This window comes from Rana temporaria, chromosome 4 (genome assembly GCF_905171775.1).
Source record: "Rana temporaria chromosome 4, aRanTem1.1, whole genome shotgun sequence".
Classification (NCBI taxonomy): domain Eukaryota; kingdom Metazoa; phylum Chordata; class Amphibia; order Anura; family Ranidae; genus Rana; species Rana temporaria.
Window position 1 is genome coordinate 122028204 of NC_053492.1, and position 571110 is coordinate 122599313.

General features: G+C 43.5%; 1 protein-coding gene and 1 long non-coding RNA gene across 3 annotated transcripts; one reads left to right on the plus strand and one right to left on the minus strand.

Moving 5' to 3' along the window:
* Positions 1-87349: 87349 nt before the first annotated feature.
* On the minus strand, positions 87350-436389 carry LOC120936548 (glypican-5-like). 2 transcript variants are annotated; one of them, XM_040348994.1, is made up of 9 exons: positions 435855-436389; positions 396484-396645; positions 340051-340745; positions 309622-309752; positions 302926-302985; positions 296735-296860; positions 234882-235002; positions 162285-162432; positions 87350-88126 (listed from the first exon to the last, which is right to left on the minus strand). In XM_040348994.1, the coding sequence occupies exons 1-9, from the start codon at positions 436000-436002 to the stop codon at positions 87915-87917; spliced, it is 1803 nt and encodes a 600-aa protein (XP_040204928.1). In that variant the 5' UTR covers positions 436003-436389; the 3' UTR covers positions 87350-87914. The 2 variants fall into 2 exon arrangements, with proteins under 2 accessions (XP_040204928.1, XP_040204929.1); XM_040348995.1 differs by lacking the exon at positions 302926-302985 and having other exon boundaries at positions 435855-436388.
* Positions 436390-507285: 70896 nt separating this feature from the next.
* On the plus strand, positions 507286-509206 carry LOC120935319. Its single transcript, XR_005748410.1, has 2 exons — positions 507286-507563; positions 507880-509206. It is a non-coding gene; the product is annotated as an uncharacterized LOC120935319 (long non-coding RNA).
* Positions 509207-571110: the final 61904 nt, after the last annotated feature.

Consider the following 571110-nt stretch of genomic DNA (forward strand, 5'->3'; position numbering starts at 1 on the left):
CTAGTTGGAAACACTGGAATCACTCCTTTCACATAGTCTACAGTTAAGGACTAAAAGAGGTTCTTCACCCCCTGTACATTTTTGATTCTTTCCCTCTTACCTTGCTTGCTGAATTGTCTTCAAAAAACACATTCACATGCCCAGCAAATCTACCATAGTCCTGCTGCAAACCACTGAATTGCTGCTGCATGCTGGGCCCTGCACCACCATCTTCCTTTCTGACATCATCAAGAAGCGCTGACAGGTCCATCCTCCTCCACCTGCTGTGTTGAAGCGAATGCCCCCTGGCATATGTGATGTGCATATGAGGCTTCAGAAGAGAAGGTGGGGCAGGTTGGAATATAAAATATATATATATATTCGTTTAAACTGGCATCTCAGATTGCAGAGGGTGGGAGGCTTGTAGGAAATAAACTAAAGGCAATTTTTATTTTTTTCGTTTTTTGATAGAGTGGAGTGGGATTAGAACACCTGTCAGTTTTTATTGCTTTCTGTGCCCCTGTTAGGGAGATTTACCCTCTCTATGTTTCCTCTTTACCATTATCATCATTGAAAGTGAAAGAAAATAAAAACATTTGGGTTGTCCCTAGAAAACTGATAGATGAAATATCTTCCAATGGAGACACTAGTTCTGGTGGCCTGGGGGTCCCTAAGAAATTCCCTTAATTTTCAGGTATTTCCTCTCACTTCCTGTTTGGCTTATGGGACAGGAAATTAAGGGAAAATCTCCACAGTAGGGCACAGATGGCGGGAAAACTAAATCTGACAGGGGTTATAACCTTCCTTTGCTCTATCCAAAATGATAAAAGTGATATACATCCCATCATCATGTTTTTGTTTCTGCCAGAAATGTCTGATACTCACTCATACTGAATCAGTATAGTGTGCAAGAGACCTTTAAGTGCTGATGAGCTTGAGTGAAAGTCTGCTTTAAGAGTAAAATCTGGTACTGGTTTTAAAGGGGTTGTAAAGCTTTGTGTTTTTTTACCTTAATGCATCCCATGCACTAAGGTGAAAAAACCCCTTGCACTCTCCGGCCCTCCCGAGCCCCCGTGGGCGCAATCCCGTGATGCTTTCCCCCAGCTTGAGGCAACTATTCATTGGATGATTGATAGCAGTGCAGCCATTGGCTCCCGCTGCTGTTAATCAAATCAATGACACGGCATGCCGGGGGCGGGGGGGCGGTTATCACACGGGAGCGTGTCTGCAAGCTAACCCCCTTGGGAGAGCGCTTCTCAGAGGGGGGCTAGCTTTTGCGGGGAGGAGCCGAGACAGCTGCCGAGGGACCCCAGAAAACGAGGATTGGGGCCACCCTGTGCAAAATGAACTGCACAGTGGAGGTATGGTATGTTTGTTATTTAAAAATAAAAATAAACCTTTACAACCCCTTTAACCACTAGGCTACCGCCCACCGTCAAATGGCGGTGGGACGATAAGCCTCCCATTCTGGGAGGACGTCATATGATGTCCTCAGCTTCCCGAGCCACAAGGGGGCGCGTGCACACACCCGCCACGTCACTGGGAACCCGATGCGTGTGCCCAGAGGCCGCGATGTCCGCCGGGCACTCGCGATTGCCCATTAACTGAGCAGTAAACACAGAGATCCATGTCCTGTCAGGGAGAGGAACGGATGGCGTGTCCCTTGTACATAGGGACACCGATCGGTCACCTCCCCCAGTCAGTCCCCTCCCCCTACAGTTATAATCACTCACTAGGGTACACATTTAACCCCTTGATCGCCCCTAGTGTTAACCCCTTCCCTGCCAGTCACATTTACACAGTAATCAGTGCATATTTATACCACTGTTTGCTGTATAAATGTGAATGGTCCCAAAATAGTGTCAGATATGTTCGTCGCAATGTCACAGTCACGATAAAAATTGCAGATCGCCGCCATTACTAGTAAAAAATAAAATGAAAAATGCTATAAATCTATCCCCTATTTTGTAGCTGCTATAACTTTTGCGCAAACCAATCGATATATGCTTATTGCAATTTTTTACCAAAAATATGATGAAGAGTACGTATTGGCCAAAACTGAGGAAACATGTGGTTTTTTATTTATTTTTGGGGGATATTTATTATAGCAAAAAATATTGCTTTTTTTTCAAAATTGTCACTCTTCTTTTGTTTATAGCGCAAACAATTAAAATCACAGAGGTGATCAAATACCACCAAAAGAAAGCTCTATTTATAGGGAAAAAATGATTAAAATATCATTTGGGTACAGTGTTGCATGACCGCGCAATTGTCATTCAAAGTGTGACAGCGCTAAAAGCTGAAAAATGGCTTGGGCAGGAAGAGGGTGAAAGTGCCCGGTATTGTGGTGGTTAAAGTGTCAAAGAAAATTAATAAGCTATTGCGCTGATTAGAACCCAACCATCATTTAACGGGGCTAACGAGATCATGTGTTGCTGCCCAAAGCAATTAATCAACATTTTTTTTTTTTTTGACTGACAACCCCGAACTGTAGAAATTCCAAAAGCTGATTTCTGTTAGCACACTTATAAATTGGGCAGGCATTTTCATAATTATATAATATGTACTAATTAATATTCTTGTCATTTTGGTTGCTGTGTACAAGTTATATGGGGGTACTTTTTCCTAAATTCAGGCTCTATGGGCCAGATTCACAGAAGAAATACGCCGGAGTATCTACTGATACTCTGGCGTATTTTCAAATTTGCCGCGTCGTATCTTTAGTTTGAATCCTCAAACCAAGATACGACGGCTTTTGGCATCGATCCGACAGGCGTACGGCTTCGTACGCCTTCGGATCGTAGGTGTAATACTTCGGCGCTCGCTGGGTGGAGTTTGCGTCGTTTTCCGTGTCGGGTATGCTAATTAGCTGTTTACGGCGATTCACGAAGGTACGCACGGCCGTCGCATTCTCTTACGTCGTCGCTAGTTGGCTTTTCCCGGCGTATAGTTAGAGCTGCTATTTTGTGGCCTATATTTAGACCTGCCATGTTAAAGTATGGCCGTCGTTCCCGCGTCGAATTTCAAATTTTTTTTTTCGTAAGTCGTCCGTGAATAGGAAAGGACGTAACTCACATCGACGTTCAAAAAATGACGTCGGTGCGACGTCATTTCGCGCAAAGCACGGCGGGAAATTTCAAAACGGAGCATGCGCAGTACGTTCAGCGCGGGAACGCGCCTAATTTAAATGATACACGCCCCATTTGAATTAGGTGGGCTTGCGCCGGACGGATTTACGCTACGCCGCCGCAAGTTTACAGGCAAGTGCTTTGTGAATCAAGCACTTGCCCATAAAACTTGCGGCGGTGTAACGTAAATGCAATACGTTACGCCGCCGGAATTCTACGTGAATCTGGCCCCTATGTTTCTGGAACATCTCTATTATTGTAGCACAACTAAAACACTGTTGTGTCATCTTCCACCTCTCTGTCATTTAGTGGTAAAAGCTGTGATTTGAACCTTGGCAACACATTGGGCCCGTCAGGGCTGCATTGCAGGTACAGACAACATCCAACCACATCCTCTAAAAGATGCTATTGCCTGTGCCCATATTCAGAATAACATATCATCTTTTGCTAGCGTATGAATTACATGCTGCATGTTCCCCACAAGGCTGGTCTACCCTTCTCACATGGAACAACTTGTCTCTCTGTAATTTAAAGCTTCAACAGCTATTTCTAATTTTACCAAGTCAACCGTTTTTTTCCCCTCTCCCCTTTGGCAGGCATTGCTGCTGAAATCCATGGAATTTCAGAAAGCCTCAATCTTACAAAAAACTAGAAAAAGACAATTTGTATTTTGCTGGCCCATCTATTTCTGTGTGCCACCCTTTAAAAACAATAATTACCAGGAAATTACAGGGCTCCATAGAAAGAAATGAATTAAGTAAGTGCGGTTCTCATACCTTAAATATTTCATTGGTTGTGTGCTCGGAAAAGACACGCTGCTTGCTTTCTTTGCAGCAGACAGCCTGGAGAAGTGGTTTCACTATGCTGCAGATTTTCCATCTTTCCATTTGTATATTTAAACTGTGTCCATGTGGAAAGAGGTTTTTTTTTTTTCTCTCCTTGCTTGATAAATTTTATATAAGATGTTGTTGAAAAATAAAAGCAAGGAAATGTCATCTTGCTGGCAGCAGAGCTGAGCGAAAGCTTTTGAAGGGATTGGACCATGCAAAATCTATCTGCAAGTCCCAAGCCTTTAAGGACACAGTAACTGCTCTTAATGGAACTACTGACTGTTCTTCCATATGCCAATGTTCATTTCCATTATACTGCTGATGAAGACCTTTCTATTGTTGGTTGAGGCAATACACCAGTGCACTCAAAACTGAAATCCAAGCAAAAAGGTAAGTACATAGATGATAGACCATAGATGATTACAAGTCAAACTAGTTCCAAAAACATGGCTGAGCCCTCCTTGTTTTATTGGAAACTCCCAGGGCCGGCCCTATGATGGGACCGGGTGGTACCATGGGTACCAGGCAGCACTTTTAGGGGGGCAGCATACTGATGCCCGCCAGCCCGTTCCACCAGCTCCGCTACCCAAATAAAATTGATGTCCTTTTTTCCCCACAAATAGAGCTCTCTTTTGGTGATATTTGATCACCTCGGCGGTTTTTATTTTTTGTGCTATAAATATATATATTTTTTTAACTTTTTGCTTTAATAAATATCCCCAAAATTTTTAAAAATAAACTATTTTCTTCAGTTTAGGCCAATATGTATTCTTCTACATATTTTTGGTACCAAAAAAACCCCACAATTAGCGTACATTGATTAGTTTGCGCAAAAGACATTGTGGCCGCCGGCAATTCACAGGTCCCTTTATACTCCTGGATACTTGTATAGAGCCATGGCAGGTCCTTTTTATACGCCTATATGCATGTATAGAGCCATGACAGGTCCTCTTTATACTCCTATATACATTTATAGAGCCATGGCAGGTCCTCTTTATATTCCTTTACATGTAAAGAGTCTCGACAGGTCCTCTATATACATGTATAGAGCCATGACAGGTTCTCTTTATACATGTATAGAGCCATGACAGGTTCTCTTTATACATGTATAGAGCCATGACAGGCCCTCGTTATACTCCTTTATACATGTATAGAGCCATGTCAAGTACTCTTTATAGTCCTATATACATTTATAGAGCCATGACAGGTCCTCTTCATATTCCTTTACATGTAAAGAGCAATGACAGGTCCTCTTTATACTCCTTTATACATGTATAGAGCCATGTCAAGTACTCTTTATAGTCCTATATACATTTATAGAGCCATGACAGGTCCTCTTGATATTCCTTTACATGTAAAGAGTAATGACAGGTCCTCTATATACATGTATAGAGCCATGACAGGTCCTCTTTATACTCCTATACATGTATAGAGCAATGACAGGTCCTCTTTATACTCATTTATACATGTATAGAGCCATGACGGGTCCCCTTTATACTCCTTTATACATGTATAGAGCCATGACGGGTCCCCTTTAGTTATCATGATATAAAATAATGAATGTGGGGGCCTTTTGGTTGGCGTGATTTTTTTTCTGGGGGGGCAGCACTTCATTCTTGGTCCCAGGCAGCACAATGTCTTGGGCCAGCACTGGAAACTCCAGAAACTCAGAGACAGGGAATTACATTACACCCATGCAGTTCCACTAGAAAGAACATTACATTATACCAGGCTTAACTACCTCCCGCCTGCTTCATAGAGAAATGATGGCATGCGGGATGCTCCGTTGTTATGGGACAAAGTCATATGATGTCGCCCCAGTCTCACTGTGCTTGCGTGCTCGTGGGGGGCACATGCACAGCGATTACAGGCGCTGTGTCACTGGGACATGGCACAACCCCAATCTCAGTAAAGAGCCAATGACGCGGCTCTTTATGGAAAAGAAAAAAGATAACAGCGCTCTCTGCAGGGACAACCCAATCCATACACCAGGTCCACTCACAGGTGCTGAAGCTCGATGTGTCCAAACAAACTCGCATGCAACAGTAGTAAGAAGAGCCGGCAAGACTGTAATCCTTGAAGTGTTGTTTATTGGTACATCAGAGTGAGAATAAAACAATATTCTGACGCGTTTCAGCAATAGCCTTAGTCGTAGCTACGACTAAGGCTATTGACGAAACGCATCAACATTATTTTATTGTCACTCTGATGTACCAATAAATGACACTTCAAGGATTACAGTCTTGCCGGCTCGTCTTACTACTGACACGGCTTTTTACCCATGTGATCAGCTGTGTCCAATCACAGCTGATCATATGTAAATAAGGGAATTCTAGTTGTCGGCTTTCCTCGCCTCACACTGACAGAGTGTGAGGCGAGGAGAGCCGATCAGTGGCATTTCCTCACAGGGGAGACCTGTACAGATAATCGGGGCACTGATCATCAGTGCCCTGATGATCAGTGCAGCCCCAACAGTGTTTAGCAGTGATGCCAGTCTGTGCCCATCTGTGATGCCAGTTTGTGCCCATCAGTGAGGGCAATCTGTGCCCATCCGTAATGCAGGTCAGTGATGCCTTTCAGTCCCATCAGTGCCTGCTCATCAGTGCCGCTGCTGCTGATCAGTGCCACCTATCCATACTGCCTATCATTGCCCATAAGTGCTGCCTATCAGTGCCCATCTGTGCCACCTATCAGTGCCCATCAGTGCTGCATATTAGTGCCACCTCATAAGTTGTCTTCAGTGCTGTCTCATCAGTGCCGTCTCATCAGTGCAGCCTTATCAGTGCATGTCAGTGAAGGAGGAAAGTTACCTATTTATAAAATTTTCTGACAAAAACGTTTTTTTCTCGGAAATTTCAGTCTTTTTTTTTTTTAGCAAAAAATAAAAAACCCAGTGGTGATTAAATACCACCAAAAGAAAGCTCTATCTGTATGAAAAGAATTATAAAATGTTTTAAAGGGGTACAGTGCTGCATGATCGATCAATTGTCATTCAAAGTGTGACAGCGCTGAAAGCTGAAAATTGGTCTGGGCAGGAAGGTGGTAAAAGTGCCCTGTATTGAAGTGGTTAAACATACAACGCACTACGTTTGTAGTAATGCATTGTATGTTTAACCACTTCAATACAGGGCACTTTTACCACCTTCCTGCCCAGACCAATTTTCAGCGCTATCACACTTTGGGGTTACCAATCACAGTATAATCTATGAGAATAGATGTTACACCTATGTCTGTTCATAGTATAATATACATGTAATAAAATGTACAAGTACATACTGTATATAATGAGAGCTGTTTTACTTACCAAAGGATTTGTATTTGTGCCCATTCATTCCTGAGATTTATACATCCACACAAGACAACACAGCCAGACAAAATTTTCTCTACTGCTGTTAAGTAATACAACTAGGTTTTATGGCGCTATCCCTGCCCCCAGCCAGTAATTGGACAGTGAAGGAAAGGCTGCAGACTGATGGATTCATCTTTCTGTCCCTCTGTCTTCTCCTCCTATCAGCACATTGCTTGTTAGCATGTGAGCGCTGCAGCACACCATGGCTCCTTCTGCTGCTTCTCCCTCTTCCATTTTGAGCTGTGCTGTAATTAGATTCAAAAAGTTCAATACAAAGTCAAATTCAGGGTGATTTATGAAAATTTAATTTTATTTAATGAACACCTGGAAGAATTATATTTGTATATACATGGAGTCCAGCTTTAAAGGAAAACCTCACTATTATTAAAAATCATTGTATTACATTTATAGTTCCTACAATGCCATTTTTTTTACTTAATGTTATTGGAATTTTGTTTTTTGCCTGCTTCTAGCTATGGGAAGAGTACTCTATGTATTGAATACTTCATAATAAATTTCCCTTGTTTTAATAGTTGGATCTTTTTACCCAAAAAAGCACAGTGCTTGAAGCCAAATTACACACACTCCCTATAGTAGGCATTTCGGGGCAGATCCACAGACGAAGTACGCCGGCGTATCTACTGATACGCCGGCGTACTTTCAAATTACCCGCGTCATATCTTTAGTTTGAATCCTCAAACCAAGATACGACGGCATCTGGGTAAGATCCGACAGGCGTACGGCTTCGTACGCCTTCGGATCTTAGATGCAATACTTCGGCATCCGCTGGGTGGAGTTTGCGTCGTTTTCCGTGTGGGGTATGCAAATTAGCGATTTACGGCGATCCACGAACGTACGCGCGGCCGTCGCATTCTGTAACGTCGTCTGTAGTCGGCTTTTTTCGGTGTATAGTTAAAGCTGGTATTTTGCGGCGTATAGATAGACTTGCCATGTTAAGTATGGCCGTTTGTTCCCGCTTCGAATTGTATTTTTTTTTTTTTTTTTGCGTAAGTCGTCCGTGAATAGGGATGGACGTAACTCACATCTAAGTTAAAAAAATGACGTCCTAGCGGGAAATTTCAGGACGACGGCGCAGTTCATTCGCCCCCAACCCGCCCAATTTGAAATCCGCCGCCAGAAATACACTACGCCACCGTAACTTACGGCGCAAACTCGCTGAAGATTCAAATATACGCCAGGTAAGGTATGGCGGCGTAGTGTATCTCTGATACGCTGCGCCGATCGAAATGTATGTGGATCTGGCCCTTCATCTTTATTAAGATACTTACCAAGACATATTGACATGTAAAGGGAAGCTAAGGCTTGAGCTTTTCAAGTTGAAGCATCGAACTGATCCATTACTTAAAGTGAAAGCAGAACCCCTCACTTAACAGCAGGGCTGGATTAAAAACATCATGCTGAGGATTTTGGTGGGGCTTTTTATAAAAAGTAAATACATAAATAAATGAAAATGCAATTTTTTTATATAACAAATTAAATTAAATGGAGAGAGGGAGGATGAGAGAGAGATAAAGGGAGATGAGAGAGGGGTGAGGGGTAAGGATGAGAACGAGTGGGGGGGGGGTGAGAGAGAGAGAGGATGAGCATGTGTGGGAGTGACAGCAACGCAGCCCGTCCAAGGCAAGTGACCGAAGGCACAGAACCCAGAAGGAAGACCGGGACATGAATAGCGCTAGGGACCCACCAGATTGATCACAGCCCAGCTCTGGAGTGCACAGTCTGACAGGTAAGTGTACCCTAATGTGCTGTGCATACTTGTACATTATGTAATAACCTACCACAGGGCCTCTAAAAAGTAGTAATGTTAGTGAAGTTTACTACCGCTTTAATATCACAGGATCTCATGAGCCTCTCATGGGCCCCCCTACTGACCCAGTGGCCCTTGGGCAGTGCCTATGTGCATAGTTGCCAACATTTCAAAAATATTTTCAGGGACACTTTTTATCCAGTGGTATATTTTGAGTAGCTGACATCCACTATGTTCCTATATACATCACAGTAGTAATCACAAAATTAAATGAGTACTAATAATAGGCAGAACAAATATGAGGATTGAGAAGATTTCCTTTAGTTGAACTAACAAAAGTGTGCCTATTATAGAGCTGGTAACAGGGAGGATATTCAATATCATTTTAAAGAAGTATTTTTGTGGGTAAGAGGCATAGGGGAAGAGTATGGATGGTATAAAAGTGGAAAGTATGTGCAGGTGAGGGAGAGGAATGTGGAGGGTATAACAGTGGGCACTATGCACAGGAGAGGAGTGTGGAGGGTTGACAGTGGGCACTATGTACAGGAGAGGAGTGTGAAGGGTATGGCAGTGGGCACTATGTACAGGAGAGGAGTGTGAAGGGTATGGCAGTGGGCACTATGTACAGGAGAGGAGTGTGGAGGCTATGCCAGTGGACTGTATGTACAGGAGATGAGTGTGTAGAGTATGACAGTGGGCAGTATGCACAGCAGAGCAATGTGGAGGGGAACTATTGACAGGGCACTATTCCTCCCACAAACACCAATGATAGGACACTATTCCTCCCAATGACACCAATAATGGGGAACTATTCCTCCCACTGACACCAATGATGGGGCATGATTCCTCCCACTGACACATAGGTGCCATTGCTTCAGTTTGCCCCAGTGCGCATGTGCCGATGACTTCGGCACATGCAGACATAGGTGGATATCTCCTAAACTGTGCAGGTTTAGGAGATATCCTGGGTAGCTACAGGTAAGCCTTAATATAGGCTTACCTACAGCATAAAGTTATAAAAAAGGGTTTACAACCACTTTAAATTAAAACAAACATTCCACACAATCCACCCTAAAGATGTCCCGAGAATTGACAGGTCCATTAAAATAGGGACTTAACACATGGGACCAAAGGCCACAACCCCCAAACCACCAAAACCCACAACACCTTAAATAAAGGCCAATACACAGATAATGGCATGAAATGGCCGTGGCTTTATTTATGGGTTTACCAAAAACCCATAAGCATAATATTGTCAATAATTTTATTATTCAAAAACATTGGAATATTTACCAATACCACAAATTATGCCGAGTTTTTGGAACTCAAGCAATTTATTACCAGAAAAACGACCACCCTGGATCCAGGGTGGCAGAAAAACCACATAAATTTGCCGTGACAGGGTGGGAGGGAAAGCTACTTGCTAGAAGGTCCAAAGAGTACCATTTCTGGTTCTGGCCCCCTTTTAACAGCTCCCTGCCTGTTTCAGCACCTCCCAGGTACTCCCATTGGCCGTACCTAACTCTCCTGTGAAACCTGCAAAATTCTTAAAGGGGCAGCATACCCACCAACCCCTAACTTATGCATGTAAATTAAATGGGGGGAAGGGGGGACGCGGACTTATGAAGGAGGATCCAAAAGGTAGTGCCCTCCTTTTACATTATAGTAGCTGGAAAAAAGTGTAATCAAATTATTTTTATTTGAATTGTCTTATATAGTTTTGATTTACTGTTTACTATTTTTACTTGAACTATTTAATTCAATAGATGATTATTTTAATACATGATCTCTTCTATACATTATTCAAAATGAGTTAACATTCTTCCATGCAAAAACAGTAACACACATTACAACCACACGATCACTCCACCCTCTCTGTGGGTTTTTGACAGCTTCCCATTAATCCTAAGTATCCATTTGTGACTGTTACAGTTAACATTACAGATATAAGTCATGTGAATGTAGCTTTGTTCTATAAATAAAACGTATACATTTAAATTGTAGTATGTGTATGTCCATCTGCATGTGACGTCTGCTTATCAGCCTTTTACGTTTCTTGTTTCAATTATACAAAATCCATTATATTTATACTACAGACATACTATAGCATTGCTGAAGTGGTATGTGGGAAATTTTTGGACAATTCCCAATTTTAATCTGAGTGGTAAACATCCGTTGCATTGATTTTTCTACACCATTTATGCATATATTTTTTTTTATATAAATAGTATCAGAATTTTTATATACAGTGTAAACCATTTAACCAGCTCTATTCCAGGACATAAAAAAAGAAAAAGAACTGCAAAGAGCAACAATACAGTGCAAACACTTACAGTAACTAATCACAATTCACTTTTTACTAGGTGCATTGTTGAGTTTTTAAGAGATCACAGGCACCCTGAAGCACCAGTTTGATAGATAAGGGATGACACACTGCACACAAATTGTGACAACTTGTGGCAAATTGTACAAATGGCTAAAATGTACATTTTGGATGGCATGGTTTCTGTCTGTATATCACACTCTCTGCATCTTGGCAGCTGATCCAGTATCGAATTATGGCGTGGGGTTGTTTTTCAGGTGTTGGGTTTGGCCCCTTAGTTCCAGTGAAGGGAACTCTTAAGGCGTCAGCATACCAAGACATTTTGGACAATTTCATGCTCCCAACTTTGTGGGAACAGTTTTGGGATGGCCCCTTCCTGTTCCAACATGACTGCGCACCAGTGCACAAAGCAAGGACCATAAAGTCATGAATAAGCGAGTTTGGGGTGGAGGAACTTGACTGGTCTGCAATGAGATTTGACCTTGACCCAATAGAACACCTTTGGGATGAATTAGAGAGGAGACTGAAAGCCAGGTCTTCTTGTCCAACTTCAGTGTCTGACCTCACAAATGCGCTTCAGGAAGAATGGTACAAAAATTCTCATAGACACACTCCTAAACCTTGTTGACAGCTTTCCTAGATAATTTAAAGCTGTTATAGCTGCAAAGAGTGGACCAACTCAGTATTGAACCCTACGGACTAATGCTGCGTACACATGGTCGGGATTTCCGACAACAAATGTTCGATGTGAGCTTTTTGTTGGAAATTCCGACCGTGTGTAGGCTCCATCGGACATTTGCTGTCGGAATTTCCGACAACAAAAATTTGAGAGCTGGTTCTCAAATTTTTACGGAAATTCCAATCGTCTGTATGCAATTCTGATGCACAAAAATCCTATGCATGCTCGAAATGAATTAGACGCATGCTCTGAATCATTGAACTTATTTTTTCTCTGCTTGTCGTAGTGTTGTACGTGACCGCGCTCTTGATGTTCGGAATTTCCGCCAACATTTGTGTGACCGTGTGTATTCAAGACAAGTTTCAGCAAACATTCCTTCGGAAAAAAAATCCACGGTTTTGATGTCAGAATTTCCGATCGTGTGTGCGTGGCATAAGACTGGGATGCCATTAAAGTTCATGTGCATGTAAAGGCAGGCGTCCCAATACTTTTGACAATATAGTGTATCTTGCACAGTTCTAATAGAGGAACATGAAGAAGAGGAACAGCCAGGCTGAATCAATGACATAGCTGCATTAAGTTACATTACAAACAATACAAATTCTTTGCAGTGTTTACACTTCTGGGGTATAGGGATGCAGGACATGGTGCACTTGGTTGGAAACATTGGTATCCAGGCTCATCAATGCCACTGCCACACATTTTGAAATCAGGGAAAGGTAGTTTAATAAGAAAGGTTTACTGCATTTTGTACATTGCCATTGCTCTTCCTACTGTCTTTGGTTAATAGATCCAGTGCTGTTAAAAGTAACCATGTTAAAAATCCATTGTACCATAGCAACCCCCTAGGGTTGCTTTCCTATTAAATTAACGTTGCTCTCTAGTTTAAGATAGCTTTGCACGCAAAGACGGTATGCCTTTAATGAAGACATGTAAAAATAAAAATTGTGTGTGTGTGCTGTAAACAAGTGGAGCTTCATTATGTATTTTCATCAAATTATTCCTTTAAAAACAGCACAGAAATATAGGAAATACCATTGCATTCATAATGTCAAGGCTTACCGGAAATCAAACATTTGCTAGTCTTTAAAATCCTTGATCTCACACACTGTCAGGCAACATAAGTAAAGCTAAGTAGGGCAACCCATAGGTTCATTTTTTTGTTCAATCAGCAGGTTGAATGAAAAAAACTGACTTGATTCCCCATCCACAAATTTGAGGTGGATGGGGGGAATCCTCCCCACTGAGCTATTGTATTCTGACAGTGGGGAGACTTCCCCACCAACAAAAATACACCGATCAGCTTTACCTGCAAACATTTCATTCTATGTACAATTTAAATTAAGGGGGAAATACAAATTCGTCATAAGCGTTACCGCTCCATTGTGATCAAAATGTTCCTCACCCAAATAGTTCATGAAAATACATATGTTCTTGTACATAGACATGTAGGCTCAACACGTTAAAAAATTTTTTAAATTCCTTCTTTTAATTTAATGATTCCTAGTGATCCCATCAGTAAGGTGGGAGAGCAGGCATGGATGAACGTCACAATCTCTCCTCCATTCACAGAATACTTGTAATTGAAGAGCTGGAGAACAAGTGACCCATCATGATCACCGTACTAGAGCTGGAACCACATGTTTCAGTGCTGTAAGTTCAGGGCTTATAGTAGTGTACAGGTTGAATGAAGAATTTTACTTAACACAGTAGCATCCACACATTGGACACCCATTATTAGTGGTAACATATTTCCATAGCAGATGAAAATTTTGTTTTCCCTTGGGGTTCAGCTTTAAAGTGCTTGTAAACGACAACTCCGCAGTAAAGATTGAAGCGGCGATTATGGGTTCATACTCCTCCCTCAGCAATCTGGTGTTCAGGGGACTGAAATCTCACCCCCGGCCTTACAGAACCTATGCGTACGACAATCTCAGTGTGGCTAAGGGTTAGTATACGTAATAGCTCTCCTGGCACATACTCCCCCCATCTCCCCCTATGGGGTAATCCTAACCTCCCACACTTGAATAAAGTCCCAGACCCCCAGATTTGGGCAAACAAAGGGATAGTGAACCATAAACATATAGTTGCCGGCGTTCCCCGACCTTAGAGATACCTATCAGCTGCCAGGCTGGATGCTGTTCCGCTATTATCAACTACGCCATGCATACAATAAGCAATTCCCACCTTCTATTACCCTCAAATCAGACTCTGTGGAGGGACTTCTTACTGCCAAGGTCATAGATAAACCCCTATCCTCCCTGTACTTCCGTTTGTCCTTAGCCTACACTGGAAAACTTGAGAAAGCCCTAAAAAAATGGAAAGGGGACATCCCCGACCTGACGGAGGAGGAATAGGAGGCTTCCCTATCCTCCTTTGTGACGAACATGATATCAGCCAAAGACCGTTTCCTACAGGTTAAAGGAAAATTTTTTTTTTGCTGAAATGACTGTTTACAGGGTATAGAGACATAATAGTTTACTGATTCCTTTTAAAATTGATTAAAAATAGATAAAAATCAATCATATAATGTACCCCTAGTTTCGTTTTTGCATCTAGTTTCGTTTTTGCATGTTATCCTGCCTGTGTGCTATACAGAGCCATAGAGCAGTGATGGTTTGGAAAATGAAACTAGAATCTCCCAGTACTGTGGTCATCAGGAAACAGACAACCAGGAAGTGTCCAGAACAGAGAAGAATTACAGCAACATCAGAGCAAAAACAAACAATGAGGACATGAAACCAGGACTGCAGTAAGGTAAAGGAAGCTATTTAGCTAAAAAAAAATCCTTTAGTGACCCTTTAAGTTCCTCCACATGGCCCTAGTTTACTCCAAAACGACTGACTCGAGTAAATTGTCCTTGATGTGACCTGCAGGCTGCCTCCTTCCTACATATGGTTTGGACCTGCCCACGTCTGGTAGATTACTGGGCAGGGGTTGTAGACAGCCTCAACAGCATCACGTCCCTGGATATAGGACCTGATCCTCGGGTGTTCCTGCTCAACATCTTTGAGGGAAGTGTTCGAGGCAAGTATACTAGGCTGTTCCTAAGCTATGACACATTCTATGCACGCAAAGTGATATTCCTCCATTGGAAAGATGCTGCGCCACCTACTGTCTCTTTGTGGCGTACGGTTGTGTTACACTCTACAAACTTACATACCTTAATCGAAATAACCCCGGCAAATTTGATAAAATATGGTAGGGATGGATAGATGCCTGGGGTGGTGGAGCCCCTGGAGGACACGCAGGATGCTGTAGCTAGAAATGCACCACAACCATAAATCACTAGGTTGGTTCTCCTATGAGTAGATGACCTGGTATGATATGTAATTTACCCTCTTGCACAAGGTTCCCTCCTCCCTTCCTCTCTCTCTCTCCCCCCTCCCTCCTCCTTCTTTTTCCCCTCCCCCTTCCTTCCCCCCTCCCCCCCTCCTTCGCCCCTTCTCCCCTCCCCTTCTCCTTCTCTCCCCCCTCTCCCCCCCATTTGGGCCCTTCTGGGTCATTATGCTGAAATGTCTACCTCCTGCGCTAACATTAGTACGATCTTTGGATTTTGGTCCTTACCCATCCTGTGGTTAACATTATTATTGTTTACTATGTCACTATGTGTATTGTTATTTATGTGAAGGATTGTGTGTTTGCATCGCTTGTACTGTAAAGATCTAAATAAAAGTGCTTGTAAACCCTTACACATACCCATTTAAGTGACTGGCCTCAGGTGATACACAGAGACTAAACAAATTCTCCTACATAAGTTGTGCCCATGTATCTACAGTCTTCTCTTCTCTATATCAATTCAAATTCATAAATCTTGTCTGCGCAGTCAGAAAAAAAGGGGGCACAGAGCTGAAATTACACTTCCAGTGAGGAGAGCTCTGAGAGCTGATTGGAGTGAAAAGACAAACACACCTTTCACGTAGCACACAGGAACAGAGCTGTCAATCTGCTGAAGGCCCCTCCCCTGTCACCTTTTTTCTCTTGGGCCCCGTATACACGAGAGGATCGATCCGCTGAAATTGATCTGCGGACCGGTTTCAGCGGATAGATCCCCTGGTGTGTACGATCCAGCGGATATTTTTCCGCTGATTTTTTTCCCCGGGGATGGATTTCCAGCGGATCAAGATTTCTTAGCATGCTAAGAAATCTATCCGCTGGAATCCAGTCCAGCGGATTGATCCGCTGGTCTGTACAGACTCAGCGGATCAATCCGTCCGATTCCATCCCTCGCATGCGTCGTAATGATTCGACGCATTCGTGGAAGTCCTTATATGACAGCGTCGCGCACGTCGCCGCGTCATCATCGCGGCGACGGCGCGACACGTCACCGCGGAGGGAATTCCGCTGGGATTTTGATCTCATGGTTAGTACAACCATGAGATCAAAATCCGCCAGAGGATTTATCCGCGGAAACGGTCCTCCGGACCGTTTCCGCGGATCGATCCTCTGGTGTGTACGGGGCCTTGGTGTCAGGAATGCTTGTCAGAAGAGAAATGAAGCAATTGAATAAGAAAAGCCGCTCCAGGTGAGACCAGGAAGCCTAATGATCCAGTAGGTGCTCACCTCAGCCTCGCCTCCGCACACAATGAGAATAGAAGATATGGCTGCACACAACTGTAGATCAAAATCCTTTTTATTTGGACATCCCAAAACTACAAGAACCAGAATGCTGGGTAGATGCGTTTCACACACTTTACGTGCGCTTAGTCATTAGAGAAATGAAGCAGCAGACAGAAATTATACTTAGTGCTCTTAATTGAGACACACTAGAGAAGGGTATGTTTATTTTCTTCATATTTCTTGTCTGAGATTTACAACCACTTGAAATGTCCAATTTTACAATTGGTTTTTATAAGGTAAAGCTATTTTTGTAAAGATTTTTTTATATATTTAACTGATCAGCTTCTAAGCGTAAGTACACATTTGATGCAGTTGAATTTATTTTGTAGTCCCCAACCCCTAATATTTTACTCACCTGTTCCCAATGCAGCAAGATATTGGTTATGCAGCCTTTCCAGGACTGTAGAGCCGCTTGTCAAAATCCTCCCATCTAGACATGGACACTCTGCACGCTCATACAATCCTTTAGAGATCTGGAATATGAGATTATAATGCAGAATAACTCTCATAAGACTGAATGAAAGTGCAGAGCCCATGTGAGACCCCGCCAGGATGATTCTGACAAGCAGCTGTGCTGTGTTGATGAGGTTGCACAGCCGATATCTCACTGGATTGGGAGCAATGAGTATAGGACTGGGAGAGGTTGCATTTACAATTTTATTCACAGCTGTTCTTTATTTTGTTGGAAATGTTCTAATGGAGTTATCCATAAATGATCTTATATGATTTCCAAGTTGGGTTCTATGCATTCTAATGGAATAACCCAAACATACAAAATACAGTTTTAGAAAATGTTTTTTTCCTTGCCTTATTTGGGACTTATGCTAGGGCCCCAAGAATATGCCAACAGCAAAATACTGCCCGCTGTTACAGCAGGAGAACCATTGTACCTAGCTGTAACGGGAGGGCCGTGGGACCCAGAAGCTCTTACACAGATTGAGCCAGGAAATAAGGGACATATGTTGGATTGTTTTAACATGGGTCTGTAATCCACAATATATTCAAGAATGTCTGCAAGAACTATTTACAGGTTGTTGATTCTGAACCCAACAGGTCAATATAAGAGTGACTCATTCATGTGGGAACACATACTGTTAAGTGGGTAATTAAGTCTGCTACTGTCATGTAAACTAACCTTAGTCTGGCTTCTAAAGACCTTTTCATTGTGTGATGCTAATTGACACTGTATTGTGTGAATTTCTATTGCTGATAAATGTGTATTGTATAGCAGGTGAGAAGAGCCGGAGTCATGATGTCTGACTTGTCAGCTGTAGCAAATTAGCTCATATGGATTGTGTCAAACCTGGTGCCAGAAAGTCTACCCAAGATGTGTATTGGAGGCTCATTAGGAAGCATTGTATAATGTTGTGGGTGGAGTTGAGACATTGTTCATATTTGATTGCTGACTGTATATAAAGAGCCTGAGTTTACCATTAAAGGATCTATTCGTTTTGAACCAGAGAACAGAGCTGTGTGTGTCTCGTTTCTGGGGAATCCTATAGGTCGTGTTTGTCTGCCGGATTGTGGAGTGTCGATAAGCTGTCTTGGGCTCGGAATGGAATATCGTAAATGGCGTTAACCCCTGACCGTTACACTAGCTAATACAAAGTATTAGCTTTCCATATACCCTCAGAGAAGCTTAAAGTGTTGGTAAATTACATTTTTTTTTCATTTAAAATAACAAACATGTCATACTTACCTCCACTGTGCAGTTTGTTTTGCACAGAGTGGGCCCGATCCACGTCTTCTGGGGGCCCTCGTGGCTGTCTCTGGTCCTCCCCACAAGTACTGACCATAGTCATGCGAGAGTGCTCGCATGGTGGTGAGTAATTGCGGGCGCGCTCCCGTGATACAGCGAGCGGCCATAGCCGCTCACTGTATCATTCGGCCCTGCCCCTCCTCACGCCACGTCACTGGATGTGATTGACAGCAGCGCCAGCCAATGACTGCGCTGCTCTCAATCCATCCGCTCTAGCCAATCAGCGGCCAGACTGAGCGGCGAAGAGGATCTCGGGACCGCACGCGGGACTTTCAACGGGTCAGGTAAGTAAAAATGGGGGCTCGGGGGGGGGGGGGGGGTGGTATACACTGATGTTTTTTTCACCTTAATGCATAGATTGCATTAAGGTGAAAAAACATTTTCCTTTACAACTCCTTTAACCACTTGAGACCCGCGCTATTGACAAAAGACGTCAACAGCGCGGCTCTCAAGTGCCGGGTGGATGTCTTTGGACGTCTTTTTAAAAGCATTACCCGCGCGCGCCACTGGGTGGCGCGCAGCGGGTAAACACTGTCCCGGCGCATCGCTGGGAAGCCGATGCGTGTGCCTGGCGGCCGCGATGTCCGCCGGGTACACGCGATCGGCGGTGACACAGCAGGTGACAGCAGGGACGTGGAGCTCTGTGTGTAAACACAGAGCTCCACGTGCTGTCAGAGGAGAGGAGACCGATCTGTGTCCCTTGTACATAGGGACACAGCATCGGTCACCTCCCCCAGTCACCCCCCTCCCCCCACACAGTTAGAACACACCCAGGATACACATTTAACCCCTTCCTCACCCCCTAGTGTTAACCCCTTCCCTGCCAGTCACATGTATACAGTAATTGGTGCATTTTTATAGCACTGATCGCTGTATAAATGTAAATGGTCCCAAATTTGTGTCAAAAGTGTCCGATACGTCCGCCGCAATACCGCAGTCCCAATAAAAATTGCAGATCGCCGCCATTACTAGTAAAAAAAAAAAAATAAAAAAAAAATCATAATTCTGTTCCCCATTTTGTAGGCGCTATAACTTTTGTGCAAACCAGTCGCTTATTGCGATTTTTTTTTTTTTACAAAAATACGTCGAAAAATACATATCGGCCTTAACTGAGAAAAAAAATATTTTTTTTTAAAAAAAAATTGGGATATTTTTTATAGCAACAAGTAAAAAATATATATATATTTTTTAAATTGTCGCTCTTTTTTTGTTTATAGCGCAAAAAATAAAAACCGCAGAGGTGATCAAATACCACCAAAATAAAGCTCTATTTGTGGGGAAAAAAGGACGTCAATTTTGTTTGGGAGCCACATCGCACGACCGCGCAGTTGTCAGTTAAAGTGACGCAGTGCCGGAAGCTGAAATATCGCCTGGGCACGAAGGGGGTTTATGTGCCCAGTAAGCAAGTGGTTAAACTATTAAACTACAATTTATTTATGCATGGAAGGAGTATTTATGTGACAACCACATGTTCCCAACTATCAACTTTAAACATCGCCCCTTTGTTCAAACAAGCTCGAAGACTGCTTAAATGGTAGTACCTTTGAAATCTAGAAATATCTATTCCTACCAAGGTTTTAAAGTCAATACAGTACGACCTCCCGTACCCTATAGGGATCTACCAAAGACAAAAAATGATTTTAAAAAATATTGTTAGTGAAAGATACAAGGAGGACTTTTTTTCTGAATATTCTGTTGTGAAGCCCATGTCAAAATTGTTTTATTTCACCGTCACCACTTTAGCATAGACAAGTGGCCTGAAATTAAGAAAATAGGGAGGTCACCAAGCCAACCCTTGTCCAGTTATATGGTATCAAATAGAGATGCAAACCACACACCACAAAGGTCAGTCAGTAGTAATGTATAGAAAAGTAAATGGAACAACATCTCTCAGTGGGGGACCATGCTGGATGTATATGTGTTAAATATTCATTGATTCTTTCCTTTACAGGTAGGATTTTTTTTCTTTTAATCTAGCTACAGAGTCGATTTACCTCTTGGCCTTGTGTCTACAGGCTTTGTTTCACTTCACATCTAATTTGCTCCTCATGCAAATCAATGGAAGTGCAAAAGCAGCTTGAAGCAGGTCAGAGAAAGTCATCTATATGTCTATTGTATCTGCAATAAATTTGGAAGGACCTCAGAAGCATCTCATTCTGATGTCAGAAGCAAAACCCATTTGCCATCAACATAAGTTGAAAGCCTGTTAACAGACCTTTAGGCTACAGGAAATTCCACCCTACCAATTCCAACCTAGTTGGGGATGTTATGGAGCAGCAGGTTCCATATGCTGCACCTTCTAGACTTGTACAAAAACATAGTCATATAGGTGAATGTAAAAAAATAATTTTTCCAAAAAGGAAAAAAAAAAACACTGCGCTAACTAATAAATAGATATAAATTGTGAAGAAGTCCCAAAAATGATAGGGAATAAGCTGCCAGTACCAATTACCTAAGATACCCAAAGTAAACAAACTATATATAAAAATAAGGTACGGCGCTAGGTGAACAATAATATAACCAAATAACAAAAGATAAATGAATATCCAAAGTAATAATAAAAAATGTGAAAACAATTGTGACAAAGAAGTTCCAAATTAGGAATATGAGAGTCCAAAAAAAAAAAAGTGAATAGAAAAAAGTCCATAAATTGTGATTTGCATCAAAATAAAGTGAGTAAAAAGAGAATCTACTTCCACCAAAAGGACACCCAAATCGTGAGATGTAGTCTCCTTACCACAGATGGATGACCGTCATTACAGCGGTCAAATTAGGCACAGGGATGTTTATAGTCTTCCCGAATAGACTGGCTCCAAGCATGTGAAATGAGGCAACAATTCCAAAAGGCACTCGCTCCAAAAGGTAAGTTGATGATTCAAAATCTCATGAAATGAGAAACAAAGGAAAACCCCATAGCGTGATACCGTTTGAAAGCGGGTTTAATAGAAAAATAAAGTTGCACTTACAATTAAGTTGATAAAATGGCGCGATACATGTAAGTATGGAGGAAATGCGACGTCTCCTCTGATCCTCTCCTGTCTGCTAGGCTCCGTGGTTGCATATCTCCGTATTCAGAGCGTGATGACGTTCCACTCAGCAAGGCCACACCAAATTCACCAAATTCTCTTTTTACTCGCTTTATTTTGGTGCAAATCACAATGTATGGACTTTTTTCTATTCACTTTATTTTGATGTGAATCACAGTTTTTGGACTCTCATATTCCTAATTTGGAACTTCTTTGTCACAATTGTTTTCACATTTTTATTATTACTTTGGATATTCATTTATCTTTCGTTATTTGGTTATATAGCTGAATGGTCAGTGAAATACTAGGATCCTTTGTTATGTACCTGCCACCTTTATATCCTGCTGCATTTTCATGGTTTATCTTAAAAAAATCTTCAGATCTCTATAATGTAAATTGATCTTTTTGAAATGGAAAAAAAACAGACACTGTCCTTATGGGACAAATTATATTGTTGCATAAATGATGTCTAATCTATGGAAAGTTTAGAGCAAGCTGGAACAATTCCCTGTATAAATTCAACATGATCTGGCAACCTTGGGACTAACTTGTATTTGCTGACATATAGGACGCTGTGCTCATGCTGTGTTATCCTCATCATTACAAAAAAATAAATTGAATTAAAAACCAAAGCATAAAAATCTGATTTGTTTCAAATTAAAGTCACTGGAGGTAGCCCTTTCTGCTTGTTTTTTTATTGCTGTGTTGAATATTTAAATATTATAAAGGTGTATGCATTGAACATGACTTTCATAGTTCTAACTACTTACCGTGATATGTCATGTATTGAGCATAATATACTTTTTCAAATGTATGTAAAGTCTAATAAAAAAAAAAACTTGACAAAGTAACTCCCTCAGGCCCTAAGCAAAAGTCGTGAATCATGGCAAATATCTCCTAGACCAGTGATGGCAAACCTTTTTGAGCCCGAGTGCCCAAACTGCAATACAAAACCAAGTTTTTTTAAAGTGGCAACACTGCAATTAGTAACAGCCACAGATAATGGCCACAGGGGCCTCTCACCAATCCCAGCGACACAGCAACAACTCTTCCTCTGAACAGATGTTCTCTCACTCTCGGTTGCTCGTTGCGACACCCGCAACTGGCACTGCAGGGGCAGTATCTTTGCAGCCTCTGTCCCCTGGCTCACAGCGTGCTACTCCAGTCTCTCTCCCTGGCAGCAATGACTTGTCCCTCTCTCTCTGGGTGGTGATGCTGGGCTGGACATTAAAATGGACCCATAGCCTTCCGGGGCTACATGTCACATGGTGCACCTGTCTTGACTCCTCATTGGTCCCTGGCTGCCAATGGGATCTCTGCAAGCACCATTCTGTCCCTGTCCAGCGCTGCTTGACAGAAGAATTGGGCCGAGCGGGGGAAATAAAAACAACCCGCGCTCGCTTCTCCCCTTGTCACAATGCCGCTGCACTTCTCACTCCTGCAGCTTCACCGTGCGGCAGGGAGGATTAGAAAGCGCAGACAGTAGTGACTTCCCAGTATAGCTGGTGTGCCCACAGGGAGGGCTTTGCGTGCCAGTTGTGGCACGCGTGCCATAAGTTCGTCATCACTGTCCTAGGCCATCATCTTTGTACCCAGTATTTAAAAAACATTTATTCCCAAATGCATACTACCTAATACCTTGAATACAGGCAGTCCCCGGGTTACAAACATCCAACATACAAATGACTCCTACTTACAAACGGAGGGAGATAACAGGAAGTGAGTACCCTCATTCGGGTAAGAATGATCTACTGAAGGTTTATCACCAGTCCTTGTTTCCGCAACAACCCAAAATGTTCTAAATTCAATTGTCATTGGGACAGAAAGTGAGATGAAATCTTCTGATCAGGGGCACAAACAGCAAAACAAATGCTACAGGGGTGGTAACCTTTCCCTATGCTATCCATAAAATGTAAAAATCTTTTTTTTTTTGCTGGAGCTACACTAAAAAAATGTATCTGTTCCAACTTACAAGCAAATTTGACTTAAGAACAAACCTACAGACCCTATCTTGTTTGTAACCTGGGGGGCACCTGTACTTTACAAGCAATGCACCTCAAAACCCCTTTGGGCTGGAACTCTTTAGACTCACTTAAAGTCCAAACTTCCACTCCCAACTTGGATTTATGGAGCCTTTACTTTTCTGAAGTAAAGATTTTATAAAAAAAAAATTGTCAGTACCCCAAAAATGTTTCAACATATTTGTTGGCATGATATTTTACTATAAAAGCTTTACCACTTTTATAAAGTTTGCTCAATTAGTCTAACTCCTTCCATGTTAGCTCAAACTGTTAGGAGAACTTTTTTCTCTTTAAACACTACCCATAGGATAAGATATTCAGCTTAGCTCATTAAGCATCTAGGTCAACCAGGCGTTAGATATGTAGTTTGCCAGTGCTATCACACTCTTCAATGCCTCTAGGAGAGGACTGGCTGGGGGAACTTTCATAGTAATATGATTTTAAAGCTGGTCATACATGACTCCAAATTTGGTCACTTCAGCAGGGACCAGACAAATTTCCATCCCTGTATGGGCACCCTGGTTGTAGTCAATCCATCAGTTGACTTGTGTACAACGAGCCTGTCGGGTTTTCCCTAATCGATTTGTGCTAGAAGCCAGCATCACTATTCATTGTGTTCTGCAGGTAGGTAAGGCTCCCTGTGCTCCACGCCAGCAAAACACAATAGTGATGCAGTAGGGATTCAGTTAGTGTCGATGGGGGAATTTAGCAATTTTCTTTCCTTCCCTCCTTAGTGGAAGGAAAGAAAATTGCATAATGTATGGCCTGCCTAAGTCCTAATAAGATGTGTTGGGCTGCTTGTCCTGAGTGGAGATGCTTCACCATTCACACATGGATTAGAATGGGATCTCATAAACACTCCATCGCTGGAGCAGAGATAAGTATTGCAGGCTTTAGTTTCACTTTTATCCATTCCCAATTCATACAATGTAATTGTATGCCAGCAATCTTAATTTCATGTTCTGGCAGTGGATTTAACATTGTATTTGGACTTCCTTGTACTGCAAAGATCTCCATCTTCTGGCTCCATGCAATAACCAATTTGTATACAGCCCTTCTTATACCATAGTGTTAGTGTCAAAACCCTAACACAATATTTAGCTATACCACACTTAAACTAAATACACATATAAAAAAAAGAGCAATATTTAACAATATTAAAGTGCAACGGATACTGTATCCACAAATTTTCATAATGTGTCCCGTGCTTTAAGCCAAGTGCTTTGTGCTCTTTCAGTACTTCAGAATTGCTCCCTGAAGTCGTCAGTTGATGAAACGCGTAAGTCTAGAGCTATGTAGACTGACGTCACCACGCATGGAAGCCATGCTCACACTGGGAAATGAGTGGAGTCAGCTACCACATAAGACTAGGCTGTCATATCCAAGTGCTGGTAAATGTGAGTGTACAATTTTTGTTTTTTAGTTTGTTTTATTAGCGGTTTTTATTATTATATTATAATTTCTGTCTTCACCCTGTGATGTATTAAGAGGATAATAGAGAAAGAGAGAAAGCATTGAGAAGAGCAGTGAAGATATCCCTTGGGGGAAATAAAGCGCTATGTGACCCACTTATAATTTAGAGGGGTCAAGGGAGTTCTATCAGAGTTGGACGGGCAGTGCATAGAAGGTGTAAAGCACTTCATGGTATGGGCTGAAGGCTGCACTCCAAAATTTAGACTGGGAGGGAATATTGGCATCGATGAACACAGAACTGGGAGGGAATATTGGCATCGATGAACACAGAACTGGGAGGGAATATTGGCATCGATGAACACAGAACAGAAATGAGAATTCTTCAGAAAGACTGTATGTGAACACACTGCAAAATATATTCCCATGGGCAACACGTTTAAAAGGCTAAAAATAAAACTTATGTGGCTCACAGCCAAAGTTAAAAAAGCTATAAATAATAAGAAAAGAGCTTTTAAAAATATAGAAATGAAGAAACACTATCATAGTTTAAATGTTATAATTATATAATTATAATATATAAAGGTTATATTTAAATGTTATATATAACAGAATATTTAAAAAGGAACACACCCCGGAAAAAATTCATAAAAAATTACAGATTGCAAAAAGATAATAGGACAAACCCTAAGATGTTCTTTAAATATATTATTAGTAAAAAGGTCAGATCTGAGCATGTTGACCCTTTACAGAATTATCTGGAGTGGGTGACTGGGGACAAAGAGAAAGCTAGTTTTATTAAATTTGTTTAAATACCTTCTTCAGCTCTGTGTATACAAAGGAGCATGGGGGAGCTCATGTCCATAAAGGGGATGGTCTTGACTAAGCCCCAAATGAACTGCCATGGCTCAAATTTGGTATGGTCCAGAAATATTTACACAGAATAAGGGTTAATATGTTACCTTGATCAGATGGCATATATACTAAAAGAATTGAGCTCTGTCATTTCAAAACAATTGTTTCTATTTTTTAGGGACACTTTATTGACTGGGATGGTACCACTGGATTGGCGTAAGGCCAATGTGGTGCCTATATTTAAAAAGGGATCAAAGTCTTTACCAAGTTACTATAGACAGGTTAGTTTAACTTCTTTACCTGGGAATAAATGAATAAAATAACATGTAGCGCCTACGGGGTAGGGGTATTTATAAGGCAGACGCCATTGATTCTGGGTCTTCTTCGTCCAGTGTGGCACCCACCTTTAGGGTCTCCACATCACGGCACCCCAGGGGCTATGGCCTACCTGGCCGGAGCGTGTGTGCCCCATGGTGTTCCTGGTTCCGGGACCATGCTGACCCGAAGCATCTGAACAGCGACGGGGACCCAGTGAGTGACTGGGTTCCCACTTCTGAAGATCCCAAGCTGTACTGCTGTTTGGTGGGGAGTTGGTCTGAGAAGCACCATTGAGAGGCTGGCGGTCCAAAAGGGCTTGGACGGACCACCGGGGATCAAGGTAGCTGCACACTGAGGGATTGATCACCTGTCAGTCGGTACCTGGGCGACAAGTTGAAGGAGATCCAGGCGTATCTCATCTAAGGAGGGATATCTCCAAGAATTCAATCCAGAGAGGGCCTGTGGCAGAGGTGTCTTTTTGAGGCTCACTGAGGGGAGTCTGTGGCAGAGGCTCCTTCTCAAGTTCAAGTTCACTAAGGAGGGTCTGTGGCAGAGACTTTATCCTACAATTGTCTGAGTGATGCTCCGGCTGCCAGGTCAGTGAGAGAGGCCTGTCTGGGTACGCTAAACCCACTCCGGCGGGAGTGGCGCACAGAAGGGTTACGTTTGGGAGCAGGACTGTTTCCTATTATCACGCCTGAATCTGCTATTTTCCATTCTTCTTCAACTTTACTTTCCTCACCACAAGTTTACTGTTTTTATCCGGCTGGGTAATAAAGAGCACTGCAAAGAGCACCTGTCGTGGACATTCCTTTACTTCTACTATATGCAATACCCATCATTCACCCCTAGGAATTTCGGAGGAGCCGAGGGGGTAGTGCTACAAACACATAGATGAGTTTTTGCTATAATTTTTTTTTAAAGGGATTGTAAAGGTAAATAATAATAATAATAATAATAATAATAATAATAATAATAAAATAACAAACATGTCTATACTTACCTGCTCTGTTGCACAGAGCGGCCGCGGACTGCCTCCTTTTGAGTCCCCTGCTGGTGCTTCTGGCCCCTCCCCTCTGTCCAGTGTCCCCATGAGAAGCCGTTTCCCATGGGGGTACTTGTGTGTGCTCGCACCCGAATCCTGTTGCTTCGTCCATTGACATGGACAGCAGTACTCGGCCCCGCCCCCCACTTCCTCGTCATCGGCTTTGAGTGACAGCACTGGGAGCCAATTTCTCCCGGTGCCCCAGCAAAGCCAGCGAGACTCGGAAGTGAGGGGAGAAAAGAGTTGCAGACGTACTCGGCGCTGAATGGAATGAGGGCTCAGGTAAATAAAAGAGGGGTGAGGAAGGGATGCTGACACCTAAACATTTTTTACCTTAATGCAAGGAATACATTAAGGTAAAAAAATGTTTAGGCTTTATAACCACTTTAAGCAACAGACAGAATGGATTCATGAAAGGCACAAGTTGTCAGACAAATCTGATTTCCTTTTATAAGGAGGTTAATAAAACCTTGGACAGAGGCGTGGCGGTGGACGTGGTATACTTGGATTTTGCAGATGCGTTTGACACAGTTCCCCACACATGGGTAATGTGTAAGGTAAGGTCTACAGGATTGGAAATATCAGTTTGTAAATGGATAGATAACTGGCTAAAAGACTGAGTAGTGGGTAATGATTCTTACTCTGAATGGTCTAAGGTTATCAGTGGTGTACCCCAAGGTTCAGCGTTGGGAGTCGGGACCATTACTTTTTAATATCTTTATAAATGATATTGGGTCTGGGATTAAAAGTAAAATTTCAGTCTTTGCAAATGACACCAAGCTATGCAGTGGAATAACGTCCTTGCAGGATGTCGCCAATTTACAAGCTGAACTCAAAGCTCTGTCTAATTGGGCAACTATGTGGCAAATGAGGTTTAATGTTGATAAATGAAAAGTTATGCATTTGGGAGCTAAGAATATTCATGCAACTGGGGGAATCAATGGTAGAGAAGGATCTGTTTTTTTTTTTTTTTTTGGTAGATCATAAGCTTATTATAATAGCATTAAATGCCAAGCTGCGGTTTCCAAATCAAGCAAAGTACTTTCCTTGTATTAAGAGAGGTATGTACTGCAAAGAGAGAGATACAATTTTGCCCCTGTACAAATCATTACTAAGACCTCATCGGGAATATGCAGTTCAGTTTTGGGCACTAGTTTACAAAAATGATATCAGGGAACTGGAGAAAGTGCAGAGAAGTCCAACCAAACTGATAAGAGGCATGGAGGAGCTCAGCTATGAGGAAAGATTGAGAAGAGAAGATAAGTGGTCCATATAGTGAACTTGGTGTAGAGAGTTATTTACTTTAACTAGTAGCCGACCAGCCACCGTCATTATACGGCGGCAGGTCGGCTCTCCTGGGCGAGAGCCCGTAGCTATACGTCCTATCGTATAGTCCCCGCTCGCCCCCGACTCCCGTGCGTGTGCCCGGCGGGCGCGATCGCCGCCGGGCACACGCGATCGCTCGGTACAGAGCGGGGAACGGGAGCTGTGTGTGTAAACACACAGCTCTCGTTCCTGTCAGCAGGGGAAATGCTGATTTTCTGTTCATACAATGTATGAACAGAAAATCAGTGTTTCCCCTAGTGAGGCCACCCCCCCCCCCCACAGTAAGAACACACCCAGGCATACTTAACCCCTTCCCCGCCCCCTAGTGTTAACCCCTTCACTGCCAGTGGCATTTTTATAGTAATCTAATGCATTTTTATAGCACTGATCGCTATAAAAATGCCAATGGTCCCAAAAATGTGTCAAAAATGTCCGAAGTGTCCGCCATAATGTCGCAATACCGAAAAAAAAATCGCTGATCGCCGCCATTACTAGTAAAAAAAATATTAATAAAAATGCCATAAAAATACCCCCTATTTTGTAAACGCTATAACTTTTGCGCAAACCAATCAATAAACGCTTATTGCGATTTTTTTTACGAAAAATATGTAGAAGAATACGTATCGGCCTAAACTGAGGAAAAAAAATGTTTTTTTATATATTTTTGGGGGATATTTATTACAGCAAAAAGTAAAAAATATTCATTTTTTTCAAAATTGTCGCTCTATTTTTGTTTATAGCGCAAAAAAATAAAAAACGCAGAGGTGATCAAATACCACCAAAAGAAAGCTCTATTTGTGGGAAAAAAAGGACGCCAATTTTGTTTGGGAGCCACGTCGCACGACCGCGCAATTGTCTGTTAAAGCGACGCAGTCCCGAATCGCAAAAAGTACTCTGGTCTTTAGGCAGCAATATGTTCCGGGGGGTAAGTGGTTAAGGTAATCACAGAGGTCAAGGGGGCACTGGAAGAAAAGAGATTTAATCTCCAAACAAGAAAAGGTTTCTTCACCGTAAGAGCTGTGAAAATGTGAAATAGACTCCCTTAAAGCAGAGTTCCACCCAAAAATGGATGTTCCGCTTTAAGGGAAGGTGACCCACTGACATGCCATATTTTTTTTGGGGGGGGGGGCAGAAACCCTCTTTTTAAAGGGTTCCAACTTCCACTTCCTCCCAGGGCACCGTGGCACCTGAAGGAAGTTCACCTCTCCCCCCTCTCTCTCGGCAATCATCTGGGACACATCACAGGTCTCAGATGATTGCTCCGCCAGTCACAGTGTGCAGTGTGGCTTGCGCATACGCAGTGCGTGCACAGCTGTGAAGTCACGCCCGGCGCCCACACTGACAATGCCAGCGCCGCAGAGAGGAGGGGAGGAGGGGGAAAGGTGCAGGGCTTCGTTCCTCTACATCACTGGAAGGTGGGACAGGTAAGTGTCCGATTATTAAAAGCTCAGCAGCTGCAGTATTTGTAGCTGCTAACTTTTAATATTTTTTTTTAATAGGAACTCCGCTTTAAGAGCTGGTTCTGGCCAACTCAGTAAATTTGTTTTAACAAAGGCCTGGATTCTTTCCTAAATGCACAAAATATATATATATATGAATACTAATATTTATAGGTCAAGTTGATCCAGGGAATATCTGATTGCCTCTTGGGGATCAGGAAAAAAAAAATTCCCCACTGAAGCAAATAGCATCATGCTTTATTAGTTTTTTTTTGCCTTCACCTTTGTGTATTGGATAATGTATATGGAGGTTTTCTATTTGAGTGTGTTATGCCTTGTTTCCACTGAATGGAACGGTTTGGGTCAGTAGATTTGGAACGGTTTAGAATGGACCGGTCTATTCTCGTGAGCGTTTCCACTGCAAATTGGACCGTCAGGGACCATACAGGATTTAGAAAAAATGCCTAGCACGTCCACCAATCAGTGGAATGTATTGCATCTCCGCCCTAATGGAACCGTTCCATTTTCTATGGCCCCACATCTGTAGCAGGACCCAGAATGGTCCGGTACGGTTCGGTTTTATGGCACACTTTCATAATGGAAACACCCAAAATAGCGTACCGAACCGAACCGTACCGAATCAATCCGCTCAGTGGAAACGAGGCATTAGTTTCATTTCATTTATTCTTTGTTGATTAAACTGGATAGACTTGTCTTTTTTTTAATCAGATTAACTACGTAACTACGGTATGTTGTTTGAATTGGATATGTGGAAGCAAGGAGTGATTTGCTGTACACTGGCACAAAAGTATTGTAGAGAAAAGAGCACAAAAGACTTGGCCTAGAGAACGGGACACTTTATGGATTTATGTGGATATCTGTTGCACTTTAATGTTGTTAAAAATTGTGTTATATTACCGTATAATGATATTATAAGGGTGATTGATACAGCGGCTAAAAGATTCTTTAGGGTAGTAGAGGTCTATAAACGTTTTAGTGGCTCCATGTAATGTCTTATTGTGTTTGAGTGCTAGGCATCTGGAGACAGTAACAACATAACATCTACAGGAACCTTTTTGCATATTCTGTTATTGTTCTTGTAACATTTAAATGATGACATTGTCTCTTCATTTTTATATTTTTTAAAAGCTCTTTTCTTATTATTTATAGCTTTTATGTTTTATTTTTAGTCTTTTAAACCTATTTCCCATGGTAATATATTTTGCAGTGTGTTAACATACAGTCATTTCGAAGAATTCCAATTTCTGTTCTGTGTTCATTGATGCCAATATTCACCCCTAGTCTTTGTATTCAGCCCCCTTTACTCTGATACCCCTAAATACAATCTAGTGGAACCAATTGCCTTCAGAAGTCACCTGATTAGTAAATAGAGTCCACCTGTGTGTAATTTAATCTCAGTATAAATACATCCTGCAACTTGCCACAGGCTGAATAGACTATGGAAAAAAGGCACATGACAGAAATGTTGTAAAAAAAAGGTTTAGCACCCCTCCTGCATGGGGTAGTGGGAAAGACTCACCTCCAGCAGGGAGAAGACTAGCATTTACCACAGGGTGGATCCATGGTCACAGTGGAGAGCATCACATGACAGTGAAGGGGACCAGTCACTTTGGTCTTTTCAAGTTTTATTGCTCCAGCTTCACAGGGAGAGAAGGTTTGGTCTCCAATAGTTGCGAGAGCTTCCAGTCCAAGGGAGTGCCAGGATACTCTAAAGGTCAGGTCAACAACTTTTCTTCGGGGGTACTGTAAAGGAGATGCATGTGTTTAGCAATTTCACCTGATGGTCAAGGTAATGTTTAGCCGTGTTGGTCAAAAAAAAAGATGGAATTATTGTCTCTGCCTGGGTGGAGGAACCAGTGGGGCATCGCCACCACATGGTTCCAAGAAGCCCCCATAGAGGTTCCCACAAAAGAAGCCGCTGCTGTCCGGATGCCTAAGGATCATTACATACTGTATAGTCATACCATCTGGGAAAAGCGTCACTGAATGCCTTAAAAGGGTTGATGTAACTACAGACTTCCCATATACCACCAAGGGGATTCGTCTCTTGTCAAATGCAAAGAGTGTCCGTAGGTTATCCTCCCAGGCATAGAACTTAAGTGCAGACAGAGGCAATAATTTCATCTTTCTTTTATGACCAGCACAGTGGAGGTCTCTAGGACCCAGCATCTGCCAGAGCACAAGAAGGGCTCTAGGACCCAGCACCTCTGCCAGCACATCACATGGGCCTTTATAAGGAAGTCAGCCCTTGGCTAAAGTGCTGTTTGACCTCAGCTGTTACTGACGTTCCTGTGTTTCCTGTTTCTTGTGATTCTTGATTACCGCCCTGGCTTGTTCCAGACCTGTCTCCTGCCTGCCTCCTGACCTTGACCTTGGCTTATTAAACAGACCTCCTCAGCCTGCTACCTGTCTTGACCTTGGCTCTCACCTAACCTTGTATCCTCTGCTATCCACCTGGCACCAAATCTTGGCTTGTATTGACTAACCCTACATCTCACAGGTCGCCTGCAGAGTTGCTTGCAGAAAAAGCTCAGGAACACCGCTGATGTGCTGTGGAGGTGCTATGTTCTAGAGCTCTTCTCGTTCTCTCACAGATGCTGGGTCCTAGAGACCTCTTTCTATTGGTACCCTGACAGGTATATATTACCCTGACCATCTGAGGTGAAATTGCTGAGGAAGTAATGACCAAACATTGATGGTCAGAGGGTATAGGACTAGTCACCAATATTGCCAGTGGTATTCCTATAGGTGATCTTTCTCCATTATTGACATATCACGTCTTGTTCTGCATTGTGTCTCTGTGTGGAAATAGCTATCTTGGTGCAAGAAGGGATTTACTTCCTAGTGACAGTGTGAGGGAATGTGATGAGTATAATGATAACCAGAAAATGCCTACTTTCTATGCATCTTTTCTATACTATAAAGTCTATATTGTTTTTGTATGTACACAACTGCTTTAACTTTTCCTTATTCAAGAGAGCCTCTAATAAAAACCCCTCCCACCGAGTCAAGGATGACTGAAGATAAAAATGGCGTTTGCCCCTTGTACCCACGTATCCTGAGCTATGCGGAAGTGAAAAGAGACCAGAGGACACTCAAACTTTGACCATCACATTTTTGTACTCTTCATGTATTTCAGCCAATCAGATGTGTTTTTTAGACTCACATTAACATAATAGTGACGTATCGTGCTGTGTGTAAAAAGAGCTTGGTACTGCCTGTAATAAAATATAGATAAGGAAGTGATTGAACTGAACAGATGTGTCAGTGAGTTACTCCCGGCGTGCACGTAAATCTCCACTTTACAATTTGGAACATCAGTAGAAATCCATTTGAACCTTTTTGAGGCTCTCTACCCTTACAACAGAAAAACAGAAAAACACAAAAAAACAGTGAGCAGGTATGCCATCACCAAATTTCACTTCTAATATCCTGAAACTACCAGTAAGAGGCAGTAGGGTCTTAGATCTCACACTGCAGACATGCAGGTACGAGGCTGTAGGCACTGGCGTAACTAGGCCCCCTGACATACTAGGAGGTGCACTGCTAAGGAAAGTTAGGACACAAGGTCGATTTTTCTATTCAATAGCAAATCTTCACTTTTTGAGTTTAAGCTCACTTAAAATAAAGATGGGAATGGCATTTGTGTGTATTACCTAAAGATAAATTACAGAAACCATTGACTTCAGCTGACCTACAGTTCAAAAAAGGGGCTCATGGGTATGAATATCAGGTAACCCGAATTTACCGTAACAGTGCATTTTTTGTAAAACATACTGATAGCATTTAACCTGAACCCTGAAAGACATTCTCCAAGTAAGATGCTCTCTATAACCACTTGCAGTACAAGCTAAGCCCCATGCCCTATATCTATTTTCCCTTCATCTTCCAATGTCTTTCATGCTCCTTGTACACTGTGCAGAGTAGGGGTATTGCTAGTATAAGTGATAATAACGGATATGTGAGTAAGGCATTATACATACAGCTGTTCATAAACCATCTATGAGTCAGGAGATTGTATGCAGGTCTTCCGGTGCTCTGTCTACACTTCCCTTGTGTAACAATTTAGCAGACTATTTCAGGCTTCTGGAGGTCAGCCGTAGCACAGCTGTCTGTGGTTACTCTGTCTAATGCAGACATTATACAAGACTGTGCGGTAAACACAAATCAGCCTCCTAGATGAAAACAACATACCTGATGATGCACGCTATGCTTACAGTCATGTATTTACCCTACTAATAGGACATTCTGTGCTGTTTTGGACTTTGTGCACATAATCATCAGCAAGCCGCAAGACATTAAGGCATTAGTGTGGGCACAAGGCAAGGAACACATTAATGTCCCTTTTTCTTCTGGAACATGTGAGCATAGTTGGCAGTGTCTCATTCAGAGGATACTGCAATACTTTCCACTAGACATGCACAAGGAGATATTGGAATTAATGCTAATTACGGCACTCATGACCTCAGTTATAAAAGTGCCCTCAGGAATACTCGCAACACTCTTGCCATCTGACCCACCTCAGGCTTGGTCTTGGACAGAACATGAGTGTGGCACGATAGACAGAAAAATTTACAAAAATTATTCAGTTGTAACTAGAGAAAGAATAGCCAACAGTCACCAATTCGATTCAAACCTTCAGATCTTAAATGCCAGCTAGACGCTAAAAGCTTGAGTATGACTAGTAGGTGTGGGCAACACAAACAGCTCTTATTAGTACTTAAGGGTAATCTACCAGAATTGCAATTACACTTATATGTGGGTACTAGTCAGTTAATCACTCAAGCAATTTTTGTATCTCTCCAGCACTCCAATTACGTCATCCAGCAAGGTCCCAAAGTGAACCTAAACCATGGAGAGGCACAAAAAAGCTTTACTGGTATAGAGCAGTAATAACATCTTTTGGTGTTTTAAATATGTAAATGGAGTACAATGCTAAAATTCTAAGTTTAGATGATTGTACATCTTAGGTCTCATCTTTTCCTCCTCCAGTGTAGTGCTTTGCAGTCCTTCTTTTGATGGATAGGATTTACACTGTGTATCTGCCCGTAGCTTCTGATTAGTCAGCTGGAAGAGAACATATTGTCGATCAAATAAATAATTTTGATGGGAAAAGGAGGAAAGCCAATAGCTGCAGTCATCCAAGCGTTGTGTTTGCTTTATAAGGCTGGATTCACACCTATGCATTTTTAATGCTTTTTGCATTAAGCAGATTTGCACTACAGAACGTGTTCCATAGGAAACCATGTTAAAAGGACTGAAGTGCAAATATGCAAAATGCAAAAAGCACTAAAAATGCATAGGTGTGAATCCAGCCTAAGGCGAGCTGGCCATGGCAGAGCTAGTGTGGTAAGGATTTTATGTGGGCCCCTAAACACCTGCATTTCTCCACCCCTGTGTCATGTCCTCTCAGGCCTGGTTCACACATATGCAATTTTTTTTACTGCTTTTTGCAGAAACACACTACAGTCCATTTAACATAATTTCCTATGGGACACGTTCACATATATGCTTTTTTAAGCCCCTGCATTTTTGGAAAGGGCCAGGGACTTTTTTAAACTCCCATGGGAGTCAGTCCCCGGAAGTCGGGTGGAAAATAGCCATAATAAGGTATGTAGAGCCAAAAAAAAAAAAAAAGGGCATGCTGTACATGGTGGAAATATAAAGAATATGATCTTATATACATTATTTGGGTGAACCCCTGCTTTAAGTAAGTGCACACATGAAGTCCACATTAGGTGTAAGACCCATTCTGTCACTGGGAGTGAGGTGACAGAGGTACGCTGGACTGGTGGAGAGTGCATGGGCTCAGCTGTGTCCCTTCTAAATGCAACATACATTGAGGAAGGTGTGTGGTACCATGGCACTCGGGGCCGGATTCCAGACAAGGCCAACAAGGCCAGGCCTCGGGGCGGCAGTGGGTGCAGGGGCGGCACTGCGGCTGAGAGGAGAGGACACTTTCACTTTCATTTCCGGAGTTCCCCCCTGTTATGTCACGGATGGTGAGAGGAGAGAAAACAGAGGGAAGAGGAGGTGAGACCCCCCCCCTCGGTTCTCAATGTCATTTTGTCAGACCCACCAATGCTCAATGTCACCCCCCTGCTTCTCAATTTTCGGCAGCAGCACCCCCCGCCTCTCAATGTCATATTCAGCAGCAAACCCCCCCCCTCCTTCTTCGTGTGTTGCCGAAAAAGTCCCCGGATAATGTCCCCCCTGTACTGCGCAGGCGGGGGGCGGCATAGAAGGACCCGGCCTTGGGGCGGCAAAGGGAGTAAATCCGGGCCTGATGGCACTGCACATTTTACATTTAACTACTGCACACAGTGTATGGCTCATCTCTAAGCTGGGGTACTGCCATGACGTTGACTTACACATGAACGCGGCTCCACCCACAGTAGGCCCCGCCCACAATCATGCATTAGCAGCTCTTAGCAATAAATTACAGATGATTGGAGCATTGTGGCATCATGTGAAAGTGATCAGGGGTCTTCAAACTACGGCCCTCCAGTGGTTCAGGAACTACAATTCCCATCATGCCTAGTCATGTCTGTGAATGTCGGTGTGTTACAATGCCTCATGGGATATATAGTTCTACAACAGCTGGAGGGCCGTAGTTTGAGGATCCCTGCCTTATTTTATAGAGATTATTTCCTTCTATATATTTAATGATCAACTGGTACTTCTGATGCTACTAGGCAACAAAAAAAAGCTAGCAATTGGTTAAATCTGCCAAAAGATGATGGATGAAAAAAAATAGACACAATACTTCTTTTTTTTTCTTAAGGTTTTCTAGCCTGTCCAGTGATTATTTTCCCCCAAGAACTGTCTGGCGGTGGTCTCTGTGGGCACTGAGATGAATCCCTTGAGGGCAATGGTCCTATTAGCAGTGCAGCAATATCAATACTGTAAGTAGAGGGTTACTTCCTTGCACCGTTCAGGTACAGGCATCTGAAGATTAATTGTATGAGCAAATATTACAGTTCTATTAAACCTGTGACACGGGGGTCTGATCGCTGATACATATTGCATATGTCACGCTGCAGAGGGCTGTCACATTAGTCTTCTCCTCGCCACCTTTTTCTTTCTGGCTGGAATACTTGCCAAGGTGACAAACACCCTCATTAAGTGTTTCATCAGCTCCCCTCTCTTCACCTGATGCCACTTATATCTCCGACTTCTCCGGGGAATCCAACAAGATGCTTGGAGTCACAACAGCACAATAAGACAAAATGGCTTATGTGTAACCCTTCGTCTGCCAAAGGGCTCTTCACACATCCTGTCTCACAGGTGCAGCAAGGTCACATCTCATGATCCTCATTTAGTAGAGGTTCTCTAGTGTAAGTATGCCCAGTGTTACCCCATTGTAACCAGACAGATCATGCAACTCTACACTCTACACTTTACACTTTCAAAATGACAGCTGGTTAATGAACAGAATTCTAGTCGGCTGATGAGGGGTAGCAGGTTACTTAATGCATGGGGGTAAGTGAGGATGATATTACAACTCAGTGGAAGAGATGTACTAAAACCAGTGCACATAGAATCTGCTGCAGCTGTGCATAGTAACCAATCAGCTTCTAACTTCAGCTTGTTCAATTAAGCTTTGTCAATAAAACCTAGAAACTGATTGGTTAGGCTAGGTTCACACCACGATTTTACCATCCGATAAACGGACCGTTAAATCGGATGGAATCGTATGTGACAAAATCGTATGTAATCGTATGTCAAAATTTTCACTAAAAAATCGGATCCTGATTTTAAATAATGTCTGGGAAAAAGAAGAATTTTGAAGTTATGGATATTCAGGGGAACCCCGCCGGCAATTTAAAACAAAAATGATGTGCGGTTCCCCCTAAATATCCATAACCAGACCCTTCAGGTCTGGTATGGATATTCAGGGGAACCCCGCCGTCAATTTAAAACAAAAATGACGTGCGGTTCCCCCTAAATATCCATAACCAGACCCGTTATCCGAGCACGTTGACCTGGCCGGCCGCAGAAAAGAGGGGGGGACAGAGTGCGGCCCCCCCTCTCTCCTGAACCGCACCAGGCCACATGCCCTCAACATGGGGAGGATGTCCCCATGTTGATGGGGACAAGGGTCTCATCCCCACAACCCTTGCCCGGTGGTTGTGGGGGTATGCGGGCGGGAGGTTTATCAGAATCTGGAAGACCCCTTTAACAAAGGGGACCCCCAGATCCTGACCCCCCCCTGTGTGAAATGGTAATGGGGTACACTGTACCTCTACCATTTCACGAAGGAAGTAAAAAGTATTGTAAAAAAAACACACTGACACAAAAGAATAAAGTCCTTTATTAAAAAAAAAAGAAAAAAAAAAATCCAGCGCTGAAAAATCCACTTGTTCCCGGCTTCCTGCGTTGTCCTGATCCTGCGACGGGTGCGGGTGATCTCCCGCGATGAGAAGATCCAGCGTCGGGTGATCTCCGCTCCGGCGATGTGAAGATCCATCCATCCGGCGCAGCAGCATCCCGGACCTCCTCTCACCGCTGGGCACAGCCCAGCGAATGAGCGGCTGAAGCTGTGACATTTCTTATATAGAGGAGGCAGAGCCACCCGTCACGTGACCCCGCCCCCTCTGACGTACCTCTGCTACGTCACTGGGGAAGACCAAGAAGAGGAAAGACCTCCCTCTTTTCTGCGGCCGGCCAGGTTAACGTGCTCGGATAATGGGTCTGGTTATGGATATTTAGGGGGAACCGCACGTCATTTTTGTTTTAAATTGACGGCGGGGTTCCCCTGAATATCCATACCAGACCTAAAGGGTCTGGTTATTGAATTTGCGGGGACCTCCGTTCGGGTTCGCTCAACCCTAGTAATAAAAAATCGGGTACGATTTATCGCACAGTCATCCGATTTAGTACGATTTACATTGACCACAATATAAAAAAAAAACGGACACGATTGTAATACGATTTCAAATCAGGACCAAAAATCGTGGGCAGACACGTTTTTTGATACGATTTTAAATCGTATTAAATCGTATGCGGATCAAATCGGATGCACTTGGGGACCTAAATTAATGAATGGCAGTGAATGGATCCGTTTTGCCATACAGATTTGTACGATTTTAAAGCTAAAATCGTGAGTAAAAAACGGATGACAAAATCGTGGTGTGAATGCACCCTTACTATGCACCAGATTCTGTGTGCACCAGTTTTAGTAAATCAACCCCCATTGTTAAAGTGTTTGTTACCGCAAAACTTCATATTATTTGTATGTGCCTGTTGTACCATGTACTTGTAGCGATACACCCTCAGGAGCCGCTGGTTGTTTTTTTTGGGATCGGCAAATTAAGTTACCTCCAATCGTTGTCTAGGGTGATAGCAGTGAGTAGAGCAGTAAGCGAATGTCCAATCAGCGAAACAGGTTTTCTGAATGCTTTATTTCTCGGTCCAACACGACCAACATCAACATGAGGTAGGACAGGAAAGGTTGATGAGGTAAGGAAACCTTGCAGTATCAGGCTTGGATAGAAGATGAGCAATCCTGCTCTTAGTAGTAATAGATACAATTCGTCACCACTCCAGCCAGAGTGGGTGAAGTGCCCCCGGACAGACCCCTGCCACAGGCCTGGCAGCCGAAGTGTCACTTTGAGGATGCTGGGAGGAGCAGGTCTCTGCCACAGACCTGGCTCTGAGGGAGCCTCTGCCACAGGCCTAGAACTTGGATACTTGAATAAGCTAGATGGTTGAGCTTATCCTCCCAGTAGATTTGCGCTAGGGACAGTTGAAGTGTACCTGTCAATGTCCCGGTCACCAGATCCCCGATGGTTCGTTCAAGCCCTTTTGGACAACCTGCCCCTGGGTTCTCCTCAAAGCGATCCCCCACCGAACAGCATACAGCCTGGGATCTCCTCAGTAGAAAGAGGACCCAGTCAGTCACTGGGGCCCCTCTGTTGCATCAGTTGCTCTGGGCCAGGTCAGGAACTCCGCTTTGCGCGCGACCCCAGGCCAGGTAGGCCATAGTGGTGGGGCCCGCGATGTGCGCACACCCTAAAGGTGGGTGCCGCACCCGGAACCCGCGAAGACCCAAGAACAACGGCCTCCGCCACAGAAATACTCCCTCCCAGCATGCACAGCGAGGCTCAACTCCTCTCATTGGCTGCTGGGAAAAAGCGGCTCCGCCTGGACCTCTCTGGTGCCACCTGTCGCCCAGGGATGGTACCACATCCCTAGAACGCAGTCTGACCAACAGAACAATCCAGATTTGGCAACAGCCAAATTTAACACAATTAGGAATGAGAGCAAACTATCTCTCTCATTCCCCCACTAACTTTAGCGTAGCGCCTTTACTGAAAGTAAGGGGGCGCTACATACTCATATGAGAAAGTATCCTGTTCTCTTTGTATTGCTTTCTTTATGTGAAATCCCTGGTATTCCTGTCAGTCCCTCTGCTTTCCTTTAACAAAAACTGACCACACTAAGCAGGAAAACACATCGTGGTCAGTTCTCTAGCTATGCTGGGAACTCAGTGTGCGCTCCTCCAATGATCAGACTTGTCCTGACACGCCCCTCCCTGCACTGCCATTCACTGGGAAGCTTGGTGTACTGCTGCTTCTCCTCCCCCCAGCTCTTATGCAGCTGAGAACAGAGGGAATGTGGTCACTTATAAAAAAGGGAAATAAGGTATTTATAATGTATTTTTATATCTATACAAAATTGACGTCCTTTTTTTCCCACAAACAGAGCTTTCTTTTGGTGGTATTTGAGCACCTCTGCGGTTTTTATTTTTTGCGCTATAAACAAAAAAAGAGCAACAATTTTGAAAAAAAAAAAAAACAATATTGTTTATTTTTTTCTATAATAAATAGCCAATTTTTTTTTTAAAAACTATTTTTTTTTCTCATTTTAGGCCGATCCGTATTCTTCTACGTATTTTTATAAAAAAAAAAAAAATCGCAATAAGCGACTGGTTTGCGCAAACGTTATAGTGCCTACAAAATAGGGGACAGATTTATGATTTTTTTTTTATTATTATTTTTTTTTTTTACTAGTAATGGCGGCGATCTGCGATTTTTATTGGGACTGCGACATTACGGCGGACATATCGAACACTTTTGACACATTTTTGGGACCATTCACATTTATACAGCGAACACTGCTATAAAAATGCATTGATTACTGTATAAATGTGACTGGCAGTGAAGGGGTTAACTAACACTAGGGGGCGAGGAAGGGGTTACATGTGTAAACTGGGAGTGTTTCTAACTGTGTGGGGGGAGGGGACTGACTGGGGGAGGTGACCAATGCTGTGTCCCTATGTACAAGGGACACAGCATTGGCCTCCTCTCCCTGACAGGACGTGGATCTGTGTGTTTACACACACAGATCCACGCCCTTGTCTGTGTATCCGCCGATCGCGGGTGCCTGGTGGACATCGCGGCAGCCAAGCACTCGCATCGGCACTTCAGTGATGCCGCGGGAGCACGCGCGCGCCGCCCGCACACCCCCCAGTGGCCAGAGGATCGAAGGATGTCCATAGACGTCCTCCCGGCAATTGAGAGCCACCTTGTGGCCGTCTTTTGTCAATTGCCGGGGCGTAAAGTGGTTAATAAAATGTATGTTATGTTTTGAAAGGTTATTGATATGTTAATTATTGGATATTAATATTTGATTAATAAAACGACTGCTTTGGCCAATTTACTCCAATTATGTGTGGTGTAGTCATTAGATGAAAGGATGGCGTTATTGGTATAGCAGGTAACAAGCCATAGTTAATACCATAGTCAGGAACTGGTGAATGTTCTACAAGAGAAAATGTATTAAATTAAAATATATATACAGGGCCTACTCACAAGTGTAGTAGAAAGAATCGCAGTAAAGCTTAATCAACATAAGCTGCAGTAAGAAGACCTCGAACCACACTCCGATCAGTCATGGAGAAATTGAAAAGGGTCACCGCCGACTAACGCGTTTCGAATCTCTAAGCCTCTTCATCAGAGCCAAGCACTGGTGAATGTTCTTTATAAGTCTAGTGACTTTTGGCATTATTCACCTCCTTATAAGAATGAGAAAAAATGTGCGTTTTTATTTTTTTAATGAAATTCCTGCAAAAATTGAGAGATTTTGAAGAAATGTTGCCTTTGGGAAATATACATTGATGTCAATGGGAAAGGCAAAATGAAGTTTTTTTCTGAAAGGTTCAATGAGCTTTAATTGGCTCCTGAAGGTTATCGATGCTCCTGTTAGGCTGGGTTCACAGTATTGCGAATTGGATGCGGAATTTCCCGCATCCAATTTGCATAGCAGGAGATTGTGACCGGCTCTTTATGGAACTGGTTTACACATCTCCGGAGCGGCTCCGGTGTGAATTGTACAGGAGTCCTGTGCGTCTTCTGGTAGGGTTCAGGTCTGAATTCAGCCAAAAATTCCAGCTGAAATCAGACCTGAACCGGTGAATGAAAACACACCGGACTCCTGCTGTGAGCCGATCCGTGCTCTAGTGTGAACCCAGCCTTACAGCGGGAGTAAACTCCCATGCATGAATTTTACCTATAGGTAAGCCTATAATAAGGCTAACCTGTAGGTAGTGTAAATATCTCCTAAATTTGCACTGTTTAGGTGATTTTTCCTGTAGATACTTCACCGGCGAATGCGCTCTGATGAAACGGCATACCCATACCGTTCCTCCAGAGTCCTGCGCCATAAACGTCGCCTCCTGTGCACATGCGTTGGAGTGATGTCATTGCGGCTGGGGGCCAGTCACACAGCCGAAGTCCGAAAACCTGGACGGAAGATTGGGTGAAGATATAGGGCTAGATTCACGTACGGCGGCGTATCTTTCTGTAGTAAGTACTGTATTCACAAAGCACTTGCCTCCTAAGTTACGTCGGCGTAGCGTAAATGGGCAGGCTTAAGCGCGCCTAATTCAAATGAGGAAAAGGGGGGCGTGTTTTATGTTAATGAATCGTGACCTGACGTGATTGACGTTTTTAATGAACGGCGCATGCGCCGTCCGTGAACATATCCCAGTGTGCATTGCTCCAAAGTACGCTGCAAGGACGTACTTTCGACGTGAACGTAAATTACGTCCAGCCCCATTCACGGACGACTTACGCAAACGACGTAACATTTTCAAAATTCGACGCAGGAACGACGTCCATACATAACATAGGATACGCCTCATATAGCAGGGATAACTTTACGCCAGAAAAAGCCTAACGTAAACAACGTAAAAAAATGCGCCGGGCGGATGTACGTTTCTGAATCGGAGTATCTACCTAATTTGCATACTCCTCGCGTAAATCGACGGAAGCGCCACCTAGCGGCCAGCGTAAATATGCAACTAAGATATGACGGCGTAAGAGACTTACGCCAGTCGGATCTTAGCAAAATTCCGGCGTATCTTGTTTTCTGAATACAGAAAAAAGATATACGCCGGAGCATCCTAGAAGTTACGCGGCGTATGAATAGATACGCCAGCGTAACTTCTTTCTGAATCTTCCCCATAAGCACCTTCATCAGTGACAGCTCGCCCCTGGAGGGTTTTTTCTAAGGTAAGTTTTACAAAATATGCTAGTCTGCGATGCATACTAGCACATTATGACATTGCATTTCAGTTTTTTTTAAAAAAGCCAGCGGTTTACTACTGCTTTAATGATACTGGACCTGTTCTCCAAAAATGGCCTCATACTAGCCATATTATATTACATTTTTTAAACAGAAAAAGCAAACAGTGAAGAAATTACAGTATATAAATAACAATTAAATGCACACACACACAAATGGGAAATACATGCAAATACACAGAACACTAAATGAAACTACCACAAATACCCCCCCCCCTTTTTTTTTTGACAAATCACCTAAGCAGCACAATTAATAAGAAAATATGCTAATTCCGCAATTAAATCAATTTGACTGAAATCACCTCATAGGCATCCTTCTGTTTGTATCCCAGTTCAGTAGTCATTTATGACTTATAGGGATCTGTTTATCATTTTTCATTACACAAGAGTCACCTAGCTTTCATCCAAGATACATACCTTTTAGTTGTAAAAATGTATAAATCCTGGGTTGTGTGCAACATTTATAAATAGACCCCATTACCTCACAATCTCCTTAGATCCAGCTTGCAATGACACAAATACAAAACTCTAATATTAGATACTAGGCCCGCCAGCTGAGTCCCTGCAGGTAGTGACCTGAAATCCCTTAAGAATCATTTCTCAAGTATGACTAACATTTTGTGTTTTGAGGATTGCCCTTATCAAACACAGAAGACTTTCCTTCTGTTTGACTGGGTCACTAATTACACTGCTGGTAATTACTCCCACTGAGAGGAATCCTCATAACTGCCTGGTATTTCAGGATTGAAGCTGGCAAGGCCAAACAGAACAGAAAAGGTAGATGTCCCCCACAAGTCTATAAAGGGCAAGTCTGCAAAATGCAAAAATCACTAAAAATGCATAGGTGTGAATCCAGCCTATTACAGTCAGTGTTCTCCATGTGGAGGGTTGGTGGAGAAGGCCGTCTCCACCAGGAGAACACAGTGATTATTGCTATCAGCTATAACAGCTGTTAGCAATAATAGCATGTAAAATCCGGCAGGCTGGTTGTACCCAAGTTTTTCGATCAACATGGGTACATTCAGCCTGTCAATTAGACATGTGCACAGAAAAAAAATGTTTTTTTTTGTTCCGTTTCGTATCGTTCCGTAGGTTCGTTCCCGTTCGTTTTTCGTAAGTCGCCCGTTTTCCCTGTTCGTTCCCGTTCGTTTTTCGTACGACGCGATTTTTTCGTATTCCGATCGTTTCGTATTTTGGTTACCGTTTTATTTTCGTACATGCGGGATGGTTCGTTATTCTGTTTAATTCATGTTCGTTACTTGTTAGACAATAATTTTCGTGAATTTTCGTCATTTTGTACTTTCGTAAATATATTGCGGGATTCGCGGCACTTTCAACACGCGGCTCATCCATATTAACTATTGTTAAGCCCCATACACTTGGTTTAACTTTTTTAAACTCCATCAGAAAACCATTTTTTGGTTCCAGGTTCAAAAGTCTGGCCAACTGATCTCCCACAGAAAATCCACAGAAAAGTACTGTACTCAGCACAAAAGAGAAGCTGCTTCACTAACTAACTACACTCACTGCCCATTCAAAAAAACAAAAATTACATCTTATAACAAAAGATTTGCATTCTGTATTTTGAAACCAAATTACGAACAGAAAAAAGGAATTCAGAATACAAATCTTTTGTTATAAGATGTCATATGAACATACAAACAGAAAAAGGATTCAAACAAAATACAAAACGAAAATCTTTTGTTAGATGTCATATGAACATACGACTGAAAATCAAAATACGAACAGAACAAGGATTCAAACAAAATACAGAATGCAAGTCTTTTTGTCATTTTCGTTCTTTTGCCGTTTTCGTTTTGACGTATTTTCGTCGGATAGTTCGTTCGTATTTGCGGTTGTTCGTTATGCGGCTCATTCGTAATCCCGTCGTTTTCGTATTTTGGTGCTTTAATTTTTTCGTATGTACACATTATTCTGCGGATACGAAAATGAACATATAACATTCGTACGAATGGGAATGCACATATCTAGACATGGTTCGAATCTTCCCTGGTTCCTGCTGACCTGGCCAAGATTCAAAACATCTATGGCCAGCTTTAGCTTTTCAAGCATGAACTTTTAACAAAAAGTAAATTGGCCATTGGGTGGGGGGCCCCATAAAGCTCTAGATAGGCTTTAAATTCCTCACCTCCCCTATAGACTTTAGTGTTGGTAGAGATTAATTGCTCATTTATAAGATTGTTGGGTTGCATGTTTCACCCAGATATCTCCTGAAGTAGCACTTAAAAGGCCTATCGTTGGGACCAGTGCCAGGACAAGGTCATCCAGTACCCTGAATGAAGATGCCAAACTGCGTCCTCCACCACCCCAAGCATCACTCCTGTCATTCAGGTAGCTAGTAAATAAAGCACTATCCTGCTCCTGGTGCACCCTCATCCATATAAAAAAAACTGTGCCTCTCTTTCCCCCTTCTTTGTCTTGGCTCTGGTTGGGATGCATAAGGGCCCTTTCACACGGGGCGGATCAGTAATGATCCGCCCGTGCACCTCCACTTGCTCAGAGTATGGGGGGATCGGATGAACACGGACCGTATGTCCGTGTTCACCCGATCCGATCCGCCAGACGGAAGGAAAAGTAGGTTTTTCCTCCGTCACACTTTGGCGGATCGGAGCGGGTCGGATGTCAGCGGGCATGTCACCGCTGACATCCGCGGCTCCATAGAGGAGCACGGAGCGCCCGTACAGGTCCGCAAAAAAAACTGACAGGCTTAGGGCTCTTTCAATGTGAAAGAGCCCTAAGAGATTGTCTCTCCATAGACATACTGGGGTAGATTCATGTAGGAGATACGACGGCGTATCTCCAGATACGCCGTCGTATCTCTGAGTGTGCGGCGTCGTATCTATGCGCCTGATTCATAGAATCAGTTACGCATAGATTTGACTAAGATCAGACCGTCGTAAGTTTTTTACGCCGTCGTATCTTACTTGCAATTTTAGGCTGGCCGCTAGGTGGCGCTTCCGTATATTTACGCGTCGAATATGCAAATTAGGTAGATATGCCGATTCAGAAACATACGTTTGCACAGCGCATTTTTTTACGTCGTTTACGTTAGGCTTTTTCCAGCGTATAGTTACCCCTGCTATATGAGGCGTATCCTATGTTAAGTATGGACGTCGTTCCCACGATTTGCGGCGTCATTTCAAGCATGCGCACTGGGATTCTTTCACGAACGGCACATGCACCGTTCGTAAAAAACGTAAAATACGTGGGGTCACACTACATTTGCATAAAACACGCCCACATCAACCACATTTGAATTAGGCGGACTTACGCCGGACCACATACGTTACGCCACCGTAACATAGGGCGCAAGTTTCTTTCTGAATACGGAACGTGCGCCCTAATTTACGGCGCACATAGATACTTCATTGTATCTGAATCTACCCCAAATCGTTTTTCTACACATGCACAGAGGAAGTAAGAAAGCAACTGGGAGAGTTTGCAGTGGTGGTCACACATTGTGGATCTAAGGTGATCTTAAGACCCGTACACACGATCAGATTTTCAGATTGGAATTGTGTGATAGCAGGCTGTTGTCGGAAAATCCGACCATTTGTATGCTCCATCGGACAATTGTCGTTGGATTTTTTGCTAAAAAATGTTGGATAGCATGCTTTAAAATTTTCTGACAAATAAATGTGTGTTGTCGGATTATCAGATCGTGTGTACAGAAATCCATCGGACAAAACTCCAAAGTACAAACATGCATGCTCAGAAGCAATGCTCACCATAACACAACATTAGCAGAAGTTGCCCAAAGGGTGGAGCTAAAGAGCTGAAAAAAAACACATAGCTTTGTGTTGTTGACAATCCTTTGCCGTTTGTATGCAAGACAAGTTTATGGCCAACTCCCTTCAGACCAAAAGTCCTACGCTTGTCCACGGAAAATCCGATTGTGTGTACCAGGCTTCTGTGGTTCATTGTGATACAAACAACTAAAAACTTGCCACCCGCCCCATCTATAGCCGGCCATCACAGTAAGCAGCATTGGAAGGCTGAAACAGATAACAACAAAGCCTGGGATAAACTCAGAAAAACCCAAGCCTACATACCGACTAGCACGTTGACAACCAAATGAACCTGTCTAACAGCGTTTAAAAACAAGGGCATTTGCAAATGCATGCGTAAGCCACAGAGCCTCACCACGGCACCCTGGGTATCTGTGGTCCTAACGCCAAACTATGAGTGTCCCCACAATAGAGGCATATGCATTCTGATGGATAGGTGAGGGCAGGTGGGGCTGAACAGGAGCCCATTGGACAAAACAGTACAAACACGCATGCTCAGAAGCAATACTAACCATAACACAACATTAGCAGAAGTTGCCCAAAGGGTGGCGCTAAAGAGTTGAAAAAAACATGTTGTTTCGTGTTGTGTTGGCCGACAAATCTTTGCCGTTTGTATGCAAGACAAGTCATGGCCAACGCCATTCAGACAAAATTCCTACACTTTGGTCCACGAAAATCCGATCATGTGTACCGGGCTTCTGTGGTTCATTAATTCACTTTCAGACCTTAGATAAGTAAGGTGAAATATGAGAAGAATAAAGAAACATTCAACAAGCGTCCTGATGTCCTCCCCTCTGTCATCTGGAGACTGTTGGTTTCAGGACTGATTGCCACAAATAGGGGGGCTTTTACAAGCAATATTTCTCCACATGTCTGTAAATTGTTTTTTTTTCCCCATAAAGAATTGTATTGAGATAAATCAAAACATCGAGTCTTACATACAATGAACGTACATGAAGATACATTTATGTAGAGTCACAAGGCACATTGATGTTGCAAAAATGTTTTAAGGCCATAGAAACCATCAATAGTTCAAACCAACTACATGGGTTGGTCTGTGAGTTGTTTTTACCTTGTTTTTATCAATAAATATATGTAATTGGGATAATGCACTAGGCTGGTTTATGACTACTAGGATGTCCCCTATCCTGGACGGCAGCAAGGCCAGAGAAACTATCCCTTGAGTAGTAGACCACCCGGACTGTGTTTGTTTGCTGGTATTAAGGTGATTGGATATATAAATAGTTTATAAACAAGGGGCCATATTCTCAGAAGAGTTTACGACGGAGTATCTCAGGATACTCCGTCGTATCTCTATTTTTTGACCCCGTATCTATGCGAGTGATTCCTAGAATCATTTTCGCATAGATACGCTGAAGATCCGACATGTGTAAGTCACTTACACTGTCGGATCTTAAATGTAATTCGCCGCCGGCCGCTAGGTGGCGTTTACGTTCAGGTCTCATTTGTTTATGCAACGAATTCGTGTTGCGTAGCCGTCGTTTGCGTAAGCGTAAACTTACCCCAGCTATATGAGGGGTAAGTTTACGCAAGTCCGCCGTATCCATGTTAAGTAGGTGTCGGGTCCGCGTCGTCTTTTCCCCGGCGGGTACGTCGTTTTCCTAAGTCGTTCTTGAATACGACTTTACGTCAATGACGCACACGTCGGCGTCATTGACGTTTTCCCGCCGAGAGCTGGAGCATGCGCACTGGGCTATTTTTAGGCCCGGCGCATGCGCAGTTCGATCGAAACGGGGGCGCGCTTAATTTAAATATAAGCCGCCCCCTTTGAAATACGCGGGGATATGCCGGGCCTTTTGCACTACACCTCCGCAAACTACGGAGCAAGTGCTTGAGGAATACGGCACTTGCTCCAGTAAGTTGCGGCGGAGTAGTGTAAATGGCTTACGCTACGGCCGCCGCAAATGTAGGAGAATATGACCCAAGGAAAATACATACCGTAAATGGTCATCGTACAATTAGCCATCCCATTACATGGGATATGCCATTTTTCTTATGTGTTAGCGTATGTAGACTATAGATCTGTGTCACAGACATGTTTTTTAAACTTTTGTATTAATAAAACGTTGGCATTTTATTCAGTGGTACCGTTATAGTCTTTGGTTTCTAGCTTGTTTTTTTGCACATCTAAATGTAGCCTATACAGCAAAGCTAAATTCAAAACCAAGATTAACTATTTTATATTTATGAATAGTGATAGGTGGAAATCCTGCTGAGATGAGTCACCCTCTGGAAGTCTCATGTCACTTAAAGCGGAGTTCCACCCAAAATTGAACTTGGCACATTTGGCATGTCAATGTTTTGGGGGAGGGCGCCCAGCCCATACTTCCTCCCTGGCACCACGCCGCAGGTAAGAAGATCACCTCCCTCCCCCTGCAATCTTCTGGGACACGTCACAGGTCCCAGTAGATTGCCCGGCCAATCACAGCGTGGTTTCACACATGCGTAGTGTGTGTCCTGCTGTGAAGCCACAGCCGGGCGCCCACAGTAACAGTGCCGGAGCCGTGGAGAGAAGGGGGAGAGGAGTGTGGCTCTGATTATTAAAAGTCAACAGCTACACTTTTAGTAGCTGTTGACTTTTAAATGGGTGGAACTCTGCTTTAAAGCGTGTGTACATGCATGCGCAGTGCGCACCTGGCTGTGGAGCCGCAAGCTGTCACAGCCGGGTGCCCACACTTGTGATGCCGGCACCAGGGAGAAGAGAGGGAGAGAAGTGAGGCTTTGGGCGGCCACATAGCTGGAGCTGGATCCTGGGACAGGTGAGTGTATGTTTATTAAAAGTCAGCAACTACAACTCTTTTGTAGCTGCTGACTTTTAATAAACACAAAAATTAGTGGAACTCCACTTTAACCACTTCCATAACTGGGCACGTTAAACACTCTCCTGACCAGACCAATTTTCAGCTGTTCAGGGCTCTCACACTTTGAATGACAATTACTCAGGTCATGCAACACTGTACCCAAATGATTTTTTGTCCTTTTTGTTCCCACAAATAGAGCTTTCTTTTGGTGGTATTTGATCACCTCTGTGTTTTTTATTTTTTGCGCTATTAATGAAAAAAGACCGAAAATTTAGAAAAAAAAATGTTTTTTTCTTAGTTTCTGTGATAAAATTTTGCAAAATATTAAATTTTTCTTCATAAATTTGGCCACAATTTATACTGCTACATGTCTTTGATAAAAATACCCCCAAATTTTTGGAAATTATTTGGTCTGTGTGAAAGTTTTAGAGTCTAACAAGCTATAGTGGCAAATCTTAATAAAATTATCACATCTGATCCACACCTGATGTTTGAAGGCCTATCTCATTTCTTGAGACCCTAACAAGCCAGGAAAGTACAAATGCCCCCCAAATAACCCCTTTTTGGAAAGTAGACATCCCAAGGTATTTAGTAAGAGGCATGGTGAGTTATTTGAAGTTGTATTTTTTTTCCAAAACACTTTGCAAAATTAAGATTTTTATTTTTTATTTAAAAAATTTCTCAAAAGTGTCATTGTAATAGTCTATTTCTCTCACAATGGCATGGCATACCACAAATGACAACCCGAAATACATTCTGCTACTCCTCCTGAGTAAATCGATACCATGTGTGAGACTTTTTCACTGCCTGGGCCCACATACAGGATGCCCAACATGCATGGAGCGCCATCAGGGGGTTTTTAGGGAGCATAAATTGCACATCTACTAGATGACAACCTATTACAATTTAGAAGGCCCTGGAAACACCAGGACAATGGAATTACCCCAAAAAATGACCCCATTTTGGAAAGCTTACACCCTAACGTATAATCTATGCGGCATAAATGAGTCTTGTGAACGGTTCATATTTTTCCAGAAGTTTTTGGAATATGTGGAAAAAAAATGAAAACGCATTTTTTTTACACAAAGTTGTCCATTGATAAGATATTTCCAACACATAGCATGTACATAGCAAAAATGACACCCCAAAATACATTCTGCTATTCCTCCTGAGTAAAACGATACCCCATGTGTGAGACTTTTTCACTGCCTGGCCACATACAGATGCCCAACATGCAGGGAGCGCCATCAGGGGTTTTAGGAGCATAAATTGCACATCAAACTAGTTGACAACCTATTACATGTTTGAAGGCCCTGGAACACCAGGACAATGGAATTACCCACAAAATGACCCCATTTTGGAATGCTAACACCCCAACGTATAATCTATGAGGCATAATGAGTCTTTTGAACGGTTCATTTTTTTCCAGAAGTTTTTGGAATATGTGGAAAAAAAATGAAAACGCATTTTTTTTACACAAAGTTGTCCATTGATAAGATATTTCCAACACATAGCATGTACATAGCAAAAATGACACCCCAAAATACATTCTGCTATTCCTCCTGAGTAAAACGATACCCCATGTGTGAGACTTTTTCACTGCCTGGCCACATACAGATGCCCAACATGCAGGGAGCGCCATCAGGGGTTTTAGGAGCATAAATTGCACATCAAACTAGTTGACAACCTATTACACGTTTGAAGGCCCTGGAACACCAGGACAATGGAATTACCCACAAAATGACCCCATTTTGGAAAGCTAACACCCCAACGTATAATCTATGAGGCATAATGAGTCTTTTGAACGGTTCATTTTTTTCCAGAAGTTTTTGGAATATGTGGAAAAAAAATGAAAACGCATTTTTTTTACACAAAGTTGTCCATTGATAAGATATTTCCAACACATAGCATGTACATAGCAAAAATGACACCCCAAAATACATTCTGCTATTCCTCCTGAGTAAAACGATACCCCATGTGTGAGACTTTTTCACTGCCTGGCCACATACAGATGCCCAACATGCAGGGAGCGCCATCAGGGGTTTTAGGAGCATAAATTGCACATCTAACTAGTTGACAACCTATTACACGTTTGAAGGCCCTGGAACACCAGGACAATGGAATTACTCACAAAATGACCCCATTTTGGAAAGCTAACACCCCAACGTATAATCTATGAGGCATAATGAGTCTTTTGAACGGTTCATTTTTTTCCAGAATTTTTTGGAATATGTGAAAAAAAAAATGAAATCGCATATTTTTTACACAAAGTTGTCCATTGATAAGATATTTCCAACACATAGCATGTACATAGCAAAAATGACACCCCAAAATACATTCTGCTACTCCTCCTGAGTAAAACGATACCCCATGTGTGAGACTTCTACACAGCCTGACCACATATAGAGATCCAACATGCAAGGAACACCGTCAGGTGTTCCAGAGACACATAGCATGCACATACCAAGAATTACACCCCAAAATACATTATGCTGAGCAAAGCGTAAACAAAAGATTACCTTGGTAATAGTAGCGCAGTTCTACACAGCAGGATAGCACTGGTCCAGGCAGCAGGCAGGGACTGGTCAGCAACGTCCAGGCAGGGATACTGCAGGTGGTCAGTTCATGCAACAGGCAGAGGCATGATGGCATAGGTCCTACAGGCAGCAGGAGGGCCTCGTTCAGGACAGAATGGGGACAGGGGTAGAGGCTTCTCCCACCCAAATCTCTTTGAAGCCTCCGGGCAACCAGACCCTAATCTAGCATGAGAAAACAAAAAAGTTTTCTTCATCCAGAAAAACTTTTCTGGCGCCCCTCACATATGTGAGACCCCTGTGTTGAATCCCACTAGTCCAGTAGCAGGGTACAAGATCAGTCCAAGAGGCAGGCAAAAGGCATGGTCAAACAGTCCGAGGTCAGTTCCAGATCAGGCAGAGGCAGTACAGAATCGTTAGGCAGAAGAATGGTCGAAAAACAGTCCAGGGTCAATTCCAAATCGGGCAGCGGTATTACAAAATCATTAGGCAGAAGGGTGGTCCAATAACAAGCCGGGGTCAGTTACAAAGCAGGCAGTGGCATAAGGGGTGAGAAGGCAGGAACGGAGGATTACGTTTACCATACTAAACTAATACTTTAGTTTAGTATGGTAACGTTTGAAACAGTCAATTATACAGAGGCCTGGTTGTGAAGGACACTCTGCACAATAATAAACTGTGTCCCGTCTGACTCCTACACTGGCACACACTCTACATTTTTTTTGAGCTCGTCGGCCTGATGCTGTGGGAGGGACCTTATCCGGGAAGTGCCGTTCGGAGAGCCGACTTAGAACATCTGATCGGATGTGTTGGGGCAGGTCGTCCGGGAATATCAGGGTAGTGGTAATTTCCTCCAGGTAGCCAAGGAAGGGTAGGGGGTTTTGGGTGGATTTGCGGTAAATAATATGGGAGTTGTAGACGGCCAAATGAAAAAAATAAATTGCTACTTTCTTGTACCAATGGTACGTGCGTCTTGTGGGTAGATATGGTTCCATCATTTGATCATTTAGGTCGACTCCCCCCATGAACAAATTGTAGTCCTGAATGCAGGTGGGTTTTTGGATGGTGGTGCCACGCCTTCTGCGGGTTTCTACAAAGGAATCGTTGTGGATGGACGACAACATGTACACGTCTCTTCTGTCCCTCCACTTCACTGCCAGAACCTCCTTGTTGCGCAGACTCGCCGATTCCCCTTTCTTCAGCTTTGCATTCACAAGGCTTTGAGGAAAGCCTTTCCGGTTCTTTCTGGCGGTGCCACATGCTGGCGTCTTCTTTCGGTGCAGGTTGTGGAACAGAGGAAGAGACGTGTAGAAGTTGTCCACGTACAGGTGGTATCCTTTATCCAGGAGGGGGGTGATAAGTTGCCAGACAACTTTTGCACTTGATCCCAAGTAGTCTGGGCAATTGGGGGGATTCAGCTGGGTGTCCTTCCCTTCGTACACCAAAAAGGAATACAAGTACCCTGTGGCTCGTTCACATAACTTGTACATCTTCACCCCATAGCGGGCTCTTTTGCTTGGAATGAACTGTTTGATCTTAAGTCGGCCACAAAATTTTACTAGGGACTCGTCGACACAAATGTGTTGTTCCGGGGTATATATTTGGGGGAATAATTCTGAAAAATAATCTAATAAGGGGCGAATTTTGAAAAGCCTATCAAAATTTGGGTCATTTCGGGGAAGGCACTGGGTGTTATCATTGAAGTGGAGGAACCTCAGGATCGTGAAATATCGGTTTCGGGGCATTGATGCAGAAAAGACGGGCATATGATAAATGGGGCGTTTGGACCAAAATGAATGTTTTTCGTTTTTTGGGTTGAGTCCCATACAAAAGGTGAGGCCTAAAAAAATTCTGAACTCCTCCACTGTTAGATCTCTCCAATTGTAGGGACGGGCATAGGACGATGTGGGGTTGTTGGTGATAAACTGTTGGGCATATAGGTTGCACTGGGCCACAACGCTAGAAAGCAGTTCCTCAGTAAAAAATAAATTGAAAAAATGTATTGGGGAAAAATTGTCCGTGTTTACCTGGACTCCTGGCTGGGCAGTAAAAGGGGGAATGTTGGCTTCTCCGGAATTTGGAGGAAGCCACAAGGGGTACTGAAGGGCATAGGGAAGGCTTGCATGGGTCCTTGGCCTTTGCTGCCGAGGTACTGCAGTGCTGGTGGATGGCACGACGGGGCTGGTGGATGGCATGACGGGGCTGGTGGATGGCATGACGGGGCTGGTGGATGGCATGACGGGGCTGGTGGATGGCATGACGGTGCTGGTGGATGGCACTGCCTCACCAGAGCGCCTTCTTTTGGCGGGCTGATTATCTTCCCCCTCTGAGCCTGTATCGGTTCCACTGCTGTAGACTGGCTCGTAGTCTACATCCACATCCGAATCCAGCTGTGAATCGGAAGACGAGAGCTCCCCGTTGCTCTCGTCACTTGCGGCAATAATTGCAAATGCCTGCTCGGTGGAATAGAGACGCTTAGACATTGTTGCTGGCGACTTCACACAGATGTGTGGCACAGATGTGCACTGAGGCGACACAGATGGGCAGAGATGGGTACTGAGGTGGCAGAGATGGGTACTGAGGTGGCAGAGATGGGTACTGAGGTGGCAGAGATGGGGTGGAATAGATGTGCACTGATGAGGCGGCACAGATGTGCACTGATTGATTGCACAGATGTGCACTGATGAGACGGCACAGATGTGCGATGATTGATTGCACAGATGTGCACTGATGAGGCGGCACAGATGGGCACTGATGAGGCGGCTCAGATGGCACTAATGTGGCGAAACAGGTGGGCACTGAGATGGGTACTGATGTGCACCGATGAGGCGGCACAGATGTGCACTGAGGTGGCACAGGTAGGCACTGATGAGGTGGCACAGGTAGGCACTGATGAGGTGGCACAGGTAGGCACTGATGAGGTGGCACAGGTAGGCACTGATGAGGTGGCACAGGTGGGCACTGAAAAGTACTGAGGTGGCAGGTGGGCACTTGGCAGAGGTGGGCACTTGGCACAGGTGGGCACTTGGCACAGGTGGGCACTTGGCACAGGTGGGCACTGGTGGCACAGGTGGACACTGGTGGTACAGGTGGACACTGGTGGCACAGGTATCACTGGGCACTGATTGGGTACTGAGGTGGCAGGTGGGCACTTGGCACAGGTGGGCACTTGGCAGAGGTGGGCACTTGGCAGAGGTGGGCACTTGGCACAGGTGGGCACTTGGCAGAGGTGGGCACTGGGCACTGGTGGCACAGGTGGACACTGGTGGCACAGATGGACACTGGGCACTGATTGGGCACGTTTTTTTTTTTTCACATTCGATTCTCTTTTTTACTTACAGACAATCACAGTATCTCTCTCTCCTCACACGCGCTGTGTGTGTGAGGAGGGAGAGCCGGCAATGAGAGATGATCTCATATGTTTACATTTGAGATCATCTCTCATTGGCCACAGAATCGCGCTGTAAATAGCCGCTGTGATTGGCTATTTACCGCGATCTGTAATTGGCTGTGTCCAAGGGACACGGCCAGTACAGGAGTTCCCCGATGCGCGCTCGGGAGCGCGCGCGGGGAACGAGGAAAGGGGCGGCTGTAAAAACACGGCCTCCCAGAGATTCAGAGCCACCCGACGGCCGTACAAAGTCGTACAGCCGTCGGGAACTGGTTAAGATGCTTTAAGAGGGGTGGCTGTACGGTTGTAAATTGGGGTGGGGGGGTCTGTAAAGTACCCGCATGCACACTGACATATTATCCAAAAGCACACTATCTGTGTTAAGAGCATACGTCAGTGCACATTTTGGTGCTTTGCACAGACCCCCACACACAACTGCCTACAGCCACTTCGTCTAATGCATCTCAACGGGAGGATGTAAGCAGTGGCAGCAGGTTGTGGGAAAATCATAATGGAGACTCTGCATTCAGGGTGTGCAAGCTTTGCGGCCGCACAGGGCGCTATGGGCAACAGGGGCGCCGTGCAGCCATCACAGCTTGCAGAATGTGAGTCGCAGTAGCGTAGCATGAGTGGGGCCTGGGCCCCGGGCGCAACATTTGGGGGGATGTAATCCCGCGCCAGTACGTGTCACCGGCGCTACATTATCATAATTTTAAGTTCCGTGACCCCACGGTCCAGCCACCATGTTTAGTGCCCCTGGCGCCCTGTGATTGGGTCAAGTGGTCATGTGCAGCGGCCTGGCCTATCCTCAATCACAGGGAAGCAGGGCTAGCCATCGCTGCAAGCTGTGTACACTCGCGGTCTGTGTGTATTGTGTAGTGGTCTGTGTGTGGTGGCCAGTGTGTATTGTGTAGTGTTCTGTGGGTAGTGTATTGTGTAGCGGTCAGTGTGTGTATTGTGTAGCGATCAGTGTGTGTATTGTGTAGTGGTCTGTGGATAGTTAATTGTGTAGTGGTCTGTGGGTAGTGTATTGTGTAGCGGTCAGTGTGTATTGTGTAGCGGTCAGTGTGTAGTGGTCTGTGGGTAGTTTATTGTGTAGTGGTCTGTGGGTAGTTTATTGTGTAGTGGTCTGTGGGTAGTGTATTGTGTAGCGGTCAGTGTGTAGCGGTCTGGGGAGGGGGGCACCACAGGATTAGCTCGCACAGGGCGCCTGAACACCTAAGGCCGGCCCTGTCTGCATTATATGGCCCCTGTACAAATGTGTGCATGAAGCCTAAATCCATGCCTGTCAGTGTAATGCTTTATACTTTCCTTCACATCCACATTATATCTTGTAATTTATTTAGTGCAACTACTCATAAAAATGAAATATAATTTTTCATTCACTGCTATTGGTTAATGCACATTGCATATTGATTTAAGCTGCATTTCGACTTATCATTATTATTTTGCTGTGCCCAAAAAATGCTGATTACAAGACTAGTTTGAGATGTGCTTGTAACTAGATATGTTACCCAGTTCACCAAGCTACTGACCACTGTACTGGAGCCAACAGCTGCAGTGCCTCCATTTGTAGCTTGTGCTAACTCTCAGAACAGATCATACAAAGCCAAATACAGAAGTCTTTATGTATGTCAGAAATATCCTGCAGCCTGTCTCCAGATCTCTCAGCCTGTGCTGCCTATGTGTAAATCCCACAGATGCAGAGTGACATCTCATTACATGACAGCTGCCGATCCAGCGTGTGTACTGAACTATGCCACCAATGCAAACACCAAGTCACACTGGAAATTCATGTGTTATATCCAAGAGCATTAAAAGAGGGTGGTACAGATATCGGTTTCATTCTGCAGGACGATGATAACTTGTAAGTGGGTAATAGAAAGTTAATACTTTGGCGAACTATAAGTTTAAGGCCTACTCCTTCCCATTAAGTTAGTGCTGAGGATGAGCGAGTTAAGGATTATGCACATGGGGCTTACACAGGCATTTGAGATGCCTGGTGTAATTTCCTGACGATTTCCTACACCCGGTGAGCTGCACGTGCCACATACAGCCTGCCAGATAAGCCTATGTCTGTACACAGCTATGCTCTTTTAAACACCTGGAGCGCTACCCTCTCAAGAGCCACTGAGTATTTTGGGTTTTCGTGTTCGCTTCTGAGCCCTGATTGAAGCACAACCCCTGTTGACACCACCGTAATACTTTAGCCAGATACACCCTGGTTATCACACAAAGGATAAACACACCTCTATTAATGAACAATTATTCAGTTTATGTTAAGGTCAGATTAGCAGTAGTAGAAGCACAAAAATCAATTCCTGGTGTACACAAAAGAGAACCACATATAAGAAATAAGCAATATAACACAGAACATTGCCACTTTAAGTAGACCCATTCGTCCTGCAGGATTCAGAGTTTAAACGTTAGCTCTCCCACTGAGAGGATTTCCCCAAGTGAGCAGAAAGGAGCAAGGGGTGTTAGGCTAGCTCGCTTGTGGGCTCCCAGTAACCAGAGTTAGGGTTTCTCTGATTATTTTGATAAGAAAATGTCCCATAAAGCACAAATCACGAAATACAGGAAGGCCTTTTCTGCCGGCTTGATGGGGCCCTTACGTTGGTGCATAGTAGAGGTGTTGTCTCTTTGGGTGAGAAATGGCATTTCCCCAGAGATTGTGAAATTGCAAGCAGAGTTCCACTTTAAATGATGATGACAAATCTGAGAAGATGCTTAAAGGACATCAGATGATTATAGGGATTGCTTAAGCTGGAAAGAAGTGGGAGCAGAATTTAGCAGAAGTCTGTCCCTTTAAGGTAGAACTGGGCTTGTGAAACTTGTTCCATCCTTGAGTAGAATAGGTCTGATTTGGAATGCATTCAGAATTCCTGCCTATCAGGGAATCAGAAAGTGTTAATGCTGATATCCTGTGTGCAGTGCATCAATGAGCAGTTAATGGAGATAGGCCACAGCACTGAATGGGCTGTGGCGTCTGTGGGCCAGATTCACAAAGAGTTACGGCGGCGTAACACCGACATAACTCGCAATCTAAGCCGTCGCATGTTTAAGTGTATGCTCAAACTGAGATACACTTAAACCTGCCTAAGATACGACGGCCTGCGCCGTCGTATCTTAGGGTGCAATATTTCCGCTGGCCGCTAGGTGGCGCTTCCATTGAGTTCGGCGTAGAATATGCAAATTAGTAGATACGCCGATTCACGAACGTACGCTTGCCCGTCGCCGTAAAGATACGCCGTTTCCGTAAGAGGTATGCCGGCGTAAAGATAAAGCTGCCCCCTAGGTGGCGTATCCAATGTTAAGTATGGCCGTCGTTCCCGCGTCGCAATTTGAAAATTTTACGTCGTTTGCGTAACTCGTCCGTGAATGGGGCTGGATGTCAATTACGTTCACGTCGAAACCAATGACGTCCTTGCAACGTCATTTGGAGCAATGCACCCTGGGATATTTTACGGAATTTTTCAGTTTGTCTGTGCCCCCCAAAAAAATTTGAGCAGCAGCCGCCACTGCCCTATATTATGGAGAATGCACCCAAAAGTGCTATATCCCATAAAACATGGGCAGCATAGTCAACACTATTGAGCGCAGAGGAACATAGTTGGGTCGCCATTCAAATGGAACTTCCCCTTTATAGTGCCGTCGCACATGCTGTACGTCACCGCGCTTTGCTCGAGCATTTTTTTTCACGATCGTGTGTATGCAAGGCAGGCTTAAGAGGAATCACGACAAATCACGTAGAGAAAAACATAGTTTTTTTCCATGACATAAATAACGGTCGTGTGTACGCGGCATAGGGGTAGCTGTATGCAGGAACTGGGCCTCCCTGATGCAGAAAAAATGCAGAATTTTACACTTTACGTTCATGTGCATCAGCCCTATGCAATTTTTTTTCTTTCCTTCCAGTTGAAGCATACAAACAGAAAATCCGATACACGTACAGTAAGTAACATTAAACTTTATATATTAACTAGAGTGTTTTGTGTGTTGTGTGGAGTTTTTTCAGCTCTGACACTTTCCATGTAAATAAATGATTTACAACATACATCTCCTGCAGATGCTCTCCTACAAAAGTAAACATGCAGTGCAAACTGATTGAGGCTGTAAAATAACAGATTTACTGGAATTTTTTTTAATTGTGTAATGGTTTATAGAAACGAAAAATAAGTGACAAAAAATGTAAATGTGTGTGGGTGACATGGCTATGCTTACACAGCTGTCAGTTTGATTGAGCACGACTCACATATGTAACCAGCTTAAACTCTTCCCACTCCTGGGACATAACCATATTGTTCTGTGTACCTTAATCTGTCATAAATGGGAGGAGGACACTTGTTTTACATCTGCAGATGTCTGTTTAGCTCTGGTTAAAGCAATATTCATCTGACACACTATTCACATTTATATCTTTAGTATCTTTTTTTATGCAAAAAAATGTAGTTACTGTTCCAGAGATAAATACTGATTAGGAAAGTCAGAGTAAAATCAGAACTCCGTATCTGCATTCTTGTTTTGGCTTAGTGACTAATGCCCTGTACACACGATCGGAATTTACGTTGGGATTTACGTTCGGAATTCTGCTCAAGCTGTCTTGCATACACACTGTCTAACCAAATTCCAACCGTCCAAAACGCGGTGATGTAAAACACCTACGATAAGCCGAGAAAAAAGTCCAATGCTTCCGAGCACGCATCGAATTGATTCTGAGCATGCATGTTTTTTTTCTCCGTCGGAGTTCCAAACAGACAGTCGGAATTTCCGATAGGATTTTTTTCCATCAGAAAAAAATAAAACATGTTCGATTTCTAAACTCTGACGGAAAAAAGTCCGATGGGGCCCACACACGGTTGGAATATCCAATGAAAAAATTCTGTCTGACTTTTTTCATCGGAAATTCCAATCGCGTGTACAAGGCATAAGGTTTGGTTCACATGTAAGCTAATTGGATGTGCTTTTGAACCACATTCAATTCACGCGACATGTGAACCGGCAGTCTTTCTCTATGGAGCAGGATCACATATCTGAGGGCACGGCCGCGGTCCGTTTTTAACCACTTCAGACCCGGTAAGAATTGGCTGCCCAATGACCAGCCATTTTTTGTGATTCGGCACTGCGTTGCTTTAACTAACAACTGCACGGTCGTACCCAAACAAAATTGACGTCCTTTTTTTTCCCACAAATTGAACTTTCTTTTGGTGGTATTTGATCATCTCTGTGATTTTAATTTTTTGCGCTATAAACAAAATAAAGCAACAATTTAAAAAAAACAAAACAATATTTTGTACTTTTTGCTATAATAAATATCCCCATTTTTTTTTTGCAAATGAGCCCACAAAACATTGCAAATGTGAACAGTGGATTGCGGGTTCAATGCCGACTCCTGCAGACTCTTCCACCAGTTCCCTGTCCGTCGGAGAAATAGACTTTCAATTTGAGACCTGAAAAAAAATGTTAATGGACAACGAGTGCAGTAATCACGGCTTGGCACCAGGTTACGTGATTCAATCTAAATATGGGCGTATGGCAGTTAGCGTTCAAAGTATATCTAAAGGCAATTTTTTGTTTTTGTTTTAGTTAGAGTTGGGAATGGTTAGAACCCCTGTCAGGTTTTACCCACTCCCATCTTTTCTACTCATAGAAAAGCAGATTGGAGGACCACACTGTTATGAGTCCAAAGTAGAATGTTTATTTTCTCATATCATATTAATCATCATGTTTTTGGGGGCTCAACAAGTCCCCCTCATCACGGCTTTACTAGTTGTTGGAGAAAAAAAAACACTTAGGCCCAGATTCTGAAAGGACTTACGACGGCGCAGCGCCATGTACGCCATCGTAAGTCCTAATCCGACCTATCGTATCTATGCGTCTGATTCTTAGAATCGGTTACGCATAGATATCCATTAGATCAGACAGGCGTAAGTCTCTTGCGCCGTCGGATCTTAACTGCATTTTTTTTTGACCGATAGGTGGCGCTTCCGTCGAATTACGCATTGAGTATGCAAATTAGCTAGATACGCGAATTCCCGAACGTATGCGCGGCCGACGCAGTAAAGTTACGACGTTTACGTTAGGCTTTTCCCGGCGTATAGTTGCCCCTGCTATATGAGGCGCAGCCAATGTTAAGTATGGCCGTCGTTCCCACGTCGAAATTTGAAAAAGTTACATCGTTTGCGTAAGTCGTCCGTGAATGGGGCTGGACGTCATTTACGTTCACGTCGAAACCAATGACGTCCTTGCGGCGTACTTTGGAGCAATGCACACTGGGAAATTCCACGGACGGCGCATGCGCCGTTCCGCAAAAACGTCAATCACGTCGGGTCACAGTAGTTTTAGTAGTTTTACATAAAACACGCCCCCTGATCCAAATTTGAATTAGGCGGGCTTACGCCGGACGATGTACGCTATGCCGCCGCAACTTACGGAGCAAGTGCTTTGGGAATACAGCACTTGCCCATGTAAGTTGCGTAGGCGTAACGTAAATTACGCCGCTGGGCAAGAATCTGAGCCTTAATGAAAACAGTATTGCACTGAGAACTCTCTGTTCTACCATGTTACAACAGCTGGTCTATGAGATACTGTTTCCATTAAGTTTATATGTATAATGAACCCTTGTTTGCCTTTTCTCTTCCAACAACCGTTTAAGCTTTGATGAAGTGGGCATGTGGAAGCCCCTGAAATGCCTTGGTTTACATGATATGAGGAAATATTCTATTTTGGGATCATAAAAGATGGTATGGCACTATATTCTTCTTTTCAGTGGCATTGATCCAAAGCACCCTCTTGTGGCCTTTGTATGTATATGGAACAGCCATGTCATCTATTCACTTCATTGAAGAAGAACCCAACACAGAGCTTAGATCCAGTGCTTTCCATCTACAGGTTCACCTGTTTTTCTTTTTTCTGTCTGTCTATTGAGGAGGATTGCTTTAATCTCCTGTCACATAGACACAACAGGAAGCAATAGGAAGTCTTTTTACAGTGAGGGGACATACCTTCCTGGTTGCCACCAGACAAAATGTTTTCATTGCAGTATTGTCTCTCTATTCCTGCTCAAGTGACAAATCACAATTTTGGATTTCCCACCACTTTCTGGCCAAGGAACAATGGCAACTAGGAATATAAACAATGGGGACATAGACAGCAGTAAAAACCTGTACACACGGACAGGAATCCCGTCAGGAAAAAAAACGTTGTTTTTTCCTGATTCCTGGCAAGCTTTTCTTGCAAAGCCATGCATACAGACGGCCATTCAAAAAAAACACTATTCTTTTGAATGGCAAGAACGCGGAGCAGGCGCTCCTCACATTCGATGCCATCGCCACCATCTTGCTACACCCCACACTAAACTTGTATGCTACCGCGCATGCGTCAAACTCTTATCGAGCATGCGCGGGTTTACCTGGGACAAGTAAGCATATAGACGACCGGTTTTCTCGGCAGGAAACACTCTGCCGGGAAACCAGACGAGAAAATAGAGAGCTGGTTTTCTATTGTTCCGTCAGGATTCTCGGCTGTTTTCCTGATGGGAAAACTGCTAGGGAGGATGCACAGGGCCGGGATTCCCCGCCAAATGCTCTCCTGGCAGTTTTCCTGCCGGGAAAACCGGTCGTGTGTACAAGGCTACAGAGATTAAAATCCCTCATCGCTCTATTTAAAACTAAATCCCTCATCGCTCTATTTAAAACTAAATGAAAAAAGTTTGGACTTAAGTTACACTTTGTAATCTATTTATACACGTTTGCACACAAGTGCCACATAATGTTCTAATTGGATTCACTATGGAAAATGTGTGAATCATGGGTGGAAGTTGTGTTAATCTTGAGTGAATACATTTATAAATAGAGACATTTTCTGGTGACCACTGCCACAAACGCAAATCTTAATATATATATTTTTTACAATTAAAGAAGAACTGAATTCCGCAGTGTTCGGGTGATTTTTAGTCATGATGAATAGTATACCTGCACATTTGAACAACAATAAAGGTTAATAAAAAAATAAAAAATAAATGTGCAGTGGTTTTGCACAGAGCAGCCCCGATCCTCCTCTTTTCAGGTCCCCTGCCTGCGCTCCTGGCTCCTCCTCCTCAGCCAGTGCCCCCAATAGCAAGCCACTTGCTCTGGGGGCACTGCTGCCTGCTCGCTCCCGAACCCCGTTTTATACGTCCACAAGACACGCTCTCTATTCATTGGCTCACTGGCTGTGATTGACAGTAGCGGGAGCCAATGGCTCCCGTTACTGTCTCAGCCAATGAGGAATAAGAGACCTGTGAGATGGCTGGATCGAAAGGGAGCTCAGGTAACTATTAGGGGGGACTTGGGGGTTTTGCTGCACACAGAAGTTTTTTTTTCCCTTGATGCATAGAATGCATCAAGGTAAAAAACCCTGAGCCTTTAAAACCACCTTAAAGTGGATGTAAACCTGATTCATGAAATTCGAGCTGGGCTAAGTCTCATAGCTCTCTCCTGTACTGTTCCTGTGTTATCAGCCTGATAACTCCTGACAAATTCTCGAACAAGTTAGACAAAAGCAGCCTGAATTTTCAGTCAGGGGAGGTTGCCACAATAGATTAGCAGGGAGCAGGTCCTATTACAAAACACTTCTGAGAGTCTCTGCCTATGATGAGAGGGGTGTGTGCCTTTCCTCCATTTAGCAATGTTAGATATATTGGCTGTATTCCCAGACATCACTCTCTGTGTTAACCAGGAAGAGAAAATCTCCTAACACGATCTCAACTTTCTAAACAGTATATACATTTGAAGACAGCAGATATAAATGTAAAACCTATGTATGGAGATTTGGTTCATCCCTGTGTATCATCTGAGGCTGTTCATTTCACTGGGTGTATGGAGGGTTTACATCCACTTTAAAGGGGTTGTAAAGGAAATAGTTTTTTTCCCAAATAGCTTCCTTTACCTTAGTGCAGTCCTCCTTTACTTACCTCATCCTTCTGAGAAATTCTCACTTCCTGTTCTTCTGTCTGTAACTCCACACAGTAATGCAAGGCTTTCTTCCTGGTGTGGAGAAAGCCTCTTGAGGGGGCGAGCAGGAGTGTCAGGACGCCCACTAACACACAGCTCCTTGCTCTATCTGCAAAGTAGAGAGTGTCCTGACTTGCCTGCTCACCCCCTCCTCCCTCAAGAGGCTTTCTCCACACCACGGTGTGTAGTTACAGACAGAAGAACAGGAAGTGAGCATTTCTCAGAAGAAATAAGGACATTTAAAAGCAAAATCGAAGGATGAGGTAAGTGAAGGAGGACTGCACTAAGGTAAAGGAAGCTATTTAAGGAAAAAAAAAATCCTTTACAACCCCTTTAAGGCACACTTATATTTAAGTGTGCCCTCCTCAGGCAGTGATGGGTCAAGCCTCCAGTCACCATGAAGTCACCATGAAGCCGCTGTCATCTCCCTCACCACTTCTTTTGAGAAATGTGACGCTCCTCTTTGGCCATTGCGGTAACAAGGAAAATGATCATCATCCCCGCTTCCTGGCTTTATTCATGGTGTCCAGTGAACATAGAAAAGAAAAACTGCAAGAAGTAAGGGGGAAAGGGTTTTTTTGGGGGGCCAAAGAGACTTTTGGTATCTCTTTTGTCAGGAAAACAAATGCCTAGCAATTTTTTAAAGTGGTATTTAAGTTTAGCCTAAAACTCAAGTTATATTTTTAGGTGTTTCATTCATTTATGCAAATACCGTATTTATCGGCGTATACAGCACACTTTTTTGCCCTGAATATCAGGGCAAAATCATGGGTGCGCGATATACGCCGATACCCGCTTCCCGCACCGAGTTTGAACCACTGCGCCGGCATATACCGAGCGCAGTACACTCGGGTATAGTCGGGCAGGCTCGGCTCCTGGACGTACAGGACGCACAGGACGTGACCGCGAGAGGAGCCGAGCCTGCCCAACTATACCCGAGTGTACTGCCCTCGGTATATGCCGGCGCAGTGGCTCAAACTCAGCGCGGGAAGCGGAGATCGAGCGGGGAGGACACCGCAGAAGGACGCCGGACCCGAGGAGGAGGACACCACCGAAGCTGCAGACAGACGCCGGACCCGACGAGGCCGCCGATGGACGCCGCGCAAGACACCAAAACTGTAAGTACTAAAATCTTTTTTTTACACGAATGCGGGTCCACTTTAGGGGAGCGCGCTATACGCCGGAGCGCGCAATACCCCGATAAATACGGTAACCCTTGGAAATCTTTCTCAAAGTCCTAAAGACATTTTTTCCTTGAATGAGGAATCTGTTCAGAAAACATTTCTGCAGATCTTGTAGTCATTAGGATGTTGAGAAATGGGGGTTTCGTGCTTTGGATGGCCTTGGACAACAAAATATGTTATGTGGCCAATTATGTATGTTGGAGCTTTTCCCCACATCCAGACATCAGGTCACGTACTGGACATGATCTTTCACTTTAGTTCTTTTGAAAAATAAAACTTGGACATGGATCATTGTTGCATGTACCTCTACGTTCTTATTCCCATGGCAACTGAAGAGAATACTTTTTATTATCAAATAAGATGTAGCCAAACATATTAAAGTATAAAGATTGGATGAAGCTATGAAGGACAATGTAAAAAAGTAAGTATAACTTTGGGGGAAAAAAAAAAAGAATAATGACTTATTATACTGCTCCTTATAGCTAGTTGATACAATGCAAGCAGCGGCAATTATCTTTTCTATACAGAATATGCCTTCATCAAAGTGTCTGGAATCATACACAAAAGGAAATTAATTGAAAGTATGGGTGCGAGGAAGACAGGAAACCTTTTCCAATGTTAGATGAACAAGGTCATCCTGGCATCCTTTAAAATGTATAGCCAATTGTGAGTTAGCCTGGAGAACATTGACATCTAAAGAGATGTTGGTGATACCTTATTGTTATATATATCTGAATGCAGAGAGTTCTGTGTCTGAAGACAATGTTATCGGAAGACAAAGGAAATGTGATCAGATGGATCAGAGGAAAAAAGATGAGCTTATTTGCTAGTGTGGGTAATTTGCTTGCTTATAATAAATTATTTAAAGTGGTTTAAAACAATTATTTGTTTAAGCCAAGTCCATCCTCTGTATATGCTATTGGTTTGTTATGCTTATTTATTTATTTATTTCAGATACTTACCGTATATAGCGCCGTCAATTAACGCAGCGCTTTACATGTACATTCACATCAGTGCTTTGTGATGATTTAGCCATCAGAGGGCAAAGTCTCAAAGAAATGCATGCGTATTTATATACAATAGGGGTGCATTTGTCAGATGCCATATTGATGAATACATTTGCACCTACAGTATATATCTTCTTTAGAAAAATATGCTTGCCCAGTAAACAATAAAGTCTCTAAACATGTGCGTTCCCATTCGTAACGAATGGATTTTCGTACGAATTTGTTAGTATTCGTACATTCGGATCAATTCGAATATCCGAATAGATGAAAGTACTAAAATACGAAAATTACGGAATTACGAATAAGCAAAATAACGAACAAGCGAAAATACGAACGTACGATTGGACAATCTTACTAAAATACGAAACAGCAAAAGAACGAAAATGACCTCTATAACGAACGATTTGCATTCCGTATTTTAAATCCTTTGTCTGTTCGTATGTTCATTCGTATGTTCGTATTTTCATTTGTGTGTTTTGTAAATCCGTTTCTTTGTCTGTTCGTAAATTTGTGTACTCGTTTCGTTCTTTCGAATGGGCACTGGGCAGTGTAGTTAGTGAGTGATGTATCTTACCTAATATATTAGCCAATCAGCTTATCTCTTTTGTGCTGAGTCACATTGGACAGTGTAAAGCCTCGTACACACGATTGGACTTCAAACAAACTTCTGTGGATTTTTGTCCGAAGGGAGTTGGCCGGACTTGAAACCGAAAAAGTTTGTCCGATGGATTGTACACACGGTCTGATTTTTTGGAAAACGCTCATTTTGAAGTTTGTTGGCAAAAAGTCAGACCGTGTGTACAGGGCTTAAGAGAAAGTCTATCTTAAAAAGGATTAGCTGCGTGTTGAAAATGTAACGAAAATACGAGATTGCAATGACCGCGCCACAATGTATTTACGAAAGTACAAAATTACGAATCCATTAAACGAAAATTATTATCTAACAAAATTACGAAAATAAATTAGACAGAGTTACGAATCATTCAGTATAAACGAAAATAAAACTGTTACGAAAATACGAACGGGTCCGAATAGGAAAACTTGCGTCTTAGGAAATACGAACGGGTCCAAATAGGAAAACTTGCGTCTTACGAAATTTCGAATCTTTACATATCCATGGAATGAGACGAAACGAAACAGAAAAAAAAATCAATTTTTTTGTTGTGCACATGTCTAAAAGTCTCAATGCTCTATAAAAAGACAACAGCAAATAACCAAAACCAAAATATGAATTTTAGAAAGAAAGATTAGCCATATCTACACCCATAATCTCAAGGGAAGCACCTGAACTGCGCATAATTTGCAGTGTTCAAGTAACTGCCCACTTACCCACAGGCAAAAACTACAACTTCCTTTGGCACTGTTTTGAGTCTTGTTGCTGGAGTTACTGTTTGAAGATGAGTAAACAAAAAATGTGGGGAGCAAGTGTGAGATAATTATAATCAAACATAGGTGCCATCCCATAGAAACATGTACAAAAATAGAGCATGATTGGGTGGGCCTCTACAGTACATGTACCTTTTAGGGTTTAAAAAATACACAAATCAAGGAGGTTAAAAAAGAAAATATGTGTATTTGTGAAGTGTATTGCGCTAACTTATATAAACATTTTACCACGACTGATCCTGTGAACTTGTTACCCAAAAAACAAAAAGTATGTACATGTGTCTATGATTATTAATTAATGTGCAAACAATCAACAAATAGTGTGCAATAAATACCAAAACAAGTGCAGGTGCAATATTACACTGAGACAGTTCGCTCCGCATTCAAGTTGCCTTTTTCTAAATTAACTGACTCACCTGTGCCCGCTCTGGGGTCTTTAAAGGGGTGGTTCACCCTAAAAACTACTTTTTTTTATCACACTGGCCCCCCACATTACAATACGATTAAGGCTATTATTTATTTTTTTGATGCTGTACATACCTTTGTACAGCATATTCACCCGTGGCATCCGGGGTTGCGAGTCCCGCGGGAGTGGGCGTTCCTAACATGTCTGTGATTGACGTTTTGACCAAAAACGAGCTCCCCCCCATCGCGTAAGCCACGTCACGGTTGGCGAAAGGAGCCGAACGGCGAGTCGGCGCTATACTGCGCATGCGCATCGCCGTTCGGCTCCTTTCGCCAATCGTGACGCGGCTTACGCGACGGGGGGAGCTCGTTTTTGGTCAAAACGTCAATCACAGACATGTTAGGAACGCCCACTCCCGTGGGACTCGCAACCCGGATGCCACGGTGAATATGCTGTACAAAGGTATGTACAGCATCAAAAAAATAATAATAGCCTTAATCGTATTGTAATGTGGGGGGCCAGTGTAATAAGAAAAAGTAGTTTTTAGGGTGAACCACCCCTTTAAGATCTCTACAGACTGCTTGTTCCTTTCGAGTTCATCCTTTGTTGGAGAAACTGATTTACGCAGACTGGAAGCATCCGCCTAGGAAATTTGAAGTCCTTTATCCAATGGAGGAACATTTTTCCAAGAAATGGAGTCTCCTTTAGTGGATGCAGCTATTTCTTGTGTAAATAAGAGTTTAACCTGTCCGGTAGACAACGCCCAGGTATTTAAAGATCCTTCGGAGAAAAAATTGGAATCTCTATTAAAATCTTCCTTTCTCCTGGCAGGCGCAGTAACCCAGCCTGCCGTGGCGGCAGTGGGTATGTGTCAAGTCCTAAGGGATCAAGTGAGGGAAGGTGTGAAGGATATGTCAGTGTAATTCTCCCTGCTTGGTTAAATTGTGGGTTAGAGGTAAAATGGATTCATGTGTTACAAGCTATTGACATGTTAATGACCCGTCTGCAGCTAGCTCCTTATTTCAAAGGGATGTTAAACCTGTTTACTGTGATTAGAGATGACTCATGTTATGTATTCTGATTGCTTCATTATGCGGTGCCAGGCTGCCCAGCTAATGTGTTCTGTACACCTTGTAATTAACTTCCCTGATGTCATTATTTAAAGAAAATGTGTCTCAGGTCGGCTTCGAATTGTCTGGCTATATTCTGTATGAGAAACTCCAGAGTGTGTGAAAAGGGGGTGGAGCTCTCATTGTTCCTTGATTAAGGATTTAGCTTGTAAAACTGTATTTATAATCAGCAGCAAGCTGCCAATAAATCAGTCTTGGTTCCAGCATTCAGTCTTGACTCATGTGTGGATGATCCTGTGATGTTCTTGTATGGAGAGGAGGGAATGCTTGACGGGGATGTCATACCGATACCGTCACAATTGGTTGGAAGCAGAGGGATTTTCCCTTCTACTCTCCCTTACACCAGGATTCCAAGCAGACACTGGGAACAGTGAATGGAAGGCTGCTACACCCTGCTTAAAAGAAATACACTGAAAGAACTACTGGAAGTTCGTGGAAGGATTGCTAGCAACAAAACCAAGCGGATCATCATAGCAGAATTAATGGAGCTAGACCAGGAGGACGGGATTGCAGCAACGCCAGCAGTACAAGAGATGGAGACACCAGTGATTCAGGAAGAGGAATCACCAGCCAACAAGCTAATGAGAGAGAAGCTAGCGTGGTTCGGCCCGAACCCAACGCCGGATGTGGTGCTGAAAGTGATGGACCTGTTAGTAAACGCAGAACTACAGAAGGCTAAAGAAATAAGAGACACAGAACTACAGAAGGATAAACAAATAAGAGACGCAGAGCTACAGAAGGATAAACAAATAAGAGACGCAGAGCTACAGTTAAAACTGGCAGCAGTCCAACAAGCAGCCGCACATTCTCCAAACAGTGAGTACAGCACAGCAGACGCAAGGAAGATTCCGTTTAGCGCTTTTAAAGCTTTTGATGAAAAGGACTGTGAGATTGATAACTACCTGGCAGATTTTGAGCGACAATGTAACCTGCACCGAATAGCTAGAGGAGAGTGGGTTGCAATATTGTCAGGCAAACTGTCAGGCAAAGCTTCTGATGCTTTCCGAACCGTGCCAGATCAGGATATCCATAGCTACGCCCGGGTTAAAGAAGTGCTCCTAGCTCGTTATGCAGTAACCCCAGAGTCCCACCGACAGAAGTTCAGGGACTCACGCAAAACCACGAAAGACTCTTACGCGGAATGGGCATGCCAGTTGTCCCTGTCGGCCTCTAACTGGGTTAACAGCAGCCAGGCCACCACCGCAGAGGACATTTTGCAACTAATACTCCTGGAGCAATTTTACAATCACATCCAGACGGATGTCAAAGATTGGGTGAGAGATCGCAGGCCCATGACTCTACCAGAGGCCGCGAAGTTGGCGGATGAATATGCGGATACTCGCAAGACAAACCAGGTCACACCACGGGTACAACCTCCACGACCAACGGCGCCCTCACACCCACCAGCCGCTAGATACCAACCGCCTAACAGACCGATGATATCGAGCCCTTGCTATCCACGCCAGGAGGACAACGAACAACGCTGCTTCCGGTGCAAACAGTTGGGTCACTTCAAGCAGAATTGCCCCCTGAATGACAACACCAGATCAAATTGGTCTCAACCTGGGTACCGCCCACCAGCAGCAGCCCATTGTGTAGACTCGGCTTGGGATCCCCAGGAGCTGGGTCAGGAAGAACCATTGGGCACCCCTTACGAAGCCCTCATGGTACAATCTGTTATTACGGACAACAGGGAACACCATTGTCAGCTGGTCATGGGCGACAGCCGTGAGCCGGAGGGGCCTTGGAGGGGGCTGGGCAGAAAGAGGCACCGCCAGCTACCCTCCAAGAAGAAGAGGTCCTGGAAGTCGTATAACCAGCGGACCTGGGAGGAGAAGAAGCGACTGGAGGAGATGGAATCGCAGCGGGCGCCCCAGATGCGGGCCGAGATGTTCGCCAAGGGCCCACCGGTGGCCCCTTACACCACCACCCAGTTCCTGATGATGAAGGACCACGTGGAAAGCCTGCAGGACCTGAGCAAGCAGGAGCTGATCCGTGAATACATGGAGCTGGAGGAGTGCATAAGCCGCATGGAGGAGGAGAACCACCGCCTGAGGTCACAGCAGGCCGACCCCCCCAGGCTCCATGAACTGGAGATGGAGCTGGAGAAGCTCCAAGAGGAGAACCGGCGGCTGCAGAGGGAGTAGGGGGTGGCTGACCTTATGGGGCTCTGATTCCCCCTCCCCCCCGGACTCTGAGCACCAGTGCTACAGCCTTTCAACAAATATAACTTTTCCTTTTTATGAATCTCCTGTGATTGTCACTTCAGAGCCATAACCTGCCCCTCCCATAGCGGGACACCTAGACGGCGGAGCACAGACCCATTCGCCGTCTTCACACTGACTTCTGGTGACTCTGCAGATCGCACAAAGACTTGGGGACTGACCGGCGTGTGATCTGACGACCCGGTGGCATACCTAAGTCTGAAGCAGTTACCAAGGGAGGTCAGTCACGCCAAACGGAGTTAACCTCGGACTGAAAGCTCTGAACCCGTCAACCCTACTGGACCAGGGAAGGTCCAACCGGGTTTGCCGTAGCAGGGAGAAAAAGAGGGGCCATTGTGAAGGATATGTCAGTGTAATTCTCCCTGCTTGGTTAAATTGTGGGTTAGAGGTAAAATGGATTCATGTGTTACAAGCTATTGACATGTTAATGACCCGTCTGCAGCTAGCTCCTTATTTCAAAGGGATGTTAAACCTGTTTACTGTGATTAGAGGTGACTCATGTTATGTATTCTGATTGCTTCATTATGCGGTGCCAGGCTGCCCAGCTAATGTGTTCTGTACACCTTGTAATTAACTTCCCTGATGTCATTATTTAAAGAAAATGTGTCTCAGGTCGGCTTCGAATTGTCTGGCTATATTCTGTATGAGAAACTCCAGAGTGTGTGAAAAGGGGGTGGAGCTCCCATTGTTCCTTGATTATGGATTTAGCTTGTAAAACTGTATTTATAACCAGCAGCAAGCTGCCAATAAATCAGTCTTGGTTCCAGCATTCAGTCTTGACTCATGTGTGGATGATCCTGTGATGTTCTTGTATGGAGAGGAGGGAATGCTTGACGGGGATGTCATACCGATACCGTCACAGAAGGGTTAAAAGATCTGCCCCCTGAGCAAGCCAAATATTGGGAGAATATGCCAAAGGCTTTATGTTTCGCAGTAGACGCCATTAGGGATTCTTTACAGCAAGCATCTCGCCTTACACTCTAGCTGGTGCACATGCGTAGAATTCTTTGGCTGAAACACTGGTCAGCAGAAGCCCCATGTAAAAAACTTTTGACTAGTTTCCCCTTTCATGGGGAACAGCTGTTTGGGGATGATTTGGAAAAATATATCCAAAAGATATCAAGCGGCAAGACTACTCTGTTGCCAGAGAAAAAGAAAAACAAGCGTCCTTGTTTTAAGCGCTCTCTCTCCCCAGCTCCTAGGTCATCGCCCGGGCAGTGGCGACGGCGTTCGCAGACAGCCACAAAGGCCAAGGATCACGGCCAGGCCCAGAAATACAGGAAACAGTGGGGTCAAAAAGCTAATAAGCAAAGCCCCAAAGCTTCCTCATGAAGGGGCGCCCCTGCTCGGCCGAGTGTGGGGGGGGCAGCTTCGGCGGTTTTCGGCGACTTGGCAGACAGAGGTCCAGGACAGATGGGTAGTATCTGCTGTATCCCTAGGGTACAAGTTGGAATTTCAGGAGATTCCACCCTATCGTTTCAGAAGTTCTGGGATCTCCAAAGATCCAATAAAGAGAGATTCCTTTTTCCGAGGTTTGGATCATTTGCTGTCTGAGGGGGTAATCAAAGAAGTCCCCTTAAAAGAGCAAGGTGCAGTGTTTTACTCAAACCTTTTTGTGGTTCCAAAACCAAACAGAGACGTAAGACCCATTCTGGACCTGAAGGATCTAAACCAGTTTCTGCACATTCGCCATTTCCGAATGGAAAACATTCGATCCGTGGTCGCCACCCTACAAGGCGGGGAATATCTGGCATCTATAGACAGCAAAGACCAGTCACTTGGAAGGTGGTATCCACAGATGCCAGCCGGTTAGGCTGGGGGGCCGTGTTAGAGGAGGCCTCAGCCCAGGGTACCTGGGCCAAAACAGAGGAGAGCCTGCCTATCAACATATTAGAGATTCGGGCAGTATACTTAGCCCTCAAAACCTGAACACACAGATTACAGGGTTACCCTTTTCGAATACAATCCGACAATGCTACTGCTGTAGCCTACATCAATCATCAAGGAGGCACCCCGGAGCTAGGATGCTCAGAAAGAGGTGAATCAGATTTTAATATGGGCAGAAAGACATATACCTTGCCTGTCTGCGATTTTCATTCCAGGGGTAGAAAACTGGCAAGCGGACTATCTAAGTGGCCAGCAATTGCTGCCAGGAGAATGGTCACTCAGGCAATATGCTAGAAATGGGGGACCCCGGATATAGACCTGCTAGCCTCCAGTCTCAACAAGAAGTTGGACAATTTTGTGTCCAGGACAAGAGATCCGCGAGCCTACGGAACAGATGTGTTGACAATTCCATGGGATCAGTTATCACTGATCTATGCATTCCCTCCGATCCCTCTTTTACAGAGATTGCTGTGCATGATCAAGAAGGAGGGAATACCAGTGCTCCTAGTGGCCCCGAATCGGCCAAGGAGACCCTGGTACGCCCAAATCATAAAGATGGCAATAGGAAGACCTTGGGTGCTTCCACTCCGTCACGACCTGTAGTCGCAAGGACCAGTATTCCACCCTTCCTTACAAAAGATAAAAATGACGGTCTGGCTGCTGAGACCTACATCTTGAAGAGACGAGGAGTCTCGGGTCCAGCCCTTTCTACACTCATTAGTGCAAGAAAGCAAGCCTCTAGGCTAATTTACTATAGAGTCCGGAAAGCGCATGTTTCTTGGTGTGAATCCAGGAAATGGAATCCCTTAAAGTATGACATAAGTAGAATTCTAGCCTTTTGCCAAGTTGGAGTGGATATGAAATTAGCCCTGAGTACCATCAAGGGTCAAATATCAGCTCTAAGCCTTTTTTCAAAGACCATTGCCATCTCATTCTCTAGTTCATGCTTTCATTCAGGGAGTACTGCGGATAAACCCGCCAGTAAAGTCACCCTTGTGTCCTTGGGATTTGAACCTAGTATTGTCAGTTCTGAAAGAGCACCCTTTTGAACCTATTCGTCAGATTCCTTTGATTCTCTTGAGCAAGAAATTGGCTTTTTTGATTGCTATCGGAGGGTATCGGAGTTAGCTGCTCTTTCTGCTCAAGAACCTTATTTAATTTGTCATGAAGACAAAATTGTACTACGCCCTCATCCTACCTTTCTTCCAAAGGTGGTATCGGCGTTTCATTTAAATCAAGACCTTGTTTTGTCTGCCTTTTTTCCTGAACCGCAGACAGAGGAGGAAAGGTTTTTGCACTCTCTAGATGTAGTGGGAGCAGTAAAAGTTTATCTGCAAGCTATGGCTCAGATACGTAAAACAGATGGTCCCAAAAAGGGCCAACCGGTATCAAAATCCACCATTGCCAGGTGGATTCGTCAAGTAATTATTCAGGCTTATGATTTAAGGAAGGAGATTCCTCCCTTTCCTGTTAAGGCGCACTCGACCAGAGCGATCAGTGCTTCATGGGCAGTGCATCACCAGGCATCAATGGCTCAGATCTGTAAAGCTGCAACTTGGTCCTCAGTCCATACATTTACAAAATTCTATCAAATAGATGTAAGAGCACATGAGGATTCTGCCTTCGGGCGTAGTGTGCTGCAGGCAGCGGTCTAGGGCTTCTTGTCTATGGCGGCCTGATGGATCTGTGTCTCCCACTCTTCATATTGAGCATTGCTTTGGGACGTCCCACTATGTAATGAATGGAGGCTCTGTGTCACGTGGTGTACGATAAAGAAAGTAGTATTTTTAAATAACAACTTACCTGTAAAATCCTTTTCTTTGAGTAAACCACAGGACACAGAGGTCCCCCCCTTCTATGGGATACTTACTGCCTTGCTACAAAACTGAGATACTTCCTGTATGGGAGGGGTTATATGGAGGGAAACTTGTTCTCATAGGTTGTGCCAGTGTCCAATCACCTCTGGTGACCATACAACCCACTATGTAATGAATGGAGGCTCTGTGTCCCGTGGTGTACTCAAAGAAAAGGATTTTACAGGTAAGCTGTTATTTAAAAATCCTACTATTTGCTCTGAAAATTGCAGGGAGGCCTAGCCATACCTAACATTCTACAATATTTTCTAGTCACCATTAATGCTCTTCTGTCCCGCCTCCATGGCCCTTTTGTTCTCCCTTTGGGAGCCTATCTGGATTTCATAGATTGCAGCCTGTTATTTCCCATGGTTTCCTCCATATTCCTACCCAAAATCACTTATTCCATTTTAACAATCCACTCCACCTTTTGGACATAAATTCCCAAGAGGTTTCATATCACTATACCTACTCAAAATTCTTTATTGCCCCTCCACCTTCCCGGCATGATCCCCATGCTCCTGAATATCAAAAATCAACCAAAGGCCTGAAATCTTTGATCAGATCTTCTAAGCAGATGGTTACTTTAGCATATAAACCCATAAAATCTCCCTCAGTGCCTGAAGACTGGCAGCCACAGGATATCTGTTAAGCAACAGCATGAAGTTCTAGAAACCTTTTGGTTTTGGAAAACTCATATATAATCCTCTAGGGTTGGTATTATACCACAGCACTTTTGGTACATTTTCTTCCCTCATAATCCTCCTACCTATTTCCATAGTTGTGCTCACCTGGGCACTATGGTACACAGTTGGCAGACTTGCTCTTCCTGATTGCTTTTTGGCTTTGGTTTTTTAACCTCATTGATATGTCACTTCAGACAGACCTTTGTAAGAATCCATGCTGGCCTTACAAAGCTGGGGCACAGGGGCTTGGTGCCAGAATTTCCAGGAAACATCCACTGACCTGATAGCATGGGTGCATAAAAGCGCAGGAGGAGATTTACCCTTGAGAGTGTAAGCTCTAGCAATTGGATGGCTTATTCATCAAACAATGGTGGCACTTGGATGTCCCCTGAGGACAGGACAATCGGTTGCATTGATGTAGACTCCTACGGCTATGACTACATCCAGGTAATTTCCTTTGGAGCAGGGCATAAGGATTATAAGGGGTTGATTTACTAAAGGCATATAGACTGTGCACTTTTCAGAGTGCAGTTGCTCCAGAGCTTAGTAAATGAGGTAAAGATTCCCTTTGCGAAGAATAGGTCTTTGATAAAGCCCTGTGGGAGAAGTGAAATGCATCAGACGCAGACTACGGCACCGCAGTGACATCACGTCCGATGTATGTTGGATTGCAGATAAGATTGTAAGAGAACCTGTTGCTTCCTGAAACTAGCAGACTGTCTTTTAATGCTACATCCTCGTTTTTTACTATGGAACTTTGTAAGCTTGATTTCCACTGAATAAACAAAACGATCTATACTATGTGGGCTCTTTCTCCTTATGTCCAAGGTTGAAACATCACCAGAAGGATTGTATCCTGGAGTTGGTGTCTCATCACCCTGCTCACCAGACTAAGCCTGTTTGACCCACAATGCAGCATTTCTAGAGGGGTCCATTGGATCTGGTGAGTCTAACTACAAAGGGGGGCTTGGAGCGTGTTGTCACATGTGTGGATATCAATCATTTCAGCACTTTATGAATTGTCAGCACATTAGCACCTGGGAAAGAAATTTTGCAATGGGAACTTTATATATGCATTTTTGCACATTTATTTGAACTTTCACTGGCTACATGCTGGTTTATGAATTTTCACTTGTTTTTTCTTTTATTTTACATTTGGTTTAAGCACACGACTTGCAAAATAAATGTAGCAATTGGAATTGTATATATGTTTTTTTTGCACATTTATTTTAACTTGCTTGCATATGAATCTCATTTTTTTTTTTTGGCACATTTAGTTCAAGCCTAGCACTTGATGAAGCAATTTCGTAATTGGAGTTGTACATATTTTTTTAATTTTTTTAATTTTTACTGGTTGCATGCTTGTTTTATGATATTTCACAATTTTTTTTGTGTTTTTTGCACATTTAGTTTACATTAGCACTAGCACTTTAACATTACCCAATTAAGCTTGTTTGCGCTGTGGTATTTACATTTTCTTTCACATTTTTGACTTATGTAATGAACAGAAGCAGCAAATTTATCACTAATTACCATATTTAGTGCGGGTGATTTACTGTTTATTGCAAAGCATACCCAATCACATAAAAAGAAAATAAAAAAAATTTGCATTACTGCTTTCACAAGATTGGATGATGGAAATCAGCAGAGCTTCACCTTATTTACTAAGCTCTGGAGCAACTGCCATTTGCAATGTGCACAGTTTATTTGCCTGTTAGTAAATCAACCCCTTAGGCCTCGTACACACGGTCGGACCGAACCGATGAGAATGAACCGAAGTTCATTTTCATCGGACCAAACCGACCGTGTGTATAGGCCATCGGTCTGTTTTCCTTCGGTCCAAAATTTTAAAACATGCTTCAAAACCGAACCGATGGACCGCTGCCTCGATCGGACCAAACCGATGGTTAGTACAGAAAAGCATTGGTTCAAAACCCGCGCATGCTCAGAATCAAGTCGACGCATGCTTGGAAGCATTGAACTTTGTTTTTTTCAGCACGTCGTGTGTTTTACGTCACCGCGTTCTGACCCAATCGGATTTTGAACTGATGGTGTGTACACACATCAGACCATCAGGCCACTTCTGCGGTGAACCGATGAAAACGGTCCGTCGGACCATTCTCATTGGTTCGGTCCAACCGTGTGTACGGGGCCTTAGTGTCAGGACCCAGGTCCGAACCTGCAACCTCTGCTGTGCCTGGCAGTATCTCTACTTGCTATGCCTCCAGGGATGCTGGACATCAACCTGGACAATTCCTCAAACGATCTTACTTTGAACCTTGTTTCTCTTAAACTTTGAACCTTTTGCTCCTCCCATGAACTTCTTATATTAATCATCCCTTTACACTTCCTGTTTGCCAGATTATTGTGATCTCCCCAGCCAATATCTCGCTCATGTCACTTATTCTGCCATTCGTATTTTGGCTACCACTTTATAACGACCTTTGGCTTGTTCCTTGACTACGCTTCTGGTTGATCCCAATCTACAAGCACTTGTTACTGACCTTTGGCTTGTTACTGACTTTGCTGCCTTTTGATCCCTACCTGCTCTATCTGCTACAGGACCCTGGCTTGCTCACCTCCTGGTGGGGTGATCCTGAGGACTGCTGCCTGGAACTAATGCACAACAAAACTCATCTTCACCATCAGGAGCTTATCGGTTAGTTTTTAGACTCCACACCTCTGGTGTCATCTGTCAAGGTTACCTTCTTCTGTACTTATCCCGCTGGTCAGTTGGAGTCTCTCTACTGCTATAGCTACTGGAATTTGAAAGCGTTTTGGAGGGATTGTAGGTCCCAAATAGGATGAATACCCCTGTTGAATTTTGGTACCTTGAAAAGGTTTGAATAGAAATCTTTAAACCTTTCTTATGAAGGTACTAGCAAACTATGCCTTGGGAGATGTCTGACTGTCCTTGGGCAGTTTTTGGTTGATTTTTGATAAGGAAATGGTGAGGGGGTACAGATTTGAACTCTGTTTTGTACCCATTTGAAACCACCAATTAAAAACACAGGTCTGGGACTCAGAGACAAGCAAACTGTAATAGGTGTTCCCACACTTATAGAAGTAAGGGTGCTCTTTCATTGGAAAGAAGGCTTTGGGGAGGGCTTTGTGGGCCCACTTGCATAGAAAGGAAAGACAGAACCTAGGTTCAACCCTTGGTTAGCTGTTCTGCAATTGTTAGAGGTAAAGCCTTGGGGGGGGGGGGGGGGGGGTAGAATCTTCCACTGTGGAAGTTAAACCTTCCCTGTGACATAGTCCATAGTAGAATTAAGTTGGCACTCAATACTATGAGAAAGGCTGTTACAGACGACACATGTTAGCAAACAATTAATGTGTTTTTACATGTAGTTAATAAAGATTCTCTGTTTTATGGATTGTACTGAGTGCCAGCTTAATTCTATCATAGGCTACTGTGCTTAAAGAATAAGTTCACCATTTCAAAAATAAGAAAATTTAAAATCATTAATTTTGGCTGCAGGTGCCAGGAAAGCATTGCACCAGTGATCAGCAGATTGCTGATGCCATGCAGGTCTCCTGCACATTGTCAGTGTATCGGGTTACCTGTACATCCCAGATGGGTTAGCCGATACTCCCTGACAGGAACACTCGATGAACTACCACGGTGCTCCACATCACCATGGTAGTTCATTGAGAACTACAAGCTGACAGCCGCTAAGGATTCGGGGCCTGTGTTTCATTCAGACACATGGTACTGTGTGTCTGAATGACGTGACCGTGTGGTAGGAGCCCTGCACATCAGCACTGTTTTTCTAACAGTGGCAGCTAGTATAGGGAACCTTTCCCCATACTGCTGCCATGGAAGGCGGGTTGGGGTGGAACACGTAACATGTTCCCAAAGGTAAATACTTTTGCCAGAGCCATCAATCTTCAGCCACAGGAAGCTGAGACAGCGGTTGAGCGTAGGTATTGTACTGTATATTCACTTCCCTGTGAAATCTTTTATAAACTAGTCAAGTGACTCCCAAAAAGACGTCTGCCTTGAAAGGTCATACAGTACGTGTGGGGCATTTTTTTTTTTACAGGCAGCTTTAGTTGTTCAGGCTTTGAGCCACAATATTTTGAACATCTGAATGTTCCAGGGCATCTACACAAAAGAGTATAGCAGAAGGTATTTTCTCAGTTAAGGCACAGTCCTGGTTTTTGATTGCATTATCCTATGCAGTCTGACATATTGAAACTTCAGTGAAAGCTTGCAGCAGAGCTGGCCTGCAAGAGTAAAGAAATTCTTTAAGAGCATTTCAAACTGTCTACTTGTTGAATCTTTGAATGCAGGAACAACTATGATTGGTACAGTGAAATGTGTATTTAAGACTGAGATGGCAGGATCAACTATAGGCCATTTTTTTGTGAACTCTTTTTCCACTGGATTTAGATGAGTGCAAATTTTTTCTAGAGTAATCCAATCATCCTAGAGTTAATATGTTGTAAGAAAAAATGTAGCGCAACCTCTATTCAATAACACCACACATTAAAGGGGTTGTATGGGTTCAGTGGCCCCAATCGTCCTATTCTGGGGTCCCACAGCAGCTGTCTCGGCTCCTCCCCGCAAGAGCTTACCCCCTCTGGGAAGCACTCTCCCGAGGGGGTTACCTTGCAGCCCCTCTCCCGTGTGATACACTCGGCAGCCATAGCCGCCAAGTGTATGACTCGGGCCCCACCCCCAGTGGCCACGTCATTGGATTTGATTGACAGCAATGGGAGCCAATGGCTGCGCTGCTATCAATCTAACCAATGAAGAGCCGACAAGCCGTTTAGAAAGCGATGGGGGAACGAGCCCACGGAAGTTCGGGGCTCAAGTAAGTAAAACTGGGGCCTGGGGGGGGGGGCTGGAGAGTGCAAGGTGTTTTTTCACCTTAATGCATAGGATGCATTAAGCTGAAAAAACACAAAGGTTTACAACCACTTTAAGAGACCTAAATGTACCAATACAAAAGTCCAAAAAGGGTTAAAAAAAAGGTTATTATTCAAATGTGCATCCACCCACCAGTATTATCTCTGTGGTCATAAATCTTCAACTTATGAGTCACTTATGATCTGCATGCAGTCACCACCCGTGCTTAGTATATGCTCACCTCCAGACATGACCCTGATTATTAGTCAAGGGTCAGATGCGCTTTTGCGCCCTCACGAGTTACTGATCAGATGTCTCCTAAAATACAATCCTTATCTCCTCCACTCTCCTCTGGAGCTATGTTAATATGGTCATGTGGTAGCCATCTTGAGGTTGGCAGAGCCTGTGTTGAGAGGAGAGCTGCCTTATTGTGTCATGCGTTGTACATAGCACATAGTGTGCACATGCTTGTGGGCGTTTTATATAGCAGTATTTTAAATAAATGTCCTATAATGTTCAGAGAGCACTATTAGTTTTCATTCTTTTACATGAGTGATGGTCTGCATCAGAGGAGAGTGGAGGAGATGCAGAGACTGCTATCAGGTCCTGTTCCGGTGCATACATACTATGAGGTCAAATGTTGTGCGGGCCTTCGGCATCTCCAGAAGGGGCAACCTGGGTGTAGACTGTCCTGTAGCAAAGTTCATGTGGCAAAATGGTGTGTAAAAGCACCTGAGTATCTTTTTAGTACTCCAGGCAGAATTGGCGGTACACTGTGTGACCAGTGGTGTGATGTAACACCTATTTATCCACCTGAATGGTGGAATTTTAACACCAAATTTGAAAAGTTTACACTCTAGTGAAGAAGTGAAGAAATTCCAAACACAGCCCCTGTTTTTAGATTAATGGTCAGAGATACAGGGTGATCCTGTCTTACCGTTCCACGATACTGGACCATATATAGAGTCTAGACTTTGCCTATCATGGTGGACATACCTCAGAAAGGGTCTTCAGGGGAATGGGATCCATAGGAATGGATCACAACCCTGGACTTGTGTAACAACCTGCAGCTGACTACACACATTGCACCAAGTACCAAGTTGAAGGCCCATGCAGGATCCAGTACCTTAAGAAACATTACAAGCTGTTGCCATTGGCATGGGGTCCGGGAACTGCCTTCAAGGCTTCACAGAGATTGCACTGGTTTGGATAAATTGCTTTTATTATTATTAGAAGGCAGTGAAGGAGTTAAGGGAAGAGATGATTGAAAAATTTAAAGATAAAATAAACTAGTTAAGCTAAGAATTATTTCTCTGCAAGTCAGAAGAGGTCCACCCCCTTTGGGACACAAATAAAACGATGGACTCACAGAGTGGGGTAATGTTATAGGCAGATGCTCAGGGGACATGTCCTCAAAAGCTTACCTGCGTTCAATCACCTAAAGTTACAAGCCTATAACCCAGGATCTATGAATACTCAGTTTGTGTCCTGTATTGTACAATTAAGATATGCTATACTGATTTCACCTCTTTTCGTCCTGTGGGGCAGTTAAATGCTGCTGATTAGTGATGAAGTTCAGGTTTACCTCTACCATAGGTCCCAAACTGTGAGAGTTAAGACAAAAACTTTGCAAAATGAAAGGACTCACTGAATCGCATTTGAATTGAACAAAAATGCAGTGTGGTTCCTGTGCGATGCACAGATGGTTCAGAGTGTGAACCAAAACTAACAGTTACTGATGCAATGCTTAGTGGAATTTAAAGAGACCCTGTCATGTAAGAAAAGGGAAAGTGGTGGGACTTAATATGACATGGTTCATGTGCTTATAGGGGGGGTAGAGTGTGTTCATTGCTTAAAATATTCTCAAATGTGTCCCTCTTTCCTAACTTAGTTACTTTGGAGGTTCTCAAAGAATCTAACTCACCCTTTTAACTAAAACAGAATCAAGAAATTGACAAAGGCTGAGCTTTGAAGTGTGAATTGCAGATAAATCTAAGAAAGGCAAACTAATCACAAACTACTAGTCGCATTACAACATCTCAGTTCTTTACATGTGATCCATTATGGAACATATGTGACATAAACCTAATTAAACAATGACAGGTCTTACAAATATACTCTTCTTATCTGTAAATCCCAGCAGTACACATGATGAATACAATATAGTTCAGGAAATCAATATGAAGGATGAGTTCTGCTTAGCCCAGATTCACTAACCTGGTCTACACAACTCTATAAAGCCAGAATACAAAGTGGAAGTAGTCAATGTTCTGTCTGGCTTTTATGGCGATAAGATACCAGTGTAAAAGCTCCCGTGGGACCACGGCTTAATGCAAAATATGAATGACTACTTCCTACTGTCCTTCCCACCTGCATCACTTGCTTTGTTTTAAGTCATTTCAAGGTTGGATGCTTTCTTGCCATAGATATGCAGTATACATTAGCATGTCTGTGGAGCTTGCTTGCTAGTTTAGGATTAATTTTTTATTGAGCTATAGTTATATATAGTCTAAAGGCTAAAAATGCAAGTAGGGATACAGACGATGAGGGTTCTAATATCTTACTGTCTTTTGTATGCAGTGTGTACTGTGTTGATCGGAGGACAATGCCCTGACAATACTGGAAAAAAATTCTAATTGTCAAAGACTAGCTCGTATGACTAAATCATTATTAGGCAGAAGTAGATTGATGCCTAAAGGCAAAGGTGGCTTTTTTTCTTAACTGCTGTTATGTTTTGTTCTAACAGCTTTGGAAAATATTTGAAGCATCTACTTTAATGAGATTATAAAAAAGTAAAATTTTCCCCTGTAAGGAGTACAGACAAGATGAGTTTGTAGGTACAATAAAAGTATTGATTAGAGGGGAATGGTGCTTATAGAGAGTGAATATACTCCCGTAAGGTAAATGTTTCCTATTGCAGAGAGTGTTGAACATGCAGCTAATATTGCTCTATTTGTATTGTATTATTTTACAAGTTAATGGTAAAAAATCATGTGACATGAATGTGTCAAACCTGAGCATGTGCAGAAAAACTTTGTAGCTCACATGTGCCTAGTGAAGCCAGCGTGATATACGGTATATAGTCCTAATGCATAGAAACACCCATACATACACCTATCAATCATAACATTATAACCACCCACCCTACGACATCTGTGGTATCTGGCACCAAGTCGTCAGTAGCAGGCGCTTTAAGTCCTGTAAATTGCGAGGTTGGGTCTCCATTGATCTGACCTTTTCTAGCACATCCCATAGATGTTCGAGTGGATTGAAATCTGGAAAATTTGTAGGCCTAGTCAACTCCTTAAACTTGTGTTTCTCAAGCCGTTCATGAATTCAACAGACCAGGCCACCTTCTTCCATTGCAGTTCCTCTTCCAGTGATCCCGTTCTGATACTCACATGCCTATTTTACGTGCTTTTGGCTGTGGACAGGGGTCAGCATGGGCACCCTGACCAGTCTGTTTCTACGTAGCACCATTCACAAGAAATTGCGATGCAATCTATTGGAGTCACCATTGAGTCACCATTGATTTTTTTCAGCAATGACAGTAGTTCTTCTATTAGATCAGACTACACAGGCTACCCTTCGCTCACAACATGCATCAGTGAGCCTTGGCTGACCATGATCCTGTTGCTGGTTTACCAGTTATCCTTCCTTTGACCACTTTTGGTAGGTCTTGACCACTGCAAATTGAGAACATCCCACAAGAGCTGCAGTTTTGGAGATTCTTTGACCCAGTAGTCTATCCATTACAATTTGGCCCTTATCAAAGTTACTCAAATCCTGCCTATTTTTTTCTGCTTTCAACACGTTAACTTCAGGGACAACATTTTCACTTGCTGCCTAATATATTCCACCAACTTTCATATTCCATTGTAAAGAGATAATAAATGTTATTCACTTCACCTGTCAGTGGTCATAATGATATGGCTAATTGGGTGTATACCCTTTTAATCTATCTGAATGCTCCACGGGAGGCTGCTACTCCTCCACTTTTTATTTAGTCAGTGAACGGATTTAGAACATAAGGCGAAAGTTGGATTTTGTATACATATATTCATGCGGACTTGCCCAATCTACAGTACGTTTTACACTTTATTAATCACAATGGTCTGGATCCGGATTTGTGCAATGTTCTGCACAACACACAGATCTGCATACAAAACACAAATTAGTGATTTGTTCATCCCTAGTTATCAGATCATTGGCTGGCATTTCAAAACCCTCCTCACAATCTTTTTCCCAGAAAGGAACAAGCAAAGGGCCACAGGAAGACATGGGGGATCTCTTCTGTAACATCCACCTTATCCATTTGACATAACCAAATTTAAAGGAGACCTACATATTGCTTGCGTCAAACACTGGCAAAACCAGTTTTCTAGTTCTAGTTTAAAATTCTGTTTGTGAACAGAAAATGCTTACTGTATCTGTATCATCATACCACTCAGTATAATGTACATAGGCGGAAATGTGGATTATATTCTCTGCTCCTTCTACTTTGTTTCAAAAGTGCAATGGAAGCCTTTTCATTGTAATACTAATATAATATGCAAAAGTGTTGGTTATATTTAGTAATTTAGCTGATTTCAACATTGGCTTGTTCAGTTTTTTCATTATATGCATTGTTTATATGTATTGGCTGCAGTCAGAATTATTTCATCATACCTGATGTTCTGTTAGAATTTAGATCAAAACTTTACAACCTTATTTGACACAAAGTCTCATCTAACTGGAGGTACAGCAGGCTTGAAGAATACAAAAGACTGCTAAAAGGACATTATGGTTTACATGTATCTGAAGCCTCGTACACACAACCGAGAAACTCGACGGGCGAAACACATCGTTTTGCTCGTCGAGTTCCTTGTTAGGCTGTCAAGGATCTCGGCGAAACAAATTTCTCCATTCCCGTCGAAGAAAAAGAAGACATGCTCTCTTTTTGGCTCGACGAGATCCTCGACAGTTTCCTCGTCGAAAAATGTACACACGACCGGTTTCCTCTGCAAAAAAAAACAAAAAACAGCAAGTTTCTTGCTGGTTTTTGCCAAGAAACTCAGTCGTGTGTACGAGGCCTGAGACAGTGTTGACATGCATGTAAACCCGAAGTAAATAATGTTGAGTTTGCTAAACCATCTTGTTTCTTTAATGTTTGCCGTGTTTTTCACTTTTTCAATCCTTTCTTCTCACTACTGTTGAATTCCCGCAGCCTCCTTGAAGCCATTTCCTGTCAACATAGCTGCACTCCAACTGCATTTATTGGGGAAGGGGGTAGTTCTGAAAGCCACAGTAAGTAATTGACCATGCCTGTGCATGGTCACGTGGATGCCCCCATTGGAAGCTCATGTGACAGGGTGACAACACAGGATCACAGTTGATAGACAAGGACAGGGTGTTGTCACCCTATAACAGGAATTGCCTGCATGAGGACCTTCATTGCAGGATCACCAGGTGTTATTTGAATGAAAGGTGCACATTTTTTTAAAAGATTGAAAACGACTTCTAAAATTACATAAACATTTACCTCTCAATACAATCGTGACCACATTCTGAAATAATAAAGCTTATAGCTTGCAACTTCCAGTGCTCTGCTCTTTTTTTGATGAAGCAGTTATTCTTGCACTTTTGCAATTTAAACAACTTTATCAACCTGTTAAAATGTTAAAACAGCTCAGGTAAACAATACAATACAAAAAGAACACTGACAAACATACACTTGTATTTGCTGACTTTTAAAGTGGGAGCAAAAGTGACAAATATAGAGGAGAATCCTAGAGGTATCTGTAACATGTGAAGCTCATCTTTGCTTAATGGCTTCTAAAGTGCAAAGAGACTCATAGGTCTGACACGCACAGCAGTAGAAAAGTATCACTTCAGCCCCGCCATGTTAGTTTATCAACCAGGCAGGTTTGTCTACATTATTGGATTAGATATCGGGCTCTGAGCATCTATCCACAGTGACTTTGTCCAAGTTTCACTCCTGAACTGTAAATCTCATATCTGCAACCAAGCCGCTTAATAACGGAGACTTTGTTTTCGTGTTGCTTGAGGTGTGAGAGTTGTTTATTATCTGTCACCTCCATCTGTACTGTTCCCGAGATGTACGTCTAGCTTGCCAGCCTGTCATCCCATTTAAACCGCGGGTTGACTCATCCAAGGTCATTCAGCATCAGCTCATGCTGTCTTTTTGTCTTTTGTCCTAAAAAGCTACTTTCTTCTTCTTTCTTCTCTTGAATAAGGCTTCAGAGGATTAGGAGCAGATTCTTAAAAGGTAGCTGCAGCATTGCAAAGCTGTGATATAATCTGACACATAATTAATAAGGAGGCCACGACAATAACTGAGGAAGTGCACACTCTGCTAGCAGAGTTTGATGAATCATTTTCTTTCGGGGCTGTTTTGGTGGCACTGGGGTTGTGTGGGACAGCTTTCATGGTTCGGTTTACCATAACTGAGTTGTCAATCCGTCTTTTTGTATCTGAAAAAAAAGAAAAGAAACAATATAAATGGTATTTTTACTGCAACCAAACAAAAAGATACAGGGGTGGATTTACTAAAGGCAAGTAGACAGTGCACAATGCAAGTGCAGTTGCACTTATTTTCTCCAGATCTTAGTAAATGTGGTAAAACCCTGCTGATTTCCATCATCCAATCTTGTGTAAGCAGAAATGCTGGGCCAGATTCAGGTACATCTGCGGCGGCGTAACGTATCGCATTTACGTTACACCGCCGCAAGTTTTACGGGCAAGTGCTTGATTCACAAAGCACTTGCCTGTAAAGTTGCGGCGGCGTAGCGTAAATCCGTCCGGCGCAAGCCCACCTAATTCAAATGGGGCGTGTATCATTTAAATTAGGCGCGTTCCCGCGCTGAACGTACTGCGCATGCTCCGTTTTGAAATTTCCCGCCGTGCTTTGCGCGAAATGACGTCGCACCGACGTCATTTTTTGAACGTCGATGTGAGTTACGTCCTTTCCTATTCACGGACGACTTACGAAAAAAAAAAATTTGAAATTCGACGCGGGAACGACGGCCATACTTTAACATGGCAGGTCTAAATATAGGCCACAAAATAGCAGCTCTAACTATACGCCGGGAAAAGCCAACTAGCGACGACGTAAGAGAATGCGACGGCCGTGCGTACCTTCGTGAATCGCCGTAAACAGCTAATTAGCATACCCGACACGGAAAACGACGCAAACTCCACCCAGCGAGCGCCGAAGTATTACACCTACGATCCGAAGGCGTACGAAGCCGTACGCCTGTCGGATCGATGCCAAAAGCCGTCGTATCTTGGTTTGAGGATTCAAACTAAAGATACGACGCGGCAAATTTGAAAATACGCCAGAGTATCAGTAGATACTCCGGCGTATTTCTTCTGTGAATCTGGCCCGCTGTGTTCTTTTCCTTTCACCTGACTCTGTATTTTACCACAAATACCTTAACAAAGTGAAGCTTTACCACATTTACAAAGGAAAATGACTGCAACAGAAGTTGCAAAGTACAGAGTCTATTTGTCTTTAGTATATCCGCCCCCAAAGAGTTCATCCAAAATTGATACACAGCTTTTTGGAGATACTGGTGGGTTACTCTGGGTATTAGACCACCCTTCCCCGGAGTCTTGGAGTTTTTCTCTTTCTGCTGCATTTTAACATACATTACAATAGGGAGAATGAGACCTCTCCAGAATACTTTTGAAAGGTAAGTACAACTAGAAACTCAGATGAGATCAATCAAAACTCTCAGGCCCCGTACACACGGCCGAGGAACTCGACGTGCCAAACACATCGAGTTCCTCGGCCAGTTCAGCCCTGAAGCCGACGAGGAGCTCGGCGGGCCGAGAGCTCCCATAGAACAACGAGGAAATAGAGAACATGTTCTCTATTTCCTCGCCGAGGTCCTCGTCGGCTTCCTCGGCCGAAAGTGTACACACGGCCGGGTTTCTCGGCAGAATTCAGCCAGAAACTCGGTCGGAAGCTGAATTCTGCCGAGGAAACTGGTCGTGTGTACGGGGCCTCAAATGTAGTTTTTATGTAGTACAGCCATTCTCAACCAGGGTTGTATGGAACCCTAGGGTCTTCCAGAGGTTGCTGGGGGTTTCCTTGATTGGTGGCGGATTGATCTACCATCTTATGATGCCTGCATAGTTCAAGTTCTAATGCCACGTGTCAGAGCTAGTGAGATAACACCAACGATCTTACTAGCCATCTGTGAAGTTGGCATTCTGTCCACTGCTGGGGGGGGCAGGCATTCTTTCAAGTGACCATCAATATAAGGGGCATTTTTTTAATAACCCCATTAATTTATTTTAACAGGGGTTTCCTGAGACTTAAAACTTATTTAAGGGGTTCCTCTGGGGGGTAAAATGTTAAGAGAAGCTAAGGTAGACCTTACTTAAGCAACTAACAATAATATTTATAACCATGAAAAATGCACAGTATAGGAGCCTGTACTCCATATGAACAGATAATGCATTTGCTCTGCATTGATGACAATCTGCACAGGTCTAGGCCCATTCATAGTGCTGGTTCGATATCAGGTCCTCCCTTCATTTACATAGGGTATCTATATGAAGTCCTGATATATCATCCAAAATATAGAGCCATTTATATATAATGTATACAGCTATATTTTAGTTTATTGTCTTGCATCAGTGGGCAATATAGGAACCCAAATGTACATGTTTGGTAACTGTAGTATGGAACAGATATTAAAGTGGGGAGCTGGGCAAAAAAAACACTGTCTTACAGCATTTGACTATATGAAAATTATTTTAGAGTCAACAAGACAACCGCTGTGACCCATATGGCTTTTGTGTTCCTTATAGCTTTCCTTGCATAGCTGTTTTTGACCTGTGAAAATGTGGATTACAAACAAGTAAAATAACAGCACTACAGTGCAGGAAACATTTAAAGGCACAATAGTTTCATAAATAATAATAGCTGTGTAAAATATTGCTTGAGGAAGTTCTGATGTCAGAGAGAAGTCAACTGAAAAGGCCCTGTAGACTTGGCAACCATTAGTATGCACAATGAGTCTAAGAGATATTTGTATGCGGTAAATCCAGAATGAGAAATGGAAATCTTCAGACTACCATTACAGATAATTAGGAATAAATTCCAGAGAAAGCATCAGTGCGAGGACAGACAGCAGCATGTGCCGTTCTATCACTGTCACCGTTGGAGCAGACACCTCCCTAGCCTCTCCAGGGACTCCCGGTCACTCCTCCATGCTCTCTCTGTCCCAGTTATCACATCTCCTTCACATAGAACTATAAGCATCTTTTATTATTCTGTCTGAGCTGTGACAATGTCTGACTATCAATCTTGTCCCCTCATGAACTTTTGAGAATCATCTTTATACTTCTCTAATTACATCTTAGGCTCAAACCTAGAGCTTGCCACCCATTTCTGTCATGCCAAGAGCACTATGGCATCCAGTATACTAACAATGTGTCAATCTGAATTATTCCATGCACATAAACTTTAAAATTCTTGTTTATAGCAATGTACTGTGTAAAAGGGAAAAGTCATTTTATTTACTTCAAACTCCTACCCATTAGGTAAAATAACAAATACAATACAACAATGACCTTTCTTTACATAAGAACTGGTTCCTAATTCATCTGTATGTAGTCTAAAGCTGGTCATAGATGGTTTGAATCCCTGCTGAACTGGCCGAGATTCGAACTATGTATGGGCAGGCTGAATGTACCCAAGTTGATCAATCAACTTGGATACAACCAGCCTGTTGGATTTTACATGTGATTATTGCCAGTAGCTATTATATCCACTAGCAGTAATTACTGTGTTCTCATGGCGGGGATGGCACCCCCCTCCCCTTCCTTGTCTTGAGAACACAATGGCTCAGTGGAAGGGAGAGTGTAATGGGGGATGCAACCAGTGGTCACAGGAAAGAAAATCACTATTTCTATGGCCAGCTTTAAAATGACCATACTCATTACATTTCATTCTGATTGTGCAAGTGCTAAACAAATTGGCCAGCTCACCCATCCAAATTTCCAGCTGCTGTAAGGTACACAACCAGTCAGAGATACCATCCAAAATAATTGGCCAAAGCTGTCAGCTGGAATCCTTGGCCCTGTGTTTAGGTAATTATAAAGTGGTTTGAGGGTGGGCTTTACATAGATTATGTCAATTTGCCCTGAATGGGCTGGGTGACAGGCATGGGCGTCCGCTCCATAGGGCAAGGGGGGTCGTTTGCCCCGCCCTGAAATTGCCAGGGAGAGCCAGGAGCAGGGTCGAACTGGCCCTGGGGACAATTTAAGCGGTGACTGCAGCGCTCCCCTCCCCTCTAGTTGTCCCTTATTAAGAGTGCCTGTCCCTCTTCTGGAATCAAATCCATTTGTCCCTCATTCCGAAAGGTTCCTCTTTTAGACCTGAAATAAATATACTGTCAATATAGTGTAGTGTTTCAGTCAAGGGAAAGAGGTGTTGTGTAATGTGAAGGGGTCCAGTGATGCAGAGTGCTGTGTAATGTAAAGGGGGCCAGTGATGCAGGGTGCTGTGTAATGTAAAGGGGGCCAGTGATGCAGGGTGCTGTGTAATGTAAAGGGGGCCAGTGATGCAGTTGTGGAGAGGGGGGTACACAGTAGTGACAAAGAGATATTGAAAGATGCAGAGGACACAGTGGGGTGTTTTTACATTTTAACATGGGGGGCGCTTTTAACCCCTGCTAGCGGTCAAAGAAAGGGTAAAATGCGACTGTATCGCCGCTGCCGAAGCGCCCCCCTCTGAAAAAATTTCAGCTGATGCCCATGGTGACAGGGTCTCTTTAACTTAACTCCCAAGCTGACCATACATGGATCAAAATTTGTCCAGTTCAGCAGGGACTGACCACATTTTGATCCATGTATGGGAAGGCTACTTGTACACAAGTCAATCTATCAATTAACCTGTGTACAACCAACCTGTTGGAAAATGTTCCCGTGGTGTAGATGAGTGCATTCTGTTGGTGGGAAAATCTCCCCGTTGTAAAATTAAAAGGAGTGGGAGGGCATTACCCATTCACTTTGAGTGTGTGGATAAGGGAATTGAGTAATTTCCTTTGCGTTGAAGAAAAGTTAATAACTTGTGTATGGCCAGCCTTTGGGCTGACTGTATCACTAAATCCCCTAACTCAAACCCTAAAACTTTCCCAGTCCCTAAATTATTCTTTAACACGTATCCTCCCCCTAACACCCTAACAGTTTACCCTTAACTGTCTTTTTGTTAAAGTCCCAATTGATTAAATTGGCCTTTTTTTCCTAGTGTGGAATAATTGTTTTTAAATTAAAGCTCTTCAGCTATCTAAACTCCAATCAACTTCTTGTTTATCATTATATATGTGTGGTCAGAATTAGGCCTCCATAAGACGGGCGCTGGTACCTTTACTACATGACGGAGGTGTGGGATAACAAAAGTTCCCAGGTAGTTAACTTATCCTCTAATAGGACCTAGTGTGTGATTGTAGCAAGACCATTACATGGTAGGATCCATTGGGGCAGGTTTGAATAGTCTAAAAGGTATTGTGTTTTTAAAACTTCACAAAATTTAAAAATAAAACATGTATACACTGAAGTTAAAATACTCTTCAATGCAATGTATTAGTATAGTGTAAATTAATATAATTAAATTAACTATACAATTATATTTATATTTACCTATAGTATACATTTATTTAATTATATAATTATAACTATATATAAGTATGAGTATAGTATACATTAGTAGATCCAAATTTACTGAATTTCCCAAACAATTATTAAACTTTATTAAAAGTTTTTTCAACAAATACAAAGATTTTCATTTTCCATTGTCACTGTATATGATGGAATATGTATTCCGCTATGTTTGTTCTAAGTTGATTCATGACTTGCAGAGGCGGAATGAAGCCTGTCTGGCTTTGCCTGGATTTCCCAGCCTGCCAGCAGAATTTTTCAACCCCTCACCACAGATCAGCCACATCCTGGAACACCTAAGCATCAGAAACTTGCAGATTTCAGCAGTCTCTCTGAGGGTTGAAGGTTTAGTACAGGAGGCATCTAAGGGCAAAACCCCCTCCCTTTATAACTGGCAGATGGATCAAACAGTTAAATGCCATCACATGCCAAGACGAGGCCCAACCTGTGACCTTCCCTGACACTAAGAGGGTCTTGTCAGTCTCTCTATATTCTTACTGTGTTGTTGCTGATGCTTCCAGTGGCTTCTGCTAGAAATGCGAGGCCTGCTTAAGCAAAGTAATGACATAAGGACATTGCCAATGAAAATCAGCAATAGCCTCCAAGGGGCCATTAAGAAGACATCATTAAGCCATTGCTGTAAGACTGTCAACACGTACCTTGGTATTTGTGACCGATGTGCCTTGTGATCTCAAATGTCACAGAAACTCAGGATGTGTATCTGAAGCTAGCTATCATCCAACAAGTTATCTGTTCGATATTGTTTTATAAAGCTGGGTTAATCGATTTTTGGCCTTGTAAATCTGCTGGAGGTAGAACCCCCACCACCACCAGGGAACCAACTGGACCTCCTTAGTCGTGACCATGAAGCCTCACCTGGACTGTCTTCGTATTCTTCTACTTGGTAATGATTGATTTTAATTAAGCTTTTCTATACTATTTATATATTGCATTCCACTTTTTCCTCTCTACCCCTCCCCTTTTTTATTTTCCCATGAAAAGTGCCTCTACGTAGATGGGGCCTAGGGCAGGGTGGGTGACCAAGTGATATGAATTCGTAATACCATTAAATAATCTCTTGTAACTTCCTTTTCAGTTACAACAAAAAACCTCTGAAGAAGACCATTATGGTCTAAATGCGTTAGGATTTTTTATACATGCAATGTTCACTGTATCCAGCTGTACAATAATCTGTTGTATGCTGTAAACTATATGAAAACACATTGCTATGTCCTTTGTCTATACCGCTACTCATGTCCTATTTATACTCCCCATTTCTTTTGGTGTATGTGACATTCCCTTAATAAACCTTTTTACATTTTTACATATTGCATCCAACCCTTTATTTGAGCTGCCTAAAAACCCCATTGGGGGAAAATTTTCTCTAGAACCCCCACCACTTTCCTACATGCAGTCTTAGGCCTCGTACACACAACCGTTTTCCTCGACAGAATCCATCAAGAAACTTGGTGGGAGAGCTTTTTTGCTGAGGAAAACGGTCGCGTGTATGTTTTTCGTCGAGGAAGTCGACGAGAAAAAAAGAGAACAAGTTCTCTTTTTTCCTCTACGGGAGTCTCAATTTCCTCGTCGGGCTGGTTTTTGACGAGAAACGCGTTCGTGTGTATGCTTAGAAACCCGCGCATGCTCAGAATAAAGTATGAGAAGGGAGCGCACCTTCGGTAAAAGTAGGGTTTGTAATGGAGATAGCACATTTGTCACGCTGTAACAGACTGAAAAGTGCAAATTGTCTCCTACCAAACTTTTACTTAACACGCAGTAACATGAGATTAGCAAAAGCAGCACCAAGGGTTGTGCCAGTGGAATCAAACATCCCCTGCCATCGTATGTGTTGTAGGTCACCACGTTTGAGAATGAGGAGATTTGGTCAGGACTGCGATATTATGGCGGACATATCGGACACTTTTCACACATTTTTGGGACCACTGGCTTTTGTACAGCGATTTGTGCTATACAATGGCACTGATTACTGTGTAAATGTCACTGGCAGGGAAGGGGTTAACACTAGGGGGCGATCAAGAGGTTAACTGTGTTCCCTAATGTATGTTCTAACTGTAGGGGGAAGGGACTCCCTATATGAGATGACAGATCGTGGTTCCCAGCTTGTAGGAACTCACAATCTTCATCTCGACTCCTCTCATAATAGGGATGTGTGTGTTTACACACACACATCCCAGTTCTTCCTCTTGTGCCCACGATCGCTCGTGGCCGGTGGTCATCGAAACCGATGATCACAAGCATCGGCACCCCCGCTGTGCAGTGAGCGTGCGCATGCCCGCTATCCCCCTTAAAGAGACTGATGTACAGCTAAACCGGTCCGCGGCAACGAGCTGACCTGCCGCAGTATAATGACGGTGGCTGGCTGGCAAGCGGTTAAATTAGGTTTTAGTGAAATCCTGAAATGCAACCCAATTCCACAAAAATGAAAAACAATCCTTGCAGTGGGGCTCTGCACTGCAGGGTTAAAAATGCTAATTTTGCCCTAGGGCAGGGGTGTCAAACTCAATTTCATTGTGGGTCACCACAGCAGTATGGTTGCCTTCAAAGGGCTGGTTGTATCTAGAGTGAGGTATGTACAGAGTGCAGAGTTTGGGAATGTGCTATGTACAGAGTGCAGAGTTCAGGAGTGTGTTACGTACAGAGTTCAGGAGTACGCTACATACATAGTACAGCATTCAGGGGTGTGCTACATACAGAGTGCAGGGTTAAGGGGTGTGCTACATACTCAGTGCAGGGTTTAGGGATATGCTACATACAAAGTGCTGGGTTCAGGAGTGCGTTACATACAGAGTACATGCAGAGTTTAGGGGTGCGCTGTTTAGGGGTGTGTTATGTGAATTGCACAGTATGCAACCACAACTACAACCCCCTTCCCCAAAGCTTCCTGGCCTCTCTACTCTCTCCTACCTGGCTCAGCTCTAGTACCTCCCTGTGTAGACGACTTTGCCTCACTGTATTGGGAGATCGTTTCGTCTCTCTCTGGAGATCTGTCCCCGCTGTGCCCCACCGTGAGTGCATGCAGAGATTTGCATCCAGGAGTGGCTGAGAGCAAAGCTGTTCCTTGTAAACACAGAAGGTTTCCGTGTTTACAAGTGAAAGCAGGGAGCAGAGGGCAAAAGCTGAAGGTGGTGGAATAGAATTATGCCATGTTTCCAGCTGCAAAACAGGGTGTGAGGGCCACATGACGAGGCCTGGCGGGCCGGATTCAGCCCACGGGCCTCCTGTTCGACATATGTGGCCTAGGGTAATGGCGAAAAGCACTTTTACTTACAATATCCCTCCATTCCCCTGAAGTTCTGCATTGTAAGTGGGAAGCAAAGGGCATACCCACAAACTAGAGCTTCAGGGTTGGATGCCAGCTGCCACTGGTCAACATGGGAAAGGAATTTTTTCCCATTTAAAAAAAAAAAAAATTGTCATTAAATTGAAAGTTAAACAAAAAAAAAGTTGTCACTTTAGTTTGTCCACGGGGGTAAACAGGTGCGAGGGCCAAAGTGGTTGAATAACTATGTAAAGAGCAGACATTAGCAGTACCCCCATGATAACCAGTCACCTTTCAATTTCTATTCACCTTCTTACTGCAAGGTACTGAAAGCTAACTTCTGATTGGACATTGTACAAAGCACTGAACACTGGTACAGGGCTATTGTTTTTTTTTTTGTCATATGTCCCTATCTTAATATGATAATGGAAAATTCTCTTCACTAAGTATCTAACCCACTAACAACAGTTGTTACAACATAAAATACAATGACAGAAGGAGGCAAGAAAAACAACCAGAGTTTCCTTATTCACGTCCTCCCAGCTTAAAGGCTGGAGGCAGACAGACTGAACACGTACTAGAGGGGAAAGGGAACGATTTCCAGTACTTGAGTCTTTTTAAAGTGAAAGTACACCCACGCATCCTAAAGCGAGGGGCTTAGTAGAAATAACAGAACATATTGTGTGCTGAGCTGCCCACATGCCACACACAGCGTTTGCCACAATGCAGCTCACATCTGCCCCGAAGTGACATAATCTGTTCCAAGAATACTTTCTGTCCTCTTCTGCCAGCTCATGTCTCACATCCAGCTTGCATCACGATGCCTGAAAGAATAAATTCTACTTTGGAAGAAAACCTAAGACTTTGCTACAAAGTGAAATGCAGATTGTGTGTGGAATCACAAACCCCAGGTCCAGGTTAGTCAGAAGGTGCTTACATAGCCAGCTATGACTGATAGAAAGTAATGCCAAGGCAAGGCGCCTGCTCACAATGCTAGCTTGTAGTACACAGGCAGTAGGGAACATGCCACAGACCACCATTCGTTGCACCTCAGACATCTGAACATTGGTGTTTTAGGCATGGGAGTTTCCACTTTAAAATTTTGGTCATATACAACTTTTAGCAACTTTAAAGTGATACTAAAGGTTCAGATAAAAAACAAACATGTTATACTTACCTGCTCTGTGCAATGGTTTTGCACAGAGCAGTCCCAATCCTCCTCTTCTTGAGTCCCCCACCAGCGCTCTTGGCACCTCCCCCTTGCTAAGTGCCACCATAGAAAGCCGATTTGCTATGGTGGCACTTGTGCATGATTGCTCTTGAGCGGCCTCTGTGTGCCTATACGACGCACGGGGGCGGCTCGGCCCTGCCTTGTCCTGCCCCCGCTTCCTCCTCACTGGCTATGATTGACAGCAGTGAGGAGCAATGACTCTGGCTCCTATGTCTCAGCCAATGAGGAGGGAAAGACCTGGGAGAGCTGAGTCTCCCGTGCACAGCACTGGATTGAGATAGGGCTTAGGTAAGTTTTAGGGGGGTCTGAGGGCAGAGCTGCACACTAAAGATTTTTTTTTTACCTTCAGCCTTTAGAACCACGTTAACCACTTCCCGGCAACCATATAGCAATATGACATGTGCAAAGTAGTTAAGTTATCCTGACTGGAAGTCATATGGTGTCCAGCAGGATAAGCTGCTATCGTGCACACGTGGGGGCACACAGCACGGCAAACGGTGGTGTGGTGTGTCAATCTGACACACTGCATCTCCAATCTAGGTAAAGAGCCTCTGAGGTAGGCTCTTTACTATGTGATCAGCTATGTCCAATCACAGTGTGAACAGGAAGAGCCATATATACGCTATTACTCTACTCGCACTGACAGGTGCGAGTCGATGAGAGTCGATTGGCTGCTCTACTGACAGAGGGGGTCTGCGCTGATAATCAGTGCATTGATTATCAGTGCAGACCATCGAGGATGCCCATTGGAGACCACCGGGGATGCCCACTGGTGGTCAACCGGGTGAGCCCACCAGGGATGCCAATCAGTGCCCATTAGCATGGCACTCTGTGGCCATCAGTGATGCCTGTCAGTGCCATCCATCAGTGCCGCCTGTAAGTGCCCACCAGTGCCACCTATCAGTGCCCATCATTGCTGCTTATCAGTGCTGCCTATCAGGGCCCATCAGTTCTGCATATAAGTGCCAGTCAGTGCAGCCTCATTACAGCTCATCAGTGAAGGAGAAAACTTAGTTTTGTAACCGAAATTAAGAAAAACTTTTTTTTTTTTTTTCAAAATTTTTGGTCTTTTTTTTATTTGGAGGGCAAAAAATAAAACCCCAGTGCTGATCAAATACCACCAAAAGAAAGCTCTATTTATGGGGAAAAAATGATAAAAACATTTTTGGGCACAGTGTTGCAATTGTCATTCACAATGTGACAGCCCAGAAAGCTGAAAATTGGCATGGCAGGAAGGAGGCGAAAGTGCCCTGTATTGAAGTGGTTAAGTGCATGTGTTAATTTAGCTTGTAGTCAGGTTGCTTACTGGGGGTGTAGTTAGTACCTGACTGCCCAGATCAGGGTGAAGGGGTTAATGTTTTTGCCGCCTTTCACCGGTGTGTCCGCGGGCTTTCGCTGGTGTCTAGCCTCTCTTGCGTGTTCAATAAAAGGGAAGATGTCAGGATCATAAGGGGGGCTCTGAGGAACGTTTGGGAAATGCATGGGGAACCTACGCTGAAGACTTTCTGGGACCTATGGTCCGTTCTAGAACGCTAATTTGCCAGAAGAAATCTGGTACATGGACTTCTCTTATAGAGCATTGCCAAGTTTGGACTTTCCTCTCCGAGACTTCACATGTGCAGGTAACCTGGGGCAGCCACAGTTAGGTTCAGTTAGAAATGGAATTATATTGCATGTTATACATCTTTTCAAGTGTACAGTAAACAATGATTCAACTACTCAGAGCCTGGTCTGAAGTTCTTCAATGAGTGCCCGTAAGAATTAGGCAATTCATCAAAGAACTTGGGTCCTTAACCACAAGATGGTGTATGTGTAACGTGACAACGGCAGAGGTTCATGAGTAACTGTGAGGAGAAACACTAACCCATTGTTAGCGTGGTACCTGCTTAGGTGACAGGTTCTCCGGTAGCGAGAAGGTCAGTGCTTGGACTCCCTCCCTAGCTGGACTCCCCATGCTCATGTGACCCTTGCTTGGCCCCCCCAACGAGAGAGGGAAGCATGGAGGATGCGCTGGACAACCTGTCTTAAACTCCCCTTACATTTATAACATTTGCAATACAATTATTTATTACACCAGAAAATACCCAACTTGCAAACTAACTCTAAACCTAATTCTGATCCTGACACCTCATCTTAATATGAAAACCTTGTCTTTATCCTATTCCCAAACTTACCTAAATTTCCAGTAAAATTTACATTAGCATGGTAGTATGTCTGCTATCAAGTGGTGATTTTGTGCCACTACAACTTTGTTTACTATAGTAAATAGTTTACTATGTGATCTGGTATTTTCTTCTGTCCTCTGCTCCTGTTTAAGGCTAGTTAGTTCAGTCCTTGTTAGATACTTCCTGTTTCTTCCATGTTCCCTCAATCAGTGTTATGCCTTGTACACACGATTGGAATTTCCGTCGGGATAAACTGACTGATTTTTCTGACAGAATTCCGTTCAAGCTGTCTTGCATACACACTGTCACACCAAATTCCGACTATCCAAAACGCAGTGATGTACAACACTACGATGAGCCGAGAAAAATTAAGTTCAATGCTTCCGAGCATGCGTCGACTTGATACTGAGCATGCATGTTTTTTTCTCCGTCGGAGTTCCATACAGACGAACTGAATTTCCAATAGAAATTTTTTCATTGGAAAAAAAAGAGACAATGTTTTCTTTCTGAAAGTCCGTCGGAATTTCCAATGGAAAAACTCTGATGGGGCACACACACGGTCGGAATATCCAATGAAAAAATTCCATCTGACTTTTTCCATCGGAAATTCAGATCGTGTGTACAAGGCATTAGTGCTTCACAAAGACAGGGTATGAGAAAGTCATTGGGGAGATTTACTAAAACTGGTGCACACAGCATCCCGTGCAGCTTCTAGGTTTTATTTTCAAAACCTAATTGAACAAGCTGAAGTTAGAAGCTGATTGGTTACTATGCACAGCTGCACCAGAAAGAAGTAAATCTTTCCCATCTACTTCTTTCACTTCAAAATACTGGAACTACATCCCCTCTACTGCACCTATCTGAAGTAAAATTGTGTTGCATTCAAATTCTGTGTGTTGTTAGAGTTAAGCTATCTGGGAATTGTGCCAAATCAGCAGATGATCATACTGTCCGAACAGACTGGATATAAGGAGGTATGTCAATGCATAAAGCAGCATTTGAAACAGAACAAGGTGGCAAAAATATGGTACTTCCAGCACTAGTGACATGTGATATCACTGGGTGAAACAATTATGGCATCTTCATTACTAGTAATGTATGATGTCATTGTGTACCACAATTACAGCACCTCATTCCCAGTGACATATGATGTTATTGGGTGGAGAGTTTTGTCAGCACAGCAGTTGCCAGAAAACAACCCCAGCACTGACAGAATTACTTTCCTTTAACATTGTAGTAATGAGATGAAGCAGTGATGATGAGATGAGATGAAGCAGTGCTGATGAGATGAGATAAAGCAGTGCTGATGAGATGAGATGAAGCAGTGTTGTAGTCTTAATTGTTACATTTAGGTTGTTCATGCAGATATAAAATACACATTCACTGGCTCATCTTAGCTCAGTCTGATGGTGGATCTGTGATTTGAAGGTTGGGAGTTTGAAAATTGTGGAAAACTGGTCATTTAGATCTCTGTAGTGAAAGCATTCTAGTATCCCATAACTTTCACACAAATGTAAATGTTTACCTTATTTAGATGTGAGGATCTTTGGCAATTAGTTAATATGGCTTTAGTCCAGCCTTTTTCAACCTTTTCAACATGAAAGAATTCTTGAAATAACTTTCTGGTCTCAAGGAGTCCCTGCTAATAACCACTATATCTACAGCACACTGATTATTAGCATGATGGTCCGTGGGAAGGCTGCCCCTTACATTGGTGGTCAGTGAGAAGAATGCTCCTTACATTTGTGGTCAGTGAGAAGAATGGTTCTTTACATTTGTGGTCAGTGAGAAGAATGCTCCTTACATTTGTGGTCAGTGAGAAGAATGGTTCTTTACATTTGTGGTCAGTGGGAAGAATGCTCCTTATATTTGTGGTCAGTGGGAAGAAAGGGCCAGATTCACGTAGACTAGTGGCGGCGTAACGTATTGTAGATACGTTACACCGCCGCAAGTTTTCATCGCAAGTGCCTGATTCACAAAGCACTTGCAATGAAAACCTACGCTGGCGGCCTCCAGCGTAAGCCTGCGTAATTTAAATGGGCGTGTGCCATTTAAATTAGACGCGCTCCCGCGTCGGACCTACTGCGCATGTTCCGTTTCAAAATTCCCGCCGTGCTTTGCGCAAAGTGACGTCATTTTTTCGAACGACGATGTGCGTAGCGTACTTCCGTATTCCTGGACGTCTTACGCAAACTACGTGCATTTTTAAATTTCGACGCGGGAATGACGGCCATACTTTATACAGCACATACGTGTGCTGTGTAAAGTTAGGGCACCCAAAACGACGACTAACTTTGCGACGGGAAACTAGACTAGCAGCGACGTAGCGAACAACCGTTGTGGATCGCCGTAACCCCTAATTTGCATACCCGACGCTGGTTTACGACGCAAACTCCCCCCAGCGGCTGCCGCGGTACTGCATCCTAAGATTCGACAGTGTAAAACAATTACACCTGTCGGATCTTAGGGCTATCTATGCGTAACTGATTCTATGAATCAGTCGCATAGATACTCTGAGAGATACGACGGAGTATCTGAGATACTCCGTCGTATCTCCGCTGTGAATCTGGCCCAAAGTTCCTTACATTTTTGGTCAGTGAAAAGAATGCTCCTTAAATTTTTGGTCAGTGGGAATAATGCTCCTTACATTTGTGGTCAGTGGGAAGAATGCTCCTTACATTTGTGGTTAGTGGGAAGAATTCTCCTTCAGGGGACAAAATGCCCCTTACAGATAGCTAAAAAGATAATTGTCACTATATAGGATGGGCAGAAGAGATGACCCTATTTGTCCTAAGTGCCTGGTGGCAGAAGGTACTTTTATACAGAAGGGGGTGGATTCAGGTAGGGGCGTGCACTACGGAGGCGCAGCGTACCGTTTTTACGCTACGCCTCCGTAAATTACCTGCGCTACGCTTTATTCACGAAGCAGTAGCTCCGTAATTTGCGTGTGCGCTCTGTAAAACTGTCCGGCGTAAGCGCGCGTAATTTAAATGATCCCGTAGGGGGCGTGGATCATTTAAATTAGGCGCGTTCCCCCACCGAACGTAGTGCGCATGCTCCGTCGGGAAACTTTCCCGACGTGCATTGCGGTAAATGACGCCGCAAGGACGTCATTTGCTTCAACGTGAACGTAAATGGCGTCCAGCGCCATTCACGATTCACTTACGCAATCGACAGAATTTTTAAAAATTGCGACGTGGGAACGACGGGTATACTTAGCATTGGCTGCCCCTGCTAATAGCATGGGCAGCCTTACGCAGAAACCGCGGAACGCAAACAACGTAAAATGCGAACGCAGGGCGCGTGTACGGTTGTGAATCTGCGTGAGTATGCAATTTGCATACTCTACGCTGACCACTACGGGAACGCCACCTAGCAGCCATCGTAAGAATGCAGCCTACGATACGACGGCATAAGAGCCTTATGCCAGTCATATCTTAGGCTGCAGTCTGCGTATCGACCTTCCTGAATCTGGAGCAGTCGATACGCCGGCACAACTAAGCAATTGCGCTGCATATCTATGGATACGCAGACGCAATTGCTTACTGAATCTACCCCACTGTGTGGGAGTCTAACAGAATATGCCCATTATGGTCGCAGGTAACCCAGTTTATTGCAGATACCTTTGATTTCCCGAACATATGTAGTCCACTTTTGGGTCTCCTAGGTGTTATAGAAGATGAAGTGATGAGCAATAATATGAGAACGTTCTTGAGACTACTCTTTTACTACTGTAAGTCAGAAAGCTGATTGTCCTAAACTGGGTTAAGAGGGATCACCTTACCTTATCTGCTTGGAAGGGCCTGGTTAACGCAAATATCACGCTGTTCGTGTGTATGCTTAGAAACCTGCGCATGCTCAGAATAAAGTATGAGACGGGAGCGCACCTTTGGTAAAAGTAGTTTTCATAATGGAGATAGCACTGAAAAGAGTGAATCGTCTCTCACCAAACTTATACTTAACGTGCAGTAACATGAGATTAGCAAAAGCAGCCCCAAGGGTGGCGCCAGTGGAATCAAACTTCCCCTTTATAGTGCTGTCCTACGTGTTGTACGTCACCGCGTTTGAGAATGACGAGATTTTGTCTTGACAGTGTGTATGCAAAGAAAAGCTTGACAAGATTCTCGTCAAGAACCTTGTTGAGGAAAACAACGTTTCTTTTACAACAAGATTCTCGGTCGTGTGTACGAGGCCTCAGATTCTCTGCAGTTTTCTTGCCGAGAAACCCGATAGTGTGTATACTTACCTGGTCACCGTGGAAACCCACGCATGCTTGAAATGACTTTGACGCATGCGCGGTAGCTTCCTAGGCATAGGTAGGGTGCAGCAAGATAGCGGCGACGGCATCCAATGTGACGAGCGCATGATCGTCGTACACAATGACGTCACCTCGTTCTTTTCTTTCAAGAAAACCGCGGGTTCTTTTGAAACGAGAGTCCGTACACTCGGGCGGCAAGAGATTCTTGCGAAGAATCTCGTCGAGAAAAACTATGGCCCGGATTAACAAAGCACTTACGCTGACGTATCTCGAGATACGCCGCGTAAGTGTAACTATGCGCCGTCGTATCTGTGCGCCGTGCCCACAATCTGAGATACGCCTGAAAATAGGCTTCCTACGACCGACGTAACTTGCCTACGCCGTCGTATAGTGGGCGCATATTTACGACGGGCGCATTTGCTGCTCCCATAGATTTTCGAGATACGCCGCGTAAGTGTAACTATGCGCCGTCGTATCTGTGCGCCGTGCCCACAATCTGAGATACGCCTGAAAATAGGCTTCCTACGACCGACGTAACTTGCCTACGCCGTCGTATAGTGGGCGCATATTTACGACGGGCGCATTTGCCGCTCCCATAGATTTTCTATGCACATATGCAAATGAGGGAGATACACAGATTCACAAACGTAGTTGCGCCCGGCGCATCATATACACGGTTTGCGTAAGTCGTACGTCCGGCGTAAAGTTATTCCCCATATAGGAGGCGCAACTCATGCAAAGGTATGGACCAGGGAACACAAGCCGTCGTATCTTTTTTCGTTTACGTTGTACGTGAATATGACTAGGCGTAGGTTACGTTCATGTCGTAGGCAGTGATTCGCCGTATCTTAGGGAGTAGTTCCGACGTGATTCTGAGCATGCGCACAGGGATGCGGCCATGGGACGGCGCAGGCGCCGTTCATTTTAAGTACTTCTATGACGCTTGGCCCATCATTTGCATGGGGTCACGCCTCATTAGCATGGCTCACGCCTACTTCCACCTACGCTGGCTTACGCCGAGGAAACCCAGCGTATCTTTAACAGCGAGTGGGAGCAAGTGCTTTGTGAATCCAGTGCTTGCCTCTGTGCGCTGCGCCGGTGTAGCGTAAAAGAGATACGCTACGGCGGCATAAATATGCGCCGATGTCTGTGAATCCGGGCCATAGGTTTTTTCCTGACGAGATTGTTGCCTGTATGTACAAGGCTTCAGTGTTTTCCAAGAGTCTTGGTAGCAGCAAGTGTTTATAAAAGTGTCTAGTGCATATTCAAGAGTAAAAAGGAGGGGAAGTTAAGCCTCATACACACACTCGGTTTACTCGGTAAAAAGTCTGATAGTCTGGGTTTTGATACTCCGGTACCTTCTACCCAATGGCAACTGCTAGAAAAGACTGTGAGAGGGATGGGTAGGATCCTTCATGATACTAATAGTTTTTCTGGAGCATTGTGTATGGAAAATGTCCAGGATGGAGGGAAGAGAGACACCAAAAATATTTTCAGCCATCTTCACTAGCCGCTGCAGTGTCTTGCGTTCAGCAGAACTGCAGTTCCCATATCAGACAATAATGCAGCTGGTCAGAATGCTCTCAATGGTTACCCTATAGAATGTAGTAAGGATAGATGGAGGGAGACTGGCTTTTTTAAGGTGGCGGAGGAAATATAGGCGCTGTTGTGCCTTTTTGGTTAGTGACGTGATGTTGGGTTGTCCAGGTAAGGTTCTCTGAGATGTGCGCTCCCAGGAATTTAGTACTGCTGACTCTCTCCACAGTCAATCTGTTGATGGTCAGTGTGGGGTGATCAACAGAATTTCTCCTGAAATCCATCACAACCGCCTTGGTTTTGTTTACATTAAGGGACAGGTTGTTTGTACTACACCATTTAACCAGTTGTGCCACTTCCTCTGTAAGTGTTTCATCATTGTTGTTGATGAGACCCTACCACAGTTGTGTCATTCGCAAACTTGATGATATGGTTGAAGCTGAACTTGGCCAGTACAGTTGTGGTGTCAGCAGTGTGAAGAGCCTGCGGGCTGAGCACACAACCCTGTGGGGCACCCGTGCTCAGTGTGGTAGTGCTCGAGGTGCTTTAGCCAACATGGGCTGACTGAGGTCTTCTGGTTAAAAAGTCAAATTTTTTACGTCAGTGGTTACTTATCTAAGAGGTAGACAGTGCTACTTGCTCAAGGACAGCCCAGTAACCTCTGGAGGAACCCTAGGGCTACATGGAACCATGGTTGAAATACATTTTTAGTCCAAAGTGATGATCTGTTGCTGTTGTGGGTTTTAGATGGATTCGCTTAGATGTCTTACGGTCATTTTAGCTTTGCCCCTGCTGGTATCAGATAGCCTACTTTAATGAAAACTCACAATAGTCCCTCTGGATGAGCTGTTTGATAATGAGGTAGTGTCAGTATGTCTGCACCCAAAGAAGCACTTCAAACATGGGAAGAACATACAAACTCAATGTAGATATAGGGCACCTAATGCGATTTCCACCCGAGAACTCAGCACAGCAAATCTAAAGTGCCTAGTGCTGTTGAATATTGGCTATCCAATTCTAATTACACAGGATTTATCGAATAGAGAATCTGCCAATCACTCACCTTTCAGTAACTGTATGAGACCACAAGATGAACAGAAAGTCAAGAACACTTTTTGTTCCAGTTACTCAATGCAATACAAGAAAGCAAAAAATTAGTTTTTAGTGCATTTCAAGTGTAGATTCCTTGTAATAGTTCACAATAAGATGGGATTACCATTGCATCACAGCAAAACGCATTTACACAATATCTGCTGACACTGCCAAGTTATTGCCAAGCAGTTTTATTGCTTTGCGTTGTCTCTAACGTTCTCAATTTACAAGCAGCCATGACCTGCAAGAACAAATATTGTGTGGAAACACAGCTCAGTTTCATCAGCTTAAATCTCACCACTCAGGTGATGTGTCATTATATGCCTGTGTTAATGCAGAGACCACCTCAACAGTAATCCACAACAGAAAATATCACACCCTTGCTAATGCAAAAGGTTGCTGAATTCCAGCAAAAAAAATATGTAACGCCTGCTAAAAAAAACAAAAAACAAAAAAAAATTGAATCCGCAGTTGTCCCCTGCAATAATTTCTTACCAAAGCCAAATGTCTTCAGTCTTCTGAGTGGAATGATGGCCCATGGCTGCATGGACCCCTGCCTCAGGGGAGGCATCATCACTTGGGCTCAAAATGTTACAGCACTTCCACATCATTACTACTAAAAATGCATTTTTGTCTGTGTCCCCATTGAAAAGATCTCCCCATTGAAGCTGTCTGGACAGAAGGTGAGGTGAAATATCACCAAAAAGGATCAGATTGCAAAACAAAATTGACAGGTTTGTAAACTTTTCAACCTTTCTTTAAAACAAAATGAAAAAAAAAAAAAGAAAATGCCCGGGAATGTAGGAGGCTTTTATTTTTATCCTATGATTTTTTTCCCCATGCACTTTAGGCCGCGTACACACGACCGGTTCCTCGACAGAATCCATCAGAAACTTGGTGGGAGAGCCTTTTTGCAGAGGAAAACGGTCGTGTGTACGTTTTTCATCGAGGAAACTGTCGAGGAACTCGACAAGGTAAAAAGAGAACAAGTTCTCTTTTTCCTCGACGGGAGTCTCAATTTCCTCGTCGTGTTACTCGTCGGGCTGGTTTTCGACGAGAAACTCGAGCGTGTGTATGCTAAGAAACCCGCGCATCGCTCAGAATAAAGTATAAGACGAGAGTAAAAGTAGCATTTGTAATGGAGATAACACATTTTTCCACGCTTGTAACAGACTGAAAAGTGCAAATCGTCTCTTACCAAACTTTTACTTAACACTCAGTAACATGAAGATTAGCAAAAGCAGCCCCAAGGTTGTGCCAGTGGAATCACACTTCCCCTGCCATTGTATGTGCTGTTCGTCACCGCGTTTGAGAACGGGAGATTTTGTCTTGACCGTGTGTACGCAAAGCAAGCTTTGTCGACGTTCCTCGACAAGCCTAACAAGGAAACTCGTCGAGGAAAACGATGTGTCTTTTCCGACGAGTTCCTCGGTCGTGTGTACGAGGCTTCAGGGTTTCAGATAGATTTGTTTTACCCCATCCCACAAAGGCCAGAAGTGCCTCTTATGTACCCTTCCCATTCCATATTTTTTGCCATGATATTCCAAATAGGTGCCATTTAAATACAGTATAGATGGCAAGTACAAACACATTGCAATGACTATGGATTCCTTTTACTTTATACATGACTGCTGGTGTATACAAGATGTGCCCATCCATTAGCTCTGGCATTTGTTAGAAGGGGCGTGTGTGTGTCCGACAGTTAACTCTTTGCACATGTTCAGCCTAAACTGCCCTCGCTTTTGTAAAACAGATTTTCTCAAAGTGGGACTTCAATCCAAACTTTTTTTTTTCCGGTTTTGGATAGAGCAAGGAAGGGGTTTTATGCTGTATGTGACCCAAAGAGCTGATGGCCCAGATGACCTCTCCCAAAGATACAGCAAGAAGTGAGAGTGAGAGGAAATTTCACCTTTGACAGTTGTCACCAGAACTGGGGTCCCCACTAAATACTACTATCGCTATAGTGAAATTCTTAGTAGCCCCCACTTTCTGACAGTGGATTACGACAAAAGGTCAGGGTGAATCTTCCAATGGGGACACAGACAGCAGTAAAAAACCTGTTCTACCACTTCATTACTCTACAGTTTTTTAGGAGTTCCACTATAAAGAGTTTGGGTCCACATAATGCTATCTTTTCAGTTCTGAGTAGTTGTGACTTAGATCCTCATACACCTATATCCCCAAAAGTCACAGTTTTTGGTACTGCTGAAACTACAGTACTTGAGCTCTTTGTGCAGAAGAAGAGAATATAACCCTATTAGCCATCTCCTTTATACTTGGATGACAAATCTAATTTTTTACAATTAAGAAAATTGCAGTGAGTCATTACTGTTCTAAATCATTCCTGCGGTCAGATTGTTTTCCAGTTAAAGTGGAATTCCATGCATTCCTAACAAACTTTGAAATTACCTTTCCTCCCTCTAACACCTATACTTAGTAACCTGTGTAAGAAAGATGTATTTATACTTACCTATTTCAGCCTGCTCTGTGTGGTCATGGGATCTGGCTTCCCTGTGTCAGCCCAGCAGCAGCTGCTGGGAAGAGAAAAAGGACCACTGACAGAAAGTGGATGGGCAATGGGAGCCTATGGATGAGATCACCACTTTCTGGCATTGCCAACCATTATCAAATGCTCACTCTTCTCCCTGCAGTTGCTGCTGGCTGATAAAGGGAGATCATGTGACCGAATTGTAGCAAGATGAAAAAACATCTTTCCTACACACTTTAGTTAGTATATGTGTTAGGAGGGGGATGAATAATTTTTTAGTTAAGTTAGGTATAGTCTGGGATTCCACTTTAAATAAAAGTGTTGTACAGGGGATGCTGGGGGGGTGATAGGTTTAAAGCATTGGGTTGCTATCATATTTACCATAATACAGATTTTTAGCACAACAGACATGCCAGAAAGTGTAAAGTAATTTTTTTCTATCTATATACAGTATTAGGTACAGCTTCATAATGTGATTGGTGTGGCGGGGTGATCAGGGATACTGACAGTATGTTAAAAAAAAAATATTTTTCATCAATTTTTAAAACATGTTCTATCTTTTTTTTTAAGTGGTTTGTTAAGGCCACTCTAACATGTATGCACCATCAGCCGCTTTCTCCTATTGTAGTGTCCGCCCTCAATGTGTGATTTATAAAAAAAAATGCTGTAAATACCTCAATTTAGAGCCTAGATCATGATCACATGGACTGGCCAGTTCTCTCCTTTATTCCTCTGACAGATGCAGTGGGGGAGCTGAGATTCCCCCACTTAAATCAGCGGGAGGGGAAGGAGGAGGAGAGAGACGGCCATGTGATTGCAGACTGGCGCTTTTAATTTAGGTATTTACAGCATTTTTTTTATAAATCACACCCAGAGGGGGCACTACAATAGGGAGACAGTGCTGATGGTGCATACATGTTACAGTTATGCAAGAAGCAGGAGGGGGTGCACTGTCATGAGCTGGCAGGCAGGGAGGGAGGGGGAGGAGGACACAGGAGCACAAGAAGAGACAGAAAGCAGGGCCTGCGGATGATGAAGGCACGTAAACTGACCCGCAGTGTCAGGGCACGGCAACCATGAGTACACTGTGGTCAGTTTAAATAGGGAAGGGCAGAAAACTGGCAGGATCAGACAGGTTTTTTAGGTGTTACAGGGGCCAAATGACACAGGACAAGCACTGTGTCATACCAACATGCTTTAAAGGAGCCAGGATCCATTTTTTTTGATGATCACTGTAACAGCAATGTTTTGAACTGTCATTAATGGGTTACATTCACAACAGCTGTGATTTGTGATTGTGTGCTGTGATTGTCCCACAGCTATCACATTGTTCAGAGTGTTGTGATTGGCTCAGGTACCATGTGATAGCTGTGGGCCAATTACAGCATTACAGCATCACTATAGGAAACACAGCAGTTATGAATGAATTCCTAAAACATGCCCAAAGGGGGAGATACTACTAAGACTTGAGCACTCAGATTCTGTTGCAGCTGTACATGGTAGCCAATCAGCTTCTAACTCCAGCTTGTTCCATTAGGTTTTGAAAATAAAACCTGGAAGCTGTTTGGTTTCTTTGTAGAAGCTATACCGAAAATTTGCTCTCTCCAGTTTTAGTAGATAAACTCAAAAGTGTTTAGGTGGCGATTGCAATACAAAAATGCACATTGAGAGCAGCCATTTTGAATAAACATGCCTAGTGTTAAAACAGCAACTCCTTGCTAGGTTTGCACTGGCAGCAGTCTCTACCCCCCTGTGAAAAGTGATATTTGGTGTGTGTTTTTTCCCCCCAAATGGGGTTTTAGTCTTGAACTACCATGCTATAACTGGGAGTCAATAATTGGTCCTGTTGATTATTGGGCCAGTTTGACAGGTGGTGCCGCAGGTATGGGTAAGTATGTGTTTTGAAGACTATACCCAGGTAAAGAGGAGTTGGGTTGATTAAGTTCCACTATAGCAAGCAAAAAAGTGCAATCTTGTCATATGTGACAGCTACATTTTATATACTGTCCTTTTAAAAATAGACTATAGAAGAAACACTTTGTTCATCATAGGTGCCACAATATGCCCTCAGTTTACTATACCACTAGATTTACTATACCATCTAGATTGTGTCCAGAAGCACACTGAAATTTGTATGCATATACTGACTTTTGAACAGTCGCTAGGACTGTTTTTTTGAGAAATTTGTGTATGTATTTTCTTATATACTATAGCTTCCATGAATGAAAACAATAGAGGCAACTTCTTTTTTGTCCTGCTGTCTTTCATTCATAAAGCACTGTTTAATAATGAAAGCTATAGTATGGCTTCTATGAATGGAGGAGGTGGTTGGAATGGGTAGGTGTAGTTGGCACTCTTTATGAGTACCTATCATTTGTCCAGTGCTTCTATTAACACCCACAGCACTGGTAAATTAAAAACTGCAGAGTATGAGAGGAGGGCAGAGGAGTACAAAGTTTCACTATTACAGCCATCACCTGTACACCAGATATTTCAGATCAACTGTAAGTAACATCACTTTGCTGTTTTAAAAAATATATATATATATATTCCCCTAAACTTAGGATTTAAGCTTTAGCTACTGAGCTCTATAAACCAAGGATTTTTAGCAAATTAGCTTAGACAAGCCTGGCAGACATGAAAAAGTCCCCAGAGATTCCCCGTTGAAATGTAAATATACATACACTGGGGAAATAATTTTGTTGATCCCCTGCAGATTCTTGAAGGTTGCCACTTGCAGAGAAATGAAGGGGTCTATAATTGCCTATCATAGGTGTATTTTAAATGAGACAGAATATCAACCAAAAAAAAAACATGATACAAATGTTATAAATTGAGTTGCAGTTCAGTGAGTAAAATAAGTATTTGAACCCCTACCCAACCAACAATATTCCTGGCTCCCACAGACTGGCTACAGTATGTGCTCATGTGGTACACAGATTAGTCCTGTCAATTTAAGAAGTTGCTCCTGACATCAACTAGTTATGCGTATAAAAGACACCTGTCCACAGAATCTCTTTCTTCATCAAACTTTACCATCATGGGCAGACCAAAGAGACGCCTGGGACAAAATTGTAGACCTGCACAAGGCTTGCAATGGGCTAAAGACCATCAGCAAGAAGCTAGGTGAGAATGAGGCCAACTGTTGGAGCCATTATTCGCAAATGGAAGAAATACAAAAATAACCCATTCAATTGCCTCAGTCTGGAGCTCCAAGATTTCCCCTCATGGGGGTAAGATGATCATGAGAAAATTTGAGGGATTAACCAGAACTACAAGGGGGGAGCCTTGTGAATGATCTCAAGGCAGTTGGGAACCACAGTCACCAACAAACCATTGGGAATACAATACACGCATGGATTGAAATCCTGCAGCGCCGGCAAGGTCCCACTCCTAAGGAAGGCACATGTAGACACCTGTCTGACTTACCTGCAGATTAGACACGCCCTCCAAGTTCAATTCAAAGCGAACCGGGTGAGATGGCAAAAATCCCCCACCTCCAACGGTTTAAAAAAGTCAGGAATTTTTAAAGACCTTATTTCAGAATTATATACCGCAGATTAGCTGTGGTTCTAAATTGGGGAGAGTGTGGAAAAAACAAACAACAAATGGGAGAGGAGGATGTAGGCCCTATAACAACTGAACAATGGGAACGGATTTTGGATGTTAGGGACATTGGTGTCACTCTCCCCGTCACAGAGAATATCCATCTATTTCTAGTGCATAGAGTTTACTATACCCCAAAGAGATTATATATGTTTGGAAGGAACTAGATGACAAATGTCCTAGGTGTCAAAGTACAGGGACCTTATACACATGATGTGGAATGCCCGAAGTTATATAGATCAGGGTGGTCTCAACTCAAATTACCTGAGGGCCACAAGAAGTTTTCATATGCCATGGGGGGCCGCATGCAAACTTTCAAACTTCAAAAACAACAGTACTGGTGGTCAGCAAGCGCATTATCACCACCAGCAACTGGTGTCAGCGAGCGCATTTATTACAACCATGCACTGGTGTCAGCCGAGCGCATTATTACCACCAGCACTGGTGTCAGCGAGCCGCATTATTACCACCCAGCACTTGTGTCAGCGAGCGCATTATTACCACCAGCACTGGTGTAAGTCAGGGTTTGACAAATTTGCTTGGAATCTAGGAGCCAGCTAAAAAGTTAGGAGCCAGAAAACGCGCCCCGCCCGACGAGCAGAAGCGAACACATACGTGAGCAGCGCACGCCATAAGTAAACGGTGTTCAAACTTACACATGTGAGGTATCGCCCACGATTGGTAGAGTGAGAGCAATAATTCTAGCTCCTCTGTAACTTAAACATGCAACCTGTAGATTTTTTTAAACGTCGCTATGAAGATTTTAAAGGGTAAAAAAGTTTGTCGGCATTCCACAAGCGGACACAATTTTGAAGCGTGACATGTTGGGTATGAATTTACTCGGCGTAACATTATCTTTCATAATATTAAAAAAAATGGGGATAACTTTACTGTTGTCTTATTTTTTATTTAAAAAAGTGTAATTTTTTCCCAAAAAGTGCGCTTGTAAGACCGCTGCGCAAAATACGGCGTAAAAGAAAGTATTGCAACGATCGCTATTTTATTCTCTAGGGTGTTAGGATAAAAAATATATATAATGTTTGGGGGTTCTAATTAGAGGGAAGAAGATGGCAGTGAAAATAGTGAAAAATGACATTAGAATTGCTGTTTACTTGTAATGCTTAACTTGTAATACCAACGGCCACCACCAGATGGCGCCAGCTCACATCTGGTGGTAATAACTTGTATACCAACGGCTCACCACCAGATGGCTCCCCTCACTTCCACCCTGCCTGGGGGCCATTTATAACTGGTCCGCGGGCCGCAAATGGCCCGCGGGCCGGTACTTTGAGACCACTGACATAGATACTGGGTTAAGGTACTAGACATTATAAATACAACCTTTGGGATTGCTCTGGAACCGGAGGCCAGAGTGTGCTTATTGGGTTGTATAGAGGAGAGGCATGAGCAAAAGGGCATCACAGTAGCGGTAATAAGGTGCCTGTTTCAGGCCAGAAAATTGATAGCACAAAACTGGAAATCACAGAAAGCACGGGCATCAGCGGAATGGGTTAATGTAATAAACACGACAGTGTGGAAGGAAAAAGTAGTCCTAACTAGACGTGGCTATTTTAACAAATTCAAAACACTGTGGGAGCCCTGGTTGAGTAAAATGGGGTGCCCACCCTAGAGAGAGGAGAAGAATTTAGAACAGTAACTAGAGATTAGCCCGATGAGAGAGAGAGCAAATAGAGAAAGACTGTATTTGTATTTTATTGATAAAGAGGACAAACTCACTCGGAAAGTAAGAGAAGCAGGAAGGAGAAGGAAAAAAAAACGCTTTTTGCTGTAGTAGTGGCAGATTTTGTGTGTGAAGTACCAAATAAAGATGATGGGGTGAAGGGGGGAGGGGAGGGAGGGACATGGGTACAGTGGGCACTTTAAAGTTTATAAATGTGAAGTACGTATAAAGATGAATGTATTTAAAAAAAAATTGTATTGAAGGAAAACAATAAAGAATATATATATATATATATATATATATAAAAATTAAAAAAAGACACCTGTCTGAAGTTTGCCAATGAACATCTAAATGATTCAAAGAAGGATTGGCAGAAATGCGGGTGGCAGATGAGACCAAAATTGAGCACTTTGGCGTTACTTGACTCGTCATGTTTGGAGGAATAAAACGCTGACTATGACCCCAAAAACACATCCCTACAGTCAAGCACGGAGGTTGAAACATTATGCTTTGGGGCTGTTTCTCTGCTAATAGTACATGCCCGACTTTGCCGTATTGAGGGACCAATAGACTGGGTCATGTATAGTAAAATCTTGGATGAGAACCTTTCGTCCCTCAACCAGAACCTGATGATGGTAGGTCAGGATGGGGTCTTCCAAGCATGACAATGACCCAAAACATACCGCCAAGGCAACAGAGGAGTTGATCAAGAAGGAAGCTAAAGGTCATGAGTGGCCTAGCCAGGTCCTCCAGACCTTGTATCCTATTAGAAAAATATGGTGGTGAGCTGATACTTCGGGTTGCCTAAGTGAGCTGCCCAAGAAAACCTTAAGGATTTAGAGAAGATTTGTAAAGACGAGTGGACCAAAAACTATGTCACCGAGATGTGTGCGAACCTGGTCACCAAACTACTGAGAAGGTCTACGCGTATTGTGCATTTGCCAATCAAGGGTTTCACCACCAAGTACTAAGTCATGTTTTGCTTGGGGAAACAAATACTTTATTTTACAACATTAAATTGTAACTCAATTATCTCTATCATGTGTTTTTTCTGGATTTTTGGTTGATATTCTGTCTCTATCATTTAAAATACACCTATGATAACAATTATAGACCCTTAATTTCTTTGTAAGGGGGCAAACTTACAAAATCTGCAGGGGATCAAACAATAATTTTCCCCACTGTATATACTATAATGTAATATTTTATGATGAAAAATTTTGTTCAGAATTTTATTTATTTTTTATTCTAAAATATAAAATAAGTGAAGAAAGTGTTTCATTCAGCAAAGTTCACAAACAGGGTTCCATTCTGAGCAGCAAGTGTTAAACGAAAGGGAGTTTTCAGGGATCTCTCTCACAAGCCAGCATCTCTTTATTACGCAGAGTGTCTGTCACTGCCAACCTGTAATTGCCTTTAGTTTAGCAAATATTCAGCACACATCACCAGCTCTCCACACCAGCGTCTACACTCAGTCAAGCAGAACAGCAGCTCTATCACAGATGACAGTTATTGACAGGGGCTTTGATTGGACTGTGCACTCTGAATATTTAGAAAGAAAATACTAATCATCAAACACCCATCCAATCATAAACCCCCACAGATCTCACACAAGAGGCAGAAGTGTAGCATTCTTCTGTTAGCTGCATTCCATCTCTTTGGCTGGATACACAATCTGAAAAATGAAGATTCCACACAAACATGTAAAAACACACAGTTTTGTCTTAGCTGACACCGAAATTGATCAGACCATGACAAGGAACAGCTCGAAGACATTCTATACTAATGACAAATATTGATGCGGATTAATACAAATGTATACCCCGTGTACAAAGGAAGCAAAATAGTCGCTGAAGCTTTCTAATGTCCCATTTCATAAGAGCCAATGAGGTGCAAAATATAGAATTTGGTTAATAAAATTAGGTAGGTCAAAATGGGGCCTGCCAATCCAATCCCTAAATTACAATTAAGTCACTAAAAAACAAGCTTTTTTCTTAAAAAAAAAATGGAATATTCCCATTACGTACTATTTGTTGTAATGTTATCATATGTATGTTGTGTATATGCATTTAATTAGAATTAAAGAAGGTAAAAGTACATAAACCATAGGATGGGCTATGGGTGTCTGAAAATAGTACAGTGCCACGTCCTAAATTGTAATAGGAGAGTTTGTTGTTGGAGGAAAAATTGGACTTTCTAGGCACTAGTCGTTTGTTTCCCTTATTTTTTGTGGTTCTATTAGATTGATCCATCAGCTGTTTTACCATCAGGACCGCCTGTAAAATCTGGATACTTTACTTATTTACCATAATCAGTTCCTCCTACCGGGCTCCATATTTAACCCTTAACCCATATTTAGATGGTAGGCATAGCTACTGTCTCTGGGTTTTCTTTGCCACCACTCATATATCCTCCTATCACCGGTTCGGGTTCTACTTGATGGCCTCTGATCTTTACACTCATTCCCACTACTACCACTATCCCCAGATTATTTTTGGTATCCTCTGCACCCTTTGAGCACACTTATACTAGTGCTCTTATATTCTTGCATGAACCTATTTTTTTTTTTTTATTATTATACCATTCTCTTTCTGGTGTGTCCCTACATCTCCTGTTTGTGGTCCCTTAGTGTGCTGTCCTGTCGTTGACATTACGGCAACTACGGTCATTGGTGCATCCTTATCGCTACGGTGCTTTATTGCACATATGATATGTTTGATTGATATTTACAAATGTTTAGTGGTATACTAATTTATAGTTGTAAACCAATAATAGTCTGTTTTTCTTCTAGAAAGTCTATAGCTCAACTGCGAAACATGTAGAGCTTATGTAAAAAAATTCACCAATACTTACGCTAGCCATCAACAACTGTTGATGCCTTCATTGGACCAGTATTGGTTTTGATATTTCTGTTTTGTTAAATTATTACAAAAATATTCTGTAATAATTACTGTCTTTTTAATGTATTTTTACGAATGCTTACTGTAATGTTGATTCAATAGCCCATTTTTTTGGGGGGGATTGCGTCAATAAAAATGTATTCTGTGTTAACGACTAGTGCCTAGAAAGTCCAATTTTTCCTCCAACAACAAACTCTCCTATTATATTTAATTACTTTTCGTCCCCCTTTTCACATTTGTTCACTTTGCGATATCCTCCTGACGACACGACACCACCCCGTTATCCCCTTTAGAAATACATGAATTCTGTGAGCTGGTATGTGAGCATACAAAATACAGTGTTGGAATCAGCCTAGCATACCTGGATTTGCCAAAACTCTATTAAACATCGCTCGCTATTCTCAGCTTCCTGTGCACACTGGAAAATCTGAAGATTTTCTAGGTTCTGCTCTGATTGACAGCTAGATCAGCATTTTGAGCTAAAATAATGTAACTGATGTATGTTACCTAATTTTGAATTTCTAAAAATTGGTGCAAAAGATTTCAGTACATGAAGTGCCATAACTAATTAATTATGCATGAATCACCGATATGTGCTTGTTGGTGAGAATTATGGTGTAACATATCTAAAAGTAAAACTAACGGCGACTTTTTTTTTACATTTAGGATAAACCCTGTCAGCTTTTTTTTGTCATCTGTCCCCATAGGGTAGATTTTTCCTCATGTTATGTTCCATAGCTATAACAGCCTCACAAGTGTTCTAATCCTTCTCCACCTTATTCATAACTAAAAAGATAGCTTAGTTTGGTTACTCAACCCAAAACAGGACGTTCTGCTTTAAGTCCTCCTCCCCCCACTGCTGTGAAATTTGGCATGTCATTTCTTTGGGTGTAGTGGATACCTAGTTTTGACAGGTGACTGCTCCCACTTCTGTTTGGATCACCTAGGCGATCCGAGTGGAAGTTCTCCTCTCCCACTAGCAAGTTTTCTGGGACCTGCGACAAATTGCAGTGGGGCTTGTGCTTGCGCAGCAGGCAGCTGGCTGTGAAGCTGAAAGCATCATAGCCAGCTCCCCACAGTTAGGATGCCGCTGCCTGGAACCTGAAGGCTACTGAAAAACTAGCCCGGTTGAGGACAGAGCTGGATCCCTTGACATGTAAGTGTCCTTTTATTAAAAGTCAGCAGCTGCAGGATTTGGAGTTGCTGACTTTAAATTGTTTTCCAGAGTTAACCTCCTCCTCATTAAGCTTGAGCTTTAGAAAAACATTTTTACTACGGGTACATTTTAATTTCTAAGTAAAACTAAATAACAGCCATTCTCTCCAAGCCTATTAATTTGCTATTTTGAAGGCATAATGAGATGATTAAAGAAGTTAAATAAGTTACATTGGTCCAATTTGGACCAATGTAACTATGCATACACCATACCTGTGGGATCCCCCGTAGAAGCTGGAAATCACATAGTAGACACTGCTAGCACAGTGGCCTCCACTAGATTTCGGGTCTTGTGCCCTCCTGCTGCATTGTGAATACAAAAGGTCACCTGCTCAGTACGGGTGCCATTCAGAGACAGCTTTGCATTTTCTCAATAAAGATAAAGCATTGAAAAAGGTAAGGCATTGAAAAGGTAAAGCATAAAAGTTACTGCCCCCCAGTCCAGTCAGAGAACTCTTTGTATCCATTGAGAAAATGCAAAATGACCTCTGTATGAAATCAATGACCTCCTGTGCAACTATGTAGCAGGGTTGGCACGGGACCCAGATGCTATTGGAGGTCACTGTGCTAGCAGTGTCTACTAAAGTGATTGCCAGCTTCTAAAAGGGATCCCACAGACATGGTATATACATATTTCTATTGGTCCAAATGAAAGGAAAAACAAAAATATAAACAAAAGGAACTAAAACAGTTGTGATATGTGGTAGGTTCTGAGGTGATCATGGGGCTGAACACTGGCACAATACATGGGTCACTAGCCAGGAGATCCATAGCACTAGTCCTTCATTACCAGGCCAAGAACAACACTGGTTTATACTATACTTTCAGCCTAAAACCTTCCTTTAGAATACAAGGGTGGCAAAGAATTAAATACATGTTATCTAAGTGCAGACAGGATTTGTGTTACGAAGTATGAATGTGTCACTGATCTTTGATTTACTCTGGGTTTGCTCTTGTAAAACGTGGCATTTCATTGCTGACACATTCTATGGCCAGAGCCCAGTACTGCCAAGCTGATGGTGTGAACTGCGCCATTTCCATTATATCCACTGACCCGCAGCAGAAGGTTGAGTCATAGCTCAGATCAATGCATAAACCACTACTAATAGCATATAGCCTGCACCCAGCCCAAAGGGGTCACTGCTTGGCCTATGGTCTAGAACTAATTAAAGTAGCTTAACAAATTGGATGGCACTGTTTAACTTCTCTACATTATTGTATCAACATAAATCAATTTAAAACAATGCCAGGACAAAAAGAAACTGACAAATACCCACTTGAAATTCTACGGACTACCTGCGCTTCAGCTGCTTTTTCTCAATAGCTGAAAGATGTGATAACTGAGAAAAGTTTTGAGATTGTAAACACCTTTTGAGCATTGGAAGTGCTCATTTTTACTCTCGAACAGTCTTAATTATTTTCCACCATAATACATGCATGATCCTTTCACCAGCTTGTGCTGCAGTAAACATATCAGGACACTGTAAAATTGACAGGAAAGGGTGCACCCAAAACTTAAAGACATGGGGTATGGAGATTGTGGAACAAGTAGCCAGAGTACCCCTAATAGGGTCCCATCCAGATTTACAAAGCAATCAACTCTTCCTGAAAAAGAAGTGGCTGAGAGATTAACTCTCATAGCCCGAAACACTCTCCAGACAATCGAGGAAATTTTCCTTTTGGGAAATGGCAGCCAGAATAGAGAGACAGAAGGAACAATTTGTCCTGGCTGAGACAAAAGGCAAACGTACCTTAAACAGGAAGAAAGTCTTGGGTCTCAACACCACTTTGTTCCCTAGGCAAAACCAGTAAAGGATTTCCTTGCAGTAAAAAAAATACACCAGTTCAGAACTTGTCTCATAGAGATGATGGCTATAAGAAACACACCTTGTGGTGGACAGTAGAGAGAGGAATGTCTCTAAGGTATTCTACACAGTGGACTTTGAAGCACAAGAAGAACAGATTTAGGTCACTCACTTGGCACAGGCCTGACTAGACGAGGATTAGATTGTGACATTATCACATATCTTCACCCTGTCCAATCAGAGAATGCTTTGCATTCATTGACAAAATGCAAAGCGTTCCCTGAATGGCACCTGTGCCGAGTGAGCAGCCTCCTGTGTTCACAATGCAGAAGGGCAGCTGACAACAGATCCAAAAGGTAATGGAAATCCCTGTAGTAGCATTTCCTACTACAGTGATTTCCAGATTCCCCAGGGATCCTATCAGCATGGCGCATACATATTTGCATTGGTCCAAAGCTGGACTCAAATAACTAGGCAAAAATTACCCATAAATAAACATCAGCTTTTGATGAGTTTCTCAAAAACAATTACATCCAAATATGCCTTGAATGATAACTGATATTGTAAATAGTATGCTTTTTTATATCTCAACTTACTTTAAAAAAGTAATTAGTTACAGTTACAAATTACTTCTCCGAAAAAGTAATTGCGTTAGTGACTCAGTTACTACATTGAAAAAAGTAATTAGTCTACTCCGCAAAGTAACTGTGACTTTTTTTTTATATTCTACAACATGCCTCACTGTTGCCATCTGTAACATGCCTCACTGTGCCATCTGTAACATGCCTCACTGTGCCATCTGTAAACATGACCTCACTGAGCATCTGTAAACATGCCTCGACAATCTCCCTACCTTCTCCTGTTTGCAGAGATGTCAGACGGCGGCCATCCATTATTCAAAAGCCGCGCCTTCTCCTCAGGCTGTTCCGTGATAGGTGGAACAGTAATTTTCCCAGCAGAGCCTCTGTTCAGTGTTCCGCCTATCACGGATGTCCTCTCGTCGGAGGCTGAGGATGAGAAGGCATCCGTGATAGGCTGAACACTAAACAGAGGCTCTGCTGGGAAAATTACTGTTCCGCCTATCACGGAACAGTCAGAGGAGGAGGCACACTTTTTTAATAATGGATGGCCGACGGCTGACACAGGTAGATGTAATTGCGGTAACGCTGCCCAAGTAATGGGAACAGTGTTACCGTGAGGGGAAGAGTAATCAGGTAGATTACTCGTTACCCTCAAAAGGGGCATTGTTAGGTAACAGCGTTTATTTTAACGCCGTCACTGACAACACTGGTGAACACATGTGCAGCACCATGGCAACTGCAGATCAAACACAGGCTAGGATGGCAGCTCCCTTGGCTGTAAAGGATAGGAGAGTATAGTTCCGCTTTAACCAAGATGACCATACATGAGGGCCCGTACACACGGTCGTGTGTACGGGGCCTCATGTGTGGTCATCTTGGTTAAAGCGTTAAAGAGTTTCTCGGCAGAATTCAGCCAGAAACTCGATCGGAGCTGAATTCTGCCGAGAAACCCGGCCGTGTGTACACTTTCGGCCGAGGAAGCCGGCGAGTTCCTCGTCGAGCCAAATAGAGAACATGTTCTCTATTTCCTCGTTGTTGAATGAGGAAAGTTGGCTCGCCGAGGTCCTCGGCGGCTTCACACAGAACTCGACGAGCAAAACGATGAGTTTTGCCCGTCGAGTTCCCCGGATGTGTGTACGGGGCCGCAGGCTGTTGTTGCCTCTGACTAAAAATACTAGTTAACTTGCTGTTATGCCGATCCTCCAACTGTGATAAATCTTTATAATAGGTATTGAAAAACGAAGGAATAGCATGGCTGCCAGGCAAATAGTAGACATGTGCACACTGAAATATTTTGTTTTGGAATTTCGTTTTCGTCCGAAAAATAAATTTATGTAGTTACTCCCGAAATTCGTTTTTATTGTTTTGTTAAAAAATGCATTCGTCCGAAAATCCGAATTAAGGTGTCTGTCGAATGTTCTAAGAAGATTCAACGGAGCAGTGAATCCGTACGATGCTGTAATTGTGCATTTCCTGTCAAATGTTCCGCCTACAAGCTATAGAAGAATTCTAATGTTGTATGACACTAGTAATAATTATATTTATAAATTATTATTACTAGTCAACCAACATTAGAATTCTTCTCTAACCTATGGGCCAAGCATTTGACCGGAAATGTACGATTGCGGCCTCATACAGTTTAGCTGCTTGTTGAATCTTCTTAGAACTTTTGACAGACACCATAAGCCTTCAATGACAGATTCGACATTCTGTATGTCTTTTCACTGCTTCGTCGAATCTTCGTCGTTCATGTCGAATGGTCTACCCAACACTGTCTCTATAATTTCGAATCTTTTCTCTCTATGTCCGAATCTTTCCTCTCTATGTAGAATAATCTTGGACTATTAGAGTCTAAGGTTAGAGGCACATTCGACCACAGGTTCGACTAGACACAGATTGCTATTGTCAGCATCATGTCGAATGCTGAATGTCGAAAACGTAAATAAATAATTTTTTTATGTCGGATCTTTCGGATTTTGGATTCTGCGCGTTCGTTTTCGTTTGTTAAGAAACGATAACTAAAATACCCGAAATTCGGACGAAAATGCATTTGGCACGAAAACGAATGCACATGTCTAGCAAATCAGAAGAAAGCTCAGTACTGGTAGCCTTATATTTATTTTATTATAGAGGACTTAGGTCAGCTGTTCTGAAGATTCGAACAGATCATTTAACAGTATGTGATCGAGGTAAAAGTTAAACTCCTGAATGCTTTGTTATTTATATTAAAATTTCTTAGTGAAAGTAGAGAAGAGGGGAATGAAGCTAAGAACTATATCTGACTTCAGGCGGTTATTGTAAATACCACGGGATCTGAACAATCCTTTTTGCTGCATACAATAGATAAGAGAAGGTTTGGAGCTTCACAATGCACAGCATATGAGAATTCCCAGCACCCATCATGAAAGTAATTTTAATCACAATTCAGAAGCACTGGTGTTTTAAAGATTGCAGCTTTGGAGCATAACAAACCCGCCAAGCACTTGAGGTCGATTCAGCTGAAAGCTAAATACTAAAAAGTACACTGAAGACTCGTGTTCAGGAATAGACTTGGTGCTCGGCATTACCAACTCTGCTTAGAAAACTGAGGCTCTAGCTACAAAGCCCTCTGCCATCTGCAAAATCAAAGAGACAACTAAAGTACACGTAGGATCTATGGCCTCTAGTGCACCTGAAAGACCAGTAGAAACTGTATCTCAGTGTTTAAAATTGTACTATATCCAAAACTTTTTTTTTGTATAGTCCCGAAGAGATAGTGGGGAGGTGTAAGTACAGACAGCAATAAAACATAAGGGAGGTTCAGACTATTTATCACTATAGCAAAAAAACTAATAAAAAAACACATTTTAGCTGGAATTTTGTAAAAAATTATGTTCAGAATCAATAAGTGTTAATTTGAATTCTGAGATAAACCCAACAGGTCTTAAAAATTATCCTTCCATCTTATGTTTTAAATATCTGTTACATTTGACCTGTGCTTTTCTCAACATATTTTTGCTATCCACAATGGCACATTTTCTATTTGGGATATAAGTGGGCCTATATGCTTCTCCAAAAGACTTTGTATTTTTTTGTTATTACATATCTTCTATTAAGAACAAGATTTGTTTCTTACTCTCGGCTGGTATGTGATCCGTTTCCCCTGTGTCAGTCAGCGGCATCTGCAGGGGAGAGGAGGGAGTGCCCCGACAACATATGGGTCATAGGAGTTTATTGGTGATATCACTGCTCTAGGCTTTACTAGCCAGTGTAGATTACTATTCTCTCCCCTCGCCGCTGCCACTGGCTAACACAGACAATTACGTGACCAGACCCGCTGAAAATAGGTAAGTATCTTTCTTACACTGGTTAGTCAGCATAGGTGTTAGCGGTTGGGATCCAGTGCTGTCCTCACACGGGCTAGCTTCTGCACTAGTCCTGGCACGGCATCATACAGTAACTGTGCGGAGCCAAACTGTATTGCTTGCGGCATATGCGACAGAAGACTACTTTACAGTCAACACACCTTTAAAAGAACAGTTAACATACTGTACTTATCGTTTCTGCTGGCCACACTGCTATACACCACTCTGTTTACAAGGAATGGCTTCTCTTGCAGTCTGCTGTAGGCCGACACTTCTTGGGATGTGTCATCTACTAGTTTCTTCCTCTGACCTTAAAAAGTGAACCAAGTAGGAGCCTAATGCCCCGGTACACACGATCCGATTATCCGGACGAATGATCGTCGTTTTATTTTGTATGCTAATCTCATGTCGAATCTGATGAGTTTACTAAAGTCACGAAAAATCTCGTACGGCAGAATAAAAAAATCGGAAGTGATGACATGTGTTGTAATGCATTTGTATTGCATTTTCGAACGACAGCTGTACTGATTATACGAAAATCGGACAATCTGGCATCGTACGAAAAAGATTTTCGTGCATGTCCGATAAATAAAATCGGATGAACTGTCAGCGGAAGCGCTGTACTAATGATCCGATTATCGTACGATCGTTTCGAAAAGCGGGCATTTTGCGTAACGATTTCGGATCGTGTGTACGGGGCATAAATCTCCAAAACGTTCAACAAGCCAAATCCCATGCTTTTACATTGACCTTGTTCACACCTGAGTGTTCAGGCTCCTGTAGCTCAACTCTCGAAGCTAGAACAGGTATGTAAGCTACTTTTGAGGCAGAATGGGGAGTTTTTGGCCTCACTGATTTCATTGGAAGAACAACAAGATACATTACTGACCCAGGAAATAGTCACCTACTTTTTTTAAATTTAACCACAGGACCCTGCATTCATTATATCTGGTCTCCCACAGTACACAGAACATGTAAATGCAATTATTTTAGTAAATATAAACTGCTAAATACCTTTTCTCATCAGCAGTATATAGCAGTCTTGTGACTTTTAACAGTGACCAGCTGAGCACTGGTTAAAACTTACAGGAGGAGTTTCCATTTTTCCCTGATTGTTTTATGAGACTGCAGGTTCCCTGACCCTCAGTCTGGATAGTCCTTATTGGCCCTGTGCTGATCACATGCACCCCCCCCCCCAAAAAAAAAAACTTTAGCAATACACACCAAACTGAGCATGTGCAGAGTGTCCCCAATGCTCTGTTCTATCAGGAGATGGATTGGGGACTGTGGAAGAAGGGGGAATCAGAGAAGACAGGATCAAGCAGTCTCTTTACACAATACGCAGGATCAACCCCCTTGGGCATGCTTTACTGCATATACAGACTGATTTTACTGTTGTGGGTTTAGTAACACTTTAAACCCAAGAGCGCTGCGTAAACTGTTGGCGCTATATAAATCCTGTATAATAATGTAATACAAGGTATATTGCAGCATACCAAGCCTTAAATGTGGTAACTGCATTAGTGTCAGGGTCTGGATTTGAACCTGGGACATCTACTGTGTCTGCAATGACTTTTCTCGCTGAGCTACCTGAGATGCTGGACAATGTCCTGTCTGATTATTGTGCTCTCTCCAGCTAATATCTCGCTCTGTCTTCCCTATTGCTGTCCTTATCTTTGCCACTACTCATTTCCGACCCTTGGATTGTTCTTCTGCCTGATCCCAAACTGCATCTACCTGTTACTGACTTTTGGCTTGTTTACTGACCATGATTCTGTTTGATCCTTACCTGTTATATCCATTTCCGGACCCCAGCTTGCTCACCTCCTGGTGGGGCGATCCTGAGAATGGTGACCTGGTACTAACATGCAGCTGACTCTATCTCCACCATCAGGAGCTCTGATGAACACTGGTTAGTACTTAGACTACGCACCTCAAATGAGCCTGCGTCATCCACTAGGGTGACCTGCTTGTATACCTATTCCTCTGGCCGGTGGAAGTTCCGCTACAGCTTTAGCAACTGATCTTCGAGCCTGACCCCCGATCGTGACAATTATCTTTCTTTTTTTTACTTTTCACCTGGTCACCTGACTAGTAACAACGGGCCAAATCCTCAAAAGAGATACGCAGGCGGAACTGCTGTTCAGCCTGCGTATCCCTGTGCCTATCTTTGGAACTGATCCACAGAAGGATTTTTCCAAAGATAGGCATAAGATCTGACATCTGTAAGACACTTACACTGTCAGATCTTAAGATGCAGTACCGCATCCGCCGCTGGGGGCATTTCGAGTAGAAATGCCGCTTTGCGTATGCAAATGAGTACTTAGGCAGATCCACAAAGCTTTTTAGCTTTGTGTTTTCTGCGTAAGTTACGTTTTGCATGCGTAAAATTAGGGATGCTTTTACAAGGTGTAAACTGTTTACACCTTGTAAAAACATACCTTTTTTTCGATCGCCGCTATTTTTTTTACATTTCAAATTTTATTTTTCGCCGCGTAACTTTTTTTTTACCCGACGCAACTTTATTGTTCCGTCGCAATGAACAAAGCCGGACGTAACATAATTTTGCGCGCTGCCCGTCGGGAAAAATGACGTCACACGCATGCGCAGAACGTCCGGCGCGGGAGCGCGCCTCATTTAAATTGTCATCGCCCCCTAGATGAGAAGACCGCCTTGCGACGGAGGCACTTAAGTTACACAGCCGAAAATTTCTAGGTAAGTGCTTTGTGGATCGGGCACTTAGGTAGAAATTTTCCGCCAGTGTAACTTAACTGCTAAAAGTTAAGTTAGGCAGGTTTTTTGTGGATTTGCCCCAACATTCCTGTTTTAGTGTGGCTCCACTCTGGATAGAGGAGTAATAGAGACACCTCAAATGCAGTTGAAAAAACAGACTTACAAGCAGGATTACCAGATTAATATAAAGGAAAAAAACAGAACAAATGCAGGAACTACATTTGAAAATTGAGCAGCTATAATGTAATACATTGTTGGTTTTTGATTTAACACTTTTTTTTAACTACTTTGTGGTCATTTTAGGTTATATATGGAAATATGGTATACTGAAATTGTTGATAACGTGACAAAACAACACAAAAGAATAGTTATAAAAAAATTCTAACAATATTTAAGTTAAAATGTGTCCTGAAATTTGAGTCTATTACGATTCTCATCACAATTGTGAGGACGTTTCAGAGCAGACACATGGTTGGGATGAAAAGTCAAACCACAACATTGATGCGTGTGAATTTTATTGCAACATATTTATATTTGATTTGAGTGTTCCTTTCCCAATAAGTCTGAAGGTGTAGACAATACACAGTGAGCCACATACAGAGCTTATTGAGCGAGTGATGCTGAATCACATGTTCAACAGATAGGGATAGGGATATTGATTAAAGGTCACCAGGAAGCAGCACTACTCAGAGTCCCTTCTGTTTCTCATGGGCCAAGTCGTGAAATAAAATTAGTGGAGATAACAAACACTTATAAGCACATCCACATGGAGCTCATGCAGACATGTGATTGTGGTCAAATGTGTTCTTTAAGCGCATTACAGTATTCCGTATGGAGGAGCGGTTTCTGATATCGCTTTATTAAATTACAGTCTTACAGTATAAAAGGTCAGACGTGTAACATTTCTGATGCACATTAGCGTAGAAGTGTAGAAGAATGGATTTAGTGCAGATAGCATGCTGAGATAAGAGTCACGTGATGTGCTAATCATTAAATGTATGCAGTGTAATTGGTTTGATTCAAGGCATAGCAATATGGCAAAGAGTAACTAACTAATAAGCTGTGGCCCAGAATAAAAATGATAGATGTCAACCTGACAAATGGGGTTCCAATTCATTGAGCAGAGGACTTGTTCATGGGTTTGGAGGATGTGGGGGTGCAAGATTTATAAAGGGATAGAGCCCCCAGTTTTGCCAACTGGGACTAAGTGGCCAAAACAAATGTCCCTTTGACAAGTGGAGTACCCCTTCATTGAGAGGGGGACTTGTTCATGAGCTTGGAGGATATGGGGGTGAATCAATTCCATAGTTTTGTTTCCAAGGACGAGGTGGCCCCAATAGACATCCCTCTGACAAATGGGGTGCCCCTTCATGGAGAGGAGTACTTATTCATAGATTTGGAGGATGTGTCGTCTAGGATTTATGAAGGAATGGAGTCCCCAGTATTTCCACCTGGGACTAGGTGGCCACAACAAATGTTCCCCTGACAAGTGGGGTGCCCCTTAATTGAGAGGAGGACATGTTCATGGGCTTGGAGCATGGGGGAGGAGGATTTATCAAGCAATATAATCCCTAGTTTTTGCCTTGGATTTGGAGGCCTGGGAGAAATGAAAGGAACTCCTCCTAGCATCTGGGGCAAAGGCTTAACCTTCCTTTGTTATGAAAGTGTGTGATCAGGAAAGGTTTTACCAGTCTGGGGACTTTTAATAAAACCCAGGCTAATAACCTTAGGTATGGTAGACACAGGTTTCTCCAAGTTTAGACACGTGCACAATGCCAGCAAGGACCAATTATGTGTCCTCAAGCTTCGGAAAAAATGTCAAAAGACAGAGACTCCCTAGGCACATCCCTCTCATCCTCAGCTGATTGTGAGAAGCAGCAGTCAGAGAGAAATCAGAGATGGGCTCTGGAGTAAAGGAGTGGATAGGACACTTGCGTCCCTTGCATTTTGAGTTAGCTAACATGACTGAATATTTTTCCTGAAAACTCAGGCATAGTCACCGAAAATTGCTTTCTGGATAGAATAGAGGAGGGAGCCACCCCTGAAAGGGTTAAGAGTAAGGTGACCAGATTTTTTTAATTAAATCCGGTGACATATTATTTTTACTAGTAATGGCGGAAATCAGTGACTCTCTGCCCATTGCCGCCTGCCTCACAGCCTGTCAAGTCTTACTCTCCGTGCCCCGGTTATTACTGGTTGGGGAGCGGAGGAAGATCACTCCGCCAGGGAAGGCAAGGAGATAAGCAGGCAGGCGGCTGTCCGGGACTTGAGCCAAGGTAGAACATGTGAGCGGAGCTGAATGGGCATGTGCCTGAAATTTAAGAAATATTTCCTCCACTCTGACCAGCATATGATCATCAGAAAGGGGCACAGGTAATGAAAAAACATAGATCCCCCAAAGCTAGTAGGAGCGGCAGAGCGGGGGGGGGGGGGGGGGCAGTGTAATTCAGATTTTTTTTTGTATTCTGCACCAACTGTCTGTCTTTGAAATTTCCCCAGCTCCTGTTCAAATCCAATTCGGGGGCAAAATCGGGGACAGACTTGGTCCAGGGACAGTGTCCTTAATCCGGGGACATATAAACAAGATTGGATAATATAGCGCACTCAGGTTCAGACTCAGTACAAATAAGAAGGGATTGGGTGGGGAGGCCAAGGGAATAGCAACAGTTCTTTTTAAGGGTTTACTCCATGTAAAGTTCAAAATAATATTAATAAGTAAATAACTGTTCAGAGAAGGCCGCTGATTCAAAAAAGTTTCAGAAGGAAAAAAAACCTCTGAAATATAAAAGGGAACAGAGAACAGCGCCATCTAAGTGCAGTAAGTATGCAGTTTAATAAAAAAAACGTAATTGAGTACACTCACAAGATTGTGGTGATGACAGGCATAATGGGGTTTCAACCCGACTGCTGACGCGTTTCGCACTGAAACTAGTGCTTAGTCATAGCATGAGTCGGGTTTTTTTTTTGTTGTTGCTGTGATTTGTAGTGCTGTCCTTTTTTGAATAAAGGCTACATTTTTTTCAGAGTGCGGCTGTCCAGAGACAATCTTTGTTCCTGCTTTGCTAAGTGCATTGCCTGCACCTGAGTTGTCTGCAATGGAGGATATTCATCTGGGTTCCCACCTGGAGGGGCTACTCCCTTTTCCCTTGCTATTTGGACAACCAAGTTTATACTGGCATTTCTAAATGTTACAAAATTACAGTTTTTAGTGCAAATTTCAGTATTAAGCCTGGGTTCACACTGCTGCGGTGTGAGACACCGCATGTAATTTGTGCAGAAATCACAGCATATTCCTGTGCAAATTACATGCTATGGCCCGGATTCACAAAGCACGTGCGCCGACGTATCTCGAGATACGCCGCGTAAGTGCAAATATGCGCCATCATATCAGTGCGCCTAATTTAGAAACTAAGATACACCTGAAAATAAGCTTCATCCGACCGACGTAACTTGCCTACGCCGGCGTGGAGTGGGCGCATATTTACGCTGGTCGTATTTGGCGCTCCCATTGATTTTCTATTCACATATGCAAATGAGGGAGATACGCCGATTCAGGAACGTCCTTCTGTCCGTCCAATGCAGTGCGCGTAAAGTCATACGTCCGGCGCAAAGTTATGCCCCATAAAGGAGGTGTAACTCAGCAGCATCCATGCAAAGGGAACACAAGCCAACGTATTTTACGTAGTTTACGTAGGACGTGAAAATGACTAGGCGTAGGTTACGTTCACGCCGTAGGCAGTGATCCGCCGTATCTTAGGGAGTAGTTCCGACGTGATTCTGAGCATGCACTGTGATACGTACACGGGACGGCGCATGCGCCGTTCGTTATTCGTATCTGTCTGGCGCTTGGCCCATCATTTGCATGGCGTCACGCCCCATTTGCATGGCTCACACCCACTTCCACATACGCCGGCTTACGCCTAGGAAACCCTGCACAGTTTTGGCAGCACTGGCTTTGTGAATCCAGTGCTTGCCTCTCTGCGCTGCGTCGGCGTAGCGTAAAGGAGATACACTACAGCGGCATAAATATGTGCCGCTGTATGTGAATCCGGGCCAGTGTCTCTAGGGTGTGATTTGAGTAATTGTTTTTTTATGCCTTAAATCGCACCACATTCGCACCAAACTGGTGCAGGAGTCTTTTTTGTCCGCACCAGATCCACACCCATGCGATCCAATTCTGTCGATCGTGCTACGTTGGCAAACCGATTGCGGGGTGTCGTTAATGTAACATACACTCCACAATCACTTAGTATTGATGGGTTGTGATTTAGATGCAGTGCCGAATCTGCAGCGAAATCGCTGTGAATTCGCACTGCATCTAGTGTGAAGATAGGCTAAGGCTACAAACAAGTTTAATATGCAATTAGCAATGTGATTTAGGCCACTTTCACACTGAAGAGACGGCCGCGTTAGCGGCGCTTTACTGTTGTCTTAGTGGCACTTTTTTTGACCGCTAACGGGCGCTTTTAAGCCTAAAAGGGTTAAAAGTGCCCTCAAAGTGCTGCTAAACAGAAAAGCTTTCATTCCAATGGCAGGGGCATTTTGGGCGTTTGTATACAGCGTTCCTAAATCGCCCCAAAGATGCCCTGAAAGCGCACCGCCCCACTGGGGGCTTTCATACTGGGGCTGCAGAAGAGGCAGTTTACGGCCACTTTTCAGGCACTATTATTAGCGCAAAAACGCCTGTAAAACGCCCCAGTGTGAAAGTGGCTTCAAGGTAGATATCAATATTACTTATTTAATTTCCAATATAGTAAGTAAGTAGCTCAGGGACAGGAGAGCAAACAATTTGAATGGGCACACACACATTAAACTGACACCTCACTGACACTACAGGTCCCCTCCGAGTCACAGTGACAGTTGTTCTCCATACCAGGTGGTCCCTTCAGTTCATTCCAGTCCAAACAACACTGACAGTCTCACTCCCGGCTTGCCTTGCTCTCGTCCCGCAGACAAGGCTCTGGCCACTCTGCTCAGCTCCCTTGCACCATGACATCACACGACATGCCTCTGCCAGACCCACTCCCGCTAGCGCCACCCGAACACTGTAGAAGGCACTTGGATGGTTTCGGCTGCTTCTGGACCAGAACTGCACAGGTGCAGTTCCGAGCCAAATGTCGCAGCCATATTTTACTGGCAACCTTTTCCTGTTACTGGCATTTACTGGCAGGAGAAAAGTGCCAATTTATTACTGGCTGCTGGTAAAAATACTAACGGTTGGCAACACTGCTCAAAAGGGGTATTTACAAGCACACTGCAGGAGCAGGAAGGGAATCTGTAACGCAGTCACTGTAAGGCAACAACAAGGAAGAGATATCCAGTACCTTGTGTCGAGCTTTCTGAAACTTGGGCAGCGATGCAGAGAAGGTGTACATGCATGGCAGTGTCACAGCACTTGCAGAGGGTTTGGTTACTGCTTGAAAGTGTGCTGCAGTCATTGCAAGGAGCCAGTGACAAACTCAAAAAGTGTTGCGGTGCCAAAACAAGTGTGTGGCAACTTACAAAAGATGTGAGTGACAAATTTAAAAGTATGTCACAGTGCCAAAAAGATGTGTCGCAGTCCTCAAGAGACAAGTTAAAAATGTACTGCGGCAATCCGGAGTGTCTGCAACACAATTAAATGTGTTGTAGCACCCAACTTAACTCCCAAAGCAGGAGAGGGGATACACTCAGAAGGGTGCCATCACCTACAATGGCAGGAACAAACATACTGCCTAAGAATGATCTGGAAGCAGGACAATAGCCCATACAGGACACAAAGCGCAAACCAGGCAGACTTCGCCACTCAGGTGGGCATACACCCTTCTTTAAGGGCAGGCTTTTGCCAGTGAGTGCAACCTGTCCCTGGACCTGTAAAGCACTTTGGCCCAGATTCACAGAGTGTGGGTGCACATTACGCCGCCGTAGCGCAAACTCCGTACGCCACGCCGGCGTAGCGAGGAGAAGCAAGCATTGCATTCAGCAAGCTATTGCTCCCAACGCTGCGTCAGCGTGGCGTAGGTTTCGAGGGCGCAGGCTGGCGTAGGTGGAAGTGGGCGTGACCCCATGCAAATGATGGTCCGAGCGTGGTGCAGTGTTTTACGCCCGGCGTATCACGAACTGCACATGCGCCGTGACGTGGACGCATGCACAGCACTCCTCTGCGCCTGCTCACAACCACGCCGGCACAACCGCCTAAGATACGCCGGCCCACCGCATATGTTGAGAACATAAGTACGCCCAGCCAGACGCACGTCCAGCGCAAAAGTACGCCCACTTGTGTTCGCTGGTGCAGACGTGCTTTTGTGATCTGAGCCAACATGTCAGATAGTGAGTTTGACAGGGAGAAGAGGAAGAAGAATTTCTCTGCGGATGAGAGGGCGATCCTGACCTCTGCCATATCCAAATATGACACCTACCTCCATGGCGCACAGAGCGGGAGGACCAGCAAGGCCAGGAAGATGGAGATCCTTCAGAAGGTGACCCTGGAGATAAACACCCTTGGCCATGAAACCAGGACCTGGAAGGAGGTCCAAAAAAAAATCAACGACATGCGTCGGCGTGTCAGGGAGAAGCTGGCCAATATGAAAAGGCATCTCACTTTTATAAGTAATACACTATTATGTATAGTTTTACACTGTCACGCATTGGACTAGGAGGACTATGGATGTTTCCATTAGTCTTTTAGTCTAATTCTTTCCAAAAGGATGTTTTATTCATCTAAAAGAATCTTTTCGGCACTTATTATTAATAACTTTAGTAATTTGTTCACTGGTATATACACTGTATATTATGACACACTTTTAACAACTTTCCACGGTGGCTCCGGAGATTGGCAGCTATCAATCTCCTGTGAGCTTCAATTTGGATCGACGCACACGAGGATTTCCTTAAGAAACCCCTTTTTCACCTTTTTTCTTTATTTGAATTTATGGTGCACCTTTGTGAAGCCACCATTAGATGGCACTGTATTCCTATATGCTGATATAGGTATTGCCACCGCGCAAAGCGTTGGCTTGTAATCTAGATCTTAATGCTGTTCAGCAGTCGGTTGCGTTAGAGCCTGATCGCAGCCAACTGCTCACCTATAATTTATTATATTATGCTTCATTTACTAAGTATAACACCGCTTACATATTTGTTCATTCATTTAAGCAGGTTCAGTTAGATGTTAGTCAGGTATGGGCGTGTTTGCCCACGACCAAGATGGCGTCTGCTGTATAGTCGCTCACACCTCAGGGTGGGTTCTGAGCCTATTAATAGGATGACGCACCGCAACGCCCTATCCCATTGATAACGTCGAATGACGAAACGCGTCTGGGAGGACGTGCGGTGACGTCATTACGTTTGGTATACGGACATTGTTCTGATACATGCCGGCCGGCAATTTCAAATGCTCCTTGTGTTTTCTTCATATGTGAGTAAACCTTTTATCGTTTTATCGTTTTATTAAATAACCTATCCCACGGAGTTACGCTATGTTTGCTGTTTCCTTTTTTGTGCGGTGACACCATTGTATATTACCGAGGGTGCAAGTGGTGCTTCCATCTAGGGAGTGAGATCTCCCCAAAGGCCGCGGCTGGGTCACAGCCGACTGTGGTTTATGATTGAAGTTCTGGTAAGCTGCTCTTTTTATCGGTGGTGGATTTCACACTTTGAGTGCTGTGTATCACGGTGGATCGTCGCTCATAACTCTGTGTCTCAAGGGAGAGATTGATACATCTAGGAAGTGGGCTCCCCCCCCCCCTGCTTTCCTCAAAGGCCGCGGCTGGGTCACAGTCGACCGCTGATTTAAGTCTATGATCTGGTAAGCAGCTCATGACTTTGGTAACCAAGTTACATACGGAATAATAGTGGACCATCTGGGTGGGATCCATTATTCCATACATCAGTATTGTGGAATCCCTGGAGAACCCTATAGACTTTCCTTCTTCCAAACCCTGATGTTTATTTTACCAAACTGATTTTATAACTCACGAGTCTGGGTGCCATGGCGCAGTTTTAACCCCTCCTTTTTTTCCAATATGAAAAGGCACCTCAGGGGCACGGGAGGTGGATCAGCCAGTACTGTAAAGCTGACAGCTGAAGAGGAGGTCATCACCAGCTGCCTGAAGCAGGAGCAGGTGGAGGGCCTGGAGGGATTTGACTCCAGCGAACAGGACTTGAGGAGAGGTAAGTGTGTTTCATCCCCCATCCGGTGTGGAGCATGTGAGGGGGTGCAAGGGAACATGTGACAAGTGTGTGGGTCCACCAACATGTAAATGCTGTGTGTCATCCACAGATGTGCTGGAGGGAGCTGGGCCATCTTCTGCCCCTGGACGACCCACGCAATCCAAGGAACATCTTCCTCATTCTGACCCCCTGAGAAGCCATGAAACAATGGTGGAGGGGAGTGCCCACACATCTGCTCTTGAGGTCGTTGTGGAGGAGCAGGTGGACATCCGACAGGAGGAATGCCTGTACCTCCATGAGGATACCATCTTCGCCGGACCCTCCGAGTCGGTGGACCTCCTGACGACTTTGACGCCCATCAGGGGAAGCCCCATCAGGGGAACCCCCCCGAGGGCTACTCCGTCCAGAGGAACTCCTTCTTTTTTTTTTAATTTCAGTGTTTTTTTTATTGTTGTTTGCGTATCAAAGTACAAAAAGTATTACATCATCATGTGTGTTATAAACAATACACAAGCATACATATTTTCCCCCTAGTTTCCCCTTGTCTTTTCCTACCCTCGTTCTTTATACCGTTGTGAATAAGTGAGAAAATCCTTGTTTCTAAACTATCATATCTCGCCCCCCCTCCCCCACTTCTCAAACCCTCACCCGCCCACCCACCCATCACACCATAAGCCAGTTTTTAAAAATTAATGTATTACGTTAAGTACATCTTTCCCATAAGGAAATACCCGAAAACAGGTTACGATATTTATTAAATTTGGATGGCGATTTCTATATAGAACATCCGATTTCGTCTAGCCAGGGTTTCCACATCCTCACAAATTTGCTATAATTCCCCTGTCGAGTAAGTGTCACTCTCTCACTCCAAATCATTGTATTAATAATTTCAACCCAAGACTTGACGGTAGGTGGTGTCTTGGCCTGCCACCTCAACGCAATTAACTTCCTTGCCTGGAAGAGGCATCTCAGTACCACTTCAAGGGAGCTGGCTGGCACTCTATTTTCCTCTATGCTGCCTAACAAGCATGTCTTAGACTCGGCTTCTAGCTTGGTTTTAAAAGTTTTATTTATTATGGTAACCACCTCCTTCCAGTATCTGAATAACTTTGGGCATTTCCACATCATGTGGATAAGATTGCCTGTCGCTCTGCACCTTGGGCATTCGTCAGTACTTCTCCACCCGAGATTGAACATTCTCCTGGGTGTATAGTATACTCTATGCAAGAGGAACAAGTGTGATACTTTCTGAGATGGGGAGATCGACACCAATACCCCCCTCTTCAAGATCGCACTCCACTGTTCCGTGGTCATTTGACCTAAGTCTTTCTCCCATCCTGTCCTGCTCTTAATGGGGCCTGCCCTACTTATTGTTTTAGCTCCCAATCTAGAATACAACTCGGATATCAGGCCTTTGGTTGTTTTTGGGGAAGTTATTTTCAGGAGGGTGGGGGCCGAGGACCATACGATGGGTTGTGACCCAAACTGAGCTTGGATAGCATGTCGTATCTGTAGGTATCTATAAAATGTTTTGTTTGTTATATTAAATTCCTGTCGCAAGTCTGCGAAGGATTTCATCTGTTCTCCATTGTACAGCTGGTTTAACCGGCTTATCCCTTGTCTCTCCCATTCTTTACATCTCTCGATGTCTTTTAATTCTCTCAAGTTTTGGTTACACCAGAGAGGGGCAAATATTGTTATTCCCTTGTAGCCCATCAATGCTTTTGTTGTTTGCCACACTTTAAGACTAAGTTTTATAGTTGGACATCTATGGACGAACGAACCAGCTTCAAGTGCCTCCACTATTGTCCTATGTGGTGCTCCTGTTAGCATCAATCTACCGGAGTGTTCGCCTCCCTCCAGTCCGCAATTCGCAAGTTGTTGTAGCTGTGAGGCTATAAGGTATGTTTTCGGGTGAGGTACTGCCATTCCCCCCTCTATAGCTGGTAACTGCATGGTCTGGAGACAAATCCTAGCTTGTCCCTTCTTCCAAATTAACTCTCTGAAAAGGGATTCTATCTTTTTGAACCATTTTTGAGCTATCCAGACTGGGGAGTTATGGAGGATATAGAGCAACTGGGGCAGCCATATCATCTTTATCAGATTGCATCGTCCCGCTATGGATAGTGGTAGTCTGCACCAGGCATCTCTTTTATGTTCCCATTTAGACAAGAGAGGAATTAAGTTATTCTGGACAAAGCTGTTAATGTCCCTCGTAATCCATATCCCAAGATATTTCATCATAGCTACAACTTTTAGCTGAGGGATTCCATGGGGTATCTGGGCATCGGGGGAGTCAATTGGCAGTAGTGCGGACTTTTCCCAATTAATGACCAGCCCGGAGCATAACCCAAACTCGCCCACTACTTTGATCACATTTTTTAACGAGGTTTCAACATCTCCCAGAAAGAAGAGGACATCGTCCGCAAACAGTGCGATCTTATCCTCTATAATCTGTCTATGGAACCCTTGTATATTTTTAGTTTTCCTAATTTTAATAGCCAGTGGCTCCATCGCCAAGGCAAACAGTAAGGGAGAAAGAGGACAGCCCTGTCGCGTTCCTCTCTCTAGTTGAAAAATTTCTGAAAATTCGTTGTTGATTTTAGTTTTTGCTTTTGGCTGGTTGTATAACAACTTCACCCAACTCGTAAACCTGGGACCAAACCCGAATTTCTCTAGAACCTTCCATAGGTAATCCCATTCCAGGCTGTCAAAAGCCTTGGCAGCATCCAGGGCTAAGATGGCTCTGGAGCCCTCTCCTTCTGTTGGAATTTGCATATTCAGGAACACTCTCCTGATATTGTCACTGGTTGACCTATTGGGAATAAAGCCAGATTGGTCAGGATGTATAAGCGCTTGAATATACCGGTTAAGGCGTGTGGCTAGTACTTTGGCCAAGATCTTAACATCAGTGCATAGGAGAGAGATAGGACGATACGATGAAGCCTCTCTTGGATCCTTCCCCTCTTTATGCAAAACAATGATAGTAGCTTCTGTCATAGAGGTGGGGAGTATTCCCTGAGTCAATGCCCAATTTAGTGTCTTTAGGAGTTATGGTAGAAGGATATCCCCATATCTTTTATAAATCTCTATTGGCATCCCATCTGGACCTGGTGATTTTTGAGTTGACATCCCCGCTACTGCATGTTTTAATTCTCTTAGAGTAATTGGCGTCTCCATGTTAATGTTTTCTTCCTCTGATAGGGTCGGGATGGTTAGTCCCTGGAAAAATGTTTCCAGTACTTCAGTCCCTTCCCTTCTCTTGGAGCTATAAAGGGATACAAAGAATTCTCTAAAGGTATTTAATATCACGGTTTTATCAAAGGAGGTTTCACCGTTTGATAGGTTTACTGCTGTGACAGAGGAGGGAGGGGTATTGGTTCTAATTAGCAGAGATAATAAACGCCCCACTCGCTCTCCCTCTCCAAACTGATTCTGTTTCTGGAAAATTCGTTTTCCCTCTGTTCTTTTTAATATAGTCATTTTGTATATTTGTTGTTTTTCTAGCCACTCTTTTAAGCTATGAGAGGTTGGGGTTTCGATATATCTCTTCTCTGCCTGTAGCAGCTGATTCCTTATCTCACTCTCTCCCTCTCTGTTCTTCCTCTTAATTCCTGCTATCTTTTGAATTAAGAGGCCTCGGAGATAGGCTTTTAGGGAGTCCCATACCACCCCCACTGATGCAGTTCCCTCATTTATCTGAATAAATTCTTTAAGAGCCGACATCACCATACAGTGATCACTCATTAGTTCGAGCCAATGAGGGCTAATTTTCCATTCTTTTGGGTACCATTTACCCCTAGTTTTTATTGTCAGCTCAATCGGAGAATGGTCAGAAACTCCTCGTGGGCCATGTTCTATATTTATTACTAGTGATGCTGCTTCCTCGTTACCCAGCGCCATATCTATTCTGGATAAAGTGTGGTGGGTCTTCGAAAAACAGGAGTATTGGCATTCCTGCGGATAACGCATACGCCAAATATCACATAGTCCTACTTCATCCAGAAATAGCGCTAGTCGGTTCTCACCTTTTGTTTTGGGTCTATTTCCTGGTGGGAACCTATCCTGGGTCCTATCTAACACTTCATTAAAGTCGCCTATAATAACTATCGGTGTTCCTGGTTTGTCCAATGTAAACTCAATCAATTTATGCAAAACTTCAAATTTGAATGGGGGGGGAATATAAACGCTGGCTATCACAAATGGTTTATTTTCAATTAAGCAAAATAAAAAAACAAACCTTCCCTGATCGTCTACCCTGCTCTCTCTACAGGAGAATACCAGTCCCTTCCCCACCAGTATGCTTACTCCCCTAGAATAGGATGAGTGATACGAGTGGTAAGTGGCCTGGAATTTTGAACCGCTCATCTGTGTAGCTGTACTTGCAGTTAAGTGTGTCTCCTGCAGACATAGCAGACCAGCGCCTCCTCCCCCTAACATATCCAAAATAGTTTCTCTCTTGGTTGGGTCCCTCATTCCCCGTACGTTAAGGGATTTTATACAGAACGTCTTATCTACCATGTGTTATTATTAAATTTGATAAAGTTTTGGAAGAAAATAGGGGCGTAATTACCCATTTCACCATATCTTAAAACGAAAAAATAATAAAAACAATCTAGTAGGGAAATTGCAATTGTGAATAGTGTCAGCAAGCAGTTAATAGTGGTGTGAAACCCAGCCATATCACCCCTCCCCCCCCACTCTCTCCCTAATACCTCCCTCCCTCTTTTCCCACCCCCCCACACCACCCCCCTCCCTCCCTTGGCCCTCCTGGGCCACCCCTAGGGGCTCTTCCTGTGACCTCCACACTCCACACCATTGTTGGGACCTCCCAACTACCATACTTCCCTATACACACCACAACCATACTATCCTCCCCTCCCCCCCCACCCCACCCCCCCTCTAACATTATTACGATGCTTCCTACTTTCTCCCCATCTCATTTTGTGAAGTTTAAGTGTTGATAATTTGTGTTAAAAAAGTAATTCCCTTTGTTCTATGCATGTTTAAAAGTGATAAGGAAAAATAAACTAAAAAAAAAAAAAGGGAAAGAATTTCTTAAAAAAAAGTCCAAATTCCTTTCTTTCTCTCTTTCTTCCTCCACTTCACCTCCTCTCTGTGGATCATAGATCTTTCTTATTGTCCTCAAGCCACTTCGCAGTGCTTGCTGGTGAATAAAAAAAAAAGGTTCCACCCAGTGCAGAGACTCGCAGGCGGGCTGGATAAAGCAAGGCATAAGTAAGACCGTGTTTTTGAAGAGTTCGCTTAATTGAAATAAATTCAGCTCTACGCCTCTGCAAATCGGGAGAGAAATCCTGATAAAGCGAGATTTTAGCCCCGTTATATAAAATCTCCCCTTTTTCTCTAGCCTTCCGTAATATAGTGACTTTGTCGTTATAATTAAATATTTTGACTAGGAGTGGTCTAGGGCGCTCATTTGGCAAACGTGGTTTAAAGGAAACCCGATGGGCACGTTCAATGCCAAAGAAGGATGAAAAAGATGTGTCACCAAAAGTTTCTCTAAACCAGTCCTCGAGAAAGGCAATGGGGTTAGCTCCCTCGCTCCGCTCCGGCATACCAATAATTCTAACATTATTTCTACGGCTTCTATTTTCCAGGTCGTCAATCTTCACCCCCTGTATGTCCATTTGTTTCTTTAAGCCTGCAATTTCCTGTTTAAGCGGGAGTATATCATCCTCAACTGTACTTAGTCTTTCCTCTAGTATAGATGTTCTTTCCATGGTTTTAGTCAACTTGTCACCCATTAGACATAGGTCATCTCTGATACCTTTTCAATTGGGTCTCTAGGCCTGTTATTGAATCCCTGCAGGAGTTAATGGCCTGCAGGAGATCTCTCAAGGTGGGTTCCCCCTCGCTTCCTGTTGTGCCCCCTTCCATAATTTTTTGGGGTAAACTAGCTGATTTTACTGCTGTTTTCCTTGCTACGTTTTCCGTGTAATCTTTTCCTCCCCCAACCCCTTTGGTATTTGTAATTTTTGTAAGGGGTATAACTGTTGATTTATTTGTCGTCGCGCCCCTACTTCTCCGGTCAGAGGGTGCTCCTGCTTGCGCAATCTGAAATTGGGCCGCCTTAGATGGTGATAAAGAGGTTCGAGCGGCTGTTGCAGATATTGCTGAAAGGGCTAATGCGCTTGCTTGGCTTTTTGCAGACCGTGTAGTTGGGGCTCCCGCCTGACCTTTGGACATATTAGGAGAGACAAAATACGTTCGGGAAGCGACTTGCCTCCCCCACTACGGGGCTACAGCTGTATTAATATATCAAATAAAGCTATGGGGGAAAAAAAAAAAAAAAAAAAGGGAAAAGGGGCAGGGGAGGGGGGAGTCTCGGTTCCGATTAACTAGTGATGATCCGGGGGGAGATAATAAAGATATTATTCACCAGGTCGTGGGAGCGAGCCCAGCTTTCCTTTCCCCCTATCCTTTTCCGCATGAGTTGGAGCGAGCATTATTAATACGCCTCTGTTGTATACTGCAACATTGCAGTGGTGATCACTCCAGATCGTTAAAAAATAGGAGCCGTTTCATTTAGGCCAATTTTTAGGATCAAAGTCAATGAATACAGTAACTAATATCTAGAGAAGTAGTGCGTCACCTGGGTCTCTTTGTTTCTTCTCTGGAACTTGTTATATGATCAATTTATGTGATTTATGTTATACAGTTTAGTATACATTTATTTATGCTGGGTTACTCACTGTCTTGTCCCAGGCTCACCTTCATTGAGTCAGTTAAACAATTGTAGGTGTCATCCTCGTAGATTTGCTGCAGCGCTCTTTTGCTCCTCTGATCTCTTGAGTAGTATTTTTCACTGTCATGCAAGTCTTCTTCCTATATCGAGATCAGAGATGCAATACAGGGTCCATGAGGTGAACTCACCGAGCCAGCCCCTGAACTCAAGCACGATCTCCAGGGTTTCAGTAGGAGATGCAGTGCGGGGACTATAAGGAAAAACTCGCTGAGCCAGCTCCTTAACTCAGCTCCTTAAGTCATGTGTGAACTCCGTGAAAGATTCGGGGACACGATCAGTCAGCGCCGGCTCCCCGGCTTGAGTATACAGTGATTCGCCGGGTCGGTCACGTGTTCCCAGCAGCTGACCGCAGTCCTCCAATCAGAAGCTCTCACCTCGGGTCTGCAAGCGGAGTTCCACGGACCTCCAGGGGAAGCTCTCCAGTCTGCGAGGGTTCAAGGAAACACACGGGGGAGGCTCAGGGACATCCTGACATCTCCGACCAACGGGCCCCTCCATCACAGGTACGCTTACTTCGTCAGCTACAGTGTTTAGGAAGGTGTTTAGGCAGGTTTAAGACAATCGAAGCAAACGAGTAGCACAGGCAGTCAGGCAGTCGGGTGGTTGAATGGCATGTTCCGATGCTTGGGGTAGGGAGGGTAGAGGAATCTTCTCACATCACACCGCTCCTCACATCCACACCTCACACTGCACACCTCTCTCCGTCCACCTGCATCCGGTCACGCCCCCAACGTGAACTCCTTCAAGGGCTACCCCGGCCAGAGGAACCCCCCCGAGGGCCACCCTGTCCAGACGGACACAACAGTCTACATCTCCCAGGAAGGCTCTGACCAAGACCATGGGTGTAGCCGGATCCATCCAAGAAGGACTGGAGAGGGAACAGGCATGCCAGACACGCCACATGGCAGGAATAGCCAGCGACCTCCACCGTGTGGCTGACAGCCTGTCCTCCTTTGTCAGGTCCTCGGCAAAGGCACAGGCTGAGTGCACAGTGGCTGTGCAGGGCACCGCAGCCGCAATGCAGCAGTGCCTCAACCAACAGGCTGAACATACCCTGGCCATCTCTGACTGCCTGCAGGAGGTGAATACCAATTGCACAGCCATGGCCACATGCCTCTGTGACTAGTCACAGACCCTGGATGCCATGCATCAACATATGGTAGCAGGGGGTCCTTCAACATCTGGGGACCCGGGATCGGACGTGCAGGCGACCCAGGAACGTCACACCACGGCAATTGATTGTGGCGGAGGTAAGGAACCTGGGTGTGATAGTGCAGGCCAACACTGCCGCCATCCAGTCCGAGGGTCGCCAGAACAGGCGCCTACAGCGCCAGCACAATGCCAGGCAGAGGCAATTGCAGGCTGACACAAATGGCGTGCTGACACGCATTGCCATTGCCTTGGAGGGGATGCAGGCAACATCTGCAACCAGCTCCAGGAGCGAAAGCCCAGGGGATGAACCTCCACGTGATGCCCCCCCCCACTCGAGTCGTGGGGGGGGGGCCCCCATTCAGGCAATGCTGTAGAAATCCTGCATTGCCTTCTGCCGCAGATGCACGACTCCACTTGTACGTTGGAAAGATCCACTGGCGAGGAAATGGAGTGTTGCCAGTACCTTGACCAGTGGCTGCACTGCATGTGAGCGTTCTGTCTGGATGGTGATTTCATCATGCAGGGCTGTGGCTAATTCCAGGATGGCATCAGGGCTGAATCTGAAGATGCAATACACCTCCGATTCGCCCATGCCAAAGACGTTCATGCACGTTCGTTATATCTTCGCATACGGATGTGTTGTCCTGCAAGTGTGGTTGCTCAGCTCGTCCGTAACGGTGCTGCTGCAGCTGCTCTCCAGCTGACATGTGCACGTCTGTTGCCGGGTTGCACCTCATTTATGGGGAATAACTTTGCGCCGGACAGACAACTTACGCGCACCTCGTGTAGCATGTGTCGGGAGCACGCACGTTCGTGAATCGCCGTATTTCCCTCATTTGCATGTTTGAATGGCTAATCAATGGGAGCGCCACCATGCACCCAGCCTAAATGTGCGCCCACCCTACGCAGGCGTAAGCAAGCTACGCCGGTGGGGTGTAGCCTGGTTTTAGGCGCATATCTGTTTGTGGGTCTGGCGCACAGATATGACGGCGGACATTTGCACTTACGTCGGTGTAACTTGTTATACGTCGGCGTAAGTGCTTTGTGAATCTGGGCCTATGTGTCTAACTCAAGCATTACACCAGGGGTGCCTAGGATAGTGCCTTTAGCAGAGTCCAGTGCTCAGGAAAACATTATAGTTCAACCCTGCATCTTCCTCTTAGCAGGTCACCACCTTGGGTATCTCTCTGGGCATAGGCCCAAAAGGACTTATTCTTTGCAGACTACAAACCTACATGGCACACATCAGAGGTAGCCTGTTCCCATGCTGCTTCTGTCCAGGACCCTTCCCACGCAAGATTATAAAGGAGTACAGACTCCACCCACAACTACACCCAGGGGAGGAGTCTCTCTAAAAGGGATACTAACACCTGCTTACAAATCTTACTGAGCAACGTTGTTCCACCCACAATAGGGAGTATGTTAGTACTACATGATACTCCTCCGTGCCTGTTGATCCAGTAGTGCTATGACCATGGCTGCCCCTGGCATGTTTGCATACGGATGTGTTGTCCTGCAAGTGTGGTTGCTCAGCTCGTCCGTAACGGTGCTGCTGCAGCTGCTCTCCAGCTGACATGTGCACGTCTGTTGCCGGGTTGCACCTCATTTATGGGGAATAACTTTGCGCCGAACAGACAACTTACGCGCACCTCGTGTAGCATGCATCGGGCGCACGCATGTTCGTGAATCGCCGTATTTCCCTCATTTGCATGTTTGAATGGCTAATCAATGGGAGCGCCACCATGCACCCAGCCTAAATGTGCGCCCACCCTACGCCGGCGTAAGCAAGCTACGCCGGTGGGGTGTAGCCTGGTTTTAGGCGCATATCTGTTTGTGGGTCTGGCGCACAGATATGACGGCGCACATTTGCACTTACGTCGGTGTAACTTGTTATACGTCGGCGTAAGTGCTTTGTGAATCTGGGCCTATGTGTCTAACTTAAGCATTACACCAGGGGTGCCTAGGATAGTGCCACTTTAGTCCAGTGCTCAGGAAAACATTATAGTTCAACCCTGCATCTTCCTCTTAGCAGGTCACCACCTTGGGTATCTCTCTGGGCATAGGCCCAAAAGGACTTATTCTTTGCAGACTACAAACCTACATGGCACACATCAGAGGTAGCCTGTTCCCATGCTGCTTCTGTCCAGGACCCTTCCCACGCAAGATTATAAAGGAGTACAGACTCCACCCACAACTACACCCATGGGAGGAGTCTCTCTAAAAGGGATACTAACACCTGCTTACAAATCTTACTGAGCAATGTTGTTCCACCCACAATAGGGAGTATGTTAGTACTACATGATACTGTGTTAAGATTGCATAAAACCTTCCTCCCTTCTCCATAACAGGTTTTGTAGATCACAGGGATAGCAACTGATTATATTCCAGATGCAAAAACAGTACAGGAAGTTGTTAGCTCACAAGATTTCTGGCTGGACGAACAGCTATTTTTTGTATTGTATATAGCAGACCAAAATAAAGCAAATAAAGAAGAGTTTACATTTACTTTAACACTCCTTTCAACATAATTAGGTGCAAACTCTCTCTTACATTCCACTAAAAGCTCCAATATGGCCAATATTGCTTAATAGGAGTGTCCTGCAAACCTATCTTCTCCAATTGGAATAATAAATGGTACCCAAGTGGGCAGTCAAATATTTTTGGGGGGCACAAACAAACTGAAAAATTCTGGAAAAAAACCCCATCAATTACAGCCACTGTACTAAATGCAGCCACTGTGCCCATCAAACGCAACCACTGTGCCCATCAAACGCAACCACTGTGCCCATAAAACGCAACCACTGTGCCCATCAAACGCAGCCACTTTGCCCATTAAACGCAGCCAATGTGCCTATCAAACGCTCCCACTGTGCCCCAAGTTCTGCCACTGTGCCCCACATGTTGCCACTGTGCCCCAAGTGCTGCCACTGTGCCCCAAATGCTGCCACTGTGCCCCAAGTTTTGCCACCGTGCTCTAAATGTTGCCACTGTGCCTCATGTGCTACCACTGTGCCCCAAGTGTTGCCACTGTGCCCCATGTGCTGCCACTCTGCCCCAAGTGTTGCCACTCTGCCATGTGCTGCCACTGTGCCCCAAATGTTGCCACTGTGTCCCAAGTGCTGCCACTGTGCCCTACTGTCATCTGCCTGGCACTTACCTTATCGCGGATGATGGCGGCAGTCCGGTGTCCTCCATCTTCCCCAACCCTGATGTCTTCTCCCGCCCGCGTTCTCCTCTCCTCCTCTGCTGTGATTGGACGCCTGATAGGCGTCCAATCACAGCGCCTCTCGCTTCAGCCAATCAGGTGACAGGTAACACAGACCCGGTGCACCTGATTGGCTGAGAGGCAGTTCAATGTTAGGAAAGTGAATCCCTTTGCTTTCCTAACATACAGCTGAGTGAGAAGGGAACGCACAGCGTTGCACCCTGATCTCACATTTTTGGGTGCCAATTCGAGCCTATGGCTCTAATTAGGTGCATCAAAAAAACACCCCCACTGCTGTAATTCAGGTGCCTGGTGCCCAAAAAGGGGCCGGACACCTGAATAGGGGGTGTCAGCAGCGACCATAGATAGATTCATGCAATGCATGAATCTATCTATGGTAATTAGAGAGTGACAGGAGAGGGGGGCGGCGCTCCTGCGCCCCTTTATGGACGCACCGCCGCTGCAAGTGGGGGTCATCTAGAAACTGCAATCTTAAACAATAATCTGATTGTACAATCTCTGTAAAGTCTCATTTACCATTTAAAAACTGTGTAATATGAAGAAAAAACAAAACTATTGCCTCGTACACATGACCGTTTTTCTTGGCAGGAAAAAAACTAAGTTTTTCCAGACGGGATTCCTCTCAAGCCTGCCTTCCATACACACGTTGAGGCAAAATACCCCAGTCCAAAGTGCAGTGACGTACACCACGTACGACGGTACTATACAGAGGAAGTTCCATTCAAACGGCGCCACCCTTTGGGCTGCTTTTGCTGATCCTCGTGTTAGTAAAAGTTTGGCAAGAGACGATTCACGCTTTTCAGTCTTCACGCTTTTCAGTCCGTTACAGCGTGACGAATGTGCTATCTCCATTCCGAACGCTAGTTTTACCAGAACGAGCGTTTCAGTCTCATACTTGATTCTGAGCAAGCACGTTTTTTCCCCTCGGAAAAGCATACACACGACTGGTTTTCCCGATGGGAAAAAGTCAGCCGGGAATCCCGGCGGGAAAAAAGAAAACATGTTCTCTTTTTTTTCCCCCGCAGTTTTCCTGTTGGAAAAACTACGATGGAGCATAGACACGGCCGGGATTCCCGGCCAAAAGCTCTCATGACAATTTTCCTGCCAGGAAAACCAGTCATGTGTATGGCCTCGTACACACGACAGAGTTTCTCGGCAGAATTCACCGAGAAACTCGGTCAAAACCCGGATTCTGCCGAGAAACTCTGTCGTCTGTACAGTTTTGGCTCGATGGAGCCGCCGAGGAACTCGACGAGAAAATAGAGAACATGTTCTCTATTTTCTCGTTGTCCGCGTTGTTCTATGGGAGAAGGCGGCCCGCCGAGCTCCTCGGCGGCTTCATCCCAAAACTCGACGAGGAACTCGACGTGCCAAGCACGTCGAGTTCCTCTGTCGTGTGTACGGGGCCTATGAGGCATATCTTTTTAACTAGTATCAAACTAGGCAGGCTCTTCATATTGTATAGTGTATGGTCAGCCTTAGAAATAGCGCAGATTCCTTCCTTCACAGAGCGTAAAGCTGGGGTTCACTCTAAAAAAAAATTCTAACATTACATTGAGCTCACTTCCGATACCGTTGTATCGTTATTTCCCCCCCCCCCCCCGGTTTACGGGTAGTGCATCCCGCGGGAGTGGGCATTTCTGAGCACAGGCTAAGTGATTGACGTATGGCAAAAGCTTCCCCCCGACGCATACGGCCACGTCACGAGTTGCCGAAAGAAGCCAGACTGCGAGTCGGCTCTATACGGCGCCTGTGCATCGATGTTCGGCTTCTTTCGGCAACTCGTGATGCGGCCGTTTGCGCCGGGGGGAAGCTTTTGTCATACGTCAATCACTTAGCCTGTGCATAGGAACGCCCACTCCCGCGGGATTCACTACCCGGAAGCCGGGGGGGAAAATGACGATACAACGGTATGTACGAAAAAAAAAAAAAAAACAAGATCAGCATACTATCAATGTGGGAAGTAAGCTCAATGTAATGTTAAAAATGTTTTTTGGGGGGAAACCTAAAGCACAAAGCTAATTTTTCTCAGACTGGTCTGGCACTAACTGCCAAAACTGTCAAATTCAAACCGACTGCCAAACTCCTGCCCCCAGTGCTCTCTCTTCAATCATAAGGCTGCATTCACACCTGAACGCGGCGTATTGTACCGCGATTTGCCGCGACAAATTGCGGCATTTTGTCCCGCGATTTGCCGCGACAAAACGCAACGTTTTTTAAGCCTAAGGCCCCATACACACGATAGAATCCATCCGCTGAAAAATCCCAGCAAATGGGTTTCAGCGGATAGATCCTATGGTGTGTACACTCCAGCGGATCTGTTTCCGCGGATATTTATCCCCTGGGATGGATTCCAGCAGATCGAATATTTGCTGACATGCCAAACAAATCTATCTGCTGGAATCCATCCCAACGGATGGATCCGCTGGTCTGTATAGACTCACCGGATCCATCCGTCCGAAGGGATCCCCCGCATGCGTGGAATTCCTTATATGACAGCGTTGCGCACGTCGCCGCGTCATAATCGCGACGACGGCGCGACACATCATCGCCAGAGGATTTCGGCGCGGATTTCAATGCGATGGTGAGTACACTCCATCACATAGAAATCCGCGGAAATCCTCGAGAGGATTTATCCGTGGAAACGGTCCGCTGGACCGTATCCACAGATAAATCCTCCCGTGTGTACGGGGCCTATGGCCCCGTACACACGACCGGATCTGTCCGTTGGGATTTATCCGTGGATCAGTTCCAGCAGACAAATCCGGTCGTGTGTACGGCCTAGCGGACAATTTTCGGCGGACATTTGTCCAGCCGACCGTTTCTCAAGCGGATACAAATTTCTTAGCATGCTAAGAAATCTATCCGCTGGAAACCTGTCCGTCAGACTTATCCGGTCGTCTGTACAGACTCACCGGATAAGTCCGACCGATCCCCATCCCTCGCATGCGTCGAAGTGATTCGACGCATGCGTGGAAGTATTTACCTTCCAGGGTCGCGCACGTCGCCGCGTATGTTTTCCGTGGGGATTTTGATCTGATGGTGTGTACAGCCCAATCCGGAGCAAAAATGTCCGCTGGAAACGGTCCGGCGGACCGTTTTCATCGGATATCCGCTCGTGTGTACAGGGCCTAACATACGCCGGAGGGGTGATTAACATTGTCGGCTATGCCGAACGCCGCCTGAAAAAAAGGGTCCGGGACTCGTTTTGAGCTTCAGGCGTACGGCGTTCGGCGTGGAGATGTGAACCATCTCCATAGCCGACAATGTTAAATCACCCCTCCAGCATATTGCAGGCTGCAATAGCGTCGGGCTTCAGGCGTTAAAACGCCTAGGTGTGAATGGAGCCTAAGAGAGGAAAAGCAGTCACAAAGAACTCCAAAAACAGGAGGATAACTTTCCTTTATTAAAGGAACATCTTACTTTGTGATGAAATGGAACGGGAGGTCTGCCTGAAGCAAAAATAACAGGAATTGTGTGGTGCTAGTGTCATCATGGACTCAAATTCCGTTACCTGGAGTTTGCTAGATAGACATACACTGTATATAATAAATCGAGTGTATATATTTATTATAGGAAGCTATCTCGATGCCTTATATACAACAACATACACGTGTATCAGAAATAAAAAAAAATACAATAAGAGCTTTTGCATTTTTACACGACTGTAAAAAAAAAAAGTTGGCAATAAAGCTAGTTGATTTTCTCAGAAGCTCCAGGATTGCACGTGCCCTGGCAAGCTGTGTGATTTGGACTACAAAGAGATGCTCCTCGAACAGCTGGTAGAGAGATGGGTTTAATAAACAGCGAATGGAAAGCTTTGTGAGATGATGACAGCAGCTAATGAAAGTGACACCAGGCTGAGGGCCTCCTCCTTGTTGAGAGCCCTGCTGCTAAAGTGCTCAGAGAGCTACTCTGGAGAGCTGGCTAATGAACGTTATCTTATTAAGCTCTCATCTATCACTGTAATTTTATCGATTCAGTGCCTGAGCTATTTATTGTTTCCACACCTGCAGTGATGGGACATCATTTTATTACAGGCTTTGCTCTCGGAGCTGTGCTCATCAAGGCTATATCGATTGTCCTGTGTTGTGTTTTATTATCAAGGCCATTTATGGATGTTTTTTGTTAGTATTCATATTCTGTAAGTGTGGTACTATGCGTGAAAAAGAGCTAATAAAACAGACCTTTTTAGAGTAGAGCAACATAGCATCCTAGTGTATAATTACAAAATAGGAGGGTCACAAATCCTGATATTGTGTGTTGTTGTAGGAACTAAACTGAGTTCTACATTCAAATTTACACCATCCTTTAAAATAAAATATGATAACTGGAATGTAATTGGTAGCAGCAGTCAGGACTGTGCCATATTTGTGACCGCATAGCTGTACACCAATGGTTGTCAACTAACAAGTTATAGGGAGCCTCATCTGATGCCCTTGATGTCATATTCAGTATATGTAATGCTACAGAAGACTGTCAAGACTGCAGACATATTACAGCAAATGGTCAGGGAATGTGGAAGTGCTACAGGTCTGATTGGAAACTGATAGAATGCTGTAGAGAGGTAGAGGACATTTCCTAAGACTGTTAAAGGAACACTAATAGGTAGATTCACGTAAGTTGGCCTAAAATTAGGACGGCCTAGCCTAGTCTTTTTAGGCTACACCGCCGTAAATTATTTAAGCTATTAGTGATTCTCAAACCACTTACCTTCAAATTTTTGGCGGCGTAGCCTAAAACGAGCGGGCGTAAGGGCGCCTAATTCAAATGACTGGGAGGGGGGCGTGTAGTATGGAAATGAGGCTTGACCTCGCGTTTTTTTAAGTTTTTTTACACTGCGCATGTGCCGGGCGTCTACATTTCCCAGTGCGCATTGCGGCTAAGTAGGCCGTACGGGCCTATTGATTTAGACGCGGACGTAAACGACGTAACTCCCGATTCGCGGACGACTTACGCAAACGACGTTAACATTTCGAAATTTGTGGCGGGAACGGCAGCCATACTTAACATTGGCTAGGCCACTAGAGCATAGCTCTAACTTTAGGCGGCCTATCCCTTAAGGAAACGACGTAATTCGACGGCGTAGGCCTGGCGTACGTTTGCGTTCGGTCGTGAATCGGCGTATCCCCTCATTTAAATAATCTACGCCGGCCGCAATGGAAGCGCCATCTAGCGGCCATCTAGCGCCATGTGCTCACCCCCTCCCTATGACTACAGCCCTGCGTGAAGATACTCTCTTATCCCTCACAGGCATGGAGGCTAAGCCTAACTGTAGTTCCCATTTGGCCGTGATGTAGCAAAAATGAATGTGCACCGCAAACCAGGAAGTCAGTGAGAATAACGATTCAGGAGTGACGGAGGTGAATAAAACAGCTCGATTTCAACAGGTATCAAACTAGTTATAATGCAAAACATTACTTTTTACTTTATCAGCTACTGTCAGACTTTAATTTAAGAGGAAAATATTTTTGTCTTTACAACCCCTTTAAGCCCTGTACACACGATCGGTTTGTCTGATGAAAACAGACTGATGGACCGTTTTCATCGGACGAACCAATCGTGTGTGGGCCCCATCGGTTTGTTTTCCATCGGTGAAAAAAGTTTTTTGTAGGCCCCTCAATAGTAGTGCAAATATTTATTAAATCACTGTTTTCACAAAAAATACACTGGAATTATTATTAGCTCACATAAACACAAGATAACTAAAAGTTCCTACTAAGTCCTCGTTCACATGGCGTGTATTAAGGTGTACGCCCATGTTTATGCGCACAGGGATGCACAGGTGTTCCATGCATCCCTGTGCAGGCAGCCCCATTCATGTCAATTGACAAATACCTGTTGCACAGACACAGTTGCTGCTCCCAAGCTGACATAAGTATGGGTGCAGGTGCCATGCAGCCGCTGCTTCATAATTAACATTAATGGGACTGTGGGTAAACATGACTTTACTGTTTTTTTTTACAATGTTATTTTTAATATTTGTTACTGCTTCTTTTGGGTGGTGGTGGGGGCTTTGGTGAAATATCAGGAGTCTAAACAGACCCCTGATGTCTCTTTTTTGAGACAGACCTTTTTTTTGCAGTCTTAGCTGCACTGCAGATGAATGAATATAAGTCTCTATACAGAGGCTCACATTCATTCACAAATTAAATCATAGTAAACCCAGTTTACTATGATTCAGTGATGAATTAAAACAGGAGTGATTGGTACTGATCACTCATTGTGTTCATTCAGGAAGGGGCTGGTAGTCATGGCATATTTTCCAGACCCCCCTCACTTCCGTTTTCCATCCTGACACCAATTAAATATATTGAGAGAGTTTGAGTCTCCCTGAGGCTCTCCTGCAGTTGCTGCAGCCAGCGGGGAGGGAGGAGGGGAAGCCAGCTGGCAGTGCTGCAGAGAGGGGACACTGGAGATTGTTAAGGGTAGGCGCAGTGGGGGATCTAGAGTTAAATCCCCCTGTGGCTCCCAGCAGCATCCAAAGCCATCGGAAAGGCAAAGAAAGCTGGCAGGTGCAGTGGAGCCACAGGGGATCTGTGCTATGGGGTGGGGGCACATAAGAGTGGGAGGGGGCATTTTACAGGGCAGGTGGAATGCAAGCAGCATCTCCATGTTTGCAATGTGTGAGGACACAGTGGGCTCCACCCACCTCAGGACCCATGTGCACCGCACACATCGCACCCATGGATGATACCCCACTGGCGAGTTTACTTCTTGGCCACTGCTTCTATCCAAAACTCAGATTCTTTATTTTGCTCTGCTTGCGGGTTCCAGCAAGAGTTGTCCTTATTTTGTTTCACGATAGCTGGGTGGATTAGGCAGGTTATCACTGAGGCTTATGCCTTGATGGATAGGAATCTGACATTTACAGTTAAGGCACACTCAAATCATTCAGTCGGTACCTTTGGGGCTCTTAGCACCGGGTATCTGTTTCTCAGAAATGCCACCTAGTCCTCTGTTTTACCAGGTGGATGTTCAGGCCACTGCTGGTGCCAGCTTTAACCATCAGGTGCTTCAAGGTGCTTTTTGAATTTGGGAATCTGATTCCCTTATTTTTGGTCATTTGGCATTGTTGATTACCTTCTCGGTTATTTTGCTTGGGAATATGCCATGGTCTTATTAATGGAAGCCTGTGTCCTGTACTGTAAAATTAAGAAAAAATGATTTTTTACTTACCTGTACAGTACAGGACATGAGCTATCCTCCCTTCTGTCCTAGCATATCCTCTTATTGCTTGCCAAAAAACGGAGGATTGTTGGGAGTGGGAAGGGTTATATGGGTTGTCCTAACAGCTTTGTTAGCCATTGTCCTCACCTAAAAGTAGGAGCTTATCATGTTTTTGAGTAATGGAAGTCTGTGTCCTGTACTGTACTCCAGATAAAGGATTTAGCATTTACGTTAAAATACTAGTTTAATTACATAGAGAAGAAATAGGGCACAAGTCATTAAGTTTTAATGCTGTTCTTGTTGGGGAGATTTCCTCACACAGGGTGTCCAGTGACTTCCTGTGTATCCCAGTAACGATGATAAGTGTACAGGAAGTTAAGGGAAAACGCCTTAACGAGAACACAGACAGCAATACGAACATGGCAGAAGCTCTAACCCCTCGCTATTCCATTCCAAACGAGATAAAAGATGTTGGCTTCAGTTGGGTTTTAAGGATTGGAGCACGTCACATCTAATTGCCCATGTTACAATATATATATGTAACCTCTGAACCATGCAAAGTCAAATCTTCTGCTATGCAAATCACCCTTTATTAAACGCCTTTGGTTGACAAACTGTAATCTCTAAGCCTAGGGTTTATCTTGTTTTAAAGTGATGAGATTAAGTTCACAAAGCATTCAAGATGAACTGCAGTCCAACAAAAAAGCAGGATATTGTTTAAAAGAGAGATGAGTAACACTTTCACCCACACGGCCCTAAATTTTTCTCTTTACTGTAGCAGTGCTCAGACATGTTCTTTAGATGGATGCTAAATAAGTAATGCAGAGGAAATAATAAATACCTCTTTACAGTTTAATATAAATCCTAGCAACTGGCCATAGAGAAACGTGATTTAAAAGGAGGGACGAGCTGCCGGTGTGGACCAAATTTCGCGTGTTTAGAGATTCGGCAAACAGAGATACTAAATTGGTGTTCGGTCGAGTTGAACCTCAGGTGGCAGCAGGAAGTTAATCATTTGGCAGCAGTATTATTACCACTTATAATTTGACAGCTTCCCCTCAGACAGGTTGTTAGGAAGTGTCGGCACCTGCAGAGGCTTTAACAACTCCCCACCTAGCCAAATCAGCTTTCAGCCATGATTGTAGGCTGGATGTACAAAAAAAGAATTGACATAGGCCCCCTACCTAAAATGAATATCAGACCCTCCAGGTCTGGCATTATTATTTTTTTTTGTTTACCAACGATTTTATTGGAATAAAAAGGCAGTTACATGAAAAGGAAAATCACATACATAGAGCGTGCTACAGTAGGTGTTTGTGATATTGTGCTTTCAGCACGACAGCGTCGCGCTGATACTCGGCGACAGGGTGCCGAGATCTCGCCGACATCTCACACTCACTGGAATAGTGACAGCACATCCCAGCAAGCGCGTCATAGAAGCGACGGGAGATCCGACTTGGATTCCCGCCAATTCTACACGTGTGCGGCGTTTGTTATGAATCCTGAGGGGGAAGTCCCCGCCGGATTTTAAATAAAAATCCGGCATGGGTCCCCCCCTCAGGAGCATACCGGGCCCTTAGGTCTGTTATGGGTTGTAAGGAGAGCCCCCTCTACGCCGAAAAAAACGGCGTAGGGGGTCCCCCTACAATCCATACCAGACCCGTATCCAAAGCACGCTACCCGGCCAGCCAGGAAGGGAGTGGGGACGAGCGAGCGCCCCCCCCCCCTCCTGAGCCGTACCAGGCTGCATGCCCTCAACATGGGGGGGTTGGGTGCTCTGGGGCAGGGGGGCGCACTGCGGCCCCCCCACCTCAGAGCACCCTGTCCCCATGTTGATGAGGACAGGGCCCCTTCCCGACAACCCTGGCCGTTGGTTGTCGGGGTATGCGGGCGGGAGGCTTATCGGAATCTGGGAGCCCCCTTTAATAAGGGGGCCCCCAGATACCGGCCCCCCACCCTAAGTGAATGAGTATGGGGTACATCGTACCCCTACCCATTCACCTGCAAGAAAAGTGGTAAAAACACAAATAAACCACACAGTGTATTAAAATATTTTATTTTTCTGCTCCGGAGGCCGCCCCCTGTCTTCTTTATTAGCTCTTTTACCAGGGGGGGCTTCTTCTTTGACGTCTTCGGGTGGGTGGGGGCCGCCGTCTGGTTCTCTTCCACCGCCGGGGGGGGTGGCTTTTAAAAAAGCCCCCACCCCCCCGGCGGGTTTCCTCCGGCGTCTTCGGCGGGGCTCTTCTTCTTCCGCTATCCCGACGGGTCTTCTCAACTCTCCGGGGTTCTCCTTCTGTCTTCGCCGCTCTCCGTTGTTGACTCGGCGCACCCCGGTTCTTCGTCTCGCTGTCCGGTGTCTTCTTCCGCGCTGTACGTCTTCTCCTTCCGTGCTGTGATGAGTTCTTCTTCCGTGCTGTGACGTCATGTTCTTCACTTCTCTCCTTCTCCCGATGTTGACACGCCGGTCCTCCTCGCTGAAATGACGGATGCGCGCCTTGCATTGGACCTATATAGGCCTCACAGTCCCATCATGCTCTGTACCTACCCATGTGATACCTACCACGTGGTACCGTCGCTCTCAGGGGGGGGGGGGGGGGGCGCTCGCTCGTCCCCACTCCCTTCCTGGCTGGCCGGGTAGCGTGCTTTGGATACGGGTCTGGTATGGATTGTAGGGGGACCCCCTACGCCGTTTTTTCCGGCGTAGGGGGGCTCTCCTTACAACCCATAACAGACCTAAGGGCCCGGTATGCTCCTGAGGGGGGACCCATGCCGGATTTTTATTTAAAATCCGGCGGGGACTTCCCCTTCAGGATTCATAACAAACGCCGCACACGTGTAGAATTGGCGGGAATCCAAGTCGGATCTCCCGTCGCTTCTATGACGGCTCTGTCTCCATCGCGGCAAGCCAGCTCGGCGCTGGCTCCCGCGATGGGGCTCGTAGGTGCTCAATCTCGCTGAGAAAGAGAGCGAGATTGACACAAAATCGGGTTCACCTACTGTATATGTGACAAGCTCGGCAAAAAGTGAGTTCCCCCCAAAGTTCATACCAGACCCTAATTTGTGCTTCTAGGTTGGCTGGCTATATGTTCAACCCCTTCCCAAACCATACCAGGCAATGTGCCCTCAACATGGTGGGATGGAATTGTGTCAGCAGGCACCAGGGCTTATCATGGATGTGTTGGGACGTATATTTATATTGCCGAGAACGTGACTGACAGTTGATTTACATGGCGGGACAATTTTTTAGGTTTTATTTTTTATCAAAGAGGAACTTCAGATAAGATTGATAATCTTCCACAGCTTTGTATGCTTACGGACATCCTGTTCTTTATTATCCACTTCTTAGTTTTCTAAATGGTTGATTAGAAAAAATGATCTAATAACGTCATTCATGATCTGTCCTCTTTGCATTTCACATGCTCTGGTTCAGTAGTCAGTCTCAGTTCTCCCAGCCAGCCAGCTCTGCTCTGCCCCATATAAAGGCATTCTCTTGAATGAGAAGATGATGTGCACGCACACCGGCCTCTCTGTGTTGACCAGTGCAGTGGGATTGTGGCCATGCGATGGGAGCGACGCTGGTTAAAAAAAAAGGTATGAAAATGGCAATTTTCAACTTTTGGGGCATACCAGAAAGCTTAAAGCGTTTGTTATGAACGTGCCTGCTGTACCATGTACTTGTATGAGAAAGTATCCTGTTCTCTCTGTATTGCTTCCTTTATGTGAAATCCCTGGTGTTCCTGTCAGGGCCTCTGCTTTCCTATTTGAAACCGACCACACTAAGCAGGAGAGCACACTGTGGTCAGTTCTCTAGCTATGCTGGGAACTCAGCTTGCTCTCCTCCAATGATCAAACTTGCACTGACAGGACACCACTGCACAGCAATTTACTGGGAAGCTCAGTGTGCTGCTGCTTCTCCCCCCCCCAGCTCTTATGCAGCTGAGAACAGAGGGAATGTGATCACTTATAAAAAAGGGGAAAAAGGTATTTATAATGTTTTTTTTTTATATCTATACAAAAATTGTTTGCCTTTCATTTCTATTTTAAACCGAATGGGTTGTTTACAAGCTGATGGTTTACAGTCACTTTAATGATTGTTTAGGGTAGCAGGATCCCGTTCAAAGCATTAAGGTTTTCCTTCCACTTTATTGGACTTGTCAAAAAGTGCCATTAAATGTATTCTCCCTGGAGAAGATGCGCTTAAGAGTAGATTTAATTGTTATACAGTATACAAATCTTTAAATGGTGACTCTAGCATTGGGGGGAAACTATTTAGCCCAAGGTCTCTAAAAAAGACACATGCATACAATGTAGATAGATAAGTGGTGGTTCAGTCTTAAACTGCATAAGGGGTTCTTTACTGTTCGAGTGGCGGAGATGTGGAATTCTCTTCCACAGTTGTTGGTGGCAGTGTAGATCAATTAAAAAAAATGTTTCTAACTGTTTCTTAGCGAATGCAATGTACAGGGTTATGGAAAATGGTAGGGACAAAAAAAAATACACACACACACTGAACTGGATTGACTGGTATTCGACCTTTCCAAATATGTACCTATGTATAGGTGATCTTATTTTGTAATAATCATGGGTACCATATACCGCACAGCAGATTGCTTTTTATTGGGGTGGGAAAGGCTCCTACATGTTTGAATGAGCCTTAAAGTACCACAAGAAAAAAAAATGTGCCCCCTGCAGATTAAGTCATAATGTACTAATTGCACTGCGTATTAGCACATTATCACAGACTTAACTGCATACAGAGCCCTCCAGTGCAGTGATGTCATGTATCTCCAGAGCTTCCATCTTCATCAAGTCTTCCTTACAGGTTCACTGCACTTTGAATGGCTGGGGCTGGCATGATGTCACTCCTGCACACGGGAGCCCCGGCCACGACACTGCACTCTGCATTGTATGGCAAACTGTATGCCCTGAATGCAGAGCATCACTGTGCATGCATGGGTGATGTCATTGGCTATTTCTGATGTGAATATCTCCTAAACGGCACATGTTTAGGAGATATTTATTGTACCTACAGGTAAGCCTGATTGTAAGGTTAAAAAAGTTTACTATCTATTTAAGTCATGTCATCTTGCCACTATTCATTTACAGTTTCACTACTTTTCTTCCTACAAACTATTTTGATTTAGTGTAACTGACACCATACATAGCAGCTTACCTGGTGGTTGTTATCTATTGGGAAAGTGTGAAAGCCAACAGCCAGCTTTACTACAGCAATTGAATTATTGATACCAACTGTCGGCAGTAGTCAGTGCAAAATGATGAACCAGAAATCAACCAACATTTTACATGTTATGTCAGAAATTAACTTAAAATTATACGCTCTCAATGTATACTGACAGATATAGTCACTGTGCACACCAGTATATAGTGAACACAGAGCTCTCTAATGCAATCAGATAAGAGAAGCCCGGAGTGAGACGCAGGCTAGGCGAGGACTGCAGGGCAGGAAGCTGGCAAGGATAGGGGTTAATTTTAGGGGAGGTTAGCAGGTCATGGTAAGGGGTGGTTTGTTGAGTCATTTCCTGGGGGAAGGGGGGGGCCAGGATCCGGTGGTCAGTGTCTGGCCATCAGATGAAGGAACAGTTCCCACCCTCCCTCCCTTTTTTAGATGTGCTATGTATATTGGGCGCTTTTGAGTTGGCGGTTGTGGATCTTCGGAGGCAGTACTAATTAATAACATTATGGCTTAAGTGGGGAACCATCACGGTATGGGATCCTCGTTAGATGCCGTTAACCAAGGTTTAACTGGCATTGGGAAATGGTTATCAGTGTTGGAAGGTAGTCCTCGAGTCGGCGTGCTGTGACCGTGGACCTTGTGTGGCCACGCTGATACGTAGATAAAGTTTGGTCAGTGCCTTCAATGATCCTCAACATTGGTTGTGACGTATCTGGGTTAATATTTGTTTGTAAATAATGTTATGGTTAAAATGTTTAATAAAATGTCCGGTGCGGCCAATTTAATCCAAAATGGGTGTCGTTGATTATTTAATAAGTATGAAGGGTTATAGTAGTGGTATTAAGCTGTTGGCATCTGCTTGCCAGTCTTTATTGAGCCTGAATGATTTGCCTCTATATCTCAGATCACTTTGTCAATTCAAATTTCACCACATACACGGCCTTCCAGATCAAACAGGATAATTCATTCTGTCAATACAGGATGAGCTGTGACTCAGAACTAGTTTTGACGCGCTTTGTGTTTTAAATTAAAGACATAAATGAGAAAATGTGAAAAGTCCTAACAAAGCCAACTTGTGGGCTGGAGAGCGTGACCTGACAGCCATGTCAAATAGATTGCGACTAATTCTTTATGAAGAAAGCAAGGGTCCTTGGCCAAAATAAGGGGCTCCATAGTTACATAAAAGAACAATGGCAAGGAAACAAGGGGGCCTTGTCTATGGATCATATAAATGAATGAACAAGAGCACAACTTGGGGCATACAAAGAAATCATTCACAAATCCCTCCCAGTGTACACATATCCTTCACTGTGTTTGTGGACTGGACGCCCAGGCTCAGCAAATCAGCCAGCTCGCTCCACACATTTTTCTCTTTATGGTCAAAGCCTTGGTGCAAATTCTGAGAGCATTAGAACTGCAGTCAATGATGTAAATCATTTCCATGAGCACTGAGGCAAAAAAATTAAGTGGAAGCCTGATTACAGATGGACCGGCTTCATTACATTGTACAGGGAATGCAGTGACCCACATTATCCAACAAGAAGTCTGTTTTCCGCAGCTTGGAGAGGGCAGATTCAGAAGTATGGTTGTTAACAATTAAGGCACACAACTGTCCTTTGAGGTTTTACATGTTAACACATTACAGGCTATAAGTGTCTGTTGCTTATAAAATATGCATACCTCCCAACATTTTGAGATGGGAATGAGGGACACCTACTATCAAACGTATGTAGGCATAGGACATATATTATGGAGAATTAACCCAAAAAAAGGTTAATTAAATCCACAATTGCTTTTTTTTTACCACTAATATTCCTTTATGTTGGCTTTTAAAATGTACAAATGCAACAATGTAGAAGTTGGATGAAAGGTTTAGCACTGGGAAACACTTTTTGAAAGATAAAACGTGCATTTTATATACAACTTATTGGATCAGACCAAAATGAGGGACACATGAGGAGGAAAGAGGGGCAGAGGGACATTTCTCCCAATCAGGGACAGTCCCTCCAAATCAGGGACAGTCCCTCCAAATCAGGGACAGTTGGGAGCTATGAATATGTATTCAATAAATTCTGGTTTCATTGGCTATCAAAATTCAAGTGTTTAAAGCTAATGCTGGTCATACATTGGTGAATTTGATGGAATCTAACAGATTCCTCCATCCATGCTATACAATGTGGTTGGATGAATCTGCAGTGCTGACTATTGTATTCTGACAGCTGGTGCTGGTGGCTTCTAATGGGGGGGTGTCTCATGCATAATGTAAGACATACATAATTCCAAGTAAGTAATGTGCTAAAATTGTAGGGATTTTTTAGGCCTCATGCACATTCAGCAGCGTCAGACTTTTTTTTCACAGCTTCAAAACGCCTCTCTCCATGTTATTCTATGCTTCCATCCTCACATAGGCTTTTAGGATATGTATGTGGCATAGGCGTTTTCAAACTGTAAAAAAAACTCAGGGCCAGGGTGTTCTGGAGCAGCGGAGTTAAGCTGTAAAAACACCTTTTATCACTGTACAGTGTTAAGCAGTGTCAAGTGTTTTTAAGGTTTAGTAATTAGATTTGGGAGTGGAAAAATAGAAGAGGGCAGAGAAATTCTGCTTAATGGTAATGCTGCTTAATGGTAATGCTGCTAAATGGTAACGCTGCTAAATGCGAATTAACAGCAATGCAAAACACTTCTAAAAGTGCAATTTTACAGCTGCGTTGGTACTTGCTTTGCAGCTAATTTTTTTAACACCCTGTGTGCATAATACCTTAAAGCTAAACTTCAGGTTTAGATTCCAATCTTTTTGTTACGTTTTTATGAATTTAACAAAATAGAGACCGTACAAGGGGCAAGGTTTGAATATTGGGATCAGTGGGAGAAATTGTGCCCCATCATTGGTGTTATTGGGAGGAATAGTGCCCCATCATTGGTATCAGTGAGAGGAATAGTGCCTCATCAATGGTTTCATTGGGAGGAATAGTGCTCTATCATTTGTGTAACTGGGAACTACCGTATTTTCCATTACTGTGGGGTCAGTGAGGGAATTATCATTTGTGTCAGTGGATGGAATAGTGCCCCAAGGGCCAGATAAGAGAAGGCAAAAGGGTGCATATGGCCCCTGGGCCACAGTTTGGAGACCAGTGTTCTACGGGACACACTGCTGCACCCAGCTATATACATCGTGCATGTGAGTCAGTAACCAAGCTGCTTCAATGAGAGCAGGTAACCAAACTGACCTTTAAAATATGGTACCTAATGAGTTTCTTTTTCTCTACATTAGGCTTTATAAATTTGGTAAATGAAAGCCCAAAATTCAGACCATCTACATACCCCTTTCCAGCTACAATGTATGCACATTTTTGGTAGGTCATTGTAAATCTCATGCACTCCTACCTGTTTCTATACTCTCACCAGATCCTTGACAACCATCTTCATCATCACAGTCACCACTTTGATCCTCCTCACCCTCTGACCCCCCTTCTCCTCCGCTACCCTCTGTGATCCGCCATCGTTCTGCCTTGATTCTTCTTTCACTGCCCATCTGAAAACATATAAGAAAAAGACATAATATAAATATGGCATCAACTGTACAGTGTTTCCAGAAGTGATACCCAATTTTAAAAACTCAACATCCAAACAAATAATGTAGTAGCAAGATAATGCTAAATTATATTACAAACAAACCATCAGCCATGAGCTTATACAAATGTTTTATTAATGGCCAATTCATGCTGTAGAAGTAATTCAGAAGCCTATACCTTACCCCATCACTACTACATATTAGTCACATAGTTGAATAAAGACAACAGTCCATCCATTTCAACCTATGTAGGTGAGTGTGTAGAAAAATCATTTCCCATATCCCCTTATATTGTTTTCGCTAAGATGCATGTCCAAGAGTTTTTAAAAACTATCCACTTCCAGCCAACACCACTGATTGTGGAAGAGAGTTACTCATTCTTACCGACCTACAAACCTAAAAAATAGGCCCCCCTTCTGCAGTGATGTATCCTCACTTGCACCTAACACGTTCCTCCTGCTGGAAGTGTGGCCCTTTTTTTCAGAATGTCAAGTGGGCAGACTGGTGCATTTCTTACATTTGCTGGTCCCTTCAAGCTTGGTCCTTGTCAGTGCCAAGCCAGCTATCTAATAGATAAACACTTGCACATGTACCATTATACGTACAATGTCATAATCTTAAAGTTTTATCATTCTGGCTCAGAAAATGTATGGTGTGAGGTTTTTACAGGTTTGGTATGTGCATATAAAAACTGAAAGATTTGGTCATCTTAGTTGCAAGTAGGGGGCTGCTTTGTGGGAGACAACATGTGCACCCGCAAACAAGAACATCTAAGCTAGTGCACAGGCATCAAAATGAATGTCATGGCACAATCTCAACATCTTAGTGCAGAAAGTAGATTTGACCATGATCGGTAACCCAAAGTGTCAGGTCACCTGCAGGGAGAAAAGTGACTAGGAGCGTGCCGCGGAGGTTGTGAACTCAATGGCTGACTGCTGAGGGTTAATGGTTCTGAGAAGTGCTACACAGGGTCGCAACCACTGTCCTGGGCAGGGAGCTAGAGCATAAGATTCTCCAGGACACGGAGTCTAAGAGCCAGCAGGTTTTCACCAGACCCCCTGATGGTGAGGATGGACTTGGCTGCAGCTGACTCCAGAGTCAGGGTTTAGGGGTGCACTATGCACAGTATGCAACTACAACTCCAACCCCTTTCCTCAAAGAGTTCTCGTATCCAGGGCGGGCGTTACCATGAGTCCCAGTGGATCCATTGGACCCAGGCAGCACTTTGAGATGGGCAACAAATTAAACCATGGCCGCCTCCCCTTCTCTTATATTTAGCCAGCATATTGACGACCAAGATTTGTTTCCAGCAGTTTTGTATGTCATGATGACAACTGCCCCCCGGGCCGCTCCGCTTGCTCCTATACTACCCTAGCCCACCTCTATATTGCCCTAGCCTGTCTATATACTACCCTAGCCTGTCTATATACTACCCCAGCTTGCCCCTATACTGCCCAACCTGCCCCAATACTGCCTTAGTATGTCCATATACTACCCTAGCCTGTCTATATACTACCCTAGCCTGCCCCTATACTATACTAGCCTGTCTATATACTGCCCCACCCTGCCCCTATACTGCCCTAGCCCGCCCCTTGAAATTGAACATAATGGTATGTCATATAATTTTGCATATAGACAAGGTGCTGTTGCATGTAAATCTAACTTCCTAATAAATTTAATTAAGTTTTAATTATCATGATATTAAATAATGGATGTGGGGAGTTTTTGGTGGGAGTGATTTTTTTGGGGGGGTGGCATTTCTCTCTCCTACCTGGATCGGCTCTAGTACCTCCCTGTGTAGGCAACTTTGCCATGCCTTGCTCTCTCTCTGAAAATCTGTCCCCAACGTGCCACACCGTGAGTGCGTGCAGAGACCTGCTTCCAGGAGCTGCTGAGAGCAAAGCTGTTCCTTGTAAACACAGAAGGCTTCCCTGTTTACAAGTGACAGCAGGGAGCAGGAGCAGAGAGCGAGAGGTGAAGGTGATGGAATAGAATTCTCCCATTTCTGCCTGCAAAACTGGGTGCGAGGGCCACATGACAAGGCCGGGCAGGCCGGATTCAGCCTGTGGGCCTTGTGTTTGACCTATGTGCTCTATATCTTGGCTATTTGCTGTCCTTATCCACCTTAAACTTTTCTTTGGATAGACATACAAAAGGTAAATACTCCTGTATTGTTGTCCATTGGCCTGCTAGCTTGACAGCCTATGGCAGTAGTAGAAAAAATAAGGATAGTGTCACTGGAAAAGAACGTCACATACAGTAAAACCTGACAGAGGTTCTAACTTTTCCCAGCTTCACTGAAAAAATTGTTTTATTGCCGTCTGTGTCCCCACTGTAAAGACTTCCCACCACTTCCTGTCCTGACAGGAAATACCAGAAAATCTTCCCAGTGGGAACACAGACTGCCCCAACATCTTCACAGGTGTATACCTTCCCATCTCCCTCCAAAGAATAAAATATAAGTAGAAGCATAATGAAAACAGAAATACATGTTTACTTTCAAATGAGAGCAGTTGTCAGGAATGCTAGCAGATCAGGACTGTGTGACTGCACAGAGGAAACCAACAAGGTGAGTAGTGAGGTAAAAGGTGTTTATTTACAAGTATGTGGGGACAACCAGTGCACAATAACAGCAAACAGTATATACAAACAAAGGGAGATACCGTATTCATAAACCAAGCCAGGCCGAGGTCATACACGTGGGATGTCAGCAGATGGGTAAGGATGGGGACGGAACAGAGCAGGGAATGGACGGATGGACGGGCTGCGAGGTAGGAATCCAGGGAAACAGGAATCAGGAAACAGGGTGGATAAGTCCAGGCAGGGATCAAGGATCAGGATCAGGGTCAGGGTCCAGAAATCAGGGTCCAGAAAACAGGGTCAGGATACAGGGTCAGGATCAAGGTAAATGGACTGATACCAGGGCGAGGACTGATTGCACACGCCGGGTATATATATATATATGCTTGCTAATTACGTTCAGGTTACACCTGAACGCAGGAAGGGCTGTATGCTCCACACTGCCAAGAATCCCCCGCTGGTGGATGCCAGTACTGCACGCCAAATACCAGGCAGTAACACCAGCGGGGGGAACCTTCCCTGACAGCAGTGCACATTATTGTCATTGTTTTTCATAAACGCCGGCCTTGCAATCACAAAAAAAAAAAAGTTTTAACCCAGAAAGGGCTGTGGTGTAAAATGAAGACATTTAAAGTATCTTTCTACACATTAGCTTCCTCACTGTTTCCTCATACACCTGTATTACAAACACTTGTACATGTCGTTAACAGGAATAAAAAGATAACAGGTTTACCTTGGAAAGTATTACAGTGTGAAAGAGATATATTACTAAACTCCAGCTTCTGCCTTTTTATTCTCAGTAAGTTCACAAAAACAAGACAGATTTCATAAGCCTAAAAGCGCTGGAGGACATGTGCTGAATGCTCACACATACTCCATAAGCTTTTCATCTGTTTTATACATTTTTAATGTTGGAAAACTGGTTGGAATAAAGAAAAAGATAAAATTGGCTCCTATATCACTGATCCCTTTTAGGTGTGGGAAGCAGGTGTATTGTAGACTGTTTCCAGGGGCTGTTCTCGGAGACCGGGCCTGCCCTAGGCATAAGGATTCATTCACACAAGACTCATTATAATGCACAGACAGGAAAAAATACATTTGGGGAATTTAATAAATCCCTAACCACACTTTTCTGGCACTATGGTCCTTTAAAGAGGTCTGTACCAAATCCCTGCTGTCCATTTCGGTAGCTTTATTAACACGAGCAGCAATTTCCAGTAGTTCTTAAAGCAGTACTAAAGTTCCAAGGTTACATGCTGTGAGAAGGCAGACTTTTTTTATTGCAGAATAGACTAATGTCCCTTCTACAATAAAATACGCTTACCTGCCTGCGCAAAGTGATTTCCGCAATGTAAACGGAGCTGAGCATGCTCAACTCAGCATACAGTGGCCAACCTGATCCCAGTGTGACAGAATGAGGAGGCTATTTCACATGGGCAGGAGTAATGTCATCCTGCACTGGTTAACCGATTGCCGACCAGCCGCCGTCATTATACTGTGGCAGATCGGCACGATCCCGCGAACCTTCGTAGTTGTATGTTGGGCCCTTCAAGCGGGATAGCAGGCGCACGCCTGCTGCGTGGTCGCAATGACCGCCGGCCTACGCGCTACCACGGGCACGAGACGCAGAACAGGGACGTGTGTGTGTGTGTGTAAACACACACATCCCAGTTCTGTGAAGAGAGAGAGATCGTGAGTTCTTAGAAGCTGGGAACCACAATCTCTCATCTCCTATAGTCATTCCCATCCCCCACAGTTAGAACACACACATAGGGAACACAGTTAACCCCTTGATTGCCCCCTAGAGTTAACCCCCTTCCCTGCCAGTGACATTTACACAGTAATCAGTGCATTTTTATAGCACTGATCGCTGTATAAATGCCAATGGTCCCAAAAATGTGTCAAAAGTGTCCGATATGTCTGCCATAATGTCGCAGTCTCGATAAAATTTGCAGATGGCTGTAAAAAAAATTATAATAAAAATGCCATAAATCTATTCCCTATTTTATAGACGCTATAACTTTTGCGCAAACCAATCAATATACGCTTTTTGTAATTTGTATTACCAAAAATATGTAGAAGAATACATATCGGACTAAACTGAGGAAAAAATGTGCTTTTTAAAAACAAAATTGGGGATATTTATTACAGTAAAAAGTACAAACTATTGTGTTGTTTTTTTTCAAAATTGTCGCAAATAAAAACCGCAGAGATGATCAAATACCACCAAAAGAAAGCTCTATTTGTTGGAAAAAAAGGACGTAAATGTTGTTTATGTACAGCGTCGCACCACCACGCAATTTGCAGTTAAAGCAACGCAGTGCCGTATCGCAAAAAATGGCCCGGTCATTGAGCAGCCAATTCTTCTGGGTGGTTAATAAATTGGGAAAAAAACAGAAGAAGCCAGCGCTGGGGGGAGGGGGGGGGGGGAATTGGAAAGGTAAGTATTGATATCTTTAGTTCCGCTTTAATAGCACTACTTTTACGAATGGTGCTATGAATGTACTAAATTCAAAGATAATTACCTTCAGTTTATAGATAATGAAACTGGAGGTAATGAAGACCAAAGTATAAGTTGAGTGCCTGTGTAGTAGAGCGGCATAAATGCTGCTATTACATGCCCCCCTCCACCTGTCATTGGTTGTTAAGGAGGCTGTCAGCTTAACAGTCAACAGCATCCTAACAATCAGTGAAAATAGTCCCCATCAGGTTCCCTCTCTCCCTGTAACTGATAGAATTTAGTGGTGGGCAGTGTAAGAACTACTATCTCTGAATACCCATCAGGCTGCACCCATCCAGTCTTAAGACTCCTTGCTCCTGTCTGTGCTGTCTGTGTGATAGCTGCAGTGGCAAGAGTAAGCACAGTTTCACTGAAGCCAGAGAGTCCATCTACAAAAGGGCCATGAATCTGTTAACCCTTACCAACTTGTGTCTTAGACACTCTTAATGAATTCCCGAGGATGCTATAAAACAAAAGTCTTGCATGCATTTGTAGCACCCTCCTAATATACAGCAGATAGGTACATTTTGTCTTGTTTTCCTGTAATCAGTGGAGCGCAAGTTGATTATTTAGGGCTGCTCTGTGTTTTATAGGCTGCTGTTCTGTTACTTCCACTTGACTTTTAGAGCAGTGGTCTCCAAACTGTGGCAGAAAATTCCTTACGGGCCAGTGGGATTTGTCCGGATGCATTCCCCTACATACCATATGATCATGATTTGATAATAAAGTATCCACTCTTATGTATAATTGAGACCCATGGTCCCGATGAAGCAGAGGATCCCACAAAATGCATTGACCTTTAGCTGGTGATCTCATTGGACCCTCATATACCTATTTCTTTGCCAATATTGATTTGAGGATATGTATTGTTATTGGCTATGGATTTTATATTATATTACTATGAAATCATTGAGATTACAATAAAGCTGTATCATTTTTAGTTATTTGGTGTTTCTATGTCCTATCTTAGGAGGTATATTTTAAGTCCCAGTGTATTTTTCCTGTGTTTAGTTACTATGGGGATGATACCTTCCAAAGTTGTAATATCTTTATAAAGGCCCCTCCCCTCTATTCAATACAATGTAGTAGTTGCAAGGGAACAGGGTCCAAAGGGCAGTCCTCTGTCCGTCAGCATTTCCTGGAGGTCACTCTCATAGGACGTACTGCTGATACAGTATTTCTGTCCTCCATTTTTTGCACTTTGGGTATCATGCATCCCTAGATATTCACAGGAGATGTAGAACCCCCTAGTGGAGGTTGGGCTACCTGTTTCTCCTTTACAGCTGGGGAACTCATCGCCATCTTGAGACCACAGGGCCTACCAGGTTGTATACAGCCATATGTTCCACAGTGGGTACAACATCACAGTTCTTATGCGGTCCCTCAATTGGCACTGCAGCAGAATTCTCACATGTTAGGTATTACACTTATCCCAGCTTGCCCATTAACGCAATATCCAGTCAAGGAATTTGCTTTTGGTAATGTTGTTCTTAATGCAACTGATATTACAAGGTCCAAATAATGGCATAATTGTCATCTCCATAAGAACATATTGGCCCGGATTCTCAGTGGAAATACGACGGCGCATCTCCAGATACGCCGTCGTATCTCTGCATTGCTCCGTCGTATCTATGCGCCTGATTCTTAGAATCAGTTACGCATAGATATCTGTTAGATCCGACAGGCGTAAGTCTCTCACGCCGTCGGATCGTAACTGCATTTTTACGCTGGCCGCTAGGTGGCGCTTCCGTCGAATTCCGCGCTGAGTATGCAAATTAGCTAGATACGCGAATTCCCGAATGTACGCCCGGCCGACGCAGTAAAGTTACGCCGTTTACGTTAGGCTTTTCCCGGCGTATAGTTGCCCCTGCTATATGGTGGCATAAGTGCGGCGTAACAATGTTAAGTATGGCCGTCGTTCCCGTGTCGAAATTTGAAAAAGTTACGTTGTTTGCGTAAGTCGTCCGTGAATGGGGCTGGACGTCATTTACATTCACGTCGAAACCAATGACGTCCTTGCGCCGTACTTTGGAGCAATGCACACTGGGAAATTCCACGGATGGCGTATGCGCCGTTCAGGAAAAACGTCAATCACGTCGGGTCACAGTGCATTTACATAAAACACGCGCCCCTGATCCAAATTTGAATTAGGCGGGCTTACGCCGGACGATTTACGCTACGTCGTCGCAACTTACGGAGCAAGTGCTTTGAGAATACAGCACTTGCCCGTCTAAGTTGCGGCGGCGTAACGTAAATCGGATACGTTACGCCGCCGCAGAGATACGCCGCTGGGTGTGAATCTGGGCCATTGTGTTCACCGAGGTATGTGGTTGCCAGTTTTCTGAGTCTTTGCCAGAAGCTATTCTCACAGTCCTTCCCTCCAGCATGACTGAACCTGGCCCAAACTGTGGCACACTGAAGGGAAGCACATGGCTATCTTACCACCATCTGATAGAGCCATGGTCCTGCTCTTCCCGTGCACCACCACCTCTACCCCCACTTTATATACCCTCAAGGGAACAGTAATTCTAGTCCAGACTGACTGGTAACATGGCAGAGACCACCCTAAAAGGCACACTTATGGTGGCCTTAGATGGATCGAAATTTGGCTGGCTGAGTAGGGACCGGCCAAATTTCAATCCATCTATGGCTGCACCCACTTGAAAGAAGTTGATTTAGAAGAAGTGGCTCCCTAGAGAGTCATTATCACATTAATAAAGCTCAAGTCTGATTGGCTGCTTGAGGCAACATTAAAGCAGAACTAAAGGGAGTGTGCTCATGTACCCAACTCTCTATTTCTGGCGCCAGCCTTTTGACCTGTTTCCTGGGTTTTGACCATCTTCATTGGCCGGTGCGAGACGTCAGACCTGCGCATGAGTGGGAGCTTGTCTTTCTGGTACACAGGATCTGCCTGGCTGCTGTAAGCTCAGCTGCGCATGCTCAGCTCAGTTTACAATCCAGGGATTGCTGTGGGCAGGTAGGTATGTTTTATTACAGAGGGGACATTGCATGTCTCTTCTGCAATAAGTGTATCTCAAAGTGTATCATAGCAGACCTTTGGTTCCACTTTAAGGACTTAGTACAAGGCTTCTAAATAAATCAACTGACTTAGATTGTTTTACAAACTTTGTATGCTATACAATACTTGACTTTCCATGGTTAGCTGATTGAAAAGCACAGTTAAATGTGTGTTTTGTTTAGACTGAGTTTAGATATCTTAAATTGAGATAAGTGACATTTTAAAACATTTTATAGATGTCATTTGAATTGGACTGTGACCAAAACATAACAGTTCTCTTGTGGTGGTTTGGGATTTGGCAATATTAATGCTTAGTCTGCGATCTGTATTTTTGTTGATGGGAGAAGAGACGTTTCCTGAATTTTGCCTATAGCAGGAGTACCCATGGGATTATTTTCACGATAGCTTTGTAATGAATATTTAAGAAATGTCACTTATGCCACTGACCTCCATTTTATTGCTGTGCTTATTGTCAGGAAACTGTAATGTGATGTATGCCTGATGCTGAGATATGTCAATGTTCTCTATATGCACTATAGTTAGGAAATCATTTTGATTAAAAAGATTAAGATAAACATACGGTGTGTGTGTTGTTGTCCTATGTAGAAGCATGGGCTTCAGAGATGCCAGCCTTGGGGTATGATTAACATGCAATTAAATGTTCATTATATGCCTATCACATAGCTGTGTGAAATAGATTTCCCATCGTATAACCAGTGATGTGGACAAGGCCATTGCTGATAGAGATTTGTCAGAGGTTAGATCACACAGCACAAGGGAGAGAGCTGTGTAGGAAAGTAACAGTGCATTATTATGTTCAGACAATACCCAATAGAGCATTTGGTTCCCATTTGAACACAGCCCACGCCAGGGAAGTTAAAAGGGATCACAAACAACACCCATTACAACAATTATCCTACATATAAATGCAAAATATCCCATGTCATACAACACAGTTGCCTACAAATAGAATAGTGAAGAAACACACATTGTTACTCATCCACCCATACTGTATAATTCTGAACAATTCATGCCACTGCTGAGTCCCATGAATCCTTATTTTACTTCTAGTATTTCCCATCCAGTGGTGTCCGGATTTAGCTTTCTCCCTTCTATAAGCTCACAATTGCCTTTTCAACTTTTATGCACTTTCACTTTAAGTCTGATTTTAAATCACTATAAACACATATGCCAGGTAATTTATCCAAGCTGAACTAAACAATTATTGCATACCTTTTGGAGGAATACAGATATATGGTAAATTTTCTGTTTCTTTCAGCCCATCTCATTGTAATGCCCTGCTCCTCATGACCAGGCGCTATGTTTAAATTTAGTGGGTGTCTGAGCTGGTAGTTAGCTCAGACTCTTATGATTAAGGCTAAATCAGCCTCTGTTCCGGCTATGGCTGTGCTTGGAGGGTTTTCCCATTGTTTGCCTGTAGGTGGCATTAACACCACAGGCCAATGTTGGAACACAGGCAAGCCAGAGTGTATTGGGTATCTTTCCCCGGGAACAGCCCAGTGGGAGTGGTCTCCCCGCTTGGCATGCTGGGGAGGGATACTTAAGGGGCTCGAGGTATGTGATGGTCCATTTTCAGCCCCAGGACCACGTTGGCCCGAGGCTACAATTCCGCCAGGTAGGCCCAGTTGTCTTGACTGGGGCCTGAACTTTGAAGGTGATACTGTGCTGTCTGTCCTGCGGGAGGAAACCACTCAATGGAGCAAACCAGGGGAGGACCTGTCCTGGAGAGGACCAAGCAAAAAGGCTGGTATCTCGGGAGAGGCCTGGTAACTTTATTGGAGTATGCACCGTAATCTATGATGTACAATGTTGCCAGGTCGGCTTAAAGGCTCTAAACTGTATGGCTGGAGATCCGGGTACTAAATCCTGTGGCAGAGGATTCTGGAACACTTTGGCCCAGATTCTCAAAGGACTTATGACGGCGTAGCGCCATGTACGCCATCGTAAGTCCGAATGAGAACCGTCGTATCTATGCGGCTGATTCTTAGAATCAGTTACGTATAAATTCTTAGTTGCATATTTACGCTGGCCGCTAGGTGGCGCTTCCGTAGATTTCCACGTTGAATATGCTAATGAGCTAGATATACTGATTCACGAACGTACGTGCGCCCGGCGTAGCAAGATACGTTGTTTACGTAAGACATACGCCGGCGTAAAGTTACCCCTCATAAAGCAGGGGTAAGTCATGTTAGGTATGGACGTCGGAAACATACGAACAGCGCCGTGTTTTACGTCGTTTGCGTAAGTCGTCCGTGAATGGGGCTGGACGTAATTTACGTTCACGTCGAAAGCATTGACTATTTGCAGCGTAATTTTGAGCATGCGCACTGGGATACGTTCACGGACGGCGCATGCGCCGTTCGTTAAAAACGTCAATCACGTGGGGTCACGATACATTACCATAAAACACACCCACACTAGCCTACTTTGAATTACGCGGGCTTACGCCGGCACAGTTACACTACGCCACCGTAACTTTGGCCGCAAGTTCTTTGAGAATACGGGACCTGCCTCACTAAGTTACGGCAGCGTAGTGTATCTGAGATACGCTACGCCCGCCTATAGATAGGCGCTTTGAGAATCTGGCCCAGAATTTCTACTGAAAGAAAGGTCTGTGGCAGAGACTGTATTCTTTTTGTCCGTGCATCATCCCGGCTGCTAGACCAGTGAGAGAGGCCTATCCGTATGAGCAATACCTACTCTGAGGAAAGTGGTGAGATGACTTTTGAAACCCTGGAAGTTCCCCAGTGATCTGCATCGTGTGCCTGAACCTTCCCCTAACCCTCCGTCCCTCTACCTATAAAAGTTTGTGTAAAAATAAAAACCTGACAGAAAAGGGATTTACAACTTGTGTGGAGATTGAAGTTTCTTAGACTCTCATCTCATCCCCTAGACAACGAAGAGCGAGGTAACGTGCAAGACCCAAAACTAAACCAGCAGCTCCTACGAGGGTAGTGCTACATCATTATGACCTGTCTGTTTGTATTGTCTTAGTGATCTCATGTCCTACTATGTAGAAACCATAGCTGCACTGATGGTGGCCAATAAACCTGTAACAGCTATTAAGGTGATTTGTGTATCGCTACCCTCGAAGGAGAAACTTGGTAATTTGGGTTCTCTTTTCTGCACCTCGACTACAACAACAACCTCAGCCCCTCTGACAGACCTGGTTAAATGAAAGTAAATGCAAGCACTTTTAAAACATGTGCATAGATACCGTTAACTTGGTTCTGAGCTGGTACCAGGAAATAGACCCAGGGCCGTTTGATGGTAAATGAGCTTCATGTATTGGTACAGTTTAGGGTAAATAATGGTATGAGCATTAATTAGCACATAGGGGATGGATTTAGATACAGTCTGATAAGAAATGTAATTTCTAGGCCAAAGTAACTTGGATTTGAGTTTTGTACCACTATACTGGAAACAACTTATATATCAACAAAGTCAGCAATAAGCAGTGCATACAAGCAACAACTGTAATGTGAAATATTACAATATAACTAGTCTAGAGTGCACTAGACTATAGCACAGGTTAACTGCAGAGCAATTCCTACAGGAAATATCAGGAGTCCTTGTAGGGCAGCTTACCCGAATAGACAGTCCTATATTCTACGTTCAGCTGGCTAATGTTGAGGCCCATCTTGCTGTTGATGTGTACATATAAGTGTAGTCCCCATTGGAATTCGCGTGCAGTATTAAAAGCTATTGGGTGAGTGCCTAATCCTTTTAAGTTTATTTTCTGATAGCACTAGCAGAAGGTTGTGACCACATGGCCCTCTCATCAATCCAGCAATACAGCCACAGAAGTCCCACCATGTGGGTGTCTAATGTTTTGATTCTGGTCCTCAGTTCACTCAGTTGTAGTGATTTAGCATCAGTGTAGTGGTAGTCTTCCCAAAGTAGTGACTAACTCCCAGACTCCGTGCTCTCCGATATTCACTCTCTCTCGTCTCCTTGCTGTGTGAAACTGGGGTCTCCACTCCAACTACTGGCAGGTTCAAACAGGGGATGTGCTCACTCCGAACTCCCACAGCAAAAGACTTTGCTATTCAGACTGCAGCCAAGGAAGATACTGCTCCTTTCTGTTCCCCTATCGCTGCCTCACCTGGGAACTTTAGTTCATTGGTTAATAGAAGTCCACAATAGCTCTCTCTTCCTGGAATTTAACTCCCACATTCCATTGCAACCGGCCTCAAAGTCTATGGCCGCGTACAGACGAGCATACATGTACGATAAAACCGGTCTGCCCGGGGATTTCTGTATGGTGGCTGTACTCACCATCATACAGAAATCCGCGCGTAAACAATACGCGGGGCGTGTCCACGCCGTCGCCGCGACGATGACGCGGCGACGTGGGCGGCCCTGCCAGTTCAATGCTTCCACGCATGCGTCAAAGTCATTCGACGCATGCGAGGGATGGCGGGCGCTCGGACATGTACGGTAGGTCTGTACAGACGACCGAACATGTCCGAGCGGGCAGGATTTCAGCGGGCTGTTTTAAAACAAGTCCAGAAATATTTGCCCGCTGGAAAAAGGCCCGGCGTGCAAATGTTTGCTGGAATCCTGCCCGCTCGGGCCTACACACGACCGAACATGTCTGCTGAAACTGGTCCGCGGACCAGTTTCAGCAGACATGTTCGGTCCTGTGTACGGCCCATTAGGGGTGCCTTTTGATTCGCTGATGGATAGCGGCTGGGTGCTTAAAGAGGAACTGCAGTTTGTTCACACATGTTTTAATAAGCTTCCCTCCAACCACTTTGCATATTATTTTATATATACTGTGATTCTGCACTTGTCAAATATGCTGCACAAATCTCCCTCCACTAAGTCTGGCTGCAATGATTTTAAAGCGGGGGTTCACCTGAAATTTTTTTTTTTAAAGGCCACCAGCTACAAATACAGCAGCTGCTGACTTTTAAAAAATTAACACTTACCTGTCCAAGTTGCCAGCGACGTTGGCTTCCCCCGCCACCATCCTCGGTAAGGGAATCGGGAAGTGAAGCGCTGCGGCTTCACTGCCCGGTTCCCTACTGCATATGCGCGAGTCGCGCTGTGCAGTTCCCACTGGTCCCCGTTGTGTTCTGGGAGCCGAGTGTTTCCCAGAACACACAAATGTGACACCGGAGGGGGGGAGGGTTCCGAAAAGCGGAGGTTCACTTTTGGGTGAACCTCCGCTTTAACTGTGGGCAGCTGAAGCTTCTGCCTCTTCACTTCCTGGATTTACACAGACACACACCTCCAGCTCTGTAGCGCTCATTGGCCCTCTTATGACTCATCCCCCTCCCTTCCTGGCAAACTCTTGCGAGAGAGAGAAAGAGAGAGAGGGAGAGCTGTGCATGATGTTATACGCCTAGGCTAATGACCAGACAAGTCAGAGGAAGTGGGCTGTATAAGGTATTTACTGGCAGAAAAAAAATTACTATCCAAAATTAAAACAACAAGGGCAGAAGATTTAATAGATGGAAAGATGAAAAAATTACTGAAGGTCTGCTTTAAAGTCAGCTTGTCTGTTTAGTCACAGTTCAAATGAAGCTGTAGGCAGTGTTATGACCAGTTCTGGGACAGGGTCATCTAGAGCACAGGGATGAACCTACAAAACTGCACCCCCCAAGATGTATACGCATTATTAGGTAGATTCACACACATCTGCCTAACTTTAGGGCGGCCTAGCCTAGCCTTTTTAGGCTACACCGCCGTAAATTAGTTAGGCTAGTAGTGATTCACAATCTACTTACCTGCTAATCTACGGCGGTGTAGCCTAAAACGAGCGGGCGTAAGGGCGCCTAATTCAAATGACTTGGAGGGGGGCGTGTTGTATGGAAATGAGGCTTGACCTCACGTTTTTTGACGTTTTTGGACACTGCACATGCGGCGGGCGACTACATTTACCAGTGCGCATTGCGGCTAAGTAGGCCGTACGGGCCTATTGATTTCGACGCGGACGTAAACGACGCAACTCCCGACTCGCGGACGACTTAAGCAAACGACATAAAAAATTCGAACCTCGCGGCGGGAACGGCGGCCATACTTTAACATTGTTATTCCACCTCATAGGTGGAATAACTTTAGGCCGCCTAAGGCCCTACGGAAACGACGTTAATCAACGGCGTAGGCCTGGCGTACGTTCGTGAATCGGCGTATTCCCTCATTTACATAATCTACGCCGGCTGCAATGGAAGCGCCATCTAGCGGCCAACAGAAACATTGCAAGCTAAGATAGAACGGCACAAGCCGGCCTATCTTAGCTTTGTTTAAGTGTATCTCTGTTAGAGAATACACTGAAACAAACGCCGGCGTAGATTCAGAGTTAGGTCGGCTTATCTACTGATAAGCCGGCCTAACTCTTTGTGAATCTACCTATATGTGTCTGCAAAAATCCCCCCACAAAAACACCCAGCACTAATCTGCATGTTTACCCCCTAAGCATAAATTATAAATTCTGCCTCCTCCCGGTACAAATCCACCTCCCTACTGAAATACCTCTTCTCAGGAGAAATCGTTGCCACCCCCATACCCCAATTTTCCCAGCTCAAATACCCCATCCAGCCATCTGCTATCTGGTGTTCTTCTTTCCAGCGTCACGACCTAGGGTCACCATGCAGCTAGGCCCCAACCCTCATGAGAACATCCCAGGTGAAAACCAGCTGGCACTTAGACTCTGTGCCTTAGGGGATCCCATGTGCTTGCTCCCCGTGGGACCTCCTTCTAGCACCTTGGCAAGACTGTGATCCAGCATGGGTCATGTTCCAGAAAACTGCTACTATTCTCTTTTAGGGTGATATGCTCTTCCAAGTACCCGCTGGTACATTTACCACACACTGAGTAGTAGAGCTGTCCACACTGGTGAAGGCACCACCCTGACAGTAATGACATCATCATGCTGCTCCCTTAAAGGGTGTCTAAATAAGGCTTAGTTGAGGACTGTGGGAGTGTTGTCTGATGTGAAATAAGAATATTAGCAACCATTTGGTCTTTCATTGCTTGTACACTTCTTCCAAGAGAGCAGCACTATGTGTGAGTACGATGGTGTTTGGTAAGTTACATCAACGACTGTTTCCTGATGCTAAAGAAAAGACTGCAAAGAATCCCTATTGTACAGGGAACAAATATATAGGCTCTCAGATTCTATCTGTAACCCCCAGGCCTTGTCTCCACAAAGAAAACTGCTAAACATGCTAATCCTTCAAGATACAAAGATGTTTAATGTCCTTGAATAGAGTGTACAATTTCAAGAGCAAAGTAGGCTGGGCAGGAAACAGCCAGTGTTCTCAGTGTATGAGAACCATGCATGAGTTCCCCGCCATGCCGGAGTGTCTCACAGCACCGCTGATTAATGAAACCGTTAGCGCTAAGCTCCTGATTTATCTTGTACGTGAGTAGGAGAGGTGGAAACTTAGCCCTTTCTTGCAAGGCTGCTGTGGCATTTTACAAATCCCCCACCACGTCTGAATCACAGTTGCCTTTTTCTCTCTCGTTTTTTTGCCTGGAGTAAAAGGCCTATAAATATATATTAATCCAAAAGGTCAGTTGTCTACTAATCTGCTTGCTTAAGACTCATGATTACTGTTGCTAAAAGGCTGTTCTCTGTTAAAAGTGAGTTTTAAAACTGTCTCAGTCCAGCAGTTCCTGAAGGGCACCATTCTGACACTCTACGATCTTCCTCATGTTCTATAACCTGTAACCTTTCCCTAAATTGTCAGTGAACACAAGGCCAAGCCAATCGTTCGGCACCAGTTCAACAATTACCTTTTCATCTACGGGAGGAAGTGCAGTTTTCTCGCTTCAGTGAATGTTAATTCTCTAGCATGCTCTTGGAATAATTATTTGTGTCTCAATACTCCGTTTCCAAGGATCATTTCACTTCAGGATCAACCAACTCAAATTTAACAAAGTGACAGCTCTACTCCAACACCACACACGAACAAAAAGGAACAGCCATTATTAGATGACATTATCGAGGGAGAAGATGCATTGAAAACCAAAGCCCCGTTGTCACTGGCATCCATTCTTTCTTTCCATAGAATATATACGGCAGGACAAGACTGTCAAATATTGCTTGCAGTTTGGATCTGTCTGGCTGCTTCTGGCCTGCGAAACTGCTGAGTATGAATTGCAAATGGGTGTTCCTGATATATTGCTTCTGCAGTACAATTTGTTAATTTAATTACTCAATTGCTATGCAGTTTGAATTTAGGTAACCAATCCATATAAACTCAACTCTAATCGTATTTTTTAGTCTTATCTTATAATGAATATGAACATTGATTGTGTTTGGTTATTGGACTACTTAAATTATAAATTAAGAAAATAAACTGTTTTCCTAAAATCTATGTGCTTCTAATGTCTCATTTAACCACTTCAGCTCTGGAAGGTTTACCCTCCTTCACAACCAGGCCATTTTTTGTGATACGGCACTACATTATTTTAACTGACAATTACGCAGGGGTGCAACGCTGTACCCAAATAAAATGTATGTCATTTTCTTTCCCACAAATAGAGCTTTCTTTTGGTGGTAATTGATCACCTCTGCAGTTTTTATTTTTTGTGCTATATACAAAAAAAAGACCAACAATTGTGAAAAAAAACTAAAACATTCCCAAAGAAAAAATGTAAAAAATCTAATTTCTTTATCAATTTAGGCCACTATGTAATCTGCTACATATATCTGCTACAACCCCAATACATGTATATTGATTGGTTTGTGCAAAAGTTACAGGGGCAGATCCTCGTAGCACGGCGCATTCTTCCGTCCGGCGTAGCGTATCTCTGATACGCTACGCCGCCGTAACTTACAGGTTTTGTTTTGTATCCTGAAAGAATTTCCGCCATAAGTTTTTTTTAACTGCGCATGCGCCGTCCGTGGGGGTATCCCAGTGCGCATGCTCGAAATTAACCCGCCAATGCTTACGACGTTGACGTCATTCTACGCAAAGCCCTATTAGCGAACGACTTACGCAAACAACGTGGGAACGATGGCCATACTTAACATGGGATACGCCTCATATAGCAGGGGTAACTATACGCTGAAAAAAGCCTTATGGAAAAAAAGGAAAAAAATGCGCCGGCCGGATGTACGTTCGTGGATCGCCGTATCTAGCTAATTTGCATACTCGACGCGGAATTCGACGGAAACGCCACCTAGCGGCCAGCGTAAATATGCACCTACGATCCGACGGCGTACTAAGTACTACGCCAGTCGGATCGAGCCCAGATTCAGTCGTATCTTGTTTTGTGGATACAAAACACAGATACGACGGGGCATTTTAAAAATTACGTGGCGTATCCATAGTGTCACTGGCCCACAGTGTCTACAATCTATGGTATGTATATATATATATATATATATATATATATATATATATATATATACACTATATATATATATATATATATATATATATATATATATATATATATATATATATATATATATATATATATATATATATATATTTATACTAGTAATGGCACTAGTGACACGAATACAGTGATCAGTGCTAAAAAAAATGCACTGTTACTGTACTAATGACACTGGCAGGGAAGGGGTTAATATCAGGGGCGAGCAAAGCATTAAATGTGTTTCCTGAGAGCGATTACTGACTTTGGGGAGGGATGTTTTGACTGGGGGAATTTAAAGATTTGTGTTCTTGCTTAGCAGGAACACAGAATCAGCACATTTCCCTCTCACAGAAAGGCTATCTGCCTTGTTTACATAGGCAGAGCGCCTTTCTCCTGAACGATCAACGGGTCCCATCAAAAGTCAATCCTGGTGTCTTCTGAATGCCTATTTATTTATTTTTTTTTGACGAGCAGCAATTTACAAAGATGCTAATGCACTGTAAACGTGAGCGTTTGGCTCAGTTTCAACGTGACCCTATTGACATGAAGGGCGACTTTGACAGGAGGTGCAACTCGTGAACTTGATGTGCTGCAATAAATTTGCTGTGCTTTGTAATGCTTTGCGGTAGAGTTGGGTGAACAGTTCCAGCTGAGCAAAAGTTCGGCCTGAACGTTGCCTGCCTGTTCACCCTTTCCGCGAACACCTGAATTTGCAGGGCGCTCGGCGGGATGTCTGCCCGCTGAGTGTCCCACAATGCACTGCATATTGCACAGTACGTTCTAAGCCCTGATTGGGAAAGGCTTTGCCCAATCAGGGCACAATAAATAGCTGGTTATTAAGGAGGGGGCCAGGGAGCCAGCTTGCGGTGTCCTTAACAACGGATAGCACATTTTTTTAAATGGCGTGGGGGGTCCCCCCAATCCATACCAGGCCCTTCTCCAAGCATGCAGTCTATCAGGCCACATACCCTCAACATGGGGGGTGTTTTAGGGTGGTTTAGGGCAGGAGGCACCTCACAGCACCTTGCCCCCATGTTGATGTGGTTGTGGGGGTCTGTGGGCAGGGGGCCTATTGGAATTTGGAAGCCCCCATTAACAAGGGGGGCACTAGATCCTGTCCCCCCATGTGAAAGTGTATGGGGTACCCATTAACAAAAAAAAAGTGTAAAAAAAATCACATGCCTGGCGAAGGGGCCCTGCCTGGTTCTGAAACATTGCACTTTCTCTTTTTTCTCTTTTTTTTTTTTTATAAAATGACCTTTGATGAAATTGCCCTGATGATGCATATTAAAGTAATCACTTTCATATGCATGTGACCTGTCTGAGATCACGTAGTTCTTTGCCTCATGATCCTATATAGTCAGAGGGATACTTGCTTTAACTGTCTAGTGTTTTACAGAAAAAGAAAAAAAAAGTTATTACCGGTACATTTTATTTATTAACCAGCAAATTTTGCACAAAATATTTGTATAATACAACTAAATAAGTATTCAGTGTCAAACATGCAACATGGTTCCTTATGCTGCTTCTCCCTCCCCCTCTCAAAGCTTTATGGACAGTATAGTAGACTACAATAGGCTGACACCAAGTCAAATTTAAGTATTAATACTGCCTGCATTAAACAAATCTACATTAGGCTCCATTCACACTAAAGCAATGTGGGAATTTGCATGGCATCGTATAAGTTCTTGTAGCTGATAATTTTTTTTTTTTTTTACTTAACTGTGGTCCAATCACGGACGTCTATAATCACATAAGGACCACCCTATAGCAGATTTACTGCTACAGGGCAGCCCCCTTATATATATACAAGATTCCACACTTCTACCTATGGGGCGCACACGCCGATCTGCAGGTGGTGGGCAATCCTCCGGTCGTTGGGCAGACACATAATGAAGCTCTGCCTATGTAAACAAGGCAGAGTTACGTTCTGACATGGGTGAAAGTGATGGATTTTGAGTGCCTGCAAAGCAAGGAATAAAAGCCATCACTTCCCTTAGTAAAAGCAGCACAGAGTAAAAACTGGTTAGGCACACAGTTAACCCTTTGATCGCCCTAGATGTTTAACCTCCCAGCCAGTGTCATTATTATAGTGCATATTTTTAATACTGATCACTGTTTCCCACAAAGTGTCAGAAGTGTCAGTTAGTGTTCGATTTTCGCATTCAGTCTTGCTATAAATCACTGATCGCCACTATTACTAGTATAAAAAAAATAATTTAAAATTCCAGTATATATACCATAGTTTGTAGACGCTAAAACTTTTGAGCAAACCAATCAATATACTCTTAGGCCTCGTACACACGATAGGTTAACCAGAGGACAATGGTCTGAAGGTCCGTTTTCATCGGTCAAAACCGATCGTGTGTGGGCCCCATAGGTTATTTAACCATAGGTTGAAAAAAAGCCAACTTGCTTTAAAATTAACCGATGGATTCCTAACCGATAGGTCAAAACCGATCGTTAGTAGGCACAACAATCGGTTAAAAATACACTCATGCTCAGAATCAAGTCGACGCATGCTTGGAAGCATTGAACTTCCTTTTTTTCAGCACGTCGTTGTGTTTTACGTCACCGCGTTCTGACACGATTGATTATTTAACCTATGGTGTGTAGGCGTGATGGACCATTAGTCAGCTTCATCGGTTAACCTATGGCAACGGTCCTTCAGAGCATTGTCCTCTGGTTAACCTATCGTGTGTACGAGGCTTTATTGTTTTTTATTTTGCCAAAATATAGCAGAATACATATTAGCCTAAATTTATGAAGACATTTTAATGTTTTATTGGATATGTTTTATAGCAGAAAGTAAAAAAAAAATGTTTTATTCAAAATAATTGGTCTTTTTTTGTTTACAGCTAAAAAAAAAAAATTGCAGTGGTGATCAAATACCACCAAAAGAAAGCTCTATTGGTGGTGGGGGGGGGGGGAATCCAGATTGTACTCTAATGTGATTAACAAGATATACCCCCATCCGCCCCCCACCCCTCATATGTTTATAGGTAGGCAGCTGACCTCAATGTGAATCTAGAACCCGAGGATTGGACAGAAATCTGGGGGCCACCAAGTTCTGCTCGTTGAAGGTGGCTGCCATTGAAAGTTCTTGGGCGGTGGTATTTGGTCCCCCAATAGATTGATACATTTGTCTATTTAGTCGCCTGGCTAGAGACAGGCACTCATCTCCACATCTGGTGGACATGCCCCCTGGTACGTGTTTTCTGGACTGAAGTGTTTGAGATCCTTTCCACACTTCCATTTGACAGGAAAATCTCCCCTGAGCCCACAGTAGTTCTCCTTAACAGGAATACTATTGAGCTCTCTAAGCGGTAGTTTAAAATTCTTCTGCATGTCACCACAGCTGCTAAGCAGACACTGGCTAAGGCATGGAAGACATGGAAGACAACAAAAGTTCAATGTGAGCTTTTGGTCGAATATTCCAACCATGTGTAGGCTCCATCGGACATTTGCTGTCGTAATTTCCAACAACAAATGTTTGAGAGCTGGTTCTCAATTTTTCTGACAACAAAAGTGCTTGTCGGAAATTCCGAACGTCTGTATGCAATTCCGACTCATGCTCGGAATCAATTTGACGCATGCTCAGAATCATTGAACTTAATTTTTCTCGGCTCGTCATAGTGTTGTACATCACTGCGTTCTTGACGTTCGGAATTTCCGACAACATTTGTGTGACCGTGTGTATGCAAGACAAGTTTGATCCAACAATCCGTCGTAAAAAAATCCACGGTTTTGTTGGTGGAATGTCCGATCATGTGTACGCGGCATCAGGCTGTGCCTCACCAAAACCAAGCACAGGTTAAGTAGACAATAATTCATGGTAAAATAGAAGCCATCTTACAAGATAGAGTCTCTGCAAACACCAAGTTATGGCAACCTTGGGTGATCACTTTTTCCTATGGGTTTTGACGAATCCCTGCTTGAGCCCTAATTTGCTTCAATGACAATTCAAGTCTTGTCATCAATTCAATTGTATCTACTGAATATGCAAACCCCCAGGACCCCTCCTTTCTATCCCTTATTTTTTTAAGGACTTAATGTCCGCTGGGTGCCTGCTATCGTGTCATGGAGCTGCCGAACAGGGAGATGCCCATGTAAACAAGGCATTTCCCTGTTCTGCCTAGTGACAGGACAGTGATCTACTGCTCCCTGTCATTGGGAGCAGTGATCTCTGTCATGTCACTTATAGCCCAGCCCCCCACAGTTAGAATCACTCCCTAGGACACACTTAACCCCTTCCTCACCCCCTAGTGTTTAACCCCTTCCCTGCCAGTGTAATTTACACAGTAATCAGTGTATTTTTATAGCACTGATCGCTGTATAAATGACAATGGTCCCAAAATAGTGTCAAAAGTGTCTGATGTGTCTGCCATAATGTCGCAGTCACAATAAAAATCACTGATCGCCGCCATTACTAATAAAAAATAATAATAATAATAATAATAATAAACAGCCATAAAACTATCCCCTATTTGTAGACGTTATAACATTTGCGCAAACCAATCAATATACACTTATTGCGATTTTTCTTACCAAAAATATGTAGAAGAATACTGTACATATCGGCCTAAACTGAGAAAAAATTTAGTTTTTTTATATATTTTTGGGGGATATTTATTATAGAAAAAAATAAAAAATATTGCGCAAAAAATTAAAACCGCAGATGTCAAAATACCACCAAGAGAAAAACTCAATTTGTGGGGAAAGAAGGACGTCAATTTTGTTTGGGTGCAACATCGCATGACCACGCAATTGTCAGTTAAAGCGATGCAGTACCAAATCGCAAAAAGTGCTCCGGTCAGGTTGTGGTAACTTGACACACTAAGATAAAAAAAAAAATCAGTCTAAAATATTCTACAATTAATAACCAAAAAAGAAGATCTTCATTAAAAGATTGAAAAAATTAATAAAACAATTTTTATGGAGATCTGGCTAACAAAAAATAAAGATTATTCATGAGATCACGATAAATAATAAATAAACAAGTTTGTCATAACTCTGTGAGAATATCAGCAGCAAAAGAAGTACATTATTGTAGCATTATAAAGAAGAAAATAATGTGCTGCATTAAACGATGCAATCATTTACAGCGTGAGGAATGTGCTATCACCATTACGAACCGTGGTTTTACCAGAACGAGCACTCCGGTCTCATAACTTGCTTCTGAGCATGCACGGTTTTTTCCCCCCTCGTAAAAGCGTACATACACGCCGTGAAAAACAATGAGAAAAAATAGAGCAGGTTCTAAAAAAAATTCGGGCATTTTTCTCGTCGAGAAAAATGCTCTGGAGCATACACACAACCGTTTTTCACGACCAATTAAAAAAATGGCATTTTTCTCGTCATGAAAAATAGTGGTGTGTACGTGGCATAAGGCTTGGTAAGGTGCAATATAATAAATGATTGAATTTAGGTTTAATACCACTTAACTCCTGATGTTTGCCAGTGAAATTGAGCCTAAACACAAGCACTTTTTATTATTATAAGTTGGAAAGGCTGAGTGGAAGCTCTCAGAATGATTAAAGAGTATGTAAACTCAGCATTTCATATTCCTGATATGTGCCTGCATGCTCCATGTACTTGTATGAAAAGGTATCCTGTATTCTTTGTATTGCTTCCTTTGTGGGAAATCCCTGGTGTCCCTGCTAGTCCCTCTGCTCTCCTATTAAAAACTGACCACACCAAGCAGAGTGGTCAGTTCTCTAGGTGTGCTGGGAACTCAACCTGCTCTCCTCCTATGACCCCCCTCCGCCAGCTGAGAACAGTGGGAACAGAGGGAATGTGATCACATTAAAAAAAAGGGGAAGGGGGGGAAGGTATTTATAAAAAAAAATTATATCTATACACAAATGTTTTGCCTTTCATTTTAATTTTAAAAATGAAAGGGTTGTTTTACAAGGTGATCGTTTATAATCACTTTAATTTTTAATTCAAGTATGGCATACAAAATAATGTAGCAATGAGAAAAGATACAAGCGGAACATAGTAGAAATACAAAAACCTATATCAGCAGCAAAGAGCATCATTCTATATCTTTTACTGATTCCCATTATGTGTTGTGTCATGCATGTCTCATATATAGGACTGGGAAATGTAACTATCTCCCAAAAATCTAAGAAATGGCAGCATTGTATGAAGTGACGGGGGCAAAAATTGGGTACATAAAAGTTTTCCATAATGTAAAAGATTAAGAGAATTAATCATAGTAGTCTAATTACAATAAATCCAATTTGGAACCAGTCCTTCATTCAGTAAGGTCAATTATGTAAAACAAACAATTTTTTTTTACTTTTTTTGTGATCTTAATTAGATTTAGGGATTGCAGATTGCAGATTGTGTAAGTACATTTTATCTGGGAAAATGTTTTCTTTACCTGCTGTAATTATGTGAATAAGAAAACTAGTAGGAGTATAATACACTCTTGTGAAGCCATCTGGACCTGGGGCTTATGATGATTTTCGTGAATCTGTCTATTGCATAATGAGTTTTTAAAAATAGTTTATGTGAGAAATTCTCACTTCTCTGCTAGTGACTCCAATTCTAATGGTACTTGTTCTGTAAGATTTTAGAATTGAAGCCCCTGGGTGACGTCAAATGTATGACGAAACATGTAGGAAAGAGTGATGCGATGCCATCACCGTTATACTCGTGTCCTGTGCCCCTGGATGACGTCAAACATATGATGAAATGCGTAAGTCGGAGCAATGTGCTGACGTCAGCACTATACTGTTGTCCCTTATAGACAGGTTTTTATGTATGTTTTACTGGACTTTTTATTGGATAATTCATTTTTACTGTTTGATTTAATTTGGCTATTGGGGATCACTCTTAGCTATTGGATCATTCTTTACTGGATCACTTTTACTTTTGTTATTTATGTTTTGCATTTATTTATGTTATGTATTTTTTAGCGCAGCTTATTTAAGTTAAACATTGTACAAGCTGCACAGGCTAACTTCGATTACGTTTGCAGGTGATTATGTTTCTGTTGAGCAAACCAAATGAGACTTTATATTAATTTGAGAAATAAACAATTTAAATGTGATTACATGAGAGTAATGAGATTTGGATCTCAAGATCTTTGACCTTGTCCACCAATATGACAATTCTAGCCTTATGTTTGCATACATGGTAAAAAGCATAGAAAAATCTACCATCTATAATTAGGATTATGGAGAAAGCATATTATGGCCCCATAGGTGTCAGGTATAGTGCTTGTTGAGGTGTATAATGAAATTTCCTGGGAACTGTAGGACATGATTAATGAATCAACTAGCATAGATTTATTTAAACACCAAGTGACAGATGGACGGAGGAAGCATATTCTTACAGCGAACACTGCAGCTTGATCAGACCATAATATTTGGCAGTTAAATTTAAAGCTGAACTCCGGGATGAACAAATATTGTCTACATACAATAGGCGTGTGTATTTTTACTTGAAACTTGGTGTGCTTTTTGTATTTCTTCCAGATCTGTGCAGTAATCCATGGTGAAACTATGCCTCTGTGCAGGAGCTTCCTGTAATACAGACCGGTCACTGCTGTGCTGCTCTCTCTCCTTGTGCAGGGTGATGGTCTTATATACAACCCTTCCTGTAGTTTTCACCAGGCAGCCTGTAGTGGGTGGGGCCTAATGAGCCCTCCCACTGCTACTTTTACAAATGAATATCTGGGTTTGTAATGGCAAATGGTGCACACAAAGTGGATTTTTATCCTTTGTTACTATTAAGGAATGTGAGTTTTTGTGCACAGAGTTCTGTTTTTACAAAACTGTAAAGAGTTGGGTGACATTGACTAATATATTGTCAAAGTGTTTGCAGGAATCCTAAAGACATAAGTAGAATGTATGCCCTGGCCTGGAGCATCTTCCAGACTTTCTTAATTTTTGTTGGCAGAGCCTACTCACCCTGCACGTGGGGGTACTTTTCTTGTGCATGCGCTCATCAATGCCCGGGACCAGGTGGGGCTGCTTTTATGTGAAAATCAAACATTATGGCAGTATCCCAGCTTAGATATGAGCTGTTCACTGTGCCCAGTAATAAATGTATAGAGTACTTCTGTAAAAGTATTGTGCCATGTCACTACATACCTTACTGTTATATGTTTGCATTTTGGAGGGACACTGCTAAACCTATGCCCAATGTGCAATCCAGCATACCTCTGCCACCTCACTCCCTGTAACAGAATGGGGTCCTGCCGAGCACTTGTATGGACCCCAAGCAGCCAGGTACATGAAGTCTCCGTACTGTGGGTTCATTCCCAGATACTTTTGGGGAACTGACCACTAGGGAGGGAGCCAGGACACCACCCCCCTTGCTATTGGAGGACCATTCACCTACCCCAGGTACCACACTTCTGACCAGCTGCTGCCTACTTTGGTCTAGTTACTGGTTACCCATAAGAACTATATTCCTCCTTGCACTTGTCCTGCCGAGTTAACCTTTTGTAGTGGCCTTGCTTCATACCCCATTGTGCATTACAGTCCCTGATCTTCTGACTCCATTATCTATCATGCACAAACAAAGATGTACACCTAGGTTAATTTCTCCTGGAGGTCTACCATGCACCCATTTGAATACCTTCAGACCAGGCTTAGGGACAGTTAAAAAACTTTACTTAAATTGCTTCAGGAACATTACAATGTTAAGTGCAAAACAGTCCAATCCACAAATAACTGAACTGAAGCTGCCCAGGCATACCTTGACAAAGATAAAAGTCCAATATAGGCATCTTCCAAAGCTTGGTGGTTTCTCTTTTCTTCCGGTGTTCGAACAAACTACTGGGAGCAGGTCGGAAGGTTGAGCCCAAAAAGCCTGGAAAAGGAACCCGAACCTGGTTACCCCTTCCTGGCCTGGACAGGCTAACTGACTCACTGTAACAAGTCCCAAATTGTAGGCAACATACCTACAGGTTAAATCCAGAGCTATGGGATTTAAATAAAGGGGTTCTCATGCTTCTGACATAGCAAACCGGAAATAATAGTAGGGGCCAGTTTATTCAAGTCTGCCCACTAAAAGTCTGCCTAATCTTAGTTGAGCAAAATTTTGTGGATATAAAAGTGTACTCTAAAGCAGCGGTCCTCAACCTTTTTGGCACCGGGAACCGGCTCCATGCAAGTAAATTGTGGCAAGGCCCGGGGGGTTGGCGCGGTGGTAAGCGATTTTTTTCGCGGGCAATTTGTCAGGGCAATGGCTGGTGTTAGTGCTTCAATCATCCCGGCACCAGGGTTATTATGGTGTCAGGATGATTGAAACGCATTATTTTTATCATTACATTGTAATATAAAATGAAATAGTTCAACTCACCATAATGTTGAATCAGTGGGAGCCTTGAAAGCGTCACTTGCAACCATCGCTTGTCACTTGCCACCAAAACTTAATTGAACAAGCTAAAGTTAGAAGCTGATTGGTTACCATGCACAGCTGCAACCAGATTTTGCACTCTCCAATTTTTAGAAAATCAACTCCACAAATAGGTGCTATAGTATTATAATGCTACTTACTTATGCATATAAATTATGTTGTAACTTCTAGGGTTCATTCACACTGCACCGCAGTAGTGCAGCATTTAAAGGGTTAAATCAGGCGGTGATCCAAGCGTGTATCACTTTTCAGGGGACTGGCAGTCTCAAATTTCCCCCAGCGTAAAAAATGCTTCCAATGTCAAATCTCAGCTGCTGAACAAAACATCAATGCCCCCTGGCGTATTTCAGTTTAGTGAGATCCAAATGTCCAGCGCTTCAGGAATAAATTAGTTGTCAAAGGTGAGTATCTTCCTGCCACTCACTTCCCCAGACTCCTACCAGATTTTCTGCCCACATATGTCAAATTGGTTCCAATAAAGCTTTACAACACCACCATCTCTGTGTCTTTTTTTGCTTCCAATAATCCTCTCATTTCAATATTTCCACATCTTCCACAAGAATCTTCATCTTATCACGAGTGTATCCCCAAAAATAAAAAACCTATAGTGTAGTAATTTTTTTCAAACTTATCATAAAACGTTTTATATTGTACTCACATGTGTGCGAGACAAAATATACGCAAGTATCACCAGCGATACGTGACTTCTCACCCCTCCTGCTAATCTCCTTACCAAACATCCACTTTAAAATGTATATCACTCCACTTAAAATTCATATTCTCATTCCCAGAATCCTCTTCTGCTCAGTATCACTTGAAATGAAAAAATACTATATAGCGTAATATGACCACATCTAATGACACTTAATGAATTGTGCTCATGTTAAACTGTGCTCCATGAAGTGCAAAACAGTGAACCCAACAATAACATCAGTACATGTGAAAGGTAAAGTGACGAGCGCAAATAAATGTGACTGAGTATTCAAAGTGTTAATCAGTGAACACTGATAATAAACTAAAATTGAAACAAAGTGCTAGAAATGACATATAAAACATCAATAATGAATAAATCGTTCAGCCAGCAAGTGGCCAGTGAAAAAATATGTGCACAAGAATAGCTGCAAAAGTCAGCAGGCAAACATAAAAATGAAGCCTAAATAAGTCCTGGAATAATAGGCTAACAATACAGCCTTAATGATATCATGTGCATAAATGTGTTGGAAGTTCCATAAAAAACAAAGTAATAAACTTCTCCAATGGTGATAAAGTGGTGTTTTAAGGATCTTCTCATGTAGATCTTCAAATAATGTGAGCTCACAATGCGCTTACCTTCCCAAGGTGGTAATCAAGCCTTGATTAAATGGATATCCACAAGAGGTGTTGTTGAATCTGCAACTGGCTATGGATGTCCAAGGCGTCCTGTGTAATCCTATGTTTGTAGGCTCCAGACTTCTATTTGGCAGCGGTGGTGCTCAGCATGGGGAAATAAAAAAGGTAGCTTCCCATAGTGCAGTAAACCAAGGCTATTTTATTGATAAAAACGCTAACAAGTGCATTTTAAAAAGATCAGGTAAAACGAAACTAAAAGAACAGCTGATGACAGCTTACTGATGTATTGCTTAAAAAACAGTCCGTCCCTTACATGTTACGCCACATCACGTGGCTTCATCAGAGGTGACGGATTGGTTGTTGGACTTGTCATTTATAAGAGCCAGCAGGAAATAGTTCGATCGCCATTTTGTCAGAGAAAATGTCTCTTTACTGGCGGCGGCCATTTTAACGGTGGGTTTGGATCAACCTAACCGTGTCAATAAGTCCAGAGCGCTGTGTATTCCCGGCGGCCATTTTAGTGTAGCCCCAGACCAAATAGCAAGTAATTGGATCATACACGCCTGGTGGTACACAGCATTGTAAATAATCTGGAACTGACATTAGCCAAATGTAGCGATGGAGCTATCTGCTGTATAATCCACATACATGTTAACATGAGTGGCTAAATAGATAATAAATATTGAAGCAATGCATCTTGATATATAATTAGTCAGAGTTAATATGTTCTCTGAAAAACAAGCTATCTTTATTGGAACCAGATTTAAAGAAAAGGGATACACAGATAATTATATTCAAAAACAGATTGAGACGGTATCAAAAATGGACAGAAATACCCTACTACAAGGACCAAAATGAAAAAATACAAAAATGAGGCTCCATTCATTGTTCTAGATTACAACATTCAACACCGAGAAGTTGAAAAACTAATAAAGAAATACTGGCACATTCTGAGAAGTGACAGAAACCTACAAACTATATTACCGGATAGACCAAATATAGTTTATAAAAGAGCTCCGACTTTGAGAGACCTAATTGTCAAAAATGTGGTAGTACCTCCACCAAAAAGTGGTTACTCCTTTTTCACAAGTAAAGGTTTTGTACCATGCAAATACTGCTATGCATGTAGACACTCTAAAAAACCACAAAAGAAAAGAGAAGACTTTATTTGCACCAAAACTGGTCAAAAATTCATTACTAATGATTTCATTACTTGTCACACAGAAGGAGTTGTCTATGTACTACAGTGTACTTGCAATTTACAGTACGTAGGCCGAACTAAAAGACCACTCATGGTTAGGATAAAAGAACATATCCAAAATATTTTTAATGGTTTTCCGAAACATAATGTCAGTAAGCACTTTGCACTTTTCCACAACAAAGACCCCACACATCTCACCTTTTGGGGTATAGAAAAATACAAAAAACCATGGAGAGGGGCACACATGGTAAGGTCCATCAGCCAGAAAGAATCCAGATGGATACACAGCTTACAGACTATGGTACCTGTTGGAATGAATGTAGAATTTGATCTAAATTGTTTCTTAAGTAATTTTTAATTAATATTTTTATTCATTGCTATTGCAATTTTCTATTCACTTGCTATTGCCATTATTCTATAAAAATATTATATATATTTTTTAAACTTACTATATTATCCCTATGTATTTTAACGACTTTTTTATTATGTATGCATATTTTCTTATTATGTAGTTATGAATTGTTACTATACAGTTAATCACGTTGGGTTCATATACATAGAACATATTAACTCTGACTAATTATATATCAAGATGCATTGCTTCAATATTTATTATCTATTTAGCCACTCATGTTAACATGTATGTGGATTATACAGCAGATAGCTCCATCGCTACATTTGGCTAATGTCAGTTCCAGATTATTTACAATGCTGTGTACCACCAGGCGTGTATGATCCAATTACTTGCTATTTGGTCTGGGGCTACACTAAAATGGCCGCCGGGAATACACAGCGCTCTGGACTTATTGACACGGTTAGGTTGATCCAAACCCACCGTTAAAATGGCCGCCGCCAGTAAAGAGACATTTTCTCTGACAAAATGGCGATCAAACTATTTCCTGCTGGCTCTTATAAATGACAAGTCCAACAACCAATCCGTCACCTCTGATGAAGCCACGTGATGTGGCGTAACATGTAAGGGACGGACTGTTTTTTAAGCAATACATCAGTAAGCTGTCATCAGCTGTTCTTTTAGTTTCGTTTTACCTGATCTTTTTAAAATGCACTTGTTAGCGTTTTTATCAATAAAATAGCCTTGGTTTACTGCACTATGGGAAGCTACCTTTTTTATTTCCCCATGCTGAGCACCACCGCTGCCAAATAGAAGTCTGGAGCCTACAAACATAGGATTACACAGGACGCCTTGGACATCCATAGCCAGTTGCAGATTCAACAACACCTCTTGTGGATATCCATTTAATCAAGGCTTGATTACCACCTTGGGAAGGTAAGCGCATTGTGAGCTCACATTATTTGAAGATCTACATGAGAAGATCCTTAAAACACCACTTTATCACCATTGGAGAAGTTTATTACTTTGTTTTTTATGGAACTTCCAACACATTTATGCACATGATATCATTAAGGCTGTATTGTTATCCTATTATTCCAGGACTTATTTAGGCTTCATTTTTATGTTTGCCTGCTGACTTTTGCAGCTATTCTTGTGCACATATTTTTTCACTGGCCACTTGCTGGCTGAACGATTTATTCATTATTGATGTTTTATATGTCATTTCTAGCACTTTGTTTCAATTTTAGTTTATTATCAGTGTTCACTGATTAACACTTTGAATACTCAGTCACATTTATTTGCGCTCGTCACTTTACCTTTCACATTTTCATTGTATTTTTATTGATATCTATATTTATACATTATCAGATTGAGCAGCATCATCACTCTAGTTCATTATTATTTTACTTTATATCTCTAGGTTTACTAGGTAGGCGCGAGAGCACCCTCACTTTATCAACATCAGTACATGCCACCATGCACCAACCCAGTGTGTACTAAACACCTTACAAAACTCAACTCCTAAGGTATAGCATTGGGTAATATTGCATCTAGTAGTCATCTTATATGTCTCTCCTCTGGTCCCCTTTAATCCAAATCTACCAATCTTTCCCTGTGAATACGTGGACAGGACCACAGGCATGTTGTGTTGAGCTGTGGATCTGTTTTTTCTTCTTCAGGTAAAAGCTATATTTGTCTGCTGTCAATAAAATCCATGTCTGATGTTTGGCAAGTAAAAATGACTGAATCGCATGGTTTTTTTTAGTTCTCCATCAAAGAAAACGGTCAAGTTTGGAGAAAAAGTGACAGAAGTCCTGTCCAAGTATGAATGGAATGAAACCATAATAACTCAATAAAACATAACCTGGAACTAGATCACATGTAAGGCCTTCTGATGCCCCAATGTAAGGACAGAAGTAGAAGGGTAGAGCAGAAATCATTCTAAAACCCCAAAAAAATGTTAACCAACTATTACTCCTATCAAAATACGCTTAGTTATTTATGAACTCTACCTAATGTATGATAGACTATGCTCTGATAATAAAAATGGATTGACTTGGGTATGAAAATGTCAAAAAACAGTAATGGCTTAACAATCAAAAGTGCTACATGTCTTAGCCTGGAAACTGAACAGATTGGTTTGACAATGTTTGTATTATATAACAACAAGTTATGTGACCCAAAACCTCAATAGGTTTGTTCTTTAGGAATTTTGGCTGTGTCGGCAGAAGTTAGTAAATGAAAAGCTCTAATAAAGGAAGCCTTATGAGATTGTATAGGTATGAATATTCCTCAGAGACTTAGAGTAGCAGGCCATTAAGTATATAAAATGCTGTTCCTTTGCGTTTATCCTTTTTGACCTTACACAGATTTATTTTGTGATTTACCCAGATGAGTTGGATTCTTGTAATGTTATTAAAACCTCATCCTGTCCTGCAAAAACTCTGGTATTTCCTCTCTGGCCCAGTCTCCACCCACACTGACCACTAATGAGGCTGGTTCTAGACCCAAGTACACGGCGGGATTAGCAGTCTGCAACAAAGACAAATTCTTAGAATATGGTTTAAAAGGAACAAGAAAAAGGTCACTCACAAGATGATAAAGTCAAATCTGGATATGCATGCCTGTAATCTCTAGGCTGATGGATAATAAAAGTGATATAAGGCATTTCACACCGTGTGTGCAGCAGCAGTGATTAATTCACCAGATGTGATGATAAACAATGGATTGTTAGTGCTGATCCAGCAACATCTGTTCCACAAAGAGATCCCAAACAGCCCAACCCCACCGGGGGACACCAACACACCTGCTCAACTAGTGCAGCCTTGCTGTTACTTTTCATTTCCCCTCTGCTAGGGTGATATACATTAACATTTTCGAAGAATCTAACAATAATGCATTTTCATCGTAAAGGAAAAAGTAAACTTGTGCATTTACTGTAGTATTTTTGGCTTCCATGTTCTTAGTGAACCATGTCTTACTAATGTAGACCACACACTAAACCTAAATAGTGAATTCCACCAATATTATTAACAAATATTAAAGGGATACAATGGTGTATTTTATACTTAATATATCACATGCTACAGTTTAAATTCCTGCTTAACTGCTCTTAAGATAGGGTGACCAGACATACCCAGTTTCAGGGGACAGTCCCTGGATTGAGGACATTGTCTCCGGACCAAGTCTGTCCACGGTTTTGTCCCCGGATTGGATTTGAACAGGGACTGGGGCAATTTCAAAGACAGTGCAGAATTAAAAAAATTAAAATCGTAATTACACACCCCTGCTCTGCCCTCCTACTAGCTTAAGGGGTGTATTTTTTTCCATTATCTGTGCCCCTTTCTGATGATCACGTGCTGGTCGGAGCGGAGGGAATATTTCTTCAGTTTTGGGTGCATGGCTCTTTACCATGTGATCAGCTGTGTCCAATCACATCTGATCACAATGTGAACAGGAGCTGGTTATTGGCATTCCTTTCCTCATGCTGACAGAGGAGAAGAAATACGATAAACCAACTTCTGTAAAAGGGACATGTACACTCTGATAATCAGGGCACTAATTATCAGTGTCCTGATTATCAGTGCAGTCCCAACAGCAGTGCTGCCAATCAGTGCCCACCAGTGTTGCCAAGGCTGCTGTTAGAACTCATGGGGCCTCGTACAGCCTTACTGACCCCCAACCCTGCCCCAAAAATTAAAAAAATAAGTCCCTCCTCTGCTCCCACTTTCTGAAACCCTCTGTTAATATGATGGGGCCCAGAGAAATGTAATTTAAGTCCTGGTAAGCAAGTACAAGAATCGACTCAAACATTGGGACCATCCCTATTCACAATAACATGAGCATCACAATCTCTTTTATTGCTATTTACCAGTTACAGATGTACAGCAAGCACGATTATGTTGAGTTTGATAAAAAAAATATTGGATTAGTGAATACGCCAGTTCCCATAGATAGTTTGTAACAAATACCCTTTTCCCTCTTATACTTATTGTGGTCCTGTTATGTAAACCATTATGACACAAATTCACATGTTAGACATCCCAAAGTGCCAGACTCTGAGCAATTCTTATGAGAACATCATTATGTTTGGTTAACAGTTTCATTTTATTACTAGTTATTAGTTAATAAACTATGGTATATACAATGCCTTGCAAAAGTATTTGCTTTTTACCAATTTTGTTACATTACAGCCTTTTTTTTATTTTGAATTATATGTGATGGATCAGAACACAATAGTCTAAGTTGGTGAACTAAAATTAGAAAAATATGTACATAAAACTATTTTTCAGAAATAAAAAACTGATAATTGGCACGTGCGTATGTATTCACCCCCTTTGTTATGAAGCCCTTAAAAAAGCTCTGGTGCAACCAATTACCTTCAAGAGTCACATAATTAGTGAAATGATGTCCACCTGTGTGCAATCGAATTGTCACATGATCAGTCATGACATATACAAACCTTTTTGAAAGGCTCCAGAGGCTGCAACACCTAAGCAAGAGGCACCACTAACCAAACATTGCCATGAAGACCAAGGAACTCTCCAAACAAGTAAGGGACAATGTTGTTGAGAAGTACAAGTCAGAGTTAGGTTATAAAAACATATCCAAATCTCTGATGATCCATAGGAGCGCCATCAAATCTATCATAACCAAATGAAAAGAACATGGCACAACAGCAAACCTACCAAGATATGGCCACACACCAAAACTCACGGACCGGGCAAGGAGGGCATTAATCAGAGATGCAGCACAGAGACCTAAAGGTAACCCTGGAGGAGCTGCAGAGTTCCACAGCAGAGACTGGAGTATCTGTACATAGGACGACAAAAAGTCGCACGTTCCATAGAGTTGGGCTTTATGGCAGAATGGCCAGAAGAAAGACAATATTTTCAGCAAAAAACGAAATGGCACGTTTTGAGTTCGCGAAAAGGCATGTGGGAGACTCCCAAAATGTAAGGAGGAAGGTCCTCCGGTCTGATGAGACTAAAATTTTACTTTTTGACCATCAATGAAAACGTCTGGCGCAAACCCAACACATCACATCACCCAAAGAACACCATCCCCACAGTGAAACATTGTGGTGGCAGCATCATGCTGTGGGGATATTTTTCAGCAGTCGGGACTGGGAAACTGGTCAGAATTGAGGGAAAGATGGATAGTGCTAAATACGGCATATTCTTGAGCAAAACCTGTACCACTCTGTGTGTGATTAGAGGCTAGGACGGAGGTTCACCTTCCAGCAAACACACTGCTAAAGCAACACTTGAGTGGTTTAAGGGGAAACATGTAAATGTGTTGGAATGGCCTAGTCAAAGCCCAGACCTCAATCCAATAGAAAATCTGTGGTCATACTTAAAGATTGCTGTTCCCAAGCACAAACCATCCAAATTGAAGGAGCTGGAGCGGTTTTGAAAGGAGGAATGGGCAAAAATCCCAGTGGTAAGATGTGGCAAGCTCATAGAGACTTATCCAAAGTAACTTGGAGCTGTGATAGCCGCAAAAGGTGGCTCTAGAAAGTATTGACTTTAGGGGGGTAAATAGTTATGCACTTTTTGTGTTATTTTGTCCTATTTGTTATTCGCTTCACAATAAAAAAAAAACATCTTCAAAGTTGTGGGCATGTTCTGTAAATTAAATGATGCAAATCCTCAAACAATCCATGTTAATTCCAGGATGTAAGGCAACAAAACACGAAAAAAGGGGGTGAATTCTTTTGCAAGGCACTGTACATTCTCAGAAATCCAGGTAGATACTTTTTTTCCCTCGATAACTTTAAGTTTTGGCAGATGCATGTACCTATCTTGAATGCCTTATCACGTTGGAGGAGGTTCTTTGAACAATCAAAACTCTGAAAGTCAATGAGAGGCCTGGTCAGGATGTCTTTACGGCCACTTATAGAAAGTTTGCTGAGCTTCTTGTCCCTATCCTTGCTGCTGCTTTCAATAGAATCTTTAAAGGCCAACAATTTTGAGAGGAGATACTAATGTGCTCAATTTGTATGATTGCTAAACTCCAAACTGAAGATAGACCAATTATAGGCCCCTCCTTAATCTGGAAATTAAAATCTTAGCAAAAATCTTGGCCTTGCGTTTGAATCCAGTGATAGCTACCCTGATATGGAAAGATCAGGTGGACTTTATTCCCTTCCGACAAGCTAGTGATAACATCTGTCGTATTATTTATCTCATTTACCATGCTAAGTCCAAATGTATCCCTACTCTTCAGTTGTCTCCAGACTTATGTAAAACATTTGACTTCAATACAAGGTCTGACCTGCCCTTATCTGTTTCCTAAGTGGGGTCTAGGCCCTCATTTCCATTCCTGAATTCTCTCTCTGTACTCCCCATGCATACATGAAATATTTAGGCTTCCATTCCATGTGCTTTCCCATCAGATATGGTACTTGGCAGGGATATTCACTCTCACCACTACAATTTGCATTACTTATAAAACCTCATGCTCTCCTTCTCAGAGCCGATCCTAATATTTCTGAGATCTATATAGCAGGAGTTTCCCATAAGCTTAGTATGTTTGTAGACAACGTTATATTGCATGCTACTAACCCTATCATCACCCTTCCAAGTCTATTGGCTCTGTTGTCAAAATTTGCAGTAATTTTAGGTCTCAGACCCCGTACACATGTCCGAGGAACTCGACGGGCAAAACTTATCGTTTTGCTCGTCGAGTTCTGTGTGAAGCCGTCGAGGATCTCGGCGAGCCAACTTTCCTCATTGAACAACGAGGAAATAGAGAACATGTTCTCTATTTGGCTCGACGAGGAACTCGTCGGCCTCCTCGGCCGAAAGTGTACACACGGCCGGGTTTCTCGGCAGAATTCAGCTCCGATCGAGTTTCTGGCTGAATTCTGCCAAGAAACTCGGTCACAGTTAACATAGCTAAATCCAAGGCTCTTAATATCTCTTTGTCTACAACTGTAGTTGATCAGATATTTGGGAACATATCTCCATTTTAAAAGGCTGGAAATGTTATGCCATATTACATTAGCAAATGGTTGTATCTTAATGTGTTATTCATCGGCTTGTGTTATAAAGACTCTGCCATCTCTGTGTATCCAGCATACGAGCAAGTGTCAGCAGGGACTGGACAGTGTAAGCAATGAGGCAGGTCCAAGAATCACATCAGTATCCCGCTGTATATGTGGCAGATGAGCTCACACCATGGTCACTGAGTTATTTGCTTCCTCACATCCCTCAATCAATGTGCACAGCAGTGAACAGATTATTTTTATCTTGCATACAAATAAATTGCCTTGCTTGGCAAATGATATCTCTGGCAATGTAAAGCAAATGCTACTGTACATTTTAATCTGCGGATCTGTGTCCCAGCAGCTTGCGATCTATTAGTTTCAGAGAGATGGCATGTCACAGCTAATCCGTTTGTGCAATATGGAGCTTGACTTGTTCCATGCATAAAAGAGACATAATCATGTTGTCTTCGCAATGAAATTATGGAACATTTCACAGCTGCCATGGATCCTTGTTCACAATATTACCTATTTACAAGAAGTGATCACTTATCCTTAGGACTGTGCCGGGTAGGATGATAAAGACCAAGTGCTGATAAATAAATTCAGGGTTACTACTGATCATAACAATTTATTTTACTACCCATGACTTTCTACCACTACATTATTTTTGTTTAAAAAAAGAAAAAAGAAAAAAAAAAGAATCATCGTCAATATACCGTTAAGCAGGATAGTGTAATCAATAGCTTTGAAAACTGTACTAATAGGCTGTCTTGTGCCTTATGTGCTAGAAGAATATGTTTTTTTATCCAATAGGAAAAATTCTAATTATGATATCTGCTATGGGGGTTCCTTCACAGCAGTTTACACCTAACTTCTGAGGACCTCACACACTAAGGCCTTGTACACACAACCGAGTTTCTCGGCAAAAAACAGCAAGAAACTTGCTGGGAGATATTTTTTTGCCGAGGAAACTGGTCGTGTGTACATTTTCGTCAAGGAAACTGTCGAGAAACTCGACAAGCCAAAAAGAGAGCATGTTCTCTATTTCCTTGATGGGAATGGAGAAAATTGGCTTGTCGAGTTCCTCGACAGCCTAACAAGGAACTCGACGAGTAAAACTATGTGTTTCGCCCGTCGAGTTCCCCGGTCGTGTGTACGAGGCTTCAGTTCTTTCAGGCATCTTTACATGTCATGTCTATTTTTACATTGTTTATAAAGGAAATACAAATAATAAAATGTCATCTATGCCAGCCTGTACTGCACTTTACATTGATAATGCTGAGGCCGAGTACTCACGGCAGGACATGTCCGATGAAAACGGTCTGCAGACCGTTTCCATCGGACATGTCTGGCCGGGGACTGCCCGGGGACTTCTGTTTGATGGCTATACACACCATCGAACAGAAGCCCGCGCGTAAACATTACGCGGGGCGTGTCCGCGGTGTCGCCGCGTCGATGACGCGGTGTCGCCGCGACAATGACGCGGCGACGTGGGCGGGCCGCCTTAAAAATGCTTCCACGCATGCGTCGAAGTCATTCGACGCATGCGAGGGATGCGGGCGGCAGGACATGTACGGTAGGTCTGTACAGACGACCGTACATGTCCGGGCGGACAGGTTTCCAGCGGACTGTTTTAAAACAAGTCCGGGAAACAGTTGTCCGCTGGAAACCTGTCCGATCCGTCCCAAAATGGTCCGCTCGGGCCAACACACGGCCAAACATGTCTGCTGAAACTGGTCTGCGGACCAGTTTCAGCAGACATGTTTGGTCGTGAGTACGGGGCCTGAAAGTCTGATACATAAGCCATATAAGAGATACGTTTTTTATTGGTTGTTTTGCAGGCTGGCTGGTAAGTGTGCTGGGTAATCTTCTGTTAGTTTGTGATGTGCACTACCCTTCCATGTGCACCTTACTGCAATGGCTAGTGTTCATGGTAGTTGCCAATTTTTTGTACAGTTGGTTAAATTGGGTGTGAGGAAGCACTGGATGACTTCACTGCTATTGTCCTCTTGCTGGGCATCACATGCTTCCCTGTGTCCCTGTGTGGGCTTTCTCCAGGCACATCTACCCTCAATCTATCCACTGCTATATAATGTATGTGCTCCTACTATGGAGGCTCTGAAAATTATAGGGTTAGGACTGCAGTATACAGAGGAACCGTGACGTGGGCACTGCAGCTTACGCTCTGTTTTAAATGTAAATTGTTAGACAGGGTCAATTTGGTTGTTTTGCAGGCTGGCTGTTAAAAGTGCTAGAAAATCTTCTGTTTGTTTGTAATGTGTGTTGCCCTTTCATCTACACCTTACTGCAAAGGCTAGATTGGGTTGGTTGTCACTTTTTTGTAAACTTTGTTTATTCTGTCTTTGCTCTATTACCAGGGGCCCACTCTGGATAGCCCTAAGCTTTCAAACGTGTTTGTATTCATTTTCTCTAGACTAGGTTTTCACTGTTTCAGCCCATTGATACAGAGTTCTTAAATTGAATCTCTCTGTGAATGTATGTCTGTTGATTTTTTTTTTAAAATCTGTACTTCTTAACATTAGTAAGCTGTTCTTGAATTTCAGTCAAATGACTTTGCCTAGGGTGAGATGATGTCATCCATCTTCTACGTGTCTGAGGAAGCATTTCCTCTTTTCTCCACATGATCAGACTGTCATTTTGTAGAAAAATAATTAGGTACGGTGAACTTAAAAAAAAATCAAGACTCAGCAGTCTACCTACAACTTAAAGCCCTGTCTCCCAGTCTGCAGACATGGGCCACACATGGCCCTTTGCAACTTACTGTGGGGCTTTGTGGCCTCTACAGACATTTGTCTGTATTTTCCCCACCTAGGTGCTTACTTAAGCCAGTGATAGAAACATAAAGCTTTTTTTACTTACCTCTAAAATTATTTTCTTGGAGTTCTGTACAGAACACAGACTTCCATTATTGAAGACCGCGTGTTATATGCTGCCATCTTCAGATAAGGATACTGGCAAGTTGTTAGGACTTCCTATATAACCCCCAGAAGAAAATGCCAGGACACAAGTAGAGGGTGGACTATGTCCTGTACTCAGCAGAGACATCAACATCCAGCTAGTGAAACTTAACAAGAGACTTACCAAGTGAATGAGTCACGTGAGCCTTAACAGGGAAAGATGGATTCCTATACTTCACAGCATAAACTTTAGTGCTAACCTGTTGTATTCACCTAGAAGTACGGGGAACAAAATGCTGGACACCCTTTATAGGAGTCTGCAGGCAGGACAAACAGAGAATCCAATGTGTGTTTGGAAACAATAGCTAAGAGAGAAAATCACACATCATGTACTACACCTAAACAGTGTTGGGAAGTTTAAAGGGTCACTAAAGGATTTTTTTTTTTTTTAAGCTAAATAGCTTCCTTTACCTTACTGCAGTCCTGGTTTCATGTCCTCATTGCTCGTTTTTGCTCTGATGTTGCTGTAAAACTGCTCTGTTCTGGACACTTCCTGGTTGTCTGGCTCCGTATGAAAAAAGTCATGTGAGAGTTTAGTTTTGTTTTCCTAGCCATGACTCTCTATGGCACTGTCCAGCACAGAGGCATAAAATAACATGCAAAGACTAAACTACTTTCAGTTTCGTTTTTGCATCTAAGAGGCACATTATATGATTGATTTTTATCTATTTTTAATCGTTTTTAAAAGGAATCAGTTAACTATTATGTCTCTATACCCTGTAAACAATCATTTCAGCAAAACATTTTTTTTCCTTTAGTGATCCTTTAAGTAGGAGGAACCAACTTAGAGAGAAAAGGAGGCTTGACACCTAAAAACCACCTTGTCTTTATGAAGAAGTAGGAAAGGTATTATACTTTACAATATAAGGCTGCTGAAACAGAATGGCCAAGACTGAAATTTGAGCCTCAATGCCAAATGCTTCTCCAGCCAAAACTGGACAGGATATGTTTCACAGAGTATCTTCTCAGATAAACCTTCCATGCTTTCACCACCATGTGATAGACCTTCCAACAGGTAAATTTCCTAGTTTTAAGCATAGGAATTAATGTCAGAGAGACCTCAGAAGTGAAGTTGCTGCAAAAGTGAAATTCTAGCTTGTATCCCTGGAACACCACATCAGGGATGCAACAATCTGAAATGCCCTGAGTCCAGGTAAGGAAAAAACATATCTCCCTACTTCATTGAGAGAAAGACTTGATGCCAAACTTGGCTGGGCTTGGAAGTCCAGGACTTGTGATGGAATTAAGTGGAGGATTTAGCTTTAGAAGCTGAGGCTTGAAAAGAATGAATGGAACTCTTTTGAAAACCAGAAACATAAGATTTTACTGCGGGCACATTATCTTTCTTCTTACTAGGTAAGAGCGTGCTCATTCCGCCCCTGACTTCCTATAATAATTTTCCATCAAACAAGATCTTTTACAGACGTTTCTTACAGAATGTCTTCACAGATTAGATTCACAGCCAGAGAATCCTGCCCATCTGAACTAACATAAAAGCCAGGTGAACATTTTGGCACAGGGAGTCTGCCAAACTGCACAAGGCTACTGGGAGGAGCTCCAATATTTGGAGTACAAAGGGGTCTATTAGGATAAAACAGACCTTGCACTTCATGCCAGGGTTTGGTAAACTGACATAGTCACCACCAACAGTTGCATGGCCAAGCTTGATTGAGTCAAAGAGGCTATTAGTCTACAGGGTTTGAGGACTAGGACATCCTCAACCGAAACAGTAATGCCGCGTACACACGATCGGAATTTCCGATGAAAAAAGTCAGATGGACTTTTTTCATCGGAAATTCCGATCATGTGTGTGCCCCATCTGACTTTTTTCCGTCTGTGTTTAGAAATAGAACATGTTTTATTTTTTCCGATAGGAAATTCCTATCGTCTGTGTGCAACTCCGACGGAGAAAAAACCCATGTATGCTCAGAATCGACGCATGCTCGAAAGCATTGAACTTAATTTTTCTAGGCTTGTCGTAGTGTTTTACGTCACCGCGTTTTGGACGGTCTGAATTTGGTCTGACAGTGTGTATGCAAGACAGCATACACAGGTAAACCACCTGGCCTTCAGGAGAAAGATCAAGACCCATCTATTCTGAGGGCCCAGGGAATGGATACCAAGCACCCAGAGGCGATTCAGTTTGCATGTGTTGCGCTATATAAGTTTCTCACTCACTCACTCACTCACAGCTTGAATGGAATTCCGACAAATAATTCCATCGGATTTTAGGCCATCGGAAATTTTGATCGTGTGTACGGGGCATGAGTCATTGGTTGAGGCAGTAAACAGCTGGATTTACTACTGGCACTATGCATTTTTTGTGGTAAGCTCCTTCCACTGGGAACAGCTTCCTGTCAATGATTTCTAAGGAAGCATCTTTAGCTATCAATGAAGTCACTCAATCCCCAGCTATTTAAACAAAGGGATGGGGATAGCATGATATCACTGTCCAAATATGGCCATAGGTATACAAGTTTAGATGTTTTCCAGAATCTTCACTTCAGCTTGAGAGTTTCCTTTAAAGAAATGAAACAGCTAGTTGGTTTTCATGTCTACAGGAGTTATTAGCAATTGACTTCTGTAACAGTTTTTATGTTCTGAAAGTGATTTAAGTAGTTAAGTAGAAATATGCTTTAAATTGTTATTATTATTTTGGGAGTTGGATGAAACATGTACTGCAAATAAACTGAAAAATGATTTGACCACATGCAGAATAAGATCCCTGTAGTATATCTGTAGAAAACATTTTCCATAAAGTGAGTCAAATTCCTGTCAAGGGAGAGCCTTCAGTGAACTCAGGGCACTAGGGTAAATGAAGGTAAGGCAAAGAGTACTGCCAATGAATTTAAAGTAAATTGATATCCCTATTAGGTTTAGTAAACTTACTTTCAAGCTTTGCAGAGGGTGCTCCATTGTCACCCCAATCCTCTGGTGTAATACCAAAAAAAATATGTCACATGTGGTAATGGGGTCCAAATACAGCACTGGACTGAAACACTCGATCCCACCAGTGAAAGTTAGGTCTGGGTCCTACCTTGCCAAATATTTTGAGACTGCTGATTCTGTCTGATTTATACATCTTTGTGCTCAATAAACAACATCCAAGATCTATATAACAGCAAAGAAACAGATGAATGGAAGGTTCCACAAACAGTAATTGGTAAAGCAAGTGTTGCTAAGTATGATGAGGCTGATGATCAATGGCACAAAGCTAAAATTATTATATTGCCCAGTCCTCAAGATGTTGATGTTTGTTATGTAGTATTTATAACACAATAACGCAAATATATTCAGACAAATTATCCCACCTGATTTTTTTTTTTTTTTACCTGTGAAGAACATCCAAGATGTATGATGAGGATGACTAGGAATTGGTCAAGCAAGCGTTGCTAAGTATGAGGATGTTGACCAAGTGAGCTGACATCTAGATAAGGGAAGACCTGTGGATGTGGTCTACCTGGATTTTCAAAAAGCATTCGATACAGTGCCCCACAAATGCGTAATTTACAAACTGAGGTCTGTAGGCATGGACCATAGGGTTTGTACATGGATAGAAAATTGGCAACAGGAGCTAGTTCAAAGGGTGGTGATAAATAGCGTGTATTCAGACTGGTCTGGAGTGTTACGTGGGGTGCTCCAAGGCTCTGTCCTGGGACCACATCTGTTTAATTTATATATAAAGGATATATAGCTCAATCTCAGTGTTTGCTAACGATACAAAGCTAAGCTGGGCGATAACTTCACAGCAGGATGTAGAAACTTTACAAGAAGAATAAAATAATGGGGTTGGCAACTACATGGCAAATGAGGTTTAATGTTGAAATAATAAACTTGGGGGCTAAAAATATGAGTTACTCACTAGGGGGAGAACCTCTGAGGGAATTCATGATGAAAAAGATCTTGGGATCCTAATAAATGACAGACTTAGCAATAACATGCAATACCAATCTGCAGCAAGCAGAAGAATATCAGCATGCATAAAAAAGGGTATTTACTAACAGTCACATGACTTCATCATCAGATCCCCTGATGAAGTCACATGACTGTGACGATACGCGATAGGATTGGCCGACAGGCACACAGGAAGTGATGTAGGAATGAGCTTGGCGCTCAAGGATGATGTATTGTGTTCCACCTTGCTTAATGTGAGTGTTTTAGTGTTTGTTTTTATCAAATAAATATTTTATTACATACTGCACTATATGGACATCCCCCTCTTCCCTCTATATCCCCTCCCCTTTGGATGAGAGTGAGATTACATTATAGAGGAATCACCGTCCACTACCCAGACTTGATTCTTGGGACAACAAGAGGAAGAGCCTGAAAGGAAATCACGATTTTGTCAAACCACCAGCTATTTATATAAAGACCCCCAGAAGATATTGCAACCACTGGTTTTCCTATGCTGTTACCTTACAGAAGTAAGGTGAGAGGCCACTTCACACAAAGGTGTCATTGCATGGGATGAAGAGACACCTGTTTATAATTATCAGTTTGGACGGTTAAGACACATTGTCACATTTTCACTTCACTGTTTAGTGTATGTCGATCAGCTTGATGAACATCGACTGACTAACCACCCACGTTTGTTATATATGCCATTTTGTTTGTACAAATCATTTGTTATTTGCTTGATTGTAAGGAATTTGTTATTTGAAGAGTTCATTCGCACGTTTGGTTTACACGGCCACCTTGTGCCATCTTGTGCACACCTTTATCTTTGCCTTTTCATTTCAAGTACTTTTATTATTTTGCGACACATTGGTTCAACAACAGTTCAACAACAGCGCAACATCACTTATTATATGCATACACTTAGGCCTCGTACACACGGCCGAGGAACTCGACGTGCCAAACACATCGAGTTCCTCGGCCAGTTCAGCCCTGAAGCCGCCGAGGAGCTCGGCGGGACGAGAGCTCCCATAGAACAACGAGGAAATAGAGAACATGTTCTCTATTTCCTCGTCGAGCTCCTCGTCGGCTTCCTCGGCCGAAAGTGTACACACGACCAGTTTCCTCGGCAGAATTCAGCCAGAAACTCGGTCGGAAGCTGAATTCTGCCGAGGAAACTGGTCGTGTGTACGGGGCCTTATTGTGCACGGCTCCACCTATAGATGTTTGCGGAAGTTGTGCTATACATTGTTTTTTCCACTTCCAGTGATAGCATGGGAGTATTCCTTTACTAGTCTTATAGGGAGTAAACTATTCAGTCTCAATGAGTATAAGAAGACATGTGGTCACTCAATGAAATTGGAGGAGAAGTGGTTTAACCTTAAACTGCGAAGAGGGTTTTTCACTGTCAGGGAGGTAAGGATGTGGAATTCACTTTCACAATCGGACATGATAACACACACGCCCACACAGGTTGATCTGGATGGACTGGTTGGTGCCTTTATTCAACCTTAACAACTATGTAACCAATTGTACACAGCTGAAAACGGTTAACAGTTGGTTACACAGCTAAAATGTTTAGAGAGTTATTTTGCACATTTCCAACTACACTAACAGCCTTTAGTACCTTTGTAATATATTTAGTTATGACTGGCTTTTTTACCCTTCATTTTACTGTTTATTGACATTTTACAGGACTTTCTTAGGCCTCATGCACACTGGATGTTACTGTTTATTGACATTTTACAGGACTTTCTTAGGCCTCATGCACACTGGATGTTACAAAAACGGAAGTAGATTGGGCGCATTAAATACGTGAGTTTTTCAGCGTTTTTCTTCTTTTAAGCATTACCACTTTGCCGCATTTTTCTAGCATATTTTAGCGTTAGCATTTCTTAGGCCCCGTACACATGACCGAGTTTCTCGGCAGAATTCAGCCAGAAACTCGATCGGAGCTGAATTCTGCCGAGAAACCCGGCCGTGTGTACACTTTCGGCCGAGGAAGCCGACGAGTTCCTTGTCGAGCCAAATAGAGAACATGTTCTCTATTTCCTCGTTGTTCAATGAGGAAAGTTGGCTCGCCGAGATCCTCGGCGGCTTCACACAGAACTCGACGAGCAAAACGATTAGTTTTGCCCGTCGAGTTCCTCGGACGTGTGTACGGGGCCTTAGTGTTTTTAGCATGAAAACACAAGCTATGGGAATAAAAATGCTCAAAAACACGTTTTAGAGCGTTAGAACATTTCTACAGCTCAAAAACTCCTCTCAAAACCCACTAGTTCTGGGTTTTTTTCCCAGCTAGAAAATGTTCCAGGCAAAAACCACTGATAACAGCCTATATGTGCATAGACACATAGGATAACATGCTAGGGAGTTTACTGGCTGTAGGAAAAAAAAACGCCAGAAGCCAAAAAAAAAACAGCAGCTGTAAAAACGTCCAGTGTGATGAGGCCTAAGGCCTCCAAGAGGAGGGTGGAGGGGCTGGGATGATTGCTTGGTTTTTGCATTTAGATTTTTTGTAGAAAAGAATACAAATGAGCAAATGTATCAAGGATGTCATCTTAAACGGAGCTCCTGCTGATTTTCAACTTTGTTCTGACTAAGATAGGAGATTCTAAATGACCCTGTCCAGTCAAAGGTCTTAAACAGTTTTTCTGTTATTTTTAACTTTGAAAAACTCTCTAAAGTTGCTTAAAGTGGTTGTAAAGTCAGGATTTTTATCTTAATGCATTATGCATTAAGATAAAAAGCCTTCTGTGTGCAGCAGCCCCCTTGGCCCCCTAATACTTACCAGAGCCTCATCTCTCTCCAGCGATCTCAAGGAGTGCCTCAGTCATCTGGAATGCTCCCTCCTGATTGGCTGAGACACAGCAGCGGCGCTATTGGCTTCCGCTGCTGTCGATCAAAGTCAGTTAGCCAATCAGGAGAGAGAGGGTGTGGGGCCGAACCGCAGCTCTGTGTCTGAATGGGCACAGGGAGCTGCAGCTCAGCCTGGGTGACCCCATAGCAAGCTGCTTGCTGTGGGGGCACTTAACAGGAGGGAGGGGCCAGGAGCAGAGAAGAGACGCCTGAAAAGAGGAGGATCCGAGCTGTCCTGTGCAAATCCACTGCACAGAGCAGGTAAGTATAACCTGTATCCAAAAAAAAAAAAGACTTTACAATCACTTTAGGTGCATGCTAGAGTATAAAGTAATTTATATACTACAAAAATTTGCAGAGCTTCTGTTGCTATGTCACTTTGCTTATTTATGTGACTATAGATTTTGGGGTATACATAGCATATATCACAAATAAGACTTTCTTTTTGGTATAATTTTTCTTCCAGGCTTTTTGTTGCCTAATGTCTACACAGCAAACCTATAGTTTAAATATATGCACTGACATGTCTCTAGGCATTTTTTCCCTGAAGATCCTTTTCTGAGGTAAATGTCAGAGTACTGCTATCTAAGCGTTCGCATAGAAGAGAAGATCGGCCAGACAGGAAAAACTACAGTGATCACCAAATATATTGGACCCAGAAAAGTATCTTTGCTTAGAATTAATGGCTGGGAGTGTCCACTGGTACTGTTTGATGAAACAAAATAGGATTGTGAAATACTCATCGTATGATGACTACATGATGGTTTACCTGTGTTATTTGCTGCTGACAAATAAAATATAATAGAATACATTCATATCAGACTCTGTGAGGCATTAAAATAAAAACAGATTGCTTGCTTCTGTTTTCGGGGCGAGAATAGGTGTGTAAAAATACAGCTTTCTCGCCAAAGACTTTTCTTTCTGGCTCTGCAGTCTGATTTTAGGGCAGCTGTTATGTACATGAAACAAACAATGAGACAGCCAGGAATGATGGAAAATCAGTCATGCATGAGACACTAACAACTGCACCCAACAAGAAGAAACAAAGATTTTCTGTGCATTATTTGAATAAAAATGTAATTCAGAAACAGCCCTTTCACCTGACAGCAAATAGCTGAGCAAAGAGAGAGAGAAAAAAATCTATGACAAGCCTGTGCACATACTAAGGCTCTATGAGAACAGATGGTATCTGCAAATGTCTGAGAAAATAAACAGACTATGACTCCTGGCTATAGCTTGTGTGACAACTCACTAGCCAACTGCCCCACTTTCATGTCACATAATGATACAAGGGTTACGGGAAATTGTGTGTAAATGGGTATCTCCATTCCAGAGCACTGCAGTCAGCAGACAAGGAGAATGTGCCCTGAAGGTAGGCTCAGGTGAGAAAGATTTACACTGCTGAGGGTGGAGTGATGGCTTATCACATACATCAGTACAGAGGGATGTGAAGGTGAGGACATGGGGTGGCTCCAGGTGGTTTACAGCTCACAAATATTGAGTTTTCTTTAAGTTAACCACTTAAGACCCGGACCTTTATGCAGGTAAAGGACCTGGCCAGTTTTTGCGATTCGGCACTGCGTCGCTTTAACTGACAATTGCGCGGTCATGCGATGTGGCTCCCAAAATTGGCGTCCTTTTTTTCCCCACAAATAGAGCTTTCTTTTGGTGGTATTTGATCACCTCTGCGGTTTTTATTTTTTGCGCTATAAACAAAAATAGAGCGCCAATTTTGAAAAAAAAACAATATTTTTTACTTTTTGCTATAATAAATATCCCCAAAAAAGATATAAAAAAACATATTTTTTTTCTCAATTTAGGCCGATACGTATTCTTCTACCTATTTTTGGTAAAAAAAATAGCAATAAGCGTTTATCGATTGGTTTGCGCAAAATTTATAGCGTTTACAAAATAGGAGATAGTTTTATTGCATTTTTATTAATATTTTTTTTTTTACTACCAATGGCGGTGATCAGCGATTTCTTTGGTGACCGCAACATTATGGCAGACACATCGGACAATTTTGACACATTTTTGGGACCATTGTCATTTTCACAGCAAAAAATGCTATAAAAATGCATTGTTTATTGTGAAAATGACAATTGCAGTTTGGGAGTTAACCACAAGGGGGCTCTGAAGATGTTAAGTGTGGCCTCATATGTGTTTCTAACTGTAGGGGGCGGGGCTGGACGTGTGATGTCATTGGTCGTGTTTCCCTATATCAGGGAACACACGATCAATGACACTGCCACAACGAAGAACAGGGAAGGTGTGTTTACACACACCTCTCCCCGTTCTTCAGCTCCGGAGGACCGATCGCGGGACACTGGTGGCGTTTGGGTCCGCCGGTCCCGCGGGCGTGGTCACGGAGCTTCGGACCGGGTCGCGTGCACGCGTCGGCAGCGCGCGCGACCCCACGGCTGGGTTTAAAGGGCCACGTACAGGTTCGTGGATGTGCCCAGCCATGCCATTCTGCCGACGTATATCGGCGTGAAGGGGTCCTTAAGTGGTTAAAGCTGAACTTCAGGCAAACTGCTATATGCACAGATTACATACATATAAAAGAGCTGTTGTCTTAAAATTCTAATATACAGTAAAACCTTGGATTGTGGGCATAATTAGTTGTGGAAACTTGCTTGTAATACAAAGCACTTATATCAAAGCAAATTTCCCCGTAAGAAATAACGGAAAATCCAATGATTTGTTCCACAGCCATTTATTCATAAGTCCTTCAATCTATAGTCCATATATATAGATTATAGCAATGTGATAGGTTGTGTAACCATAAAATGTCCATCCACCAATGAAACACAATAGATTATAACGCACACATACCAAAATGACATTTCAATCCTGCAAGGCTATTTAAAAACAACTGAACATATTCAAAAATATGGGGATTTGGTCACACTATAGTGTAATATAGTGCTAAGCCCACTTACTGCATCAAAGTACCCCATTATCAGTGGGTCCTACACTAGTAATAGAATGAAAGATCCTGCGGCTCAACCATGGGAGACAAACTCTTCTTTGTGGGAGAACTGAAAGGACTCCTCCTATGACACTGGTGGACAGTGGACACTAATAAGGCCCCGTACACGCGGTCGTTCCAAACCGATGAGAATGGTCCGGTTCGGTTCACCGCTGAAGTGGCCTGATGGTCTGATGTGCGTACACACCATCGCTCCAAAAACCGATCGGGTCAGAACGCGGTGACGTCAAACACACAACGTGCTGAATAAAACGAAGTTCAATGCTTCCAAGCATGCGTCGACTTGATTCTGAGCATGCGCGGGTTTTGAACCGATGCTTTTCTGTACTAACCATCGGTTTGGACCGATCGGGCAGCAGTCCATCGGTTCGGTTTTGAAGCATGTTTTAACATTTTGGACCGAAGGAAAACAGACCGATGGGCTATACACATGGTCGGTTTGGACCAATGAAACTGAACCTCGGTCCATTCTCATCGGTTTTGTCCGACCGTGTGTACGGGGCCTAAGAGGTAATGAAGGGGGGATGGGGTGCTCCGGCCCAAGGAACCTGGTCAGGGTCCATGCAATAAACAAACAAGTCTGTTGTTTGTATATTGTATAGACCCTGACTAGGTTCCTTGGCCTGAGCAACCCCCCCCAGTGTTGCCAACCGTCAGTATTTTTACTGGCAGCCAGTAAAAAATGGGCACTTTTCTCCTGCCAGTAATTGCCAGTAAGAGGAAAAGGCTGCCAGTAAAAAGATGGCTGTGACGCTCTGCTTGGAACTGTGCATATTCAGCTCAGGTCTGGAGCTGGCTGAGACCATCCAAGTGCCTGCTACAGTGTGTTCGGGCAGTGCTGGCAGGGTGGCGGGTCTGTTGTGTGTCATGGTGCAAGGGAGCCGAGCTGATTGGGCAGAGCCCTGTGTGTGGGTCTGCAGGATGGGAGTAAGGCAAGCCAGGGGCGGGACTGTCAGTACTGTTTCGACTGGAGTGGACTGAAGGGACCACCTGGCATGGAGAGTGACTGTCACTTTGGCTCAGGAGGGGATGCGTTGTGTCGGTGTCATCTGTGCTGCTGCACACTGCTGTCAGTATCACTGTGAGAGTCGATTTCATGAGTGCATTGCCCATTGTAATATATTGCCCACCTGAGTCCTGTCTCTTAGCTACTTACTATATCGAAAATAAAATAGGAAATATGCTTTTTGTCTTAACCTCTTCCTTACCGGGCCATTGTAAAATGACGCCGGCAGGAACCCTCCCTCGATCCGGGTGGACGTCATATGACATCCTTTCGTCCCAGCAATCTAGGGCGCGCGCAAGCGCCCGCGGCACTGCCCGTGACCCGGCGTGCGTGCCCGGCGGCCGCGATGTCCGCCGGGCACCCGCGATTGCCGGTGATCACGGCAGGAGTGTGGATCTGTGTGTGTATTCACTCCATTATACCTCATCAGCCTTTGAAGCCAGGGTGCATGCACAGTTTTTAAGGGAGAATAAGTATTCAGGCAGTTTAAAACCTTACTTGAAGAATGACTTGTGCTGTGTGTAGGAAGTCTGCGCAGTCCACGCCATCCGCGCCGTCCACTGTAACAAAGCTCCTCCTCATCACGGATGGACGAGGAGGAGGCGGGACGGCGTGGACTCCCTACATACACAGCGCCGCTGTGAATCAGGGGACAATGTATGGCGTAATATGGGTTTCCTTCCCTCCGCATCAAGATGGCGGGAGAGGAAACCTGACTCAAGTATAAGCCGAGGGGGGCTTTTTTAGCACAAAAAAACTTGGCTTATACTCGAGTATATACGGTATGTTATTTTGTGATGTTACTGGAAACCCCCTGCGTGAGCAACAGTTTGTGTTACTGGACATTTTCTTTCTTATTAATAAAAGTGGGCCAACAAGCCTTAAACGGCTTATCTGGTGTGGACTGGTAAGCTCTACAAACACCCCCAACATTACAATACTTACACTTCCATTGTGTTAAATATTTGCTATCTTGAAGAGTTCTGGCTACCACTTGCACCCTACACTTTCAGGGTTATTGGATAGAGTGTCACCCCACTGGCCACTGGAGTTCCTGCTGTTGGGCAATTTATATCACTACAGGAAATGGAAACATTGGTGGGAAGAGCCTCTCAATGTGGAGGGGAAAGCAAACTTCTGACATTCCCAAAAGTGTTGGATAACTTCAACAGAGTTTTGATGTGCTTTATATCGGACCTTGAAACACAAAATTAGGCCCCCTTATAATGTCTAGGCCCCCTAGCCCTGTAAACATCATCTTTTATTAGTAAGTGTAAAAAGCATCTATTAAAAAAAAAAAAAGTTAGATTTACACTTACCTTAATCATGTCTTCTGCATTGCTATCTTTCCAGGAAGATTCCTGGGGAATGCAGAACAGGCCAAACATCACAAGATGATACTAACTTCATTTAGCATCTTCTTGCAAGATTTTGTCTGCTCTTATGATCTAGTTTGAAGGAGTGTAACATCACCCTGGGCAATAGATGGAAGTAAGGTAGGTATAAATCTAAATTTTTACAGGTATATTTTACACCTACCTACAGCAGGTGCTTTTTTTTTACAAGAGGCGTGGGCTTTGATATTATAAGCAGGTCTTGCATTTTACTGTATACTTTAAGTAACGAGTTGCTGACTACAGAAATAATCATGTTGCTTAAACAAATTACTTGGGTGGATGACGAACAGGCAGCCCACTCCTTCAGCCTGTTTTTATAACGGAACAGATTCTCCTAGACATGATTCTCCAAGTGAGGAATATAACACATGTACATTTGCATATTCTGTCAATCGGTGCTTTTTGAGAATTTGCAGCACCATTATACCTGTTACTAATAGACACAAATGTAAAACTGTTCTAAAATTCTTGGCCCGGATTCAGAAAGGAGATACAACGGTGTATCTCCGGATACGCCGTCGTAACTCTGAGTGTGCGGGGTCGTAACTATGCGACTGATTCATAGAATCAGTTACGCATAGATTTCCCTAAGATCCGACCGGCGTAAGTGTCTTACACCGTCGAATCTTAGGCTGCATATTTATGCTGGCTGCTAGGTGGCGCTTCCGTATATTTACACAAGGAATATGCTAATTAGGTAGATACGCCGATTCAGAAACTTACGTCCGCCCGGTGCATTTTTACATCATTTGCGTTCGGCTTTTTCCGGCGTAAAGTTACCCCTGCTATATGAGGGGTATCCTATGTTAAGTATGGACGTTGTTCCCGCGTCGAATTTTGTAAATTTTACGTTGTTTGCGTAAGTCGTTCGCGAATAGGGCTGTACGTAAGTTACGTTCACGTCTAAAGCATTGACGATTTGCGGCGTAATTTCGAGCATGCGCACTGGGATTTTTTCACGAACAGCGCATGCGCCGTTCGTAAAAAACTTTAAATACGCGGGGTCACATGTAATTTCGATAAAACACGCCCACATCATCCACATTTGAATTAGGCGGGCTTACACCGACACACATACGTTATGCCGCCGTAACATAGGGCGCAAGTTCTTTCTGAATACGGAAACTTGCGCCCTAATTTACGGCGGCGTAACGTATCTGCGATACGTTACGTCCGCCGATAGATAGACAATTCTATCTGAATCCGGGCCCTTGTGTTTTTGTGTTCTATCCGCCTGTGTTCTTTATTACAATATTCATTGCTAACATTGACATGGAAAAGCAATGTGTAATATACAGTATCTCACAAAAGTGAGTACACCCCTCACATTTTTGTAAATATTTTATTAAATATTTTCATGTGACAACACTGAAGAAATTACACTTTGCTACAATGTAGTAGTGAGTGTTCAGCTTGTGTAACAGTGCAAATTTGCTGTCCCCTCAAAATAACCCAACACACAGCCATTAATGTCTAAACTGCTGGCAACAAAAGTGAGTACACCCCTAAGTGAAAATGTCCAAATTGGGCCCAATTAGCAATTTTCCCTCCCTGATGTCATGCGACTTGTTAGTGTTACAAGGTCTCAGGTGTGAATGGGGAGCAAGTGTGTTAAATTTGTGGGTATCGCCCTCACTCTCTCATACTGGTCACTGGAAATTCAACATGGCATCTCATGGCAAAAAACTCTCTGAGGATCTTAAAAAAATAATTATTGCTCTACATAAAGATGGCCTAGGCTATAATAAGATTGCCAAAACCCTGAAACTGAGCTGCAGCACGGTGGCCAAGACCATGCAGCGGTTTACCAGGACAGGTTCCACTCAGAACAGGCCTTGCCATGGTCGACCAAAGAAGTTGAGTGCACGTGCTCAGCGTCATATGCAGAGGTTGGGAATCCAGAGGGAAATAGATGTATGAGTGCTGCCAGCATTTCTACAGAGGTTGAAGGGGTGGGGGGTCAGCCTGTCAGTGCTCAGACCATATGCCGCACACTGCATCAAATTGGTCTGCATGGCTGTTGTCCCAGAAGGAAGCCTCTTCTAAAGATGGTGCACAAGGAAGCCAACAAAGTTTGCTGAAGACAAGCAGAATGAGGACAGGGATTACTGGAACCATGTCCTGTGGTCTGATAAGACCAAGATAAACTATCTGGTTCAGATGATGTAAAGCGTGTGTGGCGGCAACCAGGTGAGGAGTACAAAGACAAGTGTGTCTTGCCTACAGTCAAGCATAGTGGTGGGAGTGTCATGGTCTGGGGCTGCATGAGTGCTTCCGGCACTGGTGAGCTACAGTTCATTGAGGGAACCATGAATGCCAACATGTACTGAGACATACTAAAGCAAAGCATGATCCCCTCCCTTCGGAGTCTGGGCCGCAGGGCAGTATTTCAACATGATAACGGCCTCAAACACACCTCCAAGACGACCACTGCCTTGCTAAACAAGCTGAGGGTAAAGGTGATGAACTGGCCAAGCATGTTTTCAGACCTAAACCCTATTGAGCATCTGTGGGGCATCCTCAAATGGAAGGTGGAAGAGTGCAAGGTCTCTAACATCTACCAGCTCTGTGATGTCGTGATGGAGAAGTGGATGAGGACTCCAGTGGCAACCTGTGAAGCTCTGATGAACTCCATGTCCAAGAGGGTTAAGGCAGTGCTGGAAAATACTGGTGGCCACATATTATATTGGGCCCAATTTGGACATTTTCACTTAGGGGTGTACTCACTTTTGTTGCCAGCGGTTTAAACATTAATGGCTGTGTGTTGAGTTATTTTGAGGGGACAGCAAATTTACACTGTTGTACAAGCTGTACACTCACTACTTTACATTGAAGCAAAGTGTTATTTCTTCAGTGTTGTCACATGGAGGGGGTCTCATTTATGGAGGGTCGAAGTCTTGTAAAAAGAGTGGCAAAGTGTCCACCTAGGCAGGTGGTAGCAGGGGGAGGAGCCCCAAATGGGAATCTTCCAGTAAGAAATGAGAGCCCTATACAGAGAGATTGTAGGAGAGAGAGCACCACAATATTGTTATTCATAGTGCAGAAACTGTTTATTAATCAAAGACCAGCAAACAAATGTCATGAGCTTTGGGGGACCCCGTTATCAGGGATTCAATAAAACAAATAGATCCCAAGTTAGTGTCCACCCCTTCACATCATTTCATAGTCCAACCTTACACAGCTTCACAGCAGCATGGCAGAAGGTGGGAGGTATACCAGGTCTGGAAAAAGGGTGGGAGCTGTCCAACTGTGCATGTTGACAAGCACATGATTGGTTGCTGGGATGTGGGGCAGTCCAAGCAACCAGAGAATGATGAAAGCGGGGTAAGAGGCCCAAGAGAGGAATCTGGCTACCCTAGAGACTACAGAGTGGCTGGGTGGGGGGGCTCCCCTTAAAGTGCCTTCCATGGTTGCCATACCCTTGATGCACCACAGTGAATGGTATTAATTTCCTCAGAAATGCATCATGGTTATGATGGAGCTTTCACTTATTCTGGACTGGACCAGTCTAGACCAGGGTCGGACATTAGGTGATGTCTGATGTAAAACAATGTTCTTGTTTTAAACAAAATAAAAAAAAACACAAAAACATTCTGCTTGTTTAAAAAAAGAATGAAGCTGTGTAAGGGACTCCTCTATGTTACTACATAGTTTTTATTGAAGCTATTAGCCACTAAAATCCTGTGGTAGAAACATTTGCAAATCATGACAGAAGTGTATTGAGCAAAGAATCAGCAAAGGGATTTCAATTGTTTTCCCATTGGGACTACAGGGAGTTTCCCGGTGGGCCGATGGCTCAGTGGGCTGGCTTCAGTGACAGCAGACCGCTGCCCCTCCTCCGCTCCTCTGTCTCTCCCTTCCCGCAGCGCTCACCTCCTCTCCCTCCCTGCAGCGCTCACCTGGGGGGAACAGAGAAGCAGGGGGAGGACCAGAGAAGCAGGGGGGACAACAGAGGAGCATGGGGAAGGGGACAGACAGCTGACTCAACAGCATGGCCTGGGAGTTTCTCACTTCTGCCTAATCTTGTCCCATAAGGGGGGGCACCAAACTGATTATTTTCCCCGGGTGAAATAATGTCTAGCTTCCCCACTGGTACTGCCTATAAAAGTACCAGTACCAGCCGCTCTACTCTAATAAAGTAGAACAGCTAGTGGCTAGTGAAGGGGGAGAGGGGGCTTGGGGGGCCGGGGGGGGGGGGGGTGCGGGAGTTGTCCGGCCCCCATGGGAGAGACCTGTCAAAGTGGGCCAGTCTGGATGAAGTCCAGGGCCAAATTTTTGTCCCAGTCCAGCCCTGCTTATCTCTCTCTATAACTGAGATTTCCCAGACACCAGCCTGGTTTTATGATGTTGAACCATCATATCCATATAGGTGTGTTTAAATGTACTATTTCAGAGTTCTTAATCTTAGTGTTATACTGAGAGTGTAGACAGAGCAATTTAATTAGTGAAGTAGAGAGTTTGTGTACAATAATACAGTAAAATATGTATTACAGCATACAATTTTAGCATACAATTATACAGAGAATTATGAAGAACAGCAGAAGAGAATCACAAAGTAAATTAAAAAGTTTTATATACACTATATTCCACCTGGATGCAGATGGAGTCTGCACCGCCGCCAATTCGCTCCGCCCTGCTCAGCAGAGAAGCCGAGCCTCCACCACCTCATCTCTGCCTCCTTTGGCCGGGCAAGGGCAGAACATTGTATCCCCAAGGCAGCCCAGATAATAGGATTATGGGGTTGTTGTTAGCTAGACTCTATCCCTTGTTATCAAATTCATTCAATTGCCCTGTTTTGTTTAATGTGTTTCTTTAAGGGTTAGTTACATGTTTTGCTTGCATGGATGGATTTTTACAGTGTCCTTAAAGCGGAGTCCTGCCAAATATTTTTTTTCTAAAAGTCAGCAGCTACAAATACAGCAGCTGCTGGCTTTTAATACATGGACACGTACCTGTTCTGGGCACCCGAATTGTCGGCACCCAAAGCCGATCTCTCCCTCGGCTCTCGGGTGCTGCCACCACCATCTTCAGTAAGGGAATCAGTGCGCGAGTCGCATTGTGTGATCCCACTAGTCCCTAATGTCTTCTGGGACCTGTGTGTCTCCCAGAAGACAGCGTGGGGGGGGGGTGGAGTAGGCGCCGGACGTGGCATAGGTCACCGCGATCCCTGCAGTGATCTATGCCCGGAAGTGGGAGAAAATAACTATTACACAGGTATCTGCTCCCTCCTCCACCCTGAAAGGTGCCAAATGTGACACCGGAGGGGGGAGGGGGGATCCAAAAATCGGAAGTTCCATTTTTTGGTGGAACTTTGCTTTAGATAGATATATATCATGTACTTGTAGGTAAGTGTCTAGTAAAATCCACTGGTATTATGAGTCTATTACATCATGTGACTGACTAATCTGGCTCTCTTTCCTTATATTCTTTTTTTCCTCCCTTAGCCATCGATTAGACTAACTAGCTATATATCTTACCTTTGAGACAGCTCCAGATGATATATGTCATTTCAAATTTTACTCAACCTGAGGCAAGCGTGGGCTGCTGCCGACCACCATCCCCAATCACTGATTTGAAGTGATATGTGAGAGTGAACAGATGACCATCTATTATTAGATATAATGATTGAATACAATATAAATATGAGTATAAATACGAGTATCTAATAGGTATTTTCTCAGATAGGTTACTCCCTCCTGATTATGAAAAAAAGGGTCCTGAGGAAGCATTCATGCGAAATGCATTGAATTTTTTGGATGGTTAAACTATGGAGTTATGTATTATTATCTGTTATGTCCAATTATATGGTGCAATAATGAGAGATGTGACCTTGTACTAGGAATTTGCTATCACATGATATTTTATTTTGTGTATACTTTTAACTATGTAATAAAGCTTTTTGTCATTTTTTAACCACTTCAGCCCCGGCTGCTCAATGAACGGGCCAATTTCTTGCGATACAGCACTGTGTCGTTTTAACTGACAATTGCGCCGCTGTACCCAACAAAAAATTGACATCCTTTTTTTCCCCACAAACAGAGCTTTCTTTTGGTGGTATTTGATCATCCCTGCGGTTTTATTTTCTCAGCTATAAACAAAAAAAGAGCGACTATTTTGAAAAAAATAAAAACACAATATTTTGTACTTTTTGCTATAATAAATAGCCCCAATTGTTTTTCAAAAAAGGAATTTTTTTCCTCAGTTTAGGCCGATATGTATACTTCTACATATTTTTGGTAATAAAAATCGCAATAAGCGTATATTGATTGGTTTGCGCCAAAGTTATGGCGTCTACAAAATAGGGGATAGATTTATGGCATTTTTATTATTATTATTTTTTTACTAGTAATGGCGGCATTCTGAGTTTTTTTTTATCAGTACTGCAACATTATGGCAGACACATCGAACACTTTTGACAAATTTTTGGGACCATTGGCATTAGTATTATAAAAATGCAGTGATTACTGTGTAAATGTCACTGGCAGGGAAGGAGTTAACACTAGGGGGCGATCAACTGTGTTCCCTAGGGTGTGTTCTAACTGTGGGGGGAGGGGACTCACTATAGGAGATGATAGATCGTGGTTCCCAGCTTGTAGGAACTCTCGATCCGCATCTCCTCTCAGAACAGAACAGGGATGTGTGTGTTTACACACACACGTCTCTGTTCTGCCTCTCATGTCCACGATCGCTCATGGCCGGTGGTCATCGCAAGTGCCAGTCACAAACTTTGGCACCCCGCAGTGGCGCTATCCCGCTTAAACGGACCGACGTACAGCTATGACAGTTTGCGGGATCGTGCCGACCTGCCGCAGTATAATGACGGCAGCAGGTCGCCAAGTGGTTAAGTTGTTGTTCCATCCCTGGTACCAGTTTTTTCTTTTGTGTTCTGATATATAACATTAGGATGCGGTAATAAGGCTGGCCATACATTATGCAATCTTCTTTTACAACTTTCTTTTAGATTTACCAAAATCATATAATACGAGGTCAAACCTGCTAATACTCTAAAGGAAATTGAACAAGAAAATTGTATAATGAATGGCCAGTTTAACACTGGAAACTATGTTATATAACTACTTAATGACTCTGTTATCTATCTTTCATAAAATACAGTAGTTTCTTAGTTTTTGCCTCCTTGTAACGTCCTTCATGAGTTCCCAAACCTCTCCATCTGCCTTTCTCTTCCATGTGCTTGGAACGAGCAGTGCATGTTAGTTTTGACCATGTGTATTGCCCTATGCATATTACTATATATTATTACATATTATTATTAAATCTCATAGACCATAGTACACCATGAGAGCAAGCAGGAGAGGGTGGCTATATTCCTACATACAATGGGACCATGGGAAACTAATGTAGCCACCCTCTTAAGCCCTGTACACACGATCCAACATTTGTCCGACCAAAATCACATCGGAATTCCAACGGAATTCCATCGGAGTAATATAGATCATGTTCTCTATCTAAACTCAGATGGAATTCATCTGAATTTCCGATGTAATTACTTTGATGGGGCATACACATGGTCGGAATTTCCGATGGAAAAAGTCAGTCAGACTTTTTCCATGGGAAATTCCGATCGTGTGTACGGGGCTCAACAGGAAGTGGAATCACAGCAAATAAAAATGTGGAGCTTTGGCAGAGACTGAGAAACAAAATAAAGTTGAAAATAAATATTTCAATAGATTTATTTTTGTAAACCAGAGTTTATATTCTCTTTACATTTAATACTAACATTTCACAATTATATGGTAGGAGAAACCTTTAGTTGCTGTATTTCCAGCTTTATTTAAAGTTCATACACTTGAGCATGATCACCTTCCACACCCCTTGTAAAGCACAATTAAAACAAAGCAAACACATTGCAGAACATTTTTTAGGCCAATTTTAAAATGGAATTTAACAGGTTGGTTTTATTTTTGATGTCTTAATAATGGGAAAATCCTTTACAAGGTAAAACCCAGATCAAAGTTAGCATGCTCGGTAACAGATCCCACATCTACACATATACTGAACTTCAGTACAGCTCAATATTCCAGGGTAGGGAAGGAGCACAAGTCAAAATCTGGGTATTAGTTAAGTACACCACCTAAAACTAATGGGATTACTGTTTAAATACTATATGAAAAGCACTGATAAGTTCAAGAGAACATTTCTTGGATTGAGGCAGTGTTCAGGTGTTGACATACAGATATTAGGCTCTATTGTATGAGTGGAAATGAGCAGATCTGGACTAGTTATGATGACTTCTGAATGTGGAATGCATACCTTCTACAACTTCCAGCTCCCCACCCATGCATTTCAGGCTCACAAATCAAGTTGGCTTTTACTTCCAAAAGCTGAAAAGCTGAAAGTGAGCAGTACATTACACAAAGGGACATAATGGAAGGTGGGTCACAGGATCCTATTTTTATTTAAACACCCAAATAGCTTTGTATACATTTCACAAGGCTTGAAAAGGCTTATGTAAAGCCTTACTCCCCCCTGCCGCCACTTTATAGCAGGTATACTTTATAACATAAACTGAACATGAACTGAAAAAGAAGGAGACATTCACACACTGAAGCTCTAGTTTCATTAGGCATTCTTAAAGAGACCCTGTCATGAAACTATTTCAACAAAAATCCTCCCATGAGATAATTTATGCATTCAATGTAATTCATGCATGTTGTTTACCTGTAAAAGCCTCCCTTATGTCCAAAAACCCTGAAGCCTCGTACACACGACCGAGAAACTCGACGGGCGAAACACGTCGTTTTGCTCGTCGAGTTCCTTGTTAGGCTGTCGAGGAACTTGACAAGCCAATTTTCTCCATTTCCATCAAGGAAATAGAGAACATGCTCTCTTTTTGGCTCATTGAGTTTCTCGACAGTTTCCTCGACGAAAATGTACACATGACCGGTTTCCTCTGCAAAAAAAATTCTCCCAGCAAGTTTCTTGCTGGTTTTTGCCGAGAAACTCGGTCGTGTGTACGAGGCTTTAGACTGTTGCCCGGTTTTGCCATCTTGGATGTGATGTTAGCAGCCCCTGCAGACTCCAAAACTGTCACTCCAGTATTCCCCTTTCTCCTCCTTCTGGCAGCTACATAAAATGTTATTTTGGAAATAAAGGGGCGGAGGAGCTGGGCCAGCACAAACAGTAATTAGACACTCACAGACGTAAAGAGGGTTAACATACAGTAGCAGGAAGGAAGGGACAGTGGTAGGCAATTTAGTCTACTGGAGTAGTCAAATTTCCTAGCAGGTTCAATGGCACATTCCAAGTAAATAAAAATAATTTATCAAAAGGAAAAACACTGCAAGTAAGCAATTAAAGTACTTGATTTTTATGTGCTTTTACCTTTGATCTCTTTAAATAGGGATGTTGGTCCCCTTGTGTATGGCTCTGTCCCCCTTCCAAATATATATATACACTTGTAAGAGAATATGACAGTTAGTTTAGGGTGATCGTCCACTTTAAAGTTGGGGACAACGTGGAGTATGAAAAGTAGAGTGGAGTCGCGGTCTCTAAAAAGAGAGGCGAAGGACTAACGGGGCTGGTTGAGCGGGCTAGATCCTCTCACTCCCTTATAGGGAGTCCCTCTGCCCCGTTGGGCTTCAAAGCGGAGCAGGTAGGGCGGGCTGTGTGCGAGGACCCCCTCACACACCCACCATTGCCACCCGGGGCATGGAGAAAGGTGGCAGATTGCCTCTGGGGGAGGCCTGCCTACTCCCAACTCCTGCAGTCCGGCTCCTCTCTCGAGTACACGCACAAAATACACTTTAAAAAAAAAAAAAAAAAGTAGAGTAGAGTATGAAAAATAGAATTTTAAAATGATTGCTCCACTTTACCTTTAGTTCTAGATACAGTACATTTTTCAAAAGTTATATTGAAGAAAATAAATTTTTTAAAAATATCCTATTACTGAGACATCATTTTAGTATAGGCTGATGCTGCACACCCCACACTGCTTACTTGACAGATGATATAGCCTTTGGCTCTGTCTGCCTGACTGGGCACCCTATGGAATATTTAAAACTCACAAAAAAAAAAGTTCTTAAAGCAGAATCAAAGGCATAACTTTTTTGTATATAGAGCAGGGAAGGGCTATTACCCCTATCAGTTTTTTTTGTTGCTATGTGTCCCATTGGGGAGGTGTACCTTTACTTCCTGTCCTTTAGTCACCCTCAGTGACAACAGCAAACAGGTGGAGAGGGATTAGAACACCTGACAGTTTTTACTGCTGTCTGTGTACCTGTTAGAGAGATTCACCCTCTCTATTTGTCCTGTTTACTATTATAATGGAAAGGGAAATGTAAAGAAGATCCCACATTTTGGGTTGTCCCCATAAAAGTAATAGGAGAGAAATACTCCAATGGGGACCCCCAAAAACTTCCCTGACGGGTTATAACTCTTCCTTACTCAAGCCATAATAAATAAAAAGGTTTGGCTGTAGTTCTACTTTAAAGTGGGAGTAAACTCCCATGTATGATTTTTGCCTATAGGTAAGCCTATAATAAGGCTTACCTATTGGTAAAGTAATATCTCCTAAACATCCTGTTTAGGAGATATTTACTTTAGATGCAGCCAGTGATGTCACCCATGCATGCGCTCTGAAGGAACAGCATTCCTGTGCTGTTGTTTCAGAGCTGTGCCGTAAACAGAGCAGAGTGGTGTCATCACTGGCTCAGCCATTCATATCACCTGCCAACCCGGAAAGAAGACTGGGTGAGGATGGAAGCACCTTCAGCCTTGACAGCGCGCCGTTGGAGGGCTTTGTTTTCAGGTAAGTCTGTCATTAAGTGCTAATATATGATGCATGCTAGCACATTATGGCTTAAACTGCCTGTGCCGGTATTTTTTTTTTTTTTTTTTTATGTGTGGTTTACTACTGCTTTAATAGCACTCTAATCTAACTTCCAGGGACTTTTGCTGCTAAGATGCTTATGATCTTTGCTCATCATCTGCAATACTGTCTATACAACAATAACAGCAATAATGTTACATGTTTCTACAGTTCAAAAATGTATACACACACATACAGTATACTACAGTACATGCAATGTTTGCAATTGTAATTTTCACTTTTGAGCTTGGGGACCTCCTTGGAAAAGGGCAGCAGTGAATTCCTTGAAATTAAGGCATCACTTAGTGCTTTCTAGGTCTCAGAAGGGCCCAGTTTAGGCAATGATCCACTACGGGACTTTCAACTTCTGTTTTTTAGGAAAGAGTTTCATAAAACACAGTTTAATAAAATATCTGCTGCCTACAATATATTTTCTTCTTGGGACAGCAACATTTTATAAAAGGGTCAAGCTAAGGCTGCATTCACACCTGAGCGTAGGTCGTTCAGTCGTTTTTTACGGCGTTTTTTTCTGGTGTTTTGTCGCACGTATTAATGCTTATTTGCGCGTTTGCATACAGCGTCGTCCGACGTTTTTGTACTTCAACGTTTTTTATTTTAGCCAATAGGAAAAATTATCATCTTTTCATCACTTGTTGCTATGTTAGTAGATTTTTTTTATCTTCTGCCTGGGTGAAATGTTCTATTGATTAAAGCGAAAAATGCCCATAGCAAACGCTCGTTGTCACGCTAGTCGCTTGAATCAAGCGTTTCCATTACTTTCTATGGGAAATAGAAATGCTCAAAAACGCCCAAACCGCCCGATTCGCGTGACAAAAAAGGGTCCGGAACTTGTTTGAGCTTCAGGCGTTCGGCGTCAGGCGTTTTGGAGTGGAGATGTGAACCATCTCCATAGGAAATAATGTATTGTTTCCCCTCTAGCGTTTTTGAGCGTCGCGCTTCAGGCGACAAAACGCTCAGGTGTGAATGCAGCCTAAAATATCCATCTTCAAATTAAAACAATGGTCTCATGAACAATTTAGGAATCCAAATGTATACAATTTACCACACTAAAATCTTACAGCGCCCCAATTTGTTTGATACTCTTTGTTTTTGAATTCCCTGAATCCTTTATCTGTTCTGCTACCGTTCTTCCTGTTGGATTGTTCATTTATTTTATATTGCAGAGAGCAGCAAAAGTACTGAGGGCAGTATGGCTCAGAGGGACTGGAGATCAGGAACTCCAACTAGCAGATCTAATTTTCTAAAGCGCCCAAGAGAAATAAAAAGGAGGAGATAGTTCAATCCACTATCCCCGCTTTTAAATAAAGCATTGCATTTGGGTTTTCCAAGCCTATAATCTTAGATATCACATAAGTTTGTATTCATATTGTGTAGGCAAAAAATGTAACGAGTTGGAATCAGTGAATAATGCCGCGTACACACGATCGGTCAAACCGATGAGAACGGTCTGATGGACCGTTTTCATCGGACCAAACCGATCACGCGTGCGCCCCATCGGTTATTTATCCATAGGTTAAAAAAAATCAATCTTGTTTTAAATTTAACCGATGGATACCTAACCGATAGAAAAAAACGATCGTTTGTAGGCACGTCCATCGGTTAAAAATCCATGCATGCTCAGAATCAAGTCGACGCATGCTTGAAAGCACTGAACTTCGTTTTTTTCAGGACGTCGTTGTGTTTTACGTCAACGCGTTCTGACACGAACGGGTTTCTTAAGCATCAGTCAGCTTCATCGGTAAACCGATGAAAATGGTCCATCAGACCGTTCTCATCGGATAGACGGATCGTGTGTACAGGGCTTTAGTCTTTCCATCTGTACAGTGCAATGCTTATTTGTAAGGTATGGGACCATATTCTCCTATAAAATGGTGCCAGACTGAAAATCAGCCCTGGTACATTTTGCATTTCCTTTTTGCATTTACATACATTACCGTAGTGTAAGGCCGCGTACACACGGTCGTTCCAAACCAAAGAGAATGGTCCGACGGGCCATTTCCATCGGTTCACCGCTGAAGTGGCCTGATGGTCTGATGTGCGTACACACCATCGTTCCAAAAACCGATCGGGTCAGAATGCGGTGACGTCAAACACACGACGTGCTGAATAAAACGAAGTTCAATGCTTCCAAGCATGCGTCGACTTGATTCTGAGCATGCGCAGGTTTTGAACCGATGCTTTCTGTACTAACCATCGGTTTGGCCCGATCGGGCAGCGGCCCAACGTTTCGATTTTGAAGCATGTTTTAAAATTTTGGACAGAAGCACAACAGACCGATGGGCTATACACACCGTTGGTTTGGACCGATAAAACTGAACCTCGGTCCATTCTCATCGGTTTGAAATGATGTACGCGGCCTAAGATTAGTCACTCCATAGGCTATTGTAAACCAAATACACATGGAATATTGCATAGCAATTACAACATGCCTGCTTGATAGTTGCCAGTATTTAAAAATAATTTGTGTGGACACATTCTCCAGTTTGAAGGTATGGCCAAAAAGATAATTGTGTTTTTTGGGGTCATTTTTCACCTATATAAAGAAACATACACTACTTGAGATACAGTATGTATATACTCCATACTCTTCTGCAGTTCCTAAATGCTGGGCTGGTCCGCTTCCCACCAATATGTCATAAGAATTCACAAGAATGCATTACCACACAGATGTAGGAAATCTTCTATATTTATTCACAGCAAACAAGAGTACATATTCTTAAGCAGATTGCACTGTTCATATTGTTTTTCATTGCAAATAAGAGTATGTATTCCGGTTTTCTATGAATACATATAGACTATTTTCTGCTTTCTAGCTGTTGTTATAATCCTTTCTTGTAAATTCATGTATATGCTTCCTGAAAAATCCCAATCTTTGTAGTTCTTCTTTTTTTCTGTGTTAATTTGTAAGTATGTGGTATATACTGATACTCAGTAAGTACCGTATTTATTGGCATATAACAAACACTTTTTTCCCCTTAAAATCAGGGGGAAATCATGGGTGCGTGTTATACGCCAATCCCTGCTGTCTGTGAGGGGAAGAGGAGCGAGTGCCGCCGATATACACATAGCCGAGTGTACTGTGTACTCGGCTAGGCTCGGCTCCGCTCACAGTCACGCCCAGTCCCGCCATTGGACCTGTGTTATGTCCATCATAGGAGCCTGGGCAAGGGGCGGGACTGCGAGAGGAGCCGAGTACACAGGACATCCGGTTTTGTCTATCTCGAAGCCGCGGTGGTAATTTTAAACATTCAAGGTGCAAGGACACTGGGCAAGGCTGTAAGGACACTGGGCAAGGCTGCATGGACACTGGGCAAGGCTGCAATGACACTGGGCAGGGCTGCAGATGGACACTGATCATTCTGCAATGATGGACAAGGCTGCAGATGGACACTGATAAGGCTGCATTGATGGGCATTTAAATGTAAGTTTTTATCCTTAAACTTCCCTTTTAAAAGTTTTTTTCCTTAAAATTCCCTCCTAAACTTGGGGTGCGTGTTATACGCCGATAAATACGGTAAATAGTAAGCCGCTATTGAATATCTAAATATGCCTCATACTCAGAAAAAGGTAATTCAGAGGTTCGATATTTTATGAGCTGAACAAAATGGCTACTGCTCTGTGGCAGTGACATGGATGTACCAGAAAAATACCATGCCCTCCCAACAACTTGTTTTTATTGTTTAGCTTATTTTAAAGGAGTTGTAAAGAAAAAAAATGTTTTGCCTAAAATTAATGTCTGCAAGGTAGACAGACAGAATAGTGTAATGATTCTGTTAAAAGACGAGTAAATACCTATTAAATTCCTTCATCTATATCACCTCCGGCGTTCTAGTTTATGTTCTCTCATTCACTTCCTGGTTTGCAGCGCTCGTTCATGTAAGAACTACATTTCCCAGTATGAATTGTGGCACGCCCAGTAATTCACACCTCCTTGAAGTCTCCAACACGTAGAGAGCGTCCTGCCGCACATATGTAGTTCCCAGGAGGGGGTGAGCACGTTACTGACCACCGCAGTAAAGTCTCCCATCACGGTGGTCAGCAATAATCAGACAAGCAGGAAGTGAACAGAACAGAGAAGAAATAGAGCAACTTGTGAGCAAAAACGAACAATGAGGAAGTGAAAAGAGGAATGTCTGCAGGTAAAGGATGCTTATTATGAAAAAAATGTTTTCCTTTACAACCCCTTTAACACATGAACACACCACATCTCTCAGTATTGATAATTATGCTAAACTTGCTCAACTCTGTACTGTGTGCTTTACACATATATGCAGGTGTACCTAAATGTAGGTGTTGAAGAGGTTCTGTGTTATGGACTTAATGCCTGTGTCTAATATAATTTACTTTGCTGAGAACAATATGATGCGTGCCTCTGGTTCAACAGCACTACAGCCAACAGCTAATGACATGCCTTGCCTCTAGTATATCAATGCAGCATCTGTACTTCTCTCACTGTGTATATTCTCCACTGTACCCCATTGTTACTTTCTGAATTTCCAGAGATTGTAATACATGCTTTAGTGACATCATATGTTGAAATGGGGAGGCCATCCTTCAAAAATCAGAACATCTAGCAAATGTTCTGCTTGGGACTTAGCACTGCATTTAGGCTAATAATAGTTAACGATAATTTTCATGTGCTCAATCCCTTTTATGGCAAATGTTACCGTTGCCATTCCAGGTCTTCCTGAAATGAGCATTTGGGGTGTGTTTGACAATGACAAGTGTCATTGAGTATTGATATTTCCTTCGGAGCAGGGAGGAATTGTCTTTGTGATTTAATATCTGCAAACAGTGCCTGGGAATCATCTTTCAAGCCAGACAAGAAAAATAAGATAAATAGGAACTCCTGTCCTGGTCAGAATTTTTAAACAATATATAGAAAAACAGGGTTCATATCCCAGAACTGAATCATGCTGATGATTCCCATAAGCTATAATCACCATGATTTGAAGTCTCCACATGATAGGATATTATGTGGATTCCTGGATTCTAAACGTTTCTTTCAGCCCCACATCCAATCACTGTCCAAATATTGCCACCTCAATCTACGCAACATCTCTAAAATATGCCTTTTCTTAACCAAAGACACCACAAAGCTTCTAATTCACTCCCTGGTTATCTTTCGACTTGACTACTGCAACCCCTCACTATTGGCTTACCTTTACATAAGCTATCTCTGTTTTAGTCCATCATGAATGCTGTTACCATACTCATCCACCTTGCCAGCCATTTATTATCTGGTACCCCTCTTTGTTGATCCCTCCACTGACTTCCATTCACTCAAAAAATACAATTCTAAATACTAACAACAACTTACAAAGCCATCCAAACTTCTGCCCCCATCTACATTACTAACATTGTCACAAAGTACCAACAAAGCCGTTCTCCTTGCTCCTCTAAAGACCTCCTGCTCTCTAGCTCCCTCATCACCTCCTCCCATGCTCATCTCCAGGACTTATCTAGAGCCTCTTCCATCCTCCGGGACTTCTTACCTCAGTCTGTCTGACTATCTTCTACTCTATCCAGCTTTAGGCAATCCCTGAAAAGTCATATCCTGCCTCCACCTAACAAATACATGATTACCTTTTGTATCACTTGACCCTCCCTTTTAGATTGTAAGCTCTAACAAGTAGGGCCCACTGATTCCTCTTGTGTTGAACTGTATTGTAGCTGTACCGTCTGCCCTCACTTTGTAAACTGTTGGTGCTATATAAAACCTGTAAAATAATAATAATAATAATTTAAAGGTATGTAACTGGAAAAGCCCATCCATACTGGTTAATTGTGCCATAACTTCCCCACTAAACTGCTTTCTTTAACATACATGTGTCTCTAAATATAATAAATGAATACTTCCACAAAAAAATGAAAACAGTAGATGTTAGCATGGTTGTGTTGCTGCAGCCATAAAGTAGGTCCAATCACTTCCTGAACACAAGCTATGGCATTATGTCTGCCACGCGCATCTGTGTCACATCAAAAGAAAGCAAGTAAGCAAGTTCTTAATGGCAGCAAACCAGTAGTGAACATTTCACAAAATAACTTGTCTGGCACAACCTATAGTAAAACCTGGCTTAAATATTTGATGGACTAACAGGATCATCCTTTAACTAGGAAAGTGATTTATCAGCATGCCCACTGCAGATGTTTCACTACAGCTAGAGTACATTGCGCTATGTTTCTTTGCACAGCACCCTCAAACCAGTCCCAGCTGAATCAATACAGCAAATGTATGTGAATAAAAATATATAAAAAAAAAATCACATATGTTGGAAATACATCTGCAGTGTTAAAATCAACAGGGAAAGTTAGTCATGCTTTGAAAGCTTTGATGTTTCAGAAGATACTTATATAAATTATGATCAAACGACCTGTGCTATTTAGAGCGTTAAAAAAGAAAACACGAAGGAATTAATCAGTATTCTATCTTTTCTTTCCTAGGGAATAAATGAACACGTAAGAAGGGACCTCAGGCTGTCAGTCATTAGAAACAGCAAGCAGCAACAAACTACAATTATTAACTTATTCTATTTTATGCTATCAACGATTTACTTTTTAGTAAAAAATAAAGGTTTGTGATTTGGCAACTCCTGGGTTTGTGGTTCCTTTGTGCTTAGGGGAGCAGCTCCAGCAAAAGATACCTTGGGGCTTTGACTTTAGTGTAACAGATGACAAACACAGACTAAAGCTGGATAAACACTAGTAGAATTTCAAATGAAAATTTGCACACAAATTCTAAATGTTGTTCGAAAGAAGTTCAAGATTTCATGTGCTTTTAACATTCAATTTTGGAAAAAAAAATGACTTTATTAAAGGAAAACCACAAACACTGTTCGAAATTTCATACATTTGAGAAAAATCTCCATTCTGCTCCTTTGAATTTTCTTGTCTTTGCAGTAGAAAATTAACATTAATTTGATTACACTAATGATTAGAAAAATGAACATTCTTACAAGATTCTTACCACGGAAAATGTTGAACAAAATTCTACTAGTGCATACTCAGCTTCAGTTAGTACCAATTAAGTTTTATGATGTTAAAAAAGTTTTATTCTGATAACTGTATGGGGTTAACTACTGTAGTATTCAATAATAGTCAAAACTTTTGTTTTAGTTTTGGATAGAGTTAGGAAATGTTAAAGACACCTGCTGTGTCTCCCGCACAGAAAGTGAAGAGAAGTCTCTCCTACAAGGCACAGACTGCAAAAAAATGAAACAATAGAGAAGTTTCCAACAATCATTCTTTTCCAAAAAAAAAAAAAAATCCAAAGCTTGCCACCTGCAAAAGATGACGTGAAAATTTATATATATATATATATATATATATATATATATATATATACAGAGCTTTTTTTCTTAGAAAATAGGTGCAGGAACTTAACCAAGGCCCGTTTAGATTTCACAAACAGTAGAAGGGTCTTAAAGGGGCATTAACTACTAGAATTGCATTACATACAGAGTGCAGAGTTCAGGGGGTTACAAAGCTGTCACTTGTAAACACAGAAACCAGACTTCTGTGTTTACAAGTGATTGTGGTGAGCAGGCACCAAAGGGTCTGAGCCAGAGGTGGTGGAACTGAGTTCCCCCAAGTTCCCCCTGAAAAAAAGCCCTGTGTGTGTTTATATATGCATGCATGTGTGGGTGTGCATGTATGTATGTGTGTGTTTATATATGTGTGTGAGTGTGCATGTATGTGTGTGTGTTTATATGTGTATGTATAAATGTGTGTATATATGTGCAAACATGTGTTTACATGCATGTGTATGTATGCACATTGCTTTTAATCCTGACCCCCTATATGTGTACAATCAGAACTGATTTTTTTTACTGCTTCTTGATATTAACAGCAAGAAAATGCCGTTCTTCTAAAAAGTTGGATCACTCAGATCGCTTTTTCAGAGGCATTTGACAGGCGGTAAAGAGGCAATATGTTGCCTCCTGACCGCCTGTTCCAACTCCCTAAATGCATCATCACTATGCTGCAACTGCATGCAATGCACACAGTTTGGGGGGTGGTTGCAGTGCAGCCCCATTCACCTAGGGGTATACTTCAAGGGTGCTCAAAAAGATTGGCATAGAGGAGGCAATCTCTCCATTTCCCTCCTGCAGCCGCTGAATGAAGAGATTAGTTCCCTTATATGCAACCACCTCCACAGCTTCTCCTATGCAGGTTATTTCTGCTGCCCCCATGTGTGCTCTCCAGCCCCCCTGTGCTTTTCCACCCCCCCCCCCCCACTGTCCCCAGAGCTCTGCAGGCTTCTCCCCTCTCCCACTGGCTGCTAAGGGGGATCTGTCAGGATGAAGTCTTTTCTGAAAGGAGAGTCAGTGACCCGTAGTGATCACTGACTCTGTCTATTCATAACCAGTCACAAGGTGTAGTAAAGGCCCCTCCCATCTGTATGTGGGAGTGATGGAAAACAGCTGGCTCCACCAATAAACATTAGGAGAAGACAGGTAATTACAGAAAAAATATGTAAGATAATAAAGGTAAAATTAAAACCAAAAGGATGCTCAAGAGCCAACATATGTCAGGTCTCTATATGAAATGCTATACATACATAAAATTAAAAAGTAATAAATAGTAATAATAAATTCATACTAATAAAGATCCTGCTCTCTTTTTTTTGTTTAGCAGTGGAGCATACACACGGCCGGAATTCCAGGCGAAAAACTCTCATAGCAGTTTTCCCGTCGGAAAACCCGCTTGTGTGTACGGGGCATTACATATAAATGCGATGGGACTGTGACTCTCCAACCCACAAAAAACACCTCAAAACCATGGTAGCAGCGAACCCAAAGCTCATCCCCACAAAAAGCTTAGAAACATGGCAGAAACATGGCATAAGGACAACCCACAATGACAATGGTACAGGTAGTGGTACCCCTAATGCTACTAATTCCAGAGCGTTTGTATCTGGCATGAAAGGGTAAGGTAATGTTAGAACATTAAAGCTTACACTTGAAGTGGAGTAAGGTATTGACTAGATGGCCCAAGAAACAGCAGGTGTGTGTGATAGCAAACATACAGTATATACAACACAAATAATCAACTTTTAATGCAAGTCTGCCTGATAGCAGACATTCAAGGTACTTGCAAGCAGGGGTGTATTTAGGTTTTGTGCCGCCCTAGGCCTGGTGAAACTCGCGCACCACCTACTTTATATATGACGCACCCCTTCCTTTTTAAGACCCGCCCTGTAATTTTCATGGGATGAGGACAGGGTGGGATGAGGACATGGGGGCAGGGTGGGATGAGGACAGGGGGGCAGGGTGGGATGAGGACAGGGGGGCAGGGTGGGATGGGGACAGGGGTGCAGGGTGGGATGGGATTTTGCCGCCCCCCCGCAAAGTGCCGCCCTAGGCCTGGGCCTTGTCGGCCTAGGCCATAATACATCACTGCTTGCAAGATCAATATTATATGGAAGAAGTCCTCAGCATCACCATCTTTGAGACCCCCCCAAATCACACTATCTATTAATAACCAATAACAACACAGGACAGGATATGAGGTAGTGGGAGGGAGTTGAAGAAGCCAAGGATTTAGTTACAGTGCTTGTCTGGGTTTCAGGCTCCCTAGGGACACACTAGGATTTGTAATTTAATAAAGGTACTTGATAGCACTCTATGAATGAATAAAATAAACTTATGCCAATCAGAAAAGTATCAGTAGTTGCTATTCCAGCAACCATCAACCATTTGTAGCTCAGTGAGCACCCATACCTGTATGAAGAGACGCAGCTTATTGATGACTTGATTGATGATTACATTGGTCCCTCGTACCTTAACTTCTGGGTTGTTCACTTGATCCTTAAAATCACTGGAAACTACAAGGTTTGTATAGCTAAAAAATACAAAGAAAAATACATATATAGATAACTGCAATATTAATTGCAAAATGTGTGGCTTTGCATTTGGTTATACTTCATTTATTTCACAGACAGACCAATGATACTGTACTTTATATATAAATTACAGACACCTGCATAAAATGTATATTACACATTTGCACAGGTAGGTGTTTATATGAAAATAAAATGAATGCTACCTTAAAGGGGTTGTAAAGGTAAAAAAAAAAAATCCCTAAATAGCTTCCTTTACCTTAGTGCAGTCCTCCTTCACTTACCTCATCCTTCCGTTTTGCTTTTAAATGTCCTTATTTCTTCTAAGAAATCCTCACTTCCTGTTCTTCTGTCTGTAACTACACGCAGTAATGCAAGGCTTTCTTCCTGGTGTGGAGCAAGCCTCTTGAGGGGGCGAGCAGGAGGGTCAGGACGCCCACTAACACACAGCTCCTTTCTCTATATGCAAAGTAGAGAGTGTCCTGACACTCCTGCTCGCCCCCTCCCCCCAAGAGGCTTTCTCCACACCAGGGAGAAAGCCTCGCATTACTGTGTGTAGTTACAGACAGAAGAACAGGAAGTGAGGATTTCTCAGAAGAAATAAGGACATTTAAAAGCAAAATGGAAGGATGAGGTAAGTGAAGGAGGACTGCACTATGTAAAGGAAGCTATTTAGTGATTTTGTTTTACCTTTACAACCCCTTTAACCCAACTAAAATCAACATTTGCTGGATTTGCTGGATTAAAAAAACATTTGAATGTTTGCTATGGTTACTTTTACAGAATGGGTTAGAAGAAACATTTAAAAGGAATTCACTATCCTTCAATCAAACGTGCTTCAGCCAACGTTTTTTACCGTCATATACAACGGTGAGCCCCTTTCCTGCTTGGCCCCCCTCTCTGGTTTACTATTTGACCCCCCCCCCTACACTTATGATTCCCATGAATTTCTCTGTTCGATTAATAGGTTTATGACAGTTAGGGATTTCTTTTTGCTTTTAGGTGTTTTAAAGGACCTAATACATGCCCTAAAGGCTGTTTAGGCAACGACGCTGTATATACCATACTTGATCATTAACAGTCTGCTCCACAAACCTGTGCGGAGACCTGTTTAACCTGTAAGTTAAACCCTATTTTTCTACTATTTTTTATTTATGGTACTGTTATTTTCCATCTATTGAACTACTTGCCCCTCTGTTACTTCCCGGGTGGACCAGCTATGCTCCATCCAGGTTAAATCCTACTTTCAGTGTAATTGTAGATTATTTCTAACCTTTATTTCCTTATCTTGGATGACTTTCTAATTTCGTGATTCTTTCATAGTTATTTAGGGACTATTCAATGTATCTCATTGGGTACTTTTTCCCTTCTTTAAAGGTCTGTATCTGGTGGGTGGTTCCTGGCCTATTTTCAGGGCTCTTTGGGAGACGGGTCAACTTGTTGCACTGCATTGGCAATGATGATTGGCAGTTTTTAAAAATGTTTATTTTCTTTTTATATGATTATATGTTTTATGCATAAAATAGTTTAACTAATTGACATCTTTTGATGTTTCTTGTTCGTGTTATGTATATTCACCACTAGACCTCTATGCTCGTGATGAAGCGTCCTGTACGCGAAACATGTCGAGAGTAAAAGCAAGACTTACCATTCCGCATACCAAACTCAGTTTCAAGGATTAAAAGTTTATATACACTCTTCTGTGCTATATGATCTCATGTCATGAGTATATTTGCATAAGTATAAGTTGTTTTGTAATACCTTTTATAATATATACTGAGTTAGTATGCCGATGTTGTACTGTTTTCACGAAATTATGTATATTCTCTTTCATATACTTTTTTTATGAATAAATATTTATAGATTTTTTACATTCATTACTTGTACCGCCCAAAGTCCATTCTAGTAGCCCAGACTAATTTCCATTTCCAAATTTAAAAGGAAACTAAAGCACATATGTATGTGTCCATATTCTAAGGTATTATTCTGAATTTTAAACATAATCTTTTGTTATTTACAGACTTGACATATGATATTTGTGTAACTGAAATTCAGTATCTCAAATGACAGATTGGCAGTTTGGCAGACTTATGAACAGTCATCCACATAATCATTCATTCTTATGAAAGATCAAGCCATAAACAGTAACAAACTTTACTGTCAAAAAAGATTGCTCACTTCAGTACTATTAAAACTTTCAGTAGGATCTTCAATCTCTTTTTTGATGGCATATAACTCTATTCTTGATGACCAGACTTTCACTACAAATTCACAGAGGGTAACAATTGGCTTAATTCCGAAAGAAAGGAAGAATTTGGCCCACTTTTCTGTTTAAATGGGTCTCCACCCCCATCAAATATTTGGGAGTCAATATAACTCCTACAATGAAAAAAATATTATACACACAGGGCCAGATTCTCATACATTTACGTTGCTCCTGGGCAGCGTAACGTATGCGATTTACGTTACACCGCCGCAGGTTTACAGGTTTACATCCTGCTTCTCAGAACACTTACCTGTAAACTTGCGGCGGTGTATCGTTAAATCGCTCGGCGCAAGCCCGCCCAATTCAAATGGGGCGGGCACCATTTAAATTAGAAGCGCTCCCGCGCCGAGCGTACTGCGCATGCTCCGTCGGGTAAATTACCCGACGTGCATTGCGCTAAATGACGTCGCCCCGACGTCATTTGCTTAGACGTTTACGTAAATGGCGTCCAATAGTATGTTAAAGATAAATGTTCTTCCCATACTGCTATACCCCCACCTCAACACCCAGTCTCTTTGTGCTCTCCAACCCTGCCTTGCCCATATGTGAGTTGTCATTCAATCTACCTTCTGTTCTCAGTTCTAAAATCCTAAAGCTCACCATTTAAAGTTGGGCAAGTCCTCTTCCTCCTCGTTTTTTTTCTTAACATCCTGTAAGAGGCTACAAATACAAAGGGGGGAACTGAAGCGCTAGCCAATACTCCAAAGTGAGGGGTGGAAAATTAAACAATAAAAATTGAAGTGAAAAATTAATGCTGCTCAAATCTAAATTGCAATAACAACAAACAAACGATATGAATAAGGTGAATGATGAGCGCAAAAAATTGATGAATAGTGCACATAGAAAATAAAAATATATATAAATGTGAAACGTCCACTGTGAAAAAGATCGCATATATAAAGAGAAAAATACACCAAGGTAATACATACATCAGTGACCCTGTGATAATTAAATGAATGATACCCAAATGATAAACCAAAATATAAATCAACAATCCTCTATAATCAGAGGAAGTGAATAACCAAATGAGGCAAAGTTCATAGCCAGCAATCACTATGATAGTAAGAAGGGATGTGATCAAAATTGTCCCAAATGATGACAATCCATCCGTGCACATGTGATGAAAAAAATCCTTGTGTACAGCTGGGCTCACAGAGCGCTTACCTCCATATCATGAAAAACCAGCAGAGTGTATCCTCGGATGGGGTCAGTCCCAGAGACGAGTGTCTCCCCGACTTCCTCCTCGCTGGATCAGTGACCACGGTCCTATGGATCCTCGATGTGAGTGTCAGACAGAGACAGCGTCCTTCTCCCTGTGTTTGCAGTTGCGGTCTTCACCAAAATGGCGGCTCCGTTTTGCACATACACTAAAGGTGTCTCCAAATGGATAAAAAAGTCGTGACGTAACGCGTAAGGCCGCTTAGACGTGACCGGAAGTGACGTATTATCCCGTTCACACAGCCGGATTGCTGTTTTTATCGTTGTTTGGTAAAGCTTCTTTTAAGCTTAAACCACTGTTTATACCCCTTTTTTTACTTTAATAAAACCTGTATGGACATACTTCACCATTGGAAGTCTTTTTTATCCATTTGGAGACACCTTTAGTGTATGTGCAAAACGGAGCCGCCATTTTGGTGAAGACCGCAACTGCAAACACAGGGAGAAGGACGCTGTCTCTGTCTGACACTCACATCGAGGATCCATAGGACCGTGGTCACTGATCCAGCGAGGAGGAAGTCGGGGAGACACTCGTCTCTGGGACTGACCCCATCCGAGGATACACTCTGCTGGTTTTTCATGATATGGAGGTAAGCGCTCTGTGAGCCCAGCTGTACACAAGGATTTTTTTCATCACATGTGCACGGATGGATTGTCATCATTTGGGACAATTTTGATCACATCCCTTCTTACTATCATAGTGATTGCTGGCTATGAACTTTGCCTCATTTGGTTATTCACTTCCTCTGATTATAGAGGATTGTTGATTTATATTTTGGTTTATCATTTGGGTATCATTCATTTAATTATCACAGGGTCACTGATGTATGTATTACCTTGGTGTATTTTTCTCTTTATATAAGAGATCTTTTTCACAGTGGACGTTTCACATTTATATATATTTTTATTTTCTATGTGCACTGTAAGAGGCTATTAGAGGTGTCCAGGGGCCTGGTGCTACCAGGTTTTAGGTTTTCCACACAGAACGCAGTTTAAGACCTACTGTAGAGACATTTATACGATCTTCTTTTGTTGTATTCTGAATGTATAGTTATTAACAATTCCCAAATCTGTATCACTCGTTAAATAAAAAATTACACATTGTAAATATTTTCACATGATCGTGTCAGATTATATGAAATATATACTTCCTGGTATAGGAAGTATCTAGGAATGTTACAATTTATTAACCTACTAAAAGAGTAGAACATATTCACTTTGCAAAGTGAAATTCAATTTGTCTTAATAAATATAGTGAAACAAAGTGATTTTTATTTTTTGCTTGCACATGAGTAGGTGTTTAATGCTCTTGTGACTTAAGTTTTTCAAACTTTGATGCTCAAACCAAATTTAGCAACATCAAAATGTATTTATTTATTTTAAGCTGTGACAACCTCCAGCCTCAGGGATGGTGGGCTGGAAACTCATTATGTGGCTGGATTCTTCAAGTTCAGTGCCTTTAATTTTCAGCACTACATTAAAGGAGTTGTAAAGGTTTATTTTTTTATTTTCTAAATATGTTCCTTTAAGCTAGTGCATTGTTGGTTCACTTACCTTTCCCTTCGATTTCCCTTCTAAATGTTTGTTTTCTTTGTCTGAATTTCTCCCTTCCTGTTCCTCCTCAGTAAGCTGTTCTGACTAACCCCGAGTCACAACGGCTCGGATGATGGTGGAAAGCTTACTGAGGAGAAACAGAAAGTGAGAAATTCAGACAAAGAAAAAACATTTAGAGGGGAAATAGAAGGAAAAGGTAAGTGAACCAACAATGCACTAGCTTAAAGGAACCTATTTAGAAAATAAAAAACAAACCTTTACAACCCCTTTAACCACTTAAGGACCGCCTAACACCGATATACGTTGGCAGAATAGCACGGCTGGGCACAATCACGTACCTGTACGTCTTCTTTAAGTGCCCAGCCCTGGTCCGAAGCTCCGTGACCGCGGGACCCGCGGACCCGATCGCCGCCGGAGTCCCGCGATCGGTCACAGGAGCTGAAGAACGGGGAGAGGTGTGTGTAAACACACCTTCCCCGTTCTTCACAGTGGCAGTGTCACTGATCGTCTGTTCCCTGATATATGGAAAGACGATCAGTGACGTCACAAGTCCAGCCCCGCCCCCCTACAGTTAGAAACACACATGAGGTCACACTTAACTCCTAAACTGCAATTGTAATTTTCACAATAAACAATAAACAATAAACAATGCAAGAATACGTATCGGCTTAAACTGAGGGGAAAAAAACGTTTTTTTATATCTTTTTTGGGGATATTTATTATAGCAAAAAGTAAAAAATATTGAATTTTTTTTGTTTATAGCGCAAAAATTAAAAACCGCAGAGGTGATCAAATACCCCAAAAGAAAGCTCTATTTGTGGGAAAAAAAGGACGCCAATTTTATTTGGGAGCCACTTCGCACGACCGCGCAATTGTCAGTTAAAGCAACGCAGTGCCAAATCGCAAAAAGGGGCAAGGTCCTTAACCTGCATATTGGACCGGGTCTTAAGTGGTTAAGGAGGACAGGTCCACATTAGGGATCACAGCTGGGATGCAGTTCCTTGCATTTTTACAACAATTGTACACATTTTTAATAAACTTTGATGAAATGTTTTGACGTGACATAACAGCTTGGCTGCCTTGCATAGAAACGCAGGGACACACAGACAACTGTGAAATGGTGTGGAAAAATGCAACTTGTCTGCATTTTTCTGCATTGCTATGCCCCACAGTGTAGAAGTGCAAACACTGTTTTCTGTGTGTCTTTGCAGAGAAAAAGCAGCTCTTTTTTATAGTGTGAACCTCCCCTTAATAAAAACCCAAGTTTACACCCGAGTCAGTTTAAACCACCAAAACACTAAAGTGCACAGAAACTGTACCCCCTTAAGATTCTAGGAGCCATCGCTATGTTTCCTGTAAATAAATATGTTGCTTACAAACACTAGGGCGAAGAAAAAAAGCAATAATCCTAAGCAACTTGTCAGATATATGTTTTCACTTTCTAGATCCAGAACCATGGGGGAGTTTGGATGTTATGGACAGCCTAGTGAGCAACCCCCACTGCATTAAGTCATTTAATTTATTTTTTTCCTTGAAGTAATCTTTTTCTGTTAATCAGTTTTAGCGCCAGTTAGTGTGTAAAGGTGTGTCTAAAATGCTAGTAGCATTACAGGGAATGTAACAGGTGCATATCTTAAAGTGGTTGTACAACGTAAACTCTTGCATATAACAAGTGAAGTGGATAGCCTCAGGTGATATACAGAGATGAAATAAATCCTCCTACATAAGTTATAGCTGTTTATCTGCAGCTCGCTCTGTTGTAGATTGTTCTAAAACACACTAAACTCTAATCTCTAGCAGGCAGGGGACGGGGATCTGACATCACACATACTGCAGAGCTAAAGAACAGAGTTCAATGTAATCTGATAGCTGAGTGGAGGGAAGGGACACACTCCCTCAAACATGCTCATAGAAAAACATTCAGAACTGAGGCTATGAGTCACCTGCTGTATGCTGGAAGAGGGACAGGTCACCTCCTGTTCCTGTTTCATTGTTGGTATAACCTGTCATAAGAGACTAATGGGCCATACACACGACCGAACATGTCTGCTGAAACTGGTCGGTGGACCAGTTTCAGCAGACATGTTCGGTCGTGTGTAGGCCCGCCGGGCCTTTTCCCAGCGGGCAAATATTTCTGGACTTGTTTTAAAACAGCCCGCTGAAATCCTGCCCGCTCGGACATGTTCGGTCGTCTGTACAGACCTACCGTACATGTCCGAGCGCCCGCCATCCCTCGCATGCGTCGAATGACTTTGACGCATGCATGGAAGCATTGAACTGGCAGGGCCGCCCACGTCGCGGCGACGGGGCGGACACGCCCCGCGTATTGTTTACGCGCGGATTTCTGTATGATGGTGAGTACAGCCACCATACAGAAATCCCCGGGCAGACATGTACGGTGAAAACGTACATGTATGCTCGTCTGTACGCGCCCTAAGACCCTTTTCACACTGAAGGCGCCTTTCAGGCATTTTAGCGCTAAAAATAGCGTCTGTAAAGCACCTAAAAAGCACCTCTCAAGCCTCCCCAGTGTGAAAGCCCTAGTGCTTTCACACTGGGGTGGTGCGCTTGCAGGACCAGAAAAAAGTCCTGCAAGCAGCATCTTTGGGACGGTGCGGGAGGGCTGTGTGTATACACTGTTCCTAAACCGCCCCGCCATTGAAATCGATGGGCAGCGCTGCCAAAGCATCTGCAAAGCGCTTCAGCCACAGGGCTTTTTGGGCAGTTTTAACCCCTTTCACTCAGGGCTATAAATATGAGATCCGTCATGTGACCTGGACGCTTCCTGACGACGTCACCACAAGTAAACGTACTATGAAACGCATCATGGTCATGCTACTCTGTCCAGCCACTTCCGGTTTTGGCACTTTGAGGCGGTGGAACACACCCCATACCCACGCAAGTGAGACCAAGTGCGGCGAATACTCCACATCATATCTGGCTGCAATTATGCTTGATACCTTAGTGCCAAGGACTAGGCACTTTTTAAATTAAGTGGCCATTTGGCCTGTGTTTTGTATTAATTAATTTTATTAAATACGGAATGACACTATGGTTCGCCTCTCTTCATTTTTTTCCTGACAACCAATTTGGTGGAGTCCATTCTTTGGCTTGTCCCTCTAGGTACCAGTACAGACCTGAGGAATAAAACTGTACTAAAGCCCTACATGACCTTTCTTTAAACAAGAGGTCATGGTAGTTTGGTATGTAGGTTACTGGTTTGTCAGTACAAAGCACATGCACTTTATTGCAGGTTGATTTCTGCACGATTGTATGGTTTATTTATTATTAATATACACTGCTTTCTAAGTTACATGTTTATCATTTAATGTTTGTTATCTATTCATCATAGATTATTGCACTATTGTACTTTACTTTATTAGCGCCCCCTTATCACCATACACCCCCCACTTCTAACCCCTTTGTCAACCCCTTCTTTGGGTTTAAAAGTGCCCCGCTCCCACCCGCACTGCGCCGGTAAAGTGCCATTAAAACGAGTGCCGATTTACCTCTAACGAGGCCCGTGCCCCAGTGTAAAAGGGCTCTAATGCAGATTGCAGAGAGGAGAAATCAGAGCGGGCCACACATGATACTTTGGATTCAGGCTAGTACACTCTATATAGAATGATGTGTTTTGTTCATTTGTTTCATGTCTGAGCTTTGAAACCACTTTAAAATAAACATTTTGGAAGTAAAAAGTCTCCCATGGATGACCTTACACACCCCAGTATGTTAAACATCTTTTCAGTTTAGTTTTTAAGTATTAAGCTAAATGGGTGGGCTTGGCCTAATGGGTTATTCCTGGGGGGGCGAATGGGGAGGTGGAAGGTGTTGGAATTTGTGAAGCTCGTTAGTTAGTTAGGGGGGCCAGGAGAAGGGGTCTTTTTTGCTGTTTATTTTTTCCTTTAAAAGCAACGGAGTCCACCTTGCGTGAATGAGGGCTTATACCTTCTCTTCTCTACTTTAAAGGAAAACAATAAAAAATAAATAAAGGAAAAAATAAACAAATAAAGCTTGTCGAGCGCCGCCGTCTCCTATGGCGAGATCTGATGAAAACAGACAGCATGTCTGTTTTTATCATATCTCACCCGACCTGATCCACCATGGACTGATTTTGGCGGATCGGATCGGGTCGGATGTCAGCGGATGTGTCTCTGCTGACTGACATGCGACGCTCCATAGGCTAGCATGGAGCGGCCGTTGAGGTCCCCCGACAAAACTGACAGGCGTGTGAAAGGGGCCTAAGAAAAGAAGGATCCAAGCAGCGATATGAAAGTAATGTTACTTAGGTTAAGAGTAGTTGTAATATTCACTATTGGGCAGACTGTATGGCCTTACAATTCTAGTTTCATGAATTTAATATGTGATGCTGCTAGTTTTATTTTTATTTGCTCTATTTGTTAGGGCTAAAGGCTAGATTTGTTTTCTATTCTAATGTATGTTTATTCCTTCCCTTGGTATTGAAATTGTTTATAAGTTTTTGTTACAATTGAAAAATTTGAATAAAGAATTATATGTGACAAAAGTCTCCCTCTTTCCCTTCTCAGAAAGCTGGAAGGTTTGCATGGAACCTAATATTCTATAGTAAGAAGGCTATTACCGAAAAACACTGATGGAAAATGGCTTCCGCTTGCAAGTTGTATTTATTTATCGATAAATAGTATGAAACCCATGCCAATGTTTCATACACTTATGCCGCGTACACACAATCAGGCTTTTGCCTGGCCAAATCACATCGGAATTCCATCGAAAAAAAATAGAACATGTTCTATATCTAAACTCTGATGGAATTCATCAGAATTTCCGATGAAAAAACTCAGATGGGGCTACACACGATCGGAAAATCCGATGGAAAAAGTCCATCAGACTTTTTCCATCGTGTGTATGAGGCATTAGATGTGTTTGCAGATAAAAAAAATATTTACAATTTATTACACCATAATCAAAGCATAAGAGGAAGGTCCAGCTGATAATAGAATAGTGCAGCTGCTTTCTTAGACATGTTGTACTTCCTTATTTCCTGTTCAGATCAATTGTAAATGAATAAGAAGCCAATGTGTCAAAGCAATGCACGGTATGTCCTATTTTTCATATCAGTAAGGTCACTTGGAGTTAAAAAAGCTGCCTGTAAGCAACGCCATACTATGTAACTTTTTCAACCGTTCCTGTTAAGAAAATTTTCCAGATTTAGACCAAAAAACGATGTTAATACTAATGTTACACTGAATTTCAAATAATTAGTTATATTACATAGTTACATAGTTAGTCAGGTTGAAAAACACTAGGGGAAAATTTGACATCTTGTTATTTACAAACTGTAAGTACTTTTTTTTTATTACATACAGTAAGAGCTTGAATCTGTCCCTGCCTGCACATCAATGTTACTTTTTCTTATAAAACTGTAAAGTGTCAGCATCAGTGCTGATCAAATCAGGATAAGTGATTGGCTCACTTGAAGGATCATAGAACTCAGGAATTTGGTCATGATTCATGAATTATATGATTCTCCACCAGCTTGACAAATCGGTATTAAGTATAAGAACAAAGGGCCAGATCCACAGCCCCGCAGCGCAACGTAACTTAACAGATTTAAGTTACACTGCCGCAAATTTCCTAAGTTAGGTATCGATCCACAACACACTTACCTGGAAATTTGCGGCGGTGTAACTCAAATCCGTCCGGCGCAAGGCGTTCCTAATCTAATGGGGCGAGTCCCATTTAAATTAGGCGCGCTCCCGCGCCGGACCTACTGCGCATGCTTGTGACGCAAATTTCCCGACGTGCTTTGCGCGACATGACGTCATTTTTTGATCGGCGCGTAGCGTATTTCCGTATTCCCGTACGGCTTACGCAATTGACGTAAAATTTAAAAATTTGACGCTGGAAGGACGGCCATACTTTACACAGCAGTACCCCTGCTGTGTAAAAGTAGGGCTGCTTTACAAAAGTGTAACTAAGCGACGGGAAACTAACGTAGCGGCGACGTAGCGAACGCGAAAAAGCTTTGAGGATCGACGTAACTCCTCATTAGCATACCCGACGCGTAATTTCGACGATGAATGCCCCCAGCGGCGGTTGCGGTACTGCATCTTAAGATCCGGCAGTGTAAAACTATTACACCTGCCGGATCTTCTGTCTATCTCTTGGAAACTGATTCTGTGGATCAGTTCCAAAGATAGAAACAGGGATACGCAGGCGGAACAGCAGATCCGCCTGCGTATCTCTTTTGAGGATCTGGCCCAAAGGGCTCATTCATGGGTCAATGAATAATTCCTGATTCAGATCTTATTGGCTAAGGAACTTAGGCTTTGTACACACGGACGGACAGTCCGCTGAAAATGGTCCGCCGGACCGTTTTCAGCGGACATGTCCATTCGGAGATTTCTGTCTGATGGTTGTAGAAACCATCAGACAGAAATCCGCGCGTAAACAATACGCGGGGACGTGGCCGCGCCGTCGCCGCGGCGACGTGGGCAGCCCTGGAAGTTCAAAGCTTCCACGCATGCGTCGAATCAGTACGACGCATGCGAGGGATGGCGGTCGGTCGGACATGTCCGGTGAGTCTGTGTCCGGACAGGTTTCCAGCGGACAGATTTGTTAGCAGGCTAAGCAATTTTTGTCCGCTGGAAACTGTCTGATCCGCCGGACAATTGTCCGCTCGGGCCTACACACGACAGAATCTGTCCGCTGAAACTGGTCCGTCGGACCAGTTTCAGCGGATAGATCCGGTCGTGTGTACGGGGCCTTAGAAGGTAAAAGATCTCTAAATGAAAGATACTAATATGCTGGCAACACATCTTGACTAGGTGTTTTTGTTACAAAAAGCTGGCTAATCCACAAGCCTCCAGAGTTTTTAATTGTAATAAGAGTATTCAAAGTCATGTCTGGCAAGTACATTTTTTAGGTCAATCATGCAAGCTCAAGGAACCCCTAGTAACCTGGCGGTTGTTATACTATTTTCCCATTGGAATATTATTTTCATAGAACATTGATTCATAGTCAATTTACTATATTTTACACTGAACAACAGAAACATACTCCGTAATATCAAGCGTAAAACAAATATTTGCAAGGTGTCTTAAATAAATTACAATGAAAAATGTAATTATAAGTATACTCATGATTCAGAGGAGTATCTAGTAAATGCACTTTTGCCAGCACTTACAACCTTAAAGTGGTTGTAAAGACACAAGGGCCCGGATTCAGAAAGCACTTACGCCAACGTATCTACTGATATGCCGCGTAAGTGCACAGATGCGCCGTCGTATCTATGCACCTGATTCAGCAAGTAAGATACGCCTGAATTTTGGCTTCATACGACCGGCGTAAGTATCCTACGCCATTGTATCTTGTGCGCATAGTTACGCTGGCCGCAAGGGGCGCTTCCATTGATTTACGAGTCGAATATGTAAATGAGCGAGATACGCCGATTCACAAACATACTTGCACCCGTCGCATGAGTATACGCCGTTTACGTAAAGCGTACGTCCGGCGTAAAGTTATTCCACCTATAGGAGGCGCATCCAATGCAAAAGGAGGCGCATCCCATGCAAAAGTATGGACGACGGAACAGCCGTCGCATTTTACGTTGTTTACATAGGACTACGTGAATAGGGCTGGGCGTAGGTTACGTTCAGTGATTCGACGTATCTTAGGCGTTAGGTCCGACATGATTCTGAGCATGTGCACTGGGAAGCGCCCACGGGACGGCGCATGCGCAGTTTGTTCGGCCCTTCATTTGCATGGGGTCACGGTTAATTTAAATGTATCACGCCCACTACCTTCCCACTTTGAATTAGGCGGGCTTACGCCGGCCAATTTACGTTACGCTGGCGCAACGTAGGGAGCATGTGCTTTGTGAATACTGCTCTTGCCTCTCAGAGTTACGTTGGCGTAGCGCATATGAGATGCGCTACGCCGGCACAAAGATGCGCTATCCGGGCCAAGGTTTTTTTCCTTCATGCATTCAATGTATGAAGGTAAACAACCTTGTGTGCAGCAGCCCTCCCGCCCCACCAAATACTTACCTGAGCTCCCTCTCGATCCAACAATGTCCACGAGATCCTTGCCTCTCTGGGGACTTCTGGCAGCAGGGGAATCCCTTTGGCAGCAGCAGGAGCTATTGATAAATTCCTAGGTAGGGATCAGTGTTAATTTTGGCAGCAAATTTTGATTTAGTTTTAGTCTTAGGACTAAAATGGCATTTTAGTTTTAGTCCTATTTTTTCTTCTGCAATTGCTTTAGTTTTAGTCGTATTTTGTCGACTAAATCTACAGTACATTTTAGTTGACTAAAACGAATTTTAGTTGTCCAAAATCGAATGGGTGTAATTAAATTGTAATGCATTAGTTAACATTTCTCTAACATTTCCACACTCAATATTTACTGCTGGAGTGAAAGCATGATATTATTTATAGTATTGAGGAATGAACATGCACTACAGACCAGTATTAGCTTTAAAGTCAAATTTCAATTTATTTTTAGTCAGTCTTTTGACTAAAATGCCATTTTAGTTTTAGTCGTATTCTATTTTTCTGTATTCATTCTACCCTATACTATTGCAAACCTCTCAGGGACTACTTCAAAGAAACCCACAGCATCATACTGCAATCACCATGCTTCATGGTGGGGATGGTTTATTTATGATGATGTGAAGTGTTTGGTGGCCAAAAAGCTCATGGACATATTTTTTTCTTTAGATTAATTGATTTTAGAGTCACCCAGGTTCTTTCTGGAAAATTGTAGGTGAGATGTTATATGAGTTTTAGTCTACAGTGGTTTTGTTTTGCCACTCTCACCAGATTCACATTACTAATTGCGACTAGTAAAGCATCCAAGACAGAGTTCTATGCATAGTCTCTCCATTTTCAGCCACTGAGCCTGTAAATTCTTAGAGTGGATGTTAACCCTCACATAAACCCAGTGAAGTAAACAGCCTCAGATAATACACAGGGATGAAACAAATCTCTCTATACAGTTGAACCTCGGATTACGAGCATAATCTGTTCCAGGAGTATGCTCGTAATCCAAAGTACTTGCATATCAAAGCAAGTTTTCCCATTAAAGTCAATGGAAATAAAAATAATGTGTTCCGCATTGACTTCAATAGGATGCAATACCGAATGTGGCCAGAGGTGGGGGGCGCCAGAGAGCGCCAAAAACGGCCGAAAAGACCTGAGGACACTTCGGCTTGGCTACAGGCCAAATGAGGTACTGCAGGCCTTTTTTTGGCTCTGCTCGGGTCCTGCGCCCCTGTACCTCAGGCCAAATAAGGTACTGCAGGCCTATTTAGCTTGAATTCTGCTTGTCTTGTGAGTCAACACTCACAAACCGAGTCAGAATTAAAAAAAAAAGTTGCTCGCAAATCAAAACGGTCTCAAACCAAGTTACTCTTAAACCGAAGTTCCACTGTATAAGTTTTACATGTATATTTGCTGTCTTCAGCTTTATATACTGCGTCAAGCCTGACAAAGGAGTGCGCACCATCAGTATTCCCCTGGTGCGCATTCTCTGAAATGCGTTGCTTCCACGTCCGAGACGTCATCCCGTTGGCCGCTGCGTTCCAGCCCTCTCTGTGACCCACTAATTGTGTTCCAAGCCTCGCTTTGTATCCTCCTCATATGCCAGAAGATCCCTGCTGGACAGGACGCCGGATACACATGGAGAAACAGAGTGTGTACAGCGCTGACAGTTGAGACGGAGACTGAGTTCATTAGACTTTATTGTGCCTGTCTAAGGATACTACTATGTGAGTCTTTTAATGCACTTGTTTATTAAATGTATAACAGTCTTACTTAAGAGGCACCTGTTCTTTTCTTCTCTCTGTGAAACTCACAGGCAACACTGTCCCTCTTTTGTCATGTGGATTTGGCCATTGGTCTCCAAAATCTTGTGTTAGCAAATGGTTTCCCTCTGTATACTGGGTAAAAGGCAGCAGGCTTCACCAGCATCTGTGGCTCTCTCCAAAGTCCTCAAATGTCTACCACTGTGCCTCTCTACCTCTCAGGTGCATCGGTAAACAGTATGCCAGCAGCCAAATGGGCACATAGTCCTCTCAGAAGCAGCTGCCACACTTCTCCTCAGCCCAGGTATCAGCAGGAAGCCATTTCTCCTCTTTGCCACAGTGCCTTGTGAAATTTGCAATCTCCTCTTTCCAGCTTACAAATCTAGCTCAGTCTGTTAGAACTACACCTCCCACAATCCTTGCAGTCCACATTCTATATGCATCTTTATTCAGTAGAGTGCAGGCTGGACACTGGATGTACAATTCCACAATAACAGTAATCTCCCCCCCCCCCCCAAACAGTGTATGTGTAAAAATCTTCTCTGCAGCACAGACACAGAGTACTTTTCCTGCTAGAGCTCCAGACTGGGCTACACAGGTGTTTAAGCACTTTTTCAACATTGGGTGCAACCCTGCATTGAAATGACCAGAAATACAATTGTGGTCCTAAGCACCTTTGCACCTTTACTGTGACCTTGTTTAGAAGGGAAGAGGCATGCAAAGTTGGTGTAGCAGCTATTATTTTCCATCCTGACATCACCCACCTCCACAGTAAGAAACTTGGAAGACAATATTGAAACTACTCCAGCACAGGAGGTATCAAAGGAATGGAAAACATTGTCATAGTTTTAATTGAGTGTGAGAACTTCTTAAAGCAGTTGTATTCCCTGCTTGGAATTTTTTACCTACAGCTAAGCCTATAATAAGGCTTAGTTGTAGGTAAAAAGAAAATCTCCTAAACCTGCACAGTTTAAGAGATATTCACCCTGCATGCAGCCGCTGACGTCAGCAGCGCATGTGCTCTGCAGGTCTGGTGTATCCTGCTGGAACTTGCCGGAATGGAGGGCTCTCGCACACTCATGCGCAGGAGTGACATCATGGCAGCTCTGGCCACTCACAGCGATCCCAGAATAAATGCTGAGGGAACACGTCAGATAACTCAGCAGTGGCCGGGCACGGCTGCAGGGCTTCATTCTAAGGTAAGTATTTCATAATGTGCTAGTATACGCGTTGCAGGGTTTTTTTTTTGTTTGTTTTGTTTTTTCTCGGTTTACTATCACTTTACATACAGCTTGAGGATGACAGAAGAGAAAAAAAAGATGGCAGATGTCTATTTTGAGATAGAAAGCTCTGGGTTCATATGACAAATATACACTTGAGGCTTGAATGTCTTCCTGAGAAAGTCAAGGGAAATATCTGCATAGAGCAACAGAGCTATTCGGACTACTCAGGCTATTCGGAACTACTCGGGCCATGTTCAAGTAAAACTAATTTCTCTGGTGGAGTTGCAAAACAAGGTCTTAAGCTGACCATACACTGGTAGATTTTTGAATGAACATTGGTACAAAACATCTCGTAAGCTAATGCTAACATAGACTACTTCCCCTGTATCCTGCAATGCGATCCCGAGTCTGGCTCGAGGTTACCGCTTTTGGTATGTAAAATCCACCCCGGGCCTGACTCGGGAATACCGCCAGGGAGGTTTATCAACGTAAAGAGTGAAAAGTGCTGTTCTTCCAGATGTGTTCAGAAAAGCCTACAGTACAAATATTGTTCCTCATGCCTTTGTTTTCCATATAATCTATTGTAAGTCTCTGATCTGATAGCTGTTTAAAGCCGCGTTCCACCCTTAGAAATATTTTTACATTTTCCCAGTCCTTTATTAATACTAAAAAACATTTGTAGTAAAAAAATGTTTTAACTTACTAGAAGTACCCTGTTGCTAGGTGGTGGCTCCTACTCTGCCACTTCCGGCTTCGCGGCGCTCTGCTTCCTCCCTCGCCTGTGCTCCTGGGCAATGTGAGTCATCCCAGGAGTCAGTGGGCAGGACTGTGTTAAAAAATTGCGTTGTTTCCAGACAGGAAATGATGTGATTTAAGGCGGATTTAAGGCTTACCTTGGTTGCCATCACAACGGGGTGGGCACTTCCGACATACAGCAGCACCGTATCCCAGAAGTTAATGCTTGTGGGCTTTGCCTGCCCACAAGTAAGACGGGAATGCCCGAGCAGCATTAATATAAGGCAACTTTTTATATAAAATATTAAGAAAAGCAGCGCTATGTACAAGACTAACCAATGCTAAATATACATAATATGATAGTAAGAGATAGATTTAAAAAAATATATATCATTTATGTGGATGGAACTCCGCTTTAGGTGTATCTTTTACATCTCTTCTCGTAGGTTGTACAGAATCATCTAAAAACAAAAGCCCTACGCTCAGCCTTTGTTGTTTTCTCTCTGAGGGTCTGCATTATGATTAATAATCAAGTTATCAATTCTGACAGCATCAATGTGTGAGGTTAGAGATGACGTACAGTCCTTTATAGCCTCCATTATCTGGGACAGAGATGGTTTATCTTGCCCCAGAGAATCCCTGAGGTCTGCAAGGATATGTCACTGTGTGTAGATCTGGCATTAACCCCATCTTGAAACTGTAGAGGAGTCAGCATTATCAAGGGGGAAGATTTCCTCAGGGAAGATTACAGACAGATCCTAGGTTTCCTGCAGAACTTTCATTTCTTTATTCCGCTGACAGGCTGTGGATGCAGGGCATCACTTGCAAGCTCCTCCAAGGAATTTTGCTGTTGTTGCAGTCCAGCGTGCTTTGTATTGTTTGTGTTGTGCTTGATATACCCCCCCTAAGCAGGGAGATCTTCTGTTAAACTTTTTAATAGAGTAAAGTGGGAAAAGAAACCCATTAAATGCTTTTTGAGGTGCTTCTGCTCTTTGGTCCTCATGTGTTATGCAAAGGTTTACTGGACTGTTTCTTGAGATCATTGCTGTGTTGACTTTACCATTTGATGCTGCTTTTTTACACAGGCTATAAATGTGCAAATCAATTTGTAAACTTCACACGTGCATTTATAACTATGGTCCATAAAGTTTATATAAGTTACCAGAAATGTTGCTGTTTACAATTGACTACCAAAAAGTGGTTCCAACAAAATATGGGCCTAGACTTTTTTAATAGAGGATTTTTATTGTCTTTTAAAAAGTCTAACAATTACACAATAAGAACAGCTGGTTCAAAGGTTGGGAGGGTTAACACTGACCATGACGGCCCCTGCAACTTATCAAAAGTGACCTTTGAGTTCACAGGTGATTTGAATAGGGGGACTTATTATAAGTGTTTGTATTATTTAAGGGATGGGAGTCTAGATGTTTTTAATGTTGGAATATTTTTGCATCGAGGAACAATATTTAGGGTGAGTAGGTAAATCTTGGAGTTGTTAATACTGGGGAGAAAAAAATGCAGTTTTTAAAACTTTTTTTTGCATTGATACATGTCTCCTGGGGCAGGACCCAGGTCCCCAATACCATGCATATAAGCCTTTAAAATTAGCACTTTTGATTTTTCATGCTAGTGTCCCAAAGACTTTACAGGGTTCAGCGACTTGCTTTCGAATTTTCCCCGAACTAAGCATATTGTTCGGTGTTTGCCAGAACACCTGAACAACCAAAGTTCGGTCCGAACTTATGCTCGGGCCAAACCGTTCACCCATCCCTACCTGGAAGTTGATGTTGAGCCTCAGCCTATGCTTGGCTAAGGGCTTGAAGAAATCCAGACTAAACGATACTTGCTAGAGGGGTCCTGGCATGACCGAGGAATGTTGCATGGTAGATGGTAAGCGACAGCTATCTTTGGGCATTGTGAGTAAGACCCCTGCTAAAGACTCTCAATGTGTATGTGCTTGGGAAAGTACATGTTGGATATCCCCCACCCCTATCCTTCTCCTGTTCAAGTTTTCTGTTATAAATCCCCAAAAAACTATACTAGAGACTACATTTGTTGGTGTGCTTGGAACTGTGTCTGGGTCTGGCAGCCTCTGTACTCTGGCAAGGAAGACCTAGTTATTATCAGCAGGGGTAAGCGCTGCATATACAATGCAGATCAATAGGTGGGTTGGCCCTCTGAGGGGTGCCCCACTGGTAAAAGCAAAAAATTGAGTATAGACATTACAGAGCTTGATATGATAATGAAATAATATAGGGCCAGATTCACGTAGAATGGCGGCGGCGTAACGTATCATTCAGATTCACCAAGCACTTGCGTGAAAACTTCCGCTGGCGGCCTCCGGCGTAAGCCTGCGTAATTCAAAGGGGCGTGTGCCATTTAAATTAGGCGCGCTCCCGCGGCGGACCTACTGCGCATGCTCCCCTTTAGCAAAAATTTAAAAAACCAAGCAGTGATAAAATATTAAATACCACCAAAAAAAAGCTCTATTTGTGTAAAAAATTAATGATTTGGGCCATTAAAGTGTGACAGCGCTGAAGCTGAAAATTGGCCCAGGCAGAAAGGGGTGAAAGTGCCTATAATAATGTTAACATATTTTTAGAGAAAATATTATTTTGATATATTTGGGGGGAGGAGGTAGGGGTCTGTCAGGTAGGCTGTACGGGGCCCTGTGAATTCTAACAGCAGCCCTGCTCATAATGGTTAAGATAACTTTACTGTAAAAATGCAGCATGACAATACAAAAGGAACAACATCCTGCCCCTGATCCTTACTAAGATAGTGTAGTGGCTCAAGCATACCTCTGTGATTTGAGAATCCATTATGGCATTGTCCATGGTTGGATAGTTGTTTGTAAACCCTGGTTTCTTTAGCACCACACTTGCATCTACAGGTGAGTCTGTAATACACTTGTACACACATTCCCGCTCTCCGGAACCTTTGGATCCTAATTTTCCATATTTTTAAAGCACAGGTGGGCAAGCCAGAACCGAAAGCCCGGGAACTGAGCTGAAAATGTAACCCTTTCCCCAGAAAGTACTGAGTAACTAACTGCATAGAATGAGGTGAGAAGATTCCATCAAGGAATCCATAAAGATCTTAAACTGAGCTCAAATGCAAGCAGGATGTACCCAAAGGCAGTTTTTTTTCCCTGAACTTCAGGTGAAATGTAAAACAGAATCTACACTCAGTGTTACTTATGGAGCAGTAGAGACATCCACTCAACAAAATCATTGTTGAGTGGATGTTGGTCAGTTGAATCTCATACGACCTTCTTATGTCTTTCGTGGAATGAGATCTCTGTTTTTGGGTTCCCAAGGTTTGTCCACCATGGCCATTATTAAAGCGGAGTTCTGGCCACAATTTCACTTTTTAAATATAAATACCCCTGTAATACACAAGCTTAATGTATTCTAGTAAAGTTAGTCTGTAAACTAAGGTCCGTTTTGTTAGGTTGTTACAGCATTTAGACACTTTATAAAATAGAAATTGACTGGGGCCATCTTAAGTGTGGGCATCATGAAGCCAGACTGTATGACTTCCTGGATTTCAGCCTTGCAGATCTCGCACATGCTCAGTGCTGCACAAGATCAGGTTTCAGCACCTGTACTGTCCAAGTCACATGATTCTTCGAAACTGGGGAGTGCACAGACTCCTGGAAAGTTACTGCGGTGAAGCTTAAGCACCTAGGTGCAGGAAGAGGGAAGATTAACTATTCTGCCTAGCAACAACACTTTGAAGGCATCTAAAAAAAAGAAAAATTTCTTAAAGGACTAATGATTTTTTTTTTAAACTACTGATGTAATGTTATATTTATGGGTGGAACTCCACTTTAAACAATCTTACTCAACCTGTCCAATGATTGTGATTGCAACAGAGGCAGAGCCAAGCTCTCAGCAGGCCCACCGCTAGGTTCCTCGAGAGATAAAAGAGACCATTTAGTGATCTAAACATTTTGTGAAATAAATGTTTAGAGCAGAGTGACACTTTAAAGCCCCACAGTAGGCTGCCAAAATGATCCTCAATGTAGCATGATACTAAGGAGCTGTTAACGAACAGTAACTGAACGTGTGCTGTGGCCAACTGCAGGATTGGCAGTGGTAGCATTGTTTGAAAATACTAAAATGAACATTGGCTGCCATGTTGATTAACACTGATGCTGCAATCTGAATTCTCTTTTACATCTCCAGCCTGCAGGAACTGTAATGTTTTGTTTGAGTGTGCCAGCTACAATAGAGATTGCTGGCTGCTAAAGAGCATCAAGTGATTATGTGTACAAGTCCTTATTCGGGTGGAGCATACAGTCTAATTTACAAACCAAGCACGAAGGAAGCTATTCAAGCCCACGCAAAGATAAAAGTGTAACCTGATCCAAGGTCCTTGGCAGGTCTCTGGGTATCACTATATCTTAGGCAAATCTGTCTGCTATGAGATACCTTGGCATGGTGTGAGCCTGTCTGCATAGTACTGGCCCAATGCACCACTGATTACAAACTACCAATTCTAATTCCCCTTTCAGTGCTAAACCTTGACTACAGTCTGCTGCAGTGTCACAACTCTCTTACTTGGCAACCTTGAAGGAGAATTTATCACCCACGCACTAATTGTTATGGGTAGGCCATCACCTTATTAAGACACAAGTTTCAAAGCTGTATCCAGTACTGCCACCCCCCAGTCACTGCTCTTATAGACACGACTTCTGTTGCAATGCTATGTGTTCCAAGAGCATATTTATTGATCAGAGAGAAGAAGATTCTTAATGTGCACTAATTTACCTCGATCAGCTGGTCTGATTTTGCTGAACACAGCACTCATCAGTAATAGCAACAGATTTAGAGGTCTGCTGTATCATTTGCACTCAACGGGGTCGAATGTTATGCCCTTAATGCCACTGGACCAGCAGGGAAATCAAAATCGAATAATGAATGTTTACGGTTCAGAGAATAAAATGATTTTTAAATAGTCCCCTTGGTGCTTAGTACAGCGCCCATCAAATTTACAGATTGTAAGTTTTGTTCTTGCTAACAACCAAGAGCAGTTAGTACACCAGCGTACAACAACAACATTCATTTAGAGAAGGCTGACCTATTTTTCAAATAGTTAAGTGGTCTTGCATAGCAAGAGCACTTATTGTTATCTCACATATATATTATTAAGTGGTCTTGCATAGCAAGAGCACTTATTGTTATCTCACATATATATTATTATTATTATTATTATTCTTATAGCCAAATTTGCCCCCCTAACTCCTCCCACAGTTTTTACACTACATAGACGAGTAATATATCGAATCGTGCGGATTGTTCCCGATCGGTGGGCTATTACTGTGTGGAAAATTTCGCCGAATCGTTCGCGAAATATTGTAATTTTTGCGGCAAAATTTTCCCATAGGAATGAATGGGGAGCGGTAGAGTGTGGGATTTCTAAAAATGAAAAATCATTACATGATTTGCAAACTGCGACCACACCCTCATTTTCAAGCCGACCTACACAAATCTTATATCAAAACGTTCAGCTATCCCTGCTGCCACCAGACGTGTTCACGGCTAAGTGATTGATCAAACCGTTTTCACAATATGATAATTTGTTTGCAACCTACGCCATCCATTATTTCAATGGAAGTCAATGGAGGTCAAAGTTTAGAAAACTAAAATCATCTTTGGAATTTGTAAACTGCGACTGTGCCTTCAATTTTATTATTTCAGAGACATACTATACATCAAAATGTAGGTCTGGGTCTTGTGATTCGTAAAATATAAAGATATTCGCTGTACGATTTATAGTTTTTAAAATACAACCATTTAACAGGACATGTAATAAAAGACATTCCTCAATTTCTGCTGTGTTTACAGAGAGGCTGCAAACCAAACAATTGGTTTCCTAGGAGACGCTGTGGAGTTTTATAACTGCTCACAAACAGCTGTGAGTGTGAGTTGGCTCCTCCCACACAAGGCTGAGGGAACTTTCCTCTGCTTAGCTGCTTGTATATATGTTTACATTGGTTTCCTAGGAGACGCTGAGGTAAAAACCTTCATACACACATCTGTGAGGGCTTTCTATAACTCCTCCCACACACTGTGGTGATATGACTCAGGGAACTTTCCTCTGCTTAGAGCAAGGGTCTTCGCTGTACGATTTATAGTTTTTAAAATACAATCATTTGAATAGGACAAGTATTTAAGAAAAATCCAGGATCTGAGTCTCTGCTTAGAGGCTGCATGCTTATGTTTACATTGGTTTCCTAGGAGACGCTGAGGTAACTAAAACTCCTCACGCACAGCTGTAAGGGGATTCTATAGCTCCTCCCACACAGTTGTGAGGCAGTTGTGAGGTGTTTTCTGTGAGGTAAATACCTTCATACATACAGTTGTGAGGCAGTTGTGAGGTGTTTTCTGTGAGGTGTTTTTTGTGAGGTAAATACCTTCATACACACAGTTGTGAGGTGTTTTCTGTGAGGTAAATACCTTCATACACACAGTTGTGAGGTAGTTGTGAGGTGTTTTCTGTGAGGTAAATACCTTCATACACACAGTTGTGAGGTAGTTGTGAGGTGTTTTCTGTGAGGTAAATACCTTCATTTGAAGGACAAGTATTCAAAAAAAATCCTCAATTTCTGCTGTGTTTACAGAGAGCCTGCAAACCAAACAATTGGTTTCCTAGGAGACGCTGAGGGGTTTAATAACACCTCCCAAACAGCTGTGAGGTGAGTTGGCTCCTCCCACACAAGGCTGAGGGAACTTTCCTCTGCTAGAGTGTGTTTGCATATGTTTACATTGGTTTCCTAGGAGACGCTGAGGTAAAATCCTTCATATACACACATCTGTGAGGGCTTTCTATAGCTCCTCCCACACACTGTGAGGTGATATGGCTCAGTTTTTTTTGGCTCTGCGTAACTTCTGCATGCTCTGCATATAGCAACCATGCATAGCAACCAGTCCATAGCAACCAGTCCATAGCAACCAGTCCATAGCAACTGTCCATAGCAACCAGTCCCTAGCAACCACTCCATAGCAACCACTCCATAGCAACCACTCCATAGCAACCAGTCCCTAGCAACCGTCCATAGCAACCACTCCATAGCAACCACTCCATAGCAACCACTCCATAGCAACCACTCCATAGCAACCAGTCCCTAGCAACCAGTCCATAGCAACCAGTCCATAGCAACCAGTCCCTAGCAACCACTCCATAGCAACCACTCCATAGCAACCACTCCATAGCAACCAGTCCCTAGCAACCAGTCCCTAGCAACCAGTCCCTAGCAACCAGTCCCTAGCAACCAGTCCATAGCAACCAGTCCCTAGCAACCAGTCCATAGCAACCAGTCCCTAGCAACCAGTCCATAGCAACCACTCCATAGCAACCACTCCATAGCAACCAGTCCCTAGCAACCAGTCCCTAGCAACCAGTCCCTAGCAACCAGTCCATAGCAACCCTCCATAGCAACCACTCCATAGCAACCGTCTATAGCAACCAGTCCAAAGCAACCGTCCATAGCAACCAGTCCATAGCAACCAGTCCATAGCAACCAGTCCATAGCAACTGTCCATAGCAACTGTCCATAGCAACCATTCCATAGCAACCCTCCATAGCAACTCTCCATAGCAACCACTCCATAGTAACCACTCCATAGCAACCACTCCATAGCAACCAGTCCATAGCAACCGTCCATAGCAACCCATCCATAGCCATCAGTCCCTAGCAACCAGTCCATAGCAACCAGTCCATAGCAACCACTCCATAGCAACCGTCTATAGCAACCAGTCCAAAGCAACCGTCCATAGCAATCAGTCCATAGCAACCAGTCCATAGCAACTGTCCATAGCAACTGTCCATAGCAACTGTCCATAGCAACCATTCCATAGCAACCCTCCATAGCAACTCTCCATAGCAACCACTCCATAGTAACCACTCCATAGCAACCAGTCCCTAGCAACCAGTCCATAGCAACCAGTCCATAGCAAGCAGTCCATAGCAACCTGTCCATAGCAACCCTCCATAGCAACCACTCCATAGCAACCCTCCATAGCAACCCTCCATAGCAACCCTCCATAGCAACCACTCCATAGCAACCGTCCATAGCAACCAGTCCCTAGCAACCAGTCCCTAGCAACCAGTCCCTAGCAACCGTCCCTAGCAACCAGTCCATAGCAACCCTCCATAGCAACCACTCCATAGCAACCGTCTATAGCAACCAGTCCAAAGCAACCGTCCATAGCAACCAGTCCATAGCAACCAGTCCATAGCAACTGTCCATAGCAACCCTCCATAGCAACCCTCCATAGCAACCAGTCCATAGCAACCAGTCCATAGCAACCTGTCCATAGCAACCCTCCATAGCAACCCTCCATAGCAACCACTCCATAGCAACCCTCCATAGCAACCACTCCATAGCAACCCTCCATAGCAACCACTCCATAGCAACCGTCTATAGCAACCAGTCTAGAGCAACCAGTCCATAGCAACCGTCCATAGCAACCAATCCAGAGCAACCGTCCATACCAACCACTCCATAGCAACCAGTCCATAGCAACCGTCCATAGAAACCACTCCATAGCAACCACTCCATAGCAACCGGTCCATAGCAACCGTCTATAGCAACCAGTCTATAGCAACCGGTCCATAGCAACCGTCTATAGCAACCAGTCTATAGCAACCGTCCATACCAACCACTCCATAGCAACCAGTCCATAGCAACCAGTCCATAGCAACCGTCCATAGCAACCAGTCCATAGCAATCCGTCCATAGCAACCCTCCATAGCAACCACTCCATAGCAACCATTCCATAGCAACCCTCCATAGCATCCAGTCCAAAGCAACCAGTCCATAGCAACCATCCATAGCAACCAGTCCATACCAACCGTCCATAACAACCCGTCCATAGCAACCAGTCCATAGCCATCAGTCCATAGCAACCCTCCATAGCAACCCTCCATAGCAACCAGTCCATAGCAACCAGTCCATAGCACCCAGTCCATAGCACCCAGTCCGTAGCAACCACTCCATAGCAACCACTCCATAGCAACCCGTCCATAGCAACCAGTCCATAGCAACCAGTCCATAGCAACCCTCCATAGCAGCCAGTTTTTGATGGGGCAAATAGGATGGTGCAGTTTTGATGGTGCAGTTTTGATGGGCTAGTTTTTGATGGAGCAGTTTTTGATGGGGCAATGGACCGAATTGGATCGACACACGGTTGGATCACATTTACATCTCCAGGGGCACCGTCTCCAGTCAGGAGTATTGGTGGAGGCAAGACCACGCCCCACAATTTCCCCAGAAATTGTATCTTTTCTAGTTAAGTGGTCTTGCATAGCAAGAGCACTTATTGTTATCTCACATATATATTATTATTATTATTATTATTCTTATAGCCAAATTTGCCCCCCTAACTCCTCCCACAGTTTTTACACTACATAGACGAGTAATATATCGAATCGTGCGGATTGTTCCCGATCGGTGGGCTATTACTGTGTGGAAAATTTCGCCGAATCGTTCGCGAAATATTGTAATTTTTGCGGCAAAATTTTCCCATAGGAATGAATGGGGAGCGGTAGAGTGTGGGATTTCTAAAAATGAAAAATCATTACATGATTTGCAAACTGCGACCACACCCTCATTTTCAAGCCGACCTACACAAATCTTATATCAAAACGTTCAGCTATCCCTGCTGCCACCAGACGTGTTCACGGCTAAGTGATTGATCAAACCGTTTTCACAATATGATAATTTGTTTGCAACCTACGCCATCCATTATTTCAATGGAAGTCAATGGAGGTCAAAGTTTAGAAAACTAAAATCATCTTTGGAATTTGTAAACTGCGACTGTGCCTTCAATTTTATTATTTCAGAGACATACTATACATCAAAATGTAGGTCTGGGTCTTGTGATTCGTAAAATATAAAGATATTCGCTGTACGATTTATAGTTTTTAAAATACAACCATTTAACAGGACATGTAATAAAAGACATTCCTCAATTTCTGCTGTGTTTACAGAGAGGCTGCAAACCAAACAATTGGTTTCCTAGGAGACGCTGTGGAGTTTTATAACTGCTCACAAACAGCTGTGAGTGTGAGTTGGCTCCTCCCACACAAGGCTGAGGGAACTTTCCTCTGCTTAGCTGCTTGTATATGTTTATATTGGTTTCCTAGGAGACGCTGAGGTAAAAACCTTCATACACACATCTGTGAGGGCTTTCTATAGCTCCTCCCACACACTGTGGTGATATGACTCAGGGAACTTTCCTCTGCTTAGAGCAAGGGTCTTCGCTGTACGATTTATAGTTTTTAAAATACAATCATTTGAATAGGACAAGTATTTAAGAAAAATCCAGGATCTGAGTCTCTGCTTAGAGGCTGCATGCTTATGTTTACATTGGTTTCCTAGGAGACGCTGAGGTAACTAAAACTCCTCACGCACAGCTGTAAGGGGATTCTATAGCTCCTCCCACACAGTTGTGAGGCAGTTGTGAGGTGTTTTCTGTGAGGTAAATACCTTCATACATACAGTTGTGAGGCAGTTGTGAGGTGTTTTCTGTGAGGTGTTTTTTGTGAGGTAAATACCTTCATACACACAGTTGTGAGGTGTTTTCTGTGAGGTAAATACCTTCATACACACAGTTGTGAGGTAGTTGTGAGGTGTTTTCTGTGAGGTAAATACCTTCATACACACAGTTGTGAGGTAGTTGTGAGGTGTTTTCTGTGAGGTAAATACCTTCATTTGAAGGACAAGTATTCAAAAAAAATCCTCAATTTCTGCTGTGTTTACAGAGAGCCTGCAAACCAAACAATTGGTTTCCTAGGAGACGCTGAGGGGTTTAATAACACCTCCCAAACAGCTGTGAGGTGAGTTGGCTCCTCCCACACAAGGCTGAGGGAACTTTCCTCTGCTAGAGTGTGTTTGCATATGTTTACATTGGTTTCCTAGGAGACGCTGAGGTAAAATCCTTCATATACACACATCTGTGAGGGCTTTCTATAGCTCCTCCCACACACTGTGAGGTGATATGGCTCAGTTTTTTTTGGCTCTGCGTAACTTCTGCATAACTTCTGCATGCTCTGCATATAGCAACCATGCATAGCAACCAGTCCATAGCAACCAGTCCATAGCAACCAGTCCATAGCAACTGTCCATAGCAACCAGTCCCTAGCAACCACTCCATAGCAACCACTCCATAGCAACCACTCCATAGCAACCAGTCCCTAGCAACCGTCCATAGCAACCACTCCATAGCAACCACTCCATAGCAACCACTCCATAGCAACCAGTCCCTAGCAACCAGTCCATAGCAACCAGTCCATAGCAACCAGTCCCTAGCAACCACTCCATAGCAACCACTCCATAGCAACCACTCCATAGCAACCAGTCCCTAGCAACCAGTCCCTAGCAACCAGTCCCTAGCAACCAGTCCCTAGCAACCAGTCCATAGCAACCAGTCCCTAGCAACCAGTCCATAGCAACCACTCCATAGCAACCACTCCATAGCAACCAGTCCCTAGCAACCAGTCCCTAGCAACCAGTCCCTAGCAACCAGTCCATAGCAACCCTCCATAGCAACCACTCCATAGCAACCGTCTATAGCAACCAGTCCAAAGCAACCGTCCATAGCAACCAGTCCATAGCAACCAGTCCATAGCAACCAGTCCATAGCAACTGTCCATAGCAACTGTCCATAGCAACCATTCCATAGCAACCCTCCATAGCAACTCTCCATAGCAACCACTCCATAGTAACCACTCCATAGCAACCACTCCATAGCAACCAGTCCATAGCAACCGTCCATAGCAACCCATCCATAGCCATCAGTCCCTAGCAACCAGTCCATAGCAACCAGTCCATAGCAACCACTCCATAGCAACCGTCTATAGCAACCAGTCCAAAGCAACCGTCCATAGCAATCAGTCCATAGCAACCAGTCCATAGCAACTGTCCATAGCAACTGTCCATAGCAACTGTCCATAGCAACCATTCCATAGCAACCCTCCATAGCAACTCTCCATAGCAACCACTCCATAGTAACCACTCCATAGCAACCAGTCCCTAGCAACCAGTCCATAGCAACCAGTCCATAGCAAGCAGTCCATAGCAACCTGTCCATAGCAACCCTCCATAGCAACCACTCCATAGCAACCCTCCATAGCAACCCTCCATAGCAACCCTCCATAGCAACCACTCCATAGCAACCGTCCATAGCAACCAGTCCCTAGCAACCAGTCCCTAGCAACCAGTCCCTAGCAACCGTCCCTAGCAACCAGTCCATAGCAACCCTCCATAGCAACCACTCCATAGCAACCGTCTATAGCAACCAGTCCAAAGCAACCGTCCATAGCAACCAGTCCATAGCAACCAGTCCATAGCAACTGTCCATAGCAACCCTCCATAGCAACCCTCCATAGCAACCAGTCCATAGCAACCAGTCCATAGCAACCTGTCCATAGCAACCCTCCATAGCAACCCTCCATAGCAACCACTCCATAGCAACCCTCCATAGCAACCACTCCATAGCAACCCTCCATAGCAACCACTCCATAGCAACCGTCTATAGCAACCAGTCTAGAGCAACCAGTCCATAGCAACCGTCCATAGCAACCAATCCAGAGCAACCGTCCATACCAACCACTCCATAGCAACCAGTCCATAGCAACCGTCCATAGAAACCACTCCATAGCAACCACTCCATAGCAACCGGTCCATAGCAACCGTCTATAGCAACCAGTCTATAGCAACCGGTCCATAGCAACCGTCTATAGCAACCAGTCTATAGCAACCGTCCATACCAACCACTCCATAGCAACCAGTTAATAGCAACCAGTCCATAGCAACCGTCCATAGCAACCAGTCCATAGCAATCCGTCCATAGCAACCCTCCATAGCAACCACTCCATAGCAACCATTCCATAGCAACCCTCCATAGCATCCAGTCCAAAGCAACCAGTCCATAGCAACCATCCATAGCAACCAGTCCATACCAACCGTCCATAACAACCCGTCCATAGCAACCAGTCCATAGCCATCAGTCCATAGCAACCCTCCATAGCAACCCTCCATAGCAACCAGTCCATAGCAACCAGTCCATAGCACCCAGTCCATAGCACCCAGTCCGTAGCAACCACTCCATAGCAACCACTCCATAGCAACCCGTCCATAGCAACCAGTCCATAGCAACCAGTCCATAGCAACCCTCCATAGCAGCCAGTTTTTGATGGGGCAAATAGGATGGTGCAGTTTTGATGGTGCAGTTTTGATGGGCTAGTTTTTGATGGAGCAGTTTTTGATGGGGCAATGGACCGAATTGGATCGACACACGGTTGGATCACATTTACATCTCCAGGGGCACCGTCTCCAGTCAGGAGTATTGGTGGAGGCAAGACCACGCCCCACAATTTCCCCAGAAATTGTATCTTTTCTAGTTATTATTATTATTCTTATAGCCAAATTTGCCCCCCTAACTCCTCCCACAGTTTTTACACTACATAGACAAGTAATATATCGAATCGTGCGGATTGTTCCCGATCGGTGGGCTATTACTGTGTGGAAAATTTCGCCGAATCGTTCGCGAAATATTGTAATTTTTGCGGCAAAATTTTCCCATAGGAATGAATGGGGAGCGGTAGAGTGTGGGATTTCTAAAAATGAAAAATCATTACATGATTTTCAAACTGCAACCACACCCTCATTTTCAAGCCGACCTACACAAATCTTATATCAAAACGTTCAGCTATCCCTGCTGCCTCCACACGTGTTCACGGCTAAGTGATTGATCAAACCGTTTTCACAATATGATAATTTGTTTGCAACCTACGCCATCCATTATTTCAATGGAAGTCAATGGAGGTCAAAGTTTAGAAAACTAAAATCATCTTTGGAATTTGTAAACTGCGACTGTGCCTTCAATTTTATTATTTCAGAGACATACTATACATCAAAATGTAGGTCTGGGTCTTGTGATTCGTAAAATATAAAGATATTCGCTGTACGATTCATAGTTTTTAAAATACAACCATTTGAATAGGACAAGTATTTAAGAAAAATCCAGGATCTGAGTCTCTGCTTAGAGGCTGCATGCTTATGTTTACATTGGTTTCCTAGGAGACGCTGAGGTAATTAAAACTCCTCACGCACAGCTGTAAGGGGATTCTATAGCTCCTCCCACACAGTTGTGAGGCAGTTGTGAGGTGTTTTCTGTGAGGTAAATACCTTCATACACACAGTTGTGAGGTAGTTGTGAGGCGTTTTCTGTGAGGTAAATACCTTCATACACACAGTTGTGAGGTAGCTGTGAGGTGTTTTCTGTGAGGTAAATACCTTAATTTGAAGGACAAGTATTCAAAAAAAATTCCTCAATTTCTGCTGTGTTTACAGAGAGCCTGCAAACCAAACAATTGGTTTCCTAGGAGACGCTAAGGAGTTTAATAACACCTCACAAACAGCTGTGAGGTGAGTTGGCTCCTCCCACACAAGGCTGAGGGAACTTTCCTCTGCTTGCAAGGGTCTCAAACTGGTGGCCCTCCAGCTGTTGTAAAACTACAAGTCCCATCATGCCTCTGCCTGTGGGAGTCATGCTGGTAACTGTCATTCTTGCAATGCCTCATTGGACTTGTAGTTTTGCAACAGCTGGAGGGCCGCCAGTTTGAGACTCGAGTGTGCTTGCATATGTTTACATTGGTTTCCTAGGAGACGCTGAGGTAAAATCCTTCATACACACATCTGTGAGGGCTTTCTATAGCTCCTCCCACACACTGTGAGGTGATATGGCTCAGTTTTTTTTGGCTCTGCGTAACTTCTGCATGCTCTGCATATAGCAACCATACATAGCAACCAGTCCATAGAAACCAGTCCATAGCAACCAGACCATAGCAACCAGTCCATAGCAACCAGTCCATAGCAACCAGTCCATAGCAACCGTCTATAGCAACCAGTCCATAGCAACCAATCCAGAGCAACCGTCAATACCAACCAGTCCATAGCAACCAGTTCATAGCAACCAGTCCATAGCAATCAATCCATAGCAACCAGTCCATAGCAACCAGTCCATAGCAACCAGTCCATAGCAACCAGTCCATAGCAACTGTCCATAGCAACCAGTCCATAGCAACCAGTCCATAGAAACCAGTCCATAGCAACCCTCCATAGCAACCGGTCCATAGCAACCGGTCCATAGCAACCGTCCATAGCAACCAGTCCATAGCAACCTTCCATAGCAACCAGTCTCTAGCAACCACTCCATAGCAACCACTCCATAGCAACCATTCCATAGCAACCGTCTATAGCAGGGGTCTCAAACTGGCGGCCCTCCAGCTGTTGCAAAACTACAAGTCCCATGGGGCATTGCAAGGCTGACAGTTACAAGCATGACTCCCACAGGCGGAGGCATGATGGGACTTGTAGTTTCGCAACATCTGGAGGGCCGCCAGTTTGAGACCCCTGGTCTATAGCAACCAGTCCATAGCAACCAGTCCATAGCAACCAGTCCATAGCAACCACTCCATAGCAACCACTCCATAGCAACCACTCCATAGCAACTGTCTATAGCAACCAGTCCATAGCAACCAATCCAGAGCAACCGTCAATACCAACCAGTCCATAGCAACCAGTCCATAGCAACCAGTCCATAGCAACCAGTCCATAGCAATCAATCCAGAGCAACCGTCCATAGCAACCAGTCCATAGCAACCAGTCCATAGCAACCAGTCCATATCAACTGTCCATAGCAACCAGTCCATAGCAACCCGTCCATAGCCATCAGTCCATAGAAACCAGTCCATAGCAACCCTCCATAGCAACCAGTCCATAGCAACCAGTCCATAGCAACCAGTCCATAGCAACCGTCCATAGCAACCAGTCCATAGCAACCAGTCCATAGCAACCACTCCATAGCAACCCATCCATAGCAACCGGTCCATAGCAACCGGTCCATAGCAACCGTCCATAGCAACCGTCCATAGCAACCAGTCCATAGCAACCGTCCATAGGAACCCGACCATAGCAACCGTCCATAGCAATCAGTCTCTAGCAACCAGTCCATAGCAACCACTCCATAGCAACCACTCCGTAGCAACCACTCCGTAGCAACCACTCCATAGCAACCAGTCCATAGCAACCAGTCCATAGCAACCAGTCCATAGCAACCCTCCATAGCAACCCTCCATAGCAACCAGTTTTTGATGGGGCAAATAGGATGGTGCAGTTTTGATGGGGTAGTTTTTAATGGAGCAGTTTTTGATGGGGCAATGGACCGAACTGGCTCGACACACTGTTGGATCACATTTACATCTCCAGGGGCACCGTCTCCAGTCAGGAGTATTGGTGGAGGCAAGACCACGCCGCACAATTTCCCCAGAAATTGTATCTTTTCTAGTTATTTAAATAATGTGTTTACATTAGGTAAAAAAGGAAGACTGGCTGTTAGACATTGGTTCTCCACCTCATACAAGCCTGTTTATTGGTGCCTTCTTTGTGTAATGCATTCTATTGCCACACTGAGCAGTGATTCAAGGGCCAGCAATGTCACAATAATTGAAAATCTCTAATCATGCTTAAAGCTGAACTCTATGTATGATCTTAATTGCATAGCTGCATGGATCTAGATTGGAGCAATCTATATAAATATATTTCATACCTGATAGTTGGCACTACCACAGTTATCTTCCGGGTCCTGTGTTGAGTGGCTTCCCCTCTGCACAAACTGACCACAGGAGGTCACTCACTTGGCACTGCCACCATTTGCAGAACTGTCTAATATTTTTCAGTAAATAAATACAAGGGGGCAGATCCACATACATCTGCGTGGGCGCAGCGTATGTGAGATACGCTACGCCGCTGTAACTTTCTTTTCTTTCCTTTGAATCCTGAAAGAATTTGCGCCGTAAGTTACGGCTGCGTAGTGTATCTCTCGCGGCGTAAGGGCGCGGAATTCAAATTCGGCGGGTAGGGGGCGTGTTTCATTTAAATGAAGCGCGTCCCCGCGCCGAACCAACTGCGCATGCCCCGTCCGTCAAAACTCCCAGGGTGCATTGCTCCAAATGACGTCGCAAGGACGTCATTATTTTTGACGTGTACGTAAATGGCGTCCAGCCCCATTCACGGACGACTTACGCAAACGACGTAAAATTTTCAAAATTATACGCGGGAACGACAGCCATACTTAACATTGAGTACGCCACCAGATAGCAGCTTTAACTATACGCCGGAAAAAGCCGAACGGAAACGACGTAAAAAAATGCGACGGCCGTTCGTACGTTCGTGGATCGTCGGAAATAGCTAATTTGCATATTCGACGTGGATTACGACGGGAACGCCACCTAGCGGACGTCGAAAAATTGCATCTAAGATCCCAAGGCGTATGAAGACGTACGCCTGTCGGATCTAACACAGATGCTGTCGTATCTTGTTTTGAGGATTCAAAACAAAGATACGACGCGGGAATTTTGAAATTACGCCGGCGTATCAATAGATATGCCGGCGTACTTTCTTTGTGGATCTACCCCAAGGTGTTCTGAGATTGGACAAGGTACAGATTATAACGGGCATCCGCATGGAAGAAAACCATTGGGCCTTCAGAAAAAAACTTAAGACCCACCTCTTCTGAAGACACGGGCACTGGATGCAAAAAGCGCCTTGAGGCGATTTAGTTCGCATTTGTATCGCTATACAAGTTACTCACTTACTCATAAAGTCACTGCCTAGGCTCTCTACCTTGTCCAATCAGTGAATATTTTGTGTTCATTGAAACAAATTCAAGGTGTTCTGTGAATGGGGACAGTGCCGAGTAAGTGTCCCCCTGTGGTCAATTTGTAGTGGGGCAGCCAACTGCACAGTTGTCAAGATAGTGACCATTACAATATGCGATGCCGACTACTACAGTGAATTCCAGCTTCCCTAGTGGCCCCTGCAGTATGAAATACGCATACTTACATTGGTCCAAACTTGACTTTTTGTCTTGCCATACAACTGTTTTGTGGTCTGTGGCTCATGCAAAACTAACTACTTAAAGGATTTGTAAAGGAATTTATTTATTTGTTTTGCTGAAATGACTGTTTACAGGGTATAGAGACATAATAGTTTACTGATTCCTTTTAAAAATGATTAAATATGGATAAAAATCAATCATATAATGTACCTACAGTTTCAGTTTTGTTTTTGCATGCTGTTTCCTGCTTCTCTGATGTACCAGAGCCAATACAGGGCAGTGATGGTTTGTAAAACGAAACTGATTGGTGTTGAGGGGTTTTGGACACACAGTAATCACACCGCCTTGATTAGTGAACACAGAGAGAAAGCTCCCATGACTTTTTTCATCAGGAAACAGACAACCAGGAAGTGTTCAGAACAGAGAAGGATTACAGCAACATCAGAGCAAAAACGAACAATGAGGACATGAAACCAGGACTGCAGTAAGGTAAATGAAGCTATTTAGCTAAAAAAAAAAAATTCTTTAGTGACCCTTTAAGTCCACGTAAGCCCTTTTAGTTGTTTTCTTTCGGCATGATTAACAGGCTAGTTGGCATTTTAGCTTCTTAAAAAAAAAATGTAGTTTCCCTTTTTTTGAATGGTAAATCAATGTGCCATCACTCTAAAGGGCTGTGGATGGAGCTAGGCATTACTTTTTTACTGGTTGCACTAATGTCGGTCCCAGCATCTAAGCAACTACAATAGCTGCAAGCATTGTCAATCTATTAAAGAAAGTGTCTATCAAATGGATCTACCAGCAGGATCAACTGGTATTTATAAAATGTTTTAGGGGTACTTAGAAAAACAGAGGACCAGATAAATTGTGATTGGCAGTTGTGGAGGAAAGCATTGCACATATGTTTTTCACATACACTATGTCACAGTGCATATACAGGTAGTTTGTTAGGTGCAGAAACCAAGGTCCTATCTGTTTTGCACCATCATCCTCTTGGTACAAGACAGAACACCTCAACTGTGCCAAATACTGACAAAGTATTTTTTTTTTTTATTATTTATTTGGCACAGACCAAGCAACTTTCTACGCGACATGGTGCACTTATTATCATTTGGCACACTAGTCACATCTTATGCCTCGTACACAAGATTGGTTTTCCCGGTGGCCTTTTTACCGCCAGGAAAACCGAGAAGAAAGCCGAGAACCTACTCTGCAGCTTTTCCCCCCCTACACGCAGCCAGTTTTCCTGGCAGGAAAACTACCATGAGAGCTTTGGCCGGGAATCCCGGCCGTGTGTATGCTCCACTACAGGTTTTACCCATAGGGAAACTGCCAAGAAAAATACCACCGAGAATCCCGGCAGGAAAATAGAAGACATGCTTGCCTCGTAGACACGATCGGTTTTCCTGGCAGGAAAATGGGCAGGACAGCTTTTGCCCGGGAAAACTGGACGTGTGTATAGTCCATGGCAGTTTTCCCGACAGGAAAACCACCGGGAATCCCGGCAAGAAAAATGAGAGCATGTCTTCTATTTTCCTGCCGGGATTCCCAGCGGTATTTTTCTCTGCAGTTTCCCTATGGGGAAAGCCTGCAGTGGCGCATACACATGGCCGGGATTCCCGGCCAAAGCTCTCTACCCCTCAGTTCACTCCATCTGTCTCCTCAAGCATATCTAATTTACTAACAGACATATCAGTCTGGATGTCACACCACTTCTCAAACTCAATGTGTCCAAAATCAAGCTCATATACTTTTCTCCCCACGTGCCCCTTTCCCCTGACCTCTCTCGAGATCAATGGCACAAACATGAACCCATCCCCGCATTCCAAGGTGTTATCCTGGACTCTGAACTCTACTTTTGGCCCTACATCAAATCACTTTCCAAAGGGAGCTGCGGTGGCTCAACGTGATTGGCACTGCGCATGACACGCCATTCACCTCTGCAGCTAGGGGTTTGGATCCCGGTCTCGGCTACATGTGAATTGAGTTTGGTGGTCTCAGCCCGGCTCCCGGTGGGTGTGCTATGCGAGGTAAGCCTGCGCTTAGTACGCCCGCCCCCCTCCCACAAAAACCACCACACTTACACGCACTCGAAATTGGGTTAACATGCACGCACTTTGACCACGCGGCCTCTAAAAAAAGAGAGGCAAAGGACTAACGGGGCTGGTTGAGCAGGCAAATCCTCTCACTCCCTTATAGGGAGTCCCTCTGCCCCGTTGGGACCCCCTCACACACCCGCCATTGCCACCCGGGGCATGGAGCATGGTGGCAGATTGCCTCTGGGGGAGGCCTGCCTACTCCCAACTCCTGCAGTCCGGCTCCTCTTTCGAGTACACGCACAAAATACACTTAAAAAAAAAAAAAAATAGTAAAAAAAAAAAACACTTTCCAAAGCTTGCTGCCTCAACCTCTGCAAAATCTCAGAAATATGTCACTTTCTAACCAATGACACTACGAAGCTCCCAATTTACTCCCTGGTAATCGCTTACCTTGACTACTGCAACTCCCTCCTCATTGACTTAGCCTTAAATAGGCTATCCTCTATTCAGTCCATCATGAATTCTGCTGCCAGTCCCATCCACCTTATCCGCTCAAGACATACAATATTGAAGGGATCTATGTTTGCTTCTTGGATACTGTCAGCTTATCTTGTTTTTAATTCTTGTGAGGATTGATTTGTGTCCAGCATGGGGACACATGATATAATTGTTTTCACTTTTCACAGGAATTATTGTCCCCTACTATCATTGCACATGTCACTTTAAAAAAAAAAAAATTATGTATTTGTGTCCATTCCTGAGACACATGATATAATACTTGCACTGTTACACAGGAATTGCAGTCACCATTGCACATGTTTAAAGCAGAGTTCTGCAGAATGTGTGTCTCCCAGAATGGAGTAGGCGGAGTAGGCGCCGGACGTGGCATAGGCCACCGCGATCACTGCAGTGATCTATGCCCAGAAGTGGGAGCAAATACCTGTATTACACAGGTATCTGCTCCCTCCTCCCCCCTGAAATGTGCCAAATGTGATGCCAGGGGGGAGGGGGGGATTTCAAAAAGCGGAAGTTCCATTTTTGGGTGGCACTCCACTTTAAGTTTATTTATATTGATTGATAGCGCTATACTATTCATTTTTCTCAATAACTTGCAAAGCCATCCACAATTTGGCCCCCAGTTACATCACTAACCTAGTCTCTAAATACCAACCAAATCCTTCTCTTTGTCCTCCCAAGACCTCCTGCTCTCTAGTTCCCTTATCACCTCCTCCCATGCTCGCCTCCAGGACTTCTCCAGAGCCTCTTCCATCCTTTGGAATTCCCTACCCCAATCTGTCAGAGTGTCTCCTACTCTATCCAATTTAAGGCGATCCCGGAAAACATTTCTCATTAAAGAAATCTATTCTGCCTCCACCTAACAATTGTACTTTTATTTTCTCCATTACCCCTTTTAGATTGTAAGCTCTAGTGAGCAGGGCCCTCTGATTCCTCCTATATGGAATTATATTCTAACTGTACTGTTTGCCCTCACGTTGTAAAGCGATGCGCAAACTGTTGGCGCTATATAAATCCTGAAAAATAATAATAATAGTAACTTTGTCTTGTAACCAGAAACCTATTATCTCTCTGGTGCACCCTCCAATCAGTAGAACAAAAAGCAGAAGCCATTGAGCAGAGGGCTTTATCCTGCCTGCTGTGTGTGTAATAAAACCAATGGAGGCCTCTAGCAGATGAACTATAACGTGTGGAAGCCTATTAATTAGAATAGCTATATACTGCATGTTTGCTGCCTGCAGAGAACAGCTTGTGTCTTCATTGTGTATTACACAAGTGCCCTCTACTGTCCATTCTGCAAAACTGCATGATCATAAAAAACTCAAATGCCACACAGCTAAGGCTGTCAAGCTGTTGTTATCTTTCATTTACCAAAACAGCTGAGGGCCTGTTCATATCGGAAATGCTTCAAAATGCCAGGCGTATACCAGCATTGATGTATGAGCAATTATAGATGGTTTCAAGATATTCTGAAGCTTTTTGCATGCTTTTCAATGCATTTCACAAGCGCTTTAGTAGCATTTTGTAAGCATATTGTTTGGAGGCATTAAACACTTTGTGTGCAATTTATAGGCATGGAAAAGCTATGACAGAAAAAGCCCCAGAAATTGAGAGTTGCATAGTGAATACATTACAGAAACAGAATCCAGAAAGTAATGCAAACCTAACAAGCTGTACAATGCTTTGTAATAATGATTTATAATAATGCTCAGGAAAGAATTTTATACCACTATGTATAAGGCATAAAAAAAGCAACAACCACTTGCAGAGTTGTAAAAGTGCTGACAAACTTTAGCCTTAATTCAGCCTGACACAGTATAAAAAAAAAAAAAAAGAATAAAAAAAAAAAAGAATCTACAGATATTATTTTGCAGTAATAATTCATTTTAATTTTAAAAAATATCTAATTGAACAACGGATAAAAAAATAAAAATAATAATAATAACTTTTTATCAATGCCTATTAATGTCCACATTCATATTATAGTGTAATGTTAATTTCAATGCAAATGCTGCCACAATGAACCTCCAGGCACAGTAGGGTTTCTAGAGTTATATACTCCATGCAGTTTTGCACTGCGGATCTGTGAATTTAGAAAAAAGGCATAAAAAGCAATAATTTCCCACTGCGGAAAATACTCCCCACTAAATCTATACCAGGAGTAAGGCTGGATTCACATCTATGCATTTTTAGTGTTTTTTGCATTTTGCATATTAACGCTACAGTCCATTTACTATGGTTCCCTATGTAACACGTTCTGTAGTGCAAATCTGCAAAATGCAAGAAGCACTAAAAATGCATAGGTGTAAATCCAGCCTTATGCCTCGTACACACGATGGGTTTTCCCGATGGGAAATGTTTGCCATGTTTGGTCGGGAAAACCTTGTGATTCACACCTGCACTGCGGTGCCGATCGCATGCGATGTCTGTGCAATGCAAGTTCAGCCATACAGTTGTATGGCTGAACTCTCATTAGATTTGCAGGAAAATAATTCAGGGACTTTTTTTCCCCCGCACTGGAATCGGAATCGCATGAGTGTTCTCACCCATGCGATCTGATTCCTGTGCAAGTTCACAGTTGGCACTGCGATTTGTGAACCGATTTGGAGGTGTCATTAACATTGTATTGACACCCACAGCGGTATGCAGAGGGAAGTGTGAACTGCCTGCAGAAAAGATGCGATGTAGGAGCCAGCACTGGAATCACACCGGTTCCTGCATCGCAAATGTGTAAACCTAGGCTAACAGTGCATATTTTTTTAGCACTGGTCACTGTATTAGTGTCACTGGTCCTCAAAAAGCGTCAAAAGTGTCACTTAGTGTCCGGCTATAAGTCGCTGATCACCGGCATTACTAGTTAAAAAAAAATATCCCATAGTTTGCAATTCAATCAATATATGCTTATTGGGATTTTTTTTTTATTCAAAAATATGTAGCAGAATACATATTGGATACATATTGGCCTAAATTGATAAAGAAATTCAATCTTTTTTTTTTTTTTTTTTTTATAGCGCAAAAAACAAGAACCGCAGAGGTGATCAAATACCACCAAAAGAAAACTATTTGTGGGAAAAAAGGGCATAGATGACAGTTGGGTACAGTGCAATTGTCAGTTAAAGTAACACAGTGCTGTATCTCAAAAATGGCCTGGTCATCAAGAAGGGTAAATCTTCCAGGGGGGCAAGTGGTTAACTTAAAAACCCCATTACAAAAAAAAAAAACCCCATTACCTGCATATCCAAAAAAAAATTAAATAAATGTTATGCCCCGTACACACGTTCGATTTTCCTGTTGGAAAAGTCTGATAAGAGCTTTTGGTCGGGAATCCCGACCGTGTGTATGCTCCATTCAGAAACATGTTATACTGACACCTACAGGAGGTTTGGAAACTGCCAAATAATTGTAGGCCAACCATTGGATCACCCCTCCTCTACCCAGCATGGGTCAGTTTTGTGAGCAAGCAATGCATAATCCTAACACAGAGGAACAGGACCTGGGTCCCTCAATTGACATGAAGAAAGGAGATTGTATGATGATAGGTACAAAAATTACATATTTACTCCTTCGGAAATTGAGCGACAAAATAATTTAGAAACGGGATGTCTAAAAGCAGTCCAACAGAGGGGTGGGTGACAGTTAATGACAGGCACAAATGAACTTAGGAACCATCTGCTTTTCAGAGTTATCTGAAGCACCAACATCCAGATCAAGGTTAGAGGAGGTGAAGCCCTTCCAAAATAAGAAAACTGCCACAACCAAATCGTGGGCACAGAGGATCAACATGGTTCTCCAGGCCAGGGCAGCTTTTGGTCAGGAATCCCGACCGTGTGTATGCTCCATTCAGAAACATGTTATACTGACACCTACAGGAGGTTTGGAAACTGCCAAATAATTGTAGGCCAACCATTGGATCACCCCTTCTCTACCCAGCATGGGTCAGTTTTGTGAGCAAGCAATGCATAAATCGTGGGCACAGAGGATCAACATGGTTCTCCAGGCCAGGGCAGGCAATCACCACCAAGGGGAAGTTAGTCTTTAAATGAAAAGTAAACCCCCACCAACGAGAGATAGGAGAGTTAGCCAACAATCCACCAAAAACCGTTGGGAAAGCACACTACAATAACAGGAGAAAACTAGACTTAAGAACAAGATGAGGTCAACAGCACGTCAGAAGACTAGCCAGCCAACAGCAGAAGGCTCAAACAAAAGGAAGATCCATGTTGAGGAAAGAGGTTGTCTGATCAGGCAACCAAACTCACAGGAGATAAGTTGGATGATTCTTAGAATCGTGTAGTTTATAATTGGTTGGTCTTGGGAGTAATTTTTTCTATTAATTGGGAAATTATGCTTTGAGGACTAATCATGAATTCTTTATGACTTAAATAAAGGATGCAGTGGTATGGTCTTTGCAACCATAAGAGCTCTAAAAGGCATTGACCAGCAAGCTGATCCTGTAGACACAAGGTAGAATGGATTGCATTAATCAGGTTAGAAACAACCCTGTATAAATCGGAGTCACCTTCAGATGAAGAGCCTCTCTAGGAGTAGACTGTTGGGGCTCTAAATCTGAATTAGCAACAGGAGCCTTGGGCACCCGATTGATTTAGGGGCCCAGATGAGTCTGCGACAGGCTGTTTATGCCTAGGGCACAAACAGATATCCAAAGTGGACTGGTCTTGTTGCTGTCCCTTTTGCTGATGCCATCATACCTGCACTGTAATCAACGCAGGACCAGATTGTAGGCAGATGTTGTAAAAATGTACTTATGGTCATTCTTTGGGAAGTGGTGAGTTACAGGAATGTGCACCACTGCCCCCCCCCCCCCCCCAAATAACGGTTAGTTTAACGTTCAGAAAACTATGTTAACAACCTATGTCCCGCTGTAGCTTGTTTCTCTAAAAACGTATATAAAATCAATCATTCAATATAAGCATCCTAAACTTCAGTAAATGAATTACGTTATTCAGCAATGTCTGGTCTTGTAACTTTATGGAGGAATTAAGTGCACATTCCTGCAAGGAATCCTAATGAGGAATGAAGTATACTGCTATAGTATGATGAAAATGAATGTGAGAGCAAACATTTCCAAAAGAAAAGGAGAAGCAGCCACTTCTGAAGTGGGAGCAGTGGTAGCAAGAAAAAAAGGTTTCCGTTGGAGGGATCCATTCCCAGTGGATCTGCCCCTTGTTACAGTTGAGTCCCTATTCTAATTGGAGCTTCAAGGGCCTTATGAGATGTTCAGTGGTTTCTCGTTGTGCCTGCAGGCTGAGTTCAAAGCAAAATGTATAGAACTGATGGAGGCTAAAGAATGTTCTGTTCTTCAAAGTGTTTCCGCTTCTCACAGAAGCTTACTGACACATTGGTTCTGCCAATAAGCAGCCAAATTATCAGTTTGGGATGTAGATGCTGCTGGAGGTACCTGTGTTTAGATTCCAGGCCTGAAGATTGAAGGACTGGAGATACGGTTGTTGTGGAACCATAAATCAAGGTGAGTGTTATTGGGTGTAATGCCCTGTACACACGATAGGTTAGTCTGATGAAAACGGTCTGATGGATTTTTCCATCAGTTATCCGATGAAGCTGACTGAAGATCAGTCGTGCCTACGTACCATCAGTTAAAAAAAACGATCGTGTCAGAACGCGGTGACGTAAAAAAAAACGACTTGCTGAAAAAAATGAAGTTCAATGCTTCTAAGCATGCGTCGACTTGATTCTGAGCATGCGTGGATTTTTACCCGATGGACGTGCCTACAAATGATCGTTTTTTTTCTATCGGTTAGGTATCCATCGGTTAAATTTAAAACAAGATTTAATTTTTTTACCGATGGGTAAATAACCGATGGGGCCTACAAACGATCGGTTTGGTCTGATGAAAACGGTCCATCAGACCGTTCTAATCGGTTTAACCGATCGTGTGTACGCAGCATAACTATCTCTATAAAACACATTTTACATATATATATATATATATATATATATATATATATATATATATATATATATATATATATATATATATATATATATATATATATATACACACACACATATACACACACACATATACTAGGGCTGTTACTGATTAACATTTTCGTGTTCGATTAATCGTTTTTTTTTTTTTTAAATCAATGAATCTACTAATTTCAATGAATTATAATGGACATACAGATCCAACTACTTTTAGCTGATCTCCTTGCGGGCTGATTCCCAGTGCAGCTACCAACCACTGGAAAAATGCATAGCAGGATACAAAAAAACACACAAAGGCAGCGCTCGATGGGAATAGCATTAAAACTTTTATAGTCTTCAAGTAGGTAACAAAAAAAAGATTGCACTGGAGATAAAATCGATGTAGCTACATAAACTGTAAAAATGGTGTGAGTAATACCAAACGGTAGCAATAGCAGTCAGAAAAACATGTAGCTAAGTATGATACTGGTATAAAAATGTGTACAACGATACCAGTGCTGAATCCAGATGAGGAGGGGTTAACATCAGTCCATCGGCATGTAGATGTCCGTGAAGGGAACTGTCACAACTCCCAGTGGATGGCTGTAGAATCCCAGGTTGATAGAGGGAAGTGTAACAGCCCTTGCATGAGGTCCCGCCGGCATGCAGATATGAAGGCACAGCAAAGGAGCCCTTCAGATGGACACAGCAAGCCCCGCTGGTGTCCGTGATGTCACCGAATCTCCGACGGAGCTCCCTGATGACCCGTAAGCCAGCGGAGAGGTGAGTACCGATCAAAAGAATTTTGATCGATCAAAAAAATTTACGATTAATCGAGGAATAAATCGTTAATTTCCACAGCCCTAATACATATATATATTTTTATATATATATAGATATATATATATAGATATATATATATATATATATATATATATATCTATAGATATACCTATACCTATAGATACTGGGGCAGATCCTCAAAGAAATTACGCCGGCGTATCACTTGATACGCCGCCTAATTTCAAATTTTGCGCGTCGTATGTTTGTTTTGGTATCCACAAAACAAGATACGACGGCATATGTGTTAGATCCGACAGGCGTACGCCTTAGTATGCCGTCGGATCTTAGATGCAATTTTTCTGTGGCCACTAGGTGGCGTTTCCGTCGTATTCCGCGTCGAGTATGCAAATTAGCTATTTCCGACGATCCACGAACGTACGAGCGGCCGTCGCATTTTTTTACGTCGTTTCCGTTCGGCTTTTTCCGGCGTATAGTTAAAGCTGCTATATGGTGGCGTACTCAATGTTAAGTATGGCCGTCGTTCCCGCGTATAATTTTGAAAATTTTACGTCGTTTGCGTAAGTCGTCCGTGAATGGGGCTGGACGTAATTTACGTCCACGTCAAAACCAATGACGTCCTTGCGACATCATTTAGAGCAATGCACGCCGGGAAATTTTAGGGACGGCGCATGCGCAGTTAGTTCAGGGCGGGGACGCGCTTCATTTAAATGAAACACGCCCCCTACCCGCCGAATTTGAATTCCGCGACCTTACGCCGCGAGAGATACACTACGCCGCCGTAACTTACGGCGCAAATTCGTTGAGGATTCAAACCAACTCAAAGTAAGTTACAGTGGCGTACCGTATCTGACATACGCTGCGCCCGGCGCAGATGTATGTGGATCTGCCCCAAAGTATATATCTATATATATATATATATAGATATATATATATATTTTTAAATAGTTAGTGTTTATTCATGAGCGAAGGGCATCTTTGTGGCAAGTGTTCTGTTTTAAAACTAGTTGCCTGGATGTCATGTTGATCCAGTAGGTACACTGACCTAGAACACATATGCAGATGAAGAATCATGACTTCACTCTTTAATCTTTGTGTTTGTTCAGTGACTCAGAAAGCCAGAGATGGGCAGGCTATTAGTATATCATAGATTGCAGCCTCCATATTTCTCTCTCTCTTTCCTTTAAACGAAAGCTATTCATTTACAATTTCATTAAAATAAAAAGCGAACCCGCAGGTCAGAGCCTGTTGTTAATAACGGATCGGTGCACCCTGGTCATTCACCATTTCCCTTACACACAGAAGATTTGCAGGGTTGCAAAGTAAGATGTAGGGATTTTAGAGAAAACGCTTTTATGTACATAAATGCTCCCACCCACAATTATTCTCCTGCGTTTCCTAGCACACTTCTCGGCCATGATTGCCATTTTTCTCAAGCTTTTGCATTTAAATGACTGTTGGTTCAATTTGCACAACAATGGCGCAGAGATGGGAAACAAATCCAAGCTGAACAGTTAGTAGGCCAAGAATCTGGATACCATGGTAACCTTGGGAACACAAAGTTGTGTTGTAAAAGACAGAGAGCATGTTAATGGGATCACTACAAAAAAAAAAAAGAAAAAAAGAAAAACAAAATCAAACAATACTTTTCTTTATTCAACAACTCTATTTCTTTCTTTATCGCTAATTTGCTCTAAATACGTCAAGCATGGAGGAAATATTATAAATGGTGCTATCTTAGCTTTATCAAACAGTGCCTTCCTTTTAGTGTCTTATACCAGCTACTTATAGCATTGCTTTTGAACACAGGCCAGTAATAATGATGTATGGAAAGAGCTGTGACATTTTAAAGGGCATGCCCCCTAAAGCTGGATCAATAGATTTCAGCGCTGGTATCTTGGTATCTTGCTGATTCTCCGGGGAATGAAGTCTCAGTGTCAATGTGAAGGTTACATTTAAGTGGCAGTGTTTGTATTAGGGTAAGAGCTAAGTGTTAGGGGTTCCGTTTAAGAGTTGAAGGAGAGGTAGGGCCAAAGCGCTTTGGGGTGCACTTAGTTCTGCACTCCCGTGACCCAGATTTAGCCAACAGTAGGTTAAAGTCCTCAGCCAGTCCAGGCTCTGGAGGGATCCTGACTTTAATGTCAGGATCCTCCCAATTGCCTGTGAGGCAGCTGGCTCAGCCTCTCAGCACGCCACTCAGGCTGCGTTCACACCTGAGCATAGCATCTTTGAGCATTTTTCTAGCATTTTTATGCATGCTTTTATGTGAAATTTTGGTGCGTTTTTATGTGCAATTTTTGAGCTTTGGAATTGTTTTATTAGCCAATAGAAGAAATCTGCATCCGTTGAATCATTTGTTGTTACGTTTTTCAGCTTTTTAGCTTTTCCATCAGATTTTTTTTTTATTCATTTTTTTTTAGGGTAAGGTTAAAAGTTAAGGTTAGAGTTAGGATTAGGGGTTGGGGTTAGGTTTAGGATTAGGGATATTTATTTATTTTGTTAGCGTTAGGGTGTTTATACTACTACTAAATAATAATAATAATAATAATAATAATAATAATAATAATAATAATAATAATAATAACAAAATAATAAATAAATGTAAAGTAAATATACAAATAAAAAAAGAATCATAAATAAATGATAAATACAATAAATGAACACTATGTAATAATAAATAAATATGTAATCTCTAACCCTTAAAAAAATTATAATAAAATAATAATAATAAATGCAATCAGCGATCACCGCTCTCAGATTATATATTGTATGGTCACCTTTATACAGCTAAAATTAACTAGCTTTTGGTGTAGAGCTGCACGATTCTGGATAAAAGGAGAATCACAATTTTAAAGATTTACAACCCCTGAACATTATGGTAGCAAGAGAATAAAACATAATGGGCCAGATCCACATACAGAGTACGCCGGCGTATCTACTGATACGCCGGCCTTCTTTTCAAATTACCCGCGTCGTATCTTTAGTTTGAATCTTCAAACCAAGATACGACGGCATCTGGGTTAGATCCGACAGGTGTACGTCCTCGTACGCCTTCGGATCTAAGATGCAATACTTCGGCGTCCGCTGGGTGGCGTTCACGTCGTTTTCCGCGTCGGGTATGCAAATTAGCTATTTCTGACGATCCACGAACATACACGTGGCCGTCGCATTCTCTTACGTCGTCTCTAGTCGGCTTTTTCCAGCGTATAGTTAAAGCTGCTATTTTGCGTTGTATAGTTAGACTTGCCATGTTAAGTATGGCCGTCTCTCTAGAAACGGAGCATGCGCAGTTCATTCGGCGCGGGGACGCGCTTCATTTAAATGAAACACGCCGCCAGAAATACACTACGCCGCCGGCGCAAAATCTTTGAGGATTCGAAAGAACGCCAGGTAAGGTACGGCGGCGTGGCGTATCTCTGATACGCTGCGCCGATCTATTTCTATGTGGATCTGGCCCTATATTCTTTGCTTCAATCAAATTTAAAGAAATGTAATGAAAAATAACCTTTTTCTTTAGTACTCCTGGATACCAATTACGGTACCTATACCTACAGCAACTTTTTTGTTTACACTTTAGCTGTCAGCAATTGTGCAAAGCATTGAAAAGTTATTTTACAAATGAAATACATTTATATTTTTAAGGTTGCACGTTTTTCAATGTGAAACGTGTAAATATATGCTAAAGGTGTAAAAAAATTAATGAACAAAGCAAACAAAAAAAAAAGTTTTTAATTATTAATATTATAAAATAGAAGTAAATAAATAAATAAAAATAAATAGGAAAATAATTAAATAGAGAAGGAGAATACGGAGTTAATAAGGCTGATTAGAGTAAATTTAGGGTTAATAAGGGGTTAAACAGAGGAACAATTTAATAAAAAAAAACAAAAAACTTGACATGGTTCATCCCTTTGATCTGTAAAGGAACAGAAAGATACAATGGGCCAGATTCACAAAAGAGATACGATGGCGTATCTCCTGATACACCGTCGTGTTCCTGTTTCTAACTATGCGGCTGATTCATAGAATCAGTTACGCATAGCTAGTCCTAAGATCCGACAGGTGTAATGGACTTACACTGTCGGATCTTAGGATGCAGTACCGCGGCCGCCGCTGGGGGCATTTCTCGTCGTAATCCAGTGTCGGGTATGCAAATTAGCACTTACGGAGATCCACAAAGCTTTTTCCCTTCGTTAAGTCGCCGTAAGTGTTAGTTTGCCGTCGCAAAGATAGGGTACCTTTTACAAAGTGTAAAGTTAGTACACCATGTAAAAGTGTACCGGTCTTTCCCGCGTCGCTGTCAATTTTTTTTTTTTCGCCGCATCTCTTTTTTACCCGTCGCGATTCACAAAACTCGGCGCAACGTAACGTAACGCAAAGCACGTCGGGAAAATAGCGTCGGGAGCATGCGCAGTACGTCTGGCGCGGGAGCGCGCCTAATTTAAATGGGACTCGCCCCATTTGAATTGGCCCGCCTTGCGCCGGACTGATTTAGGATACACCGCCGCAAATTTCCAGGTAAGTGCTTTGTGGATCGGGCACTAACTTGTGTTTAATTTGCGGCGGTGTAACTTAAATCAGAAAAGTTACGTTGCGCCCGCTCTTTGTGAATCTGGCCCAATGTTTCTTTGTATCTCTCCTTCATGCTAAACATTACTGGCTGTTTTTTTTTTTTTTTGACAGCTGTGAGCAGGAAACTGTTCTGTACTTGTTACATGAATAGTGGAAATGCTGGATTAAGAGCATGTGGGGGGTTGAACCGAGATTGCGACCTTTTAACGATTAATCGCGCAGCTCTATTTTGGTGCCAACAATTGTTAATTTTGCTGTGTGAAGAAACAAGCAACAAATGCAGTAAAATGCAAAGTAAAAAATGTACAAACCACAACACACCAAAATGTCCCATGAGCTACTTTGCCACGTGTAGGGCAGACTATTGCTGTATGCGAGTTGCAGGAAAAATGAGCCAGAAAATGTGCACTCCCACTGCACTAGGTGTAAATGGGCCTGAAAGTGAAATTGGTGTTTCCACATGAACAATGAGGCTCCATTCACATCTATGCGTTTCTGAACGCATGGCAAACTGCATTGAAAATGCCTGCTTTGACATGCGTTTCAGGAACATGCTGTAAATGTGCGTCAGGCTTGGGTTGTCATTAAATGTTAATGGCACCTAAAATGGGGATTGCAGGAATGTGTTTGCCGTACGCCAAATGCACTGCAAACAAAGCCAAAAAGTGCAATATAAAATGCACCACAGTCCACACCAAATAAAGCCCTGGAGACATGCATAGGGCAACCCATTCAAGTGAATGAGCTGGCTTATATGTAATAATCAGAAACACTCCAAAACACCCAAAAGAAATATGCATTGGAAATTTGTGGACATGTGAAAGGAGCCTGAAACCTGAATGTCTCCATCCACTTCCTTCTATAAAGATGGCCATACACTATGCATTCTGATTGTACAATCTCCATACAATTTCCTTTAGATTTACCAAAAATATCAAATAGGATAACCCACCTGATCAATCCATTAAATTCGTATCAAATCAGCAGACCCTGACACTACATAGCTGATAGTGGATCTAAAGGAGATTGAACATTCATTGTACAGAAAGTGGGTAGAAATAAAACAAGAGGTGGTATAGTAATGAGGGAGGTGTGGTCCAGAGTGGCGAACACGCCCTATTGTGCCCTGCTCAGTGATGCAGCAAGCCAGTGCATGCTGGGATTTGATTTACAGGAAGTGATGCAGGCAGAATATTTTTTTAACCGATTCCATACCGAGTCATTTTAAAATGATGTCGGCAGGAACCTTCCCTCCCTCTGGGTGGATGTCCTGGGTTTCCTGGCCGTCTAGGGGGCACGTGTGCCGCCGTGCATGCATGCCCGCCCCATCGCTCGGGACACAGAGCACATGCCCAGGCGGCCGCAATGTCCACCGGGCAACCGTGATTGCCCGCAATCACAGCAGGACCGTGGATGTGGGTGTGTAAACACACAGATCCATGTCCTGTCAGAGGAGAGGAGACCGATGTATGTTCCCAGTACAGAGGAACAGATTGGTCTCCTCCCCTTGTGAGTCCCCCTCCCCTTACAGTTAGAATCACTCCCTAGGGAACATATTAACCCCTTGATTGCCCCCTAGTGTTAACCCCTTCTCTGCCAGTCACATTTACACAGTAATCAGTGCAGCTTTATAGCACTAATCGCTGTATAAATGTGAATGGTCCCAAAAACGTATCAAAAGTGTCCGATATGTCCGTCGCAATGTCACAGTCACAACAAAAATCGCAGATTGTCGCCAGTACTAGTAAAAAAAATAAAAATGCCATAAATCTATCCCCTATTTTGTAGACGCTATAACTTTTGCACAAACCAATCAATATACGTTTATTGCAAAAAAAATGTTTTACCAAAATTATGTAGAAGATTGCATATCGGCCTAAACTCAGGAAAAAAAATGTTGTTTTTTTTTTTATTGTGATATTTATTAAGTCAAAAGGTAAAAAATATTGTGTTTTTTTCAAAATTGTCACTCTTTTTTTGTTTATATCGCAAAAACTAAAAACCAGCAGGGGGGGATCTAATACCACCAAATGAAAAGCTCCATTTGTACGGAAAAAAACATAAAGATTTCATTTTGGTACAGTGTTGCATGACCGTGCAATTATCATTCAAAGTGCGACAGCGCTGAAAACTAAAAATTGGTCTAGGCAGGAAGGGGGTGAAAATGTCCTGTATTGAAGTGGTTAAAAACAGATTACACTTTCAGGTGTCACAAAACAACAATATGGGCGTAATGGAGTCAGCATAGGTTACCACTGACGCGTTTCATCCAATAAGACGTTTTCAAGGGGGGAAACTTGAATGCTGCTATAGAGGAGGTACGTGAGAGATGAGCTCATTGGGATGATTTGGCCAGAAATTACATTAGAAAACTCTTCTATTTTATTATGAAAATTAACATTTTCCCAGAAAAGGTAAACCTAGTCTTTAAGGCAGCACATTCATTTTACAAAAAACAGACCTGCAGCATTTGGATGGACACAGGGCACCACAAGACAAGGTAGTAGGTTACCATATGTTGTAGTCTGCTGCAACACAGGTGCATTGGCCAGATATTCTGGGCTGCCATTTAAAATGAATGGCATAGCATTACACCAATGTACATTACGTTTTCTACCATGTTTTTAAGTATGGTGAAGGGACTCTAATGCCGCGTACACACCATCACTTTATGTGATGAAAAAAAACGACACTTTCTGTGAAGTAAAAAATGACGTTTTTGAAACTTCAATTTTCAAAGACGAAGTTGCCTACACACCATCGTTTTCTCACAATGATCTTGCAAAGCGAGGTTACGTTCCACCACGTTTTTCCATTGAAGCTTGCTTCATAAGTAGCTTCTGGGCATGCGCGGATGAAAAAACGTCTTAGAAAACGACGTTTTTTGCTACACACGGTCAATTTCTGTGAAGTAAAAAGTGCACTTTTGAAAAACGACACATAAAATTGAAGCATGCTTCAATTTTTTTTGGTCGTTTTTTACAAGACATAAAACAACGTTTTCCCCCACACACAGTCAATTAAAGTGACGTTTTTAAAAACGTAATTTTTTTTCATCACATAAAGTGATGGTGTGTACGGGGCATTAGGGTAAGGGCATCACTCCCTGCACCAGGAGTTCTGTGTTTTGAACTACCAATAATGAGATTTCAGCTCTGAAAGTCGATGTACTAAAAAATGAATGTATCAACCTAAAAGTGTTATTCCAGATGTGACTGTACACTGGTAGGATTAACAAACTATTATTCCCTTTAGTGGGAATTTCTTCTGGACTGTGGACCTCATTCTGTTCCCCCTTCCCTGAGGTATCCCTCCCTGCTGCATTCCTCATGATGTCAAGTAAATGATTGAATGGAATTCCTTGCATTTGCCATGAGAAGTAGATGGAACTGGGAATTTACAGATATCATCTGGAAATCAATGAGATTGGAGAAATCGATTCAGTTTGTAAAACCTACCAACAATTGCTTTTGGTGCTTTAAATGATCTAATAGAAAAGTAATTGCAGTAACACAAAGATAAGTGATCAGTAAACATGATTCTGTGTCTGGGGACTATCATTAGGAGTATGGGGACTTATTTGATTGCTAGCTACCAACACACTGGTTATATTATTTGGATTGTCCTATCAAATGGGTCACACATAATGTTAGCACACATCGTGCACTCCACACTTTGGTTCCCTAGGGCAAGAAGTATGTTAGTAGGATCACCAAGTGAAAGTAAATGAGAAAAAAAAAGCAGTGAAAAAAGAAAACAAATGCAGACACCACATCTAATGACTGGTAGGCCGAAAAAAGGGTATCTATGATCAATGCAGTAAAAATGCAGTTCATTATATTAAAAAAATACTTTAATTCATATTCACTTATTTTTCTTTCATTATTGACAGATTTCCCCAGAGATTCCCTTTTCTCCTATGAAAATATGAAATACAATTTTTTTGGTGTTCAATAGGGGACACGGGAATTCAGCACCAGTTGGATTATATTGCCACTTACATGAGTATTTGGACACTAGAAAACAAAATAATTTGTGGGCCAGCCCAATACAAACCCCTCCTACTCTGTGGAAAAGCAGAACCAAAACCATGAACATAAATACAGAGGGATGGGATGTGTTTCTTTCAATGAACTCCAAGAAACAACATTTTACAATAAGTACAAATATGACATTTTCTTTTTAGTTTCATTTTAGTTCAGTTTTTAATTCAGGAATTCAGAGACTGTAAGAACGTCCAAAAGCAGTGCAGCTGAGGGTGGTGAGCAATAGCAACAGAACATTAACAGGCCCACAAAAACAACAGAACTGGGGTCTATTTGCAGCTCAAAGAGCCACCTAAAGGACCTTACACCTGAAGATGGCATCAGATTAAAGGGGTTGTAAAGTTAAAAAAAAAATCCCCTAAATAGCTTCCTTTACCTTAGTGCAGTCCTCCTTCACTTATCTCATCCTTCGATTTTGCTTTTAAATTTCCTTATTTCTTCTGAGAAATCTTCACTTCCTGTTCTTCTGTCTGTAACTCCACACAGTAATGCAAGGCTTTCTCCCTGGTGTGGAGTGTCGTGCTCGCTCCCTCCCTTGAAGGGGGAGGGGTCGAGCAGGAGAGGCAGGACGCCCACTAACACACAGCTCCTTTCTCTATCTGCAATGTAGAGAGCGTCCTGACTCTCCTGCTCGCCCCCTCCCCCCTCAATGGAGGGGGCGAGCATGACACTCCACACCAGGGAGAAAGCCTTGTATTACTGTGTGGAGTTACAGATAGAAGAACAGGAAGTGAGGATTTCTCAGAAGAAATAAGTACATTTAAAAGCAAAATCAAAGGATGAGGTAAGTGAAGGAGGACTGCACTAAGGTAAAGGGGATTTTTTTTTACCTTTACAACCCCTTTAAGCCTGAACTTCAGCTTGGTAAAAGCTTGTAGAACATGTGAACAGCAGGCCAGGTACTACACAAATGCCTTTATTTATTTATCGCTTTATCTTTTGTACAAACCTTTATTCCATGGGTCTTCAGTTCACTCATTTGAAATCCTTCTCCAGCTGTGGGTGGGTTCTGAATGCTGCAGAGCATTGTGCCGCATTAAGGCATTGTACCTTTTTCTGCAGAATTCTCCTATGAGCTCAGGGTGGCTTGATGCAATACCTAGGGATTGGCCTAAAATGCCTTGGACTCAAAGATGTCATTTCACTAAGAGTTAAAAAAAGCCGGTAAAATACTGTATGCAGTAACAATTGTGCAAGTGTTAAATTCTTTAAGAATGGGGGGGGCGGGATCTTCCAGATTCTGATAAGCCCCCTGCCTGCAGACCCCCACAACCACTGGCCAGGGTTGTGGGTTAGAGGTCCTTGTCCCCATTATCATAGGAACAAGGTGCCATGTTGAAGGCATGTGTCCTGGTATGGCTCAGGAGGGGGCGTTTTCTCACCCATCCCTTTCCTGACCTGCCAGGGTGCATGCTCAGATAAGAATCTAATATGAATTTTGGGGGGGGACCCCCATGCCTTATTTTTTAAATTGTTCATCATTTTCAATTGTCTGCATTTTTTTTACATTCAGTTGTCAGCAGGTAGACCGCTGACGAGACATCTGTTGTTAAGGACACGGCGGCCAGCTTCCCGGCCTATTCCTTAGCAACCAGTTATTTGTCAAAAAACAGCTATGAAACCTTCGTGGTAAATATTGCATGTTTTTTTTACTCTCTGGCCTGTTTGTGAATTGGACTTAAGAGCTCTTTAGACAACATTTTAATTTTTTTTCCCTGTAAATACCGCATAATCTTTATTTATTTTTTCATAAATTGGACTTAATTTACCACATGGAATCATTTATGATGTGCAGGGGCGGACTGACCACTGAGTCACTCAGGCACTGCCCGAGGGCCCCATGCCACTAGGGGGCCCCATCAGGGTTGCCAGGCTCAGTAAAACCAGGGACAGTATGTAAAAATCTATGTTTTTTTTAGATCTGTCCCTGATATGTCCGAAACCGACATGCTTTTGATGTGAAAATCCCGAGATTTTAGCTGCCCCGCCTCTGCACTGCCTCCTGGCGTGGTGGCCATCTGTAAGCCCAGGGGCCCCATAATCTTCTATTGCCCGGGGGCCCCATAAGTTGTCAGTCCACCCCTGATGATGTGTCACTCATAAAATGAGTCACATGACCACGTTATTGCATGTGGTAAACATTAGTGAATTGACCCCACCAGCTGTGGGTTGAATGAGTTGAATTGGTGAGTTTATGAGGTTAAGTGCCAGAGAGGAGGTAAGTATTGCAACAAGAACTGCATTTTAAAAGTGATGCCCAATTATTTTTTTATTTTTAAAATGCACTGGAGTTTGGCTTTAAGGGCCAGATTCACGTACAGCGGGCGCAGCGTAACGTAACCGGTTTACGTTACACCGCCGCAATTTTTCCGAGTTAGTGCCCAATCCACAAAGCACTTACCTGGAAATTTGCGGCAGTGTATCGTAAACAGGTCCGGCGCAAGGCGGCCCAATTCAAATGGGGCGGGTACCATTTAAATTAGGCGCGCTCCCGTGCCAGACGTACTGCGCATGCTCCCGTCGCAAAATTTCCCAACGTGCTTTGTGCGAAATTACGACGCGCCGGCGTTTTGTGAATCGTGACGTGAAAAAAGATTTATGCCGGGAAAAATAAAAGATTTAAAAAAAAATCAAAAGCGACGCGGGAAAGACAGGCATACTTTAACATGGTGGAGTACTTTTACACCATGTTAAAGGTGCCCTATCTTTGCGACGGAAATCTAACACTCGCGACGACGTAACGACGGGAAAAATCTTTGTGGATCGCCGTAACTCCTAATTTGCATACCCGACGCTGGTTTATGACGCGAATTAACCCCAGCGGCGGCCGCGGTACTTCCTAAGATCCGACAGTGTAAGTCCATTACACCTGTCGGATCTTCTGCCTATCTATGCGTAACTGATTCTATGAATCAGTTGCATAGTTAGAAACAGAGATACGATGGCGTATCAGGAGATACGCCGTCATATCTCTTTTGTGAATCTGGCCCTAAATAACTGAAAAAGAGCAGTTTGTACTATAATAGTCAATGAGAGCGATGAGAGACCAAAGATATTATTTAATCCTATACAATCTACCAAATACTGAAATATCCCTTTTTGGTGGATTGGCCTTTTCATATTACTGAAGGTGTATATAACTGTGCCGGCAAAAGATCTGTGGTCAAGGACACATTTCATCAAGGTGCCTTACAAGGCCACGTAATTGAAGTGTTCTTTTGGTGAATGGGGCATAGGTTAATACCTTACAAGTCTAGGTTTTCAGAACCTTGATAGGGAGACGTCACTTTTTTCACTTAAAGAATTTTACTGTATTGTATAACATTCTCTGCTAGTTCAACTTTGATGAATAAATGAGAACTTTATTGAAGGTTTCTATTGCTCAATCAGACTTTGCTGGCGTTTGGGTTAATATAAATATTACTTTAGGCATTCTTCTATACACAAAGAACTTCTGATCCTTGGGCAGAAGATAATCATGGCAGCTATTACTGATCTTGAGGTATCTGATGTATGACAGCCATTCCTGACTGCGGAGCTTCTAGTCATCCACAGATTTGTACCAAGTTGTAATGATCATACACTCTAACGAGGATCGAACAGAACATTTGTCTTTTAAATCTGATTGTTTCACCCTAATGAAGACTCTACATTAAAAAGAAGCACTAGACAATTTGAAATGTCTTATAAACTGGGACTGATAACTTAAACAGTGGAAAACCAAATATTAGCATTTGAGCACAAGAAACGGGTGCTGTAATTTTGAGACATATTTCTGAACTTTTGGGACTTTAAGTTTTTCTAGTTTTTCTTAAAAAGGAGTGTGCTGATGTATTTTCTTTCAGAAGGAATGTGGTGATGCAGTTAATTTTGTGTATAACACAAATTCCTTAACCATGACACATAGGAGTTGGATAAGAGCAAATAGCTGTTAGACGCTCAAGCCTTAGAAGTTTCCAAATATGATAAAGCTTGTCTTCATATGGCCAGTTACTCTGCGTTTCACCCATTTTTCTAAAATAAAGAGACACAGTTCCTAGTTATTTAGAAAAATTCTAAATGTATTTATATGATGGTCATACTGTGACTACTATATACAGACCTCAAATTTTCCACTCGCCTACTCGCATTTTGCGAGTGGAAAATTAGGTCTGGCGAGGAGTTGGGCTGCCTGGGAGTGGGGGGGGGTGAGCACCGCCGGCGGGCGGGGTTGATCGGGAGCTGTTCTCGTAGCAAACGCTCTGTGGCAGAGAGCATGGAGGTAGAGAAGAGTCGCGGTATCACCGAGTGGTATAGCCTGCTGTAACAGCATTACATTGAACTTTCCTCCGCTCTACTTACTCTCACACACAGCCCCTCCTCCTCCTAACCCCGCGCCTGTAATAAACAGAATGTGGGTCCAATGCTGGGATGTGTTCTGTCTATTACAGACGCGGGGTTAGGAGGAGACGGGGCTGTGTGTGAGAGTGAGCAGAGCGGAAAAAGTTCAATGTAATGCTGTTACAGCGGGCTATACCGCTCGGTGATACCGCGGCTCTCCTCTACCTCCATGCTCTCTGCCACGGAGCGATCGCTGGGAGAACAGCTCCCGATCAACCCCGCCGGCGGTGCTCGCCCCCCACTCCACATCATGTAATAAAGCGGTGAGGTGCATTTAATTTTTAAGGTTGTCAGGTAAAGGGTGGCTAATTACCTGCTCCTCCATTTTAAGAGAAATGTGTAGGTGTTAATAGACAGTGGGTTTTACCAGCTTCCTAATTAAAAAAATATCAGCAATTTATTTGATCGAAAGAACTGACAAACTGCCAAGCCAGGAAACATTACTACTATGCTAAAACCTTAATTAGGAAACCATTGCAGGCAACAAGTAAACTGCCAAGGCTAACCAGGAAACACTGCAGTTATCTTTAAATCAGAAAGTTAATTAAATGTACCTTAAAGCAGGGCTCAATAGACAGAATGCGGGTCCAATGCTGGGATGTGTTCTGTTTATTACAGGTGCGGGTTAGAAGGAGGCGGGGCTGTGTGTGAGAGCGAGCAGAGCGGAGGAAAATTCAATGTAAACTGTTACAGCGGGCTATACCGCTCGGTGATCCTGCGGCTCTCTCCTTCCTCCTGTCATGATCTGGCCACCAATGGGGGCACAGTGAGTCTGCAATGGGAGCATGGTGAGGCTGCAATGGGGGCACAATAAGTCTGTAATGGGGGCACAATGAGGCTGCAATGGGGGCACAGTGAGTCTTCAACGGGGGCACAATGAGCCTGCAATGTGGTGCACAATGAAGCTGCAATGTGGGGCACAATGAGTCTGCAATGGGGGCTTGGTGAGGCTGCAATAGTTGGCACGGTGAGGCTGCAATAATGGGCACAGGTGAGGCTGTGCTGAGGGGAACTGATAAAGTTGTTAATATTTATTTTTGTACTTAATTCTGCATAAAACATTTGTGTGATTTCAGGAGATAATTTATGAGGGCGTGATTAGCGGCAGAATTAGGAGCGGGGCATGGTAGGGGTTGGGCGGGGAAACTGGTGGCGCATAACCCTTGAGGCCTGGCTAGTGACTCAAGACTTGAAATTTTGAGCCCTGTATATATATATATATATATATATATATATATATATATATATATATATATATATATATATATATACACATACACATGTTTTATGCCATTTGAGATTCTCCTATGATAATATTTATATGCACTTCTGTCCAACCATTTATAAGAATTGATAACTTGCATAAGTAAATTAATAATTGCCTTTCTAAAGACACATAATATGAATATCTATAAAATGCTTTTGCATGCTTGTCTCATATCAAAAACCAATAGGTTACTATAGTTATAAAAATTCTCATTTGACTACAACTTCGGAAGTGATGCAATGTGTTATATTGTATTGTAATGTATTCTTTCATTTGCGTAGTGTAGTGTAGTCTTGGTCTTCTGATTTTTTTTCCGACAAATACTGTTCTGATGAAACGAAAATCTTTTTTGATTTGTCCCTTCGGATAATTTTGCATAAACTGTGCTTGGCTCTCAAAAGCTGTGTACTACTGATCAGATTATAGTACAATCGCTTTGAAAGTGGTATTTTTCATCCTATTTTCTCATTGTGTGTACTAGGCTTGAAAAATTCTACCCACACTGCTTGGATTCCTCCCATTTTCTCTGTACTCTTATGTGCTACCAGACCTATGTAAGCACATGTCTGAGTTATTGTCCTATGCTTCCTTTATCTTATCTTCACCCTTCTGTCTACAGGGAGTGCAGAATTATTAGGCAAATTAGTATTTTGACCACATCATCCTCTTTATGCATGTTGTCTTACTCCAAGCTGTATAGGCTCGAAAGCCTACTACCAATTAAGCATATTAGGTGATGTGCATCTCTGTAATGAGAAGGTATGTGGTCTAATGACATCAACACCCTGTATCAGGTGTGCATAATTATTAGTCAACTTCCTTTCCTTTGGCAAAATGGGTCAAAAGAAGGACTTGACAGGCTCAGAAAGTCAAAAATAGTGAGATATCTTGCAGAGGGATGCATCACTCTTAAAATTGCAAAGCTTCTGAAGCGTGATCATCAAACAATCAAGCGTTTCATTCAAAATAGTCAACAGGGTCGCAAGAAGCGTGTGGAAAAACCAAGGCGCAAAATAACTGCCCATGAACTGAGAAAAGTCAAGCGTGCAGCTGCCAAGATGCCACTTGCCACCAGTTTGGCCATATTTCAGAGCTGCAACATCACTGGAGTGCCCAAAAGCACAAGGTGTGCAATACTCAGAGACATGGCCAAGGTAAGAAAGGCTGAAAGACGACCAACACTGAACAAGACACACAAGCTGAAACGTCAAGACTGGGCCAAGAAATATCTCAAGACTGATTTTTCTAAGGTTTTATGGACTGATGAAATGAGAGTGAGTCTTGATGGGCCAGATGGATGGGCCCGTGGCTGGATTGGTAAAGGGCAGAGAGCTCCAGTCCGACTCAGACGCCAGCAAGGTGGAGGTGGAGTACTGGTTTGGGCTGGTATCATTAAAGATGAGCTTGTGGGGCCTTTTCGGGTTGAGGATGGAGTCAAGCTCAACTCCCAGTCCTACTGCCAGTTTCTGGAAGACACCTTCTTCAAGCAGTGGTACAGGAAGAAGTCTGCATCCTTCAAGAAAAACATGATTTTCATGCAGGACAATGCTCCATCACACGCGTCCAAGTACTCCACAGCGTGGCTGGCAAGAAAGGGTATAAAAGAAGAAAAACGAATGACATGGCCTCCTTGTTCACCTGATCTGAACCCCATTGAGAACCTGTGGTCCATCATCAAATGTGAGATTTACAAGGAGGGAAAACAATACACCTCTCTGAACAGTGTCTGGGAGGCTGTGGTTGCTGCTGCACGCAATGTTGATGGTGAACAGATCAAAACACTGACAGAATCCATGGATGGCAGGCTTTTGAGTGTCCTTGCAAAGAAAGGTGGCTATATTGGTCACTGGTTTGTTTTTGTTTTGTTTTTGAATGTCATAAATGTATATTTGTGAATGTTGAGATGTTATATTGGTTTCACTGGTAAAAATAAATAATTGAAATGGGTGTATATTTTTTTTTTGTTAAGTTGCCTAATAATTATGCACAGTAATAGTCACCTGCACACACAGATATCCCCCTAAAATAGCTAAAACTAAAAACAAACTAAAGACTACTTCCAAAAATATTCAGCTTTGATATTAATGAGTTTTTTTGGGTTCATTGAGAACATGGTTGTTGTTCAATAATAAAATTAATCCTCAAAAATACAACTTGCCTAATAATTCTGCACTCCCTGTACATATAACTCAGGGACTAAACTGATCCCCTCTTCTCTCAATAGGTATTTCACACTCATGCCCCATACACATGTAAGGGTTTCCCAGCGGTAAAAACTTTTTACCGCCGGGAAAGCCGAGAACTGGCTCGGCAGCTTTTTCCCCCTACACTCGGCCGGTTTTCCTGGCAGGAAAACTGCCATGAGAGCTTTGGCTGGAAAACCCGGCCATGTGTATGCTCCACCGCAGTGTTTCCCATAAGAAAACTGCCGTCAAAAAGACCGCCGGTAATCGCGGCAGGAAAAAAGAGAACATGTCCTCATTCCTGGAAGTTTTCATGTCGGGAAAACTGCCATGGAGCATACACATGGCCAGTTTTCCCGGCCAAAAGCTGTCATGGCAATTTTTCCGACAGAAAAACTGGTCGTGTGTACGAGGCATCAGGGTTATTTCCACATTCACTTTTTTTTGGTTTTCCACTCTTCTGCCATTTGATGTGACTTTAATATCTATGGAGATTGACGATTGTCTACTGAAAGAGAAACATCCAGATTTCAGACTGTCTGAGGCCCCGTACACACGGCCGAGGAACTCGAGGTGCCAAACACATCGAGTTCCTCGGCCAGTTCAGCCCTGAAGCCGCCGAGGAGCTCGGCGGGCCGAGAGCTCCCATAGAACAACGAGGAAATAGAGAACATGTTCTCTATTTCCTCGTCGAGCTCCTCGTCGGCTTCCTCTGCGAAATTGTACACACGGCCGGGTTTCTCGGCAGAATTCAGCCGGAAACTCGGTCGGAAGCTGAATTCTGCCGAGGAAACTGGTCGTGTGTACGGGGCTTTACAAAGCAAGTAATACTTAAGGCGGAACTAAACTGTATTTGATCACCACAAACTGAAAACACAAATTAATTTTTAATATTCATTCATTTTGCTTTGTGCATGTATTCATATGTCTTAGGGAGGCTAAGGAAAGCATGTTAATGTTGTATTCCTCAATGGAAATTCTAAAAGGGAAGTTAGTTGTACATCTGATAATTTCTCCTTCTAAAGCCAAACCTTTAGCGCTAATATCTTCAGCTGTGATACAGTTTTCTTCAGCTATATATGCATACATTATATCCATAGCAGCTTTATTTAAACAATCCTGAATTTTTTTTTTTACTGGCCTTATTACTTTTGTGAAAACTTGCATTTGCAGAGTTCTTCCACACACTTGACAGCTGTGTATAATGACCTTAAGAGACCCATTTGCTTTCATGTCAAACCATCTGTTCTCCATAACAGCACAAACAGTGTTCCGTGAAAAAAAATGCTTACCTTTCTACTACATCCTCTCCATTCCAGCAGGTCGAACCATCCCTCACGGCCAGGTCCCCATCACAAAGACGCTCTGCCAGTGTGGTGTAGAATGTCCTTGATGGCTTTATGTACTTCGTGAATTCACTGTAATAAATACAAAATATGATAGGTTGCAAATCTTAAAGGGGAATTCCAACTACACTATGAGGGTTATTTACTAAAGGCAAACCCACTTTGCATCTACAAGTGCAAATTACAAGTGCACTTGAAATTGCACTGAAAGTGCACTTGGAAGTGCAGTCGCTATAGATCCGAGGGGGACATGCAAGGAAAATAAGAAACAGCATTTTAGCTTGCACATGATTGGAAGATAAAATCAGCAGAGCTTCCCCTCATTTCAGATCTTCCCCTCAGATTTACAGCGGCTGCACTTTTAGTGCACTTTGCACTTGTAGTGCAAAGTTGATTTGCCCCTCGTAAATAACCCCCTATGTTGCTTTTCTGTGAAAATGCCCAAAAAAACATTTTGTATTCTATATGGTGTTAAAGCGGACAGTATGCATAGCCCAAACTTTCTGAAGTTTTGAATGAAGTGGGGAATATTAGCACCGTGAGCCACATATATAATGTGAGCACTGCGGTGAGCCACATATGTAATATAAGTAATGTGAGCCACATATATAATATAAGCAGTATGGGCCACATACCGTATATGTATTGTAAGGCCCATGAGCTACATATGTAATAAAAGCACCCTGAGTCACATATATTATGAGCACTTTGAGCCACATATGTAATGTAAGTACTGTGAGTCACATACAGTATGTAATATAAATATTGTAATCTATTCAAGGGCGGATACAGAGTCTAGTCTCGTGGAGGGGCACTGCCAGAAAATAAGGTGTTGCTTACAGAACTCAATTAGGTGTCCGGTGTGTCTGCTGCAATGTTGCAGTCAGGCCCGGATTTCCCACAAGGCCACTGAGGCCAGGCCTTGGGGCGGCAGGGAGCCAAGGGGCGGCAGTGGCATAGATTCCCCCGACGCCTGGAACATACAGTTAAGGGCGGTAAGTTATGGGGGAATCCGCTCGCTCGTTAACAAGTGATTGCGGCGATGTCGCCAAAATCACTTGTAAAATGTGTGCTCCCGTCTGTCCTCCCCTCTCCCCCCCACCCCACATACCTCTGTCTTCGGGACTCCGTCCTCCCCCCGGCCACCGAGTCTGTCTCCTGTTCCTGCTGCCGATGTACACAGTGAGAGGGGAGAGCCAGTACATGTGGAACCCTTCGGGTATAACACTTCCCATCTCAGCTGTGACAGGAGTTCTAGCACAGTGCTAGGACTCGTGTTTTGGAGGTGACCGGGTCAATAAAGAGAACATGTCCCCTCCAATTGCTATCACACAGGGAATTGTTTTCTCCTGTGTGATAGCAAAAAAGTTAAGTAAAAAAATAAATTGCTAAAAAAATGAATAAATAAAAAGAAATAATAATCGAATTAATAAAATAAAAAAGTAATTAAAAAGTAAATAATAAGAAACATAATAAGAAAATGATACAAAAATTAAAAAAAGTAAGCGACAAGCTACAAATAAATAAAAATAAAAGTGATAAAAAAAATTTTTTTTGAACTGTGCTGCCCCTGCAACCCGGTTGCCATTCCCTGTTGATTTGGGGGGGTTCGGTTGGCGGGGAGGGGGTGCATTGCGGAACCTGGCCTTGAGGCGGCAGGGAGAGCAAATCCGGCCCTGGTTGCAGTACCGCTAAAAAATCAATGATCGCCGCCATTACTAGTAAAAAATATTTACATATAAATGCCATAAATCTATCCCATAGTTTGTAGATGATTGTCAGGGACTGCAGACATGGTACAAGAGATGGTCAGAGACTGCAGATGTGGTACAAGAGATGGTCTGAGACTGCAGACATGGTACAAGAGATGGTCAGAGACTGCAGACATGGTACAAGAGATGGTCTGAGACTGCAGACATGGTACAAGAGATGGTCTGAGACTGCAGACATGGTACAAGAGATGGTCAGAGACTGCAGACATGGTACAAGAGATGGTCAGAGACTGCAGACGTGGTACAAGAGATGGTCAGAGACTGCAGACATGGTACAAGAGATGGTCAGAGACTGCAGACGTGGTACAAGAGATGGTCAGAGACTGCAGACATGGTACAAGAGATGGTCAGAGACTGCAGACGTGGTACAAGAGATGGTCAGAGACTGCAGACGTGGTACAAGGGATGGTCAGAGACTGCAGACATGGTACAAGAGATGGTCAGAGACTGTAGACATGGTACAAGAGATGGTCAGAGACTGCAGACATGGTACAAGAGATGGTCAGAGACTGCAGACATGGTACAAGAGATGGTCAGAGACTGCAGACATGGTACAAGGGATGGTCAGAGACTGCAGACATGGTACAAGGGATGGTCAGAGACTGCAGACATGGTACAAGAGATGGTCAGAGACTGCAGACATGGTACAAGGGATGGTCAGAGCCTGCAGACATGGTACAAGAGATGGTCAGAGCCTGCAGACATGGTACAAGGGATGGTCAGAGACTGCAGACGTGGTACAAGGGATGGTTATGGTACAAGGGATGGTCAGAGACTGGAGACATGGTACAAGAGATGGTCAGAGACTGAAGACATGGTACAAGAGATCAATGCAGCCTCATCAGTGCCCATCATTGCAGCCTCACTGTACATATGAAAGCAGCCCCACTGTATATATGAACGCAGCCCCACTTTTGTATATTAATGCAGCCCCACTTTTGTATATAAATGCAGTCTCACTTTTGTATATAAATGCAGTCCCACTTTTGTATATAAATTCAGTCCCACTTTTGTATATAAATTCAGTCCCACTTTTGTAAATAAATTCAGACCCACTTTTGTACATAAATACAGCCCCACTTTTGTATATAAATGCAGTCCCACTTTTGTATATAAATGTAGCCCCACTTTTGTATATGAATGCAGCCCCACTTTTGTATATTAATGCAGCCCCACTTTTGTATATTAATGCAGTCCCACTTTTGTATATTAATGCAGTCCCACTTTTGTATATAAATTCAGTCCCACTTTTGTATATAAATGCAGTCCCACTTTTGTATATAAATGCAGCCCCACTGTATATATAAATACAGCCCCACTTTTGTATATGAATGCAGTCCCACTTTTGTATATGAATGCAGCCCCACTTTTGTATATAAATGCAGTCCCACTTTTGTATATAAATTCAGTCCCACTTTTGTATATAAATTCAGTCCCACTTTTGTATATTAATGCAGTCCCACTTTTGTATATGAATGCAGCCCCGCTGTATATATAAATGCAGCCCCACTTTTGAATATGAATGCAGCCCCACTTTTGTATATGAATGCAGTCCCACTTTTGTATATAAATGCAGTCCCACTTTTGTATATAAATGCAGCCCCACGTTTGTATATAAATGCAGCCCCACGTTTGTATATAAATGCAGTCCCACTTTTGTATATTAATGCAGCCCCACTTTTGTATATAAATGCAGTCCCACTTTTGTCTATGAATGCAGTCCCACTTTTGTCTATGAATGCAGCCCCACTTTTGTCTATGAATGCAGTCCCACTTTTGTATATTAATGCAGCCCCACTTTGTATATGAATACAGCCCCACTTTTGTCTATGAATGCAGCCCCACTTTTGTCTATGAATGCAGCCCCACTTTTGTCTATGAATGCAGCCCCACTTTTGTCTATGAATGCAGTCCCACTTTTGTCTATGAATGCAGTCCCACATTTGTACATTAATGCAGCCCCACTTTGTATATTAATGCAGCCCCACTTTGTATATTAATGCAGCCCCACTTGTATATTAATGCAGCCCCACTTTTGTATATTAATGCAGCCCCACTTTTGTCTATGAATGCAGTCCCACTTTGTATATGAATGCAGGCCCACTTTGTATATCAATGAAGCCCCACTGTGCATGGCACTCACCATGGCATTGCCTCGATCACACACAGCAGGTATCTCCTCTCCCGACGTGTGTCATGGAACAAACAGGAGCTGAAGGTCTGTGTTCGGCAGGGCAGTGTGCTCTAGCAAGGTCCCCCCCTAGACGGGCTTGTGTGATAGACAAAACACTGATTCACACTGTGTTCCATCTCCATCTACTATCACACAAGCAGGTCTAGCACAGGCAGCACAGCCGAACACAGACCCAGCTCTCACACACAGCGAGAGATATCTGGTCTCATACACGCAGGAGAGAGGGGGAGCGCTGCAGTCAGCTACAGCTCAAAGCAGCCTCAGGACAGGCAGCCTACCGGGCTGGGCCAGTCCGGCCCTGGTGATGAGAGAGAGAGAGTGAGAGACTCGGCAGCGGCAGCTGCAGGCACCGCAAAGCAGTTTTAAAAAAAATGATAAAAAAATATATATATATATATTTTTTTAAACCATGATTGTCTCGGGGGGGGGGGGGGCAATTGCCCTGTTGCCCCCCCCCCCCTGGATCCGCCGTTGTCCAGACCCCTTATTAATTTTGTTTTTCTAATTCAATAACGTTTTTCCTGATGACCAAAACTGAATTGCATATTCAAGAAGAGGACCAACCAATCTTGGAAAGGGGTACAAATATTAACGTATGTCTTAAATGTATGCCCTTTTAATGCATAACAGTATTTTGCTAGCTTTGACAAGTCTGTGATCTACAAGCACCCCCAGATCTGCCACATGTATTCCATCATAATTTGGTATCATCAGCAAAAACCCAAACTAACCTCTTAATTCTAAATTCTGTATCATTAAAAAACTAATTGTACACGATTGGCCCAAAGACAGAACCTTGTAGAACACCACTCACAATGTATGCAATATAAGCACTGTGAACCTCATAAGAAATGTGAGTATTGTGAGCCACATATGTAATGGGATTTCTGTGAGCCACATAAGTAATGTGAGTACTGTAAGTCACCTATGTAATGCGAGTACTGTGAGACACATACACTATATTGCCAAACGTTTTGGGACACCTGCCTTTAGACGCACGTGAACTTTAATGGCATCCCAGTCTTAGTCTGTAGGGGTCAATACTGAGTTGGCCCACCCATGGCAGGTATAACAGCTTCAACTCTTCTGGGAAGGCTGTCCACAAGGTTTAGGAGTGTTTATGGAAATGTTTGACCAATCTTCCAGAAACCCACTTGTGAGGTCAGGCACTAATGTGGACAAGAAGGTCTGGCTTGCAGTCTCTGCTCTAATTCATTCCAAAGGTGTACTATTGGGTTAAGGTCAGTACTCTGCGCAGGCCAGTCAAGTTCCTCCACCCCAAACTTGCTCAACCATGTCTTTATGGACCTTGCTTTGTGCACTTGTTCAAATTATTTGGTGGAGGGGGGATTATGATATGGGGTTGTTTTTCAGGGGTTTGGTTTGGTCCATAAGGCATCAGAATACCAAGACATTTTGGACAATTTCATGCTCCCAACGTTGTAGGAACAGTTTGGAGATGGCCCTTCCTGTCCCAACATGACTGTGCGCCAGTGCACAAAGCAAGGTCCATAAAGACATGGATGAGCTGGTTTGGGGTGGAGGAACTTGACTGGCCTACACAGAGTCCTGACCTTAACCCAATAGAACACCTTTGGAATGAATTAGAGGAGAGACTGCGAGTCAAACCTTCTCATCTACATCAGTGCCTGACCTCACAAATGTGCTTCTGTAAGAATGGTCAAACATTCCCATAGACATACTCCTATACCTTGTGGACAGCCTTCCCAGAAGTGTTGAAGCTGTTAAAGCTACATAGGGTTGGCCAACCCAATTGCTGAACCGTACGGACTAAGACTGGGATGCCATTAAAGTATGTGCATGTAAAGGCAGACGTCCCAATACTTTTGGTAGTGTATGTAACACAAGCACTACAAGCCACATATGAAATGTAAGCACTGTAAGCTCCGTGGCATTCATTTTCATTACTGTCCTGTGAACCTTTTTGCAATACTGAGTACAAATAACACAAATAACCTGTACATCAGAAAGAAATTATTAACATATGTTGATATCACATTGCTGGATCAAACGGGACCAACATAGGAAGACAGCAGCCAAACATAATGTTATTGTCCAGCAGGTGGCTGAGGAGCACAAACATTCCAAGGCGGTCAACTAACAGGACATGCAAAGAGAGCAAACAGCCAGCCAGTGATTTTTTTTCTTACCGAGAGATTCTTTTCAAGCTGTTAGGCTTGTCATTCTTCGAAGCTTTCAGAGGCAGAGAGCTGGAGGGTTCAGGGTGTAGCAGATAGCCCCCCAGATAAGAAGAGGTGGAAGAAAACATGCAAAGAGTTGGAGAAAGAAAAAAGAAAATTACTCAAGAAATAGTCAGTTCTTTAAAGGTGCGTGCAGTAGCAATAGCAAACAAGCCAAAAAGGGAACAGGAGGATGCAAACTGTGCAAGGACGCTCAGGGATTACATTTTTTTAATTTACAGAAAAAGTTGAAAATTTAATCTTGAACCTTATACTGGACTAAAATTCAAAATTTAGGGGTAGGAAGGCATTTGCAAAGGCTTATTAGCTTTTCCATTAGTATAAGCCTTATGCCCCGTACACACGGTCGGAATTTCTGACAAGAAAAGTCTCATGTGTGCTTTTGGTCGGAAATTCTGACCGTGTGTAGGCTCCATCGGACTTTTCCTGTCGGAATTTCCGCCAACAAAAATTTGAGAGCTGGTTCTCAAATTTTCAGACGGAAAAATCTCCAATTAGAAATTCCGATGTCTGTAGCAATTTCGACGCGCAAAATTCCGACGCATGCTCGGAAGCATTGAACTTAATTTTCTCGGCTCGTCGTAGTGGACGGTCGAAAGTTCAGAGAACTTTTGTGTGACTGTGTGTATGCAAGTCAAGCTTGAGCGGAATTCCATCGGAAATACCATCCAAGGTTTTTCTGACAGAAAATCCGATCGTGTGTACGTGGCATTAGTATAAGAATTAGCATACAGCTATCTGTCTATCATAACACAGAGTTCTGAAGGACTCCACTGGTGAATCATGTGACTGAACGCTATGGCATCCCAGAATTCGGATACTGGTGAGTTTTATCAAAGTGAATGAGATCAGCACCCACAATGCAGAGATACTACAGACCATGGCAACTAATACAGGATTTAGGTCATGTGTTTTGGCAGACAGGTTCGAATATGCTTATTCTAATGCCAATACACACCTTTACTAGCGAGCAAGATCAGATCATTATCTCAGGACTCCCTCCATCTGTATTCATTGCTATATAATAGAAGGGCAAAAATGTACCTGTGGGGGAAAAAGTTTGATTAAATGCTTGCCTATCCCTCATCGGCTGCATTGCAGGGCATGATGTCACTTTCCTCCCAGTGAGATTTTTGGGGAACAATGAAAACCTCAAATCTTGCAAGAAGATACAACAGCCAATGCAAGGGCATCTTCTCCAGATATTTGGCATCCTCATTGTTTTTTCACTTTTTGCCAGAATTATTATTGCCTAGGGTCACAGGCGGGAGATGGGGGCAAGGAATGATGATTATCAGGGATTGTGTTCTTTGAAAATAGGTGCGGGAACTCAACCATGACCCCTCAAAACTCCCTTGACCTCCACACACACCCTTCAAACAGCATCAAATACTGGGTGTGGCCATATTTCACTAACCTTGGGAGGGTCTTAGAGGGGCATTAAATACCAGGAGTGTATTATGTACAGAGTGCAGAGTTCAGTGGTGCGCTGCATACAGAGTGCAGCATTCAGGTGTGCACTACACACAGAGTGCAGAGTTCAGCCTTCTTCCACAGCTGTTTACCTCTGCATCCCCCATCCACATCTCACTTTCACCCCTCTTCCCAGCAGGCTCTAGGAACTCCCTGTACACTCTCTCACTTGCAGGGAGGTCATCTGCACTGCACCCCATGCACCCACATCTCCCTTGTCCCCTTCCTGCACTCAGTGGGAGCCACTCAGGAGACAAGATTTGTGGGAACTGCTGAGAGACAAGCTGTCACTTGTAAACACAGAAGTCGGACTTCTGTGTTTACAAGTGATAGTGCTGAGCAGGGAGCACAGGGTCTGAGCCAGAGGTAGTTGAACTCAGTTCCACCAAGTTCCAGCTGAAAAAAAGCCCTGGACAGGCTGAAGGCACCGCGACCTGGTCATCTGATCTTGCTTTCTAGTGCAAAATGACAAAAGAATAGATGTACAACCGTTAGGGTTGTCACCTTTCCAGGATTCATCTGGACATTTAGGGTTTAGAATCACGTGTCTGGGTTTCAGATCGCCTTAAACCCAGACACATAATTTCAGACCAGACTGTGGCTCCCCAAGTACCCGAGTACCACAACTGACGAGTGCATGATCACCAGGGTTGCCAACCATCCGGAAGAGCAGGCTGCAGTCGTCTAAGCCTCTCTCACACTGTCCAGAGCCAGTACAGTTGCCAAACCCCTCCACAACCCCCTCTGCACATGGACGGAAAAGGAGAGATGGCCAATCTGCTCCTCCTTCTCTCGCCCCCTACGCCTCTCTGTCTGCCCACCCACACTCTAATTCCTGGTGTGCTGTGCCTCAGAAAAGAAGGTGTGGGGGGGTTGAAAATTTAAAGTGCAGCATCCAGCAGGTACATCATGGATGAATGGTGGCGATACCTGAGCCTCCATCCTCAGGTGAGTGAGATCACCATCCATCTATAACTGAAGTCTCTCCCCTCCCTTGCTTCTCTCTCCTGCATCTGAGCGAATGAGTACACTAAGGTAAAGGGGACACAGATGTAAAGGGTGCTCTGCAGACTCTGATGTAAGGGGGACTTTGAGAACTCAAATTTAGGGGGAATTCTGGGAACTCTGATGTAAGTGGGGGGGGGGGGGGCTGTGTGCCGCTACGTGTTCTGGTTTGAATTGAAGAAAAGGTGGCAACCCTAACAACAAAATACTATGAATATCCCTGTGCTGTGGTGTGCTTAACCACTTAATATTTTTTTTTTATATTGTAAAACATAATGTTACGCTGAGTAAATTGATACCCAACATGTCACGCTTCAAAATTTTACCCGCTCGTGGAATGGCGACAAACTTTTACCCTTAAAAATCTCCATAGGAAAAAATCTACAGATTGCATGTTTTGAGTTACAGAAGAGGTCTAGGACTTGAATTATTGCTCTCACTCTACCACTCGCCATGATACCTCACATGTGTGGTTTGAACACTGTTTTCATATAAGGGCGCTGCTCACGTATGCGTTCACTTCTGCACCAAATTCAGCGGGACAGGTGCGTTTAAAATTTAGTTTTTTTCTTATTTATTTTACCTTTTATTTTTTACACTCTCCCGCCGCCAATAAAACTGATCTTGCGGCGAATCCGCCACAGAGATCACTATTATCGTAAACCGGACCGTCAGCTGAAGAAGAGGATACATGGGTTATGGCAGCTATCTGCTGCCATAACAAAGATATCCCCCTTAAAACAGCCGACGTATATTGATGTTTGGCGGTCCGAAAGTGGAATCATCACGATATTGAAGAATCACAGCACCTTATGAACTTTTATTCCAATGTTTCATCATTTGTTATAACAGATGTTGTTGATTATATGGTAGATATTGTAGATCATTTTTTATGATTCTGTATGTTTTACTGAGCACAGACAGCACAGGAACTTCTCACACCAACCCTAACACCAGTACAGTGGAACCTCAGATTACGAGTAACGCGGTTAACGAGCGTTTCGCAATACGAGCACTGTATTTTAAAAAATCGTGACTCGGTTTGCGAGTGTTGTCTCGCAAAACAAGCACGATTCAGGCCAAAGCAGTGTGCAGTACCGCTTTTGGTCTGAGGTGGGGGGGATCCGGAGCCGAGCAGAGCCAAACGTCGCTGATCGCAGCTGAACGGCGCCGTTCGGAAATGCACAGAAAGGCCTGAGGACAGCATGGCTGACCCTGGCAAATCTCCAGTAGGAAGTCTTTCCGAGGTTTGCCGAGGTCAGCCGAAGTGTCCTTGGGCCTTTTCGGTCATTTCTGAGGCTCTCCGGCGACTCCCCACCTCTGGCCCCATGCGGTATTGAATCCTATTGAAGTCAATGCGTAACAAGTTATAAGTACTTTGGATTACGAGCATTCTCCTAAAAAGGATTATGCTCATAATCCGAGGTTACACTGTATATGTCAAGGACTGCAGTGCATTGATCCTGGATGCCTAGTAGTAGTTAGTCACATTCAACTGGACTTGTTCTGTTAAGCCTCGTACACCCGATCAGTCCATCCGATGAGAACGGTCTGATGGACAGTTTTCATAGGTTAACCGATGAAGCTGACTGATGGTCCGTCGCGCCTACACACCATCGATTAAAAAAACTATCGTGTCAGAACGTGGTGACGTAAAACACAACAACGTGCTGAAAAAAACGAAGTTCAATGCTTCCAAGCATGCGTCGACTTGATTCTGAGCATGCGTGGATTTTTAACCAATGTTTGTGCCTATTAACGATCGGTTTTGACCTATCGGTTAGGAATCCATCGGTTAAATTTAAAGCAAGTTGGCTTTTTTTTAACCGATGGTTAAATAACCTATGGGGCCCACACACGATCGGTTTTGACCGATGAAAACGGTCCATCAGACCATTGTCCTCTGTTTAACCTATCATGTGTACGAGGCCTATGACTGAAGATGTGTCATAGCTTGTCCAAGCCATTCCTTCATTTCTAATGTGTGTCAGGAAAATACACCAGTATTTATATCCAAGCAATTAGCACCACAACCATGATCCAATCCCCACAGGAAGGTACATGTTATTTTTCAAGAACAGGATGGGAGGTCTGTTCTAGTTACATAGCGCCATCACTGATGTCAATTAATCCCTCGATTTACAAGGAGGGTTTTTTGCAACTAGAATAAGGTGGGTCTTCAATTTTCACACCTTCCATCCCTTTCTTGCAAAATAACATCATTTGTGCACAAAAAAGAAAGCATAATATCTTACTGAATACAAAATATGACTATATATCAACTTTTAAAATTGCATACATTTGCAAACTAAAATCGTTATAAATATTGTGTCCCTCAAATTATATTTGTTTTATAATAAAAGCACTTTAAATAAACACCCATAACAGCGAATGGGTTAAATACCTGCATGTTTTTTCTAGTGCTGTGCATGGGTGAGGACACATCTGCTCTGTTGTGACATCAGAAGTATAAGTAAACACCTGATGATTGAGATCATCAACAGAGTCTTCTCCCCACCCAACTCCAATTACCTGGACCCTAAGCAGTGTTGCCAACCGCCAGTATTTTTACTGGCAGCCAGTAAAAAACAAGCAATTTTCTCCTGCCAGTAAATGCCAGTAAAAGTAAAGGGTTGCCAGTAAAAAAATATGGCTGTGACGCTCGGCTTGGTCCGGAGACGGCTGGGACCATCCGAGAGCTTGCTACAGTGTGATTGGGCAGCTCTGGCAGAGGCAATGCCTGAGCATGTCTTGTGATGTCAAGGTGCAATGGAGCCAAGCAGAGCGGTCAGAGCTTTGTGTGCGGGTTGACCGTATGGGAGCAGGGCAGGCTGGGACCAGGACCGTCAGTGCTGTTTAGACTGGAGGGACCACTTGGCTTGGCGAGAGACTGTAACTCAGGAGGGAACGTGTCGTGTCTGGGGTCTCATTATCATCTGTGCTACTGCACGCTGCTGTCAGTGTCACTGTGAGAGTTAATATTATGTGTGTGTGCCGCCCATTCTAATTTCTTAAGCAATAGAAGAAGGAAAATCACCGCTCAAGGTGGGTCTGCTATAGGGTCATACACAGGTGTAGGATTCCAAGGGTGCTGGCAGTGCACTAGGCAAGCATTGGCGTAAAATGAAGGATGGATGGCCGCACTCCAAACCAAACAGGTTGTCTTTATATTAAACGAACAGCAAAAACATACCAGATCACAGCAACAGAAACAGGAGGATAACCGACGTTTCGCACTGACTTAGTGCTTATTCATGGCTGCGAAACGTCGGTTATCCTCCTGTTTCTGTTGCTGTGATCTGGTATGTTTTTGCTGTTCGTTTAAATAAAGACAACCTGTTTGGTTTGGAGTGCGGCCATCCATCCTTCATTTTACGCCATTCTAATTTCTTGCCCTCCTGAGGCCAGTGCCTGAGCAACTTACTTACTATATCAAAAGTAAAATAAGAAATCATTTTTTTGCCTTATTATCTACCTTAAATCATATTGCTAATTGCATATTGCATTTGTTTTGTAGCCCAAATACTCGAATTTACTCTTAAAACTGTAATTTTGTAACTTTTGAAAATGCCAGTAAAAACTTGGCTGTGCCAGTAATGCCGCATACACACAGTCGTTTTTCGGCATGAAAAAAAACTAAATTTTTCATCATGTCCAAAAAACGACAAAGTTTTTCCAACTTCATCATTAAAAACGATGTTGCTCACACACCATCGTGTGCGAAAAAAAAATTTGTAGTTTTTCAGAAGCCGAAAAACCATGTGAAGCCCACACACGATGATTTTAAATGACGTTTTTAAAAATTTCATTTTTTTTCATGCCGAAAAACGACCGTGTGTACGCGGCATTAGTTTTGTGTGTTGTGTGAGTAAATTTCAATCTGGTAGGTTGGCAACACTGACCCTAAGCCAATGCCTATGCTTCATTGGGATACCATGCCATTAACGTTTTTGTCCATTGCAGTAAAGTGGTTAACCCAAATACAAGGCATTGGGAGCTCACGTTTGGAAAAAAGCAATACCAAGTGAACATAAGCGGATATTATGTCAGTTTCCTGATGAATCTTGTCTTTGACTAAAGTTTTCTTTTAAGCCTGCAACCTAAGGCAAGGAAGGAATATCAAGGAAAGTAAATTCCATTGGTGCCAGGAGGATAACCGTGTAGTACCTTCTTAGCTGTGCAAGAGAATAGCGTTTTGCTACAGAAGGCAGCACAGCAGCTGGATCTTGTTCGTTCGTCTTCTTCTGGGACATCTGTTTGTCTGGACTCTCTTGTAGCTCACCACACACTTTCTCTACCTGCAAGTCAAAGCATATCATTTGATAAAATGTGTACAAAAACACTTTACCTTTTTTTTAGATCTATCTATCAATATATCTATCTATCTTTTTTTTTCATATGTATTGTGACGTCAATGCGGTTTATAGGACTATATTAAAATATAATTTATTATTTATAAATAAAGATTGTAAAAATATTATAATTTAGTCCCCTGTAGGCCTGTCACTATCAAAAGACTCTAAAGATTATCTTTATGTTTTACCACTGAGCACTAGATGCTCCCCTTAAACCCTTACATTTTATTTTATTTGGCACATTGTTATTATCCCTATGTTTCTTAGTGGTGCCGCTATTAAAACTTTGAATATTTTTTTTTTTAAGGCAACAGGATTATATATAAAACATTCAGATAATAAATCAGTGACACCATTTTTTATGCCTATCCTTGGTATTAATTTCATGAATACTACTGAAAATAACTGACATATTGAGGAGCACTCGTGTTAAAGTGTATGTTACCAACATTTCATATTCCTGATAGGTGTCTGTTATACCATGTACTTGTATTAAAAATTATCCTGTTCTCTTTGTATTTTTTCCTTTGTTTGAAATACCTGATGATCTTGCCAGTTTCCATGCTTTCCAATTTCAAACTGCCCATGCTAAGCATAGAAACACATCCATTCCAGCATGGTCAGTTTTTTTATTTGTATATATACACAAACATCTTAACTTTCTATTTTAAACTTAATGGGTTACAGTATTTTACAAGGTGAAGGTTCACATATACCTGTACTTTAAAAAATAATCTGCCCCAGGTGCCATTTACTCTAACTATGTAACTGATGCCCAAGTGCTATACTTACACTTTACAGTAAAGCCCAATTACAGAAGCCTGAACTGGCAATAAGCTTCATTTACCAAATTGAGCCCACCTGTAAATGGCTGAACTGCCCTTTTTAAAAGAATGTTGATAAACACTTTTCACATTTAAGTTTGAAAAATATGTGGATACTTCACTATAATGAGGCTCTCTCCTTGAGTATAATTGGGCTCTCACCAGTGTAAGTAAAGGAGTATGTTCCACTAATTACCAATGGCAACAGCACTTCTCAATTGACTACCACTTTAAGGAGGCCAATCTCCATGGAGTACCGATTTAAGACATGTTTCTCCACTGACTTCCAATGTAAGGAGGCCAATCTCCATGGAATACCAATTTAAGACACGCTTCTCCACTGTTTTCCAATGTAAGGAGGTCAATCTCCATGGAGTACCAATTTAAGATATGCTTCTCCACTGACTACCAATGTAAGGAGGTCAATCTCCATGGAATACCAATTTAAGACACACTTCTCCACTGACTAACAATGTAAGGAGGCCAATCTCCATGGAGTACCAATTTAAGACATGCTTCTCCATTGACTACCAATTTAAGGAGGCCAATCTTAACGGACTACCAATGTAAGGACACTTCTCCACTAACTGCCAAATTAAGGGATATTTCTGCCACTCTCCATCAGTACTGGGGTCACATTAGCCGAGTGAGGGAGAGAAACTGAGGAAAAATAAACACTGGAATACTAATCATTACCAGCTTGTAAATGTGCGTTTGCATCACCTCTAAGGGTGGGTGTCCTAAGCTTGTGGATGTTGCTGTATTAGGTAAAACTATAGTTTTTTTACATTTTAGAAAGGGGTGCCTCAAGGTTGTGCAGAATTTTAAAGGGGGCCTTTAATGAAAAAGGGTTGAGAAACACTGCTCTAATGCCGCGAACACACGATCATTTTTCATGACGAGAAAAATGCAATTTTTTAAGTTGGTCATTAAAAACGGTCGTGTGTAGGCTCCAGAGCATTTTTCTCAACTAGAAAAATGGCCATTAAAAATTTAGAACCTGCTCTATTTTTTCTCGTTGTTTTTCATGTTGTTTTTCTCGTCGTGAAAAATGGTCGTGTGTAGGCTTTAACGACGGGGAAAAAATGTGCATGCTCAGAAGCAAGTTATGAGAAGGGAAACTTACATAATCAATCCAAAAGGGTGGCGCCATTCGAATAGAACTTCTCCTTTATAATGCCGTCGTACGTGTTGTACATCACCATGCTTTGCTCGAGCATTTTTTTTTCATGATTGTATGTATGCAAGGCAGGCTCGACAAGAATCACGTCGAGAAAAACTTTGTTTTTTTCCATGATATGAAAAACAGTCGTGTGTACGCGGCATAAGTCATTAAAATAAAAATGTCTGCAGATCAGGGCAGGGATAGAAAAGTCAGAAGACTCATCTCCATAAATGTGTTGGGTCAGTAAAACAAATAAATACATTTGCATGGTGACCAGGCAATAAGCATTTTCAGGAGACGTCAGCACTGGCAGACACTGTGGGCCAGATTCAGAGAGAGAGTACACCGGCGTATCTACTGATACGCCGGCGTACTTTCAAATTACCCGCGTCGTATCTTTAGTTTGAATCCTCAAACCAAGATACAACGGCATCTGGGTTCGATCCGACAGGCATACGAAGCTTCGTACGCCTTCGGATCATAGATGCAATACTTTGTCGTCCGCTGGGTGGAGTTCGCGTCCTTTTCCGCGTCGGGTATGCAAATAAGCTTTTTCCGACGATCCACGAACGTACGCGCGGCCGTCGCATTCTCTTACGTCATCTCTAGTCGGCTTTTTCCGGCTTATAGTTAAAGCTGCTATTTTGCAGCGTATAGATAGACTTGCCATGTTAAGTATGGCCGTCGTTCCCGCATCGACATTTGAATTTTTTTCTTTGCGTAAGTCTTCTGTGAATAGGGATGGGTGTAAGTCACGTCTAAGTTCAAAAAATGACGTCGTTGCGACGTCGTTTCGCGCAAAGCACGGCTGGAAATTTCAAAACGGAGCATGCGCAGTTCAATCGGCGCGGGGACGCGCTTCATTTAAATGAATCACGCCCCTTACCCGCCAATTTGAATTACGAGCCGAGAGATACACTACGCCGCCGTAACTTACGGCGCAAATTCTTTGTGGATTCAAAGAATGAAAAAGTAAGTTACAGCGGCGTAGCGTATCTCTGATATGCTGCGCCTATCTAAATGTATGTGAATCTGGCCCTGTGTTTCTGTTAAGGTCAGTTTACTTTTACTTTTTATGTGTCTCAGTACGATAAACTGAAAAATATATTCAATTTGTTAAATAAACTGAGCATTGTAGATACAAGAAGAACTAACTTAGAACTAATCTATTCCGCACCCATTATATATAATACAATAAGACCTTTCCTACTTTCCTACTTCCTAATGCTATTCTCTTTTGTAAAATAAGCAGTTCTAATGAACAGACCATGAAGTTTGATGGCACAGAATGACCTACGAGCTTTCCAGTACAACAATTAGCTGGTTCCTGGAATGACCATCATTTTTCACAGCCATCCGCGACTCCATTGATGGATTAGTACACAAGATCACATTGTTCTGGGTGAAACTGAGGCATGCAGAAGTGAGCACAAAGCAATCCACAACTCACCACTGATGGTAGATTGGCTTCTTTTCTTCTTTTTTTATTAGCCAATAGAGATGGTGATAAGACACACATTGAAAACAAATTCTTATATGCATAGCTTCAGCATATGTAAATCATTTCCAGCACAAATACTTTTCAGTGTAGCACAAAGTGAAAGTATGCAAGTGTAATTTCTTCAATTACTTGGGTTTTACCGTTTGTAAAAGTTTAGGTATTTAAAAAGATATTATTGAAAGGGAAAAGCCGCTCTAATTTTTTTCAGCCTGGAAACTCCCCTCCATATTAGCCAATGTGTCCATGCAAACAACGGCATTTTCATGAGTTTAGAGGCATATGAGCTTACAGGCAGAACCCACCCCCCTTCCCCCCACTAAACTCACGTTTTTGAGAGGTGGTTTTCAAGCAGAAAAAAGCATAAAGAAGCACGAAAAACATGAAAAAGTGTGAAAACACAAAAAAAATATGAAAAATTATCTGAGGGGAGGGAGGGTTTGTGAAAAAGCTTTTAGGCAGAGAAATAAAAGCTCAAATGCTGTTGAGTTGCAGTGTACATAGGCCCTAGAGTGGTGTCTAGAGTCCACTTTGTGATTTTTACCTACAGGTAAGCTTATACTAAAGATTAGCTGTAGGTAAAATTAATATTCTATAAACGTGCACAGTTTAGGAGATATTTGCTCTTTTGGCAGCCGGAGATGGCACATGTGCTCTGAAGAAATGGCATACCCATTCCATTCCTTCAGGGTTCTGTGCCGTGATTCATGCTGTGACGTCATCACGGCTTGGCCAAGCTGCTGGAGCCCGCAAAACCCAGAAGGAAAACCGGGTGAAGATGAAAGCCCTGTCAGTGGTGGCAGCACACCGTTGAAGGGCTTCTTTCTAGGGTAAGTATTTCATAATGTGCTCTCCCTGGTGTGGAGTGTCGTGCTCGCCCCCTCCCTTGGGCTACAGGAGAGTCAGGACGCTCTCTACGTTGCAGATAGAGAAAGGAGCTGTGTGTTGGTGGGCGTCCTGACTCTCCTGCAGTCCAAGGGAGGGGGCGAGCACGACACTCCACACCAGGGAGAAAGCCTTGCATTACTGTGTGGAGTTACAGACAGAAAAACAGGAAGTAAGGATTTCTCAGAAGAAATAAGGACATTTAAAAGAAAAATCGAAGGATGAGGTAAGTGAAGGAGGACTGTACTAAGGTACAGGAAGCTATTTAGGAAAAAAAATTGTACCTTTACAATCCCTTTAAGGTAAATCTTCAACCTAAAAAAATAAAACCACTACTCCTCCTCAACCCTCCTCCTCTCCGCTATGTAAATATATCTCTCTTTTTTTGTTTACATTTTTTTCAATGAATAGGTTTCAGTCAAACTCTCCATTCATGTCAATTACCTAGTCCATTGCTCACTGTGCCATCTGGGATGTGCACGCTAAGTGCCCCAGGAGGCATAGCCCTTAATTCACAAAAGGAGGAGGGGGCATGCCTAGTGGCACATTGGCAGGCCATCTAGCTTAGCCCAGAAGAGCCGGCAGCTTCCTCCTGATGATGTCACACAAAAACATGGCGGAACGAGACCTTAGTGGTAGTGGCAGAGAAGAGGATCTCAGCATGTGAGACCATCTGTCCAAAAGTTGAATATGAATCGGAAATGAGCCATTCAACCTGATAATGATCTGAAGCAAGCTATCAAAACCTACCAAGGGATGGTTCGGAAAAAAACCCATAAAGGGCTATGGACTGCCTTAGAGAAAGCACAAATTTGATTTCCACTGAAATTTTGCACAAAGAATTAGATACTCACTGTTCATGCAATGAAACCAACACACATCGACTTTTCAGGACAAACAAATGTGCATTTAACAATGTTGTTCCTCAAGGCTATAGATATTTTTTTGGGGGGAGGGGGGGGGGTTCAGCCTAGTAGATGTAGGGGAAAAAAAGTAGACAGCACACGAAGCACACTGTGGCAAATTTCACCAACAGTGGGTGAAACCTAAAATACATTACACAGGACACAGGGGTCAGAAGTGCGTAACACACAGAGTGCAGAGGTCAGGAGTGCCTATCACACACAACGAGCTGTTGTAGATGACCATTCTGATAGCTCCCATTGAGAATTGATAAGCTACTCCAATACTGTCCTCTTCAGACCCTGGAATCTTGGCATATAAACATCAACAAAACAAAAGGGCACAAAGGCCTAGCGCATTACCAAATATAATTGTATGAATGAAAGAAAACCAATGAGTACATACTAACAAAAGCCAAAGGCTAAAACAAGAAGCAGGGGTCAGGAGTGTGTAATGTACATAGTACTGGGGTCAGGGATGCGTAACACACAGTGTGCAGGGATCAGTGGTATAAAACATACAGAGCACAGAGGTCAGGAGTGCAGGTCTCACAGAGCTCAAGGGTCAAGTGTGCATAAGGCACAGGGAGCAGGAGTCAGGAGTGTATAACATTTGCAACGCAAAGGTTATGAGTGTGTAACACAAAGTGCAGGAGTGATTTGGCTCCTGCTTTAGTTCCCCGGACCACTGTCAGCTGAGCTGCACCACAGACGCTCTGGGAGGGATTTGGTCATCCTTATCCTCTTATCTATGCCTCTGTGCCAAACAATACTGAACCAAAAGAGAAATGTAGTTAACAGCCCTCATGACTTAACCTCAGCATTTCAAGAATATCATACAGCCTTGTAATATTCACCCCCACCCCAACTTTAACTTCCCTTCTGGTTGCCTACCTAATCTGCAGGATAAATTAGGTCCATCAACCCCCTCCCCCCCCTTTGTCTCAGTCTGCCATTGATACTCTGTCTGCACTCATTAACTAGCTTGAATTTAAGTACTCTACATCCTCCCTATTTTCAGGTAAAAGTTTGGGGTTTATTCATGATTATAATGCTAATTTGCCACAGACACCATTTCTTAGAGAAACACACATCATAATGAACGATAAAAAACAAAAGAACTGCACCCAATGTTCTAGTTATCACTTATTAGTGTTGATCCACAGATCTATGCCAAAGTTATCCAAACTGACACTGACACGCCATTCCTAATTCATACAGAACACCTAAGAGAGGCACAGGATAGTATCATATGGGCCATTACCCTTATTAATTACGCTGCTAAATAAAAACATCACCTTTGCCCTCTCTCTATAAATGCTGAAGGCAAATTGCCTTGATTAGGGATTTTACTTGATTAAACTATGGCCATCTATTCCCTAACTGCAGCAGTCCACATTGATGGATCTAAATTCAATCCAATACACATTTTTAATTGGGCATGTCATGCCTGCCCATCCTTGCCCTATATCCCAGAACAATTTGGGCTATAAAAAGGTATTTTAATAGGCAAACAACACCAAAAAATCGGCCCCTGTATGGATCTACAGTATATCCTCTACATCTAAAACCCCTGACATCTGTCTCCCCAAAGGTGACAGACAACATCTTTCAGACAACTTCCCCTTTAAATGGGCTTTAAAGTGATCAAGAACCTAGGAGTGCAGATCCCAGCAGACCTCACCCACCTTTATGAGCTTAAAGGGTCACTAAAGGAAAAAAAATGTTTTGCTGAAATGACTGTTTACAGGGTATAGAGACATAAAAGTTAACTGATTCCTTTTAAAAATGATTAAAAATAGATTAAATTCAATCATATAATGTGCCTCTAGTTTCACTTTCGGTTTTAAACTGGTTTCATGTTTCTGTGAAGTAAAGAGACCCACAGAACAAAAACAAACAAATCCAGGGCAGTGTTTTGTTTTTAAAATGAATCTGATTGGTTCTGAGGAGTTTTAGACACACAGCTTGGACCACAGTGAAAAGCTGCCATGAGATTTTTCATAAGGAGCCAGACAAGCAGGAAGTGTGGAGATCAGAGCAGAATTACAGCAACTTCAAAGCAAAAACGAACAATAAGGACATGAAACCAGTACTGCAGTAAGGTAAAGGAAGCTATTTAGCTAAAAAAAAAAAATTCCTTTAGTGATCCTTTAACAACCCAAACTGGGACCATAATCCGCATATGGTGGTCCTGTCCACTGACTGGTCTTTCATCAAATAAGTATGACACAGTTACAGGCTCCAAATGTCTAAAACATCCAAATCTCCCCTGTCCTAGGATGACAAAGCTTTTCCTCCATAAATACAGTATAGTGAGAGAGTGTTGTGCACAGCACACAGGACAGTGTTGAATTTCTGTCAGGATCAGCAGGTTTTTTTTTTTGCATTTATTAAACAGATATTGTTAAACAAAACACTTTTAATGGTATATTTAATAGATATAGAAGTTCATTGTTAGGACTTCTTTATACATTTAACTGTATGTAAACCCTAAGGCCTCGTACACACGACAGAGATTCTCGGCAGAATTCACCGAGAAACTCGGTCAAAACCCGGATTCTGCCGAGAATCTCTGTCGTCTGTACAGTTTTGGCTCGATGGAGCCGCCGAGGAACTCGACGAGAAAATAGAGAACATGTTCTCTATTTTCTCGTTGTCCTCGTTCTTCTATGGGAGAAGCCGGCCCGCCGAGCTCCTCGGCGGCTTCATCCCAAAACTCGACGAGGAACTCGACGTGCCAAGCACGTCGAGTTCCTCTGTCGTGTGTACGGGGCCTGACAATTAGCTTTTTATATTAGCTCTGGGGTTGAGATAAAAAACACCCCCCCCACCCCCGGTTCGGTACGCACCAGAACATGCGAACAGGCAAAAAAATGTGTGCGAACATGCGAACACTGGTAAAGTCTATGGGACACGAACATGAAAAAGCAAAAGTGCTAATTTTAAAGGCTTATATGCAAGTTATTGCCAAAAAAGTGTATGTGGATCCGGGTACTGCCCCATTAGACATGTATCAATGCAAAAAAGTTTTAAAAACAATCGTTTTTCAGGAGCAGTGATTTTAAGAATGCTTAAAGTGAAACAATAAACATGAAATATTCCTTTAAATATCGTGCCTGAGGGTCCCCTTAGTCTGCCTGTAAAGTAGCACATCTGTCTGATTTGTTTTACACTCCTGCAGCAAAATTTCAGGCCACACGCAATCATGGGAACGAGAGCCAGAACAGGGATGTGTGTGTGTAAACACACAAATCCCCATTCTGTCAGGAGAGGCGAGACAGGTCGTCTGTTCCTACTAAGTAGGAACAGCGATTTGGCTTCTCCTCTAGTAAGTCACATCCCCATACAGTTAGAAACACTTAGCAGGGAACACATTTAACCCCTTGATCGCCCCCTAGTGTTAACCCCTTCACTACCAGTGACATTTACACAGTAGCATTTTTATACCACTGATCGCTGTTGTTACTGCTCCCAAAAATGTGTCAAAAGTGTCTGATCTGTCCGCTGCAATGTTGTAGTCCCGCTAAAAATCACAGATCAACGCCATTACTAGTAAAAAAATAATAAAAATTACAAATCTATCCCCTATTTTGTAGACGCTGTGGCCCGGATTCTGAAAGCACTTACGCCAACGTATCTACTGATACGGCGCGTAAGTGCACGGATGCGCCGTCGTATCTCTGCGCCTGATTCTGCAAGTAAGATACGCCTGAAATTTGGCTTCATACGACCGACGTAAGTTTCCTACGCCGTCATATCTTGGGCGCATATTTACGCTGGCCGCAAGGGGCTCTTCCATTGATTTACGCGTTAAATATGTCAATGACCTAGATACGCCGATTCACGAACGTACTTGCGCCCGTCGCTGTAATCTACGCCGTTTACGTAAGGCGCAGTACTTACGTGAAAAGTACGTTCGTGAATCGGCGTATCTAGGTCATTGACATATTCGACGCGTAAATCAATGGAAGAGCCCCTTGCGGCCAGCGTAAAGTTATTCCACATATAGGTGGCGCAACCCATGCAAAGGTATGGACGTCGGAACAGCCGTTGTATTTTACGTCGTTTACGTAGTACTACATGAATAGGGCTGGGCGTAGGTTACGTTCAGTGATTCAACGTATCTTAGGCGTTCGATCCGACGTGATTCTGAGCATGCGCACTGGGAAGCGTCCATGGGACGGCGCATGCGCCGTTCGTTCGGCCATTCATTTGCATGGGGTCACGGTTCATTTAAATGGATCACGCCCACTTCCTTCCTACTTTTAATTAGGCGGGCTTACGCCGGCCAATTTACGTTACGCAGGGGGATATTTTGGGGATATTTATTATAGCAAATAGTATAAAATATTGTTATTTTCTTCAAAATTGTCAATTTTTTTCTTTATAGCGCAAAAAATTAAAACCGCAGAGGTGATCAAATATCACCAAACGAAAGTTCTATTTGTGCAAAAAAAAGGATATCAATTTTGTTTTGATACAGCGTTGCATGACCCCGCAATTGTCAGTTAAAGCAAAGAATGTCCTCGTCATTAGGGGGAAATTCTTCTGGTCCTTAAGTGGTTAAACTTGCTTGCGGCTGTAATGTATTGCCAGGTCCCGGAAATATAGATAAAAACCAAGGGAAAAAAATGGAGTGGGCCCTTTGGGTCTGGTATTAATATTAAGGGGAACTCCACGCCCCCCCCCAAAAAAAAAACAAATTTTAAAAATAAAAAATTGGTTTAAGGGGTGCCCCCCAAAACTCATACCAGACCATTATCTAAGCATGCAGCCTGAAGGACAGGATGGGAAGCAAGCGTGAGCCCCCCCTGAACCATACAAGGCCACATGTCCTCAACATAGGCCTCGCTCGCCCCCCCTCCCATTCTGACCTTCCAGGCTGCTTGCTCTGTAAAGGGTCAGTTATGGATTTTGGGGGGACCCCGACGTCATTTTATTTTTACATTTTGGTGCGGGATTCGCCTTAAAATCTATACCAGACCCAAAGGGCCTGGTATGGATTTTGGGGTGGACCCCCAGCCTTTGGCCAATCATGGCTTTCCCAGCAGAGTGTGCTATGATTGGCCAAAGCATGCAGGTTAGGTACATACTTTAGCCAATCATCAGACGTCAATACACTGCGGACTTGCAGTACATTATGGGGCGTTCGGTGGCGCTCGATTTTCCCGCGAACGCCCCATATGTTTGGTTTGTTTGCGGGAAAAATAGTTTGTTCGCGGGCTCATCCCTAATTAGCTCCCTTTCTGTCTTTAAATATACCATTAGACTAATTTTATTATACTTATTCGATAAGTGCAAAAAACCCTGTGTGCTTTTATTGCAAATGAGCATGTTTTTTTGCACTTGCTGATTCATCAAAGGGAAAAAAAACTTGGCAAAATGTGCATGTATTGCAGATTTACTGCAATTTTTATTTACTTTGCCTTGATGTATGCATAATACATTATATACAGTCATATGCAAAAGTTTAGGAACCCCTGACAATTTCCAAGATTATCATTTATAAATATTTAGGCGTTTGGATCAGCAATTTAATTTTATCTATCAAATAACTGATGGTCACAGTAATATTTAAGTAGTGAAATGAGGTTTGTTGGATTAACAGAAAATGCGCAATATGCATCAAAACGAAATTAGACAGGTGCATACATTTGGACACCCTCGTCATTTTGTTGATTTGAATACCTGTAACTACTTGGCACTGATTAATTAGAACACGCAATTGGTTTGGTGAGCTCATTAAGCCTTGAACTTCATAGACAGGTGCATCCAATCATGAGAAAAGGTATTTAAGGTGGCCAATTGCAAGTTGTTGTTCTCTTTGACTCTCCTCCGAAGAGTGGCAACATGGGGGCCTCAAAACAACTCTCAAATGACCTTAAAACAAAGATTGTTCTACATTATGGTTTAGGGGAAGGCTCCAAAAAGTTATCTCAGAGATATAAGCTGTCAGTGTCCACTGTGAGGAACATAGTGAGGAAATGGAAGACCACAGGCACAGTTGTTGTTAAGGTCAGAAGTGGCAGGCCACATAAAATATTGGAGAGGGAAAGGTGAAGGATAGTGAGAACGGTCAAAAACAGCCCACGGACCACCTCCAAAGACCTACAACATCAACTTGCTGCAGATGGTGTCACTGTGCATCCTTCAACAATTCAGCTCACTTTGCACAGGGAGAAGCTGTATGGGAGAGTGATGTGAAAGAAGCCTTTTCTGCACACTCGCCACAAACAGTCGCTTGAGGTAGAGGTATGCAAACGCACATTTGGACAAGCCAGCTTCCTTTTGGAATAAGGTGCTGTGGACTGATGAAACAAAGATTGAGTTATTTGGTCATAACAAGGTGCGTTATGCATGGCGGCAAAAGAACACAGCATTCCAAGAAAAACACTTGCTACCCACCGTAAAATTTGGTGGAGGTTCCATCATGCTGTGGGGCTGTGTGGCCAGTGCCAGTACTGGGAATCTGATTAAAGTTGAGGGTTGCATGGATTCCACACAATATCAGTAGATTCTTGAGATAAATGTTGACGAGCATAAAATTGAACAGTGGCGTCCACAGCGCCTTCTCACGTCACTCCTGGTGTACAATTGTCAGATGAAGACACGTGACCGTGTCGTAATGCATAGGGATTGGCCGTGGACAGACGTACACCAGGAGTGACGTGAGAAGGCGCTGTGGACGCCACTGTTCAATTTTATGCTCGTTTTTATTGATTTTCATGTAAGCGCAACTGTTTTCAATAAATGCCCTGTTTATTTACGTACTACACTATTGGATGCCTTCCATTTGTCCCTCTTGTTCCCCGGGCTTGAGCGATTTAGGTATTCTGTTAAGGGACCAGTGTTCTATCTGCCTTTACCAGGGGATATCGAGGAGATTGATGCATGGTGGTATTTCACATTGATTGCTGATTTTAGCCCTCATTAAAGCGGGGGTTCACCCTATAAAAAAAAAAAAAAATTATTCTAGCATAAAATTCGGCATAGTAGCGCGAGCTACCGTATGCCTGTCTTAATTTTTTTATCCCCGTACTCACTGTTATATCGTACATAGAAGATTCCGACTGCCCACAGGGAATGGGCGTTCCAATCCAGACGGAAGGTGATTGACGGCCGGCTCTGGCGCGTCACGCTTCTCTGGAAATAGCCGAAATAGGCTTGACTCTTCACGGCGCCTGCGCATAGTCTGTGCGTAGGCGCCCTGAAGAGCCGAGACCTACTCTGGCTGTCTTCGGGGAACGTGACGTGCCAGAGCCGGCCGTCAATCACCCTTCCTCTTGAAAGGAACGCCCATTCCCCGCGGGCAGTCGAAATCTTCTATGTACGATATAACAGTGAGTACGGGGATAAAAAAATTAAGACAGGCATACTGTAGCTTGCGCTACTATGCCGAATTTAATGCAAAAAAGTTGTTCTGCAGGGTGAAACACCGCTTTAAGGTGAGAGTTCTGGGAGACCAGACTACAGTCTTTGGTGGAGTTTCATTCCTCTTGGGATTAATGGACACCTCACATTAGCAGTGTATCTGCACTTTCATCTTTTGGACTTTGTCACTTTTATTTTCCAGTGGAATCAATTGATTTATTTTGATCACTCTTTTCACTTGCTTCATACATCTATCTATGTGTCTTGAGATATATAATATTATTTATGTATTATGAATTTTTCTGTGCAATAACCCATTCACTAATGTTCTGGAATGGCCATCCCAGTCCCCAGACCTGAATATCTTGAACATCTGTGGGGTGATTTGAAGCGGCTGTCAATGCTCGGCAACCATCAAACCCAACTGAACTGGAGATGTTTTGTAAGGAGAAATGATCCAAAATACATTCATCCAGACACTCATTACAGGCTAAGAAGCATCTAGAGGCTGTTATTTCTGCTCTACTAAATATTGATGTGGTTTTTCTGTTGGGGTGCCCAAATTTATGCACCTGTCTAATTTCATTTCGATGCATATTGGGCATTTTCTGTTAATCCAATATACCTCATTTCACTACTGAAATATTACTGTGTCCTTCAGTTATTTGATAGATCAAAATGAAATTGCTAATCCAAACACCCAAATATTTATAAATCATAATCATGGAAATTGTCAGGGGTTCCTAAACTTTTGCATACGCCTGTATACATATATATATATATATATATATATATATATATATATATATATATATATATATATATATATATATATATATATTCTTGCTTCTCTGTTTTTGTCATATTAACGCCTGACAGATTGCAGAATGGCTTATCAAATGCAAATATAATTTCTGGTGGCTCTGGGATATGTGCAAGTGTCATACAGGTGTGACACAATGACAATCTGTAGATAAAGTCACAATACAAAGCAACATTTTCAAAAGAGACATATGTTTTTACTAAATGAAATCCTTGAGAGCTCCACATTCTTATTCCAGCTGCTATCAGAGAGGCAGGAAGCTTATTGATTCCAAGCAGGTCTGCAGTGAATCGATGTTTCCAGGGTAAACCATTTGTTGCCAACAAAAATCTTCAACTAAAAATACTTATTTTCCTAGAAATCAGACTACTGCAATATCGTGACTGAAAGGATTATTATAATTATTATTTTAAATCTGTTTAACAGGACTTGGCACTGAAACTAAAGCCTTTTATATGCTAAATTTATTTAATAGAAGATGAATGATTTTGGTTTAGAAACATATGGGAGAACTAGACTTGAACTCTTGTCCTATCTTAGAGTAGTGTCTGACAGAGGTAGTACCGTGATTGAAGGGGGAGTTAAACACAAACCCTTACTTGTAGTATAAGTAAGCATTGAATTTGAAAGATGGAAAGGCATCAAAAGAATAAAAATGCACTTAGCCATAACAGCAACCAGAGTTCTAGTATTAATCTTCTATCATGTGCTGAAAAATAATGCACAGAACATGACTGGCTGCTCTTACTATTTTTCTTGGTTGAAAGTCAAGACCAGTAAGACAGTTAAAGTGATATTAAACACACACACTGTTTAATTTACATTGTCTCTTCTATTTCTGTATGTGGATGATGGCACTGTAATTAATTTAATAAAAAAAAGTACCCTTTTCCTAATCTATATGCAGCTGTCACATGACCCAGATATTTCCCAGCCTTTCTGCAGGGAAATATAATTAGGAGGAGGGTCTAGTCCTCTGCATCTGGTTGCAGGTAAAATAAAATAAAATAAACTGCCTTTGTAATACAGAGTACATGAAATAATTATGTAGCACCCTCTATGCCAGTGTTAGTTGTAGTGTAGGTAAATTGTTAGCTTAGCTGAGAGCCATGCTGAGTTGAATCTGGGTCAGGGTGAGTGACTCAGGGAGGCTGGATGACTCAGCAGGCAGCACCTCTGCTACTTCCCCCTACTTGCTAGAACCTTGGAGAAGATTCCAGAAGAATGGGGGGGGGTAGGAGGAGCTGCCTGGAGTATTGATGAGGGCCCCAGCCAATCCCTGGCCAAATGGGCTGGCAGGGGGAGGACACCTCTTAAATACTCTGGGTCGGGCCAGCAGTGGCAGTGGAGTTCGGGTGGAAGCTGGAGATGGAGTGCTGAGGAGGCTGTCATGGTCCTTAAGGGTAACCCCCTACTGGGGGGGGGTGACCTAGAGCCTGGGGCTCAGGTGCTGGAGGCATTATTTTACAACACACAGAGGAGTCCTGTCCAGAGGCATGGGAACAAAAGTGAGGACAGCAGGAGCCAGCAAACATGTCCAGGAGTTATCCAGGAAAAGTCAGCTGGGTGGGTTGGTGAGGGTGCAGTCTGGGAGGACTGTGGATGTAGCAAGGAGGGCTAGTGAATCAGGCTGCTGCAGTCAGGTGTGCTGGGAGCAGTGACCACAGGAGGAAGTGCAGTGAAAGTGCTAGTGGTGTCACCCCATCGTTCTCAAGTATAGGGGCTTGCAGTTCCTGCCTGTCATGGACCTTGAGATATTAAAGTGTTTCTACTTGACATCTGTTACACAGGAGAGGGACATTCAATGCAAGGCTTTTGAAATGCTAAGTAGAACCAGCTTGTGAAATACCTTTTATTGTGTTCTACAGGTTAAGAGCGGGTGTCGGAGCCAGTCCGTCTGGCTAGAATTGGTGATTGAAGGTTAATTGAATCTATTATGTAGGTTTGAAGATGTATGTGTTTACGCTAAGGGACTTTGGATTGTTCTAAAGGTTAGAAGCCTGTCAGCTGTATTGAATTAGCATTCTATTGTCTAAAGCAATGTAACCTCTCAGAGGTAGTAATTAAGTAGACCGGGTTATTGTGTACATTGATTACCCCCTGGGGCTTCTGTCTCAATACACAAGTCTTTCTATCCAAGCTATTGGACCAATCCCTGTTGACAATTTCAAGTCCTCCTTTGCATGGTCAAGGAGGACTTGAGTGAAGACTGCATACTTTACAATTGACCAATGGGAAAGCGGTTGTTGGGGGTGGGATGTACCAAATTCTGTATAAAAGTGTGCTGTGTACTTGAAAATAAAGAGTCCTGTTGGAACTTACATACAGCCTGCCTGGTGTTTGTTCTTAATGGGTCCGAATGGCACATAGCTGTAATTCGGATCCCGGAACCTTGGATGACTGGACCATCAGATGTTGCAATCTGAAAGCTGACTCACTGGTAGCAGCGGAGTGTCGGGAGAGCAGGACCTGGGCGAGCAAGGATCTCGTCACACTGCCTATAAAGGGCTATTGCTACAAACTCTAAAATAAAAAAATATTTATATTACTACTAGCTGAATACCCGGCGTTGCCCGGTCTTCCTATCTTAACCTTTTGGGGAGGAAAATCATAGTAATATAAATATACCCATCTTTTATATAAGGGTGTAGGTAAGGGTTAATTTAACTGTCATATATTTTTATTTGGCATATAAGTAATATGTGTAGCAGGTATTATTGAAATATCTCCAGGCGTACAGAAGTTATGTGGGAACATACATTTCCCATTGATTTGCATGAGACTTTAAACAAAAACCCCGACCCTCACAAATGGGGGTAGTTAAGGGATAAATTAACTATCCTATAGTTTAAGTGGACATATAAGTAACATGTGACCAAGTGTTATCGAAATATGTACAGCCGTTTGGAAGTTATGAAGTAACATGTATTTCCCATAGAGTTGAATGGGACTTTAAAGAAAAACCCTGACCATGGCAAATGGGGGTGGGTAAGGGTTAAACCACCTATCCTATGTTTGTTGCTGACATATAAGTAACATGTGTGCCAAGTTTCATGTTAATATCTTTAGCCGTTTGGACGTGATGCTGGAACATACATACATACACACACACGTTGAGTTTTATATATATAGATGATTTTCCTCCCCAAAAGGTTAAGATAGGAAGACCGGGCAACGCCGGGTATTCAGCTAGTCTAAAATAAAAACAGAACAGTACTTTTTTTTGTATTTACCTGTTTGACACTACAGCAAGCCCCCTGTCCCCATTCTTATCTAGGCATAAATGACATGCACTCTGCTTCTGAAGTCTCCTTAGATATGCATGTCACAGATCTCAGGAGGCTGGTGGAGGGCTGACCTGCAGCTGGAGGAGGGGGAATCAGGCAGGACGTCACTGGTTCGTGCTGCAAGAACCAGGAAAAAACAGGCGGCCCCCGATGACATCAGAGAGGGAGATGGCAACACAAGACCCAGTATACAGCAGCTGATTGACGATTCAATGCAGGATAACACTGGAACTGCTGGGCAGTGGGCATGTGAGTTATTGTGGCAAAAGCAAATGGGGGCTGGGGGGGGGGGTGAAGTTCCTTTTTTAATATTACAAATAAGGGAAAAGGGGGGAGCTAGGAAATATTTTTTTAGGATTTTTCAGCAAATAAAAATGAAATGTAAGCAGAATTTTTATGCTATGTGAATGGGACCATGTAACAAATATAAAATAAGTGTTTTCCAAATTTTTCGGCAAAAGTGGAAATACACTTTAACCACTTCCCGCCCAGTCAATAGACAATTGACGTCCGGGAAGTGGTTGTGAAATCCTGACTGGACGTCTATTGACAAAGTGGCTATTTATACAGTTTATTATGTGTAGAATCTCAACTGCTTTAGTAAATACGCCTCATTGTGTCACATAGAACTTTTTTTATTGCTGCTTCTTTTCACCTTGTGACCTGCTGAAATTCTCCACACTGGTGGCTGGGAGATCAAGGAAATATATTACAAAGGATACCGCACTATTAGTCTAGGGAACCAAAGCTGCTAGCATAACAATTGACGAACCATAGCGCAAAAATAAATATAGTACAAGTGCTGCGCTATTTGAAAGTGATTCAATATAAGTGAACCATATAGATCAAAATATGCATAATCAAAATACGAACCATTAATGAGTATTTATTACATTCTCTATAAAGTACAAAGTACATATAGAAATGGAAAATAGTATATGACTGTGAAAGTCCAAATAAAGACATGTAGCACGCAATGGCCTGGATAGGATTCGACCCAACGCTCTTCGTCTACTTAGACATCATCTGGGATCAGGGTCCAAACTGGTCATTGCATATATATAAAGAATTTATCCAATAAAAACTCATAAAACAAATACCCAGATAATACTTTGCTGTTATCTATTCGCACCAGTGTACGTCTCAAGCCTTGTTCCTATGAGGGGAGCTGCGCATGTGTCCCCTGGATAATGACTCTTAAAAGTGACCAGCCACACCTCGCCTCAAAGACAGCCTCAGGCTTGTGTCTCAAACCTCATTTTGGTATGGACTTTTGGAACTGTGCATACGTCATGGATTCATGACGACAGGCAATTCTCGTAATCGTAACATATAAACTTTCGTAGGGACATAACTAACTATAAGGAGAATTTTGGAATATAAGAATACTCGTACATACATAAAATGAATGTATAAAAATACTATAAAAATACTACATTAACTCTGCACCACATCACTCATTAAAGATACAGGGCCTAATCTTCAAAAACCCGGCGCAACGTAACTTTTGACATTTAAGTTACACCGCCGCAAAATCTCTACCTAAGTGCCCGATCCACAAAGCACTTACCTAGAAATTTTGAGCGGTGTAACTTAAATCCGTCCGGCGCAAGGCGTTCCTAATTTAATGGGGTGAGTCCCATTTAAATTAGGCGCGCTCCCGCGCCGGACGTACTGCGCATGCTCCCGACGTAATTTTTCCAACGTGCTTTGCGCGGTTTTACGTTGCGCCGGGTTTTGAGAATCGCGACGGGCGTAAAAAAAAAAAACGAGTTGCGGCGGGAAAATAAAAAAAAAAAGACAGCGACGCGGGATAGAAGGGTCTACTTTTACAAGATGTAAACAGTTTAGGCCCAAACTAATACTTACGGAGAAAAAACGAAGCTTAAAAGCTTTGTGGATCTCCGTAAGTGCTAATTTGCATACCCGAAGCGGCATTTCGACGAGAAATGCCCGTAGCGGCGGATGCGGTACTGCATCCTAAGATCCGACAGTGTAAGTCCCTTACACATGTCGGATCTTCTGCCTATCTATGTGAAACTGATTCTGTGGATCAGTTCCATAGATAGAAACAGGGATACGATGGCGTATCAGTAGATACGCCAGCGTATCCCTTTTGTGGATTACCCCCACAGTACCTACTTAATTAGTTTATACAAATACTAAACAAAGCTCAAAATACAATATTATATGGCCTAACTAGGACATCTATAAAAACTTCAATATATTCATCTCACAGAGAAATTTGTATCGCTATGGACGACATATATAGACTATTTAGTCAATATAAAGCAAAATCTGGTCCCCCACAAAAAGATATTTAAATGAACATAAATGTAATTAAAGAAGAATTATCCATAAATACAATTATAGACCATATATTTTCTATGTGAATCACTCAATTTTAACTAAAATATATACAACCTCTATCCCTGAAAAAGGGAGAAGAATGTTATGCAGATATGAGTATCTAGTGTGCATACTAAACCGTATCTCCACCATAAAGTTGTGTATCAAGGAGACTCATGCTGCATTAATAAAGGTGGTGATGTCCCACTTCACATTCATTCCATATGGGGAGTAGGAGCTAAACTCGTAGATCCAAAACTTTTCTCATCTTGAAACCCCCTTATATTAGAACTGCCTCTCCATAGGGGCACATATTTATCTATGATCGAAAAAAAGTGTGCCCTTAGGGTCTCTATTATGATGCCGTAAAAAAATAGGATTTTTTGTACTCACCGTAAAATCCTTTTCTCTGAAGTCCATGGACGGACACAGCTCCTTAAATCTTGACAAGTGGGTTATGTTCCCTGTTTACAGGAGAGGACTAGGCAGAAACATGTTAAATAGTTAAATACATGTTACATTAACAGAGTTGAACAGCCCCGCCCAGGGGGCGGTCCCTCCAGACATAACCCTCCTCACTGCAGCTTGCAGCCTCAGTTCGTAACAAGCAGTACAAACCTAAAAAGGAGGGGTGGGAGCTGTGTCCGTCCATGGACTTCAGAGAAAAGGATTTTACGGTGAGTACAAAAAATCCTATTTTCTCTTATCGTCCATGGACGGACACAGCTCCTTAAATCTTGACAAGTGGGACGTCCCCAAGCAGTGTCAAAAAACGAGGGGTGGGAAATATATCAGTAAAAACAATTTTAACTTCACCCCAAAACAAGCAGAACTCCTCAACGGAGGAGGTGCAACTTTAAACAGCCGCCGGCAAAAACTAGCGGCTGAAAAAAACATCATAAGATGCACTCACAGCAACCATGTAAATTCTGGAAAAAGCGTGAACGGACGAGCAAATCGCCGCCTCGCACACCTGTGAGACCGACGCATGATGTCGGAAAAAAACAAAAAACCCAGGAAGCACCAATTGCCCTGGTCGAAAGTGCCGTGACCGGAAAGGGGGGCCCGCCCTTAGGAGCATAGGCCTGTATGACGGCCTGCCCGATCCACCGAGAAATGGTGGTCGACGAGACCGCCAGGCCCTTTTGTGGACCAGACACCGACACAAAAGAGAGTCAGAAGCTCCGAAATGGAGCCGTAGTAGGCTGGTATACCCGCAAAGCACGTACCACGCCTAAAGTATGAAAGGCCAAAACCTCCTTCGGAAGAAGGGAAGGTCGCGGGCGCACCATCACCTAATCCTTATGGGGGATCAAGCATGGCGAATTAAAGAGAAAACCGCCAACTCAGAAACCCCTCTAACAGAGGTAAAGGCCACTAAAGGGGCCACCTTCTGAGATAGTGTCAAGAGAAAATCTCTCTGATGTTTCCAAAAGGAAGGTTCCTGAAGAACCGAGAGCACCAGAGTCAAAACGCATGGGGGAAGAGATGGGCCAAGAGGGGAAAGTATATGACAAACCCCTTGCACACAAAAAAAGGGGACCCACCAGGGAACGGGCCGCAAAAAGGCCACTAAAAGAACACAGCCAAGGCTGAAATCTGCCCCCAAACGGTGCTTTAAGCAATTTTTAGATCCAATTCAAGCTTTAAAAACAGCAGGACCCTGGACACCGAGAGTACGCCCGTGGACGTCACTCCATCCCTTCGCACCAAGAGAGGTGCGACGGTAGATCCTCCGGAAGAAGACTACGGTGCCCTGTTGAGATGACCGAGTCAGACAGACCCTGGTCACCTAAAGTCTGGCTTCCAATAACCATGATAAGCAAGTCAGTGACTGTACAACAGGAGGAAGTATGGGACCTTGAGACAGGAACCTCCTGTACCAGGCGCCCGATATCAGCGTACCAAGGACGCCGAGATTAATCTGGGGCTTTTAGAATCATCGGGATCTCCTCAGCATCCACTCTGTGGAGCGGCCGAGGAAGCAACTACCATGGAGGAATGGCAAAAAATCACCGATACAGACAACACAGGGCCACCAGCGCGACTGACGCGTCTGTACAAGATCACTAGACCTGGCCACTAACTGACACCCTTGCGGCGGAGACAAGCTGCCAGGAGATCCATGCCATGTGAGGCTCACCTCCTGTAAGGGAGCCGAAACACCCCAAGCACAAAGACCAGTCGCCCTGGTCCAGCATCTGGCGACTCCAGTAGTCCGCCTGCCGGCATACCTGATGGTAGACTGAAGCCACGGCCGTGGCGTTGTCCGGCTGAAACCAGATCGGTCGACCACAAGGAGAAGCATAGCCTGATCGCCTAAAATAGTAGGACAATGAACAGTAGACAGCACCTGGTATTCCCAGGCGGTCTCCCACCAGGCACTAGCCAGGCCCGACCCTGGGTAGCTACCGAGACCAGACACATTCAAGGAGGTGTGGTCATAGGTCCACGCAAGTCCAGCGACTCAGGGCTGACTGGACCCCCCAGTTTTGTGAACCTCCAGGTTCACAACTCGTGAGCTGGCATCCGTCGTAAACACCGACCACTGGAAGGAAGGAACAACTTCCCGGACCGAAGAGTCGGGAATCTCTGTCACCAACTCAGAGAGACTCTGACTAGGTGGCGCACAGGAATCTAATGATTTCAGAGACAAGAGATTTTTACCACCTGGACAGTAGTTCCACTGGAAAACCAGGGTGTGGAACTGGGCATACAGTACCACCTTGAAGGAGGCTACCCACAGACCCCGAACCAGCAGGCGCCCGGAGAGAAGACCGATTGCGTGATGCCAATACCTTCTCTGCAGACTGAAGAGTCTGCAATTTCTCCAGGGGAAGAAGGACCTTTGCCACTGAGGAGTCTGGATCAACACTAGATACTCCAACGCTGAGTTGGAACCTAGCATGCCCATAATTTGAACCCTGGGTCGCACACATGGAGGGCAGGCTTGCTGCCACTGAGCTACACTTTCTGGCCTAAACATTTAACATCCACCCGAATCTTCGGAGGGTCTGAATGGGAATAACCCATCCACTAGGTCGGAGACAGAAGCTGCTCTCAGAAGAAAGTCGTCAAAGTAGCCAATGAGGCAAAGCCTCGCTGTCCCAACAAAATTCAAATAAGTGCGAGCTCCTAGCTGAAAACCCATGGTGCTGACGCCAGATCAAAAGGGAGGGCCACAGGCTGACAGAGACCCTTCTCTCATCACGAAGCACAGAAAAAAACACTGACATGTGCAAAACGGGACATGCATGTATGCGTCCCTGATGTCCGAGGACGTCATGACATCCCCCGGATGAAGCGCAGCCCGAACAAATGGATTCCATGCGGAACTACCCGACGTTCACAAAGGTATTTAGGGCCTGAGGCCCATAGAAAACCCCCAAAACTCTCGTCCTGCAGGAAAGGTAAAATTACCTTGCAGCTTAGCAAATCCCACACTGCCCAAGGCAGACCGACGGGCCGGGAGGGGAAGACACAAGGACAGAACTTTGTTCTGTGGATAGGAGGAAACCCTATCTAGTACTCCGAAGAGACCACCTCGCAGACCCACTAGTCGGAGAGCAGGGAGGTTTCACTGAATTGTGAACCTGCAAGCCGCCCCTCCCACCTAGAGACAGGGAGGGAAGGCTACATACATTGTCAGGATTTGGGTGCCGGCGTGATCGGCTTATGCACCCAGGGACAGATTAGTCCCCCAGCTGGGCCTTTGACGGCCTGGGAGGGTTGCCCCTAAATAATACACACACATAGTGTGTATGTATATTATGTAGGTGTATGCACACATGTCTTTGGAGGAAACCGGAGTACCCGGAGGAAACCCACGCAGACACAGGGAGCGACAATGCAAGCTCCAGGCAGATTGGCGTCAGTGTGCAGATTGGCGTCAGTGTGCGGATTCGAACCAATGATTCTTTTGCTGCCAAGTAATGGAGTTAAGCACTACACCACCGTGTGCATAAAACCATTCTGAAACAGACGCCCTGGATAACAAGGGCGCAGCATTCAATGAAGCATCACAGACCTATATGATGCCCTGGACCAGCTGGTCCGCTAGGCTAATAACCTCAGGAGAGAGTCGGTGCTCCTCCACTGTCTGGTGCAAAATGCTCACTCTGTGAGTTGTATACAGCACTAGGGGTCAGGACTACTCCAAGATGGCCGCCGAGCGTTCAGAACGCGGCCACAGGAAAATGGCCAGCACAATGTAAGCTGCGCCATAGCGTGGCTACGATAAAATGGGCGCCAATGGGAGTTTTCAATGTAATTGAAAAACCTCCCAAAAAATAGCGCCAGCGACCACTGAGACCCCAGTGTAGTGGCCACAATAGGCCGCAAGCCAGACCCCAGCATGGTAAACATGGAACGGGTCAGTACTTCGGATCTTCTATCAGTCAGATCCATACAAGCAGGAGCTCCTGCCCGGCGGTGAGGGACTACAAAAGCCCTCAGTGGCTTTTCTCACTCCGCATCTCAGAAATTATCAAAGAAGGGCACAGAAGGAAAAAACCTACACAGCGGTCTGATTTGTGTGATCCAAAAAAGACCGAGCCCTCGGCGGAAACCCAGCTGCACTATGCAGCTTAGGAGAGTCCCTTGCAGCAGTAAAAAGCGCACCCATAAATGCCTTATTCTGCCTTTTTTTTTTTTTTTTTTTTTAACTAGGTACCTAGTCCATGGCTCCATAACAGAGCATTCCCCAGGGGATAACGGGGAAGGGGGCACTCTTTTACCGCCCGCCCGCAGTCCACCCCCACCCTGGCACAAACTGTGTCCAGGACTAACAATAAAAACTCTGTGGGAATCCCAGGTGCTAACACCTGCTGCCACCACCAGCATGTGGGGAAGGACCCAGATACTGACTCCAATATTTACATATAGTGTGTATATAATATGCACACCTGTCCATACAAATAGACAAAAGCTCCTAGAGCCCTATTCAGGGCCTCTCACCCACTTGCTGCGCTGACCAGGAGTAACCAGGGGACTCCCTCAGGAGGAGACTGCCCAGCGCTGCCTGTGAGGAAAAGAACCGTGAGGTAACTTCTGCAGGGACCTGTGTTTAAACAGGAAAAGCCTCCTGGGGCTGTTTTATTTAAGGATAAGACACAGATACAGCATAAAAAGCAAAACCATTACAGGTGTCACCAATCAGTCAGCGTCTGCTGAAGTATAATCATAAACATCTGTGCTCATCACAGGGCTTTTTACCTCACAGGAAAGCCCAATACAAAAAAGAAAAAACACAGGCCAGATAACAGTCCCCTCAGGAAGGCCCCCTCCCCCCTGACAGCGGCAATGCAGCAAGGGAAAGGAGCAGGGAAGGGAGAAGGGACCCCCGAACCCCAGGAATGCCCAGCCGTACCAACCCACCGAAGCAGGAGGGACTGTACTTACCCGTCCAAGCGAGGACTCGCTGACGCATTCCTGACAGAACTACAACCGCAATGGAGGTAGCTGTCGGCCCGGTCCACTGTGAGTGAGACAACACCACAGCTCAGTCATATGTGGACCTCGGAGCAAAGCTCACTGGCCCCCCCAGGAGTCATGGGGTATGGCGTGGCAGACCAAGCCTCTTTGCATAGGTGTGCCCACGCTTGCTGGTCGGACTGAGTAGACTACAAGGATCTATAATATCCAGCCTGTCTCCTCAGCCAACAGTTGAAAGAAGATTCTTCAAGAAAAAGTTAAGTAAAATAAACAAATTTTCTCCTCAGGGCGCTGGGCCCAAAGGGAGCCATACGTCCTTCTCCTTTGCTAAGCAGAACGAAACTGAGGCTGCAAGCTGCAGTGAGGAGGGTTATGTCTGGAGGGACCGCCCCCTGGGCGGGGCTGTTCAACTCTGTTAATGTAACATGTATTTAACTATTTAACATGTTTCTGCCTAGTCCTCTCCTGTAAACAGGGAACATAACCCACTTGTCAAGATTTAAGGAGCTGTGTCCGTCCATGGACGATAAGAGAAATAATGTTTAGAAACTCTATGGTTGGTCAGGCCTTTTTTAATGTTTGCAATGTGTTTGTTTGCTACCCTAGCCTGTCTATATGCTAACCTAGCCTGTCCATTTACTACCCTAGCCTGTCTATATACTACCCTAGCCTGTTCACATACTACCCTAGCCTGTCCATATATTACCCTAGCCTGTCTATATACTACCCTGTCCATATACTACACTAGCTTGTCCATATACTACCCTAACCTGTCTATCTACTACCATAGGCTGTCCATATAGCACCCTAGCCTGTCCATATGCTAACCTAGCCTGTCTATATACTACCCTAGCCTGTTCATATGCTTCCCTAGCCTGTCTATATACTACCATAGATTGTCTATTTACTACCCTAGACTATCCATATACTACCCTAGCCTGTCCATATACTACCTTAGACTGTCCATATACTACCCTAGCCTGTCCATATACTACCTTAGACTGTCCATATACTACCCTAGACTGTCCATATACTACCCTAGCCTGTCTATATACTACCCTAGCCTGTCTATATACTACCCTAGCCTGTCTATATACTACCCTAGCCTGTCTATATACTACCCTAGCCTGTCCATGTACTACCCTAGCCTGTCCATATACTACCCTGGCCTGTCCATATACTACCCTGGCCTGTCTATATACTACCCTAGCCTGTCCATATGCTACCCTAGCCTGTCCATTTACTACCCTATACTGTTTATATACTACAATAACCTATCCATATACTACCCCAGCCTGTCCATATACCTGTGGACCCCTGGCTGGCATGAGGAAGCGGGCCGGTGCCACTGCTATTTGTCTTCAGGTCAGGGCTAAGAGCCGTATGTGCGGGCCTGTGGACCATGGCTGAAGAGATAGATAGAAAGGCGCTGCAAAAATCAAAAGGCAAAATGGGTGGAGTGAGGGGCAGAGCCAGGGGCGGCAAAATTAGGTTTCTAGTGTGTCAAAATCATTGCACCAGCCCCGATCATTACTATATTATGTAATCCTTAACTACTTAACCCCCGGAACATATTGCTGCCCAAAGACCAGAGGACTTTTTGCGATTCGGGACTGCGCCGCTTTAACTGACAATTGCGCGGTCGTGCGACGTGGCTCCCAAACAAAATTGGCGTCCTTTTTTTCCCACAAATAGAGCTTTCTTTTGGTGGTATTTGATCACCTCTGCGGTTTTTATTTTTTGCGCTATAAACAAAAATAGAGCGACAATTTAAAAAAAAATTAATATTTTTTACTTTTTGCTATAATAAATATCCCCCAAAAATATATAAAAAAACTTTTTTTTCCCTCAGTTTAGGCCGATACGTATTCTTCTACATATTTTTCGTAAAAAAAATCGCAATAAGCGTTTATTGATTGGTTTGCGCAAAAGTTATAGCGTTTACAAAATAGGGGGTATTTTTATGGCATTTTTATTAATATTTTTTTTACTAGTAATGGCGGCGATCAGCGATTTTTTTTTCGGTATTGCGACATTATGGCGGACACTTCGGACATTTTTGACACATTTTTGGGACCATTGGCATTTTTATAGCGATCAGTGCTATAAAAATGCATTAGATTACTATAAAAATGCCACTGGCAGTGAAGGGGTTAACACTAGGGGGCGGGGAAGGGGTTAAGTATGCCTGGGTGTGTTCTTACTGTGGGGGGGGGGGTGGCCTCACTAGGGGAAACACTGATTTTCTGTTCATACATTGTATGAACAGAAAATCAGCATTTCCCCTGCTGACAGGAACGAGAGCTGTGTGTTTACACACACAGCTCCCGTTCCCCGCTCTGTACCGAGCGATCGCGTGTGCCCGGCGGCGATCGCGCCCGCCGGGCACACGCACGGGAGTCGGGGGCGAGCGGGGAGCGCGCGCGCGCGCCTCCGGCGGCGCGCACGCGCCCCCTAGTGGCGGCTATACGATAGGACGTATAGCTACGGGCTCTCGCCCAGGAGAGCCGACCTGCCGCCGTATAATGAAGGTGGCTGGTCGGCTAGTGGTTAATAATAGATACTTCTAAACCTTCTATGCAGTGTGTGTCAGATATCCTGATCTCTATACAACATCATATTTCCGGGACAGTGACTCAGAAAGTATTGATGCCAGAGGATCAGGATGACAGACAGGCAACTAGCATTTTAAGCAAGATGTCAGCAATAGCAATGTTATTTCACTTTTGACTACAAAATGAAAAGCCATGTCAAGGTCGTGTGAATAAACAGGTAGAGAAAACTACAGCTGTTAATGTGTATCAGCTTGCAAAAATGAACTTGGGTTTTGATAAAATGTACAGTTTAATTACAGCTCAGTTTTTTCAGATCGTAACTAACAAGACTGACAGTCAGCTGGCTTCTCCTCATTCAGACCTTCCCTAGCCTGTTGCTCATTGACTTTACCACCCTTCTGTTGACGTAATTAACACACTGCTAATCTTGGAGACATGTACAGTATGTCCCACAGACAAGCATGATCAATCTCAAGGATGCTGTCCAACATGTATGATCCATATAAACGTATTGCTACAATCTCTTGTTGCTTATAATAGTCAGATACGTGTCCATATCATCATGTTCAGGGCTGATGAAGGCCGGTATCCCCCTCAGACGCCAGGAAACCAGTAGGGAAAATAATTACGTAGTTCAGAACGGAGGCCAGCAGATGTTTCAAGGTTTGGGAAATGAGTCAAGCATTGGCACCAACAGCCCGGTTCAGCCTTCAGAGAAGCTTTAACGGTTGCTGAGGTCAGCTCAACTATGGACTATGGGAAATGTATTTGCTGTAACAGACAGAGTGTGACGAGTACCACAGAGGCATTTCTCAACAGAGAATGACTTTCTATAAAAGAAAATATTATAGCAGCCTTTGTACTCTTGTTTCCGAAACAGGCAACACTTTCTAACAAAAGTGAAAGGCTGTTACCACACAGAACTACTAATGAGTAGGACTAAGCAAATATAATAAAAATGGCACTGATGATTGAGAAACAAAAGACATCCTTCAGTGCCCTCAAAGCATCAATGTAGCCATTCCTCTGGTTATACATATTGGGGTAGATTCACATACAAATAGATCGGCGCAGCGTATGTGAGATACGCTACACTGCTGTAACTTACATTAGGCCGGTTCGAATCCCCAAAGAATTTGCGCCGTAAGTTACGGCGGCGTAGTGTATCTCAAGCGGCGTAACGGCGCGGAATTCAAATTGGCGATTAGGGGGCGTGTTTCATTTAAATGAAGCGCGTCCCCACGCCGAATGAACAGCACATGCGCCGTCCCTAAATTTCCCGCTGTGCATTGCGCTAAATGACGTCGCAAGGACGCCATTTTCTTTAACATAGACGTGACTTACGTACATTCCGATTCACGGACGACTTACGCAAAAAAAAAATTCAAATTAAACGCGGGAACGACGGCCATACTTAAAATGGCAAGTCTAACTATACGCAACGAAATAGCAGGTTTAACTATACGCCGGAAAAAGCCGACTACAGACGACGTACAAAAATGCGACGGCCGCTCGTACGTTCGTGGATCGTCGGAAATAGCTAATTTGCATACCCGACGCGGAAAACGACGTGAACGCCACCCAGCGGACGCGGAAGAATTGCATCTTAGATCCGAAGGCGTACAAAGACGTTCACCTGTCGGATCTAACCCAGAAGCCGTCGTATCTTGTTTTGAGGTATCTCTGAGTTGCGGCGTCGTATCTATGCGCCTGATTCTTAGAATCAGTTACGCATAGATTTGCCTAATATCCGACCGGCGTAAGTCTCTTACGCCGTTGTATCTTAGTTGCAATTTTACGCTGGCCGCTAGGTGGCGCTTCTGTCGATTTAAGCAAGGAATATGCTAATTAGGTAGATACGCCGATTCACAAACGTACGTACGCCCGGCGCATTTTTTAAGTCGTTTGCGTTAGGCTTTTTCCGGCGTAAGGTTACTCCTGCTATATGAGGCGTACGCAATGTTAAATATGGACGTCGTTCCCGTGCCCAATTTTGAAATTTTTACGTTGTTTGCGTAAGTCGTTGCAAATAGGGCTGTACGTAAGTTACGTTCACGTCTAAAGCATTGACGGTTTGTGGCGAAATTTGGAGCATGCGCACTGGGATTCTTTCACGAACGGCGCCCACCTCTTCAGAATTTGAATTCGCCAGATTTACGCTACGCCGCCGCAACTTACGGAGCAAGTGCATTGTGAATACTGCACTTGCCTCTCTAAATTGCGGCGGCGTAGCGTAAATACCATACGCTACGCCCGCACAACATTACGCAGGGCTACCTGAATATAGCCCTGTGTATTTAAAAGTGAATCCCAGATCAAATCAAAAAGCCACAATTTAATCTAGTTATCAATGAAATAGTTAAATGTATTTTTAAATACTGCTAGCATCTGTCCCTATATTAGCCCATTTGGTTTACACCAGGATTCAATTTTGCTGTGAGCCAAGTAAGGCTTTACTGCATTCCACAATGCTTTCAATCAATCTAAAACTGGGAGCCCACTTGCAAGAAGCTAGAGAACTCAAGTGATATAATCTGCCTCTGTGTTGCCCAAACAGCAGAATCAATGCAGGGAGGTCATAAAACTGTTCTTAAAGTAATGAAGTAAAAAGTGAAATCACCTACCTTGCCATGCAGTGTGGTTGGATGTGTAAATCACAAGAGTGAACAGAACAGCACATTTTCCACAGGCTAAACAGTCCACGCATGGATATGTCGTCAATGAGGCAAAGTAAGGGGTCAAGGGGACCCAGACACCATCATATATCTGAAATTAGTTTTAATCTTTCTGTATGCTATTCAAAATGGCAAAAAAAAATGATGGACCACAATTAAATTATAATTGCACCTTTAATATGCATTTTGAATTAATTATTGTCTCTATTGACTTCATCTTTATAGAACTGTATTTTAACCTGTGATGGGCTAAACCAAGTATCCCCAACAGGTTGGCCATGTTTTGGGAATTTCTCTTAGATAAAATAGCTGTCTAAAATACCAAGCCATTGACTATGATTAAAAGCACCTGTGCAAGATAAAGAAAAACCTGGAACCATTGCCTGTTGGGGGAACTTGAGGACTGAGGTTGAGAACCACTGGGCTAAACAATTACAATGCACACAGGGAAACAGAAAAGCTATGGCTTACCATCTTTGAGAGAAAAGAGCCCTGTGACTCTGCATGTTGAATGGACTGATCAACGACATCCCTGATCCCTAGAAGGGATTGCTCCAGGTCATTTGACCCTGTAATCTGATTAGCAAGGTGATCCACTAAGCTGATGAATCCTCTCCAAGGGTCATCCAGACTTGCCAGGCTGGCCAAACATCCTCTCATTACATTGAGACAGTAGCCAACACATGGTCGGATGAGAGTCAGCCCTTGACAATGGGGACAATACTGCATTTTCACCAGTGCGTGGGTGCACTCCCGTGTCAAGCCTGCATGCTCAGTACTGTTAATGACTTGCTCTGCCATGTTCAATGCCTGCTTTATCATTCTGCTTGTCCACAGTGATTTGGACAGCCTTGTAGTCATCTCATTAGAATAGTTTCCAAATGGGTTAATGTCTAGACGTGTCAAGCGCAGGCAGTCCAAGTACTCATCTGACAGTGATGCTATCCTTGGGTTTATAAGGTGGTTGTAAACCACAGGGAAAAGCGCATCTAAAAACCGGGAGAATGCATCCTCCAGTGGCATGTCCGCTCCCATAATATTCAGGGACAGGTCAGTGAACAGCTCCTTCACTGTCTCTTGTACATCCTGGGCCATGGAGCGATACTTGCTGTGAAACAAGGAAAGTGTGTTGTTGGTGGCCAAGTCAATCAAATAAGTAAATGTCTCTGAAATGAGAAAGTAGAAAACAGTAATTATGCACCAGAACCAATTAAGACCACATAGTATATACTGTTTAATTTGAAAGCTATATTTATTTATATTTACTATGTGTTCCAGAATATACTTTAATAAACAGAGATCCATGTGTGTTTGATAGTTTTTCCTTTCTGTTGAGTAAAAATGTTTATTGACAGATAAGCCCTTATAAAATATTGTCGGTTCCTCTCTGGGTTATTGCTTAGAAGCTTATCATTTCTATGCCGTTTTCCTATTTTTGATATGGAACTGAATTTCTCTGTCCATTTGATTAGTGGCTAATTCCTGTCAGTGCTGTCTTTTCTGCCTGTCTTGCCCTTCTCAACCCGTGTTTAATCTTTCAGCAACCACTTGGGTATCAGCTCCCTTTTTTTACTCCAGATAATTGCTTGAGTACTTTGTCAATTAGGTTTGGCATTCTGAACTCTATCTTTTTTTGGGGGATTTAAAATATATCTCTAGATTTTGTATTGATTGGGGTTAGTATGTTTTTTTTACTGTCCATGCCCCTCTTGGTCCTGCTCATCATTATCACCGAGAAAGAAAGAAAGAGGAAATCAAAATTTTAAAGCTATTCCCAGAACAAAAAGTAAGAAGACCATTTTAAAGGGGAAATAATTTTTGAGAAAAACTGCTGTCTAGGAAGGAAATTTAGCTCACTTTGGGTGATGTCCTTTAACGTCCTGCTGCATTTCTTGGACAGGACGTGAAGGAAAATGTCCCCAATGTTACAGTGACAGCAAAAAAAAAAAAAAAAACTGACAGGGCTTGTTTTTCAAATATTATAATTTTTTATTAGTTTTTCTCAGAAAGTTTTTCAAACTACCAATCATATGCCTAATTCCTTTTGAAAAAAAAAAATCGATATATTGCAAACCACAACACATGTATCATTTATAGGCATAAAACAAAAAACATAAATATTAGACATGTGCACACTAAAATATTTTACTTCGGAATTTAGTTTTCGTCTGAAAAATACATTTATTTAGTTACTCTCGAAATTAGTTTTTATTTATTTTGTTTCCTTAAAAAAAGGCATTCATCCAAAAACTCAGAATTAATTAAGGTTGAATCTGTCATTGAAGGCTTATGGTGTCTGTCGAATGTTCTAAGAAGATTCGACTGAGCAGATAAACTGTATGAAACCACAATCGTACATTTCTGGTCGAATGTTCCGCCTACAAGCTATTGAAGAATTCTAATGCTGAATAAATTATTATTACTAGTCAACCAACATTCAAATTCTTCTATAATCTATGGGCCGAGCATTTGACCGGAAATGTACAATTGCGGCGTCGTACAGTTTAGCTGCTTGTCCAATCTTCTTAGAACTTTTGACAGACACCATAAGCCTTCAATGACAGATTCAACGTTTGTATGTTTTTCGCTGCTTCGTCGAATCTTCCCCATTCATGTCAAATGGTCTACCCCAACACTGTTTCTTTTCTCTCTGTGTCGAATCTTTCCTCTCTATAAAGAATAATCTTGGACTAATACAGTTAAGGTTAGGCACATTCAACCGCAGGTTCGATAACGTCATGTCGAATCTCCTATCTATATCTAACTGTTGTAGCAATGAAAATAAAGCATTTTTTCATGTCGGATCTTTCGGATTTCGGATTCTGCTATTCGTTTTCGTTTAAAACGATTAACGAAAATACCGGAAATTTGCACGAAAATGCATTCGGACGAAAACAATAATAAATATGTACATATGCATGCCTTTTTTTACATACTACCCTTTGGTATATTTGCTAGGCAGTCTTGGTACATTCAAGAAGAAAGGAAACTGACAGGGGTTTTAACCATTTCCTAATCCCAAACTAACAAATGTTTTGGCTAATGGTCATTGCCTCAACCTCAATTCCTAAGTCACACCTTTTTGTCTGCTTTGTGCCTTTTTACCTTGTATATTGTAGTTCTTGCATTGCTTGATTTTGACTGTCAATGGACAGCATATTTCCCTAGTTATCTCACCTCTACTTTATTAATTTGATGCCAGTCCTGTTATTCCAGATTCCAATTATCCCTGCTATCATACTGTCATTACACCTTGCTCAAATCCTTCCCTCAGTCAACATTCCCCTTCCTAATTGTTCTCAGTTGTTACTCGTTGCTTGTCCCCTGGCCTTCAGTCTTGCTTTATAGCCCCTTTCATATTCTATCCCTGTATGTATGCCATGTACCACGTGTATCAAATCCCCTTTTAGTATTATTTTGCACTTGCCATTTCTCCTACACCATTTGTTTTTGCCCCACTGCTGCCTTAGAATTTACCTTGATTTTAAGTTCTGACATTACTGTTGACCCAGGTAAAATATGTGGGTTTCTGTTGTGCAATAAGTACTTGGGCAACTAAGTATCAGTTGACATTAAATCTTAAAAAGGAAGCCAACTCCTGAAGTGCATATGTCACCCTTCCTGCTTAGTATTGAATGTATATTGATCACCTGGGATCAATTGCTCCAAACATATGGCACATATTGGCAAATTAGCTACAGTAATCTAATTTTGCTGATCATAAGCCCAGGAATGCATAACAAATATAAAATTTCTCCATGTTTTCCTTTTTGGTAATTTTTACTATATATTACTACTTAGTCTTACAATGACAGCCTATATTATTATATGCATACATCACTCCATTATATTATTCAGTACTATAAAATGACTACATGAAAATATGCCATGTCTAGAAAAAAGCAGGAACTTTATGCATTGTTCTCAATTTTATGTTATACAAATTATTATTACCAGACCAGAGCAAACAGATATATTATTCCTTTTTTACAATATTAATCCTTAAATACAATTTACACATCCAGATTAAATAAAAGGCAATAAGAGGTATTACAGTTAACGAGGCCTGGCAAAGCCATTTCCCCCATGAGCACTTACAGGATTCCGGCAGAAGATTCTTTACTCGTATTGCCAAACAGAGGCAACAGCTGCTTGAATTTACCATTCCTGTATCATATTTTGGCTCTTATCCCTGAAACAGATACAACTCCTCTGAAGAACAGGATATATCATGTCAAATTTTGTCTGTTTTATGGCATTAAAGCTTGTGTTCTTTATTGCATTTGAATGGCACAGCCACTATTTAATAGCACTGGATTGAAACGTCCTGCACAATCTCAGTGGTGTATGATATAGGGATATCTATAAGATTATCTATTATTATCTATAAGAAGTACACTGAGGGAAAAAAGTATTTGATCTTCTGCTAGTTTTGTACGTTTGCCCACTGACAAAGAAATGATCAGTCTATAATCTTAATGGTAGGTTTATTTTAACAGTGAGAGACAGAATAACAACAAAATTATCCAGAAAAACGCATTTCAAAAAGTTATAAATTGATTGAAATAAGTATTTGATCCCTTATCAATTAGCGAGATTTCTGGCTCCCAGGTGTCTTTTATACAGGTAACGAGCAGAGATTAGGAGCACCTCTTAAAGGGTAACTCTAGTGTTACCTATATAAAAGAAACCTGTCCAAAGAAGCAATCAATCAATTAGATTCCAATTTCTCCACCATGGCCAAGACCAAAGAGCTTTCCAAGGATGTCAGGGACAAGATTGTAGACCTATACAAGGCTGAAATAGGCTACAAGACCATTGACAAGCAGCTTGATGAGAGGGTAACAACAGTTCGCAAATGGAAGAAACACAAAATAACTGTCAATCTCCCTCGGTCTGGGGCTCCATGCAAGATCTCACCCCGTGGAGTTTCAATGATCATGAGAACGGTGAGGAATCAGCCCAGAACTACGCGGGAACATTTTGTCAATGGTCTCAATTGGTAATACACTACGCCATGAAAAATGTCATTCCTGCAGCGCCCGCAAGGTCCCCCTGCTCAAGAAAGCACATGTCCAGGCCCATCTGAAGTTTGCTAATGAACATCTGAATGATTCAGAGGAAAACTGGGTGAAAGTGTTGTGGTCAGATGAGACCAAAATCTCTTTAGCTAATTATTAACTCAACTCGCCATGTTTGGAGGAGGAAGAATGTTGCCTATGACCCCAAGAACACCATCCCCACCGTCAAACATGGCAGTGAAAACATTATGCTTTGGGGGTGTTTTTCTACTACCTCCCTGCATCAAAGGGACGATGGACTGGGCCATGCACTGTAAAATCTAAAAACCTCTTTCCCTCAGCCAGGGCAATGAAAATGGGTCATGGATTCCATCATGACAATGACCCAAAACACACGGCCAAGGCAACAAAGGAGTGTCTTAAGAAGAAGAACATTAAGGTCCTGGAGTGGCCTAGCCAGTCTCCAGACCTTAATCCAATAGAAATTATCGGTTGGAGCCGAAGGTTTGAGTTACCAATTGTCAGCATCAAGACCTTTATGACTTGGAGAGAATCTGCAAAGAGGAGTGGGACAAAATCCCTCCTGAGATGTGTGCAAACCTGGTTGCCAACTACAAGAAATATCTGACCTCTGTGATTGCCAACATGGGTTTTGCCACCAAGTACTAAGTCATGTTTTGCGAAGGGATCAAATACTTATTTCACTCATTAAAATGCAAATCAATCTATAACTTTTTTGAAATGTGTTTTTTTTTTTTTTGCTGTCTCTAACTGTTAAAATAAACCTACCATTAAAATTATAGACTGATCATTTCTTTGTCACTGGGCAAACATACATAATCAGCAGGGATCAAATACTTTTTTCCCCTCACTGTATAAGTGGAGGTGATGGACATGGAGTAGCCATTAGGACGAAAGCAATCCTTTTGTGCTAGTGGCATTAGACAGGATTTAAACAGAGTTCACTGTTACAAATAATGCTAGACTCAACTGGTGAAGTTACAATGGTGGTGGCTTCACCTGCTAGTGCTTGTCCTATTCTTGTTGGCCCACGTCTATGCCCCCTGGCAGTTTGGGGAAGAATGATCTATGTAACATTATGAAGACTGCAGCAGAATAAATAATGACCAGTGGTATGAACAAGGTGCGGGACTGGATGTCCTCACAACTAGAAACCATTAGATATCTGAGTATGTGAATGATTAAACCCACCAGTAACCACTCATAACTGAAATGTCAGTCATGAGCAATTTAAATGAAGATATACAGTACAGACCAAAAGTTTGGACACACCTTCTCATTCAAAGAGTTTTCTTTATTTTCATGACTATGCAAATTGTAGATTTACACTGAAGGCATCAAAACTAAATATAAAAATAAATAAAATATATTTCATATTCTAGGTTCTTCAAAGTAGCCACCTTTTGCTTTGATTACTGCTTGGCACACTATTGGCATTCTCTTGACGAGCTTCAAGAGGTAGTCACCTGGCGTAGCACCCCATCACTCTCCTTCTTGGTCAAATAGCCCTTCCCCCGCCTGGAGGTGTGTTTGGGGGGTCATTGTCCTGTTGAAAAAGAAATGATGGTCCAACTAAACGCAAACCGGATGAAATAGCATGCAGCTGCAAGATGCTGTGGTAGCCATGCTGGTTCAGTATGCCTTCAATTTTGATTAAATCCCCAACAGTGTCACCAGCAAAGCACCCCCACACCATCACACCTCCTCCTCCATGCTTCACGGTGGGAACCAGGCATGTAGAGTCCATCCGTTTACCTTTTCTGCGTCGCACAAAGACACGGGGGTTGGAACCAAAGATCTCAAGTTTGGACTCATCAGACCAAAGCACAGATTTCCACTGGTCTAATGTCCATTCCTTGTGTTCTTTAGCCCAAACAAGTCTCTTCTGCTTGTTGCCTTTCTTTAGCAGTGGTTTCCTAGCAGATATTCTACCATGAAGGCCTGATTCACACAGTCTCCTCTTACCAGTTCTAGAGATGTGTCTGCTGCAAAAGGTGGAAGAACCTAGAATATGAAATATATTTTAAGTTCTTTCACACTTTTGTGTTATGTATAATTCCACATGTGTTAATTCATAGTTTTGATGCCTTCAGTGTGAATCTACAATTTTCATAGTCATGAAAATAAAGAAAACTCTTTGAATGAGAAGGTGTGTCCAAACTTTTGGTCTGTACTGTATATACTGTATATATATATGTGTATGTATATATATATATATTTTATATAAATGAATCAATACATTTTAAAAATATATGCTCTAAATACAGTAGCTTCAGGACCAGAAATTTATACCGGTAGTAATAGTTGATAAACACTTTTGTCACTGTGATTAGCTCCATCCCATTAACCACTTGCTTACTGGGCACTTAACCACTTGACCACCAGGCACGAAAAATTCCTTAAAGTGGATGTAAACCCAAAAATGTACATATCTAGCTTGGACATGTTTATCATAATATGAGGTGATGCAAAGTTCATTGTATATTACCAGGATATGTAAATAACCTGTAACACAAAGCAAGAACAGAGAAACGGACTTTATAATTTGGCAAGTTTTTATCTGGAATTCTGTTAATTTTCACTGAACATAAAAAGAGGATTGCTCAGCGCTGGATTAACTCTCTGTGGCAAGACTGGGCACAGATGATAGGGAATCTTATATTCTACATTATGACATCCACTTTAATGACCAGACCAATTTTTAGCTTTCGGTGCTCTCACATTTTGAATGACAATAACTCAGTCATACAACACTGTAACCAAATTAAATTTTTGTCCTTTTTTTCCCACAAATAGAGCTTTCTTTTGGTGGTATTTGATCACCTCTCCGGTTTTTATTTTTTTCGCTATAAATGAAAAACGAAAGGACATTTTGTAAAAAAATTAATTTTTCTTCATTTCTATTATAACATTTTGCAAAAAAGTAATTTTTCTTCATAAATTTGGCCTAAAATGTATACCGCTACATATCTTTGGTAAAAAAAAAAAAAAATGGGTATTATTTAGTCTGGGTGAAAGTTATAGGGTCTACAAGCTATGGTACCAATATCTGAAAATTTATCAATTTGATCACACCTGAAGTACTGACAGCCTCTCTCGTTTCTTGAGACCCTAACATGCCAGAAAAGTACAAATACCCCCCAAATGACCCCTTTTTGGAAAGAAGACATTCCAAGGTATTTAGAAAGAGGCATGGTGAGTTTTTTGAAGTTGTAATTTTTTCCCACAATTCTTTGCAAAATCAAGATTTTTTTTTTCACAAAATATTCATATTAGCAGGTTATTTCTTACACACAGCATATGCATACCACAAATTACACCCCAAAACACATTCTGCTATTCCTCCCGAGTATGGCGATACCAAATGTGTGAGACTTTTAGACAGCGTGGCCACATACAGAGGCCCAACATGCAGGGAGCACCATCAGGCGTTCTGGAACACCCAGCCCAATTCTGACATTTCTCTCCTACATATAAAAATCATCATTTATTTGCTAGAAAATTACATAGAACCCCAAAACATTATATATGCTTTGTAGCAAAGACCCTAGAGAATACAAAGGCAGTCGTTGCAACTTTTATCGCGCACGTTATTTTTGCAGCAGATTTCCGAACAAATTTTTTTGGAAATAAAACGGTTTTGTGCTTTAAAAAAAAAAAACAAGTTAGCCCAATGTTTTTGCATAATATGAAAGATGAAGTTACGCCGAGTCAATAGATACCCAACATGTCACCCTTCAAAATTGCACACGCTTGTGGAATGGCGCCAAACTTCGCTACTTAAAAATCCCCATAGGTAACGCTTTAAATATTTTTACTGGTTACATCTTTTTAGTTGGAGAAGAGGTCTAGGGCCAAAATTATTGCTCTCACGCTAACGTTTCACAGCGATACCTCACATGTGTGGTTTAAACACTGTTTTCATATGTGGGCCGGACTTACGAGTGCGGTCGCTTCTGTATACAAGCACACGGGAACAGGGGCACTTTAAAAAAAATGGGTTTTTTTTATTGTTCATTTTACTTTATTTATTTTAGTTTGACATGTTTTTCCCCAAAAATAAATGTTTTGATCACTTTTATTCCTATTACAAGGAATGTAAACATCCCTTGTAATAGGAATATAGCATGACAGGTCCTCTTTACAGTGAGATATGGGGTCAATAAGACCCCACATCTCACCTCTAGGCTGGGAAGCCTGAAAAACAAAAAACAAAAAACAAAAACGATCCTGGCTTCGATTGTAGCGGTGAGTCGGAAGAAGCACAGGAGGGAGAATGGAGGAGGGTCGTCCCCTTTCGCCTCCCGTAAGAACAATCAAGAGGTGGAACAGCTGATATGATTATTCTTATGGTGTAGAGAATCGCAAACTGAAAAAGAGGATATCTGAATGATGCCTGTAGCTGCAGGCATCATTCAGATATCCCTGCACAAAGTCAAGGACGTCATATGACGGCCGGCGGGCAGGAAGTGGTTAAAATGCATTTTTTTCCGAGTATTGCAGAGTATTGTACGGGGGGTATTGCAGAGTATTGTGCGGGGGGTATTGCAGAGTATTGTGCGTGGGGTATTGCAGAGTATTGTGTGGGGGTATTGCAGAGTATTGGTGCAGGGTTATTGCAGAGTATTGGTGCGGGGGAACTGCAGAGTATTGTGCGGGAGGTATTGCAGAGTATTGGTGCGGGTGTATTGCAGAGTATTGTGCGGGGGGTATTGCAGAGTATTGTGCAGGGTGTTTTGCAGAGTATTGTGCGGGGGGTATTGCAGAGTATTGTGCGGGGGGTATTGCAGAGTATTAGCGCAGGGGGTATTGCAGAGTATTGCGCAGGGGGTATTGCAGAGTATTAGCGCAGGGGGTATTGCAGAGTATTGGCGCAGGGGGTATTGCAGAGTATTAGCGCAGGGGGTATTGCAGAGTATTAGCGCAGGGGGTATTGTAGAGTATTGCGCAGGGGGTATTGCAGAGTATTAGCGCAGGGGGTATTGCAGAGTATTAGCGCAGGGGGTATTGCAGAGTATTGGCGCAGGGGGTATTGCAGAGTATTGGCGCAGGGGGTATTGCAGAGTATTAGCGCAGGGGGTATTGCAGAGTATTGGCGCAGGGGGTATTGCAGAGTATTAGCGCAGGGGGTATTGCAGGGGGTATTGCAGAGTATTGCAGGGGGTATTGCAGAGTATTGCACAGTATTACAGGGGGTATTGCACAGTATTGGGGCGGGGGTTGCAGGGATGGCTGAGCAGGGATGGATGGATCTGTGACTGCAATAGTCACAGGTCCATCCACAGCGCTGCTGACACCCGCGCTCCCCCCTCTCACACTGTACCGCTCGGTACAGAGAGAGGAGGGAGGAACCGGCGTCATCAAATGACGTTGGTTTGTTTACATGTGATCGCTCCGTCATTGGACGGAGCGATCACGTGGTAAACGGTCGCTATCAGCAGGAATTTACCGCAATCTGTGATCCAGAGTACCCGGCGGTCACGGACACTCCCGTATGCGCGCCCCAAGGACGTCCTCCTAGAGTTAAGCGACCGCCTTGTAGACATATATCGTCTATAAGGTGGTGATTAAGTGGTTAAACCCCCCTCCCTCCCAGACCAATGTTCAGCTTTCAGCGCTGACGCACTTTGAATAACAATTGCTCAGTCATACAACACTGTACCCAAATTACATTTTTATCATATTTTTTTCCCACAAATAGAGCTTTCTTTTGGTGGTATTTGATCACCTCTGCAGTTTCTATTTGTTGTTAGAAAAAATTAAAAATACATTTTTTTTTTTATATTTTGTTATAAAATTTTGCACGGTCATTTTTCTCCTTCATTGATGTACGCTGATGAGGCTTCACTGATGGGTTGCACTGACGGGCACCGATGGGCTGCACTGATGGGCACCGATAAGGCGGCACTGGTGGGCACTGATAGGCGGCACTGGTGGGCAATGAGAGATGACACTGAGAGGTGGCACTGATGGGTGGCACTGAAGGGCATTGATAGGTGGCACTGGTGGGCACTGAGAAGTGTCACTAATAGGTGGCATTGATAGGTGGCACTGATAGCTGGCAGTGATGGGCACTGATAGGTGGCAGTGATGGGCACTGATGGGTGGCAGTGATGGCACTGATGGGTGGCAGTAATGGGCACTGATAGGCAGCACTGCTAGGTGACACTGATGAGTCACTGAGGCACCACTCGTGGGAATTGATAGGTGGCACTTGTGGGCATTGATAGGTGGCACTGTCGGCACTTGCAGGTGACAATGGCAGGTGGCACTGACTGCACAGAGAAGGCAGAATTGCCTCCTTCCTCTTTGGGACTGATGTCCCTTACACATAAGTCGGTGATCGGCTTTTTTTTCTCCTCACACTGTGGAGAAAAAAAACGATTACCGCCTTTTGTTTACATCACATGATCAGCTGTCATTGGCTGACAGCTGATCACGCAGTGCTAGTGCACATGGGGAGCGCGCGAAGGGGAGGACATCTATTGACCTCCTCCCGGCATTTGGGGTCCGCGCTGTAGCCGTCATTCGGCTATAGCGTGGGCACCAAGTGGTTAAGGGCCATGAATTTTAAACCTTCCCTACTCTATCCAAAACGAAAACAAATTTGGGCTATTCATCCATATCTTACAGCTCATTTTCTTTCTAAAGAAGCCACAGCACAGACTACAAAAGCTTGGTGCAGAGTGGGACCTCTGTGGGGATGTAAAGGTCTTTAAGCAAAGATCCGACACTCCCCCTGCTGAGTCAGACCAATAGTTCTGCAATCAGCTCATTGGTCTGGACCTGACACATCAGAGGGTGTGTTGGATCTCTGCAGAGAGGCAAATGTTTTCCACAGAGAGCAAGGGTCCTACCCTGAAGTTGCTGGCCGATGACAGGCTTTTCTACTCAGGCTGTGGCTGCTTTCAAAAGAAAATGAACTGTAGGACATTAAACATCTTCTATGTTGATGCACCTGGAATGTATTTAGCTGATTTAAATGGAAAGTGTAAATGGGCTCTAAGTCCACTCCAGCCCACAGCTTTCCTCCTCATACTTCCCATCGTGTGCATAATATTCAGATCAGTTTTATGTCATTCCTTCAGCTTAGAGCTAAGCAGTATCTTTCACAATAATGGTCCAGTAGGTTGGCATTTGCCACTCAGCTCTAATGACTATAATGTATTGCCCAGAGGTCTATTTATCTGTTGATGTACAGATCCCTAGGCTTTTCAAATATAGTGAATGGAACCAAAGGGTGAAAACCCAATCCTGCTCTATTGTTATGGAGGATATTGGTGGATTTTGACTTTTAAATGAATGCAGTGAGAGGACAATGAGGCTTTGGGCTAGAGTGGAATATCATTTCAGCTCCCCTTTAACTATTTAAAAGACAGTTCCATCAAATAAATAAATAAATACATAAATAAATACATAGTTTGCCTTTTAAAATGCTGCCTCTGGGCAAGTTTTTCATGCTGACAGCAAATTTTAGTTTTCTGTATGTAAACTACAAATATACTTATAATATATGTTCATTGCCTGTATTCTTACCTTCTGGGCGTTCCATCTTTCCAGCAATGCCCAATGCAACCCATTCACATGCACAGGAGAACACAATGAAGACTAAACAGCACAAAGTCAAGACAAGAGCCTGAAGTTCTCCAAAGAGGTAGTATGAGAAGCCTGCTAAATTTGACTGCATGAGATTTTGTTAGCTCAAATTAAAGTGGAACTAAACTCTCTCAATCAATATTAACTATTTTTAATCATTAGTATAGATAGGTAGGTATATTATACTTACATGTAATCTTTTTTTTTTTTTTTTTTTACATTTATTTAGTTGTTTCCTGGTTTCTGGCCTAGGCCAGAATGATGTCATACATCCCATTAGTCTTAATGTTTTTTTATTTTTTCTTTCATCTGGAGGAGGGGTCAGCTAAACACACCCTCCTGCCTCCATGTCTGAGCAGAGGCATTCCGGGAAGTAAATGCTACATGAATCATCTATCTTTACTCAAGATTGCCCTGACTAGAAAAGCCAGGGGAGTGTTTTTCAAACTAATTTCTTAACTTGTAGATGGGATGGGGAGAGTTGGCATTTAAAGTGTTACTAAACCCAGGACCCTGCATTCACTATATCTGGTCTCCCATAGTAAACAGAACATGGAAATGCAATTATTTTAGTAACTATAAACTGCTAAATACCTTTTTTCATCAGCAGTAGACATGTGCATTTGTTTTTATACAAGCGCATTTTCGTCCGAATTTCAGAGATTTTCGCGTTCGTTTTAACAAACGATAACGAACACGCAGAATCCGAAATCCGAAAGATCCAACATAAAAAATGTGTTTTTTTTCATTTTGCTGAGACAACAGTTCAATACAGATAGAAGATTCGACATGACGGTAATGCCGCGTACAGACGGTCATTTTTTGTGATGAAATAAAATGACATTTTTAAAAATGTAATTTAAAATGATCGTGTGTGGGCAAAATGTCATTTTATGTCTTCTGAAAAATGACAAAAAAAAAATTCGAACATGCTCTAATTTTTTATGTCATTTTTTAAAATGTCATTTTTTGTGTCATAAAAAATGATCGTGTGTGGGCAAAAATGTCGTTTTAAACCCGCACATGCCCAGAAGCAAGTTTTGAGACGGGAGGTAAAACTACCATTCATAATGGAGTAAGCACATTCATCACGCTGTAACAGACAAAAAAGCACGAAACGTCTTTTACTAACAATTAACCAGCTAAAAGCAGCCCAAAGGCGAATAGAACTTCCCCTTTAGAGTGCCGTCACTTTGTTCATCATTTTTCAAAACGATGGTGTGTATGCTACATCGTTTTTGAAAATGAAGTTTCAAAAATGTCGTTTTTTTTCATCACTTCAAACTTCATTTTTTTTCCATCGCAAAAAATGACCGTCTGTATGCGGCATTACAATAGCGATCTGTGTCTATCAAACCTGCGGTTCAATGTGCCTAACCTAACTCTATTAGTCCAAGATTATTCGACATAGAGAGAAAAGATTCGACATAGAGAGAAAAGATTCGACATAGAGAGAAAAGATTCGACATTACAGAGACATGAAGATTCACATGAAGAGCTAAAAACATACGATCGCCGCAAGCGGACATTTATGGTCAAATGCTCCGCTCATAGGCTAGAAGAATTCAAATGTTTGTTGACTAGTAATAATAATTAATAAATATAATAATTACTAGTCATTCAACATTAGAATTCTACTATAGCTTGTGGGCAGAGCATTCGACCGTCGTACAGTTTAGCTGCTTTGTCGAAACTTCTAGGAACATTCGACAGACACCATAAGCCTTCAATTGACAGATTCGACCTTAATTAATTCGGATTTTCAGACTAATGCATTTTCTAAGGAAACAAAATAAATAAAAACAAATTTCGTGAGTAACTAAATAAATGTATTTTTCGGACGAAAATTAAATTCTGAAACAAAATATTTCAGTGTCTAATCAGCAGTATATAGTCTTGTGACTGCCATCAGTGCCTGGTTAAAGGAGTTGTAAAGGCAAACATTTTTTTATCTTAATGCATTCTATGCATTAAGATAAAAAGCCTTCTGTGTGTAGCAGGCCCCCCAGCACCCCCTAATACTTACCCCAAGCCCCTTCTCTATCCAGCGATGTTCACGATTCCCTCATCCGACTCTCCTCCTGATTGGCTGGGGTACAGCCGTGGTGCAATTGGCTCCTGTGGCTGTCACAGTCAGTTAGCCAAACAGGGGAGAGAGGGGGCGGTCTGGGTCAGGGCTCTGTGTAAGAATGGATACACGGAGCAGTGACTCTGCTCGGATGCCCCCAAAGCAAGCTGCTGGTCTATGGAAGCACTCGTCAGGAGGGAAGGGTTAGGAGCAGCAAAGAGGGACCCGAGAAGAGGAGGATCTGGGCTGCTCTGTGCAAATTCACTACAACAGAGTAGGTAAGTATAACATGTTTGTTATTTATTCTTATTATTTTACAATCACTTTAACCACTTTAAAGCCCTGTACACACGATCGGATATCTGATGGAATTTAATCTGATGGATTTTTTCGTCGGATATTTGATGAAGCTGACTTTCATCAGTCTTGCCTACACACCATCGGTCAAAAATCCGACCATGTCCAACCCGGTGACATAACACACTACGACGTGCTGAGAAAAATTAAGTTCAATGCTTCCGAGCATGCGTCGACTTGATTCGGAGCATGCATGGATTTTTGACCGATAGACTTCCACACAGACGATCGTTTTTTTCAATCGTTTTTTTATCCATAGGAAAATTTTAAAACATGTTCTTTTTTTTTTTGGAAAACGGAAACCGGTTCATCGGTCCATTTTCATCAGACAAAACGATCATGTGTACAGGGCTTTAGACCGAGCCTGTTTTTCAGACTCAGTGTTTACAAGTTAAAAACAAGTTTTTTTGCTATAAAATTACTTAGAACCCCCAAACATTCTAAAAAAAAAATTCTAACACCCTAGAGAATAGCAGTCATTGCAATACTTTGTCACACCGTATTTGCTCAGCGGTCTTACAAGCGCACTTTTTGTTGGAAAAAAATCACTTTTTTCAATAAAAAAATAAGACAACAGTAAAGTTAGCCCAATTTTTTTATATTGTAAAAGATAATGTTACGCCGAGTAAATTGATACCCAACACGTCACGCTTCAAAATTGCGCCCGCTCGTGGAATGGCGTCCAATTTTTTTTACAGGTTGCATGTTTTGAGTTACAGAGGGGGTCTAGGGCTATAATTATTGTTCTCGCTCTAACGATCGCAGCAATAGCTCACATATGTGGTTTGAACACTGTTTTCATATGCGGGCGCTACTCAAGTATGCATTCGCTTCTGCGTGCAAGTTTGTCGGGACGGGGCGTTTTAAAAAAAAATGTTTAGTTTTTTTTTAATTTATTTTACTTGATTTTATTGATTTTGAAAGTGTTTAGTTTTTTTTTTAAGTGGGTCACTTTTATTCCTATTACAAGGAATGTAAACATCCATTGTAATAGAAAAAAAGCATGACAGGTCCTCTTAAATATGAGATCTGGGGTCAAAATGACCTCAGATCTCATATTTGGACTTAAATGCAATAAAAAAATAAAAATAAAAATTGTCATTTGAAAAAATGATAACAAAAAAATTTCCCTTTAAGACGTATGGGCGGAAGTGAAGTTTTGACGTTGCTTCCGCCCTGCAGTGATATGGAGACGGTGGGGGCCATCTTCCCCTCACTCATCTCCACACACAACAAAGGACAGGACCGGGTCGCCTCCGCTTACCGAAGGCTCCGGTAAGCGGCGGAGGGCACCGGAGAGCGGCGGGCCCTCTCCGGTCGCCAATAAAAGTATTTCGGCAAATCCGTCGCAGAGACCACTTTTATCTTGTAGAGGACCGCCCGCTAGCTGCTACCATAACAACGGTATTCCTCTTCAAAGTCATCACGTAAAGTCATCACGTAAAACTGCGGTGGGAAGTGGTTAAAGCTTGTAGGAGGAGTTTTCATACTGCACTGGCTGTCCTGTCAGGATCCAGGACCCCTGACTCTCTGTCTGGACCGTGCTGATTGGCCCTGTTGCTGATCACATGCACTCTCCCCCCAAAAAAAATGTAATTAATATAAAAACTAAGATAAAGAATCAGCCATCTGATATTAAGTGGCATGCTACCTGGACTGTATTAAAAGTTTACTGACTGATTTTACTTGGTGCTTGGAGTTGTTCTTTAACATTACTCTCCCCTCCCTTTCATGGTGTGTGGATGTTTTGTTCATACTCAAACTTAAATCCTCTAATATGTTTCCAATTCTCAACAAGTCAATCATTCCAGAATACCTTTATCTGGCTCAGCTGGGACAGAAGGCCTGATAACATGAGCAAGATATTGCTATACCAGCAAGTCAGAAGAGACTTGCAATACCCCAGTCTAATTATTTCGCTATAGGATTTCAGGATTGATGCAAGATTGTATCATAAACTGTACCTCACCTCATTACGGATATTTGCAAATAATTTGATTATTTCTGGCTGCGTCCTAAAACAGGTGGTAACAAAGTGAACACTATATATCTCCCTCGGGCCTAGTTTACAAATACTACACTTAAGTCAGCACAATAATGACATTCCATAGAGACCGAGAAGTGCGAGAGCAAAGTCCCCAATCCAGTAATAACATCACATATGAGCAGAGCAAATCTAAACACCATGCTTATCACAGGGAGGAAAATCCTTAGAAAGTATTAGAATGTTTTCCTTTGATACATATGTGTAGCGCTGACATTCTTGTATATTGATGTGTGTTTGCATACTTTAATACAACGTCTATGGACATTGCTATGTTTAAGTATTTGGAGCCATCTAGTGACCAAATACTGGTAATGCAGAGAGATGTTTTGTTTAGTATTTTGGTTGCCTTGGAGACGAGAAGAGACCCAAATACTGGTAATGCAGAGAGATGTTTTGTTGAGGATTGGGGTTGCCTTGGAGACGAGGGGAGACAGGAGGGTAAACAAAAGCTGCTGGAGGCTGATGCCGAGCTGCTGGGGAGCGAAAGGCTGAGCTCGGAGAGCTAGAGGACAGTGGCCGGATTGCAGAGACCGAGAGACACTCATCCGAGCATCAGAGAACCGGATCCATCCAGCGGAGCTGAACAGAGCTGACGGAGAAGCAAGTTGCAGTCACAGGACCCTGAACAAAAGTTACTACCCGGAGCTCCGATCCAGTGGGTGAGCGGGTCACGACCCACAGTTTGCTAAGTTTACACACAGTTATACTCATATACAGGCCTCACTGGGATTTATAGTTCCACAGAGGAGCAGAGGAACTGAAACTGAGAAGGCTTGAAGCCTATCTAATTTGACATTTCAAGCGATTTTAAAATAGTTGTTGCAGTTACACCAGGAGCATTTTCACTTCAATTTGACTCATCAAAACTGTGGATTACAAATCACTTTAGCTAGCGAAGAAAAGAAGATCCAAGACCAAGTACTTTAAGAGAGATCTCACGCATATCTAATAAAGTAGGGGGAGCTCCCAGGTATAAAATGTTTATGTATACTGTTTTCAAATAGCTTATGTTTAAATCAATTGTGCTGTCGTCTTACGTTGGGATGACAGCACAATTACTGTAATCACTTATTTGCATATTTCACAGTAAAATATATCTCTGGTTAAGTATCCAGTTGTTGTGGCGTACTGTTTTTCTCACTCCAAATGCAGTCAGCAGACCAGGGGTTATAATACAGGAATTTTGTATTGTCTTACATTGTATTGTATTGCATTGCATCACAGCTGTGCCAAGGGGATTGAGCCAAGTTAGTGGGGTTTATTAGTAGAGTGCAGGCCCAAATTAAACCAGCAGCTCCTTCGGGGGTCAGTGCTACACGTGGGGGCTCGTCCGGGATTCCTGTCACTCTACAAGCAAGCCCGTCCCTTCACGCTATCATGGACCCCATCAAAGTAGTCCAATGGTGCGAAGCAGAAGGGACACGCTCAGAAGAGAGCGTGGTCATTGAACTTCCAGGGAGCGACTGGGGAAAGAAACAAATTAAAGAGGTGGTACAAGCATTGTCCCCGGACAGAAAGGCTTACGTGGTTGCAGTGAAACCCGATCCTGGGACCGACTGCACCTATGCACTGATAGAGTGGGAACGGGATGTCCCTGAAAACTTCCACGGTGCCAGTATAAAATTGTCCGAAAAGACAGAGTTCCACCTGACACACCCCAGCAAACATGAAGGGCGCTCTCCCAGTCAAAAGCAGTTAGAACCTTTAGACAGGAAAGCAGAGGCTGCTGTTAAATCACTGGCAGAACGACAGCTGGCTGACCTGAAGCGACAATACTGTAACATACAGGAGAGGTTTCAGGAGACCTCCAGTATGATAGCTGAACGCATTAATGGGTTACGTGTCGTTTTGGAGGACCAGAAAGATGGCCAGATAACGCCCAACACTGGGAAGGTACTGAAGAAACGCACCCAGAGCCGCTTGCAGGAAGTAACCATCCGGAAGGATTTCCACATTGACGGCCAGATAGGAGAAAGAGGGCAGAAGGACAAACTGTCCTACACCAGCCTCCTACACCAAATAGAGTTGGGGCTACAGAAAGGATATCTGGAATCGGAAATTAGAGAGGCTGTAATCCATGCCATCAGCCCAGGTTCAAGTGTTAGGGGAATGTTGGAGAGGAAGAGTGGATTGACCTTGAACCAGCTAAAGAGGATACTGAAAAGCTATTATGAGGAGGAAGATGCCACTGAGCTGTTTCATCGACTGATAAATATGACACAGGATAGTAGAGAGACACCTCAGAACTTCCTATTTCGGGCCATTGAGCTCAAGGACCGCCTGCTGTTCACATCAAAGGAAGAAGGAAATGGAGAGCATTTTGGAGCCGAGCTAGTTAAGAGGAAATTTAGGAGATCTGTGACTACGGGATTGAGGAGTGACTATATCAAGCTACAACTGAAGCAGTATTTGGAAGATCCCTCAACTCCGGATGAGGTCCTCATTGAGAAAGTGAATGAAGCGGATAAAATGAAGATTGAGAGGGACCAAAAACAGGGGAAACTTCAACCTCCTAGCACCACAAGTGCTAAAATACAGCAGATAGGTGTCCCCTCAGACACTCAGGAACTTAATGTTTTGGCAACAAGCGTTGAACAGGGATCATGGCTTTCACCTATTCACCACCTACCCGTAGGTCAGACTGAACTGGAGAAGCTGTTCCAGACCCAGAAAGAAATACTGGAAATGATGACCATGTTGATGACTCGTCTGGTGAAACCCCAGACAGAAGAAGTCCTGCCACTCAAGGCTCCAGAGACTCCTACCATTAACCATCCTATGAAACAAACACAGAGAGTCTGCTTCAAATGTGGAGGAGTAGGACATCTCAGGCGAGTGTGCCCAAGCCCAGTAACTGAAACAAAATCCAAACAACTGGGGGAAAAACTTCAGAGGGCCCCAGTGAAGGAGTCAACTGGGCGCCCGGTTGCAATAGCGAACTCCACACCGACTCATATACCCCTGACCACTGAGGTCACCAACAAGCCAGGATGGAAAAGAGAGAGACCCCCAAAGGCGAAGGTACAAGCCACCAGGCAGGTCAAAGGTACTGCAATCAGTGGATTTCCCCCCAAGCTAGTGGGACCCTCCCCAATTGTTCCCATCCAAGTAGAGGGGATTTATACGAAAGCCCTGCTGGACACTGGAGCCCAAGTAACCTTGCTCTACAGGGATTTCTATGACAGACATCTCAAGCACCTGCCGTTACAGAAATTGGAGGAACTAGAGATATGGGGATTAGGCACCCAGAACTTCCCATATGATGGTTACCTGCCGGTCAGACTCACCTTCGACCCAAGTACAGCAGGAGAGGCTGAGACTTTCGACACCTTGGCCATAGTGTGCCCTCGTCCCCCAGGGGCTGACAAAAATTCCCTCATCATTGAGACGAACACTAACTTGGTGAGGAGGCTACTTGCACCGCTTGTGCTGCAGAAGGGGACCCTCCCAACTAAAATACATCCAATGTTGGCCCAGACATACCGAGACCTTAGACAGGAGGAAGAGGCTCCTGAAGAGGGAGTGGGAAAAATCTGGCTCCTGGATAGGGAAAAGAGGTTAGTCCAGCCGGGTGAAGTAGTCTGCCTGAGAGCCTCCGTCAAGTTAAGCTGGAAAAAAACAGGTCCTTTCATTGTCCTTGAAAATACAAGCCAGGAAGAAAAAAAGGGGTTAGAACTTATCCCTGAAGTATTGCCCACCTGGGCATTGAAGAGGACTCACGGCAAAGTTCCAGTCAGTGTCCGCAACACAGCAGATGTGCCAGTGAGGGTGCCAGCCAGACTACTGTTAGGACAGGTCAGCCCAGCAACTCCAGTCGCAGCATGTGGTTCGACGGAAGGACCAGCAGCAGAAATCTCTGTAGAAGAATTCTGCCCAAAGAATACGCCTCTTACTCCTGCATGGAGAGAAAGAGCTAAAGCCCAGCTTCTGAGATGGAGGGCAGCTTTCTCAAAAAGTGAATTTGATGTGGGTTTGGCAAAGAGTGCCACCCACCGAATTCGACTGGAGGAAGACAAGCCGTTTCGTGAAAGGGTTAGGCGAATCCCATTGGGAGATCTGGAAGATTTGAGGGAACAACTGGCTGAACTCAAGAGGACTGGCATTATCCGGGAGTCCAGGAGTCCTTATGCCTCCCCAATAGTGGTGGTCAGGAAGAAGAACGGGTCCCTACGCCTATGTATCGATTACAGGACCCTGAACCGAAGGACCATTCCTGACCAGTACACCACACCTCGGATAGAGGATGCTCTGCAGAGCCTGTCGGGAGCGAAGTGGTTCAGTGTGCTGGACTTAAAGAGTGGGTATTATCAGATCCCCATGTGCCCTGAAGACAAAGAGAAGACTGCTTTTATCACCCCAGTCGGATTCTTTGAGTTCAACCGGATGCCGCAAGGCCTGTCTGGGGCCCCAGCAACGTTCCAGAGGTTGATGGAAAAAACAGTGGGTGACATGAACCTACTTGAAGTACTAGTTTACCTGGATGACATCATAGTATTTGGAAGAACGTTGGAAGAGCACGAAGAACGCCTGGAGAAGGTCCTGAAGAGACTTCATGATGAAGGTCTGAAGCTCTCTATGGAAAAATGCCAGTTCTACCAGCCCTCAGTGAATTACCTGGGACACATTGTGTCTGAAGAGGGAGTGGCAACCGATCCCAAGAAGTTAGAAGCTGTCACTTCTTGGCCAAGGCCCACCAACGTGACTGAACTCAGGTCATTCTTAGGCTTCTGTTCGTACTACAGAAGGTTCGTGGAGGGGTTCGCTAAAATAGCCCACCCACTCACTGAGCTCCTGAAGAAACAGGAAGAAGTTAGTGTAAGCCCAGATCAGTCAAGGAAGCCAAAAGAAGGGCCCAGAAGGAAGAAAGAGTCCATCCAGGACCAGTGGACTCCAGGATGTGAGGAAGCCTTCAGACAATTGAAGTGGAGCCTTACCACTGCTCCGGTTTTGGCCTATGCAGACCCTGCCAAACCATACGAGTTGCATGTGGATGCCAGCCGTGACGGACTGGGAGGAGTGCTCTATCAAGAGCATGAAGGGCATCTTCAGCCGATCGCCTATGTGAGCAGAAGTTTGATTCCTGCCGAAAGAAACTATCCGACTCACAAGCTTGAATTTCTGGCTCTGAAGTGGGCAGTGGTAGACAAGTTGAAGGATTACCTTTACGGGGCTGAATTTGTGGTAAAGACGGACAACAACCCCCTCACATACCTGCTCACCACTGCAAAGCTGGACGCCACCGGCCACAGGTGGCTAGCTGCTCTCTCGGCATTTACCTTCAGCCTGAAGTACAGACCAGGGGTTGGTAATCGAGATGCGGATGCTCTATCAAGAAGGCCTCATGACCCCCGAAATCCATCAGAAGACTGGACTCAACTTACTCCAGAGGGGGTAAGAGCCCTTTGTGAAGGGACAAGTCTACATGGGAGAGGTGGGGCCAGAGCTGAAGAAGTGGGAGTATCCTCAGCGGGAGTTCCCAGGTGCTATTGCAACGTCTCCCAGGTTGTACAAGAGGGTCTCCCCAAGCTATCCAGAAAGGATCTCAGGAGAGATCAGGAGGAAGATCCACTGTGTGGGCTGGTGCTGAAGGCATTGGAACATCAACAGTCTGATGTGCTGCAGAAGAGCCCCAAGAAGGAAGCCCGGCTGATACTGAAAGAATGGGATCGGTTGCAGTTGCAACAAGGGGTGGTCTACCGAAGGGGCCCCTCTGATGATCCAGAAGCAAAGTGGCAGCTGCTCCTGCCGGAAAAGCACAGAGAGAGGGTACTGATTGCTTTACACGATCATCATGGTCATTTGGGAGCCGAGAGGACTTTCCAACTAGTAAGGGACAGGTTCTACTGGCCTCACATGAGAAAAGAAGTGGAGAGTTACTGTCATTCCTGCCTCAGGTGTATACAACGAAAGACATTGCCCCAGAGGGCTGCCCCAATGGGCCATTTGGAGAGCCAGGGACCAATGGACCTGGTCTGCATAGACTTTCTTTGTTTGGAATCTGATCTGAGTGGGCAGGGGGACATCTTGGTGGTAACAGATCACTTTACCCGTTATGCCCAAGCATTTCCTACTAGAGACCAGCAAGCAACCACAGTAGCAAAGACTCTCGTGGAAAAGTTCTTCGTCCATTATGGCTTACCTCAACGGATACATTCGGACCAAGGAAGGGACTTTGAGAGCAAATTAATAAAAAGACTGTTGGAGCTACTAGGCATACAAAAGTCCAGGACTACTCCTTATCACCCACAAGGGGACCCTCAACCGGAAAGGTTCAACAGGACTCTCCTGAATATGTTGGGGACGTTGACTGCAGAACAGAAACCCCATTGGAGTAAACACATTACTGCACTGGTTCATGCCTACAACAGTACCAAAAGTGACGCCACTGGGTATTCACCTTACAGATTGATGTTCGGCCGTGAAGCCCGATTACCAGTGGACCTGGCTTTTGGTTCCTCCTTGGATCACACATCAGAGACCTCCCATAGAGGGTATGTGGACAGGCTGCGGAGGAGCCTGAAGATAGCTTACGAGCAGGCTCAAGCCACCTCGAACTCCAGAGTTAACAGGAACAAGAGAAACTTTGACCTGAAAGTAAGAGTTCAAGATCTTCAACCAGGTGACCGGGTTTTGCTGAGGAATCTAGGCATCCCAGGCAAGCATAAGTTGGCTGATCGTTGGAGATCACAGCCTTATGTTGTGTGTAGGAAGCTTCCAGGGCTCCCAGTGTATGAAATCAAGCCAGAAGGAAACACTGGGCCAATAAAAACCTGGCATCGGAATCACCTTTTACCTCTCACTGAGGCAGTCAGGATAAGCACAGAGGAGGAATTCCCATCCACATCCACCGATGTGTGTAGGCCAATAACCAGATCTCAGCTTGCACCCTCTACAGATGAAGATGAGGAAGTGGAGATGAGTTGGCTGTGGCCTCCGGAAACTTCAGAAACAGATGCTGATATCTCTTCAGAAGTAGAGGAGGATAATAACGGAACTCTCAGGGCAGAGGCCCCAGAATTTGTGCCGGCAACTCATCTTGCAGAAGAGCCCAGTACTCTTATTTACTCTCCATTTTTAGTCACTGAGAGGAGGGATGACGACATTTGTCAAAAAGGAATGGATACCCCGAAAGTGCAAAGAGCAAAGAGAGACATTCGCCCACCACGCAGACTGACTTATGATACATTGGGCGAATGCTCTGAAGCATCTCAGTTTGTCAGCAAAAGAAACCTTGAACTGTCTGGTCCCTCTACTTTTGATTCAGTAAGGGACAACCCCACCTCACCCCTTGGCACATCTGTACCAGACACAGTAGTATCAGCTGTGAGTGCACAGGATAGCTCCCCATCATATGACAATTGGTGGGAAGCTCCTCTGTCTGTATTGTATAACCGTATAGAGGCTAAAATGCAGAATAGAGTTAGCAATTTGAACCTCTTTGGAGGACCAAAGAGATAAAGTAGGGGGAGTGTGTAGCGCTGACATTCTTGTATATTGATGTGTGTTTGCATACTTTAATACAACGTCTATGGACATTGCTATGTTTAAGTATTTGGAGCCATCTAGTGACCAAATACTGGTAATGCAGAGAGATGTTTTGTTTAGTATTTTGGTTGCCTTGGAGACGAGAAGAGACCCAAATACTGGTAATGCAGAGAGATGTTTTGTTGAGGATTGGGGTTGCCTTGGAGACGAGGGGAGACAGGAGGGTAAACAAAAGCTGCTGGAGGCTGATGCCGAGCTGCTGGGGAGCGAAAGGCTGAGCTCGGAGAGCTAGAGGACAGTGGCCGGATTGCAGAGACCGAGAGACACTCATCCGAGCATCAGAGAACCGGATCCATCCAGCGGAGCTGAACAGAGCTGACGGAGAAGCAAGTTGCAGTCACAGGACCCTGAACAAAAGTTACTACCCGGAGCTCCGATCCAGTGGGTGAGCGGGTCACGACCCACAGTTTGCTAAGTTTACACACAGTTATACTCATATACAGGCCTCACTGGGATTTATAGTTCCACAGAGGAGCAGAGGAACTGAAACTGAGAAGGCTTGAAGCCTATCTAATTTGACATTTCAAGCGATTTTAAAATAGTTGTTGCAGTTACACCAGGAGCATTTTCACTTCAATTTGACTCATCAAAACTGTGGATTACAAATCACTTTAGCTAGCGAAGAAAAGAAGATCCAAGACCAAGTACTTTAAGTGAGATCTCACGCATATCTAATAAAGTAGGGGGAGCTCCCAGGTATAAAATGTTTATGTATACTGTTTTCAAATAGCTTATGTTTAAATCAATTGTGCTGTCGTCTTACGTTGGGATGACAGCACAATTACTGTAATCACTTATTTGCATATTTCACAGTAAAATATATCTCTGGTTAAGTATCCAGTTGTTGTGGCGTACTGTTTTTCTCACTCCAAATGCAGTCAGCAGACCAGGGGTTATAATACAGGAATTTTGTATTGTCTTACATTGTATTGTATTGCATTGCATCACAGCTGTGCCAAGGGGATTGAGCCAAGTTAGTGGGGTTTATTAGTAGAGTGCAGGCCCAAATTAAACCAGCAGCTCCTTCGGGGGTCAGTGCTACATATGATTAACTGCTTTTGCACTGACTAGTAAAACATTATCCAAGTAAAAAAAAAATTACTTATAGCATAAACAATCTATAAACTCACAAATTCATTTTGTTAACTGCTTTGCATAGCATTCTCTGCACATGTTTCACTGCATACATGACATGTGTAGAAAAGATAACCTCCAGCATTGCCCAAGCCTGCTAGACCATCCCCTCCAACCCCTCAAACTATACGATAAAATACACAACAAGGTTTTCGAGTGAAATCGCCACCACAGCCTTTTATTTAACAAAATACATAACTTCCAATAAAAAAAAATAACTTAACATAACATTCCTAAGACAGAAATTGAGAAAATCGAGCTTGGTGGTCTTTGAGGGCAACAACACACAACCTAGTCACTGCGACAACCTTTTCTTAAACTTAGGCCTCCAGCCAAAACACACCAGCTCAGAGACAATCTGTTACGTACCTGGGTGTGAGCCTGACGCGTGGAGGGAGACCTCCCGTACAACCCCGGCTCGGAGACCACTGGAATGGGGACAGTGGTGGTAGGAGCGCGGTGGGGTACAGGTGCCTGTTCTGGTTGTTGCTGCTGGTGAGATGGGAACCGAGAGACAGGAAGCAGATGATGCAGGTTTGCAGACTTAGTGGATGCAGGTAAGCAGAGGCGTGGATGCAGGTTAGCAGAGGCGTGGATGCAGGTTAGCAGCACAACAGGTGCAGGTGAGCGGAGTCAGGCAGGCCGGGTCATACACTTGGAGTCATAGCAGAAGCAATAGGCAGAAGAGTAGTCAGAGTCCAGGCCGGGTCTTGGCAACGGGTAATCAAGCAGGGAACAGAGCAAGGTCAACAAGCCGGAGTCAGGATTGGAGCAGGAAGCCGGGTCATACACTTGGAACAGAATGCTTTCAAACAGCAACAGGAGCTCAGGGAACAGATGCAGATCAAGCCGCGAGGTGCAGCATCACCACAGTGTCTTTTATAGGCTTGCTGGGCGCCAAAAGATGCGTCTAATGCGCACGCATGCGCACATGCAGGCGCAACGGCTGGTTAGGTACATTTTTGATGCATGCGCGAAGGAGAGGGCAACGACTGCATAGCTGCGTGTAAGGTCCGTGGTTGGCGTATGCACGTAGGCGCGCGCCGAGGGGAGCGAACAGTACATCCCTGACACAATCCTCATCATCCGCAGTGACCTCCATTTACATATTCAAAGTTAAACCTCTCGTTAACTGGAATGTACCTGAGAACCTTATACCACCGATGGGTCCTGACTATTCTATTATTCAGAATTTCCTCCCCCTCCAAAGACCCAACACTGCCAGGCTGCCATGGCAGCCACATGCCGGACCACAAACAACTGAAATAAAAAATCTGAATTGAGCTCAACCATCCCTGTAAAATTATATGAACCTTGTTTGACCAATTAAAAGAGCATTTATTAAGTGTCAAAATTAGAAAATCATATATAACATAAACAATGGTACCATACTAGACAAACTACACACAATATGCAATTTAAACCAATCCACAACACAACTCCATATGTATGGTATTGATATATGTCCACAATGTGGGTATTGGATAGGATAATACTTGATATTCCAATATAGCGGGAATAAAAAAAGCAATTGATGGGACTGAAAACTGTATAGATCACATGAGTGCAATCTGCAAGAGACCAGTATTGAAGTAAAAACACTAAAGTACAGTAGTGATTGTATCCAGGGATCATTGCCCTGAGCATCCACTATTGTGCTGTATTAGAGGGGCATTTATGGCTGTAATGTCCAGTGAAAGAGCCCAAGTAAATGAAGGCAGAATCTATGGTGGTCCAGAGTAAGTGAAAGTATGTTCCCAGTGAAGATGATTGTACTTTGGGAAAACCTCCCTAACACCATAGATAATAGTGATTAATTGGCAATGAGTGAGTGAGAAACTTATATAGCGCAACACATGCGAACTGAATCGCCTCTGGGTGCAATGGATAGCATATAGTGCATATGATTAGTACTCTTGCCAAAGGATGCATATACAGCAATACATATAGCAGCTCCCTCAAATGCTTCAACAGTCACATATATGTGGAAAGGAGATATACTGTACTTATCAGTCATTGTCCAAACAGAAAATCCTTCAGAGCTTATGCTGGTCATCTGGAAAAAGTCCCATTTGTGAGCATACATTTTTTCCATGTGTTTAAAGTTGAGAGTTGGATGGTGGAAAGGATGTCCGTGCCTGACCGGTTTCGCCGATCCCCTGCAGCTGCGTCAAAGGCTAAGCTTGGAATGAACTTCCAAGCTTAGCCTCTGACGCAGACGGCGATCAACGAAACTGCTCAGGCACAGGACTCCCTTTATATGTGAATTAATTATACCTGGCTATTTTCAGTGAAATTCTGCAAGAAACAACATGCTTTTACAGAGGGGGACAAATAAAGTTGCTATATTTTAAGAGCTCTAAAGATTCTAGTGTATTTGAAAGTGTTATATAAGTTCTGGCTCCAAAAGCTGAAGTTTAGGCACAGCCTAATTCTATTGTAATTCCAACTCAAAATAAAATAAAAATTCCCCAGTAAACTATGTGTTAAAATTCTTACCTCAGCCCCTGCGGATTCCAACTTTTATTGGTGCTATCCAATCCAACATTAATAATTCAACTTCTATGCCGCATCCCCAAAAACATGATGCATCTAAACTATATTTATAGTATAGGCGTGGGACTTTTAAGGCACAGCATTTTAGTAAAAAAAAAAAATTAAATACACTTAAATTAAGACAATTTTGGTCCATATAACAACAGACTAAAATAAAATGCAATTTATAAAACCAATCAGTCTCAAACACTGCAGTGATTGCACATGGTAGTCTTTACAGCTCAATACGTTTCTCGGACAAGGTCCTCTTTAACAGGATTATCAACACAGACTTTCTATACATGCCATCCAAATGGAATGACAAACTTTAAGTAATTGTATCAAAATGCAACAATAATTTATTTAGCACACAATACAATGGCGTTCCCCTGGGGACTGATGCTTGGGCCTGGCCAATTACACATAAAATGCTATGCCTTAAAAGTCCCACGCCTATACTATAAATATAGTTTTGATGCATTTTAATAGTGCTAGCTCCTACTCTCTCAATGCTGCTTTCCTGATCTTCCAGTTTTCACATGAAAGAGTTAAATAAGAACTATCACCAGACATAGCCCCCACCCCCACCACAGGGGTAAGTATAGCACTTGCCCCACTTAAATCCATGCAGGGGTTGCTAGGCTGTGGTTTCATATAGATCACCCTGCCCATCCATCTAGCTCTCTGACAACACTGATCAACGAAAATGGGTTTCTGAGAGACAGCTCAAGAGAGGGGGCATGACAGGCAGTGTACACAGAACGCGCACAGATTCCCCAATTTTTTCATCTGCAGGGAAAGATCTTTGGGAAGGGGCTTCTATTACTCTGGTGATATATGGTCTGTACAGTGTGAGTCTGTGTCTGGACAGCCCTGATTGGTGCTGTGCCAATCACATGACAACAAAAAAAAACTGTTTTATAAGAGCAATTCAAATTCGATTATAAATATCAATTACTTATTTCACAGCTCCCAATAAACCTTTATTGAACATCAAATGTTATTTGTTGTGCATTAATATGGTGTAGGCAGAGTCAGAGATGATAGACACTAGCTTTTATTTTGTTCTGATGGCATCTGCATCTGCACTTTACAGGTGTAAACAATTATATTAGATTTATTTACCACTGTGTATATACCCACATGTGTGACTCTATAGTCATGTGAGCTGCTTAAAAAGGAACTGAAATTGAGCATGCTACGTAGAGGACATCATCTGGTCTACACAATATCAACCTGCAGAAGGGACATAGAGAAGATGGGAGGGACAACTGAAGGCAGGATCATCCGGGTATATTTCACTCTACACAAAACAAATGCTTTAGTGGCTTTGTGAGTATGAACATAGCATGTAATGAGAATTCCTCTAGGTTTAATTACACTTTAACTTCCACTGCTCAGATCTCCTAACTGCCAGGGTTTTAAAGTTAGCAAAGCAAAAGCACCAGCTTTGCCTAAATGTGGCCCTACTCAGATGCATATACTTAGTTTCTCTTGTGTTCCTGCCACTCCATTTAACCATTGGGAAATACCTCCCATGTGACAATGCTAGAGCTTTGTGACTGGCCACTCACACACTCAGCGATGTTACAAAAAGGCAGGAAGACAGTCTCCAGTCCTGTGTAAACTCCAAGTTCCAATGTGCCATACCCAAATTAGTGGCCACATTTGATCCATATGTTTGGGGGCAAAGAGGGAAGGGGGGTTCAAGTGTTGTTTGAACTGCTGTCACTAACCATTGCCTTGTACTGTATCTGATTTGCCCCTTTGGCTTGTTCAGCTGTGCACAATATTAACCTTGCTGCTACTGACCCTTGCCTGGTCTCAGGTTTGTGTACTCTTCTTTATGTATTGCCAAGCTCCTCAACAAAAGAGGCCATCTGCATTTTGCAAGTTGGTCATCTGAATTTGGAGCTGATCTATTTGTAGTCATTTTTGTAGTGTAGTAATACCTCTTACTGGGGTTTTCACTTCAGGCAGAAAATTAAAACCTGTTCACTCCTGAGCCCCAGCTGTTGTTCATAGGAGGTCTCTCTGATCAGCTATTTCGGTTGTGTCAGACCTCATCCTGACTTGTTCCGTTGCCTTTACAACAATCTCAGTTTGCCTGTTTATTAGCTCAAGAACGAATTTCATACTGTATTCTGGATCAACTATTGCAACTTCACATATGCTGATGTTTCTCGAACTCCAACTACACTTGCACCTGCACTTTCCTGACTACATCTCTGGTTCACCCGTCTGGTCTATGCCTTTAGCTGTAGTTACTCCTGCTAACAAACACTAGCTTCACAAGGCTTCTGTAAGTCTCCTTCAAGTCTCATTAATACTGTCTGCCTGTCAGGGTCCCAACTCTGTTAGCCTCCATGCGGCGCGCATGCGCGGTAGATCTGCGCTCCGGCGCATACCTGGGCACCTTAGGCGCGTGCGCGGTGCGGCGGCCCGGCGCGTGCACGGGCGCGCACCTTTTCGGGACCAATCAGAGGCATGACCGCCCTATTTAAACCAGCCCCTGTCTGTAGATAGGTTGCTGGTTTATCATCAGCTCTATGTGTTCCTGTTGCTGTTCCTCTGTGCCTTTTGACCCGGAATTCCTCCCGACTCAGCTCTCTCCCGGAACTTGACCTTGGCTTGCTTTTGACTTCCCTGCTTTCTCCTGACCTGGACCTTTGGCCTGTGACCCGGATCTGCTGCTGTCTCCTGCCCCTGAACCTTGGCCTGCATCCCAGGCTTGTCTCTGCCTGTTCCCTGAATCTGAACTGTACCCGCATTCCGGACCTGTCTCCATCTGCCTCCTGTTGCCGGCTGCCGCCCTGCAGGATCTGCCGCTGCCTTCTACAGCCTCCTTCAAGTTCTGCTATCCCGCTGGCACCGATACCTCCTTGTGCTTCTGCCCCCTGTCTCAACTCCAGGGGGCGGGCGGGAGCGCTGGGTCGTAAAGGTGAGCCGCCCTCAGCATTTCGGTCTCGGTGAGTACTTGAGTCCTGACACTGCCATAAGACCCTTGGCATGACTCTAATCATGACTTATCTAATTACAGCAAAGTCATCTCAGGAAAATGAGGAAAAAAAGTTACCAATTACTGCTTATAATACCAAATCAGTCAGGAACACATGGAAGTCCAGAATTTCTTTCTATTTCAGTGCTCCCATTGGTTTTCTAATTTCCTTATTGTGCAGATAACTCTAGGTCAACTTAACTAACTTAACTAATTGTGGCCATTGGGCGTATGAGATACACCCTAAAAATGTATAAAAAAATCTTAACTTGACAACTTTGCAGCCTTCTAATGTCTAATGGAAACTTTGGGTAGGTGCCCAAGGAGGGAGAGCAGGGTGAGCTGAGCTGGTTCCAAGTGCTGGAAAATAGCTTGGCTCATAGAGGAAACTATGACCTATGACTTTGATCCATCACATTGTGCAATGGATTGGGAAGAGGTGTTTGTAATCAAGACTGCACAGTAAGATAATAGATGCACAAAGCACTGTTTAAATTACATTTTTGGCTGGAGTTGGGTTTTAAATAGTGTCGTTTATCCTTAAGCAACCTATAATGTTGTTGTATATTGCCATACTAAAGTTGAAACAGCTGTAATATTAGAACAACAAGACAACCAGTTATATCTGATAAAATGTTCTAATTGTAAAATGTAATTAGATCACCACCATTTGTTATTTTATCCATTGGTATCACAGTTATTTTGGCCCAGTTTCTGCTGACTCAGCAGTCACCTGCTGCTGTGAAGGTTTGCTGAATTTATGTACTGGCACAAAATGATAGCACTGTGCCATTTTAAAAGTTCAATTTTAACTGCTGGACAGGAAAATTGATTATAAGCGAAAAGATCAAATCAAAAACACTGTTTACACATTCATTCATTTTTATTTCAGGTAAATCTGAGAATGTTTCCTCGTTCTGTAGCCTCTACTTTGGCCATATTCCCTCGAACATCTTGCAATAATTAAGGATTTCGAAACCTCACCCCTACAACAATGAGCTCTTCTGAGGGCTGTCAGCAGTTTCTCACTTACACAGGGAAATTCTTGGCAGTTCTGCAATAAAATGCTCTCTGCTGGATGAAATCAGAACCTGGTTACATGTTCCTAAAACCAAACTTTCTATCACCCTCTGGGAGACAACATCTGCTCATATAGACACCGGAGAACCATAGCGCTGGTTAAAAGGCAGCGTGGTCAGACAAAGGTGACTGACCATTCATTATGTGCATGCTTTTCAATGCTGCCAAAACACACACTGATGATGACACCACTAAGATATATTAATTAGAAGATTATCCTTGTCTCCAGTGAGATATCTTCTTCCACCTCAGGCAAGCCTTTTTATTTCATCATATAGGGAAAAAAATGCGTATAGTGTCTGGATTAATATTTTTTTAAAGTGATGTACATTTCTAAGGACTTGCTGATCCCCTTGATGGGAATTTTGGTTTACTGCAGAAAACAAGAGATTTTAAACAGACGAGAGGGGTTCAGCACTACAAAGTGTATAGAAGGGAATGTACATTATACAAAAAAAACAAACTGGTGGAGCTCCCTGTTTTTTATGCTTCCCCCTCATTTTTAAACAGCGTGTTGTTCTCATACCCCAATAGCTCAAGTTTAAATATACACCATTGAATAACCTGCTTTTATCAGATGACTCAGTCAGATGACTCTATCAAAGGTGTGACTCTTAGCAGGTACAGCTGTGTGGTCTCTATAGATCAGTGTTTCTCAACCTTTTTCTAGTCGGGCGCCCTTAAAAAGTATTTTCAGTCTTGAGGCACCCCAGTCCAAGGCTTGGTTCACGTTACGGTGTGTCGCAGAACACGCGCAAAATCGTGCTCTTTCCTGACACAGACAAATGCTCTGCTCTTTAGGGGTACCATTAATTCTTAATGGTACCCCCACACATTGGAAAATGTGGGGGTGCTTTTGCTGCAGTGCAATTTAAAAAAAAATGTGGGAACTTGTTTCCCTGCATTTTGTGGGTACGGAAATGAATGGACTGCCCTACATGCAGCTACACAGATGTGAACCAAGGGCTTGTTCACATGTCATAGGGGTGGTAAAACCACATGGTTGAGCTGTTTTTACCACCCCCAACTTCTCCACCCTCAGCTGCAGAGGCAGCAGCTGAGGGTGTTCACATGCTGTGGCTGCAACTGGAGGTATACAGAGGGTGAATAGGACTGCACTGCAACTACCCCGCACATGTGTGCATTGCACAGTTGTGGTGTAGTGATGCTGCATTTACGGGCTTAAAACAGGTGGTAAAGAGGCAACATAATGCCTCTTTACCGCCTGTCAATTGCCTCTGGAAAGCGATCTGTGCATGGATTGCTTTTCAGAGGAGCAGCAGTCCTTGCTGCCATCAAACAAGCCCTACAAAAACCATTCTGATGGTACATGAATTGTGGGGGGGGTCAGGATTAAACCTAAAATACACACACACATACAGACACATGCTTATACACACACACACACACACACATTTACATGTGCATACAGAAACATGTATAAAGCCATTTTAAAATGAATCTAGCTTGTAGCTCAGTACCTTTCCAGATTCCTCATTCAGCCGGGTACTGCACTCTAGGGGGAAGCAGAGAGCACAGCACACTCCTCTGCTACTTTCACTTTTGAAGCCAACATAGCTTCTCACAGTTTGGCAGGAGATCGTCTGACAGCCTTCTCTCCACTGACCCCGCGGCACACCTGAGAACCTCTGACGGCACACCAGTGTGCCGCGGCACACTGGTTGACAAAGGCTGCTTTAGATAACCCATTGTGCTAAGGGAATCCTTTGTTATGTATCAAAAAGTTTATGTAGCCAAACTATTTCTTCTAGTTTTGGAAAGAGTGGGGACGATTAGAACCCCTCAGGATTGTATTGTTGTTTGTGTCACTGCTGAAGAGATTTTCTCTCTCTCCCTATTTGTCAACTGCCACTGAATCAGAAAGAGACAGAAAATCCCAACATTTTGTCACCTGAACAAATAGTAAGGGAGCATCTTTCAATAGGGACAGCTGTCCCAGTGACAACTGTCTTAGAGGGGGATTTCCCTCAAATTGTAGGGTTCTTTTCCCACTTGTGTCTCCAGGACAGTAACAGAAGTAAAATCCCCCAAACAGGATACAGACATCAAAAAATAAACTGATACTAGTTAACCCTTCCCTTCTCTATCCAAAATGAACTGACACCGGTCTTAACCCTTCTGTTCTCTATCTAAAACTAAAAATAAATAACTGTTTTGGCTTTACATACACTTTAAAGAGGAACTGCAGTCTGCTCACATAATTTGTAATAAAACATCTTTGCCATTCCAAAGCTTTCCTCTAACCACTTTGCATATTATTTTATATATACTGTGACTCTGTACTTGCCAAATATGCTGCAGAAATCTCCCTCCACTGTGTCTGGCTGCAATCATTTTAATGTGGGAAGCTGAAGCTGCTGCCTGTTCAATTTCTGGATTTACACAGACACACAGAGGCACACCTCCAGCTCTGCAGCTCTCATTGGCCCACTTATGACTCACCCCCCTCCCTTCCTGGCAAACTCTCACGAGAGTGAGAGAGAGAGCTGTGCATGATGTCATAAGCCTAGGCTTTTTACCAGACGAGGAAGTGGAATGTATAAGGTATTTACTGGCAAAAAAAAAAAAAACTTATTATACAAAGTCAAAATAATAAGGGCAGAAGATTTAATAGATGGAAAGATGAAAAAATGATGGTAGTTCTGCTTTAACCGCTTAAGCCCCGGACCATTATGCAGGTTAAGGATCTGGCCCCTTCTTGCGATTCGGCACTGCGTCGCTTTAACTGACGTGTGACGTGGCTCCCAAACAAAATTGGCGTCCTTTTTTTCCCACAAATAGAGCTTTCTTTTGGTGGTATTTGATCAACTCTGTGGTTTTTATTTTTTGCACTATAAACAAAAATAGAGCGACAATTAAAAATTATATATAAAAAATCCTCAGTTTAGACCGATACGTATTCTTGTAAATATTTTTGGTAAAAAAAATCGCAATAAGAGTTGTTTGCGCAAAAGTTATAGCGTTTACAAAATAGGGGATAGTTTTTTGGCATTTTTAATAATAATGTTTTTTTTACTAGTAGTGGCGGCGATCAGCAATTTTTTTCGTGACTGCGACATTATGGCGGACACATCGGCCACTTTTGACACATTTTTGGGACCATTGTCATTTTCACAGCGAAAAGTGCTATAAAAATGCACTGATAACTGTAAAAATGACAATGGCGATGAAGGGGTTAACCACTAGGGGGCGCTAAAGGGGTAAAGTGTGTCCTATTGTGTGTTTCTTACTGTAGGGGGGCGTGGCTGGACGTGTGACGTCACTGATCGTCGTTCCCTATGACAGGGAACAGACGATCAGTGACAAGCCACAGAGAAGAATGGAGAAGGTTTGTTTACACTCACCTCTCCCCGTTCTTCAGGTCCGGCAGGGTTCGCGTCCCGCGGGCGCAGTTAAAGAGATCGCGACCCACGGCTGGTTTCTTAAAGGGAATGTACATGTACGCCCTTGTGCCCAGCCATGCCATTCTGTCGACGAATATCGTCGTGCGGCGGTCCTTAAAGCGGTAGTTCACCCTCTCGTACTTGATTTTACCATCGAGACAGGCATTGTAGCGCGAGCTACAGTATGCCTGTCCCGATTTTTTTAACCCCGTACTCACCTCGTAGTCGTCCATCGTAGATTTCGGCTCCCGCGGGGAATGGGCGTGCCTATGGAGAGGGAGGATGATTGACGGCCGGCCCTGGCACGTCACTCTCCCCAAAGACAGCCGGAGTAGGTCTCGGCTCTTCACGGCGCGTGCGCACAGGCTATGCGCACGCGTCGTGAAGACCAAGCCTATTTCGGCTATTTCCGGAGAAGCGTGACGCGCCAGAGCCGGCCGTCAATCATCCTCCGTCTCCAGAGGCACGCCCATTCCCCGGTATCTTCGATGGACGACTACAAGGTGAGTATGGGAGGAAAAAATTCGGGACAGGCATACTGTAGCTCGCGCTACAATGCCTGATTTAAAGGTAAAAGAAAAAAAAATATTTTTTTTCCCGTCGATAGGGTGAACCCCCGCTTTAAGTGGTTAAGGACCCTTTCAGCTCTGAACGGAAGCTCCATTTTAGCCCATGAGCAGGTTGATGTAGAGACGTGTGTCCATTTACATTCACCTGCCCATAGATGGGGCCATTAAGCTCTGAGAGAGCAAAAGTGAATGGACATGGATGTTACAAAGGAAAATTCAGCTCTGTTCAGTTCCAATTCAACAGTGGATCCCCTGCTAATCAACACAAACACGGTCAATGTGAAAGGGCCCTATATGTTTATCTGTAAAGCAAACACTATACAAATTTGAAAGATATATATAAAACAAGAGTATAAAACTTGAAGTGATATTAAAGTCTAAGGCCCGGATTCTCAGAGGACTTACGACGGCGTAGCCCCATGTACGCCGTCGTAAGTCCGAATCCGACCCGTCGTATCTATGCGCCTGATTCTTAGAATCAGTTACGCATAGATATCCATTAGAGCCGACAGGCGTAAGTCTCTTACGCCGTCGAATTCCGCGCTGAGTATGCAAATTAGCTAGATACGCGAATTCCCGAACGTACGTGCGGCCGATGCTGTAAAGTTACGACGTTTACGTTAGGCTTTTCCCGGTGTTAAGTTGCCCTTGCTATATGAGGCGCAGCCAATGTTAAGTATGGCCGTCGTTCCCGCGTCAAAATTTGAAAAAGTTACGTCGTTTGCGTAAGTCGTCCGTGAATGGGGCTGGACGTCATTTACGTTCACGTCTAAACCAATGACGTCCTCGCGGCGTACTTTGGAGCAATGCACACTGGGAAATTCCACGGACAGCGCATGCGCCGTTCCGCAAAAACGTCAATCACGTCGGGTCACAGTAGTTTTACATAAAACACGCCCCCCTGATACAAATTTGAATTAGGCGGGCTTACGCCGGCCAATTTACGCTACGCCGCCGCAACTTACGGAGCAAGTGCTTTGAGAATACAGCACTTGCCCGTCTAAGTTGCGGCAGCGTAACGTAAATCGGATATGTTACGCCGCCGCAGAGATACGCCGCTGGACATGAATTTGGGCCTAAGTTTTTTTTATAGATATTAAAAAAATTATACTTAGCTGCTCTGTTCAACAATGTTTCACAAAGCAGTCCCTTACCTCTTCTTTGGTAGTCTGCTGCTTAGGCTCTCTGATCCCCCTTTCTTCTGAGTACCCCCATAGCAAGCCCTGTGCTACGGTGACACCTGTTAGGGTGTCCATAGACACAGGCACTGCATAGCTCAGTCTTGCCTATGGCTCCTGCTTCTCTCAACGAAGCCCATGATTCCTGTGATTTTATTTATATATAATTTGTAGATCAATTAGCAACCTACAAAGTGTAAACAGAAAATAATTAAAATCAAATCAATATTTGGTGTGACCTCAATATTTGCCTAAAACAGCATTATTTCTTCTAGGTACACTTAGTTTTGTAAGGAACTCAGCAGGTAAGTTGTTCCTAACATCTAAAACTAACCACAGATCTTCTGTGCATTTGGACAATTCACTTGCTTCTGTCTCTTCATGTAATCCCAGCCAGACTGAATGATGTTGAGATCATGGCTCTGTCTTTGGCTTGTGTTTGGGGTCATTGTCCTGCTGCAGAAATAATATGGGACCACCCTGATGGTACTGCATGATGGACAGCATCTGTCTGTACTTTTCAGCACTGAAGAGGCCATTAATTCTTACCAAATCCCCAACTTCACATATAGCAGTACAGCTTTATTTTAAATTTGAACTCATCGGTCCAGAAAACCTGTTGCCATTTTTCTGCACACCAGTTCTTGTGGTTTTTTTTAATAGATGAGTGACTTGGCCTTGTTCCAATGTGGGAGGTGTGGCTTTTTAGCTGCCGGTCCTCCAATAAGGAAAATTGTGTACAGACTTCCCTGAACAATATTTAACTGCCAAGTCTGGGCTGATAACCTTTCATCTGCTGCACTAACTTTCCTTGGTCAATCACTGTGTTTTGAGTCTTTTCTTTCTGTTTATGCACTAGACATGTGCATTCGTTTTCGTCCTAAATGCATTTTCGTCCAAATTTCTTGTATTTTCGTTATTGTTTTAACAAACGAAAACGAACGTGCAGAATCCGAAATCCGAAACACCTGCCTTAAAAAATGCTTTATTTTCATTTTCGTTGCTACAACAGTTTGATATAGATAGAAGATTTGACATGACGCTGACAATAGTGATCTGTGTCTATCGAATCGGTGGTCGAATGTGCCTAACCTTAACTCTATTAGTCCAAGATTATTCTACATAGAGAGGAAAGATTCGACATAGAGAGAAAAGATTCGACATTATAGAGACAGTGTTGGGGTAGACCATTCCACATGTACGAAGATTCGACGAAGCAGCGAAAAACATACAAATGTCAAATCTGTCATTGAAGGCTTATGGTGTTTGTCTAAAGTTCTAAAAAGATTTGACAAGCAGCTAAACTATACGACGCCGCAATCGTACATTTCCGGCCAAATGCTCGGCCCATAGGCTAAAGAAGAATTCTAATGTTGGTTGACTAGTAATAATAATTTATAAATATAATTATTACTAGTGTCATACAACATTAGAATTCTACTATAGCTTGTAGGCAGAACATTCGACTGGAAATGTACAATTGCGGCGTCGTACAGTTTAGCTGCTCCGTCGAATCTTCTTCGAACATTCGACAGACACCATAAACCTTCAATGACAGATTCGACCTTAATTCATTCGGATTTTCGGACGAATGCATTTTTTTTAACGAAACAAAATAAATAAAAACAAATTTCGGGAGTAACTAAATAAATTTATTTTTCGGACGAAAACAAAATTCCGAAACAAAATATTTCAGTGTGCACATGTCTATAAATATGCACTTTGTGGGTTGTTAATTAATAATAAAAAAAAAAAAAATGTAATTAGTTTTCAAAGCATTCTCACTTTTCATTATTGCACAGTCCTGTTTATGCATGAAATCAGTCTTGGTATCAGCCTCCTGTGGTCTCCAGCTATAATCGGCGCCTGGCGCCGTAATGTGTTTCATGCTGAAACACGACACGGCAGCCGCGCGATGACGTCATCGCCCGGCGCCGCGTGCGTTCCAGCCTGAAACGCGGAAGTGCCAAGCGCCATCAGCGCTCAATACGGCACACATGCCTCTCAGCCTTAAATAGGACAGCGTGTTCTATTATTGTCAGCCGTAGCTCGGCCACGCTACTAATATTGGTACCATCGCTCCCCACGCTGTATCTCAAACCAGGCTGGAACTCTATGCCCTCCAGCTAATGCCTTCACTGACTTCATGCTGCCTTTACTGGGGACACCCTAAAGATACTTTCCTTCTTGGATCCCTACACTATGGAATTCCATTGCTGCTAAACCAGAACAAGACTCATCCTCTGCAAACGGATAAGTAGCCATTGTTTCACTTGTAGTGCCTTTAGAATCATCTACTACATATATTGGGCTAGATTCACATACATTTAGGCGGGCGTAGCGTATCTCCTATACGCTACGCCGCCGTAACTTTGAGAGGCGAGTATGGTATTCTCAAAGATTTTGCGCCCAAAGTTACAGCGGCATAGCGTATTAGGGCCGGCGTAAGCCCGCCTAATTCAAATGTTGAAGCTGTGGGCGTGTTTTATGTATATTAAGTGTGACCCCACGTAAATGACGTTTTGATCGAACGGCGCATGCGCCGTCCGTGGACGTATCCAAGTGCGCATGCTCCAAATGACGTCGGCAAATCGTCAATGCTTTCGACGTGAATGTAAATTACGGCCAGCCCCATTCACGGACGAGTTACGCAAACGACGTAAAACTTGAAAAAGTTGACCCACGTTCCGACGTCCATACTTAACATTGGCTGCGCCATCTTTTTGGTGGTTTATCTTTACGCCTGAAAACCCCTTACGTAAACGGCATATCTTTACTGCGACGGCCGGGCGTACGTTCGTGAATAGGCGTATCTAGCTGATTTACATATTCTAGGCGTAAATCAGCGTACACGCCCCTAGCGGCCAGCGTAAATATGCAGTTAAGTTACAACGGCGTATAAGACTTACGCCAGTCATATCTTAGCAATATTTAAGCGTATCTCAGTTTGAGATTACGCTTAAATATACGACGGCAGGGATTCGGACTTACGACGGCGTTTCTAGTGATACGCCCGTCGTAAGTCTACCTGAATCTGGCCCATTGTGTCTAATCAGTTGATTAGAACTCTATTGAACTCTGGCTTACTAAGTACTAACAAACTGCTTGAGATTGTCTGTTGTGTTCTCGGCTACTTGCTGTGGAGTATCTTAAAGGGACATACACTCTTAATATACCTGAGCTATATTTGCCTCTCTTACGCAACTGCCAGTTGCCTACACCTTGCTCAATTACTACGTGCTTGACATAAGTTGTTACTTGTTTATGGGCCCATGCCCTAAGTTACTGAACATGTTCGCCTTAACTTTTCTATGCTAGGGGTTGAAGTTAATTCATACCTCCTCCCTTAGTGGCCTAATACATTTCTTTATGTTAAAGTGATATGATGTAGAGAACCCCCAAACTCCTGTTCTTTGATTGGAGTGACACCTGGGGTCCAGTACTGATAATCACTTGCATACAGAAGTGTATTGGAATCTTCACGTGCATCATAATCTTTTAACACTAGGTGTTGGACGCATGTTGTAATGCGCCCACACTTAGTAGCTCAAAGCATACCTTTATGTGAGAGAGAGATGATGTAGAGAACCCCCAAACTCCTGTGTTCTGATTGGAGTGACGCCTGGGGTCCAATACTTAAATCTCACATACAGACGTGCATTGAATTCCTTACTAGCTGCAGTTGTGGTTTACTCCCGTTCACCAGTGTTGTGACACCAGCACAGTAGAGGGAGAACTTACACATGGACCCAATCAGGTTCAGGAGAAGGGAGCAGGAAGAAACCCATCAATATGCTGCTGCTCCTTCATTGTTCAATTAGCAATCGACTGGGGTGTGTTCAGCCTAGTTAACATGTTAGCAACTTATCCCATTGTAGGCCTGGCAATCCAAGAGTAAGATGTTAGTGCCAGTTGCCCATGTAAGGCAAGCAAGTAACATTACAAAGTGTATATTATTGTGAGGGAGAGTCTTATTTATAATCTTCCCTTGATTTTTCAAAATAGATGATGCTTTTACTTAGTTGTGTTAGAATCTAAAGCATGGGTGCTCAACTTGTGGCCCTCCAGCTGTTGCAGAACTACAAGTCCCATGAGGCATTGCAAGGCTGACAGTTATCCCAAAAGCTCCTAAAGGCAGAGGCATGATGGGATTTGTAGATCCACAACAGCTGGAGGGCCACAGGTTGAGCACCCATTAGGCCTAAGCAGACCACAGGTGCAACAGAAATAGGAAAACGCTATGGAATGCAGTAGTAATTCATATTCACAACTAGCTTGCTCTAATATCATTCTAACAAGATCTGCTACAAAAGGAATGCTAAGGTTGAAAAATAGTTAATTCATAGAACACACTGTAAAACCTACTAAAACAACCAGTTGCTGTTGAGGGTCCCCTTATAACAGAAGATTTCACCATTTCTTTTTAACTGTCTTTTGAAATCATGATGAAGGGGACACTCCAGATCCTCTAAAATGAGTTGGGTATTTTACTTGGCATTTTACAATAAAATAAATATTTTTTGGAATCTGTCACCTTGGTTCTCCCATTTTTCCTATACATTTTGAACCTACTCTGTTGGAAGTTTGTTGCAAGTGTACACCCAAAGTCGGTGAAATTTATACACACAGTGCACAAATTCACCAATAAATATAGACAACCTTTGCAGAAACAAAAATAACCCAGCTTGCTCTAGCAAAAAAAAAGGGGGTCTTTATACGCTAGAATGTGTTAGGCTGGGTTCATTCAAATTGGATGCAACGGGTTTCCCTGCATACAATTCGCATGACTGGCTCTCAATGGAGCTGGTTCACAGAGGTCTGGGGCAGCCGCAGTCCGGATTGCAGAAGGTCTTTGCATCTTTGGGTCCAGTTCAGGCAAAATTTTGGACATGAATCTCACCTGAACCCGTGTAAAAAAACACACTGTATATATAATGATATATAATGGATAGGACTAAATTCAGCTCACAAATGGGTTCTTTTGCATGCAAGTAAGGCCGCGTACACACGGTCGGACAAAACCGATGAGAATGGACCGAGGTTCAGTTTCATCGGTCCAAACCAACCGTGTGTTTAGCCCATCGGTCTGTTTTCCTTCGGTCCAAAATTTTAAAACATGCTTCAAAACCGAACCGATGGAACGCTGCACGATCGGTCCAAACCGATGGTTAGTACAGAAAGCATCGGTTCAAAACCTGTTTGACGTCACCGCGTTCTGACCCGATAGGTTTTTGGAACGATGGTGTGTACGCACATCAGACCATCAGCGGTGAACCGATGAAAACGGTCCGTCGGACCATTCTCATCGGTTTGGTCCGACCGTGTGTACAAGGCCTTACAGTTCATAGCACTCATCCAAAGATAGCATTTATGTCAGGCAACATAATTCATGTTCCGGGATTAATTCAAGATAAATGGTGAGCCAATCATCAGTTCATTTGTGAATCAAGGTAAGATTGGGTCTAGAGGAGGATCAGTGTTCACTGGTTGTGTGCAGTTGTAATTTTAATATATGGATTTGTATATTCTAATAATTTTTGATAACTAATAAAGTAACAATTTAATACAGCCCAGTGAGTTGCCACTACATGTTGTCTTTCCCTCTGGTGGTTGAGTTGAGTCAGGTTTTTAAACTCAGTTTTGCTTTAAGTGGATGTAAACCCACTCTTATCCTTTCTAAACTACTGCCATGGTGCTGATCTATAAGGATATAGATGCCCCCTGCATGTATCCTTACCTGTCAAATGTCTCCCCTCTCTTTGTTATAAGAACTGAAAAACTGCAGATTCTGTGGGTGGGTCTGTTGTCTGGAGCTCGGTGGGTGGAGTTGTGATGTCAGTAGACTCCCCGCCCACCTCCTGTGTATTCCTAAATTCTGCTATGATCAATAACATCCAGTCAAAATCCAGAAAAGTAACCACATGACTTCAGAAAAGGATTGGGGGTGGGAATTAAAAAATAATGCCTGTCTCCAGGCTAGTGCACAAGATATGTAAATAACCTGTCATTCACAGCAAGGGGGCGGAACGGACTAAGGTTTTTCTCTGTAAGTCCGTTTTATTTCACTGAACAATAAAAGAGGATTGCTCAGAGCTGGATTAACTCTGTGTGGCAATACTGGGCACAGGTGATAGGAAATCTTATACAGTACATTGTGACATCAAAAAATAAATAAAAAAATGTCGGGTTTACATCCACTTTAATGGTTTTTACCGATATACTCCCACCAATTTGAGAAATGTATTACTAAATATATATACTAGTAATGGGGATAACCTGGAGTGTCTAATTTGTTTGTATATGATATAAAACTGTCCATTTTTTTTTATATGCCAGTTTGAATTGAGGACCCTTTATAACGAGCTCTCTCAGCGCTGTATTGCGCTCCATGCTGGAATGTATACGGCGCCCGTGCGATGACGTCATCGCACGGCGCCGCGTGCGTTCCACCGTGGAACGCGGAAGTGCGGCGCGAATTAGTGCTATGCACTACACCTGCCTGGGTGCTATATAGAAAAGAGCATTTTGCACGCTGTTCTATTATTGTCGGCCTTAGCCGGCTTGGCTGCATTTTAACCACAGCTACTGCCCTGCCTAACCTGGAAACCATCCATCCTGGACTGGAGGCAATCCCACTCCTGGAGCTGCACTGCTAACCTTGCCTTGAGTTGCTGCGGACACCCCATGCTACCCCCCACCAGGAGACACTCCATACAGAATCCCAAGTCCTAAAGCCTCACAAACGGATAAGTACAAATTGTTTTACATGTAGTGCTTTAAGAAGACCTGCTACACATATTGCTGTTAAACAATTCCTGTACTTAACGCTGGCTTATTAGCTATCATTTACTACTTGGGACTGACTGTTGTGTTTTGGCTATTGCTGTGGAGTATCTTAAAGGGACATCTACTCTCAAAATTACCTGAGCTATATCTGCCTCTCTTATGCAACTATTAGTTGTCGTTACATTTCCTATTTACTACGTGCTTGACATAAGTGTTACCTGTTTATCGGCCTTGCCCTAAGTTGCTAAACATGTTCGCTCTAACTTTTCTATGCTAAGGGTTGTAGGTATTTCATACCAACTCCCTTAGTGGCCTAATGCATTTCTTTATGTTTAAGTGATATGATGTAGAGAACCCCCAAACTCCTGTTTGTGTGGAGTGACGCCTGGGGTCCCATACTGATAATCACTTGCATATAGAAGTGCATTGGAATCTTCACGTGTATGTTATAATTTTAACGCTAAGCTCTGGTCGCATGTTGTAATACGTCCAACCTTAGTAGCTCAACACCTTTCTTTATGTGAGAGAGAGATGATGTAGAGAACCCCCAAACTCCTGTTTGTGTGGAGTGACGCCTGGGGTCCAATACTGAATTCTCACATAGAGAAGTGCATTGAAGTCCTTGTTACCCGCAGTTGTGGTTCACTCCCGTTCACCACAGCTCTTACACCCTTCAGGCTCCAAAATAAAGTCACTCATAAAAGTTGAGAAAAATAAATTAACTTTTACTCGGAAGGGTGCGCCATATATAAACCAAAAAATGAAACTATTTAAAAGAATAACATCAAATTTTTTTATAATGAAATAACACGAGAGTAAAAAGATAATCATACTTACATTGATACTAGCCCTGATAAGCTTAACCATGTACATATTAAATGCTTTACTGAGCCCTAAGTAACCTCTTAAACCTGCAAGTGAAATCACAATACTTCCGCTGTGGGGCAGTTTTATGTTGCAGTTCACATGGTGATAATAACCTCAAAAACACATGAAATTTGAAACTGAACAAAATTGCTTGTGGTTGCATTCAAGTCAGAAGTTCTTGAAATCCACATGAAAAAGGCAATACTGTATTACTTAGTCATATCTTGTGTCTCAAATAAGAGTACTTTCAGTGCTGTACAAGACTGTTATTACACTGTATTTGGCTGTTATCTTAGGTAATATGCCTGAAGAGAGACTTCACTCCACCCCCTTCTGGGGGGAATTTTGCTTTTAACCCCCTCTTATCCTTTTTGTTTGCTCAAATAATGTCCTCATACACCCAGCAAATTCAGCTTTGTCCTGCTGTGATCTGCCGCAGGTCTGTTACTGGGAGCCAGCTGTCTTTTCTGGGTTCTTGTAGCCAGCTCCTGATAACATGCCAACAAGTGTCATCCTCTAGTCACTGCATATAGGCCGATGCCTGCTGGGATATGTGATGTGGATATCTCAGGAGGCTGCTGGAGTGCAGTACCTGTCATTTCCACCTAGACGAGAATGGAGGTGGGTGGCGGGCCAGAGCAAATAAATATATATATTTGGTGTGTGTATAATTTCAGAGGGTTGAAGAGCTGAAAACTGCTTTTTATGTAATGCATGTCTTTTTTTAATTTTTTTATTTGAAGTGTAGCATAATGAAAAGTAAAGCATAGTGTGCTGTGACATGCAATGGCTCCCAGTGCGGTGTAAAAAATGCAGACTTTTTTCTGCACTGCAATGCACCACATAGCACACCAGCATTGTGGTGGGAATGGGGCACACAGAAAACAATTGTTTTCTATGTGTTCTGGCAATGAGAAAAAGGTAATAATAAAAAGCAGCTGTTGCAATATTCACTTTTCATCCAGAACTCTCCACTGCAGTATTTATTTTCTTCCAGAGGATGCCATCTGTCTGATGGTCAGCATCAACCAACTCGCGACACTTCCTCTGAACCCTGGACCAGTCCCTTAAAGCGGAGGTCCACACAAAAAGTGAACCTCCGCTTTTCGGAACCCTCCTCCCCTCTGGTGTCACATTTGGCACCTTTCAGGCAGGAGGGGGGGGGGGGGCAGATTCCTGTATAATTCAGGTATTTGCACACACATTTTCGGTAATAGACTCCCGCGGAAGTCACGCCTCCTTCACGTCACCCCCCTGCTGTCTTCTGGGAAACACACTGGTCCCAGGAGACAGTGGGGACCAGTGAGGGCGCATGCGCAGTAGAGAACCGGGCAGTGAAGCCGCAACACTTCACTTCCTGATGCCCTCACTGATGGTGGCGGTGGGGGCAGCCGAGTGACGAGCGATTGCTCGGCCTCGGCTGCCGACATCGTGGGCGTGCTGGACAGGTAAGTGTCCATTTATTAAAATTCAGCAGCTGCAGTATTTGTAGCTGCTGGCTTTTAAAAAACAAATTTCGGGTGGACCTCTGCTTTTACCACTTGCTTACTGGGAACCCCCTTCCTGCCCAGACCAATTTCCAGCTTTTATCACTCTCACACTTTGAATGACAATTGCGCGGTCATGCAACGCTGTACCCAAATGACAGACTGGCACAAAGCCAGAAATAGCTTTGTTCCAGTTTCCTGTATGTAAACAAGGAAGCAACGTCACAACGTCACTTCCAGTTTACTCGGCTGCCAATCGCGCCTGTTTTAAAAAAAAATTGAGTATTCAGAATCGCAGTTTTTGGCGATTTGAATACTTTAAAGTGCAAAGGAGGGATTTGGGGTCTTTTAGACCACCGATCCCTCCATAAAGAGTACCTGTTACCAACTATTACTGTAACAAGGTATGTTTACATTCCTTGTGACAGCAATAAAAGTGATCAAAACATTTTTTTTTAAAAAACACAATGTAAAAGATGTCCCTGCGAGCTTGCGCATCAAATAAAACGCATACGTGAGTCGTGCCCGCATATGTAAACACATCACACATGTGAGGTTTCGCCACGATCGTCAGAGCGAGAGCAATAATTATAGCACTAGTCCTCCTCTTTAACTCTAACCTGGTAACCGTTATTTTATTTTAAAGTATCGCCTATGGAGATTTTTAGGTACCGTAGTTTGTCGCCATTCCACGAGTGTGCGTAATTTCAAAGCGTGACATGTTAGGTATCTATTTACACGGCGTGACATCATCTTTCACATTATACAATTGGACTAACTTTACTGTTTCGTTTTTTTTAATTCATGAAAGTGTCTTTTTCCCCCAAATATTGCATTTGAAAAACCGCTGCACATATACCGTGTGACATAAAATATTGCAACAATTGCCATTTTTTTCTTTAGGGTCTCTGCTAAATATATATATATATATATATATATATATATATATATATATATATATATATATATATATATATATATATATATAATGTTTGGGGGGTTCTAAGTGATTTTCTAGCAAATAATACGGATTTTAACTTGTAAATACCGTCTAACTCTATTAACCTTTTTATTAAGTTTTGGATACAGAAGGGGAAACGTGGCAGATCTGTTTATTTAATATAGTAATGGAGATATAGAACAACAAAAATTTAAAATGTGAGCGTCATATAAAGAACTACTACAAAGTAAACTACAATTCTAACCTCAAATAAATGTGCTTTGGAAATACACTATACTGTAGTTTGTAGGATCAAATGTACTATGGAGGGATTAGTGGTAACAGCTTTATTAACCCAAGTATAACAGAATACAAAACATTCATCTACTATTTAGCTGAAGTCTCCAAGAAGTAAATGCACATTTTAAAAATTACTTTTTTTTAAATCACCCTTCCTGTGTAGTTTATATTTTTTTTGCTGATTCAGCTGAATTCAATTAAGGTTTAACTCTACTGTAATAACATAAAATTAACAAGTGGCTTTTTTAATGACTATGTGTGTATGCTGTGTTTTTCTTTTAAAAGGTATCATATTTATTCTGAACAATATGTTTCATTTTGTAAATGATCATTCCGATGTAATGATGGCTCTAGTGATATAAAGGGCACATTTTTTCAAAGGAAGGCCATGCAACAGTTAGAGCTGGGAAAGCTTATTTGTCACCAAATGTTATTTGTCTAACAAGCTGCACATTCATTCGTTTAAAGTCCTGCCAAATGCCAACAATAATCTTTAAGTGAAATAAGATGTGAGCAATTTATTGTCATGCTTCAAGGCATAGGCTCGGCTCTTTGTTGCAGCCTCATAATCAGTACATATTCCAAGCAGGGCAGCTGGAGGGAGAGACAGAGGCCCCCATATCCATAAGGGTTATCACAGTAAGAATCTGGTAATACTTGAAGATGAAGGGTGCTTATCACCTATGAAGTAATGCCAGGGAATTACAAGCTGCCCACTTAACACCAGCAGGGAACAGTTTGTAGAGTGGCTGCACTGTGATCCCATCCAATGTGATCCGGGAAAGAAGGATATAGGTGTCCCCTAAATATGTAAGCAAGAAACCATAGCCTCACCACATCCCTAAATTAAAGCTAATTTGTGTACCCCGAAAAGGGGTGTGTTTCCTCGGTGGGACTTTTTAATTGGGAGACTGGTTAGTTAAGTAAAGATAATAGACTGACTAGTCATCAATTTGTATCAAAAGAGTATCAAATTTTTATTAAATATTGTTGTTCATAGACAACACATAGAAACTAGTATTACAGTGTGGGGTAAAAGCATCCAAATGACCAAAAAGGAAGGAAAGCATAGCCTAGGGCATACAATTTGTCAGAGGCGTTAAACATCAATAATAACAAAGCATAAAAGAAAAAAATATATATATATATTATAGCGACAAAAATTGCAACAAAACCCTCAGAGAACTGTCTATTGGGTACAGACAGATGTGCCAACGTTTCGAGGCTATGTAGAGTAGTGCCTGTTCATCAGGGCAAGGGTGGTGCAGAACTGTCGCAGTACAATCGGTTGATGTATATACAGTCTCTCTCAGGAGGAGATTGAAGCTGCTGTAGTGCCAGTTGAAAAAGTATTTCCAAAGGCCATAAAAACAAGTTTATTCACACAATATCCTCGTATGAGAAAACATGTGGTCTGCAGGTGCTGTCAGAGTAGAGACAACGTCATGGGATGATTAAACCAATGAAGGTGGATCATGGTACGTCATGTGATGACAAGCTCAGACAGACTGTCACTTATATAGATTTATTTCAATCCAATATATGACCAGGAACCCATCAAAGAAGAGACCCCCCAGGGGACAATATAGAATATAATATAAGAGCTGGCTACTATGCCTTATGGAAGAGGCTGAATTATTCCAAAAACGAGGAGTTGTGACCAATGATCTATTAAATGGTCATAGATCCTCTTGTAGCTGCAGCCCGGGGAGACTGACGACCTATCTCCTCCTGAGAGAGACTGTATATACATCAACCGATTGTACTGCGACAGTTCTGCACCACCCTTGCCTGATGAAGAGGCATTACTCTCCATAGCCTCGAAACGTTGGCACATCTGTCTGTACCCAATAGACAGTTCTCTGAGGGTTTTGTTGCAATTTTTGTCGCTATGTTGCTTGGGACAAACATAGATCTATAAAAAAAGAAAAAAAAATGGGGCAGACTCGGTGGACCACTTGGTCATACTCCTGCCATCACTTTTCTATGTTTCTGTGATCAACTGTTATGCCCTGTACACACGATCGGTCAATCCGATGAAAACCTGTCTGATGGATTTTTCCATCAGTTAACTGATGTAGCTGACTGATGGTCAGTCTTGCCTACACACATCGGTTAAAAAAATTATCGTGTCAGAACGCGGTGACGTTAAACACAACGACGTGCTGAAAAAAACGAAGTTCAATGCTTCTAAGCATGCGTCGACTTAATTCTGAGCATGCGTGTATTTTTAACCGATGGACGTGCCTACAAACGATCGTTTTTTTTCTATCGGTTAAGTATCCATCGGTTAATTTTAAAACAAGTTTCACATTTTTTAACCGATGGATAAATAACCGATGGGGCCCACAAACGATCGGTTTGGTCTGATGAAAACGGTCCATCAGAACATTCTCATCGGATTGACCGATCGTGTGTACGCGGCATTAGTGTGGTGCACTTCATCCACCTCTGAGACAAAGGCTAGCCATGCAGCTTAACAAGAGAAATATAATAGATTCTTCCATTTACACTAATCAGTGGGGATGGAGGAATCTCTGCTTCCAGCTATTTAACAGATGCATTCACTTTATATATATATATATATATATATATATATACACACACACATGTTGGAAGTAAAGATATGTGCATTCATTATTTTTTACACTGCAGCCTGTAGGGCATTGCACCCATGATCAGCAGATCACAGGTGCAATGTCAGACTCCTGCAGATTCTCAGTCAGCTGTCTGCCTTTACTGTACTGTACTGACCAGCTTGGTGGTGTCGAAATGGCCACTTATGGCTAGCTTGAGTGGATACCTACATGGTTTTTATCATCTTTACCTCTCCTTTTCAGTGTTGAAGTACTAGTTCCTTCCCCTAGTACCACTATAACACTGAAGATGTCCTGTGCTCAGCAGTCACTTTCAAGAATATTTTTTAAGACATATTAGAATCTGGTTGATGCATTCAGATGCAGTATGCCTGTAGTAGTGTCAGATGTGTTCCCTTGTAATCGTACATTACGTTGTGCCGTTGCTTCAGTTAGACTGTGCCGTTTCCGGCGGCTCTCGCGTGCATGTGCGGGAGTGATGTCACGGGGCTCCGGCACATCACAGAGCCGGAGTCCGCTGCCCCGGAAGGAAGAGGGGCGAGAAGATGGACACAGCCTGCACAGGGGACAACTCTGGATTCAATTGCAGGTAAGTGTCACATAATGGGCTAGTATGCGATGCATACTAGCCTATTATGCTTTTAATTGGCAGGCTTTGCAGGAAGCAAAAGAGGAAGTAAAACCCATTAGGGTTTACTTCCTCTTTAAATCACAAGATAAGCAGTGAAGTTCAAGTCTCAGCATTCTTCTCTCTCCCCTCTTCCTGTGTACCTGCTCTGTGTTAAAGTGGTTGTATAGTTTTTTTTTTTTTTACTTTTACCTACAGCTAAGCCTATAATAAGGCTTACCTGTAGGTAAAAAACATATCTCCTAAACCGTCATGCACTCAGGGGATTCTCGGCTTAAGGACTGGCAGACGCCGGACCTTGCCGGAAAGAAGTCTCCCGCGTGTATGCGTCATCGCGGCTCCGGCCACTCACAGTGCTGAAGCCGTGATACCCGGAAGACACGCCGAGGGGAAATGGCATCTCCCTCGGCGTGGACCGGCAGAGGTACCGACGCCTCGTTCTAAGGTAGGTATTTCATCATAAGCTAGTGTGTGGTGCATACTAGCTCATTATGCTTTATCCTTTACAGGTGGCACAAAAAAGATTTTTTTTTGACTATACAACTGCTTTAACATACAGATTAAAACGTCTGAAGGGGTGCCAGGTCAGGGAGGGTGGAGCAGGGTGGGCTGCAGTGTTAATTTAATTGGGGGAAAATATTTTGGTCATTGTTTTCTTCAGCTGCATGTTTTCAGTAACGAAAACTAAACAAAATGAAAATAAAATTTGAGTTAAGTCAATTGACCAAATCAATTACTGTTTTCGTCAACTAACAAAAACAGAATGAAAATGTGAGGGAGGGACATTTACCCACCTGAACTTCTGCTTTCCTTGGAGCTCCGCCTGTCTGTTAAAGCTCCAGCCCCCTGAATCTATCGGCAAGCTGTATTGGCTAAGAGACACAGGATCCCATCAATCCTTTCCCTTTCCTATGCAGTTCCACACATTACACTCATTCACACTATCTCTTTGGCACCCTCTGCTGGCCTTTTCTAAATTGCCAACACAGTTCCATCCCCAGCCTATAATAATAGTGCATTAACCCTTTTGCTACCAGGTCCGTACATCGTATGGACCTAACGGTGGGGGGTATTGCGCACAATCCAGTGGCTACAGCCACCGGAATTGTGTGTGAAACTGACAGACAGACTCCTGCTTGTCAGGTGAGAGGGTTCGGGCGGTGCTGCTGCTGCCGGATTGCTCTCACACACCCCCCGGTACCGGCGACCCGCCATGCTTACCGGGCTTCGCTTGACCATCAGCTGGCCCGGAACAGTCATGGCAGATGCTGGCGGGTAGAGGGGAAGGAAAAGAGCAGATACACGTCTGCTCTCCTCCCCTTCTTGCAGTGACCTGTAAAGCGCCGTCGTTGACGTCACTTCCGGGTCACGTTCTCGGTGTCCCTGGCTCGCTTTGCGTGTAGGATGTTTTGCAATGCGATCTGCATTGCAAAACATTCAGTGAAATACAGGGGAGATATGCAGGGTCTTTTTGACCCTGCATATCTCAATAAAGAGAACCTGTCACTAAAAAATCATTGCATAGGGGACTGTTTGTCCCCCTATGTGATAAAAAAAAAAAAAAGTAAAATAAAACTTTTTTTGCAACAATAAAGTTACACCCAAGCATATAAAAACTCCCACCCCCCTTAATGCATAGAAACCTTCTGTGCTACAGCTCCCCCCGTCCCCAGACCCCCCGCTCTTTATCTTACCTGAGCCTGGTCCGATCCAGCGACGTGCACGAGCGCAGCGGCTCCCGCCACTGTCACTCTTCTCATTGGACAGATTGATTGGATCCGCTGCTAGCAATCAAAAGCTGTAACGCAGGGGGCGGGACCGAGTCCCATTGTCTGTGTCCATGAATGCAGCAGCGGGACTCGGGAGGGAGCCTGCATGGGGCCCCCCAGAGAATAGGGTTACCTGTGGGGGCACCTGATGAAGAGGAGGGGCATTGAACGCCAGAAAAAGAGGATCAGGGCTGCTCTGCACAAAACCATTGCACAGAGCAGGTAATGTAGTGTTTTTTTATAATAAAAAATCGAAGGTTTAGTATCACTTTAAATGATTTTCTATACGGTAGGTCTGAGAAAACATGTTTTCATTAATCACTAGAACTAATTGAAATGTAATAAGCTCTAGGGTCAAGTGCATGCAAATACATACAATTAATGGTACAAAAAGTAAGTACCATGTCAGCTAATTAAATGATTGGTAATACAGACATTGAGCAGCAGTCAAGCTCCTGTACTACACGCTGCAGAGAGTCTCTAACACACACAGGGCCAGATTCTCATACATTCGCGCTGCTCCTGGGCAGCGGAATATATGAGATCTACGTTACACCGCCGCAGGTCTACAGGTTTACATCCTGATTCTCAGAACACTTACCTGTAAACTTGCGGCGGTGTAGCGTTAGATTGCTCGTCGCAAGCCCGCCCAATTCAAATGGGGCGGGCACCATTTAAATTAGGCGCGCTCCCGCGCCGAGCGTACTGCGCATGCTCCGTCGGGTAAATTACCCGACGTGCATTGCGCTAAATGACGTCGCCCCGACGTCATTTGCCTAGATGTATACGTAAATGGCGTCCAGCGCCATTCACGGACATCTTACGCAAACGACGTAATTTTTATTGAATTCGACGCGGGAACGACGGCCATCGTTAACATTGGTTGCGCCTGCTAATTAGCAGGGGCAACCTTACGCGTCGGGTACGCTACGCAAACGACGTTAATTCGCTGCGTCGACCTCGCGTATGTTCGGGAATCGCCGTACTTACCTCATTTGCATAGACGACGGGGAAAAGCGACGATGCGACACCTAGCGGCGGGAAAAAAAAATACATTTAAGATCTGACAGCGTAACAGCCTTACGCATGTCAGATCTAATGGGTACCTATGCGCAACTGATTCTGAGAATCAGTCGCATAGATACCCGGGGCCAGATGAGGTGTTACGACGGCGCTAATGGTGTTGCGCCGTCGTAACGCCTTTGAGAATCTGGCCCACAGTATACATAGGCTGAATGTTAGATGAGAAAAGAAAAGAACTTCTCTTCTTCACTAGTAATGCAGATTTTACAGGACTAGTATTTACCATGAGGAAAACATGTGCCAGTGCTTTGCGTAGCAGATAGAGACAGATTAGAAACATACTTAACATTTTAGTACATTTCCTTTTTACCTTGATACACCTAGGGTTTAAAATAACAGCAGAATAGCAAAGGGAAGTCATAAGAGTCTTTGCAGCTCAAACACAGCACATTCACTATATACAGTACATTCCTGAATGGGACATCTAAGGAAGACTACTCTGAGAAACAATTGAAGGGAATTATCATGGTTCTGGGTCAATGTTATTTTAAAGATATATTCTTATCCATTGGTATACTAAACTCTAAGGGCCAAATCCACAGCCCCGCAGCGCAACGTAACTTAAGTGATTTAAGTTACACTGCCGCAAATTTCCTAAGTTAGGTATCGATCCACAACACACTTACCTGGAAATTTGCGGCGGTGTAACTCAAATCCGTCCAGCTCCCGCGCCGGACGTACTGCGCATGCTCCGTCGGGTAACTTACCCGACGTGCATTGCGCTAACTAACGTCGCTCCAACGTCATTTGCTTAGACGGTAACGTAAATGGCGTCCAGCGCCATTCACGGACGTCTTACGTAAACGACGTAGAGTTTGAATTTTCGACGCGGGAACGACGGCCATACTTAATAGGGCTTAGTCAAATAGGACTCAGCCCTATTTTTACACGGCATAACTCGACATAAACGACGTAGCATTAGAGCGACGGGCCCGTCAGAGCGTTCGTGGATCGCCGTAAGTGTTCATTTGCATATTCTACGCCGGCCGCAATGGCCTCGCCACCTAGCGGCCGGCCTAGAATTGCATCCTTAAGATCCGACAGTGTAATTCAATTACACATGTCGGATCTTCTGTCTATCTCTTGGAAACTGATTCTGTGGATCAGTTCCAAAGATAGAAACAGGGATACGACGGCGTATCAGTAGATACGCTGTCATATCTCTTTTGAGGATATGGCCCTAAGGGCCTAATCCTCAAAAACCCGGCGCAACGTAACTTTTGCCATTTAAGTTACACCGCCGCAAAATCTCTACCTAAGTGCCCGATCCACAAAGCACTTACCTAGAAATTTTGAGCGGTGTAACTTAAATCCGTCCGGCGCAAGGCGTTCCTAATTTAATGGGGCGAGTCCCATTTAAATTAGGCGCGCTCCCGCGCCGGACGTACTGCGCATGCTCCCGATGTCATTTTCCCGACGTGCTTTGCGCGGTTTTACGTTGCGCTGGGTTTTGAGAATCGCGACGGGCGTAAAAAAAAAAACGAGTTGCGGCGGGAAAAAAAATATTTTAAAAAAATAAATGACAGCGACGCGGGATAGAAGGGTCTACTTTTACAAGGTGTAAACAGTTTAGGCCTTGTAAAAGCAGCCCTAATATTGCGACGGCAAACTAATACTTACGGAGAAAAAACGAATCTTAAAAGCTTTGTGGATCTCCGTAATTTGCATACCCGAAGCGGCATTTCAACGAGAAATGCCCCCAGCGGCGGCTGCGGTACTGCATCCTAAGATCCGACAGTGTAAGTCCCTTACACATGTCGGATCTTCTGCCTATCTATGAGAAACTGATTCTGTGGATCAGTTCCAAAGATAGAAACAGGGATACGACGGCGTATCAGTAGATACGCCGGCGTATCCCTTTTGTGGATTAGGCCCTAATATCCTTTTTTCACTATATACAAATACATCTTAATTTTAACAAATAAACGTTTAATAAAGGGTCCAGCAATTAAGCAGGATTAGTAGAACATTAAGGGTTTTCTAAATAGCTGACAGAAGATGCTGTTTGCATTCAGACCGTCTCCCTGTTTATTAGTAATTTATTTAAAAACAGCCATACACCATACAATATGATTTTATAATATCTGTACAATCTCTTTTGGTTTTACCAAAACTATGTAATATGATGATGATCTACCTAAACTTTCCATTCAATTTGCATCCAGTCAGGCAGACCCTTGCACTACATAGCCTATGGTAGGTCTGAAGAATACAGTGGAACCTCGAATTGCGAGTAACGCGGTTAACGAGCGTTTCGCAATACTGTATTTTTAAAAATCCTGACTCAGTTTGCGAGTGTTTTCTCACAAAACAAGCAGGATTCAAGCCAAAGCGGTGTGCATTACCGCGTTTGTTCTGAGGTGGGAGGGCGCCAGAGCCGATCGTAGAAGCTGTTCAGAAAACCTTGAAAATACTTCGTTCTCGAGCCTTTCCAAGGTTTTCTGAGTTCAGCCGAGCTGTCCTTGGGCCTTTCCGGGTGTTTCCGAGGCTCTCCGGTGCCCCCCAGCCTCTGGTCACATGCGGTATTGCATGCCATTGAAGTCAATGCAGAACAAATTATTTCCATTGACTTCTATGGGGAAACTCACTTTGATATGCGAGTACTTTGGATTACGAGCATTATCCTGGAACGAATCATGCTCGTAATCTGAGGTTCTATGTATTGTATAATCAGTTTTATAGTGTACAATCAGCTTTACTCATTCAGTTGAGTGTATAAATTTGAGTTTGGGCTTTTGAGTTTTGAAAACAGCAGGCTTTCTTCAACAGAACATGAATAGGAAGGCACATGTGTGAAGAGGAACCTAATGGTCCAGAAACCCTTGAACCTCACAGAGCCAACTATTGAAGAAGTTTGCTGTGATGATACATGATTTTAGCTGTCAGGTCCTCACCTTGAAAGGCAGATGCATGTGCAACGATCGTGAATTTGAGCTCAAAATTCAGAGCTTGGATATTATGAGCCATCTTCCTCTTCACTGCAGCCTGATAGCTCTCCTCCATTTTCCTGGTACAGCATGTTGGAGCCTTCTGCTCACAGATCTGAACGTCGGACTCTATTGCATACAATAAGGAAAACAAGAAAATAAATAAAGGTTATGAATATTGGCAAGGGTTGGCTGCACATACCATGTTCATAAAATCACCGAAATGAAGCATTTTGATGCTTTAAGGCAGGGGTCTCCAATCCTGCTGAACAAAGGGACAGTTTACTGTCCTTCAGACTTTAGGGGGGCTGGTCTGTGGCCTGTGTGTGTACAAAATGCCTTGGCATCAATAGGAGTAAAGAATGCCCCATCGTTGATATTAATGGAAGGAATATTGCCCCATTGTTGTTATTAGGGTAAGAAATCGTACCCCATCATTGGTATCATTGGGAAGAATAGTGCCCCATTGTTGGTATCAGTGGAATAAATGGCGCCCCATAATTGGTGTCAGCGGAAGGAAAAGTGCCCCATTGTTGATATCAGGGCAAGGAATAGTGCTCCGACAATGGTGTCAGTGGGAAGAATAGCCACAGTTGGTGCCAATGGGAGCAATAGTGTCCTATCATCTGTGTCAATAATAAGAATAGTTGTTGGGGTTAGTGGTAGGAATAGTGCCCTTGTGTTGGTATCAGTGACAGGAATTATGCCCCATTGTTGGGGTAGAAGGAATAGTGCCATGTATCAGTGGGGGAGAATAGTGTCCTATCATTGGTGTCAATGGGAAGAATAGTGCGTCATTGTTGGGGTTAGTGGTAGGAATAGTGCCCTTGTGTTGGTATCAGTGACAGGAATTATGCCCCATTGTTGGGGTAGAAGGAATAGTGGAATGTATCAGTGGGGGGGAATAGTGTCCTATCATTGGTGTCAATGGGAAGAATAGTGCATCATTGTTGGGATTAGTGGTAGGCATAGTGCCCTTATGTTGGTATCAGTGACAGCAGGGCTCAAGTCCTGCGGGAACGCGTGGGAACGGAGTTCCTGCACTTTTTTCACAGCAGGAACTCAGTTCCCTTTGAGGGACTAGAGCAGCCGAGCCACCCCAGCCAATCTTTCACTAAACGGCGATGCCCAGCTCGAGTCACTGTCAGGTGCAGGTGAACCTTAGTAATCCTTTATGCATAGTGCCCTTATGTTGGTATCAGTGACAGGAGTTATGCCCCATTGTTGTAGTAGAAGTAATAGTGGCATGTATAAGTGGGGGGAATCACGTGTCCTATCATTGGTCTCAAAGGGAAGAATAGTGCGTCATTGTTGAGGTTAGTGGTAGAAATAGTGCCCTCATGTTGGTATTAGTGACAGGAATTATGCCCCATTGTTGGGGTAGAAGGAATAGTGGCATGTATCAGTAGGGGGAATCACATGTCCTATCATTGGTGTCAATGGGAAGAATAGTGCATCATTATTGGGATTAGTGGTAGGAATAGTGCCCTCATGTTGGTATTAGTGACAGGAATAATGCCCCATTGTTGGGGGTAGAAGGAATAGTGGCATGTATCAGTGGGGGGAATAATGTGTCCTATCATTGGTGTCAAAGGGAAGAATAGTGCGTCATTGTTGAGGTTAGTGGTAGAAATAGTGCCCTCATGTTGGTATTAGTGACAGGAATTATGCCCCATTGTTAGGGGTAGAAGGAATAGTGGCATGTATCAGTGAGGGGAATAGTGTCCCAAGGGCCTGATAAAGGCAAGCAAAGGGCCAAATCCTGCCCCCCGTTTGGAGACCACTGCTTTAAGGGCTAAATGTATTAAAGCTCAACTCTAGGCAGGCTGTTAATCACACAGATAATTACATATTTAAGAGCGGGTTTACCCACCAAAAGACTTTTCACTTATGTCCATTCATTCCTGCGACTTACACAGTTTTGCCACACATTTATTAAATCAGTATTGCTACAATTAATGTTCAAAACAGTATAAAATAGATGGAGCCTCTGTTGGGTTCTCATTGCCATCCACAGGCTTACTGGTCCTGACAGGAAGTGATGGGAAGTCTCCCGAATGATAACACAGATAAAAACAAAACGCATATTTAGTAAAGTTTTTTTTTTATTGCGGTCAGTGTTTTTTGTCCTGGTGACAACAGCACTACCTATTTCTTGAATAGATTCTACAGGGTCAGGAAAGAGACGCAAACAGTAATAAGACCCTGACAGAAACTTTGGACTGCTATATTACAGTAACTAGCAGTGTCCATAAATCAAGCATGATAGCGTCACAGAGCAGCTCCTGTCTCTGATACAAGCGCACACAAGTTTTATGGGGCATTCATTTTCCTCAGCAATACTTTCCAATGTCTGCTGTTCTCTTCAAGTCACTAGGGAAATGATTTCATAAAATATGTCAGTGGAGTTCTTACAGAGATGGGGGTGCAAACATGTAACTGAGTACTCAGAAACACGGTTGTTATATAGTTACATATAAGGTATCATATGTTAAAAAATAGCTTTTATGCCCCATACACACAAGCGGAATTTCCGCCAGAAAAAGTTTGATGAGCTGTTCATTGGAAATTCCGCCATGTGTAGGCTCCATCAGACTTTTGCTGTCGGAATTTCCGCTAGCAAAAGTTTGAGAGCAGGTTCTCAATTTTTCCGACGGAAAAATTCCTATCGAAAATCTATTCGTCTATATGGAATTCCGACGGGGAAAAAAAAACATGCACGCTTGAAAACAATTCAACGCATGCTCGGAAGCATTGAACTTCTTTTCCTCGCTTCATCGTAGTGTTATACGTCACCGCATTCTTAACGCTCGAAAGTTCAGACAACTTTTGTGTGACCGTGTGTATGCAAGCCAAGCTTGAGCGGAATTCCGTAGAAAAAAACATGCAACTTTTTTCTGACGGAAATTCTGCTCGTGTGTACAGGGCATAAGTCTATGCTTGGCCAAAATAAATACAGTAAAACCTTGGATTGCAAGCATAATTCGTTCCAGAAATATGCTTGTAATCCAAAGCACTTGTATATCAAAGCGAATTTCCCCATAAGAAATAATGGAAACTTAGATGATTCGTTCCACGACCATTTATTCATAGGTCCCTCAGTTTATAGTCCATAAAAAAAGATTATAGCAATGTGATAGGTTGTGTAACCATAAAATGTCCATCCACAAATGGAAGCCTCCACAACGGGATTAGAAGCAAAATCCAACAGGAGCTACAGAGTATTAAAGAGAAGAAAGGCGCCTCTGAGTGTAGTAATATGTTGCTCAATGTTGTACCTTCATTAAATGTAACCATATTGTTTCACTTAGAGCAATGGTTCTCAACCTGGGGGTCGGGACCCCCTCGGGGGTCAAATGACAATTTGCCTGGGGTCACCGAATCCTTGGCTGTTCCTGTAGCCTGCACCGTTCTCCCAGCCTTCCTTGGAGCCTGTTGCTGCCTCGCTGCGCCGTTCCTGGAGCCATTCAGTTCATGGCATGGCGGGGGGGGGGGGGGGAGACTAGAAGTCAACTGACTGATGAGGGATGTGAAGTGGGAGGAGCCGGAAGCGAACCTATCTCCTGATTTCGGCATAGGTGTCACTGCTATGAGACTTCACAAAGCCGGAGACACAGTAAGTAACACTACCTGTGATTATAGTTGCCATTAAAAGTCCCCACTACAGTTCTCAGATCAGCAGATGACCTTCAAGAGCACCTAAGTTGGCTGATAAGAACTCCCCGCCAGCACTGCCACTGATCCCAACCCCCACCAGCACTGCCACTGATCCCAACTCCCTGCCAGCACTGCCACTGATCCCAACACAATGCCAGCACTGCCACTGCCACTGATCCCAACTCCCCGCCAGCACTGCCACTGATCCCAACCCCCACCAGCACTGCCACTGATCCCAACTCCCCGCCAGCACTGCCACTGATCCCAACTCCCCGCCAGCACTGCCACTGATCCCAACACAATGCCGGCACTGCCACTGCCACTGATCCCAACTCCCCGCCAGCACTGCCACTGATCCCAACTCCCCGCCAGCACTGCCACTCGCCCCAACTCCCCGTCAGCCCTGCCACTGATCCCAAGGAGTAGGAGAAGGTATAAAAATAGAGAATACATGCAAGAGGGGAGGAACACAAAAAAGGGACAAAAAGAACAAGAAAGAAGGCTAGAGAGAGGGATGGGGGGGGGGGACAAGAAATTAGAATAGAGAGATAAAAAGGAAAGTAAGGAGAACATAGAGAGAGGGGTACATCCTAAAATGTACCATAAGGGGTTTTAATATTGTACGAGTGGAAGGGACTCAGGGGGCTCTAAATGTCCGCGGGTTAGTGGCACAAATTACTTTGTCATGGCTTGGGTGCCGACAACCCACGCTACGAAAATAATTTTACTGTTAGGGGTCCCAACAACTTGGGAAATTTTATCAAGGGGTCACAGCACTAGAAGGTTGAGAACCACTGACTTAGAGGCTCCTCTCTTCTCTTAGTTGTGACATGACGCTACTCTTATATCATAACATCACTTGTATATCAAGTCAAAATTTGCTTGTCTTGCAAAACGCTCTTAAACCAAGTTACTCTCAAACCAAGGTTTTACTGTCAATAATTAAAAAATATTTGATGTGCATATCTGCAATACATGCATGTTTCTGTAGCGTTTCGATCACACCAGGTCTCCTTTGCTAGTACAGAGGCTGCCTGCCACAGACACAGTTCCAAGCACAATGATACACAGGCTCAGTCTAGGTGATGTCTTTTTGTGGATTTTATTTTCAAAAAAGGGGAAGCTCCGCTTGTCTGCCTACTCCCTCCCTCTGCCGCCACATTTGTCAGAGAGGGGGGAGTAGGCAGACAAGTTTTTAAGTACTCACTCCCCCTCTCTCCTTTTGGGAGAGAGGGGGGAGTGAGTACCTGGTTTTGACAGGTACCCGCTCCCACTTCCGGCTAAGTTCGGCCCTCTCCTCCTTCCCCCGCAGTTGGCCTATTCAACGGCTTTACTGCCAGTTTCCCTTAGTGGAGATGGCGGTGGCAGCACCCGATAGCTGATTGAAAAATCAATTCGGATGCCGGCATCACTGGATCCCTGAACAGGTAAGTGCCCTAATATTAGAGTCAGCAGCTATTGTATTTGTAACTGCTGACTTAAATTTTTCTGAAGGATCCTGGAGCTCCTCTTTAAACAGGAGAGGTATAAAGAGTGTAGGATACTCCAAAACGATATCAGGAATTAATAGGAACAAACTTCTTAGCACAAATCCTATAGCAGCAGGCACACATGAAAGTCCTAGGTCTTACAAAGCAACGTCCCAGGAACTTTCTGCCACCCAGCTTCCACATAACACACTTCAGTAAAGAAGACACAAATAATCCTTCTCCAGACCAGGACTTCCAAGCAATGGCCTGCAGCAGATTGCTTTAGCAATCTTCACAAGGTCCACAGCCCAGCACCAGCCGAGGCCCAAACAGCAACTCTTGTATCACACTAGCTGCCTCCCAGGGAAAGCAGCTCCAGGGGAAATGGAACCCTCCTTGCAGGGATGAACACTCTGCCCAGGCCTCCCAAACATGTATCACCTCTCCAGCCACCTTCTAAGCACCCCCTCCCGAGGGATTGGCTGGGATCTGATAAATATTTATCACTTAATGGTTGATCCTCCCATTCTATGCTGTGTAAGCTTCTTTCAGAGGCAGACAGGAGAAATTAACCACCAAGCTTAGGAAAACCTGACCAGACCAAAAAGAAAAAAAAAGATCACCCCTTCACTGAGTACAGTGAAGCCAAAACTAAATTTAGCCTACCTTTTGGCAGGGTGCTACTTCTCTTTGTGTTTTATGTCTTTACAAATGCTGCATGTACAGTAAAATGCCTTGTGGTCCTGGCAGAAATCCAGTTAGCTCCTAACTTCCTTCTGCTGAATGACAATTCTACTTCTGCTCATACCTACTCTCCACATGCATACATTGATTGATCTTCAAGTTTAACCATGCTGCTAGTTGACTACCAGAAGTCTGCCCATATATTATGTATACGGAAAGAGCTCCAGGGAGATGTAGTTCTGTGGGTGTTCCTATGTCAATAGAAACTTAGCTCCCAGCAACTGCCTTTCCAAGAATTTTACAAGCTTGGTGATGATATCACAAGAAGTATTACAAGCCGTTTCTAACTACAGGAACAAAGCAGAAGAACTGTTTAATGCTGGGAAATGCTCTGCTGGAGGAAAGGAAAAGTTTGAGGGGTAAACATGGGTCATGGCTATACAAATACTTTCAAAATCAAACACATGTTGTACATTTAAGTGCTAACTACATCTTTCTGAACTAATTTCATGTTACACCCATATTTAGTCCTGTCCGCAGGTACCACTAAAAGGCCAGGTTTGCAAGATAACTGAAATACATCACAGGTGATATCATTTTCTGCTCAGTGATTGCAGTATTCCAGTCTGCATCTCCCAACGGTAATACTTAAAATCTGGCATGTTAGTGGGTCCTGAGGACAGGAGTTGAGAACCACTAGTGTAACATGAAACACGGTCTCATTCCCCAGTCTCGCAGCCTGCACATGTGAGTCATGTGAGTATGCCCAGAATGTACGGTAAGTGTTTTGTGTTCCAAACATATGGCCCTGAAGGCATAGGAACCTAAACATGAGTGCCACTTGGTACACTGTTAAGCCCCATCCAGCTGCAGCATATTTCAACCTGCCATAGACTTTGATAGGGTGCGGGTTGCAAGACTGGACGCTAAACCTCTGCCTTATGGGCACACTAAAACCCAGGATTGGACACGCAGGGGTTAGGCGCTCAGTGTGCAAGGTCCTTAAGGTTAATGCTTTTAAAATTAAATTAAGTAGTTTATCCAGATATCAGATGTACATTCTAAATGTAAAATAGACTTAAATCATGTATATTATTTACATAAATACCTTTAACACTATCAAGGCACAATGATTTGTGCTTCCCTTTCTAAATAAGACTACTGAAACTATTTCTGACGCCTTCAAACTGGAAATGGAAGACTTATAAATAGTGCTATATATGAAGAATGTACTTGGCAGAGATGCGCTGAGCTGAGCAGTGGGCTCTCAATGCAGACATGCAGCCTTGTCCATTTACATGCCCTCTTAAACTGGACACACACTATACAATTTTCTGTAGATTTTTTCTTTCAGATTTGCCAAAATCAAATAATATGAAATCAAACCTTTATGCCCCGTACACACGAACGGTTTTCCCATCGGAAAAACTGTGATGAGAGCATTTCTTTGGCAATCCCGACCGTGTGTATGCTCCATCTGACTTTTTCCCACAGGAAAACTGACGGGGAAAAAAAAAGAGAGCGGGATCTCTTTTTTTCCCCATCAGGAAAATAATCCTAGAGGGAAAACCTTTCGTCTGTATGCTTTTCCGACAGGAAAAAAAACAATTCGATGCATGCTCGGAAGCATAGAACTTCATTTTGTCGGCTTGTCTTTTACATCACCGCGTTCTTGGCAGTTAAAAGTTCACCGGACTTTTGTATGACCGTGTGTATGCAAGGCTGGCTTGAAAGGAATTCCGTTGGGAAAACCATCGTTTTTTTTCCGACGGGAAAACTGCTTGTGTGTACTGGGCATAAGAGTTTCAATTTGTATGCAGTCAGGTAGGCCCTTGCACTACATGGTTTTGGTAAATCTAAAGGAAATCAGACAACAAAAGTTGTATAGTGTGTATGTGGTCTTACGCTATTTCAGAAAAATACATAAAACTAGTTTTGATATGCAACTAATAATAAGTAAAGGGTCTAAAGCAGCAAGCTGGCCATAGTGTACTTGAATAAAAAAGTGTCAAAGCATAATTCCCAGTTGCCATGGTTATATTAAATTGCTGTTCCCAAATAACCCCAGTCCCTAGGCCATAGTCAGAAGGTTAACGTCTGATGACATTATCTGTAAGTCTGTTTATTTTCAGACTGGAGCCAGAAAAGTGACACCAGGATGGCACTGTCTGTGACTTACAAAACACATGGAGGATCAAGCGCTCTGTCCACCGGCTACTGACAATATAAAAGATTTCTGCTGTGATTCATTAGATACACATAACCTTACTCTGCCAGCACAATAACCCTGTCTTCAGCTAGAATATGATGCAGGCTTATATAGGGAAACAGTAAAGGCCCATTTAGATCTATGCACATAACTAGAGTTGCAATTTTTTGTAGCATTAGGCAGGTGTGTTATGTGTCACAGTCCAATTCTCTTATGCCCGATTCCCATGTGTTGTGATGCATTTTTGAATCTAGGATTTGGAGTGAATAGTTAACAGCTATTGACCATAGCTTATTAATAACTGTTGCCAATGCATCAATTTGCATGTTATATGCATTTTTATGTGTTAACATTGACTTCTTTTTTTTTTAACATTAGAAAACATTGACTTCTTTGAGCCTCCCAATCAGATGCAGGAGACCAAGCGGCAGATCTGCCACTGACAAGTGCTGAGATTGGAGTGGCTGGGAGCCACATTGCCCGAGATCAGAGATCCCGCCGGGAAGGATACCAGCAGCACAAGTCTCTTCTGCAGGCTGTGTGCAGGGTGGAAATTTGGCGGGGTTTCCGGGAGAGATTTCTGTGCAGTGACTTGAGGAGGGGGGTTGAGATGGCAGAAGGGGGGTGAGGGAAATATCTGCAGGGGGTGAGAGGCCAGTTCTGGTGCTGTGTGTCTGCAACTAGCTTTGGTTTCTCAGTGCATGCCAGTGGCCTCTGCAGTGCTGGAGTAATGAATTAGGGCTTGTTCACACCATATACTTTCAACCCACCTGCAATCCTCTCCTGCACATACCACCCACCGCCATAATCTTCACGCCCCTCTCCTGCTCACACCACCCACTGCCATACACTCCATGCCCCTCTCCTGCACATACCACGCATCACCATACACTCCGTGCACCTTTCCTGCACATACTACCCACTACCATACACTCCGCACTCCTCTCCCTGAACACACCGCCATACACTTTGTGCCCCTCTCCTGCACACACCCCCCCACTGCCATGCACTTTGTGCCCCTCACCTGCACACACCACCCACCGCCATACACTCCACACTCCTCTCTCTCTGCACACACCGCCATACACTCCATGCCCCTCTCCTGCACATACCACGCACCACCATACACTAGAGCTGCACGATTCTGGCTAAAATGAGAATCACAATTTTTTTGCTTAGAATAAAGATCTGCGGGAAGTGGAGGTGGGAGGGAGGGTCTCCTGAGGGTCTGTTGGAGATTGCCCAGCAGATCGGTCTTAACTTGGAGGTGGAAGAGGATTGGTCGATGTAGTTTGGCAGTGTCCTTTTAACTCAGCTATCTGGTGAGTAGAAACCCTTAAGGGGAGAGTGACACACGGGAGAAGTAATCTGCAGTGGAGTGTACACGGTGGAGGTTACCTACAGTGGAAAGCACACCACATCCCATTAACATCTTTCTCTCTGGACTTTGACACACTTCTCTTTCTCCGGAATCTTTGTTTCGTTTATGGACTTCCATAGGAAAGAGGGGTCACGGCTTTATATAGTGACAACTAGCGCTGCTTTTAGTGAACAATAAGATTTTTTCTTGTTGATGATTTACTAATTTTGCTTGTGAAAGAAGGCCTTGAACTTCACTATATTTTGTGTAATCATCTCAGACCCTATTTAACCACACCCTATTTAAGCCACACCCAACAGTTAGCACAATTTAAACCAAGCCCACATTTCACTGTGGCGCGACACATTTATTTCCCCTTAATTTCTAGGGCCTACTTTTGAGATTGCACACAGGCCCACTGATTTTATCCGTCCACCCATCAACTCCCTCCCTTCTCTCTACTGGATCCCAGTGAGTACTCTGATGTAAGGGGCACCCTTTCTTCCCCTATCCCTATTTCTTTTGTTTTCTTTCCTTCACTCTTTCTTTATTTCTCTCTCTCTCTCTTCATCCCTTTCTTTCACTCTTTTTCTTTCATTCTTCCTCCCTCCATTACTCTTCCTTTTTCTCCCTCCATCTTTCCTTTCTCTTTCTTACTTTGTCCTTCTTTCTCCCCCTCCCTGCCAGCCCATTTGCTTGAGTTATACAATGGCTATTCCTCACCAGCCGACAGTATTCCCGATCTATCTCCAGTCCCCTTGACACCCATCTATTCCCCCCGCCATTCTCTCATGCCAGCACAAATCATTCTCCTTTTTTTTATCCCTATACAGACCAGTATCCCCTAGTTTCACTCCAGTTCTCCTCTACCCATCCCTCATCTTCTATCCACTCTCCCCTTTTTTTGTTTAATAAGTTTTTATTTCAAAAAGCAGTATACGGCACAATACAAAAACACAAATAGACAATTCCCATCAGAGGACATTGAGGCATAGCAATGCCGCAGTACATGTCAAACAAAGTGACAAAATCAAAATGGCACCTTTTAGGCAGATACATAACATTGTCATGACGTTTATGTACAGATATGAATATATACGTATAACTGGTAGGTCTTTAAGCCGGTCATTACACCAAACTCTCCAAAAGAATTAGCACACTCTCCCCTTTTTACCACCTTCTCCTTCTCCCCTACCCATTGTTCCCAGTCCCATCCCTCACTCCCCCTCCAATTTTTTTTAGGGCCTAAGGAAGAACCCTAAGGTTGAGCATCTTATTACTGCTGCTGCCTGCGTGGTTGGGATGTGTACTTCGCCAATCCCTGCTGCCCCTCCTCTCCTATTCATCCCATGTGATTGTCGCATTACAAATCCCACCCACACAAGAAGCAGCAGTAATAAGATGCTCAGCCTCAGGGTTCTTCCTTAACCCCTGCAAAGGGCATGAGTGGGGCCTTATGTCTACATTTTGCCTAGGGCCTTACAAAGCCTAGAGCCACCTCACCTGCAGCTAATTGCTGGGACCCTGGCTGGGTCTCATGCATTAATCATTAGTGGCTCCATTTGCAATTTGAATAAGACCAATGGGGATGAAACATGTCTTTTAGTAAGTCAGAACAAGTGTATCAAAACAGTGTAATTGGGCTCCAAACCTAATTTTTTTCGGTGTGAGTCTACATCTGACCAAGCCATGGGCATGCAGCTGCCATAAATGCACTGATTGCAAACAATAAATAAAATGAGCACCACTTGCAACAATCATTCGACATTGCACCGCAGAACACATGCTGTTAAGCCAGCCATATAGGGCCAGATCCACAAAAGGGATACGACGGCGTATCTACTGATACGCCGTCGTATCCCTGTTTCTATCTTTGGAACTGATCCACAGAATCAGTTTTCCAATAGATAGGCAGAAGATCCAACATGTGTAAGGGACTTACACTGTCGGATCTTAGGATGCAGTACCGCATCCGCCGCTGGGGGCATTTCGAGTCGAAATGCTGCTTCGGGTATGCAAATTAGCACTTACGGAGATCCACGAAGCTTTTCAGCTTCGTTTTTTCTCTGTAAGTATTAGTTTGCAATCGTAAAATTAGGGCTGCTTTTACAAGGCCTAAACTGTTTAGGCCTTGTAAAAGTAGACCCTTCTATCCCGCGTCACCGTCTTTTTTTTTTCAATTTTTTTTTTTCCCGCCGCAACTCGTATTTTTTTTTTACGCCCGTCGCGATTCTCAAAACCCGGCGCAATGTAAAACCGCGCAAAGCATGTCGGGAAAATGACGTCGTGAGCATGCGCAGTACGGCTGGCGCGGGAGCACGCCTAATTTAAATGGGACTCGCCCCATTTGAATAGGAACGCCTTGCGCCGGCCGGATTTAAGTTACACAGCCGAAAATTTCTAGGTAAGTGCTTTGTGGATCGGGCACTTAGGTAGAAATTTTCCGGCAGTGTAACTTAAATGGGAATATTTAAGTTACGGCGGCTGGCTGTGGATCTGGCCCATAGTTTACAATCTGATTGTATATCTGTTTTTGATTTACCAAATCTACTGTATGCAATATATGAGGGCCAACCTAAACAATCCATTCAATTTGTTTCCAATCAGACAGGCCCTTGTGCTACATAATTCTTGATAGATCTAGATCCAAGTCCAATAAATGACATATTGGAAAATGCAAAGAAAAGAGAAATGTATGTTTTCTAACCGCAAATGAATGAATGAAAGCTTCCTTAACTGAATTACCCTAAAAATGACTGATGGGCCCCAGGAGATAGAAAAAAAAATTACAGTGTGCACAACTCGTCTAGTACTAAGATTTTAGCCACTGAGCCCTTGAAGCAGGTACAAATCTCTGTGCCACCTGAACAGCTATGAGCAAGCTTGTAAAAATCCACTCTGTTTCCAAGAGCATATCAGAAGAATGAAAAAGATAGCATATTAAACATTGGATCTGAAGAGCCCACATCATCAGCTTCTCCATTGTAATTGGACAAGTTCTGGATAAGTAACAAATCTTTTTTCTTTAGATTGTTGCCAGACATCCATGTTGATGGATCATGCTCGAAGGATCTAAATGCATCCAGAGCTTTATCTGTTATATTACAGGGCTAGGACTGGAAAATAGTAGGCTGCTACTAAGATTATCTCAGAGGGCAGCAGCTGCTTCTATAGTCTCCGCACTTACTGGGTTATGTGTAAAGATCCTGGAATGGGCAAACATAATCAGTCTGGGTCATTCCTCCATCAGTCTAAACCCGCAGTCCTGAATACAAAATATTTGGCAGATGGATGCCTGTATATAATGAACAGATTTCTACTGCAAATATTTCCAAGCAACGCCAAGCATTTCAATAACTCAGATGAAAAATGTGACCCTTTTTAAAATTTGATTTGTTTGTGAAATCCCTTACCTGGGGTACACATATCACTGGTTGGAAAATCCTGGACTACAGTCTGATTTTTTGATGTGTATTACTGCACTTTGTGCATCATCTCTGTTCTAATCGTAAAGTTGTATGTAACAATGTACTTTACCCGTAATTATACGGCCTCTGCTCCAGAGATGTTCAGGTTTTGTCACGTTTCTGTTTTCTGTACACCACTCTGTAGATGTCCACAATTAGTTCTTGACCACATAAATGTATACAGAGATTTTCCTGACAGCAGAAGCGAGAGGTATGCCAGGAGCCATAGTTTGCATCTCTCAATCAGTGGCACAGAGGTAGTAGTAAAACGCATCATTGTACCTGCTTCACATGCTACAACCTAAATGTACAATCTTTGTTAATTCTCCATTAGCTTTACCAACAACTGTATAGTACAAGAGCAATCATTCCAGCTTACATCCAATCGGACCCTCACACTACATAACTGTTGGCAACTCTAATGCCCTGTACACACGATCGGTTCGTCTGATGAAAACGGACCATTTTCCTCGGACGAACCGATCGTGTGTGGGCCCCATTGTTTTTTTCCCATCAGTGAAAAAAAATAGAACCTGTTTTAAAATTTTCTGGTGGTTAAAAAACCGATAGAAAAAAACGATCTGTGGGGAAATCCATCGGTTAAAAATCAACGCATGCTCAGAATCAAGTCGACGCATGCTCGGAAGCATTGAACTTCATTTTTCTCAGCACGTCGTGTGTTTTACGTCACCGTGTTCTGACACAAACGTTTTTTTAACCGATGGTGTGTAGGCACGACCGATGAAAGTCAGCTTCATCGGATATCTGATGAAAAAATCCATCGGTCCGTTTTCATCGGATGAACCCAGGGCCAGATTAAGAACATCATGGGCCTGGTGCTGAGGATTTTGGTGGGGCCTTTTAGGCTGCATTCACACCTCTGCGACAAGTAACGCCGCGTACGCGGCGTATTTTGCCGAGAATAGTGTAACTTTTTTTTTACAAATCCTTCCTATTGCTTTGTGTGGCCGAACGCCAATGCCGCCTGAAAAAAAGGGTCCGGGACTTTTTTTCATGCCGCAGGTGTACGGCGTCTATGAGATGTGAACCATCTCATAGACAGCAATGGGAATTCTCCCCTCCAGCGGCACGAGCGGCCGGCGTCGGGCGTTTTGTCACGGAGGTGTGAATGGGGTGTAATAAATAATAAATAAATGCGTGGGAATGACATGAACGCAGCCCAGCCAAGGCAAGTGACCAAAGGCACAGAACCCAGAAGGAAGACCGGGTGAAGATGGAAGTGTCCAGGCCCCGTCTGATTCATCGCAGCACTGGAGGGCTCAGTCTGAAAATTGAAGTGTACACTAATGTGCTAATATGCTGTGCATACTTGTACGTTGTGGCATAACCTACCCCAGGGCCTCTAAAAAGTAGTAATGTCAGGAAAGTTTACTACCGCTTTATTATCACAGGATCCCAGGAGCCTCTCATGGGGCCCCCTACTGACCCGGTGGACGGTGGCCCTTGGGCAATGCCTAAGTGCACAGTTGCCAACATTTAAAAAATATTTTCAGGGCCACTTTTTTATATAAGTGCTATATTTAGAGTAGCTGAGATCCCCGATGTTCCTCTATACATCATAGTAGTAATCACAAAATTAAATGAGTACTAATAATGGGGCAGAACAAATATGAGAACTGATATTTCCTTTAGTTGAACTAACAAAAGTGTGTCCATTCTAGAGCTGGTAACATTGAGGATATTCAGTATAATTTTAAAGAACTGTTTTTGTGGGTAAGCGACATAGGGGAGGAGTATGGACGGTATATAAGTGGGAAGTATGTGCAGGTGAGGGAGAGGAATGTGGAGGGTCTAACAGTGGGCACTATGTACAGGAGAGGAGTACAAAGGGTACGGAAAAAAGCACTATGTACAGGAGAGGAGTGTGAAGGGTATGACAATGGGCAGTATGTACAGGAAGAGTGAGGGGGTATGACAGAGGGTAGTACGTACCAGAGAGAAGTGTGGAGGGTATGATGGGGCAGTATGTACAGGAGAGGAGTGTGGAGGGTATGACAGTGGGCAGTATGTACAGGAGAGGAATGTAGACGGTATGATAGTGGGCTCTATGTATAGGAGAGGAGTGTGGAGGGTATGACAGTGAACACTATGTATAGGAGAGGAGTGTGGAGGGTATGACAGTGGGCACTATGTATAGGAGAGGAGTGTGGAGGGTATGACAGTGAGCAGTATGTACAGGAGAGGAGTGTGGAGGGTGCGACAGTGGGCACTAAGTACAGGAGAGAAGTGTATGACAGCAGGCACTATATACAGGAGAGGAGTGTGAAGGGTATGGCAGTGGGCGCTATGTATAGGAGAGGAGTGTGTAGGGTATGACAGTGGGCACTATGTACAGGAGAGGAGTGTGTAGGGTATGACAGTGGGTACTATGTATAGGAGAGAAGTGTGGAGAGTATGACAGTGGGCACTATGTACAGGAGAGGAGTGTGGAGAGTATGACAGTGGGCACTATGTACAGGAGAGGAGTGTGTAGGTTATGACAGTGGGTACTATGTATAGGAGAGAAGTGTTGAGAGTATGACAGTGGGCACTATGTACAGGAGAGGAGTGTGGAGAGTATGACAGTGAGCACTATGTACAGGAGTGGAAGGATATTTAGGGACTGAGTAGTGGTTAAGCGGGTCATACATGGATTGAAATTACGCCAATTATGCAGAGACCAGCCATAGTCAATCTATGTATGGGCTAGCTGGTTTTACACAAGTCAATCTATTAATCAACTTGAGTACAACCAGCCTGTTTTTTTCTTAAAACAATCAGTGCTGCCAGCTAAAGTTAGCAACCCTGATCATTGTACTCACAGGCAGAACACAATAACACTGCAGGAGTGATTCCCCCATCCACAGGTCAGCAGGTGAGAGGGTGTGTGGGGACAGGCTGGGGAGAGATACTAGTCAGTGGCTGGGTAGGCACTGGTAGTATCAGAGCCAGATACACACAGGTTACATACGCCACGATCGTTAGAGCGAGAACAATAATTCTAGTACTAGACCTCCTCTGTAACTCTAAACATGTAACCTAAAAAAATGTAAAGCATCGCTTAGGATACCAAAAAAAATTGTGCTAACTTAACTAACTAACTGTTTTTTTAATGAATGAAACATTTTTTTCCAAAAAAACATGTTTGAAAAATTGCTGCGCAAATACCGTGCTAGAGCTGCACAATTAATCGTTAAAAAAATTGTGATCTCGATTCAACCCCCCTGACGATATTCAATGCAGAGTTTGCTGATTCTTTCATATAAGAGACTTTCAGCTGTCAAAAGAAAATATCTGGGCAGTCTGCCAAGTTTTTAACAGGAAACATTGTAACTAACACTTCCTTCTTAGATCAAAGGGATACACTTCTGTGTGTAAAGAACAAATCTGGGCAGTCTGCGAAGTTTGTAAACAAAATGAAACATTGTAACTAACTAACATTGTAACTAATTTTAACCACTTAAAGTCCAACACTTGTTTCTTAAGTTAGAAAGCAATATTATTTGCTAGAAAATTACTTGGAACTGCCAAACATTATATATATTTTAGCAGAGACTCTAGGGAATACAATGGCTATTGCTGCAATATGTTATGTCACACAGCATTTTCCCACTTCAATGAATAATAAAAACCATAAAAACAAAACAGTGAAGTTAGCCCATTTTTTTTTTTTTTTGTTTTAATGTGAAAGATGATGTTACGCCGCAACAATCGTGAGAGAATCGTGATCTATCTTCTAAGCAAAAAAATTGCAATTCTCATTTTAGCCAGAATCGTGCAGCTCTGTACCCTGCAACATAAAAAGTGCAAAGACCACTATAGAGTAATTTTCTAGCAAAAAACAAATGATGATTTTTACATGTAGTAGAGAAGTGTCAGAATTGGCCTGGGTGGCAAGGGGTTAATTACCATGAGTAATATACAAATAATTATTATAAGCACTGTGATCCTATCAGTCTGCTGTAGTGTGTCAGCTTGTATTTATATTGGCCGCTCTGTATGTAGCTTCTGACAGGCTGTGCAAGCAGGCCCATATCTCCGGAACCATAAATGATAGCCGTCCCATATTTTAACCAGTTGTGGGGTAGCTCTTCCCATGCTTACCCCCAAATGTGGGGTTTCTGTGACCTCTGGTCATCGAGCTACAACCCCCCAAATTCGATCTTTTTTTGGGCAAATGGGCCTATCTTGAGAAAGGGGCCTGGAGCTGCAGCTCCATCAGCCCCATTGTTAATCCGGCCCTGGATGAACCGATCGGGTGTACAGGGCATTACAGTTTGTACCTGGAAGTATACTTGTACTTTATTTTGGTAAAGCTTTAACTCAATGTCAGACCATATTACATGCCACATGCAGCGATTTACTATTATGAAAAGGGTTGTGTGTCTGTTTGCCCATGTGACATCACCTTTATTTATATCTAGCACCTTTGGCTGAAGCTTAGCTCTAATTATAAACTATTCACTAAACTGATCCTGCACATCCTTCATAAAGGCCAGATGAATGAAACCTGTACCGGGAGAATAGGTGCCCTGTCTTTTCTGCCAACTTCTGTTAGGGCTCTCTTTGACGTTAATATTTTCTGAGGGCCAGTTCACATCACATGCAGTCCAGTGTGTTTTTTATGCATCAAAAAAACATGGAAAGTAGGTTATATGGTTTTCAATGGCATAGTTTAAACCAGTGCTTGCCGTTCCAGTGCGTTCCAGAAGAAAAGTAGAACATGCTGCATTTTTCCTGCACTGGACTGTACTGGAACGCTGTAAAAAGCTTTAAAAACGCACTGAAATACACATATCATCAGGCCTGGTTCACACCTATGCATTTTTTAGCACGTTTTTAGTTTTGCAGAAACACACTACAGTCCATTTAACATGGTTTTCTATGGATGTGGTTCATATCTGTGTATTTTATGGAAAGGGTCTGGGACTTTTTTACCAAAAACATGTAGCAGAATACATTTTGGCTTAAATTTATGCCAAAATTAGATTATATTGGATTTCTTTTAAAATAGAAAGAATAACTTTTTTCACACATTTCAACTCTTTTTTCGCTTATATCTCAAAAAGCTGAATCTGAGACTAGCGTTTTGTACCTTCAGAATTTCTCCCGTAAAGCAGTCTCTGTGATCCTCCTAAATGGGACATCAGCCTCTCTGCGTGGATCCTTGTCCCCAGGACCTTTCAACAGTAGAATCACCCCTGGCACTTTGTTTCCAGGCATCACTCTTCCAATCATCTCTCCTCTGCCAGTTTCTTCTCTAGGATGCTTTAGCATCATGATCACTCCTGAACAGGCAGGCAACTTCAGGCCTTTTACACATTCCACATGCCAAAGCCCAGGAGGAAGAGCTCACAAGGTCAACCCCCAAATAATTATGTCCTTCCCCCACTGACAATGAGACTCTCAGTGGTTGGCCAGGGAAGACCAAAAATGTTCATACTTCAGCCCTACTGCCTCTCTTCTCTCTGTTATTAAGGGCACTCCCTGATAGCATAAAAGTAAACAATCAGACTGGAATTAAGAAAAGCAACAGTGCCAGCTATCAATTAAAGAGGTTGTAAACCCTCGTGTTTTTCACCTTAATGCATCCTATCCATTAAGATAAAAAAAACACCTGGCAGTGACCGGCCCCCCAGCCCTCTCATTTTTGTTACCTGAGCCCTGCATTTCCCTCAGCGGGGACGCACTGTCCCTCTCTCCACGGGATCCCGGCTCTTGATTGGATAGATTGATAGCAGCGCAGCCATTGGCTCCCGCTGCTTTTAATCAAATCCAATGATGCGGGTGCCAGTGGGGCGGGGCTGAGTCCGGCATTCACGTCTATGGATGCAAATGCTGGACTTGGGAGCTTGTCCGCAAAGTAACCCCCTGGGAGAGCACTTCTCCTAGGGGGGTTATCTGATGCGGGGAGGAGCCACGAGAGCTGCCGAGGGACCCCAGAACAGGATGTTCAGGGCCACTCTGTGCAAACGAGCTGCACAGTGGAGGTAAGTATGATATGTTTGTTATTTAGAAAAAAAAATAAAAAAAAACCTTTACAATCACTTTAAGCACTAGCTTGATGCAGTTATGCAGTACTAAATGTAATAGACACTCCTGTCTAAGGTGGCAACAATAATATACTCTAAATTTAGGTTTCTTGGTTAAAAGCTGAATGATGTCTCCCTGTAAAACTGTGGCCTAGAAAAAGCTACTTATATACTGTGCATGGAGTTAGTACAATATTTATATCTTTTTTTTCTGTGAAATAAACACTCTAAAGTTTGTTTCTTGATAAAACATGCTTGTCTTTACCTTTGAAATTGTGTCCTAATTAAGCTACGTACAAACTGGGCATCAACTATACAATATTTAATTTTTTTTTTTTATATATTTTTTTTTTTCTATTCGACACTGGAAACATACTTTTAATTTCATGGCTTCAAAAGAAAAACCTTTTCACTGATCTGCTTCAAACCTATGTTGTATTCATTGGGCCCGATTCAGATACCTCCACGTATTTGTCCGGCCGGCGTAACGTATCTCCGATATGTTACGCCGCTCTAACTTTGGGCGAGAGTTCTTTATTCAGAAAGAACTTGCGCCCTTAGTTACGGTGGCGTAACGTATGTGTTGCGGCGTAAGGCAGCGTAATTCAAATGGGGATGTAGAGGGCGTGTTTTATTCAAATTATGCTTGACCCCATGTATTTGACGTTTTTTTTTAACAGCGCATGCGCCGTTCTTGAAAACATCCCAGTGCGCATGCTCAAAAATCCGCCGCAAAACGTCATTGCTTTCGACGTGAACGTAAATTACGTCCATCTGTATTCGCGAACGACTTACGCAAACGACGTAAAAAATTCAAAACACGGCGCAGGAACGACGGCCATACTTATCATTAGCTACCCCTCATATAGCAGGGGTAACTATACGCCGGAAAAAGCCGAACGCAAACGACGTAAAAAAAAAGCGCCGGGCGGTCGTTCGTTTCTGAATCGGCGTAACTCCTCATTTGCATATTCCTCGCGTAATAATACGGAATCGCCACCTAGCGGCCGGCCTGGAATTGCAGCCTAAGATCCGACGGTGTAAGTCACTTACACCTGTCGGATCTTAGGGATATCTACGTGTAACCTGATTCTATGAATCAGGCGCATAGATACGACCGTAGGAACTCAGAGATACGACGGCGTATCAGGAGATACGCCGTCGTATCTCTTTCTGAATCTGGCCCACTGTGTTTATTAATATTAATTGAAATAGATTTACAACTTCTTTGAAATGCCAGTGCCCACCAATACCAATACTATCCTCCAAATCATCAGAAGTGCCCATGTATGCAGTTGAGGCCAAATTGAAATGCTATTTTTTTATCAGAAAACCATGTGCACATAATGCCAGAAGAGCCTCCAACGCTCCTATTTTCCATTGCCAGCACACCAACCCTCCTTCCTCCTCTTTTCTGCCAGCAAACCAATCTTACTCTTCCTTTGCCTTCTGCCTTACAGCAATGGGGGCAGTAATCCTTCGGTTCCTCCTGCTGCTGTGCCTCCAGTGCCTAGTCTATTACACCATGCAGTGTGTGCTCCAGCAGGAAAACTAAAGGGATTGTGTTACTAATCCCCGTCTCTTTGCTGCTCTCCATTCTGGTTCCCTCTTTTAAAGGGGTTATAAAGGCAGATGTTTTAGTTTATCTTAATGCTTCTGTGTGTAGCAGGTCCCCCGGCACCCCCTAATTACTTACCTGAGCCCCGTCTCTCTCCAGCTATGTCTCTTAGCTGTCCCAGACACTCCTCCAGATTGGCTGAATCACAGCAGTGGCGCCATTGGCTCCTGCGGGCTTCTATCAAAGTCAGTCAGCCAATCAGGGGAGAGGGGGCTAGGACAGGTCGGAGCTCTGTGTTTGAATGGATACGCGGAGCTCTGACTCAACTCGGGTGCCCCCATAGAGAGCAGCTGGTGGAGGGGGCACTAGATAGGAGGAGCGGCCAGGAGCAGCAAAGAGGGACCCGAGAAGAGGAGGATCTGGGCTGCTCTGTGCAAAACCACTACACAGAGCAGGTAAGTATAACATGTTTGTTATTTAAAAAAAAACAAGCCTTTACAATCACTTTAAGATGCTAAATGTGTCCTAAGTCAGTAACAATTGACGTGGTAAAAACAACCCAGCTCCCTAGAGCCTATCCTTGCCCTGTAATGGCACAGATACCTGCTGATGGCCTGCTGCTCCTGGTGCAGCATCGCCAACGTCAAGTTCCAGCACGAGGCTGTATCGCATATCAGGCGTTTGGCAGGAAGCCTGTTGTGCAGCTGCATTTCAGCCAGGAGATCACTTGCTTGATACGACTACAGTAGGACATACTGGAAACCAGGGTAGGTTATCAGGAACTAATGCACCACCAGGTTTGGAACATGCGTCAAGTAGGGTATATGTGTGAACTTTCCCTTGCTGAAGGGAAACCAGGTGATTGGTGCTAGTGCCACCTTGACTGGCACAACATGGTGTAGGGTCAGTCAGATCTCGACCTGCCCTTAAAGAGCTGCCAGAATCTTGGCTGTTGTATGTGCTCTGGGGTGCTTGAAGGGAATTTCAGGTTCCAAAGGACTTGTAAGATGAGGACAATGAGAAGGAGGGGGTACAGGTGCCTGCACTGTCACCATCTTACAAGACAAGTGGCAGCACCATCAACTCCAACAGTGTGCCCTGTCCTGCATTCTTCTCCTTGACCATCCAATGTACCCAGTGGATTGTGAAGGAGATGTAACATCCCTGCCAATGCTTACTTGACCACGTGCCTTCCACTGACAAAGCGAGACAGTTACACAGAGACATTACCCATACTAGTGGAAGGCAGGGAAGGCCTTCTGGGGGAAAAAATGGTGGCTTGTTACCTGCCACTGTGGTGCCGTACAGACTGTAAACGTGCAGGAGGGCAGCGACTCCAGTAGCTGGATTAGGAACAGCTGAAAAGTCAGAAAATTTGTCAAGCTGGCATTCGGAAGTGGGCAGATTTAAGGCGAGGCCTCAAGCTAACCCTCTTTTCTGCTTGACGTGCTGCTCAAATTTTTTGTCAAACCTAACTCCGTATCACTGGTGGCTGCAGATAAAGAATGTGGGGAGTAGCAGATAAAAAGGGATGAAAAGGGAGGAAAAGAGGACTTTTTGCTGCCTACCAGCATTATTGAGGCACTGCCCCCACAAGTTCTTTGGTGCATAATCTTGTGTTTCCTCATGGATGACCCAAAGAGGCTGCAGACAATGATAGTGTTGGTAGCAGATACATGTTATGTCACTTGTGTGTCCTGTCTGCTAATCATGTACATGGTATTCATTGCATTATTGATCTTAATCTCAATGGTTCTCTTCAATTGCACTTTTTAAATTATTTAACCTTTGATACTGGAATAAATACAATTAAATTTGACTATTTCCATCTAGATAATTTCTATTGCCTAGAGTAACCCCTTTTTACCTGCCTAATCTTTGGCTCTCCCTCCCCATTACTACTCCCCAGAGGTTCACCTCCCTCCCCCCACATACCCCCCTTTTGTGATTAAGTTGTTTGGTTATGGCAATATAGCCCATTTGGGCCCTTCTTTGATCAACTATAGGTATCTGATACTAGCTACCTATACACTAGTGGATTACTTGTTTCCCTTCCCCCATTTGCCCCAACCATTTTTGAAAACAGCCCACACTGCAGAGTTCTTTAAATCTGTTGCCTATGCAGGTGCTTGTCTACTGTCCTAATAGAAGTCACATTTTATTAGACACATAACTAAAGTCTGTATTTAAAATATTTTTGGAATAATCAAAGATACAGGAATGGGGGGAGAGGGCTTAGGAAATCTGGTGATGTGGTTTTAATGTTTTGATGTGCACTCTATTTTGACATTTTAATAATTGTGACTGTAGCGCTACCCCCTCAGGAGCCGCTGGTTGATTTGGGATCGGCGTATTAAGTTACCTCTTATCGTTGTCTAGGGGTGATGGTAGTGAGTAGAGCAGTAAACGAATGTCCAATCAGCGAAATAGGTTTTCTGAATGCTTTATTTCTCGGCCCAACACGACCAACATCAACATGAGGTAGGACAGGAAAGGTTGATGAGGTAAAGAACTTTGCGGTATCAGGCTTGATTGAAGAAGAAAGCAATCCTGCTTTCAGTAGTGGTAGATACAGTTCGTCGCCACTACAGCCAGAGTGGGTGAAGTGCCCCCGGACAGACCCCTGCCACAGGCCTGGCAGCCGAAGTGTCACTTTAAGGATGCTGGGAGGAGCAGGTCTCTGCCTGGCTCTGATGGAGCCTCTGCCACAGGCCTAGAACATGGATGAGCTAAATGGTTGAGCTTATCCTCCCAGTGAATTGTACTAGGGTCACCGGTTGACAGTGGAAGTGTACCTGTCAATGTCCCGGTCACCAGATCCCCGATGGTTTGTTCAAACCCTTTTGGACAACCTGCCTCCGGGTTCTCCTCAAGCCGACCCCCTACCGAACGGCATACAGCCTGGGATCTCCTCAGTAGAAGGGGGACCCAGTCAGTCACTGGGGCCCCTCTGTGGCATCAGTTGCTCCGGGCCAGGAGGCCCAGAGTCAGGAACTCTGCGTTGCGCGCGACCCCAGGCCAGGTAGGCCATAGTGGTGGGGCCCGCGATGTGCGCACACCCTAAAGGTGGGTGCCGCACCTGGAACCAGGAACCTGCAAAGAACCAAGAACAACGGCCTCCGCCACAGAAAAACTCCTCCCAGCATGCCCCGCGAGGGAAAACTCCTCTAATTGGCTGCTGAGGAAAAGCGGCTCCGCCTGGACCTCTCTGGCGCCACCTGCCGCCCATGCATGGTACTGCATCCCTAGAATCCAGTCTAGCGCACAGAACAATCCAGATTTGGCGACAGCCAAATTTGACATAATTCAGAATGAGAGCAAATTATATCTCTCATTCCCCCACTAACTTTAGCGTAGTGCCCTTACTGAAAGTAAAGGGGGCGCTACGTGACAATGCAGTGTGGTCCTGAAAAAAAAAGAAGCTCACAAACTAAACTACCAAGCTGTTGAGAGTGTTAGCTTTATTTTTTTAAGCATTGAATTTCCAGGAAACATTTTTGGCTGCTACTTTCACCATTTATTTCAGGCTTATTACCACTGGTAAAACAAAACAAAAAACAAAGTGCCACAGCCAAAAACGACATAAAAAAGAAACTATTTATACAGTTATAATGAGTCAGATTGGAGCGCTGCTAATGCTGTGTTGAAACAAAGCAATACTGTAAAAGTAGAAAAATCTCACATGCAAAATATGTGCAATGACACTGTCCAGCTGAATCATACTGTTGTGTAACACTACAAACAACTTGAGAGCCTCTCCCAGGCATGAAATTGGAAGGATTGGTGTTATTTAATCTTACCATCAAATTTGTATAAAAAAGGAGAACATTCTTTCCACTGAAAGAGATTTTGTATTGGTACATATCCCCCGTGCAGTGATCAGCTCCTATTAGCCTTGAAAATATCCAGAATTGATTTTCAAGAGTCTCCCCCAGAGACTTCAGTGGGTTTGGGATTTAAGTTTGCAATTTTGGGATTTTACAATGGGTTCGATGAACAGGCCATGAACTAAACGCAGGCACATTCGCTCATCCCTATTTGTTATTTTGTATCCCAAGATATTTTATGTTTCCATGCCTTAACAATGCACATTATTTCCATGTACTAAGGCTGTTTGCCTTATGCCGCGTACACACGATAATTTTTCAGCATGAAAAAAACGTTGTTTTTAAAAAACATCATTTAAAATGATCGTGTGTGGGCTGTACATCGTTTTTCAGTTTCTGAAAAACGACAAATTTTTTTTGAACATGCTGCATTTTTTAACGTCGTTTTAAAAAATTTCGTTTTTCGGGTTGTAAAAAATGATCGTGTGTGGGCTAAAATGACGTTTTAAACCTGCGCATGCTCAGAAGCAAGGTATGAGATGGGAGCGCTCGTTCTGGTAAAACTACCGTTCATAATGGAGTAAGCACATTCATCACGCTGTAACAGACAAAAAAACGCAAATCGTCTTTTACTAACAAGGAATCAGCTAAAGCAGCCCAAAGGCGAATAGAACTTCCCCTTTAGAGTGCCGTTGTACGTGTTGTATGTCAACGCGCTTTGTTCATCATTTTTTTTAAAAGATGGTGTGTGGGCAACGTCGTTTTTAATGATGAAGTTGGAAAAACGTAGTTTTTTGGACATGCTGAAAAACTACGTTTTCTTTCATGCTGAAAAATAATCGTGTGTACGCGGCATTAGAGTCTGGCTACGTCCCTTTATGTTTGTTGGTGTTGCAGATAAAGTGCCCCTTATTAAAGTGTATGTTTAGTAAAACCTTGTTAAAATTTAAGAGCTGTCTCCAGAAGAGGTAAGGGAACTTCCACTCATTTCAGGAGCTTGTCTCCAACTTCCTGTTGCGGCTCTGGGACAGGAAGTGAAGGTAAAGTTCCCCAATAGTAATTGCGGGACAGGTAGTGAAGGAAGATTAACCCAATTGTATACAGACCGGGTAGTGTAATGCCAATAGTCTGAGCATTGATGAGGATTAGTTGCTGGTTGGTTGAGGAAAAGAGCAAGTGTCTTATTATTCTCTCCTGTTCCTAAGACAACTATCTAAGAGGGGAACTCCACTCATATTCAGAGTTTTCTTATAACTTCCTGTTGCATCTCTTTGAGATGAAGTGGAGGTAAATTACCCCGATGGCACACAGACTACAGAAAAAAAAGCCGGTGGGCAACCTATGCTGGATCGTTATTTTTGGTTACTATTCAAAAACTACTGCCAATAGTCTGATCCATGAGGATTTGTTACTGGCTAGTAAAGGAAAAGTCTCTTATTCTTCTCTCCTTGCCTTTATTTTACATAATTTTATGTATTTTGCCTGAAAAATATTTATGGGAAATTCTCAGAGGAACTGATGGTTTAAAACATCAGTGCTTTTTAACACAGCCAGGTAAAACATTTTTATCAATCGTCCTCTACACTTGGCCACCATGCTAGCTGCCATTACCCTTATTCCCGTACACATGACCAGTTTTCCTGTGGAAAAAAAAAACAATAGTTTTCTCGACGGAATTCCTCTCAAGCCTGCCTTGCATACACACAGTCACACAAAAGTCCGGTGAACTTTTGACTGCCAAGAACGCGATGAGGTAAAAGACTACGACAAGCCGACTAAATTAAGTTCTATGCTTCGGAGCATGCGTCAAATTGTTTTTTTCCCGCTAGCATACAGACGAACGGTTTTCCCGCTAGCATTTTTTCCTGACGGGAAAAATTAGATCCTGCTCTCTTTTTTTTCTGGCAGTTCTCCTGTGGGAAAAATTCCGATGGAGCATACACATGGTCGGCACTCCTGACAAAAAGCTCTCATTGCAGTTTTTCAGATGGGAAAACCGGTCGTGTGTACGGGGCATTACTTTCTGGTTGGCTCTGAATTAGCATTTGGATGTGCAAGCGTCTTCAGGTTTCACAGGCATGGCGCTTCTCTGTGTGCCTACACACTGGGGCATAAAAGAGCAATTTTCTGGCACAGAATCATTTGATGAAAGCCTGTATCTCTGTCTACAAGGACAGTGAAAAGCCTGAGGAATCAGGCGGCAAAGCATTACATAACACTCAGATTAAAGTAAACTGTGTAGACTTCCTGACTGCAGTGTTTGCAGGATAACATAAGCAGTTAACGGATTTTATTTATTGCTGGAGTTGCTATTTAGCTAAACCTTGATGAGGGATTTTCACCATAACACCAGCCATTGTCTTAGCCATTTAGCATTTAGAATACAACATTGACATTGATTCAGTGATTGGAGAGGAGGGAACCCAATCAATCATGTCTTCCTTGGGCTGTCAGAAATGTTCAGTGAAAGTAGCGAGGCATGCTCCACCTATTACTTATTGCTGTACATATGCAACAGGCCACAATCAATCAGGTCCCAGCATCACACTCATAAAATGTCTGCACTAATGAATGGAGACTATAAATTCAAGATCTGTAATTGTGAATGTAAACCTACGAAAAAGCGTTCAATGCCATACCTGTTCATTGGCCCAGATTTATGCTGAGGAGACGGTAGGCACACATACCTTAAAGGGTCACTAAAGGAAAAAAAATGTTTTGCTGAAATGACTGTTTACAGGGTATATAGAGACATAATAGTTAACTGATTCCTTTTAAAAATGATTAAAAATAGATAAAAACCAATCATATAATGTGCCTACAGTTTAGTTTAATTTTTGCTGTTGTTTCCTGGTTCTCTGATGTACAGAGACAAAGAGCCAATAGAGGGCAGGGAAGGTTTTGCAAAATGAAACTGGATTGGTGCTGAGGGGTTTTAGACACACAGTAATCACACCTCCTTGATTAGTCACCACAGTGAGAAATCTCCCAGTACTGTGGTGATCAGGAAACAGACAACCAGGAAGTGTCCAGAACAGAGAGGAATTACAGCAACATCAAAGCAAAAACGAACAATGAGGACATGAAACCAGGACTGCAGTAAGGTAAAGGAAGCTATTTAGCTAAAAAAAAAAATCCTTTAGTGACCCTTTAAAGAAGAACAGCTAAATACCGATGAAATATGTACATAAGAGATATTTTACCTGCCAAAGGATTTGTATGTTGGTTCATGGAATCCTGACATTTTACAAAACTGCCACACAGCATAATACTCCATGACAGGGAAGGAACCTGGACTTACCAGCTGAAACTTCACTTTCACTTACAGGTACCTGCACCTTTTTTCAGATGCGGCACACCACAACACACACAGTGAAGTGCTGGGCAGGCCATAGATGGTACAAACTTCTTTCCTGCAACTGTAGGTTGCGGGAAAGGAATTTGCACAATTCAGCCATCAACACAGACAGTGTGGTGAGGGAAGAGACGTCCCTGCAGGGAGAAGGCAGTGATTATTGCTAGCGATAATCGCAAGTAAAATCTGGCAAGTTGGTTGTACTCAAGTCGATCAACGTGGTACAATCAGTCTGCCCACACACCGCTCATCTATGGCCAGCCTTACTGTGCAATCCAGTGAAATACAAAGTGTCAATGGGGTGCATTAAAAATAAGTAGCACTGCAATGTGCATATGATGCATAATTACAACTCATAGGCCCTGTACACACGATCGGACAAAACCGATGAAAACGGACTGAAGTTCAGTTTCATCGGTCCAAACCGACCCTGTGTGGGCCCCATCGGTCAGTTATCCTTCGGTCCAAAAATTTAGAACTTGCTTTAAAATTCAACCGATGGACGCCTAAACGATAGGTCAAAACCGATGGTTAGTACGCAAAAGCATCGGTTGTAAGCCCGCCTAATTCAAAGTAGGAAGGAAGTGGGCGTGATCCATTTAAATGAACCGTGACCCCATGCAAATGAATGGCCGAACGAACGGCGCATGCGCCGTCCCGTGGGCGCTTCCCAGTGCGCATGCTCAGAATCACGTCGGACCTAACACCTAAGATACGTCGAATCACTGAACGTAACCTACGCCCAGCCCCATTCACGTACGACTTACGTAAACAACGTAAAATACGACGGCTGTTCCGACGTCAATACCTTTGCATGGGATGTGCCGCCTTATATGTGGAATAACTTTACGTCGGACGTACGCCTTACGTAAACGGCGTAGATTACTGCGACGGGCTCAAGTACGTTCGTGAATCGGCATATCTAGGTCATTTGCATATTCAACGCGTAAATCAATGGAAGCGCCCCTTGCGGCCAGCATAAATATGCGCCCAAGATACGACGGCGTAGGAAACCTACATCGGTCGTATGAAGCCAAAATTCAGGCGTATCTTACTTGCAGGATAAGGCGCATAGATACGATGGCGCATCCGTGCACTTACGCCGGCGTATCACCCGTATTTAGGACGTAACATGCTAAGCACCCAAACCCTTACCCCCTGAGCCCCTCCCTCATGACAGTTGGTTGGCGTTCTTCTCCCCCCACACTTGCTGTCGCAATTTAATAACAGCGTGACTGTGTGGGGCTCCACTTGCACAGCTGCATCATTCATTCACAAAGATCTATAAATGAATAGACTACAAGTCCAGTGGAGGTGCGTCCATAAGGGGCGCATGGGCACTGCCCCCTCTCTTCTTTCACCTTTCTAGCACCATAGATAGATTTATGCATTGCATGAATCTATCTATGGTCGCCGCTGCCACCCCCTCAAGTACCCGGCCCCTTTTCGGGGCGCCAAGAGCCTGAATTACAGCAGTGAGGTATTTTTTGGAAGCACCTGATTAGAGCCATAGGCTCTAATAGGCTTCCAAAAAGGTTTCTTAACACTGAACCTCCTCTCAGCCAATCAGGTGCTCGGGTCTGTTACCTGATTGGCTGAAACGACAGGCGCTGTGATTGGACGCCAATCAGGCATCCAATCATATTAGAGGACGGGAAGAGAGGACAGAAGAAAACATCGAGGAGCATGGAGGACACAGCCATAACCCGCTGCCCCACCGAGACAAGGTAAGTGCGGGGTGGGGGACGCACACTGGCAGCATTTGATGGGCACAGTAGCGGCAATTGATGAGCATACTGGCAATTGATGGGAACAGTAGCGACAATTGATGGGCACACTGGCAGCAGTTGATGGGCACACTGGCAGCAATTGATGGGCACAGTAACGGCAATTGATGGGCACAGTAGTGGAAATTGATGGGAACAGTAGCGGCAATTGATGGGCACACTGGCAGCAGTTGATGGGCCCAGTAACGGCAGTTGATGGGCACAGTAGTGGCAATTGATGGGCACAGTAGTGGCAATTGATGGGCACACTGACAGCAATTGATGGGCACAGTGTCAGCAATTAATGGGCACAGTAGCGGCAATTGATGAGCACACTGGAAGCAATTGATGGGCACAGTAGCAGCAATTGATGGGCACACTGGCAGCAATTGATGGGCACAGTGTCAGCAATTGATGGGCACAGTAGCGGCAATTGATGAGCACACTGGAAGCAATTGATGGGCACAGTAGCGGCAATTGATGGGCACACTGACAGCAATTGATGGGCACAGTGTCAGCAATTGATGGGCACAGTAGCGGCAATTGATGAGCACACTGGAAGCAATTGATGGGCACAGTAGCGGCAATTGATGGGCACACTGGCAGCAATTGATGGGTACAATAGCTGCGTTTTATGGCACAGTGGTGTCAATTTATGGGAACAGTGGTTGCATTTGATGGCACAGTGGTGGCAATTGATGGCACAGTGGCTGCACTTGATGGGCACAGTGGCCGCATTTAATGTGCACAGTAGCTGCATATAGGCAGAGAGCTGTAGGAAGTGTCTGCAGGAGCCTAACATTGCACCCGTGACCCACTGATTGCAGGTGCATTACTTTGTTGGCTCCTGTGTAACAAAATAGTCAATGCAGACTTTTTTTTCTGCAAATAATTTATCATTATTATTTATCATTATTATTATTTTTTTCAAAGGTGAACTTAGCCTTTAAAATGCACTGTTAATGAGAGCATAGTCTTGTGCTACTAGGTCAATAAAATCCTTATACGGGTAAAGGCATAGCTCCCAACTGTCCCTGATTTCGAGCAATGTCCCTCATTCTCCTCATTTGTCCCTCATTTTGATCTGATCTATATAGTTGTATATAAAATGTACTTTTTATCTTTCAAAAAGTTTTTCCCGGTGCTAAACCTTTCATCCAATTTCTAAATAGCTGCATTTGTAAATTTTAAAAGACAATATAAAGGAATAGTAGTGGTAAAAAAAAAGTTCTTGTGAATTTAATTAACCTTTTTTTGGTTAATACTCCTTTAAAGGGGGTGTGTCAGGGGGGGTGTCCTATGCCTATATACGTTTGCAAGTAGGTGTCCCTCATTCCCATTTTAAAATGTTGGGAGGTACAGTATGGATAAAGGTACTTTGGGTAGTAGCACCCTAAATACATGTGTGTACTTGAGGCCTGCAACTATCAAATTTCCTAAAACTTCCCAAAGGCTGCCTTACAAAAGGCAAAATAAACAAAACAAAAGATAAAAAGAGCTCTGTTTTATATGACACATCAAACAGCTACAGACACATAAAAGCAGCTCACGCTCCAGTGCACCCAAAGAGCAGGAGCACATGGACATGAATGTTTGTATACAGGCACCCTGCAAACAGCTTCAGCGGGACGCCTACACCTCCATATGGATAGCAGCCTCACAGTATAAAAGCCAAAATAAACAACTGTTCATATTTATAAACCGAGAGAGTTAAACAAACAGTTACAATAGTAGAAAACACTGCGAGTAGTTTTACTGGCTTGGTGACACATTCGTACAACGCACACCACATTTATAGGCTTGTAAATTCTCACATCTAATGTCATTGCTATTCACACGCCTTCTTCCTATTTGCTTCAAGGTTCCTTAGAATGAACTATTAGGAGTACAAAAACTGTACAAATAATAGACCCGGTGTATACAAAATAGCGCACGGAACATTTACTTCCAGCTGCAATTTTTACTTAGTGGAAGACTGTATTTATCTTTATACAGGCACTACTTTGGGTCAATTCCCTCAATAATCCATTTATTACAATGTTTCCATATTGGTGTATCATGTTCCTTTCTTTTCTAATAGGTAGATTCAGAGACAGTTACGCCGGCGTATCAGTAGATACGCTGTCGTAACTCTGAATCTACGCCGTCGCAAATTTAAGCGTATTCTGGAAACCAGATACGCTTAAATTAGGCTTAGATATGAGCGGCGTAAGTCTCCTACGCCGTCGTATCTTAGGGTGCAATATTTACGCTGGCCGCTAGGTGGCGCTTCCATTGAGTTTGGCGTAGAATATGCAAATGACTAGATACGCCGATTCAGAAACGTACGTGCGCCCGGCGCATTTTTTTTACATCGTTTACGTATGGCTTTTTCCGGCGTAAAGTTAGTCGAACAAATAGCTGGCCTAGTCAATGTTAAGTATGGCCGTCGTTCCCACGTCGAAATTTGAAAATTTTACGTCGTTTGCGTAAGTCGTCCGTGAATGGGGCTGGACGTAATTTACGTTCACGTCGAAACCAATACGTCCTTGCGGCCTACTTTGGAGCAATGCACACTGGGATATGTACACGGACGGCGCATGCGCCGTTCGTAAAAAAACTTCAATCACGTCGGGTCACCACCTATTTACATAAAACACGCCCCCCTTTTTCTTCATTTGAATTAGGCGCGCTTACGCCGGCACCATTTACGCTACGCCACTGTAACTTAGGAGGCAAGTGCTTTGTGAATACAGCACTTGCCTCTCTGACTTACGACGGCATAGCGTAAATACGATACGCTACGCCGCCGTAAAAATACACACATCTACCTGAATCCAGCTATAAGTTTGTATTTGCACTAGTATTTACATTGACCACTTGACCTCCACAAGATTTACCCCCATTTTCTTGCGATATGGCACTGCGTTACTTTAACTGACAATTGTGCAGACATGCGACTAGGGGAGGGGGGGCAATAGGGCATCTGCCACCCCCGAGAAATTCGTTTTAGCTGTGGAATTCGTGGGCGCCAGAGAGTCAGAGCGGGCGGCTTAGAGAAATTAGTTTTAGTTGCAGAATTTGCGGGCGCCGAAGAGTCTGAGCGGGCGGCTCCGCATGCAACGCTGTACCAAAATAAAATGTATGGCTTTTTTTTCCCCACAAACAAAGCTTTCCTTTTATGGTATTTGATCACCTCTGCGGTTTTTATTTTTTGCGCTAAAAGCAAAAAATACTCACAATTTTGAAAAAACAAATCAAAAAACGTTTCACTTTCTACTATAAAACATATCCAATTAAAAAAAAATTGAAAAAAATCAAATTTCCTCATAAATTTAGGCCAATATGTATTCTGCTACATATTTTTGGTAAAAAAAAAAAACACAATGGGGCAAATCCTCAAAGAAATGACGCCGGCGTATCTCTTGATACGCCGCGTAATTTTAAATTTTGCGCGTCGTATCTTTGTTTTGGTATCCACAAAACAAGATACGACGGCATCTGTGTTAGATCCGACAGGCGTACGTCTTCGTACGCCGTCGGATCTTAGATGCAATTTTTCTAGGTGTCGTTCCCGTCGTAATCCACGTTGAGTATGCAAATTAGCTATTTCCGACGATCCACGAACGTACGACCGGCCGTCACATTTTTTTACGTCGTTTCCGTTCGGCTTTTTCCGGCGTATAGTTAAAGCTGCTATATGGTGGCGTACTCAATGTTAAGTATGGCCGTCGTTCCCGCGTCTAATTTTGAAAAATTTTCGTTGTTTGCGTAAGTCGTCCGTGAATGGGGCTGGACGCCATTTACGTTCACGTTGAAAACAATGACAGCTCCCACTGTGTATAATGGGAATGGGCCGGCAGTGGCGTGGATGTGTGCCCCCAACGCGGAAGTGTCGAATCAAATACTGGTGTTTGCTGCGTTTTTCGACACGCGTTTTTACCGCGATTTTAGCACAATTTGCGTTTTGCTTTTTTTTTTTTGAATTTTTTTTTAGCTGGCAATTATTATTTTTTTTACATTTCCTTTAACAACCAGCTATAAACAGGTTAAAAAAACCTGCAAACCGCAAATCGCAGCAAAATCGTGGTACTTGCGTTTTGGATGCGGGTCCATTGAATTCTATTACATGCAAAACGCTGCTTTTTGCAAGAAAAAAGTCCCTGACCCTTTCCAAAAACACAGAGGCACAAAAAAGCATTGATGTGAACATGTTCCATAGGAAACCATGTTAAAAAATTTCCCTGCATTTCTGCAAAATGCATAAAAAAGCGCATTAGTGTGAATGGAGCCTGAGTGGGCCCTGAGGACAGGAGTTGAGAAGGAGTGCTGTAGGACATCTCCATGTGTTAGGAAAGTGGGTGGGAATGTTTGCCTGCATACACTGACTGCTGTGTCTCAGGGCATTGGTGCACCTTATGATAACTGCACTGATAATTTGTGACATCAGGTCTATGTTATTCAATAGTTCATTTCAAATGTATGCAATTATACAGTGTCATTTGACAGTATACACCCCAATAGGGTTGCCACCTGTTCGGGGTTCACATCATGCATTCGGGTTTCAGACTGTCTGAGACTCGGACACATTATTCAGACCGGACTAAGTCTCCCCCTCCCCCTTTCTCTCTCCTGCCTCTAAGTGAGTGCGCTAATGTAAATTAGAGTTCTCAGAGGACTCATTACATCAGAGTTCCCATTTACACCAGAAGCCACAGTGTTCCTTCTTACATGAGTCCTCTCCGTACACCAGAGCATCCATCCCTTATGTTAGAGTCCCCAGAGTTATCCCTTACATCATAGTCTGCAGAGTCCCTCCTTACAGTGAAAGGGAACTCTGCGAGTTTAGATGTAAAATGGGGAACTCTGTGGACTCTGATGTAAAGAGGAAACACTGCGGACTCTGATGTAAAGAGGAAACTCTGCGGACTCTGGTGTAAAGAGGAAACTCTGTGGACTCTGATGTAAAGAGGAAACTCTGTGGACTCTGATGTAAAGAGGAAACTCTGTGGACTCTGATGTATAGAGGAAACTCTGTGAAATCTGATGTAAAGAGGAAACTCTGTGGACTCTTGTGATTAACTTCATATGATTAGAAATGTTATTCAATAGCAACATCTATGCAGTTTATGTATACTATGAAAAAAATTGCTGTGCAACGCTGGATGTTTGGGTTTGACTTGAAGAAAAGGTGGCAACCCTACACCCGAATCTCCTGCATAATGCAGTCTGAGGCATAGGTGTGCGCAGCCTATTGCTTTAGGGCAGTGGTCTCCAAACTGCAGCCCGGGGGGCAGATGTGGCCCTTTGCTTGCTTTTATCTGGCCCTTGAGGCGGTATTTCATCCACTGATATTTAACAGTGGGGCAGAATTCCCCCCACTGACACCAATGAAGGAGCACAAACTCTCCCAATGACGCCAACAATGGGGCACAATTCTTCCCAACACACCAACGATGGGGCACAATTCTTCCCAACACACCAACGATGGGGCACAATTCTTCACAACACACCAACGATGGGGCACAATTCTTGCCAACACACCAACGATGGAGCACAATTCTTGCCAACACACCAACGATGGGGCACAATTCTTGCCAACACACCAACGATGGGGCACAATTCTTCCCAACACAACAACGATGGGGCACAGTTCTTCCCAACACACCAATGATGGGGCACAATTCTTCCCAACACACCAACGATGGGGCACAATTCTTCCCAACACACCAACGATGGGGCACAATTCCTCCCAACACACCAACGATGGGGCACAATTCTTCCCAACACACCAACGATGGGGCACACTTCCTCCCAACACACCAACGATGGGGCACAATTCTTCCCAACACACCAACGATGGGGCACAATTCTTCCCAACACACCAACGATGGGGCACAATTCTTTCCACTTACACCAAAGATTGGTGAATGTTTTTTTTCCACTGACATTGATACCTTTTCCACACCCAATGACCAAAGTCCGGCCCACCTTATGTCTGAAGGACCATAAACTGGCCCTTTGTTTTCGAAAGTTTGGAGACCCCTGCTTTAGGGTGTGCACCCCAAAACGCAAACACACATGTGCATATATATATATACACTTACATACATACACACACAATCTAAATGAATGTAATCATTTTAAAATGTAGTAGGGTAGTGGATGGTGTCAGTAGTTTTTTATTTTTATTATTAAATTTGTTTTATTATTTTTTACAATTTTATTTATATATATATATATATATATATATATTTTTTTTAGAAGGTTTGGTGAAATATCAGCAGGGGGATTCTGCACCAAACAGCCTATGGTCTGAGGGTACTTTCCATGTAGTGCACCACCAGGCACCCTCTTTACCACATGTGAAGTAACCCTCATGGTGACCCTTCACGTAAGTCCGATTTATTCTTACATTGAAATATCTACCTGTCTATGGCCATACTAAAAGGGATAATCTGTGACACTGATGATATGATCAGGGCCGCTGATAGGGGGGGACCACCAGTCCTCCTGTAGGGGGCCCAGGCACACAGGGGGGCCCAAACAGCAGGAGGAATGGGTATGGCTGGGTAGAGGTGCAATTACAGAAAGATGCCCTGTGCGGCTCTCTGAAGCTGCTGAAAGTCGGTATCTCTCCCTCCCACTGGCTTTCAGCTACTGCAGGGAGAAACACAGACACAGGGCATCGTTCCTGTAATTCCTTCCCCTGCATCGATCTCCTTCCTTGTTCTGCCTACTTCTGATTCCCCCCCCCCCATGTGCTCCCTGTCACTGTGATGCACCACCCTCCCTCCCCATGGCACTGTTGGCTTCATTGTCCTGTTAAAAAATGTATTTGTAAAAAAAAAAAATTATACATTTTTAAAATGAAAAAAAAAAAAAACGATTAAAAAAGGTCTAATTCACACAGGTTATCTATTATGTTTGTGCCCGCTAATAATGATTTTTGTGTATTTTTAGTGAAAATCTTGTTTTGATATATTGGTGGGGGCCCCGCCAGGTAGGCTGTAGGGGGCCCCGTGATTTCTAGCAGCAGCCCTGGATATGATGCTGCTACTGTGTGACGCTGTGCGTTATACGACAAATGCAGAGTCTACCGGAACCTTCAGGAAGATCATTGGCAAAATAGTAGCCAAACGTAACCCTTGACGGGCACTGCACCCATCACATAATCTGAGTGTATAAACTGCTCACCGACAATCCACACTAATCCTATTACTGGAGATATCTACACAGCACAGTAAGTACACCGAACACTAATGAATACAGCAATCCTTCTCCATAAACACTGGAAATATCTTAATGAATATTTTGGGCCAAACAGATACATTTTCTATTAAATAGAGGTGGAACAATAAAAGTTAATTCGCTGAAAAGGATTCCGCTATTTCTAATATCGCACTTTATTCCACTCAGTAATCCGGTTTATGACAATTAAGAAGATTGGAATTATTACAAGACAGCTGATTATAACAGATCTATAGACAACATGGACAGTCTATATTCACTCTGTATAAGGCTAGGTTCACATTGCTGCAAATCCTATTGCGAATTTGATCCGTTGCGATTGCTCAAATTCGCAAGTCATTTTACTAACATAGTCTTCCATGAGTGCCGTTCACATCAATGCATTGCGAATATAAGCTGCGTTAAAAAAAGGGTCCTGTGCGAGTTTGATCCGTGTACAATTCGAATTCAGCTCTATAGACTGGCATTCCCTGAAATTGGAGCTGCAAAATCGCGATTTTGAAGACGCAGCAGTGGGAACATGGCCTTATGCATATAACAGACTGACTATCATTTAATACGTCCCTCCAGCATCGATCTTAGCTGTGCTTTTGAGATTAGTACAGGTACGACCAGGTCGTTAAACTAATTGGTTATTAAACGAGGAGCCACAAGTACCGTATTTATCGGCGTATACCGCGCACTATTTTGCCCTGAAAATCAGGGCAAAATCGTGGGTGCGCGATATACGCCGATACCCGCTTTCCCGCGCCGAGTTTGAATACTGCGCCGGCATATACCGAGCGCAGTACACTCGTGTATAGTCTCGGCTACACTCGCGCTCACGTCCTGTACGTCCAGGACGCCAGCGCGAGAGTAGCCGTGCATTGCTGACTATACGTGAGTGTACTGCGCTCGGTATATGCCGGCGCAGTATTCAAACTCGGCGCGGGAAAGCGGGAAACGAGCGGGGAGGACGCCGCAGAAGGACGCCGGACCCGACGAAGAGGACACCCAAAGCCGCAGACGGACGCCGGACCCAACGAGGCCGCCGATGGACGCCGTGCAAGACACCAAACTGTAAGTACAAAAATCTTTTTTTCACAGGAATTTCTGGGCAAATTTAGGGGTGCACGCTATACGCGGGAGCGCGCTATACCCCAATAAATACGGTAATCAATATTTTAATCACTCGTATGGCCCGTACACACGATCCGAATATCGTACGATGGATCGTACGACTTTTTTCGCTTAATAGTCGCAAGTAAAATGAAATAGGTTATTAAAGTCACGAAAATTCTCGTACGACCGAAAAAAATAATCGGAAGTGATGTCATGTGTTGTAATGTATTTGTATTGTATTGTCGGACGACAACTGTACTGACTAAACGAAAATCGTATGATCGGACATCGTACGAGGAAAATTTTCGTGCATGTCCGATCGAATAATATCGGATGAACTGTCGTGATCGGCTCTCTTCATCGATTTCTTCATCGTACGATCGTTTTCGTCCAATATTCGGATCGTGTGTACGGGCCATAAGGCTGGATTCACACCTATTCATTTTTTGTGCTTTTTGCATTTTGCAGATTTGGACTACAGTCCATTTAGCATGGTCTCCCATGGAACATGTTCTGTAGTGCAAATCTGCAAAAGTCACTAAAAATGCACAGGTGTAAATCCAGCCTTAAATGGTTGTAAACCCTTTACACCCACTTTATGCTACAGGTAAGCCTATAATAAGGCTTACCTGTAGCTACCCAGGATATCTTCTAAACCTCCATGGTTTAGGAGATATCCCCTGTCCCCTGCATGTTCTAATTTTATCGGCACATGCGCATTGGGGCAAACTATAGCAATGCCATGTGCCGTTACCGGCGGCTCCCGCACGCATGCGCAGGAGTGACGTCATCAAGGCTCCAGCGCCGGAGCCGGGATACCCGGAAGTAACCCCTGGGAGAGATGTCGCCGCCGGAGGGAAGGGGGGGGATGAGGACCGCTGCGGGGGCTTCGATCTGAGGTAAGTAATTAATAACGAGCTAGCTCATTATGCTTTTGTCTTGCAGGTTTTTTTTGCTTGTTTGTTTTTTTTTTAGATCGGGTTTACAACCACTTAAGGGCCGGTTCACACAGGGGCGGCACGACTTGCCGAGCGACTAGGCAAGGTCATCTGCCCACAACTTCAGAGGCCACTTGCAAAATGACTTCTGTATTGAAGTCAATGCAAGTCGCCCTGAAGTCGTCCCAAAATAGTACAGGAACCTTTTTCTAAGTCGGAGCGACTTGAGTCGCTCCTATTAGAACGGTTATATTGTACAGAACGGAGCTAGGTCGCCTGACGAGTCGCGCCTGTGTGAACCGGCTCTTAAACGACTGTACCGTATTGTGAACAATAAGATCTAAAACACAAAACTTCAACTCAATAACATTGTTTTCATTTGCATAAGTACAGAACACAAATTAAATTACTGTACTGTACAATACAATGATGTACAACGCGTCATTCGGGTGGGGAGAGCTGGTCGTAAGTCATTAAACAGGTAAGTCGTTAAACGAGGAGTATCTGTATAGAAGCATTAGCACATATTTTGGTAGGGTGTTAAATACAATCACTACAAGCATGATATGCGCAAAGCATCTCAAATTAAAGTAAATGATTATGATTTGCGCCCAACAGATTGCCCAATTTGTACATGATAACGGAAGTCAGTAAAGTAATCAAAGTAAGCGATAGCTGCACTTACCCTCAACTGGTACCTCGGGCACCAGTCGTCCTCTCCCAACCTGCTGAAGCTGGAATGCCGCGCGCACTTCATGACAACTTGGGGGCCCCTGGGCGGGCATCAGTGCCACAAAGTTGAGGAGCAGCAGGAACAGGAGCAACATGGGCATCTCAGCACTGGGATACACTCAGGGTGTACCCACCTCTATTCACCTTTACTCTGCTGCATCTATCTCCTTAGGTTTGTCCAAATGTGCTTCTTCTGCAGGCACCAATACGCCGCCTCTAGTTAAAGGACATATCCTCAATGAACTGAGAAGAGCATGCTGTCAGGGTAGAAGTTGGCAAGGATGTGTCCCTGGCAGACAAGTGTCAGACCCTCCCTGTCTCCTATATGTCACCCCTATGTCAGGGTGCTCTCCACTTTAGTCTTGTATTGCTTCTATTTATTTGGCTGTCAGCTTGATTGTGTCTCTAGGTTGAGTCGTAGACTGTAGGACAGGTCCCTCCCTCCCTCCTTCCCTCACTTCTGTACTTCTCCCTCACTTCATGCCTCCCCATACTCTTCTCCCTCTGCTCCTCCCTCCCTCTGTCTCCTCATCCCCCATTCACTCCTGACCATTAACTCCACGCTTCCCAACCCATTAGCCATCGTCACATTACTGTACGCCTTTTTTATCCCCTCGCCCTGCGTGGCTTACTGTCCGCATCATGCTGGCACAAAAATAAACTGGATATGTCAGTCATCCTGTTACAGCATGACTGCATCAAATGAAAACACTGGACCTGGCTTTGGTGACTCAAGCAGTTGAAAGGTCGACAGTCAGCCAAGAGAAATGTAAAGCTGCGCTATAAATACAGCAAAATAAAGCATGTTCCAAAAATCTGAGCGCGCACAAGCAATTAACATTTTTTTTCATTGTGAAATTATACAACCGTAAGAGGACTAAAATCTTTTCTGGCAGGGAGGCAGATCACAATGATACAGTTTCCTCTGAAAAGAAATGAACATTCTCCCTCTATAAAATGATGACTTTCGGTCAGTAGGCGCTGCTATCTTTTTACCATGATTTTTATTTTAAAAGCGTTAACTGATGAAAATAATAAAAATAAAACTTAAAAAAAAAACAAGTAGAATTAATTCATAACATATGAACCCCTGGATTTCCATTTAGGAAGAAAACAAAACGACCCGTTTTGTTCACTTTAACCAGCTTAAAGCGGAGGTTCACCCATGGAGAACACATTTTCCCCTTAGCTTCATGCTCGTTTTGTCTAGGAAAATCGGCTAGTTGTTTTAAAATATGAGCCGTACTTACCGTTTACGAGATGCATCTTCTCCGTCGCTTCCGGGTATGGGCTGCGGGACTGTGCGTTCCTTCTTGATTGACAGTCTTCCGAGAGGCTTCTGACGGTCGCATCCATCGCGTCACGATTTTCCGAAAGAAGCCGAACGTCGGTGCGCAGGCGCAGTATAGAGCCGCACCGACGTTCGGCTTCTTTCGGCTACTAGTGACACGATGGATGCGACCGTCGGAAGCCTCTCGGAAGACTGTCAATCAAGAAGGAACGCCCGCTCCCGAAGACCCATACCCGGAAGCGACGGAAGAAGATGCATCTCGAAAACGGGTAAGTACGGATCATATTTTATTACAAATAGCCGATTCCCCTAGACAAAACGAGCATCCAGCTATGGGGAAAAGAGGAAAAAAAACACACATGGGTGAACTCCCGCTTTAAAGTGTTACTTAAGCCACAACAGTAAAATCAGTCTGTATAAGCAGCAAAGCATGCTTGTTATACGCACTGTAGAACCTAAGGGGTTAATCCTCTGCATTGTGTAAAAAGGCTGTTTGATCCTGTCTTCTCTGATCCTCCCCTCCTTCCTAAAAATTTCCTGATAACACAGTCTATGGAGTCAGGCCGCACATGCTCAGTTTTGGTATGTATTGCTAGAGCGTGTTTTTTTCTTGGGAGAGTGCATGTGAACAGCACAGGGCCAATCAGCACTGTCCAGACAGAGAGTCAGGGGTCTTGAAGTCTCATAGGATAATCAGAAATCCCCTCCTACAAGCTTTAACCAGTGCTTGGCTGGACATTGATAGAAGTCACAAGACTGCTATATACTACTAATGAGAAAAGGTATTTAGCCGTTTATATGTACTAAAATAATCGTATTTTTATGTTCTGTGTACCAGTGTTAATTTTGGCAGCAAATTTCAATTTCGTTTTAGCTTTTTTGCCTGTTACAGCGTGATGAATGTGCTTACTCCATTATGAATGGTAGTTTAACCTGAACGAGCGCTCCCGTCTCATAACTTGCTTCTGGGCATGCGCGGGTTTTAAACATCGTTTTTGCCCACATACGATCATTTTTTACATCACGAAAAACGTCATTTTAAAAAAGAAGCCGAAAAACGACGTGAAGCCCACACACACGATCATTTTAAATGACATTTTAAAAAATTTCGTTTTTTTTTTAATGCCGAAAAATGACCGTGTGTAGGCGGCATTAGTCTTAGGACTAAAATGGCATTTTAGTTTTAGTCCCATTTTAGTTTTCTGCAACTGTTTTAGTTTTAGTCATATTTATTCGACTAACTCTCCAGTACATTTTAGTCTACTAAAATCTCCAGTGCATTTTAGTCTACTAAAACTACATTTAGTAATCTAAAATCTAATGAGTGTAATTAAATTGTAATGCATTAGTTAACATTTCTCTACAATTTCCAAACTCACTATATACTGCTGGAGTGAAAAATCTAATATGTTATTATTTATGGTATTGAGGTATGAACATGCACTACAGACCAGTGTTCATTTTGAAGTCAAATTTTAATTTAGTTTTAGTCTAAAGCTCTGTACACACGATCGGCCCATCTGATGAAAACGGTCGGATGGACCGTTTTCATCGGTTAACCGATGAACCTGACTGATGGTCCGTTGTGCCTACACAATATCAGTTAAGAAAACTATCGTGTCAGAACGCGGTGACGTAAAACACAACGACGTGTTGAAAAAAATGAAGTTCAATGCTTCCAAGCATGCGTCGACTTGATTCTGAGCATGCATGGATTTTTAACCGATGGTTGTGCCTACTAACAATCGTTTTTTTCCCATTGGTTAGGAATTCATCGGTTAAATTTAAAAGATTGCTTTTTTTTAACCTATGGATAAATAACAGATGGGGCCTACACACGATCGGTTTGGTCCGATGAAAACGGTCCATCAGACCGTTCTCATCGGTTTGACCGATCGTGTGTACGCAGCATTAGTCTTTTAACTAAAATGGATTTTAGTCTCATTTTAGTCTTTTCAATTGTTTTCGTTTATTTCGTATCTTAGTCTACTAAAATAGTATGCATTTAGTCGACTTAAATGTTTTTGTCATTTTAGTCGACAAAATTAACACTGCTGTGTACTGTGGGAGACCAGATATAGTGAATGCAGGGTCTTGGGTTTAGTAACACTTTTTCCATTTGAGGATCCGTGCTGTGAGGGGGGGGGGGGGGGGTCACTTCCAATCCGCTATCTTACCCCTTCTCTCTCTTTTTTTCTATTTCTCCCCTTTCCTGTTCCTCTGTCCTTTCTTTCTACACTACTTTTGCACCAGTACCACAATCCCACAGCTGGGGTTCTCATGAATCTCCCCTGTACAGAGAGAACACCCCCCCCCCCCCAACCCTGGGGGTAAATGCAATTTGTCATGCTATTTCTAATTTTGGGGGACCTTTCCGCCTTGAACATTGTATTTTCCTAGTATGAGGCTTTTTCCTTACCCACCTTGGTAGAAAAATACGTTTATTATTTTTTCTTATACAGTTTTGATTATTGATGTTGGGAATTTGTTCTATATATAATGTAGACAGAAGCAGAATACTTGTTCGATATCTGTGCATAATTCAATATGCTCAATAAAGTTTATTAAAACAGAATAAATGATAATAAAACATTAGCTAATAAAATTAGAGACGTGTCCTCCTCTAGCAGTGTACTTTCATTTTTGAACCTGTATTTTTTTTAATTGTATATTTTTATAAAAAAAAATTTTTTATGAAAAATGTATTGAAAGTCAAAAAAAGAAGAAGCGTACAATTGAGGAATACAGAGAAACAAACATACCTTGTATATCTTCAGGTAGTATCATAAACAGTGAACAGTTGGAGGTATACCTTCGTCAATTATGGCCCGGATTCACAAAGCACTTACACCGACGTATCTCGAGATACGCCGCATAAGTCTATCTATGCACCGTCGTATCTGTGTGCCGTGCCCACAATCTGAGATACGCCTAAAAATAGGCTTCCTACGACCGACGTATCTTGCCTACGCCGTCGTTTCTTGGGTGATTTTCTATTCACATATGCAAATGAGGGAGATACGCCGATTCTCGAATGTACTTGCGCCTGGCGCATAATATACGCAGTTTGCGTAAGACTTACGTCCGGCGTAAAGTTATTCCCCATATAGGAGGCGCAACTCATGCAAAGGTATGGACCAGGTTACACAGCCGTCGTATTTTACGTTGTTTACGTTGTACGTGAATATGGCTAGGCGTAGGTTACGTTCACGTCATAGGCAGTGATCCGTCGTATCTTAGGGAGTAGTTCCAACGTGATTCTGAGCATGCGCACTGGGATGCGTCCACGGGACGGCGCATCTGCCGAATGTTATTTGTATCTTTATGATGCTCAGTCCATCATTTCATGGGGTCACGCCTCATTAGCATGGCTCACGCCCAATTCCACCTACGCTGACTTACGCCGAGGAGACCCAGTGTATCTTTAACAGCGAGTGGGAGTAAGTGCTTTGTGAATCCAGTGCTTGCATCTATGCGCTGCGCCGGCGTAGAGTAAAAGAGATACGCTACGGCGGCATAAATATGCGCCGATGTATGTGAATCCGGGCCATCATATTTTATTCCTTGTATTTTATCACATGTATTTTTTACCAGTAAAATGATAGCTACCGTATATCCTTATTGGCAACAGACATTTGACCTCTAATTTTTACAGCTAGTTAAACTCCAGAGTCATATTCATATTTCAGCCATGGGTATAATGATTCAGCTATAACTTTCCTACTACTTATGACACAAAAGTAATAGATATAGCGTCTTCTGTGTTTTGGGGGATTTTCAATGCTTTCTTTTCATGGCAATGTCTTTCGTAGGTATGAGCGGGAGATTTCTCCAAACTTGATTTTGCAGCAAATTTACAGATTTCACGTTTGCTGAAATTTTGTTGAAATTGGCTTCAAATTCACAAAGTACACATTCTAGAAAAGCAATGTAATCACCATGTCGATCAGCAAAGCCATTCATCACCGGCGCAATGAAAGCTTATAAAAATATTATAAAATCATTAAAAAAACGAAGGGAGTTTCTATAACTCCGAGGAGCTATTTAAAGTCTATCTAAACCCAAGTACAAAACTGTACTATATTGTTCTAATGCTGCATACACACGATCTGGCTTTTGCCCGGCCAAATCACATCGAAATTCCATCGGGAACATATAGAACATGTTCTATATCTAAAGTCCGATGGAATTCATCGGAATTTCCGATGAAAAAACTCAGATGGGGCTACACACGATCAGAAAATTCTTTATTTAAAGGAATCAACAATGCAACATGACAATGACGGGCACAGAATTATGAAGGGTATCATATAAAAATAGTGTTTTGTAGAAAGACATTGTAATGCATTTATTTACCTTTTCAGGCTTTTTCCCCTTTATTTTCACCTGGTGATCCTGCCAGCAACATATTTCTTGCCCTAGGCTGCTTTTCTGATTTGGATTACAAACACATCCCTCTCTCCTCTTCTTAAAGGAAAACTAAAGGCAATTTTTTTTTTTTTTTTTAAATAACAAACATGTTATACTTACCTCCACTGTGCAGCTTGTTTTGCACAGAGTGACCCGGATCCGTGTCTTCTGGGGTCCCTCGCCGGCTGTCTCGGCTCCTCCTCGCAAAAGCTTTCCACCTTCATGCGAGCAAGCTTGCATGGTGGAAAGCTTTTGCGAGCGCGCTCCCGTGATACAGCGGTGGGCATAGCCACCGACTGTATCACTCAGCCCCGCCCCCCGGCGCGGCGCGTCATCCACTGTGATTGACAGCAGCGCCAGCCAATGGTTGCGCTGCTATCAATCCGTCCAGCCTTGCCAATCAACGGCCAGGCTGGGAACCGAAGAGGATCACGTGGACGCGTGCGGGACTTTCGAGGGGTCAGGTAAGTAAAACGGGGGTTCGGGGGGGCGGTACCGTCGGATGTTTTTTCACCTTAATGCATAGGATGCATTAAGGTGAAAAAACATTTACCTTTACAACCCCTTTAAGGTGGTTGTGAACTCAGATATTCGAATTCCTGCCAGCCCTTCTGCAATCACAAGATGTGACAGCTAAATTCCTTTTTCATATCACCGATTTGCGGACACGTGACAGCCTGCCGCCCTCCTTCCCCGATCTATGGACTACAGTGGGAGGGGCTGAGTTTCCCCTCTGACATCAGCCAGGCAGTCACGTGACCACACAACGGCAATGTAAACAAAGGCATTTAGCTGTCAAATAAAAAAAAAAACACACTGTGTAGTACATCTTGTTATTGCAGAGGGGCTGTCAGGAATTGAAAACCACTAACTTATTACAGCAGAAGGGGAGGGGCAGGGAGGAGACGGCTCACTACACAGACTCCCGAGCTGACAGGAAGAGAGGGAGGGGTTGAGAGGAGAGCAGCGCGATGATGGAGGCATGTAACCTGACCACAGTATCATGGATCAGCAGCCATGATTATCGTGGTCAGCACACTAAGGGGGACACAGGAACAGACAGGATCAACCAGGTATATTACAACACAGAAAGGGACAAATGACACCACACAGGCACTATGCGGTTTAACATGCTTTTTAACAGGATCTTTTTTTTTTTTTTTTTTTAGGGTTACAACCACTTTAACATGGAGGGTGTTCTGTAGTTCATGGAGGAGAATCAGGAGGCTTATAACCTTGTTTAAGGACACTGGATTTCTGGTAAGTTCAACAACAATTTTTCTGTACCTGCTGAAAGTGTATTTGAAGCAGTATTAAACCTAAAACAAAAAATGTAATATACTGCCGATTACTAATCATTAGATTGGGTGGCTGCATTTGTTTTTGTTTTTTTAGGCAGTTTTTCTCTGTTTTCCTCTGGTGATCTGGCCAGTAACACACCTCCTGTATTATACAGACACTGTTATGAATGAAGGAGCACAGGTGGCAGATTTGAAAAACAACAGACTTACTGGATGGATCACCAGATGAAAATACAAGCCTAAAAAAGGGAACTAAGGCCGGCCATACACAGAGCAAATTTATTTCCTGCAACTACAGGTTTCAGGAAAAAAAATTGTTCGATTGCTCCATCAACACAGACAGTGATGTGGCTGTGGGTGCATCGTTTGCCGCCCCCCCCCCAAAAAAAATACCACCAGCTGCCGCTGCTCTGTTTGATCTGAAGTGGCCATGGTGCTACACATGTGATAAGTTATGACACCAGCCATTTTTGGTTTGAAAGAACAAGCAACTGTAACATTAATCCTGCGTGGCATGCCTTGAAAGTGACTGTTTTGGGAAACCGTTAAATCAATGGATTTAGTTCCACTTTAGGATTACTTTAGTAGTAAATATTCAGTTTCTTGCATAAGATCAAACATGACTATGGGTGTGAAAAAAATCCTCAACACATGGCCTACTCAGGTAGGTCATGGCATGAAAACAATGCTCAATTGGTAGTAAGGGGCCCAAAGTGTGCCAAGAAGATATCCCCCACACTATTACACCCCCACCACCAGCCTGAACCATTGATACAAGGCAGGATGGATCCATGCTTTCATGTTGTTTACGCCAAATTCTGACCTTACCTTCTAAATGACGCAGCGGAAAATTGAGACTCATCAGACCAGGCAACGTTTTTCCAATCGTCTATTGTGCAATTTTGGTGAGCCTGTACGCATTGTATCCTCAGTTTCCTGTTTTTAGCTGACAGGAGTGGCACCCGGTGAGGTCTTCTGCTGCTGTAGCTGCAAGGTTCGATGTTTTGTGCGTTTAGAGATGGTATTCCTACCTTGGGTGTAACGAGTGGTTCTGTGAGTTACTGTTGCCTTTCTGTCTGCCCATTCTCCTCTAACATCAACAAGGCATTTTGGTCCACACAACTGCCGCTAACTTTTTTTTTTTTCTTTTTTTTCGGACCATTGGCCCATATTCTCTCTAAAAATCCGTGGGCTGCGCTTAAGGCACTTACACTCCGCTGTCTCAACTTACAGGAGCAAGTGTTGTATTCCCCAAACACTTGCTCCGTAAGTTGGGATGGCGGAGTGTAAATGCCCCGGCGTAGCCTGGCGGATCTCCAAGGGGGTGGCTTGTATTCAAATTAAGCGCGCCCCCGATTCTAATGAACTGCGCATGCGGCGGGCTTCAAAAAGCCCAGTGCGCATGCTCCAGTTCTCGGCGGAAAACGTCAATGACGCCGTCGTGTGCGTCATTGACGTAAAGTCGTATTCAAGAACGACTTACGGAAACGACGTACCCGACGAAAAAACACGACGCGGACCCGACGCCATCCGTAACATGGCCTACGTGGGACTTGCGGAAATTTACTCCTCATATAGCAGGAGTAAATTTCCGCTTACGCAAACGACGTTAGCGACGGTTACGCGACGCGAACTCGTTCGGGAATCGGCGTAGAAGGATACGCATACGCAAATGAGTCCTTCACGTAAATGCCATCTAGCGGCGGCCGGCGTCATTACATTTAAGATCCGCCAGTGTAAGTGACTTACAGATGGCGGATCTTAAGTGTATCTATGCGAAAATGATTCTAAGAATCAGTCGCATAGATACATGGGCCAAAAAAGGGAGATACGATGGAGTATCCTGAGATACTCCATCGTAACTTCTATGAGAATATGGCCCATTCTCTGTAAACCCTATGGATGGCTGTGCATGGAAATTCCAGAAGATCAGTCATTTTAAAAAAAAAAACTCAGACCAGCCCCTCTGACAACAACAACCATGCCACATTCAAAGTAACTTAAATCCTCTGCTGTGTGTCTGCAAAGTGTCCTGTACCAGAGAATGACCAGCCAAAGGTTACAAACTGACCACACAAGAACAGATCAGCTTCAGTGCTTTGCGTGGTCAGTTTAGATAAACAAAGAAAGGTGACTGGCAGCCCCAGGACTCTTCCCTGGATTTATATCATCTCTGCGACCAGGTTGGCAGAGGGTTCCTTTCTATTTTCTGATAGGCAAAGAGGGGTAGTGGCGCTACCTCCCACTATGAAGACCAAGGGGTCTAAGTGAAGACAGGCTGTATCTGTGAACCAGTAGATACTGCTAAAATTGTTGAGTGCAAAAATCTATAAGTTAACCAATGGTGCAGTAGAGCCTACTAATACTAATAAGTGTGATCAAATATACCATAAGGTAAACTCTGTGTAGGTGTCCCACACCAAATGGTGCTAATGTACCATAAGAAAAAAAACCTGTATAAATATACACTGTGATACAAAAAAGTGCATAAAAGATATAAATTATATATATAATATATAATAAATATGTCCAACATAAAGTGCTTAAATCAATTAGCAATAAAGGCCCGTATTCTCAAACGAGTTACGCCGGCGTATCTCCAGTTGTGAAGTTAGAAGGTCTTGGGCTGGATTCAGAACGGAGATACGACGGCGTATCTCCTGATACGCCGTCGTATCTCTGAGTGCGGGAGGTCGTATCTATGTGCCTGATTCAGAGAATCAGTTACGCATAGATATCCCTAAGATCCGATAGGTGTAAGTGTCTTACCGTCGTATTTTAGGCTGCATTTTCAGGCTGGCCTCTAGGTGGCGCTTCCGTATGTTTATGCAAGGAATATGCTAATTAGGTAGATACGGCGATTCAGAAACGTACGTTCGGCCGGTGCAATTTTTTATGTCGTTTACGTTAGGCTTTATTCGGCGTATAGTTACCCCTGCTATATGAGGCGTAGCTAATGTTAAGTATGGCCGTCGTTCCCGCGCCGAGTTTTGAAATTTGACGTCGTTTGCGTAAGTCGTTCGCGAATACGGCTTTACGTCATTTACGTTCACATCGAATCCAATACGTCCTTGCGGCGTAATTTGGAGCAATGCACAGTGGGATATTTTACGGACGGCACATGCGCCGTTCAAAAAATACGTCAAAAACGCGGGGTCAAGTACAATTTAAATAAAACACGCCCCCAACATCCCCATTTGAATTAGGCGGCCTTACGCCGCAACACATACGTTACGCCGCCTTAACTAAGGGCGCAAGTTCTTTCTGAATACAGAACTTGCGCCCAAAGTTACAGCGGCGTAACGTACGCATCTTTCTGAATCTGGCCCCTTGTGCCTACTGAGATCTATATCCCAGACACTTTGACTGGCCCATAATGGGAGCAAACATCTCAAGTATGCCTATGAAATATCAACACTAGCCATCAAACAGCAGGCGTGTCAGTCTAAAAAAGAAAAACCATAGGAAGATAAATTGAGATCCACTATCTTTAAATAGCTATAAACGGAAGAGGAATATGGAAAGTCATTTGAAAAACAAATACAGTTGTCCTAAATGTTCCTTGATTCTAGCTCAGCCACATTGTTCAAAGGATCATAGAACATTATTCTTCTTCGCTTTCATACAATGTAAACTCTTGGTGAAAAGATAAAAAGTGATACAATAAATCATTTACAGAACATATGAGGAGGAAGGTAATAAAATGAGGTACAGAGTCTTGTAAACGGACATTAAAGGATGGCTGAATACATGCACCCTAACAATCATAGCGTGTATATATTATCTATTAATGAGGAGAGAACAGACATTTCTGAGACTGTGCAGGACACTGGAAAGACCCATTTGCTGCCTCTAAACAGTCTTTTGATTGAATGGGTTCTTATGACTAATGTACACTGATCAGCCATAACTTGACCACTTACAAGTTAAGTGAATAACATTAACCACTTCAATACCAGGCACTTACACCCTCTTCCTGCCCAAGCCAATTTTCAGCTTTCAGCGCTGTCGCTGTTTAAATGACAATTGCGCAGTCATCATGCTACACTGTACCCAAACATATTTTTTTATCATTTTGTTCCCACAAATAGAGCTTTCTTTTGGTAGTATTTGATAACCTCTGTGGTTTTTATTTTTTGCTAAACAAATAAAAAAAAATTAAAAAAAAAATTTAAAAAATTAAAAAGTTTTTCTTTTGTTTCTGTTATACGATTTTGTAAATAAGTACATGTTCTCCTTCACTGATGGGCACTAATAAGGTGGCACTGAAGGGCACTGATAAGGTGGCACTGATGAGGCAGCGCCAATGAGGTGGCACTGATGGGCACTGGTAGGCGGCACTAATGGGTGGCACTGATACGCCGCACTGATGGGCATTGATAGGCGGTACTGAAGGGCACTCATGGGTGGCACTAGTGGGCACTGATAGGAACTGATAGCCGACATTGATGGGCACTGAAAGGCTGTAATGTTGGGTACTTATGCGTGGCACCGATAGGCGGCACTGCTGGGCATTGATACATGGCACTGATCCCTGGTGGCACTGGCACTGGTTAGGCATGGTGGATGGGCATTGATTGGCAGCTGTCTTGGCACAGATTGGCATTTCCCTGGTGGTCTAGGGGGGCATACCTGGTGGTCCAGTGTGGATGGCCATCCCTGGTGATGCTGGTGGTCCTGGGCGGACATCCAAGGGGAGGGCTGCGCTGATAAACAATCAGCATAACCCCCCCCCCCTGTGTCAGGAGAGCCGCCGGTCGGCTCTCCTCTACTGGCATCTGTCGGACACAAGTGAGGAAAAGCCGATCAATGGCTCTTCCGGTTTACATTGTGATCAGCCATGATTAAACACGGTGGCCGATCACGTGGTAAAGAGCCTTCGACAGAGGCTCTTTACCAAGATTGGTGTAGCGGTGTGTCAGACAGACACACCGCACCACCGATCGCCACAATGCGCTCCCCCACAGGCATGTGGTGGCTGTTATCCTGCTGGACGTCATATGACGTCCAGTCAGGATAACTGAACCACCGCCCGGCCCTCATTTTGCTATAGGCCGGGCAGAAAGTGGTTAATTATCTTGTTACAATGGCATCTGAAAGCTGGTGGGATATATTAGACAGCAAGTAAACATGTTAAGGTTGACGTGTTAAAAGAAAAAAAAAGGGGGATTGCAGTTTGTTGTGTATGGGATTGCATAGCCGCAGACTGGTTAGGGTGCCCAGGCTTTGGAATCGTGCTACTTCAGCGCAATTTCAAAGCTGCACATCAGTGCGATTTGCACTGCCAATTCAATTACGGCTTGTGACTTCAATTAACAGAAGTCTATGCAAGTCACAATGAAAATCAGTAGAAAGTGGGCAGGTACCTTTTTCATAATCGCTGTGACAAAAGTTATGGTAATATGAACAGTTCCATTGCCGGCAATGGGGTAAAACGGTTTGGAACTGTCAAATCACATGACAATTTGCACCGTATCAACCAGGGCTAAAACTGATATCTATTTTCCTTTTCTTTTCAGCCTATACCTATGTTACTTTGTTCATACTGAATAGAAGAGACACCCAGTCTTGGTCTGTGTGTTTTTCTTGCTTTTTTTCTGGCTATTACAGATCGCATCCAATGGGAAATGCTGGAATTAATCATTTGCTTTCAACATGATAGTAAACACTTATTGATGATTGCATTCTCCTGGCTTACCGCATTAAACATATCAGAGAGATGAAGTTACCACTTAAGGCGGAGTTCCAGCCCGTAAAAAAAATTAAAGCCAGCAGCTAGAAAATTCTGTAGCTGCTGCCTTCTAATATAAGGACACTTACCTGTCTAGGTATCCCATGATGTCGGCATCCCTACCCGATCCGCCCATCGGCTCCGAGTGCAGGTGCCAGCGTTTTATCAGAAAGCTGCTACCCACCAGAAAGTGCAACCAAAGTTACGCTCCGTCGTAGCCATCTTGGTAAACCCGCGCTCGGCCATGCTAAGCCTACAGGCAGACATCTTTTTACATCCACCAAAGTCTTGCATTTCACACATATTTTACCAGTAAACTGAGCTTATATCGTGAAATACAGGATTTTGAAATCCGTCAAACTGTTATGATGTTAAATTCTTAAAATCAGCTGTGTTTTGTTAGATTAGCAAAACTGTGAGCTCAGCAGACTTGCCAATGCTTTTAAAATTCAACATCAAGACAGTGTCATACTGTACAGTGGAACCTTGGATTAGGAGCATAATCTGTTCCAGGAGAATGCTTGTAATCCAAAGCACTCGTATATCAAATCAAGTTTCCACATAGAAGTCAATGGAAACAAAGATAATTCCACATTGACTTCTATTGCATGCAATACTGCATGTGACCAGAGGTGGGGGGCGCTTGGGAATGGAGTGTCACCGCCCCACGCACCTCTGTCCAAATGTGGTACTGTACACCGCAGAGGCTTGACTCCTGCTTGTTTTGCGAGACACTTGCAAAAAATTGCTCGTATTACGAAACGCTCGTTAACCGCGTTACTCGCAATCCGAGATTAAATTGTATTTCACTATATAAGCTGAGTTTGCTGGTAAAAATATGTGTGAAGTGCAACACTTTGTTGGGTGTAAAAAGATGTCCGCTTGACCCCTTGAGACTGTAGGCTTACTGCAGATGAGTGCAGGTGTACCAAAATGGCAGCAACGGAATGTCACTTCAGTTGCGTTTTTTGATGGGTAGCGGCTTTCTGACAGGACACCGGCTGAAGAAGGAACCAATAAGCTGTTCTGAAACGCGTCCCACCTCTATGACACACTTCCTGCCCTCTTCCTGGTTGTGTTCCATGCTGGTTTTTGTCTCGCTTCCTCTGACATCATCCCCAGGCTCCGTCACCATTGTGTTCCCTAAACACTCACAGCACAAATTGGCTGTTATCCTGTGGACTTCCCTGGAAGCTTTATCATCAGACTGGGACTGCCCTGCCACTGGAACATCTTCTGGACACACTTACCTGCTACATGCCTGCTTCATCCACCATCTTGTAAGTGTTTTTAACCCCTTTAGGGGATATTAAAAGTTTTATATTTCTGCACTTAGAGGCGCCTTGTTTGTTTTTCTGTTCTACTAAGGAATACAGCAAGTAAAGCCTTCCTGATTCACAGCCTGTTTCCTACTGTGCATGCGTGAGTCGCGCTGCACTTTCTGAACAGTGCCACTGCCTTATGGGACCTTTGTGCATCTCAGAATGCAGCGGGGGTGGGGGAGGAGGAAGGCCTGGAACAATTTTGTAGATCACTGCGATCATTGTGCAGTGATCTTACCCGGAAGTGGGAGTGGGTATCTGGTTTTGACAGGTATCTCCTCCCTCCAGTGGAGGAGGGAGGGTGCAAACAGGTGGACCACCCCTTTTGGGTGGAGCTCCGCTCTAAAGCAAATTCACTATATTTTCGGGAAACTGCAGATTTGTACCTCCTAAGAAGCATCAAAAAGATAATTGATTATTAGCAACTATGAACCTGAGATTAATTAAAGAGCTAGGATGGAACAATACAAAATCCCGAACAAGCATATTGTACATAGTTTTACAACATAGATCATATAATATCAGCTGTCAGCCACGAAACCTTTAAAATAAAGTGTCACTTTTATTGGATTTTTAAACAGTTAATATATATGACCTCAAGCTGAATACCTAATTTAATAGGAGCCTTATGTAAACCATACATTATCCTCCATAGATGTTGCACTATATTAATTGTTGCAGCTGTCTTAAAAACCCAGTAAGTGAATGTCTATGTTCAATCAGGAGCAAATTCCTCCTGACTTCAGCATGCAGCCCCATATACTGACATCTGTGCTACAAATGAATTATTATCTTAGCGCTGTAAAGTTCTTTTTTTCCAGAGTGGTTAGTGAATCTTCATCTAATAACAAATTGGATTCTTCTTTTTTCAGTTGCTGACTGGAAAACCTCCAATCCATTTCTTGTCATAGGATAACACTGTGTTATTAAAGCAGCCGTGATGAAATGTTCCCTTGAGAAATCAGGTATTGATCTGGAATTGATTCACTAACCGCTCCTCTGGTCATTCCCTGACAGCATTCTCTCTCTTCAGATATTCAGCTTGGCGGTTCCCTGCTACCCAGCATTCCTACCCAGACTTCAATATTCACAATAGACCTCATTCATCTCTAGTCTCTAGATAATTGGAGCTGTAGAGGTGAACAATAGCTGTCCAGTTCCCCTTTGGGTCACTTTATATTAATTTTGTTAACATCCTACAAATTCATTTGGCACCAATCCCATTAAGTTACTATGGAAACCACTAATATGATTAGACTAATGTGATGATATACAATATGTCACAAAAGTGAGTACACCCCTCACATTTTTGTAAATATTTTATTATATCTTTTCATGTGACAACACTGAAATGACACTTTGCTACAATGTAAAGTAGTGAGTGTAAAGCTTGTATAACAGTGTAAATTTGCTGTCCCCTCAAAATAACTCAACACACAGCCATTAATGTCTAAATCACTGGCAACAAAAGTGAGTACACTTTTTAGATCCTGCCACTGACTCAGGATCTAAAAAAACGAATTTCTGCTCTACATACAGATGGCCTAGGGTTTAAGAAGATTGCCAAGAAACTAAAACTGAGCTGCAGCATGGTTCCACTCAGAACAGGCCTCGCCATGGCCGACCAAAGAAGTGGAGTGCGTTTGCTCAGCGTCATATCCAGAGGTTGTCTTTGGGAAATAGATGTATCAATGCTGCCAGCATTGCTGCAGAAGTTGAAGGAGTGGGGGGGGGGGGGGTCAGCCTGTCAGTGTGCAGACCATACGCCACACACTGCATCAATTTGGTCTGCATGGCTGTCGTGCCAGAAGGAAGCCTCTTCTAAAGATGATGCACAAGAAAGTCTGCAAACAGTTTGCTGAAGACAAGCAGACTAAGAACATGGATTACTGCAACCATGTCCTGTGGTCTGATGAGACCAAGATAAATTTACATGTCAAGCATGTGTGGCAGCAACCAGGTGAGGAGTACAAAGACAAGTGTGTCTTTCCTACAGTCAAGCATGATGGTAGTGTCATGGTCTGGGGCTGCATAAGTGCTGCCGGCACTGGGGAGCTACAGTTCATTGAGGGAACCATGAATGCCAACATGTACTGTGACATACTGAAGCAGAGCATGATCCTCTCCCTTTGGAGACTCGGCCACATTTCAGCATTCCAACATGATAACAACCCCAAACACACCTCCAAGACGACCACTGCCTTGCTAAAGAAGCTGAGGGTAAAGGTGATGGACTGGCAAAGCATGTCTCCAGACATAAACTCTATTGAGCATCTGTGGGGCATCCTCAAATGGAAGGTGGAGGAGTACAAGGTCTCTAACATCCACCAGCACAGTGATGTCATCATGGAGGAGTGGAAGAGGACTTCAGTGGCAACCTGTGAAGCTCTGGTGAACTCCATGCCCAAGAGGCATATATATATATATATATGTATAGACAATATGAGGGTTATATTTTTTTCCTATATTCAATATAAAGGCTTCAGGCTGTATTAGAGGATATGTCAATTAAAGGTCTACTCACCAACACCACCTGGTATCAAGAGATGGGAGTATATATGTCTCTCCTCCCATCTATTGGCCACATAAAAAATTAGATGAACAAAAAAAGAGAAGGTATGCTAGTAAATACTGTATTACTGAAGGTATGATATGGGATATCTATCTTCTGCCCCTTGAAATGATCTATCTCTCAGATATGCAATATGGGCACACTCATCCTTGTGGACACAAATAACCACTGATGGACGAGCCCCATATATCACCATAGCCACAAAAAAAGCTCTGTCAGAGGCTCTTTACCTAGATCGGAGTTGCGTCAGACTGACACGCCGCACCACTAATCGCTGCGCGCTCCCGCGGGCGCTCACTGGCTAGTTATCCTGATCACATCATATGACGTCCGATCAGGATAACAGAACCATTTTGTAATATGGCTGACGGCAAGTGATTAAACTCCCTTCTATGTTAGCCTATGTGTTCATGCACATGTGGACATTTTTAGCAGTTTATCAGCAGGGGAATTTTATGGGTGTTGCTTTAACTGACAATTGCACGGTCGTGCGACATGGTACCCAAATAACATTTATGTCCTTTTTCCCACAGATAGAGATTTATTTTGGTGGTATTTGATCACCTCTGCGGTTTTTATTTTTTGCGCTATAAACAGAAAGAGACCAAAAATTGTGAAAAAATAAATTATTACATTCTGCTGTAAAGCATTTCCCATAAAAAATGTAAAAAAAATCTAATTTCTTTAAAAATTTAGGCCAATATGTATTCTGCTACATATTTTTGGTTAAAAGATCACAATAAGCATATGATTGGTTTGTGCAAACGTTATAGCGTCTACAAACTATGGGATAGATTTAGGGACTTTTATTTTTTACTAGTAATGGTGGTGATTAGCGATTTTCAGTGGGACTGCGACATTGTGGTGGACAAATCTGACACTAAGTGACACTTTTTGGGGACCAGTGACACTAATACAGTAATCAGTGCTAAAAAAATGCACTAAAACTATATACATGACACTGGCAGGGAAGGAGTTAACATCAGGGGCATTGAAAGGGTTAACTGTGTTCCCTGTATGTGCTTTCTAACTGTAGGGAAGTGCTTTGACTAAAGGAAAATAGAGATCCATGTTTCTGCTAAGCAGCAACATGAGATCTCCATTTTCCTTCCTGGCAGAACAGCGGTCTGCCTTGTTTACATCTAAGAATGATCACTGGGTTCCTGACAGCCATCGCAGCTGCCAGACCCACTGATTGGCTCCCGTTGTGTTCAATTACAGTGGGATCGGGGCTTCGGCAGCACGCATGTGCTCCCGAGAGATGATTACGAGAATCCCGTACAGGTACGTGATTTTGCACTAAAGGATTGCCCTGCCACAGTATATGTACGTGGGGCAGACTTTAAGCAGTTAAGGGCTGTTAAAAAGAACACCGAAACTCACAGAATAAAGTCCCTTTAAAGTGTTTGTAAAGGTAATGTTTTTTTTTTTACCTTATTGCATTCTCTGTATTAAAGTAAAAAATCTATCTTTTAATAGTATCCCCCCCCCCAAATACTCACCTGAGCCTGATCTCAATGCTTCATTGTGCACGTCTGCAGAAGCTCTTCTCCCCTCTCCCTATTCTTGGAGACAGGGCCCAGGCATGGCTGAGAGTAGCAGGAGCCAAAAATGTATAAAGTCTTTATTTGATAATCACCAAGTAAAAGTAACTGCTAACATATTTAGGCAAAGATCCTTGTTCACAGCATAGTTACCCACATAATCAGCACCAACATATATACAAAAAAAGACTAGAACTACATCCATTTATTAGTCAATGCAATTAGCTATAGATGAGAATCACCATTGTATAGAGACTCTCTGAAGGTAAAAAAATAAATAACAATTTTGCATAGATTTAAGGTCCGATTCACACGGGTACGATTTGAGATGCGATATGACATCTCAAATCGGCAGCATTTGCCGGCAATGGCACTGTCCTAATCGGTGCGACGCCGCATCTGCGGCGCTGCACCGATTTCAAAAAGTAGTTCCTGTAGTGGCCCCCTAGGCCTAGATTCAGTCAGGGGGAGGAGCCCGGAGTGCCGTCGGGGGACCCCAGAAGAAAAATATTGGGTCTGCTTTGTGCAAAACCAGTGCACCGAGCAGGTAAGTATGACGTAATTATTTTAATGAAAGAAATGTAAAGCTTTAAAATCACTTTAAGCACTGCTAAAGGCACTAACTCCGAAATACCTGCAGGCAACACCCTAACTTTTTGTCAGAGAGTAATGTGGTCTGGCCAGCGGCCTCTCACCAACAGAAGTTGATCCCACCTGTTTCCTGTGTCCGCAGTGTCCTTCCTCTTGATCAGGATGTCCTGCACTGATCCTCTCTTCCTCTCCGGTGTAATGGTGAACGAAAGTATGTATATAGAGCTTGCACAGATGGAGCTGAAGAAATAGCCAAAAGCATTTTTGTGTTGTATTTCACCATTGGTAGGATTGCAAACTGTTATATACAGTGAGTCCGACATGTTTCACCCATTCGAGCTTGTCGGACTCACTGTATATAACAGTTTGCAATCCTACCAATGGTGAAATACAACATCTCATATGATCTGTTTTAGCATTATCTGTATGAATTAATGTGTTAAATTATAATTAAAATATATTTTTTATATATACAAGTTTCGTCTGTGGTGTATGGTCTCTGCGGTTCCAGAGCTAATATCTCTATGTCTCATTAATTGCCTGACATTCCCAAATTGCATTCATATAGTCCCATGCCCCATCCCTTAATTGGGAACATACATCCATTGTAATGGTGAACAGTCTCCTGGCAGCCTGAAGCACACTCCGCCCCTTTGAACATCTTCCACACTCTCCTCCTCAGTCCAGAAACAACAGCACCCCTCCTATTCCTCTGCTTAGAGCTCCTGTGAATATAGGATCTGTAGTTCCTTTGCTCAGTCTACCAAGTCAACTCAGTCTGTAAAGAACTACACCTCCCACAATCCTCCATTCCAGTAGAGGGTTCACTTTCTGTACACAGTTCTTTAATAACATTCTCTTCTTACAGCCTTGCATGCCTCTCTGTAAACACAAGCCGGGACAGCAGCAGAAAAAAATAAACTGCAGCCGCTCCTCCCCTGTCAGCTGCAGTGAGAAAGGAGAACAACAAAAACAGAGGTTATACAAGCTGATTTTTGGGGCTGGGTTCACGCTATCTTTGCATGCAGCTAACAGCAGGGGTCCCGGGTCCGGTGCATCCTCGTTCACCATTTTAGGTCTGACTTCAGCCCGAATTTTTGGCTGAATTTGGACCTGAAACGGACCAAAAGATGGACAGGGTGCTGGAGCCGCAGAAGAGATATGTGAACAGGCTACATAGAGAGCCAATCAAAATCTCCTGCCATTGCAAATTGGAAATCCGCATCCAATTCGCAATAGTGTGAACCCAGATTGAAGCTTTTCTTCTGCTAGTGCTGCGGACCAGGACTACATGAAGATGATATGAGGGGTTGAATTTTGCAGGCCAGCAGGGAAGAACTGGAACACTGCTTGGGATACTGTATTCAATTGTATTGTAACTGTGCTGTCTGCCCACATGCTGTAAAGCGCTGGCAAACTGTTGGAGCTATATTAATTCTATATAATAATAATACTAATAATAATCATGTAGCAGACATACTATGTTGTCAGTTCAAGCAGGGCATTAGGAGCACACTGGATTTATGTCAGATCAATGGATATTTTTCTGTGATTGCAGTATTATTAAAGGAATATAACGTGGGCAAATATTCAACGATGCATAAGGTGTTTTCTTAATTTGCCCAGAAATACACTTTAAGACAAATGTAAAATGAAATAATTTGGAAACTAATGAATGTCACAAAGCCATGATTCTCACTAAATGTTCCTAATTTCCTTGGGTAATTTCTTCTGTGCCTGCCTGACACTCCACTAATCTTGAATCTTGAGTTCTGAAAATGTGTGTTTTGTAGAGAAAAAAAAAATGCAGATCCTCTTTTTATTGATGAAACCAATCACACAAAAATGAAGAGTCAATTGACTAACAGTTAATATGTTGCTTGGATTCAGCACAAAGGACTCATTAAACCCAACCCTTTGACACTCTGTCATGCAGTGGTATTTGTGGCAAAGTGATTACTACATCTGTGATCACAACCATATGCATCCTATTATGAGTTGTGTACTACAGACATTCCTGGTGTCTTACTTTCCCTTAACACAAAGTTTGCTGAATTAAATATATGAAAGCGACAGACTATTTAATAATGTACACACTTTTAAAAAATCCATTTCACACCTACTTCTACGCCAAAATAAACCTCAAGGTTATCTCAAGATAACATTCCTTTCATAGCCTTCAGACCATAGTTGGTGTGCTAAGTACTGTAACCCATAGAAATCTATCTTTTTAATAAAATCAGATTAGTGACTGGTTGGTATGAATTACTACATTTTGCCTAATTAAAATGGCCTATAGATATGGCCAAACTGACCTGCAAATACATTCAAATCTTGTGGAACAGCTCAAGTAGAAGACAGGCACCAAGAAGACAGACCACAAGAGATAAAAGACTGGCATGTTTCGTCACCATTTAGATAAATGACAACTGTTCAGTAAGCCAGAGCTGTGCTCAGTCAGAAGTGTCAGTGTGCTGACAATCATTGCCTGTGACATACACCTGACACCCCTGGTATGTGACATATAAACCTCTCAAGGTGGTATCAAAGGGTCTTTGGAAGTTGTGCATGGTCAGCAGCTGGGAGATATCGGAAAAGTTTATCATATTGTCCCATACCAAATATATATATAAAAAAAATAAGGATTTTCAATGTATGTTTCGTAAACATCCACTTGAACTAATCATATGGATTGCTTACAGGGTTAAAATTGTATATCACCTCAACAATTGTTCCCAGTTGAGGCGATATACAATTCTAATCCTGTAAGCAATCCATATAATCATGATCAAGCGGATGTATATAAACATACATGACTATAGGATTCGTCAACTTACGGTCCTTGAACTTATATTAAAAGACACTGCGTAACGTGGGTTTAAACGGCCACAGCAGCCCATTTAGTAACAAATTAATAAATAACATAAACAAAACAATTTTAACACCAGGAGTGGGTCTTTGGATGTCTTTAAAGCACATTTTTGACTATTATTGACCATGTCCTCAGAAGCGTCCCATCCAGCTCGAAGACCTTGCGACTTCCACATTTTGACTTTCCCCCAGGGGACCTAGCTCCTGGGAGAACCACCAACAACAAACCTAGATGGTGCCTCCAAGAAAGGATATTTAATCTAATGCCACGTACACACGATCTGGCTTTTCCCCATCCAAATCACATTGGAACTCCGACGGAATTCCATCGGAAAAATATAGAACATGTTCTATATCTAAAGTCCGATGGAATTCATCGGAATTTCGGATGAAAAAATTCAGATGGGGCTACACACGATCGGACGATCCCATGGAAAAAGTCCATCAGACTTTTTCCATCTGAAATTCCGATCGTGTGTACTGGGCATTATACTTGGTATTTTATCTAACAGCTTATACCTGTTGCCCATAAGCACATATTTTGAGCCATTATTGTTGTAGCGCCACCCCCTCAGGAGCCCGCTGGTTGTTGTTGGGATCGGCAAATAAGGTTACCCTTTTAGTGTTGTCTAGGGGTGTAGTTGATAAGTAGAGTAGCTTAGAGTAGTGAGCGAATGTCCAGTCATTGAATAAAGGTTTTCAAATGCTGTATTTCCAGGCCCAACATGGCCAACATCAACATCAAATGAGGAGAAAAGGTTGATGAAGCAAGAGAGAACTTTGCAGTATCAGGCCTGGATATGAACCGAGCAATCCTGCTCTCTGTAGTATCAATTGCAATCCATCGCCACTCTAGCCAGAGTGGGTGAAGTGCCCCCGGACAGACTCCTGCCACGAGCCTGGCAGCCGAAGTGTCACTTTAGGTTTCTGGGAGGAACAGGCCTCTGCCACAGACCTGGCTCTAGGGCCTCTGCCACAGGCCAATTACTTGAATGAGCTAAATGGACGGATTGAGATTGAGTGAATTCTCCCAGTAGATTAAGCATAGGTCACCGGATGACAGCAATAGTGTACCTGTCAACATTCCGGTCACCAGATCCCCGATGGTTCGTTCAAGCCCTGTTGGACAACCTGCCTCTGGGTTCTCCTCAAGCCGACCCCCCATCGAACAGCACACAGCCTGGGATCTCCTCAGTAGAGCTGAGGACCCAGTAAGTCACTGGGGTCCCTATCAGGAACATAGAGCTCCGCGTAGCGTATGACCCCGGCCTGGTAGGCCATCACCGGGGTCCGTTGGATGCGCACACCCTAAAGGTGGGTGCCGCACCTGGAACCTGGAACCCGCGAAGAAGAACCAAAGAAAATGGCGTCTGCCACAGATATACTCTCCCCCAGCATGCCCCGCGAGGGAAAACTCCTCTAATTGGCTGCTGGGGAAAAGCGGCTCTGCCAGAACCCCTCTAGCGCCAACTGCCGCCCAGGGATGGAAACTACATCCTTGGAGCGCAGACTGACCTACAGGACAGTTCAGGAATGACAGCAGCCCAAATTTAGCAAATTGTGAATGGGAGCAAAATAACTCTCCCATTCCCCACTAACTTTAGAATAGTGCCCATACTGAAAGTAAAGGGGGCGCTACATAGTATTGTAAGTTATGGTCCTTTTTATGTACGTTTCACATTTTTACATTGCTTTTCACTGCAATCTCTCACTAACTGTCATAATAAATTTTAGCCATAAGACAGTAAATGGATTTCAATCAGACAGTTATGACTTGTAAGCATGTCAGATCCAACCACTGTGCAACAACACTAAGCAGAAAGAAGAGAATCAGTATGTAATGTGGAAATATGGCTGCCCCCATGTAAACATATCATTGCAATTTGCAAATCACACAAAGAAGCAAAACTAACACATATACAGGCTTAAAGGGGTTGTAAAGGTTTGTTTTTTACTTTCTAAATAGGTTCCTTTAAGCTAGTGCATTGTTGGTTCACTTACCTTTTACCTTTTTCTTTGTTTTCTTTGTCTGAATTTCTCACTTCCTGTTCCTCCTCAGTAAGCTGTGCTGGCTGACTAACCACCGCTCAGATGATGGTGGCAAGTTTACTGAGGAGAAACAGGAATTGAGATTCAGACAAAGAAAAAAAAACATTTAGAAGGGAAATCGAAGGAAAAGGTAAGTGAACCAACAATGCACTAGCTTAAAGGAACCTATTTAGAAAATACAAAACAAACCTTTACAATACCTTTAATTATTATAAGAGTGTATTGAGTTCATGAAAACTCTTCAATGTCACTGCACTCTATTGTACTTTAATATGTGTTCAAAGCACCAAAATGTACCTTGGATGTAGACTTCTCTTAAAAACTGATCCTGCAACCAGGCCCTCTATAAAGCTGTATATTCCATAAATAACTGGATTCGCAGCTTGCTGAACTACATTTAAGAATGTGCCTGTACCTTTTTATTTCTAAACTGATATGCGTGAGCAGCTTCCTCCTTAACAAATAAGGCAATATAGTTTTACCTTCTGCTAAAAAAGCCGTTTCTGCTAGTTTTAGGGTCTTTCTTCTTTCTCCCTTTGTTATATAAAAATGGTGTTGAACATTCACACAATTTTCGTCTATCATTCCTCACCTAAAGTTCCCTTTTTATATAATTCTTAATAATGACATAGCATGTACCAGGGATTTGACGACTTGATAGTCGATAGCACCCATTTATTACTTTACAGTCATTTTATCAGTTTGGATTTGTAACATTTATTGATTGCTTTATTTACTGATTGTATACATTTCTTATTGTGCCACAACTTTAATAAACATATATTTAACAAAATAATATATGTAGTATTTGTAGTGCCTCCTTATTGTATCAAGCTGATTGATCAAAAACGTATAAGCAGCAGGCATATATTTTTTTTAACACAAACAAGCTTGTAAAGTGGAAGCCAGTGGTATATATGGTATGTCTTATACAACTTTCTCAATGGTGAAGATATTCTAGATTATTGTTAGGGTCTAACATGTACGGGTAAATTGGTGGGCAGCACCAAACCTCATTCCAAATCTCCTGAGACTAGCATTTAGAGGCAGCAGTGCCTTAAAGTGGTAATAAACCTAAAACCAAAAATCCAATATATTGCAACTTACCAATCATTAGATTAGTATTCTTTTTTAGGCTTTTTTTCCCTCTGTTTTCACCTGGTGATGTGGCCAGTGACATATTATGCCGCGTACACACAACCAGTTTTTCCGTCGGAATAAACTCCGACAGGTTTTTCCGATGGAATTCCGCTCAAGCTGTCTTGCATACACATGGACACACCAAATTCCAACTGTCAAAAACGCTGTGACATACAACACTACGTAGAGCCTAGAAAAATGAAGTTCTTTGCTTCCGAGCATGCGTCAAATTGTTTCTGAGCATGCATGTTTTTTTTCTCCGTCAGATATCCATACAGACGAACGGAATTTCCAATAGAAAGTTTTTCTGTCGGAAAAAAAGAGAACGGGCCAGATTCACATAGAGATACGACAGTGTATTTCCTGATACACCGTCGTATCTCTGAGTTTCGTCGGTCGTATCTATGCGACTGATTCATAGAATCAGTTACGCATACATATGCCTAAGATCCGACAGGTGACACTGCGTTACACCGTCGGATCTTAGGCTGCAATTCCAGGCCGGCCGCTAGGTGGCGTTTCGGTTTGCAAATGAGGAGATACGCCGATTCAGAAACGAACGACCGCCCGGCGCTTTTTTTTTACGTCGTTTGTGTTCGGCTTTTTCCGGCAGATAGTTACCCCTGGGTCTATGAGGCGCAGCCAATGTTAAGTATGGCCGTCGTTCCCGCTTCGCAAATTTCCAAATTTTACGTTGTTTGCGGAACTTGTCCGTGAATGGGGCTGGACGCCATTTACGTTCACGTCGAAACCAATGACGTCCTTGCGACGTCATTTAACGCAATGCACGCTGGGTAAATTTGCGGACGGCGCATGCTCTATTCGATCGGCGCGGGAACGCGCCTGATTTGAATAGTACACTCCCCCTAGCCGTGGAATTTGAATTCCGCCGGGGGATTTACGATACGCCGCCGCAAGTTTTGAGGTAAGTGCTTTGGGCCAGATTCACAGTGGAGATACGACGGCGTATCTGCTGATACGCCGTCGTATCTCTGTTTCTATCTATGCGACTGATTCATAGAATCAGTTACGCATAGATAGCCAGAAGATCCGACAGGTGTAATTGTTTTACACTGTCGGATCTTAGGATGCAATACCGCGGCCGCCGCGTCGTAAACCAGCGTCGGGTATGCAAATTAGGAGTTACAGCGATTCACAACGGATTTTCGCGTTCGCCGCTAGTCTAATTTCCCGTCGCAAAGTTAGTCGTCGTTTTAGCTGCCCTAACTAACCTAAAGTGTATTGCTGTCTAAAGTATGGCTGTCGTTCCCGTGTCGAAATTTAAAAATCAACGTCGTTTGCGTAAGCCGTCCGGGAGTACGGAATTACGCTACATGCGTTGCCGTTCGAAAAAATTACGTCACGGCGCGCAATGCACGACGGGATTTCGGAAACGGAGCATGCGCGGTAGGTCCGGCGCGGGAGCGCACCTAATTTAAATGGCACACTCCCATTTAAATTGGCCCGCCTTGCGCCGGAGGCCGCCGGCGTAGGTTTTCATCGCAAGTGCTTGGTGAATCAGGCACTTGCGATGAAAAATTGCGGCGGTGTAACGTATCTACGATACGTTACGCCGTCGCTCTCCTATGTGAATCCGGCCCTTTGTGAATTACCCACTTGCCTCAAAAACTTGCGGGGCGGATCTTAAATCAGATAGGTTACGTGGATCTAAAGATCCGCTAACCTATGTGAATCTGGCCCAACATGTTCTCTTTCTAAGTCCATCGGAATTTCCGATGGAAAGAGTCAGATGGGGCATACACACGGTCAGAATATCTGATGAATAAAATCTGTCTGACTTTTTTCATCGGAAATTCCGACCGTGTGTACGCGGCATAAGAGTTCCTCCACTTTGGATGGAGGAGCACAGGGGCACTTTGGACAGCAGCATTGTCAGTGCAGGGGGGAGGGGAGTGTTATATGTACTAGCAGATTTAGATACACTAACAAATTGAAGTCAAACTCTAGCTAACACTTTATAAGCAATTACAGTACACAGTGTTTTCCCCTTTGGGATTAATGGTTTGTCTTAACCCTGTAACTGCTACATCTGCAGAAAAACTTGTTCTTTTGAAAAAGAACAGACTTACTGGCAGGATCACCAGGTGAAAATAAAGGAAAGACAGCCTAAAAAAAAAGAAACGAATGCAGTCACCACATCTACTTACATGGCCATCTTAATAGCATCATGGGCCCCTGGAGAAAGTAATGCTCTGGGGCCCCTACAATGGAGACAGCGCAGGTAAACAGACATCAAGTAGGTAGGAAGCAGACAAGCGGAGCTTTCCCTTTTGGGTCAGAGGATTACTGGGTCAGAGGCTGTGAAATAGGTATCGTTCTGCACAGCATGGCGCACTACTGCCAACCTGCCTTCCCTGTGCCATCATGGGGGCCCCCAATTTTCGGGCAACATGGGCTCAAGGAGCAGCTTCTTTGGGCAAAATGCAGGGCCCCCCATGCAGCTGGGGCCCCTGGACAGTTCCCAGTTGTGCCCTCTCATTAAGATGGCCCTGCAGCTAAGGATTGATAAGCTGCAATAAAATGCATGGTTTGCTTTTGTGTTCAATACTGCTTTAAATTTACACTGCAGACATACAGTAGAGCTAAGCGAAGGAGTGCCTAGAGACACTTATCTACCAGAATGTACACTTCTTAAAAAAAAATTAAAAAAAAAAGGGAGGAATTCAAGACAAAAGGTAATTTTTTCACGTTCTGTTTGTGACAAGACACAATCTTTACTAGATTAGCTCTTTTATGTTGTGATTACAGGTTACACTTTTTTTTAAAGCTGAAGTTTAGGTTTTGTTCAAAAGCAACAACAACGTACATATAAGTTTTGTGTAATGATGTGTATCCCATTACCTGCATGCGGCGGCTTCTGTTAAAAATTCCCCTGCAATGCCTCCTCACAGCTGCCACATACTATCCTGAGTGTCTCTCTTCCAGCATGGTGAAGGTTATTAGCAGCCGATGCTACTGAAAGAAAAAAACCTTCTGCACTCTCTGCCAATCACAGAACTTTATTGTGTAGCACCCTCTACCTTAGAAAGGTGCTAGAGTTAGTTTTTTGGCCAGTGCAGGTACATTTAGGCAGGAAGCTAGGCCTATTTTTTTTGATCTGGGGAGTGGTTTAGTGTAGGCTGGTGACCCACAGATAGCATTACCTTTTGGTTACCTCCCTCTGGCCTCTAGAAGATTATAGAGGCAGAGGAGGGGAAGAGAGGTGGAGCTGTCTGAGGTATGGTAAGGAGCCCTGACCAATCCCCAACTAGGATTGGCAGGGGGCCTCCTTAAATAACTTGGGTTAGCCCAGCTGGGGAGTTGTTAGAGTAGAAGAACTGAGAGATGGAGTGATGCAGCCTTGGAGGGTCTTCAGGAGGGATCCACCAGGTGTCGGTGAGTAACAGGCACAGTTAGGAGAGCTGGGAGAGGCATGCCAGGAGTGGATGTAGAGCCTGCGAGAGAGACTGTGATGTTACTGGAATTGAAGTCGAGAGGCTGCGACCAGGAGGGCTGTCAGAGTCTGCATAGGACTGACTGAGACCAGTAGTCCACCTTGGTACAGCTAGCACTCAAGACCTTTTCTTCTATTGCTATCTTTTGCTACACCAAAGGGGCCCGCGGTCCCTGCCAGCAAATGGTGAATCCTTAAAGTTGGGCTTAATTCAGAGTTGGTCCTAACCATGTGCTAGCTGTGCCAGGAACCAAGTATTGCACGGGAGAGAAAGTAACAGTCTATAAATAAGCGTTGTGCTGGAGAAGTCTTAAGCTTTAGAGGATGTGAATGGAGGTTTCAATCAATTATCTCATTGCTTAATACTATTGATTCTGGGCATCCCATAATCCCTTTACCCCATCTAAGTTTAATCCCTCAATAAAATAACAAAAACAAAGCTGATGGATTGTTCATTGTCTGGTGAGTGACTGGAAGTGAATGCCTGGCTGGGCAAGGTGACAGGTGGAACTACTACACTCAGCGGCCCCACGGGGGTACCTCTACAACTGCATTCTCTGGGTGGTAGATTTCTGCCAATTCAAATAACAGGATGCATAGTAGGGGTGTAATAATGCAAGTTTTGTTAGAGGAGCAGAGGGCAAAAGGAGGTGGGTGAACAGTGCAACTTTAATCTGTAGCAGCGACTGCCGTGCTGGAAGACAGCCATTCAGAACATCTAGCAGATGTGAGGAGGCATAGTACAGAGAATTTCTTAGCAGAAGCAACCACGTGCAGGTAATCAGATGCACACCATCATACAGAGTCTGAGCTGTACCCCCCTCCAAAAAAAAAATCCTAAACTTTAGCTTTAGGGCCAGTCCACGTGTGTGCAATGCTTTTCCTTTTTTTATTTTATTTTTTGCGTTACAACCCTCTGCACGCTGCTACACCCTTTCCAGCAAACTATACAATGAAAAACAGGGATACTTAGTTCACATAGATTGCAATACATATTTAAAGCGGGAGTTCACCCATTTAAAAAAAAAAAAAAAATCTCCCCTTAGCTTCCTGCTCGTTCGGTCTAGGGGAATCGGCTATTTGTAGTAAAATATGAGCAGTACTTACCCGTTTTCGAGCTGCATCTTCTTCCGTCGCTTCCGGGTATGGGTCTTCGGGAGCGGGCGTTCCTTCTTGATTGACATTCTTCCGAGAGGCTTCCGACGGTCGCATCCATCGCGTCACTCATAGCCGAAAGAAGCCGAACGTCGGTGCGGCTCTATACTGCGCCTGCGCACCGACGTTCGGCTTCTTTCGGAAAATCGTGACGCGATGGATGCGACCGTCGGAAGCCTCTCGGAAACCTGTCAATCAAGAAGGAACGCCCATTCCCGAAGCCCATACCCGGAAGCGACGGAGAGGATGCGTCTCGTAAACGGGTAAGTACTGCACATATTTTAAAATAAATAGCCGATTCCCCTAGTAATAACGAGCATGAAGCTAAGGGGGGAAAGTGCCCTCTAAGGGTGAACCCCCGCTTTAAGCTGACCAACTGCGTCAAAGTAATCCCCCTTCTGGCCAGTCCTACACTTCCTTGCCACTGCTAATGCTACAGTGGACACCATACCAACATGGGGCATAAAGACCCAAGGTGGGGGAGAGCAATTAGGTTCAGATCTGGTCACTGACCTGCAACAGAGAAAAGATATACCTGTGCCCAAATGCGAAAAGCTTGTACATGTATTCGAACTATCAGGCGCTAAAGGGGTGTGGGCACATATTAAAGCGGGAGTTCACCCATTTATTTAATGTTTGCCCTTTTCCCCTTAGATTCCTGCTCGTTTGGTCTAGGGGAATCTGCTATTTGTTTTAAAATATGATCCGTACTTACCCGTTTTCGAGATGCATCTTCTTCCGTCGCTTCCGGGTATGGGTCTTCGGGAGCGGGCGTTCCTTCTTGATTGACAGTCTTCCGAGAGGCTTCCGACGGTCGCATCCATCGCGTCACTAGTAGCCGAAAGAAGCCGAACGTCGGTGCGGCTCTATACTGCGCCTGCGCACCGACGTTCGGCTTCTTTCGGAAAATCGTGACGCGATGGATGCGACCGTCGGAAGACTGTCAATCAAGAAGGAACGCCCATTCCCGCAGCCCATACCCGGAAGCGACGGAGAGGATGCATCTCGTAAACGGTAAGTACGGATCATATTTTAAAACAACTAGCCGATTCCCCTAGACAAAACGAGCAGGAATCTAAGGGGAAAATGTGCTCTCTAAGGGTGAACCTCCGCTTTAACACCACAAATTCTGGATGAACCCTCTGCACACTGCTACACCATTTTGAGCCCCGTGTTGGCATGGTGTCCACCGCAGTATTTGCAGTGGCAGGGTAGTGTAGGACTGCCCACATAGGGATTACTTTGAAGTAGTTGGCATACCTTCCAACTGTTCCTGATTACGAGGGACTGTCCCTGATTTGGAGGGACTGTCCCTGATTTGGAGCAATGTCCCTCTGTCCCTCATTCCTCCTCATTTTTCCCTCATTTTGGTCTGATCTATATAAAATGCACTTTTTATCTATCAAAAAGTGTTTTCCAGCGCTAAACCTTTCATCTAATTTCTAAATTGCTGCATTTGTAAATTCCAGAAGCCAATATAAAGGAATAGTAGTGGTAAAAAAAGCACTTGTGGGTTTAACCAATCTTGTTTTTTTGTACAATTCTCCTTTAAGGGGGCGTGGCAAGGGGTGTGTCCTATACCTGCATACTTTTGCTGATAGGTGTCCCTATCTCAGAAAGTTGGGAGGTATAAGTTGATCAGCATAAAGCATGTATTGCAATATATATAAACAAAATATCCCTGTTGTTCATTGCATAATTTGCTGGGAAGGGTGTAGCAGTGTGCAGAGGGTCCATCCAGAATTTGTAGTGTTAATGTGGTCACACCCATTTAGCAATAGTTTAAATACATGTACAAGCTATTGGGATTTGAGCACAGGTATATCTTTTCTCTTTTTTTTGTATGTCACACTTTTACGTACTTTTAAGTTGCGCTACCATTGATTTCTATTAGAGTGCGCATTTTGATAAATGTGCATCAAAGAGTCCAATGGTAGCGAGCCTAAAAACACACGCCAAAAACGCATTGCACACATGTGATCTGGCCCTTAAAGCGGGAGTTCACCCGAAATTTTTTTTTTAACATTAGATTGATGCTCATTTTGTGAAGGGGAATCGGGTGTTTTTTTTTAAATCGAAGCAGGACTTACCGTTTTAGAGAGCGATCTTCTCCGCCTCTTCCGGGTATAGTCTTCGGGACTTGGCGTTCCTATTTGATTGACAGGCTTCCGACGGTCGCATACATCGCGTCACGAGTAGCCGAAAGAAGCCGAACGTCGGTGCGGCTCTATACGGCGCCTGCACACCGACGTTCGGCTACTTTCGAAAAATCGTGACGCGATGTATGCGACCATCGGAAGCCTGTCGGAAGACTGTCAATCAAATAGGAACGCCCAGTCCCGCAGCCCATACCCGGAAGCGGCGGAGAAGATCTATCTCTAAAACGGTAAGTACTGCTTCGATTTAAAAAAAAAACACCCGATTCCCCTTGACAAAATGAGCCTCAATCTAATGTTAAAAATTAAGTTTTCGGGTGAACCTCCACTTTAATCACTGACCAATGTAAGCAGTGGGAAGCTTATTTTGTCAACTTTATGATATAATGGCCCAGATTCAGGTAGGGGTGCGCACTGATACGGCGGCGCAGCGTATCGTTTTTACGCTACGCCTCCGTAAATTACTTGAGCTACGCTGCATTCACGAAGCATTTGCTCCGTAATTTAAATGATCCTGTAGGGGGCGTGGATCATTTAAATTAGGCGCGTTCCCGCGCCGAACGTACTGCGCATGCTCCGTCGGGAAAATTTCCCGACGTGCATTGCGGTAAATGACGTCGCAAGGACGTCATTGGCTTCGACGTGAACGTAAATGGCGTCCAGCGCCATTCACGAACGAGTTACGCAAACAACGCAAATTTTGAAAATCGCGACGCGGGAACGACGTCCATGCTTACCATTGGCTGCGCCTCCTAATAGCAGGAGCAGCCTTACGATGAAAACGACGTACGCAAACGACGTAAAAAACGAGCGCCGGCCATGCGTATGTTTGTGAATCGGCGTTTGTATGCAATTTGCATACTCTACGCTGACAACTACGGGTGCGCCACCTAGCGGCCAGCGTCAGAATGCACCCTAAGATACGACGGCATAAGAGACTTATGCCAGTTGCATCTTAGGCTACAGTCGGCGTATCTAGCTTTCTGAATACAGAAAGTAGATACGCCGGCGCTACTTAGCAATTCCGCTGCGTATCTATGGATACGCAGGCGTAATTGCTTGCTGAATCTACCCCAGTGTTTGATTAAACACAAAATGAATACAGAAATGAAGTTATTTGCTGAATCCAACCTCAGTCTCACTGAATTACAACCCCCAGGTGAAAAGATAGGTCTTTTTCTCATGAATGCTGCTTGAGCTAACGCTACATCTGTTTCTGCTGTACCTTGGTGGCTGGTGGTTGTATTCTTTACGTCCCATAGATACGCGCAGTTTCTGTTATCCTATTGTATTGCATTCTATTGTACACTGCTGTGCTAAACTCCCCTATAAATGATTATATTACTGTTATACTGCTTTAGCAGAAAACACAACAAAATCCAAGTATTAAACTGGAAATTCTTTACCTCTCAGGGGTCTACCTCCAAATACCTATAGATGGAATAAAGCATTACAATAAAAACACTGTGATAACTTTAACATCAGTAATGCATGCCTGCATTGTAAGACCCTAAGCAAAGCCATATGTTCCTCTGCAAAGAATCTCAGCTGGCCTGACCTAGGGTGCATTCTCATTAACTCCATAGATACATCCCATAACAATACACTGAGCTCTGGCTCAGCAAACTGTCATTTCCTTACACAAGAACATAAGTACTACTTACCACTCTCCACAAGTTACACCCCAGCTGTAGTATGATTGGGTCACTGATTTGTATTTCTCAGAATAGGGCAAAAAAGTAATCAACAGTCAGAGTTTTTGTAACTAAACATATCAATATGAATTGCTAAATTATGCTATTAGAGTGCATTAATGTGTTAAAATCAAACGCTAAACCTAAATTATAAATGAACACATTGCAGTCCCAGCTGATTACATAGGCAATCTCTGCTTCCTGCTTAGTGGTGCTGCATGATGGCATCCCAGTAGTTCTACTCTCTCAGTACAAGTCCATCAGTCTGTCCAGGTGACATAAAACAATAGACTCTGCATGAGCCTAATAGATTTCAACACAGCAGCAGTATTTCAGGGTATCTGACTATTTAATAACAATTTATATATGAAAAGCAATGCACTCTACCCAGTGATAACTCACTATAGCATTCCGTCAAAAGTTTTACTTATACTCTGCTAGATCATGTATCCAATACACTACAGGATCTAGGTGGGGGGTATTAGAACAAATATGACCATTTGGGTCTGCTTGATTTAAACCTGATTTCAATTTAAAACATGTGTAGAAGGTAAGCATACATGGTAGGGAATTAAATACAGATGGGGAGCTGTGTGTATAGCGAATATACTTGCAATTTTTTACTTAAAAAAAAAAAATATATTTTGATGGAGTGTTGCTAGTCTAAAATTAGTGTTTGATTAGGTTTGTTACTGTTATCTGGATTTTTTCAGTTTTTCCTAAACCCAAGGCTTAGAGCAATCGGGTCCGCCTGTCAGATTTTTAGGCAGACCCGCTTCGGACCATTCATTTGCCCTCTATGGAGCAGTGGGTGTCAATAGACACGTGTCCGTTGACACCAGTCGACATCCGATCCTGTCCGATAAAAACAGACGGATGGGGGATCCATTCCCCATCCATCTGTCAGGTGGTATGACAGTTGAATGTAAAACGACCGCCCATAGAGGTAAGTGGGCTTTGTCTGCCCGACACGGACCTGCCATCTGCCTGCTTAACAGGGATCAGTAGAGAGATCCCCCCACTGAGCAGGCGGATCCTCTGGCGGGGAGTACCAGTGTGAAAGGGGCCTAAGACATTGTTTGTTTTGCTATTGTTTTGCTATTGTGGAGTGTTCTACGCTAGGCAGAGTAAAAAGATCTCTGCAGAGTTATACATGGATGTGGGCTAGAAGAGTCCTTATTTTCCCAGTCTTTGCCTGGAGTGCCAAGGTGCCCATGGGGCCCCATCAGGACGGGCATGGCCGATCCTAGGCGGGTGCACCGTGCCCTGGCGCTGTAAGTTGCCTAAGACAAGGGGCGCCAAGCCACCGAAGCTGTGGCACGCCACTTGACTGCACTGGTTGCTAGAATTGCCAGCCGCCTGGTGCCTAGCAACCAGTGATAACAGTGGCCGCCCCAGCATTCGGGGCGTGCCGCCTACGTGGCTGGAAAACTAGATCGGCTCCACCCACCTCTGCCATCTTCAGACTCCGACAGCATAGCATTCCGCAGGTCACCTTGTTTATTGTTGGGGCCCCAATGCATTTCTTTGCCCAGGGGCCCATGAAGCTATTAAGATGGCACTGCTATCTGGCTATCTTTCTAGCCAGATAGCTACCTATCTGGATCTGGATCTAGTTTTGTAACTTGGCCTGTGGCAGAGACATGAAGAGTTTTAACCTGGTCTGTGGCAAATGTCAAAGAAACTGATAGGTAGCCACCCCTCTATGCCCATCTAGATATAAACCTGTGGCTGACACAGAAAGAGTCTTACAGCTGTGGCAGAGCTCAAAAGATACTGGAAGACAGGAAACCCCTATGGGCCTAAAGATTTATTTCAGAGTTCAATTGTGCAGTAGATTTAAACTGCTGTTCTTGGGTATCCTGTACACCTAACATGAATGAAACAATTTGGAGGATAAGAAATCTGCCTATCAGTCATTACTGGTGGGTCAGTGAGTAGTTTAGGTGCAGTTACAGGGCAGATCACCAGTAGGAGGACAGGTCAGCCCTATAAAAATCCAGCAGCTTCTAAGGGGGGCCATTGCTACATAGAAATATAAGTCATTACATGGGTAAACTGTTAGTAGAGGAGTTTGTTATGCTCCTTTTACAGTTATCTACAGTTTTACTACTAACCCTCAGACCCCTTTCACACTGGGGTGTTTTTCAGGCGCTTTTGTGTCTGTAAAGTGCCTGAAAAATGCCTCCCCCTGCGCTTGCAGGAAGTTAAAAAAAGTCCTGCAAGCAGCATCTTTTGGATGGTGGAGGAGCGTTGTATACACCGCTCCTTCCCATTAAAATGAATGGGCACCGCTGCCGAAGCGCCTGCAAAGCGATTTGACAGTGAAGCTACACAGGCGCATTTACACGGGCGCATTTATTCAGCCGGCAGCGGGGGTTAAAAGCACTGAATAGCGCCGCTAAAACGACTGTAAAGCGCAGCTAAAACTAGCATTTTTAATGTCAACACGTGCCCACCCCAGTGTGAAAGCAGCTTAGTGTGCTCTTCAAAAATTTAACTGCACGATACTTGCAAAATATAGGAGGCTGGGGGAAGGCTGGAGCCATAGTCACATTTTAAGCAAAGTATATACTGCATAAATTAAGGAATGGGGTATTTTTACTGAAATTCTTTTAAGATGTGCAAGTAAAGTTATTACCTACACATGACAAATAAGCAACACATTTCTGAACAGCAGAGGACAGTCATATTAAAAACACCTCTTAAAAACTGTTATATTATAATAAAAAGTATATTAAACAAAACAAAAATATTATATTAAAATTTACCAGTTCTTACATTTTTTATTTAAAGCATTTTTCCTTCATTTTTTTCTGGTGATCTGGTCGGTAGGTCTGTTACTTTTCTGCTTCCTATAGCAGACCAAGTTGTCCAGCAGAAGTCAATTACAGAGATTAGACAAACCATTTACCATGTATTATTCAATTATGTAAAACCTTTATGCAAAAAAGGGGAAACAAAATAACAGTTTGGGGTTGTTTGGCTCTCCCTGGGCCTGGGTCTACCATAGAGAGAATGATGAATCAAAATGTTATCCAGAACAATCATTGCAAAATTGATACCATGCAATCACTGCAACAACCAATTGGAAGAACAGTATCTTGTGGCATTGTTTTTTCGCATAAAGCAAACAGTTCTTGCGTTTTTCAATACACGTTTTTGATCCATTAAAATCTATGGAACCAAAAATCTGAAAAAAAGTTCCTGCCATTTCCATAAAATGCACAGATGTGAACTACATCCATAGGCAACCATAGGCACCGCCAGGCAAAATGCATAGGTGTGAACCAGGCCTAAAAGACCACCAAGATGAGTTCTTGCTAGAAAAAAATATTCTAAGTAACAGACTGCATGGATCCGTGAAAGACAGAAGTTGTCAGACAAACCTGATTCTTTTTTTGAGGAGGTAAGTAAAACCTTGGACAGAGGGGCGACTGTGGATGTGGTATGCTTGGATTTTGCAAAAGTGTTTGACACAGTTCCACACACACGGCTCATGTGTAAGGTAAAGTCTACAGGCTTGGAAAGATCAATTTGTAAAATTACTGGGTAAAATACAGAATTCGGAGAGTAGTGGGTAATGATTCTTACTCTGAATGGTCTTAGGTTATCAGTGGTGTACCCCAAGTTTCAGTGCTGGGACCCTTACTTTTAAATATCATTATAAATTATATTAGGTCTGGGATTAAAAGTACAATTTCAGTCTTTGCAGATGACACCAAGCTATGCAGTGGAATAACGTCCTTACAGGATGTCTCCAACTTACAAGCCAACCTCAATGCTCTGTTTAATTGGGCGACTATGTGGCTAATGAGGTTTAATGTTGATAAATGTAAAGTTATGCACTTGGAGGCTAAGAATATGCATGCATCTTACATACTAGGGGGCAGTGGCGGCTGGTGCTCAAAATTTTTGGGGGGCGCAAAGGAAAAAAAAATTGCACTCTCACTGTGCCCAAACGCTGCCACTGTTCCATGCCATCAAACGCAGCCACTGTGCCATCAATTTGCACCACTGTGCCATGCCATCAAACGCAGCCACTGTGCCATCAATTTGAACCACTGTGCCATGCCATCAAATGCAGCCACTGTGCCATCAATTCGCACCACTGTGCCATGCCATTAAACGCAGTCACTGTGCCATGCCATCAAATGCAGTCACTGTGCCATCAATTCGCACCACTGTGCCATGCCATTAAACGCAGTCACTGTGCCATCCATTGTCACCACTGTGCCATGCCATGCCATTAAACGCAGCCACTGTGCCATCCATTTTCACCACTGTGCCATGCCATTAAACGCAGCCACTGTGCCATCCATCTTCACCACTGTGCCAAGCCATTAAACGCAGCCACTGTGCCATCCATTGTCACCACTGTGCCATGCCATTAAACGCAGTTACTGTGCCATCCATTGTCACCACTGTGCCATGCCATTAAACGCAGCCACTGTGCCATCCATTGTCACCACTGCGCCATGCCATTAAACGCAGCCACTGTGCCATCCATTGTCGCCACTGTGCCATCCATTGTCCCCACTGTGCCATGCCATTAAATGCAGCCACTGTGCCATCCATTGTCACCACTGTGCCATGCCATTAAACGCAGCCACTGTGCCATCAATTCGCACCACTGTGCCATGCCATTAAACGCAGTCACTGTGCCATCCATTGTCACCACTGTGCCATGCCATTAAACGCAGCCACTGTGCCATCCATTGTCACCACTGTGCCATGCCATTAAACGCAGCCACTGTGCCATCCATTGTCACTACTGTGCCAAGCCATTAAACGCAGCCACTGTGCCATCCATTGTCACCACTGTGCCATGCCATTAAATGCAGCCACTGTGCCATCCATTGTCACCACTGTGCCATGCCATTAAACGCAGCCACTGTGCCATCCATTGTCACCACTGTGCCATGCCATTAAACGCAGCCACTGTGCCATCCATTGTCGCCACTGTGCCATCCATTGTCACCACTGTGCCATGCCATTAAACGCAGCCACTGTGCCATCCATTGTCACTACTGTGCCAAGCCATTAAACGCAGCCACTGTGCCATCCATTGTCACCACTGTGCCATGCCATTAAACGCAGCCACTGTGCCATCCATTGTCACCACTGTGCCATGCCATTAAACGCAGCCACTGTGCCATCCATTGTCACCACTGTGCCATGCCATTAAACGCAGCCACTGTGCCATCCATTGTCGCCACTGTGCCATCCATTGTCCCCACTGTGCCATGCCATTAAACGCAGCCACTGTGCCATCCATTGTTACCACTGTGCCATGCCATTAAACGCAGCCACTGTGCCATCAATTGTCACCACTGTGCCCTTTAATGGTCGCCGCTGTGCCAATGGTTGCCGCTGTGCCAATTGTCCCCACTGTGCCCTGTAAATTGCTTTCTCCCCCCCCCCCCTCGCCCGGCACTTACCTTTACTGGAGTCAGGCATCCACATCCCACGATGTCTTCTCCCGCCCTCGATGACTGACAGGCGTCTCAGCCAATAAGGTTACCGGTAGACAGTACCGGCCAACCTGATTGGTTGAGACGCCTGTCATCTTATCCAAGGGGCGTACAGTCTGTGCGCTCTGAGAATAAGCTTCCGGGACCCAAGGGCTGTATTGGGAAAGCCTATCAGAGCTGTTGGCTTTGATAGACATTTCCGTACAGCCAACCAACTGGCGTAATTCAGATGGCCGGACATGAGCGCCGACCATCTGAATAACAGCGGCGATAATAACATAGATTCGTGCAATGCATGAATCTATGTTATTTCAGTGGCGGTGAGAGCCAGAGGGGGCGGCGCTCCAGCGCCCTCTATGGACGAACCGCCACTGCGAGGGGGTAATACAACTGGGGCAATCAATAGTCGAGAAGGATCTGGGGGTTTTGTTGCCAAGCTGCAGTTTCCAAAGCGATCAAAGTCTTGTATTAAGAGAGGTATGGCCTCCAGAGAGAGAGAAATCATTAGTAAGACCTCATCTGGAATATGCAGTTCAGTTTTGGGCCCCAGTTCTCAAAAATGATATTGGGGAACTGGAGAAAGTGCAGAGAATGGCAACCAAACCGATAAGGGGCATGGAGGAGCTCAGCTATGAGGAAAGATTAGAGGAACTGAATTTATTCACTCTGGAGAAGAGGAGATTAAGGGGGGATATGATCAACATGTACAAATACATAAGTGGTCCATATATTGAACTTGGTGCTGAGTTATTCACTTTAAGGTAATCACAGAGGACAAGAGAGCACTCTTTAGGCCCCTTTCACACGTGCGGACCGTATGTCCGCTTTTTCATCCATCCGTTTGCGGATGAAAAAGGGACATACATTGGTCCCTATGAGATTGCGGGTGTCAGCGGATGAACATCCGCTGACACCCGATCTTGTCCGCCTCCGCAATGATCCGATTCTGCAGATGGAAGAAAATCCTATTTTTCCTTCCGTCTGCGGATCGGATGAACACGGACCTACGGTCCGTGTTCATCTGATCCCCCCATAGGGAGAGCAGAGGAAAGACAGGGCGGCTCAGCGGGGATCAACAGAGCGATTCCCGCTGAGCATACGGAGCATACGGAGGTGGATCATTACTGATCCGTCCCATGTGAAAGGGGCCTTACTTTTAGAGGAAAAGAGATTTAAATTCCAAATACAGAAAGGTTTCTTTACGGCAAGAGCTATGAAAATGTGGAATAGACTGCCTCAAAAGCTGGTTATGGCCAGCTCACTAGATTGCTTTAAAAAATAGTCTGGATTCTTTCCTAAATAAACATAATTTGATTAGATACTAACATTAATAGGTAAAGTTGATCCAGGGAATATCGGATCTCCCTCTCGGGAGATCAGGATGGAATTTTTTCCTCTGCTGGGGAAAATTGGATCATGCTTTGCTGTTTTTAAATTTTTTTGCCTTCCTCTGAATCTACTGTAGGTATAGGATTGTGTATAATGAGTTTTTATGACCCCCCCTCCCCTTATATTGGTGGAACTTTTTTAACCAGACTAACTATAAAACTATGTAATAGACCAGGAGTCTCGAAACCCTGGCCTGTGGGCCACATCTGGCCTGCTTGTATGTTCTATCCAGCCCACAGCTCCTTTAGATACTGCAGATACTGCAGGCACAGAACTTGCTTGCAACCCCTCCCCACGCTGTTCTCAGCAGGAAGTCCCCGACAAACATCAGACACAGCCGCTCCCCCGCACTGCCTCCCACTATGCCACTCGTGCTGTGGATTATTTTCGAGAGCAGAGGGCAGGTGGGGCAGAGGATGAAGTAGCAGTGGGCCAATTCCCATGTGTGCAGGGAGAAGGCGAGGCCCTGCTGTTACACAGCTCAGAGGTGTTGGCTGGCTGTGCGGGCCCGGAGTCAGGCCACCGCCACCAGAGATTTGGATGGAGGTCTTGTCATGTCTGCCCCAGTGACGGCTAACCCTGGTTTGCTGAAGATTCCTCCACTGGCATCATCTGGAGGAGGAGCCGCATGACTGGGAGGAACTGTCTGCATGACTGGTGAGATCTGAGGGATTGGTAAACCCAAGGTGTGTGTGATGGTGGAGGGGGGTGTAACGGTCACCACCGTTTACGACCTTCCATCCACGACAACAGCTCATCTGACACACAGACAGACCAGCAGGCATCCCATTTTCCCAGAATCAAGACGAGACACGCAGCTCTGTACTTGTTCCAAATGTAATGATACTTTAATGATTTCTCTCAGTCTTTTTATATAGTACAACAGGTCACAGAATTTACAGGAACAATCAAACTGTCCCCCCCCCCAATCACACACTAAGGCTAATTACTAAACATTCCTCAATTACTAACAACAAAAGCCTTCACCCACTCCGTCTCCGCATACCGCTTGATACCTCTGAGCATCAATAGATTGTAGACAGGGTTATCACACATAAGCAGTCTCTAGTATGCATAATTAGAGTTCTGGGAGCAGACCTGGGATTAACACCTGTCCGTTACAACACCTTTACACAAGGACAATGGAATGTCCTCCAAGCCCTGATGCAATTAGCATGTCACTAGACTAATCATAGAAATGAGTCATAGAATATTGACTGGTTGGGGTCACAATTAACCAACATCTTGTAGTCTCTCAAGATCCTGCAATATGAACTGTCCGTGATGTCAAATCTCATGTAATCCATGAATTACGATTCACTTGCCACTCCATGCCCAAAGGGCACAGAGTGGACTCAGACCCAAGAGTTATCAGTGACGCTGACACAGGAGTATCCTCCATCCTCACAAAGTCTTTGGGTGTCACGGGTCATTCCGTTACATCTCTCCCCTTTCGGTGGGAGACTGACACAGGAGGAGACCCCGAACGGGTTGACTCCGAAGTCAGTCAGTAGATCTAGTCCTCCAATGCTGGTATCCATACCGTACCCCAAATAAATTGCTCCAAACAGAGTATTACTCACCCAGCCAACCTCTGTCTCTCTCAGAGAATCTGCCTGCCGCTGGGGAGAGGCCTGGACTGGCCCTTCTCCCTGGAGTCCTTTCAGCCGCTGGAGAGAAGACAGGGTGACTGGGCTCAGTTCCTCATGCTGCTGGGGATCTGGGCCAACTGGCCACCATCCCTGGGGTATACCAGTGGAGACTGAAGTCCCATCCACTGGTGCAGGAACTCCCTCTCCTGCTAGGTGAGAGCAGAGACTTGTGGCACTCTGCTCAGTTGCCAGCCCTTCTGCTGGGTCGCTTTGAGGGGAGACCACAGTCCCATCACCCGATGTCAGCTCAAGCTGCAGTTGTGTGCAGCAGCCAGTATCATCCTGCCCTGCTGCCAGGGATTCAGCTGGGGGTAAATGCTTTACCACCACAGCTTGTTGCTGGGGAGAGGGGCCAATTGCCCCGGCTCCCTGGAACTCCACTTCCATGGTGACTGGTCTCTGTACCTCTCCCCTCTCTTCAGTTGGTGCTGCTGTGACTTCTGCTGCTGCAGCACCTCTTTGCTCTAGCCAAGTGGCATCCACAGCCGCTATAACCCGGTCTATGATCTCCGGTGGAGGATTAGGTCCATACTGTGCCAGTCCACGTCTAACAGCCCGGTCCCAAAACTCTTCATCGGGTGTCCTGTCTGTTACGCTGGGCCTCTCAGCTCTATCCATTTCGACAAGTTGTGCGATAATGTCCCTTCTCTTACGGTTGCAGGCCGATCTGCCCCGGCTCTCCAGTAAGTCCTTGAGGGAAGAGAGCTTCAGCCGCTCATACAGCGTCTCCATCGTCCTGTGTCCTTGTAGCCGTCCTTTAAGGGATGGAATTATCCCACTGCTGTGCCACCACTGTAACGGTCACCACCGTTTACGACCTTCCATCCACGACAACAGCTCATCTGACACACAGACAGACCAGCAGGCATCCCATTTTCCCAGAATCAAGACGAGACACGCAGCTCTGTACTTGTTCCAAATGTAATGATACTTTAATGATTTCTCTCAGTCTTTTTATATAGTACAACAGGTCACAGAATTTACAGGAACAATCAAACTGTCCCCCCCCCCCAATCACACACTAAGGCTAATTACTAAACATTCCTCAATTACTAACAACAAAAGCCTTCACCCACTCCGTCTCCGCATACCGCTTGACACCTCTGAGCATCAATAGATTGTAGACAGGGTTATCACACATAAGCAGTCTCTAGTATGCATAATTAGAGTTCTGGGAGCAGACCTGGGATTAACACCTGTCCGTTACAACACCTTTACACAAGGACAATGGAATGTCCTCCAATCCCTGATGCAATTAGCATGTTACTAGACTAATCATAGAAATGAGTCATAGAATATTGACTGGTTGGGGTCACAATTAACCAACATCTTGTAGTCTCTCAAGATCCTGCAATATGAACTGTCCGTGATGTCAAATCTCATGTAATCCATGAATTACGATTCACTTGCCACTCCATGCCCAAAGGGCACAGAGTGGACTCAGACCCAAGAGTTATCAGTGACGCTGACACAGGAGTATCCTCCATCCTCACAAAGTCTTTGGGTGTCACGGGTCATTCCGTTACAGGGGGTATCTGGGTTGTGTGTTTGGGGAGAGATATGGGGGGTGGGATCAGAGTGGAGAGATATGGGAATGTGATAAGACTGGGAGTATCTGGAGGGGTGGTGATCAGGCTGGGGGGTGGTGTGATCAGATTGGGGGTATCTGGGAGTGTAATCAGAGTGGGGCAATCTGGGGGAGTGTGTTAGGGGAGAGGTATGTTTGTGTGGGAGGTGAGATTGGAGTGGAGAGATATGGGGGAGTGATCAGAGTGGAGAGATATGGGGGAGTGATCAGAGTGGAGAGATATGTGGGGGGGGGGGGGGGTGATCAGAGTGGAGAGATATGTGTGGGGGGGGGGGGGATCAGAGTGGAGCTATATGGGGCTCTAATGGGGACACAGACATGCAGAAAGGCTCTGATGGGGACAAAGATGTGATTGTTTACATTTTATTCATTCAGAAATAACACATTTTTTCGGCCTGCAAATATTTGTAAAATCTACAATGTGGCCCTCGAGCTAAAAAGTTTGGAGACCCCTGTAATAGATCATTGAAATAAGGTATTAATTATTTTGTTTATTACTGTATATATTGTATTTATACAATTGTATATGTAATATAGAAATCCTAGGGTAGGATTTCAGAGACAGAACTGGGCTATCTGGAGTTCCAGACATAAGGATCAAAGAAGAGGATTCATCATATTCCACATGAGTGGCATTATCAAAGCGTGTTTGCTGCACTAAATTGTATAGCCACAAATTCTGGTAAGCCTTCAATCCTTATGGTGGTCGGACACATTCTTTTGCACTTACTGGGTGGGAACATTGGACTTTTTTGTTTAACCACTTGAGACCCGCGCTATTGACAAAAGACGTCAACAGCGCGGCTCTCAGGTGCCAACTGGACGTCTTTGGACGTCATTTAAAAGCATTACCCGCGCGCGCCTCTGGGGGGCACGCAGCGGGTAAACACTGTCCCGGCGCATCGCTGGGAAGCCGATGCGTGTACCTGGTGGCCGCGATGTCCGCTGGGTACACGCGATCGTCGGTAAGACAGCAGGGACGTGGAGCTCTGTGTGTAAACACAGAGCTCCACGTGCTGTCAGAGGAGAGGAGACCGATCTGTGTCCCTTGTACATAGAGACACAGCATCGGTCACCTCCCCCAGTCACCCCCCCTCCCCCCACACAGTTAGAACACACCTAGGATACACATTTAACCCCTTCCTCACCCCCTAGTGTTAACCCCTTCACTGCCAGTCACATTTATACAGTAATTAGTGCATTTTTATAGCACTGATCGCTGTATAAATGTGAATGGTGCCAAATTTGTGTCAAAAGTGTCCGATGTGTCCGCCATAACGTCGCAGTCCCAATAAAAATCGCAGATCACCGCCATTACTAGTAAAAAAAAAAAATAATAAAAAAAAATCATAATTCTGTGCCCTATTTTGTAGGCACTATAACTTTTGCGCAAACCAGTGGCTTATTGAGATTTTTTTTACAAAAATACGTCGAAAAATACGTATCGGCCTTAACTAAGAAAAAAAATATTTTTTTTTAAAAAAAAATTGGGATATTTATTATAGCAACAAGTAAAACATATATATATATTTTAAATTGTCGCTCTTTTTTAGTTTATAGCACAAAAAATAAAAACTGCAGAGGTGATCAAATACCACCAAAAAAAAGCTCTATTTGTGGGGAAAAAAGGACGTCAATTTTGTTTGGGAGCCACGTCGCACGACCACGCAAATGTCAGTTAAAGCGTTTATAATCATCACAGCGCTGCATATTTTATGTTTATTGCTTTGCAGAATTGGATATATTGCCTTTTTTTGCTTGCAGCTGTTATTTCTTTTTAGCGCTCACTTTATTTATTTTTTCAGTTTTGTTACCACATACTAACTGTAAGTTATTATGATGGTGATAATTAAAGTATAGTTTTAGTAGAGGTGGGATAGATTTCCCAGAAGAGATGAATTTTCAAGAATTGCCAAAAGGTGGACAGAGTAGGAGACAGACAGACAGATTGGAGTAGGGCGTTTCATAGGTAAAGGAGGACTCTGAAGAAATATTGGAGTCACGCATGGGAGGAGGTGACTAGGAGCTAGAGAACAGGGGATCTTGGGAGGAGCGGAGCCAAAAGGTCTAAAGCTGGCTATAGATGATGCAATTTTCCTGCAAAAGGAAATTGCTCGATTCATCCATCGAAACAACCAGTGTTGATGGGTGAATCCCTCCCATGGAGCTAATGGGGGGGGGGGGGCACAGAGAGCCACTGCTGCCAAGAGAACACAGTGATTTTTTCTACAGGCTTGGTTACAATCAGCATGCTCAAAGATGGTTCAAATCTTGGCTGGTCCCTGCTGAACTGGCCAAGATTTGAACCATGTGTGGCCAGGTTCAGAACATGAGTTTGGAGTAGTGGAAATTGTTTGGTAGTCAGAAATCCAGGAAACACCAGAAACACAAATCACCATCTTTTTCTTGCACTATTTCATTGTGAAAGTGCCTGAAGACTTTCTTGGTATAAGCAGGCACAACACAGCTGCTGTACAGTAGGTCACACCAGAACCAGAGCGCCATTCCAAGCCAAGGATTTTTGTACTTCAAAGTTCCCTCTCTACTATGCTGAAATTATTGATTTTAGGTTCCCTTTAAATCACATGCAGGCCTTTTTTTTTTTTTTTTAAGAAAACACAAGCAATACGCAGGCTTTATACATTGTATATACAATATATGATCCATATGTCAGCAACATTCTGCATATAAGTAGTCTAATGCTGTAAGAAGAAAATACAGGGCAGTTGCTCAGAGGAAAGTCATTGCTAAAGTCACAGTAGACATCTAAATGGAGTGTAAGAAATGTTGTTTAACCACTTGACCACCAGGCACGTAAACCCACTTAATAACCAGACCAATTTTCAGCTTTCGGTGCTCTCACAATTTGAATGACAATTACTTAGTCATACAACATTGTACCCAAATGAAATTTTCGTCCTTTTTTTCACACATATAGAGCTTTCTTTTGGTGGTATTTAATCACCGTTGGGTTTTTTATTTTTTGGGCTATAAGAGAAAAAAGACTGAAAATTCTGTAAAAAAAATGAATTTTTCTTTGTTTCTGTTATAAAATTTAGCAAATTTTGTATTTTTTCTTCATTCTTTTGCATAATGTGAAAGATGAAGTTACGCCGAGTAAATAGATACCCAACATGTCACCCTTCAAAATTGCACACGCTCGTGGAATGGCGATAACTTCGCTACTTAAAAATCCCCATAGGCGACGTTGCAGGATATTGTGGGGTATTGCCGAGTAGTGTGGGGTATTGCCGAGTAGTGTGGGGTATTGCAGAGTATTGTGGGGTATTGCAGAGTAGTGTGGGGTATTGCAGAGTATTGTGGGGTATTGCAGAGTATTGCACAGTAGAGTAGTCTTAGTATGGGGCAGGGATGGCTGAGCAGGGATGGATGGCTGGATCTGTGACTGCATTTGTCACAGATCCAGCCCACAGCACTCGTGCTGCATCTGCTCTCTCCCCTCTCCTCTCACACTGTACCGTTCGGTACAGAGAGGGGAGGGAGGAACCGGCGTCATCACATGACGCCGGTTTCTTTACAAGTGATCGCTCCGTCATTGGACAGAGCAATCACGTGGTAAACCGCCGCTGTCAGCGGCGGGTCCCGTGTGCGTGCCCCAGGGGGTGCGCGGGAGCGTGATTCTGGGAGGATGTCCATGGACGTCCTCCGAGAGTTAAGGAACCGCATTATAGACGTATATCGTCTATAGGGCGGTGAGTAGGCGGTTAAGCTCCTAACATGGAAAGGGTTCTTTACTGTATCAGCTGTTTAAATACTTCCCATCATCCTCCAAATTCGGTGGCCAATACCTTGTTGCAAATCAACCATAGTATAGAATAAACAGGAGCCAGACACCTTTGTCACAACCTTGTGGGAGGAGATGACTACACGACCTAGTGAAGTCTCACTATCCGGAGATGACAAAAGATATAAGAATCTGGCGTGTGATTAAACCCAGAGGTACCCACCCAAAACTGAAACAATATATGGGTGGAGTTGGGCCTTTTACATGTAACATCACTCTACCGCACATCATACAAATCTTAAATCATATAACACCAAGTGACATAAAAGACTATTTTTGACCTTTGCCAACAAAAAAAAATCAAAGTTAATTCCTAGCATTCTGCTGCTCCACAAAACCGCTGACCCAGACAGCTACCTCATTACAGGCCTGTCCTTGTTCAGAACAAATACAAAATACACAAACCACACTAATCTGAGTTCTTGCTTAGAATGGATCAAAGCAGAGCCAACAATGCCGACCTCATTTCACTTTGGATTGCGGAGAGGAGAGGCTGTTCTTTGCCTGTACTGCCCCTCAACAATTGAATTCTTATTCTTGCTGGGCTGTATTATGTCTCTATTCATCTTTTGTACTTTCCCTGGTGGAATAGAGCTGTGGTTTCCCTCTTCTACTGACATGGCTCATGCTGCTGGAATCTTTCATAGCTCTGTTCCCCAGATGCCACTCTACAGTATCATTCCTAATGAGTTCCATCCTGTCCCTCTCTATTCTCTCGTCCTCAATATCCCTCTTGCTATCAGAAAGCACGTTTCCAGGTTATTGTTGCCTCATCAGCAGCACACCTGGTCCTCCGATTAGCCCACATCTGCTCATTACAACGCTTTCCTTTAGAGGGAATTGCACATTCTCTTGTTGTATTCGTTATCATCAATCACGGTCTTCATACATACCATTCTTTTTTATTTCTAAATAATCCCATTCGCCTTGTTATCTGCTTAGTCACAGCCAGGAGTGAAATCAATGAGGCATGCATCATTTTTCATGAAAAGATCCCACATTTTAAAATGTTCATGTGTGTTTGTAACAGTCAGTTTGAATTACCTTTGTAGAATAAAGGGGTAGTTATATAACCACTACTATGAAAAGGACATAACGCTAGCAGGGGAATTCAAAGTAACCCTAATAGCACATTTCTGCCAGTAATTCTCTTAAAGCGTTACTAAACCCACAACAGTAAAATCAGTCTGTATATGCGGAATAACATGCTTGTTATACTCACTGTGGAACCTAAGGGGTTAATCCTCTGCATTTTCCTTATCGTATCCACACTGTGCTTCCTTAAAGGGTTTGTAAAGGATTTTTTTTTTATCTTAATAGCTTCCTTAGGCCGACTTATCAGTAGATAAGCCGACCTAACTCAGAGTCTACGCTGACTTATGTTTAGGCGTATGCTCAAACAGAGATACGCTTAAACATATCTAAGATACGACGGCTTGCGCCGTCCTATCTTAGATTGCAATATTTTGGATGGCCGCTAGGTGGAGCTTCCATTGCGGTCGGCGTAGAATATGTAAATGAGGAGATACGCCGATTCACGAACGTACGCCAGGCCGACGCAGTACTTTTACGCCGTTTACGTAAGAGATAGGCCGCGTAAAGTTAGAGCTAGGCCCTATTGGAATAGTAATGTCAAGTATGGCCGCCGTTGCCGCGTTGAAATTTGAATTTTTTATGTCGTTTGCGTAAGTCGTCCGTGAATCAGGATCTACGTTGTTTACGTCCACGTCGAAATCAATAGGCCTGTGCGGCGTACTTAGCCGCAATGCACACTGGGAAATGTAGGCGCCCGGGGGATGCGCAGTTCGCAAAAAGCGTAAAAAACATAAGGTCAAGCACAATTAGCATACAACACGCCCCCCTAACACACATTTGAATTAGGCGCCCTTACGCCCGCCAATTTAGGCTACGACGCCCTAACTTAGCAGGTAAGTACATTGTGAATCATGTACTTGCCTAGCTAACTTACGGCGGCGTAGCTTAAATGCCTTAAGCTACGCCGCAGCAAAGTTAGGAAAATTTACCTGAATCTAGCTATGTGTGTCTAAAACCCCTCATCACCAATCAGTTTTGTTTTTCAAACCATCACTGCCCTGTATTGGCTCTGTGGCTCTGTACATCACAGAAGCAGGAAACAACATGCACAAACAAAACTAGAAACTACAGGTACATTATATGATTGATTTTACTCTATTTTTAATCGTTTTTTAAAGGAATCAGTTAACTATTATGTCTCTATACCCTATAAACTGTAATTTCAGCAAAAAAAAACAATGTTTTATTTACAACTCCTTTAAGAAAGCAACGCCCGGAAGTGCATCAAGCAACTTTGGTTTCCGGCGCCATCTTGCCGCGTCATCGGAAATCCTCTGACGCCATCTTGGTACACCCTGCGGTGAAGCACGAAGGAAACAGTCTCTCAACACAGCCAGCGCTGAGAAAATTGGAAGGGAATTGCCATCACTCACACCACCAGGCAGGCAAGTAACCCCAAAATAGGGAACCCTTCTGGATATAAAAAATACAGGACCATCACCCAGGACTTGTCAGGCAAGTTAACGATCACTTATATATATATATAATGTACTTACCTGAGTAACAAAACTTAATTTTTTGTATGTAATATTTTTATTATAAAAGTAAAAGAGGGTAACATAAATCTAGTGGGATATTTGACACTGTTTTTGGTAAACTAACACATCAATATCTGGTTGGATGGAGTAGCAATTCTCAATGAATTCTCAAGATGCTCATCAGATATTTGGTTCTAATTTCTGTGCTTCATCCCTAAAAATAGTTGCTCACAAATATAGGTGCTGATGAAAACTCATGACATAAATAAGGTGCGATTGTGAAGAGTGGGAGATTTTTATTTGGGAAGCTAAAACTTATAAAAGTCCAGTATAGAGACACTGTCAATCTTCCTTTGGCTGCATGTGTTCACTAACTGTAAACCCATTTTTACATAAAATTCCCATAAAAAAATAAACATTTTTAAGTAAGTTTATCATTTTGTATTGAGCCGCATTGAGCCTTGGGCCGCAGGTTGGACACCCTGCTTTAAGTCCTGTAAGTCAGGGGTCCCCAACCCCCGGGCCAGAGATCGGTGCCAGTATGTGGCCTGTTAATGACCGGGATGCACAGCAGGAGATGAGCGGCGACAGAAGTTCGCACAATGCTATCGCAGACCACAGTTGCTGCTCACCTCCTGCTGTTCAGTCATGCCTGTGTATCCTCTCCCTGCTTTTCCACCCACTCGGCCGACGATGTCATCCAATCAGAACAGGGGGCGGGAGGAGCTGCAGATCGGAATGGAGAGCTACTCCTATCCCCTGCCCTGATGATAGGATGACATCTTCAGGCAGGTGTGGAAGTCGGGAAAGGACACACAGACTGATCATAGCCTGTGCAGGGGGGCAGAGCTTTGAATGGGGAAGAGTGATGTTAGAGAGGAAAGGGGGCAGACTGCAGGGGCACTGTAGAGTAAAGAGAAGGAATCTCCAGTGACGCGTTTCGCTCCACCCCCGGAGCTTAGTCATAGGAATGTCCATTCCCATGACTAAGCTTCGGGGGGCAGAGTGAGATGGGAGAATGGCCTGGCAGGAGCCCAGGCTGAGGATATCTCTTAACGCAATTCTACTTGCATAGGTGTGAGACACTGGGAAGGCCTTCTCTCTTCTCTCCAGTGGCCACATGAGCTGGGAGGAGCGACACTACCTCGCTGGCACTCCTGCAGCAGCGGAAATATATACCATCCACATCACTCCCCAAATCACCACACAAGCCTGAGCGGCACACTAATCTATTGTGGGTTGCAGGGACACTGTGGTGGGCAGACTTCAGGAGCACTGTGATAGAGGAGGCTGCAATTGCTAGGGGCACTGTAATGTCAGGGCACTGCACTGTACAGGGGCACTGTAATAATTACAGTGCCCCTTGATAGTGCAGTCTCTTTATATCACAGTGCCCCCTTTAGGTTACAGTTCCCTCTTTACAGTGCAGTTCCCTTTACATCACAGCCCCCCTTACATTACAGCGCCCCCCCCTTTACAGTGCAGTTCCCTTTACATCAAAACCCCCTTATGTTACAGTGCCCCCCTTTACAGTGCAGTCCCCTTTATATCACAGTGCCCCACTTTACATTATAGTGCCCCCTTTTACAGTGCAGTTCTCTTTACATCACAGCCCCCCCTTACATTACAGTGCCCCCCTTTACAGTGCAGTTCCCTTTACATCACAGCCCCCCCTTTACAGTGCAGTTCCCTTTACATTACAGCCCCCCCTTACAGTACAGTGCTCCCCCTTTACAGAGCAGTCCTCTTTACATCACAGCCCTCTTTACATTACGGTGCCCCTTTTACAGAGCAGTCCCTGGTACAATAATATAAATTTGACTGTACTGCAAAGGGGCACTGTAATGTAAAGATGATTGCACTGTAAAGGGGGGGCTGTGATGTGAAGGGGAACTGAGGACACTGATATAAAGGGGGACTGTACTGTAAAGGGGGGCTGAGGACCACCCCCCCCCTCCCTGGGAAAATTACCTACTGTGAAATCAGTCGCTGGTGCCAAAAAGGTTGAGGACCGCTGCTGTAAATGTATAATCCCTAACATTTTAAGGAGAGGTGATTTGCTGCTTTAACCCCTGCAGTGTCAGTCTTATAACAGTGTTGGTCAAATGCCATAGCGGATGCGTGGCAATTATGCATGATGGATCTCACAATTAGGAGAAGCTGCTGACAGACCGTTATAGAAATGAACATGATTCATAATAAATGCAATCCATTCTATCTGTCCTTGTAATGACTTTAGGACTATCTTCAGACTATTGGGTCTGAAGGATGCTGCACTTGCTGTCAGTGAAATTCTGTAATCAGGTAAGATTTGATCTGCTTTGCCCATCACCCAGGGACAGTCAATACGAGTTATGTATTGGGGGATATCCTGTGGTGTCTCCTGCTGTCACTGTCCATATGACTAATCCTAGCCATAAGATCTGACAGCTCAGGAGGCTGCGTTATTTATAGATCATCCACACAGACTGCCTCTTGACAGCCAAGTCTACTGCCAACCGCAGCAAGTCTGCTGGAGGATCCATGTAACATAACAGTGCTGTGCACCAGGGACTAGTTACTAGAATACAATGAGTAACCTACAAGCTTGTCCTCACAGCAGAGGACTCATGCCAGACAGTACAGAAGTCCCTCTGTATCACAGGATCACGCACGGACTCAAAATACGCTCATACAGCTTCCCTCCGTGCCGATTGGTGACAATAGCATAGCAAAAAAATAAATAAACTTAAGCAATAAGCCTTTTTTTTTTCTGATAACATTTAACTGCAACATTTATTAATGTATTCTTTTAACCTCTTTTTCACCGCATAACACTTTCCAGGCACTAACGCCCACTTTAACCACTTAAGGACCGAAAGGATTTAGCCCCTTAATGACCGGGCCATTTTTTGCAATACGACACTGCATCAATTTAACTGACAATTGAGCAGTCGTGCGTCGTTGCACACAAACTTGATGTCCCTTTTTCCCCAGAAAAATAGCTTTTTTTTGGTGGTATTTGATCACCTTCTGCGGTTTTTATTTTTTGAGCTATAAACAAAAATAGACCAACAATTTTAAAGAATTTTTTTTTTTTTACTTTTTGCTATAATAAATATCCCCCCCCCCCCCCCCCAAAAAAAAAAAATCTTCATTAGTCTTCATTAGTTTAGGCCAATATGTATTCTTCTACATATTTTTGGTAAAAAAAAAAAAAATCGCAATAAGCGTATATTGATTGGCTTGCACAAAAGTTAAAGGGCCCAGATTCACGTATATTCGCCTATCTTTACGTTGTAACTTAGAGCGGCAAGTCCCGTATTCTCAAAGAACTTGCGCTTTAAGTTACGCCGGCGTAGTGTAACAGGGCCGGTGTAAGCCCGCCTAATTCAAATGTGGAAGTGGTGGGCGTGTTTTATGGAAATTAATCGTGACCCCACGTAATTGACGCTTTTAACGAACGGCGCATGCGCCGTCCGTGGACGTATCCCAGTGCGCATGCTCCAAATTACACTGCAACTACTCAATGCTTTCGACGTGAACGTAACTTACGCACAGCCCCATTCACGGACGACTTACGCAAACGACGTAAAACGTGAAAAATTCGACGCTGTTCCGACGTCCATACCTAACATTGGTACGCCTCATCTACGCCTCATAGAGCAGGGGTAACTTTACGCCCAAAAAAGCCTTACGTAAACGACGTAAAAAAATGTGCCGGGCGCAGGTACGTTTGAGAATCGGCGTATCTAGCTCATTACCATATCCGACGTGTAAATCGACGTGTAAACCGACGGAAGCGCCACCTAGCGGCCAGCGTAAATATGCAACTTAGATACGATGGCGTAAGAGACTTACGCCGGTCGGATCTAAGACAAATCTATGCGTAACTGATTCTAAGAATCAGGCGCATAGATACGACGCCTTACACTCAGAGTTACGACGGCGTATCTGGAGATACGCCGGCGTAACTCCTTCGAGAATCTGGGCCATAGCGTCTACAAAATTTTTATTATAATTTTTTTTTTTTTACTAGTGGTGGTGATCAGCGATTTTTAGCAGGGCTGAGACATTGACACTTTTTTGGGACCAGTGACATTTATATAGCGATCGGTTCTAAAAAAATGCACTGATTACTGTATATATGACACTGGCAGAGAATAAGTTAACACTAGGGGGTGATCAAGGGGTTAAGTTAAGAAAGATAAAGGGTTAAGGGAGGTGTTTCTAACTGTACTGACAGGGAGTATAGAGAGATTGCTTTTCTTGATCACTAGGAACAGACAATCACTCTGTACTCCCCTGTCAGAACGGGGATCTGTTTTTTTACATTGACAGATCTCCATTCTAGCTCTCTGTGGAGCGATTGCGGGTGGCCGGCGGCCACGTGTATCAGCTCCCCCGTCGTGCAGAGGACGTGAGCCTGCGCCTGCTATAGCTCTTAAAGGGACCACTGTACCAGTACGGCGATTTTCTGGAACGAGCCAACCTGCCACAGTATAATGACGGAGGCTGGTCGGCAAGTGGTTAAGAGCCACCAGAAGGCAGCGTTAAAGCAATATTAAACGAAAAAGCAAACATTTATTATACTGCAGCTTACCAATTCTTAGATGTAGATTCATTTTCCTTTTTTGGGCTTTCTTTTCTTCACTTGGTGATCTGGCCAGTAAGTCTGTTATTTCTCAACAGAACAGGCTGTCCTACAGATGATGTAGTTAGAAATTTGAGACAAACCGTTTACCACTGATGGGTACTTACAATGATCAGCTTTTATTTATTTATGTAAAATCTTTATCCCAACAGAAAAGACTGCTTGCTGTAACTGCTTAAGGCTTCATGTACCATGGGAAAGACCAATATGTGGCAAAACTACGAACCACATTTTTGCTGTGATTTTTTTTTTTTTTTTTTTCCTTGTCAATTTTATCTTTATTAAGCGTAAAAATAAATTGTACATGAAGCATACATGCGTTACAATATAAAGGTGGTTATTATGTTGTAAAATTAACATGCAGCATCATCTTCTCATGTGTAACAATAAACAAAAATTTGTCAGTCACGTTCCATCGACTATTAGAGAGAGTTCCAGCAACTAATACAGCAACGTATATAGTCTGTACATCTAATCTCAGTGACTGATGGGTAAAATATTAAAGACAATACTACCTTATTTAAGATAACCATTCCACTTATCAACTAGTAAAGTCTAAGATGCGTAGCATTTTCAAAGTTAATGGTAGGTACACGACGGTACCCCCTTATACGATTGCTGTGATTTTAACCACGATGTTGTCACATATTGCATTTTCCCGTGGCCAAAAAGTTCCTATCCTGAATACGCTTCTTCCCCATTCAGGAGAGGGAGGTTTAATCTCACCTAAACTGGGCAGCTCCTAAACTCTGCTAAAAGCATATGTGTACATGGACACATTGGGGGTTATTTACAAACGACAAATCCACTTTGCACTACAAGTGCAAACTACAAGTGCACTTGAAATTGCACTTGGAAGTGCAGTCGCTGTAAATCTGAGGGGAAGTTCTGAAATGAGGGGAGGCTCTGCTGATTTTATCATTTATCATGTGCAAGCTAAAATGCTGTTTTTTTATTTTCCTTGCATGTCCCCCTCGGATATACAGTGACTGCACTTCCAAAAAAGTAAATATATACATAATATATATATATATATATATATATATATATATATATATATATATATATATATATATATATATATATATTTATATATATAAATAAATAAACAAATACAAACATACACATAGTAATACATTATAACTGGCGTAAATGTAAATCCAGGTCCCACCTGAGGTTCAACCCCAGGGGGACTCTTGTTTGAATCCTAAAAATCCACCACGCTTCTCTATTCAAAACTCGCCTAGCCCTATCCCCACCCCTGGGCATTGGAGTCAATCTCTCGATGCCAGTGAACCTGAAAGAAGACAAATCCCCAGCATGGTATTCCCATTCCCTGAAATGTCGCAAAGCATTTGAAATGTGTTTAGCATTGGGATTTGAAGTGTCACAATAATGCTCCCCTATTCTAGTGCATAGGGCACGTGTAGTGCACCCCACATACAGCAAATTACATGTGACACAAAATATAATATACACCAGGGATCCTCAAACTACGGCCCTCCAGCTGTTGTAGAACTACACATCCCATGAGGCATTGTAACACACTGACATTCACAGACATGACTAGGTGTCATGAAATACCTCAGCCACCAGATGGCGCTAGCGGCGCATCGGCGCGCGCGGGGCACGCGCAATCGCGGCAACGGCGCACGGGCACGCGCGTTCGCGGTACTACGGCGCGCACGGGCATGCGCACCGGCGGCAACGGCGCACGGGCACGTGCAAACGGCAATTCGGCACCAAAACAAGGTACTTAAAGCGTCCTGAGAGTCTGGCCTCTTGCTGTCCGATCTGAAGTGTTTCCTGAACCTGCCAGTACCTGTTACCCCTGCTTGAATCCTGATCCTGATACCCGGCTTGTTCCTGTTGATCCTGTCTTCCGCCTGCCCTGACCTTTTGGCTTGCTCCGACCATCCCTCTGCCTCATCCCTGGTACGCTGCCGCCCGCCTGTTACTGACCCGGCTTGACGACCCCTCTACCATCCTGACCTTCCTGTGCCTGATCGGCTGGTCCAGCTTCTCTCTCCGGCTTCTGGGACTTGCACTGTCTTCTGGGACTTGTTGCTGCTTGATCTTCCAGACCTCTTCCCACCGGTCTGCTACTTGCCAGGCTGCACCTGCCTTCCAGAGACTCCATCAGATCCTGCAGAAGCAACCACCAGCCCCTGCATCAGCGTCTCTCCAGGCGCTTGAGCGACTCTGTATTTCCGTTCCCCCTGTCTACTCTACCAGGGGTCCCGGAATCAGAGGAGTAACGGCTGCCACTTCCTGCACGTCGGGCTCACCCTCTGAGGTACGTGACAGTACCGGACAGCCATGTCCGAGCCCGCGCAGGGAGTGGATCCTATGCAGGAACTCTGCCGCCATCTTGAGGGACTGACCCAGGCCGTCCGAACCCTACAAGAAGGCTACACGCGTTTGGAGAATCGTGTCCAGGCTCTATCTACTCCCACCACCACTGCAGCGGCTTCTGGGGCATCTGCTTCCCCATCCGTGATCATGCTGCCGCCCGAACCCAAAGTCCCTATGCCCGAGAGGTTCGCGGGTGAGCGTAGTAGATACCGGGCCTTCCGCAATGCTTGCGAACTGTACTTTGCTCTGCAGCCACGGACCTTTTCGTTAGAAGCCACTAAAGTGGGGTTCGCCATCTCACTGCTGTCTGGCGAACCGCAAGCTTGGGCCCATCGCCTCCTGGAAAACAAAGATCCATCACTTGACAATGTTACTACCTTTTTCCAAGCCATGTCTCTGCTGTATGAGGACCCTCACCAGGCCGCCTCCACGGAGGCCGCTTTGCACGCCCTGCAACAGGGTCGCAGACCAGCAGAGGACTATGTGTCCGAGTTTCGCAGATGGAGCTCAGACACAACCTGGAATGACTCGGCCCTCTGCTACCAATTCCGCCTTGGTCTTTCTGAGCCACTGAAGGACGAACTGGCCCGGGTAGGGGTTCCAGGGACCCTGGATGCATTAATTAACCTGACCATCCAGATCGATCGGCGCCTGAGGGAGCGCCGAACGGAAAGGACCACTGCCCCATCTCGTCCGGTCTGGATGCTGCCACGGGTGCCTCCCGTTTCCAGTATAGTTCCCCCGGTTCCTTCAGCCTCATCTGTTCCTGACACCTCAGAGCCCATGCAGCTGGGTCTCCTCCGTCCTTCCCTGACGCCCGAAGAACGACAACGCCGCAGGGTCAACAACTTGTGCCTGTATTGCGGAGAGGCCGGGCACTACGTGAGGACCTGCCCTGCCAAACTTCGTAAGTGTCTGTCCATGTCTTCCGTTCACCTACCTGTTCTGCCAAGTAATTCCGCTCATCTGGCTATTCCTATTCTCTTCCAGCTCCCAGGAGAGTCCATCCAAGTCAGCGCTATAATTGACTCAGGGGCCTGCAGCTGCTTTTTGGACCAGTCCTTCGCCATCAAGCATCGGATCCCTCTTCGTCCCAGGACTACTGGACTCTCTGTTTACCTAGCGGATGGCTCGGTGTTAAAATCCGGACCAGTCACCCGAGAAACCCAGCCTCTGCCCACCACCATTGCTGAAAATCACCATGAATTGCTATGCCTAGATGTGATTCACTCTCCCCTGTTTCCTGTCATACTGGGGGTACCATGGCTTCAAATTCACAACCCGCAGATTGACTGGACCACGGGCAAGGTCAGCTTCGGTTCTCTGTTCTGCCGACAGCATTGCTTACAAGTGTCACCTCCTCCTCTGCCTTTACTTTGTATGGACTTCGACATCGAGACCCGTCAATCTGTTCCAGAAGCTTACCATGACTACCTGGATGTTTTCAGCAAGAAGGGGGCTGAGACCCTTCCACCACACAGGGCCTACGATTGCCCCATTGAACTCCTTCCAGGTGCTGAAGTTCCTTTCGGAAGGATCTTTCCCTTAACAGGACTTGAACTAGAGACTTTAAAAACATACATCGATGACAGCCTGAGGAAGGGGTTCATCCGCCCGTCCACATCACCCGCGGGAGCGGGCATCTTTTTTGTGGAAAAAAAGGACCATTCCCTTCGCCCTTGTGTGGACTATCGGGAACTTAATAAGATAACAATTAAGAACCGGTACCCTCTCCCCTTGGTGCCTGAACTGTTTCAACGTCTTGGGTCCGCGGTTGTCTTTACCAAACTAGACCTCCGTGGGGCCTACAACTTAGTCCGCATACATGAAGGGGATGAGTGGAAAACCGCTTTTCGTACCCGTTTCGGGCACTTCGAATATTTAGTCATGCCCTTCGGGCTCTGTAACGCCCCAGCAACGTTCCAACACTTCGTGAATGACATTTTTAGAGACTACCTGGACCTCTTTGTCATCATTTATCTGGACGATATCCTGATCTTCTCCCCTTCTCTGGAAAAACACCGGCTACACGTCAGGAATGTACTTGAGCGTCTCCAAACCCACGGACTGTATGCCAAACCCGATAAATGCGAGTTCGAACGCTCAAGTATACAGTTCCTGGGGCTTATAATTTCCATAAAAGGCGTTGAGATGGACCCCCAGAAGGTCTCCGCGATTCTTGACTGGCCAGCACCTACTGACCGAAAGGGCGTTCAGCGATTCGTCGGCTTCGCAAATTTTTATAGGAAATTCATCAGAGCCTTCTCCAACATCATTGCTCCTATAACGGATTTGACCAAACAGACTGCTCGTTTCCGTTGGACTACAGAAGCCCAAACAGCCTTTGAAACCCTGAAGGACTTGTTCACTTCGGCATCCATTCTCAGACACCCCGACGCGAGTTTGCCATACATTCTTGAGGTGGATGCGTCTGAAACCGCGGTTGGGGCAGTTCTTTCGCAGAGACAGGGCCCCAAGGCTCTGTTACACCCCGTTGCTTACTTCTCCCGTAAGTTGTCTGAAGCAGAAAGAAATTATGACGTCGGGGACCGAGAGTTGTTGGCAATAAAGGCCGCTCTGGAGGAGTGGCGTTACCTCCTGGAGGGCGCAGCGCACCCAATTTTAATTTACACCGACCACAAGAATCTCGAGTACCTGAAGGTGGCCAAGAGACTCAAACCACGCCAGGCCAGATGGGCACTTTTTTTTACGAGATTCTCCTTTCATATCACGTACAGGCCAGGGTCAAAAAACACCAAGCCGGATGCTCTTTCCCGCATGTACGGAGATTCAGGGTCTCTCAGCCCCCCTGACACCATCTTGTCATCAGGAAACTTTCTGTTGTTACAAAGGGACTTATTACCGCAAATCAGGCAAGCCTCTGCTGGAATTTCCCCTTTATCTGGTTCGGAGCTGCAGTCCAGGGACGGTTTGCTATGGCATCAGGACAAGATCTTCGTGCCCGAGAGTCTACGAATTGATGTTCTGAGCTCTTGTCACGATCATGAGTTGGCCGGTCACTTTGGGATACAAAAAACCTCGGAACTTTTGCAACGCACCTTTTGGTGGCCTCAACTTCTGAAGGATTGCAAGGACTATGTGGAGTCATGCACCATGTGCATTCGCAAAAAGGGAAGCAAGCTTAGAGCCTGGGGACTCCTTAAACCGTTATCAGTGCCAGAGAGACCATGGAGAATGATCTCCATGGATTTCATTGTGGAACTTCCCCCATCAGAAGGCTTCACCACTATCTTTGTGGTCGTGGACAGGCTCTCAAAGATGGCACACTTTGTCCCTTTGAAAGGTACACCCTCTGCCCCGGAAACAGCCAAAGTTTTCATCAGGGAAATTGTTAGGCTTCACGGCGTCCCAGCGGACATCGTGTCCGATCGGGGGGTGCAGTTCACTTCCAGGTTCTGGAGGGCACTCTGCAGTAGTCTCAAAATCGGTCTCTCCTTTTCATCAGCATACCACCCACAGTCAAATGGGCAGACGGAGAGAACAAATCAAACTCTTGAGCAGTATCTCCGCTGCTTCTCCTCTTTCTCTCAAGAAGATTGGGTGTCCCTGCTGCCCTTAGCGGAATTCGCTTACAATAATTCTATTCACTCCGCCACCAAACAGTCACCCTTTTATGCCAACTACGGGTTTCATCCTTTGTTCCTGTCTAATTCTATTCCGGAGAGTACGGTACCCGCTGTCCAGGACACTTTAAACTTTTTCAACACAAATAACAGGATCCTGCAGGAGACAATGACTAAGACACAGGAACGCAATAAAGAGATCTTTGACAAGGGAAGAAGAGGAGAACTCAATCTGGAACCTGGAACCAAAGTTTATTTGTCCACTCTGAATCTAAGACTTGCATGTCCCACGAAGAAGCTAGGCCCTAAATTTGTGGGCCCCTTCTCTGTTAAAAGAAAGATAAATGAGGTAGCCTACGAACTTGATTTACCAGAAACCTTTCGAATTCATCCAGTCTTCCATGTTGCTTTGCTCAAGCCGGATGTTCCCAACCCCTTTCCTGAACGAGATACTGGTCCCCCAGAACCGGTATTAGTCAATGGGGAAGAGGAATTTGAGGTAGAATCCATCCTTGATTGCAGGAGGAGACGCAACCAAATTCAGTTCCTCGTTAAGTGGAAGGGGTATGGGCCCGAGGAGAATTCATGGGAACCAGAGGACAACATACATGCTGAGAGACTAATCCAATCATTTAAGGACTCGCATCCACTGGAGATGTCTCGATTGGGCATCCGGAGGCTGCCCATTGGAGGGGGGCAATGTCATGAAATACCTCAGCCACCAGATGGCGCTAGCGGCGCATCGGCGCGCGCGGGGCACGCGCAATCGCGGCAACGGCACACGGGCACGCGCGTTCGCGGTAATACGGCGCGCACGGGCACGCGCACCGGCGGCAACGGCGCACGGGCACGTGCAAACGGCAATTCGGCGCCAAAACAAGGTACTTAAGGCGTCCTGAGAGTCTGGCCTCTTGCTGTCCGGTCTGAAGTGTTTCCTGAACCTGCCAGTACCTGTTACCCCTGCTTGAATCCTGATCCTGATACCCGGCTTGTTCCTGTTGATCCTGTCTTCCGCCTGCCCTGACCTTTTGGCTTGCTCCGACCATCCCTCTGCCTCATCCCTGGTACGCTGCCGCCCGCCTGTTACTGACCCGGCTTGACGACCCCTCTACCATCCTGACCTTCCTGTGCCTGATCGGCTGGTCCAGCTTCTCTCCGGCTTCTGGGACTTTCACTGTCTTCTGGGACTTGTTGCTGCTTGATCTTCCAGACCTCTTCCCACCGGTCTGCTACTTGCCAGGCTGCACCTGCCTTCCAGAGACTCCATCAGATCCTGCAGAAGCAACCACCAGCCCCTGCATCAGCGTCTCTCCAGGCGCTTGTGCGACTCTGTATTTCCGTTCCCCCTGTCTACTCTACCAGGGGTCCCGGAATCAGAGGAGTAACGGCTGCCACTTCCTGCACGTCGGGCTCACCCTCTGAGGTACGTGACACTAGGCATGATGGGAATTGTAGTTCCTGAACAACTGGAGCGCCGTAGTTTGAAGACCCATGATATACACTCTAAAACAAGTCCCACAATTCATGTACTGTTTCATTTCAAAGCTTTCTAATGAGCTAAAAGAGCTAAATTACCTAGTAGGGGCATTCAGATGAGTATCTACATGTTTTTAAATTACATGGGAAACTACCAGGGTAGGACAACCAGGTAGTTTGGCGTTTCTGTGATGTAAATTGGCTCAGGGACAGAAGGGAGCCCAACGTGGGGGCCAGTGGTGGCTGGTGCTCAAAATTTTTGGGGGGTGCAAACAAACGGAAAAAAAAAAAAAACATCAATTGCAGCCACTGTGCCCATCAAACGCAGTTACTGTGCCCATCAATTGCAGCCACTGTGCCCATCAAACGCAGCCACTGTGCCCATCAAATGCAGCCACTGTACCCATAAATTGCTGCCACTGTGCCATCAAATGCAGCTACTGTACCAATCATTTGCTACCCATGCGCCCATCAATTTCTGCCAGTGTGCCCATCAATTTCTGCCAGTGTGCCCATCAATTAGCGCTACTGTGCCTCATCAATTGCTGCCACTGTGCCTCATCAATTGCTGCCAGTGTGCCCATCAACTGCCAATAGTGTGCCCATCAATTGCTGCTACTGTGCCCCATCAATTGCCGCTACTGTGCCCCATCAAATGCTGCCACTGTGCATCCCCTGCCCGGCACTTATCTGTCTAGGGTAACGGCGCTGTCCTCCACGCTCCGAGTCCTCGATGTGTTCTCCCGTCCTCTTCCCATCCTCTGCTAAGATTGGACGCCTGATAGGCTGTCCAATGCCCGCCCTCTTCCCATCCTCTGCTATGATTGGGCGCCTGATAGGCTGTCCAATCACAGCACCTGTCGCTTCAGCCAATCAGGTGACAGGTGTTAGGAAAGTGATTTATTTACTTCCCTAACACAACAGTGAGTAAACAGCGTACGCACATCATTGCACCTGCTGTTTACCAATTTGGAAGCCTATTAGAGCCTCTGGCTCTAATCAGGCACTTCCAAAAAAACTTGCTGCATTTATTCAGATGCCTGGCGCCCCGGCAAGGAGTCGAACACCTGAATAAGGGGCGGCAGCAGTGACCATAGATAGGATTCATGCAATGCATGAATCTATCTATGGTGATAGACAGGTGCAGGAGAGAGGGGGCAGTGCTCCTGTGCCCTTTATGGACAGTGATTAGGGGGCAGTGTGGTGCACAATTCAGTGCACTGCAACCCCCCCCTTTTTTTTATACAAGCTTTATTTGAAGTGTAGAAAATGTACACTTTATTTACTGCAATGTCAGGCAGCATGCTGCGCTGCCTGACATTGCAGTGCAATTCAAGCCGGTGCGCTGTGATAAAATGTAGAATGTCTGCATTGCAGTGTGAATGGGACACAAAGGAAGCAATTGTTTCCTGTGTGTCCCTGCGGTGACAGATGTTTTACCATGCAGTAAAATGTCTGTCACCGCACACAGTGTGAATTGGCCCCAAAATAATGTTTTTCATGGCTTTGCCCACTGTCCTGAATTTAGGAAAAATCCTAGCATTTTGGCGATGTGTGATGTAATAGGACATAGGAATGAATGAATAAATGAAAGAAAAAATAGGATTTTTGTACTCACTATAAAACTTTTTTTCTGCATTCGTTGAAGGACTCAGCATCCACCTCTTTGAAAGTTTGGTTGCTGCTGCGTTTTTAGTTTAACTCTGTGTACTTCTTTCTACTACCCAATGCTGTACCTTGGCCTAGGCCAGGTGTCTGCAACCCGCGGCTCCAGAGCCGCATGTGGCTCTTTTAAACCTTTGCCGCGGCTCCGGGGCACCTTTTGAGGGTAACGAGTAATCTACCTAAATTACTCTTACACTCGTGGTAACGCCGTTCCCATTACTTGGGCGGCGTTACTGCAATTACATCTACTGCGTGGCCTGCGGGGGGGCAGGGGGGGTCATGTGGCCACAGGCCTGAGTTGGCCTGTGATTCGGTCACGGCGCGTAATGTGACTGGCCACAGAGCTGGCCTGTCTGTGCTCGTGGCCCGGGTGGCGCTGGCGCATGCACGCCACGCGCCTGGAGTCTTCGGCCCGCCTCAGCCTGTCACGACTCGAAAGCTCTCAGCCCCCGACATATCCCCCGCGGAGGCTCAGCTCCAGATCGAAGACCGTGGCCCTGCGAAGAGAGAGAGACAGACGACGAGTGACACAGACAGTAAGAGCACTAGAGCAGGCAGCGCAGGTGAGGACCGGCATCATGTGTGGATTGGAAAAGTCTGGGACTGGGGGGTGGGAGAGCGGCCTAGTCTGGGGCCAGCCTGGGCATGCACTCTTATCTGATATATTGTACAGTATTGCATTTGCTGGGCATGTGGAGGTGGAATCTTATCTGATATTGTACAGTATTGTTATATTTGTTTTAAATGTCGCAATGGTTTTGCGGCTCCCATTTTTTTTCCCTTCGGAAACGGGTCCAAGTGGCTCTTTATGTCTTAAAGGTTGCAGACCCCTGGCCTAGGCCAACAAGGCCCAGGCCTAGGGTAACACTTTGCAAGGGGGAGGAGCTCTCTTCTGTGTGAGGGGACCCCATGCTGGGAGAGGTGCAGTGGAGACACGTGAAGGGAGCTAGGCAGGCTGTAAGTACCCAGGCTGAAATGAAAACCACACCAGTTGAGTGAAATTTGCCGGACATCTATCTAGCTGCCACATGGCTTCTAATATGGGTAGTAGGGATGGTGCAGATGCAAGGAAGACTAAGATGGTCAGCTACACTTGGGAGGTAGATAGTAAGACGTTCATGCAAATCTTTACATATATATAATGTGTACATGTATATATACATAATGTGTGTGTATATCCATGTATATATAGTGTATGTGTGTGTATACATATACGTATATATTATGTAGGGGGACTCGTTATTTTAATTACATTGACCATGCGGTCTGTCAGTGTACTGAGCGGTGATAATTTATCACTGCTCAATAAACTGACATCTCAGTGTTTCTGTGAATTTCTGGTACTGTAATCTCGTAGAGTCTCACGAGATTCCAGTATCAGGGGCCGTTCTCCAGTTTTAGAAGCGTTGGAAGATCACTTCACTCCTCCAAGGGTGAAGTGATCTTCTCCGCTTCATAAACCGGCACACAGAGGAGAAAAATCTTCACTGTGATAGCCGGAGAACGAAGCAGTGAATAGAATTCACTGCTTCATAAACGGACACCTAAGAAGGAAGCCCACCCCTAACAAAAACAAGGAAGGACAGGATTGAATAGCAGCCCAGGAGAGCTGTGACCACCATTGTGTCAGCCAGAGAAAAAAAGGGTCCCATGTGCTTGTCTCCTGAGCACTTCCAGAGCATGTGTTGCTGTCTGTGACTCTCCTAAAGGTGTACACGAGAGGGGAGTTTGCAGTGTGTTATTCTGCCTGATTATTGAAGATGAGCTAACAGTGCAGTGAAATCTAGAGACTAATTTCAGTACTGCAGCAATCATCATCATTATCCTGTTTGGAGGATTCTGTGTCATGTCTTGCTCCCATCCCCATCCAGTTGACTGAGAAAGCGATCAATCTACCAATTGTTGGAAGGAAGATATATCAAGTGCATCTAATGGTGAGAGATCTTCTGCCACCCTTGTGTAAGTGGATCTTGCTTAATCCTGCTACTGTAGGTCCCATTTACCGCTAATGCAGCTCTATCTGAAGGTGGATCACCACATCTGTTGATCTTTGTTACCCTGTGACACTTTGCGAAGATACCCCTTTCCATTCTGTGGATTACAAATATTATTTCACAAAAGTCTGAGTTCTCAAACACACAGGATTTAAAGGGCCCCAATGCTCTTAGACTGTGTGTGTTTGTGTGAATAGAATTCCCACTGGCCAGTGGTTAGCTAGAAGCATCAAGACCTAGATGTATCTTATAGTCAGTAACATCACTTTTGGGAAATTGTTGAACATTATTTTTGTATTGTATTGTATTGTACAGTTTCGTTCACCGCTCGTTCAGTGCATTTCAGGCAAGGCCTCCCACTGGCGGTTACCTTGAAAGAACACCAATCCTGTTTTAATTTCCTGAGCAGTTGTATTATATCATTGCATTTAATATTGGTAGTCTGTTAATCAGTTTATCTCTTTTCAGGGCTTATTGCTAATTCTAATAAAGCCCAGCTAAAAGTTTAAACAGTGTTTGGTGTTACTTGGATCCAGGTGAGGGGGAGCTATCACTGGTGTGGGACAGAAGACCCGTATATTACAGCAGCCCTTTCGGGGGTAGCGCTACATATGACTCTCCTGAAATCCTTTTCTTGTGTCAGTTGTACATACTGTATTCTGGAATCTTAATTTTATTTCTGTTGATTGCTAATGAGAAAAACAAACAGATTGTTTTTTTTTTTGTTCCTGCCCCTAATCCTTCCTCTGCTCAATGCCTGGACCGCATACCTTGATCACTGTGCTATATGTTTTCTGTTGCACCCCTGGCATGATTATATCCTCTCCATAAATTTGTGCTTAAAGTAGAACGATAGGTAACACTTTATTTTTTATTTTTCTTCATTTTGGATAGAGTAAAGGAGGGTTATAGCCCCTGTCAGTTTATTTTTTGCCAACCCTGTCCAATTGCTGAGATTTCCTTTCATTTTCTGCTCCATAGCCAAACAGGAAGTGAGAGGAAATCTCTGCAATTGCACCCCCCCCACCCACTGGAACTAGTGTCCCCACTGGAACATTGTGAGCGGGTCTTACACAGGAAGGGTATGGCCTTTACAGGAAGGGGTGGGTCATATTTAAATTAGGGGTGCACAAGTTTAGTCAGGCCTGGGGCAGCACAAAACCCAAATGCACCACTGCTACTACCTGTTCTCTTTGATGCCAATGGGGGTGTTTGGCCAACAGTAAGGCTGCTTGTTTTCTTGTATTTAGCCCATACTCCTGCAGGTAAGCACTATAACCCATTGGTCAAGATCCCAAGATGTAGCTTTGTCCTTTAATGAATGCAAAGAATGATTAATATAATGAGTACAAAACCCCTATTATTTCTTATTTACCTGACAATTATAAAGAAGAAATAATAAATAAGAAAATATACTGCACATATTCCCCTTCATTCACTTTATTAGTCAATTACACACAGTTACCAAAAAAACAAACAAAAAAACACAACATCAGAGCTAGGCTTTGCAAGCAATTGAATGGACCCCTCTTGAAATAAATTGTTATTTTAAAATAAAGATATTTTTTAACAATATTTTTTTTAAAAAGACAGTAGTTTGTAAATTTGTAACTTCAACTGACCATCAATCATTATAGCTTTCCATTAAGATAGATGGTGGTCATTAGGAGATATTAGGGAGACTGGTTGTGGAGTTATTTATCAGACAGTGTGAATGTTTACATTTGTGAATGTATAATGGGGTTTTATTTGCGCACATATGGTATTTGAAGCTAAAGTGGGTAATTAATTTTCCCTGGGGTGCAGTACTACAAGACTAGGGACCAATTATAGACTCCGGTGGCATGTCAGCTGTTAGAGATGGAGAAGTAGTAAAACCACTAAAGGAAGAAAAAAACTAAAGGAATTCTTAGTCTATTAAGAAGTGAAGTATGATAAAGTCCAGTTAGAGACAGTTTGAGAAAATGCAACTAAAGTGTATAACACTTTAAAGCTGAACTCCAGGGATTTAGTCACTGGTGAATTACCATGAGTTAAGTCCCACAAGGGACTTATTGTGGACTTATCTCTTTTGATTAAAACTGGCAGTCTTTTGGAGTGCGAAGAGAACAGCTATCACTACACTCCCGGCGTTCTGAGAGGAGAGGTGCGGTCTTCCCACACTGTCAGGACTTGGATCACCTGCTTGTGGTATTGTGGTTCCCAGAACAGACGGATGTAGTTGTGGGGGCCAGCAACAGGTGTCTGAGTTGCCAGCTGATCCCAGTAAGCAGTGCCACCTGAGGATGGATGCTGGGAAAGTATATAGCTTTTTTCCTACCTTCCTTGATTGGCTTAATGTTTTGCCTGTGTGCCTTGTACCTGGTTATTCACTGTATGCACTGCTCCAGCCCTTGATTCTGATTCTTGCCATGATTCTGTTCCAGTACCTGCATCCTGTACCCTACTACTTTATATCTGCTCCCCTTGATCCCAGTTCTGGCCTTCTTCTTGAGCCTTATCCTGTTTATCTGTGTTCCACTATTGGAGGAACTTGACCTGACCCGAAACCCAATAGAACACCTTTGGATGAATTAGAGTGAAGACTGCGAGCCAGGACTTCTTGTCCAACATCTGTGCCTGACCTCACAAATACGCTTCTGGAAGAATAGTCAAACATTGCATTAGACACACTCCTAAACCTTATGGACAGCCTTCCCAGAAGAGTTGAAGATGTTACAGCTGCAGATGGTGGGCAAACTCAATATTGACCCCTACGGACGAAGACTGGGATGCCATTAAGGTTCATGTGCAGGTGTCCCAATATTTTTGACAATATAGTGTATCTGTCCTGCCTTACTGGTATATGTATGGCTTCCTGAGGATTCTGCTAGAAAAAGCACAGCAAATAACAGTTATATGGCTTTGTTAAAGAAACACCTAAAGAAATATAAACACATATTTGATTATAGTTGTCTCTTTTTTATTTATTATATGGAGATGGGGCATCATCCAACATGCTAATGTTAGAATGAATTAGCAAAGTGCTATTATGTTGGTTTTTAGGTTAAAGTGATTGTAAACATATCAAAGCAGCATATATGGTGAAACTCTCCTGTAAATATTTCTCCTCACTTTTTGGGCACCGTCCCCAACTACAGAACAACAAAATGTTCTTCTTATTGCCCATGAAGGCAGGAGGAGATGAGAACAGTGAAACTTTAAATGTGCCACAAAAAGGACATAACTAGACAGAAGATGTAGAAAAAAACGTTATTCCTACAATTTAAGACATTATTAGAAAGGAACAAGCTACTATATTGTGTCTCATGTATAGCATTGTACATAAAGCATTTATTTAATGAAGAATTTGGCATTACAGATCAACATGTTTAGAGAGAGACTCGCTTCTTCAAGATACACAAGTTTTGTGCATATGGACAACACTTTTAATGTAAAAGAGCCAGGCAAGCATACATTTTAACAATCTGTACATGGATTGTGACCATAAGGAACTACCCTAAACCAGTAGGAATGAAAATAAATACTTTTTTCCTTTAGTGTTCAATATCACATGTCACTTGCTCCACCAGTGTTAAACAAGGAACCCCATATAGTTGATTCACTTCAGTATGCTGGCCAAGAATCAAAAGTTCTATACCATGCCAAGAATCCTAAATTGCATAGAAATACATGAATAATATGGCGCCACTCTAAATTACAACTACAATTCCTTTCACCTCTTGTTGCAACTGAGAGTAGTGTATGCTCAGAAAGCAATGTGCTGTGTGTGGAAAAGCAGAACTGTGAGGGACAATTTGTGCTGAAGAGGGGAAGTTATATGAATGATGCAAGGGCTGTGCATGGTGGCACTTTCACTCTGGGAGGTAGAGGAAGTGTCCAGATGCACAGCAGTAGCTGGTCCTTCCACCACCCTCCTATCGAGATGTGGACATCTAGCCTTCATAATTTGAGGTCCATCCCATCTAGTGAGTGAGCCTTTCTAAAGGTGGTGGTGGATAAGATGGATAATGATGTTGGATGGTAATGATGGTGGTGAATAAGGCACGTCCCATCTAGTGAGTGAGCCTTTCTGAAGGTGGTGGTGAATGAGACACATTTAGTGGATAAGATGGATAATGATGTTGGATGGTAATAATGGTGGTGAATAACACACGTCCCATCAAGTGAGTTAGCCTTTCTGAAGGTGGTGGTGGATAAGACACATTTAGTGGATAAGATGGATAATGAAGTTGGATGGTAATGATGGTGGTGGGTAAGGCACATCTCATCTAGTGAGTGAGCCTTTCTGAAGGTGGTGGGGGATAAGGCCTCGTACACACGATCGAGAAACTCGACGGGCGAAACACATCGTTTTGCTCATCGAGTTCCTTGTAAAGCCGTCGAGAAAATATCTCCCAGCAAGTTTCTTGCTGGTTTTTGCCGAGAAACTCGGTCGGGTGTACGAGGCCTAAGACACATTTGGTGGATAAGATGGATAATGATGATGGATGGTAATGATGGTGGTGGATAAGGCACATCTCATCTAGTGAGTGAGCCTTTCTGAAGGTGATGGTGACTAAGACACATTTGGTGGATAAGATGGATAATGATGATGGATGGTAATGATGGTGGTGAATAAGATACGTCCCATCTAGTTAGTGAGCCTTTCTGAAGGTGGTGGTGGATAAGACACATTTAGTGGATAAGATGGATAATGATGTTGGATGGTAATGATGGTGGTGGATAAGACACATCTCATCTAGTGAGTGAGCCTTTCTGAAGGTGGTGGTGGATAAGACACATTTAGTGGATAAGATGGATAATGATGTTGGATGGTAATGATGGTGGTGGATAAGGCACATCTCATCTAGTGAGTGAGCCTTTCTGAAGGTGGTGGTGGATAAGACACATTTAGTGGATAAGATGGATAATGATGTTGGATGGTAATGATGGTGGTGGATAAGGCACATCTCATCTAGTGAGTGAGCATTTCTGAAGGTGGTGGTGGATAAGACACATTTAATGGATAAGGCCTCGTACACACGACCGAGGAACTATTCGTAAATGAAACATCGTTTTCCTCGACGAGTTCCTTGTTAGGCTTGTCGAGAATCTTGACAAGCTTTCCTTGCATACACACTGTCAAGACAAAATCTCGTCGTTCTCAAACGCGGTGACGTTAAACACGTACAACGGCACTATAAAGGGGAAGTTTGATTGCACTGGCGCCACCCTTCTAAGCATGTGCGGGTTTCTAAGCATACACACAAATGTGTTTCTCGTCGAAAACCAGTCCGACGAGGAACACGACAAGGAAATCGAGACTCCCGACGAGGAAAAAGAGAACTTTTTCTCATCGAGTTCCACGACGACCAAGTTTCTTGATGGATTCTGTCGAGGAAAACGGTCGTGTGTACGAGCCCTAAGATGTATAATGTTGATGGATGGTAATGATGATGGTGGTGGATAAGGCACATCTCAACTACTGAGTGAGCCTTTCTGAAGGTGGTGGTGGATAAGACACATTTGATGGATAAGATGTATAATGTTGATGGATGGTAATGATGGTGGTGGATAAGGCACATTTCATATAGAGCTTATGGCACATATGGTGCTGTGGATAATTTACCTGGTTAAAAGCGGTGAATACATCTTCAAGGACAATCTTTTCGTGATAAACATGGTTAGGCCAAGTTGACAACATGTGGCCAGGGGGCAGTAAACAAACAGTTAAGTCATGGCTTTAGCATCCTTGGAACACCACTAGCTGGATGGGGTTGTACACATGCCGCAGCAAAAATGATACCCCCTGTTGTATTCAACTGCATAGGGCTGCACTGCAACTGCCCTGCAACTGCATGCAATGCAAATGGCTGTGGTGTGAGCTTCTGAGGGTTGGAACAGGCAGGCAACATATATTTAATAAATCATAGCTGCTTTTCACAATATAAGGGTTTATAAAAAATTATTAATTTGATAGATAGCGTAGTTGTATGGGATATACAAGTAAGTATCTGACTGGGGGCTGTGAGAGACTTCTTAGTATTCTTTTTTTTTTTCATTCCAGGCTTTTCATAGGAGAGCATGAGGTGATTATGTTTGGGAACACCTCTCCTGTATCATAAGTAGGGGTTCTTAGGTCATAAGATTACCAACAAAAGGTCTGGTGCACTACAGGGATGACGCGATGAAAGACTGAAGTACTGAGCAGGTAGGCCATATATGTAAGCCTCTCAATTTTTCATTTTTAGTGTGGATTAAGAGCGGCAGATAACATAGTACAAGTCATTCCACACAGTCGATGCTCAGATTTCTCTTGCAGTAAATACAGTTCCTAAATCCATTGTGTGGTGTGCCAGCTAAGAAATAACACTTTTCAAGAGTAATTGCAGTGTGATGTAATGTGCGTATTGCTGATAAGGCCTTCAGCATATGTAGGCCTCCTGGAAATCAGGATTATAGCAGAAACATGTGGCACTGTCTACCAGCATCCAGTCATCTCTGATTTTCAACACTTTGTCTTTCAGATTCGAACATAACCAGCAGTGCTATAACAAGGGAACAAGTTGCACAAAAACTCGAAGACTGAAACATGTGAACACAAACAAAATTTCCTTGGAGACTAGCTATGTGAACATCTGAAGTACTGAGATTCCTGTGATGTATAATTGTCCCATGGTCTAAATGAGGGGGGCAATTACGTGGCTTTTTAGTAGGACCATTCTTGGCATGCGCAAAGGTCACAAGCTGTCACTTTCTAGCTATGTGGTGATAAATTTCCCCCATTTTCTGAAATTCCTCTGCCAAACAGTTATTGTTGGCTTTTTTCTTTATACAGCTGTATGACACAAAGCAGAGACAAAGACTTGTCCGTCAACACACTGTATGCTGACACTGCTCAGCGAAGGAAAGAATTTCTCAACTCACAAATGTTTTTCCCTTTTTGGCAGCTTATTGACTGAAGCACCACACTGGAGCATGGCCTAAGGGGGTAAAAATACAGAAATGTAAATATAGGTCCTTTCATTACAAGTCACTGTGGTCCCACTCCAACTGTCCCGGTGAGATTATGATAATGCTTTAGAGATAAGAGCAATAAAAATCGTTCCCAATATGTAAACAGCTAAGTGAGTGCACAGGATTCCAGCATTCTCCAATAACAATGTTTTGGTCTCCATGCCAAGTGCAACACAGAACGAGACGCTTGTTATGCAGGCACTGAAGAGAACAGGAAGGGAGAAACAGGGTGGGAAAGAGAAAAGAGGGGGCATCTAACCAAGGAGGCAATAGTACTGAATCAGTCCTTGTTTTCTGTGTATTAATTACATTTTCTGGGGCTGGAAATGTGGCTGAGCCACATACTGGGATTAAAAGGGAACTCTGGTTTGCTGGAAAAGCTAGATGATATTTGTTGAATGGAAATTCAACTAATTAAAACTTTAAAGAACCCAATTTGATTAGGGGCATGTAGAAATTTAAATATTCAGTTATTAGAACTGTACATATCTCACATTCCCCCTTATTATCCAGGTATATCTCTTTTGCAGGGAGTGTCAGGGACAGTTGGTTCCCTTTATGCACACAGCAGAAGATGGCAATCAGTGTGCGAGGTTCAGCAGCTTTCACACTTCAGTTAACCCCTGACCTTCAAAGGCTATGTTCACATGAGTGGCGGTAAAAACAAGTGGTCGATCTACGTTTTTACTGCCCACCCACAAGCAGACATGGAGGCCACCAGAGTCTATTTACATTGCCGTAGCCAAGATGCTTGTGGTGCAGCATTTTAAAATCATTTTGACAGGCGGCAACCACATGCCATATAAGGCTATGGCAGTTGTGGTGTGGTAATCTAATGTAAAATCCTCATTGGGATCTATGGCGGTGCGTCCATAAAGGGCGCAGGAGCGACTCCCCCCTCTCTCCTGCCACCTGTCTATCACCAATAGATAGATTCATGCGTTGCATGAATCCATCTATTGTCATCGCTGCCGCTCCTATTCAGGTGTCCCTTGTTGGGCGCCGGGCATCTGAATTACAGCAGCGTTTTTTTTAGAAGTGCCTGATTAGAGCTGTTGGCTCTAATATGCATCCTGATTAGAGTCACAGGCTCTAATGGGCTTCCAAATTGGTAAACAGCGGGCGCAATGCTGTGTGTTCGCTGTTTACTCAGTGTTGTGTTAGGGAAGCGAATAAATCACTTGCCTAACACTGACCCGCCTCTCAGCCAATCAGGTGCTCGGGTCTGGTTACCTGTCACCTGATTGGCTGAAGCCTCCCTTAGGTGAGTTATTTTTTATGTTTTTGATTCACTAATTTTTCGTCTGGACTGAGTGCTGACGCTGTATGACGTCACGGGGAGAGAGGGGAGGAGGGGGAGGTATGGGGGTGGGGAGAACGGGGAGGTATGGGGGTGGGGGGGAGGGGGAGGGAGGGATGATGCAATTTTTTTCACATGTTCTTTTTGGTGGCTGTTTCTATATATCTAATGGTGTTGCACTGACTTTTTTTATCACTTGCCTGACGAAGAGGTCCTGCGTGGCCTCGAAACGTTGCACTTCTTGTGATGCTTTCTTTGCATTAAAACTTTTGGATATGATCCGTGGTGTGCTGGCGAATATGTTCATGAGGCATTGTGATTGGACGCCTATCAGGCGGGGGCACCTGTCTATCAACAATTGGACGCCAATCATAGCAGAAGACGAGAAGAGGATGGGAGAAGACACCGAGGACTCGGAGCGTGGAGGACAGCGCCACGACCCAAGACAGGTAAGTAAGCAATTGATGGGGCACACTGGCAGCAATTGATGGGGCACACTGGCAGCAATTGATGGGGCACACTGGCAGCAATTGATGGGGCACACTGGCAGCAATTGATGGAGCACAGTAGCTGCGTTTACATGTAATTAATTTTAACAACACAGATACAAATAATCAGCATAGACATCTGGTGGAGAGAACAGGGCTAGATATGAACCAGCTCGCTTGGCCCATGTTGGAACCAAAGACAGAATACATGGAAGTTGGAGGCTCCCTGAGAATCAATTTAACCGCTTCCTGCCCGCCGAACACGGCTTCCTAGCCGGCAGAATGGCACAGGTGTGCAAAAGGGTGTACACGTACGTCCCTTCGTAATGCCGGGGTATCGTCCGCCGTGCACTGCAAGAGCGTGCCTGGGGGTCCTGCAGGCTCGATGTCCACCAGTGGCCTGCGATCACGACTAGTAGAGGAAGAATGCGGAATTGCCTCCATTTGTAAACAAGGCATTTCTCTGTTCTGACTAGTGACATGACAGGGAACTACTGCTCCCTGTCATCGGGCGCAGTGATATCTGTCATGTCCTAGGTAGCCCATCCCCCTTACAGTTGGAACACACTGAGGGAACACATTTAACCACTTGATTGCCCCCTAGTGTGTAAACCCTTTCCTGCCAGTGACATTTACACAGTAATCAGTGGCTATGTTTAGCTCTGATCGCTGTATAAATGTCAATGGTTTTAGACCTGTCCGCCGCAATGTTGCAGTCCCGATTAAAATCGCAGATCACCGCCATTACTAATAAAAAAAAATAATAGTAAAAATGCCATAAATCTATCCCCTATTTTGTAGACACTATAATGTTTGCGCAAACCAATCAATATACACTTGATATGATTTTTTCGACCAAAAATATGTAGAAGAATACATATCAGCCTAACTGAGAAAGAAATTTGTTTTTTTTTATATATTTATTGGAGATATTTATTATAGTAAAAAGTTAAAAATATTGCTTTTTATAAAAAAGTTGTCACTTTTTTTTGTTTATAGCGCAAAAAATAAAAACCGCAGAGGTGATCAAATACCACCAAAAGAAATCTCTATTTGTGGGAAAAAAAGGATGTCAATTGTGTTTGGGTACAACATCGCACGACGCAAAAACTACGCAGTGCCGAATCACAAAAAATGCTTCAAGTTGAAGGGAAGAACCTCCAAGGTGACATTCTCTGAAATATTGCCTGTGCCATGCACAACACAGGAAAGGCAGGGGCGGGGGGGAGCATATAAAACTGAATGCTGGGCTAAAGTCCTGTGTAAGAGGAAAGGATTTGGGTGTCTAGAGCACTGGGGCTGACTTATTATTGGGGTACAACCTACATGCTGGTGCATACTACCAGGTTAATCATTGAAATTTGTTATAGGCAAACCAGTGTTAATGAGGAGATGGAAAAAGGGCTGCTAGGGCTGGCGCAGTGATAATAATGGGGGATTTTAACTACCCAGAAATTGACTGGAGTAATGGCACTGCAGGAACAGTTAAAGGGCAAAAATGTATTACAAGAAAATTTTATGGTACAGTTTAAAGAGGCCCCGACTAGGAATGATGCTCTGCTGGACCTGGTAATCTCAAACCATGCAGAATTTATTACTAAAGCCCCATACACACCATCAGATTATCTGCAGATTTTTTTCTGCAGATTTACCAAAACCATCTAATAGGAGGTCAAACCTTAAGAGTTTCCATTTGTATGCAATCAGGCAGGCCCTTGTACTACATGGTTTTGGTAAATCTGAAGACAAAAATCTGCAGATAATCTGATGGTGTGTATGGGGCTTAAGGGTTATATAAAAGAACATCTGAGTAGCAGTGACCATAACTTCATTTTATCTAATGTAAACAAGCACATACTGGAAAGATAAAAACACTGAACCTTAAGAGAGCAAATTCTCCAAGGCTGAGGGCTGCTCTTTAAGACTTAAAGGGTCACTAAAGTTTTTAAGCTATATAGCTTCCTTTACCTTACTGCAGTCCTGGTTTCATGTCATCATTGTTCGTTTTTGCTCTGATGTTACTGTAATCCTTCTCTGTTCTGAACACTTCCTGGTTGTCTGTTTCCTGATGAAAAAAGTAATGGGAGCTTTCTCTCTGTGGTCACTAATCAAGGAGGTGTGATTACTGTGTGTCTTAAACCCCTCAACACCAATCACTTTCGTTTTACAAACCATCCCTGCCCTCTATTGGCTCTGAGTCTCTGTACATCACAGAGCAGGAAACAGCATGAAAAAACGAAACTCAAACTGTAGGTACATTATATGATTGATTTTTATCTATGTTTAATCATTTTTAAAGGGAATCAGTTAACTATTATGTCTCTATACCCTGTAAACAGTAATTTCAGCAAAAAAAAAAAGTTTTCCTTTACAACTCCTTTAAGCCCGGTACACACGATCTGAAAGTTGGGAGACATCAGCCGGTTCCATAAAAATTGCCTGACATTTGGCCCATGTGTATGTCGGTCTGTCGGATGAGCATGCTGGAAAACCAGCAGCCGACTGACTCCCGATCAGCGCTCTTAGCCAATGGCAGAGAGCGCTGATCGGAGTGTTCTGACAGCCGAAAATACATTATATTTCGGAGTACTACAACCATGAGAATGAGTTTTATTTTGTTTGATTTTAACTACATCATTTTCATCTGACAGTTGTCTTTTAACTCAAGTGTGCATCCAATAAATGAACTATATTGAGCACCACAATTGCCAAAAGTTATTTTGTTACTGGTCCCATCGAGCGCTGCTTTTGTTGCTCAATTCTGACAGCCGCCCCCTGTCAGAACACAACAGCACAGTGGGGGAGATCGCTGTACTAACTTCGGATGGTTAATACAGCTGCTCTGATTGGAGCTGTCAGTTTTTTTTTTCTGTTCAACCCGCTTTGCTAGTAAGGTAAAGTTTACAGGGTTGGAAAAAGGTTTATAAATGGATAGAAAACTGGCTAAAAGACTATATTAAAAGAGCAGTGATTAATGAATCATACTCTGAATGGTCTAAGGTTATTAGTGGTGTAGCCCAAGGTTCAGTGTTGGGACCCTTACTTTTTAATATACAGTGCCTTGAAAAAGTATTCATACCCCTTGAAATGTTCCAAATTTTGTCATGTTACAACCAAAAACGTAAATTTATTTTATTGGGATTTTAGTGGAAGAAAAATTATAAATGGTTTTCAATTTTTTTTTACAAATAAATGTGAAAAGTGTGGCGTGCATTTGTATTCAGCCCCCCTGGGTCAATACTTTGTAAAACCACCTTTCACTGCAATTACAGCTGCAAGTCTTTTTGAGATGTCTCTACCAGCTTTGCTCATCTAGAGAGTGATATATTTGCCCATTCTTCTTTGCAAAATAGCTCAAGCTCTGTCAGATTGGATGAAGAGCATCTGTGAACAGCAATTTTCAAGTCTTGCCACAGATTCTCAATTGGATTTAGGTCCGGACTTTGACTGGGCCATTCTAACACATGAATTTGTTTTGATCTAAACCATTCCATTGTAGCTCTGGTTGTATGTTTATGGTCTTTGTCCTACTGGAAGGTCAACCTCCGCCTCAGTCTCAAGTTTTTTACAGACTCTAAAGCCTCGTACACACAATCAGTCCATCGGATGAGAACGGACCGATAGATCGTTTTCATCGGTTAACCGATGAAGCTGACTGATGGTCCGTCGCGCCTACACACCATCGGTTAAAAAAACGATAGTGTCAGAACGCGGTGACGTAAAACACAACGATGTGCTGAAAAAATTTCAAGTTCAATGCTTCCAAGCATGCGTCGACTTGATTCTGAGCATGCGTGGATTTTTAACCGATGGTTGTGCCTACTAACGATCGTTTTTTCCCCATCGGTTAGGAATCCATTGGTTAAATTTAAAGCAAGTTGGCTTTTTTTTAACCGATGGTTAAATAACCTATGGGGCCCACACACGATCGGTTTTGACCGATGAAAACGGTCCATCAGACCGTTGTCTTCTGGTTAACCTATCGTGTGTACGAGGCCTAACAGGTTTTCTTCTAAGATTGCCCTGTATTTTGCTCTATCCATCTTCCCATCAACTCTGACCAGGTTCCCTGTCCCTGCTGAAGAAAAGCATCCTCAGGCCCCGTACACACGACAGAGTTTCTCGGCAGAATTCAGCGAGAAACTCGGTCAGAGCCGGATTCTGCCGAGAAACTCTGTCGTGTGTACACTTTCGGCCCGATGAAGCCGCCGAGGAACTCGTCGAGAAAATAGAGAACATGTTCTCTATTTTCTCGTTGTTCTATGGGAGAACTCGGCCCGCTAGGGTGACCACATTTCCATACAGCCATTCAGGGACAGCCCCCCCCCCCCAGCAAGCAGCGGTCGGTGACATCACAAGGAGGCAGTGCCGCCATATGACGTGGCCGAGAGGCCCCGCCCCTTACCTATTTAAGCATTTGTTTCATGTATGGAAGCCCAACATTGCAGCTGCAGGCAGCCACTTAGATTCACAGAGTGTAATTGTTCTTGCGATGTTGGGCTAACATACATGAAACAAATGCTGTTTATATCTAAGGCACTAAAGTTGTATATAAAACCCTGCACTTTATACCACAAAAGAAATACAAATGACACAAGGGATCTGGGGTAAAAACTGCACATACACTGACCTACCCGACTACTACACTGACCTACTGTACCTGATCCCTACACTGACCTACCTGACCACTACACTGACCTTCCTGATCCCTACACTGACCTTCCTGATCCCTACACTGACCTTCCTGATCCCTACACTGACCCAATTGATTGCTGCATTGAAATACCTGACCACTACACTAACCTGATTCCTACACTGACCTACCTGATCATTACACTGACCTACCCGATTCCTACCCCATCCATTGGGGGAGCATGTCAGATCCTCAGCTCTAAGGGACTAATGCTGGGACCTGTAGTCCTTCATTAGGAGGATGAGGCCAGTGGCAGACTGGCAGTGCTGGGGGCATGGGTTAAGTGGCAGTGCTTGGGAAGGGATGGGATCACTAACTCTCACTTGCTGTCACCTGTTAGTGTCCATTTGGGAGGGGAGAGGGGCTTGGTGAGGGTGGGAGAAGGGGTGGAAGAGAGAGAGAGAAGGGGTGAAAGAAAGAGAGAGAAGGGGTGGGAGAGAGAGAGAGAGAAGGGGGGGGAGAGAGAGAGAGAAGGGGTGGGAGAGAGAGAGAAGGGGTGGGAGAGAGAGAGAAGGGGTGGGAGAGAGAGAGAAGGGGTGGGAGAGAGAGAAGGAGAGAGAGAGAGAAGGGGTGGGAGAGAGAGAAGGAGAGAGAGAGAGAGAAGGGGTGGGAGAGAGAGAGAAGGGGTGGGAGAGAGAGAAGGGGTGGGAGAGAGAGAAGGGGTGGGAGAGAGAGAGAGAAGGGGTGAGAGAGAGAGAAGGGGTGAGAGAGAGAGAGAGAAGGGGTGGGGGAGAGAGAGAGAGAGAAGGGGAGAGAGAGAGAGAGAGAGAGAGAGAGAGAGAGAGAAGGGGTGGGAGAGAGAGGGGGGGTGGGAGAGAGAGGGGGTAGATGAGAGAGAGAGAGAGAGAGAGAGAGAAGGGGGAGAGAGAGAGAGAGAGAGAGAGAAGGGGTGGGAGAGAGAGAGAGAGAAGGGGTGGGAGAGAGAGATAGAGAGAGAGAGAGAGAGAGAGAGAGAGAGAAGGGGTGGGAGAGAGAGGGGGGTGGGAGAGAGAGGGGGTAGATGAGAGAGAGAGGGGGATGGAAGAGAGAGAGAGGGGGGGGGTGGTGAGTGAAATTGACCCCCTAAGCTGGCCTGCAGTCCTTCCTGTACCCCCTGTCCCAGCCCCTGTCTGTGGGTAGGTGTGTGTGATGTATGCACCTACCTCCAGACCATCCTTGTCCTCTCTGTCAGCCTTCTTGATGATAGGCACAGCTGGAGCAGAGGTTGGGGGAAGGTGTGCAGGCTCTGGGACTGGGAGGATGTCACTGCTGCTCAGGTCAGGTCTTCTCTCACTCCCTCTCGTGCTGTTCCTTCCAGTCAGCCTCCTGCTGCTCTCCGGGGCCACCACTCTCTGTTGTTCTCGGAAGCTGCTGCTTTCCCTCTCAGATCAGATGCTGTGAGACTGTCCCTCTCTGGTATATCAAAGGGCAGCCTCGGAGCTCAGCTGCTTTGGGTCCCAGGAGGCAGACAGAGCAGAAGCGCGGAGGAGGAAGTGAAATCCTCCCGCGCTTTCAGTTCTGAACAGAGGGGGTGCACTGCAGCCGTGATGTCACTGGTTGCTACACGCCAAGTGGCTGTAGCAACCAGTGAGCACAATGAAAGTCATGGGGAGGTGGTTCTGCATGCCGCAGACAGCGCTACAGGCAGCTCAGACTCTGCCGAATTCATAATGACTTTACCCAGTGCTTCATTCCGGGACATTGTATTGTCCCGGAATGAAGGCATCCGGGAACAGGGACACAGATGCCAATTAAGGGACAGTCCCGGGCAATCCGGGACACGTGGGCACCCTACGGCCCGCCGAGCTCCTCGGCGGCTTCAGGGCTGAACTCGCCGAGGAACTCGATGTGTTTGGCACGTCGAGTTCCTCGGCCGTGTGTACGGGGCCTCACAATATGATGCTGCCATCATCACCATGTTTTTCACGGTGGGGATGGTGTGGTCAGGGTGATGTGCAGTGTTGGTTTTCTGCCACACATAGCATTTTGCTTTTAGGACCAGAGCACCTTCTTCCACATATTTGTTGTGTCCCCCACATGGCTTCTCGCAAACGGGACTTCTTATGGCTTTCTTTCAACAATGGCTTTCTTCTTGCCACTCTTCCATAAAGGCCATATTTGTGGAGAGCACGACTAATAGTTGTCCTGTGGATAGATTCTCGCACCTAAACTGTGGATCTCTGCAGCTCCTCCAGAGTTACCATGGGCCTCTTGGTTGCTTCTCTGAATAAAACACTCCTTGCCCGACCTGTCAGTTTAGGTGAATGGTAATGTCTTGGTAGGTTTGCAGTTGTGCCATACTTGCATTTTTGGATGATGGGTTGAACAGTGCTCAGTGAGATGTTCAAAGCTTAGGATATTTTTTTTATAACCTAATCCTGCTTTAAACTTCTCCACAACGTTATCCCTGACCTGTCTGGTGTGTTCCTTGGCATTCATGATGCTGCTTGTTCACTAAGGTTCTCTAACAAACCTCTGAGGGCTTCACAGAACTGCTGTATTTATACTGAGATTAAATTACACACAGGTGGACTCTATTTACTAATTAGGTGACTTCTGAAGGCAATTGGTTCCACTAGATTTTAGTTAGAGTATCAGAGTAAAACGGGCTGAATACAAATTCACACCACACTTTTCACATATTTATTTGTAAAGAATTTGGAAAACCATTTATCCTTTTCCTTCCACTTCATAATTATGTGCCACTTTGTGTTGGTCTATCACACAGGTGTCAACCACAAGGTGTAATGGGCCATTTCAAGCAATACATCCAGCTTCTTCCCAGCAGCAGCATAAGGAAAGGGGGGTACACTGTGACGTAAGGGAGAGTTGGGGACTCTGATGGTGGGATGGCTCTTGACATCTGATGTAAGGGGAGGGGATGTGCTGGACATCTAATGTTAAAGATACAATCAACCCTTTTGAGGTGTAATCATCATGCTGAAGCGGCCCACAATGAAATTGAGTTTGACACCCCTGGTCTATCACATAAAATCCCAATAAAATACATTTACATTTTTGTCTGTAACATGAAAAAATGTGGAAAATTTCAAGGAGTATGAATACTATTTCAAGGCACTGTATTAAAGCGGGAGTTCACCCAATTCCTTTTTTTTTCCCTTAGATTCCTGCTCGTTTTGTCTAGGGGAATCGGCTATTGGTTTTAAAATATGATCCGTACTTACCCGTTTTCGAGATGCATCTTCTTCCGTCGCTTCCGGGTATGGGTCTTCGGGAGCGGGCGTTCCTTCTTGATTGACAGTCTTCCGAGAGGCTTCCGACGGTCGCATCCATCGCGTCACTCGTAGCCGAAAGAAGCCGAACGTCGGTGCGGCTCTATACTGCGCCTGCGCACCGACGTTCGGCTTCTTTCGGAAAATCGTGACGCGATGGATGCGACCGTCGGAAGCCTCTCGGAAGACTGTCAATCAAGAAGGAACGCCCAGTCCCGCAACCCATACCCGGAAGCGGCGGAGAAGATGCATCTCGTAAACGGGTAAGTACGGATCATATTTTAAAACAAATAGCCGATTCCCCTAGACAAAACGAGCATGAGGGGAAGGGGAAAATGTGTAAGGTATGGGTGAACCTCCGCTTTAAGGCTATATTTTATATTATTTGTTTGAAGGTCAGGATTGTACAAGTATAAATTAGAACTGCGCATGTGTTGCCGTTATTGACTACCCAATACCATACAAGTTCATAGAGAGTGATACAGCTCTCTTTGCCCCCTGTAAAGTTATGCTATTGGTTCTTGGTACTTTTATGTTGTCTGCACTTTTGCAGTTGCCTTGTGCCTCCATAGAACACTGCATCTGTTGCTCTAAAAAACAAAAGGAAAGTCATGTTATAGAATGTATAATAAACACAAATCACATGATATATATAACTAGTTACAAAATCTGAAGGAAATGAAATATTCCCAAATGTATGTTATAACATACACTACAATATTCAAATGAAGCAGCAGCCAAGTATACAGTATGATGTCACTAGCTTAAATCCTCACAACTCTTATAAACGTATTAGCTTTTTTCTTTAGAAGGTATAGGCCAGGCATGTTCAACCCGTAGCCTGCTAGGCCATCTGATATGGCCAGCAACCTCAAACCTATAGCAACCTGCACAGCCTCTTTGGGGTGCACACTGCTCTCCTCCATAATCTTGGCGGCTATCATACACAAGCTGTTATGGCAGCCGACTTCTGACTCTTCTGTTTCCTTCCTAACACACATAAAGGGGGTAGAGAGGAGCCTTTAGCCAAGTGGATTACATCTAGTGGCATCCATACAGGGGTTGTGTGATGAGCTTGGTGTCATTCCAGGACCATGTGACTGCATTATGTGTCATTTTATCTTTGCTTGATAAAAAAAGTTTATTGCACTAATAGGGCATACGTTTCCCGAGTCTTGTTTTTTGTTTAGCTTGTACACAGTCCTTGTTTTGGGAGTTCAAAGCATGGCTGCAAAGACCCTGATATAGTAAAGACTATAGTACAACACTGGTTCAGAGCTTTTTTGGCTGCTCACACCTGAACACGAGAGTGGGATTAATGGTGATCTGGTTAATAAAAAATATATTTTTTTTGATTGATTGAAATAAAGAACCAGATTGTTGTTTAAAATCTTCATTCTGCTATTCAAGAAAAAACATTCTACAGTTCGAACCATTTCATTGCACTGTGGCCCGCGACCAGTTACTAAATCACTTAGTGGCCTGCGCTCTTCAAAAGGGTGACCACCCCTGGTATAGATATGTTAAGATTAACTGTATTAAAATGAAATTATCTGCAACTAGTGTTAGCCAAGGAGAGAAAGCTGCTCAAATGTCAAAAGATCTGACCTTTGGAGTGTGTCGTGGATGACAATGATCTTTGGACACGGCCACTATATAATGTTCTAAGCATCATAGTAGATACCTATTAATTGTGTACATTGTTGTTTTTGAAGAGTTTGCTTCCATTAATAAAAAAAAACTTGTTTATCCATACTAGTTGCTACACTATCTAGTTTTCTGCCCCTCCTCCTGTTTTTCACAATTTCACATGGAACAGTCATTGTGGCAAAAGATATAATAAATGTATAATGAAAAGATGGGTACTAAAATGTATAAATTTTTTTCTCCTAACTGCACACTATATTCAATAGATGGGATTCTAACATAGACATCAAGGGCCAGATTCACGTACTGCGGCGTATCTATAGTCGGGCGTAACGTATCTCATATGGGCTACGCCAACGTAACTTAGTGAGGCAAGTACTGTATTCACAAAGCACTTGCTCCCTAAGTTACGGCGGCGTAGCGTATATGGGCCGGCGTAAGCCCGCCTAATTCAAAGTAGGCTGGTAGGGGGCGTGTTGTATGGAAATTAATCGTGACCCTATGTAAATGAAGTGCTTAACGAACGGCGCATGCTCAGTATCCCGTCGAATTTTCTCCCTAATTTACGCCGGCTCAATGCCTGTGACGTGAACGTAACCTACGCACAGCCCCATTCACGTACGACTTACGTAAAAAGATACGCTTGTGCCGACGTCCATACTTTGTATTACCTGCACCTCATATAGCAGGGGTAACGTTACGCCGGACGTAAGCCTTACGTAAACGGCGTCGCGGGCGCAAGTACATTCGTGAATCGGCGTATCTAGCTCATTTACATATTCAACGCGTAAATCTATGGAAGCGCCCCTTGCGGCCAGCGTAAATATGCACCCAAAATACGACGGCGTACGGCAACTTACGTTGGTCGGCTGAAGCCAGATTTCAAGCTTTTTGAATCTGGCCCCTAGTACCTGGGTTGGTTCTGCCGGTGTTCAGCCCTCACTGCTATAAATTGTCCAGTGTATACATTAGAGAAAGCCACTAAGGTCAATAGTGTAGAATCACCTGGACTTCGCAGGCAACGTTTAGGTTGGGGTGGTGTGATTTCTAAAGAAGAATTCTTTGGCTGAAGGTGGGCAATTGGTGTAATTTCAGTTGCTGCAACGCGAAAAAGTTGGTGATGCCAAAAGGCACAGGACAATGTTATCAATACAAATAGCAGGTTTGTCAAAAAGGAGGTGCTCTGCTTCTGCAATCTCTGGATCACTCTGGATCACTGATCCAGTTGTTGTGACATAGACGTAACTTACAGCCTCAGTAAAATTAGCAGACAGTAGGGGAGATTTACTAAAACTGGTGCACATAGAATCTGGTGCAGCTTTGCTCAGTAACCAATCAACTTCTAACTTCAGCTTGTTCAATTAAAGTAAGAACTGACAATAAAACCCAGAAGCTGATTTACTATGCACAGCTGCACCAGATTTTGTGTGAACCAGTTTCAGTAAATCTTTCCCATTGACTCAATGACATCTTGCAGATAGAAAGCTTTAATCCAAAACTTGTGCAAATCTTCAGATGAGCATCACATAGGTCAAAAAAACCATAGCACGTCTAGCCTCAATAATTAAATGCACTCAGAACAGCAACTAAAGACACACTGAACAAAGGGTGGTATTAGCTATACAGAGCATCTCCAGCTATGAAGAGAGGAAGGGGCAAAATTATTTAAACAAACAACAATTCACATGTAACATGATAGGAGGATATGTGGCAGGTTTGTCAAAAAAAAAGAAGACAACCCTTTTAAGTATACTACAACGGTAAACTCACAAGTGATCTCATTGCTCAGAGATGGATAATTATTTCAGTCAGTAGTATACATTTTTTTCAGACTAAAGTCTGCAGCCTTCAGGCCCTGCACAAATCAGACATTCCCTGGTTATAATGTAATATGTTGGTCTGGAGATGCCGTAAGGATAACTCATGAGAAGGTGAAGCCAGACTAAGAATTTGTAGAGAAACATTGGAAAATGTTCTTATAAAGCTGCCACATTAACCAAAGGCCACATTACTTCCATTCCCTGGCAATCAGCACACCCGAGTTATTGCAATTATTTACCCTCATTCCTGATTTGGGGGGGGGGGGGAATCTGGGCCTTGCAATCTAAAAATAAGCAGAGAACTATGAAACATTCCGAAGTAAGTGCAAACTATGTATATCCCTTGTGATATTATTACTCCTCAGAGCTACTACTGAATTCTGCTGTCTGATTCCTCTGTCATCACTGATAAATGATTTCAATACTTATTGTATTTTATTGTATTGCGTACTGTCCATAATGCTATGTTTATTGTACTAACATCTACACCAGTGCTGATCCTGACCTCCCTGGGGCCCTAAGCAAAATGACATGTCACATTAAAGTTGAGAAGCGGGGGGAGGTGGGGTCGCTGCCGACAGTGACATGTCACATTAAAGATTAAAGTTGAGAAGCGGGGGAAGGGGGTGTTCTGCTGTCGGAAACGACATCTTACATTAAAGTGAGAAGTGGGGGGTGCTGACTTCTTACCTCTTCTCCCATGCAGCCAGCGAGTTGAGAAGCGGTGTGAGGGTGTGACTTCTCACCAGGCGGGGTCTCTAGTAATTTGGGGGGCCCTCTGCAGCTTTGCAGGGGCCCTAAGTGGCTTGCATAGTGAGCCTATAGGGCGGATCGGCCTTGATCTACATTTCCAGGACAATCTTCCAGGGTGTACCCCCTTCCTCAAGGGACAAGCAGCAAGCAGTGCATTAATACGGGTACAAGCACCTCAAATCATGATGTCAGAAAGTTGTAATATTTCATAGTTGTTCATTGATCAATAGCTGTGAACCAGTGCTACCTAAACTGACATCTGTCACTGATGGCCCACCAATGGCAACAAAAATGCACACACACATACGGTCGCTACACGTACTATATATATATATATGTACATTCAATGCTCATATATTCTTCTTTCAGAATTTAAGCTGCATTAGTAGGGATAATTGAAATTGTGCATTTGTATTTCGCCAACATTTTTGCAACAATCGGGACATTCCAGCCAAATACATTGGAGTCGGTAGGGAAGGTGTTTTTTTGGGGTTTATGGGATGTATTGGGCTTTAAATTGCCCCTGGGTGTTACAAATATTTATAAACTTTTTTTTTTACAACCTATTGAAAGTGTTTCTTTCTAGGTGCACATTGGGATTACATGGGAAGAAATACAGTAGCAGTAACATATTATGTCGCCCACATGTTTAACCGCTTGCATACTGGGCACTTAAACCTCCTTCCTGCCCAAACCAATTTTCAGCTTTCAGCGCTGTCATACTTTGAATGACAATGGTGCGGTCATGCAACATTGTACCCAAATTTTTATTTTTTTCCCCACAAATAGAGATTTCTTTTTGTGGTATTTAATCACTGCTGGGTTTTTTGCCTTTTCCCTAGAAAAATGAAAAAAGACAGAAAATGTGGGAAAAAAAGAAAACAAAAAACTGTTTCATAGTTTGTTAATACAATTTTGAAAACAGGTAATTTTTATCCTTCATTGTTGTGCTGCTGATGAGGCAGCACTGATGGGCACTGATAGGCTGCACTGATGGGCACTGATAAGGCGGTACTGATGGACACTGAGAAGTGGCACTGATGGGTGGCTCTGATGGTTGTCACTAATGGGCAGCACTGAAGGGCACTGGTAGGTGGCACTGGTAGGAACTGGTAGGTGACACTAATAGGCAGTACTGATCAGTGGCACTGATGGGCATTGATTGGCAGCACTGGTGGTCATTGATAGGTGGCACTGTTGGGCAAAGGTAGGTGGCACTGTTGGGCAAAGGTAGATGGCACTATGGGCACTGTCAGGTGGCACTGGTGGGGACAGAAGAAGCAGCCGCCTGTGTGAGGGACCGATGACAAAACCCAATTATCAGCTTTTTGATCAGCTTTTCCCCCCCCTCAGGCTGTCAAAAACAATTAAACAATAAAAGCAACAATCAGCGCATAAATAATACAGTTAAACTAAAAATATTGCAAGCTGAACACAAAAAAAGATAATCACGACCTCAAATGTAGCACATGAAAAAAATATGTAAGTGCAACGCAATGAAAGTCCATATAAAAGTAACTGAAGATGACACCCAGTGATATAACGTCTGTATATCTAGAAGTCAGGTGATGCCTTGGCTCCACCCACCGCTGACGAAGTCCAATCGGACGTAACCTGCGTACAGGGGAGGAGCTTTCTGACGTCACCCGCGTCCTTTCCATTGCTGTTTGCGGCTGTACACCACAGCTACATGCCATGCTTTTTTATGGTTTAATCTCATTCGCTATACCAGACGGTAGTCCTCCAGTGGATTTTCCTGTGCCTATTGTCCAGTCCAGGATTTTTGCTGTATAGTGAACTTTTTTACCCTTGGAATAAAATACAAACAGTCTACACTGAGATCGTGTTTTCTGTTATTTTTTCATATCTTATCGGATTAATTACCACTCTGCTCGATCCATCCGCGTCTTCTCTCCTATGCTGAAACCAAGCTGTTTTGACCAGTTGGTAATGCTAATGGATCATCCCATCTGATCGGATTACTTACCACTCTGCTGGATCCATCCGCGTCTTCTCTCCTATGGTGAGACCAAGCTGTTTTGACCAGTTGTTAACGCAAATGGTCCATCCCATCTGATCGGATTACTTACCACTCTGCTGGATCCATCCGCGTCTTCTCTCCTATGGTGAGACCAAGCTGTTTTGACCAGTTGTTAATGCAAATGGTCCATCCCATCTGGTAAGGAAGCATTTCTCTTGTTGGTGGAGGTTACATCACTTTCGTTTGAAGAGTTTTCGCTTTTTTTCAATTGTCAAAAACAATTACCGATCTTCTGTTTACATCACGTGATCAGCTTTCATTGGCTGACAGCAGATCACAAGGTAAGGGGCCGGGACCGCAGACTCAGTGATCACAGAGCGCGCCACGAGCACCCCACAGGGCAATTAAGGCCCACGTTGTAGCTGTCATTCAGCTATAGCACGGGTAGTGGGAGGTTAAAGTGTATGTTACCCCTACATTTCATATTGAACCACCAGGGAGCTGTTGAGCGCTCTGGTAGCCCATTGATTCTTCCTGTCAGGTGTAACTGCCTGCCCATATCAGAGGTACGGGCGGACAGATACACTGACAGTCTGCAGGACCATAGCATTACACCCATGATCTGCTGATCGTGGGTGGGATGCTTTACAGACTCCTAACAAAAAATAATAAATGCATTTTTGTTTGTTTTTTAAAGGTGGACTTATCCTTTAAGTTTAAACCGAATGGGTTGTTTTACAACGTAAGGGTTCACATATACTGTAAAGCCATGTTATCAGTATATTAGCGCTGAAAGCATTCTAAATAGTAGTGAAATTGCTGACACACCACACCACAGTTGTGTGGTTGTTCGAAGTAGATGCATAAAAGCCTTTGAAGATAATTTTAATATAATTTTGATAAAGTCCAGTGAGATTACTTTACTTATTCCTATTCAAGAGTTTGCCACCAAAACTAGGTACTGTTTCGATGGATTAACTCTTTCCTTGTATTTCTATTATGTATCCATTACTTTTAGCCTCATGCTGATTGGCTCATATGCGTACGTATACAGTAAGAGAAAGAGAAATGTACAAAGTGCACTAATAGCCAACCAGAGCTTGTCTTTCACTCATTTGCCTGGCCTATCTTAAGGCTGGGTTTGCACTGTTGCAAATTGGATGCAGGTTTTTCCTGCATTCAATTCGCATGTCAGGAGACTGTGACCGACTCTCTATGGAGCCGGTTGAGGCCTCGCACACATGACCGAGTTTCTCGGCAAAAACCAGCAAGAAACTTGCTGGGAGAAATTTTTTTGCCGAGGAAACCGGTCGTGTGTACATTTTCGTCGAGGAAACTGTCGAGAAACTCAATGAGCCAAAAAGAGAGCATGTTCTCCATTTCCTTGACGGGAATGGAGAAAATTGGCTTGTCGAGTTCCTCGACAGCCTAACAAGGAACTCGACGAGCAAAACGATGTGTTTCGCCTGTCGAGTTTCTCGGTCGTGTGTACGAGGCCTCACACATCTCTGGAGTGGCTCTGGTGCGAATTGCACAGGAGTCCTGTGCGGCTTCTGGTCAGTTTCAGGTCCAAATTCAGCCAAAAATTCTGACTGGAATCGGACCTGAAACGGTGAACAGCCGCTTCATGCTTCAGTGTGAACCCAGCCTGAATGCTGATTAGTGGTTTCTTTATTGCCATTTGTTCCATTTTACTAAATATTATTGCATGGCATGCCAATGCATATCTTTGCACTATTTAACAAAACAGCAACCAATTCATTTCTCCACAGTCTTCCCACTCTAATTTGCTAAGAGCTTTGGTTGCTACGGGTTACAGCACACCAGTTCTTGTTAGGGTATGTTACATAGAGCCGTGTATATATAAATATGCTGCAAACTGTTTGGGGACTGTGCCTATTATCTACCATAACATATTTTTTCATTGGATTAAAAGCCACATATTTTGTCATATGGGAACACAATGCTTGCTGTGTCTTATGATTTGCTAACTAAATATGCTGTATGCTGAATAAGTCTTATTTTATTGTAGATTATCGGTGGTAAAATATTATTCGGAGAGTGTGGAAAGTTACACAGAGTGGTGTGACATTGCCCTGCACCGTCCTCTTCTCTCCCTGGGACACCTGGCAACTCACACAATCTGCAGCTGTGCAAGCTGGACAAATATTTGGAGATATCCAAGGATGAAACTTCAATAAATGTAGCCGTGCCCTGTGGCTTTCACTGCCCTGCAATCCTAGTAACTCCTACTCCTTCTCCTCCTTTCTTCAAATATTTTACTACATACTTTTATTTGGAGCTTACTACCCTTAATTTTTTTTATTAACTCAATACCAGCATGTTACACCCCTTCCTTTCCAGAATAATTTTTCAGTTCTTTAGTGCTTTGATAGTTTGACTAACAAATACTTAGTCAAATACATATCTGTATATCATTGTGTGGGACATATATTTTTTTTTGCTATATAAAAGGAAAAAAAACAAGAAACACTAAAAAAAATTATGTTATTAACATAGCACATAAAAAATGCTAGGACAGTACAAAAACCCCAACCAACCATCAAAAACAATCCCACAAGCATTGGCAGTCAGTGGCATTTTAAAACCCCTCTCCCCCCATAATTGGTAGTCAGTGGCACCTTAAATCCCCCACCAAAAAATAAAATAAAAGCCAATCACAACATTGGTGCTCAGTGGCAATTTAACCACTTAAGGACTGGAAGATTTTTCCCCTTAATGATCAGGCCATATTTTGCGATACGGCACTGCGTCGCTTTAACTGATAATTTGCGCGGTCGTGCGACGCTGTACCCAAACAAAATTGACGTCCTTTTTTTCCCACAACTAGAGATTTCTTTTGGTGGTATTTTATCACCTCATCGGTTTTTATTTTTTGCACTATAAACAAAAAATTCCAATTTTGAAAAAATATATATATTTGTATTAGGGCTGTTACTGATCAAAATGTTTCTGTTCGATTAATCGTTTTTTTTTTAAATCGATTAATCGACTAATTTCGATTAATTATAACGCACATACAGATCAAACTACTTTTAGCCGATCTCCTTGCAGGCTGATTCCCAGTGCAGCTACCAACCACTGGAAAATGGATAGCAGGATACAAAAAACACACAAAGGCAGTGCTTGATGGGAATAGCATTAAAACGTTTATAGTCTTTAAGTAGGTAACAAAATAAATATTGCACTGGAGATAAAATCGATGTAGCTACATAAACTGTAAAAATGGTGCGAGTAATACCAAACAGTAGCAAAAGCAGTCATAAAAACATGTAGCTTAGTATGATACTGGTATAAAAATGTGTACAACGATACCACTGCTGAATCCAGATGAGGAGAGCTTAACATCAGTCTGTCGGTATGTAGATGTCCCATGAAGGGAACTATCACAACTCCCAGTGGATGGTTGTAGAATCCCAGGTTGATAGAGGGAAGTGATTAGAGGGAAGTGTAACAGCCCTTGCGTATAGCAGCTAGTAAGGTCCTGCCAGCATACAGATATGAAGGCACAGCAAAGGAGCCCTTCAGATGGACACGGCAAGGCCCGCCGGTGTCTGTGATGTCATCGGATCTCTGACGGTACTCCCTGAAGGCCCAGAAGCCGGCGGAGAGGTGAGTACCAATCAAAAGAATTTTAATCGATCAAAAAAATTAAAGATTAATCGATTAATTAAAAGTTAATTTGCACAGCCCTAATATTTTGTAATTAATTAATGGCGGTGATCACTAATTTTTAGCCGGACTGCAGATCACACACTTTTGACACTTTTTTGGGACCAGTGACATTTATACATCGATCAGTACTATAAAAATGCACCGATTACTGTGTAAATGACACTGGCAGGTAAGGGATTGACACTAGTGGTGATCAAGGGGTTAAATGTGTTCCCTGGGAGGTGTTTCTAACTGTGGGGGGAGGGGACTGACTGGTAGTACAGAGAGATCGCTGTTCCTTATCACTAGGAACAGGCGATCACTCTCTACTCCCTTGACAGAACGGCGATCTGTTTGGTTACATTGACGGATCCCCGTTATGGCTCTTTGTGGAGTGATCGCGGGTGGCCGGCGGACATCGCGGCTGTCAGCCACGCACATCAGCTCCCCCCGTGCATCGCTATAGCTGTAAAACGGACCAACATACAGCTATGGCGATTCGCAGGAACGAGCCGACCTGCTGAAGTATAATGACGGTGGCTGGTTGGCAAGTGTTTAAAACCCCACAACAATTCCACAACAGTGCTGGGCAGCGACACTTTAACCCCAATCTTCCCCCCACAACAATTCCACAACAGTGCTGGTCAGCGACACTTTAACCCCAATCTTCCCCCCACAACAATTCCACAACAGTGCTGGTCAGCGACACTTTAACCCCAATCTTCCCCCCACAACAATTCCACAACAGTGCTGGGCAGCGACACTTTAACCCCAATCTTCCCCCCACAACAATTCCACAAAATTGGTGGTCAATGAAACGTAACCTCTCACCCAACTTGAATGAAGCTGTCCCTCTGCTGCAACATTTCTCTTCTAAGCCCTTGATCAGGCAAGCTCCAAAATGTAAACAGTGGAACGATTCAAAGCTCTTTACTTGTACCCTAAGATCTCTGCTACCTAAAGACAGCACAATTAGAGGCATATAGGGAAATTTAGTGTAGCACCCTTGACTTATACAGGGTTGCTAGTAAATTTAGCTGTTCTAGGTAGTAGCTAGCCTGGCTAATTTATAGTATTTACGATCACTTGGATTTTCTCCTAAGCCTGATTTAGCTGTGATTCCTTCCTTTTGTCAATAGGTGGCACTGTTACCTTTGGCATTAGTATGATAAATTACAGTCTAGGTTATGAATATGCATACTTTTGTATGCTGCGGTTTGGGGTGGGTGTGTGAGAAGCAGCTACTGCGGTGTAGGCCTGAAGTCTGAGGCCTAGCCATGTCTTCAGGGGCTCTGCCTGGTCGCTGCTTGGGGGTATGGGAAAGGATCTGGCAGAGAGCAAGAACCTCTTGTTGCCTGGGGGCATGCTGATAAGGATAGAGTTCTGAGATGAACTACCAGAGCCTGGCACTGTGATGAGGCTGGGGAAACAAATCCAAAGGGAACTAATCCAAGGAAGCTCCACACGGTGCTGTAAGTTTTGTTGCTATAGGAGACAGCCGTGGCTACGTAGGTACAGAACATTGCTGTCCAGTCTACCTGTGCTGTTTGTTTTTGGAGTCTGCTGACCTTTTTGCATATTGTTCTAGGGTGTCTTGTGCCCTAACCCTCTCTCTCACATGTTTTTCTGTTGTGAGCAATAAACTCACTTTTGTGCATTCTAAAAGTGTCTGGTGCCCAGGGCCGGCGCTACCACTAGGCGGATTAAGCAGCCGCCTAGAGCGCACTGCCGTCTAGGGCGCAGCCCTGGCCTGTCACCTACTCATCACCGCTGGATGTAACCTCTGGAGCTGCTGTCCCTGTGTGGTGTGTCTTTGGGAGTGTATACTGGAGTTCCGGAGGAGAGGGAATGTCTGCTGCCAGGGATAGTGCAGAGGCGCGGGGAGGAAACTATCACATCCACGTGCAGCACACTGACAGGTCCCTCCCCCGGCTCCCACAGCGGCAGAGTTGTTTGGCGGTTCAGGGATCTGATGCCGAGGAGCTGGGCCGCCCCCTTCATGGTCGGGACTTGTGAGGGTGTGTGGCCAGCCAAGAGATGATCCCGCCTTTCACTGGGGGACGGAGAGCGGAATGGGCGGCCTTAGGAATGATAGCAGGTCTTTCTGGGCAGAGCAGCAGGTAAAAAAAAAAAAGGTTCTAAAAATGCTGTTTTGTTTTCACCCAGTCCTCAGCCATGCTGTCACCCAGTCCTCAGCCCTGCTGTCACCCAGTCCTCTGCCCTTCTGTCACCCAGTCCTCTGCCCTGCTGTCACCCAGTCCTCAGCCCTGCTGTCACCCAGTCCTCTGCCCTTCTGTCACCCAGTCCTCAGCCCTGCTGTCACCCAGTCCTCAGCCATGCTGTCACCCAGTCCTCTGCCCTTCTGTCACCCAGTCCTCAGCCATGCTGTCACCCAGTCCTCAGCCCTTCTGTCACCCAGTCCTCTGCCCTTCTGTCACCCAGTCCTCAGCCCTGCTGCCACCCAGTCCTCTGCCCTTCTGTCACCCAGTCCTCTGCCCTTCTGTCACCCAGTCCTCAGCCCTGCTGTCACCCAGTCCTCTGCCCTTCTGTCACCCAGTCCTCTGCCCTTCTGTCACCCAGTCCTCAGCCCTGCTGTCACCCAGTCCTCAGCCCTGCTGTCACCCAGTCCTCTGCCCTTCTGTCACCCAGTCCTCTGCCCTGCTGTCACCCAGTCCTCAGCCCTGCTGTCACCCAGTCCTCTGCCCTTCTGTCACCCAGTCCTCAGCCCTGCTGTCACCCAGTCCTCAGCCATGCTGTCACCCAGTCCTCTGCCCTTCTGTCACCCAGTCCTCAGCCATGCTGTCACCCAGTCCTCAGCCCTGCTGTCACCCAGTCCTCTGCCCTGCTGTCACCCAGTCCTCTGCCCTGCTGTCACCCAGTCCTCTGCCCTGCTGTCACCCAGTCCTCAGCCATGCTGTCACCCAGTCCTCTGCCCTGCTGTCACCCAGTCCTCTGCCCTGCTGTCACCCAGTCATCTGCCCTTCTGTCACCCAGTCCTGTGCCCTGCTGTCACCCAGTCCTCAGCCATGCTGTCACCCAGTCCTCTGCCCTTCTGTCACCCAGTCCTCAGCCCTGCTGTCACCCAGTCCTCAGCCCTGCTGTCACCCAGTCCTCTGCCCTGCTGTCACCCAGTCCTCTGCCCTGCTGTCACCCAGTCCTCTGCCCTGCTGTCACCCAGTCCTCAGCCCTGCTGTCACCCAGTCCTCAGCCATACTGTCACCCAGTCCTCTGCTGTCGCCCCGTCCCCTGCTGTCACCCAGTCCTCTGCCCTGCTGTCACCCAGTCCTCTGCCCTGCTGTCACCCAGTCCTCAGCCCTGCTGTCACCCAGTCCTCAGCCCTGCTGTCACCCAGTCCTCCGCCCTTCTGTCACCCAGTCCTCTGCTGTCGCCCTGTCCCCTGCTGTCACCCAGTTCTATCTCTAAAAAAAATTGAATTGTTGGCAACTATGCTTGCTGTGTACGGCAGTTCAATGAGGGTCAACAAACATCACAGGGGGGTATAGACAGGGCCAGTGCTAGACTGTTTTGCGCCCTTTCTATACCTTATATAGGTATAGAAATTATATTTTAGCGGTATAGAAGTTTTATTTAAAAAAAAATTGGGGGGGGGGGGGCGCAAGTAGCTGGTCTCGCCTAGGGCGCAAAATAGTCTAGCACCGGCCCTGCTGGTGCCCATCTTTTCTACAAATGTCCACACCCACCATGCCTAAGAACCAGCACCCTGAGGTGAAATGTCAGCCTGATGCCGAAGGTCAGGGGGGGGGGCGCTACATTAGTAAGCTTCCTTGGTAAACTGGCGTTTGTGGGGGGCGCCACATTAAAGGACCACGGCTATGAAATGCGCTACCCACCGACATCCGTGGAAGAAAACCATTGGGCCTTTAGGAAAAAACTTAAGACCCACCTCTTCTGAAGGATCAGGATGACACTGGATGGAAACAAGCGCCTTGAGGCGATTTAGTTCGCATTTGTAGCGCTATACAAGTTATTCACTCACTCACTCTAAAGTGGTTGTAAACCTCTGACATGATGATGAAATATGAACAAAGCATATCCCTCTATAGTCTGTACTTCTCTCAATCTAGAACACTAAAGCCCTGTACATACGATCGGATATCTGATGGAATCTAATCTAATTTTTCCATCGGATATCCGATGAAGCTGACTTTCCTAAGTCTTGCCTACACACCATCAGTTAAAAATCTGATCGGGTCCAACATGGTGACTTAAAACACTATGACGTGCTGAGAAAAATGAAGTTCAATGCTTCCGAGCATGCGTCGACTTAATTCTGAGCATGCGTGGATTTTTGACCGATGGATTTCCCCACAGACGATCATTTTTTTTTTCTATCAGTTTTTTAACCATACATTTTTTTTAAAACAGGTTATATTTTTTTTCACCGATAGATAAAAAACGATGGGGCCCACATACAATCGGTTCATCAGACGAATCGATCGTGTGTAGAGGGCTTAAGCGTCGTTTCTGTCTGCTGCCCCATTTCTCTGCTATCTGCATGAGTTACTTCTGAAGGGGTTTTTCTGACACCAAGAGAAAAAAGGTGACAGGGAGGGAGCTCCAGCACACAGCCTATGATTGACAGCCTCAGCTGTTTTTCTTTGTGCTGTGTAAACAGGGGTGTTTTCCTTCCCTGCAATCAGCTCTCAGAGCTCCTTCCACTGAGTTCTGCAGAATGTAACTTCAGCTCCCCACCCCCTGCTTTTAGAAAAAAGTTTAGAAGAGTGGTGCAGGCATAATGCTTGTGCCACCTTTTGTTGATTTCCCCCATTGTGTAAGTTACTGACACATGCACCAATAGTAAACAGAAGAAGGTGTTTAAACATCCAATCAGAACAACCACTCCCCCTGCTGGCTATTTTACCACAGAGGTAGGAAGGTTGTTAAAGTAGTTTGATGGGATTATTTATAAAGATTAACAAATGTCTTCCCATCTCTTAAATAGTATACATGAAAAACTAGAGACTGTTTACAAAGAAACAATAAGTCATTCTCAGGTTCTGAACTCTGAGTGGAAAGAGTGGGTACAACTTCTAATCATCCCAGGAAAATTCTGCCTGCCTGCATTTTATGGTTTTTTTTTTCATAAAATTCAAATACTCATGATTTCTACTGAAGCCAAAGGTACATTATCATGGAAAGATCATAGGGGCTGCCATGGCTAAACCTCTGAAAATACAGTGCCTTGAAAAAGTATTCATACCCCTTGAATTTTTACACATTTTCTCATGTTAAAAGCAAACACGTACATTTATTTTATTGGGATTTTATGTGATAGACCAACACAAAGTGGCACATAATTGTGAAGTGGAAGTAAAATTATAAATGGTTTTCAATTTTTTTTTTACAAATTAATATGTGAAAAGTGTGGCGTGCATTTGTATTCAGTCCCCCCCCCCCCCCCCCCCCCCAAGTCAATACTTTGTAGAACCGCCTTTCACTGCAATTACAGCAGCAAGTATTTTTGGGGATGTCTCTACCAACTTTGCACATCTAGAGAGTGATATTTTTGCCCATTCTTCAATAGCTCAAGCTCTGTCAGGTTGGATGGAGAGTGTCTGAACAGCAATTTTCAAGTCTTGCCACAGATCCTCAATTGGATTTAGGTCTGGACTTTGACTGGGCCATTCTAACACATAAATATGCTTTGATCTAAACCATTACATTGTAGCTCTGGCTGTATGTCTAGGGTCGTTGTCCTGCCGGAAGTTGAACCTCTGTTCCAATCTCAAGTCTTTTGCAGGCTCTAACTAGTTTTCTTCTAAGAATGCCATGTATTTGGCTCCATCCATTTTCCCATCAACTCTGACCAGCTTCCCTGTCCCTGCTGAAGAAATGCATCCCCACAACATGATACTGCCACCACCATGTTTCACAGCTGGGATGGTGTGTTCAGGGTGGTGTGCAGTGTTAGTTTTCTGCCACACGTAGCGTTTTGCGTTTAATCCATAAAGTTACATTTCGGTCTCATCTGACCAGAGCACCATCTTCCACTTGTTTGCTGTGTCCCCCACATGACTTCTCACAAACTGCAAATGGGACTTCTTATGGCTTTCTTTCAACAATGGCTTTCTTGCCACTCTTCCATAAAGGCCAGATTTGTGGAATGCACGGCAAATAGTTGTCCTGTGGACAGATTCTCCCTCCTGAGCTGTGGATCTCTGCAGCTTCTCCAGAGTTACCATGGGCCTCTTGGCTGCTTCTCTGATAAATGCTCTCCTTGCCCGGTCTGTCGGTTTAGGAGGATGGTCATGTCTTGGTAGGTTTGCAGTTTTGCCATGATGCTGTTTGTTCACTAAGGTTCTCTAACAAACCTCTGAGGGCTTCAAGGAACAGCTGTATTTATACTGAGGTTAAATTACACACAGGTGGGCTCTAATTAGGTGTCTTCTGAAGGTAATTTATTCCATTCGATTTTAGTTAGGGGTATCAGAGCAAAGGGGGCTGAATACAAATGCTCCCCACACTTTTTAGATATTTATTTGTACAAAATTCTGAAAACCATTTATCATTTTCCTTCCACTTCACAATTATGTTCTACTTTCTGTTAGTCTATCACATAAAATCCTAATAAAATACATTTAAGTTTTTGGTTGTAACGTGACAAAATTTGGAAAATTTCGAGGGGTGTGAATACTTTTTCACGGCACTGTAGTTTCCTGACTGTCAGGTCGATGATTTAGCATCGATGCTGTCTGAATCGCTTGCCTAGAAGAAGTATAAAAAAAGGAGGTCTGAAACTTTTATGTTCTAGGCAATTGATTTCCATCTAGGGATTAATAACTGTAATGATATCTGACATACTTTCGTCAAATGTGATGTACATAATAAATTGCACAGAGTTTAAAGCTGAACTCCAGACAGATATAAAAGACAACAATGAATACAGCTCTGTGCTCATTAAAAATAAAGAGGATTTTTTTTTTATGTAAACAGTGGAAGTACCCACAGTAAAGCAGAGCACAGACTAGAGGATGGATAAGCAGCACAAGAAGCCAATCAGTTGTGCTATAGTGCTTATGTGATAACAAGCGATATGGCAATAGGAGGAGAAAGAAGAGTGACTGACAGAAGATCTCCGCAGTGAGATGCTTCTTATTTCACTGTCCAGTCACAGGCTGGGGGAGGGGCGAAACCTATAAGTGTTACCTAACTGCAGCAAAGGAAAATCAAGTTACCCATTCTGCCAGACAGGGCTGTACTTTGTGGCAGGACTGTGTAAATCGCAGGACTTGATGGAAAGAAATACAAATACTGTGGCAGGTAAGACAGCTTTTATATATGCATTTAACCACTTCCCGCCCGGCCCATTGTAAAATGACGTCCACAACGGACCTCTAACGATCCGGGTGGACGTCATATGACGTCCTGGGCTTTGCGGGTGGATATCTGAATGATGCCTGCAGCTAGAGGCATCATTCAGATATCCTTCTCTTGTGCCGGCGATTCTGCACAACATAAGAACAATCATAGCGGCGGTTCCACCGCTAGATCGTTCTTACAGGCGGCGGGAGGGGACATCCCCCCCTCCCGCCGCCATCCGGTGCTTCTCCGGGCTCTCCCGTGCCATCCGGGGCCCGGAGAACGAATCGTCCGGCGCTGGCAGGAAGCATAGAGATGACTGGTGACCAGATGGTCACCAGTCATCTCTATGACCGTCGGAGGACCCAGGCGCGATGTGATGACGTCACGCCCGGGTCCCCGTAAGTAAACAAAGCTGCAATTGCGGCTGCTAAGCAACAGTAAGCATGAGATCGGTGAATTTTTTTTCACCCATTTCATGCTTTCCAGCCTGGAGGAGAGATGTGGGGTCTTATTGACCCCGCATCTCTCCATAAAGAGTACCTGTCACACACATTCCTATTACAAGGGATGTTTACATTCCTTGTAATAGGAATAAAAGTGATAATAAAAAATAAAAAAAAAAAGTGTAAAAAAATAAATAAATATGTAAAAAAAAAAAAAAAAAAATGTTTAACGCCCCTGTCCCCAGTAGCTCGCGCGCAGAAGCGAACGCATACGCAAGTCCCGCCAACATATGTAAACACTGTTTAAACCACATATGTGAGGTGTCGCCGTGTGCATTAGAGTGCCAGCAACAATTCTAGCACTAGATCTCCTCTGTAAATCTAAACTGGTAACCTGTAAAAAATTTCAAAGCGTTGCCTATGGAGATTTTTAAGTACCGAAGTTTGGCGCCTATCCATGAGTGTGCGCAATTTTAAAGCGTGACATGTTAGGTATCTATTTACTTGGTGTAACATCATCTTTCATATTTTATAAAAAAATTGGGCTAACTGTTTTGTTATTTTTTTAATTCATGAAACAATTAAAAAAAAAAAAAAAGGCTTTTGAAAAATTATTGCGTAAATACCGTGCAAGATGAAACGTTTCAATGACCGTCGTTTTATTCCCTAGGGTGTCTGCTAAAAAAACATATATAATGTTTGGGGGTTCTGCGTAATTTTCTAGCAAAAAAACTATGATTTGTACATGTAGGAGAGAAGTGCCAGAATAGGCCTGGTAGGGATGTGTGTATAACAGCCCAGTATGGAAGCGGTTAATCTCTTTAATCCACTGTTTGCCTGCACTTTACTATTAAAGGATCACTAAAGATAAAAAAAATTTTTTTAAATAACAAACATGTTATACTTACCTCCACTGTGCAGCTCGTTTTGCACAGAGTGGCCCCGAACCTGGTCTTCTGTGGTCCCTCAGTGGCTTTCTCGGCTCCCCCCCTCCCCCCCCAAGGACTCAACATCTTCATGCGAGCGAGCATGGTGTTGAGTTATTGCGGGCACAGCCGCCGACCGCATCACTCGGCCCCGCCCCCTGGCGCGCCGCATCATTGGATGTGATTGACAGCAGCGCCAGCCAATGGCTGCGCTGCTTTCAATCCATCCACTGTACCAATCAACGGCCAGGCTCAATGGGGAAAAGGATGTTGGGGGCGAGCGCAGGACTTTCGAGGGGTCATGTAAGTATAACCTGGGTTCTGGGGGGGCCGGTATTGTCGGATGTTTTTTTTCACCTTAATGCATAGAATGCATTAAGGTGAAAAAACTTTTACCTTTACAACCCCTTTAACATATAATAGAGAAAGCATAGTTGTGGACAGCCTATAGCAGTAGGGTGTGCACGTTTTTTTTTTTTTTCAATTGATAATTTTTATTGACACCAATTTTTAATTTACAACACTAAGGCTTCATTTCCATGGACGTTTTTACAGCCACTTTTCTGAGCGTTTTTTGCAGCTTAAAAACAGCTCTCCATGTTAGTCTATGGATGCATTCAAATTCAATTTACAATTAATAAAACAAACATATATATATATATATATATATATATATATATATATATATATATATATATATATATAAATGGCCCTGGCACATTGATCACCCTGCCAAATCAGTAAAAGAGAAGTGTGTAATCACTTCTCTGATGGCAAAGCCAGATTAAAGGGAGATTTTTCTCATCTCCCTGCTGCTACACAGAGCAATAATGCTAATGTGCACTAGGTGATTAGGGTGTGCCCAGGCCCATCCAGCACACCCTGTGCGCACACATATGAGAGAAAACATAAATCGTTCTGTTGGGTTGAGGGGGAACAGCTAAAACATTTTCCGTTATTTGTATTTACTTGATCGCCACTTTCAAAGTGAACGCAGTTTATTTGCAATCAGTAGGTAGAAATACCTTTTTCCGTACCCAAGGCTAAATGAGCATTTAACCCTGGATGGAACCCACACTATTCCTTATAATTCAGCATTTTTAAATAAACTCATAACTGGAAAATACTATGGCTTTTTCACTTGTCTGGAGTTCTGCTTTCAACCACAGCTTCTGTTTTTATTTAGGAGAACACTAGAGGGGAGGGCCTCTGTATTATTAGAAAGAGGGGTCACAAACAGCAAACCCGTTTTAATTAATCCTGGAAACAGCTTTACAATCTATAATTCTAAGGGAATGAATGGTATTTTCTGCCACAGCTTTACAAGTGAAGCATTGTGAATATTAGACAAAAGTCGCGCAAACCGTAAATAATTTGCATGAGCATGCAACAATTAGTAAATGGCCTCGAAAATGTCAAGCAGTCATTATGTTATGTTCCTATATGTATTGGTCCATGACATTCCTTCATTACTAGCGGCACTACATTCGATTATGTTGATTATCCCGTTCTGTTGGTACTGCCTGCCGAAGCATAACAGTTTGTCAATTGGGTAGGTGTCTACAGGATATAGATTTGTGAGTTCTTCCCTGTCTTCTTGTGCTGCGTCCTGGGAATCAAAGTGCCATTTAGTAATGAGATTGTAAGCTGGAAAGAGGCATGTTTATGGTTGCGTGCCCAGCAGACCTTTCATCTCACTGTGAACCCAGTGCCAGACAGATGATTTCTCTCCATTAATGTGTTGTGACAGGGGGATACTGTGCTGTCATTACTGACTGAGAAAGTAAATGATATACAGTAATGTTTTGATACACTTTGCAATTATATTCGAAATTAAAGCAGGAAGCTGCCTCTGGGGCCACCGCTACAAAAGTATTGCGTTACTCCCTAAAGGAATCCTGGGAAAGAATTTGTCAAAAAAGTAAACATCAAATTAATCAAAAGTTAGGTTTACTTAAGTGAAGTAAGGCTAGTAATAGACAGGTATATATCTTACTGAAGGAGCAGAGACATGCATTCATCCTCAAGTGCATCCCAGCACCATTGTATCAAGCGCAGTCTTGTACCCACTTAGGACAATGGATAAATGCGCTGCATTAAAGTAGATTGAAAAACCTTATCATTATTACATTTAGTTTGCTAAAGTACTGTGTTTCATTGATGAGGTTGTAAACCCTTACATATACTTACTAAAGTGATGCACAGAAATGACACAAATCCTCCTACATAAGTTCTACCTGTTTATCTGCAGCCCTCTCCCCTCTACAGCCTTCTAAAAACACACATATCAAAGGCTTTTTGTCAGCTACAGAAAGCAGGGGGTGGGAATCTGGCGTCACACAAAACTCCTAATTCACTCCCTGGTCATCTCTCGCCTTGATTACTGCAACTCCCTCCTCATTGGCATACTCTAACCCCCCTTCAGTCCATAATGAATGCTGCTGCCAGACTCATCCAACCTTTACCAACCGCTCTGTCTCTGCTACTCCTCTCTGTCAATCCCTCCACTGGCTTCCGCTCGCCCAACAAATTAAATTCAAAATACTAACAACTACCTAGTGATAAATGGGGAATACTCGGAATGGTCCAGGACAAATAATGGGGTCCCCCAGGGTTCAGTTTTGGGACCATTCCGATTTCATTTTTTCATAAACGATCTGGAGGATGGGATAAACGGCTCAATCTCTGTATTTGCGGACGATACTAAGCTAAGCAGGGCAATAAATTCTCCTCAAGATGTGGAAGCCTTACAAGAAGATCTGAACAGACTAATGGGGTGGGCAACTACATGTCAAATGAGGTTTAATGTAAAAAAATGTAGAATAATGCATTTGGGTGGCAAAAGTATGAATGCAATGTACTCATTGGTGGGAAAACCTCTGAGGGAATCTAGAATGGAAAATTACCTGTCAGTCCTAGTAGATGATAGGCTCAGCAATGGCATGCAATGCCAAGCTGCAGAAAACAGAATATTGGCATGCATTAAAAAGGGGAATAACTCCAGAGATAAAATGAGAATTCTCCCACTCTACAAGACTCTGGTCTGGCCGCAACTAGAGTATGCCGTCCAGTACTATGTAGAGGGCTCTTTATTGTAAGAGCGGAAAGGATGTGGAGTAGCTGCTGGCTTTAAAAAAAAAAAATGGGTGCACCTCAGCTTTAAGGGCCTGCTGTAGTATATGTACATGGGGTGGTCCTTAAGTGGTTAAAGCAGCTGACCAATTATTTTCCTGCTATGTTCACCTGGTGATCTGGCCAGTAACACACCTTCTGTATTAGAGAGATACAACTTTGGAGGAATGAGCATAGGAGTCACAGCAGACAGCAGCATTGTCTGTATGGGGGGGGGGAGTATTAAATGTATTAGCAGATTTAGATGTACTAACAAATGGAAGCCATACTCCATCTCTGTAATCAGTTACAGCAAACAGTTTTGTTTTTCCTTTTAGGATAAAGGTTTTGCATAAATAAATAAAAGCTGATAATTGTAATCTCCCCTGCCAGTGTTAAGTGGTTTGTCTCATTCATGTAAACTGATACATTCTGCTGAAGAGCTTGTGATTTTCAAAAACAACATACTTGCTGGCTGGTTCACAAATTAAAATAATAGAAAGAAAGCTAAAAAAAAAAAAAAAAACTATTATATCCATTACATATAAGAATTGGTAGCTGCAATATGTGGTGTGTCTGCAAAAAAAAAAAAAAAAAAAGTGTGCTTTTGGTATTATTACTGCTTTAAACCTAACACAACCTTGCCATACAGTATATGATAAAATCAGTTGTACACTAAAAACGGATGTGCACAGAGGTCTTTTTATTTGTAACCACGTTGCTTGTTTTTTTTTTTCTGCCCGTCTTAAATTCACCAGCCTATTTCCTGCAGAGAAACAGTTTAATGATTGAGTGAAACAGCAGAGCGATTTGTGATTGTCTGTGCCCAGGGAGCGTCCGCCGTTCTTACCACTCAAATTACCAGTGGAGGCCCATGAGTAGAAGTGAAAGGACCAGACACATGCTCTCTAAAATTATCTCTGTAAATGACACTGAAATCCTAATACGTCCAAAGGCCTGGGGACTCTCCGACAAGTCATCTATTGGCAGTGGAGGTCAGAAAGAGCCATGGCAGGTTGCCTGTGACAAACTATACAGAGCAGATAGGACAAGCAATATCTGGAGAACAAAATAAACAATGCTGTCTATACAGCGAGGGCAGATGAATAGAGGATGCCACTGCGTGCCTGTAGAACGCTACATCAAGTTTAAGCATACCTAAAATAAATTGTAAGGCACGGCTTCAGTAATATATTTGACCTTGTGCGCAATTATTTGCAGGTAAATTCTTGGATGAATCGGCCAGCAAAGCCTATAAACTCTCTAATTTCCTCCTATCCTGTAACAATTTTGACCTGTTATTTACAGTACATAGGGCCAGATTCACGTAGACTAGCGGCGGCGTAACGTATCGTAGATACGTTACACCGCCGCAAGTTTTCATCTCAAGTGCCTGATTCACAAAGCACTTGTAATGAAAACCTACGCTGGCGGCCTCCGGCGTAAGCCCGCGTAATTTAAAGGGGCGTGTGCCATTTAAATTAGGCGCGCTCCCGCGCCGGACCTACTGCGCATGCTCCGTTTCGAAATTCCCGCCGCGCTTTGCGCGAACTGACGTCATTTTTTCGAACGGCGACGTGCGTAGCGTACTTCCGTATTCCCGGACGTCTTACGCAAACAACATGAATTTTTCAATTTCGACGCGGAAACGACAGACATACTTTAAACAGCACTTACGTGTGCTGAGTAAAGTTAGGGCACCCAAAACGACGACTAACTTTGCGACGGCAAACTAGACTAGCTGCGACGTAGCGAACGCGAAAAAAACCCGCCATGGATCGCCATAACTCCTAATTTGCATACCTGACGCTGGTTTACGACGCAAACTCCCCCCAGCGGCGGCCGCGGTACTGCATCATAAGATCCTATTACACCTGTCGGATCTTAGGGCTATCTATGCGTAACTGATTCTATGAATCAGTCGCATAGATACTCTGAGAGATACGACGGAGTATCTGAGATCCTTTGTGAATCTGGCCCATAGATCTTAAACCACATCTATATACACACACGCCTATTAACCACTTAAGGACCGGAAGGATTTCCCCCTTTAATGACCAGGCCAGTTTTTGCGATACAGCATTGCGTCATTTTAACTGACAATTGTGCGGTCGTGCGACGCTGAACCCAAACAAAATTTATATCCTTTTTTCCCCACAAATAGAGCTTTCTTTTGGTGCTATTTAAACACCTCTGTGGTTTTTATTTTTGCACTATAAACAAAGAAAGAGTGTCAATTTTGAGAAAAAAAAAAGCAATATTTTTTACTTTTTGCTATAATAAATATCCTCAAAAAATAAACAAAAAAGTATTTCTTCCACAGTTTAGGCTAATATGTATTCGTATACATATTTGTGGTAAAAAGAAAATAGCAATAAGCTTATATTGATTGCTTTGTGCAAAAGTTATAGCGTCTACAAAATAGGGGATAGATTTATGACATTTTTATTATTACTATATATTTTTTTACTAGTAATGGCAGTGATCAGCGTTTTTTGTTTTTTTTGCCTGACTGCGACATTGCGGTGGAAAGACACTTTTTTGGGACCAGTGACATTTATACAGTATGAATGACACTGGTAGAGAAGGGGTTAACACTGCTGGTGATCAAGAGGTTAAATGTGTTCCCTAGGGAGGTGTTTCTAACTTTGGGGGGGGGGGTGGACTCACTGGAGGAGGAGAGAGATCGCTGTTCCTGATCACTATGAACAACCGATCTCTCTCTATTTTGCTGAAGCCTCGTACACACGACCGAGGAACTCGACGGGCGAAACACATCGTTTTCCTCGTCGAGTTCCTTGTTAGGCTGTCGAGCAACTCGACAAGGCAAGTTTCTCCATTCCCGTCGAGGAAATAGAGAACTTGCTCTCTTTTTGGCTCGGCAAAAATTATCTCCCAGAAAGTTTCTTGCTGGTTTTTGCCGAGAAACTCGGTCGTGTGTACGAGGCCTGACAGAACGGGGATCTGTTTGTTTACAATGACAGATCTCCATTCTTGCTCTCTGTGGAGCAATCGGGGGCCAGTTGCACGCATTGGCTCCAGCGCCACATGCCCACAGCATCTATTGCATGAACCTACGTACAGCTACTGCAATTCACGTAATAGAGCCAACCTATAATGTCGGCAGCTGGTCGTTTTTTTTTTTTTTTTTTAATAATAAACATGTTATACTTACCTGTTCTGTGCAATGTTTTTTTACAGTGCAGCCCGATCCTCTTCTTTTTGGGTCCCCGTTGCAGTCCTGGCTCCTTCCCCCTGCCGAGTGCCCTCAATAGCAAGCCTCTTGCTCTCGAGCCGTGCTCCTGTGAATGGACATTGTCCGTTAACACATAGAGCGTCGCTCAGCCCCACCCCCTGCTTAGTCATCATTGGCTCACTGGCTGTGATTGACAACAACAGGAGCTAATGACTGGCCTGAATGTTAGCACTCCTCATTTACCATCCCCAGTATTTTTACAGGCTGAGTTTTTCAGGCTGCCATCAGTAGGGCTAAACAGTGCACCTGTACCTTCTGCAGGCATGAGAACACCAGAATCTCATGCACAGGGAGAAATGCTCAGTGTGCACAACGCCTGTGTGAACATATAGCCAGATTCACGTAGACTTACGCTGGCGTATCAGTAGATACGCCGTCGTAAGTCCGAATGCGCGCCGTCGTATCTTTAGGCGTATTCTGGAAACCAGATACGCCTGAATTTGGCCAAGATACGACCGACGTAAGTCTCCTACGCCGTCGTATCTTGGCTGCCTATTTACGCTGGCCGCTAGGGGCGTGTACGTTGATTTACGCGTCAAATATGTAAATGAGCAAGATACGCTGATTCACGAACGTACGTACGCCCGACGCAGTAAGCTACGCCGTTTACGTAAGACATACGCCGGCGTAAAGATAAACCACCAAAAAGATGGTGCAGCCCATGCAAGGTATGGACGACAGAACAGCCGTCGTATTTTACGTTGTTTGCGTAAGCGTACGTGAATGGGGCTAGGCGTAGGTTACGTTCACGTCGAAAGCATTGAGTAGTTGTGACGTGATTCTGAGCATGCGCGCGCATATGCCGTACCAACAACCCTCATTTACATGGGGTCATGGTTACGTTACATGTAGCACGCCCAATACCTGCCTAATTTGAATTAGGCGGGGTTACGCCGGGCCATTTGGGCTACGCCGACGTAACTTAGGGAGCAAGTGCTTTGTGAATACTGGCCTTGCCTCTCTATTTTACGTTGGCGTAGCTCAAATGAGCTGCGCTACGCCCGCTTAAACATGTGCCGATGTATGTGGATCTGGCTATTAGTCTTTAAGGGAGATGTCTAATTATGGAAGCAGGGGTCCACTTTAAATAAGAGCATTCATAGCAGCACCTTTATACCTATATAAATGGGCCCAGTATAAATGGGCTGTTACACCAGATCTGAGTTGCAGTGGCGCTGAGTTTTCTTAATAAGGCATACAGTAATTTGCATTGTTGTGATGGAAGGGTTTTTTATGACTTTTTGCACATCTCACTATAGGTGTCATGTACCCCAACCCGCACTTCAAAGAGCCCCAAATGTTATAATTGTTGGGCAAAAAATAGACAGAATCAGCTGTTCTAATATACAGTATGCTTTGCATATCAATGTGTAGTGCTACCCCCGCAGGAGCCACTGGTGAATGGGATCCCCCACCATGCACAGCCAGGCACTCCGCATTTTCCACAGTACACAGAGCCAGGAAACAGTCCGAGCAGCTTTGTTTTTTTGCTTTATTAGGGGATTCTAACTTGGATGGGGATGGGAAATATGGGATGCCCACTTGATCGGTGTAGTAAGGTCTTCAGGGACCACTAAATACACACAGTTTATACATTCTTCTGCCTCCTGCACAAACTTGCTTGCTCGTGGAACTACAACTCTCAGGACCAGCTGGCACTGTCAGGATGGTTTGACAAGAGCACAATCAGACCAAAGCATCTGCCGCTTACAGGCAGGGACCGCGGGCACATTTTGTAGTGTGGCAAAATAAAGTCCCAGTGCTCAACTGTCCTATCTGTGGCTACTGCTCCCAGCACCACCTCTTCAGGCACTGCCAGCCCGCCTGGCTGCAGCTGTCCCTTTCTCCTCCCTGTTCTACCACAGTCCTCCTGACTGACTCTGCATCCACCCCAGACTGCTCTCACCCTCTCAAGCTGCCTCCCAGCCCTCACACCCGCGTGTCACTCATCAGCCCTCGTGGCTGTCTTCGTCCCTGGAGATTTGCCCGGCATTGTTCTCCTGCTGTCCTTGTCTTGCTCCCATGCCTCCTGGTCAGGATTCCTCTGTGTGTCATGAGAAGAGTCCCTTCTGCACCAGAGCCCAGGCCTTAGTTCGCTCCCCCCCCCCTCCCTAGACTAGGAGGCTACTCTCAAAGGTCTCCAACAGCCTAACACTCCATCTCCAGCTTCCACCCAAACTCCACTGCCCCAGCTGTGCCGACTCTTGAGTATTGAGATGTCAACCCATCTGCTGGGGATTGGTCAGGGCCCTGGTGAATACTCCAGGCTGCTCCACCCTACTTCTCCTCCCATTCTTCTATAAGTCTCCAGTGAGTTCTAGACGTGGGGGGAGGGTCTCAGTGATGCTGCCTGTGAGTCATCCAGCTCTCCCTCGATCTCTGCTCAACCCAGGAAAGAACACTCTGCTGCCAGCCAAGCCTGCAACATTTACCTACTATAACCAAAAAACGTAACTCTTAGCACACCAGCTGGAGGGTGCTACAAATGCAAGGTACATGTGAGGTAGAGGAAATTACCCTGTAAATTAGATTATGCCTATGATATGAACCAAAGGCAAGATGACACAAAGGCATGACTCTACCCACTAATCTCTAAGAAATAAAACACTTTTGTTTTTGGATTTGTGTAGGAAGTGATGACATGCTGTACTATTATTTTCAAGGAAATACTAAAGCATCTTTTTAGGATGCAACATTAGCTAACTGTATGAACCAAACAACCTCGAGCCATGATATCAGTATAAGATAGATTTATTGGTAACTAATTATTTGTTGCAGCAAAAATTATGCTTTTATATTAGCGTCTCCTTTTTTACAGTTATTGCTGAGCAGCGAGAAAAAAAAACCCCAAAAAAATAAAATATGTGTATTCTGTCTCCCCCTACAGACAATACCGTGAACTGCTAGAGCAAGGCAGCAGTTTCCAAAATCAGGCATTGCTGAGAAAAAACACTAGAAACACAGGGAACCAAGTGCAAATGGCCCAAGTGTAGGCATAGGTATAGGTCCTATAAAGATAAAACTATGCCAGATACTGCTGGATTTATTCTTCCAAAAAGAACTCAAAGGCCAATTGCCTTTGGACTTGTGTTCCCACAAGGGGCAGAGTATGGACAGATGGCTATGCAGGAAAAAAAAAACATACAGTGGTAATTTCTTCTGGACTGATACTACCTGAGAGCAAGCAATGTAAGGTCCTGAATCGCCACCACCACCCCAGGGGGTTTACTGATGCGAGGAGAAGCCGCAAGCGCTGCTGGGGAACCCCAGAAGAGGAGGATTGGGGCCACACTGCAAAATGAACTGCACAGTGGAGGTAAGTATGATATGTTTGTTATTTGAAAAGAAGGTTTACAATCACTTTAAATTACACACAGGTGGACTCCATTTACTAATTAGGTCACCTCTGAAGGCAGTTGGTTCCACTAGATATTAGTTAGGGGCATCACAGTAAAGGGGGCTGAATACAAATCCACCCCAGACGTTTCACATATTTGTAAAAAATAAATAAATAATTGAAAACCATTTAGCATTTTCCCTCCACTTCACAATTATAAACCACTTTGTGATGGTCTAGCACAGTGTTTCTCAACTCCAGTCCTCGAGGCACCCCAACAGGTCATGTTTTCAGGATTTCCCTGAGATGAAATGGCTGTGGTAATTACTAAGGCAGTGAAACTGATCAAATCACCCGTGCAAAAAAATGGAAAGCCTGAAAACATGACCTGTTGGGGCGCCTCGAGGACTGGAGTTGAGAAACCCTGGTCTAGCACATAAAATCCCAATAAAATACATTTAACTTTTTGGTTGTAACATAACACAATGTGAAAAATTTCAAGGGGTATGAATACTTTTTCAAGGAACTCCCCTCCTGCGCCGAGATGTCAGCGCTGCAGGTTCTCTCATCTTCACCCGTCTTGTTTCCGAGTTTGCAGGATCTGGCTCTGTGACTGGCCGGAGCTGTGATGACGTCACTCCTGTGTGTGGGAGCCGCCATTCACGACACAGGGCTCTGAAGGAAGAGCAGGGGGGAGCAGGTAAGGCTTCACATATATTATAAAGTTAAACTCTTGCCAACAACTATTTTTATTATAAATAAATTGACACTTATGAAGAGTACCCCATCTCTAGCTGCTGCAGTGTTTATTAAATCTCTTACTTTCATTCATCTTGAATTCTGCCTCTGGTACAATGATCACAGTGGTTGCTTGCTGTACCCCACCCTCCATTCACAAAAAGCATTGCATTGTTTTTTGGCTGGAGTTCAGCTTTAGGATGCCTATGTGCAGGGCCGCCATCAGGGGGGTACAGGCAGTACACCTGTAAGAGGTCCCCAGGGGCCCGGAGGCCCCCAGATGGCAACCCCCTTTTTTTTTTAATTTACTTTTTATTAAAAAAAAAAATGTAATATATTTTTATTTTATTTTTTATTAAAAGGCCAAAATTTATTTTCTTTTTTTTTAGAGGTCCGGAGGCCCCCCTGGGCCCCAGATGGCAACCCCCCTTTTTTTTTTTTCTAAAATAAAAATATTTTTTTAATATATTTTTATTTTATTTTTTTATTAAAGGGCCAATTTTTTTTTTTTTATAGAGGTCCCCAAGGGTTACTAAAGGTTTTATATATATATATATATATATATATATATATATATATATATATATATATATATATATATTCTTTTTATTAAAGGGCCCAGAGGTCCCCAGGGCACCGGATGGCTACCCCCCTTTTTTATATATATATTTTTCTTTATTTCTTCTTTTTTTTTGTAAAGCCCCCCCCCCGCTTCTCAATTTGTGGCAGCCCCCCCCCCCCCCCCCCGGTTCTCTGCTCCAGGGGGCCCATACCTGAAGCTGTGTAAGGGGCCCCATAATTCCTGATGGCGGAATAATTCCAGACATAACTTCAACTGAACAGTGGACGGACAGTAGATTTTTCCACCCTGCACTACTCCAATAATGATCTGAAACAAGACCCTGTATGTATAATACTAGAGATTAGGGATTCATGGATCAGTGAAATATTTGCCTTGAAGTTTCTAATGGTTCAGTATAAGGTCATACATCCAGCTGTAAGCAGAAAATGCAGACTACAGCATTATAATGATTTTCCAGGGCAAGAGTCTGTGAGATAGCTTCAGTCCTCTGATAACTGAATCAATATATATTTTCCTGTACTGGGGAATCAGAAGAGTACTGAAGAATTCAACCCATTGCTAAAGCTGTGAGTAGGGATGAGCTCCAGCGTGTTCGCATCGTACACGTGCAGAGCCTGCCAGGAAGCATGCACGGCGCTGCGCTAACCACAGCCAGGGAGACATTGTCCCGATGCTTGGCTGCAGAGATCGGGAAATGTCTCCCTGGCTGTGATTAGCGCTGTGCAGACTTCCTGGCGGGCTCTGCACATGTACAATGCGAACACGCTGGAGCTCATCCCTAGCTGTGAGATACTAACAGCCAAGGGTAACTGTCAATGAAGTTCAGATTTAACCACTTGCCTACTGGGCACTTTCACCCCCTTTTTGCCCAAGCCATTTTTCAGCTTTCAGCGCTGTCACATTTTGAATGACAATAGCGCGGTCATGCAAATGAAATTTTTAGCATTTTTTCCCCACAAACAGAGCTTTCTTTTGGTGGTATTTGATTACCTCTGCGGTTTTTATTTCTTGCGTTATAAACAAAAGAAGAGGGACAAGTTTGATAAAAAAAAAAAAAACACACAATGGGCCAGATTCAGAAAGGACTCAGGCCCCGTACACACGACCAGTTTCCTCGGCAGAATTCAGCTTCCGACCGAGTTTCTGGCTGAATTCTGCCGAGAAACCCGGCCGTGTGTACACTTTGAGGACCTCGGCGAGGAAATAGAGAACATGTTCTCTATTTCCTCGTTGTTCTATGGGAGAACTCGGCCCGCCGAGGTCCTCGGCGGCTCCAGGACTGAACTGGCCGAGGAACTCGATGTGTTTGGCACGTCGAGTTCCTCGGCCGTGTGTACGGGGCCTCAGGCCTCGTACACACGACCGAGAAACTCGACGGGCGAAACACATCGTTTTGCTCGTCGAGTTCCTTGTGAAGCCGTCGAGAAACTCGACAAGCCAATTTTCTCCATTCCCGTCAAGGAAATAGAGAACTTGCTCTCTTTTTGGCTCGTCGAGTTTCTCGACAGTTTCCTCAACAAAAATGTACACACGACCGGTTTTCTTGGCAAGAGAAACTCGGTCATGTGTACGAGGTCTTACACCGACGTATCTTCTGATACGCCGCGTAAGTCCACGGATGCGCCGTCGTATCTATGCGACCTTATTCAGCAAACAAGATACGCCTGAATTTTGGCTTGATACGACCAACGTAAGTCTCCTACGCTGTCGTATCTTGGGCGCATATTTACGCTGGCCGAAAGGGGCGCTTCCATGAATTTACGCATCGAATATGTAAATGACCTAGATACGCCGATTCACGAACGTACTTACGCTCGTCGCTGTAATCTACGCCGTTTACGTAAGGCAAACGTCCGGTGTAAAGTTAAGCCTCATAAAGCAGGGGTAAGTCATGTTAGGGTATGGACGTCGGAACAGCCGTCGGATTTTACGTCGTTTGCGTAAGTCGTACGTGAATGGGGCTGGGTGTAGGTTACGTTCACGGCGAAGGCATTGAGCAGTCGTATCTTAGGGAGTATATGCGATGTGATTCTGAGCATGCGCGCACATGCGCCGTTCGTTCGGCCCTTCATTTACATGGGGTCACGCTTCATTTCAATACATCACGCCCACTACCTGCCTACTTTGGATTAGGCGGGCTTACGCTGGCCCATTTACGCTACGCCGCCGTAACTTAGGGAGCAAGTGCTTTGTGAATACTGGCCTTGCCTCTCTATGTTACGTCGGCGTAGCGCATATGAGATGCGCTACGCCCGCACAAAGATACGCTGCTGTACGTGAATCTGGGCCAATATTTTTTACTTTTTGCTATAAAAAATATCAATTTTTTTTAAACAATTTTTTTCCTCAGTTTAGGCCGATACGTATTGTTTTACATATTTTTGGTAAAAAAAATCGCAATAAGCGTATATTGATTGGTTTGCGTAAAAGTTATAGGGTCTACAAAATAGGGGATAGATTTATAGCATTTTTATTATTATTATTTTTTTTTTCTAGTAATGACTTTTTTTTTATCGTGACTGCGATATTGCGGCAGACACATCGGACACTTTTGACACATTTTTGGGACCATTCACATTTATACAGCAATCCCCGCTATAAAAATGTGTTAATTACTATATAAATGTGACTGGAAGGGAATAACACTAGGGGGTCGATCAAGGGGTTAATGTATTCCCTAGGGAGTGATTCTTACTGTGGGGGGAGGGAAGTGACTGGGGAAGGTGACCGATGGCTGTTCCTATGTACAAGGGACACACCATCGGTCCCCTCTCCCTGACAGGACGTCAGGGAGAGGATCTACACACACAGATCCACGGTCCTGCTCAGTTACTGGGCAATCGCGGGTGCCCGACGGCCGCACGCGCATCGGGTCCCCAGTGACGCGGCGAGCGCGCCCCCTAGTGGCATATGACGTCCGTTTAGAACAACAGGGTCTTCCTCACGCCGTCTTTTGACGGCGTGCGGTTGACAAGTGGTCAAAGAGAACTACACCAGTAGAATTGTGATCAAATGATTGTATGAAATTCAAAAAAAAATAATCTGTCAAAGCATTCAACAATACCATTATTTACTCAACACATTTTTCATTCAATTGCTATACTACTTTAGATTTCAGGATGCACATTACAAGAAGATTTTTCCAGAACAAAAAAAACGCATTCACGGCTTAAATTTTATTAAGTCGTGAAAAAGCTTTAATTCTTCTTCTTTTCTTGCCACTCCAGTTGAAAACAATCGACAATTTTGCCCCAATAACTATATACATAGTAGGTGAGGTTGAAAAAAGACACAAGTCCACCAACCTATGTGTGTGTTTATATGTCAGTATTACATTGTATATCCCTGTATGTTGTGGTCGTTCAGGTGCTTATCTAATAGTTTCTTGAAACTTTCGATGCCCCCCTGCTGAGATCACCACCTGTGGAAGGGAATTCCACATCCTTGCCGCTCTTACAGTAAAGAACCCTCTATGTAGTTTAAGGTTAAACCTCTTTTCTTCTAATTTTAATGAGTGGCCACGTGTCTTGTTAAACTCCCTTACTCAAAAAAGTTTTATCCTTATTGTGGTGTCACTAGTATGGTATTTGTAAATTGAACACATTTTTGGAATTAAATTCTAATGGTGTATGGTCAACTTTATGCAAGATTCTGTCTATTTAGGCTTAAACTATTGTGCAAGGCTACTAACAATATTTCTGAAATACAAATACAGCAATTTAGAATTTGGTTGAAAAGTTTAGCACCAAGAAACGCTTTTTTTTTTAAATAAATACATTTTTGTTTGCACATGATTGGAAGATGGAAGTCAGCAGAGTTTCTGCTCATTTACTAAGCTCTGGAGCAAGGGCACTTTTAGCCTTTAGTAAATCAACTCCGTAGGGTGTCTAGAGGCAGACAAAAAAAGTCAAATGCCAGTAAAAGTGGTGTTTTTGATGTCTTGTATGCATGGGGCCTTATTAACACTTTTTTCAAATAATAAAAAAAGTTCCTGCAAAGTGTTAGGCCTCGTACACACGACCGTTTTCCTTTGGCAAAGTCCATCAAGAAAAATGTTGGTAGAGCATTTTTGCCGAGGAAAACGGTCGTGTGTATGTTTTTCGTCGAGAAAACTGTTGTGGATCTCGACGAGAAAAAAAGAGAACATGCTCTCTTTTTTCTCGTCGGGAGTCTCAATTTCCTCGTCGTGTTTCTCGTCGGGCTGGTTTACGACAAGAAACACATTTGTGTGTATGCTTAGACACCCGCGCATGCTCAGAATAAAGTATGAGACGGGAGCGCACCTTCGGTAAAAGTAGCGTTCGTAATGGAGATAGCACATTCGTCACGCTGTAACAGACTGAAAAGCGCGAATCGTCTCTCACCAAACTTTTACTTAACACGCAGTAACATGAGATTAGCAAAAGCAGCCCCGAGGGTGGCGCCAGTGGAATCGAACTTCCCCTTTATAGTGCTGTCGTAGGTCACCGCGTTTGAGAACAAAGAGATTTTGTCTTGACAGTGTGTATGCAAGGAAAGCTTGACAAGAATCTCGTCAAGCTTGACAAGAACCTCGTCGAGGAAAACGACGTTTCTTTTACGACGAGATTCTCGGTCGTGTGTACGAGACCTAAGGCCGGCCATAGATGGTTCAAATCTTGGTCAATCAATCAACTTGGGTACAACCAGCCTGCTGGATTTTCCATGCAATTATTTCTAGGGATATAAACAAGACCAAGGATAAATCCAAGGAAAGATCCAAGCTTTACTCACCGACCAGCCCACTGACAATCGAACCAACCTATCTAACAGAATGCGTTAAAACAGGGGTTTAGTCGGCACACATTTACAAATACATGCGTAAGCCACAGAGCCTCATCACGGCACCCTGGTATCTGTGGTCCTAACGCTAAACTATGAGTGTCCCCACAATGGAAGTACATGCATTCTGATGGATATGTGGAGGTCAGGTGGACTGAAGGGATCCCATCCCAATTATCTCTGGCGGCTGGTATTTGCTCCTTGTATGGTCAGCATTAGATGAAGTTGGGCTTATTTTTTGCATACCAAAATTCCATATTTCGATCTAAGATTTCTCTATCCACAGTTTAATACAGCTCCTTTGTGATTTTACTGTAGAACAAACAGCATGGTTCTACTTTAACTGCCTGACATTATACCCAACTGCCCAAAAAATGGAAAACTGTATTAAAAGGTACAGACGTACCCATATGGCGATTCGCGGGAACTAACCACTATATCGGCGTGAGCCAGTCGGCAAGTGTTAAAAGTGTATTTTTTCCAAATAAATTGCATTTGTAAAACCACTGCGCACTGTGTGCCAAAAATGTAAACAATCGCCATTGTATTCCCTAGGGTCTCTGCTAAAAAAAAATATATAATGTTTGGGGGTTATTAGTAATTTTCTGGAAAAAAATACTTGTAAATAAAAATGAAAATACCACTTTGTGAATGGAGCCCACTGTCATTTCATTTTGTATGCATTCCATAGACAAAAAAGTAAAGGGGGCCATACACTGTTAGCTTTTATTTTGGGCTGAACAAAAAAACTGTTTTGCTTCATCTACACAAACAAGGTGAATGGAAAAATTCTCTCATTATTATATTCTGACAGTGGTACGGTACCTGTTTTTGTCAGAGTACACTGGTCAAAAGCTACAGCTGCCACACCTTATGTTATGGTGATGGTGAGAGGGGAGGTGTTTTGTACTGGTAACACACTTCTGTCTAAGGTGACAACTCTGCTCCTCTATCAATACAGTACAGCAAAGGGGAGCTGCGGTGGCTCAACGCGATTGCCACTGCGCTGATAAGCCATTCACCTCTGCAGCTAGGGGTTCGGATCCCGGTCTCGGCTACATGTGAATTGAGTTTGGTGGTCTCAGCCCGGCTCCCAGTGGGTGTGCTATGCGAGGTAAGCCTGCGCTTAGTACGCCCACCCCCCTCCCACAAAAACCACCACACTTACACGCACTCGAAATTGGGTTAACATGCACGCACTTTGACCACGCGGTCTCTAAAAAAGAGAGGCGAAGGACTAACGGGGCTGGTTGAGCGGGCAAATCCTCTCACTCCCTTATAGGGAGTCCCTCTGCCCCGTTGGGCTTAAAAGCGGAGCAGGTAGGGCGGGCTGTGTGGGAGGACCCCCTCACACACCCGCCATTGCCACCCGGGGCATGGAGAAAGGTGGCAGATTGCCTCTGGGGAGGCCTGCCTACTCCCAACTCCTGCAGTCCGGCTCCTCTCTCGAGTACACGCACAAAATACACTTATAAAAAAAAAAAAACAGTACAGCAAGTGTTGTGATCTTAGGATAGGAAGTGTGTTACTGGAAGGCACAATAAAATAAAAAAAATAAAAAATAATGCCATCACTATATATAAGAACTGGTAAGCTGCAATAAAATTTCATTTTAGTTTTTCGGTTTAGATGCAATGTATAAAGACTATTCAGTCTAATATATAAACTTCTCATTAAAGTGGAGTTTCCATCCCAATTTTTTTTTCATTATTGTGCTCATTAGACCTAAAAAAGTAAAAAAAAAAAAAAATTTTTTTTTACTCATCTGGAAATGCCTGTTGCTATGCAGTCCCACGAAATCTGCCTTTGAAACCACCTAGGATTCTGACATCATCTCCCTCTAATGCTCCTGGGAAATGTGTGTCATCATTTCCCAGGATGCAGTGCGCTGTCCAATTATCACTCCCCCTATCACTCCCCCTAAGACTTCCAGAAAATAAGTGCTTGTAGGATTCACAATGCCCACAAGCAAAATGACAACGGTGTAGATATAGTTTTATAAACTATCTTTTTTGAATATCTATGCGGATCGGCGGCGGATTGTAAAATAGTAAGTGACCGGATTTATATTATAAAAACGCAGGATGAAAGGACATACATTTAAAAAATGCTAATTGTGGTTGGAACTCCGCTTTAAGTATCATTAAAACCTTTTTAAGGATATGGAATAAAAATAAGATATTAAAGCGGGGGTTCTCCCTAAAATGTTTTTTTTTTCTAGCATCTTATTCAGCATAGTAGCGTGAGCTACAGTATGCCTTTATATATTTTTTTGGTGCCGTACTCACTGTGTAATCGCCTACGAAAGTTTCCGGGGAATGGGCGTTCATATTCAGAGGGCTCGTGATTGACGGCCGGCTATGGCGCGTCACACTTCACAGAAATAGCCAAAATAGGTGTTTGCTCTTCACGGCGCCTGCGCAGTCAGCACCGATGTCTGTGCGCAGGCGCCGTATAGCGCCGGGAAGAGCCGAGACCTACTCCGGCTATTTTCGTAAAAGCGTGACGCGCCATAGCCGGCCGTCAATCACGAGCCCTCTGAAGAGGAACGCCCATTCCCCGCAGGGAGTCTGGAATTTTACTACGCGATATAACAGTGAGTACGGCGCCAAAAAAAAAATATATAAAGGCATACTGTAGCTCGCGCTACTATGCTGAATGAAATGCTAGAAAGTTGTTTTTAGGGTGAAACATCGCTTTAATAAATTGTTGATTCCCTTTGCCCATTAATAAAGACTATCTCATGCTCTGTGGGCCAAAGCTTTCTTTGTTGAAGGTGACTACATGTCTAATTGTGTATGTTATTTCTGCAAGTCATCGTTTATTCACATCAAGCAAAACATTTGGCTTTGGCACTCAAAGGACATCCATTTAGTTTTAATAGCTTTGGTAACATAAAAAGTCTTCCAGTAAATAACATTAGATCCGTTTTTAGAACTCAAAATAACTGATGACTTCTGGTGGTAATGGTTAAAATAGGGCATTCAGGACTGCCCTCAGACAGAATTTTAAACATACAGTAAATGTGAAGAAAGAAGAAATCTCCCTTTGAAGTATATATAACAACATGCTCCAACCAGATATGTCTTAGGTATGTAAAAGGGTAAATGTCCTCCACAAGACAGTCAGATAAATTGATTATTAAAAGGTGCAAGCTCTTTTGGATCAATAAACTACAAAGGCTATGGCCAAATGACCCCAGAAAAGATTTTTACATACATGAGTAATGTAATTTGTGTCACTTGGTGTAATCAATATTTAGACCCCCTTCACACTGGGGCGCTTTGCAGGTGCTATAACGCTAAAAATAGTGCCTGCAAACAGGGGCGGACTGACAACTCATGGGGCCCCCGGGCAATAGAAGATTATGGGGCCCCTGGGCTTATAGATGGCCACCACGCCAGGAGGCAGTGCAGAGGCGGGGCAGCTAAAATCTTGGGATTTTCACATCAAAAGCATGTCGGTTTCGGACATATCAGGGACAGATGTAAAAAAAAAAAACATAGATTTTTACATACCGTCCCTGGTTTTCCTGAGCCTGGCAACCCTGATGGGGCCCCCTAGTGGCATGGGGCCCTCGGGCAGTGTCTCAATGGTCAGTCTGCCCCTGCCTGCAAAGTGCCCTGAAAGAGCCGCTGCTGTCTCTCCCTGAGGGCTTTCACACTGGAATGGGACGGTAAAAAAAGCAGCATCTTTGTAGCGATGAAAGAGTGGTGTGTATAACGCTCCTGCCCATTGAAATCAATAGGCACCACGGCTATACCGCCGGCAAAGTGCTGCTGCAGCAGCTCCAGTATTTAGGAGTGTAGGGGACCAGGATTGGGCAGAAGTCCCTCCCCGTTTCTTCTTGGATAACTCACATACCTATCTTTGTGGCCACCATCTTGGACCTATATCTACTGGCCAGAGGCCTGCTCACAAGACTCCCAGCCTGAGGCCTAATCCTTGAAATAAAGGAATATCCACACTCCGTTGCATTTTCAGCGATTTATTGTATTTATTGTTTTCCGATTGATACATCAACTTTTTGGCAGAACGTTAGTGCATTATATCAACATTCACATAATTACTCAGCAGTCTTATCAATGCAGAACACAATGATTCATCTTCAGCCATCATCCCATTATGGGATAACAACAGGGTTGGGACTTCTTCTCCAAAAGTATGCTAGTTCCTGAGCCCAATATTACCACTCTCACAATGTTTCCTATGTAACTCTGCCCAGCCGGAAATACTCCCTGATGTTATATGCTTCCAGGTGATCCGATCCCATTCACATTAGAAGACTTTGACACAGGTCCAGAGGCCTAAATTCTTGAGCTACAGAACCTGCAGAAGAAGGTCAGGGGTAGACAAGACAACTCTGGAAAGTCTTCATATGTTTGGCACCACTCTGCCTGGGAGTCCAGCTCTGTACAGGATTCTTTCCAGTGACTTCAGCTCAGCCTCACATGTTGAAGGGTCAAGGCCGCGTACACACGGTCGATCCATCCGATGAGAATGGTCCGACGGACCGTTTTCATCGGTTCACCGCTGAAGCAGACCGATGGTTTGATGTGCGTACACACCATCAGTTTAAAAACCGATCGGGTCAAAACGCGGTGACGTAAAACACACGACGTGCTGAAAAAAACGAATTTCAATGCTTCCAAGCATGCGTCGACTTGATTCTGAGCATGCACGGGTTTTGAACCAATGCTTTTGTGTACTAACCATCGGTTTTGACCGATGGTCAGCCGGCCATCGGTTCGATTTTAAAGCAAGTTCTAAAACTTTGGTCTAAAGGACAAAAGTCCGATGGGCCATACACACGGTCGGTTTGGACCGATGAAACTGGACTTCGGTCCGTTTTCATCGGTTTGGAATGGTCGTGCGTACGCGTCCTCAGGGTTATCTGTTCCCATACCCTGCTCTTCTGGGGTCCCATCCACAAATGTAATTAAATTTGTTGGGTGAGCGGAAGCCAGTGGAGGGATTGACAGTGAGGAGTAGCAGACACAGAGCGATTGGTAAGGTGGATGAGTCTGGCAGCAACATTCATGATGGACTGAAGGGGGATAACCTATGTAGAGGTAAGCCAATGAGAAGGGAGTTACAGAAGTTGAGGCGAGATGTGACCAGGGAGTGAATGAAGAGCTTTGCTGTGTCATTGGTTAGAAAGGGTTGTATTTTGGAGATGTTGCGAAGGTTGAGATTTGGACAGTGATTAGACGTGGGGCCTAAAATTGAGTTCAGAGACCAGGACTACACCTAGGGCCTTGGCAAGGGGGGATGGGCTTATGTTTTTTCCATGATATTTGACAAAGACATCAGGGGAAGGGGAATATGGGGGAGGAAAAATGATAAGTTCGGTTTTGGATAGATTAAGTTTGAGGAAGTGGTGTGACATCCAGACTGATATATCGGTTAGTAAATTAGTGATACTTGAGGCGACAGAGGTAGTGAGCGAAGGAGTAGAGAACTAGATTTGGGTATCGTTGGCATAGAGGTGGTATTGGAAGCAATGGGAGGCTATCAGCTGACCCAGGGAGGAGGTGTAGATTGAAAATAGGAGAGTTCCAAGAACAGAACCTTGGGGGACCCAAACAGAGAAGGGAAAAGGATAGGAGGAAGTAGAATTGTAAGTAATGCTAAAGGTGCGGTTGGATAAGTAGGAGGAAAACCAGTGAAGAGTACAGTCACAGAGACCAAAGGCATGGAGTTATTTGAGGAGGAGGTGGTGGTCAACCGTATCAAAGGCAGCAGAAAGGTCCAAGAGTAGGAGTACAGAGTAGTGTCCATTGGTTTTGGCCGTTAGTAGATTGTTTGTTAGATTTAGGAGAGCAGTTTCTGTGGAGTGTTGGGGACGAAATCCAGACTGAAGGGGATCAAAAAAGCCATCATGAGCAAGGTCGGTTGTAGACCAGACGTTCAAGGAGTTTGGATAAAAAGGGGAGAAAGGAGATGGAGCGTAGGTTGTTAAGAATGGATGGGTCCATTTGGCTCAATCTGGGCTGACAGTATATCTCTAAACACTGCAGAATTTATTTGACTGTTTCTGTCTTCTGTCACATCATCAATAAACATCAATGACCCAGTGCCACTGGAAGCCATGCATACCCATGTCCTCACGCTGCCTCCACCATGTTTTACAGCCGCCGTTGTGTGCTTTGGATCATGAGCTGTTCCAAACCTTCTCCACACTTTATTTCTTTTCCAGAACTGGTCTGGCTTTTTTGGATGTTTTTTGGCAAAGTCTATTCTGGCTTTTCTATTCTTCAAGCTTGTGAATGGTGTGCACCTTGTGGTGAACCCTCTGTATTTGCTCTCCTGAAATCTTCTCTTGATTGTAGACTTTGACAATGATACACCCTCCTCCTGGAGAGTGTCCTTCACTTGTCTAGATGTTGTGAATGTTTTTTTTTCTTTACCATAGAGAGAACCCTGCGATCATCCACCACTGTTGTCTTCTGTGGATGTCCAGGCCTTTTTATGTTGCTGAACTCACCAGTGCATTCTTCTTTCCTCAGAATATACCAACCTGTTGAGTTGGACACTCCTAATGTTGCTGATATCTCTCTGATGGATTTGTTTCCTTTTTGAAGCCTTGCATGGACAGTTCCTTTGAACGCATAATGTAGGTTTACAGCAACAGATTCCAAATGAAAAAAAAAAAAAAAAAACAAATGCAAATACCACACTTAAGCCTCGTACACATGATCGGATTTTCATCGGACAAAGCGTAGGACTCTTATCCGAAGGGCGTTGGCCAGGAACTTATATTGCATGCAAACGGCAAAGAATTGTCGTCCAACAAACACGGAACTATGTGTTTTTTTAGCTCTTTAGCGCCACCCTTTGGGGAACTACTGCTAATTTTGTGTTATGGTGAGCATTGCTTCTGAGCATGTGTGTTTGTACTTTGGAATTTTTGTCCGACGGACTTGTGTACACACGATCGGAAAATCTGACAACACACAATTGTTTCAACCTGAGAGTGTGCACTTTCAGCCCATATTCATTACATAACTATAGCTTGAAATTATTTTGGTAAATACCTGAAAAAAAAAAAAAACGAAAACTGTGCCTCTGTCCAAATATATGGACCTAAATGTATCTTAACCACTTGGGATCCGCGCTATGGACAAAAGACGTCCACAGCGCGGCTCTCAAGTGCCGAGTGGACGTCCTCTTGTTTACATTCCCTGTGCGCGCCGCTGGGGGTGCGCAGCGGAGAAACACTGTGCCCGGTGCATCGCTGGGAAGCGTGTGCCTGGCGGCCGCGATGTCCGCCATTTACCAGCGATCGGCGGTGACCGCAGGGACGTGGAGCTCTGTGTGTAAACACAAAGCTCCGCGTCCAGTCAGGGAGAGGAGACCGATCTGTGTCCCTTGTACATAGGGACACAGCATCGGTGACCTCCCCCAGTCAGTTCCCTCCCCCCACACAGTTAGAACACACCCAGGATACACATTTAACCCCTTCCTCACCCCCTAGTGTTAACCCCTTCGCTGCCAGTCACATTTATACAGTAATTAGTGCATTTTTATAGCACTGATCGCTGTATAAATGTGAATGGTCCCAAAATTGTGTCAAAAGTGTCCGATACGTCCGCCGCAATATCGCAGGCCTGACAAAAAAAAAAACGCAGATCGCTGCCATTACTAGTAAAAAAAAAAAAAAAAAACATAAATCTATCCCCTAATTTGGTGCAAACCAATCAATATACGCTTATTGCACTTTTTTTAACAAAAATATGTAGAAGAATACAGTACGTTTCGACCTAAACCGAGGGAATTTTTTTTTTTAAATTGGGATATTATTATAACAAAAAGTAAAAAATATTGTGTTTTTTTTTCAAAATTGTCTGTCTTTTTATGTTTATAGCGCAAAAAATAAAAATCGCTGAGATGATCAAATACCACCAAAAGAAAGCTCTCTTTGTGGGAAAAAAAATGATAAAAATATAATTTGGGTACAGTGTTGTATGACCGCGCAATTGTCATTCAAAATGCCTCAGCGCTGAAAGCTGAAAATTGGTCTGGGCACGAAGGGGGTTTAAGTGCCCAGTAATGAAGTGGTTAAAGTGGTACTAAAGGTTCACGTTTAAAAAAAAAAAAAAAAACAACAACAGCCATGTCATACATACCTCCACTGTGCAGTTCATTTTGCACAGAGTGGCCCCGATCGTCCTCTTCTGGGGTCCCAGAGCGGCTCCTCCCCACAATAGATAACCCCCTCTGGGAAGCTCTCTCCCGAGGGGGTTACCTTGCGGGCGCTCTCCCGTGTCATACACCGCCGAGTGTATGACTCAGCCCCGCCCCCCGGGCGGCCAAGTCATTGGATTTGAATGACAGCAGTGGGAGCCAATGGCTGCGCTGCTATCAATCTATCCAATGAAGAGCCAAGAAGCCATGGGGAGAATGACACGGGATCGTGCCCACGAAAGTTTGGGGGTCAGGTAAGTAAAATGGGGGTTCGGAGGGCCGGACAGTGCAAGGTGTTTTCTCACCTTAATGCAAAGGATGCATTAAGGTGAAAAAAACACAAGGCTTTACAACCCCTTTAAGTGCAAATTTCAGTATTTAGGTTACAAACAAGTACAATATGCAATTAGCAATGTGATTTAAGGTAGATATTGAGGCAAAAAAATATATTTCTTATTTTATTTTTAATATAGTAAGTAAGAAGCTCAGGGACAGGACAGATGGACAATAAATTTGAATGGGCGGGTACACACATAAAATTTACTCTCACAGTGACGCCGACAGCACTGTGCAGCAGCACAGATGATGAGGACACCTCACTGACACAACACGTGACGTCCCCTCCTGAGTCACAGTGACAGTCCCTCTCTCCACGCCAGGTGGTCCCTTACGTCCACTCAGCACTGACAGTCCTGCACCTTGCCTTGCTCCGACACAGACCTGCACACAAGTCTCCGGCCGCTCTACTTGGCTCCCTTGCACCATGACATCACCCAACACGCTTAGGCACCGCCTTTGCTAGACCCGCCGGCACCGCGCAAACGCACTATATCAAGCACTTGGATGGTCTCGGCTGGCTTTGAACCGGAACTGCCCACGCACAGTTTGGAGCCGTGCGTCACAGCCATATTTTTAACTGGCAACCTTTTTCTGTCACGGGCATTTACTGGTAGGAGAAAAGTGCCAGTTTTCCACAGGCTGCCAGTAAAAATACTGAGGGTTGGCACACTGCCAGCAGCCAGTGTAACTTGCTGATGTGAACGAACCCTGATTGTTGCATTCTATTTTTAACTAGCAAATACAGCACAACCATGCATCAAGTAAGGCTATCTCCATACACATGCTCAAACAACATTAACACACATGAATATGTTCAATAGCTGTATATAGAATATTGTGGAAATCTGAATTATTGTTTGTAATTTATGTAGTAGTATAGCAGTTTTGAGTACTGTTGCCCAGCTAAAATACAATCACTTGTAATTCAAACAGCTGCCACATGAAGGCAGTAAAGGACTGGTATTTGCAAGAAGAAATGGCTGGGAAAAAATGATAATCTGTACCACCATGGATCGATCGTCCTGTGTTTCTATACTGTGATTTTTTTTGGCCCACATAAAACCTTTTCCTAAATGGTGCCCCAAAAGTTTGAGAGGACCTGTCATTACAATAATTTGACCACACTAAATATAATTTGACCAAACTCTGTAACTTACTACAGTATGTAATAGAGGTTTGTGAAAATCCTGCTCTAGTGTGTTCTTGAACACTGAAATGCACACAGCATACAAATCTCACCGTCTCCTGCATCCCACATTGCAATGTATGCACATTGGGTTTGATTTACTAAAGGCAAATAGACTGTGCACTTAGTCTTTTATACCAAGGCGCTTTACATGCGTTTTAGTGCTATAAATAGCACCTGTAAAGCACCTCTCATGGCACCCCAGTGTGAAAGCCTGTGTGCTTTCACACTGGGGTGGTGCGCTTGCGGGACGGTCTGCAAAGTCCCGCAAGCAGCATCTTTGGAGCTGTGCGGGAGCGGTGTATCTGAAACCACCCTGCTTCGGCAGCGGCGCTTTGTGGGCGCTTTTAACCCCTTCTTTGGGGATAAAAGCGTCCCGCTCCCACCCGCACAGCGCCGGTAAAGTGCCTCTAAAACTAACGCTCGGGCGGTCTGGGTGTGAAAGTAGCCTTAGCAAAGTGCAGTTGCACTCTGCAAGTTCAATTGCTCCAAAGCATAGTAAATCATGTGCAAGAAAAAAAAATTGCATTTTTGCTTGCACATAATTGGAAGTCAGCGAGCTTCTGCTCATTTACTAAGCTCTGGAGCAAGTACTCTTCCAGAGTGAAATTGCACTTTTAAAAGTGCACAGTCTCGGGTTGATTTACTAAAGGCAAATCCACTCTGCACTGCAAGTGCATTGAAAGTGCACTTCTAAGTGCAGTCGCTGTAGATCTGAGGGGAAGCTCTGCTGATTTTATCATCCAATCATGTGCAAGCAAAAATGCTGTTTTTTATTTTCCTTGCATGTCCTTCCTCAGATTCTCAGTGACTGCACTTCCAAGTGCACTTGTAGTGCAAAGTGGAGTTGCCTTTAGTAAATAAACCCCTCTATGTGCCTTTAATAAATGAGCCCCATTGTGTTACATTGTGACCTGAGAAGAGGAGGATCCGGTCTGTTTTGTGCAAAATCATAGTATAACATGTTTGTTATTATTATAGAAAAAAAACAAGACTTTACAATCACTTTAAGGTAAAAAAAAAAAACTTCTAGTTGTTCCCACCGCCCCTTCTCTAAATACTTACCCGAGTCCTGAATCGATCCAGTACTGTGCCTGTCCACAGCAGTGCTGATTCTCTCTCTCACAGGCTCAGAGACAGCAGCAGGAGCCATTGGTTCCTGCTACTGTCAATAAAAAGCTGTTAATAGAGAGTGGAGGTGGGGCTGAGCCGGCACCAATAGACTATTGTCAATACTATTGCACAGAGCAGGCAAGTATAACATTTTTGTTATTTAAAAAAAATGTATGCAGCGGATAAAATAAGTATTGAATATGTCACCATTTTTCTTGGTAAATATATTTCTAAAGGTGCAATTGACATGAAATGTTCACCCCATGTCGGTAACAACCCATGCAATCCATACATACAAAGACAACAAAACAAATAAGTTCAGCAATTAAGTTACCGTATATACTCGAGTATAAGCCGACTTGAATATAAGCCGAGGCACCTAATTTTACCACAAAAAAATGGGAAAACTTATTGACTCGAGTATAAGCCTAGGGTGTCCATCTGCATGCCTCACTGTGCCCATGCCTCACTGTGTACAAGCCTCACTGTGCCCATGCCTCACTGTGCCCATGCCTCACTGTGTCCATGACTAAACTGACGTTTAACATGGGAGTCTATGGAAGGGGTGCCCAGCTTTGAAAAATCGGTGCTCCCCAGCCGTAAGTCCCCCAGACAACAAACAAACAATCTGTTCACACTTGTAAAGGAAGAGTGGGGCTACATGTGTGCCAAGTTTGGTGTCCAGGGGACCTACAGCCGGCCGGTATCGGGTCCCCAAAGTCTGGGAGATCAGGCGCAAAAAGATGACTCGAGTATTAGCCGAGGGGGGCATTTTCAGCACAAAAACTCGGCTTATACTCGAGTATATACAGTATGTGTAATAAAATGAAAAACGGAACATAAGGAAAAAGTATTGAACACATGAAGAAAGGGAGGTGCAAAAAGTCATGGAAAGCAAAGACACAAGCTGAAATCTATCAGTAATTACACACATAGGTTGGACTTGATGAACTTGTGTCTTTTTTCAACCTCACCTATGTAACTATGTAATTAGAAAGCAGTCCTGCCCCTTGTCAGTGCAAATTAATATCAGGTGGTTTAGTCTCAACTGGTGGCCTATAAAAAGGTGTCTCATTACCAAGGTGTCACACATGATGAGTAAAAGCAAAGATCTCTCTCAAGACCTTCACAATCTTATTGTTGTAAAAATTACTGATTGCATTGGTTACAGAAGGATTTCTAAACTTCTGAATGTTCCAGTGAGCACTGTTGGGGCCATAATCCAGAAGTAGAAAGAACATAATTTCACTATAAACTGGGCACAACCAAGTGCTCCCTTACAAGATTACTGGCAGATGAGTGAAAATAATTATCAGAAGAGCTGGCCAGGAGCCATGGACCACTTGTGGAGAGCTTCAGAAAGACCTGGAATTATCAGGTACAATTGTTTAAAAGAAAACAATAAGTAATGCACTCAACCGCCATGACCTGTATGCACACGCACCATGCAAGACTATATTGCTGCATAAAAAGTATATTGAAGTTTAAATTTTGCTGCATAACATTTTAGACAATCCTGTGAAATAAGAGAATATAGTCTAGTCAGGTGAGACCAAAATTGTACTCTTTGGATGCCATAATACACACCATGTTTGGAGGTCAAATGGCACTGCACATCGCCCAAAAAACACCCCCATACCAACAGTGACGTTTGGAGGTGGGAACATCATGGTTTGGGTCTTTTTTTCAGCATATACTGGCAAACTTCATATCATGGAATATCATGGAATGGAATGGAAAAATGTACCAATACATTCTTAATAAAAATCTGCTGCCATCTAACCATGGTGATTACGATGAAACAAGGGTGGACATTTCAGCAAGACAATGATCCCAAAAACAAAGCCAAGGAAACTCTCAATTGGTTTTAAAGAAAGAAAATTAAGTTGCTAGAATGGCACAGACAACCTTCAAGATTTGAAGACTGTGTGGAAGAATGGGCCAAAATCACATCTAAGCAATGCATGCGACTAGTTTCTCCATTAACAAAGGATTTTGTACAAAGTATTAAATACATTTCAGTTAGGGTCCTTTTGGACTCTGCTTTGCTCCGCAGGAATCGCTTCTCTGATCCCCGCTAAGCAGGCGGATGACAGGTGCGTCTCCGCTCCCTCTTCGGAAAGCCCCGCTCCCCTCTATGGGGATTGGATGAAAAGGGGCCTCCTGTCCATTTTCATCCGATCCTATCCGATCACTTTTTCCATTCTGGATTTCACGGACAGGATCAGATCGAATATCGGCAGGTGTCATCTGACATGTCACCGCTGACATCCCCAGCTCCATAGGAGTGAATGAAGCGTTCGATCAGGTCCGCCTGAAAAACTGACAGGCGGACCTGAACGGTAAGCATGTGTGAAAGAGGCCTTAGCTTGTTCAATCGTTTTTCCATGTGTCATTCCAATTTATTACACATAACTCAAAATCTTACCTTATTTGTTTTGGTTCTTTGTATATATGGATCCGATGGGTTGTTAACAACATGTGGTGATAATTTCATGTCAATAGCACCTTTAGTGCCCGTTCACACTACTGCGACTTGGGATCCGACTTGTGTCGCCCCAAGTCGCGCGACATGAGAAATTACATTAAAGTGAATGAGAGCCGTCTTAATGCACACTACTGGAGTCGCTTCGACTTCAGAAAAGGTTCCTGTACTACTTCAAGGCGACTTCTAGGTGATGTGTACCAATTGATTTCAATGGAAGACGCCTCCAAAGTCGGATCACTGTCTTAACTGAAGCAACTTTACAGGAAGAGAAAACATTTTTTTCAGGCAAACCCCTCCCTCCCACAGAGCTGATTATTGTTTGATTGGCCACTGGCAACGTTGCCTGTCCGGAAGGCGACTTGAAGTTGCCTCGAAGTCAGGACTGGTGCAAGGATTTTTGACACCCTAGGCGAAACCTTATTTTGCCGTCCCCCATGGCTCCACCCATTTGCCCTGCCCATGTATACCCCACATTTTTAATGAAGCTCCCATCAAATGCAGCCCACCAGCGCCTATCAATGCAGCCTCACCACCAATGCAGCCTCACCAGCACCCGTCAATGCAGCCTACCAGCGCCCATCAATGCAGCCTCACCAGCACCCATCAATGCAGCCTACCAGCACCCATCAATGCAGCCTACCAGCGCCCATCAAATGCAGCCCACCAACGCCTATCAATGCAGCCCACCAGCGCCTATCAATGCAGCCTACCAGTGCCCATCAAATGCAGCCCACCATCGCCTATCAATGCAGCCCACCATCGCCTATCAATGCAGTCCACCAGCGCCTATCAATGCAGCCTACCAGTGCCCATTAATGCAGCCTACCAGTGCCCATCAATGAATGTTTGCTTGCTTCCATTCATTCGGGAGTCGGGACACAGACACAGTCCTCCACCGCCTGCCGATTCTGAGACTTAGTTGCTTGCTGCAGAGAGAAGAGAGTGGGAACACTAGTGGCCACTGCGCCCTAGGCGGGTGCCTAGTGGTAGCACAGGCCCTGCTTGAAGTTGCCTTGAAGTTGCCTCGCAAAGTTGTGCCGACTTTCATGTCGCTGTAGTGTGAACCGGCACTTAGAAATATATTTACCTAGAAAAATGGTGACGTGTTAAATACGTATTTTACTCACTGTATACATTCCTTTACGACTGCTTTAACCTCCCTGGCGGTATGATTATTTCAGATTTTAGGTGCTGAAAGCGGTACCATTATTTAATTTGAGGAATAACTCACTTAAATCTGACCAAACAAGAGTCTAGTAGACATCTCGGGTTTGATAAAGTTTGAAAAACAAAATCATAAATTATAATATAATAAATAACTATAAATAATTATAACTAATAATAATGTAATTACGGTATAATAAAAATTATTTAATAATGTAATCAAATCAAAAACACTGAAATTTGCTCAGTTGCAGAATTGTCGCTGTCATTATTTTTATTGTTTGATGATGAATTTCCCCACAAATCGCTATCGCTCAATTCTGCAAGTGATTCTAATTTATTGTCGCTGTTTTCTAGCTGCTCTAAAACCACTTTTGATGTAAAGGGACACTTTTTGGTTGATATGGACAATCTCCAGTTTCCAGGCAGAAAGAACAGTTTTTATTATATAAAATTGCATGTAGGACACTGGGCAGACCACTAGGGACAAAGGGTGTGTGTATTTTTTTTTCATACAGTACTGTAATCTATAAGATTACAGTATACTGTATGTATTTTGTGTATATACTTTTTTTAATTTGGCGCCGATCTCCGCCCCTGTGCGTCGTAACGTCGCAGGGAACGAAGCTCGGCAACACACAGGCACTGTGTGAATTGAGCGAGGACACAGCTGGATCACACAGCGGGAGGCATCGCAGGATCCAGGGACAAGGGAAGTAATTCCCTGCCTGTGGACACTGCGAGGCGATCCCAGACTTGGGAATACCGCTGAGGGGGTTAACAACAAATAAGAAAGCACAGTCACAGTGTATATGGTTACTTTAGCAATTTTTCATGTCTTCATACACATTATGATGATGTAGCGTTTATCCTTGTAGAAGCCATTGGATAGGATTGCTTCTCTGTTCTGCCACAGCTCTTTAAGCTGCTTGGTCCCCACCGACACACCTGTGTACTCTAAAAGTTAGAATGCTACTGCTCTGTAATAATGCAGAGAAAATAGGCCACAGGCAACTGGATGGTAGACTGAAAGGCTGTGTTATGTCTATGCAGTTAAACAATACATGAAACTATAAACAGGCTATTTATTGTAGCAAAAAGTAAAAAATATTGCATTTTTTTTAAAATTGTCGTTCTATTTTTGTTTATAGCGCTAAAAATAAAAACCGCAAAGGTGATCAAATACCACCAAAAGAAAGCTCTATTTGTGGGAAAAAAGGACATAAAATTTGTTTGGCAGCCACGTCGCACGACTGTGCAATTGTCAGTTAAAGCGACGCAGTGCCAAATTGCAAAAAGGGGCCAGGTCCTTTAGCTGCATATTGGTCCGAGGCTTAAGTGGTTAAAGATGCTGTACTAAATAATATGAACACTAACCTAAAAGATGGCAGTCAACTGAACTATAGTGCTTTGCAAAAGTATTCACCCCCCCCCCTTGGCATTTTTCATGTTTTGTTGCCTCACGACCTGGAATTAACATTGATTGTTTGAGGATTTGTATAATTTAATTTACAGAACATGCCCACAACTTGGAAGATGTTTATTTATTTTATTTTTTTTGTGAAGCAAACAACAAATAGGACAATATTCACCCCCCTAATGTCAATACTTTGTAGAGCCACCTTTTGTGGCTATCACAGCTCCAAGTTGCCTCTATGAGCTTGCCATAGCTTACCACTGGGATTTTTGCCCATTCCTCCTTACAAAACTGCTCCAGCTCCTTCCAGTTGGATGGTTTGTGCTTGTAAACAGCAATCTTTAAGTATGACCACAGATTTTCTATTGGATTGAGGTCTGGGCTTTGACTAGGCCATTCCAACACATTTACATGTTTCACCTTAAACAACTCAAGTGTTGCTTTAGCAGTGTGTTTGGGGTCATTGTCCTGCTGGAAGGTGAACCTCCATTCGAACCTCAAATCACACACAGAATGGTACAGGTTTTGCTCAAGAATATCCCTGTATTTAGCACCATCCATCTTTCCCTCAACTCTGACCAGTTTCCCAGTCCCGACTACTGAAAAATATCCCCACTGCATGATTCTGCCACCACCATGTTTCACAGTGGGGATGGTGTTCTTTGGGTGATGTGATGTGTTGGGTTTGCGTCAGACAAAGTGTTTTCTTTGATGGCCAAAAAGTTAAATTTTAGTCTCATCAGACCAGAGCACCTTCCTCAATACATTTTGGGAGTCTGCCACATGCCTTTTCGCAAATGCAAAGCGTTCAATTTTGTTTTTTTCTGAAAGTAATGGCTTTCTTCTGGCCACTCTGCCATAAAGCCCAACTCTATGAAGCGTATGGCTTATTGTCATCCTATGTACAGATACTCCAGTGTCTGCTGTGGAACTCTGCAGCTCCTCCAGGGTTACCTTAGGTCTCTGTGCTGCCTCTCTGATTAATGCCCTCCTTGCCCGGTCCATGAGTTTTGGTGTGCGTCCGTCTCTTGGCAGGTTTGCTGTTGTGCCATGTTCATTCCATTTGGTTCTGATAGATTTGATGATGCTCCTAGGGATCAAAGATTTGGATATTTTTTTATAACCCAATCCTGACTTGTACTTCTCAACAACATTGTCCCGTACTTGTTTGGAGAGTTCCATGGTCTTCATGGCAGTGTTTGTTTAGTGGTGCCTCTTGCTTACGTGTTGCAGCCTCTGGGGCCTTTCAAAAGGGTGTGTATATGTAATGACAGATCATGTGACACTTAGATTGCACACAGGTGGACATCATTTCACTAATTATGTGACTTCTGAAGGCAATTGGTTGCACCAGAGCTTTTTATGGGCTTCATAACAAAGGGGGTGAATACATACGCACATGCCAATTATCAGTTTTTTATTTCTGAAAAATAGTTTTTATGTATATATTTTTCTAATTTTACTTCACCAACATGGACTATTGTGTTGTGATCCATCCCATATAATTCAGATTAAAAAAACATTGAACTAAAGGCTGTAATGAAAAAAAAATAGGTAAAAAGTCAAGGGGGGTGAATACTTTCGCAAGGAACTGTAATATATATATATATATATTTATATATATATATATATATATATATATATATACACATACACACATACATACATACATATATATACACACACACACATAGTGCCTTGCGAAAGTATTCGGCCCCCTTGAACTTTGCGACCTTTTGCCACATTTCAGGCTTCAAACATAAAGATATAAAACTGTAATTTTTTTTGAAGAGTCAACAAGTGGGAAACAATCATGAAGTGGAACGAAATTTATTGGATATTTCAAACTTTTTTAACAAATAAAAAACTGAAAAATTGGGCGTGCAAAATTATTCAGCCCCCTTAAAGCGGGGGTTCACCCTATCGACGGGAAAAAATTTTTTTTTTTCTTTTACCTTTAAATCAGGCATTGTAGCGCGAGCTACAGTATGCCTGTCCCGAATTTTTTCCCCCCATACTCACCTTGTAGTCGTCCATCGAAGATACCGGGGAATGGGCGTGCCTCTGGAGACGGAGGATGATTGACGGCCGGCTCTGGCGCGTCACGCTTCTCCGGAAATAGCCGAAATAGGCTTGGTCTTCACGACGCGTGCGCAAAGCCTGTGCGCACGTGCCGTGAAGAGCCGAGACCTACTCCGGCTGTCTTCGGGGAGAGTGACGTGCCAGGGCCGGCCGTCAATCATCCTCCCTCTCCATAGGCACGCCCATTCCCCGCGGGAGCCGGAATCTACGATGGACGACTACAAGGTGAGTACGGGGTTAAAAAAATCGGGACAGGCATACTGTAGCTCACGCTACAATGCCTGTCTCGATGGTAACATCAAGTACGAGAGGGTGAACTACCGCTTTAAGTTAATAATTTGTAGCGCCACCTTTTGCTGCGATTACAGCTACAGTAAGTCGCTTGGGGTATGTCTCTATCAGTTTTGCACATCGAGAGACTGAAATTTTTGCCCATTCCTCCTTGCAAAACAGCTCGAGCTCAGTGAGGTTGGATGGAGAGTGTTTGTGAACAGCAGTTTTCAGTTCTTTCCACAGATTCTCGAATGGATTCAGGTCTGGACTTTGACTTGGCCATTCTAACACCTGGATGTGTTTATTTGTGAACCATTCCATTAGGGTTGTCCCGATACTAGTAATGATTCGCGCTGCGCAGCGTATAGACACTCCCCCTTGCTCGGGTGAACTGTCCAATCCCGAG

Coding starts and splice junctions, on each gene's coding strand:
- LOC120936548 (XM_040348994.1), bottom strand. CDS start 436,002: ATGCCCATGTTGCTCCTGTTCCTGCTGCTCCTCAACTTTGTGGCACTG. Junction 296,861..302,925: donor AGCTTGAAAAGAATCTCTCG/GTAAGAAAAAAA, acceptor TATTTATTACAG/TGAATTCACGAAGTACATAA. Junction 235,003..296,734: donor GGAGAGGATGTAGTAGAAAG/GTAAGCATTTTT, acceptor TGTATTTTTTAG/CTATACAAACCTTGTAGTTT.